The 553,166-nt window shown below is 35.4% G+C and overlaps 2 protein-coding genes, 1 long non-coding RNA gene and 1 pseudogene across 6 annotated transcripts; 1 reads left to right on the top strand and 3 right to left on the bottom strand.

Moving 5' to 3' along the window:
- Positions 1-98,745: 98,745 nt before the first annotated feature.
- LOC113181619 (uncharacterized) lies at positions 98,746-100,626 on the bottom strand. Its single transcript, XR_003300610.2, has 2 exons — positions 100,476-100,626; positions 98,746-99,252 (listed from the first exon to the last, which is right to left on the bottom strand). It is a non-coding gene; the product is annotated as an uncharacterized LOC113181619 (long non-coding RNA).
- Positions 100,627-155,552: 54,926 nt separating this feature from the next.
- Mdh1 (malate dehydrogenase 1) lies at positions 155,553-171,618 on the bottom strand. The gene is made up of 9 exons (XM_026387166.2): positions 171,509-171,618; positions 166,159-166,257; positions 165,259-165,355; positions 163,112-163,287; positions 160,994-161,116; positions 157,730-157,906; positions 157,137-157,250; positions 156,475-156,564; positions 155,553-155,854 (listed from the first exon to the last, which is right to left on the bottom strand). The coding sequence occupies exons 1-9, from the start codon at positions 171,509-171,511 to the stop codon at positions 155,729-155,731; spliced, it is 1,005 nt and encodes a 334-aa protein (XP_026242951.2). The 5' UTR covers positions 171,512-171,618; the 3' UTR covers positions 155,553-155,728.
- A 241-nt stretch (positions 171,619-171,859) lies between these two features.
- On the top strand, positions 171,860-518,253 carry Wdpcp (WD repeat containing planar cell polarity effector). 4 transcript variants are annotated; one of them, XM_026387163.2, is made up of 19 exons: positions 171,860-172,321; positions 266,555-266,621; positions 269,150-269,234; positions 274,397-274,444; positions 275,303-275,347; positions 276,965-277,035; positions 277,297-277,356; positions 299,628-299,742; positions 302,271-302,404; positions 305,742-305,933; positions 323,294-323,903; positions 333,824-334,012; positions 337,355-337,478; positions 363,713-363,776; positions 428,971-429,073; positions 471,726-471,888; positions 489,850-489,929; positions 508,496-508,524; positions 517,223-518,253. In XM_026387163.2, the coding sequence occupies exons 3-19, from the start codon at positions 269,174-269,176 to the stop codon at positions 517,271-517,273; spliced, it is 2,139 nt and encodes a 712-aa protein (XP_026242948.1). In that variant the 5' UTR covers positions 171,860-172,321; positions 266,555-266,621; positions 269,150-269,173; the 3' UTR covers positions 517,274-518,253. The 4 variants fall into 4 exon arrangements, with proteins under 4 accessions (XP_026242948.1, XP_077647967.1, XP_026242949.1 ...); XM_077791841.1 differs by lacking the exon at positions 266,555-266,621 and adding an exon at positions 173,946-174,014; XM_026387162.2 differs by lacking the exon at positions 171,860-172,321 and adding an exon at positions 173,946-174,014.
- On the bottom strand, positions 181,338-181,438 carry LOC113181657 (U6 spliceosomal RNA; annotated as a pseudogene).
- Positions 518,254-553,166: the final 34,913 nt, after the last annotated feature.

The following is a 553,166-nucleotide window of genomic DNA, read 5'->3' as shown; positions in this document are numbered from 1 at the left end:
GGCCCCATGAGGGCTGGAGATGTGGCTCAGTGGTAGCGCGATCGCCTGGCATGCGTGCGGCCCGGGTTCGATCCTCAGCACCACATACCAACAAAGATGTTGTGTCCGCCGAGAACTAAAAAAAATAAATATTAAAAATTCTCTCTCTCCCCCCTCTCTCACTCTCTCTTTAAAAAAAAAAAAAAAAAAAAAACAGGCCCCATGAGAGATAGGTTAATGATAATCAGAAGCAGATCTGATTTAATAATTTCCCTTATCACTCATTTTTGGGGACCTTTGTAAGATAAGAACTATTTAAAACTAATATTTGATTTCTCAATTCTAAAAGTTATACGTTGTTATAGTAAAGTGAAGTCCAGATTTAGTGTGTACATAGTAATACTTTGAAACCTTTAAAATAAATTTATGCTGAATTTTAATATAAAAATAATACAAACTCAATTATTTTTGAATTATGTAACAATAAATAAGTAGCATGTTGCCCAGTGCTTTGTTAGCATTTCCTATGACTCCTTAAAGTATAAAATTATTATCCTAACCACTTTTGTGTGGTATGGCAATTGACACCTTTCACACATGACTATTAATATTATTCCCCTTTGAAATTCAGATTCATTGATCCACAAACTCCAATCTTTTTTCAACCTTCTTTAATAAAATATTTGTTTTTATAGTATATCCCAGCAACCACAATTCCTCTGTCCTCACACAAAAGTGATTTGGATTTTTTGTCCTATATTAATAATTGAGGTGCTGAAAAGTTCTGGAACCCTAACATTACTACTTAACTTCACACCTCGTGAGAATTGGCGTGTGTTTCTGAAATCCTTTAATATTCTCAATTTTGAACTTTTGTTTTGAACTTTGAGCCTTTGGGTAGAGCCTTTAGTTTTAGTTCATTTTCAGTAAGTCTTCCATTTTTATATAACAATTTAAAAACAGAATTTATGACTAATGTTGAATCTAACATTTAGAAATAGCAACAGACAGCATCTGGCTTCTGAGGGTTGTCATACCACAACCTAACTTGACTTTTTATTCACAATAGTTCACTATGGTCCACCCTCTGTACTGTTGACCCTGACATTGTTGCCAACACACAAATTTGATTTGTAATTCTTCGATGCCTCCCAACCACCACCTAAAGGTAAAATCAAAATTCCTTAGAGGCAAAAAAAAAAAAAAAAAAAGAACCTTCTATCATACTGGCCTCATCATTCTCATTTACACCCCTCTCAAAATGAACACAGACACTGGAACCACACAGAGGTATCTGCCAATCTCAACAACTATTTTCCCTGCCAATGCTTTTGCACTGGCCTGTCATCTCCATTTAGAATGTCCTGTCCTCTCCCCACCTCCACACTCCAATTCCTTGTATCCTTCAAGAACTAACTCAAAGTTCACCTCCTTAATGACACCTCCTCTTTCAGAGTTCCTGGCAAAGGGACTAGATAATCATAATATAGTGGGACAGAGAGACAAGGAAACAAATTGTCAAGCCTAAGGTCAAAAACACTAAGAACTCAAGGACAATGACATTGTTGTTTATTCACTTCTGGGTTCCCCACAGAACCTACCAAATCACACAATAAACAAATGTTGAATTTAACTGGATCATAGGAAAAAAGTTTAAAAATTGCATTTTCACATCTAAAATAGTAATTGTGTTTCTTTGTAAAGCTATCAGTTTATAATTTGATCTTTTAGAAACCCACAAGCTGGACATACTAGCCTACACCCGTCGTCCTAGCCACTCGGAAGCCGGAGGTAGGAGCATTGCAAATTCAAGGCCAGTCTGGGCAACATAGCAAGACCCTGTCTTCCCACTCCCCACCCCCCCCACCCCACAAAAAAAGAAAAGAAATAAAAACCCTCACAAAGTGGTTACTAAACTTTTACAAATAAGTAATATCCCATAATTTTTAATACATTTCAGTTAAATTTATATAGGTTTTTCTGTCTCTTTTTTATTCAAGATGAGTTCTGTGCAGCTCATGGAACCTATGTAAACATATTTGGGTAATATGAAAGTATATAAATCACAGTCAAGCAGGCTCACACCTGTAACCCCAGCAATTGGGGAAGCTGAGGCAGGAGGATCACAAGTTCAAAATCAGCCTGGGCAAAAATTAGGGAGACCCTATTAAAAAAAGTGTGGGAATATGGAGTTGGGGGTGTAGCTCATTGGTAGAGTGTCCCAGGTTTCAATCCCAAGTACCCTCCCACCCCCTCCCACCCAGAAAAAGAAAGTATATAAATTATAGAAATAATTTGAATGGCTAGCTGAGATACAAACATTAAAGAATAAGATGGTGCTTAAAAGAAAAAAAAAACTTGCCTGAAAGAAACATGATTTTGTGTGTGTGTGTGGAAGCAAAACCATGAAATATTTAATGAGGCATTGCAAAATAAACCTCTCCACCCCATCCCCAGGGAGGCAGAGTCAAGGTTCAGACTGAACTTTGTTTAGCAACGCTGGAACCATGTGTTTAAAGAATGAGAGAGGTTTGTCAAGACTTGCTGCCAAGGCACATCGTACAAGCTCAACATGTGCTTACTGCCTGCTCTCAAAAACTAGTGTCCATGAGCTGGCCAGCTGCTAGAAGAAGCTCCAGAAACTTTCTCCTGTTTTCTCTGTCTCTTGGATTATTTGTCAGTTCTGTTTTATAAAATACCTCAGTTTTTTTTTTTTTAAGAGAGAGAGAGAGAGAGAGAGAGAGAGAGAAGTTTTTTTTTAATATTTATTTTTTAGTTTTCGGCGGACACAACATCTTTGTTTGTATGTGGTGCTGAGGATCGAACTTGGGCTGCACGCATGCCAGGGGAGCGCGCTACCCCTTGAGCCACATCTCCAGCCCCAATACCTCAGTTTTAACAGTAGAGTCATGACTAAAATTTATAAATATGAAAATAAATATAATATTTGTAAACATTAAATGTTCCTAGCTAAGCTATTCATTTTCCAGAAAAACTTCTCATCTCGTGTGCTCTGTTTCTGTTTTAATAACCATCTTTGCAAACATCCACCTCAAAAAAGTTGAAGTCTTAGCAGTCATAGCTAACATGTATTATGTGCTCCAATATGCCAGGCGCTATGCTTTCTTTCTTTTTTCTTTTTTTTTTTTTTTAATCTCCTTTAATCTCACAGGAGTTTCTGGGGGAAAAAAAAATGACTTGAACACATTTTCCTGACCTCTCCCTTCCCCCACTCCAATTCCTTATTGGAGCAAAATTCAAGGACAAAAAGCAACTACCAAAAACCTTTGGAGGTAATCTGTTCTTCTGAGGACAACTGTGAGTTTTCCAGAGGAGAAAATGGTGTGCAATATGTGAAGTCTGTGGGCTGGGAAAGCTGACTCCTGTCTCAGAAGAAAAGGGATCTACACAGGTAAATGCAGTCATTCTCTTTCCAGGTATCTTGGGGGGGGGGGGAAGTGTTTCTCTCATACTTGGACAGTCTGAGAACAAAGAAGTTCCTTCTTCCCTCCTTTCAGTGAAGGGGTCTCAATTTGTCAGCTTCTCTGGCTTTGGGCTAGAATATAGTTCTTGAAATATCCTAGGACCAGAAGCAATGACACCAACTGGGAACTCAGAACTTGTTAGAAATGCAATTCTCAAGCCTTTCTACAGGCCCTTAAATCAGAAACTGGAAGTGTATCTTAATAATATTTAATAAGATTGTGGTAAACACTCAAGTTTGAAAACCACTAGGTTATCAGAGGGGAGATCTGTGTGTGTGTGTGTGTGTGTGGGTGTGTGCGCACGCACGCACACCCACACCCACACCCACACACTAATAGGGATTGAACCCAGTAGTGCTTTACCTCTGAGTTATATCTCCAACCTCCACCCCCTTTTTTAAAAATATTTATATTTTTTAAAAATATTTTATATTTTTTTAAAATATTTATTTATTTTAGTTTTAGGTGGACACAATATCTTTATTTTATTTTTATGTGGTGCTGAGGATCAAACCAAGTGCCTCATGCATGCTAGATGAGTGCTCTACCTCTGAGCCCCAGCCCCAGCCCCAGTCCCATCTCCAACCCCTTTTTATTTTGTATTTTGAGACAGGGTCTCCCTAAGTTCCCCAGGCTGTCCTTCTGCCTCAGCCCTCAGCCACTCATTCCTAGTCATTGCGATTACAAGTTGTGCTACCACACCCAGCTTGAGTAGACAGTTTAATTTCTTCCATTTGTCTGATTTATCAGTGTTAGAGAAACCAGACCTCCTAGCCTCTAAAAATGTTGATGAACTCATAACATTAGTAAAGCACATGAAATTATAATACATATGAGTTTATTAATTTGATGGAGATTCGCCAACTGATCAATTGGAAAGGAGCAGAAAAATAGTCAAAGATTATAACTTCAATAACTTCAATCATAATAACAACTTCCTTAGTGCTCCTGGTAAAAATTGAGGCTTATAAAGGTTAAATAATTTGTTCAACATCACACCACCCAATAAGTAACAGAATCAAAATTTGAATCCAGGGCTGTCTGATTTGATTCTAAGTCCTCTCTCTCTCCCTTACCCTTCATTTCCTAATTGAGTATACTTCAACTGTTTCTATAGAATCTTTTTTCTTTAAACTTTGTTTTAAATTGTGATAAAGCATTGCAGAGGATACATAAGAAAAATTAATGTGTGTATTTATTTGTATATTTTATACATATACATATACATATATATACATTTACATATACCTATCAAGAGAGATAAAAATTTATGTTTATATGTATTTTATTACGTCACCAACACCCATATAATCATCATCACCCAGAACAAAAATAGAACATTGTAGCAAGCCACTAAATGCCTCTTTCTTCCTCCTGAAGGTCACCATAATCTTGACTCTTTTATAATTGTTTCCTGCTTTTCCTTATTAAATCACCTCTATAATTATTTTCAAAATAACATAATTAGTTGTTCTGTTTCCCTCTTTTAAACTTTATGTGAAAGAAATAATACTGTGTATATTTTCTTTGGCCCTACTTCTCTTGCATCACTTTGTGTTTGTGACATTCATCCATGTTAAAGGTAGCCATGGTTAGTTTTCATTGGTATATAGTGTTTTATTGAGTGAATAGTAAACATTTTATTTACCCTGGAATTCTTTTTTTTAATTTGTGCTATCACTCTCATAATTCAGACATTCATTAAATGGTTTCTTAGCACTTTAATTATCTCTGGGGCCCCTAACTATTCTGATCTCTAGGCTCTCCCCTGCTGCTGCCAGAGGAAACTTTCTGAAGGTCAACACTGATCATGTCGATCCTGTTAAAAGGAATTATAGAAGAAGAAGAAAAAAGGCTGAGAGGTAGGCCGTGACCACATTATTCAGGTTATTGAGAACTATTGTAATGATTGCAGTTTTTATTCTAAGGGCTCTTGTTGTGAGCAAGCTATGTATGCTGTTAACATAGACTTGACATGTATGTTCTCTCCACAATATCAGAATTTATTGAATAACAATCAATTCACAAGCTACATCACTTTTGTTGGCTTTAATTCACCAAGTACTCATGGTTCACTTGGTAGCCATGAGCAGGGTAATCATAGGTTCTTTTATTGCATTCCAATCTTAATGACTAAGGTCTATAACACTCAAATCACACATCACACCTTACCCAATGATATATGGTTACAGAACAGTGAAGAAAGGGTCAAGGTGGCCACAGTGTTTCAAGTGCACTGAGAGCTAAGGCAGACAGCAAGTGTAAATGCAAGAGTCACTGCAGGTAGTCAGAAAAGATTTTGAACTAGCTAAGAACTTGTTCACGGTGTGGAGTGTTCAGGGCATAGAACTTGTTCCAAGTGAGGGTCCAGATGACAGGCAGTTTCAAAGTGGACTGCATCAAGCGAGGAGATTGAGCTAAGCCAAAGCCCCAGGGATGAAGTTGGGAATTTGTGGTCTGTTGCTCATGTGAGGAGTTTACTGGATGGTCTAAGATGACAGGTTGGTGTGTGCTGATGTGCCACCATCTTTGGTGCCTCTCCCTTTATGTATCTCAGGTGGAGGGTGTGCATGATTCAGTGGGTCTGGTACATTTTAGAAGCTCACAGGCCTGGTTTCACTAATATGGGTTTGATATCCTTATACATCCATGTGCTTCTAATTTAATTTGTTAAATTCACAGGTGGTCTTTTTTTTATTAGCATGATTAATTTATCAGTTTGTGCCTTGATAATTGTGCTGTGCACCTGGGGTAGTTGTTATTAATTATTATTATTTTGATAAATTCTGTATGTCTAATTTATGGTGGTTATCTATTTGTTCAGACAAGTCCCCAAATTATTCTGCCTTTGCATTTGGTTTCAAAATAGAGTAACTCAGGACTAGGCACTGCTGTTCTATATAATGTGGAGTAACTCAGAGCTGGGCACAGCTAGTTCTCCACAAAATAATGAAAAGCTCTTTCTGGCTGATAGCTTTGGCTTTTTTCTAAGTTTGGAGGACTCCTGCTTTAGAGTCCCCAAACCATCCAATCAGACTCTTTTGATAATTATGCCTATAAGAATCCAACCAAGTTTTCTAGGCCCTTGTTATGCTCTGGCCCACAGTCCCTTGGGATTATAACTGAACACAACGGGTTCACCCCCGGATGAGTACAAAGCCAATAAGCACAACCAAGAGATAAAAGAATGAAAAGAAGTTTATCACTTGCACCAGTAAAGGAGAGCATTGAAGATAATTTCCAAAGCAGTGTCTCTCCCAGAACAACAACAACAACAACAAAGCAAGAGGCTTTTTGGGGGAAAATGCATGTATATTGATTTTTCAAAGTCTTATCATCATGTGTGGAGATGGACACATTCCTGAGCACGTTGAATTCAAGGTCATACTTCTTCATACGACACATGTTGAAAATGGTGGGCAGGAACAGACCCTGGGTAGGCAATTTAGCATTGTAATGAGACTATAGTGAGCAAAGTTTAGGTCATGGAGAAGAGTGTGGGTCAGAGTAAATGTGGCTTGTTCCTTGTGGTTTTCTCTGGAGGGCCTTACCAGAAACAACATGAAGAAATGTTAACAGTCACTTAAAATGGCAGCAGTTTTCTCTTCACCTTCCACCCCACAAGTGTAGGAATTTGCCCCTAAAAGGTCCTGCTCAGCAGCTAACAGAATCCTGTCAGCTGCTGGTTAAGTTCTCTCAGGCCTGGCCCCACTTTTTGCCAATTCTCTTTCATTTCTTTGTAATCAACTGTTAAGTGATGAGCATATCTCATAGGAGGGGCTTATAAGCTAGTGCCCTTATGGATGAAATGCCAAGACTATTGATAGTATAACAATCAATTATACTAAAAATGGCAAGTGAAACAAAAATGAACTAATGAACAGAGAATCCTAAGATTTAGTTCAAAATATCACCTGAGTGCTTAGGATTCAGGACTTTCAAGTGTCTTGACAAACACCTCTGATTCATACCACCATTAAGAGTAACGAGAATCACATGATGTGAAAACGAGAGCTATAGACATAAAACAGAGACTATCATTTTAATATAGGGGTTGCTGAAATTTTTCTGTAATAGGCCGGAAAGTGAATCTTTTCACCTTTGCAAGGCATAGCATCTCTTCCAACTTCTCTTGCTTTGCAAGGTGAAAAAAGTCATAATTGGGCTTGGCAGTGGTTACATAAAATTGTATTGGTGGCCAAGATTTGGGCAGAGCCTGTAGTTTCTCAACCTCTGCCTTCATATCCAGTTTCACTTCTCACTACTATTAGTTGTTTGGGTTTTTTCATCCATATTTTTTATTAATATCTAATTTACATTCAATAAATGCAGCAGCTCTTAAATGCAATATTTGATGAGTTTTTGACAAGCCATTAACCTGTGTGATCAGCATCCTGGTCAAGATTTAGAACATTCCCACTGCCCCAGGAAGTGTCTTCTAGTCCATCACTTCTCTGCCCCCAGAGCTTAACCACTGCTCTGATGTCTATGCCCACAGATTTCAATATGCCTATTCTTAAGCTTCATTTAAATAAAATTACACACTGTCTACATCTCTAAACATGTCTTTCATTTTTTGTAGATATGTTTCATCCTCAGTTTTTGAATGCCTGTTCAATGTCCACTCATTTGTGAGAGTCACCCATGTTATTGAGGATACCAGTATTTGTGACAAGTTTATTCTTTATTGCTGGGCAGTATTTCATCGTATGAATGTGCCACTGTTTTATGAATACACCTATATAAGTTTCCTAGGGCTACCTTAACAGATTACCACAAGTCTGGTGACTTAAAATGACATCTCACATTTCTAGAAGTCAGAAGCCTAAAATCAAGGTGTTGGCCAGGCTGTGCTCCCTCTGAAGAGCCTGGGGGAGAATCTTTCCTGAGTTCTTCCAGCTTTGAGTGGTTTCAGATGTTCCTCAGCGGTGGTAGAATAACTCCTTTCATTCTCTGTCTTCTCACAGCTTGCCTCTCCCGTGTCTCTGTCCATCCTCTCCTCTTTTACAGACAGTGTCAGGGGACTTAGCACCCATCCTATTCAAGAATGATCCCATCTCAAGATTCTTAATTGTATCTACAAAGATCCTTTCCCCAAATAAGGTCACATTCACAGGTTCCAGATGGACACGTCTTTAGCGAGCCACCATTCAACCCACTGTAGAATCACAGTTTATCAAGTCACCTAATGATATCATCTAAACTATGTCTTTTTTTCCTTTTCTTTTTCTATTTTTATTTATTTATTTATTTATTTTTAGAGAGGAGAGAGGGAGAGAGAGAGAGAGAGAGAGAGAGAGAGAGAGAGAGAGAGAGAGAATTTTTAATATTTATTTTTTAGTTCTCGGCGGACACAACATCTTTGTTGGTATGTGGTGCTGAGGATCGAACCCGGGCCGCACACATGCCAGGCGAGCACGCTACCGCTTGAGCCACATCCCCAGCCCTCTTTTTTCTATTTTTAATAAAGCTGCTCTGAATATTCTTATACAAGGCTTTTTGTAGATACATTTTCAGTCTTACAGTCTTTGATTGCCAGTTCTAATTATTTTTTATGTAAAATGTGATTTTCTTTTTAGTAATAATTACTCATAATAATGTTTTTCATTTTGGCAGGAATTTCTGTAAGAATTGATCAATCTGCATACATCTGTCTTCAATATTTTGTATAAGTTGAAAACACAATAATGTCAAGAGATAGGATATGGAATTATACTAAGTTTCTTCATTTTTGTTTCTTAAGATACTATTAAGAAACAAACAAGTTTCAGCTTTGCTTTTATTTAACTTCTTAATGTAACATTGCCTGATTAAAGTGAAAACAAAACCAAAAACAAAACAAAGCTTGTTCTCATACTGTCATTCCTTTCATTTTGTTATGTTACTTGATGAGCGTTTGCATTCGTTACCTCTAATAAATTTGATATATTTATCTTAGTTGAGAATGACTGACACTGACCATTCCACTGGCATGAAGTTAAATGCAGCTCTTTAATTAAAAAAAAAAAAAAGCCATCCATCTGGATTATACTTCCACCCTTCTATTCTGATAGACCCAGCTTTAACAGAACTGCTGGGATTTGGTTGGAGGCTTTCTGCCTATCAGGCTGTCCCTCTACATTGAAAGCTTCATAGAGGGCAGGGCCTCCCTCATGCCTCTGTGTATCTTCTATCTCCAGTCGCAGCCCTGTGTTTTCTTAACCTTCCAAGAGTTTCCTGAAAAATTAGTGCCTGTGGGAAATAAAGAAGTAAGGGAGTACCTTCTTTGTAGTAGAGCAATTCTACTAAAGCAGAACAGTTCCAGCTAATAATAAATGGTTCCTTTTTAAATATGTTGGACAGTCTCCAGGACAATTATTTATTACACAGGTGGTTTCTTATTGAATTTGCTTCCTTTATTCAAAAATTCTAGGAACTGATGATTGGGTACACTACTCACTTACGAAAGCAATTTAAAATACTACCCATGTCCTGTTGGCACTTGACAAGTAAAACAGAGAAAATCAGAGAGTTCTCATTATACTTTTTGATAGCTGCAAGAAACAGTCCTATGAGTGGTTTGGAGGTTTTTTTAAACAGGTACAGAATAATATAATAGGCTTTATCATACTACCCTAGTCTTTTGCAATGTTTGTAAATCAAAAATCTTACTTTATCTTTTTGAAAAGTGTAACTCTGGGGTTGTGGCTCAGTGGGTACAGCGCTTGCCTAGCATGTGTGAGGCTCTGGGTTCAATTCTCAGCACAACATATAAATAAATAATATAAAGGTCTAACGACAACTAAAAAAATTATTAAAAGAAAAAAATTTTAAAAAGAAGTGTAGCTCCAGCTTTACTATTGGAATAGAATTACTTTGAAACATTTGGGCTAATGACTGGAATTTTACAAATCCTAATTTCCATTTTAACTTTATTCTGTTCCTTTGATTTTCATTTTAATTTTAGTAGTCCTATCTCTGAAATTAGAGTTGACAAACATGCTCTTTTGAAACCCTAATTTCTTCATTTTTGACACAATTATCTATAGGTTGAGGTTTAACAGAAGAGACAGTGAAGATATGCTAGGTAGTGTAACTCACATGTTTTTAAAGACATATAAATGATATTTTTAAAAAACATAATTTAAAATCAATGAGCATTTTAAAATCATTTTATAAGTAGCATTATTTACCAGATTTCTTGTATTGTTGGCCAGATTTTTTTAACCTCTTCTAGTTTGGAGATATTTTCAGCTATAATAACAAAATAACAGACTAATAAATCTGAACCAAGAGGGGTCTATTTGTCTAACAGAAGAATTAGGCACTTGCTGGCATTGATTTAGGAGTTTAATGCCAGGGCTCTAGATTGCTATCCCTGTGATTCCCTTTACCCTCTCTTTATGGTCACAAGATGGATGAAAAATCTCCAAGCATCACAGCTGTTTTCAAAGACAGGAAACTGGAAGCACTACTAGACAGAGCTTTCTACTTGGCTCTTTTTTTCTCCTCCTTCCTTCCTTCCTTCCTTCTTCCCTCCCTCCCCCCTCTCTTTCTTTCTTTCTTTCTAAACCAGGAAAGACATCTTTCTCAAATTATCCATTTAGTAGATTTTCCATTACAGAAATGTGTCACCTGAGTATCCCTAGATATAAAGGAGGATGAGGAAATGAGTATCTACTTTCAGTTATGTAACTGAAGGCAAGGAAAAAAAGGTTGGAATGGCTTTTGGGGAAACACATATTGCATATACTAGGTGCTTGGTAAGTACATGTCAAATGACCTATAGTTTTAAACAAAGCTAAAGTTTAGGTATACACCCGCTCTTTTATTATCTGTCCTACTAAATTTACCTTTTCTTTTCCTCATTTTCATAGCTGTGCTGATTATCAGCAAGCAATTTGTTGAGTGTCTATGATATGAAATACATTAGTATTTACTCTGTGACTGGAAAGAGAATGAGGACTGACTTTATAGACATTTATCCATTCACTCAAGAAAATATTTATTGCATGACTACTATGTGCCAGATACTATTCTAGGTTTTTGAGATATATCTGTAAGCAAGACAAAGAACCTGCCCCGAGGGTGACTATATTCTAATAGAGCATATTTATATATTAAAACTTAAGTTGTATTTTCATTAATATGAAAGGGAAGTGCATTTCATTCAAAGGTAACAGCAAGAGCACAGACAGGGAAGTGGGAGTATACAAGTCATGTTTGGAGAGCATCAAGTAGTTCCGGAAAGTATAGAATACATGAAGAGGAATCAAAAGATAGATTGGTGTCAGGTTGTGAAGGGTTATGATGGGGCAAGTGAAAGTTTTGCCAAATGCACTTATATCTTGCAAAGTTCGTACCAAAGCTACCTGACGGCTTCACCTGGAGAATCCACAGACACTTTGAAATTGCCATGTTTCAAGTGGACTCATTCTATTTCTTCCAGTTCCCTTTCTTCTTCTGTATTTCCCAACTAATTTGGTAAATGGCACTGCTACTTCTTTAGCTTAGGCCCTCATTGTTTCATACCTGGGCTGTTGCTATTCTCTTCCCCCTGTAATCTCACATTCCTTTAATTCATTCCTCTCAAACTGCTTTGAGAAAAAGTTATTTTCCCTCCTAAAATTTAAGTAATCCAGAAGTCAGATGAGGGGAGGAGGTACGGATTACATAATATACAGATTATGAACTATAAACTTGGGGAGTAGGGGAATATGGATTTATATTTGAATTAGTTTTGTATTACCGTGTAACAAATTTAGAGGCTTAAAACAATATGCACTTGTTATTTCTGCTTAGGATCTCACAAAGCCAAATCAAAGTGGGGATAGGGCTGTGTCCTCATCTGTAGGCTTGACTGGGAAAGTCTCTACTCCCAAATTCATTCAGTTTGTTAGAAAAATGCATTGCCTGTGTTTGTGGGGGTGAGGGTCCTGGTTTCCTTCTGGTCATGGCTGGGGGCTGCCCTTAGCACCCAGGGGCCATCTGTAATTCTAGAGGTCACCTACAATCTATTGCCACATGTGCTTTTCTAACTTGGCTGCTTACTTGATCAGAATAACAAGGAGAGTCTCTAGAGTGAGTCTTCTAGTGAAACAGAGCAATGTAATCATGGGAGGGACACTCATCACCTTTGCAACACTTTATTACTTATAAGCAAGTTACAGGTCCTGCCTACACACAAAGAGACACGGAGATCCAAGTTGTGAACACCAGAAGGCAAAGAGCATGGGGGACCACCTTAGAGTCTTGTTTGTCACAATATCTTCACAGTCTTTTCTGTCCTTGGGATCTGCTCCATGAGTGCAGTCTCAGGCCTGATCTTGAAGTGAAACTGAGTTTCACAAACAAACAAACAAAATCCAACCAAAGTGTTTGTGAGATAGTACTTTATAGAAGAAGTGGGGAAACTACCTTTTTCCTTGCTTTTCTCACCTCTACCACATTTCCCTATGGTTGTCTAGGAAATCCCTTCTCCCCTCCGAAAAGCACAACAGTTTAACTTTTCCAGCTTTCTACTCACAAACATGTATGACTAAATCTCTTCAGGGGCTAAAAAGAACAAATTTAGTTCATTCACTTAGAAAGCAGTTGGGATTAAAATAGTAAAGCTTCTCCTCCCCCGCACCCCCCCCCCCCTTACATCCAAATCTGATCCTGTTTCTCCTCTGGTAAAAAAAAAAAAAACACCACCATCAACAATAACAACCTGTAATGTTTTCCTATTGCTCCATAATAGGTAGAAGAAATATGGAATAAATTCAAACTGTGAAATACAACATGTCAGAATCCCTGTCCCCCTGAATTTGACTCTTACCTGATTTCTGGCCATTTCTTTCTTTGTACTCTAGAACCGAAGTTTTAGGAAATTGTTGAAGAAGCTGTTTTATGATTCGGAAATTGGATTCCTACTCTTCTTTCTCCCAACAGTCTTCTTTTATCTTTCTGTCACTCCCCTCCTTAGATATATATTACAATGCTGTTTCCCCTGTGAAGGTTTCTTGTCTCTTTTGTAGCCTCACCGTACCTGTATGGACTGACATTAATATTTGTAACACTTATATACATTTGTTTCAGGCTTGTATCTTTTTTTAATTTGTTCTAATTAGTCATACATGACAATAGAATGCATTTTGACCTATCATATATAAATGGAGTATAACTTCTTATTCTTCTGGTTGTACCTGATGTACACCAGTTATGTAATCATATATACACATAGGGTAATAATGTCTGATTCATTCCATTGCCCTTCCCACTTCCATACCCACCTCCCTTCACTCCCCTCTGTCTAATCCAAAGTCTATTCTTCCCTAAGCCCTCCCTTATTATGAATTAGCATCCACATATCAGAGAAAACATTTGGCTTTTAGTTCTTTAGGACTGGCTTATTTCACTTAGCATAATATTCTCCATCTCCATCCATTTACTGGCAAATGCTATAATTCCATTCTTTTTTTAAGGATGAGTAATATCCCATTGTGTATATATTACATTTTCTTTACCCATTCTTTGCCCGTTGAAGGGCACCTAGGTTGGTTCCATAGTTTAGCTATTGTGAATTGAGCTGCTATAAACATGGATGTGGCCATGTCACTGTAGTATGCTGATTTTAAGACCTTTGTATATAGGCCGAGGAGTAGGATAAGTGGGTCAAATGGTGGATCCATTCCAAGTTTTCTGAGGAATCTCCATACTGCTTTCCAGATTAGTTGCACCAATTTACAGCCCCACCAGCAATGTATGAGTGTACCTTTCCCCCTACATCCTTGCCAACATTTATTGTTGCTTGTATTCTTGATAATTGTCATTGCCACTGGAGTGAGATGGAATCTCAGTGTAGTTTTGATTTGCATTTCTCTAATTGCTACAAATGTTAAACATTTTTCCGTATATTTGTTGATCAACTGTATTTCTTCTTCTGTGAAGTATCTGTTCAGTTTTTTAGCCCATTTGTTAATTGGGCTATTTATTTATTTATTTATTTGGTGTTAAGTGTTTTGAGTTCTTATATATATCCTGAAGATTAATGGTCTCCCTGAGGTGCATGTGGTAAAGATTTTCTCCCATTCTGTAGGCTTTTTCTTCACGTTGTTGATTGTTTCCTTTGCTGTGAAGAAACTTTTTAGTTTTATTCCATCCCATTTATTCTTCTTGATTTTACTTCTTCTGCTTTTTGGGTCTGATTAAAGAAGTCATTTCCTAAGCTGGCATGGTGGAGATTTGGGCCTACTTTTTCTTCTATTAAGCACAGGGTCTCTATTCTAGTGCCTAAGTCCTAGATCCACTCTGAGTTGAGTTTCATGCAGGATGAGAAAGAGGGGTTTAATTTTATTTTGCTACATATGAATTTCCAGTTTTCTCAGCACGATTTGTTGAAGAGGCTATCTTTTCTATAATGTATGTTTTTGACTACAGGCCTGTATCTTTTTATGAAACTGAAAACCTCTTGAAGAGGTTATCCTATCTTAGTGAGACATATGGGTCAACAAAGAAGGACAGAGGTGATGGCCAAAGCACATAGATTAATTAACATTAATCTTATCTATCTTATTAGTGTTTGAGGTTAAGGGAGCGGAGAGATCATCCAGAATAGAAGAGAGAGAACAAAGCTGCATAGAAACCTAATTAGGATGCTCAGTGAAGTACAATACTAACTTTGTATTTGCAGTTTCTCAGGTCTTTAGGTGTTTATATATGGCTTATTTTTTTAAATTACCTTTTGTCTTGACAAAATAGATTAGTGAAATGTTGCAGAGTAGTTTGGATTCTCACTACAGTGTAAATAGGAAATACTGTGGATGAAAAATTTCATTTAAGAAAAAATATTTCTCATGAAGAAATTAAAGGAAACAGATTAAATACTCTATATTTTGCCATGTGAGCAACTGGAAAATTTTTTTAGTATGATGTTAGTGTAATTTTAGTAAACTCCTGTCTAAAATAACACTTCTAATACAGATCATAACACATAGCTCAGAGCCTCATAACCACAGGTATTTTATTGACATGATGAGCTTTGAGTGAATTAAAAGTCTTAATGTTCCAAAATGAAAGTTCAGTTTTCTTGGATTTTATACAGTCACTGCTTGTAATAATTCAACAAGAACACTGAGTACCTATCATATGGATCTGTTATTTCCTTTGTTGGTTTGATTATTTTCTGACAGATGGCTTCCATAAGATATTTGTGAACTTCATTAATTTAGTATAATGTTGTTTCCTGAGATTTAATTTTTGGCTTTAAAAGTACTATAATTTAGAACTGAATTACAAGAAAACTCATCTTCTTTGTTTTAATCCTGAATTTCTTTCCAATAAAGCAATTCTGTTTCCAATATTCCTTCTTGCAGAACTTTTGTTGTTAAAACTATTCACAATTTGAGATGAGACAAATTATTGTGATAAGACTTGGAGAAAGAAAACCATTCTTACAGTGGTTTTAAACTTATTTATTTTTTTTTTACTGATATGTTTGTAAGAGATTAGAAGTCTTTTATATATTATTGAGAATAGGGTTCTGTATTAGTAATTTATGGTACATTTCTGTTAAACTGCTTTCAAATTATTTTGAAATGAAATGAAGGATTTTATTCACTAGAATAGCTATGGCATTGCCTCATCTAAATGCTGGGAGGTAGTGTGCTTCTTCCTACTCTTTGTGTTTCCATGTGGAGGGACTTTCCCAGAAAAGGAGTCCTCTGGTCTCTTACCCACTCTGGTTGGTGACTGTCAGCCATTAATACACAGATCATAGTTAGGTAGAACTAGTCTGTTAACATGTACGTATGATATATGATATATATATATATATATATATATATATATATATATATATATTATACCTATATAAGCCAAGCTGAGTCCATTTCAAGTTCTCTTCTAGAATCTAGTTTAAGGGCAGGGATAGGTGTGAGGAAGGGCAGAGAATGTCAGGAAATATTGACAAGTGTGTTTGGCCCTCAGCCCTAACCCTCATTCCACAAATAGCTTTATCAATAATAAAAGTGATATTTTGACCTCTAAGTGTCTGACTGCAATTGGGGTCACTGAGATCCCTTCTAGTTCTGAAATGTAGTGGACTTAAATGGGATTAGATGGATGAACTCACTGAAGACTGATGTCCCCAACAGAAGGTAATATGCTTGTCAAAATTCCTCTAGGGCTGGGCTATAGCTCAGGGGCAGAGCACTTGCCTAGCATGCTGAAGACTGGGTTCGCTCCTGAGCACCACATAAAGATAAACAAATATAATAAAGGAATTCTGTCTGTCTACAACTACAAACAATATATAAATAAATAAAAGTACCTTTACTTCTTGATTTAAATTATGGCCCCTGACACTTTTCTTTCTATAAGGGAGAATAAAACTGAATAAACTTGGCATTACTTGTGTAGATAAAAGCAAAATCTTTTATCTCCAGCCAAACACATCATGGCATAGACACTGTAAATGGCAAGGCTGGACCATCAGGAGACAGGCCTGAGGAAGAGAGGCTTGAAGAAGAGAGCTATACTGCCATGAGTTTCAAGAATTCTCCTAGGTTATTCTCCAGATGCTCACCAATGTTATTTTGCAAAGGTGGAATCTAGCCACATTGCAACTTGAAGGAAAAGTGCACCTTCTTGGAGTTAGGATATGAGCAACTAGCTTGTTCTGCAGGACATTTCTATGCTCCAAAAGCCTGGAATAGGAACTAAGAAAACTACTTCTCTTTAATTTGCTTGGAAAAGTATGCTACCAGTCCTTCTCTGGGTATGAAGATGAGAATTAACAGATAAAACTTCATAGTTGGTCACAATTGCATTACCAAGTCAAATATCACCTAGGAGAAACCTGTTCTGAAGGAAAACTCAAAGGAAGCTAGTTCAACTCAATGTCAGTTTTTCTTGCTCTGTTAACTTGTAATTTTCTGGTGATAGAAGAGATTTGGTAATAGAAAATTGAAAGAACTACATGAAATTAAATATAAAAGCATGGTGTGTGATTGTCATTAATGTCAAGTACATATCTGAAATTAAACACTGAAACCATGTGTACTTGTGTTCATTTCTTTTTTCTTTTTCTTTTCTTTTTTTCTTTCTTTTTTTTGTTACCAGTGATTGAACTCGACCACTGAGTCACATCCCTAGCCCTATTTTGTATTTTATTAGAGTCACGTTCTCACTGAGTTGCTTACCACCTTGGTAAATTGCTGAGGCTGGCTTTGAACTTTCGATCCTCCTGCCTCTGCCTCTGGAGCCACTGGGATTACAGGCGTGTGCCACCGTGCCCGGCCTGTACTTGTGTTCAATAATTTAAATTCCCAAAGTATGTCTGAAAATGCCTTGATGTAATTGAATATTGAGTTTCATATAGAGTGAGTGAAATTAAGCAGAGCTCAGGCCCAAGCTCAACCTCCTCAGTGGGCAAGTTACTAGGAAATAATCTTTTTTCTCTTTTCATGTTGGTTTTGTACAAATAATGAAACATAGTAAATAATCTTAATATCTTAATAACAATTTCTATAGTATGAGCTTTAAGAATTACAAAAGAAAAAAAATTTTTTAAATAAAGAGGTAGGGGGTTCCAGCAGATGGCAAGTGCTGATTAATTATGTAACTCAGTACTTAAAGTTACTTAGGCAGAAAGCCAAATTTTTCAACATTTTTATGTGCTAGTTCTATATTATTCAATAATATAAAAAATAATGCTTTTCTGGTTTACATGGTACAAATTCTGTGAAAATAAACCATACAATTTTTAGCATGTATTCCATATATTTATTGATTGAAAATAAAATAATACTTTCAAAACTTATTCACTGTACCTAGACCAGAAAATATATACAAAAAATTTTCCTATATTGTCGTTAGCCTATACAGGTTTTAAAAAAAATTTTTTAAAATGTATGTAGAGCCAGGTATGGTGGCACATGCTTGTAATCCCAGTGACTGTGGCTGAGGCAGGAGGATTGCAAATTTGAAGCCAGCCTTAGCAACTTAAGGAGGCCCACAACTACTTAGCAAAACCCTGTCTCAAAAAAGAAAAAAAAAAAAAAAAAAGAGGGGCTGGGGATGTGGCTCAAGCGGTAACGCGCTCGCCTGGCATGAACAGGGTGCTGGGTTCCATCCTCAGCACCACATAAAAATAAAATAAAGATGTTGTGTCCACCAAAAACTAAAAAATAAATATTAAAAAATTCTCTCTCTCTCTCCCCCCCCCCCCTTAAAAAAAAAGAGGGGCAGGGCTGGGGATGTGGCTTAGTTGTTAAGAGATAAAGCACCCTTGGTACCAGGATAAAAAAATAAAAAATTTATGTGGAGAGGAGACACATTGCTTCAATCTAAAAGTGATCAGCAAGAGTTCTGCAAAATTATAATTCTTCTATTGTTTTTAGCACAATCTTAAGAAATTATTGGAAGTGACTTGGGGCATTGCTTTGAGCATGGAACATTCTACCTAAACTCTACTTACCTGAAGCACTAGATTTTACACCTGTACCTGTTCAAGAAATACACCCTTTTCAAATGGTAATAAGAAAAATCTAGGGATTTTCACTTGAGTTAACCTCCCAGTTTCTCCAGATTTATATCTGCAATGGGCAGTAATCTTTCCAACCTACTTCTGAACTTCTGATTGTCTTGTTTGCTTGATTATTTACTTATATACAGGAAAATATACATGGTTTTCATTACCATGTTTGATGCTGTAGAAAGATAAATATAATGAACAAAATATGGTCTCTGCCTTTAAAGAATTTATGATCTTTTTTTCTTGCATGATACCATACCAGGAGAGAGAGGTCTCAAGAAAGGCTATTTCCATAAGTCAAGATCCAGAAATGCAGCTGCTTTGAGCTTTGTAACCGCTATACAAAGTAACATTCTGTCATCCAAATAAAGGGAACCCAAGAGTTTGTCAAATGGCTCTGAAATATTTACCAGACCTCAATTAGAGTTTTCTTAGGAGGAAGTTATATATTCCATTCTGTTGTGAATACCATTTGGATACCTTCTAAAAGCCTAAAATGCCTTCTTTGGGAGCACTGATCCCATAAAGAGTCATTAGACTTTGAGATATCAAGGACTAATAAAATACATGTAATTTTTTTTATTAAGAGCTAATATTTTTCTTTTCTTTTATTCCTCTTTTTAAGTCAAGGAAGAACATCAAAAAACAAACAAACAAACAAACAAACAAAACAAAAAACAAACAAAAAAAACCCCAAACTAGAACAATTTTTGTCCTCATTATTCCATAAAAAGAAGAAAATTTTAATGAATTTATCTCTTCCAAAATGAAGGAAAGATATGTCAGAGCCGAGGGCAGTCCTTTAAACTGAATGAAGTTAGCTCACCACATTGCCTTATTTTTTTCATTTTTCCCAAGCCAATGAAACTGCTATAATTTGCATCTGGAATGACCCCCAAAGGCCCATGTGTTAAAGGGTTTGTTCCCCAAGCTTGGCTCTATTAAGAGAGGAGAAACTTTAAGAAGTGGAGCCTACTGGAGATCTTTCAGTCCTTGGGGTTATACCCTTAAAGGGGATTATGGCACCCCATCCATTCTCTCTCTTTTTCACTTCCTGCCGTGAGATGAGCCGTTTTGCTCTGCCATACTCTCCTACCATGTAATGCTGCCTTGGACTTAAAAGCAGCAATACCAACTGAGGATCATGAACGGGAACTTCTAAAACTCAAAGTAAACATTATCCTTTTTACAAGTGATTACCTCAGGTATTTGTTATAGTAACAGAAAGCAGGCTAACACAGAGACCTTATTTACCAACACTCTTGGACCCATGAGAGTGCAAGCTTGGGATCAGCAAGCTTCTGGCCCAGTGGCCAAATTTGGACTTTAGCCTGTACTTTAACTGAAGTTCAATCTAATAATTAAAAAAATATATATTTGTAAAGGGTTACAAATAAAAAAGAAATAGAAAAAGAATATGAGACAAAGGCTCATATTGTGAGTGGCCCATGAGCTCTGAAATATGTACTATAGAGCCTTTTACAGAAAAATGTGCCTCTTGCTAAGCCTCTTGCCTAATCAGGGACTCTGATGCAAATGATTGAGGTTAGTATTGAATCACTGTCATCCCTAAGGGTAACATTCAGGAAAGACTGGAGTCAAAGATACTTTGGTACATTTCCTTAAATTTCCACTGACTGAGACCTTGGGCAACTACTGAATCCCAGTTCTCTCATTGGTAACTTGATAATTGTTGAGGTCATTTCCAAACCTAAAACTCTGTTTCTAAGATACAACTAATCTTCTGTGGTTTAGCCTCCTTGATATTCAGTTGTTCCTCTCGAATTCAATAACTAGCAAGATACTTGTGAGCCTTCTTACTTATTCCTCATAGGCTACATTTCTTGGACATCTGTGTTCACTTTGACTAAAATGAATTTTTTTCTTGATTAATTTTCCTGACTAAAGATCTCTTTTGGAATGCAAGAGACAAATGGTGTTTTCAAATATTTATCTTTTTACAAAGAAGCTCAATTTTTATTATAATTATTAATGTATATTAATTGTACAAATTATGGGTTTTACTGTGACATTTCCATATATGCACATACCGTGATTTGCTCATGTTCCCCCCACTTTTGCCCCCTTACTCTGCCTCTCTTCCTCCTTCCCACTCCCCTTTCCCTTTCCTAATAGTACCAAAAAAGCTTAATTTTAATTTTCAACATGAAAGGATCAAAAATGTCATATTCATCCAAGGTTAGACATGTTATTTACCATGAATTCAGTTTCTAAAAAACCTCATATATTAAAGAATCATCCTAAGGCTTCCTATAAGTAGGTAAATTATCAAGGAAAACTGAGAAGAATTCAGGATAGACTTTACATTAAACTTAAACAGTTTTAATATGTATGACCACTTATTAGTTTGAGAACAGTTGCACTGTTTTTTGAAAAAGCAGCTGAAGTCAACTGGACTGCAAGAATTTTAGAGCTCTCCATAATTTGCATCAAGGAAGTTGGTAGAAAGAGGAGCCTAGCGGTGAAGTCACCATGGTAAAGGTGCATGCTAGGCGAGTGCTCTACCACTGAACCACAACCCCAGCCCCCATGAAAGATTTTTGAGGAGATGAGGAGGGGTGGAATCTTTCAGAGTGCAAAGTGATTTTAGAATATAAAAAATTTCTTTGGATTGAGGTCCTTAGAAGTTTGTACTGACTTGTACTCCTGAACTATAAAACATGAATGTATGAGCTAAGGAATAGTTTTTCTTGGTAAATAAGCAATTAACAAATACTGTAAAACAAACAAAGAAACAAAAGACCTTATAACCAAATAAGGCCACATTCTGAGATATTGGGATTTTAGGATTTCACCATATGAATTTTGTTGACAAGAAAGGATACAACTGAACCTATAACAGATACTAAAAAACTAGAGTCCGAATTACTATTCTTGTGGTATAACTGAATAAATGCATTCATGCTCTAAAAAATTACACTTGAATCCAGCATCCAAGTTAGTGTCCAGGCTTCAGCTTCAATGAGCTGCCTCTAGGGAATTTTATATTGAAAAAATTAATCAGGTTAAAACAGCACTCAAAGGGTGAGACAGATAGATCCATGAGAATGCTTTGAACTGCAAAAAAAGATACCCTCAATTTAGATAGAGTTAAGTAATAGGATATTTATGATTTCACCTGACCAGAAACCCTGAGGTAGAGAAGCTTTAAGACTATTTAATTCAACATATAAAGGACCCTTTTTTCCCCATTGTTTCCCTCTCCTTAATAAAAACTCTCCTTATGATCATGTAATAGCTGTAGCAAATGCATGCTTTATAACTCGACAGGATAAATTTCAGCATACAGCAAGAAGCTGTGGCTTTCTTCTATTTTTTTTAAGTAGGGAAACATTTATCAGAAGGCTTTCAACAGGCTTTTCCTCCTGACTCAATGCTGAGCAGACCCATGTCTACAACAGCTACCAGCAAAGGCAATGGGAGAAACTTGTTGGGTTAGATGAATCAAGATTTACTTTTTGGAAGCAATCAGTGCCTTCTGATGCACATGGACACAAAGAGAGAGGTGAGTATCTGAACAAAAGTAGGGTTCTTTCAACAATAAAGATGAAGAGGAAATGGAAGCGGAGTAGACAGCCAATAGTATCATATATGGTTAGTCTAGCTTCATACCTCCCACACATAGAATCTAAAAAATGTCTACATGAGAACATGAGACACATTCAATTCTTCCCCACAGGGAAGTAATCCAAAGTCTCAGCCAGCAACTACATCCAGCTCTAAGATCTCTCTGCCAGGTTTGGCCTTGGCTTCTTGTGAACTAGGGTCCCATGACTTAACAACAAGTTTTTCATATAAAACACATTTAAAATACGATAGCTGGAAAAGATAACAACAATTAAAACTACATTTGAGAAGGTGAAAATGGAAAGTGACACTGGATGGACATTGATCTGTATGTATCTCATATCATGCCCTATTAGAAAGAAGAGAGATTTGGTCACCTCTGATTCTGTTTTCTAGAATCTATTGCTCTCTGAAACCCTTAGTTCAGTCCTCTGGGAACACCTTCCTTGTTCATTGCCTTCTTTGGCCACATTTGAGACAGTGGTGGAAATTTTAACCCTTCCTGTTAGTATGAGTTTGGGGACCTATAAGAGTCCCTTAGAGACTGAATTGTCACAGGGTGGGTCATTGTTGTGGCTTGTTCAACAGGCTTAGAATGTATTTGTTAGACAATTCTCTTTAAAACTTAGTGAATTCCAATTTCTTTTCTTTTAGGCAATTCCATAAACCAGGAAGTACTGCTAGGGAACCAGTCTTCAGGTCTGGCAACCCCAGTGTTCTAGCCACAGACACCTCTCTGAGATTTATCTATTTCCCCTGGTCCACATTTTAATGACCTCTGCCTCAGTACATTGAAAACAATGGATTCAAGTGGAGATTTGTAATCCTATCTTGGACAAAAACAAAACAAAACTAGTTACCTTTGTCCAGTGTAGATTTTTTAAAGCAGATATTTAGGATTAATTTTGGCAAGTAAGTTTATCTTCTACAACTGGCACCCATGTCCTTCTCCGTTTTTAGCTTAAGCTTTTCTATTTTTGGTTTTTAGTGAAAGAGGCAATCCCCACACACCAACATTCTTGTTCTAACTACCATTTTCCCTAACACCCAAATCTCAGAAGGTTTTGTCTCAGGTACTAAGTGATAGTTCAGTGAAATATTTTCCAACCACTATTTCTTCAGCCTGAAAGAATGGCACCCTCCTCACTGTCCTCTCTGATCTACCACTAACATTCATCCAATTCCACAATTTGTTATTTGCAGCATTTCACATTCTGGTAGTAAATTCTCTAACAGGTTGTTTTCAAAAACAATAGCAGAATGCCCCAACTCAAATTTCAAACAATGAGAATATTTGCTAGTCAGATGATAAGAAGGCTGAAAGTAGAGTACTCCATCAATTCAATGACATTATGGAGCAATAACTAACATCTCTGACTTAATATTTCATCTGTATGACTGATACAACAGTCTCCTTTAATTATAATTCAGTTCCCTTAAATTATTTTACAACCACTGCTCAAAAATTAAATATCCTGCCAACATCCAAAAAATGGTAGTGTGATATTCCTATTATATACTATGTGAATGGTAGTTTATAAAATTGAGAATTTTAAGAATTTCTTAAATTGTCAATATTTATAGAGTTCAATGTACACATGAATTTACACTAAACATTTCACATTAAATGACTTTTATTTATAAAGTAATTTTCAGCCAGCCTGTGACTACCTGGGTTCCATGCTTAGGTGTTAAGATCATAGGTGTGGGAATACATGTGGGGATCCTGGACTTTGATTTTACTCATGTTTAAAGATGTTAAGTGATGTCTTTTAATAAATCAGAAGCCCAAACTAAAATACATTTTATTTCAAAGCTATTTTATTTTCATTACCTTAATGCTTTTAAGTCATTTTAGCATAATATTTTCACTACAGGATTAAAATAAAAGAATATGCTTCTAGAGTAGCACAAGGGCCTCTATCATGGTGATTCTGCCTTTGTTTTCAGTGTTATTTTAATTCCTGATGTCATTCATGGAAGCTCTGGAATCTTTTTCTAAAATACAAATCTGATCATGTTGTACCTCTGCTTAAATCTATCATCACCCATTCAGAGTTGTTAGGTTTAATCCCAAACTCCTTAGCCCAGCCACAAGAGTCATCATGAAAGACACCTGTTTTCTTTCCATTTCCTTTGGTGACTCACCTCTCTGCTCCCAGTCCATATTCCAGCCACTACTTGCAATTTCCCAATGCGCCAAGCTCTTTCACACTCTTCCAGGAGCACATTTCACAGAACCCACTTCCAGCTCTCTCTCTCTCTCTTTTTTTTTTTTTTTTTTTTTTAGGATGTTCTTCTAGAATCATCACCAGTTTAGATGCCCACTATTTTCCAACCACTATTTCTTCAGCCTGAAAGAATGGCACCCTCCTCACTGTCCTCTGATCTACCACTAACATTCATCTAATGTAGATCTGTATCACCCAGGTTAAAAAGTGTCATTGCATTATCCATAGCATATTATGTTGAAGATATCTATTTATTGATTAGAAGACCATGTCTTTATCGCCTTTTACTTCCAGAGCTCAATATAATACTTGGCAGCAAATAGGCACTAAATATTTGTTAGATGAATTAAGTTAGTTTTTTCCTTACTTTTGCTAGTAATTATGATAGCAGTCATTTGTTAAGTAACTTTTACATGCAGACACTATAAGAGATGCTTTATATTTATCTCATGTAATTTTAACAGTTGGTCATAGGAGTAGGAATCATTCTCATTTTTATACATGAGGAACAAGCTTACAATATTATCTAAAATTAAGTGGCATAACTAGGTCATCTCTAAGTCTGTCAGGTTCCAACTCCTTGCCTTTCTTTTTGTTTGTTTGTTTGTTTGTTTGTTTGTTTATTGTCTCACCATACAACACATTATGGAGATCCTTTCTAATACTCTAGGTGAAAAAAAATGGACAAGGGGGTTCAGGCATTATCAGGGCACAGCCTTCATGATCATGATTTTTTTAAGTGTCTAAGTGTGAGAGTTGCCAATCTCAATGTTGTTGCAGGCAGATATTCAGGCACCAAGTAATGCTCCAAAATAAACAGACACCATTTCCATGGCTTAGGGTTATCATTCATCTTCAAAACAGAGCCCTAGGCAGAAGCTGGAGGCATAAGAAATAGGATTGTCTTTTAGAGGCTAAAATCCAGAGATAGCCACGTATTAACTGCTCAGCCAACTAGACTGGGTCTCCATATAAGTCTCCATCCCACAAGGAATTATAATACTAATGAGGAACTGAGGTTAATACCCAGTAATAGAAAGACTTAGCTTACATGCAGGGTTAAGGGTTAACTATGATCAACCAGAGCTCATCACATACCAGGTCTATGGCTACAAGCCTAATTCTAAATTCCATTTATGATATTTTGAATCTTCTGGTGTCTTCCCTCCTTGAGCCCTAGGAACTGAAAATGGTATGAAGGGGTAAATGAGGATCCCAGTGACATCCAGAATTGGTATAGCCTATCTCCCTGATAAATCAGGCAGTGAGTCAAGAGAAAAAAAAATGTGCTGAGTAGCTTCCTAAGTGATGAATTTGTGTCAAACAATTGCTAAATCCATGTCTTGGAAGAGAGAGTAGCTTTCTCTATCCTAACTTAATCCATTCTGAATTTGAAAAAGAGACAGAGAGAGAGAGAGAGAGAGAGAGAGAGAGAGAGAGAGAGAATTCTTAGCTATAGTTTGTTTTAACATTATTATTATTATTATCATTATTATTATTAAAGAAAAGCTGAAAGAATGTTTTAAAAATATGAATATTTCTACCTGGCAGAGAAGAGGACCAGGACCCTCCTTCCTTCCCTGGCCCTTGAACCTGACACAGAATCCTGGGCTTGGAGTAGGGCTACGCTGATCATTTTGGAGTTTCTTTATCTTCTTTTCTGGGTTGCCACCTTCTTCCTCCCTGATGCTCATAGGAATCAGAGTAGAATCTGGGGAAGGGTCCCCCACTTCTAACACCCCGCTGCCCCCAGCTTGCTTTTGTGTTTATGGTCTTTCAATAAAAAGAAGACGTTTGGTCAGAAAAAAAAATATGAATATTTCTCCCACCAAAAATATTTCTCCATATTAAAAGGCCTTCTTTTTCATAGACGTAGCACAAAAGATTCACAAATAATCTTCCTTTTGTTTCTAAATTTCAATGAATTATTCCAAAAGCCCTGTATATGTGTAGGACCTTCCTTTACTTCATCATCTGTCATCCATCAGGCACTACCTGTTTCCAAGTCTCTGCAGCCCTCTACTTCCCTCAGCAAAGTCCCCTTGGTCCTAACCATGAGGTCAGCTCATCCTGCTATTCAGACCTCCATCAGAAGAGATACAAGGGACTGTAGCCAATACTGTAAGATTCAGCATCAAGTTACCTTTGTTGCTGGTCCAGCTCTTAAGCTCTGATAAGTTTCTGTCATAGTCTCTAAGATCTACTTGTCTACCTTCTTATGCTTTAGGTTAGTTAACAGAGGTTCTGCCTTGCTCTCCTGTGGCTGGTACCTGATTTCATATCCTCAACAGAAACTTGGTTTGTTAGTATCATTCTTTACAATCACCCCTTCCCAGGGACTGGAGCTTGTCTCTGAATACCAGCCAGGTAGCTATTATTTCCTTACCTACTAATAGGCATCCCTGATACTGAGTCTCTGCCCATTTGAACTTCTAAACTGCTTTCCTCTGGGTTCCACATTTTCTCCTTTTGGGGATACCGTACTCTGAGTATCAAACCCATGACATCAGCTGTTTGATTCATCTATTGTCATTTCCTTTAGATATTGTGTAGCTCTATGCTTTCCCCCAACACCCTGAGCAAGGACTGTCTATTCCCATCTCTCCCATGGAGATCTCCTGGGCTGAGAGATGGATCTAGTTCTAGTTGCTGGTGCCTTAGACTACATCAGGAAGCAGTTCACCCAACCATGTATCTAGACTTTGTCTTCAGTTAAGAGAATTTGGCTAGGCAAGGTGGCACATGCCTGTAATCCCAGTGGCTGGGGAGGCTGAGGCAGGAGGATTGGGAGTTCAAAGCCAGCCTCAGCAAAAGTGAGGCACTAAGCAACTCAGTGAGATCCTGTCTCTAAATAAGATAGAAAATAGGGCTGGGGATGTGGCTCAGTGGTCAAGTGCCCCTAAGTTCAACCCCCAGTTATACCCTCACACACACACATACAAAAAAAAAAAATAGAGTTTCCTAGACTTCTGGCCTTGGAGCAAGTGAAGCAATCTAGAAATTTTGAGGTTAAATATTCCTTCGGGCTGGAAATAATTGTCAAGTGGGAACATGAGTAGAATAACAATATCAGGTCACAATGTGCATGTTAATTCAAGTTAAAGTATTTTAACTTGGAACTCTATATGGAACACATCAGTCACTTCCAAACATTGATATCTTGGGACTTGATGTAATCCTACTCACATATGTTTCACATTATACAGTTTAAAGGGTAGGAAGAGTAACTATTTTCTTCAAATGAGAAACATAACGCAGAGGAGTACATTTCCAAACATATGAAAATTAATTTGCATACTCTTTGGAGACGGGAAGAATTTCTTTTTATTAACTTCAGTACACATCCAGAGTGAAAACACAACTATATTTCTTGACTGTAAAACCATATATTAGTCTGTAGCCTCAATTTCTCTGTCTCTGCCATCTTAGCTTCCCACAGGATAGATTCAGAATCTCTGTGGCAGGTTGGTACCACCAGGATTCCCAAACTGATCAAGGATAGAGGCTGGATGCACTAAAAACCCTCAGCACAGGCTGACCTGAATCATTAACCTTGAGTCCACAGGAAGAGTGATTCTGCCAACAAACACCTAATTTACTAGGTTCTGAACTGAGCACAGGACAAAGGCAACTCTAGGCTTTGTATGACCTGAAGCTTGTGTAATCTGGGAGCCCTTGTTGAAAAAATTAATTACAGACCCAAACTGTGTATAATAGCGAGTAGAGAAAAGAAATTGTAACAAATTAAAGCTTCTAAAAGCTACAAATATCTCTAAATTTATAAAACCCAGAAAAATGACAGAATATTCTTATTAACTTTTCTGACATATCTCGAAAATATTTCCCTATATTTTCATCTACTTATTTCTGGATCATCTTTCCATGTAACAATAATATAAATATTTTCTATAGGGATTGGGCTTGTGACTCAGTGGCAGAGCACTTGCCTTGCATTTGTGAGGCACTGGGTTTGATCCAGAGAACCACATTAAATTTTTTTTTTCTATACAAATAAAATAGAGGAGAGTCTCTAGCATGGCTAGAAAAGGTATACTCATACATTGCTGGTGGGACTGCAAATTGGTGTAACCACTATGGAAAGCAGTATGGTTGGAGTTGGAGAATATCATGCTAAGCAAAATAAGCCAATCCCACAAAACCAAAGGCTGATGCTAATTCACAATAAGGTACGGGTTGTGGGGAGCACTAGGGAAGAATAGCGTTACCTTAGATTAGGTAGAGGGGAGTGATGGGAGGGGAAGGAAGGGGATATGGGGATAGGAAAGATAGTAGAATGAAACAGACATTATTACTGTATGTATATATGTGATATGACCAATATGATTCTGCAACATGTACACTCAGGAAAATGAGAAATTATATCCCATTTATATATGATATATCAAAGTACCTAAATACATTCTACTGTCAGTCATGTATTAGTTAAAACAAATAAAAAATTTCAAAAAAAAAAGAACACTTAAAGAAGGAAATATTTATTTGGTGCTCATGGTTTCTGAGGTCTCACGCCATGGTTGGCCAATTCCATTGCTCTGAGCTTGAGATGAGGCAAAACATCATGGCAGAAGGGTATGGCAGAGGAAATTTGCTCAATTCATGGCAGCCTGTAAGCACAAAGAGAAAGAAAGAAGAGAAGGGTCCAGGGACTAGATAAACCCTTCTAGGGTGTGCTCCTAGAGGCTTACTTCCTCCAACTAGTTTTTACCTCCCAGTAGTCCATTCAACTATCAATGGTTTAATCCCACGAATGAATTAATCCATTGATGAGGTCAATGCTCTAATCATTGGCTATAGGACCCACTTCTGAACCTTGCTGTATTGAGGACCAAGTTTCCAAAACATGAGCTTTTGGGGATATTCCAGATCCCAACATAAGAATAATGCATTTATCATTATAAAAGATATGTAAGTCAAGTTCATTCCATGCAGAAGAGAATTTTTATTTTGTATACCATTGAAAAGAAATTAATTCTACACTTGTCATTCTAGTATATACATATAAAATTACCAGCTGAGCTTCTGGTTCTATACATTTCAAACTTAGACTCTATTCCACTTCTTATGTAATTTTATGCTATCTTTTACAGGACATGTTCATATCATAATACAACCTCTGCCCACTTTGTCTTTGGGCCATAACACATCCTATGTCATGGATGAGTTTAATCAGAGGAAACTACAAATCCATGAACATTCCCAATAAACCCAAACTAGATGTATTTCCAACTCAATCGTCCCTGAGCTGAATATACTTGCAGTGACTCCCACCCTGTGCCATGTGGAGAAGTATTAGCAGCTCAGTGTGGGGCGGGGACATTACATGGGTTATGACTGCACTTAAAATATCTTACTTTTGCAAATTTTACAAATGTATTCAACCATGCGAACACAGTGCTAGGGCTTTCCTAGGTCCATATGAGTAAAGGACACCAAAGCTTAAACTTCATTAGCTTCACAAGAAAATTATTTTCATCACCAGATATAAAACTGCAAAAACAGACACAGCCTTTGCCCCATGCCTGCCCCACCTTTTCTCTGGGGCTTGGGGATACATGAGGTAATATTTTAAAGGAATTAGGCTTTCATATTTGTGATTCATCTTTGCATCCACTGTAATATGAGAGAGTGTCCCAGTGCCAACAACTGGACTCCTGTATTGGGCTCCAGAATCACAATTCCTTTGCTTCCTACCCTGTACTCTCCCACCTTGCTCTTTTTGTTTTGTTGTTGATTTTTTTTTTCTTTTGTGGGGCAGGGAGTCTTTGTCTTTGTTTGATTTTTGTTGTATGAGGATCTGTGTTTAGGGTCTGAATGGTCAGGATTATAAACATGCTATATAGACAGATGTATATTCAAGTCTGGTGATGCCAGAAGCAGAAAGCAATATGATTGTAGAGTAAAATAAAGAAATAGGATTTGAATATGTGAAAATAGCAAAGGAAGATAGAACTTGTGCACAACTAAACCTGATTTTTTGAAAACCATTTGCCTAATTGGTGCAATAAAAAGTAGGAGGACCAGATTTTTTTTCTTTCTTCTTTTATCAGTTGTACAAACGGTCTGTGGCAGTTTGTTTTTCTTGGTGGAAATAAAAATATCCTTTAATATTCACATTGATTATAATGAAAAATGATGCAAGTGAATAAAATAGAACCCCATCTGTATTTAGCATTAGAAAGAGAGGAAGTTCTCAAGTAAGTTCTGAAAGAAGCCCTAAAAATGTGCTCTAGGTTGTGGCTGCGAGCAGTTTTCACAGGCCTCCCACTACTGCTAAGTCTGTAAGGACTGAACCATATGTTTCTCTCAAGTGTAAAGATATGAAGTTGAAGATTTTAGTAAGGAAAATTCTGTTTACCACTATGTCTGTTGATTAGATTCCTTACTGGAAAAGTGCATTGGCTAATGCCCTGCTAGTCATACCATCAGTGAAACAGCCCTCATTTTTTTTTTTTTTTTTTTGAGAGAGAGAGAGAGAGAGAGAGAGAGAGAGAGAGAGAATTCTTGAGCCACATCCCCAGCCCTCATTTTTTATTTATTTATTTTTATAGTACTTTGACTATGCTGGAACATCATGGGGTATGGAAAATTACATGACTCGTTTGTTCCTGTGTCTTCAAGAGCTGTGTAATTATTCTAGCTACAAAATGTTGTGATATACAACTGCAGATGTGCTACATACTATGAGTTTCCTTTTTTTTTTAACCCCTCTTGGTACTGGGAATTGAACCTAGGGGTGCTTTACCACTGAGATACATCCCCAGCCATATCTACCTACCTATTTATCATCTATCTATCTATCTATCTATCTTAAAGACAGGGTCTTGTTAAGTTCCTTAGGGTCTTGCTAAATTGCTGAGGCTAGCCTTGAATTTAGGATACTTCAGCTACAGCCTCTGGAGTCACTGGGATTAAGGCATGCAACACCATGTCTGGCAATGAGTTCATTTTTAAGGTTAAAAGAAAAAGAAAAGAATGATATTGCCTTCAATTTTACTAATTACATTGACAGTATTTTGGTTCCATAGTTTAATGTTTACTTATACTTGTTATTCTTTTAATTAACAGAAGTTGGATTATAGTCCTCAAATTCATCTTGAATTGATGTTAGCTTGTTATATCTTTTAAAGTAGTCTGTTCTGAAACAGTCAATGGAAATAAATCACTTTTTTTTGGTAATTTCAGTGCCTTTAATTAATACATTTAAATCTTTTAAGTAAAAAAAGTCACTTTGGCATAAGATAAAATCCTCCCAATAAATGAGTATTTCATCTTTTTGTCCAATAGTTTTCAATAAGAGTTAAAGGTAGAGAAACTTCTCAGTCTCTTTTTCCACTCAACTTGCTTAAACACACTTGCTTTGACCCTGTGCAAGATTACAAAAAAGGTAACATTTGTCTTGGATGCCTGTCTCTTCTCTCCTGAAGGCACTCTTGTCCATGGGGGCCCGTCTCAGGTATTCTATTCTAGATTTTTCTATCAGATCCTAGTACCTCATTCTAAAAGGTCATGGGTATAATAATGTCTTTTCCAGCTTAACTTTACCTGTTTGGTGTTTATTTTCCTTAAAAGCATAGAATATGCTAGTTCATTTCCTGTGCTTGTGGTACTCACATTTGTACAAATTTTATATCTCTTAAGAGTATGAATCATCTTTTTCATTTTTTAAGTTATAATATTGTTGCAAAAAATTTGGATTTCTTTTCAGTCTGTTTCCACTGATCATACTTTACGTCATGTCTGCACTACTTGATGAAACATATGTTAGTGTCTTCCATGTCACATTTAAGCATTTAAGTGACCAGTCAGTGACTCGCTTCCCCATATTGAAAATGAAGTGAGAGGCTGACACTTAAAGGTCACTTTTTTCATGGAGGTAAGGAGGTAGATCAGAATTTAATGAGGCTGTGTTTAACATTCATATGGCACTGGCTGCATCATGAACACATCCTAGGCATCAAAATTTCTCCAAGACTCCTGTAGCCTTGGGTTAAAATATTTGCTTAGTTGCCCTCTTCAAAACTGCATGGGAGGGCTGGGGATGTAGCTCAGTGGTTGAGTGCTTGTCTAGCAAGTGTGAGACACTGGGTTTGATCCTCAGCATCACATAAATATAAATAAATAAAACAAAGCTATTTTGCCCATCTACAAAAAAAAAAAATTCTTTTTTTTTTTTTGAGCTGCATGGGACTGAAGGGAAGGAAAAAGGGGAGGATCATGATCTGAAATCAAATTCCATGTATGGATGAGTTTGTTGGGATGAACTCAATTACTATGTAAAACTAGAAAGCTCTAGTGAAAAAAAGGAGGAGGGGGGGGGGAAGAAGAAGAGGAAATAGACTGAGGCCATTCTCCTGAAGACATTCCATAATGGGAATTTGTTTTTAAAATCCAAACATTCACTTTTTCTTCCTTCCTTCCTTCCTTCCTTCCTTCCTTCCTTCCTTCCTTCCTTCCTTCCTTCCTTCTGCTGTGCTGAGGATTGAACCCAGGGCCTTATGCAGGCAAGACTTCTTTCTACCACAGAGTCCCAGCCCTTCACTTTCTTAATTGAATATTACATAGAGAAAGAAAATGAAATGGGAGCACATATACTTTGAATAAGGAGTTTATCTGCAAGAAGTTGGTGTGTGGGGGGGTAGACTCTAAAAATGTTAGTAAAGTCAGTATGGTTAATCTAGTTCTCAAAATAGAAAGCTGTGCTACCAAATGTGTAAAGACTGTTTTGCCTAATAAAAAAATGTCTACATTGTTATCATGATCATTCTGTCTTAAGATGTTCTCTTTAAAATGTTCTTTTTTTCTGCAACACAGTCATATAAAAGCCTGGTGTTAAGCAAACCAACTTTCTCTAGATGATGTAATTTAAAACTTGTAAGGCTCAGGTTAAGGGACAGAAAATGAATTTAAAGGCATTCTAGTGGTTCTTTTGCTTCAATTAAGTTGATAGTGCATGCATCTGGAGGATGCCTAATTTTCTAAGCAACAACACAATATAGAATAAGATAAGGAGAACAGAGAAATACAATAAACATTTCCTGAAATTTAGCACTTTAGGAATAAAATTATGTGTAGGAGTATCATATTAAGAACGTTATTAAATTAGAAAAGTGGATGTATATAATACTATGGATTCTTAATTTATAAATACCAATCTAATGTCCTTTCGAAATACTGACAAAAAATCAAAAACAAAGGCCATCGCCTATAATACCAGCAGCTTGGGAAGCTGAGACAGGAGGATGGTGAGTTCAAAGCCAGCCTCAGAAACAGTGAGGCGCTAAGTATCTCAGTGAGACCCTGTCTCTAAATAAAATACAAAATAGGGCTGGGGATGTGACTCAGTGGCCAAGTACCCCTGAGTTTAATCTCCGGTACCCCTCTCCTCCACCCGCCCCCCAAAAAAGACACTCTACCCTTCTTTAATAATGAATAAGCACAGCTCTCCATACCAGAGATAGGAGAAAACATGAGTGTGAAATCAAGCTAAGTAGCCATTCTTGTGTACACAAGAATGAGAGGGGTTGTAGGGAGGAAGAAAGAAATAATTCATCTGGTGTAAAAAGAACCTAGAGATATTTTCTCTCTGTTGTGACTACAGAACACACTTTCACTAGTTTTGACCATGAAAAACACAATGTATTTGAGTATTTTTCTGTGGAGGAGAAAGGAACAACTCAATAAAATTGGAGACCAAATCTGATGGAGAGGGCTGGGGTTGTGGTTCAGTGGTAGAACACTTGCCTAGCATGTGTGAGTCCCTGGGTTTGATCCTCAGCACCACATAAATAAATAAATAAATAAATAAATAAATAAATAAATAAATAAAATAAAGTTATAAAAAAATCTGATGGGGAGTTAGATTTTTAAGAAATATTTTTAAATGTAAAGGAGATAGTTTTATTTAACAATAAATTATCACTTACTGAACCCTCATATGGTTAAGTTCAGCCAAACATCTTGTGCATCATTTCATTTAATCTTTACAATTTTGAGAGAAGGTATAATTATTTTTTTTGTGGTCTGTATTAAGAAATTGAGGTATTTAGAGGTTAAGAAACTCACCAACACATCAAGTTTCATCACACACAGGTTTGCCAATTTTAAAGCCTGTGTCCAAAACATAATATGGTTCCTTGTATAGTTTCAATGCTATGATTTGAATTTTCAATTTATGAGAATATAATCATCTTGAAACATCTCTGATTGCTAAAATTTGTGTTGGGTAATTAGGCCTGAATTTTGAGTCGTTTCTTCACCATTTTTCCTTATTGCAGCAAGATTTGTAAGGGTTCCCGTTAGAAGCTGCTCATTTTTTTAAAAAAAGAGATTATTTTTAGTAGTCTAGAATTTAAAAAAAAAATCATCTTGAACAGTTGTCTTTCACATGAGGGTTACTTGTATTTTCAATATTCACTGTTAGTACTAGTGGAAGAATGAGAAATTTTTGAACTTATATTTGCTTATATCCAAATTCAGGTGAATATGAAGCATTCAATGCAGGTACATTTCATGATTTTCAAAAGGAATTCCCTGTGTCAGCTAACCTAAGACAGTTATTTAGTCCTGGGCCTACGGTCATCTTTGGGACCCCTCTAGGAGTTTTTCTTGAGTGCCCTTCTAACTGCATCAGAGACCCTTGCCTGGGACCTTCTTGCTGATCCACAGCTTCTCAGCGCAGTTTGAATTATGTATGGACCACACTGCCTTGGCTTTTCCTGCTTCACTTCACTAAAAATTCCTTTGTTCATTCATTCAACAATTATTGAGCACAAACTATGCCTCAAGCACTGTGGTTGATAGTGGATATATAATGACCAGGAAAAAGACATGGTCACTGACCTTCCAGAAGTACAGAGGAGAATAAGTACTGATCCAAACAAACAAAAGCTACACAAACAAACAAAAAGCAACACTGCAAATGTGATAGGGTGCTGGGAATTTGGTACTGGTCAGGGAAGTAAGGCTGGAAAAAAAATTTCTAAGCTTTTTTTTTTTTTTCCTGACTTTATGATGGTATTGTACCAAAGAAGTTCCCAAAGGAAGGCAGACCTGAAATCAGGCAGAGACAAGGAATTTAAGTGAAACAGGTTGATTTTATTAAGACAAAGTAAGGAGTACTCTAAGTGACGAACTAGAATGTAGGTATCAGAGAGCGTTCAGGCTTCCTCTTAGCATGGCATCTTCATATGTATGAAATCTACAGTATGTGATCTAAGAGGGTATTTTTAGTTCTCTTTTGTGTAAGTGACTTGACATGTTAGTTGTTACCTATTAAAGGTTGTTTTCTTTTCTTCTTTTTGATGGGAAACCTCTATTAACTTCCAAACATCTGGAAGGCTTCATCCTTCTGCCTTGTGAATTTAAACAATTTTATATTTGTGCAAGGTTGAGGGTTTTATCAGGAGTGTGACACATGGATGAAATAATCAGATCCTAAAAATATAAAATCCTAAAAAATCTATTTGTTGAATAAAAGCATTATTGGTCCTATTTTTTCTTTAAGTCCAGGACAGAAAAGAGGTTATTTATGGGCTTGCAGATAAGGTCTGATACTTTATTTAATATGCTATTTGTGATCAAAGTATGTGGAAGTAGAATTTAAAAATTAAATCATGGCCACTTTTTTTTTGTACTATATGTTTCCTTTCTACCTGTCCTTCTGTCTTCTATCTTACCTCATTAAGATTGACAAAAATATATATATTTAAGGTATATATCATGATGTTTTGATATACTTACATATTGTGAAATAAATACCATAATCAAATCAATATAACAAACATATTCATCACCTCACCTAGGTACATACTTATTTTTGGTGTGTATGGTGATCACTTCTCTCTTAACAAATTGCACATACAATACATTATTATTGACTTTAGTTACCACACTGTAAATTAGATCTCAAGAACTTACTCATAACTGAAAGTTTATACTTTGAAGAAGAGCTCTCCTTTCTCTCCAGTCCCCTGCCTCTGGTAAACTCTATTCATTTTATAGAATTATATTTCTTTTTTTTTTCAGATACCACATATAAATGAGATCATGCAGTATTTTTGGTTGTTCTGTGTCTGGCTTATTTCTCTTAGTATAATGCCCTCCAGGTTCAACTATGTTATCTCAAATGAAAAGGTTTTCTTCTTTTTTTAAGAATAAATAATATTCCATTATTATTTTTCTTTTTTATTACTATAATTAACACATTAACTATACAAATGGATTTTACATACATGCAAATATTATACTTTGCTCTTGTCCACCTTCTGCCCCCTTTTGCTCCTCCCTCTTCCCTGATAATCTCTGACCTTCCTTGATAACTCCTCTTCTAATTTCACATCTTCATTGTTGTTTACACATGTTAGAAAAAACAAGCAAAACTTTTCTATGTCTGGCTTATTTTACCTAACAAAATGTCCTCCAGTTCTATCCATTTTCTTGCATTCTTTATGACAGAATAATACTCCATTGTACACCATATTTTCTTTAACCATTTATCTGTTCATGGGCAACTAGACTGATTTCGTATCTTAGCTATTGTGAATAATTCCACAATACACATGGGCATGCAGGTTTCTCTTTGTATGCTGATTTCATTTTCTTTGGATATACAGACAGAAATAGCTAGATCATATGGTAATTCTATTTTTAGTTTTTTGAGGAACCTATGTACTGTCCTCCATAGTAACTGTACTAATTCACATTTCCACCAACAGTATATAAGAGTTCTTCTTATCCTTTCCAGCATTTATTATTTTTGGATTTTTTTTGTAATAGCCATCTGACTGGGGTGAGATGGAATCTCAGTGTACTTTTAATTTATATTTGCCTGATGGCTAAAACATGTTGAACATTTTTTCATATAATTATTGGCCATTTTCACTTCTTTTGAGAAGTGTCTATTTAGTTCTTTACTCATTTTTTGATTGGGTGACTCATTCTTTTGTTGAGTTTTGTGAGTTCATCATATATTCTGGACATTAACCCTCTGTCAGCTGAATAACTGGCAGAGATTTTCTCCCATATTGTAGGTTTTCTCTTCATTTTGTTGATTATTTCTTTTGCTGCTCAGAAGCTTTTTAATTTGATGTAATTCCATTTGTCAATTCTTACTGACTTCTTCATAAGGAAGTAACACTTAGCTGTAGTTTGAAGCATGAATCAACAGGAAACAGAAGAAGGAAGAACTTTCTAAACTAACTATCTAATTCTCTCTACATTTCCAGTTTAAATCCTGAGGGAATATGATTTGTCCCAGGTTACCTTTACATACACACACACACACACACACACACACACATAGAGTCCATGTCATGTCTTAGGTAACCTGTGGACTGACTGACTGGTTGCCTTGGTGTAGGTGCCCACCTTTGATCCATGGAGGGCAGGATCCTGGGGTCCACATGGATTATCACCTCAGCAGTATCTAGCTAAGTAGCAATTTCATTTACTGGAGTCACAGCTCTAATAATGCCTCCAAGAAGTTTCCCTAGTCCCTCTGGTAAAAATGATTATGTCCTGCTCTATTCTCTTCTCATGTCTTATACCTGCTTCTACTGTTGCACTTATTCCACAGATTGTTTTGTTCTTATTGTTTACAAGTCTGTCTGCACCTCAAGTAGGCTTTATTTCTTTATGACAGAGAATATGTCTTATTTACCTGTATTTTCCTAGCATGGTGACTGCAGAGTTTAGAGTGGGCACTCAATAATGGCGCCAAATGAATGAATAGAAGGACAAACTATCACCACTGTCCTTCTCAAGAATGTATGAAGTAAAGAACAGGAGAGTTCTTATTACCACTGGGAAAAGTTAAATGTATTATTCCTTGGACATTGTGCTTATCTTGTCTCCACCATTTACTCTGTGGACATGGGTGATGCCTGGGGCATGATTCTCAATAGTAACATGATCATCATTCAGCAAAAAATCCCAGGTGGGAAAGAAGAGGAGACAGCCAAGTTTTTGATTAATGTATATAAAGAGAGAGAGAGCCTGGCATATGTAAGCATTTAAACATAATAATGTCCTATCTCTTCCTAAATTACCCCACATCTGTCCCATTCAACATTTTTGGGTACACACATTTGGCACATGCAACATATGCTACAAGGACAGCCGTGCATGAGGGAAAATATTTGCCACTCATTGAATGCCCAGGCTCAATAAATATCTACACAATGTCTTAGGGCCAGCCCAAGTTCTAGCATTTGGACTGGAATTGAGTATGGAAATACTCTAGGAAACAAACAGTGGGATCTTATGGCCCCTTTCAAGGGTACAGCTTTGAAATAATAATACTGGAGGGAAATAGCACTAATTAAGCTAAAGGGCTCAAAAGCAATACCCTGCTCTCAAATCAAATCTGTTTCAGACTTGGTTTGTCAATTTTCTGATGTTGGCTTGATTCTAACTGTGGATGAAGATCCCATCCATTTCTGTAGTGGTTTTCTTTGTGGAAGGAGGACTACAAAGTGTCTACTTGGCCTGGTTTTCACATCTCACATGTTGTTCTGTTTTATTTTGTTCTTTTTTCAAGTCTAAAGGGCTCCATTACCCTTGAGTATAAGTACCTATTTATTTTCTTTATTGCTCCCATTCTGCCTGAAGTTAGTTACCATAATAAATGTTTTCCAAGCTGTGCGTATATTATCCATCAGTGTTAGGGAACAAAAAAAGATGCCTTGTCCTGAGAAGACCGCTGTTGTTAAACAAACCAGCAGGTGTCTTGAATCAGAACTCCTAGGCTGATTAAAACACTGTGATTCTTCTCCTGAGATTGCCGTCTGTTTATTATGCTTCAGCTTTTCTTTCTGATTAGACCAAGTATATCCTTGGGAGTTCTGTACTTAGAAGGAAAAACATGTAAGAGGAAAAATATCTATTTTGTATTTGAGGATAATGATGTTCAACCTGATTCTCCAACAGAGTAAACTTCTAGTGAAAAGCAGAATAATCCTTTTATTTCTTCCAGATTATATTCTGGCCACAGTCCTCCATGACCCACTAGAAAACCCTTTCCACTGGCTTCTTTCAGTGATTGGAAGTTTGTCTCAAGGTAGAGGAATGCACACAATGTTATTCAACAAAAATGTATTGAGCCAGGCCTCCTCTGAGCTGGGCACTGGACACGGGACTGGAAAGATCACTGGCTGCCAGTTACTTTTTGGCATCACACATTTGGAACTTATGCAGGACAGAAACAAACAGCTGTGCATAGCTGAGACCATGATTGCAGGTCACAGAGCTGGAAATAAGAATAAAAGACAGTTACCTAGGTTGTATGGAGCCTACAAAACAGCTGTGGGAATGTTGTAGATAGGTGAAGGGAAATTGTAAGCAAAAGGAAAGAGAGACACAATATCTTGAAAAGAGCAATTTTTTTTTATAATGAAGGAAGAGAGAGAGAGAGAATTTTTTTTAATATTTATTTTTTAGTTTTTGGAGAACACAACATCTTTGTTTGTATGTGGTGCTGAGGATCTAACCTGGGCCGCACGCATGCCAGGCGAGCGCTCTACTGCTTGAGCCACATTCCCAGCCCCCTTGAAAACAGCAATTTAATACTATATTTTATTTGAAAAATGAAAATATAGCTTCCTAACATAAGCCACAGAAAGGAAATATTGAACAAAAATGTGAGACTGGAAGTAATATGCAGAAGATGCAGGGATTCTCAGAATCAAGGGTGGAGTTGAGTGTTGCAACACTTAATGTCTATTTAAAAGAGCACATGGATTTTTAAAAGGTTGAGCAATGCTTCTCAGACTATTGCTAGAGCCTAATCAGTGAAGAGAATGTAGGACAGCTGTACTGTATTTTCAAAAGCAGTGTTTGTACAAAGCATAACACAAACACCCAGGCACACAGGGACGACGACTTGAGAAGTGAGAAGGCCATCCCAGAGGGAGGAACAGTGTATCTGGCTCTTGAAAGATGGGCAGAAATACAAGTAGAGAAGGAAGAGAGGACTTCAAAGCTGAGGAAAAAACATGTCCAAGTTGATTCTTAATGAAGACTAATGCAGTGGTTCTCCAAGTATGGTCTGAGGATCCTTGGATTTCCCTGAATTCCTTCCAGGATCAACATTATTTTCATAACAATATTACATTATTTTCCTTTTTCATTCTTATTGTCTCACAAGTATACAGTATAGCAATATTTTAACAGATTAAAAACAAAAATGAATCAGTCATGGTGGTGTACGCCTGTAATCCCAGGGCCATGGGAGGCTAAGGCAGGAGGATCTCGAGTTCATAGTCAGCCTCAGCAAAAGCAAGGTGCTAAGCAACTCAGTGGGACCCTATTTCTAAATGAAATACAAAAAAGAGTTGGGGATGTGGCTCAGTGGTTGAGTGCCCCTGGCTTCAATCCTAGTACCCCAAACAAAAACAAAAACAACAAAAATGAATAAGAAATTCTTTGTTCCATTAAACCTTACATGAAAATAAATTTTAAGTGTAAAACAATGTTACTTTTCTCAGTGTTTTATTTTGAAAAATACTGCTCATTTCATTGAGATAACAATTTACATGTCTCTGTATGTTAGAAATAACATAAGTGTGTTATTTATTCTAAAGAATAATAGATTTTACATGAATTAATACATATTTTTAAATTATTACAATTTTAACTTCTAACACTATAAATATTGATACACATAACCAAAAACAAAAGCTCATTAGTGTCCTCAATAATTTTAAAAGTGTAAGAGATCTTGAGTCTCACTGGACTAATAATATTGATTGATCAGTGATGCAATTGATCAAAGAAAAGATTAAAAAGAAAGCCTGAGGGCTGGGGTTTGTCTCAGAGGTAGAGCGCTCGCCTAGCATGTATGAGGCACTGTTTTCAATCCTCAGCATCACGTTAAAAATAAAATAAAGGGATTGTGTCCACCTATAACTAAAAAATAAATATTTGAAAAAAAGCATGACTCTCTAATGTCAGGAATAAAAAGGAAATATCACTATCTACTCTATGAGCTTTAAAAGGATAAAATAATATGAGCACCTTTATATTAATTTATTTGAAATTTTAATAATTGACAAACTCCCAGAAATATAGCACTTACTAAAACAATATAAAAAGAAATAAAAATATGAATAGTTCTATAAGCTATGTAAACATTTACTCTATAATTTAAAACCTTCTCTGGCATACATAAAACCTCCAGGCTTGAGGTCAAAGAAGAAATAACATCTAACTTACTATTTAAAGAACAGGCTGAGAAGGGAAGCTTGCCAACTTATTTAGTGAACCACATAACCTGGTACCAAAGCTCACAAGTACAATATAAGAAAGGAACACAGGCCAATCTCTTCCATGACAGATGCAAAAATCTTAGAAAAACTGTTAGCAAACTTAATTCAGTCATGCATAATAGGAGAATACACCAGGAATGTAATGTTGGTATAATACTTGAAAATCAATCAATAAAATTCATGATATTAATAGGTATTAATTATATGCTCAATTCATGAATGAAGGGCCAAGATGAGAATCAGTGACTTAACTGCTGTGTTAGCAAACTCTGCAAGAGAATGCTCACCTTTTGGGAGCTAGGAACTGCTTTGACAGGAGTAGTGCCTGCTCCATTCTCCTCCCAGGCCCCCAAATCATAACGATAATAATTCTTGATTCCCTGCCATACTATGCATTGTGCCAGGTGCTAGGATGCTGCTTTAGACAAGACTAACAATTTTTGAGCCCTTCTGGAGCTAAGGATGGCTAGATGTACTGTGCTCACCCACAGAGGTTCTGCCTAAATATCTAATAGGAAACCAGGTCCTGGTGTAGCTGACAGATTTATGATTGTTCACACTGCTCCTTCCTGGTGAGTTTTCTGCTAGGGAAAGCACAGACTTGGTGGCAACTTTCCTACAACAGAAGACTTAATGTTGTGAGGGGTTTCCTGTGCAGATATATAAAACACATGCAGCCCGGAATTGAGGCAAAAGTGTTAACCAGACAGTTTGCCAGCCCTGCTGGCACCAAAATCTTAGCTTTGGTTTCTGATAACTTCAGAATTATTCTAGAATAATTCTAGAGTTTTGGGAAGGGATTAAATCCACATCTTTGGGACAACATTGCATGGATGCCCTAGACAAGTGGTCTGGCTATATTAATGGCCCAATGCTTTTAGCTAGAAGGAAAACCAGACATCTGCCTAATCCATTTACCAAACCCCTCAAGGCCCCATTTCTTTTTAAATTCCCCGGCCTTCCAACTAGAAGGGACTCTGCTTTGCCAGTGGCTAGAGGTGGTGTCTGGTAGGGTGCTGAGCCCGGCACCTAGGGGAAGAAGCCATACATTTTCGCCAAGCCCTTTTACTTGAGCCCACTCATCTCAAGTTCAAGCTCCTCCAACTTCAAAATATTTGCACAAACTGTGCCTATTGTCCCTGCCCACTTGCCTTCCCAACACCTCATCCCACAGTTTTCAGCTGAAATGTCATCTCCTCAGGAAAGTCTTCCCTTGTCCTTCCAGGCAGGCTGGATTTCCCCATTAAACACTGCCATTGCCTACTGAACTAATCCTTATAGCTTTATTATAATTATTTTTTATGGGGCTGGGGTTGTGTCTTGGTGCTAGAGCACTTGCCTAGTACACATGAGGCACGGATTTGATCCTCAGCACCACATAAAAATAAATAAAATAAAGGTATTGTATTCATCTATAACTATTAAAAATTTATATATATATATATATATAAAAATTATTATTTAGGTAGTCCTTTTATTTTATTATTTTTTAAAATTTTTATTATTGGTATTGGGGTTTGAATCCAGAGACCCTTTACTGCTGAGCCACATCCCCAGTCCTTTTTATTTTTTAATTTTCTAAAATTTTGAGACAGGATCTCACTAATTTGCATAGGGTTTCATTAAGTTGCTGAGGCTGGCATTGAACTTGTGATCCTCCTGCCTCAGTCACCTGAGTTGATGAGATTATAGACATGGGCCACCCTGGCTATCTTTAGTCCTGTTATAAATGTCTACCTTTAGACTGTAAAATTTGGGGGAGAAGGGGCGAGGACTATATCTGTCTTGGTGACCATTATATTCTCTGTGTGTAAGAAAAGCCTGGCACTTGGCACTTTCCATAATATTTGTTGAATGGCCTCCTCCTTAACTCAGTAGTTTTCCAAATTTCAAATTTTACTCACCCCACCCATTTTAGACATGAGCCCCAAAAGAATATAGTCAGAAGTAGAATCTGAATGGCAAATAGAACACTGATCCCAGGAGCCAGTCTATGATCCCCTCTGGGGATTCCTCAGCTTTTGTTTCTGGCCAAAATGTTTCTCCATGCTCTTACCTACTGAAGATGGATTTTCACCTTAGAGGCATTTGAGCCCATTCCCTCAGCACACACACTGAAGGAATGGGCTCTCATCAAGAGAGTCAAAATTGTAAAGAGGTAATTCCTGAAGACTGCTGCTGTGTAGTGTTTGTGTTTGTGAGTTTTTTTTTTCTTTCACTTTCTAATACATTTATATATTTGTGTTTTTCATTTTGATCACTTACTACATCTCATGATGGCCTGTTTTTGGTAACTCAAAATCACGTAAGTCTGAAAACCTTAAATATGCTTCAAAACTCAGTTGATATTTTGATCTTCTAGGGTCAGCCCAGACAGCTTTCTTAGAGGCATAGAGTTATAACTGTTGCCCTTCTAGAGGGTAGATCCTGCCCGTGTGCTCAGAATCAGAGGTCAGGAGGGAGTCACTCTCAGGTTTGTAGACTGGCTCCTGGCTGGTCCTACAAATCCTATTGTTAAAGCCACTATTTCATATTTTGTAGTGAAAAATTCTTTTTTATGTTATTTCTCTATTACAGAGGTGATAAAATAGGTACTTAGAATCAAAGATTAAATAATTCTCAGGATGAATGCTTAATGGTCTGAAGTTTCCTTTTGGTGTAATGAAGACATTTTGAAACTAGATAAAGAAGATGATTATGGGCTGGGGTTGTGGCTCAGCGGTAGATCCTTGCCTAGCACTTACGAGGCCCTGGGTTCGATCCTTAGTACCACATAAAAAATAAACAAACAAATAAAATAAAGACATTTAAAATTTTTTTTAAAAAAGAAGATGATTGTACAACATTGTGAATGCACTCAATGCCACTGAATTGTGGGATTTAAATGGTTAATTTTATGTAATGTGAATTTTATCTTAATAAAAAGTAATAATTTGGGGCTGGGGTTGTGGCTCAGTGAAAGAGCACGCGCCTTGCACGTGTGAGGCAGTGAGTTCTATCCTCAGCACCTCATAAAAATAAATAAAGGTATTGTGTCCATCTACAACTAAAAAATATATTTTAAAAAGTAACAATTCTCAGGCAATACAGAATTTCTCTCACAAGAAAAGTCCAGGAATTTTAGTGGGTTATCACGGAGGTCACAGAATTCCCTAGATAGCGGGCCATCTGTGACTCATCCTCCCAGCTACCATTTGAAGCCAGCTGGATTTAATCTATTACCTAAAGATTCTATTTTAAAGAACAACTTCTAGCAGCAAATTATTGGCACAGAAAAATAGCCATGAAGGAAGAAAAAGAAAAAAACTCCTGACTAATCTCTGAATATATCCCTTTTAGAGATATTTTTCTACATAATTTCATTAATCATAATACTTCTTTGGTATTGCATTTCAGAATTATGAGATAAGTCTTCATTTCATGAAGTTTTAATCATTCTAAATTAACATGTACATTTTGGATGAATTTCATGAGCTATATTATTCTCACTGCAAATGAATTCATTTATTCAGTCAACAAATGTTTCTTGAGTATCTTCCATAAATACAAGGATGAATAGGACATAACCTCACTCAAATATTTATACTCTAATAATCACATTAAATATGTAAATGATCATATTTCAAATATAGAAGGAGCTGTGTTAGAAGATGAAAGTGATCTTTAAGATATAAAGACCTTGTTTGTCATGGTTATTCCTGTAGCCCAGCATATACCACAGGTTGGGCACACTGGAGAAACTAATCAAATATTTTTTTGATAAGGGATAAAACTTGCTACACTTATTTCCTGACTTTGTTGTTTTATCTGTTTTTTATATGGTCCTGCATTGACTCAAACCAGAAATGTGTAATTTAATGATTGTGATATTTCTTACCTTCCTCTGCATGCAATTTTCATGTCATATCTTCATATTGTCTGATTTTTAATTTAGCCTGCTCACACAAGTGGGCAGGGGGTCCCAGGGGGGGGAAAAATATGGAAAAAGGCATTTACCATCCTTGGCATGCTCTTTGCTCCCTTCTGTCACCCTCCTTTCTGTCCTCCATTGATTCAGACTCCCACATCTGCCTCTATGCTCTACCTGGGCATTTGGATTTAGTAGTCTGGTTTGGGCTGTTTGTCCTAGTTTGGTTCGTGATACCCTTCACTCAAGGCAATCTCCAGCATCTCAGTCCTGCCCTGAATGAACCTTGACTAGAAAAAGATGGCAATCTTACAGTGGTCCTCAAGAGCCAGGCTGTTTTACGAATATCCCTATTTGTTTGATGCGTGTATTTTAAAAGAAATATTGGTATCATTACCCAGAGTTTAGCAATAGGCCCCAGCCCAAACCAAGATATATTAGTACTACATGCTATAAGATAGCCACTGATTAAGGAGACAATGTACCTTTTTCAAATTTTTCCTAAAACAAGCTAAACCAACTGATTTTTCCCCAGTTATTACTTTGTCCACCCAATCCCTCCCTTGGGCTGCTTAGGAAGTTCATAGCAGGAAGAATATCAGGATTACAGTTCCAATTTGCTATGCCAAACAGAGGCAGATACAGGTTGCATGGGCCTGAAGCTCCTAGGATTAAAGTGGTACTACTCTGAAAAAAATTACAGATGCAAGTGAGGGGTCCTGAAGCTTATTTCTTATTAGTTTTATGGCAACTCTACCTCTGCCCTCATAGCATGCCTTCCACCCATTCCTGGGTCCACCCTTAGAATCTGGAAGCTTCTTAAAAATTACAGACTCTCTCTTACCACAAAATCTGCAAATCATAAGCTAAGCAATCATATGTTTTTTGACATTGGAAAGGATGAACTTGTGCTGCATCCCTCAAAATTTTAGTGTTTTTCTCTCTCCTTTGTCTTCTACTGTTTTTCTGCCACCGACGAGTCACTTATGGCCTCCCTGGGAAGCCTCTTTTCTGATTCAACCCTAGACTTTTTTCTTCTTGAAAACTCTTGCCAGTTAAATGATGCTGGATTGCCAAGTTCTGCTTTAAGTCACGTTCTACATGGAAAAAATGCTTCCTCTTCCTTTGACTATCGAAGTCTCTCCTTTATTGATTTTATCCCTACTTGAGAAGCAATGCAACAACTCTATACAAATTGAAAACATAAATAAATGTAATAATGCGTTAAGAAAAAGATGGGTATTTTAAAAAATAAACAAAAGCATAATACAATGAAATATTTTATGTGCATACACAGTCCTCTACTTTGACAGATCTCACTTTTCATTCAATGCTGTATTCTATAATGAAATGACCAAGTACACATAATTGGAGATTAGATTGTTGATCTAATCAATTTATCAATCTTATCTCAGGTTGGTTGATCTTAATTGTAAGGCTTCTTTAAGAAAGAAGTGATCTCAGCCACCAGGGTTGCACACAATTGTAATCCCACTGAGTTGGAGGCTGAGGCAGGAGGATGGCAAGCTTGAGGTTAGCCTGGGGAACTTAGTGTGACCTTGCTTCAAAATAAAAAAAGAATACAAAAAAAAGGCTGTGAAAGTAGCCCCTGATAGAGTACCCCCCAGGTGCGTGCACCCACACACACAAGGAAATGGTTTCAATTAATTAATTAGATTTGGGCTTGTATAAATAAGGACAGGTTGCCTTTTACCCCTACTAAGAAACAACTCCCTGTCTCAGAGGCTTAATTACAGCAAATGTTTATTTCTTGCTCATTCTGCATGCAGAACCCAGGTCAGCAAGAGAGTCTGTTCATTTGAGCAACTCAAGGACCCAGGATCAAAGCGCTCTATCATGTATTTCTGTGATCACTACCGCAGGAAAGAATAGAAATATTTGAATAATGTATTGGCTCTTTTTTTAAAAAATTATTTTTTAGTTGTAGTTGGACACAATACCTTATTTTTATGTGGTGCTGAGGATGGAACCCAGGGCTTCATACACGCTAGGCGAATGCTGTATCACTGAGCCATAACCCCAGTCCTGTATTGGCTGTTAAAGAATTTTTTCTAGAAGAGACATCTATCATTTATACTCACATGTCATTGGCTAAAGCAAGTTACTTGTTGATGTCTAACTTCAAGGCAGGGAAATGAAATCCTATCAGATCCCTGGAAGAAGAACTGGGGAATTTAGAACACCCTTAATGGGTACTCCCTTTTTGATCCACATGTATTTAGTTTACTCTATTTCAGAGATGTGAAACACAAGCAAGAAAGCCCCAAAATCCTGTGCAAGATGGCATCAAGTTCAAAATCTGTGACCTCTGGGTAAGTATGGTAGTTTCCAATCATGCTGCCACTTTTCTTTTCTTTTTTTTTTTTAATATTTATGTTTTAGTTGTAGTTAGACACAATATCTTTGTTTTATTTATTTATTTTTATGTGATGCTGAGGATGGAACCCAGGGCCTCGCGCATGCGCTAGGCAAGTGCTCTACCGCTGAGCCACAACCCTAGCTCCTCATGCTGCCACTTTTCTAGATACTACCTGCACCTGTGAAATTAAAAAAATAAGTAAATATAAATTACCTGCCTCGTCTCACCCAGAGGTACAGACACAGGACAATTGTAATAAATGCTTTTCTTGGGGGAAATGGGAAATTCACAGCAAATTTGGGTTTGTAGGAATTCTGAAATCCTGATGCAGAGAACTTTTGGGGTTCCTCTACCTGTAGTTGAGGATTGTTACCTGATTAAACTCTTGTCTCTGAAAAGCTCTTTTTGCTCACTGTTCTCTGTGGCCCCTGGGTCTACCTTCTGAAAGATTCTTTTTCATTTTTTTCTTTGGCCAAATTAAATATATGCCACCTTTCAGAACTGAGCAGTTTTCATGTATGTATACATATCCACAGATATAGATAACCAGTTTGGACTAACCTTTTTCTCTGTGTGCCAAACAAAGTACAAAATAGTCCACATTGTACTACCCCCAACTCCCAGGGCACAAGTATAACCAATAATGTCACATGCGCATCCTGTTGCAAATAATTGCATATGCCCCCTGCAAGAAAGAGCCTTTGGGGGACAGCATAGGGTAGTGTTAAGTGCACTAGAGAATATTTTTGGATATATTATCTTAGGCAAGTTACCTAATGTCTCTGAGTTTTTCCATCTGTGAAATTCTATTGTTAAACTAAGAGGATTAAGCCACAAACAAATGAAACCTTTATGTAGTATATAAATGTTTGCTAAGTGCATTCACATTTTTATCCCTTCTTAAGCCCACACAAAAATTTAAAGAGGAGGTTATTAGAATTCCTGTTTTATATGAAGAAACTAGAACTTAAAGAGACTAAATGCCTTGCCCAAGATTTCCCAACTAATACACTACAGAATCAAAAGTGTATGTCCTGTGTACTTTCTACTTCCACTACAGCTGCTTCTTGTTTAGGGGTCAAAATTATTAAATTTTATAGATTTATCTTTTTTTCATAAACCAAGATGTGACAGGAATTTTGCTGTCTGCTTTACACTTTTCTATGTTATAAAGTACTGATAGACCGTGAAAGAGGGATATACTCTCCTTAAATTGTTATTGTAGCAAGACAGCATGCAATAATTCAGAGAACACACAAATTTTACACAGTCCCACTTCTGTTATTTCAACCAAGCATAATCCAAGTAAACAAACTTACTATAAAAATGGTAGATATATGCTATCCTCAGTGGAAATTTGGGCAAAATGAGTTCTGAGTTGTCACATGTTTAGGACAAAACAATATATTGAATTTCAGCCCACTGCTGCAGAATATAATTCAAAGCTAAAACAGAACAACGTTTGGGACAAATTAGGAAGAAAAATATCCTCCACTTGAGGTTCATGTTACAACTAATAAATGGTCGCTTCCTCATTAAGCAGAACTAATTGAAAACACCTTTTAATTGAATATTTTATCTTCTATCTGAGGTTTTGCTGTTTTTATAGGAAATGCAAAAAGAATTATCTGGTCTCTGACTTAATCATGTGTAGGAAGCATTTCCCTGATGGAGATTCTTTGAGAAGGGATAGGATAGTTTGTTCCTTAATTTCTAGTTTGCTAGGTAGTAAATGTGCAAATTATATTTTCCCTCTTGTGTGTGTTTTGAATTTAAATAACAGACATTAGTATTTTTTTAATCAATTAACTACTTGAAATGTTAGAAATCTTTGTTGAATCCACAACTAGGATTCTAGGTTTCTTTTTCAACAACTATTAGAATTTCTGAGTTTTTGCCTGTGAGATATTATAGGCAAGAACAATTTCATGAAATCAGAAAAAAAATTAAACATTATGAAGGCTTGCCAGCCACAGAGGCACATGGCTATCATCCCAACTATGCAGGAGGCTGAAGCAGGAAGATTACAAGTTAGAGGTCAAACTGAGCAATTTAGTGAGACTCTGTCTCAAAACAAAGAATAAAAAGAGGAGCTGAGGATTTACCTCTACCAACTGAGGTATATCTGCAGGGCCTTGCATGCATAAGGCCCTGGGTTCAATCCCCAGTGCCCCCACACACCCACAAATAAATAAATAAAAGGAGGGTCTAGAGTGTAGCTCAGTGGTAGAGCACTCACCTAGCATATGTGTCCATCTACAAAAAAAAATTAAGTTTACATTTAAAATTTTAAAAAATCAATGAAAAGAACTGGGGATTAGCTCAGTGGTAGAGTACCCTTGCATTCAATTCCTAGTATAATAAAAAAATAGATTTGAATACACATAACTGTAAATGTGCTAAGATCAACTTTTATTTATCAAATACTTATTTATCAGAATATATTTATTCCCACCTCAAAAACACCTGAAACATCAAAGTTCTAAACATTCAGTGTAAGAATGACTTGGAAATAAATCTACCTTTTTCCATCCCTGAGGTCTAAAAAGACAATAGATAGCCTTGACTCTTAGCATAGAATAGAAGAGGTTAAAAAAATTGCTCAGAATTTGGACAGTCCAGGTATGATGACTCTCACCTGGAATCCCAGCAACTGAGGAGGCTGAGGCAGGAGGATGGCAAGTTCAAGGCCAACCTGGGCAACATAGTGAGGGCTTGGGATATAGTTCAGTGGTAGAGGGCCTTTGGATTTAATCCCCAGTACCAAAACAAACAAAAAAGATAGATAAATGTGGAATTACAAGATGAGCCTCACACAGGTTCAAAACAAATTCTCAGAAACTATTATTACCAAAAACTTTAAAAATCTAGAGTATTCCTTACTTATAGCACCCACATATGGCCACTCTAAAACAAATATACATTTAATCTAGAGCATCCCACTGTCATCTCAGACTTTACAGAGTTCCAAGAAATGAATTGCTCACAAGAAAAAAGAATAACAAGACACACAAGTAAAAAAAGGCACCATGTGTGATAAATAGCAGAAGCCAGAGTTACCAGGAATAGGTCTACACATATTTCAAACACAACCATAAAATTTAAATGTTTACTATTTTAAAAAATAAAGGATAAGATTCAAAGTGTTTGCCAGACATAAAATATCACCAAAACATATCTAGCAATGGGTAGAAAGCATAACATATTATGACCAAATGAAGTTTATCCTACTCATTCGACATTGACTTCACACTAGATTAGTTAATTCAATTTGCCACATTACAAGACTAAAGGAGAAAAATATATATGATAATCTCAGATGCAGAAAAAGCGTTTGATGGAATTTAACATCCATTCAGAATAAAAACTTATAGCTAACTAGGAATGAGAAGAATGTCCTTTGTCTAATTTAAAAATAAAAAATTCTTCCCTGTGCATTGGCACATGCTTGTAATTCCAGCTACTTATGAGAATTAAGCAGGAGTTCAAGGCCAGTCTGAAGAACACAGTGAGACCCCATCTCCAACAAATGGCACAACTGAGCAAATGAAAAAACAACATTATGAAATATGATTGAAATTTAAATGGATGTACAAAGAACTAAAAATATTCAAGACACTCTGTGAAGGACTAGAAAGCATGGGGGACTTGCCCAATAAGGTTTTTGAATTTGTTCTAATTAGTTGTACGTGACAGCAGAATACATTTCATTTCATTGTACACAAATGTAACATAACTTTTCATTTATCTGGTGTACATGATGTGGAGTCTTACCATTTGTGCAATCATACAGGTACCTAGGGTTGCCCTATAAGATACTAAGACATTAAAAAGCTGTGCCATTTAGGATGTATAGTATTGATACTTGATAGACAAAAAGATCAATAGAACAGAAAAAAATCCCCCAACATAATATAAATAATACTAACATAATATAAATGTGACAGGACTGTTTTTCGATTGATGGATTTTTCAAAAAGTGGGGCTGAATAAAGATTTCCATATGGGAAAAAAGTACATTGGATGTCTATCCTGACACTACATACAAAATAAAATTTTGGGAGAATTCAAGATAAAAGTCAGTGGGGTAGAGATGTAGCTCAGTGGTAGAGTGCTTGCCTAGCACGTGTGAGTCACTGGGTTCAATCCTGAGCACCATATAAAAATAAATTAAAGGCATATTTTTTAGTTTCATTGGGTAGATATACAATTAAAAATAATTTATTTAAAAAGAGATAAAAGTCAGAGGCAAAGCTAAAGCCTTAAAAGATAATATAGACCTTCAACAGATGAAAGGATAAATAAAATGTGGTATGTGTACACAATGGACTATTACTTAGCCATAAAGAAGAATGAAATTATGGCATTTTCTAGTAAATGGATGGAACTGGAGACTCTCATGCTAAGTAAAATAAGCCAATCCCAAAAAATCAAAGGCCAAATGTTTTCTCTGATATGTAGATGCTAACTCACAATAAAGTGAGAGGAGGCCAGGAAGGAGAGAAAGAAGTTCATTGGATTAGAGAAAGGGGAATAAATGGAAGTGGGGGATATGAATGAGAAAGACAGCAGAATGAATGAGACATAACTTTCCTATGTTCATATATGATTACAAGGCCAGTGTAACTCCACACCATGTATAAACACAAGAATGGGAAGTTATACTCCATGTACGTATAATATGTCAAAATACATTCTACTGTAGTATAAAACTTAAAAGAATAAATAAAAAAAATTTAAAGATAATATAGAAAAATATTTTCATGGCAATAAAATACTGAAAGACTTCTTAAAACACAAAAAGACAAACAGAAGAAAACATTAAAAATTTAAGATGCATTAAAATTATGATTTTCTAATCATCAAAATTACCATAAAAAAGTGTAAAAAAAAGTAAAAAAGTGTCTATCAAGTAAAGAAGATATTTGTAGCACATGTTAGGAAGGTCTAATATATAGAATACGTAAGAACTGCCACAGATCAGTGAAAAATGACAAAATGCTCAGTAGATAAATGGACAAGAGACTTCACAAAAGAAGGAACTTGCTGGGCAACAGGGTGCAGTACACCTGTCATCTCAGGGGCTCGGGAGGCTGAGACAGAAGGATGGCAAGTTCAAAGCCAATCTCAGCAACATTGAGACATTAAGCAACTAGGTAAGACCCTGTCTCTAAATAAAATACCAAATAGAGCTGGGGATGTGGCTCAGTGGTTGAGTACCCCTGAGCTCAATCCCTGGTAATCCACTTACCCACCCACCCAAAAAAGAAGAAACTCAAATAGCTCATAAATATATGAAAATATGCTCAACCTCATTTGTTATCAAGGGAATACCAGTATAATGAGATACCATTTCATACCCAGCAGATTGACAAAAATTTTAAAGTAGAGAATACCATGTGTTTATGAGCAAACCATTTGTATTGATGGGAACTCAGCTGTGCTGGTGGGAGTATAAACAGGCACAAAAACTTTGAAAACTACTCTGGCACTAACTCATAAAGATGAATAGAGGCATACTTTACAACCCACGCATTCCACTCCTGAACATATTCCCCAGTTATCTTCTCATATTCATCAGGAGGCATACAAGAGAACATCCATAGGAGCAACATTATTAATTGCCCCTGTATTGGTCAAGATTCTCCAGAGAAACAGAACAAATTGTGTGTGTGTGTGTGTGTGTGTGTGTGTGTGTGTGTGTGTGTGTGTTTTGAAAGGGATAAGGGATATATTTTAAGGAATTGGCTCTGGTAACTGTGAAGCCTTGGTGAGTCCTATATTGAATGGGCGAGATCAGAAGACTGGAGACTGAAAAAACGTGTTGCAGTTCAAGTCTAAAGGCAGTCTCCTTGTGAACCAGGAAGAACTAATATTGCAGATGAAGTCTGAAGGCATTCTGTTGGCAGAATTAGTATTCTGTCTTGCTCAGGGGAAGTCAGCTTTTTGTTTTATTAGGCTTTCAACTTGTTTGGATGAGGCTCTCATATACTATGGAGGGCAATCTGCTTTACTCAAAGTTCACCAATTTAAATGCAAATCTCAAACAACAACAACCTCATAGAAGCATTCAGAATAATGTTTGCCCAATTATCTGAGCACCATGGTCCAGCCAAATTGACACCTAAAATTAAATATCACAGCCTCCAACTAGAAACAAATTGGATGGCTCTAAATGTCCATCTGTGTTAGACTGGATGAATAAATTGTGGCTTACACACAGAATGGAAATACTAAATTATTATTGTGATAAGCAGAATTCCAAGTTGGCCACCATGATCTCCGCCCTCATTGTTACACTGTATAATCCCTTCTCCTTGATGCAGGCAGAATCTGTAACTTCTTTCTCACTGGTGGAATATGGCTAAAATAATGGGATGTTATTCTTTTGATTAGGTTATATTATATGGCAAAGGTAATGGGATATCACTCCCACAGTTATGCTTCTGTCTATATATATGGGTAGGTATCTACATATATACACACCTATGTTTATGTACATAAATTTAAGCAGACTCCTTTCCTGCTGAACTTGAAGAGCAAGTTGCCATGAATTCTAAAGCTCTGAGAAAATGAATTCTGCCAATAACCTGAATGAGCTTGGAAGCAGATCCTTTCCCAGTTTTGCTTTGGCTGATATCTTCATTAAAGACTGATACCCTAAGCAGAGGACCCAGTTAAGTTATAAACTCTTGATCCATAAAAACTATGAGATAATAAATGTGGGACATTTTAAGTCATTACATTTGTTATTTTCTTTCTTTCTTTTTTTTTTTTTTACAAAGCATAGAAAACAAATACAACTGTACAGAAATAAAAATCAACAAACTAGAGTTATATGTATCTGATTCCACTTTCTTAATGTTGGAAAACAGGTAAAACCCAAGCAACATGTAATTTAGGAAAGCATGCATAAATGGTAAAATTATAAAGAAAAGCAACGGAAAACATATCACAAAAGATAGGAGTATGGGTTACTTTTAAAAGAGAGTACAGAACCCACACAGAAATTCTAAGATATTAACAATTTTCTATTTCAGAACTAAAGTTTACTTTATAATTGTTATTTAAATGCACTCTTAAATATATATTTCTGAATGTATATTACATGTTTACATAAATTGTTATTTAAATGCACTCTTAAATATATTTCTGAATATATATTACATATTTCACAATGAAGATAACATAATATTAAAATCAACTTAACTTATAAAATATACAAAGAGCAATCCTATATCATTACCAACTTCCTCTCCGATCCAGTGTTGTCCTTGTTCATATAGTGGAGTGACTTAAAATCAGACTGACCTAATTAAAATCTTTTTTTTCCTCCAGTATTGTGGATTGAACTTACAGCCTCCCCCATGCTAGGAAAGCACTCTACCATTGAGCTACATCCTCAAGCTTTAAATTCAAATCTTAATGCGGTCACTTCCTCATTGTATGATCTTAGTCCTAATGCAGAGCTAACAGACCAATATGGAGGATTTTATACTTTACAAATGAAAGGGGGTACAGTAAAACAGCAGTTGAAAAATATTGCCTTGTCTAATAAAAAATATAAAGCCAAAAATTATGAGTTCTAACTATACACATAAGTATTATGCATATTTTTTTAATATTTAAATATGATAGTAATTATCAGTGTAGAGAAACTGATATGCATATGTCGTTGGTACATTTCAAACAAATCGATAACAATCTTTCTTTCTTTCTTTTTTTTTCTTTTGGTTGCAGAGATTGAACCCAGGGGTGCTTAGACACTGAACCATATTGCCAGCCCTTTTTATATTTTTTAAATTTTGAGATAGTGTCTCACTAAGTTGTGTAGGGCCTTGCTAAGGCTGGTTTTGAACTTGTGAACCTCCTGCCTTAGCCTCCCAATCCATTAGATTTACAGACCTGTGCTACCATGCCTGGTGATACACTCTTTCAGTGGTATAGTTTTAACTATATTGAAAATATGAAATGAGATATCAACACATTGTTCTTTTTTGACTCAGGATTCTACTTTGGGGAATTTAAGGATATTTAAGAAAATAATTTGGAAAAGCCAGAATCGGGCATTTGTGTAAAACAATGTTTAAGCAGAAATCTTTTTTAAGACAATAATTCAAAATCCTTTTTCTTCTCAAATTACCAAATTAGAGCAAATTAATAATGAAAATAGCATGATGTATATATACCTTGTGTTGACATAGGGATGTATTAACAGCATAACGAACAGCAACAACAAGAAATAAACATAAATTCACATGGTATTTGTGTTATTAAAAATATCTGTAGTAGCATTGAAAATATCAGAGAAAGTTAATAAAAATAGTTATGTTAGGATAATGTTCAATGAAGTGATGATATTTTAAATAAGTAAGTGCATATTTAATCTGCAGGAATATATTAAATGATAGAATTTCAGGCAGTGTTACAGACAGATGGTGGAACTACTTGCACATGGGGTGGGGTGGGGTGAGCAGGGAAAAAGGGGGAGTTAGAATCTCACCACATGGAAAGTTTCTCTAATCAGAGAGTTTACTCTGGGTTGTAGAGGCTGTGGAGCCGAAAGAGAATCAACCAGAAGATTTCTCAAAGGGGGGAAATACAGAAAACACTATAATTAGAAAAATGTGATTATAAATTAATTTCCCTCTAGAATACAAGCTGCTTTCTTTTTATTCTTTGTTTCTTTTATTTTTTTTCAACAGCAATTGCAATCCAATGATTTAATTCAATATATGAGAGAGGATAACAGTTTTCTAGGGTGAGTCTGAGTCTTGAATGTCTTAGGCCAACAAATTTGTTTGATTTCAGCATTGAGAGATGAATGAAAAGCCTAAAAACCAAAGAACATTATCTTTCCTAGAATAATGTCCAGTTGTTTTGATGGCAGCAACATTAAGGTGATTCTACTCTGAGAGTCTTTGTTCTGTCCTAAGAGTTTTGTAGTACTACTGAAGCCAAACAAGGAATGATCTATCATTTCAAACCAGGTCAGTATAAAAGAAAGCCATAGATGGGACTGGGCCCGGGTGGCACATGTCTGTAATCCCAGCAGCACAGAAGACTGAGGCAGGAGGATCACAGGTTCAAAGCCAGCCTCAACAATTTAGCAAGGCTCTCAGGAATACAGTGAGACCCTGTCTCTAAATAAAATACATAAAAAGGATGTGGCTCAATCCAAATAAATAAATAAATAAATAAATAAATAAATAAATAAATAAATAAATAAATGCAAGCTAGAGAGAAAGAGGAGAGGGCTGCAGAGCTATTGAAGCTTTCAGATTAGGCATATTTGAAATAAGAAAGAAGGGGACACCTCCCTGAAGGAACCATAAAGTACCAGAGCTCTGCTTTAAGAAAAACTGCCACACAGCTGAAAGAGTGCAAATCAATTCTGTATTCCAGTTTCACCAGTTATAAAATAAAATGAGAAATAACCCCTTCTCTTTCCTATCTCTCTACACCACCACCATTCACACAGCTGGGATATAGTGAGATCCTGACCAATAATTTTTTTCCCCAAAACATGATGTATAAAAAGTTGTCCCTGCCAACAAATGGCTTAATACCATGTAATAAGGACTACTCTCTGCTTCTTATATTATGTGGTCTACCCACTTTTTTTTTTTTTTTAAGAGAGAGTGAGAGAGTGAGAGAGGAGAGAGAGAGAGAATTTTTAATATTTATTCTTTAGTTCTCGGCGGACACAACATCTTTGTTGGTATGTGGTGCTGAGGATCGAACCCGGGCCGCAGGCATGCCAGGCGAGCGCGCTACCGCTTGAGCCACATCCCCAGCCCCGGTCTACCCACTTTTTAAAAGAGATTTTGAAATCAGAAAGAATAATAAGCAGTGAATAAAACTTTTTACTTAATTTTCCATGTTATTAAATTGTAAGAAATTTTAAAATAATCAGTCTTTATCTTTAAACAGCTCATGGCACTTAAAAAAAGAAGAAGAGAAGCCTATATCACGAGTTCTACAGTGTAATCTCCCTAATAAGATCACTTGATATGAAGTTGCTCAACTGTGCACATGACCTTTCAAATAGAATTTCATTTCTTAATGCCAGAACTGTCATTCAATATTCATTACTGTGGATCATGTTTCATATACATTAATTGAGAAGTCTACGTAATACCAATAAAATAGTTTTCTAAAAATCTATCTTATTTCCAGATCTATTTCTTGAAACTACAGTGTCAACAGAGCCCTTTAGTATTTAAAATTTAGATAATGTCACAAACTATTCAAAGGAACCAGCAAGACTTTCCAGCAGCTGTTCTTCCATTTTCCCTGGCAGCATCAGGTGGCAAGGACAGGCAGTAACCAAATCCGTTAAGTGTTAGGTGTGACTCGGAGACAGCATTATGACTGAAATAGTTGGGTCTGATGCTCTGAGGAATGACTAAAGAGGGGAGCCACATATCACGCTATGCATAGTACCCTACGACAAAGCTTCATTTCGTGTAGTTTCAAATTTTGTTGGAAGGGAGGTAGAACCACTCAGGAAAAACAGCACAGGACTTTGGACAGATCCGGATTCAATTTCCAGCTCATCATTCAGCATCAACCCCTTCAAGCTTTGCTTACTCCTCTGTAACACAAAAAGACAAATGTCATCAACTCCACAGGGTGGTATGAAGATTAAAAAAGAGGTAAACACATTAACATAAGAATAGAGGCTCCGAATACAAAGGACTCAAAAAACCCAAAAAAACAAATAACCCAATTAATAAATGGGCAAAAGAACTAAACAAAAAGCACTTCACAGAAGAAAAAATATGAATGGTCAAACAATATATGAAAAAAATGGAGATTAATGTTTTATCTGAAGTGCAGGAGAATATCATGCTAAGTAAAATAAACCAATCCCAAAAAAACCAAAGGCTAACTGTTCTCCCTGATGTGTGAATGTAATCCACAAAAAGGGAGGGTTAGAGAGGGGCAGAGTAGAAGTCCATTAGATTAGATAAAGGGAAGGGAGGGGGAGGGGAAGGGGAATAGAAAACACAGTAGAATTAATTGGACATAACTTTCCTACCCTTGTATATGAATAAACAACCAGGGTAGCTCCACATCATGTACAACCACAAGAATAGGATCCTAATTAGAATAGGTTATATTCCATGTATGTACAATATGTCAAAATATGCTCTAACATCATGTGTATCTAAAAAGAATAAATTTAAAAAAAAAGAAAGAACAAAAAAAATAGAGAGAGAGGCTAGAGAAATGTCAGTTTCCTTCCTTCCATGTGCCTGGGTCATGTTGACCTTTCTTATTAAATTTTCAGCTGGCTTTCAGTCATACAGTTTCCTTTAATTCTTTGCTACATAGTTAACTAGATACAGTTGATAACATTGAGTTTTGTATTGTTGATGGGAGGACTGGGTAGAGTTTACCAGATGCTACATGATACATTATCCAGGCATTCTGCAAGATCATGGCCTGTGGCATTGTGCAGAGCCTATGATAAATAATCCAAATATATATATATTAATATATACGTATATATATATATATATATATGATAAATAATCCAAATATATATATATATTGTGTATGTGTGCTTGGTATTGAACCCAGGGGCCTTTAACCACTAAGCCACATTCCTAGCCCTTTCTTATATTTTATTTAGAGACCGGGTTTCGTTGAGTTGCTTAGGGCCTGGCTAATTTGCTGAGGCTGGCTTTGAACTTGTGATCCTCTTGCCTCAGCCACTTGAGCTGCTGAGATTACAGGCATGTGCTATCATATCCAACTCCACCAACATTTTTATGTCATCTTATATAAGTCTTTTTGTTTGTTATCCCTGCTCTGGCATTTGAGTTTAATAAACTGAAGATAATGTCATCTGAATTTTGTAGACAAAACAACAACAATAACAATAACAACAACAACAACAAAAAAAAAACCTTAGCAATTGCAAGCTGCATTAAATAGATTGTGTAAGACTAGGCTTTTAATGTAACCTACTTTATAAGTGAGATGCTATGGATCAAGCAGGACACATAAACTCTGATATGACCATCCCATAATGGCTCTTTGGACCTATTCCATAATGAAGCAGGAAGGCCAGACCTATTTATGAAAAACACTGTCTCCCTAGAATTCTCAGTGAGTACCATCTATAAGTTCCAGGGCACTTTGATTATGAGGATCTCTAAAGTGACAGACTGGAATATAAACACTGAGCTTGAAACTTTTCTTTCTAGTCTTTCTACAGAAAGAATAATAGGCTTCTACAAAAATACACATACTGCAATCAGATAAACTATTAGGGATTGAGGAGTCTAATGTTGTTGCCCAAGCAACCAAGAAATTCCGTGAGGTTTAGGCAAAGAGCTAAAGATCAGATCTGAGTCCAGTGCAAGTGAACATGATCAAAATCTCTGAAATATGTCCAAAATGTGCTGAAAATTCTGTCCAAAATTCAGCTATTCTGTATCATTTAATTTGTTTTTCTTTTGTTAAATTAATTTATTATTTTTTATTAGCTATCAGCTATTTTATGATCCAATTCTAATAACATCTATTTATCTACCTTTCTTTCTGTTTGCCTAGCCTTGTATACAGGCCTAGAGATATCTGGAATAATATTCACCTAGGGTTAGCAATAGCTATTTTCTTAGTGATAAGAGGGGGTAATGTTTTGCTTTTATTTTTGAAAATTGCTTGAATTTTTAAACTATATATATATTTTTAAAAATCAGAGTTTTTTTTAAATAAAATAATTCAAAATAATTATTTTTTTCACTTAGTCTCTGATGAAAAGTGACAAATATGGAATGAAAAGATACATTGTTTAGCCATTAAGTCTTATGAAAAAAAGATATAAATAGTGTAATTATTCAAGTGAACCAACAAAATTTATGATGAAATTTATCAAAGCCAGAAATATTCAAAGTAGGCAAGCAAAGAAAATAAACATTAGACAGAGTAAAATATAAAAGATTTCCATTGTGTTAAGGCCATTGCCTGCTCAATTAAATAATTAAATAAAATATTTGTTTATAGCACCTGGTACCAGATATGCCAAAGATAAAATCAACTTCATGGCTGGGGATGTGGCTCAAGCGGTAGTGTGCTCACCTGGCATACGTGCGGCCCTGGTTCGATCCTCAGCACCACATGCAAACAAAGATGTTGTGTCAGCCAAATACTAAAAAATAAATATTAAAAAAATTCTCTCTCTCCCTCTCTAAAAAAAAAAAAAAAAATCAACTTCATGAAGGTATAAACTAGATAAATGAGTCTGTTAAAAGACGCTCTCACCTGGGGTTAGTGGTGCATGTCTGGTATCCCAGCTACTCAGAAGGCCGAGACAGGAGGATCCAGGCTCAAGGCCAGCCTGGGCAACTTACTGAGACACTGTCTCCATAAATAGATAGATAGGTAGATAGATAGATAGATAGATAGATAGATAGATAGATAGATAGATAGGTAGATAGATAGATAGGTAGATAGATAGATATAGATAGATAGATAGATAGATAGATAGATAGATAGATAGATAGATAGATAGAGGTGGTAGGGTGTCAGGGGTGTAACTCAAAGGTAAAGTGTTTGCCTAGCATGTATGAGGGCTTCTGTTTAATCCTGAATACTGGTAAAATAAATAAATAAATAAATAAAAGTTCTCAGGAATCTGAGACTGGCTCGATAGCTAGTCTTGATGGCATCCCCAAAGGGGTCACTAGTAAGTATTTTTGAAGGATCATTTTAAAACCAAAGTAAGAAAGGTAACATTATATAAAACACTTGTCACTGATCATTAGAGTCAACCTTCAGTCAGGAAATGCAAATTTCTTCTCTGTGAATAGACATTATTCTGAAATCTTTGACTGCCTAGACTTCCTGTTAATAACATAAAATTTCTCAGTAATAGCATTCCAAATACTACAATTTTAGCTGCTAACACTCACCAAGACAGAATTTTACAAAATAGATATGCCAGGAATGCTTGGACAAAGTTAATTAGAGTAAAATAATTATATATCCCTCATGGATGGAGGAAAGAAGTATTCCTTAAATCAAAAGTCAAATAGCTTTCTATGTTCTGGCATGGCTCCGGGCTATAGGAATTAGAAGCAACAGCAGACAAATTACCTTGTTGTCCAGTAAGACCAGAGTGAGGTCTTGAGCTTCTTATTACATTAGGGAAATTGTGATTCAAAAAAGAGTGTCACCTGCTGGGAGAGTTACTATAAACAATAGCCTCCAGTCACCAAATGCAAAGTATACTTAGTTTCATGTTAAGGTTACAAACTGCCACACAGAGAATACTCCTATCTTCCAGTGCAGAATAGAATTTGTGGCTTAAAATGAGATAATAGATAATAAATGACAGGAGGGATATTCACTTAGCAAGTTCACTGAGGTATCTATTTACAAATTGGCGGTAAGCTCAATTATTTATTTAAGACATACCTTGATTGCTTGAAATTGATAGAAGCACAGTGAACTCAGAAGGCATATCAGATGGAGACACTGATGACTTAGATCCACCAGGTCTGTATTTCTTCAAAGCGAGAAGGGAAATCTGAAGTGTTGGTGACAAGGTGGAGAAACTAGAACTTTGGTACACTTCTAGGAGGAGTGTAAATTGGTACAACTACTTAGGAAAACATATTGGCAGTATCTCCTAAAACTGAACATACCCACACCCTATGGCCCAGAAATTCTACTTTTACTAGGTATGCAATAGAAATACACAATATATATAGCAAAAGACATATCTGAGAATTTTCATGACATTACTTTTTGTAACAGTCCCCAAATATAAACAATCCAAATGCCTACCAGCTGTAGAATGGAAAAATTTGTAGTATAATCCCACAAGGAAACATTATACAGCAATACGTCTGAACAACTACAACTCTATACAACAATGTGAATAAATTTCATAGTATTGATCAAAAGAGGCCAGACACAATGTATGAACCCATTCATATAAATGACAAAAAGAGGCAAAATTATTCTATGATCTTAGAAGCAACAGTGGGTTCTCTGGGAGTTAATATTTAAAAGGGATAGAAGGGAGATTTCTAGGGGCTGTGGATATTCTGTTTCCTCCTCTGGGTGCAGGTTACATGTGTGTTCAGTTTGTGAAAATTCAATGAGCCGTACATTTATAATGTGTGTGTTATTCTGCTACATTTCAATAAAAAGTCAAGATAAAAATGTAATAAATATTTATTCTCCGTGACAAGTTTAAATTATCCTTACTTAATACTATGCCTATAGCTATGAATATAATCAGTATTTGATATTCAGGCAATCTTTGGTCTTTGTCAAAAGTATAGATTAAAAATCCAAATACATATATACATGAAAAATTGGCATTTATTTCTAAAAGTGATGTGATCACAATGAAATGAAATTGCTTTTCTCCTTTGTCATAAGCATTCTGGTCTTTTCCATTTTCCACTTCTGGACTGAGCTGATAATCTCAAGAACAACCAATTGTCAACAGTAGCCATCATAAAAAATAAGAACCTGAGTGATGGAAACTGCATTTACTGAACATTTTGTTGTGAGATCAGAGATAAACCAAGAATTACAAGTGGATAATACAACCATACCCAGGAAGCACATTGTAAAAGAGTTTTTACCTGAAACACTGAGACTCACAGAGATTTGTCTTTAATGCAAATAATTTATTAAATAATGTAGATAATGCATTAAATAATGCAGATCATGTAAATTTATAAAGCAGTTCAGATGAAACACAATGGGGATTGGTAATGGACCATGGTAAACTAGCGAGCACCTAAGCTGTGGTTTTGAGTTTGAGTCCAGACTAGCTGTATCTGTAACTGTTATCCCAGCTACTCAGAAGAAATTCAAATTATCTGGCTCCCAACCCAGATCTACATAAAATCAGAAATTCTGGGGTTGCGCCCAGCAATCTGAATTTTAACAAGTCTTCTAGTTCTGACAAGCTTAATTCTGATGCACACTGAAGTATGGGATCACTGATCTAGATGTCTACTAATTAAATTTTTTTTTTAATCATACAGGTTTTAAAAAATATCATCTGGCCAAATTTGACCTATTGGTTGCCAGGTTGTCACTCTTAATGAAATACAAATGAAAAAAACAAAACCTTTAATTTTTGCATAATTATAGCAACTCTATATTTCCCTTTGCTAAGATGAAGATATTTTGTGGTGAAGTTGAGACTAAGTTTTATCCTCCCCAGGATTCAAACATATCTGGACATACCTGGTATCTTGTGAGATGATCCTTCTAGAATTCTAAGACAACTCATGTAGCTTCCAGGAAAGAACTAATCCCAGCAGAAGAAAAGACCAAGAACAGAGTTTGCCTGAAGGTCTGCAGATGGGGCTGATCATGTCTGAGACCTCATGATATCTGCTACTAGGTTTGTTTCCAGCCCAACCTAGAAGAATAATTCATTCTTTCAACAGATAGCTTTTGAACACCCAACCTGGTCTGTCCCTGAGTTTTGCAATCCCAGTATGGTTGTACTATAAGACCTAGTAGAAGCTAAAGGAGATTCCCCCACCCGCCGCCAGTCTTCAAATATTGGTGCAAAGGGAGCAGCCTTGGCTCCGAGACCATCAACACTTCTGATGTACTCTGAGCCTTGGAGACCTTGCACATATCATCTGCAACAATGGTGGCAATGCCTTTTAAGCATGATGACATGGCCTGAAGGATTGGCAGCAGCTGCTTATATCAGAGAAGAAGACAGCATAGCCATCAAGAGACATATTCTTAGGGTGCATGTGAGATGCCCCTGGTACTCGTGGGCTGTGGTGCAGAGAATGAGAGCCCTCAGGACAGAGAGAGAAATACTATTTTAGAGCTGAGGTGACTTAGTGTAACATGAGTTCCCATAGAAGAATGTTTAAAAAAAAAAAAAAGAAGAAGAAGAAGAAAAACAAAGAGTACTTAAAATTGAGTTCTTAAAATCTTTGGCTATAGCTTCCCCCCACCCTCTTTTTCTCTTGGCAACATGTGAAGAAACTACATGTTGCTTCTTGTGATAAAGTTAACATAATATGCCTGCAGTCAACATGGTAGACTTAAAGATTAAATCGCAAACATTTGGTTTCATTTTTTTTTTAATAAGAAGTAGTAAGATTATTATTGGCTTTGGGACATGAAGTTTAAAAAAAAATCACATTGCACATTCCTGAGTTTTTTTTCCCTCTCCCAAAACATCACTATAAAATGAAACAACACTGCTGATGAGCTGTTCTTTGGCACCAGTAAGCAGCTTATTGCAAAGGAAAAAAAAAAAAAAAAAAACTTTGGAAACAGCCACTCCTTTCCTGCCAGCATTTTGAGAGATTGATGCCCTTTTCCTTCGGTTCTACAGTGCCTATAAGCTGTAGATTTTGTTATTTCCTGAAATCTTAAATTGAATTCTATTAAAAACATATTTGTTGTTCTAGATTTAAAAAACTGGGATTTTGAAGACCACAAATTTCTGTAAGACCTAAGGAATTCCCCTAAGTAACCAGAATTTTCCAGTCAAGAGGTTGCTACACTACATTTAACTCAGCATTTTATGATACCTGATAAGCAAGGGGTGTGGTATGTCACTATTTCATCCAAACAGTAATGCCTTGCAGATTTCTGATTTGCTGGTGGAGCCAAAATTTTTTCCTTGATGATTATTTATTTGAAACCAACTTTTTAAGCCCAAGCAAACAGGAAGTCAATTTATTTCGATACCTAACGTCTAGCCAACCCACAATATCCACAGTGGAATGTGAGTTTGGGAATGACAGTGATATCAAGATGTTGAGTATCACCCAGCCCTATTTCCCTAGCCATGTCAGTTCTGCATGGGGCTGAGTTTCATTATTGGTAAAATGGCCCAGAGTTCTGCATTTCTTAATCCCTGGATTGTGAAGACTCTCTAGAAATTCTAATGATAGATTAAATATTCGAAAGAGAAAAATTCATTTAAAAATGTATACTATTTTTTCTTTTCTATTTTTGTGGTGCTGGGGATTGAGGCAAGCATTCTACCAACTGAGCTATATCCCCAGCCCAAAAAAATTAGTACTGTAAAGTTCGTTTTTTTTTTTTTTTTTTTTTTTATAAAGAGCTGGTGTAATTTTCTGTGTAACTTTGAGTACCAGTGACCGCTGTTTTTACCAATCAAGAGATTGTTTCTGTATTAGTTGAGTAGAATTTTGCTTCCTGAAATACAAATTAATAACAGGACCATGAAACATATATTCAGTTCTGTTTTCAGAATATTTCTTTCAGACATTCCCCTTTTTCTGGCCCTTTCTCTCTCCTGGGCACTGTAATAGACTCCTAACTATTTTTCATACCTCTGGTCTCTTCCTTCAACTCCTTTTACACATGATTTTATGCTTGGACTTATCATTTTACTCTTCTTCAGCTATAGCTCTTTCACATTTCTTTCCTTCTAAAAAACTTTGATAGCTCTCTGTTGGTAATATGACCTATAAATTCTTATTCATGGCATGCAAGGCCCTGTTACTGTCCACCCCAACATAGCTTCTCATCTTTGTGGCCCATTACTCCTTTTAAACTTCCTGTTCTTCCTTCACATGCCCAGAAATATTCTCTATGCCTTTATCCCACTGGATCTTGCTCCCCGTTTCTGCCTGTTCAGATTCTACCTCTCCTTAAAGTCTATGTCAGGATTCTGGGATCACCCATCCCTTCCCCCAGCTTTTCTTGGTTTCTCAACCATAGACAACTTATCTTTTCCCTGAATTCCTGTGGCAACTTGTCCACATCTCTCTCATGGCAGTTACCACTTTCTACTCTATATTTTAGATATTTATGTTCATGTCTTATCTTACTAGATAATTAGAAGCAATATCATTGCAGATATGTATATCCCTCAAGGTACTGGCACAGAGTAGTTTCTCCACAAATATTTGTTCAACGAATAAATGATATTATAATTATCATGGGAATTTGAACTTATCCAAATTCCTTCAACCAAATTAAAATAGTTCACAGGGCACATTTTTTAAAAATCTTTATTTAATTTATTTACACTTAGTGCTGAGAATCCAACCCAGTTCATCACACATGCTAGGTAAGCGCTCTACTGAGCTACACCCCCAGTACTCACAGGGCACTTTTTTAAAATCAGAAATTTCTCTATCATCTGCCTATCATCTATCTATCTATCTAGCTATCTAGCTATCATTTATCTCTCTGCCTATGTTTGAGTTTATTGAAGAAAACTAGGAAAGAAAACTATGATAGATCAATAACTTAAACTGCAAGTTTAGCATGTCATTGATACAGTTTCAAACATTGTATGGTAGTCAGGTTTCAACTGTGGTTTGGGTTCATGGGTTTGTGTGCTATCATGTTCAAATGTTTGTGAAATCTGATGCAATCCTGTGAGAAAGATCAACACCAGCTCTGTAAACGGAGCATACACGTTTTATCCAGAAAAGTGAAAAATGCACTTGAGACATTGCCTCTCATGGAGCATTGAGAAAAATCATAACTGTTTTTATTCATTTTTTGGCAAAAAATAGACATTCTATGAAATATGCACAGTTTGAATGGTAATGGCTGGTTTAAGATAGGGTTTATTTTTTTATATACATGTATATATACACATATATATAATATACATATGAATTTAGACATATATCAATAATTACATAAGTAAAACAAAGTGTTTATATCTATATCTAAAACTATTTTATTCATTCCTATACCTTTTGCGATGTTTGACCAGCTTCTGCCCTTTGTGCTGTGTATGAAAGCCCATAGCTGCTATGCTCCAGTGAAATAATGTCTTTCATTTCTATCTTGGCTTATAGTTTTGAATTAATTTCACCTCCATCAACTCATTTGATTCTTATGTTTTATTTATAAACAAACATACTTTTATTTTATACCTATTTATAATTGTTTATCCACCATGAAAACAAACCCCCAACAATTCCACTTATAACTGTGCTGGATTTCTCTAGGATGCCTTGATGACCCTTTATTTTTTTCACTTGCTTCCTTATTCTAATGTATTTCACTCGCATTCCCAGTTCTCATGACTTCTTACATGTCTGTAAGTTTCTGCTTTCTGAATCTTTATTTTCAGGATGATGTTTTACTACTCATCTTTCTCCCTTCCTATGAATAAGACTCATAAGCTTTTTCTTTGACACTATAATTCTTTTGCTCTTTCTCCTAAGCTTGGCTAAGTGGTTCCAAAAACATTTAGTCATAGTCCATGCAATGGTTGCTGCCCATATCCTGAATAATTTTATTGTGTAACCATCATTTGTTAAGTAAAACATTTTATAAAATACTTCTGTTTTGGCCAGGCACAGTGGCACATACCTATAATCCTAGCTGCTTGGGAGGCTGAGGCAGGAGGATTGCAAGTTCAAAGTCAGCTATAGCAATTTAGCAAGTCCCTAAGCAACTTAGCAAGACTCTGTCTGTAAATAAAATATAAAAAATGGTTGGGGATGTGGCACCTTGGTTAAGTGCCCCTGGGTTCAATCCCTAGTATAACACACGCACACACACACACACACACAAACACTTCTGTTTTATATTTTCCTTCATATTAATTAGTTACATTTATTATTTTATTTCCTAAAGCCTTTTAAAGATTATTTTAATGCTCAGGTTTATTATTAATTCCTTTATACCTATGCATTTCCTCTAAGAGTTCTTTGATAATTACCTATATTAATCATTAGGTTCTCGGGGCTGGGGATGTGGCTCAAGTGGTAGCATGCTCGCCTGGCATGTGTGTGGCCCAGGTTCAATCCTCAGCACCACATACAAACAAAGATGTTGTGTCCACCAATAACTAAAAAATAAATATCAAAATTCCCCCAAAAAAATCATTAGGTTCTCAAACCTCACATTTCATTGATAACCTTCTTTATTTTACCTTCTAGAAATGTATCTCTCTTCTACAAATCACCTTTTTGGGGCATGAATTAGCTATATCATGTTGGACAATGGAATTGAAGGTTGGTCTCTAATTTTTGCATTTTCTTCCTTTTCTGAGTGTATCATTATTATATACTTTATATCTTCAATTCTGTCATAGTCCTTTTTATGTCCCATTTTTTTACTTTGTTGATATCCAGCTCATTTTACTCATTCACTAGATGGGTTTTGTTTTGTTTTAGTACTGAACCCAGAGGTGCTTAACCAGCGAATCATATTCCCATCCCTTTTTAAATTTTTTTAAATTGAGACCGGGTCTTGCTAATTTGATTAGGGCCTCACTTAGTTGTTGGGGCTGGCCTAAAACTTGAAATCCTCCTTCCTCAGCCTCCAGAGCCGCTTGTGCCACCAAGTTGGGCTCTCTTGATGTTTTAAATGCTCACATTCCTGCTATGAAATGATGTCATTAAACTTATCCTCCCATTATCCCTCTTTTCAAATGTTCCCCCTGATTCTTGGACATGGCCTATACTTTCTTGTGAAAGGGTCTACATACCTCACACCATAAAGACCCACAGTCACACGAGGCCTTAACTGTCTCCTCAATTTCCTCATTCCCTCCGGAAAGAAAGGACTCACTTCTTGTTTCAGCAGCTTATCTGGCACTTCTCTGCTCTTTAGTCTTGAAGTCATCATGGTCCAATCACAAGACTTTTTTTTTTTTTTATCTAAAGAGAGAAAATGCATTTCCTGTCCTATTCTTTTGGTATTTTATGCCTTCTCTCTCTAGACCCACTTTTCTTTTCCTTTCCTTGTACATTGTATGACACAACTAAATTCATTAAATTACAAGCCCTTGTGAAGACCAAAAGCAGATGGAATTCATTAAACCTACTTTTACATCCCCCCACAGTATTCAACATTCCAGCACAAGTACATTATATGCATTATAATCTTTCAACAAGGTATTTGTTAAATAAGACTTAAGAACTATTTGGTTTCTCTTATGTTCAGTTTGCTTTTTCTCACTTCTTGTCATTCCACTGGAATTTTTTGTGTCATTTTTTTCTACTTTGACAGACTTCCTAATAGCATTTCTACAAAACTGCATTACTGTGGTTGCCTTCATAAGCTGCCTTTGGGGTGGTTACAACTAGTCTTGGGACTAGAGGTAATGATTGCACAACATAGTCAACATCCTAAATGCTGCTGAACTGTACTATTTTAAATGGTTAATTTATGTTGTATGAAAAGTCTCTTGGCAACTTTATTGGGAAACATACTTCTAGGGTTCTTCTGTCATTAGGGGCTTACTTGTCCCTGAAACAGCCCTGGCCATTCATTCATATCCCTTTCTATTTTAATGGGCAGGAATAGTAAACCAACCTCTGGAAATAGAAGGGAGAAAATTTTCTTCCCTGTGGGTTTTTGGAGTCAGACAGCCTCAGTTCAGATCCTGGTTCTGTTATGTCCTAGCAGCGTGATCTGAATCAGTCACTTAGCAAATGAGTTTCCTCATGTTAGAAAATAGGAATAATAATTTTTTCCCACCTCCTAAGGGCCTTGCGAAGATTGAATGAGGTAGTTTACAATGTTCCTTGGGGACATTCATGTGTATGAGTGTCTGTGGGCACAGTTGCTTTTTTTTTTCCACTTTCCCTCAGCCTCTGAAACTGCTCCACCTTATTTACCACAGACACAGAGCTACTTGTGTCCTCTGCCTGGGAGAAGAGCTCTTTCTTTCTCCCAATCCCACTTATGCACAAATAAAGTCAAGGAAAGACCGGGTGGAAAAATAAGCCTGGATGGTGTTTGATGAGTTTTAGTATTATAAGAAAACAACATAAGATTAGGTATCAGACATAGGAAGAAAAAGCAACCTTAATATGACACAAACTTATAATTCCTGTTTGTGATCTTTATTTTTCCACAGAAAACTTTTTGTTGTTGTTGTTGTTTTTTCCATTGCACAAAGTAACATAGGAAACTTAACTATTGTGTAAATATTTGGTTAAAATTTCTGCATGCCTTTAATCTGGTGGGAAAGGAAGGTTTGAACTTTAATGATTTGAACTGTAATGAAAGTTATTTTGTGTGTTAGTAAGAAAATAGAAAATTGAGTTGTGCAATATTTCTGGTTTGCTTTTATCATGAAGGCAAAATCACCTGATATGTTATCAGGAGGAAGCAGAGTTCAGGGAAAGAGCTCTGAATTGGGGATCAGGAGATGTAGTCCGCCCTGCCACTGAGTGACCTTTGACAGGCCACTTTTCCTGGCTGGGTCTATTTATTCACCCTCCCCCACAACACAACCTTTTAAAATCAAAGAACTTTTCATAGAACTACTCCACTCCCCAAGAACTTAAAAAATGTTTGAATATTTTGTCTGACATATTATAAATGGTGTTAGGTACATTTTAATATATTTCATACAGATTTTAATGAAAAATATGGTGTAATGAAAATATAATATAATAAAATCATTTTTATATAACCAGAATTCTATGTAGATATTGCCTTTTGTGATAACACTGGGTTAAACAACATTGAATCATATTATCTCCAAGTCAATGTTTTATTTAGGTCATATTTTTTCAAAGAGAAATATCATTTTGTCAAATATGGTTGATTTTTACTTAGACCTTGTACTGAAGAGAATATCATGAATTTGGATAACATGGGTGGATTCTTAGAAAGATATAATTAAGTCTTGCTCAAAAGTTATATCAAGTATGTTAGCATATGTTCTTACAATGCATGGATTAAAGATTTGGGGGCAGAGAGGGAAGAAATATATAAATCTTGGTGCTGGTTCTAAGTAGAGATTGGATGAATCGTTATATGGAAAATAAGCTTACTGTAACTTCCAAAGTGCTTTCAGTTTGTTTTCTTTTTCTTTTTTTTTTTAATATTTATTTTTTAGTTCTTGGAGGACACAATATCTTTGTTGGTATGTGGTGCTGAGGATCGAACCCGGGCCGCACTCATGCCAGGCGAGCGCGCTACCGCTGAGCCACATCGCCAGGCCCTCAGTTTGTTTTCAAGAGACTGCATTTTGAAAATTTCTTTAACATCTGCTAACAGGCATCTCCTTGAAATTCAGACAGAATTCTGTCTATGAGTGGCATATAAGCAGAGGGCCGTGTAGAGAACAGCAGCATGCAAGTCAGAAGGCTCACATTCCAGTATTGGTACCCTCCTTGCTCGTGGAATAACTGAGCAAATCACTTACCCTTCAGTCTCCATTTCCTCATCTGTAAAATGAAGGTAATTATATTTATGTCTATCTCCTTCCTATGGTTGTTGTAAGACTTACATAAAATTAAGAATATGGCATTACTTTGAGTAATTATCACATGGATGATTATTGTTATTTCATAGCATTTGACAGAGTCCCAGACCAGGGCCAGGGGAGTGAGCAGAAGCTGGGGCTCAAGATTTAAAGAGGCACTCATTCTCAGAAAGATGCAAGAGCAGGGTGAGCCCTGAGAGTGAATACCTCCTTAAATATGAGCCTCAGCTCCTCACTTTCTCCCCAAAATCCAGGCCCTAGTGTCTGCTATGCCAGTTCTTGTGACTAGGAGTCACACAAGACTTCTCTTTGTTCATATTCACTCAGGGTAAGTCAGGAGCAATTTTCCTACTAGGCTCCAAATGCTATAAAGTTGCTGGAAGAATGCAACAGCCTCTGACTTTTTTTTCTTCTTCCCTATTTTGTTATTATGCTGCTTATATCTCTGTGCATAGTTAGATGTTATAAGGTACATTCATTTTATCTGCAGATGCTCTTCTGGAGCTCCTGTTTCTTTAGGATGCATTTTTTTTTAATAGTACATGTCTGTATTATTATTTTCTGTAATTTGCAGTACTGCGGAGGAGGGTCTTTTAACTTCAGCTTCTTTAAATTGCTTGCTTTTATTTGAAAGCAAGTGATTTTCTTGCCGAGTAAAAAGATGTCACAAAGGCTGGGGCTGTGGCTCAGTGGCAGAGCACTTGCCTAGCACTTGCCTAGCACTGGGTTCAATTCTCAGCACCACATATAAATAAATGAATAAAATAAAGGTCATCAACATCTATATATATAAAAAAAGATGTTACAAGGTTATTTTAAAAATTCTAGAGGATGACCTGGGGTTGTACTCAGTGGTACAGTTCTTGCCTAGCATGTGTAAGGCACTGGGTTCGATTCTCAGCACCACATATAAATAAATAAATAAATGTCCATCAATAACTAATAAAATTAAAAAAAAAATCTAGAGGAGAATGGGTATAAAAGCTGTTCTTCCAGGCTGACAGCCCAAGTCCTAGAAATAAAAACAAGCTGCCCTATTTTCAAACCAGACCCATGGCACAGTATGCCAATCACTGAAATAAGTTTTGCCAAAAAGAGTTTCTTTACTAGGTGGCCAAGCATGGAGCCAGGAGAGCAAGACTCAAGTCTGCCTCCCCAGACAGAGTTTAAGGATGCTTATGGGATAAAGAAGCAGGGTGGTCTAAGGTGTGGGTAAAGGCGAGTGGTGGTAAGGAAAAGTGAAGTAATCTTTATCCCATAAAAACAAGCTGCTCTGTGTATGCATAATAAATCTTCATAGCTCTTCATATGTTGTGTGTTCAGAAAATGGTGGCTTTAACATGATTTGAGGGTGGAGTTCTTTGGTCTCTTGACATCAGTGAAATTACCCATCAGACACCTGTACAGTCACAAATAGTCAAAATTGGCTTTAGTCCCTGAAAAGTAACCTAGGCAACTGTTATTATCATGACCTCAGGCTACAGTGGGAGACTAATAATATATTGCTCAGCTGCATGACCTATAAAATTAGTGGTTTTTAAAGTCAAATGAGAGCAAATAACTAAAAGCAAAGGAAGCTAGAGGGTTTATTCAGGTCTTCCCTTGGTTTTAGCCACTCTGCACAGATTTTTTAAGAGTTGTTTCTATGCTCACTGTGTTTGGCTGAGGTGAGCTCTTCATTGCAGTGACAAACTTCTCATTGAGTTCCTTAAACAAGAAAGGCTAGTGTTACTAGCTACAGTTTTCTAAAATTGCTTGCTGGTTGACTTTTAAAATTTGTTGCCTTCCTTTGCAATAGGATTTCCTTATGCTACTATCAAAAGGCTTGACTCTTAAACGTGGCCCCATAATTGTCTAGTCTTCTACATCTTTGCAGATACACAGATTTCACATCCTAAGTTTTAATTGTTATCTCTCATGCTCCTCTAAGCATCGGCATTATTTTATTTCATTTATTATTTTGAAGCTAAATTTGTCATAGAGAAATTATGATTTTTTTTTAAGGATGAAAACAAGGCTGGGGATGTGGCTTAAGCGGTAACATGCTTGCCTGACATGTGTGGGGCGCTGGGTTTGATCCTCAGCACCACATACAAATAAAAAATAAAGATGTTGTGTCCACCGAAAACTGAAAACTAAATATTAGAAAATTCTCTCTCTCTCTTTAAAAATAAATAAACAAATAAATAAATTTTAAAAAAGGATAAAAACAGTCTGGTTAAATGACAATAAAATCTGAAGAGCCAGGAGAACTGGCAAGTAGAGATATTCCTTAGGAAATGTGACCTACAGTGGAATCTATTGATGAGATTCTTTCAAAGAGTGCATATTTTTACCTTTTAAAAGTTAGAGAAGAGAGGGTCTGGCGATATAACTCAGTTGGTAGAGTGCCCTCGAATGCACAAGGCCCTGAGTTCAATCCCAGCACCACCAAACAAACAAACAAACAAACAAAAGGTTAGAGAAGAGAAAGGAGAAAAAGGACTTATTGCCATTTTCTTAAGTCTGTTAATTTAATGGAAAGACCATAGATGAAATGAGGCATATTTAGTCTCCCCACCTCCATCATGACAGGTAGATTAATTTATGGCAAGAATTGCAGTATAACAATGAACAACTATAACAGACTAACAAATAATTTTTCCTCTGTTAGTCAGCATCCTGTATTTTGGGTTTTATAACTTATCTCCCATAGAATTTTTCAAGTTGGGCAGGACAAAACAAGCTATGGTTGTTAGTTAAAGATGAAAGAATTTCAAATTGAAACACAGGTAACAAGTCAGTTGAAATGACGCAGATTTGCCAGAGGTTTAAAATGTACACTTTTCTGAATGTTGAGATGATGAGGGGATTTCCCCTTCTTCTTCTTCTTCTTCTTCTTCTTCTTCTTCTTCTTCTTCTTCTTCTTCTTCTTCTTCTTCTTCTTTAATATTTTGAAACTTGTTTTCCTTGTGAGCATATTTATTTTTGTAATCAAATAAGAATGCTTTCATAAAAGGATTTATAATCCATGCTGCTTCAGCTTTGCTGGAAGCTTGCTGAGATCTCCAGGTGAGTAAAACTGCAATGGGTGGGGCCAGAGGTGGGGCTCACTAATGGTTCCAGATGAAGCTGGTGGGTATGGCAAACTTGGGTTCAGTCCAAATTGGCTTTAATATGCATTCATTCAGCCATAATTCAACAACCATTTACAGGATGCCAGCTATGTGCAAAGCATCATGTGAGCAGCTACAAACCAATGATGAACTCCAACATGGAACTTCTTTTCTAGAATCCCCTAATTAACATCATGATGAGGGTTATAAAGAAATTATAAGATTCTTAGATGGTTTATAATGGCAGAACTGACCACATCAAGGAAGTGGAGAGATCATGGAAAGCAACTGTGACAAAATGACATATAGTCTGAAATGTGAAGGGTGAGAAGGAATTAGCTCAACATGAAAGGTAGAGGAAAGAAGAATGTTATGAACAGAGGAAATGGTGGTGGGAAGTCCCAGAAGTAGGAAAAAGCCAGAGCCAGGAGTAACTTGTTATGGGATGTTTTGTTTTGTTTTGCTAAGATTTACATTTTTAAAAAAGGTTACTTCAACTGATCTATGATATATCAGCTAGAAGCAGCAAGAGGGGACACAAGGAGTCAGGAAGGAGGCTGTTGCTGTGGTCCAGTTGGGAGAGAATGGAGTCCAGATCGTCTGTGTGATAGTTGTGGTGAAACCAGAGTTTAATATGAAACTCAATTCTCTGCTTCTGTTGGTGGGTGGGGGCCTATGCAAGCTGCAGGCCTCTGCAGCTGAGAAAAAGTCTCTTTTAGTGTTAGCAGCTAAACACAGCAGGGGATGCCTGCTAGAGTCAGCTCTGAAGGTCAAAGCCAGCAAAGCTGGATTCTTCTCCACAACTATCAAATGGCCTGTTACTGCCCTCGGTATTGCAGGCTTAAATGGAGGCTATTTGCAGTGTTGCAACAGACTCCAGCAGCTCCTCACCAACTTCTTTCCAGGTTATTGTCTTGCAAATCTGAGGAATGAAATTCACAGGACCATGGAAGGCAAGAGTGAAAGGAGTAGTGAAGAACAGAAAGTGTGCCAGTCTAGGGGTTAATATAGCACTCAGGTCAACACTATTGGTCCAAATTTGCGATTATCAGGGTTTGAAAAAGTACTATCGCTATTGGCTAATCCTTGTATCTTAACTTCCTTTCAGGTGTGCCTTACTTTCATTTCCTCCTTTGTGAGGAAGCAGGAAGTTGAGGTCCTTGGATTGTGGATGCTTGGGGGTTCAGAGCTGCACTATGTCTACCATGGGGTGACAGGTGGGCATGCCCTGGCTTGCCTCTTCCCTGGTTCACTTTACCATAGACCCACACTGGCATGGTGGGTTCTGCCAGCTGCCCATACTCCAACCAGCCCAAGCCAGCACTTTGCAGCTCCTGGACAAGTACTTGCCTTCAGTGACATCAGGCTTGGAGCATAAAAGACAAGTTCCGGAGACAACTTAGTAGATAGAATTGACAAGAATTGCTGCCTAGTTTGTTGTAGAAAATAAGAAGTTATCAAGAATGACTTTTAAGGGCTGGGGTTGTAGCTCAGTGGTAGAGTGCTTGCCTAGCAAGTGTGAGGCTCTGGGTTTGATCCTAAGCACCACATAAAAATAAATAAATGAAAGGTATTATACCATCTACAACTAAAATAAAAATATTTTTAAAAATTTAAAAAGAGAATGACTTCTAAGACTGGAGATGTGACTCAGTGGTGAAGAATGCTTAAGGCCCTGGATTTGATCTCTAGCACAAGAAAGAGGAAGGAAGGAAGGAAGGGAGGGAGGGTAGGAGGAAGGAAGGAAAAGAGGAAGGAGAGGGATTCCCTTTATCTGACTTATATAAACCACTAGAATAGCTCCCTTCAATATAGCCTTCTGAAATGGACAGATCAGGAACACTAATTGTCATTTCATAGATTTGTAATTGAATATATCAAGGAATTGAGTGGCAGCTTCATTTAGGTAGTCAGGCCAATTCTCCTTGACGTCTGTATCTGAATCAGTGTTTGAATTGTAAAAACAGTGATCTTCAAAGTAAATTCTGCCATGTATAGGGAAGCCTGTTAAAGAACTGTTGTGTGCCTCAGGATTTTTTGTTCAAATGTTCCTATTAGCACTTGAAATGTCAGATGAGATATTATTTTGCTATTGACATTTCAGACTCCAAGTTAATGACAGGTATGGCAGTGTATTCAGATAACTGTTAACTGTTTCTGACTAGGGAATATTCACCCTAAAAATGTACAAAGTAATTTAGCTGGGCACAGTGGTCCACGCCTAAATTCCTAGCTACCGGGGAAGTTGAGTGAGGAGGATTATGAGTTTGAGGCCAGCCTGAGCAACAGAGCCAGACTCCCACCCCTTATCTCAGAAAAAGGAGGAAAAAAAATTAGATGCTGTATTCTTGACATCCATTTCAATGGGTTGTGTTAATGTTTAGTTTCTTGTTCTGAAGATTTTATTTGCCCTCTGTATTGATTCTGTTTAACCACTCTATAAATGACTGTCATCCCTAGCATGAATTCTCAAAGAACAGTACAGCATTTATATTCAGAGGTTTCAGGAATGTTATTTATGTCTGAGAGCTCAACTTTTATTTTTTCAGAATTCACCTCAGTGGAGGGGTCATTGGGAAGAGAAACAGTGGACTCAGTAATGTTTTCTATGTAGGAAAAAAAATCAATGAAGTAGGTAAGTGGAAATTTGGCACAGCACCAGGTGAGCAATGTCAGCTATTTCATCTTGATTAAAATCCTACATGCTACCAAATAGCTAGGGAATCTGTAAAAAAAAAAAAAAAAAAAAATGGAGGATAGCTTATCTCAATTCTATTAAGCATTTTTAAGTTCAGAGTTTTGTGTTTGTTGTTTTTCTGTTTCTTAGTAATAGTATAAATGATTCAGAATACAGGAAGGAAAAAAAAAGGTAAATTATCCTTCCACCCCAGAGGCAACCACTATTAATGGTTTCCTGGGTATCCAGATATTTTCCATGCATATATAACTAAAAATAAATGATTTTTATGCAAATATTAGTACAATATAGATAAAATTCCACCATATGTTATTATTTTCACTTCAAAAACATATCTTGGAGATTAGTTTGTATTAGTACAGATAAAAATCTATCTTTTAAGGCTGATTTCTAATTAAATTACATTGTGTTTTATGTAAATCAGTTCTTCACCATTTGATCCTCTTGTGACTTAGTTCATGACAGACTTTTAAAAATATTCCATTGCAAATATGCTCAGAAAAAATGTATACACTTAATCTGTTGGGGGCAGTTTCTCTGTCTCTCTGTGTGTCCCCCTACTTTCTCCACATATTTATCTCATGTCTCTTATATCAAGTTCGTTAGTTATACAGAGCAAATATTCTGTATTGGACTAATGTTTGGTCACTTAATCATCAGTTTCTAATAATATTATATTAACTTTACTTTCTATAATTTTTGTGCTTATTATTCTCCATTATCCTTACTATATCCTCACTTGGTCCTTCTCTGCCTTACTTTCTTGCCTTCTGGTTTTCAGTTACGTTTTCTTGATGAGTCTGGTGCCAGCAGACCAGAGCACATGCAGGAAAAGAGGCCAGAGAATTTCCTCTCTCCCTTCTATCCACCTTCCCCTTCCCCAGGGTTCTGCCTGCCATCTTGTATGGCTATAACTCATTCTGAACGGCCTCTCCTTCATAGCTGCAGTATTTATCCAATATTGTTCCCTCCCTTGTTCTGTCATGCCTGGGAAGTAATGGCTTGTCATTTTTGCTAGTTCTTTGGTGTCTTACCAGCTCTTCTTGTTACATCAATCCTGTACACACCTCTGTACATAGCCCATTCATTAACTTCTCCTCAGCCACCCACCTCCAGCATGACATATGTTTCCTGAATGAATTTTTCATTGATTTTTATAATTCAGTTTTTATTTTATAAATTTCAAGGCTATAGTGTCAAGTACACCGTAAGCTTATGATTGACGCATTCCCTACATTAATTATTCCTTTTGTATATTACTGATCTTTAAGAAAATATCATTTTGTTTAATAGTACCTGAAAAATCTGTCTTCTTTTTGTTTGTATTCACTTTGCACTGTTTTTTCCTTCCATCTCTTGTTTTTCAACCTTTCTGTGTTCTTTTGTTTTGAAGTGTGTATCTTTAGAAGTTTATAATTTGATTTTTAAATCCAATCTGATAAAACATCAGGTGAATTTAATTTATAGAGATTAATGGTATCTTTGAATGTGTTTCTGCTGTCTTATTTTGAGTTCCATTTACCCACTCTTCTAGTTTGGACACAGATTATATTTCTATTCTTCAATTTATAATGTGCTCAACTATGATTTTCCCTAAAAGATGAAGTTGATTAATACCTCTGTATTCCTCCCTAACAAGAATTGAATTGTAGCACATCTTAACTCCCTATTGAACATCTATCCCTATCTTCCTTATCATCATAGAAAATTTAAATTCACTTTTTTTGGGGAGCACATACTCTATTACTTTACATGCTCACACAGAAGACTTAACATCAGATTGTGGGGTTTTCACACATGGAGAAATTCTCCAATTCTCTAGATACTAGTTGGATGTCCTATAAATTAATTCAAATCTGAGACCATTCACCTTGTGTCAGATCCTACAAGCTGATTTTACAACAATACTCCTACTTCAGATGCCAATCACAAGTCTGGGCTTTCAGTACTTCTGACCAACCAACTATAAATCTACACTCCCATACCCCTCTCTTTGGGCTCAATAATTGTCTAAAATGGCTCACAGAACTTGGAGAAATGCTTCACTTTTACTTATTGGTTTATTATAAAGGATATTATAAAAGATAACAAACAACCAAATGAAGAGAGCCAATTGAAGAGCAAGACACTAGGGAAGGCAGCTCAGGAATTCCAGCTGTCTTGAGGCCCTCCAGTCTCCTGATACATCCACATATCCAGGAGCTTGTCAAATCTCATTGTTCAAGAGTTTTTATAGAGCTTAATCTGCAGGCCACCCATCTCCCTCACCTCAGTTCCTAGAGGTCAGCTGGCATGCACTGAAAGTTCCAACTTTCTAATCCTCTAATTTTTCTAGTGACTGGTCCCATCCTAAGGCTGTCTAGGGATCCTAAATCTCCTGGTTAGCATCAACTCAGATGTTATTGAAAGGGGGTTTTTATGAATAACAAAAGACACTTTTATCATTCAGTTAAGAGTTTTAGGAGCTCTGTAACAGAGTTTTAGGAGCTGTGACAGGAATCTGGCATGGAACAAAGATTGTATAAATTTCTTATGTGCCAGCATAAAAATAGATTTCTTCTTTATTGTCAGTAGTTAAAATGTGTTCACCAACAAGTTTTATCAGTTCTGTGATGGCAGCTCAGTATCCTGGTCCTGCAGGATGTAAGGTTATCTAATCTGGTCCCTGAACAAGCTGGTGATTGGTCAAGTCCTTGCTGCAAGGCCTTATCTGTTTCCTATTGCCTTTTTTGGTAGGCAGCTTCATACAAACTGACTGTACACAGCAACCGGTAAGTCAATTTCATGAGTGATGAGACTTATTGCCGCCATGATCTCCTTTTCTGGCCGCTGCCCTGAATACTAAACAACTCTGTCCACTCTGTCCCATTTTGTCTCTGGAACGTTAAAGTGTTTACCATATTCTGAAGCATATAGAAAGTAATCTCTTTTTACATGTTATTTGATATTTCCATGAGTTATTGAAGAGTGACTTAAAGTATAAATTCAAACTATAAGACAGAATAATATTCAAGTATCAAAATAAAATTTCCAATGTTAAAAAAGAAAGGTGGGGGGTGGGAAGGAAAGCTCCACAAGAGCTGGAATGACTGGGATAATTGTTGTGTTGCTCTCTATTTGGGGAAAAGAAAGCAGGAAAATAATCATGTATGTGTTTTATTTTTTGTGGTGCTGGGGCTTGAACCCAGAGCCTTGTGCATGCAAGGCAAGCACTCTACCAACTGAACTATATCCCCAGCCCCAATCATATATGCGTTAATGCCTATGCTGGTACACACACTTCATCTACAAAAGAATATTTTTAAGGGTTATGTTTTTTTTTTAAAGAGAGAGTGAGAGAGAATTTTAATATTTATTTTTCTTTAGTTTTTGGCGGACACAACATCTTTTGTTTGTATGTGGTGCTGAGGATTCAACCTGGACCGCACGTATGCCAGGCGATCGTGCTACAGCTTGAGCCACATCCCCAGCCCCAAGGGTTATGTTTTATAACTGGTCTTCTTTGGGGAGTTCAAGAGAATACTTAAATATATACCTTTAAAAAACATGATTCACTTACTTTTAACTTTCTCTAATATATTTGTTCAATTAATTGCTAGATTCTTCTTGTCTGCTGGGAATGTCACAGGTAGGAGCTGCCCCTACAATTATTTAATTGTTTAAAGAACCAAGGAACCAGATGATTATTTGGGCTACGACCAGTTGATTCAGACTGATAATTTTCTCTTCTCATCCCAAGTATTTAGCATGCTGTCCTAATGAGATTTGAGCCCAATGAATCATGTTTGGGTCAAATTATATAAAAAGCTTTTGGGAAAAGTTTTTAGATCTTTCTAATTATTGGGGTGGTGGTAATATCCCCACCCCAGGCCCCCTCCCTGTATCTCCATTTCTTCCCTAATCTGTATCTTCCCAATTAGTGGCTCTGGTAGTGAGTTTTTCTACATTTTGAGTGCAGTGGACAGAGATCTGAGTGAATTGGTCTGATATGAGAGGATGCAGTTCACCTATGGGGATGGATGTGATAATTGTTCATGTTGAATCTGGATCTTAACCAGTTGGATGTTATCACACTTTTCTCTGAATTCATAATTTAATCTCTGTCCTCTAGTGATACTTTTTAAAAAAACTTTTTTAATCAAATCATTTATGAAGGAGCAATCCATAGACTGTGAGAAAGCAATTCCAATACACACACATACTTGTTTACAAAATATACAAAGACTGGAAAACTCAACAATCAGAAATAATGCAATTAGAAATTAACAAAACATACAAACAGGTATTTCATTGAAAAGGATAATCAAATAGCAAATAAGCATATGAAAAAAGCATTATTTGTTGTTAGAGAATTTCACATTAAAAGCATAATGGGATACCTAACAGATTGCCTATGGGATGTGTGTGTGTGTGTGTGTGTGTGTGTGTGTATGTGTATGTGTGTGTTTATATTTATATATATGCAAAAAAAGTGTTAACAAACAATAAAATAAATCCGGTGCTGTGTACCATATGATGAGTGAGAGAATGAACAATTGTAACAAAACCATTCCAACAATCTTCTCTCTGAGCCTGACAGCAGGACAATTCAAACCATTTTCCAAAATATTACGTTATAAAATCTATCATTTACCAAATTTTCCACTGACCTTCATGTCAGATGTTCTTTTTTTTCCCAAGAATATCAATAATTAATTTAAATATAAATGAACTAGATATTGTAATTAAAAGGTATAGATGTTAAACATATGTAAAAAATCAAAAAAATATGTTCTATACATATGTCACACACATTAAATATCAATACATCAATAAGCAAAAAGCAAAAGAAGGAGAAAATAATCATGAGAAATCTGAATTAGAGTTATTAATATAAAATAAATTTCAAGAAAAAGTATTTTCAGAGATAAAGGAAAACATTTCTTAACTATAATAGGGTAACTTCTTCAAGAAAGTATAACAATCTTAAATGTGAATGTACCTAATAACAAAATTTCAAAATACATGAAGTAAAAATTAGTAAAATTAGAAAGACAAAGCTACAATCATATTTGGAGACTTTAAGCCCCCTCATTTTGCTGTAATGAGTAATATTATAGAAGGCTTAACTGTCACCTTGACCTACTTATTATTTATAGAAAACTATACACAAAAATGACAAGTAAAAAATTAATAAAGATAGACTATATTCTGTCATAAAATAAGCTTTGATAAATTTAAAAAATGTGAAATCGTACATACTGTGTTTCCTGCATGGTTTATTACATTAAAAATAAATCACCTTAAGAGATATTGAACCCCACCCTCATGTCTCAACTACTTCAAAATTAAACAGCACACTTTTTTTTTTTTTTGCTCTTAAAATTTTTTATTTTTAATGTTTTTATTAGTGCTTTATAGTTATTTATAATAGTAGGGTTCATTTTGACATGATCATACATGCATGGAATACAATTTCTTCCATTTTGGTCCCCAGTTCTTCCTCTTTCCCTCCCGTCCTACCTTCCCTTTTTCCCCTTTCTCTACTCTACTGGTCTTCCTTCTATTTATTGGTTTTAATTGTGTGTGTGTGTGTGTGTGTGTGTGTGTGTATGTGTTACTGGAGATTTTACCCAGGAGCACTTTACCACCAAACTACATCCCCAGCCCTTTTTATTTTTTTGGGACAGGATCTTGCTATGTTGCCCAGGATGGTCTTGAACTTGTAATCTTCCTGCCTCAGGCTCTCAAGGTACTGGAATTACAGGCATGCACTATACTGCATTCTAGTTAATTGGTGATACATACACACACACACACACACACACACACACACACACACACAGAGAGAGAGAGAGAGAGAGAGAGAGAGAGAGAGAGAGAGAATAGCCACTGTACATAGCATTATTTGGTAAATTTCTTTCTGCCCTTTCTGTCTCTCCTTCCTCCCAATCTATCCCCTTCCTCCCAATCTATCCCCTTCCTCTACTCCACTGATCTCTAAACAGCACACTTATAAATATCTCCCAGATCAAAGAAGAAAGCACAGGAAAAGTAAATAAAAAGTGCTTTGAACTAAGTGATAATAAAAGCTTAAAATATCAGAATCTCTGAGACAAAATGGTACTCAGATGAACACTTATAACTAAAGTATTTGTATAAGAAATAAGCTACATTAACAATCAAATTATTTTCAAATTAGGTAGTAGGAAGGAAAAATAAGAGTAGGAGCAGAAATATGTGAAATTTAAAAAATAATACAGCTAAAAGTTGATAAAAATCTAACAAGTCTATTTAAGAAAAAAGCAAATAACAATAATAATAATAATATCAGTGGAAAGGAAGCTATCAAGGGAAGGAAGCTATGCAGGGCTGGGGTTGTAGCTCAGTAGTAGAGTGCTTGCCTAGCATATATGAGGCACTGGGCTCAATCCTCAGCACCACATGTTAACAAAGTAAAGATCCATTGACAACTAAACAAACAAACAAACAAACACACACACACACACACACAAAAAAACCCAACTCTACAGATGCTAAAAATGTACTAAGGTAATATTACAATTGTATAATTACAATTATATACCTTACATAACTTAGTCTATTTTAGAGGATAGAAACCCCTATTTGTTTATGTGATCCATATTAGTGATATGTTTTTTTCCCATCCTTTCACATTCAGTCTGTGGATGTCTTTGCCTATGAAGTGAGTCTCTTGGAGACAGCATATTGTTGGGTCTGCCAGTCTGTGTCTTTTGACTGGTGAGTTTAGGCCATAATGTTCAATGTTAATTATTGAGATATGATTTGTGTTCCTGGTCATTTTGGTTGATTTCTAGTTTTTAATTTGAATTAGTTTTTCCTTTAATTGACTATTCCTTTAGTGTAGTTTCTCCTTTAACTGGTTTTCACTGTTTAATTTTTTTTAATTTCATCTTCATGAAATATTTTGTTGAGAATATTCTGAAGTGCAGGCTTTCTGATTGTGAATTCTTTTAATTTTTGTTTCTTATAGAAGCTTTTTATATCATCTTCAAATCTTAAGCTTATTTTTGCTGGATATAAGATTGTTGGTTGGCATCCAATGTCTTTCACAGCTTGGTATATGTTATTCCAGGACTTCCTAGCTTTGAGGGTCTGGGTTGAGAAATCAGCTGAGATCTGAATTGGTTTCTCCCTATAAGTAATCAGATATTTTTTTCAAAGCCTTTAAAATTTTATCCTTATTTTGTATGCTAGGCATTTTCATTATAATGTGCCCTGAATGTGGGTCATTTGTAATTTTGCACATTTGGGGTCCTGTAAGCCTCTTGGATTTGATTTTCCATTTCATTTTTTAGATTTGGGAAGTTTTCTGATATTATTTCATTGAAAAGGTTGTGCATTCCTTTGGTTTGTATCTCCGTGCCTTCATCTATCCTGATAAATCTTAAATTTGGTCTTTTCTTATTATCCCATAATTCTTGGAATTTCTGTGTATGGTTTCTTAACATCTTCTATCCATGGTCAACTCTGTTTTCAAGATTATATATTTTGTCTTCAATGCCTGAAGTTCTGTCTTCCAAGTGGTCTAATTGTTAGTGATGCTTTCTATTGAGTTTTTAATTTGATTTATTGTTTCCTTCATTTCAAGTATTTCTGTTTTTTTTTTCAAAATCTCTCTCTTTATTGAAGTGATCTACATGTATTTGCTCTATTACATCATCCTTTTCTTCACAGCTCATTTTAACTATGTACATTCTAAACTCCTCTGAAATTTTTTCTACTGTGGTATCCATGGATTCTGTTATTGGAGTATCTTGATTTGTTCCCTTATTTTTTCATGTTGTTTGTGTGTCTACCTGTCTACAGTATGGATTTGAGGCAGTAGTATTTCTAGCCCATGGACTTATATTGTCTCTGAAGGTTTCTAGTACCTCACTGTTTAAGGGGAGACAAATAATAACAACAACCATGCAAACGATTTACAGCATTAAATGAAATAGTTCCTACTATGATGTCTACAATGTCAATTATCACAATAAACAGTTATGCCTATAATAAAAACAGCAAGTTTGCAAAAGGGTTTACATTTTCAAATGGTGGACAGGGATAGAACAGAAGAGATATAGGGTGTGATGATTATGAGGGAGGAAGAGAGAAGACAGAAGTAAAAAATTAAAGGAAGAGTGAGAGAACAATGAGATTGGCTGTTAGAAGAAAAGAGAGAATCAAGGGAAATAGGTTGGAGAAAAATACATATAAAGCAAAAATTTAAATAAAAAATTAAAAGTAAAGGAATATAAACAAAACTAAAATATACTAATCAAACATCCTAGTTTATAAAAAACTAATCCATGTAAAATAACTGACTTCAAAAATGCTAGAGATCAACGGAAACTCCACCAAGGAAACCAGCGGCCACCATCTTGGAGAGCTGACGTAACCACCGCCAGTCTCCGACAGATTGCAACAATAAAACAGGTGTATGTTACTCAGCTCATCTCCCATACAGCGGGGAATTCACATAAAATCTCTCCTAGGCTTTCCGGGGGAGGGATTATCAGAGCGAGCCTGCATAAAGACTCTGGGAAAGCTAGAGACACCTGACCTTCAACTCCCCCTCCCATCAGCGGCGAAAAAGAAACCTGTCTTGCCAGCGCTGGGGGAGGGGCAAACGGAAAAAATCAAAACAAAAGAGTGCCGGGGTTCTCAATAGCCACCCTCCACACCCAGCAAACGGCAGGCCCAGAGTACAGCTTGAACTGCCGAGAGGCATCACTCAGGGGAAATCTGGTCTAGCAGGAGAAACCAGGACTAGCAGGAGAAAACAGGGGACTAGAGGCCAAGCCCTTGCGACTGGGCGGCTGGAGACCGCTGCCCGCGATACCAGACTTCAAACTATACTACAGAGCAATAGTAACAAAAACAGCATGGTACTGGTACCAAAACAGGCGGGTGGACCAATGGTACAGAATAGAGGACATAGAGACCAATCCACAAAATTACAACTTTCTTATATTTGATAAAGGGGCTAAAAGCATGCAATGGAGGAAGGATAGCATCTTCAACAAATGGTGCTAGGAAAATTGGAAATCTATGTGCAACAAAATGAAACTGAATTCCTTTCTCTCGCCATGCACAAAAGTTAACTCAAAATGGATCAAGGAGCTAGATATCAAATCAGAGACACTGCGTCTGATAGAAGAAAAAGTTGGCTACGATCTACATACTGTGGGGTCGGGCTCCAAATTCCTTAATAGGACGCCCATAGCCCAAGAGTTAATAACAAGAATAAACAAATGGGACTTACTTAAACTAAAAAGTTTTTTCTCAGCAAGAGAAACAATAAGAGAGGTAAATAGAGGGCCTACATCCTGGGAACAAATTTTTACCTCTCACACTTCAGATAGAGCCCTAATATCCAGAATATACAAAGAACTCAAAAACTTAAACAATAAGATAACAAATAACCCAATCAACAAATGGGCCAAGGACCTGAACAGACACTTCTCAGAGGAGGACATACAATCAATCAACAAGTACATGAAAAAATGCTCACCATCTCTAGCAGTCAGAGAAATGCAAATCAAAACCACCCTAAGATTCCATCTCACTCCAGTAAGATTGGCAGCCATTATGAAGTTAAACAACAATAAGTGCTGGCGAGGATGTGGGGAAAAGGGTACACTTGTACACTGCTGGTGGGACTGCAAATTGGTGATGCCAATTTGGAAAGCAGTATGGAGATTCCTGGGAAAGCTGGGAATGGATCCACCATTTGACCCAGCTATCGCCCTTCTTGGACTATTCCCTGAGGATCTTAAAAGAGCGTACTATAGGGATACTGCCACATCAATGATCATAGCGGCACAATTCACAATAGCTAGACTGTGGAACCAACCTAGATGCCCTTCAATAGATGAATGGATAAAAATAATGTGGCATCTATACACAATGGAGTATTACACAGCACTAAAAAAATGACAAAAATCATAGAATTTGCAGGGAAATGGATGGCATTAGAGCAGATTTTGCTAAGTGAAGCTATCCAATCCTTAAAAAACAAATGCCAAATGTCTTCTTTGATATAAAGAGAGCAACTAGGAACAGAACAGGGAGGAAGAGCATGAGGAAAAGATTAACATTAAACAGAGACGAGTGGGGGGAGAGAAAGGGAGAGAGAAGGGAAAGCATATGGAAATGGTAGGAGACCCTCAATGTTACACAAAATTACATATAAGAGGTTGTGAGGGGAAAGGGGGGGAAACAAGGGAGAGAATTGAACAACAGCAGATGAGGTAGAGAGGGAAGATGGGAGGGGAGGGGAGGGGGGATAGTAGGGGATAGGAAAGGTAGCAGATTATAACAGTCACTAATATGCCATTATGTAAAAATGTGAGTGTGTAACCGATGTGATTCTGTAATTTGTATTTGGGGTAAAAATGGGAGTTTGTAACCCACTTGAGTCAAATGTATGAAAGATGATATATCATGAGCTTTGTAATGTTTTGAACAACCAATAAAAAAATGCTAGAGATGAGAAGAAAAAAAAGGAAATTGTATAAATATCCATGTACCACTAAAGTCACAATTAAACAGTGAAAAATAATATTAAAAAAAATCTTGATGAAAAGCTAAAGAATTCTTCCTATTGGAGTTCAAAATATTCTCAGCTTCTCTTATCAGTTTTAGGTGGGGTCTTCTGGAGGTTGATGCTCCATCCTCTGGGTTGCTGGACTGAGAGACATAATCCCATAGACAGAGTTCCTGGAGGCAGGATTTAGGCTTAGGTGGGTTCCAGGCTCTTCACTGAATACTTATTGGTCTGGAGATTTTAAATCAGCACAACTTCAGGGTACAGTACTCGCTGGTCCATGCTGGAGGACTTTACTCCAGGGCTTCCCTGGGTTTCAGTCATGTGGAGCCAATTCTTAGTCCCCTATGTCACCTGCAGACCCCATGTTTCCAGGTCTTGGGTCCAGTCTCCAAACCATTTCTCCTGCCCAGTCACTTCTGAGTTCTAGGCCATATGTGTCTCTCCCAGTTGGTCCTGAAAACAGTCGAATTGGACTGGGATGGGGAGAGCCGGGTAGGTTTCCATGACCAATTGTCCCCTGTGTCAACCTCTCTCCACATTTGATTTTCTTCTGGTTACTTAAGCACACTCTATGTCATGTAGCATGTGTTTACTGGGCCTGTATTTCAGGCCAAACTCGGGTTTGCCAGGATCAGCTTCCTCCGTTGCCAGTCCCCATGCTGCACTGACAAAATGGTTCCTTTTTTTGTCCTCCAGATGCCACCTGGAGAGACAGGGGCTTCTTTTCCCCCACATAGATATCCTGCAGCATGTCCTTCAGGTTCACAGGGCAATGTCCTTGATATCTAAATGCTCTGTACCCAGAGGCCTGAGGCCTCCCCAAAATGTGGGTTCCTTTAAGTCCCTTATCCCTCTACTGTGCTCACGGAGGGACCTCTCTGGCTGGAGCTTCCAGCCAGACTGTGGCAGCAGCTGTGCTACTGGGGATTTTTTCCTTATTTTATTATATCCAACCTCCTGTGTCCCTGATCTGCTTTGAATGTTCAGTTTTAGGTTCCAGTGAAGCACACCCCCCCACCTCACCCCCACTTTTTGTTCACCCATCCTGTGGAGAGACTGCCTGTCTACTTTCTTGGTTTCATGCCGCAGAGCAGCCAGGATTGTGATCTCCTCTATTCTGCTATCTTGGATTCTTTCCTCTAGTGATACTTTTAAAGTGAGTACTCTGAATTATAATTTATGGCTCCTCTTGTCTATAAATTCCTTGAGGCAATCAAGGAATCATGCCAGATAGATTTTTGTATCCCTCCTTTCTCTTAATCCTGTTATTTTTCTATTCGTGTCACGATTTGTTTTCCCTCATTGTTATAATGATATTATTATGCATAGCACAGAGAGAGTAACTAACTAACTTATCTAGGGACACTAGTAAGGAACAGAGCCATGGTTTGAACCTAGGCAGTTTGATCCTAAATTTTAGCATCACTAGAGACTATTCTTGGTATGGTATCAGACACACAGGCAGCTCAATTAACACTTATCTTCTTGCTGTTAGTTTCCCGCTCCTTTTTTTTTTTTTTTTTTTGGTAAGGTGAACTCCAATACCAGAACAACTGTTAAATTAAAATAAACTTTGTTCCTGTTCTGCTTTCTGGTAGTCAATCTGGATGTCTTTTAGTAAATGTGGGCAAGCCCAATCTCCTATATAAAAACAATCATAAGTACAGTTTAAAAAGCCAATGAGCTAAAATTAGAATGACCATATAAAGGAATCCCTATCAGAAAGCAAGAAGAATCACTGTTTTAATTCTGTTATTGTCAGTTGGTTATGAGAAAAAGGGGAGGTGACATTATTTTCCTGGGAAAACCTTTATTGGTTATTTTTAATCATGTGAAAATAACCAACCATTCCTGATTCCACCTCTAACATCATTTCTTTCAACAGAAAGAGCTATCAGTACTGATGAAAACAAGAAAGATATCAATAGTCTAAAATGATAGCTTGGCATGGTAGCACACACCTGTAATCCCAGTGACCAGGAGGCTGAGGCAGGAGGATGGCAACTTTGAGGCCAATCTTGGCAATTTAGCGATGCCATAAGTGACTTGTGGAGACCCTAACCTCAAAATAAAAAATAAAAAGGTCTGGGAATGCATTATAATGGTATAGATCCCTTGAATTCAATCTTCAGTACCAATAAAGTAAAATAAAATAATTTGAAATGATAAAATAAGTTACCCAGATACAGCATCTTTTGACTTTGAAATGCAATCAAAGACTCTGCCTATTTGTTGCCAGCAGTCTTGGCCTGCATGATGATAGTTTAGGGCTTCATTAGGTTACAGAAAAGGCCATAGATATCCATTCAATAACTGATGATTTCAAATGTGTTCATGACATAGAAACAAATATGAGTAATTCTAATAACATGAATACTTTCAAAGCATGGTTCTTAAGTAAAGCATTTTGGTTATATATGCTGAGGGCCATTGCCAAGTAGGAATGACGCATCGAAATTTCCTTGCCAGCATACCCCATGTTGCTTAGAGGAAGGACTCATGGAAATGGACTTGCCTTGGACATTCGCTGTGACATTGCATGTATGTTTGAGAAAGGTGATCCTGCTCAAGGACCAGGGCAGATCCGGGTTTAGGGAGGACCCTACTGGATTAGGGTGGATCCAGGTTTAGGGTGTATCCTGCAGGTTTTAGGGAGTATCCCCCTCCTTGGGTTTAGGGCGTTCCCGGTTTAGGACAATCTGGGTTTGGGGCAGTTCCAGGTTTAAGGTTATTCCTGCTGGGAATACGGCGCATCCTGCTGCCTGAGTTCCCGTTGAGTTCTCGTGGGATTCAGAAAGTATTTGGGATTAAAAGCCTGGTGGAGTAGGTGAATTTGGCGCGCAGAACTTGGATTTCCCCAGAACCTGTTTGTAGAGGGCTGGTGTGAGTTCGGGAATAAAGAATTGCTGTTTGAATCTACAAAGCTGTGAGTGGCTTGTGATTCTGTGCCCAGCCAGACTGCAGCATATATACTGGGTATTTTAATTTTCTTTAAATGAGGTTTGAATGAGTTTGAAATCATTCAACAAATATTGAGTACTTAATGTGACAGGCATTGTTCATATATCAGTGAACCAGACAAAGATCCCAACTTGTGGAGAACTTTTATTCTAAATTTAACTATGAATTGGTGTTAGTGTTGATAAATTTATCTATTGAAGACTGGGAGCTTGATATATAGGAGTAACTTGTAAATCTTTATCACTGTTCCAAATTACCAGACACTTTCGGTTTTCAAGTTCAATCAAGTTTTATGTGCAACTGTAAAAAAAAATCCATGCGATAGCCCCAGTGTATAGAATAGTCCTTCTTGAGACAATTTGGACTTAGTCTTAAGAGAGCTTGTCATCCCCGCAGGATCTTCAAGAAGGCAAGTTAATCAGATCCCTGGCTTTACATCTTCTTATTACCAAATTATGACATAATTTTATATGTCACATTTTAGGGAAAAAATACTTAAAATAAATCTCTCTTATTAAGTAATAATGGATTTTTCTTGTAGCTGCTATTTTTGCTACTCCTATAAGTATCAGAAATAGTTCTGCAACTTGGTATCCAGAAGGGATATTGACCCAAAGAGCAGATATGAGCACAGACGTATCCCTGGTTAGAACCCTGATTCTTACACCAAACTGTCACCCCATGGGCCTTTCTTTTAAGCTAATAAGGTAAAGTGTGTGTGTGTGTGTGTGTGTGTGTGTGTGTGTGTGTGTGTGTGAGAGAGTGTGTGGTGTGTCAGGAAGGAGGCTGCAGAGATAAATTGTCAAGTGGGGCTCTTAAAAATCATATGTGGTTCTGGATTGAGAACCACAGTGTTATTGGTTTATTCATCTTTTAGCACTGCAGTAACAAATGGCGACTAATTTGGAGGATTAAAACAACACAGATTTATTCTCTCCTAGTTCTAGAAGTCAGATATTTGAATTCAAGAGATAGACAGTAGCCCACTCTCCAAAGGCTGTGAGGAAGAACCTTGTCTCACCTCTCCTGTCTTCTGGTAGCTCCAGGTGTTCCTCGGTTTGTGACTATACTACAGAAGACTCTGCCTCTCTGTCTATATCTTCTTCTCTTTCTTACAAGGATATCTGTCACTGGATTCAGGTTTTACCCAGATAATCCAGATTGATCCTATCTCAATACCCTTAACCCAATTACAACTGCGGAGATTCTTTTCCCATACAAAAAGTCACATTCGCATGCGTTACATATCTGTTAGGGGACTACCATCAAACCCTTACCATTGGGTAGGTGAAAACAAAACAAAACAAACAAAAACCCAAGTCTTCAAAGCTAAAAATCAAAGCATTAGGTGAGATTTTCATAATGCCCACTCTTTCTCCAACATTGTCCTTTGCCTGAGATATCTGGCTACAGCCTCAGCTCCCAACTGAATGTTGTCCTGGACTGAAGCTCTGCTCTTGGCTCTGTGATCAGGTTCCCCATGTCAGTTCTCATCTTGGTTTAACCTCTGGAATAGCTCTTGGCTTATCCTGAGAAACTAATGTGACTCCATTTAAAAAAATAAATAAATAACAGCAGCTTTTACCTCAAGGCCTGTCCTAAGTAAGGGGGCGTGACCCTTGTCCTTGGAAAAACCCACAGAGCACTCCTAAGTACATACCCACCCTGCTGAGTTGTTTGTCTGTAAATAACAGAAGAGGTCTGCAGCGCCAGGTGTCCCTGACTCAGTTAGGCTAGGTGAGGACCTATGGCAACCCCCCTAGCAACCTCCAATCAGCATAAGACTGGGAAAGTACCTGGAATGCCAGATGACCTCCAAGTAGTTTATGATGTTGATAACATGTTGGGAAACCATGTAGTTTAGCATGTACACCCCTCATGGCCTAAACCAATCAGTTCAAATGAACCCCCTTCTTGTACTAGCCAATCACCCCTACCCAACTTGTTCCCGCCTTGAATGTGCTAATCAATGTTAAGAGTTGTTGTTTGATTCTCCTGAGGTATGGAATGATTTGCTGTGTGATGTTGTGATGCATAGAGTATCCCCCCAAAACCTATAAAATCTCACTGAACAAAGGACTGGGACTCACTCCCTGAGACCCCTGCGTCGGGAATGGTCGTGAGTCCAGGCTCGAGCTTGCAATAGAGACTCTTGTGTGATTGTATCGGATTTGGCTCCTGAAGGTCTATTGGGGTCCCATGAATCTGGCATAACAATCCTTGCACAAATGACACTAATTCATTGAGTCCTCAGACTCATATATAAAAAAAATCAGATTTCCAATATGGTTTGAGCTAGACCCATCTTGTGTCTTATGTCTAAATTCTACATTGCATTTTTCTTGTCAATCTCTTGCTCTATAGATGACAATATTCTTTTTTTGAGAGAGAGAGAGAGAGAATTTTTTTAATATTTATTTATTTATTTATTTATTTATTTTTAGTTTTCAGTAGACACAACATCTTTATTTTATTTTTATGTGGTGCTGAGGATCAAACCCAGCGCCCCGCGCATGTCAGGCGAGCGTGCTACCACTTGAGCCTCATCCTCAGCCCCAACAACATTCTTTTTTCTCCCTTCAGAATGAACCAATTTCAGTTTTGCATTTATTATTTGAAAATAAATTTAATTATACATTCTTCCCTGTTTTTTTCAAAAGGTCATTTGGTTTTCTAAATTACTCAAAATCTAGCTGAAATTTTTGTTAGAAACTCCAAAGAAAGATACACTGTAATTTTCCTTGAAGGTAAAAATTTAAGTGTTGGAGGAACAAATCTAGCCTATGGCATGAGGCTTTTACACTAGAATTCTAAAAACTGAATGTGTCTTATGATGTTGATTAATATACATGCTGACCTTTTCCCCCACCAAAAGGTGTCCAGAGACTTTGCATGTCAATCACTGCGACCTTTGAGTCTTAAAGACACAGAAAAGCAATAAAGGCAAGTGTTACTATTACTTGTTGTTCAAATATTTAAGTTTGCAATCTTACTTTGATACTATTGCTTTATTTTTAAAAGACAGTTATCTAAGGAAGTGTGAAGATGCTGATTTGATGAAAACATCTAATTACTACTAGAATGATACAACATATTTTTTGCAGACTGCACACAACCCAACCTTTCCCAAACAAGGGTTCATCTATGGCCCACTGAGCAATAGTGACTATCCTTAAGCCAAATGGATAGACAACTCAAATGTTCTGTTATTTTTAGTGTATTTATTCAGAAAGCAATGTTGTTTATTTCCAAAAAATTGGCTGCCCAATTATATAGATGATTTCAAAGGACAATAAAAAGCTTTAAAACAGTGATAAGAATGCCACAAAGATGATCAAATGGATTTATAAGAAACAAAGTTAAGGATTAAGGTGTTTTTTTTTTTAACCCAGAAAATTGAAAATTTATCTGGGTGGAGATGAGTTTATTGCAATCAGCTTCTACTGTTTGAAAGATTACTTTATAAAAAAATCATAACTCTGATCTTTATTCCTACTAAAGATAGGTCAGCAAGAAGTTAATCATGAAGGAATTACATCAGGTCCAGGCAGAAAGGTCAATGGAGATACTTGAAAGGAGTTATCTTATCCTGCTCTCTCCTGATCTGTTATGGCTATCCTAGGGTCAGAGGAATGGACTGTTACCTCAGAGCCCAGATCCATCTGCTTCCCAGAGAAAAGTGTATTCACCTGAGTCTTAAATATCTCCCAAGGAAAAACTGTGGCCTCTCTCAGTGTCTTATTTCAGCCTTTTAAATTCTTAAAGCAAGAACATGTTAATGCCAAATCAAAAGCCCCCCTGGGTAGTTAGACTCATTTTCCTCCTTCCTTGGGCAGGGAGGATAAGGGTCACCAACACATGTGACATCCTCAAGTTACAGGTACCAAATTCTCACACCATTGTCTTTCTTTTCTTTTGTTTTTTTCCTCTAACCCTCACTGGATCTATTTCCCAAAGTTGTAATTATTTTTTTTGCCCTTCTGGTTTTGTGATGAATGGCAATCCTGACATCCCCTGACACTGAGAATTCTTACCTTTATCTTTGCATTAAGATTTTTTTTTTAATTTTTTTTTTTTAAAAGAGAGAGTGAGAGAGGAGAGAGAGAGAGAGAGAATTTTTAACATTTATTTTTTAGTTCTCGGCGGACACAACATCTTTGTTGGTATGTGGTGCTGAGGATCGAACCCGGGTCGCACGCATGCCAGGCGAGCGCGCTACCGCTGAGCCACATCTCCAGCCCTGAGCCACATCTCCAGCCCTGAGCCACATCTCCAGCCCAAGATTTTAATGCAAAGGAATGTACAACAGAAATAGGTCATTTTTCTTCTGCAGATCACCAATTGCAAGATTTCTTTCATAAAAACCGGTATATCAATTTTCTATTGAAAGTACATTTTTGTGAAGCATAAAAAAATTTAATCCTGAGCTCTGTAGCTGTCAGAAAAATGAATGGTTCTTCTATTTTGAAATGGCTGCCAACAAATATGAGGACTGGATATCATTTCTCTCTTGTCAGGCTTCTCTTTATGAATCTGGCGTTACAGGTGGCTGAAATAGCGTCTCATTATCAAAGGCTGGTATGTTTTTTCTTTATAGGGCTTATAGTCCTACTGCCTAGGACTGAAGGATAATCTGAGTGGAATAGTGCTTAACATAGACAATTGAAGAAAGTGCTGGTTTGGCATTTATTTTCTTTCTTTTTTTTTTTTTTTTAAAAAAGAGAGTGAGAGGAGAGAGAGAGAGAGAGAATTTTTTAATATTTATTTTCTAGTTCTCGGCGGACACAACATCTTTGTTGGTATGTGGTGCTGAGGATCGAACCCGAGCCGCACGCATGCCAGGCGAGCTCGCTACCGCTTGAGCCACATCCCCAACCCATTTATTTTCAATTTATATTTGCTGAGTTGAAATTCATCTAACATAAAATTCACCACTTCAAAGTGAATAATCAGTGACATTTAGAACATTCATAATGTTGTATAAGCAACAACTACATCAAATTCCAAAAGAATTTTTTATCACCCTATAAAGAAACTCCATTGCAACCACAGGGCCCTTGATATTGTTGATCTGCTTCCTGTTCTGATGTGTTTATCTTTATGTATGCAAATGGAATTATACAATGTGTGACCTTTGGCTTTCACTTAGCATAGTATTTTCAATGTTTATCCACACTGTAGCATGTATCAATACTTTATTAGTTTTTTTTAATAATATCTTTATTTTGTTTATTTATTTTTATGTGGTGCTGAGAATCGAACCCAGGGTCTCACACGTGCGAGGCGAGTGCTCTACCACAATCCCAGCCCTCATTAGTTTTTTTAATGACTGAAAAATATTCTATTGTATATATCAACCACAATCTGTTTAGCCATTCAATCTTCGATGGATATCTGGGTTGTTTCTATCTGTTGGCTATTGCAAATAGTGCTTCTATGAACATTTGTGTAGTAGTGTTATTTGTTTCAATTTTTTAGATACATAGAGAAGAATTACTAGGTCATATAAGAATTTTATGTTAAACTTTAGAGGAACTACGAAACTATTCCCCTACATTTATTTTTTAAAAGGAAAACCACTGTACTGTGCTGCAGTCTGGTGGGCACAAATCACGAGCCACTCAAGCAGGAACAAACTTTATTTCTGAACTCACGGGAACGCCACCCACGAGGCCCTTCCAGGCACACCACACACCAACCGGAACTCCCTCCACTGGAACTCCACCCACCAACGCGAACTCCCCAGGAATCCCACGAGAACTCCAAAGTAGCGGGTGCCCCAGGCGGACAGCAGGGGTCTATATACAATTGAATACACAGCCTGTTTCAATCCAGCATCATCTAGTCACAGCAATTATAGACAGCTTAACTTAATATCATCATCTTAATAGCTCACCTCTCAACCATTACTTCCGGCAAAATGCCAAGGGCCATTCCGACTAGGCTGTGGCTCTCAGCAGTACTGGGCTAGGGATGTTGTGCTTGTCTAGCACACGTGAGGCACTGGATTCTATCCTCAGCCCCACAAACAAATAAATAAAATAAAGCAATCATGTCCATCTACAACTAAAAGGAAGGAAGGAAGGAAGGAAGGAAACCAACCACAGTACTCATGAACTTGTCTTAGCAAGGGGAGAACAACTCTCTGAACCTAAGGGAAATTTTCTGAAGAATTATTGGCAATGATAGTGTTTTATCCAACTGACTCCTATTCCGGGACTGTCAGAACCAAATACAACAGCAACAATAACCACAAGCTCCATAAAATACCAGGAGGGGAAATCTTAAATCAGCTCCAAGTCCAGTCAAGTTTTTGCCATATTGTTTCTTTAAGATGATGCACTCAGCACAGGTCTAATGCCCCTTTGGCCATGTTGCTACCTCTGATAACCTCAAAGTCAATTAAGAAAACTGCTTTAAATGAGAAAGCCAATTCTGATGAGGTTTATTCTGGGGAAGTTTCAGAACTCATGTTTATGTCCCTCTCTTCCTGTGAGCCTAAGGATCTATGCTTTGAATATTTGACCAATTTTAGCAAATTAAATTTCATTTGATTATCATATAGGAAGACATCTCCTTGTTTTCCTAGAAACTGCTAGTCTGTTATGGGCAAATTGATGTAAAGACTTATTTGCCTATTGGAGAAACAGACTGGTTCTTTAATAATTCATGCCTTATGTCCAGTTTTCTGACTGTCTTCATAGACCTTCCTTTTATGACATTATTACTGTAGGTGTAGCAGGGTCCTGAATAATATGTAACTCACATCCATCCTCTAGTGCCAATAAAAGGCTTAGGAGAACTTTTCACCAACCCTATAATTTTCTATGCTCGACCAAGTTGTGCTGGCCATTGTGTACCATGTAATCGCAACCATAACAGAGTTAAGATAGAATGAATAAGAAACAAAAATGCTTCCCTTTATTGGAGATTGATAATATTTGAGATAACATGCCCAAATAGTGCACCCAGAAAAATGAGCTCATCCATCATGAATCTTGCCATGTTGTAATTCAGGATTACTCCTCAGAATTATAAGGTTATTATAGTCCAAGAGGTCTGGTTGCCAGAGAATGAATCCTCAGAGAACCCTAGATAGCCCGAGTCAGAGGAATCATTCCTTGGCTGCTAATCCACTGTGTCTATAATAGTTCAGTCCTGATCCCTGACATTATGCTGCCTGAGTCACATGCTCTCAGAGAAAATGACTTCAGGTTTAAGTAGAAAGGTCAAAAGAGGACAGGGAGGCAGGGAAACTTGGGGTTAGGCAGATGCACTGTTTGGTCAGAAGTTATAGGGACAGATTAGGGAGAATTGACTCTGGTGAGGGTCTCACTCTCTTCCCATTGAAAAAGACTTCTCCTTGAGGCAGCTCAGAAATTCCTGAGAATAATGATTATACCTGTGGAGAAACCCAGTTGTACATAATTGGTTATAGCAGACAGGAGACAGTCCGGCACTTCAGGCTTCAAACTTATTCAGGAGATTTGGTTCATAGAAGAATTTATATTAAAACCTTAAGTCTCAATCTTTCCATATCCCAGGGTTATCACCTTAAGGATACTATGCTCATCAGAGCCCTCAAGTTTAATTAACATTTTCCAAGGACAGGAAAAATTATTCCTCATATGAAAATCATCTCTTAGTGATTTATCTTCTTCAGCTGTTACAAAACAGTATGTTACTTTGATATTTTTTTAAAAATCTTGGAGAATGCATCTGATCCAAATTAATAATGCATAGCAATATTTTTGGATGATGCTTGGATTTGCTGCTCATGTAAACTGAGCCCAGTCTCCACATTACATTAGGGTTTGTCAGGTGATGTCCTTTCAGAGGGCACACAGCGCTCTTCCTCCTCTTTCCAGAGCAGAGGACAAGATCTTGGTAAAAGCACAAGGCTCATACAACTAAGGAGAATTCTTTTGGCCCTTATAAAATTCTAAGCCTATTAAACCAAAATAGGGCATCACATCAACTTTCTGAAAGCCCCAAGAATGATTCCTCTATCTAATACAGGGAAAATGAATTGCAGAACCTCAATAAAAACAAACATCCGTCAATGTTGCCATTCCCATCTGATCCCTCTTTCTGACCCAGCAGCAATACCAAAGGAGTTTTGTGGAAGGGAAGCCTGGTTTCTCTAGTATAAATCTCAAAAGGTCAGGAATGTGTTTCAGCTTCCATCAGTAAACTCCTATTAATTCACCAGACATAGGATTTACCTAACCCTTTAGAAACTATTTCTGTTACCCAGTCTATGGCAATGGAAAGCATCCTGCCAGTTTATACCAAAAATAGAGCAGCACTCTCTCCTACCAGCCCATTTGCTGGAGATTTAACTCTTTCAAAGTGTTCCCCACCCTATCTGAAACTTACTTCACTGATGCTACCTTGTTAGGCCCTATAAGAGAGCTCTCTCCTACTTCTCAGCCTTTGATCTTCAGGAAAGCTCTATTATCATAGGCCCAGTTTTCTCCACTGATGTCTACTATTACTCCCACTTCAGTCTCAGGAAAGAGAAATATTTTCCTGTGGTCCAAAGGGGACATTTTGATAATGTTCCCTAGTTTTTGGTGGGGTACAATGTGGAGGCAATACCTTTGGGGCCTACAGTTTGCTTACCTGAAGTCTCTCACAGAATATGCTGTTGGTTTCCTCTGAACTGCTGTTGTTCCTGCTGCGGTTCCTGAGGAAAACAGAAGCTCAGTGTTGCTGCTGCCTGGGGACAGTTCAGCACCAGCACTGATTGGCTTCAGGCCTCTCAATACTTCAAAGTCCAGGACCAAATTGGCCTCTAACACAGAGAAAGGCCAAAATCCCTCCTACAGTCTGTAATTTCAATCCATGTCCCACATGGGGATGATCTGCTTCCCAGGATGACTGATAGTGGAAACATTCATTCTCTAAAAAGAAAAAGTCTACTTCCACACAACCATCCAGCCCAATAGGTACCCCTTGACCTCAAACATACAATCTCAAAATGGCCTAATATTGGCCTACTTCCCCAAATTAGGTTAGTCTTTTTTTTTTTTAATATTTCTTTTAGTTGTAGATGGACACAATACCTTTATTTTATTTTTATGTGGTGCTGAGGATCGAACCCAGTGCCTCACAGGTGCTGGCAAGTGCTCTACCACGGAGCCACAACTCCAACCCTGGGTTAGTCTCTTTTATCCATGGTCATTTTGACATTTGTATTTTCTACCCTTACCATTTCTTAGTTACAAGGATCTCTAGGTCTGCTAGAGTGTCTGTCAGGATTCAGTATGGGTCTGCAAAGACATGACATACTGCCTATAGGTAATTGAGAGAAGTTAGTAGGCACTATGTATAAGGCATGCGCAGAGTAGTATATGGGTTTAGCAACAGTGAGGTGCTGTTGTTGCCCATAAATCTGGAATGAGAAAGCAAAGATGCTTTTCCTCAGAAAGATTATGAAGAGAGCTGTTTGATAAGATGGCTGACATTCGGTAGATAGACTCAGCCAATTTTGGGTGCTATGGGAGGGAAAGAGCTGAGGAGTAAATACCCCAATTCCCTCTCCTCCACCTTCCAGTCTCCTGCCACAGTGCCTTTCGTCCCCATCCCACTCACTAAATCCAATCATAAAGTAGAAGCCAGGGGGATTTGTTGATGCTGTCCATATAAGGTCAGTCTCCCAGGATTAGAGCAGGGCAGGAAAGGGTAACAAGTCCATTTGGAGGAAAAAACAAGCTAACAAAACTACCTATGGTGAAACTATAGTTTTAATTGTTCTCTAAATTTATTTCTTAAAAGTTGCAAGAACTGTTCTAAAGTTACTGTAGGGATTCTACCAGTTGATGTATCTCATTTTTGCCTCCTGATTTTCAAAGCTTTAACCATAGACCCTCTTAAGTCATTGCTTTCTAGAACTCAAGAGCCCTCATCATTTCTGTTGGTCCCTACTCAGCAGCAGCCTTTTCTTTTCAAAAACTTTACTGTACCTCTCTACACCTTCTGAATATCTTTTGTGGTTTCCTTAAGGGGCAGCCATGAGAACTGCATACTTGATTCTAGAAGTATTTGTCCTAAGGTAAAAATTATGCTAATTCAACCATGAGAACTCTAAGATCAGTAGAGTTAAAATAACCTTTAGGGAAACTGAAATCATGGTGGTGTTGCAAATTGAACATTTCAATTTAGGTAGTTAGGAACCATAAACTGAAGGTCAAAGCAGGGCTTGGGATGGAAGTTTCCATAAGTTTTAATATATGTTTGGTGGTTTGAAACAATTCTTTTTATAGGGGGTGTTTTTTTTTTTTTTTTTTTGCACAGCACAATCAAATAGGAGCCATGACTAGATAGGAAATGTGTATGAATCCATTCCAAATGTGAAATTATTACCAAAGCCTTAAGTGGGGGGAATAAGGGTGAGACGAGGGGAAAGGCAGCTAAATTTTTCATTCTGTTGGAGAATGGATGACTTAATTTTTGATATTGATGTAAAAGCATGGGTTTAAATTTTTAAGGGCCACCATTAGCACTATAAAGATGGGAATAAAAAGTTTGTTTGTTTTTTCTCAGTGTTGGGGATTGAATGCAGGGCCTTGCACATGCTAGGCAAGCACTGTACCATTGAGATATACCCCCATCCCTTTTCTTTGTGTTTGTTTTTTTTTTTTTTTTATTTGGGAGGTTTTTGTTTGTTTGCTTTTAGAAATCAAAATTTTATAAATAGGGGAAGACAGGGATAACAAAACCTCTACCATCTTGCACAAATCAGGAAAGGAAAAAAATGTAACTAGGAAGTATAAATAAGTAACAAACATAAATTAAAATGACAGACTTACCAGATTCTTCTTCATTATCCATCTGGAATTCACTTTTGTCTCCTCTTTCAGTCACCATGTCTGGGAAGTTGACTCACTTGATTTTTTCCTTGGAAAAGACTCTCATGTCTGACCCTTCCCATTCCCACCACTCCCCCTTTAATTCCCTTGAGCCTGTTCTAACACAGTAATTCTCGCACAGCACGTCCTACCCCAGTGTTATCCACAGCAACTACAGCATCATCATAAAGCACAACATTACAGCCCTGCTCAAAAGCTTTCTTTGTTCTTTTTTTTTAAATTTTTTGTAGTTGTGGATGGACAGCTTGCCTTTATTTGTTTCATTTTCATGTGGTGCTAAAGATGGAACCCAGTGCTTCTTCACACATGCTAGGCAAGTGCTCTGCCACTGAGCTACAGCCCCAGCCCCAAGCTTTCTTATCCCCATTTCTTACCTGGTTTTTGAGACCTTCTACAATAAGACCCCAGCTAAGTGTCTCTAAGAAACATTTTTTTTTAAAAGAGGCATTGAAATGTCTCTAAAATTAGATTGCATCTTACAATTGACGGAAATCATAGTTTCTTAGATTCAGTGGTCTTTTCCTAGTTTACCTTGGCTATAGGATACCTCTATTCTAGACAGCAGAACTTCTCACTTTGCTATGCTATGGTAACTCATTCTTTCTCAACTAAAACTTTTGTTTAGACATTTTCCTGTCCATATATCCTTTCCCCTGAAACTCCTGTCTTAAGTCAGTCTGTAAAAATCCAGGTGACCTTTAAGGCCCAGCTCAAAAGCCATTGCCTCAAAGAACTTTGTTCACCACCTCAGCTGAACCTCAGCCTTCTGAGTCCTCTTTCTTTGTCTTTGTCTTTCTTTGCCACTCTAGTAGCTGTCATCATATTCTTCCTTGTAAATACTTGTGTACGTATTTGGTCTGCCTCCTGGAGTTCTGAAAATTGCTCAAGAGTGCAGCTAAAATTGTGACATTCTGTGAGGAAACATAGGTTTGTCTTACTAAAGCAAACTAAGACATTTTGAACAGTTTAAAAAAAAAAAATCTGCAAAGTGCAGCCATTTCAGAACTCAGTAAAAGCTCTGCTTTGAACTGCCCTCTAGAGGTAGTACCTCATCAGTGAGCCAGAGAGAGCAGTAAGACCATGGGATCAGAGAAATACTGAATGATGCCCAGCTAGGGTGGAGAGCTAAGGGCAGTGGCTGCTCTATGGGCAGAACTTGCTGATTGGCCCTGTTCATGGGAGTAACCGCTGGAAAGGTCAAGCTTTGGGAAACCATGTTGCTTAGACTGCCAGCCTTCTCCACTATCCTCACATGAGTCACTGTGATGTTCTGGGAGGGTGGTGCCTGAATAAGTTAATAGCTTCCCTCAGGAAATTCAGACTGGGCTGGAAGTCCAAGAACTCTGGGTCACCTACACAGGCTCTGAATTGTAACCCAGCCCTGTTGGAGAGCACAGCCTCAGAAGGGAGGGCTACGAGTCCGCGTCATTGACTGTGACAGATTCTTTTCCATCACAGCTTATTTTGAACTGCCCAAAGTCATATGGGTAAATCTTTACTGGGATACATCCATGAGCTTTCTCCATCCTCTCTCCCCTCATTTTTTTCTCAGTGAACTTCGGTGAAAAAATAAAAATCGATTCAATGCCCTCTTGCTATTGCCATGCTGTTCTGTGATTAAATTTAAAAGGATGTGTAAAATTTCCTGCTGAGTTCTGTTTCATAGGGCTAATGTCCTTTTCTATAAGGGAACCCAGAAGTTACCTGACCTGACCATGGATAACCTCTCCAGCCTCAGTGCCTACCAGCTGAGAGGGGTTAGACTTAAGAAACTGGAGGTCTCCACCAGATTCAGCATTCTAACATCTGCTTTTTGCTCCACAGAGCTCACCTCCTAAGCACTGGTTTTATGCACTAATGAGTCTGAAGCCCACTTTGCTCTGAAGCAAAAGGTTTGGCATGATGTGATCTAGGCATATCCCTTGACAGCTTTTTCCAGAAGGTGACATTCTCTCCACAGCTTCGCACCAGAAGGTGCATAAAAGTCACATTTGTTGACCTGATTTTACCAAAAGAATCCATTTTGTCTTGGGAATATTTTCCTCATTAAAAAATTATAGTTTTTATTAAGGAAAAGATAGGCAATATAGAAAATTATAAAGAAGGGAATAAGAAAACCTCTCAAAGATAGTATTGTTAACATTATAACATGTGTATGTATGTACCCTTGTGATAATTTTTCTTTGTGTGTATAGTCATTTGATTTTTTAAAAAATAATTGATACAGATTTGGAGTTAGGTCTCCCAAACTGTTTTTTTCAGCCTGCTTTTCTTTCCTAATGATAAATAATTAGCATTTTTCTTTGTTAGTATCTAACAATTCACAGAGGACTCTGGAGTTACCCCATCTGAATTTCAATCCTGGCTGTCACTTACTGTGACCCTTGGATATGTCCTTTAACTGAAATAATTACTTTAGATTCCTTATCTGTAATGTGGGGATAAATAATGGTTCCTATCTTACAGAGCTGTCATGAATATTTAAATGAGTCAACATTTGCCAAGCACTTAGGACAATACCAGGCAGGTAATGAGGACTTTAGAGGGCTAGCTCCAGTGACTATGACTACTACTACATTTTTTTCTACAAAAAAAAAAAAAAAAATTTTTTTTTTTTTTCAGTACTGGGGATTGAACTCAGGGCCTTGCACAGGCTAGGGCAGCATGCTGCTACTGAGCTGTATATCTGCAGTGCCTACACTGCTATTTTGAAGACTGGATATGGTTAGAGTGTTTGGCTGTGGCATAATGCATTTAGTCAAGATCCCATTGTTGAACAGAATGTTCTTTTCTGGTATTATGAACAATATTGAAACAAACATCCTTCTCCCATTCCATTTGTCTTTTTTTTTTCCAAGATAAATTCTATTGTGTAGATTTAAGGTATACTAGATGTTATAATAAGATGGTTATTATAATGAAACAAATTTAACATATTCATCATCTGGTATATTCACTCTCCTCCCTGTGGCAAGAGCCACTATAATCTATTCATTTAGTAAAAGCTCTGAATACAATATACTATCATTAATTATATTCCTCAGGTTGTACATGTTTTCACTCATTCATCCTACATATTTGCTATTTTGTATCTTGTGGACTACATCTCTCCATTTCCCTTTTCCAGCCTGGAAATAGATAGATAGATCGATGGATATATCTCCTTTTTAAATATTTCACATGTGAGATTTTACTGTATTTTTCTTTCTGTGTATGGCCTATTTCATTTAGCAAAATAGTCCTCCAGGTCCATCTATGTTGTAGCAAATGGCAGGATCTCCTCCCTTTTTAGGACTGAATAATATTTTACTATGTATACAGAACACAATTTCTTTATCCACTTGTCTACTGATGGATACATAAATTGTTTCCATATCTTGGGGATGGTGAATAGCTATAATCTTAAATTTTCTAAATTGCCTCATCTTCAAGATAGCAAGGTAAAAGTAGAATATATTGAATGAAATTTATTAAAAATATATGCCTTGGAAAGAAATACCAAAATGTGTAATTAAATATAGAAGACAAAGAAATGAGAAACCATTTTCTCCATTTCTCATTCATTGCCTATCTCCTGTCATTTCTTGGATTCTCATTCCCACCTTCATAACAATAAAAAAAGGAGGAAATAAGTATAAGAAAAAAGGCAAAACCAAAATACTTTACACTTTCATTTAAAAGTTTGAATCTGTAATTATATTAGTTGGTGTTTCTAAAAATGTTGCTACTGCATTTACCTGTTTTTGTTTCTTATTTTCCACTGAACTATTTTTTTTTTTCTTTCAGAACTTGGCCTATAACCTTTGACCAGATAGAATTTGAACCCTTCTCACTATGATCAGTATTTTTTTTTGTCTTACCTTTAGCTTTCATAGGTTAAACTTGGAAAATCTATTTGTTATGATCTCAGAAATGTCACTGTCCCCCTCTTCTCTCTCACTGATGTTAACTGATATGCACCTAGTATAATTCACCTGTATTTCTCACACAAGTGGTAGATTTGAACCAAAGCCTCAGAATTCTATCTTACTTCCTTCCCGATGCTTCCCACTCTTAAAAGTAAAGAAATTTCAGTACAGATTATTTAGTAGAGCTAGGCTTTGTCAGTACACAGGATCAAATCCCCAAGGTTTTGTCCTTGGTCACATTTTCAATATGTAGATGGGTGGTAATAAAATGAAATTATTTCCTGCTTTCCTAAAGGCTTTCCAGTCATAGTTTAATAACAGGGACTCAGGCTGATTTTGCAAGAGCACTGACTTCACTTGGGTCTGCAGATGTCTAGACCACTGAGTAGCATCAAAAGTCACTGCCCTAAACCTGAAAGAATTAGCATTATCTTGCTTTTCTGACCTGTTCTTTCCTGTAGTCATTTTGGATTCCAGGAACAACAGATCTGATTGATAAACATCTTGTGTTGAGTTGAAACAGCAACTTTCTTACTGCTGCTGATAAGGACCTCCTTGGCCAATCCTGACCTAATGATCAACCAGACCACGATGCTGGTGGATAATGCCCTCTGGACTATATAGGATAGGCCCTCTGGCCTATATAATCTGGGAGCTCATGTCAGTTCTCCCAGAGACAGGGCTGAGGATGCTGGATCCCCCTTGTATTCTCGATACAGCTCTATGGAATAAATTCCTTTTGTGCATTTCATCATTCTATTTGGTTTCTGGGGTGAATGGCTAGACCAAATTCACTGGGACCCCCAGAGTTGGGCATCCGGCTTAGAACTCCCGTTACAGCTTTGTAACCCAAGAGTGTCACTCTATTTTGAGTAAATTCTCAAGTTAAGAGTGATTTTTAAAATGTCCTTTCATTTAAACAGTAAGTACTGTCCTACAATACTTGAGAGAAGGAAAGAGAAAAGAAGTGGTTTCCACATCAAAGAAAGATTATGAGGTGTCTTAACAACTTGCATTTGGAATCTCTACTTTATAGGCTGACCACCCTACTCTTTTCAAAATTTAGTGAGTTTTCTGCAATGTATATTTCAGATTGGGGCACTTCATCAATCATTGATCTACTCTAAACAATGTTAGACAATACCTTCACTATCCTTCACACAATTGAACTCCTGGTTCTCTTGTCATGAAGACAACTCATTTTCTAAATCATAAAAGAGACATACATTTTCATGTATAACCTTAACCCCTGTGTTAATAAATGTTTCTGCTAAAGTACCTTTGCTGGAAGACAGAGTGAATGGAATGATAAAGGCCTAGTATATGCAGGAAAGAATTTTAAAATACACAAAGACAAATTAGTATAAAGGCATCATAAATGAAGCAGAAAAACAGCATTAATTTTTATGAAATAGTACTAGCATAGATGCATAAATCAAGTGGCTCTGGATTTTTTTTTTCAGAACAGTTCATAAGCCTTAGTGAAAGGTTCATCAATCCATAAATGACTTATACAATTGCAAAATCCTTAACTCTAATAGCATTTTCAACTCTAAGGTTCCCTTGCAAATGTAATAGTGACCTTGAGCAGCTAAATAAGCTCCCAGGAATGTGCTGTGTTGTTAGCTATTACTTATCAATTACTTGCCCTTTTAGTTTCTAACATTCCTAACACTCAAAAGACTCCAAAGAATGTTCCTACCCTACCTTATTTCTTACAACCTACCTTGCACTCTATTCTGATCAGGTCTTTGAATTGGTTCCTTGATAGTCTCTGTGGAGGGGGGGTGCTGCCAAAATGACCACCTTTCCTACTTCCCCCTGCCTACCCAAGTCTTCTACCACTGTCTAGGCCTACCTCAACTCAACTCTCAACACCTCCATTAAAATGATATTGGCCTACTCTAGTCTATAGGCATCATTTCTTTTGCCTATCTTTATTGTTAAAATTACTGTCTGTGCCACTAGTTTGTACCATCTTCTACACTGTTTTCTTAAAGAGTTCTTTAATATTTATGGGCATTTGAATATTGCAATAAACTATAAAGCATACTGCAATGTAAATCCAGTCGATCCTCCATGTCCATGGGTTTTATATCCACAGTTCAACTGACTGCTCATGGAAAACTATTCAAAAATTAATGTCTGTACTGAACGTGTACAAACTTTTTTCTTATCATTATTCCCTTAATACTACAGCATAATGACTATAATATAGCATTTTCACTGTATTTAGTATTATATGTAATTTAGAAATGATTTAAAGTATACAGGGAGGATGGGTGTAGGTTATTTGTAAATAATAGTCTTTTTGTATAAGGGGCTTGCTTGCATATCTTCAGATTTTGGTATCCTTGAGGGTCCTAAATCTAATCCTCCACAATAGCAAAGGAGAGGTCTATATTACTATCCTCGATAATTTGATGATAGCACTGAAGATGGAGATTGTGTATGTATTTTTGTATGACATTTAGGAGAGCAATGTGTACCCCATAATCCGTCAATAAATATTTTCTGATGAATAAACACATAGGACACCATCAGAATTAGATCCAAACCACCAGAGTTTGCATTTTCCCCTTATCATATGTCTGATTTTAGACTGTTTAATCTCTGTGCCTCAGCTTCCTTATCTAAATAATGGGGATAATAATGATATCTATTTCATAGGGTAGCTTTGAGAATTAAATGAATCCATATACATAAAGTGCCTAAAAAAAACTTGTGTAGCACAGAGCAAGTATTCAATAAAGTTAGCTGTTTGAATGAACAAGAAAGAATGTATAAGTAAAATCTAGAAAAAAAAATAGTTTTTGTTCTCCCCAGAACTGTGATTATAAAGTAAATTGTAGTACATAAGAACTTTAAGGGAAATTGATATTGTATGTATAATTACTGTTAGATTTATTTTGAAGAATGAATCTTTACTCTGAATTGCTTAATTTGTCTTTTAAATTAAAACTCATTGAAAGCCTATCTAGAAGATATTTTAGTACATTTGTTATTCTAGGCATCACATTACTTTTAGATCAGAATAAATAACAATGGCTGAGTATTCCTGATCTTGTTTACATTGTTTAGAAGATGATACTTAAAAATGGCAATTAATTCCAGAGGATTTGCTCTTGTTATGTGTATCAAGCTAGTTTTCTATAAATATGGGTAAATTTTGAGGCAGAAGTTAACAATGGCAACTTCATGACGAAATCTTGAAAAGTATTTGCTTCTAAAATTTCAACAAAGCATTTAGCCTACCTAATTTAATAAGTCAAATGTTTGCTTTTAAATTATTTAAATTTATTATGATTATGAAAAACAATTCATACAGAGATTTTCGGCACTAATGATTTACATACATATCAGACTTAAATCATTTCAAATGATTTTTATTGCTCTGTGGAGCCATCTTCTGGTCAATAATGTGTTTTATAGATATGAAAGATTTTCTTGGATGTGTCAAGCCCTAAGAAGATCAGGTAATAGGTAAGAGTATAGCTAGGAAATTGAGGTCCAAACAATACCAGCAGAAAATGTCTTTCCAGGAACAAATAATCAAAGTAGTTTGGTAACAATACAATGGAGAAAATAATCCTGTCTGGAAAATAAGTAAGTCCCAACGTTTGGCGAATTGTTTCATTTATTTGACAAATTTTTGCATACTTCTCCCTGCTAATAGGATAGAAAAGTATACAAGCACACAAAATACTTTGTAGTATACAAATTTAAAAAAAAATCTATACAGATCAGTACCTTTTTACTTATTAAAAGTAATAACAGGGACTGGGGTTGTGGCTCAATGGTAGAGTGCTCACCTAGCATGCAGGAGGCACTGGGTTCGATCCTCAGCACCACATAAATGTAAAATAAAGATATTGTATCCACCTAAAACTAAAAAATAAATATTAAAAAAAGTAATAACAGAGTAAGCCAAAACATCGTATTTTTGTAGGGCAACAACATTTGTATGCACTTTTAGTTAGCATTCCTCCTTCTGCATCAAAATGATGCTTTACAGTCTAGACTTGTTCCAATTATTCAATTATTATTGTTATTGCCACTTCTGTTTTTTTTTTTTTTTTTAATATTTATTTTTTAGTTCTCGGCAGACACAACATCTTTGTTGGTATGTGGTGCTGAGGATCGAACCCGGGCCGCACGCATGCCAGGCGAGCGCGCTACCGCTGAGCCACATCTCCAGCCCCTGCCACTTCTGTTTTGATGTTCAAATGTTGCAACCTGTTCAGGGGAAGCTCCCTTACATGGATGGTGTCTTTTGGCTTCTATGTAGTTCTATGCTTGCATCCTTCTTTCTAGCAACAACCTAATATTTCAGATCCAACCAAATTTTCTTCCTGACCTGAAACACCAATCATCCAAGTATCTTGGTTCATTTTAATGCCTAAAAATATTACAGACTCTAAAATCTGAGTACTAAAGGTGTCTTCATGAGATTTAGTTGTGGACAAAAATGCTATTTCATATTACTGTTGCTAGAGAAATATGGTTTTTTTTCCCTAAATTTTTTGTGGTCGTAGATGGATAACATGCTTTTTTTTGTTTATTTTATTTTATTTAAGAATTTAACCTTTTTTTAAAATTTGTTTGTTGTGTGTTTGTATGTGGTGCTGAGGATTGAACCCAGGGCCTCACCTGTCCTAGGCAAGTTCTCTACCACTGAGCCATAACCCCAGCCCCATGCCTTTATTTGTTTATTTTTATGTGCTGCTGAGGATAGAACTCAGTACCTCACATGTTCTAGGCAAGTGCAAAATAAAATGTTTCTTTGTAACATTTTCATATATGCATACAAAGTACTTTGATCATATCCACTCTGTTGCCCTTTTCCTGGCCCTTCCTCTTCTCTAATAGTCCCCTTCTACATGATACTTGTCTTTCTGGGTCTGGTTTTTTTTTTTTTTTTCCCACTTAACATGATGATCTCCAGTTCCATCCATGTTCCTGTGAGTGACATTCCTGTGAGTGACCCAAAGCTCGGTCCCAGTCCCTAATGCCAATGAATGCCAACTTAAAAACAAGGACACGATTTTGAGAAAAAGGAAAGTTTATTGCTTTGCTGGCAAAGGAGAAACATAGGGGACTCCTGTCACAAAGGCTGTGACTCTTCCCATCTGGAAGGACTGGGGAGTTTCAAAGGAACTCTTCAAGGGTCACATTCTAGATGTGCTCTGGTGCCCAGGGCACTTGCTAATTTGGGAGATACTCATTTCCCAGGTCCTCAGCAGGCTTCTCCTTCCTGTAGTGAGTGTGTTCAAGGGCAATTAACTAGGGGAAGAAAGATAACACTGTCTCCCTAATCCTGTTAGGGAGGGGGAGAGGGAAAAAGAGAGAAACAAACATGTTCTTTTAAAAAAATAGGCCTTAGAGGGCTATATTCAGAAGGTGAAGGGACCACTGTTACAACATGATTTCTTTATCTTATTTTGACTGTATAATATTCCATTGTGTGTATATGTATGCATATATATGTGTTCGTGTGTATATATATCTCTAAGAATATTTTCCTTCTGCTGGAGAACACTCTTTTATCTTTTCCTTAGTGAGGATTCTCTCAATTTCTAATAGTCTGAAAGTACCCTTATTTCATTTCATTTTTTAAAGACTTTCTTTCCCAGGTATAGAAGTTAGGTTGGTAGTAATTTCTTATGGCATTTTAAAGACATCACTGCATTTATTTTGACTTTCATTTTGCTGATGAGAATTTAGCTGCCAGTTTAATCTTATTGCTACCCCATTATGTCTTTTATTATCTGACTGTTTTTTAAGATTTTTTTCTTAGAAGTAGGGTGTTGCCTTGTATAGTATAGTATAATTCACTAGTCTAGTATAATTAGTATAGTCTAGTATAATTCACTGGTCTAGTTTTTGCCTAGTATAAGAAAGACCCTGGGTTTGATCCCCAGCACAAAAAAACTTGTTTTGATTTTTAGTACTTTTGCTCTGGTGTGCACAGGTGTAGTTTTCTTTGCATTTTCTTCTTCTTTTTACTTTTTTGCTTTGAACTCTTTCTTTTTTGTTTTCTGTTTATGGAGCTATTGTTTAAAAATTCTTTGATAACTTCAATATCTGGATCTTCTGTGGATCTGTTTCTATTATCTGTTATTATTCTTAGTTTTGTATTCTCTTATCTTTTTGATGGACACTGATTATGAAAAACTATACGATAGTGACCCTGAATTATGTTATTTTTTTCCATAAAGGATTCACTTTTGCTCAATAGGAAAAAAAGCTAGTGCTAAATAATCTTAATCCATCCAGATATTGAAGTTATTCAAAGCAGCTTCAGTTCTTGTAAGGCAGTGATTCTCAACCCTGGTTGCACATTAGCATCACATGGGAAATTTAAAAATAGTCAGGTACCTGGAGTCCACACCAGAGATCTAATTCAATTGGTCTGGGGTGAGGCAATAATTTTTGAAGGGGTAGTTTTAAAAAACTGTTAAAAAAATTATATATATATGTGTATATATATATATATATATATATATAATTTGCATATTAGAAAGTATGTGTATGTTTGAAATATAGGTTGCAAAGAAATGTACTGGAAAATTCTGTGTGCCCTTCCCAAAAGCTTCCCCACCAAATGCCAGCGTTCCACACACCTACAGTATAGTATCAAAGCCAAGAAATTGACATTGGCGTGATTCATAGAGCTCATTCAGATTTCATCAGTTACACTGGGCTCATTGTATATGTGTGCATGTTTATGTAGCTCTATGCAGTTTTGTCACATCTGTACATTTCTATAATAATCACTAAAATCAAGTTACACAACTGTAACATCAGTCCTTGTGTGATGTTACAGTTTTTTATAGCCATGTCCACACCCTTCATCTCCTGGCCCCTAGCAACAGGTAATCTCCATCCTTATCATTGTTGTTCCTTGACTGTTATATAAATGGTATACGTGTTCTTTCAGAGGGGCTCTTTTCACCAGCACAATTTTTTAGTTTTTTTTTTTTTAAGTAGGGGAGACTGTTGGCTTGTTTGCTATTCCCAGGTAATTCTAATGTACATCCATGATTGAGAACCACTGTGCAAGTCATAGTTTTCGCTTTCTAACCCAGCAACTGCCTTGAGGGAAAAGGGACCAAATGCCAGTGCACTTTCTTCTTTGGATTCTTGGTCCTGTAAATTCTGTCTCAGTGGCTTTTTGATGCCTTTGAACAGATGCTTATTTTATATTTTGTCCATCTTCTGTACTTCTTATTAATGCTAGGATAAGTACAAAATAACTTAGGTAGCTATTGTTGCAGGTAGAACTCTACTTATAGTGATGTTTAAATAAAAACAAAACATCGACTCCCCCAAAATATATAGACCAAAGGGAAGGCAATTATAAACTATAAGAAAAAATTGATTGCAAGATATGTGCTTATAAGATTTAACATTCACTATAACTGAATCGTAAATTTGTCTGTATTGTATCTGATATTAAATTATAGTTCCATTTGTTATATCATTATGCTAAAACAGTTGATATCACTCTATATGTCTCACCTTCAAGGACAAGCTGGCTATCTCTTGAGATAAAAAATGGCAATTGAATTTCTACATGAATTCTTAAACAGTAGAAATAATAGACTGAAAATCTTTTGATTTGCAAGACTCTGGCTTTTTTGAAAGAGTAAAAGGTTTTCTTATAATTCCACACTATATTTAAATAGAAAATGACAACTGAGGTAGCTAAGCATAGTTTATACTAAAACCAGAGTAAAAAAGAGTGCATGACCATATGTAATGTTGCCCTTCTTGTCTTCCAAATAAAGGAAAGGAGAGTTTGAACAGCAGTTCAAGAAGGATATTTTAGAGGGGACCGAATAAAGCTTTGGAATCATCTCCCAACCTACACCACTATATACATGCCACCCACCTGGAGTTAAATAAGGCCCAGATGGAAAGGGTGTGATAAGACCCAGAAAGCTTTGGAAGAATCCCAGCCAAGGAGACTGCAGAACTCATAGAAAAACCCCGAGTTTAGCAAGTTCAGCCAGGATCTGAGAAACTCTCTGCCTGGGTGGCAGAAGAGCCCTATGAGGGAGGTATGTAGGCAGATGGGCCCAGGAGGCACTTGGCAGTGTCTCACAATCCAGGGTAGTTCTAGAAGGCACTGAAAGTTCCTCTGCTCCCAACAGAGGTGGGAAATTGATTAGAGAACCAGAGGACAAAAGGAAGTTTGAGGTGAGATTCAGAAAGACCCCTAAACCAGGGCTAGTGAGAACCAGCTTTATGCCCATATAAACAGCCTGGCACAAAAACCAAATGTCTGACTAAAGCCAGGACATCTGATATGTCCCTGGTGTAATATAGATCACACATATACCTGTTGAGAAGATGGGGAACCGCCGGGCAGGATGGTGCCCACCTGAAATCCCAAAGATTTAGGAGGCTGAAGCAGGAGGATCACAAGTTCAAGTTGCTAACCTCAGCAACTTAGTGAGACCCTGTCTCAAAAATGAAAAATAAAAAAGGGCTGGAGATGTAGCTCAGTGGTAAAACATCCCTGGATTCAATACCCAGTACAAAGGAGAAGGAGAAGGAAGAGAAGGAGGAGAATGAGGAGGAGGAAGAAGAGGAGGAAGAGGAAGAGGAGAGGGAGAAAGGAGAGGAAGAACCTCAGATCTTAGAGTTGATCAGATTTAGTCCAAAGTAACCTAGCCAGTGATGGTTTGAAGTAGAACTCTAAGTAAAACATCATGTCTAGATAAAATGTATAAACCTTGGTCATAGGGTATCTGACTATAAACTTGATATTTGCTGAAACTGGATCATAAATTTGTGTTGTATTGGACAGTATTTTCTTATTAAATTATAGTTTCAGTCATTCTATCCCTATGCTACACAAGGAACTACATTTCTTTAAACCAAATGACTGGGCTAAAATAAAGAGGCAAGATTAAGCATTTTCCACTATTAAGGAAAATTAGAGCCTCAGAGTTAAGCCAAACTGAGTTATAACCCACCTGTTCTGTACATTTTAAACCAGCTCCCTGCTCTACCTACTCCTATCCCTGAAACCATCATTCTGCTCTCTGCTGCTTGTGAGTTTGACTATTTTAGATGCCTCATATAAGTGGAATCATGCAGTGCTTGTCCCTGTATGACTGGCTTACTTAGCATAATGTCCTCAAGGTTCATCTATGTTGTCACAAATGGCAAGATCTCCTTCATTTTTAAGATTGCATAATATTCCATTTGTGTGTGTGTGTGTGTGTGTGTGTGTGTGTGTGTGTGTGACATTTTTTAAATCCACACTGGAACACTCCTTACAATATGTTTATATATAATTTAGGGAAGTGACTCTTTGTATTTTTTTATTTTTTCAGAAATGTTTTGATTCTCCTGTTTTTCATTCCACCTCGTAAACTTTGAACCCCTTCATCAAATTCTTCCCCCACCAAAAAAAAAAAAAAAAAAAAACCCTGGGAAGTTTTGATTATTATATACTGTATAAGTCTAGATAGCAATTTGGGAACTTTTTTTTTAAACCTGAACTGGGGATTGAACCCAGCTGCCACAGTCTGGCTGCAGCAAAATAACCGGGGGCTGATGACCAACTTGTGTACATTACTACAGCAGGAGTGGGAGCGGTTTATTGTAGGACCGGAGGGGTATTTATACATTCCACACAGCTTATCTTAATTAACGTAAACTAGATACAGCGTCAACCAATAAGAAATCTCCACACTGAATGGCTCGCTGGCGCCACCTCACAAACCACTCCCCCTGGCAAAAATGCCAGGCGCCATCCTGACTTGTTTACAGACTCTAACACCCAGGAGTGCTCTACCACTCAGCCATATCCCAAACCCTTTTTATTTTTGAGTCAGGATCTTGCTAAGTTCATTAAGTTGCCCAGTTTGACCTGGAACTTGGAATCCTCCTGTCTCAGTCTCCCAAATCCCTGTGATTGCAGGCATGTGCCACTGCACCAAGCAGGGAACAAGGAGGTTTTTTTTTTTTTATTAAAAATAAATAAATAAAAGTTTATTCTGGTAGAGTTGCAGTCAAAGAGAAAAGATAATATATAAAGTCAACTACATTGTTCTTTTTATCCATGAAGATAAGACATTAGTTTCTCAGTAACTAGATTTAGGTCAATGGGAGGCTAGGATTCTGATGTGGGTTTGGTTTCTGGAAACCAAAGCTGGGATCAGGAATAGGGCAGGGCTGGCCTGAGGCTTTGAGGACATAAAATAAACACAGAAGCAAAGGCAGTATTCTAAGGAAAACTCAACCCAGGGAACTAATAAGGCAGACCCAGCCCTATATCCAACAGGAACTAGTGTAGAAAGGAGATCCCATTGCAAGTGGAATGGGAAAGATGAAATAGGTTCAGGAGAGCAATCAAAAAGCTGGGTGGCTGGGGTTGTGGCTCAGCAGTAGATCACTCACTTAGTGTGTGTGAGGCCCTGGGTTTGATCCTCAGTACCACAGAAAATAAATAAAATAAAGGCATTGTGTTCATCTACAACTTAAAAAGATTTTTTTAATAAAGAAAAAAAATGAAGAGGGAGCAGGATGGGGATGGGAGGTTGTCAGTTCTTGAAGCAAGTCGGACACTCTGAAGAGAGGGCAGAGTCTGCCTCAGTGTCTGTGCTGCACTCTGTCATTGGTGAGGAACAGTCTGTGGGAACTTAGGCCTGAGAAGAAATTTGATAATGGATTTTGGAACACAGGAAATGGACCCTTGATCAATATGCTCCCTGCAACTGGAGGTCTGGTGAAACATTCCCAAGGCAGCTACCATGATGGTAGAGAATGTACCAGTTCAAGGAAGAGAATCCTATATATATATCATTACTTTCCCCTATATACTCTCACTCTTGAGCACTCACATTTTTGTGGGTGGGGAGGTCCCGGAGATTAAACTAAACCACTGAGCCACAGCCCCAGCCCTATTTGTATTTTATTTAGAGACAGGGTCTCACTGAGTTGCTTAGCACCTTGCTTTTGCTGAGGTTAGCTTTGAACTTGCAATCCTCATGCCTCAGCCTTCTGAGCTGCTGGGATTATAGGTGTGTGCCACAGTATCCAGCCGGAACACTCACATTTTTATAGTCTTCCTGCTGCTTTGCTATTTTGCTGCCTCTGTAGCTTCTCCCCATGGAATCTGGCATTCAAGGGCAAGGGGAAAAGACATCCAGAAGCCACCTTTCTGGGTACACTCACTTCTGATGTTTGCAGCTTCCCACACGGGATCCCAGTATCCCACCCTCAGTGTCACTGGGATGGGAGGGTGAAAGGATCTGGGTGGCCAGAGCCAAGACAGATCAGACAGCATTGGGTATACAGTGACAATGGCAGGCCGCAACAGAACCAGGAGGAAAGATCTGGAAACACAAAAGCCTGTCACTCTGAAGAAGCTTTCTGGGAGTTCAGATTCATAAAATTACATCATGTTAGAGGCTTTGAAAAACTATGTGTCTATAGATGATAGCAATGTGTTCCTTCCCTGTGCAAATGCTTGTTTTACTATGATGATAGATTGTGTTCTGTGTGGACAAGATAACAGAGAAACAGAAAATTAAGGGTATTAGAAATTTAGTAGCCTCATTATTTTTTATCAAGATTCCTAATAATCATTACCATGTTTTTAATTACTTCATTCCACTTAATTCTTGCAACAACATTAAGGGATAGGTGCCATTGTCATTCTCTTTTTAAAGTTCAGGAATATGACCGTTAGAGAAGAAAATAGTTTCCCTGAGTTCACACAGCTAGTGAAGAGCAGGCCAGGATTGAAACCAGGGCTCCAAGCACTATTGTGCAGTCTGTGCACTGAACAACTCCTGGGATAACTATTCACAGACTAGATGTAAATAGTATTCCCTGGAGTTGTATAGAGCAGCATCCCAAACACAGTGCTTATGCCCACCCCTGAGCTTTTGAGTAAATATCTGTAACAAGAGAATAACTTTTTAAATGTATTCTTTAAATTAAAAAGCACACATTGTAGAAGAATCTGATTGCTTGGATTGCGTTTGATTTTATTGCCTTGCACTGTTCAGGCTTTAACTCCTATTTATAACCTGGCAGATTTCTTAGTTTTATCTTCCAAAGGAAACAGGTAGAATTCACATAAGCTAATGTTGACTCTCTCTCCCTAGAGTTTTGCGTAAGTGCAGAGTTTAGGACATCACCATCTAATCCATACAAGAAAAGAACAAACATGTCACTGACCTGTGTATCCCAGAGAAGTTTACCTAACAAATGCCATATTTGGAGCTTCTCAGATCACTGGGTGCTTATTGACCAGGGAGTAGCCAAAAGGAGGCTGCAGCCATTCTGAAAGCTTGTGCCTTCCCTGGGGAAGGAAGGTGATTCTAAAAAGCAATTAGTGTCTGTAAAATTACACTGAGCTCTAATTTATGGGTGATATGCCGCAATCAGATTTAGATCCAATTCTTACCTATTAGAATCCCCCACAAAATAAGTAAAAAAAAAAATATAAATCTGAGAAAGAGACAGTAACTAGTGGAAATTTAGAGAAAAGGGAAGGAGGAGAGGTAGAGACCAACGATCAAAGAAGAAGCCCAACTCTTCAGTCTGCACTGGAAGGCGGGGCTGAGGTAGGCAGGAGGTGGGAGGCAGTGTGTGATAAATAAATCATCTGCACCCCACCCTCACCAGGTGTGTGGGATTGCCTCAGGAAAGGGTGTTTGTCTTGAGTCCTACCCATGAATATATATTTACATTATAAACAAAAAATGTTGCTTCACAGTCTCTATCAGAACACTGTTTTTCTAAAAGTGTAGATTTGGATTTTCATTTCATTTTCACCCAGAAGTTACTGAACTATTTGTTCAGGTTGTTCCAATGACTGCATGCCTATCCAGAGCACTTCTGCCAGCCATGGTCCTGCCCAGGAGGGCAAGTCCACGCCAGCCTTACCCCCCCCCATCCCATGAATAAATGGGTGTGTGAACAACACAAGCCAAATTCCAAGATAGTACAGAGTCATGGAGAGAACACACACACACACACACACACACACACACACACACATCAAATAGAAAACGTTGCTTTGCTTAGGGCCCCAATAGTTCCTTACCTATGGTATTGATGTTTACTTGAGAGAAGTCTCACTTATTTACAGTGTACAATTTGTTACTTTTTAACATGTGTGCACCTCCAAAATCGTCACAACAATCCAAAGAGGAATGCACCATTTTAATAAACATTGATGACTGTTTCCAGGGGATGGTTTCTTTTAGTCAAGAATGTCTTCAAATGAAACAAACTTCCTGAAATTTTTTGACAAGGAGAGTCTGCACTGTGGCTATCTAAATCCCTTTGTGTTGACCTTTATCAGTAGGAAATTTGACAAGATTCTGATGTTGATTTCCTTGATTCTCCATCAGAGTCTGTCTGGAATGGAGAATGTGGACATATTCATGCGGGGTAGGATTCCTGGTAAGGTTCCAACATGCTCAGTGTGGGCTCTCACAAAGTTAAGCAGATGAAAGAAGGAAGAGAAAATGCCCAGCACTGAGCAAACTTGGCTGTAACAGGAAGCTCAAAAGCCCCTGGCAGCCAGGTGGTCACACTGTGGGGGAATCAGTCATTAGCACACAGGACTAAACTGTTTCCAGGCGGAAGGTGGGAACATAAAATTCAGTCCTGTGAGAAATGAATTCACCAAAACAGTAGGGAAGTTTCAAAAGGAATAAAGCACTTCTTTCAAACTGGAGTTTCAAACATACATAGGAAACCAATTCCATGTTCTCAGTCAAGCAACTCTGCTTTCAGAGCTTCTCTGTTTCAGAAATACAGCAACTGGCCCCAGCAAAGAGAAATGAAAACACACAGCAGGCACTGGAATCAGCCCTCTAAATCCTAACTCTTTCCTGCTGTACAGCTCAAAAATTCTATTTGAATTTGCAGTTATATGAACTCTTGCGTTTTAGAAGAGTACCTCTGGACAGGAGATATTTCATTTCCAGGAAATGAAAGGCATTTTATTTTCAAGGAATGAAGTATTCTATTACTCATTTGAATAACATTAACATTCAGGAGGGATATATGGAAAGTATCTAAAATTTTTAGTATCTAAAATTATGTCTGCACTTGGGAACACAGAAGCTTCAGCGTAAATATCCTACCCTGAGCTTCTTAAGAGTAACAATCACTATGGCAACATCACCACATGTAGGGCAGATGTCTGCCCAAAACCAGTTGTTGACTTTAAATCATGATTTCTAAAGCTTTGGCTTCACACATAGGAACTAACACCACCACACCATAAAATTTCTGTTAAACCTTCAGGTACCTTAGTAAAGGATACATAGGTTACATGTATGTAGGGAGAACGCTACATTTCCTATCACTCCAAATGTATATAAAGGTTTGTCTTTATTGCTTTCATGTCCTCCTCAAACCTCTCCCCCCCATGTCAATTTCCACAATCGATGTCTACCAGCACCATGCTATTGAAATTTTTCTTGTCAAATTTCTGGGAATCCCTAGTTTCCAAGTCTAGTAGTTTATTTACCTGAATCCTTCTTGACTTGTGGCACATTTATGTAGTTGACCACTGTTATTGAATTGTATCCCCCCAAATTCATCTATTGACATCCTAATGCCCGGTTTCTCACCAAGTGATCTTATATGAAAGTATGGTCAGGGGCTGGGGTTGTGGCTCAGCGGTAGAGCACTCGCCTAGTGAAAGAATTCCCCACGCAAAGACACTTCGCCGGGAGAATTCCAATTTTATTGCAAAAAGCTGTGTGCTTATATAGAACTAAAGGGGAGATGGTAGGGCTTAGATAAATGGCAGGCCACCCGTTTATTGGGTTCTTCCAGATATCAGCTCCAGAGCCCAGGAATTAGTTCTCATTGGAGCTAAGATTCCCCGCCAGCGAGATTTGAAATTGGCGCCGGCAGGAGAGTTCACACGGGCGGGAACTTTTCGGGCCACTGCAGAAAAGAAGAAGGTAGGAAGAAGAAGTCCTTAGGCGCCATGTTGGGTTTTTTTCTCTGGGGTACGGCTGCCATTTACTTTTCCCAACACCTAGCATGTGCAAGGCCCTGGGTTCAATCCTCAGCACCACATTAAAAATAAAATAAAGATATTACAACTAAAAATATATATTAAAAAAAAGAAAGTATGGTCACTGCACATGTAATTAGTTAAGATGTGGTCATACCAGAGCAAGCCCCTCATTCAGTATGACTGGTGTCCTTGTAAAAAGGGGGAATCTGAAGACAGACACAGTGCAAAGATTATATTGAAAGGGTAAAGTTTCTAAGCTGGAAAGCTTGAATGTAAAAGATTAGGTATTATTGAGTTCCTCTGTTACACCCAGATTCCTGAGATAGTTAAGACAACACCCTACTGGCCATTTAGCCTAGGGCCCTGTGCAGTTCGTCACAGGGCCCGGACCAATCAGTTTGAATGTGTAACCCGCTTACGAATGACCAATCACCCCCGCCCGATCTGTTCCCACCAATGAATGTGCCAATCACGTCTCAGAGTTGTTGTTCAATTTCCCCGTGCCTCATGATGATTTGTTCTGATGTATGCAAAGCCTCCCGCCCTCCCCAAAAAGTGTACTTAAGCTCTGTTTGAACCTCTGCTCGGGGCTCTGGGCTGCTCTCCCTTCTTGAGTAAGCACGGAGCCCCAGCGCGCTGGAATGGATCCCCAATAAATCCCCTTTTGCCAATTGCATGGAGTAAGTCTTTTGTGTGGTCTCTCCCTCCGACGCTCCGCCGGACCTCCCTTACATTATGAAGAGACACAGGGGAAAACCATGTGAAGGCAAAGATTGGGCTGCTCCCTCTACAAACCAGGGAACACTAAATTGTGACCAAACTACCAAAAGCTAGGAAGAAGCATAGCACAGATCCTTCGGTCACAGCTCTCAGAGAAAATTAGCCCTGCCAACATCTTAATCTTGGACTTATAACCTCCTGAATGGTGAGAAAATAAACCATTGTTTAAGCTGCTCAGTTTGTGATCCTTTATTATGATAGCTCTAGTGGACTAATACAACTATTATTCCTTGAAACTCTTGTCCCAGGGCCTCTGGTTTACAGAGAGCACTCTTTGAGGTTCTGCCAACTCTCCGATCCTCTCAGCCGTGCCCCTTCTTTATGTCTACTCCCTAAATGTCTGCCTTTTCTGTAATTCCATCTTCATCCTCTCCATGCAAAGGCAATATCATTTGGTAGTAAGAGCACAAGTTCTGGAATCATACCTCCTTTCAGGGTGACTTTGGTCAATATATTGGATCACTGTTTGATTGTCCCACTAGCAAACCAATAGTTCTTGAGAATGTTGTTCTAAGAAGTAAATCATTTCATACATATAAAGTGCTAAATATATAAGTGCTCAACAATCAATATAATTATGAACTTCTCTTGTTACTTCCACATTTTCCCTCTTGTAAATCTCAGCTTCTTTTCTTGTGATGGATATTAGTTATACTCTTTAGCCATACTGTACTTTGAACTCTCTTCTCCCACCTAAAGAGCCATTACTGCCAAGGGTGGTGGCACACACCTGAAATCCCAGAGACTGGGGAGGCTGAGGCAGGAGGATCTCAAGTTCAAAGCCAGGCCTCAGCAGATTAACGAAGTCCTAAGCTACTCAGTGAGACCCTGCCTCTAAATAAAATACCAAAAAAAGGCTGGGAATCTGGCCTAGTGGTAAAGTACCCCTGGGTTCAATTCCCAGTACCAAAAAGAAAAAAAGAAAAGCCCTTACCTTCTCTGGTAGAGGTCAGCTTGCTAGTCCTATTTCCAGCCTCAGTTGTGGTAGAACAGACATGTCAGTGGTACCTGCCAGAGCTGGGAGCCAGGGAAGAAAGGAACCTCTAATGGAGAGCTTCCAGTATCCAGAGGCAGCTATGGCAGAGGCTAATGGCAGCATCTGTGTGCTGGCTGTGTTGGTGGGACCAGTAGCAAAAGCAGGGCCCAGTTTTGCATTGTGATTGGGAATTGTTCATTGTCAAATAATCTTTAATCTTGGTTCTTTTGTCTTTCTGGAAATTCTATGAGCTACCCATTATCACTAATAAATTACTTTCCTGTTAAACAAATCAGGGTTGCTTTCTGTTGTTTGGAAACAAGGTACACACAATTTTGTCTTCAATGACCACTTATATACTGATGATTCTTGAACCTATATCTCAGTTTCTGCTTCCCACTTGAAATTCTATCTGGAATAATTCTATTTTGGAATTCTGTTCCTCACTGCCTACATGTTTTTAAAATGAGAGCAACCTGTGTATACTGAAAGTATGATTTCATTACCTCAAGCTTCCTTAAAATGTATTTATTAGAATTCTCAGATGTTCAAAATGCCCCTCAGTACAGCTTGAGTTAAGAGTGGGGTGGGTAAGGGAGAGAGAAGGAAAATTGCATGGTAAAGGAAGGAGACCCTCATTGTTATACAAAATTACGTATAAGAGGAAGTGAGGGGAAAGGGGAAAAATAAAATAAGAGAGAGAAATGAATTACAGTAGATGGGGTAGAGAAGATGGGAGGGGAGGGGAGAGGAGGGGAGGGGGGATAGTAGAGGATAGGAAGGGCAGCAGAATACAACAAACACTCGTATGGCAGTATGTAAAAAAGTGGATGTGTAACCGATGTGAATCTGCAATCTGTATACGGGGTAAAAATGGGAGTTCATAATCTGCTTGAATCAAATGTAGGAAATATGATATGTCAAGAGCTTTGTAATGTTTTGAACAACTAATAATTTTTAAAAAAGGGTGGGGTGGGTGTAGATATGCGGGAAGCAATGCTCAACTTTTCAAACTAGAGGAAAATTCATTTCTATTAAAAACATAAAACAATGCATAAGATCCACATCAATTATCGAATTTTAAAATTCCAGTTTTAGTTGTTCCATAATGGCATGAGTCACCAATAGTCTGATCAAAATATAAAATGAAAGCCCATCATTACAACCTCCATTTCATCTGTAATCTCCCAACAGAGTTTTAGTCACACAACACCCAGCTTAGAAGCCTATATCACCCTAATTCCATCCCCTTTCTCAAGCTATATTCAGGCACTGAATTGCCTAAATCCCACCTATAAAATCTTGAAGACTCCCAAGTTCACACAGAGACCTTTCTCCATTTCTATTGTCACGGTTCATCTCTCATCTACAATCTACTTCATGAGGGATTCCATATTTCCTTCCTCCTGATCCTCGAAGTCTGAGCCCAGCTGGGAGCTCATCCCCACCAGCAGTCTCCAAAGTTCTCCTCTCTTATCTCCCCATCTTCTTATCTATATCCAGTCCTAAGTTTCCAGAGGAGGACATTATAAAATTGGCTTTATAAAATTATATAGTTTCCAAAAACATGTTTCAAGTATAAACCACAGCTCTTGAAGCTCTTGGCAGCTTTGTTCTCAGGTTACCTGATAATTTCCCAAAATAACAGTGATCCTGTATGTGGCACTGCCCAGTTTAGGGAAGGGAAAACCATCAGTTAATAGTTAAAAATTTTATCCTGCTACTCAAAAAGACACTCTCCAGAATCCCTCAACTGCACAAAATCACAAGTGTCAAGGAGGCCCAAGAAAGCAGTTGAGTTTTCTTGATTGCTGAGCTGAGCTGTAAGCCAGGAAATAAGCAAAGGGAGGCAAACATAGGGCTGATCACCTTAGGAAATCTATAGCCAGTGAGCTTTTGTCTCTCAACAATAGTGGTATCTGTGGGGAAACTTTTGCAAATAGGGAATGTCATTTTGGATTCATGAGAGGAGATAACATTTATTTGCACATACTATTGGGATGAAATTCTCCATGAAATTTTTCACATTTCTGCACTATCTGGACTTTCTGAACAAAGAGCTTTGCAAGCTGAGTTAAAGAAAGATTGAGCCGGGTGCAGTGGCACTCACCTGTAATCCCAGCAGCTCGTGAGGCTGAGACAGGAGGATCACAAGTTCAAAGCCAGCCTCAGCAATGGCGAGGCCCTAAGCAATTCAGTGAGATCCAGTCTCTAAATACAAAATAGGGCTGGGGGATGTGGCTCAGTGGGTTCAATACCTTGTACCAAAAAAAAAAAAAAAAAAGAAAAAGAAAAGAAATAAAGATTGAATGGCAAACATGCCTAGGAAGTTAGAACATTTCTTGGAGAGATTAAGAGGCTTATCTTTCCTGGTGCTATTTGTCCCTCTCTTTTGGAGACTTTTGCTGACATTCCAAAGTAAAGGTAAGGTCAAAGTCTCTGTTCTCTCCCCTTCCCTCATGTGTGTTTGTGTGTCTGTATGTTTCTGTGTAGGTTTGTGTCTGAAAAGGAGGATGAAAAAAATGTGTCAACATTCCGAATATATACTCTAAATCTCATAATTTTGGTGTTTCTCGGGAGGGAAAACCCTGATGCATGTACAATGTAGCATCAGCCTCTCACCTAAACTTGGGGCTCAAGGAACTAGCACTTAGATACTATATGAGACAGGTACGGTGGTGTGTGCCTGTAATCCCAGTGACTCGGGAGGCTGAGGCAGGAGGATTGTATTTAGTGAGGCCCTAAGCAACTCAGACCCGCTTTCTAATAAAATATTAAAAAGGCTGGAGATGTAGATTGGTGGTTCAATCCCTGGTACCAAAAAAAAAAAAGAAAGAAAGATGCTATGTGAATAATAAATAAGTGGTCTGTATTTTGGTCCAAACATCTTTTATTTCCTGTCAGAATATGAATATATATTTATATTTACACATATACATATATAATATACACAGGCATGTAGCACATCTAGCATTATTTTGTTTAATCCTGAAAAAAGCCCCAAGTCAGATAAAGTATTATTACCATTTTATAGCTGAGCAAACTAAAGTTCAGAGAGGTAGTTGTTTGCCTAAGGTCGATGTGATCGATGGCAGAGGTGGGTTTCAAATTCAGCTATTTAACACTAAAGTTTGTGCTCTTTCTACTTTAATAGTTACCACTGGGCAATAGACTTGTGGTATGAATTGACCTCTTTCTATCTCAGTTTCCCTATATTTAACAAAATTAGATTATATGGCCACTAAGATCACATCTATCATTTTAAGATTCTGTGCTTCCCCTTCTATCTTGTCTCCAAGTTCTATCCAGAGACACCCTTTTGTTTTGCCAAGTGACTATGGATGGCTTTCCTTTGAGTCTTTGTTCAACTCATATTTTTCACCTGGAAGCACTCCACTCTTTGAGGTCCTGTTCTTATACCAAAGCACTGGGATTATTAAAAAAGCCTTGGTGATGGCTGTCCCCCAAAGCACCAACTGTCTACAACATTCATTTGTCCCATATTGATTTTGGCATCAATTACTTCACCTACTATTTTGTTTCATAGATAAGCTTCAAAATTCATCACCAGCGTGTAAATGTTTATCTCCACGGCATCTTGAATTTGAATAGCTACTTAGGTTGACAACAGAAAATTGTAACAGAAAGAAATTTGTGTTTATTTGTATTAAAGGTGAATCAAAAATCACATCATAAATGATAGCAAAAATATCCTTTTGTCTTGTTTCAGGTTCCATATTTAGCTTGAAATGTGTTCATTCTGTCATTATTTTGACAAGCATGTTTAATACATGATTTTCCATCATGTATTGATTGTCCTAGGAGTTTAGGAAAACAATCTTGAACAAATAAATGTGGTCCTAGCCTTCTAAATGCTTACAGTTAATGAAGTGATCAGGAGGACACGCATTAACTGAACACTCACTGCCATAGATGGGCTTCTAAGACAGCTCCCAGCAATCTCTGCTACCTGGTACTCAGGCCTGTGTGGGGGCTGAACTTACTGTCTCACTTTTAATGAACACAATACAGGAAAAGTGATGATTAGGCACAGAAAACTGAGAGCTATCTTGCTACCACTCTCCCTGCTGGCTCTTTTATGCCTTTGCTTGCTTGCCTCATTTTCAGATTCCATGCTTCCCCTAATTTAAACCTCATGTTGAAAGATTCTCTCTGGAAAGGCCCATGTGGCAAGAAGTCAGGAGTACATAAGGAATTGAAACTTCAGATCAGTGGTCTGCAGAGAAGTGGGTCCTGCCAGCACCATTTGAATGAACTTGGAAGTAAATTTTCTCTAGTTGAAGTCTTCCAGTGAGAACTCACCAGATGACACTTTGATTGCAACTTTGGGAGGGATCCTGAAGCAGAAGTCCCAGCTAATTTTTCCTATAGAATTCATAGAAACTTACCCACAAAAACCATGAAATATAAATATGAATTGGTTATTTTAAATATAATTGTTTAACTTCTGGGGATTGAACCCAGGGCCTTGCACAGTAAATACATGTTGTTTTAAAGCCACTAAGTTCTGGGGAGATTTGTTATACAGGAACAGATAATTCACACACTCACACAAATGTACACATATTTACAGATGGTGCTAGGTGCTAGGAAAAAACAGTAAAGAATGGAATTAAGAGATTATAACAAGATTCCCTCATTTAAATTTACTTTTCTATTTCCTTCACTTGGGTATTGAATTTTATTTAATATGTGTAATTAGTTGGTCCTTTGTAGTGATACTGAAGAAAACATTTTTAACAATAATTTATATTCTTTTTTTTTTTTTTTGTCTTTTTTGGAACTGGGGGTCGAACCCAGGGCTTTGCGAATGCAAGGCAGACGCTTTGCCACTGAGCTACATCCCAGCCCAATAATTTATATTCGAATACATTCTTATGTGTGGTGTTCTCTCTAAACTCAACTGCTAAGCCCTTTAAAAAATAATACTATAACTCGGCAGACGGTGGTGCATACCTGTAGCAATTTGGGAAACCAAGGCATGAAGATCACAAGTACTGGGCCAGCATCAACAATTGAGCGAGACCCTCAGCAACTTTGCTAGACCTTGTCTTAAAAATAAAAAATAAGGGGCTGGGGTTGTGGCTCAGTGGTAGTACGCTTTCCTAGCATGTGTGACGTACTGGGTTCCATTCTCAGCACCACATACAAATAAATAAGATAAAGGTCCATCAACAACTAAAAAATATTTTTAAAAACAAACAAAAAAATAAAAAGGGCTGGGGATGAAGCTCAGTGGTAAAGCATCCTGGGTTCAATCCCCAGTCCTCCTCTCCTCTTCCTCCTTCTTTTCCTCCTACCAAATGTTATTAAAAATCAAACATACTTTTGTATTTTGAAATTTTCATTAGGTTCATAACACACTGAAACACAGAAGCTGAGAATAGTTCAGAACTTGATGTTTTGTTTGTAACCAGAATAACAATATAGGAAAGAGGAGAGAATCAAAACTCAGTGACAGGAAGCCTGATGGAATGGACATTGCTTTCCTTTGTCTATATTCTTTCCCTTTTCCTAGAATAGTTTCACATCCATGTTCTTTGTTGAATTATTCTTACCTGACTTCCTGCAGTTTTCTTGTGGCTGCCAATCACAAGACCTATTTCCTTACCCTCAGGGCACAGTTCAAACTAAGCTTCTCTGAGTCCTTCCCCAGAATTTCTCATCCTGAAGCTGGGAAAAGGTTTTCTCCCATTTTCTCTTTGGAGTGTGAATAGTAGGAATGCAACCCAGATTTACCAGTGGAGGGAGGGGCCTTCCGGGACTTTGGACCCTGATTTAGAAACTGATCTAAGACTTTAGAGGTTTTTGTTTTGAAAGGGTAAAGTTTCTAAGCTGGAAAGCTTGAATGTAAAAGATCAGGTATTATTAAGTTCCTCTGTTACACCCAGATTCCTGAGATAGTTAAAACAACGCCCTACTGGCCATTTAGCCTAGGGCCCTTTGCAGTTCGTCACAGGGCCCGGACCAATCAGTTTGAATGTGTAGCCCGCTTAGGAATGACCAATCACCCCCGCCCGACCTGTTCCCGCCAATGAATGTGCCAATCACGTCTCAGAGTTGTTGTTCAATTTCCCCGCGCCTCATGATGATTTGTTCTGATGTATGCAAAGCCCACCGCCCTCTCCAAAAAGTGTACTTAAGCTCTGCTTGACCTTGGCTCTAGGCTCTGGGCTGCTCTCCCTTCTTGAGTGAGCACAGAGTCCCAGCTCGCTGGAATGGATCCCTTTTGCCAATTGCATGGAGTCAGTCTCTTGGGTGGTCTCTCCCTCCCACGTTTCGCCGTACCCTTACAGTTTTATATTAGGGATTGAACCCAGAGGTGCTTATCCACTGAGCCACATCCCTGGCCCTTTTAAAAGATTTTTTTTTCTTTTTTAAGTTTTCAGACAGGGTCTTGCTAAGTTGTTTAGGGCTTCACTAAATTGCTGCAGTTGTCCTTGAACTTGCCATCCTCCTGCCTCAGCCTCCCAGGATGCTGGGATTATAGGCAAGCACCATTATGCCCAACTGGTTGTCTTGATTTTACAAACAAATCAATTCCAAAGTATCTTAGTTGCAGCCTATCATCGTATTGTTGGAGACAAACGTTATAGTCACCTTCCGAAAACAAGTCTGTTTTGTGAAAAAATACTTTAGTGGATCTTTGGTCATGAAAAAGTAAATCTAGAAGGAGTTAGGGATGAATATAGTGTTCTCCACAATCCTTTAAAAGGTAGTTTCATTGTGACCAAGTTTCATCTTTGCAGAGATTATTAAATGGAGGATTTTCTTGATCTTGAGTATAAAAGAGAAGTTGGGATCCTGGACTGCAATTAGACCATGCAGCTGGACTGTAACTAGCTGATCCTACAACCTGGCGCCGCAGAACAGGGACTGAAAGTAGAAGTGGCCATTAGAGACCCTCACTCCATAGAAATCCATGGTTCCATATTCAATATTTTCTACGCTATCAGTTTCATGGGGCTGCTGTAACAAATTACCACAAAGTAGGTGATTTAAAACAATAGAAATAAATTTCTTCACCATTCTGGAGACCAAAAGTCTAAAATCAGGGTGTCCTCCCTCCCCAGGCTCTAGAGGAAAATCTCTAGCCTCTCCTATCTTCTACTGGCTGCAGATTTTCCTTGGTTTGTGACTGCACCACACTAACCTCTGCCTCCATGGTCACATTGCTTCCTCCTCTTCTTTGTGTGTCTATGTCTCTCTACATTTCTTGGTCTAATCTTCCTTTTATTCATAAGGATATATATGATTGTGGTTAGAGCCCACCTGATTATGCAGAATAAGTACCACCTCTGAAGATCCCTAATGCAGGCTAGGAATGTAGCTCAGTGGTATGGGGCTTGCCTACCATGTGTGTAGGCCCTGGGTTCAATCCCCAGTACTACCAAAAAAAAAATTTTTTTTTTAACTTAAAAACTTATTAAGATCCTTTTTACAAATATGATAACGTTCACAGGTTCTGGGGATTAGGAAATGTTTTGGGGTGGGTCATCATGCAACCTACTAAATCTACTTTTAATTTTTTTTTTCTTTCTATTGAGCATTGTAATTCTTTCTGGTGTCCTGAAATTTTCAGTCAAGTGTGATTAGACCTCATCTGGTTTTGGTGCAGAGACTCATCCACTTGAGATGAAGTTGTCAGCAGGAGACCAGCTGAATGTTGAGATTAGTGAGAAGAAGCCTGAGGAGATAGAACAGTGGGGCAGAGCAGCTGGCCAGCTGAGATGATGAAGAAAAGGTGGTTCTGACTTATGGAACAGGACAGTATTTCCCAGGGATTTCCAGGAAGGCTCAGATCCTGAAACCCAATAAATCAATAGGCTTTGTCCCATTACACAGGGTGGGGTGGGTGCAAATTATTGTTATTTGAGCATTAAGAATCAGCATAACCCACAACTTGGGAACTACTAAGTTACATGTATTTTTTTTAAATATGCTGTATTGTTTTGATTTCATAATAAATAAGGATAAGCATTATTTTCAATGGCCTTACTTGATTACAATTCTTTACTCCACACTGTTTTGAATGGTTTCCTCTTCTGTATTCTCTGATGTCCTCCACAGTTATTTTCACTCACAGCAGGTTCCAAGTGACCTTTCTCCAGAGTCAGTACATAGGGCTGATTACCCCATAGCAAAAATGCCACATAAATGTATCTGGCTGCAAAACAGCTGGCATATCCTGAGAAGTACTTTCTTAAATCATCCACTCAGTCTTTTTCCAGGAATGCATTTGGACATTTAATACAGATTATCCAGAGAAAAGTTGACCTGGACCTTATGTTCTCTGCTTATAATTATAAGGGAGATATAAAGCAACTCTCTTCAAACTGCTTAAAACTCAAACTGAGGCCTTGTTTTTTTTTTTTTTTTTTTTTTTGAGGCCTTGTTTTTGTTTTGTGTTTTTAAACCAGAAATAGAATCAGAGCTATTATGTGAAGCAAGATTAGGGCAATGGAGATATAGAACATACTCAGACCCATAGTGGACAACAGGATGCCCAGAGAGGCTGAGATTTTTTTTTCTTTTCTTTCTTTCTTTTTTTATATCTTTATTTCACTTATTTATTTTTATGTGGTGCTGAGGATCGAACCCAGGGTCTCATGTGCGAGGCGAGCGCTCTACCGCTGAGCCACAACCCCAGCCCAGGGTCATACTTTTTTCTAAAGTTGAAGAAATTGCCAACTAAAAAGTTGTAAGTTGTCCTTTATCTGTGAGAATGGAAACTTTGGGGGTAGACCATTTTAGATTGCAACTTTGATGGCCACTTTTAATGAATCAGATATAAAACAAGGTTTGTATTTCACAGACTTAAGAGTTGTCTGGGTGTTGAAGGTGGTAGGGGTGAGCCGGTCCCTGCCTAGCAGAGCCAGCTGCACCAGCCTGTGAGTCAGACTGAAGGGGTCTGCTCCAAGGATGGGCCTGTGGGCTCTGAAAGTCCCAATTTTTAGAACATTTTTATAATTTTTTTTCTGTTTACTAATAATAGAAAATAGAGTTAATGTTTTTCATGGAATGTTTTCAGAAACAAATTAATGGCCCCAAATGGGCAATACTAGTATATATTGAGTCTGCCCCCTCATCTCCACCTGCTCCACCACATTATTGTTTAAGCCCCCGTTTCTTTCCTTGGTTATTGCAGTTGCCTTCAAATGAGTAAATTTGCTTCTATGCCTGCCTTCACCTACCTCCAGAATCTTCTCCATAGAACACTTTAGAGTGAATTAAAAATAATAATAATAATAACTCAGAATCTCTCATCCCCACTCAAAACCTTCTCCAATAATTCCCAGCTGCTATAGTTTGGAAGTTGAATGTCTCCCCAAGGTCCATGTGTTAAAGGTTAGGTCCCCAGGATGGTGTTATTTGGAGGTGCTGTGAACCTATAGAAGATTGGGCTCTATGGGAAGTCCTTAAGCCATTGTGAACCTCAAATGAATTGTGGGATCCTGGCCTGTCCTCTTCATTTCCTGGCTCATGAAGTGAGTAGTTTGCTTCACCATGAGTTTGCTAGAAGCCATAGCAATGGAGTTACCAGATCATGGACTGAAATCTCCAAAACCATGAGCCAAAATAAAAATTTTCCCTTTATAAGTTAATTACCTCAGGCATTTTGTTACAGTGATGGAAAGTTAACTAATATATTAACCATGCTTAAAATAAGATAGCCCTTCCCATGGTGTGAATGTCCTCACAAAATCTCGCCCCTTCTGACTCCCTCAGATTCAACTCTTGGCATTCTGCTACTAATTTCATTCCAGCCACTCTGGCCTCCCAGCTTTTACTTTACTTTGTAAAACATGCTGCAACCTCAGGTCTTTGATGCTTACTTGGAATTCCCTTCCCAGAAAATGTCATGGTTGTTTCTCTCATTTCATTCGCTTCACCAAAAATGCCTCAGAGAAACCTTTCCTGACCACTCTATCTTAAATAGGAGACATCTTTCATCACTGCCTGCTTTCTCTGCTTTCCTTTCCTTTATTGAACTTATACTCCCTCACAGTCTTTGCTTAGTATTTTATTGTCTGCCCCCACCTTGAATATATATCTATGGGGGAAGTAACGTATTATTATTGCCCTATCTTGTATAGTACTTGCAGATATACAGTAGGTATTGAGGAAATTATCTTTGATGTTGTTGTTGTTGCTCAAGTCAGCTTTGGTTCTTTGCCCTCTCAGTCTTTATTCTAGGTTTAGTCATTGGCTCCTGAATAATTTCTGACTAGTTGTTCTTGGCTCTTAAAATACGTCTCAGTGTATGTATGTCTCCTTTGCTTTGTCCCATTCTGGCTTCCAGTCAGGTCCCATGGATCTCTCAATTCTCTAGTATCCCAGGTATTTAGTTTTAGGGTTTTGTGTTGTTTTTGTTTTTTGGTGCTAGTGCCATCTGTTCTCCATGAAAATCAAATATTTTGCATTTCCATGACTTCCACGCTTCCATCTCAGTTTGCATCTGGGGCTAACCAAGCCTGGTCCTTTGTAGAGTTCCAGATCCTGGGAAGGGAGGCAAATAAGGTCTCCCTTAGAACAGCATGTGTAGCATGATACTTTTTTTGTAAAAAGGTTGAAAACAAGGAAACATAGATTTTGCTTCTGTATACATCAAGTTCAAGGTCAGCCTCAGCAACTTACTGAGCCTCTAAGCAACTTAGTGAGACCCTGTTTCAAAATAAGAAATAAATAAAAAGAGCTGGGGCTGGGGGCTGGGGTTGTAGCTCAGTACACACCTCACATGTGTGAGGCACTGGGTTTGATCCTTAGCACCACATAAATATAGATATTATGTCCATCTACAACTAAAAAGAAAAAAAAAAGAAAAAGAAAAGAGCTGGGGATGTAGTTTAGTGGTAAGTTGTCCCTGGGATAAATTCCCAGTACTCCCCTCCGCCTCTGCCAAAAAAAAAAAAAAATCTCTGAAAGGATGCACAAAAATTGGTAACAGTGATTACCTGAGAGCAAGGATGTGTGAACAGATAGAGGATGGGGTAGTGGAGACCTCTCACTGCATGCTTTTCAATTCTTTTTTGAACCATGTGAATATATTTTACATTTTAAAAATTAACCCACATTAAAAATGGGAAATAAGAAACTTATCATGTACTACTACTAAAAGATCTCTAAGACATACTATTAAGTTTTTAAAAAGTATGGAAGAATGTATAGCAGCTGATATCATTTACGTCTATATGCATATACATGTTTGTAATAGACACACACATGTAGCATGAATATGCATGTATGTGTATGCTTGTAATAATAGAATTTCTGTGACAGAAGATATTATTTAATCAGTGACAAATGCCTCTAATAGCAACTTCCTGCCCATCTAGACCCCTGGTCATTTTTCAAGTGATGAGAAAAAATTGCAACTATTCTATCCCCAAAAACCTCTATTCTGCCATTGATACTTTTACAAATTTTTTTTCTTTTTTAAAGAGAGAGTGAGAGAGAGAGAGAGAGAGAGAGAGAGAGAGAGAGAGAGAGAGAGAGAGAGAGAGAGAGAGGATTTTTAATATTTATTTTTTAGTTCTCAGCGGACACAACATCTTTGTTGGTATGTGGTGCTGAGGATGGAACCTGGGCCGCACGCATGCCAGGTGAGCATGCTACCGCTTGAGCCACATCCCCAGCCCAACTTTTACAAATTTTATTCTTTCTCTGCTTCATTTGAAATAGCTTCTATTGTCTCCTCATCAGGCTCACTGATCTTTTCCTTTGCAATGTCCAACCTGCTATTTATTTTGTGTAGTAAATTATCACTTCAGGTATTGTATTTTTCTTTTTTTTTTTTTTAAGATTTTTTTTAATATTTATTTATTTTTTGGCAGACACAACATCTTTGTATGTGGTGCTGAGGATCGAACCCGGGCCGCATGCATGCCAGGCGAGCGCGCTACCGCTTGAGCCATATCCCCAGCCCAGGTATTGTATTTTTCACTTCCAGAAATTTCTTTTGCTTTTTTCCTGAGGTTTTTATGTTTTCCATTTATTTCTTCATTATGTTCTTGAATCCTTTTATGTCCTTGAGCATATTTATATTATTTATGATAATACTTTTATATTTTCCTAATCCTATCACTTGTCATTTCTGGGTCTGCTCCTATCAAATTATTTTTCTCTGCATTATGGGGTACACTTTCTTGTGTTTTCACATGTCTGGTAATTTTTATGTGTCTGGGTGGTCTTGGCCAAAGGAAATGTCTTGGCCAGATGTTGCCTTCAATTTTACATTACTGAGTACTGGATATTATTGTTTTCCTTTAAAATTATTTGACTTTGTTCTGGTAAGAAGTTATTTGCAGATTAAGCTCATCTTTTCCAGGCTTGCTTTTAAGTTTTTTAGGGTATGTCTGGCATAGATCTAGGTCTCATTTAGCTCTACTATTAAGATTTAACCTATCTGAGGTCTCTACTGAACTTCCTGTTTCTCCACTCCAGCTGGTGGGAATCTGATGTGAGCTCTGGGTAGTATTTGGCTTAAACTGCCCCAGTAATTCTTCTTCCTCAGTCCTTTGTCCAACCTCATGGAGTTTCACCCTTTCTTTGTATGCACAAGTGTTGAGAGTCATCCATGTATGGACTACATAGGCATCACAGTCAGTGATAGGAGAATTTGGTATCTGGAAACTTCCAGTGGAAATTTCCTCTGGCCAAGACCGCCCAGACACATTGTGAGCCTTATTCAGCTCTGCCCCAGGTCCCACACAGCACTGGAGATGGAGTGACCTGCTGTAGACACACAGCCTCTCATGAATGGGTGTGACCTGCCAAGATGCCAATCAACCTGCTGACTGCAAGACATCATGAAGTAAGACTCCATCCCTGAAGTCTTATCTCTGCCTTTGATGTACCTCCTTAAATAAACCACTGGAGCTATTTTCTAATTGTTCAGCATCAGCTCCTGTGTGGACTGGATCTATCAGGCACTCTGCTTCAAAACTATGATTCTGACTCTGCTTCTATTTCTTCACTAATTATTTCTAACTTATCTTCTCTGGTGGCTTACACCCTCCTGGGCAGGAAGAAGGACCCCCTAGCAAGGCACTGGCTGCCTCCTCATACACAAGGTGATAGTCAAAGTCTCAAAAGAACCTCTGCAGATTTCTAGATCTCTTTCTCTGTAAAGTTTCCTCCTACCCATTATTTATGATCTCTTTCTCCAAGCAGCAAGACCAGCAGGCTCTATTTGATTTCCCTCTTCCTCAACCATTTCCGGAAAATTGCTTCTAGGAAGAAATTAAACAGTTGTAAAATCCATCTTTTTAATCCCCTTCTCTTGAACATTCTAGGGCTGCATTATCTATTCTTCAATATCTGAAAAAATATCGTCTCTTTTTTTGTCTAGTTAGTCAGGTTTCCTTTATGGGGATGGGAGAAAGTACAGACCTGTAGTGACTCTTTTAAGGGCCACAATCTTACATTCAAACTCTCAGGGATTATATCCACCTGTATTCTTTACTTATTGATTGAGTACAAATGGAACCAAGATACCCCACACTGAATTGGACTTAAGTTTTTCAACCAGATACCACAAGCAGTTTAGTTTGTAGTAAAATTAGGCCAGGCTTACCTTCAGAGCCATGTGCATTCCATTTCCAAATCCTTTCCTCAGGTTTCTGTCATTTCTATTCTATCAGAACCATTTCCTCCCAAACCTATAAAACATTTAAAAAGTGATCAAGACTTAATATAAGGAAATGACGCTCCAGTGCTGATAAATTCAAGCAGATGGTGGAGACTTTGAGGCATGCAGGGGAGCCATCTGGTGGGATCCTTTCACATAGTAGCCTACTTGGAGACCCAGAGAGTACTGATTTCAAGCAAATATATCTCTTCCTTCTCCTATTAAATAAAAACTGCACCTTTGCTTGAATTGAGATCTGCTTCACTTGAGGGTTTTATGGTTTCTCAGTGAAAGTTCAAGGATATGAATTTCAAAAGAATCTATGAATTGCTCAAGTCTTATGACCCAACTTCACCCAGAGATTGTGCCATCCAAGTTCCTGGATGCCATGTAAAAAGCTCCAAAGTTAATTGGAATAGTGGTGTGTGTGTGTGTGTGTAACTTCTATCAGGTTAATGTTCTGTCCTTCCCAGGACTTCACAGAAGCAACTCTGCAAATGTCACAGGAGGGTCCATGTGGACTACTTATGCTAGTCAATATTGCATTATCTGAAGAAATATCCCCCCTCAGAACTGCAGCATTTAGCTTACTGACTGAACCAGACTGTGGGTTTAAATTATCTCTTTCTCCATATGGAGCCAAGGCTTAAATTAGGCAGCTTATATCCATGAGGAAAGTTATAGCTTCAGGAACACATGGCCAGATAATAAGAGTGTGAAAATCATCCTGATATAAGCCATGTGCTTGTTGAAATCTTATCCATTCTTCAAGGCAAAGCTTAAATAACCACTTCCTCTGGGAAGTGGTGATGGCTGGTGTTATGTGTCAATGTCAACTGAGCTAGGCCGTGGTACTGAGTAATTTAAACAAGCACTAATCCAGATGTTGCTCTGAGGGTATTTTGTAGATGTGGTTACCATCTATGATCAGTTGACTTTCAATAACGTTTACCCTAAATAATAAAACTCCTAAATAAGACCTCCTCAAATCATTTGAAGGCTTAAGATCAAAAAATGAGGTTTACTGAAAAAGAAAGTCTCTCTCTCTCAAGGCTACGACATTAACAACTGCCTGAGTTACTAGCCTGCCTGCCCGCCCGCCGGATAGATTTCAGACTTGCCAGCCTTCACATTTCATGAGCCAATCTCCTAAAATAAGTCTCTGTATGTGTACACACACACACACACACACACTCTCACACACTCACATGCATGCACACAATTCAGTGCGGTTTCTCTGGCAAATGCTGACGGAAACAGAAGCCTTTTCTGACATCTCTAGCCCAGAGTGATTTTCCCCTTCCTCTCCCTTAGCACTTACCATGCATTACCTTTATTTTTATGATTTAATGTCTTCTATCCACAAATATTTATGGTCTATATTTTTAACATACCCATACTTGTTAAAGGACAAAGTTGATATAATTAAGAGACTCAAAAGTACAGTGGCTTAAAAAAAATGAATTTGTCTCTGTCAACATTCAGGAGAGTGAGACATGCAGGCTGACAGAGTGAATTTGCTGTAGAGGGTCAGAAAGCAAGCCAGGACATTATTTTTGTTTGTTCTTGCACCTCCACAAGTATAGTCTTTATCTGATGATAATGAGTTTGTTTCTAGGTATTTGAGAGAGGTAAATTTCTAAAGACCTATAAATCTATGTCCACTGGGCTACCGCCAGCTCCCCATGCTCTAGCTTTCAGCCATGTGGCAAGACACCTGGCAAGGTATTTGAAAAGGACTTAGGTTGCTTCACCTCCTACCAACAATTCTGCCATTGTAATCATTTATCTCTCCACCATAGAATCTGCCAATCCTGAGGCACTGCAACACTCATTGCATGTAACTATGGTTCCTGTTCTTTCTTCTCACCCTCCAACACTATGGGGACCAAGGCAGTTGGTCAGTTCCTAAGAAAATTGACTGATGCTTACTGACAAAGACCTCCAGGAAACCCTCAGACTGACCAAGGATTTGCACAAGAAGTAAAAGCCTCAGTTCAGAATTCTTCTCACTTTGTTTGCCTTCCTTTTATTTTTATTCACAGTAACATCAGTCACATGGACCTTACCTTTTCCCAGTACTTGGACTTCCTCCAGAGAAGCCAAGTAAGATAACATGCAGATCATTTAAGATAAGAATACAAGCCCAGGCAAACTGCAGTATCAAAATCACTAAGAAGGGTATGTCCTGGAGGGGAGATAGGAACTGCCTTCCTTATTGAAAATGCTTTTCAATGGGATAAAGCCACTCCCTAAGCAGAGGTGTTCAAAGTGTGTGGAGCCAATGGGCCGACAGCTTAAGTATCACTGAGGAGCATAGAATTGCACATTTTTTTAAAAATTAAAACAGTTATTTTACTTGTTGTTTTTAGATATACATGACAGTAGATTTATCATTTATTTTGACATATTATGCATAAATGGAGTTAACTTCCCATTCTTGTGGTTGTACATGGTATGAAGTTACACTAATCATTCATTCATATATGAACATAGGAAAGTTATGTCCCATTCATTCTACTGTCTTATTCTCATCCTGCCTCACATCCCTTCATTTCCCTTTGTCTAATCCAAGGAACTTCTGTTGCCCCGCCCATTGTGTGTTAACATCCGCATTTCAGAGACAAAATTTGGCCTTCGGTCTTTGGGGTTTGGCCTATTTCACTTAGCATGATAGTTTTCAGTTCCATCCATTCACAATGTTCCATTGTGTATATATCCACATTTTCTTTATCCGTTCATCTGTTGAAGGGCACCTAGGTTAACTATTATAAATTAAGCTGCTATAAACATTGATATGGCCGCATCACTGTAGTATGCTGATTTTTAAGTCCTTTGGGTATATACCCAGGAGTGGTATACCTGGGTCAAATGGTGGTTTCATTTTAAGTTTTCTGAGGAATCTACATAATGCTTTCCAGAGTGGTCGCACCAATTTGAGAATTGCAAATTTTCAGGCCCAGCACAGACTTACTCAATCATAAACTCAGGAAGCAGGGACCAGCAATTTGTGTTTTAGCAAACCCTGCAGGGGCTTGACTCAAGCTAAGTTTAAGAACTACTGCCCTGAATAAATCTGTGGAAACTGCATCCCCATACCACCTGAGCAAAGGTCTTGGAGATAACTTCCAAATTTACTAATCCCAATCAATACCTCATTCCAAACCTGTAAAAGAAGCCATAGCCTCTGCTGAAGTCTTGGGTGTACATATCAGTGTTTCGGGATATCTCTCTGGATCACGGCTCTTGGTTTCCTTCACTTATTTCCCTTGGTTCTCATTCTGGATCCCAGTCAGAGCCCCTCTGTCTCAGACTTGGGTTTGGTTTGGGCCTCTCTGACTCAGCCCTCTATGTTTATTGCTTTGTGTAGTCTGTCTCTTTGGTTTGTGGACCAACCTTTCCTCTGGATTCTATCTCTGTTTCCTTTTTGCTCTAATCCCTGAAGCTATTGATTATCTTAGCTGCATTCCAGGCCTCAAACTTTCTGGGAAGGGTTGATAGAATGCCAGATAAACCCTCCTTACCTTTTTAAAAAAATCACCAGGCTGGCTGATTAGAGAACTGATAATGGATGAATGATGAAATTGAAGAAGGACAAATGTTAAAGTTCTCCTGCGGAAAAGAGTTTGGCATTTCCTCAGAAAGTTAAACAGAGTTGTCATATGATCTAGCAACTCTACTACTCCAAGATGTATAAACATATTATTATGGTTTGGACATGAAGTGTCCCTAAAAAATCTCATCTGTTAGATAATGCAAGAATGTTCAGAGGCAAAATGATTACATTATGAGAGCTGTAATCTCTATATGATGGATTAATGATTTGAATGGACTACTAGGTGGTAACTATAGGCAAGTGGAGCATGGCTGAAGGAAATGGGTCATTGGGGCATGCCCTTGGAGTTTATGCCCTGTCCCTGGCTTCTTGCTTTCTCCCTCTCTGCTTCCCAGCTGCTGTGAGTTGAGCAGTTTTACTCCACCACACCCTTCTTCCATAATGTTCTGCCTCATCTCGGGCTCAGAGCAACAGAGTCGGCTGACCATGTACAGAATTTCTGAATCTGTGAGCCCCAAATAAATATTTCCTCCTCCAAGTTGTTTTTGCCAGGCACTTGGGGTCACAATGATGAAAAGCTGACTATATTTTTCAAAATATATATTTTTCAAACATATATTTTCAAAAAAATGTTGTATATAGATATTCACAGCAGCAATGTTCACAACCTATAAAAGGTAGAAAAGACCAGCAACTGAGGAATGAATTAACAAAATGAGACATCTGTGCATAATGAAATATTGTTCAGCCATAAAAAGAAACAAAGTGTTGTTTAATGTTACAACATGGACAAACCTTTAAAACACATGCTAAATGAAAGAAATGATTGCAAAAGACCACGTCATATGATTCTATTTAAATGAAATGTTCAGAATAGATATGTTCATAAATAAATAAGTGGGTTGATTAGGGAAATGATGTTTAATAACTAACACAAATTAGTAATTGTCAAAGGATGAGGGAGGAGATAATAGGGACTAATGAGTAATAGGTAAAGGAGTTTCTTTTGGGGTGATGAATAATGCTCCAGAATTAGATTATGGTGATAGTTGTACAACATAGTAAATATACTGAAATGTATACTGTAAAATGGTGATTTTTATGTTCTATGAAATATTTCTCAATTTTTAAAATGCTGTAAAGGAAATAAAGTTAAGTGATAAGTGTTATACTTGTATCCCAAATATCAATTTTGGGTTCTATCAATTGCCAAACAGCCATCTATGTGAAAATGACTTGGGATTTTTAGATGATTGTAGCTTAAAAGAGACAACTTTGCAATCTATCTGCAGGGAAAGCTAATGTAATCTTTGATTATAATCAACTATATTCTAGTTAAGGGAGAGAATAGTCATGTTTTCTTCTATATTCACTAGAGTGAGCCATATCTAGGGTCTTGAGTTTAATTCTGAGCATTTAAGACAAAATTTAGTCATAAAAGGAAGTTAGTTATTTATGATGTAATGCAATAGATGAATCTCAAAAGCGTTATGCTGATAAAAGAAGCCAGATACAAAAGGCTAATATTTTTATTACTCTATTTATACAAAATTCTGGAAAAGACCAGACTAACTACATGAACAAAATTGAATTGGTGGTTGCAGGTTATCAGAAGACGGGAGTAACTGAAAAGGGGTACAATATGGTAGGGTGATGTAAAATGCTTTGATTGTGGTGGTAACTGTACAACGACACATTTGTCAACTCATGAAACTATATACTCCAAAGGGTACTTTTACTTACTTATTTTCTTACTTAAATAAGAAAGGAATACTGACAAGTTGAATTTTAGAATACTAACAAGTTGAATTTTCCCTAGATCAGAAACAAAGGTTGTTTCTGATTCTGGGCCATTCTGAATAAAAGCTGTTGTCCACACTCATGTACAGATTTCTACATGAACATTAAATCTTGATTTCTTTAGTGCCTGGGAGTTTAACTGTGGATTTATATGGTGGTTGAATGTTTAGTTTTTCAAGAAACTGCAGAATTGTTTTCCATCATAGTTGTGCTATTTTTATGTTCCCACTAGAAATATGTGAGTGATCTAGTTTCTCCAAATTGCCAGCATTTGATCCCTCTATTTTCTATTTGAGTCAGATTTGGTCAGTGCTTTCTCAGTTTTAGCAAAAAGTCCAACATCTCTGGAAAATACCTCTCAGCCCTAGGGAAATTGGGGTTAGAGTAGTTACGATAGTAAAGAAGCTTGGAACAATGTATACTGAGAAAAACATAAAGGAAGAAGACTAAAGGATTGTTATGTGTCTGATGAGTTGACCACTAATACAGGAAAGTATTAGTTCTAGAACAAAGCAGATTTTGCCTTAAAAAGCAAAAAACAAGTCCCACCGTCATACTCTCTTGTAGGGGATGGCTGCCTTAAGCAGCAGCAGATCCAGTTCTCCCCAAATATTCAGATGACTATCCAGGGGTCAGCTGTTGGGGAAGCTTATGCATCAGTAAAGATCAGTTACATCTTTGGTTTTAAAATGCTAGTCTGAAGACTGCCAGTAATCTGATGGCTCCCAAAGGCCAAGGAAGTTGTTAGAAATTTATATTACTGAGCCTTTCTCCTGGAGGTCTGATTGTCCAGAGTTCAGATTAGGATCAAGAACGAAGACTTCTATTTCTTTTTAAATTAAGTTTTAAATTTTGAGGTAAATAGGACTTCATATATAGTTGCCTCCACCCCGCCCCCCCACCAAAAAAAAAAAATAGAGAGAAAACTTTGTACTTTTTTTTTTTTTTTTTGGTACCAGGCATTGAACTCAGGGGCACTCGGTCTCTGAGCCACATCTGCAGTCCTATTTTGTATTTTAGAGACTCACTGAGTTGCTTAACCCCTTACTTTTGTGAACTCGTGATCCTCCTGTCTCAGCCTCCTAAGCTTCTGGGATTATAGATGTGCACCCCCATGCCTAAAAATAATCTTTGACTCATTAATTTTATTTATTCATGTTTGGGTTTGGGGACTCAACCCAGGGCCTCATGCAGCCAGGCAAGGGCTCTACCATGGTGCTACATCACCAGCTTAGCTTTGTATCCTTTATCTGGCTTTTGCATGATATCATAACCAAGATATTGATATTGATACAGTCAAGAAACAAAAATGTTTCCATACAAGTTACCTGGAGTTGCCCTTGAATAGCCAGGCACATTTCCCTCTTGCTCTGACCCACTCCTTAACCTCTAGAAACCACTGGTCTACACTCCATGCCTTGAACTTTATCATTTGATGAATGGTAAGTGAAATCACATAGTATGTAACCTTTTGAGATTGGCCTTTTTCTCTCAGCACAATTCTCTAGAGATTCATCCAGGTTGCTGTGTGTATCAATAGTTCATTCCTTCATATTGCCAAATAGTATTCCATGGCAGGGATATGCCCACAATGTATTTAACTGTAAAATATCCAGGTTGTTTCTGGTTCTGGACCATTCTGAATAAAAGCTGTTGTCAGCACTTATGTACAAATTTCTACATGAACATTAAGTCTTGATTTCTTTGGTGCCTGGGAATTTAATTGTGGAGTTATATGGTAGTTGAATGTTTAGTTTTTCTTGAAACTGTAGAATTGTTTTCCATCATAGTTGTTCTATTTTATGTTCCCACTAGAAATATGTGAGTGATCTAGTTTCTCCAAATTGCCAGCATTTGATCTCACTATTTTCTATTTGAGTCATTTTTAAGGTATATAATAATAACTCATCTTGGCTTTAATTTTTATTTCTCTAATTTTAGGATAATAATATGGAAATTTTATTTTGTATTTTTACTTGACATCCGTGTATCATCTTTGGTTAAATAATGTCTGTTATGTCTTTTTGCTTGTTTTCTAACTGGATAGCTTTTTTTCCACCTGTTGTACTTTTAGAATTCCTTACAAATTCTAGATATGTCTTTTGTTAGGTATTTTATTTGAAAATATTTTTGCTTTGTCCATGGCTTAACTTTTCATCACCCTAACAAGTCTTTTTATAGAGAATATTTTTTTTCCATTTTGATGAAGTCCAATTTATCAGTTTTCCTTTATGGATCATGCTTTTGATGTCAAGTCTAAGAATTCTCTGCCTAACTGTAAATCCTGAAGACTTTCTCTTATTTTTTTTTTTTGTCTCAAGATTGTGCTATGCTTCATATTTAATTCTGTGATCCAGTATGAGTTAATTTTTGTATAAAGTATGAGTTTTAAGCTGATTCATTTCATTGCCTCTGGATGTCTGTTTTAGCATCATCTGTTAAAGGGGTTATCTTTCCTCCATTGATTTGCTTTTGAACTCTTGTCAAAAATCAGTTTGGCATATTTGCATGAGTCTCTTTGTAGGTTTCTATTATGTTCCATTTATATGTCTTTAGTCTCTGCCAGCACGACTCAGTCTTGGTTACTGTAGCTACAATAAATGTTGAAATCATGTAGAGGGATTCCTCCTACTTTATTCTTGTCAATTATTCTAGCTATTTTGTCTCTCTTTATACATTTTAGAATGATCTTCTTATATATACAAAAACCAGGATAAGATTTTGATAGGAATTGTGTTAAACTTATTTACCAGTTTGGGGAAAATTGACATCTTTATTATTTCATATCTTCCAATCCATTACACGGTGTATCTCCCCATTTATTTATATATTTGATCTTTTAATCAGCCTTGGTATTTTTTGGCATAGTACCATACATGTTTTGTTAAATTTATATATTAAATTACATGTACCCTTAAGTATCTTTATCTCCTTTTTTTAAAAAAATAAATAGTAAACCTGGCACAGAGCGGCACAGCTATAATCCCAAAGACTTTGGAGATTGAGATAGTGTTCCTAGGTTCAATCCTCAGTACTGCAAACAAGAAAAAGAAAAAAAAATTAAAAAGTAAATGGCATTGCATTTAAAATTTTGGTGTCTATTTATTCATTGCTTGTATATATAAATAAAACTAATTTTTGTATGTTGACTTTTGTATTTTTGTATGTTGACCTGGTTGACTGCAACTTTATTGAAAGCACTCATTAATTCTAGAATTTTTTTAAAAGATTCTTTGGGTTTTTCTATATAGATAAGCCTGTCATCTGCAAATAGGGAGGTTTGAGGTTTTCTTTCCAGTTTGTATGCATTTTGTTTTTCTTTTCTTGCCTTATTGCACTGACTAGAACTTCCAGCACTATCTTGAATAAGAATGGAGACAATAGAAATATTTCCTTTGTTCCAGATCTCAAAGGTAAAGTGTACAATATTAGTTTGCTAGAACTATGCTATAGTTTGGATAAAGCCCTCAAAGTTCCCTCTAAAGTCCACGGTTTGGTCTCCAGGGTGGCACTATTGGGAAATGATGGAGACTATAGGAGGTAGGACCTAGTGAGAAGTGTTCAGATCATTGGGAGCATGCCCTTGAGGGGGATTGTAGGATCCTAGTCTCTTCCCAGTCATGAGGTGAGTGAGTGCCACTTGCTTCTGCCATGATGTGCCAGCAAAGCCGTAATGCACCAATCATGGACTAAAAGTCCCAAAACTATGAGTCAAATAAACCTTTTCTCTTTATAAATTGATTATCTCAGATATTTATTATAGTAATAGAAAGCTAGCACATCATATGAAAAATATGAATATTTTAAACATCTTCTACTGAGCAAATATAATTTTCTTTTGAAAGTTAAAAGGTTAAAAAATAGCATTTCCCCCTACTGTTTAGGAAATAGTACCTTTTCTTGTCATAACATAGAAAAGAGGCAGGTGTCATAATTCTATTTTATAGAGCAAGAAGCTGATATGATTGACTATTTGATAACATCACAATTATGATCTTCAAAAACATTTTAAAAGTACAAAAAAGCTTCTCTATGTTATTTTAACCTAGTTGGCTAGAATGCAAAAGTTGTTGGTTAAATCTCCTTGGATGCCATAATTCCAGATTATAACAATCTTGAGGAAAGATAACAATGAATGAGCTTTGTGTTTTGAACTAAAGGTTGTCTGCCTATATAGAAACAGAGAAAAATAATTCAATGTTTGAGGTCAAAATTTTAGGAAACAAAATTAAATAATCAAGATCAAAGCAAAAAAAATCATCCTTTTGATAACATTTTAAAAAGTACTCTTTAATCCTATTTCATATTAACTAATCACGGTGCTTTTAGAATAAAATCAATAATAATTGTTGAAAGTTCACCAGGTACAGAGTATGATGCCGTATACAGAGTATAAAGTTTACCAGATACAGAGTATAATACAGGTACATAATATAGGACATAGGTCTTGCTCTTGAGGTGGTTACAGTCTAGTGAAATATGGAAAAGTAAAAAGTACTAGCAGTTCAGGTTTAAAGGAAGGCGCTACTGTAAGGTAATATGACTAGTGGTCAATGAGTTAGATGTACCAAAATTTTCTATGGGAGTTTCGAGGAGGAAGGATCATTTCAGATGAGCGTTATGGAGATGGTAACAATTGAATCAAGTCATGAAGTGTAGGAAGTATGTGGATAGATGGAGGTGAAGGAGGATGGATATTTCAGTCTTTGAAATTCCCTCTGTTGGAGTCTTTTTGGAGGAAGCTATTTGGGTAATTTTCTTGTATTATCTGAGTTACCCATGACCCAGCATACTGATACAAGCTTAAAATTCTTCTCTACCCTTCATGTTTTTTTTTTTTTTTTCTTGTTCCCCAAATGGCCCCCTGACTGACATGGGTTGGGGGAAGCCAGTGGCAGTCAAGAAATGAAAGAGGTTCAGAGAATAAAGAAAATTGTTCTGGGATAACTAATGGTTCTTGTGTTTAATTTCACATCCTTACATGGATCAGGATGAAACAGACCCTTCTCACCACCATACAGTTTACAACCAATTTAAAACAAAATGATTATCTCTTTTCTGTCAAGAGTAACACATTCTAAAAAGGCTGCAGTACCCATGTTTCAAAAAGTGAACCAAGGGCACGCGGGATTGTGTCCATTAGAGCTCAAAGGTATTGAATGAGAAAATGTTCCAGTATGGGAGTGATCAGCATCTGAGGGATGAAGATAGAAGATAATCACTAACCATTTGACAATTGCAGTAAATAAATTCAGAACGGGGAAAACAAAAGACCCAACACCTGGGCAGTTAAATTCTTAATAATAAATTGTGATTACACTCTACTGTCTGTGTGAAGGAACACAATGAAGTTCATTTACCTCGGTTGCAGATTGTGCCACCCTTCCCCCTTTAAGCTATTAAGTTCAAAGATGCAGTTTACCCCCAGGAAATAAAGCCTTCCAGATAAAGCCTTCCTAGTTCTCTACTCTACTCCATGCTGGCTGAGTTTTCATTCTAAGCACTTGCTTCAGCATTTGGGAGAATCTTCTTCTCAACAGGACATTGGTATCTGAGCAGAATAGAAAATTGTTTCCATTTCCAGCTCAAAAGTGCCATATTTACATAAGCTTCTCTTTCATTTAAATCTGTCTTAATCCTCAAAGATTTAGTAGTTGAAATGCAAAATGCATTTTTTAATAAATAAAAAAATAAGGGAAAGCAAACTGTACAGATGAAGAATTTTAACAAATCACTTTTTTAAAAATGTTATCTTGCCCGAAAGCAGGTGGTTTCAAGATACTGTCTTGTATCTTCCCTGATAGACAATAAAATAGAAATAAAAAGTTATATGTATATATGTATGAAGGTGTTCAGAACAAGCCACCTCAACTACCAAAAAGTATACAACCCCACTTTGGTAAAGGAAATTTCCAGTAATCAGTGTGCCAGGATGAAAACTCCTCCCAGAGATAATTTTATCACCTGACTCTTACCTACATGACCAATATTTGTTCATTATACACTGCCTCCCCATCCCTTCCCATAATTTGCCTCCACCGCCCCCCAAAAGCCCCAAACCCTCTTACTTTTTGTTACTCATGATGATCATAAGTGTTAATCACCTGGCCACTTCCTTTTGATAACAGTAAAAAAAAAAAAGTACTCTTTAATCTCTGGATTTTTATATTAACTAATCATGGTGCTTTTAGAATAAAATCAATAATAATTGTTGAAAGTTCACCAGATACAGAGTATAATGCCTTATACAGAGTATAAATTTCACCAGATACAGAGTATAATACAGGTACATAATATAGGACATAGGTCTTGCTCTTGAGGTGGTTACAGTCTAGTGAAATATGGAAAAGTAAAAAGTACTAGCAGTTCAGGTTTAAAGGGAGGCACTACTGTGAGGTAGTAGATGACTAGTGATCAATGAGTTAGTTGTATTAAAATTTTCTATGGGAGTTTTGTATTTTGTTGGAACTCCAAGTAATGTTAAGTAGATTTTGTTTGATTGTCAGAATGTCTACCTTCAACATACCCAGAAGCAAAAACAGGGCTGGAGAAAGTAGAAAAACAGTTAAGTTTAAAAATGGATGTAAGCCAGAAGCTCTTGCTGCATTTCTGCTCTGGCCACAGATCCTCTGAGGCAGAACAGAGCTTCAGCAATTTGTACCTCATCAGGGGAGAAATTTATAATAACTCTCGACTACATTGTTCAAAACACAGAATAAATTCTTGCACATTTGTTGGGGGGCAATTCTATATTGAACATGATCTCTGTTTCCTCTCTACATATATGAAATAAAGTAGCAATTGTAACCCTGTAAGTTTTAGTTGGCTGCTGCCTGATAGAGTCAATGAATCAAGTGGCAGAGTGATAAAGGAGGAAAGAGCTTTGTTAGCAATACGCTGGTGTTGGCTGGTGTTGTCAGAAGGTGGTTAGCTGTCGTGGCCTTCTTATCTCTTGCCCTACGGGAGAATTTTTTATATGATTTTTCAAGTGGATGTACGTGGATCCCAGACAAGTAGGTGTCCCAGTTGTCCATTGTTTTGAAAAGTAGCCTCTTTTGGACTATGCATATCTTATTTTGTTCACTCAGGCCAGCAAGAGTCGCAGTTCCATGGATCTAAGACATAAATGTCAAGGTTTCTGTATTGATTACAGTGGCTTTTGTGGTTTTTGTTGTGGTCACTGTTTCTGGAAAGCACCCTTCCAGGTGTGACCTTCTCCTGTAACTTGGAACTAGAGTTTTATGCATTCTTTTAGCTAACTTTACTAAGTAGTTAATCTATAAAAGAGCAGATAGGTGCAAAGAGAAACTTCCGAGAATTGGGTTTTGATGGGAAGGGGAGTTTATGTGTACTTTCAGAATCAAATCATAATTTCATCTGAAAGTACTATGTAATCATTTTAATCTTACTTTCAACCCCTTTCTAAATTCAAGATAATTCTGAAATTTTTTATATTGATTGTTGAGTTTAAAGGCAGTGGTCTATATTCTCACTTCAATGAATACATTAAAACAGAGTTAATCACTAGCTCTTGGGGGTTCAAGATCATGTTCAACATAGAATCGCCCCCCCCCCACTGCAAATGTGCAAGAATTTATTCTGTGTTTTGAACAATGTAGTCGAGAGTTATTATAAATTTCTCCCCTGATGAGGTACAAATTGCTGAAGCTCTGTTCTGCCTCAGAGGATCTGTGGCCAGAGCAGAGATGCAGCAAGAGCTCCTGGTTTACACCCATTTTTAAACTTAAGTTTTTCTACTTACCCCAGCCCTGTTTTTACTTCCGGATATGTTGAAGGTAGGCATTTTGTTCTTACAATCAAACAAAAACTACTTAGCTAATGTTCCTTGTCATTAGGTACATTATTTACCGTGAAAAAAAAAAGCAGAAGTATTTTTCTAAGATAATCTCAAAGTTTTCTTTCAGCTTTAAAAATCTTTCTTATGAATTGTAATTTTATTTAGTTTTACTCATTATCACTCGTATCTTTACTTACTTGTACTTTTCTTCAACATCTTTTTTTTTTTTTTTAATCTACTTAGGGGTACTGTGTGTGAGTTACTCTACCAATATTTGCATTCGAAGGTATTTAAGAAGCAAATTATCCACTAATCAACATTACTGGCAATATCAAAGACCCCTAGAGTTTTAAAATAATCTCTTATTTTTATTAGATATTTATTATTATAGGGATATATAAAGGACTCCAATGTGAATGTTAGACTTACTTTTTTATGTTTAAATGAAACCTAGCCTGTATCAGGCTGAGGGGTCCAGCATACCTTTTATCCCATTTGCTCCAGGCCTGTTGGCCTTTTCTTTCATGGAACAGGAGAAGCTTTTTCCAGGTTCAAGGATTTTCCCTTTATTATTCCCTTTGGGAGGTGAGGAAGGAAATCCTCCTTACTTCTCTCCCTTTGTATCCTTCATATCTTTGCCTTAAATATTAACTTTTTGGACATACTCAGAGAACCATCCCTCTTTAAATTGTTTCTTGCCTGTTATTTTCTTAACATTATACTTTTTCTTCCAAAAATTTTATTGTAATTTGCTGGGCATGGTGGTGACATCTGTAACTCCAGCAATTCAGGAGGCTGAGGCAGGAGGCTCCCAAGTTTGAGGCCAGCCTCAGCAATTTAGCAAGGTCCTAAGTAACTTAGACCCTGTCTCAAAAAAAAAAAAAAAAAAAAAAAGAAAAGAAAAGAAATTAAGAGACTGGGGATGTTGCTCAGTGGTAAAGCATCCCCGGGCTCAATCCCCTGTACCATGAGTGCACGCGCGCGCACACACACACACACACACACACACATACACACAGATTTATTGTAATTTATGTATGTTCAATACATTTAGATTTCACCAGTGTCCATGGGACGACTAGCACAATGCCTTACACAGGCAAGTCTGTTGAATAAACAAATAATGTTGGGGGGAGCAACAGAACTTTATTCTGGAAACGTCCCAGATCAAGTCAGACAATATTATTACTAAGGCAGTTTCTAGCCTTAATAAGAAGGTAGTGCCATGAACCTAGCACTATAGTGAAATAAGGAAGCTAATTCTTAAGAGAACAAAGTAAGAGAGAAAACATGAGTAGAAAATCTTGCATACACATATCATGGGCAAAACCTAGGTTCAATGCTAGCTGATAGAAAGCCATAGTACTTTTCCTTACCCATTTCAAGGGCCATACCCAATACTCCTGTAACAAAAGACAGGTTAACAAGATAAAAATGTCACATTTAATTAAAGTTTCAAGTGACATGGAAGCCTTCAGATTGAAGACCCTCAAACACCAAGAAGTCTCCCTATTTTTATGTTTAATTTTGTTGAGGAATGGACAGCCATGTAGAAATGTAATTGGACAAAACAGTATGGTCCAATGGTAAAGAATGAGGGAACCAGGCAGGGCTGGTCTGTTCAGATATTTCTTGTCCTATGTAGCACTCTTTTTACCTTTGTCTCCTCACACAACCCTTTGGAATGAAGATCTTCAAGGGAAAGGAGAAGGGAGAGAGTGACCTTCCTAGGTTTTATGACTTGCTTTGGGGGAGAGGCATTCTAGTAGCTATTATACCCCAGGGAAGAGGAATTCTGAGTTCTATGACTTGTTTTCAGGGAAAAAAAGGAGTGGAAGACTGGAAGACAGGAGAGCAGAGAGACCTTGCTTCTGAGGTTCTTTCAATCTCCTTTAATCCAAATCACTCAGCAAGCCAAAGCACCATACTTTGGGGTATCATATTCTGAGCCTCAACAATGCTATCTCCCTTTTATAGTTCATCCAGGCCTCGGTAGGGGTCAATAAAACCAGGTGGGTGGTATGATGAATAATGGTAGTGCCTGCCCAGATCCCTTTTAGCACCCATGCTTCCCCTACTTGTGTTGCAGCAGAGAGCAGGAAGTGACTGAGAATTAAATTCTTGACCCCTATTCAATAACCAAGGGGTTGGGAGTATGAAAGCTCCAGACTCCTTGCATCAGAATTCCCTAACTTATTCAAGATGGAGCCATCCTTGGCTAGCTGTAATTGTAATTGGACAAAACAGTATAGTCTAATGGTAAAGACTGAGGAGGGAAACTTGGCTTCCTCCTCTTGCCTGCCCCTGCTCTCCCTCTTCCTGGGAAACTGCCTTAATAAATCATAAGCATTCGAATCCTCAAAAACATCTTAGTGTCTATTTCTTTTATTTTCTATTTTTGTAGTGCTGGGGATTGAACCTAAGGCATCACATATTAAGACTGCTCAATCAAGGACTTAATTTACTTTGGGAGGAAATGGACATATTGATAGACTCCTCCAATTTGAACTGCTCAATCAAGGACTTAATTTACCTTGGGAGGAAATGGACATATTGATAGACTCCTCCACTTTGAACTGCTTACACAACTTGCCTGGACTATGTATCACCTGTATGCATTGTGTTCTATTTGTTGATACAGCGAACTGGTAGTGCTATATCTTAGCCGATGTGTCACCAGTGTTTCCAAAGGAGCCGTCAATTGGCTTGGTGTCGTGGCAATTCTGCGTCTTTCTCCCTTCTGCTAGTGATGGTCTGATTTTGGGGGCCAACAGAGGTGAGGCAAGAACCTCACCCCCCCACTGGCACCAAGGTTAAATTTGGGGGCCAACAGAGGTGAGGCAAGAACCTCACCCCCCCACTGGTGCATAGGCCTATTACACAGGTATGGCTATATACTGGACCGGTAGTCAGTGACGGGTATGATTCGGTTACAGTGGTATCAACCTAAGCCAGGAGACTGACGCAATAAGGTCAGTTTTCCCATGACGGGTAAGAACCATATGTGAATTGGACATACCTAACAGGCACGGTCCCTAGCCACATTTGCCTGTTGTTTATTTAAACAGAAGGGGGCAGATGTTAGGAGCCACAGCAAAAATATTGATACAGGCTTTTATGACTGCCAGCCAGCAATTCACATTCATATGGTAATTGGACTCATGCTGTCTAGCTGGGCCCATTTTCAGGACTCAGGTTACTCATGTCACTCTTGTAATGGGAGAGTTCCCATTGGTTGGGAAAGGATGGTAGGAGGGTGTTCCGGGGGAAGGGGAAACCCCCCGGCTCAGGTAGAACACACACGTGGCGGACCCACCTGTTAGGGGACACACACGGCCTCTCTCTAAATAAAACTTTGTCTCAGTTTGACTGGCTTGTGTTTTTGTGCCCAACCGGGTTGCAAGATTGCAAGCCCGCGTGCACTGACAGCTCAGCAGGGGATCGCTCAGCAGGGGTGCCGCAGGCAGTGCTCGGCAGCAGGAGCGGGACTCAGCCGACCCGGGGCCGGGCAGTTTGCGGCATTTATAACTTAGGGTCTATTTTCTAGACAGCTAGTCTTAGACCATAGGGCAGAAGTTCTTGAGGGGTTTTTCTCCTTGATTATAAACACATATCGACTACCTTCATGTTAGATAATCTAGAGCAGCAGTTTTTTTTTTTTTTTTGAGAATTTTTTAATATTTTTTTTTAGTTTTCGGTGGATACACGTCTTTATTTTTTTGTGGTGCTGAGGATTGAACCCAGCACCCCTGCGCATGCCAGGCGAGTGTGCTACTGCTTGAGCCACATCCCCAGCCGCAACAGTTTTAAGCACAAGCAAAACAGGCATGAAACTGTACAAGAGAATGTCTGAAAATCTAGATCTCTGCTAGCTTTCATACACACAATTCTTTAGTTGTAGATGGACATGATACCTTTTTTTTTCATGTGGTGCTGGGGATTGAACCCAGTGCCTCACGCGTGCTAGGCAAGCACTCTACCATTGAGCCACAACCCCAGCTTCCATACACACACTCTTTATAAAATATTTGCTTTCTATTTCTATGTGAAATCAGTTTCCAATTAAATTTTCTTCTAAAGGTATGTCTGGTTCATTTTTTTTTTCTTCTTTCCTGGCTAATATAAGGAGAGAAGGTAATGAAAGAGGAAGCCAATACAAGGAGCAAGAGCATTTTTTCTTCCTCTCTCTGCCTTCTAGTATCTTTTTTTGGCTGATTTTTAACAAGGAGCAGTAGAAAAGAAATGTCGTTTGTAAAGTCCCAGCGTCACGTGAATATTGAAGGATATGTTTGGAACTGACAGAGAATAACTGAATATCTGGTACATATTTATTTATTTTTTTTAAGAGAGAATTTTAACATTTATTTTTCAGTTTTTGGCGGACACAACATCTTTGTTGGTATGTGGTGCTGAGGATCGAACCAGGGCCGCACACATGCCAGACGGGCGCGCTACCGCTCGAGCCACATCCCCAGCCCTCTGGTACATATTTATAACAAAATTTTATTCATTCTATGTGAAATTTTGTTTTTATACTTCTAGTTAATAGTAGTTCTGAAGGCACTTTTATACAATTGTTTTTCTAGATCATATGAGAAAATGATAAAAGTAATTTAAAATATCAAATCTAACCAACATCCATGAAGGATTATCACATCAGGCTGAGAGATTTATGATATATTGAGTGTCTCTTAAGTGTAGGAAATGGATTAAGTACAAGGATGAAATGAGATACTGCCTTCTGTTCTCAATGGAAAACAAATGACTATTTGCATGACTTTCTAGTAATAAGCTTAAACTGTGGACATTATCACACATTTCTGTGGCACTTACTAGTTATTAAATATAAGTCAATTCCTTATTCTGTTAAAGAGAAATACCTCAGGGAAGATTTATTACTGTCACTTTCTTCTATCATGAAAATGACTGTTCGAATTTCATCCAATGGCATAAACTGTTAACAGAATATTTTATCAACAACCTATTTATCAGCTAATTTTAAAATCAAATTATCCACAACACATGAACTAACTTTTAAAGTTTTAAAACCATAAGTATTTGATGAAAGTCAGTAACCACGTTTAAAAATATATTCTGAAACAGATTGATTCATTATCACAAGGTGAGTTGTCCTTTCTATTTAAAACTAAGAGATTTGTGCTTTAGTTTGTATTATTTCCCATCTTTATTATCTTTTCCTGGTTTAAAAAAAAAAAAAAATCACAACCCCTTAAGGAAGCTGAGAAATATACAAGCTTGGGTTTTCTGAATATTAAAATTAGCTAGAAAGTAGAATCTCAAGTCACTTTCACTTGCATATATATTTTTATTTAGAATGCAGCATTAATAGCATGATGAGACCTTCACAAATCTGTACCAAGAAGCACATAATGTTTACAATGTGGTGTTTTTCACAAGTAATTTAAGTATAACATCATTATTATTTGGTACTAAAGTCAAAGACGACATTTAGATTCCTCAGTTTTGGGGCATTTAATGAAATCAAAATGATTGTCTAGTCATGCGGAGGAAAGAAATTCAAAAGCAGCTTCCTTTTCTTCCATCAGTTCCTTTGCAGTAAGATCCATCTTCTCACGTGAGAAATCATTAATAGGGAGACCTTCAACAAATTTCCAGGTCTTATTCTGTTTGAAAATAATTTTAAATAAGAGATTAACAATCTAGAATTGATCTTCCAGCAAGCAAAAACCTAGTCTGAATTTATATCTGGAGGTGTACTTGTTTTAAAATCTGATTCCAAAGAAATAAAACAGAATCCAAACTTTTTTTTCTTTTTGTAGTGCTGTGATCAAATCCAAGCTAAGTGCTCTATCTCTGAGCTAAACCCCCAGCCCAGAATCCAAATCTTAAAATTAGCAGATCATTTTGATAAAAAGTTAACACTTGAATTTAAAACCATTTAATCTCAAAAAATTATAAAATTAACTATTGACTTTACCATGGTTATAATAAAGAGCAACAATACTGAAAACCATTGCTTCATTTAGAAATAACATAAGATTTGTAGGTAGCTGATATTAGAGGTGTGATAATATAATTCACTTGGTGGTAAAAGTTGACTCTTGCTGTTCAAATTAATTTCAATCTTTTAATGCCCTGAAGTTGTCATATATATAATACTCAAGTTGAGGAGAAAAAAATCTTGGTTATTAAAGGAATAACTTTCTAGGCCAAATTATACCTATTTTGAGAAAAACATATAACTACTTTCCCATAGAAGGGAAATAACTCCCAAAGACCCTACCTTGATTACAACAGGGAATGAGTAGAGCAGATCATCAGGAATACCATAGGAGTTGCCATCCGAGATAACACCCATGGACACAAATTCTCCCTAAAAAAAAAAAACCCCACAAAAAACAATGTTTTCTATTTTCATGGCACACTAGGATTGGTCTACACAAACAACATGTGAACTAACAAAATTAAACCAGGTGACTTTCTTACTATGTTCCTGACTTCATTACTATATAAGGAATCAGCACCAGGTTCTTCCACAACGAGAACTTTCATGGATATTATCTCATTCTACTCTTCCAAATTATGTCAAGTAGGTCAGAAAAACATATCCTTATTTTATAGATGAGGGAGCTATTGTTCAATATTGAAGAAAAATGTTTTTCTATATATTATCATGTTTAAGCCTTATAATTCTGTGAGGAAATGTCATGTAACAGATGATAAAACAGCTCAGAAAGGTTAAATTATTTTCCCAAGGTTACTCTGTTAGAAGGCAGCTGAGTTGGGAAATGAACCTAACCAGCTTGACCACTAAGGCTCTGTTCCTTTCATATTACAATATCAGGGATTAAAAAAAAAAAATAAAAAAAAAAAATATATATATATATATGAAAAACACATGTATTTTTCATACACACACACACAACAGTATTACTGAGTCTTCACCTCTGGGGTTCCAAACCAGATGTCTCTGATGTGGTCAGAGATGGCTTTTGCAGCAGACATTGCACTGGACAGTTTCCGAGCCTTGATGACAGCAGCACCACGCTGTTGCACAGTCTGTGCAGGGGCAGGCAGATGTGACAGTGTTACTTGATCATAATAGCAAAATATTCATCAGTTTCAAGTTAATCTAAGGCTGCAACCATTGCATAATGTGTTCTCTCCAACATCATGCAACTGCCTAATGTTGACCTTATAAACCTAATTTGGTATAAACACCAATATTTCTGAAAAAAGGAAAGTACAAATTCCCCTAGAATGTTTACCACATTTTATACACACATGACTAGAGAGTACTCTAGTTTTTCCCATTTTAACAATCAATCTCAACTGCTGTATAACATATCAAATCAGACTGGATCATGGCTTTGTAGGATCCCAGAAGAAAGTATGCAGTCCTAAGAACAACTGTGAAAGACCTGCTCTCCTTAGGGATTCCCTTTCCTTTTCTTGGAGACACAAAGGATGACAATGTGGTGTGTTTCTCAAGAGTTCTTTATGCTTGGCTGTTAAGAGGACTCTCAGGTTTTTCTTACCGTAATAAATTCTCCCTTGAGCCAACTGTCATTTTTCAGAGCTTCATAAACACCAACTTCCTTTCCTTGCAATTTCACCTTAGCATGATTGACATCTGGATACTGAGTTGAGGAATGGTTTCCCCAGATAATGACATTCTTTACATCATCAGCAGTTACGCCAAGTTTAAGAGCAATCTAGTTGAATTAAAAAAAAAAAAACAAAAAACAAAAAACAACACACCATTTAACAGCTCAGAAAGGTTAGACAAATTATTTTTAGTTAAAATTGTGGCCTGTTTGACAAAGGTCTTTAAGATTAAAAGTTTCTGAAACTTCAGGAGAGCACAAGAATTATATTGATTTGTAAAAAAAAAAAATGTAACTTGAGATACATTTTACCAAATCCCCTTAAATGGCAGCTTCAACTCTTCAATGTCAGCTTCAACAGCCCCTAAGCTTCTCCTCCCTATAGGCCTCCTTGGCTCCCTTTAACTTAAAGCTAACCAGCAAAGGTCAGGTACTATGCACCCAGTGGGTGTTGTTTCTGAATGTCATTCATACCAGAGTTAGTCTAAATTAACATCTCCCCCAGGACAATAGCTCCTGGCTTCCTTAGACACTTGCGTTTGTCATATAGGTCTGTTATCTCCAGACCTAGTAATTTCCTTCCCCCTAATCCCAGCCAACTGGCATCACTGTCAAATTACCTTGTCAGCAGACACATACAGCTCTAGTTTGCAAGTATACAGGGGAGTCCTGCAGGTGAGAAATAGTCACCAGATAGCAAAGCCTTCTGAGTTTCAAAACAAATTATGTAAGACTAGTAACCATTTGTGTTAGAAAAAAATAATCTTTGGGTTTGCTGTTTGCTCATTGGGTATAACTTCTATAAGAGGAAGAAACTGCTTCTTTAAAAACTTCTTAAGAGCTCCCTCCCCCGTGCCAGACTGACGTGCTAACCAAGAGCCTGTGGATAACAATCAATGTGTGCCAAAAGTGATGGTTAAAGTTTGATGAGACAGCTTCTTCCCTCTTGGCTTATTCATGACTTTTGCCCTCACAAGTAAAACTGTTCAGCAGCTGGGACAAAGTCTCACTCAGTAATATCCCTGGAAGCAGAATTTTCCAGTATCTGTTCCTACTGAGGCCTCAGATGAAACAGCAAAGAAGGGGATTACCAGTGTCATTATTTTACCTCTTTCCTTTCTGTAGAAACTATGTAACCACCTGGCAATCTGGAGTGTACAACTACAATACATCCTTTCCTTTATTACTTCATAGTACTTAAGACTCCTACAACTAGTCATTCACACAAATTACCATTTCTTTTCAGCCACCAGACCCTGCTAACAGCTTAAGGCTGTTATTTGTATTTCGAGTTTGCTATCCAATGACCTCCTTAATTAACTAGAATGTTGAGGGAGCTATTTCCAAGATGAGGCTCTTTTCAACTTTAGGCTGTAACCCTTTTAATAATAAAACCAAAATAAATAATAATAGCAATCAACCTTTACTACATTTGACTCTGTGACATGTACCATGTTAAAGGCTTAAAATGGATCTTTTCTCATCCAATCCTCATAACAATTCTCTGAGGTAGATATAATTATTATTTTATAGCTTAAATATTCATTCTCAAGGTCACAGAGCTAGTAAGTCATGTGATATCATTATGTAATAACATACAAGGGTTTGGTTTAGAGTCAGGCAAATCTAGGATACTCTATCATTTACTAGCTGTATGACTTTGAGTAGGTTCTCTGATCTCTCTGGGCCTCCAATCTTTTACCTGTAAAATAAGGATAATAATAGATAGTTCTGTGGTACTATAAGAAACAATGAAAAATTACATGCAGAGCATTCAGCTTATAATAGAAACTTTACGAATGTAAATTCTTTTCTTTTCCACTGAGCATTCCAGAGCTGGAAGATAACTCTCAGTTTAAGACAGTGGTTTTTCAACTCTGATCTCACATCATTTTCTGGTTAATAAATACAGTTTGCTTAAAACAAAATAAAGTTTTCATCTATAAAGAAAAAGCACTACATTCATAGATCTAACTAGCAATGATGGATGAAGAAGGATGGCCAGAAAAGTGATAAGAAAAAGGACAGAGGCTATATCTGAGAACTAAAACTTTTATCATGACTTCCAAGGGCACCAGGACCAGTTAGATCTGAGGAAGCTGAGAAAACTAGCTTGGATGAGTGGCCTAGCTCTGAATTTTTTGAAGCTTTGTTAATCTCCTGGTCACTCACTCCTTGGCAAATTTATTTAAGGTGCTAATGAGTAAGGAAAATTAATAATAATTAAAATCTAGCTCCTATGTAGTAAAAGCAGGAAATTTTATGGAAACACACAGACACACAATATTTAAAAGATATAAAACCGAAAACTAAATTAAATATAAAATTAAAATCAAAATTTGGCTGGGTGTGGTAGCCTATGTCTGTAACTTGGGAGGTGGAGGCAGGAGGATCACAAGTTCAAGACCAGGCTCTGAAAATTGGTGAGACCCTGTCTCATAATAAAAATGAAAGAAAAAACGGCTGGGGATGTTGCTCAGTGGTAGAGCGCCCCTGGGTTCAATTCCCAGTACCTAAAACAAAAAACCCCCAAAACAAGCAAAAAAGTGAATGTGATTGCTTAGCTCCAAGAAAGGAGAATCACACAACTACATAAAACTTGAGGGGCTGGGATTGGGGCTCAGTGGTAGAGCGCTCGCCTAGCGGGCTCAATCCTCATCACCACATAAAAATAAAGGTATTGTGTTGTGTCCATCTACACCTAAAAAATAAATTAAAAAAAAAGAAAAACCTTGAGTTTTTAAAATGATCTCTTATGTATCTGACAAAATTAAACTAAATTATATATCATCATGGGGTAATTATTTATACTAGTAATTAATTTTTTAAAAAATATTTTTTTTTTAGTTGTCAATAGACCTTTATTTTATTTATTTATATGCAGTGCTGAGAATCGAACCCAAGGTCACACATGTGCTAGGCAAGCACTCTACCACTGAGCCACAACCCTAGCCCTAGTAACTAATTTTTAACTACTACTTGAAATTTTTACTATTTAAATGTAGTTAGCAACTGAAATAGTTTTTAAGAGAACAGGCTTCCTAACAAATTTAATAATAATTTAACTTTAATAACTTCTAAACAACAACAACAACAAAAAACAACAAAAGTACAAACTAAGATTCAGTTATTTTAAAAATGAAAGAAAATGGTTTTAAATCTAAAATTCATAAATTTAAAAGACATTTTTCTCACTTGAGATTTAGCTCGATTGTGATCCAAACGAGTTAAGCAACTGAAGTTCTCCTTGGGGATGGATGGAGCTGACTTAGCGGCAGTCAGGCAATTGGTATTTGCTGGGTTTCCCACAACGATGACCTAGGATGACAGAGAAGAGTTATGGAATGTATACTTATTTAACTATCTTAGAATTCCACTGAAATGTGTTAACTGGTAGTTTGTATATCAAGCCCAAATGAACTAAATATACATAGTTATCATTGTAGTTTGTATCATCCTTTTGAAAGCATTTTGACTTGTTAGTGTTTGGTGTGACTACTGAAAACATTTTTTTTTTTTTTTTGATAGAGCCACTGTTATGTATATAAGTCACTTTCTATTTGGCAATGTCCAAGACTTAAGGTGCATTTCTTTCTATTTTGTTTTTGTGTGAAAACAGACACAGAATTTATTTAACTTACTGTAAAAACTATGTAAAGTAAGACCCCATTTCAGAGTTTGATTCATTCATAACATTTTCCTTCTTTTTGAGTTTATTTTTAGAAAACAATTTGTCTCCATGAACTGAAAGTAATTATTCCCTAAATTTGCCCAATTCTAAGAATTGTTTGGGCTATTTGCTAAAATACAGATTATCACCCTTTTCCCCCTCCTAGAGCTACTGAATCAGTCTTCAGGAGAAAATGCTTCAGGCTATTTTTTTTTTATATTGGGGAGGTTTAGTCAACACTGAATTACAGCTCAGGAAAATGTATATATGGATTTTTAGTGATAAGAATCTTACGCATAAGGCCCTGGGTTCAGTCTTCGACACTACATAAAAATAAAGGAATAAAGATATTGTGTCCATCTACAACTAAAAAAAAGAAAAAAGAAAAGAAACTTTATTTTGAATTACAGAAAAGCTGCAAGCCTATTACAAGGATAGACTCCCATAACCCCTTTATTCAGATTATCCAATTTGCTCCATCTTTAAGACTCTCTTTCCACACATAAACTGTAATCTTTTTTTGGTCCTTTTGAGAACAAGGTTCAGCTAAGATGCTCCATGGTCCCTAAGTACTCCAGTGCCAGTGAATATCTTCCCCAAACAAGGACACTTTGCAGAGATGGAATTGCCATGCAAATACCACAAATCCAAAGCAGCCTGGATTTTAGCAGCCTGAACAATCTTAATCTTTTACTAAGAGTACTAAGGATTTCTATCCAATTCATTTCTATTATTTTCTGTTAACTATTTAAAATAAAAATCTCTATCAAACAAAAATGCAGACGTCTATGAAGTGTCACAGATAGGACATTTTATTTGCCATCTTGAAAATTTTTTTTCTTTTTTGATATTAGGGATTGAACCCAGGAGTGCTTTACCACTGTGTGCTTATATCCTCAGACCATTTTATTAAAAATTAATTTATTAAAATTTTTTTTTTTTTTTTTTAGATATTGGTGGACCTTTATTTTATTTATTTATATGTGGTGCTGAAAATTGAACCCAGTTCCTCACACATGCTAGGCAAGTGCTCTACCATTAAGCCACAACTTCAGCCAAGACCTTTTTGTTAGGTCGGTAGCATCAATTTAGTGGCAACTTAGAACAAAGTAGCCCGCGCTGCTTTGAACATCAATCAGATGTGCCTGTCAATCAGCCAGATCTCCTGACTACCGCCTGTCAATCAGCAGGACCCCCTGGCCAATCCTGGAGTTCAGCCAACTCCCCTGACCAACTCCAAGGGGGCAAGGGACCCTAGAGACACCTTTTCCTGTCCCAAGCCCTTCCCTTCCTGCTGTAAGCCCCGTAAAAGTCCAGTCCGGTCGAGCTTCCACTCGGTTTCTCCTCAGACCCTTCTCCTGTCCTCTCTGTGGGTCTGATCAAGTTCCGCCCGGGAGTGATATCTCAATAAAGCCTGTTCAGCGGCCCTTTTAAATCTGCCAACTTTGGTTGCAGCCTGCCCAGCCTGATCTGACACTTTTTATTTTTTTAGTTTGAGATAGGGTCTTGCTAAGCTGCTGAGGCTGGCTTGGAACTTACACTCCTCTTGCCTCAAAATTTTTCTTTTTTCTTTTTGTTTAAATAAATTTTCTTATACCTTTTTGAAAAACCCAATGAAATACATGTTGGTTACTTTAACTCACCTTAACTGACTTCTTAGCATATTTCTCCAAGGCTGCACCCTGGCTTTTGAAGATTTTCACATTTGCTCTCAGTAAATCTTTCCTCTCCATGCCTTCCCTTCTTGGCATGGAGCCCACAAGAACAGCAACATCCAGGTCTTTGAAGGCAACCTCTTCTTCATCAGTTGCAATGACATCTGTGCACACGGCAAACAATAGGCTAAGCTACTTAAATACTCAAATCTGAAATTTTCTTTTTCATACTAAATCTATTTATTCTGTCACCAAAGTGAAAACAAATAGAAATGTTTATTTATTCATATCACATTGATACAACTTGTAGGGGTCAATAAAGACAACATATTAATATAATCACCTTAACATGGCAAAAATGTTAATAAATTTACTTTGCTTTTCCTATTTCCAATAATTAATTCAACTTTAAATCTTCTATACCTATTTTTTTTAGTCACATATAAGGTATAACATAACTTCTAAGCAACATTATTTGCAATTAACAGAGATAACAAAAGAGCAACTAATGCACTAACCTTTAAGTTATAATTACCTCAAGATCTAGGATACGAATTACAAATTAAAAAAAGTTAATGTTAATCAAGGTGTATTGTGCTAGGAATAATGCTAGGAAATTTATATTATCAAAATTTAGTCTTCTCATTTTAGAGATGAAAACACTGAGCTTTAAAGAGACTAGTTAGCCACCATGATAAGATAGTGAGGAAGGCTATAATTCCCACCTATGTCAGTCTAGACAATGCTACAGTGTCAGTTCAATAAACATACACAATTTGCTTTTTGATCGAAGAACATGTATCTTTCCTTTCCTTTGTTGATTGTATTAGAAAGGTCATGACTGAGATTTGGCATTTCCTTTGGTAAATTTTTAGGCCAGTGGACTGGTGTCAGTTGGACTGTAAGTCCCCGAATGGGCACACGCAGGAAGACAAGTTAGAAAAAATACCCAGCTTCCCCTTCCCAGCCACACATTCTCATTTGCAGAATGTTCCCTGTCATATTTATACCTTTCAGAGAACAAAATGGACCCATTTCAGAGTAGAGGGAACTCAGCAGAGAAGGGAATGCAAATGGGAAACAGCAAAAGAAGCTGATTTGAAAAAAATTGTAGGTAAGGAAAGGGAACCAGCAGAAAAGCCCAATCATGTATTCTTTTACAGAACCATGCAACCAAACAATTTTGATGGTAGAGTATCTATTTTAGTATATGTCTACTGAAGAGACACATGAATATTAAGAAGTCTTCTTTTTAGGGATGTGTATATATTTTGTTTTGTGAAAACTTCTAGCTGAGTATCACTAATCTTTTTAAAAAAATTTTTTTAGTTATACAATGTTTGTTTATTTTTATGTGGATTGAACCCAATGCCTCACATGTGCGAGGCAAGCGCTCTGCCACTGAGCCACAACCGCAGCTCCAGTATCATTAATCTTTATGAAAAGAAAAAGACTATAATGGAGATATGGCTCTGGAGGATATGCTTCAGAATTAGTTTTCCATTAAGGAGGTGAGACTATTAGCATTTAAATAGACACTATATCACAACACAATGTAGATAATCTCAGGTATATGTAATTCTTGTGTGATATTATGCCCAATTAGTATAATAATAATAAATTATATACAGACATGTTGAAGAAAAAGTAGCTTTTTACTTGACAAATTGTTTCTCACTTTTACCCTTATGTACTATTGTGTACATGTTAAAAAGTAGTTATAGCATAGCTCATGGTGAGTTTCTGCCCATCATGCATGAGGCCCTGGCTTTGATCCCTAGTATCCTCCCCCTCCAAATCTATAGTTCAGAAAACAAAATGAAATACTTTCATGAAATAATTTCTAATTAAGTCTCTTCAGCAAAAATATAAAATCTATTTTTGTTAAGACATATAATACCCTTTTTCATTTCCTTTTGTGGAACTGGGGATTGAACACAGGGGCTCTACCACTGAGCTATAGCTCCAGTCCTTTAAAAATATTTTTCTTTTTTAAAAATTTGAGGGTCTTGCTAAATTGCCTAGACTGGCCCTGAACCTGTGGTTCTCCTGCCTCAGTCTTCTAAGTCTACTCAGTCTATTCAGTCTTCTGAGTAGCTGGGATTATGCAGGTTAAAGCTGAATTTCTAACTCACCTTTCAGGAGGGGAAGGGCACAGTCTTGCAGTTCCATTAGGACACCATTGAGAACACTCATCATGGGAGTGATATCCAGCAGCACAAGAATGATAGGCTGCCAAACAGCAAGGACAGCATTCGTCAGTGTAGGTTTTTATCATTTAGTCACAAAAAGCCCTTTCAAAGTTTTTGTTTGTGTGTGTATGTATAAAAGTTTTATTCATTAGCCATAGTAATTACATTAGGAGCTCAGGTTTCTAACATTGCCACTTTGAGAATAAGAAAGGCCATAAAACCAGCAATTATTTTGTAACAGAAACAGCAAAAAGTAATCATCTATAATGAATTTTTTAAAAGTACATAAAAGGAGTCTCACAGCTTGCTCCTATTGTTAATAGTTGTATATTTGATTTCATGGTTACTAAGTACAATATCTGACATGAGGGAAGAGCTCAGTATCTGTGGGTGAGAAAAAATATTTTAGTGTATTAATCAGATTTGCTAGAATTAGGGTGTCTGCTTCCAATTTAGAAGCAGATTTTCTGTCTATTTTGGTTCAAAAGAAGACCATTTATGAACAAGGAAGTGCTGATTCAGCAACTTTCTCACAGAGCTCCAACTAAGCAGTTACTATCCTTAGTGATATCCTATATTGACTAGCACCTGCTGGTTGCACCAGGTTAACTAAATACAGTACAAAGGAAACTATTTTGCAAAGGAAACTGATTTGCAAACTATTTTCACTGTCTGCAGGGATGCCTATAAATACTTTACCAGCTTCAGTTTATAGCAATGCACCTTTTACATTTATTGGGACTATTCATTTCTTTACCATTTTATAATTTGTTTGCAACTAAATACAGGATTTTATTAACAACAGTCTTACTCTAATGCCAAGATTTATAGACATGCCCCTACCTGGTCTTTACCAAAGACAGATCCATTTCCAATACTGTACAACAGTGAATAAGCAATTTGACCAGCTGCTCCAGTCACAAGGACTCTAATTGGTTCGGACTGCAATGAAAAAGACCCATATAAGTTATAAGTCTCTTCACACAGGTTTAGTAGAAAATTAGCTTATTGGCTTGTTTCAGTAAATACAACACACACAAATCAACTGAGAAATTTCCAGAACATGTGTCTTTGGCTGGGTTGATGTAGTGTTACTTAACTCTCTCTGTATAGGGAACACAAAGTGTTAGCCTGTATTTACTTACATAATCCTATCCATTTTTTTTGATATGTTACCACTAAAATAGGCCTAACAACGTCAGTGTGTGCAGTATGTATGTGGTGATACAAACCCTGGCTGGCAAGAGCCTTTCAAAACCTTATTATGCAAATCTCCCACTCCCATCTGCTTAGTAGAATTCTTCACACAAGGAAGAACAGAAACAGTGGTCAAAACTTTCCATTTACATTGAGTCAAAATATTTTAATAAGACATTTATGTTTCAACTTAATTAGATGTAGGAGGAAAAATAAGACTTTTTTTATTTAAGGAGAAAAAAAGAATATGATAGTATCTGGACTATAATAAATTTTAATACTAAACAGGAATAAAAGACAATGGCAACATGTGCTGATTGTTGATAACCTGATTCTAAAGGAAAAATTATATTTAAAAGGAAGGAGAGAGTAGGTATACAAAGAGTACAACAGTTATAATAGAGACAAGTAGCCTTATAGGTTTCAATAAAACCTGAATATAATAAGACACATGGACAAAAATAACTGATATTCATAAACCCAAAGTCATTACAAAATAAAGGTAAATTATGTCCAGAGAATTAAAGAAGTAGTAGAACCAAGGTGATTATTTTTTTTTCCTGACAATGCTGGGTAAATCCACTTCTACTCCTTGTTACCCTAACGGTACCTGCATGGAGAAGTGGCTTATGGAATTGATTTAGGGCAGAAGAAGCATTTGATTTCTTTTTATTTAAAATTCCAGATTAGTCACATGTTTGAGATGGAAAGAGGATGGATGATCTTGAAGGATCCTTAACCTTACTTAACTGTGAGATCTGAAGGTCAGCAGTGCTCAGTCACATGGTACCCACAGAAGCCAAAGAAAAAGTTCAGGAAAGTGTATACTCTTGAAGAGAAATGAAACTGATCATAGTAGACAATACAGAGAAATAACCAGACACAAGTAGGAAAAAAAGAGGAAGAGAGGAAGGCAGAAAGGGAGAGAGAGAGAGAAGGAAAACACACTAAGGGTAAAGTAGAAAGATTTTTCCCTGTTTATCTGGGTCTTTTCCCTGCCTTTTTTTACTAACTTTCCCCCTTTTATATCTCTAAATATACAAATAAAATAATCTCTTAAATAAATCATTTTGATACATATTTATATTCCAAAATAGATTTAATTTATAAAGGGCACTAAATATGATCATATATGGTTATTTTCTATTATATAACACAAATATGACACAAAATTTTTTTTGCTGATCTGTCATTACTAGGATAATAGTAATGACATTACTAGGATAAACAGTAAAGACTATTGCTATTTGCAGAAAAATTATTAAAAGCTTATATATATATTTTTTTCATTTTATCATTTTCCCCCTCTTCCTTCAAGTCAAGTAAAGTAGATGAAAAAAACGAAAGAGGAAGAAATAATTCCCTCCTTCCCCTTTATAATGCAAGTTTCTTAAAGCTGGGGGTTTGTCTATTTCATTTACATTGTCATTTTTTTTTTTGTCTACTATATTTACTGTTATATCCTAACTAACTAGAATATCTGGCATGTAGTTGGAGCTCAAATATTTGTAAAAGAACTACCAAAATGATGGAAATCTTGTAAACTACCAAAATGATGGAAATCTATAAGAATTATTTGGAAGCATATTGAACATGTTTTAAAAACATATTAAAAGATATTTTATTCTCACATACTTGCTTTGAGAAGGCTAGAAACTTAAGGACCATAAGCTTCAGATATAGTGAGTGAAACTACTTAAGCCACTTGTTCTAATGTGTCTTATCAATCAAGTGAAAAACTTATTTAATTAATTCACTAAACAATACCATTGAATCCCTATCATGTACTTGCTACTATTGTAGGCAAGGGATCTATTAATAACCATCTGAATTTAGAAAGGGGATAAGCCAATTCTCTAAAACAGAAAGCTAGAAGCAGTAAAGAGTAGTAATTAAGAGATGGCCTCTGGAGCCAAACTTTCTGGGCTCAAGTCCTGGCTCCACAACTCATTAGCTGTATGCTCTTGTGCAAGTTACTTAACCTCTTTGGGCTTATAGGGCTCTGTCACCACAAAATTTTCCTCTAAGGATTCTTATAGTCTGTGGTCTTCTATTTACATATCTGCTACACTCTACTAGACCTTGAAGCCCCCTTAAGAGCAGTATGTGTTTGACTCAAATTTGCACTCTATCAAATATTTGTTGAAAGAATGAAAGTAAGGGTAAAGAAAAATATAAATATATGCTACTTCAATGGAAAGCAAGTTGGGATAATAAAATGTTCATCCTCCTAGAAGGTCAGGCAGATGGCAAAACAGAATAATGCAGCCAATTTTAGGAATTAATCACAGTCCTTACTAAAAGGGTTGTAGCCAACTAATGAACAGCTCATTTCAGCGCAGGAGTTTCCTTCTCTTTGGGCAAATTATTTTCACAGGTAGGCAACTTCACCTTGTTAACAGTAGTATGAAACCTATGTAGTCTGGATGTTTGATGATAACTGGGTAAAGAAAGCACATATTTGGTTCTTACTCTTCTTCTGCAACATTACAATTGACAAGTGGGAAGTTAGGAGAACCCACTGACTTCTCACACTGTTACAGAATGAACATAGGTGGCTATTCTTTGCTCAGTTATCTGGGCAGTCTGCCAAGATCCATGAAGGAATGTCTTTGCTCTTGGCAGGGCACTAATAACCTTCTTGCAAACCAGGTTCTCTCTTGAGAATGTGCTAAAATCTCAGTTATGAAACTTGAATTTAAGTGTTTTTTTCTGTTATTTCATGGAAAAACCATGTATTCTTTTCTTTACTTCCTAGTATGCATGTATTTCTAATTTACATAGATTCTGTAATGTGAAAGAGAAGCAGTCCCATTCAGATTCCTTCAGTTATTCTTGCTATTACTCCCTATTGACACAAGCAAAGAATTTCCTCCTTTAAAATTTGCTTTGATGGGCTGGGGCTGTAGCTCAGTGACAGAGCACTTGCCTAGCATATGTAAGGCACTGGCTTAGATCCTTGGTACCATATAAAAATAAACAAACAAAATAAAGGCATTCTGTCCATCTACAACTACAAAAAAAAATTTTGCTTTGAATTGGATTACAAAATATGGCTCTTGGGCTGGGGATGTGGCTCAAGCGGTAGCGCGCTCGCCTGGCATGCGTGCGGCCCGGGTTCGATCCTCAGCACCACATACCAACAAAGATGTTGTGTCCGCTGAGAACTAAAAAATAAATATTAAAAAAATTCTCTCTCTCTCTCTCTCCCTCTCTCTTTAAAAAAAAAAAAAATATGGCTCTTTTCTAAATCAGTGATTGTTCACATGCTTTCTGAGTTGGGAAGATCCTAAGTCATGTGAGACAACAAACTGACAGAATTCTTCCTCATGAACTATCTCTGGCACCCCAGTGACCTTCCAAGGGTGAGGCCTGGCTCAGTCTACTGTGCAACAAGAACAAAACAAGAATAGGGGCCTTGGATTTCTCTGTGACCTTGCAAAAGTCATTTGACCTCACCAGGCTACATTTTAAGATTAAATGAAAATAATCTTCAATTCCTTTCCAATTTTTGAATTCTAAGGAATAAAGCTATTAGGTCATCCACATGTTGGTAATACACTTGTGTTTATATTCACAATATGATTGTATCTTCATCTAGAATCTCAGTACTAAAAGTAAATTTTTAGAATGACTTGGTAAGTATATGACACAATAATGGTAAAAAGGAGAGACCCTTAATGCAAATTGTTGTGTGACCTTGACAAGTCATGTTCTTTCTGGGTCTCAATAAACTCAATTTAAATATATTAAGCGGGGATGTTTGTCAAGATGACCTTTAAAAGGCTTCATCCAGTTCTAAAGTGACAAAGTCCGGAAGTACTCTGATAATAAGTATCTCTGCTTCCTTGCTAAAATAATTAATATAGAAACTACTGAAATCATAACTTAAATGAGTAATAATGTCATATGACAAAATAATAAGGAAATACTTATTTGGAATTAGTACTGGTCCCCAATCACCTTAAAGAGATGGAAGGACTAATGTGCCCTTGCCTGAAAACATGTATTTTCAGGTTCTGGGAAATTTCCAATTCACGCAAACATTTCCTCACACTCTCCACTCATTTTCATATTTTGAGATAAATGGGAAAAATATTTCCAAATATAAATACAAACACTGAAGCAACTTCCCTCCATCTGATGGCAAATGTCACCTTCAAACAGTGCGCAGATTATTCCTACGTCAGTTTCCTCGCCCCGCCTCCCCCTTCAGCAAAGATATGGAGACCTAGGGTGCACGTTTTCAATGACATTTACATTTACAATGACAATTACATTTATATGCAGTGCTTCTGGAATCCATAACAGAACAGTAAAGAATATTTGCACTAGTTATTTGGCTAGTGATGCAAACGAGCTCTGGCATTATAACGGCATCAATAACAGGTTTTAACATTTTGAGAAATTAGATATGGCGGCAACACGTCTCCTGAAAACGTAGATCGTAATCTGGAGCACCTGGTGAAATCCTGCCTTAACAGTCGAAGGCCTTTTGCTTTCAAGGGCTTTGTGATTGAAGCTCTTAAATACTTTGGGACGAGGGGGGGGGGAATGAGAATGAGAGAGGTGGGGGGAGGGAGAGAGAGAATGAGAGGGGGGAGGAGAGAGAGAGAGAAGAGAGGGAGGGAGAAAAAGAGGTTAGGATTCAACTAACTCCTCCTTTCCATGAAACCCCATCGTCCTTATCAAGCTTTACATAATTCTTCAGAGAAAATCAGAACTTGAATTCCATCCCCTCGGCACGCAGCAGGATCGAGATTGCGCCTCTCCAAGGACAGTGATATCTCCAGAGCCTTTTGAAGAGGCCCCCAAGTGCATATCAACCCCTTCCCAACTACTGGAATACTGCGTCAATCCCCAGAATAAAAGTCAGGGCGTTACAAACGGCGCTAAAGACCGCGACTTGCATGGCTGCAAAAGTCCGTCAAGCGCAAGAAACCCCACACAAGGGTGCAAAGGCTGGACACCGGCAGGAACCCGGGCCCACACTCACCATGACTGAAAACTGCGCGGACAATTCCTGCACCAGCAAAACGAGCTGCAAAGAGTCAGGTCACCTCCACCGCGGGATCCACACAAGGAGGGCGTGCGGTGGCCTCCAGAAAAAGCTCGGCTGCGGCCGCGGCGTCTTCTGGGAAACGTAGTTCACGCTAACCCTGCTCTGGCCCAACCTCCGAAGCATTTCCTTAGTGTTGAACTACACTTCCCGGAAACAGAGTGTCTCTTCACGTCCTTCTCCTTGCGCTCGTAGCCGGTTGTAAAGTAGTCCCTGACGGGGAGCTTCTGATTGGAGGATGACTATGAGCGGAGGGTTTGAGCTCCGGGGGGAAAAGACGGCCTGTGGCACTCTACAATTGGCGGGAGGGAAGGCGTGTGTGACTGGAGGGAGGAGAGACAGACCCTTAGCGACAACACCCACACGCGCACTACTGAGACCTTAGCCCCTGCTGAGGCTAAACGTGGGCGGTACACAGACCTTCCGCTGCGTAAAGCCGGCTCGACCCGGAAACAAAACCTTTTAAAAACATTGTACCCGCTCCCGAGGGGCGGGGGCGTTGGAAATGTCGGGAAGACCACATAGCTTCTCAGGTTGCTAGGCGACGAAGCGGGAGTACCTGAGCGAACTGTGGAAGCTACGGCTCCCAGACCCCCGAGATCTAGAGCGAACACCGCGCCCTCCCCGGTCCTCCCTCACTTTGCTGGGAGTCCTCTACCTTGGGTGGCGTCCGGTGAGGAGGAGAGAGTTTGTGGGGACGCCCCCTCCCAGGCGACTTGGGACTGCACGTTTTCAGCACTCCGGAGTCAGGTGAGCCCTGGCCTCAAAGTGAGAAATTTTCTTTTTACTTTAGCGCCCAGAATGCTGCTGTGCGCCATCCAGCATTGCTTTCTCTAGGGTGCAGCTACATCCAGAGGGTGCCCTGAAGCTCGCGCGTGGAAATGCTACCGTATTCTGGAGTAAATAGAGTCTTAGAGTTTGCGCCCTATCTCCGGTATAAAACGTAGCTCTTCCAAAGTTAAATCAAAAATATTTATTGAGTCTCTGTAGAAGGTGAGCCCCTCTTCCCAGCAACTTGCATTCCACGGATCTTTCTTTGCCCTCCTTGAACGTTGACACTTTCACCCATTCTCTCTTTAGCAACGAGATGCACTTTACATCACTTTATCCCTTAAAATTATGCCAAATCTGCATATCTGAGGAAAGAGTGGCAGCTGAATGGGAGACACTAGTTGTCTCAGGCAGAATATCAGCTGTTAGAAAATTTAAGAGGTAGATTTTTATTTAAAAGTAAAGCTGCCCATAAGACATTCAGGGCTGTCTGAAAGCTGTTTCATGTGGATATTGAAAGGAAGGTGTGCTGCTCTGCCATAGTATTCCCAACAAAATGAATAAAATATCTTTATTGGATAACATTGGTATAACTTCTGAGTTTTATCCCTGGTAAATGAGTGCCAAGTGATATCTTTCTATTTTTCTCCATTTCATTTTTGAAAGATTTACTATTCGGGGGAAAGAAATATAAAGCCGTGCTTTCCTAGGTGATCCTTCAATAGCATTTATCATATTTACATGTCTCCTCTTTGAATCACTTTATTCATTCAGTTTTCAGATAACATACTTTTCTGATTTTCCTCTTTTGTTACTGATTGCCCTTTCTCAGTCCTTCCAAGGTTTTTTTTTTTTTTTTAAAAGCTCTGATCTCTTAACTTTGGAGTGCCTGTTTTCTTCTCTGTCTACACACTTAATCCTTAAGTGAACTCATTCTTGAGTTGTATCACTTCAAATGCTACCTCTGTTTTAAAAATTCCCAAATTTGTTTCTAGTCTGGTATTTCAGGAGTATTTCTTAATTACTTATTATGACCACTTGATTTTTCTAATAAGCATTATTTCCATTGTTTTACAGTATTTCCTACTGTGTACGGAAGTATAACCCTCTTTGAAAGAAATAACATGACTTGCCCCAGTTCTATGATGTTGGTTGTGGATGAAATTACCAGATTTCAAACTGTAGGGTAGAAATGACTGGTTAGATGAAGAACTTACTTTTTGGAAGGGTTATTAGTCTGATTCAGTAGACTGAAATCTCCTGTTTTCAGGAAAAACTCGTCTGTTTTGGAATCTGTCTGCTTCCTTAAAGTTTCAGTTTGATTGTGTGTTTAGAATAAGTGGGTTTGATCAGTTAGGGTCTAGTGAAGGAGCTCAGTCCAAAACATCATTATCCTCCCCCCTCCCCATAATTTTTGTTTAAAAAGGAGTGGAGAAAAATTCTCTAAACATATTCATTGCCATTACACACATTGAACTTTAGTCAAACTACCTGCTATTGCCTGAAAATATACTCTACTTTTCTGCCTCCATATTTTATGTGTGCTTTTTCCTCAACTGCAATCTTATCCTACATTTCTGCCTATTAAAATTCATTCCACCAGGAGCTTTTCAAATACTTTGACCTTTGTGAAGCCTTCATGGAAAAAAATTCAAGCATACACAAAATAAAGGTAATATAATTTTCTGAATCCACTGTACTGCTTCATTAATTATTACCATTTTGCCTTCCTTTCTTCCTTTTCTCTCTCTCTCTCTCTCTCTCTCTCTCTCTCTCTCTCTCTCTCTCTCGCTGGGAGTTGAATGCAGGACCAATCCTTGGGTGCATGCTAAGCATGAGCTTTACCACTGAGCTGCAACCTCCACCCTACGTTTTTTTTGACAATCTTCCTTTTTCTTCCTCTTTCCCAACATTTTCAAGCATTCAGAAAAGCTATACAGTGAATACTCTTTATAGTAGTTTGAGTTATTGGAAAGTCATGATAAATTTTAAACTAGAATAGGTGGGATGGCCAACTACAGAAGAGAATAAAAAGGAAGTATGAATAAAAGAGGTGATAAAGAGCAGCTGTGACTTCTAGGATGAGGAAGAAAGACTAGGATAGGGCCCCTCTTCAAAAAGGTCATGTCCATGTTTACATGATGTATAGAAGTGCCCTCTGTCTTTGAGGAGACTGGGGCCTGAGGCTACTGCTGGAGCTTGTCTTCTCAGCATGGCTTTGGGATTCCTGTGCTGAATAATAATAATAATGGAGTTATAATGGAGTTCCAGAATTTGGAAGGAAAGTATCTCCCTGCTTCTTTTACCTGGCAGCATCATTCCATTGCCCTGGAGCTGGCCAAGGAGAAATGTTTGTAGGATGGCACAAAGCAGGGCAAAGAAAGGTAGATTTAGAACTAAGAGATAAATTGATAACCATATGCTCACCACCTATTCTATAGTTGTTAAGCATTTTGCTATATTTACTTCATTTGTCCATCTACATGAAGTCTTGTGGTTCCTTAGCCTGATTATCACTGTTTTAAATTTAAAAATGATTATTTGCAAAATTAATCTATGGTAGGAAAAAGTACTATCTGTAGTTCCCTCTGGGTGTGAGTTGCTTGGGGATTGACTGGATAGGGGTTTCATTTTCAGAGGTGATTGTGTTTGTCAAAATCTGCAAATGGTGCACTTAAGATTCATGCATTTCATGTTATATAAATTTTATCTAACACCATAAAATGATTAAACCCTAGTTATATATATATTAAAGAGTTTAGGCGGTGAAGTATATGTAAGTCTACAGCTTTCTTTGAAATGCATTAAACATATGATAGATTAATGGATGTACACTAATAGTTATGTCCAAAAATGAAATATACATAAAGCAAATATAGTAAAATGGTGAAATACTAGATAATTATAAATTTTATAGAATCTAGTGGTTATTTACTTCACAATATTTTTAACTTTTCTGTATTATGTATTAAACTAATAATTTCCTTGTGTAAATGAATTATGTCTTGTACATCTATGTGCCTCATAGAACAAAATATGCTATCTCTCTGACAATAGGTACAAGCAAAAATGTCTTTAAAATTGTCATTGTGGAAGCTGGGAGACTAATCTTGCTTAATGAACCTAACCAGTTTCAAAATTATCTAGCTAAGCAGAATTTTTGTAAATGCAAATTGTATTGGGGAAATTGGTGAAATACTGAGAATACCAGAAATTTCTCAGTTTGATATTAGAATAAAACATTATTCAGCCCTCTGTACCTGAGGGTTCTATTTCTGTGGATTCACTCAATCATGGATCTTAAGTATTTGGAAAAAGAATTGAGTCTATAGTGAACATGTACAGGCATTTTTTCCTTGTCATGATTCCTTTAACAAAACGGTGTAACAACTGTTTACATAGCATTTACATTGTGTTAGGTATTATAAGTAATCTAGAGATGATTAAGGTATAGAGGAGGATGAATGTATGTTATGTACAAGTACATTCCATTTTGTATAAGGGATATGAGCATCCTAGGATTTTGGCACTGTGTGTGTATGTGTGTGTATGTGTTTGTGTGTGTGTATGTCTGTGTCTGTCTCCTGAAACTAATTCCATTCAGTCACTAAGAGACAGCTATATTTTCAGTTTTGCTGTAAATAGCTTATTGTTAGCTTGTTTACCAAATTATTTAGCTAAGTGATCAAGCTTAAATTTTAGGTAGAATTATGAGATATATATTTACTGATTATTAGATTATATATACTTACTGAAATTATCTTTTTGTTCTAAGATGACAGGTTTATTGTATGCTTTTTTTTTTGCCTGGGGAATATATTTGGTTCCATCTAAATGGAACTGTTGGTAATTGTAGATGGGGTATATAATAGGCACAGAAAATGGGTGTGTTTCTCTTCCTACTTTCATGACTTTGCTGCTGGATTTAACATTTATGTTACAAAATACTTATTATGAAGGTAACAATTTGCAAATCAACTATCCTCTAAAGGTAAGAGTGTGTAAAGAATGATTCTCCATAGAATTCCTTATATTCCCCTGTTACTTTTTTAATTGAACATTTTAATATCTTTGCTCCCAAATTGAATTCTATAATACCCTCCCATATTTGGCTAAGTTTAATCTTAACTGTGGCACATGAAGAATTTCATTATTTATATGTTCAAGTTAATTTATAGTTTCTGGAAGTAAATCAGAATCAGATTTTCATGTCTTAGTAGCTTTGATCTGTCATATGATATCTTTGTTGGTCTGTTAATTTTATGTAAAAATGACTCAAAATTGGGAGGTGTTAAATTTCCAGACCCTCATAAATTTAATATTTCCTTGATATAGGTTGTCATGTAATTTACAATTGTATTGTTTTATAGTTTGTATGTAATTATATGTAACAATCTATTCTATTCTATATGTATTTCATATATATATAAAATTCTGAAGTAGAATGAATAGCCTCCAAGATACATTTTATATATTATATATAATATATTCTACATTTGATATATATAATTTTAACATTTTAATCTTGAAGTAAAATGAATAATATCCTCATTTTATAGTTTAGGAAACTCAGTTTCAAAGGTTGTGACTTGTCCAAGTCTTTAGCCATGTTTACAAAACTATGATCTTACACATAATTTTTTTGTTGTAAAACTCATACTGTCTCACACATTTTAACATCTAAAATGTGTCATGTTTATCTAGTAATAAAGGTAATTAACAATGTATAATAAATACTGACTTACAACAAAACTCTTGTATCTCTCTTCAAAATGCATCTGATGGAATGTAAATGTCCTAGCAATTTGATATTTACCATCATCCATTCAAAAAATAGGTAAATAACTTTTTTTTGACAGTCAAAAGTTGAGGTTTATATATGTATGTATGCACATTAAACACAATATATGTATATATAGCATATACATATATATTTTTAGGTTATTTTAATGCTTAAAGGTTTTTAATGATCACAGTATATTTTTTACAGAAATATGAATATAGATAGAACTGTTATATTTTTCATTTGTCACTTATAACTAAGTGTATTAAAACTTTCTGTCATTATAATTATTAGTAACATTATACTTAGGTAAATGATTGTTAAAAATTAAAATTTTAATGGAAACATATCCCTTAAAAGATGGGGCCCTCTCCTTTGCTCCCATTTAGTTTGTATTTCTGGATGAATATTATGTTTTTTTAAATTTTTTATTATTTTTTTTAAGAGAGAGAGAGAGAGAGAGAGAGAGAGAGAGAGAAAATTTTTTAATATTTATTTTTTAGTTTTCGGTGGACACAACATCTTTGTTTGTATGTGGTGCTGAGGATCGAACCTGGGCCGCACACATGCCAGGCGATCGTACTACCGCTTGAGCCACATCCCCAGCTCCTGTGGATGAATATTATGAATGGTTAGAATGAGTCTGAATTCAGCCTCAGACTTACTTGTGGTAATCAGAGTTATTATTAATAAGTGTTTGGAAACCTTATTCACCCTGAAAGAAGGTTCAAGGCTCGTCGTCAGAGAAAATGCCCGTTTATTGAGGAACAGCTCTGCATATTTATAGAGCTGGGGGTGGTTTGACAGTTATGACAGTTTAATGGTTGAACAGTTTGACAGTTGGCATGAGGTGTTTTCTGATCCTTACCCAGAATCATGTGAGCCAGCAGGGCTAGTCTGATTGATGGGTAAGGATCATGTGAGCCAGCAGGGCTAGTCTGGTTGGTGGGTAAGGAACATGTGAGCCAGAAGGGCTCACCATTGGACGGCTCTTCTCAGGGGATGGGGAAGTTAGTCTTTGGAGCCAGGCTGACTCCCAACACATCCAAATGAGAAGATGGAGTTTTTTGTTGTTGTTTTTTTTTTTTTTTTTTTACTGCCTTCCATGTCATTTGTAACAAACACAAGGTGAACTATCATCAAAAATTGTTTTCAGTTATCTATCAATTGGTAACTTGTTTCAAGATTTCCTCAATTTGGTTGAAAACAAATAACTGAAAACCACCTAACTTGCAAAAGGATTTACTGTTCAATAGTCATTTAAAGCTTTACCATAATTTTTCTTCAGTTGTATAGTTCCTCTTTCATTTAGTTTCCTTAATTAATATCCTCTGAAAATGTTAGAAAAAAACTGAAATGTTATTTCAGTACCTTATTTCTAAACAATTTGTGATGAAAAATGCTTTTATTTTATCATTTGCATTAAGTATGTTTGTGTCAAAACTTTTAGGTGGCTCATTTGCTCATTGAATTTTCAGTTTAGGTCAAACCATTGCCATATAACCGAATTGGTAAAATCAGCCAATCAAATAAGCTCAATTTATTTTTTGATTTTGGTTTGTTTGTTTTTGCAGTGTTGGGGATCGAACCCAGGACCTCATGCATGCTAGGCAAGCACTCTAATGCTGAGCTACATACTCAGCCCAAGATCAGTTTATTTTCTATCAGAAATAAAAAGACTTTATTTTTAAAATTTAGTCAATACCTTATTACTCATTTAAAAGAATCTTTTAAAACTGCTGGAAAAATGAAAAATTCATTTGTAAGAGAGATTATTAAAACATTAAGATTAAAATGAGTGTATTAAAACTTTTAATACATTTAAATATTATTTAAAAATATTAAAATTATGATAATGTTATTTCCATTGCTTTATTTGTAATAAAGTGGAAGAAAGTGGACCAAAAATGATAAATGACTTACAAAGTAAGGAATATGATAAAAGATATGGTATTCCATTAGTAAATCGATATCAAACTTAAAGATACTGAGTTTCTGAGAATTTTAAAATCAGATATTCAAAGTAGAAATGATATATTAATTTCATTAGACTTCTTGTACCTCACAATCATACTTTTCTCTGTGTATTTAGCAAAGGAAAAAAGTATGATTGCTAAAAATGAGTTGGTTTGTCATTTAACATGTAATTTTATTTTTTGTTAATAAGGAGTAAGAAATTTTTAAATTCCTAAGCTCAAGATTGACCATAATTGAAATAAATATTTCATTATGCAATTTGCATTGAAAAATATGTGACTTGCTTTTAATTCCTTATTAAATGTTGTTCATGGAGTGCCTGCATGTCTATAATGATATAGCATATAGCATGTTCCCTCTAGCTACCCCTTTCCTGACTGTCTCTGAGGAGCAAAACAGATTGCTATCCTTTGGTTGTATAAAGCAGGTGTGCATTATTCTTGAAGCCCACTCTGAGCATGTACCAAAAATTTCTCTCATTATTCTCTTAAAATGAATTCTTCTGGGCTGGGGATGTGGCTCAAGCGGTGCTCGCCTAGCGTGCGTGCGGCCCGGGTTCGATCCTCAGTACCACATACAAACGAAGATGTTGTGTCCGCCGAGAACTAAGAAAAAATAAATAAATATTAAAATTCTCTCTCTCTCTCTGTCCCCCCCCCCTCACTCTCTCTTAAAAAAAAAAAAAAGAATTCTTCTGCCACCTGCTAAGAGAAAGAGGTTTTCCATGTTGTTGTTGTGCCTAAAATCTCATGATTTTTGTCCTTGATTTACAGTGAATTTTAAAAGGGAGAGTTTTCATACCAAATTCTCACTGCCATCCTTACAGCAGGACATTCCCATACTACAAGAAAGCCACAAATATGTAAGCCCCTATAACTTCACTCAATCTAAATACAGAATCAGAGTCACTTTGTCTAGTAGCTCCTGGCCTTGTTTTCTTTCCAGTTAGTTGGCCTTGTAAATCAGATTAAGGAACACGTTAGCACTGATTTTAAGTTACCCTTCACAGGCAATATAATACAATGCAAGAGAGGATTTTTGGTCAGGTAGGTGTATCAGAATATTTCCAATTACAATAATTATAAAGCTGTGTACTCGGAGAAGTAATAACTAATGTCAAGTAGCACAAGATGTCCTCTAATTTTTTTTTTTGAGTTTGAATATCGAGGTGTATTTCTCAATTTGGAGTACAGTTTTTTGTTGTTGTCAAGGTGGCAAATAGTAGAGCATTAAATCATTATGCTAGATTTGGAGCTATTAAAATTTTTTTCTCAGTTCAGCATTATTAAGGTAATACTTAATTTAAGTTGCAGAAAATATTTGAAATAATTTTAACAACATTCAGCAGAAATACTAAGGGAGCTTTAAATTTTAAATTCCTGAAATAGAATGTTGGCTTTTGATATCCTAGGCATTTTGAAACTCATAAGATCATATGCTCTTATAGTATAAAATTATTTAACCTCATGTTAATTTTATCTTTAGAATGTGTACAGTTGTTATGTGTCTAATTAAAAATCACTTATTTTAATGTTTTCTTTAATGAAGTACAATTAAACACTTAATTGTATTTTGTTTGTTATAATCTGATTTTCATTCATTGAAAGTAGCCAAATAATACTTAGAAAGTGATGTAAAGATGCCTCTGCTATTGGTCTGAGTAACTACATTTTTAGAAGTATGCTGGCTTCATCATAGCATCCATGTAATTATAATCAGTCATATTAGATAATAGAACATTATTAAAAATAGGATCATTTAAAAAGCAAGATTAAGATTTATGAAATAAAGGAGAGCCAAAATTATTATACATATTTTTTAAATGACAGACTGTAGGATTAAATAATTAAATTATTTAAAAGAAAGTTTGGCTTTGTACTCTTTTTTAAACTTAAGAATAATGTTATCTTGGAAATTATTTGATTGGTTTTGATGAGATGCAGAATATTTTTGAAAGTATTCTCAAGTAATTTCTAAATGTAAATTTCAAAATATGTAGTATTTTAAAAATGATTATCACATTCACTTCAGTGAGTCTTAAACATAGTAATTCCAAAATCATATTTAGCCATGGCAAAAATAAAAGTGCTTCTAATTTAATTTAAAATTGTAACCAAATTGAGAACTACTTTATTACTATTTTTTATTATTTTATAGTGTCACAATTTATACATAGCCCAGTATATTTAGCTTATACACACACACACACACACACACACACACACACACACACATGTACGTATGGAACACTTCACAAATTTGCATGTCATCCTTGTACAAGGCCTATGCTAATCTCTGTATCATCCCAACTTTAGTATATGTAATACTGCAAATACAATTACAAAATATTTGACTAGAATTTTCAGGAATGGTGATGTATGAGATATTTTATGTTATAACCAGAGTAGTGATGTCTGCCTAAATTCCCAGCTGAGGCAGGAGGTCATAAGTTGGAGACCAGCCTGGACAACTTGATGAGAACCTGTCTCAAAATAAAAAGGATGAATATATAACCCAGTGGTAGAACACTTGTATAGCATGTGTGAGGCCTTGGGTTCAATATCCGATACCCTTACCCACAAAAGTCATGTGATTATGTAATCAAGTTGCTTTGAGTATACAAAAGGTAGAATTGAGTATAGTTAGTTGCTAGATTCTTTTTTTAAACTTTGAATAAAGGAAGAGAGAGCTTCATCCATCAGGGTTTTTTGTTTTTTTGTGGTACTGGGGATTGAACCCAGGGCCTCACTCATGCTAAGTAAATGCTCTACCACTGAACTACACCCTCAGCCTCAGGATTTTCTTCTCTTTTTTTTGTACTGGGGATTGTACCCAGGGACACTCAAACCACTGAGCCACATCCCTAGCCCTTTTTAATATTTTACTTAGAGACAAGGTCTCACTAAGTTGCTGAGGCTGGCTTTGAACTTGTGATCCTGAGCCATTGGGATTACAGGAGTGCCCCACTGTACCTGACCCCAGAATTGTTTTTGATAATTACATGTTTCTAGGTGTATGAGCTACCGAACACTTGGGTTTTTTTTCTTTTAAGTGGAAGGAGTAAGATTTGTTGATCTTAACTCTACTATGTCACTTTGTGACCTTGAATACTTTTCTTGGTCTCCAAAAGCCTAGTTTACCCTGGAAATAATATCATGGAGTAACCAAAAAGTCTGGAAACATAATGTGGCAATTATACTCCTATAGCTATCCATTTAAATGAAGAAATGTACAAAACATTCATACATACTGTTTCTAAGAGCAAAACTCTGGAAATAACCCAGGTGTCCAGGATGAATAAATATATGAAAATGAATGGACCAACCATAGCAATATATACTCATATGGATGAATATAAAAAGTTTGCAACGTTTAGTGAAAAAAGCAAATCACATAAGAATATATACAATGTAATTCAATTTTTATAAAAAAATTGTGTAAATGCTGTGATTTGTATGTGATTTGAAAGTTTGTTTCTCAGTATAACAGTATTAAAAACTGATAGGACTTTTAAGAGGTTGGACCTAGTGGCAGATAATTAGGTCATGGGGGGCACTACCTTCAGAAGGAATTAATGTCCATCTCTTGGGAGTGTTTTAGGTTCGAGTGGGCTGGATTAGTTACTTTGAGAATGAACTGTTATACAGTGAGACTGTCACATGTATTTGTTCTCTTTTCTTTCAGCCATAATCCCGAAAGACACAATACTAAAAGTCATAGTCTTGAATGTTGAAGTCCTGAAAGATCGAAGTCCCTAAAGTCTAAAATCCCAAAAGATCAAAATCTTGAAAATATAATCTGGAAAAATAAGTAAAATTTTACATGAGATGTTTATTTACATTTTAAGAAGAGAAATTATTCAAGAAACAACACAATAGAACATCCTATAGGCCACTTTACACAATATAATAGGCTACATAGCAAAAATACCCAGGAATAACTAATGAAAGTTCTGATACAGTGAAGAGCAGGCAAGCTGTATTCATAAATAGGTCAAGAAGTGAAATGTATAAACATATATCACTATGGTTGGTAATTATGCACACATAATTTTATAACTACAGTCACATGAACTATTGTGATGGATAACCTAAGTCTTATGAGAAAGTAAAAAAATCCCAGTGGGTCATATAATGTCCATGAAGAACAGACAGATCATCTCTGTCCTTTTCTTTATTTTATTCTTAATAACCATGATTGACCCCTGAGTAAACTGTCTAATAAATTCATTTTATAAATGAATTTGAATCATTTTTTAAAATATACAATTACCACACTAATAATAAGCATTGTTTTTCTAAAATTTGCTGTGCTATGTAATTCATCTTTTTATCATTTCCAATACTGAAAATGTAAATTATGTAGAGAATTCTATTTTATTTTATGCATTTTTTTTTTGCAAATTTGACTCTATGAAAGTGCATTATCACATTGGCTTTGTGTGTAAGCATTATGTGTGTGTAGAAAATGTTGAAATTTCCTTAATAAATGAAGAGATGTCCTTTTAGTACATCTGCATTTATGAAAGAAAATTTGTAGAGATCTCAGTTCAAAGGGACTGCATGTGCAATGGTGACCCAGAGGAAGGAGAATCCAGTTAGACTCTTGACAGTCATAAAAATAAATATATTGTTACAACCTGTGATGAACCACATAAAGAAAAATTTCAGGTTGTAGAAGGATTGTAAGACAAAAGAACTGACCTGTTCATTAAATGTTGGTAAAATGTTTCCATAGATTGTTATCTCTTTTTCTTCAGATTTTTGTTCTATTAAATTGACATCAGTGTACATTAGTACAAAAATAGCTGATCTTAAATGTCATTTGGAGAATATTGTTTGAATTGACTTATTTTGCTATGGTTTTACCTTTGTGATAGCATACAAAATAAAAATTTGCTCAGCTAGTTATTGTGGTGCAAATCTTAATACCAAAAGACACAACCCCAAATATAGCCTTTTCCCCCTCGCCAGTGGGAATTGCAGTTTTCAGGATTTTGGCTTTCAGGATTTCAACATTTAGGGTTTTAATCTTTTGAGATTGTGATTTTTTACTTTAAGGATTTTGATCTTAAGAGGTTTCAACATTTGAGTTTAAGATATTGGAACTGTGCCTTTTGACATTATGATTAATACTGCATCCATTTTTGCTGCACAGCTCTTGCTTGCACTCCTGCCATGTGATGCCATTGTTATGACACAGCATGAAGCCCTCACCAGATGGGGACCACCCAATCTTGGACTTTCAAACTCCAAAACTATTAGCTAAATAAAGCTTTCCACTTTATAATGTACCCAGTCTCAGGTATTCTGTTATAGCAGTACAAATAGGCTAAGACTGTAGCAAATACTATTGTTATGGACTTCATATTTAAAACTATAAATAAGATCATGAGAATGATTAATTCAAAATTCAGGATGGTGGTTGTTGGTGTGGCAAGTGCACTGGGGTATCTGGAGTATTGGTAATCTGCTTCTAAACTGTGTATGTTTGTGGGTATTTAAAAATATTTTAAAATGTATGTTTGACATTTACAACATACATATGACTATTCTTTTATGTATATTTTGTTGAAAATAAAATAGAAAAGCCATAGATCTTTATCTTTTATGATTGAACTGAGCAAATTTGAGAAAAAAATAAAGTCACTCATGAATCATCTGCCTTAAAAGAAAAATTACCATGTTTGCAGATACCATTCAAATTTTCAATGTTAGATTTAAATCTGTCATATTGATATTTAAAAAAAATTTTTTTTGGACATATTTACATGGAGTATAACTTATTCTTGTGGTTGTACATGATGTGTAGTTTCAGTGGTGGTGTATTCCTAGATGAACATAGGAAAATTATATTTGTACTATTTTTTATCCCTTTCTTCCTTTTTGATTATATGAATTTTTTTACAATTACATTTTATCACCTTTATTGGCTTCTTAGTAATAATTATTTACTTATTTTTATGATTGCTTTAGGGTTCATAGCATACACCAAAATTCTACTTTGAAGTGGTATCATGTTTAGTATAAGAGCCTACCAATAATTTGTTTTCATTTTCCCTTTCCAACCATTGTTCTGTGGTTGTGGTACATTTACTTGGGTTTAAAGTATAAGTTCCATAATACATTGTTATTCTTTTCATTTAAACAAATTAAAGGGCTTTAAGTAATTAGGAAATTATCTTAATATTTATGTAGTTAACATTTTAATAATTTAACTTTATTTCTATAGATTCATATTTCAATATGGAATGATTTTTTTTCTGCTTAAAATACTTACTTTTTAAAAATATTTCTTGTATGTAGTGTGAACTGGATGGTAAAAAAAATCAGCTTTTGTGTATCTGAAAAGTCTTTTTTTTTTGTTTTGTTTTTTCAAAGATATTTTCATCACAGGGTACACAGAATTATAGGTTCATAATTTTTTTCCCCCCTCTACATTGAAGACTTTTATTTTTATTTTTTTTAAGAGAGAGAGGGAGACAGAGAGAGAGAGAGAGAGAGAGAGAGAGAGAGAGAGAGAGAGAGAGAATTTTTATTTATTTTTTTAAGCTTTCTGCGGACACAACATCTTTCTTTGTATGTGGTGCTGAGGATTGAACCCGGACCTCACTCATTCGAGGCGATCGCGCTACCGCTTGAGCCACATCCCCAGCCCCTGAAGATTTTTAAATTTGCCTTATTTCTGATGAGAAATCTGCTATAATCCCTGTCTTTCTTCTTTTGTACTCAAGTGTCTATTTCTCTTTGGATATTTTTATTAACATTTTCACTTTATCACTGGTTTGAGTAATTTGATGATGATTTGCTATCAGTTTGTGTTATTGAGTAATAATGGATATACTCTTTTTCATGTTTCTTGTGCTTGGGATTCATTGAGCTTCTTGGACCTGTGGGTCCATGTAAGTATGTCCAAAAAAAAATGTCCAATTTTGGACATAATTTCTTCAAATATTTTTTTTCTGTCTGCCTCCTATCCTGCCATTTTTTGGGGGATTCAAGTATATTTGTAGTAGGCCAACTGAAGTTAGCTCACTGATGCTCTGTTTGAGTTCTGTTTTTTATTTCTAGGTTTCTTTTGTAAAGTTTCTATTTCTCTATCTTCAAGGCTATTAATCTTTTCTTTTGCAATATCAAATACACTGTTAATTCTATTCAATGTGTTTTTCATGTCACATTTTGTAGTTTTTATCTGCAGAAGTTTGACTTGTGTCTTTTTTTTTTCTTGTCTTTCATGTCTACTACAGTTTTTAAACATACTGAGTACAGTTATATATAGTTGCTTTTAAGATTTATTAGGCAGGATCTGAGTAGTTCTTAGTATAGGACTAGTAATTCTCCATGCCTAAGCCAGGCCTTTTTTGTATATTCTACCCAGTGACTGAATCAAGAAGTTTGTCTGTGGAGCTGTTGGGAATAGGTATCATTCTTAGCCCCTTTTGTGTGCCAAGCATTATTATCTATAATCATTGGTATCTGTAATTTTTTCTTATTGTTCTTTTCTGGGCCTCATGGTTTTCTTTTCTGTGCTGTCACTACCTAACTGAATTCTCAAGGGGAACCATCTGAAGTTTTCTGGTTTTCTTTCTCTGAAGCTCTCTCCTCTCCACAGAATTCTAAAGACCTTGTCCTCCTCAGTCTTCTAGTTGTTTCCCTAATTTAACAGATTGTTTGCTGGGCTCCTCCTGGTTTATCCTTCCCTGAACAGGACCTTTCCTCTTCTAACATAGCTTCATATGCCTTCCATTTTGGTTTTACTTCTCTCTTTTTTGGTAAATAGGAGTGCTTTCTTTCTTGAATGCTCAGCTTTTATTTTTATTTTTTTTCCTTCCAATTTTTTTATCCTGAAATAGTTTCAGATTTACTGAAGCATTTTGTAAGAATTATAAAAAAAGCTTTTAAGACTCCTTCAACTAGATATATTAATTGTTAACATCCTGTCACAATTGGTTTACCACACCTTTCTCATCATCTCACTTTTCCCAAGTTATTTTTTTTTTCTGAAATACTTGAGAGTAAGTGGCAGACATCATGCCCTACAACCCTTTTTTTTATCTTCAATGCTATTTCTTAAGAACAAAGGCATTCTTTTATATAACCACCAGTTGTAAAATTCAGAAAATTTGACATTGATGTGCATACACTATTGTCTCATATATTCTCGTGTTCACATTCTGCCAGTTTTTTCAATAATGTTCCATGACATTTTTTTCTCCAGTAGAGGATCAAACACTGAATTTAGATGTCATTTCTATTTAATCTTATATAATTTGGAGCAGCTCCTCTTTGTCTTTCATGACATTGTCTTGATTTTTAGGCTAGTTGTATGGAATGCCCTTCAATTTGGGTTTATGTGATATTTCTCATGATTAAATTCAGGTTATACATTTTTGGCAAGAAGACTACTTAAGGGATTCTGTGGCCTTATCAGAATATTGTATGTTTGTCTTACTATTTGTGATAATAATTTTAATTGGTTAAGATATCATTGATATCATTCCCCGAACTTCTTTTCTTTTTTTTGTACTGGAGTTTGAACTAAGGGATGTTTTATTACTAAGCTACATCCCTAGTACTTTTTTTTTTTTTTTAATATTCTTAGTTGTAGATGGACACAGTACCTTTATTTTTATTTATTTATTTATTTTATGTGTTGCTAGGTATTGAATCCTGTGCCTCATGCATGCTAGGCGAGTACTCTACCACTGAGCTATACCTCAGCCTCCCACTCTTCTTTTATTTTTTATTCCGAGACAGAGTGTTACTAAGATGCTGAGGGCCTTGATAAATTGCTGAGGCTGACTTTGAATTTGCAATCCTCCTGCCTCAGCTCCCCATGTTGCTGGGATTATATGCATGCGCCACTACACCCAGCTCATACACTAAATTTCTTTCCTATAAAATTGTTATCTTTTTCCCCTTGAAAATAAGTAGCAGTCAATGGGAACATACTTTGAAGCTCATTAATATTCTTATCAAACTTTTATGCATAGTTTTAGTCCTTATTGATTTTTTTCCTTAATCAGTTATTTCTGTGGTTGTAAAATGATTTTCAAAGTCTGTCATTTCTCATTTATTTAGAATTATATTGTATATATTGTCTTTATTCCTTCCTTCCTTCCTTCCTGATCCTTCTATTTACCTATCTACCTACCTACCTACTATCATCTGTCTACTCTCTCCTATTATTAGTATGTACCGTATTTTATGTATGTACGTTCCTACTTTATGCAGTGGATTAATAGTGCATTAAGGATTTGTTTTTCTTTAAGTTTGGCATGACTTAAGAGCAAATGAATTAAAAAATTACAACAGAACAGAGAACAGAGACCACCTCAGATGCTTTGTAGTAGGAAGCTATATTAGTGTACGCACACATGTGATAATGAGAAAAGACTAATCTGTCACCTGGTAAGATTGCAGGAGAACCCAGGAAAAGTCAAACTGGAATTCTAATCTGATGTTCCCTTCTTCTGAACAGGAACAAATAGAACAATTATGTGGGCCTCTCGAAGGGTAGAACTGATAGGCCATTCTTGAATCTCAAGAAGTCATGGGTTCTGGGTTATCTTATTCTCCCAGTTTCAGGAGTTCACAGATCTTATTTTATTGACTTTTAAAAACTATCAGTGACTTCTTTTTTAAATAGTTCTGTTTTTTCTTATTATTAAGAATGTACCCATAGTTTCTTAGGCAGAGTTAACTGGGTCTGGGAGATGACCTCTGCCATCTTTTCCTATCTGATTTCTCATATTTTGCTTACCAACCTCTAGTCTATGTCAGGTGTCCATTCCCAGCCTACTCAGATGTATGTGTAGGGCACAATGGGAAAGAATTATCATGTTTAGAACACATATATTTTTGTCTGGAATATCCTGTGGGTCCCTTTGTTGTAGAACTAGTAAAAAGGGCAGTTTTCTCAAGTGGTTACTGTGGCTATAGTTGGCAATTTGTATCTGCATCCTGTTCTTCATCCTACCAGAACAGTGCCCTGCTATATCTAGGGATTATGAGCTAAGTGATTTGCTTTCTGCATTATTTGCAGAACACCAATATGGTGATATTTATTTAAATTTATTTTAAGTAATGATAATGTTGAAAATTATTATAAAACAAGATTTTTCAGTGATTTAATACATTATTCACTAAAATTATTTAGTGAATGACTATTAAATAAGTCCACTTTATTAATTTGGCTTGATTAAGAAGTATAAATATAACTCATTTTCTTTTTGTATTTCTGTTCTTACAGCATTATTATTTAATATTTTCCTTAAAAGAGCTATTCAGCACTTCTGTGAATATAGTGTAGACTTTTTGTAGTTATCACTTTCAAAAGCTTAAACTAGATTTCCTAGTTTGCCTTTGAAAATTTCCTTTATTGGTTATCACTTGTTTATATGTTCTTTCTATTTAATATGAATGAAATATTAATATCTAATTGTTTAAAGTACAGTACTTAAGTTAATTCCATGTATAATTAAAAAATTTAAATACATTAACATTTCACAACATAGTCTATGATTGGGATTAGGACTGTTTGTATTTGCTGTTCAAATACTCAGTATAATATTTGGTATTTGGATAAAATGCTATTATTCATATCAAGTATGTTTGTTTAAAATTTTAGAGGAGATAGACTGGGGAGCTTGGAAAACTTGTATTTAACATAAAATTATTTGATTGTTTTCAGATATTAAATATACAAAATAGTTTTTGGGAATCTCCCAGTTTTATATGACTATTAGATTTTGTAGGTTTGCATCCTTTAATAATATGTTACTTTTAAATGTCATACATAAAACATTTAATCTTTGGGTTATGTTTGAAATGGGATAAAGGAAGGGAAAAGTGAAATGAGATACCTTCTCAATTATTTTCTAGAGAACGTGAAACTCTCCTATTTCCTTAAGCAGACTTTCCTATACGATAAATTTTATTTCACTAGAGAAAACACATCTTTATTTTAAAGCACAATACTTTCCTTGTACATTGTGTAAATTGTTAAGGGTGTTGACATTTAAAAAGCTGTCTGACAGAACCAACTATTTACAACAAGCCCAGGCCAGCCAGAACTACTCTGGGAAAATGATATAGACTCGCTGAAGCTAAAACTACCATAAGGCAAGATTACTCCAGAGACATAAAGTCTGGGTTTTGACTGCAGGAAACATCACTTTGGAAATTATTCTGTAGGTAGGATTAAATATAAAAACTTGAAATATGCATCTAAAATGAATTAAGTTACCATGCTGACTAGAACTCATTGTGAAATGATTTTTTAAAAAAGCATTTTGGCTACTATTATTTAAATTACTTTAAGAAAGTTTGAAACTGAATTGTGGAACTTATAGTGAATATTAAAAGAACATCATCTTTTCTGGCTATGAAAGTATGTTTTTATTATTATAAGTTGACTCTTAGAAAGCTATTAACTAATAGTTATTTAATCTATATGTGATATTGTAGTATAATACAAAATATAAAATTGATCTCAGCCCCTGGTGCCTGGCATACAGCCCCCAAAACCCTTGGAATCTTCAGTGTGATGTTTCTTTTTATGTACTAATGAGATGACTGGAGTCTCCTGGATTTTCTCAGAATGCAGTGGGTGAGGGGTAGGTGATTGCCAGAGGAACCAGCCATATTATTAGAGGGTTGGAACTTTCAACTGTGTCTCCCAACCTCCAGGGAAGGGAGATGGGCTAAAGGTTGAGTTGATCACCCATAGCCAGTGATGTAATCAATCATGTCCTCATAACGAAGTTTCAAAAAAAATCAAGAGCTTCTGGATAGCTGAACACATAGAGGTTCCTGGAGAGTGGAGCATTTGGAGAAAGCATGGAAGTTCTGTGCCCCTTCCCATATGCCTTGCCCTGTACATCTCTCTCATCTGTATTCTCTATAATATTATTTACAATAAACTAATAAAAAAGTAAATTGATGGAACCCAAGGAGAGAGTTATCTCAACCTCGATTTATAGTTATTTAGTTAGAAGCATAGGCCACAATCTGGGGCTTGTAATTAGCAGTAGAAGTGGAATGGTGTAGACCTGTAGAACTGAGCCCTTAACCTGTGGGGATCTGATGGTATCTGTAGGTAGATAGGGTCAGTACTGAGTTAAATTACATGATACCCAGTTGGTATCTGCTATCGAATTGCTTAGTGTCTATCTGTGGAGAATCCCCACACATCTGTTATCGGAATTGCTTTTTGTGTGTGTATAAATATATATATATATATTTATACACACACATATGCATACAGAGAGACTATAATAGAGAACAATAAATTTCTAATAATAATAATAATTTTGGGAAATAATTATTGGATCAATGATCCTAAGTTCGTTTAGTTACAGTGGGTAGCTAGGCTGCCTACTTTTGCAATGATTTTTAAGATTGTGTTATAGAACTACTGGTGGCATCTATGTAACTGTATCTTTTTGTTTTAGCCCTTTACTATGCAGAATATTGTTAAATGATAAATTTAAGAAGTTAATATGATATTGATTCTCACACAAATTTAAAATGAACATGTCAAATTTTTTTTAAGAGAGGGGGAGAGAGAGAGAGAGAGAGAGAGAGAGAGAGAGAGAGAGAGAGAGAGAGAGAGAGAGAATTTTAATATTTATTTTTTAGTTTTTGGCGGACACAACATCTTTGTTTTGTACGTGATGCTGAGGATCGAACCCGGGCCGTATGCATGCCAGGCGAGCGCGATACCGCTTGAGCCACATCCCCAGCCCTGTCAAATTTTTTACTTAGTTTATTAATTAGTAATATTATTGCCAGTTGAAGTACCACACATTTATAGTTAAGGAATATTGAATACAAAACTGGCATAACTGATCCACTGAACAATAATCACTACTTTCTATAGTTCACAATTTGCATTTCCAGGGGTAGGAATCATTTGTATTACCATCAATTTCCTGGAAGTTAACTAGTCTCTCTACAGAGTTGTAAAATAGTCAAGTCAATGACAGACAGATTGGACAAGCTAGCCAAAACACTTTGTTAAATTTCAGTCTTTTCACAGTTTTTCCTGAGGTAGGCTCAGTGGTTCACACCTATAATCCCAGTAGTTAGGAAGACTGAGAAAGAAGAATTGCAAGCTCAAGACCAGCCTTAGCAACTTAGTGAGGCCCTAAGTAACTTAGTAAGACCTGTTTCAAAATAATAAATAAATAAATAAATAAATAAATAAATAAATAAATAAATAAATAAATAAATAAATAAAAAGGGCTAGGGATGTGGCTCAGTGGTAAAGTTCTTCTGGGTGTAATCCCTAGTACCAAACATTTTTTTCCTTCTTGTTTATTATTGGTACCTCTGGTAATTTCTATAAGCTTGATTTTAGTAGTTGTAAGAGAGAGAAATTATTTCATGTCTATTCAAATATTGTGTAATTTAGTGATGTTAATTCTGTGAGGGCAAGCATCTTAAAATGCAGGAATTATAGTATAATGATGTTCTGGTGTAAGTGTAATAGGTCAGTTAAAACCTGTGTTCTGATTCAGAAAGTAGAAGAAAACAGTTTTTTAAAAATAAATCTAATCTTATTTTAATTGTAATGAGGGAGCTACTTATTTGAAGGAATCTAGTAATGAATATTTATAAAAAGTAAAAATCCTTTTCTAACTGAAGTGGTTCTTCCCTGCTTTTAACTATTTTGGAGTTAAAAGTTATACCCAACTCAAAATCTGATGTACAAAGCATCTCTGAGATGTACATCAGATTTTGAGTTGGGTATAACTTTTAACTCCAAAATAACTAGAATATTGATGTTATTTTTATGAAATGTTCATATTGTATGATTTCTGCCCTGATGTTTGCTCTCTTGCCAGTAACTCATACTTTCCATTTTGTAATTAATAATAACATATTAAAGATAGTTTATAGTTGCATGTCCTTGTATGAAGGAGGTGAAATATCATGTCTGATGAAATAGGCTCTGTCTGCCCTTCTTAGACTTTGAGCCAATCAGATAGTCCTGCCCAGGACACTGACTCTTAAGGAAATGATATATGTTATAGATTAGTTAGATTGGCTGAAGCAGCTCTGGAGTAGCTGAGAACCCAGCAGTAGTCGGGTAGGAAGTGAGCATGAATTTTCAGGGTTCTAAGGAATATGGACTTGAGTTTATGGTTTATGGTTTTTTATTTTAAAATTTATCACTAGAATTGTGTTTTTTTAAAATTTTTACTTTATTTATTGTATTTATTTTTTTGTGGTGCTGAGGATTGAACCAGTGCCTCACATGTGTAGGCAAGAATTCTACCGCTGAGCAATAACCACAGCCCCTGGTTTAGGATTTTTACCATGCTTTGACTCCTTTGGTTTCTTCTGGAGCCTGATTATCTAGGATTCCATTGAATCTGTGACTTACCTGATTTTCTTTCAATAAATAGCTTTTCTACTAAAGTTAACTGGAGTTGGTTCCCTTTGTTTATTTAACAAATAAGCAAACAAAGAAAAAATGAAGCAAAACTCTAGTAAAAGAAACAACCAAGTACATGGTTATGTTTCTAGGTAGATGATCCTTGTTAAGTCAATGTAGGAGGAAATAAAGTGAACTTACTTTATGTGGGAAAGAGAAACAATGCTGAAATAATTTAGGTTGCTGAATTATAACCCAATATCATTTGAATTAGCTAATGGAATAATATGGGTAACAACTCTAAGTTTGAATATATCATTTTAAAGTATTTCTAATCCATATGTCATCTTCTGGCCATATGTCTAAGAATAATATTTGGATATTTGAAACTAAGGTACCTTAAAGTGAGCCACTTCTAGTAATGGTGGAATAGCTTGGATCAAACTAATCCTGTAAAAAAACAAACAAACTATAAATTCTGGACAAAATAAAAAAACCCACAACTCTTAAGATATTGGAGAGTGACCATAAAAGGCAGAAATTAAAGTGCCGTCAATACTTGGAAAGAGTGAATAACAATGAATAAAGAAAATGAGATTTTGTTGCCAGTAGACCTAAACTACAAGAAATGTAGTTTCTAGGCTGGGGATGTGGTTCAAGCGGTAACGCCCTCACCTGGCATGCGCGGGTCGCTGGGTTCCATCCTCAGCACCATATAAAAAAATAAAATAAAAATGTTGTGTCCACCAAAACCTGAAAAATAAATATTAAAAAATTCTCTCTCTTTCTCTCTTAAAAAAAAAAAAAAAGAAATGGTAGTTTCTTCAGGCTGAAATAAAATGATACCAGATGGAAACTTGGATCTTCTGGAGGAATAAAGAGTGCCAGAAATTGTAAACAATGTAAACAATTGTAAAGAATCCTAAAGTATATATGGGTAAATATATTTAATTCTCCATATTTCTTTAAAAAATGACTATTTAAGGTACAAATGATCATATTGTATTTTCTAAAAATTTTTAATTTGTTCTTTTTAGCTATACATGACAGTAAAATGTATTTTGACATATCCTACATAAATGGAGTGTAACTTCCCATTTTTGTGTTTATACATGATGTGGAGTTACACTGATCATGTTTTATATAAGAACATAGGAAAGTTATGTCTGATTCATTCTACTGCCTTTCCTCTTTCCATTCCCCCCCTTCCTTCCTTTCATACCCCTTTGTCTAATTCAGTGAATATTACTCAGCCATAAAGAAAAATTAAATTACAACATTTGCCAGTAACTGGATGGAATTGAAGACTATTATGCTAAGTGAAATAAGTCAATCCCCAAAAAACCAAAGGCGGAATGTTCTTCTGTTAGTGGATGCTAACAATAAGTGGTGGGATGGGGTTGAGGGGGAAGAATAGAAGTTCACTGGATCATATTATATTTTAAGGTTTGTAGTATGTGCAGATACACTCCAAGTTATAGCATAAAGTTCAGGAAAGTAGATTGACAGTTCTCTACATTTTATTTGAAGTAGGATAATATTAACCCTCAGTAGATTGTGAAAAAAAAAGGATGTATTGTTATCCCTGTAGCAACCATTAAAAAATAATGCAAAGAGTTATTGCTAAAATGTGAAGTCATTAGTTTCAATATGCTGCCATGCAGCAAAGTTCAAATTTCCAAGAAGAGTTACACATTTATGGCAGATACTTGAGCACGAGATGCAGCTTGTGCTCACATATCTGCCATAAATGTGTAACTACTAGCATCCCATAAAAGTACTGAAATAATGCAGAAAATCTGAGGTAAATAATAATTGTAACAGCTAACACTGATGAGTATTAACATATTCAAACTCTTTACATGCATTAACACATTCATTAAAACAACCTTATAAGGTGGTTGCTCTTTTTTTTTTTTTTTTTAAAGAGAGAGTGAGAGAGGGGAGAGAGAGAGAGAGAGAATTTTTAATATTTATTTTTTAGTTCTCGGCGGACACAACATCTTTGTTGGTATGTGGTGCTGAGGATCGAACCCGGGCCGCACGCATGCCAGGTGAGCGAGCTACCGCTTGAGCCACATCCCCAGCCCCAAGGTGGTTGCTTTTAATATTTCCATTTTATACATGAAGAAAGTGAGGCATGGTGATGCTAAGTAATTTACCCAAGGTTTAAGATTAGTGGCAGAGTTAGGATTTGAACCCAGGATGACAGACTTCAGAGTTTGTGTTCCTTCTACCTACTATATTATGCCACCTCAGAATATGAAATCTGAATTAAATTTAGTCCTTCCTTTGCTTCCATAGACCCTCTTTCATTATATTAAATTGAAAAACAAGAGTTTACTTTTTAGACTAGGAAAGTCAAGGGAAAAGTTGGTAAGATGAAGGCTAAGGAGAGAAAAATCAGGCCACTGTTTGGTGGGGAAGGACAAGTATTTATCAGGTTCATAAAAATTTTCCACATTTTTGCCTTCTGCCATTTCTGTTTGAGGATACATGATATAGTTATGTTTAAGACTTTTTTTTAAATAGCAAAATACTTTTTTTCTAAAGGTTAAAAATTTCATATTATTGCAACATATAAATCAGATAAAATTGACATTTTACTTACCTGGATGCTTTTATATTTTCTCATTTGTGATGTTTGAATCACATCAGTAAGATCAATCATATTTGATAAAAACAATTTGCAAATGAGTATTACAGATAACAATTGTGATCTTAGTCTCAACACTCACTTATTTCTGTAGTTTATTTTAGTTATTCAGTATTGGGATAAATAATGAGAATGGCCCTACAAACAGAGTGGTTGGGTGCCGCAGTCCAGCTGGGCAAAATAACCGGGAGGTGACAAGCAACTTGAAGGTTGAAGCAGGAACTGCTTTATTACGAAGGAACTCAGCGGGAACTGAGCAAGAACTCAAGGTAGTGGGAGCCTCTTTATTGCGGAACAGCAGAGGTATATATACCTAACTGATTATACACAGCTTGACTCAATTAGCATCATACAGATACAGCAATCAGACAATAAGGAATCTCCATTATCTTAATGGCTTGGTGGCGATGCCTCACAAACCACTCCTCCTGGCAAACTGCCAGGCGTCATCTTGACTTGATTTTCGGCCCCCAACAGTTGGGAGTCAGTTATTGCACCACATCCCCAACCCTTTTCTTGGGATATCTTTTATGGTTATAAGATTCTTGTGATTTAAGGCACATGAGTGAGTCTGAGAGGTTTTTTTGTTTTTGTGCTGGGTGTTAAACCCAGGGCCTCTTGCATGCTAAGCAGGTACTTTGTCACTGAGCTATACCTAGACCCTGGGAAGTCTCTTTAAACTGCCAATTAGGTATACCTACTTTTCTGTAGTCAGGTAATCTTCTGTGAAGAACTTATAATAAAATGAAATATGCTTGCTATCCCAATCTACAGGGTACAGTACATAACATGGAAGTGGGGAGTTTGGGAGGCAGTAGTCATCTATATACTGTTAGTATTTTTAAAAAACTGGCCTTTTGCTTCTGCATGTCAGTGATAGCTCTAGCCCACTTATTTCTTGCCCATGTGAGTTAGCAAATGTTTATAATCAGGAAATTGGGTCCAGACTCCCCGAACCAAAGTCATAGCAAGTAGAAAGCTAGATGTTCAGTAACTTCTCTTGCCTCACATCTTTACTTGCTAATTACCTCCTGGTAGCATCACCTGCAGATTACCTCATGTGGTAGAATCAATGAGATAATACATGTAAAACGAAACATGGAAAGTATTCAGTAAATTTTAGTTATCGTTCTTTTTTCTTTCCCCCCAAAAGGGGATTAAACCCAGAGTCTTGTGTGTACTTGGCAAGCACTACAGGTGAGCTATATCCCCATTCCCAGCTATCATTATTCTTGTTTCTACCCTTAATGAAAATGGAAAAAAACTGTCATTATCTTTTATAGTAGACTCATATATATTTATATATTTATACATTATAAGTTCAGTACTCCTCAACCCTATGCTTTTTAAGCTTTTCTTTTTTTTTTTTTTATTGGTCGTTCATAACATTACATAGTTCTTAATACATCATATTACACGGTTTGATTCAAGTGGATTATGAACTCCCGCTTTTACCCCGTATACAAATTGCTGTATCACATCAGTTACCCTTCCATTGATTGACATAATGCCTTTCTAGTGTCTGATGTATTCTGCTGTCTGTCCTATTCTCTACTATCCCCCCTCCCCTCCCCTCCCCTCCCCTCCCCTTTTCTCTCTCTACTCCTTCTACTGTAAATCATTTCTTCCATTTGTATTATCTTGTCTTACCCCTCCTTTCCTCTTATATGGCATTTTGTATAACCCTGAGGATCGCCTTCCATTTCCATGCAATTTCCCTTCTCACTCCCTTTCCCTCCCACCTCTCATCCCTGTTTAATGTAAATATTCTTCTCAAGCTCTTCGTCCCTACCCTGTCCTTGTTTACTCCCCTTATATCAAAGGAGTCATTTGGTATTTGTTTTTTAAAGATTGACTAGCTTCACTTAGCATAATCTGCTCTAATGCCATCCATTTCCCTCCAAATTCTATGATTTTGTCATTTTTTAATGCAGAGTAATACTCCATAGTGTATAAATGCCACATTTTTTTTATCCATTCATCTATTGAAGGGCACCTAGGCTGGTTCCACAGTCTTGCTATCGTGAATTGAGCTGCTATGAACATCGATGTAGCAGTGTCCCTGTAGCATGCTCTTGTTAGGGCTTTAGGGAATAGACCGAGAAGGGGAATAGCTGGGTCAAATGGTGGTTCCATTCCCAGCTTTCCGAGAAATCTCCATACTGCTTTCCAAATTGGCTGCACCAATTTGCAGTCCCACCAGCAATGAACAAGAGTGCCCTTTTCCCCGCATCCTCTCCAGCACTTATTGTTGTTTGACTTCCTAATGGCTGCCAGTCTTACTGGAGTGAGATGGTATCTTAGGGTAGTTTTGATTTGCATTTCTCTGACTGCTAGCGATGGTGAGCATTTTTTCATGTACTTGTTGATTGATTGTATGTCCTCCTCTGAGAAGTGTCTGTTCAGGTCCTTGGCCCATTTATTGATTGGGTTATTTGTTATCTTATTGTCTAATTTTTTGAGTTCTTTGTATATTCTGGTTATTAGGGCTCTATCTGAAGTGTGTGGAGTAAAGATTTGTTCCCAGGATGTAGGCTCCCTGTTTATCTCTCTCATTGTTTCTTTTGCTGAGAAAAAACTTTTTAGTTTGAGTAAGTCCCATTAGTTGATTCTATTTGTTAACTCTAGCGCTATGGGTGTCCTATTGAGGAATTTGGAGCCGGATCCCACAGCGTGTAGATCATAACCAACTTTTTCTTCTATCAGATGCCGTGTCTCTGATTTAATATCAAGCTCCTTGATCCATTTTGAGTTAACTTTTGTGCACGGCGAGAGATAGGGATTCAGATTCATTTTGGTGCAAATGGATTTCCAGTTTTCCCAGCACCATTTGTTGAAGATGCTATCTTTCCTCCATTGCATGCTTTTAGCCCCTTTATCAAATATAACATAGTTGTAGTTTTGTGGATTGGTTACTGTGTCCTCTATTCTGTACCATTGGTCCACCCGCCTGTTTTGATACCAGTACCATGCTGTTTTTGTTACTATTGCTCTGTAGTATAGTTTGAAGTCTGGTATCGCTATACCGCCTGATTCACACTTCCTGCTTAGTATTGTTTTTGCTATTCTGGGTCTTTTATTATTCCATATGAATTTCATGATTCTTTTATCTATTTCTACAAGATATGCTGTTGGGATTTTGATTGGCATTGCATTGAACTTATAGAGAACTTTTGGTAATATCGCCATTTTGATGATGTTAGTTCTGCCTATCCATGAGCAGGGTATATTTTTCCATCTTCTAAGGTCTTCTTCTATGTCTTTCTTTAGGGTTCTGTAATTTTCATTGTATAAATCTTTCACCTCTTTTGTTAGGTTGATTCCCAAGTATTTTATTTTTTGGGGTGATATTGTGAATGGAGTAGTTGTCCTCATTTCCGTTTCAGAGGATTTGTCGCTGATATACAGGAATGCCTTTGATTTATGCGTGTTGATCTTATATCCTGCCACTTTGCTGAATTCATTTATTAGCTCTAATAGCTTCTTTGTAGACCCTTTTGGGTCTGCTAGGTATAGAATCATATCATCTGCAAATAGTGATAATTTAAGTTCTTCTTTTCCTATTTTTATGCCTTTAATTTCTTTTGTCTGTCTAATTGCTCTGGCCAGTGTTTCGAGGACTATGTTGAACAGAAGTGGTGAGAGAGGGCATCCCTGTCTTGTACCAGATCTTAGAGGGAATGCCTTCAATTTTTCTCCATTCAGAATGATGCTGGCCTGTGGCTTATCATAGATTGCTTTTACAATGTTGAGGTATGATCCTGTTATCCCTAATTTTTCAAGAGTTTTGAACATAAAGGGATGCTGTACTTTGTCGAATGCTTTTTCTGCATCTATTGAGATGATCATATGGTTCTTATTTTTAAGTCTATTGATGTGGTGAATAACATTTATTGATTTCCGTATATTAAACCAGCCTTGCATCCAGGGATGAATCCTACTTGATCATGATGTATAATTTTTTTGATATGTATTTGAATCCGATTCGCCAGAATTTTATTGAGGATTTTTGCGTCAAGGTTCATTAGAGATATTGGTCTGTAGTTTTCCTTCTTTGAAGTGTCTTTGTCTGGTTTCGGAATCAGGGTGATGTTGGCCTCGTAGAATGAATTTGGAAGTTCTCCCTCTTTTTCTATTTCCTGAAATAGCTTGAAAAGTATTGGTGTTAGTTCCTCTTTAAAGGTTTTGTAAAACTCTGCTCTATACCCATCCGGTCCTGGGCTTTTCTTAGTTGGTAGTCTTTTGATGGTTTCTTCTATTTCCTCTATTGTTATTGGTCTGTTTAGGTTGTCTATATCCTCCTGGCTCAATCTGGACAGATCATAGGACTCAAGGAATTTATCTATGCCTTCACTATCTTCTATTTTATTGGAGTATAAAGATTCAAAGTAATTTCTGATTATCTTCTGTATTTCTGAAGTGTCTGTTGTGATATTGCCTTTTTCATCCCGTATGTTAGTAATTTGGGTTCTCTCTCTTCTTCTCTTCGTTAGCATGGCTAAGGGTCTGTCAATTTTATTTATTTTTTCAATGAACCAGCTTTTAGTTTTGTCAATTTTTTCAATTGTTTCTTTTGTTTCAATTTCATTAATTTCAGCTCTGATTTTAATTATTTCTTGCCTTCTACTTCTTTTGCTGTTGTTTTGCTCTTCTTTTTCTAGGATTTTGAGATGAAGTATGAGATCATTTATTTGTTGGTTTTTTCTTTTTTTGAGGAATGAACTCCAAACAATGAATTTTCCTCTTAGAACTGCTTTCAATGTGTCCCAAAGATTCCGATATGTTGTGTCTGTGTTTTCATTTAACTCTAGGAATTTTTTAATTTCCTCCTTGATGTCTTCTAATACCCATTGATCACTCAGCAACCTATTGTTCATTCTCCAGGTGATGCTTGATTTTTCCTTTCTTCTTTTATCATTGATTTTCAGTTTCATTCCATTATGATCAGATAAGATGCATGGTATTATCTCTACCCCTTTGTATTGTCTAAGAGTTGCCCTGTGACATAGTATATGGTCTATTTTTGAGAAGGTTCCATGTGCTGCTGAGAAAAAAGTGTAGCAACTTGATGTTGGGTGGTATAGTCTATATATGTCAATTAAGTCTAGGTTGTTAATTGTGTTATTGAGTTCTATAGTTTCCTTATTTAACTTTTGTTTGGAAGATCTGTCCAGTGGTGAGAGAGGTGTGTTGAAGTCTCCCATGATTATTGTATGGTGGTCTATTAGACTCTTGAACTTGAGAAGAGTTTGCTTGATGAACACAGCTGCACCATTATTTGGGGCATATATATTTATGATTGTTATGTCTTGTTGGTGTATGGTTCCCTTGAGCAGTATGAAGTGTCCTTCTATATCCCTTTTGATTAGCTTTGGCTTGAAATCTATTTTATTAGATATGAGTATGGACACTCCTGCTTGTTTCCGCGGTCCATATGAGTGATATGATTTTTCCCAACCTTTCACCTTCAGTCTATGTATATCTTTTCCTATCAAATGCGTCTCCTGTAGACAGCATATTGTTGGGTCTTGTTTTTTGATCCATTCTACTAGCCTGTGTCTCTTAATTGGTGAGTTTAAGCCATTAACATTTAGGGTTATTATTGAGATATGGTTTGTTCTTCTATCCATATTTGTTTATTGATGTTACTAAACCTGATTTGTTATCCTCTTTGACTACTTTCCCCCCTTTACTGTCCTACCTCCCATTGTTGGTTTTCAATGTTATTTTCCATTTCCTCTTCCTGTAATGTTTTGCCAAGGATTTTTTGAAGAGATGGTTTTCTAGCTGCGAATTCTTTTAACTTTTGTTTATTGTGGAAGGTTTTAATTTCATCTTCTAACCTGAAGCTTAATTTCGCCGGATACACGATTCTTGGTTGGAGCCCATTGTCTTTCAGTGTTTGAAATATGTTATTCCAGGATCTTCTAGCTTTCAGAGTCTGTGTTGTGAGATCAGCTGTTATCCTGATTGGTTTACCCCTGAATGTAATCTGCTTTCTTTCTCTTGCAGCTTTTAAAATTCTCTCCTTATTCTGTATGTTGGACATCTTCATTATAATGTGTCTAGGTGTGGATCTCTTATGATTTTGCACATTCGGAGTCCTGTAGGCTTCTAGGATTTGGGATTCTGTCTCATTCTTCAATTCTGGGAAGTTTTCTCGTATTATTTCACTGAATAGATAGTTTATTCCTTTGGAATGGAGCTCTGTGCCTTCCTGTATCCCAATGACTCTTAAATTTGGTCTTTTGATATTGTCCCATAATTCTTGGATGTTCTGCTCATGGTTTCTTAGCAGACTTGCTGAGTTGTCTATGTTCTTTTCCAGTTGAAATACTTTGTCTTCATTGTCTGATGTTCTCTCTTCTAAGTGATCTACTCTGCTGGTAGTATTCTCAATTGAGTTTTTAAGTTGGTTTATTGTTTCCTGCATTTCTAGAATTTCTAATTGTTTGTTTTTTATTACCTCTATCTCCCTGTGAAATTGATCTTTTACTTCCTGGATTTGTTTGTCAATGTGATCTTTCCTTGTCTGATTTTGCTGTCTCATGTGTTCCTTGAGACTTCAGATCATCTGAAGCATATATATCCTGAACTCTTTATCTGATATTCCATCTGTTGCAGCTATTACCTCTTCTAAAGTTGAGTTGACCTGCATTGCTTGTGGTCCTTTCTTTCCTTGTCTTTGCATACTGCTCGCGTTTCTTTCTGCTTGGTGCAACTGTTGTGTTTTTGAAATTTACCCCCTATTTATTTATGTTGCTCTTGTATACTTGAAAAGTCTCCCTTGCAGGTGCGGGCGGCGGCTGTGCCCCTACTCCAATTGGGATGACGTGTCTACCACGCTGGCGGCTCTCTGGGCCTGTTCAGGGAGTGGAAGGCGGCTCTGCTCTGTCCCTATTCCAATTGGGGTGTCGTGACTACCGTGCTGGCAGGTCCCTGGGCCTGTTCCGGGCGTGGGTGGTGGGCTTGGCTGGCGGGATTCCACCTAATGGCAGTCCCTAACCTCCCTGCTTGCTAATTAATGGCTTCTCTGAGGCGCCACGCCTTCTGTAGCTGCGGGGCAGGCCGCGCGAATCAGTTGGCCTGGATCTCCGGGGTCCTGCTGCTGGCTGTTTTGATGTTGCAAGCTGTTGGAGAGTGGTGGTGTATCCTTCAGTTTTCCCGGATGGTGGCCGCTGACTGCCTGGATGGAGTGTCCGCTGTTTTGATGTTGCACTCTGAAGGAGAGTGGCGGTGTATCCTTCAGCTTTCCCGGATGGTGGCCGCTGACTGCCTCGGTGGAGTGTCCGCCGTGGGGGATGGGACTGTACCGCTTCCTTCCCCTTCTGAGATCCCGTGCTCGACCCAAGGGTCCGTGTGGGCTTGGCTGGCGGAATTCCACCTAATGGCAGTCCCTAACCTCCCTGCTTGCTAATTAATGGCTTCACTGAGGCGCCACGCCTTCTGTAGCCGCAGCCAGGCCGCGCAAATCAGTTGGCCTGGATCTCCCGGGCCCTGCTGCAGGCTGTTGGGATCCCTGGCACTCTATCACTTTGATTTTTCCTGCTTGCCCCTCCCCCAGCGCTGGCTAGCCAGGTTTCGTTTTGGCTGCTACTGGGAGGAGGGGTTGGAGGTCAGGTGTCTCTAGTTTCCCCCTAGTCTTTATGGAGGCTCAGCTTGATACTCCCTCTCCCGGCAAGCCTAGGAGAGATTTTATGCGAATTCCCGCTGTCTGGGGGGTGAGCTGAATGACACCGACCTGTTTTGATGTTGCACTCTGAAGGAGAGTGGCGGTGTATCCTTCAGCTTTCCCGGATGGTGGCCGCTGACTGCCTCGGTGGAGTGTCTGCTGTGGGGGATGGGACTGTACCGCTTCCTTCCCCTTCTGAGATCCCGTGCTCGACCCAAGGGTCCGTGTGGGCTTGGCTGGCGGAATTCCACCTAATGGCTTAAGCTTTTCTTAACAGAACTTTCATTCAAATTATGTCGAAATGAATTACATATAAATTTACTTACCTATTCATTTATTTTGAACATCTGTTAGTTGAGTGGCAAGAAATTGTGCAAGGAATTGGATAAATGATGGTCCCATGAACTGACATGGTCTCTGTTAAAAAATGTAAGTCTAAGAGCTGGGCGTGATGGTGTATGCTTGTAATCTCAGCTGCTTGGGAGTCTGAGGCAGGAGGATCAGGAGTTCAAAGCCAGCCTCAGGTCCTAAGCAATTTAGTGAGACTCTGTCTCTGAATTAAAATATAAAAAAGGGCTGGGGGATGTTGCTCAGTGGTTAATCACTGCTGGGTTCAATCCTCAGTACCCCCCCCCAAAATAAATAAATAAATAAATAAATAAAAGTCTAGAAGAGTCTTGTATCTCGGTGGTAGAGCACTTGCCTGGCATGTGTTGAGGCACAGGCTTCGATCCTCAGCACCACATAAAAATAAATAAATAAAATAAAGGTATTGTGTCTATCTACAATTAAAAAATATATATTTTTTAAAAAGAGTCTAGTAGGGGATAAAGACATAAACAAATACAGATATATAAAATTTACAACTGTTATTAGTTCTGTGAAAAGAAAGAATATGTGCTAAGAATGGGGAAAACAATCAAGAGATATCTACTTTAGGTGGAAGGATTGGGGTAGAACCTCTTTTAGCAACTGATATTTAAGATGCAACAAAAGCAAAGTGGGAGGAAAGCACTTCTTACCAAGGGGACATCACGTGCCCAGCTCCTTAGGTAAAAAAGATTTTGGGGTCCTAGGAGTGGAGTATAAGAAGAAGCCAAAGAAGCTGGAGCTTAGGGAATAGAGCAGGAGCTGCATGAAGTGAAATTGTTCCTGGTTTCTGGTACACAGCTCCTAAAATCCTGGGAATCTCCAGAGTGATAAGAATGTGTTTTGAATGATAATGAGATGACTGGTGGCTGAAGCATTCCTAGATAATTTCAGAGGGTTCTTGCCAGAAGGACTTAGAGAGTTTTAGAGGGTTAGAACTTTCAGACCCACTCTCTAAGGTTCAGAGAAGCCTGGAGAGGTGCTAGAGGTTTAAATGAGCAAAGTTAATCAATCATGCCTACTAACAGAACCTTCGTAGAACCCTCTAAACAACAGCATTCAGAGAACTGGGGGGTTGGTGAACACACTGAAATTCTGTGAGGATGGAATGCCAGTAGAAGGCAATGCAGCTGTTTCTCACCACCCCTACCCATTCATCTCTTGGCATTCCTTGTATTTGACTGTTCCTGAGGTATATCCCTTATGATAAAACAGTAGTAATAAGAAAATACCTTTTTGAGTTCTGTGAGCCATTCAGGTAATTTATTAAACCTGAGGTTGTGGGAATCCCTGAATTTACATCTGGGTAATGAGAAGTATCAATGACAACCTAGGAATGTTGACCAGCATCTGGGAATTGACCCTTAGTTCTATATTCTGATGCTAACTCTTGGCAATGTCAGGATTGAATAGAATTTTAGCATACCCAGTTGGTGTCCAGAGAATTAGAGAATTGCTTGATGTTGGTAAACCTTCATACCTTCAGTGTCAAAAGCATGAGTTAAAAACAGTCCAGAATAGTACAGGCAAGGTCTTGCAAGCCAAACAGTTTTAACCTTAAAACTTCACATGAAAAGGACAAAGAATGTGACTTTTCAGGGGATTTGAGGTTGGAGAGAGGAAGGACCCATTTTACATTTTAAAGGATCTGGCTGAGGAGCAGAGAAGGTACAAAGAAATGTAGTTAAGAGTATTAGGTTGTTGAAGGAGCAGTGGAAATGGAAAGAACTAGACATCCATAATCTTTAGGATATAGGATTATTTTTGTATATATATCTGCAAGTGGTGAAAGGGAGATGTCAAGGATAACTTAGATTTTTGGTAACTTTTAAACTGTTTTTTTTTTTTTTACTGAACATGTCGAGGTTTACAAATTTTCTCTTTAATTGTATAACCTGTAATGGAAATTGGTACTTTAAAAAAAAAGAGATGTAGTTTAATTTTGGGGTTCAAAGTTATATACATTGATTTCTGCTGGCTATTTGGATTGCTTAGCAATATAGTAGTTAATTTATTTAATTTTTAGGAATTTACAAATAGCAAGAAATTGGTTAGACACAGTGAGTGATTCAGAAATGAATTGAATATAGATGAAATGCTAAACAACCGACACCTTATTTTTCTTGGTGGCTCCTTGATGTTTTCCTATAATTCATATCCTGTAGATTTTAAATATTGCTTAAATGTACTAAAGTTACTTAAAATACTTACTATATATTTTCAAATTTTATATCTTTAGCCTGTTCTTTATTGTTTTGGACCAATGGCAATTTAAACATTTTCTCTAAGTCCTTGTTGAACCTAATTATATTTTCAATCATGTATTCATGACATATTCATAGATTTCTAACAATTGTAAAAAAATACCACAGAACCAATTTATTTATATATTTATGTCTTAATATAGTTTCCTGAAAGTTTTTGCAGGTTGCAGTTTTAATTCTATTCTGGGATCTGATTATCATTCCATATTTAGCCTGGGCTTCATGTTTTAGTATTAATATTGTTTTGCTTTTGCCATTCTAGACACAGAGTAGTCTTTTTATTTTATATTTATAAATACACTATGCTCTTGATTGTTTAGCTGTTCTTAAAGATATCTTGATCAAATCTATTTCTTTTTTGTTTAATTAGATACTTGATGGTCACTTCAGGTAATCATGTCATGGCAGAAAATATTTAACTTACACTAGGCCTAGAACTAGTTTTACAAAGAACATTTATTATTTCTACTTGGATTGTTTTTATCTATTGATAACTTTATAAATGAAAGTAGAGCCAGTTTAGATTCATCTAGGAGGTGTGTGCTATAGGAAACCTTAAGACTTTCTAAACTTTATCTTTCCTTGATCAGGTTGTTAAAAAAAATGTTGCCTGTTGTTTTTAACATTTTTTTTTTCCTTTCAGTTTCCTAGAGGTAGAAGTTAGGTTTGTGGGTTTATAATTTTCAGAATCATCAAATCTAAAGTCTGTGGCAGCTTCAACCTTTTATATACCACTGGAAAACTTCCAAGCTTTAGACACATCTCCAATTTTTTTTCTTAATGAATTCTGCAGAATGATGACTATTAATTCTGTTCTTTTAGCATCATAGGATGCCACTCATTGAACTTGTAAATCTAGAAATGATCAGTTATCTTTAATGAGGCCTCTGCACATTTGTACTTGATTTTTTTTAACCCCAACAGTTATTTTGCTTATTGTTTTCTTTTTGCCATCTCTTTGAGAAGAAATAATCTGTATCATTAGGGGGTGAAAGTTGTGTAGATTCTGGTCTTCTGAATTTCCCAGTTACTATTTCTTTGTAAATAAGTATGATTAAACCTGTGATTTTATGTAAGTTAAAAGTATAGTGTCTCAGCCAGGCATGGTGTCGCACACCTATATTCCCAGTGGCTCCACAGGCTGAAGCAGGAGGATTGTGAGTTCAAAGCCAGCCTCAGCAAAAGCAAGGCACTAAGCAACTCAGTGAGTCCCTACCTTGCTCTAAATAAAATAAAAAAAATTGGGCTGGGGATATAGCTCAGTGGTTGAGTGCCCCTGAGTTAAATCCTGAGTTAACCCCCACTACTCCCCCACCCCCAAAAAAGTATAATGTCACAAAAGTCTTAGTGCAGTTTTAAACTTTAATAACTTTACAAGTGTAAGTGCTACAGACTTAGGGGAAAAAAACTCATTTGAAAGTTTAATTTATTTTATACTCATTTTTTGAATTATGAATAGCAGAATTTTTGCTTTAATCTTTTAGTTTCAGACCTTTTGATTGAAGATGGCATGCATTGAAGAAAAAGTTAACTGTGTGCTTCGATCAGTTGAATTCAAGTTATGATCATAGTAAGAAGAAAATTCCTTTCCTATTATAAAGAGGAGTCTTCACAGAAATTTAAGTAACAAATGGATGAAAAATTAAAGGACACTGGGCTTAGTTCATTACAAGTCAACATTTGGGAGATGCTAGCAAGCTGAGAAAATGGCGAAATTGAGACATGGTTAGTACAAAGTCCCCAAAACATGCACTGCACGTTTGCAATCAAATATTCCAGAACTACAGGTTACAGAATTCTAATAGTGGAACTCCAAAGCTTACCTGTATGTTTATAAGCTGCATGAAGCTTGTCATGGTAAGTTAGGCTCCTGTCAACTAATGAAGTGAAAAATTGAAAACTCCAATGATATTCTTGACAAGTTGACCTTTTCTAATGAACCACCTTTCCACCTAAGTGGCAATGTTGTCTGTCAAAATTGCTGTGTTTGGTGTATAGAAAAGCCACAGAAGTTTGGCAACATAAGAATCCCTAAAAATTGATGTCTGCTGTACAATTTGGAAGTCTCCCCTTTTTTGTTAATATATAATTCATATACCATAAAATTCACCCTTTTAAAGTACGCATTTTAGTGATTTTTTTTTTTAGTATATTTAAAAGTCTGCCACTATCACCACTGATTCAGAACATTTTTATTACCCTCAAATATAATCCTAAATGCATTGGCAATGACTCCCCATATACTCTTCCCTCTAGCCTGGCAACTAATCTATTTTTTGTTTCTACAGACTTGTTCCATCTGTATTTTATATATGGGATTAAATATTATGTGGCCTTTTGTTCCTTTCTTAGCATGCTTCAGGATTTTTTTTTTCATTTCCACTAAACAGTGGTTACTCTATTAAATGATACACTTTTCCACAAGACAGAATACTTATTAGTATGCATTGTGTGTGTGTGTGTGACAGTCCCTGGATGACACTTTATCTTAGACTGGTGGATCAGTAGAAGAGGTCTTCTTTCTTTCCCTTCTTTGTCACCGGTTCAGTTTCCATTAGACTCTTGGGTTAGGTTAGAACTTTTGTATATACATCAAATCTTTGTTTGAGTGATCTTAAGACTAGAATTAGAACTGTAATCCTTTCAGTCACTGAATCAGCAGTGGGCTATGAGTATGTATTTATGTATGTATGTGTCTATGCCTATATATATATTCCTAGCTCTGATCCCTGGGAAGGCCTAGAATCAATGGCAATCGAGTAATAATGAGCACACTAGACCCAGATCCCTGTTTCTAAATATCACTTTCCACTAAAAGGAATAAGGGCTTTGTTTTATTAAGCCTTTTCACGGCTGTGATCAAAAGAACTGACAAGAATTATTACAGAGTGTTATGCTCGAATTCGGGACCCCCCCCAAAACCACCAGAGACCCAAGATCAATGTAAGCAGCAAAGAGGTGTTTATTGCGAGCTAGCTGGGTCCTCCGCGTGCACACAGCAACTGGTGACGCTTAGAGGCCTGAACCCAGGGTTTGCAACAGTTTTATACATTCTTTGGAGAAGGCAGGGACCCCCACATACATCATAGCATTTCTTAGCAAATCATCACACACCGCGGGAAAATCAAATAACAACTCTAAAACATGATTAGCACATTCACTGGCGGGAACAAGTTGGGTAGGGGTGATTGGTTACTACAAGAGGGGGATTCATTTGAACTGATTGGTTTAAGCCAAGAGGGGTGTTCGTGCTGAACTACATGGTTTCCCAACAGGTTATCCACCACTATAAACTACTGGGAGGGTCCTCTGGCATCCCAGGTATTTCCCTGTCTCATGCTGATTGGTGGCTGCTAGGGGGTTGCTATGGATCCCCACCTAGCCTGAGTCAGGGACACCTGGCGCAGCAGATCTCTCCTGTTATTTGTAGATAAACAACTTAGCAGGGTGGGAATGTGCCTAGGAGTGCTCTGTGGGTCTTTCCCAGGACAAAGGTCTTGTCCCTTCCTTTGACAGGCTTTGCTCTGAGAGGTAGAGGCTGGTTTTTCAAGAGGAGGAAAAGTTTATCTGGGCCTCATGATTTCAAAGTCTCTGTCTATAGACAGCTGTCTCCATTGCTCTGGGCCCAAGTGAGGCAGAACATCATGGTGGGAGGGGTGTGGCAGAGGAAAGGAGTTTAGGACATCACACCACAAGCAGATATAGACTTCTTATCTCACCAAGGACAAATTTATATCCCAAAGTCAAGCCCCAGTGACCCACCTCCTTTAGCTACACCCTACCTGCCTACAGTTACCACCCAGTTAATCCCTAGCAGGGGAATTAGCACACAGATTAGGTTGATTCACATAATCCAATCATTTCACCCACAAGAAGTTTTTGGGGACACTTCATGTCTAAACCATAACAGGCTACTCAGAGACATAGTCTGCTGTGCTAAAAGCAATGGAATGTTTGAAAGAATGATAAAAACTATATCAAAAGCATGCTTTAAGGAATTGCAATGGCCAAATCTTGGATATTTTGAATGTCAATATATAAATAATGGTAAATATTTAATTCATTGAATAAATTGAAATCCAAGAGTACTGTTACCACTGTTGACTGGTGATGAGTCTTTGCTTCCCCAGTGTTGAAGTATAACACCAGAGAAGCACGCCGAGGCAAGTTTAGAGTGGAAAATAGAAGTTTATTAAAGGACAGCAGAAAAGAGGAAGAAGGGGACCCAAGAGATGGAATCTGTGGAAGTGCGGTTGTTTCCCATTTTTATAGTTCTTTCAGTGATGGGATGTAGGTGGGAAGGCTGGAGGGGTGGGACACAGGTGGGACAAAGAAGTAATCTGGGCAGGAAGGACTTCTGAGTCAGCATCTTCAAGTTTGCTGGGGCTGTTCATTAACACTTCTTTGGGATGGGCTTTGGCCTTGGGCTTTTCTCAGACTTCATTAACATTCCAAGAGTTGTTCAACTTTTCCGGAATTCATTCTAAACATGGCCTCCATTTTGGATCTTACTCGATATTAGACCCTATTTACCTAACTACACTGACTATCTAACTTTAAATCTGGCTTCAGTACTTACTGATATAAAGATAAATTAAGGGGCTGGGGATGTGGCTCAAGCGGTAGCACGCTCGCCTGGCATGTGTGCGGCCAGGGTTCGATCCTCAGCACCACATACCAGCAAAGATGTTGTGTCCACCGAGAACTAAAAAAATAAATAAATATTTAAAAAAAAAAAAGATAAATTAAGGGGCCTGAAAAGAAAGCTATACCTTATTCCAGTAGAATACCAACTAATAAATGTAGAAAATCACCTTTGGAAACGCTCATAAATATTTAATTTGAGCACAATCATCAGTAGAGTCTATAGTGGGGGAGATTTTTTTTTTTTTTTTTGGCACTGGTGATGGAACCCAGAGGTGTTTACCACTGAATTACATCCCCACCCCTTTTTATTTTAAGACAGGGTCTCTGTAAGTTGCTTCCCTAAGCAACTAAGTTACTGAGGCTAGCCTTGAAGTTGCTATCTTCCTGCCTCTGCATCCAGAGCTACTAGGATTACAGGTATGCACTGTAAGGGTCCCGTGAAGCGTCGGAGGAAGAGACCACAAGAGACTGGCTTCATGCAATAAGCAGGAGGGAGTTTATTGAGGATCCAATTCAGCGCGCTGAGGCCCCAGGCAGGCTTGCTCAAAAAGTGAGAGCAGCCCAGAGCCCAGAGCAGAGGCTAAGCAGTGCTTAAGTACACTTTTTGGGGAGGGCGGGGGCTTTGAATACATCAGAACAAATCAGCATGAGGCGCGGGAAAATTGAACAACAACTCTCATACAAGATTAGCACATTCATTGGCGGGAACAGGTCGGCGAGGGGGGGGTGATTGGTCACTCTTAGGGGGGGTGGGGGTGATTGGTCACTCCTAAGCAGGGGGGGGTTATTGGTCACTCCCTGGGGGGGGTACACATTCAAACTGATTGGTTCGGGCCCTGTGACAAACTGCACAGGGCCCTAGACTAAATGGCCTGTAGGGCCAGTTGTCTTAACTATCTCAGTGATTTCAGGTTCTGGGTGTAGCAGATGCCCGGTCTTTTAATTCAGGCTTTGCAGCTTAGAAACTTTACCCTTTCAGCACCACTGTGCCTGGCTACAGTGGGTGAGACTTTGATGAGAAGCAGAGTACTTAATAGTTTCAAGTTATCTGCATATATAACATATATTATTTGCTTTATAGTGAGTAAAAAAATACTCAGGAAAAACCATGGCAGGTAGTTTTTTGGTTTGTTTGTTTGTTTGTTTATTTTTGAAATGGGGTCTCACTGTGTTGTTCAGGCTGGTCTCAAACTCATGGACTCAAGTGATCTTCCTGCCTTAGCCTCCTGAATAGCTGGGACTACAGGTGTGTGATACTAAACTGGCAGATACTATTTTAATCAAGTGTTAGAAATTACCAGCCCCAGTAATGGGACAAATTGGCATTGTATGTCTCCTGATAAAATGAACCAGTGTAGCATCAGTTCTGTGGTGTTATTGCCAAAAATAAGTACGCCATATCTAATTCCAAGGAAACAACAGAAAAAAAATCCAAATTAAAGTTACTACTTCAGAAATGCTTCAGAAATGGCAAGGTCAGGAAAAACAAAAGTTCCAGTTTGAAGGGGATCCAGAGACATGACAATGCAATACAAAGCATTTCAAATGGTTTGGAAAAAAATTGTATGTATTTATATGATGAGAGAATGTTAAATAAAGTAAAATGTTAAGGGAAAATAGATCAAAGGTATAATAAGCAATCCTTATCTACCCCTATTCTTACCCTATTTTTCTTGCAACTTTTCCATTAGCTTCAAATTATTTCTTAATAAAGTTAGAAAAAAAAAGCTGTCTTTTCCACAGGTGATCAGTATCCCTATGACACAATTCACACTGATGGCTCTACTTATAAAGAAAAAAATTGTCTTTTTTAAAGACTCAGAACAATGTAAAGTTGAGTTTAAAAATTTAATCAAAATATCTGATTAAAAATCAAATAAAAAAATTTTTTTACACAAAAATTTGCACAAAATCCCCAGAATAGAGTGGCATTTATGCTTTGAATATAGAAATGTCAACATGGGACTTGTTGATATTTTTAATCTCTTAAAAAAATATCCTAGTGGGCTGGGGTTGTGGCTCAGTGGTAGAGCACTCGTCTAGCATATGCGAAGCCCTGGGTTCGATCCTCAGCACTACATAAAAAATAAATAAAATAAAGGTATTGTGTCCAACTACTTCTAAAAATAAGTATTTAAAAAAAATACCCAATGTGATTCTGCAATCTGTACACTCAGAAAAATGAGAAATTATACCCCATCTGATTCAAATGTATGATATGTCAAGATCATTGTACTGTCATGTGTAACTAATTAAAACAAATTAAAAAAATACCCTAGTGCCCCAAAATGCATTTTTAAACAGAGATGAACTAGGAAAAATAGTATCCTGGGGGACAAAACACTCTGGATATTAATGCCCTAACCTAGCTGAATGACTGACCTTGAAGCAACTTCAAAGCTGCAAAAATAACTGACTCTGACACGTACCTAGATGGGGAAAATACATCCCACATCCTTTGAATATATGCTTAGTCTTTAAAGAAAACAAAAAGTAGCATCATATTTCATAAATGAAATTTTAACAGTTGAGTTCTCATTATTTATTTGTGTTTTTATTACCTGGGAAAATAAAATCATACTTAAGTTTATATCCATTCTTTGCTTTCCTCACCCCTTGCAGTAGTGTGGGTAAAATCAAATGCTTTTAAAATATTATGGCTTTCCCCAGGTGTCAGTGAAAGTCTGTTAGATACTTTCTTTTAGGATGTTTCATTTGACCTGAACAAGTTAAATTGCATTTCATATTCCTTAGTTTGGCATTCAAGGCCTTCTTTAGTTAATGGTAACTTTTCTTTACTGCTTTGTAGAAATCATCTTTAGACACACTCATAATTTTAGGCTAAAAAAATCTTTGATTTCTATTATATGCAATTACTCTGTTTCTGAATGTTTGCTACTTATCTGAAAAAACATAATGCGGGTTCTGTTTCTTCCAGGAAGCTATTTCTAATCACTTTTGGTTCATATTGATTACTATGTATTAAGAAATCTTATAGCTTCTTTGTGCCTTTTATTTGACGTTTAATCAGATATTTCCTGTTAAATATTTTGCATTTTCATCTGTTTATATTTTTTGTCTTTTTAACTAATTTGTAAACACCAGAAGTTGCTATTTTTATACCTTATAATCTTCCAGTCAGTCAGTGTGTAGTCCCCACCACCCTTTGGTAACAGTGAATCCAGGAGGACTTAACCACTGCCTAGGGTCTCACTAAGTTGCTTAGGACCTCACTAAGTTGCTATGGCTGGTCTCGAGCTTGCAATGCAGATTTCAGGCATGCGCCACTGCACCCGGCAAATATCTAGCTTTTTAAATGTAATTTTTATGTAATTATCCTTTTATTTTAAAGAATAACTTGTTTTTAAAGAATTTTTTTTAGTTGTTGGTAGACCTTTATTTTATTTATATGCGGTGTTGAGAATTGAACCCAGCGCCTAACACATGCCAGGCAAGCAGTACCAGCCCTTGTAATTATCCTTTGACACTTGTTACTTAATATAGGTATAAGTTTTTTAAAACTTACATTTTTATTATTTTGGGAATATATTGAAAATTAATTTTTAATGTTTTACAATAGGAATATATCTTTCTTGGAGAAATTTGGAAAAATATAAAAGAAAATGAATAGAAAAATATCTTTATAAAGAAAATTATCAACTCAACATTTTGCTCAATTTAAGGATGTCTGATTAAATATTGATACTAATGGAAGAACTTTTCACAACTTTCTTTGGGTACTATAATAGAGCACTTGCCTTTTAAAGAGAATATTGAATATAACTATTATTTCTAAAGGAAACACAAAAGAGTACTGATGCTTAACTGTAAACTAGAATAGAAGATTGAAGAGAGAAATCTAGAGATAATAAAAAAAATACTGCCATTTGAAAGAGGCAGTATTTTTTGAAAGAGGCAGTATTTTTTTATTTGAACAAATAATATGTGCTGTTGGTTTTAGGAAACATAAGCATGCCAGCGTTATGCTTTTTATATACATTGGACCTTAACTGCTTTCATGTTTTCTTAGATCAGCATTGCCAACATGTCCTGGGAAGGGATGTTTAGGAAAGAATGGGGATTCCGAGGGTATGCAGAAAGCTTTAGCATGGAGGGAAAGAGTGAGGGTTGGCACAGGAGAGAGAGAGAGAGAGAGAGAGAGAGAGAGAGAGAGAGAGAGAGAGTGTGAGTGAGCGAGCAAGCACATTTTTACTGCATAATTAACAACCTTATTTTAGGTCTGCTCTCCTTACTATTTGGAACTATAAGATTTGGAACCTTTCGTGGAAGTAGCCTTGTGGATAATGTATTCTTATGTCTGTCCTCCAAATTTCTATTTCTGAGAATAGTTCTAAAATAACTGTTATACTAATGAACTAATATTTTTCTAGTTTCCATTAAAGTATAAAACATTTTCTTGAATCTTTGTCATGTTTTTTTCTGATTTCATTAATTTCTACTAATTTGTTATTTCCTTCTAATTAGTTTGATTTTTACAACTCCTTTAAAATTATTTAGGTAGATGCCTAGCACAACTGATATTATTATTTAATTCAAAAATTTTAATATTTTTCTATTGATGTTTTTGTTTTACCAATCATTATTTAGAAGTGTATTTGTTGGGCAGGGGCTCTAGCTCAGTGGCAGACTGCCTGCCTAGAATGTGTAAGGCACTAGGTTCGATCCTTAGCACCACATAAAAATAAACAAATAAAATAAATGCATTCTGTCCCTCTACAACTACAAAAAAGAAGAAGTGCTAAGTTAGGTGTGGTATGCACCTATTGCACCAACTACTTAGGGGGCTAAGGCAGGAGGATCTGACGCCAGTCTGGGCAACATTATCAGGGCTCTGTTTCTAAATAAATAAAATTTAAAAGTTTTTTTTTGATTTTTAACATTTCTAACATTTGATTTCTAAAATGAGATTTACTTTTTTTGTTGTAGATTTTTAGCTTAATTGGTCAGAGACTGTGTTCTGTATGATCTATATACTTTAATATTTGTTGAGACTTTTAATATTTTATGGCCTCTTTGATTTTCTGATTTATAAATTAAGTTTTAAAAGAGTACATATTTGTGGGGCATGGTGGTGTATGCCTGTAATCCCAGAGGCTCAGGAGGCTGAGGTAGGAGGATTGTGAGTTCAAAGCTAGTCTCAGCAATTTAGCAAGGCCCTAAGCAACTTAGCATGACCCTGTCTCTAAATAAAATATAAAAAGGGCTGATAAAATGTGACCCAGTAGTTAAGCACCCCTGGGTTCAACCCCTAGTTCCAAAAAAAAAAAAGTGTACATATTTTACAGAGTCTAGTTTTCTCTGTATGTCCACTGGGACAAGTTTGTTAATATGTTTGTAATCTTTTGTATTCTGATTTATTTTTCTGATTGCTAATCAGGAAAATAAGCATGGATTTATCCTTTTGTCCTTTTAGTTCTGTTAATTTTTGTGGTTGGAGGCTGTATTATTGGGTGCATACTTATTATAAATCTTTTTTTCATGGTAAATTGAATCTCCATCATTCTAAACTGATCTTTAGAAATGCTTCTTAGTCTATTTATATTTGTGTAATACAATGGTATTAGGCATATTTTCATTAGTATTTTTGTGATAAATAGTTTTTACTTCTTAATTTTCAAACTCTGTGTATATATACATTTTAGAAGTGTGTCTTTTACCAATGGAACAGAATAGAAGACACAGCCAAACCTACATAAATGCAGTTCTCTCATACTAGACAAAGGTGGCATAAACATATACTGGAGAAAAGATAAGCTGGGAAAAGAATGGTGCTGGGAAAATTGGAAACCCATATGTAGCAAAATCAACTTAAACCCTTATCTCTCACCTTGCACAAAACTCAAAGTGGATCAGGGACCTAGGCATTAGACTAGAGACCCTGTGCCTATTAGAAGAAAAAGTAGGCCCAACCTTTCATCGTGTTGGTTTAGAAACCAAATTGGTCAACATGACTCCTGAGGCACATTAAGTAAAATCAAGAATCAAAAAATGGGATGGTATAAAACTAGAAACTACTTCACAAAAAAGGAAACAATCAAGAACATGAAGAGAGCGCCTACAGAATGGAAGAAAATCTTTGCCACCTGTACCTCAGATGGATCATTAATCTCCAGGATATATAAAAAACAACTCAAAAATCTTAACACCAAAAACACAAACAACTCAATAAATGGGCAAAAGAACTGAACAGCCACTTCACAGAAAAAGAAATACATGAAAAAATGTTCAATATCTTTAGCAATTAGAGAAAGGAATTCAGGCAACAATAAATATTGGCGAGGATGTGGTAAAAAAGGTACACTCACACATTATTGGTGGGATTGCAAATTGGTGCAACCACTATGGAAAGCAGTATGGAAATTCCTCAGAAAACTTGGAATGGAACCACCATTTACCCAGCTATCCCACTCCTTGGTTTATACCCAAATGACTTAAAATCACTATACTACAGTAATGCAGCCATGTCAATGTTTATAGCAGCACAATTCATAATAGCTAAACTATGGAATCAACCTAGGTGTCCTTCAATAGATGCATGGATAAAGAAAATGTGGTATATATATATTCAATGGAATATTACTCAGATTTAAAGAAGAATGAAATTATGGCATTTGCCAGTAAATGGAAGGAGTTGGAGAATATCATGCTAAGCGAAATAAGCCAATCCCCAAAAAACAAATGCCGAATGTTTTCTCTAATATGTGGATGCCAATTCACAATAAAGCGAAGGGCACTAGGGAAGAATAGTGTTACCTTAGATTAGGTAGAGGGAAGTGAAAGGAGGGGAGGGGAGGGATGGGAAAGAGAGTAGAACAAAACAGACATTATTACTTTGTGTATATATTTGACTGCATGACCAATGTGATTCTACAACATGTACACTCAGAAAAATGAGAAATTATATTGTATCTATGTATGATACATCAAAGCTTATAAATGCATTCTATTTTGATATATAACTAATTAAAACAAATTAAAAAAAACTACAATGAGATTTCATCTCACTGGAGTCAGAATAGCAACAATCAAGAATACAAGTAAAGGGCTGGGGATGTGGCTCAAGTGGTAGTGCACTCGCCTGGCATGCGTGTGGCCCGGGTTCGATCCTCAGCACCACATACATAGATGTTGTGTCTGCCGAAAACTAAAAAATAAATATTAAAAAATTCTCTCTCTCACACACACATTCTCTCTTTAAAAAAAAAGAATACAAGTAAAAATAAATGTTGCTGGGGATGTGGGGAAAAAGTACACTCATAGATTGCTGGTGGGACTGCAAATTGGTACAAGTACTCTGGAAAGCAGTATGGAGATTGCTCAGAAAACTTGGAATGGAACCACCATTTGACCCAGTTATCCCACTCTCTAGCATATGCCCAAAGGACTTAAAATCAGCATAAAATCAGTGATATGTCCACATCAATATTTGTAGCAGATCAATTCACAATAGCTAAGCTATAGAACTAACCGAGGTGCCCTTCAACAGATGAATGGATAAAGAAAAAATATGTATACACAATGGAATATTACTCAGCCATAAAGAATAATGAAATTATGGCATTGACAGTAAAATGGATAGTATTGGAGACTATCATGCTAAGTGAAATAAGCCAATCCAAAAAACCAAAGGCCAAATATTCTCTCTGATATTCAGATGCTAATGCCCAATGTGGGAGGTGGGAGATAGAAGTTCATTGGATTAGACAAAGGGGAATGAAGGGAAGTGGGGCGGAATGGGAATAAGAAAGACAATAGAATGAATGGGACATTACTTTCCTATGTTCATATATGAATGCATGATCAGTGTAACTCCACATGTAAAACCACAAGAATTGGAAGTTATATTGTATGCATGTATGCATAATATGTCAAATACTGTCATGTATATCTAAAAACAACAAATAAAAAACTTTTTTAATTAAAAAAATAAATGTGCAATTCTAAAAACAACAAATAAAAAAACTTTTTAATTAAAAAATGTGCAATTTTATGCTCTCCAGTGATGCTTACGCTGCCTGCCCGTTGGCTACACACACTTGAACACCTCTGCTTAGGGGTAGCTTTATCTCATTGAAAAGCATTTTCAATAAGGAAGGCAGTTCCTATCTCCCCTCCAGGACATACCTTTCCTAGTAATTTTGGTACTGCAGTTTGCCTGGTCTTGTATCCTTGTCTTATATGACCTGCATGTTATCTTACTTGGCTTGTCTGGAGGAAGTCCAAGTACTGGGAAAAGGTAAGGTCCATGTGACTGATGTTTCTGTGAATAAAAATAAAAGGAAGGTAAACAAAGTGAGAAGAATTCTGAATTGAGGCTTTTACTTCTTGTGCAAATTCTTGGTCAGTCTGAGGGTTTCCTGGAGGTCTTTGTCAGTAAGCATCAGTCAGTTTTCTTAGGAACTGACCAACTGCCTTGGTCCCCATAGTGTTGGAGGGTGAGAAGAAAGAACAGGAACCATAGTTACATGCAATGAGTGTTGCAGTGCCTCAGGATTGGCAGATTCTATGGTGGAGAGATAAATGATTACAATGGCAGAATTGTTGGTAGGAGGTGAAGCAACCTAAGTCCTTTTCAAATACCTTGCCAGGTGTCTTGCCACATGGCTGAAAGCTAGAGCATGGGGAGCTGGCGGTAGCCCAGTGGACATAGATTTACAGGTCTTTAGAAATTTACCTCTCTCAAATACCTAGAAACAAACTCATTATCATCAGATAAAGACTATACTTGTGGAGGTGCAAGAATAAACAAAAATAATGTCCTGGCTTGCTTTCTGACCCTCTACAGCAAATCCACTCTGTCAGCCTGTATATCTTACTCTCCTGAATGCTGACAGAGATAAATTCATTTTTTAAGCCTCTGTACTTTTTTTTTCTTCAAAATTTTTAGTTGTAGATGGACACAATACTTTTATTTTATTTATTTTTATGTGGTGCTGAGAATTGAACCCAGTGCCTCACTGTGCTAGGCAAGTGCTCTACTACTGAGCCATAACCCCAGTTGGCCACTGTATTTTTGAGTCTCTTAATTATACCAACTTTGTCTTTCTGTTTCTCCTAATTCTTGAATGTGTTAGCATTCTATTATTTTTTTTAATTTTTTTTATTATTAGTTGTTCAAAACATTACAAAGCTCTTGACATATCATATTTCATACATTTGATTCAAGTGGAAACATTCTATTATTATAACAGACGTTTGAGATAATCAAACTATAAGGGGAATAGTTTTGCTTTGGCTCACCAATTTGGAGGTTTCAGTCCATGATTTATTGGTCCTATTGCTTTGGGCCTGTGGTAAGGCAGCTGTCATGACAGGTGCGTGAAGCAGAGAAAACTGCTCCCCTCATCATTGGAAAAGGAAAGAGGAAGGGGTTGGGATCCTATAATTTCGTTCAGGAGTATATCCTAATGATTTCAAGATCTACTAGGTCTTACTTCTTTAAGCTTTTACTACCTCCTAATAGTGCCAGTGCTCGGAACATGCTTTCAACACTTGGGCCTATAAGAGAGACATTTAAGACCCAAACTATTGTGCTGGGTATATAAACTTCATGGATCATAGTTATTTCTCTGAGTATATGGTTTTGAAGCAGACCAGAGACTCTCACCCAGAAGACCCTTACCATAATTAAGCAAAACCCCCCATCATATTGGTGACATATGAGTTCCTCTTCTTGTTAGAAAGCTAATTACATAAGGATATCAGCTATCAGCAAAATCTTCTGCAGAGGGTATTGCAATATATTTATAGCTTCCTCTTTGTTTGTAAATGCTAAGTTTGCAGAAAAATAATTACTTTTATGTAGACTTCTGTAAAAATGTAAAACACCAATATCACCCCCTGCCCCCAGGTATGGTATAAAGTTCAAAGAGTTTCTAGACTCAAGGTCCAGAGAATATTTCATGTAGAAGCCACACTCTAGACTGCCTGGCTGCAGCCAGTAAACCTGCTTCCTGAAAATTCCTCAGGTATCCAGCCTCATCTATCCTACTTTAGTTTCTTTTGTGAAAATTGAAGTCAGCTGTCCATCTGACTGTTCCATCTTTGAAGCTATTCTGACTGGTTACTTTTAAGATCTTGGCTTTTTTCCTTGGCCTTATGCAGTTTCATTGTGATGTGTCTAGACATAAATTATTTACTCTTTTTAAATTCTGCTTTGGATTTTTGAGCTTGAGTTTATAGATTATTTTTCATCAATGTGGGAAATGTTTATCTCTTCAAATTTTACCTGTGCCCAACCTCTCTCTTTTTTCCTTAGCAACAGATGTTATAGAATTTCTCATTCTGAATATCTCAAGTTACTGTATTTTAAATTGTCTTTTAAATTAATTTATTGCTTGAGGTTTTCCAGCTCATTAACCTGCTAATAATTCTTTCCATTGAGTTTTTTAAAATTTTTATTTATTATTATTATTTTTTATTTATATATGATAGCAGAATGCATTACAATTCCCATTACGCATATAGATCACAATTTTTCATATCTCTGGTTGTATGCAAAGTATACTCACACCAATTCGTGTCTTCATACATGTATTTTGGATAGTAATGATCATCACATTCCACCATCATTTATAACCCCATACCCCTCCCTTCCCCTCCAACCCCTCTGCTCTATCTAGAATTCATCTATTCCTCCCATGCTCCCCCTCCCTATTCCACTGTGAATCAGCTGCCTTATATCAAAGAAAACATTCAACATTTTGTTTTTTAGGATTCACTAACTTCACCTAGCATTATCTTCTCTAACTCTATCCATTTACCTGCAAATGCCATGATTTTATTCTCTTTTATTGCTGAGTAATATTTCATTGTGTCACATTTAAAAAAAAAAAAACCATTTATCTATTGAAGGGGATCTAGGTTGGTTCCACAGTTTAGCTATTGTGAATTGTGCTGCTATAAACATTGATGTGGCTGTGTCCCTGTAGTATTTTTAAGTACTTTGGGTATAGGCTGAGAAGAGGGATAGCTAAGTCAAATGGTGGTTCCATTCCCAATTTTCCAAGAAATCTCCATACTGCTTTCCATATTGGCTGTACCAATTTGCAGTCCCACCAGCAGTATATGAGTGTGCCTTTTCTCCCACATCCTCACCAACACTTATTGTTGTTTGTATGCATAATAGCTGTCATTCTGACTGGAGTGAGATGAAATCTTAGAGTGGTTTTGATTTGCTAGTGATGATGAACATTTTTTCATATTATTGATTGATTGTATATCATCTTCTGAGAAGTGTCTCTTCAGGTTCTTGGCCCATTTATTGATTGGATTTTTCAGTTTTTTGGTGCTTAGCTTTTTGAGTACTTTATATACCGTAGAGATTAGTGCTCTATATGATGTGTGAGGGGGTAAAGATTTGCTCCTAGGATGTAGGCTCTCTGTTCATCTCAGATTGTTTTTTTGCTGAGAAGAAACTTTTTAGTTTGAGTCCATCCCATTTATTGATTCTTTATTTTAATTCTTGTGCTGTAGGAGTCTTATTAAGGAAGTTGGGGCCTAATCCCACATGATGAAGATTAGGGCCTACTTTTTCTTCTATTAGATTCAGGGTCTCTGGTTTTATTAAGTCCTTGATCCATTTTGAGTTGAGTTTTGTGCATGGTGAGAGAGAGGGATTTAATCTCATTTTGTTGCATATGTTTTTAATCTCATTTTGTTGCATTTGTTGCATATCTCATTTTGTTTCCAGTTTTCCCTGCACCATTTGTTGATGAGGCTATCTTTTCTCCAATGCATGGTTTTGGCACCTTTGTCTAATATAAGATAATTGTAATTTCTTGGGTTAGTCTCTGTGTCCTCTTCTGTACCATTGGTCTAGCAGTCTGTTTTGGTGCAAATACCATGCTGTTTTTGTTTCCATTGCTCTGTAGTATAGTTTAAGTTTTGGTATAGTGATGCCACCTGCTTCACTCTTCCAGCTAAGGATTGCTTTAGCAATCCTTATTTTTCCAGATGAATTTCATGATTGCTTTTTCTATTTCTATGAGGAATGTCATTGGGATTTTGATCAGAATTGCATTAAATCTGTATAGTGCTTTTGATAATATTAATTCTGCCTATCCAAGAGCAAGGTAGATCTTTCCATCTTCTAAGGTCTTCTTTGGCTTCTTTTGATAATGTTAATTCTGCCTATCTAAGAGCAAGGTAGATCTTCTAAGGTCTTCTTTGGCTTCTTTCTTTAGGGTTCTGTAATTTTCATTATGTAGATCTTTCACCTCTTTCATTAAGTTGATTCCCAAGTATTTTATTTTATTTTTTGAGGCTATTGTAAATGGGGGAGTTTTCCTTTCTGAGGATTTGTCACTGATATACAGAAATGCCTTTGATTTATGGTTTGATTTTATATCCTGCTACTTTGCTAAATTCATTTACTAGTTTTAGAAGTTTTCTGGTGGAATTTTTAGGGTCTTCTAGGTATAGAATCATAGTATCAGCAAAAAGTGCCAATTTAAGTTCTTGTTTTCCTATGTGTATCCCTTTAATTTCTTTCGTATGTCTAATTGCTCTGGCCAGTGTTTTAAGAACTATGTTAAATAGAAGTGGGGAAAGAGGGCTTTCTTGTCTTGTTCCAGTTTTTAGAGGGAATGCCTTGAATTTTTCTCCATTTAGAATTATGTTTGCCTGATGTTAGCATAGATAGCCTTTATGATATTGAGATATGTTCCTGTTATCCTTAGTTTTTCTAGTGCTTTGAACATAAAGGGTGCTATATTTTGTCAAATGCTTTTTCTGTGTCTATTGAGATAATCATATGGTTCTTATCTTTACGTCTGTTGATGTGATGAATTACATTTATTGATTTCCGTATGTTGAACCAACCTCGCATCCCTGAGATGAATCCCACTTGATTGTGGTGCACGATCTTTTTGATGTTTTTGTATTCAATTTGCCAGAATTTTATTGAGAATTTTTGCATCTATGTTCATTAGAGATATTGGTCTGAAGTTTTCTTTTTTTTGATGTGTCTTTGCCTGGTTTTGGAATCAGAGTAATATTGGCCTCATAGAATGAGTTTGGAAGTGCTGCCTCTTTTTCTGTTTCCTGAAATAAATTGTAGAGTATTGCTATTAGTTGTTCTTTAAAGGTCTTGTAGAACTCTGCTGTGTATCTGTCTGGTCCTGGGGTTTTTTTGGTTGGTAGACTTTTGATGGCATCTGCTATTTTGTCACTTGAAATTGATCTGTTTAAATTGTGTATATCATCCTGATTCAATTTGCTCAAATTATATGACTCTAGGAATGCCTTCAATATTTTCCATTTTATTGGAGTACAAGTTTTCAAAATAATTTCTAATTATCTTCTGTATTTCTGTAGTGTCTGTTGTGATATTTCCTTTTTCATCACATATGTTAGTGATATGAGTTTTCTGTCTCCTCTTCATTAGCATTCCTAAGGGTCTGTCAATTTTATTATTATTTCAAAGAACCAACTTTTTGTTCTGTCAATTTTTTCAATTGTTTCTTTTGTTTTAATTTCATTGAATTCAGCTCTGATTTTAATTATTTTCTGTCTTCTGCTGCTTTTGGTGTTGATTTGTTCTTCTTTTTGCAGGGCTTTGAGATGTAATGCTAAGTCATTTATTTGTTGACTTTTTCTTCTTTTAAGGAATGAACTCCATGCAATGAACTTTCCTCTTAGAACTGCTTTTATAGTGACCCAGAGATTTTGGTATGTTTTATCTGTGTTCTCATTCACCTGTAAAAATGTTTTAATCTGCTCCATGATGTCTTCTGCAACCCTTTGTTTATTCAGTAGCATGTTATTTAGTCTCCAGATGTTGGAGTGGATTTTATTTCTTATTTTATCATTGATTTCTAATTTCATTCCATTATGATCTGAGAGAATGCAGGGTAGTATCTCTACTTTTTTATATTTGCTAAGAGTTGCTTTGTGGGGCTGGGGATGTGGCTCAAGCGGTATTGCGCTTGCCTGGCATGCGTGCGGCCTGGGTTCGATCCTCAGCACCACATACAAACACAAAGATGTTGTGTCCACCAAAAACTAAAAAAAAAAAAAAAAGAGTTGGTTTGTGACATAGTATGTAGTCGGTTTTAGAGAAGGATCCATGTGCTGCTGAGAAGAAAGTGTATTTTCTTGTTGAAGGATGAAATATTCTATATATGTCAGTTAAGTCTAAGTTATTGATTGTATTATTGAGTTCTATAGTTTCTTTGTTCAGCTTTTGTTTGAAAGATCTATCTAGTGATGAAATAGGTGTGTTAAAGTCACCCAAAATTATTGTATTGTGGTCTATTTGACTCTTGAACTTGAGAAGAGTTTGTTTGATGAACATAGATGCTCCATTGTTTGGGACATATATATTTATAATTGTTAAGTCTTTTTGGTGTATGGTTCCCTTGAGCAATATGTAGTGTCCTTCTGCTGCAGTCTGGCTGGGCACAAAATCACGAGCCACTCACAGCTTTGTAGATTCAAACAGCAATTCTTTATACCCGAACTCACACTGGCCTCTACACACGTTCTGGGGAAATCCAAGTTCTGCTGCAAAATTCACGTACTCCACCAGGCTTAGAATCCCAAAATACTTTCTCAGTCCCACGAGAACTCAACGGGAACTCAACATCGGGCGTGCCTGAGGCAGCAGGATACACCCTATTCCTGGCAGGGTACACCTTAAACCTGGAACTGCCCTAAACCCAAGGACGGGATACTCCCTAAAACCTGATCAGCTCTAAACCCGGATCCGCCCTGGTCCTTGAGCAAGGTCACCTTACTAAAGCATACATGCAATGTCACAGCAAATGTCCAAGGCAAGTCCATTTCCACGAGTCCTTCCTCTAAGCAACATGGGGTACGCTGGCAAGGAAATTTCAATGCGTCATTCCTACTTGGCAATGGCCCTCAGCATCCTTCTTTATCCTTTTTGATTGACTTTAGTTTGAAGTCTACTTTATTTGACATGAGGATGGAAACCCCTACTTGCTTCTGCAGTTCATGTGAGTGGTATGATTCTTCTCAACCCTTCACCTTCAGTCTGTGGATGTCTTTTCCTATGAGATGAGTCTCTTGGAGGCAGCATATTGTTGAGTCTTTTTTCTTTTTTCTTTTCTTTTTTTTTTATCCAATCTGCTAGTCTATGTCTTTTGATTGGTGAGTTTAGGCTGTTAACATTCAGGGTTATTATTTAACATGATTTGTATTGCCAGACATTTTTGTTTATTTTTGGTATTTAATGTAACTTGGTTTCTCCTCTGATTAGATTTTCCTTTAGTGCAATCCCTCCCTCTGCTGATTTTTATTATGGTTTTTCATTTCCTGTTCTTGGAATATTTTGCTTAGGATGTTCTGTAGTACAGGCTTTCTAGTTGTAAATTCTTTTAACTTTTGTTTATCATGGAAAGTTTTTATTTCATCATCAAATCTAAAACTTAGTTTTGCTGGATATAAGTTTCTTGGTTGGCATCCATTTTCTTTCAGAACTTTGTATAAATTGTTCCACAATCTCCTGGCTTTGAGGGTCTGGGTTGAAAACTTTGCTGATATATGAATTGGTCTCCTCCTATATGTGATCTGATTTCTCTCTTGTGGTTTTTAAGATTCTATCCTTATTCTGTATGCTAGGCATTTTCATTATAATGTGCCTTGGTGTAGATCTGTTGTAATTTTCAACATTTAGTATCCTGTAAGCCTCTTGTATTTGGTTTTCCAATTTGTTCTTTCATGCTTGGAAATTTTCTGATATTACCTCATAGAATAGATTGTGCATTTGGTTTGAAACTCTATGCCTTCCTCTATCCCAATAACTCTCATATTTGGTCTTTTGATGTGTCCCATAATTCTTGGATGTTCTGTTCATGGTTTCTTACTATCTTCACTATGTGATCAACTTTATTTTCCAGATTGAATATTTTGTCTTCATTATCTGACATTCTTTCTTCCAAGTGATCTAGTCTGTTGGTTATGCTTTCTACTGAACTTTTTATTGTACCCTTGATTTATTGTACCCTTAATTTCAAGGATTTCTGACGGGTTTTTGTTCAGAGTCAGTCTGACACACACACACACACACTCTCTCTCTCAAGAACTTTATTTTATATTTTTGGTATTGGGGATTGAACTCAGAGCATTGCCCTTGCCAGGCAAATGCCCTATCCCCTGAGCTAAATCTCCCTCTATCTCTTGAAGTAATCTTTTGCTACCTGTATTTGCTTTCTTATCTTATTATTGGAGTGATCAATTTTTGCCTATATTTGATCAATGATCTTTAATTCATAGATCATTTTAATTATGAACCTTCTGAATTCATTCTCTGACATTTCATCAACTTTGCTGTCTTTGGGTTCTGTTATTATAGTGTCCAGGTTTGTTTGGGGGCACTTTCCTCTCTTGGTTTTTCATGTTGTCTATGTATCTTCCTTTCTTGCAGTGTGGATCTGAGATATTACAGTTTTTCCCTATATTCTTGTAGTACCCATGCAGATTGTCTGTACCTCACCTTGATGTTGGGCTTCCAGACCCTGCTGGTGTCCCTCAATGAATGCTAATGCATCCTGGACCTAGGTCCTACGCAAGTCAGTGTGGGTGGATCTGGGCTGCCAGGCTTGACCTCCTGTGGTAGTTTCTCCATTGAGTTTTAATTTCAGTTGTTATAGTTTTTCATTTCTAAGAGTTTTATTTTATCTAAAATCTGTTCTTTTTTAAAAAAAAAGTCATATATCACTTAACGATGGTGATGTATTCTGAGAAATGTGTTAAGTGATTTCATCATGGTGTGAACATCATAGAGTATACTCACATAAATAAGGTAGCTATTATGTCACTAGATGATGATCTTATGGAACTGCCAATATATATGTGGCCCATTATTGATCAGTGCATTGTTGTATAGTGTATGACTATGGTTTCCTCATTTGTACAGTAATTTCAAGTTTGTTTTTTTAATGTTTTTAAATATAAGTATAGTTATTTTATAATTTGTATATGATGATTATAATATATTAAGTCTGAGTTTGTTTTTACATTCTATTGTGCTTCTGGTTCTTATGATAACTTGTTTTGTTAAATCATTTTTTATTTGAACAATTATAAAGGGAAGTCTGGTTCTAGAATGAAAATGTAGTCATTCTTCCAAGAAGTTTGTTAGCTTCTTTCTGTTATGCATTTGAGATCATTTAACCAGTGTGAGATCTCTCTGAGCTAAATCTGAGGCTTAAAATATTTTTTGATACATTGGTCAAGAGAATTTGGACTGCAGCTTTATGTGGTGGCTAGCTTCAACTACAGTTTCTCAGAAACAGGTCCTCTGGCTCTATTTCAGTGCCACAGCAGCCTTTGTTAGAGTCCTCTAGTTGGGTAGGAGAGATTGGGTGGATTTACTCCTGTTTATGTTGAGACTTTAAGCTTCATAGTAAAGATTGTTTTTTCAATATCCTATCTTGGGCAGGCCTAGACTTTGTCTTCTTTCTTCTTGAATTTAAAAGCAGCCTTGCTGTTTTGTTCTGAGTTTATGTTTAAGGTTCTGCATTCTCTGTTACCATGTAGTTTATGTGTAAAAGAAGCTCCTTCTAGCATTTTCCACTTTCAGTTTATTCTTTAGGAGAAACGGGCATGAATGTCACCTTCATCTCTTGGTTTTGCTGACTAGAGAACTATTTATAGGCTATGACTGTGACAGGTATCACTCTCTCCTATCTTCCTCAGTGAAAATAGTATCCCACAGTAGTTGAGTAGTCATGGTTGCTCCTTTGGAGTACTCTTGAGAGGCATGGCTCACAAATCTTAGGAGATTTTATTGTTATAGTAGGCCTCTAAGATCATAGAAACAAGACCCTGGATCAGTTTAATATTAGGAAGAGTTTTCAAACATAGGTACATTTCATAATACTTTTACTTCTGAGCTCCTCATATCACTATAAAGCCCAGCTCTCATGATGACTGGTAGGAATTTGTCAGAAGAGAGTAGAGGGACTAGAAGATCAAGCCTTTGTAGACCATTGCCCTTTTTTTTTTTTTTGAAGTCATAAGAACATGTTTAATGAAATGAATAGTTGTGCTCCATTTGTGTACAATGAATTGAAATGCATTCTGCTGTCATGTATAACTAATTAGAACAAATAAAAAATATTTTCTTTTTTTTATTTTGACATACCATTACTTTCTCCTTTTTCCCATCATTTTTATTTTTATTTTTTTATTGGTTGTTCAAAACATTACAAAGCTCTTGACATATCATATTTCATACATTAGATTCAAGTGGGTTATGAACTCCCATTTTTACCTCAAATACAGATTGCAGAATCACATCAGTTACACATCCACATTTTTACATAATGCCCTATTAGTAACTGTTGTATTCTGCTACCTTTCCTATCCTCTACTGTCCTCCTTCCCCTCCCCTCCCATCTTCTCTCTCTACCCCATCTACTGTTAATTCATTTCTCTCCTTGTTTATTTTCCCATTCCCCTCACAACCTCTTATATGTAATGTTGTATAACAATGAGGGTCTCCCTCCATTTCCATTGTTAACCTTATTGGTTTACCCCTGAATGTAATCTGCCTCCTTTCTCTTGTAGCTTTTAATATTTTCTCTTTGTTCTGTATATTGGCTATCTTCATAACAATGTGTCTTGGCGTTGGTCTGCTGTGATTTTGTGTGCTCGGTGTCCTATATGCATCTACAATTTGTATATCCATTTCCTTTTTTATTTCTGGAAAGTTTTCTGTAATTATTTCATTCAGCAGGTTACTCATTCCCTTTGTTTGAATCTCTGTACCTTCCTGTATCCCGATGACTTGTAAGTTTGTTTTTTTATGTTATCCCATATCTCTTGGATGTTTTTCTCGTGATTTTTTACCAGCCTTTCTGAGTTGGCTAGCCTCTTTTCAAGATGATATATTTTGTCTTCATTATCTGACGTTCTGGCTTCTACTTGCTCCACTCTGTTAGTGATACTCTCAATTGAGTTTTTAATTTGGTTTATCGTTTCCTTCATTTCTAGAATTATTGTTTGATTTTTTTAATAATCTCTATCTCCTGATAAAGATGCTTAACTTCTTCTTTTATCTGTTTATGTAATTCATTTTCAATGTGTTCTTTCACTGTTTGGATTTGCTGTCTCTTTAAGGTTCCATTCCATCTGTCTAAGGTATTCCTTGAGTTCTTTATATGACCATTTTTCTGATGACTCTAGGTCCTCCTGAATATTTAGGCTGTCCTTCATTGTTTGTACTCCTTTTCTTCCTTGCTTTTTTATGCTGCTCATGTTACTTCTTGTTCTGTTTGACTGCTGAGTTACTGTTTACTCTTATAAATTTATTTGATGCTTGGGAGGAAAGATATTAGAAGGGAAGGGAAGAAGTCACTAAAGAGAATGAGAGTAGGCAGGTAGAATTCAAGGAAGGGGGAATAAGAAAATTGAAACGAAATGAAAAGACAAAAGAGAAAAAAAATAGAAAATAAGGAAAGAAAGAAATTTTTTTTAAAAAAATAATGATAATAAAAAAGTGAAAATTAAAATTTAAAAACAAATAATAATAATAAAATAAAAAAATTAAAAACATTAAAAAAGTTAAAGAACAACAACAACAACAAAAATGAAAATGAAAGAAAAAAACCCAAATTTAAAAAAAATAATAATAATAAATGCAGTCACAGAGTTCGGTTAACTTCTCTTCCAGTAGGTGGAGCTGTGCCCACTGGGCCAAGCTTCTCCACTCAATAGGTGGGAACCAATCACTGTGCAGCAGCTCTTCCTCCCAGACTGGGCGGGTCTCCAATCCTGAGTGTCTAGGGCCTTCTCTTGTGGTTTTTCAAGCCAGACCCCGTTCACCTGTGACGCTCACCACAATTCTGGCTACACGCCAGGTCTGCTGCTCCTGGGAGCCCTGTTTTCATGAACGCCTGGGCACACTCTCCCTGTTTGCCTCCCTCAGACTCTAAGTTTGTAGAGCTTGGGGCTGAGAACCCCCAGCAAATTTGCTTGCCCTCCGGTAGCCACCCCCCCCCCCCCCCCCCGTAGCTGGTGCAAGAGACCTCTCAGTTGTCAGCACTGGTGGGAGTGGTAGCCGGGAGTTCCGCACTGCGAGTTCCGAACCACTCCTGATTCCCTCGGTCTGGCTATGGCACTCACGGGAGAGCTGGGAGGGGCCCTTAAGGTTTCCCCGCTGTGTGGAGAGGGATGGCTAGGGGATTACACCCCTGTCACCGCTGGTTTCAATGAAGTTATCTCCTCCGCCCGTGAGGTCAGTTCTCTGCCATGGTGGTATCCCATGCAAATGGTGACCGTTCGTTCCCTTTGCCGGGTGACCAATGCAACGGGTGGGTCCTGACTGTCTCTCCCAAGCCCCGTTTCAATCCTGTGGCCACTGCCTATGAAGGCTCGGTTGGCTTTTACCTCTGTAAGTTCAGAAGGGCCGACCAGTTATTTCAGCGGGATCGTTAGTGCTGAGTCACAAGAAGCAGGCGAACTGGAGCTTGAATGCAGTTGATCCGGGCTCGGTGTGTGTTCTGAGAGGACCAAACTGTTCGACCCAGATCCACATCAGCTCAGCATTGCCTAGTGATCCTGAGCAAACAGCATTTAGACAGTTTACGACTCCCTATGCCCAAGTAGCTGAAGAGGTCAGAGACTTGATCTCTCCGCGCCCGCCGCCATGTTGGATCTCCGGGAATACTTCTTAACTCATTTTATAAGGCCAGGATTATCCTGAAAACAAAGTCATCAAGTGTGGGAGCGCATCCCGGGGTGAGGCGCAAAGGGAAAGTGGCTCCGCCGTAGCCCGCGGCGACTGGATGCAGGTCCGGGTCCCAGCGGTCGGCAGCCCCGAGGCGCCTCCACGACGCAGGCCTCCGCCGCCGCCGCCTTCCCCATTGTTCTGTTTTTTGCCAAGGAGGTATCATATTCTTGTGTACCTTCAGACTCTAGGGAAGGTACAGTGAGTGGTCCAAGAATACTTGAATATATCTAAGTGAATCTAAGCTCTACTTGACATCATGGCACTAAGGATATTACCTGGATTGCTCCTTATGTCTAAATTTTGACAAATCAACAAATCACATAAATCATATATCAACTAAAGGGAATGTGAAAAGAAAATGTTCAAAGACAAAAGGAAGGGTAGATTATCATAGGATAGATTTAAGAGATAAGAAAATGCCTGGTGATAAAGGCCCAATATTAGAGAATAAAAGGGGATAGACACTATCCAAAGATTTGATTGCATACCTCATACTCCTGCTGTTTTAGTGGGGAGCCTGAATTAGTTTTCAATCTGGATTGAAGCTCTCCATTTTCATTTCTGTCTTTGTCTCTGTCTGTCTGTCTCTTTCTCTCTCTCACACACATACACACAAACACACACACACACTCAAATTCACACACTTCAACACTTAGGACTACTATTCTAAGCCAAATCATATTTGGCTCTCTCTTGATTTTCAACACTGGAGGCTGGCAAGTTGGGGAACTGGTATACTTACCAGCCAGGAAATTCTGTAATCTACGACCATGGCGCCCTGCTGCTCGAAAAGGAATGAGATTGGCTCTCCCAAGTATAGATAATGGATCATAAAGTCTTTGGAAGGGCCTTAGAGTACCTTTTTGTTCCACCCGGGTTTCCCTTTTTCTCCAGCTTACTTTATAAATGCTGTTTTACCAATATAATGGCAAAGTTGATTATAGTAAATTATATGAACAGTTCATCTCTTATGCCTGATTACCATGGAGAACAGCAATAATGACTTACAATCATTGTGTACCTTATTAAATAAGGGTTAAGTTAATGTTGTAAATTTAACAATTAATTAGTTTATCACTCATGGATATACAGTTTAAAAAGTTTGCTCAATACTGTAACAGTAACATTAATTAAACAATTGAACAATATCTAGTAATTACTGAGGAAACTATAGTAGTGTATCTTTCCTTATACATAGACAAATAATGTGATTCTGGGTGGAAAACAGGAACAATAACCTATTTTGTTGCCCTCAGGAAGGCATTTGAGAGAAGTATGCTATTACTTTTGCCCTTGAAAAGGCCACTCACCATTCTCATTTTTTGGTTAATTTTTACACTGAAGCTTCCTGTATTTAAAAATGTGATTCTTTCTGAAATAATAGCTAATCAGCTTGAACACATTTGAAATATGTATTTTGTCATACATTTAGAATAATTTTAAAGAGGATACAATTAAAGTCTAAAATTTATTACATGTCAAACTATTAAACTTTTATAAGTCAAACAACTAGCAAGTTAAAGTTTAATGTTCATCTTATGTGGTAGTGTGGTGGTGTCATGGGGGTAAAGGTATTTTTTTTTTTTAATACTGAGAAAACTTTATTACATTTGTAGAATTATTGCATAGTAAACACTAGGTGGTGCAATTGTGCAAGGACTGTAGAATTAAATGTGCATTTTAAAAAAGGTATCAGGGTGAAATTAAAATGATGGTTTGAGGTAACTATTTGGAAATATAATTCTAAAAATATTAATATAGAATGGAAGAATCTTGCCCTTTTATGATCAGCCTGGGATTCAAATGGGGTTCTTGTGATTTAGACTACAAAGTTCTTAAGGTATTTGTATATTGTTTATATCATATTTTAAGATTAGCTAACTACCTCCCTGCAACAAAAAACTAGCCCAGTTTTATTTTTCTATATTTAAGTATTGAATTGCTCTCTAACTGCAGTCAAACAGGCTTATTCTTTACTATTTCTAGTCATTCTAAAATGCCTTAGAATTTGAGCAATTATCTCTAATATTATATATCACCTTTTTGAGTAACTGTTGATAGTTAAAACTTGAAAAGTAGCTTTCCTCTTGGTGTGTCTTCTTATCTCCATTTAAAAAAATGACTCTTGTATTCCTTTTTATGTTCAGGTCATTAAAATTATTAAGCTTCTTAAATAACTACAGTTGATTTACTTGTATGTTAAAGAAGAGAAAATATATTTATACAGATATTTTAAAATGGTTTACAGCCATGATCTTAATACTGAGAGCTTTTGTTTTGTTTTGCTTTTAAGTTCTTTTCTAATTTGACAACAGTTCTCTTTGCAAATTAAAAAGAAAAATCATTATGTCTTTCATTGATTTCATGAATAATGTTTTGTCTGTTACATTAATATTTAAATGTTTTAAAATACTTTGGAAGCACAAAAATGAGGCAAGCATTCACTGGTAATCACAAAAGTTAAAATCAATATAAATACTTTAGAAGGCTATTATAACTGATAGAATTACACAAATGATGTGTGTATGTTCATGTTATTTTTCTGTGAATCGGATATTTTCTATCAATCATACAAAACTGACTTTATATTTTACTGGTTTAGTGAAACAACCTGGCACTCTAAGTTATTTTTCTCAAAATAACTCTTCTGTGTACAACTATACAAAAATTATAGCCTTTTTATAAGTAAAACTTATGTTTTATTACTTTTCCTCTAATGTTACAGTACTTCTCTTTAAGATTATCACCTTTAATATTTTTCTTTTGAATCTTTGAAATTTTTATTTTGAGGTAATATTTCATTATATACAATACATTATATATTATAACATTTATTTCAGAATATATTCTAGCTTCTTTATAATGTATAATACTAATTAGACTAGTTCCAGTAATTAGCAGAGGAGGTTTGAAGGAAAGAGTTCTTCCTTCTGTTTGTGAAATTGATATGTGTGTGCACAAACTCAGACACATACACATCAGAGACTATTTGGAAATCTATAGGTTCAAGCAGTTGGACCATTGCTTATGGCTTATTTGATAATACATATTTTAATTTTAAATTTATTTTCAGTCTCCTTTGAAACTTTTGGACTATAACATGTAATTAATATTTTATTTTTAAAATATAGATTTAGTATTTGAGTCATGCAGGCAAGTTTTAGATAAAATGTTATAGAAACAATTTGTGGAATTGAAAAATCACTATTTTCATAGTGGTTGACAGCCTTTACAAAATGACTTGCCACTCTTGCAGATATATCCATTATCGCAACTTGCCACTATTTAAGGCACCCATGTTAGCTACATTAGCCAGGGGGCTGAGTAGCCGTGAAAATGGGAGTAACCTCTGACCCCAGAAATCATTCTTTTAAAAGAAGATTGAAACATCGGTGATAGGAAATTTGAATTGCTCTTGAGCTGCAGTGTTTGTTCTGTGAATCTTTAATTTAGTTTAGAGCTATACTTTTTCCTCCAAATCTGTCAGTCTTTTCAGAAGCATCAAATTCACTTTAGGAAGGAAAAAAATGCTTCCTTCCCAGGCTTGTATTATTGGATGCAGTATTCAGGCTTCAAATGGTTTCATTTAGGTAATACATATAGTCTCAAGAATGGGAATCCTCACATTTGACACGCTCTGTTAAATATATAGCTCATTCAAACCTCGTCCAAGATATTGCTATGCAGGCACTTATTTTGGATAATCCTTTTAATGACTATAGCTCAACTTCTTAGCTACATAGAGGACTGGTAGAAGGTAAAGATATGTATGTGTGTGTGTGTGTGTGTGTGTGTGTGTGTGTATACATATATATAATTGATGTAGCAATATGTTTCTGTATATATACATTAAGTTTGTTTATACCTTATAAGTAATTTGGATTTGTATTATATTTGTATATGCTTATTTAGATATTTGAAAGATAATCTATGCAAGCCTTATGTATAAACTGCGCAAGCCTTATGTTTGGTGTGTTGAGAGTTATACATAGAATACTCATTAAGGTAATGGGATTGCTATGGTTGATTTTTTTATGCTGACTGAAAATTTAGCCCAAAGAGAATTGAAAATGATGTCAAAACAGCAAGTTGGTTCAGTCTCATTAGTTTGAAATTATTAATTAATCTATGTCTCTGGCTTTTACATGAATCTTATACCCTTACCTTTAACATTTTATAATGCCTTGGTTGATCAGAGAAAGAGGAAAAAAAAACTCCTGCATTTATTGCTGTAATATCAACTGAAGCAAAAAATCTAAACATTTGCTCTGTTTTAATATTTGCTATTCTATTTTTAATAATGATATATGGTTTGTAAGAAGACAAAAAAGGATATTATGGTGGAAAAATGTATTTCTTTTTCAATATTACAGTTTTTAAGACTACTGTAGAATGAAAAACCATGTATGATTATAGCTTACTTTATTCTATGCTGTATTGCATCTTAAATGTTGGTAGTAAGAACCGAATGCAGTTTTGAAAAAGCACAAAATGTTACTTAAACCCCTTTGGATTAAAATGCTTATTAAGTCAAAATGGAGCCAATTAAAAACTGAAAATTTAATCACATTTTAGTTAGTAAAATATATAATAGATGCAGTTCTGGCTTGCTGCTTTTCTCCATTTTATGTAAGTGTGTAAGCAGTAACATTCAGAGACATGATTATAAGCACCTGTAACACAAAACACCCTCTCGTGCTTTTTCTGGCCTTCCATGGCATTTCTTTGTTGGAAGGGTTAGAGGTGCTTTTTGCCAGCACTGAGTCTATTCCTTAGCCAACCATAAGAGGGGGCTTCTATACCAACAAGCTGCTCTATTTGAACAGTACACATAATTATTTGCTCTAAAGGTGAATATTTTGTGTAATGACTTTCTAAATTTCATACCTTTTAAAATTCATTCAATTAGCTTTATTTGCACTTTTTGTTAAATACTCTGACTTTACAGGAGTTTAAATACCCTGGCTATAAAAGAAAAATAAAAATAGTTTGATGTTTTAGAAAATATTAACAGAAGTCAAATATTTATGTCTATTGATTATTTATAAAAATAATTAGTAAATTATCATTTCTTAATATATAAAACCTGTTTTTGTACTTATACAGACCATCTTTAAGCCACCTTTAAATACTGCTATAAAAATAGTTTCTTTGACATTATAATAAAATCTAATTGTTTTTAAGTTTTAATTCTCAAAATCATTTCATAGCTCTTTTTTAAATTTTTTTTAAGAGAGAGAAAGAGAGAGAGAGAGAATTTTTTTTTTAATATTTATTTTTTAGTTCTCGGCTGACACAACATCTTTGTTTGTATGTGGTGCTGAGGATCAAACCCTGGCCGCATGCATGCCAGGCGAGCGTGCTACCACTTGAGCCACATCCCCAGCCCATTTCATAGCTCTTGAAACATAACCTTTTAATAAAATATCCTGCTTTTACTTAGAATACCAATAATATGATTAAATTATTTAACTAAATACAAGAGTCCAAAACATGTCTGAATAACTAAAAAAATGACTATTATCTATTTATCCATTCACTTATATATAAATAAATGGCAGTACTTACTAGACTTATTAGTTCATATCCTCTGATTGCCTATAGATGATAGAATAGTTTACTAGGAAGAGTTATACTACTGAAAAATTATTTGATAGTTATCCAACATTGGAGTAATCAAAATCTTACTAGATTTTTTTTCTTAGCCTTCATTTGTGAAATGAACCTATTTTATAATACTCAATTTACTCTTCACCACAAAAGCATTGTCAATGCAAAATAATTCTCTCTGCTTGTACCTGGTAATATTCATACATCTTGCTAATTAAAATGAAAAAGGAAGCTTTAGATATCAGAAAGTTATCCAGATTGCAATGAAATATTATACAGTTTTCCACATAAGTGAAAGTTGTATGTTAATTGTCTTAGCAGAAAATGCAAATTAATTATTAAAAACTATTTAATTGCACATTTAGGGTTAAGTATCACTTTTCATCAGATATTAAGTTTGCTAAAATGTTTTCTTTTTTATTTTTTTTTATTTTTTTTTTTTTTTTTTTTTTTTTTTTTTACTTTTTTTTTTTCTTTTTTTTTTTTTTATTGGTCGTTCATAACATTACATAGTTCTTAATACATCATATTACACGGTTTGATTCACGTGGATTATGAACTCCCCCTTTTACCCCGTATACAAATTGCTGTATCACTTCAGTTTCCCTTCCATTGATTGACATATTGCCTTTCTAGTGTCTGATGTATTCTGATGTCTGTCCTATTCTCTACTATCCCCCCTCCCCTCCCCTCCCCTCCCCTCCCCTCCCCTTTTCTCTCTCTACCCCTTCTACTGTAAATCATTTCTTCCATGTGTATTATCTTGTCTTACCCCTCCTTTCCTCTTGTATGACATTTTGTATATCCCTGAGGATCGCCTTCCATTTCCATGCAATTTCCCTTCTCACTCCCTTTCCCTCCCACCTCTCATCCCTGTTTAATGTAAATCTTCTTCTCAAGCTCTTCGTCCCTACCCTGTCCTTGTTTACTCCCCTTATATCAAAGGAGTCATTTGGTATTTGTTTTTTAAAGATTGACTAGCTTCACTTAGCATAATCTGCTCTAATGCCATCCATTTCCCTCCAAATTCTATGATTTTGTCATTTTTTAATGCAGAATAATACTCCATAGTATATAAATGCCACATTTTTTTTATCCATTCATCTATTGAAGGGCATCTAGGCTGGTTCCACAGTCTTGCTATCGTGAATTGAGCTGCTATGAACATCGATGTAGCAGTGTCCCTGTAGCATGCTCTTGTTAGGGCTTTAGGGAATAGACCGAGAAGGGGAATAGCTGGGTCGAATGGTGGTTCCATTCCCAGCTTTCCGAGAAATCTCCATACTGCTTTCCAAATTGGCTGCACCAATTTGCAGTCCCACCAGCAATGAACAAGAGTGCCCTTTTCCCCACATCCTCTCCAGCACTTATTGTTGTTTGACTTCCTAATGGCTGCCAGTCTTGCTGGAGTGAGATGGTATCTTAGGGTAGTTTTGATTTGCATTTCTCTGACTGCTAGCGATGGTGAGCATTTTTTCATGTACGTGTTGATTGATTGTATGTCCTCCTCTGAGAAGTGTCTGTTCAGGTCCTTGGCCCATTTATTGATTGGGTTATTTGTTATCTTAATGTCTAATTTTTTGAGTTCTTTGTATATTCTGGTTATTAGGGCTCTATCTGAAGTGTGTGGAGTAAAGATTTGTTCCCAGGATGTAGGCTCCCTGTTTATCTCTCTTATTGTTTCTTTTGCTGAGAAAAAACTTTTTAGTTTGAGTAAATCCCATTTGTTGATTCTATTTGTTAACTCTAGTGCTATGGGTGTCCTATTGAGGAATTTGGAGCCCGATCCCACAGCGTGTAGATCATAACCAACTTTTTCTTCTATCAGATGCCATGTCTCTGATTTAATATCAAGCTCCTTGATCCATTTTGAGTTAACTTTTGTGCACGGCGAGAGATAGGGATTCAGATTCATTTTGGTGCAAATGGATTTCCAGTTTTCCCAGCACCATTTGTTGAAGATGCTATCCTTCCTCCATTGCATGCTTTTAGCCCCTTTATCAAAAATAAGATAGTTGTAGTTTTGTGGATTGGTTACTGTGTCCTCTATTCTGTACCATTGGTCCACCCGCCTGTTTTGGTACCAGTACCATGCTGTTTTTGTTACTATTGCTCTGTAGTATAGTTTGAAGTCTGGTATCGCTATACCACCTGATTCACACTTCCTGCTTAGTATTGTTTTTGCTATTCTGGGTCTTTTATTATTCCATATGAATTTCATGATTCTTTTATCGATTTCTATAAGATATGCTGTTGGGATTTTGATTGGCATTGCATTGAACTTATATAGGACTTTTGGTAATATCGCCATTTTGATGATGTTAGTTCTGCCTATCCATGAGCAGGGTATATTTTTCCATCTTCTAAGGTCTTCTTCTATGTCTTTCTTTAGGGTTCTGTAATTTTCATTGTATAAATCTTTCACCTCTTTTGTTAGGTTGATTCCCAAGTATTTTATTTTTTTGGGGGATATTGTGAATGGAGTAGTTGTCCTCATTTCCGTTTCAGAGGATTTGTCGCTCATATACAGGAATGCCTTTGATTTATGCGTGTTGATCTTATATCCTGCCACTTTGCTGAATTCATTTATTAGCTCTAATAGCTTCTTTGTGGACCCTTTTGGGTCTGCTAGGTATAGAATCATATCATCTGCAAATAGTGATAATTTAAGTTCTTCTTTTCCTATTTTTATGCCTTTAATTTCTTTCGTCTGCCTAATTGCTCTGGCCAGTGTTTCCAGGACTATGTTGAACAGAAGTGGTGAGAGAGGGCATCCCTGTCTTGTACCAGATCTTAGAGGGAATGCCTTCAATTTTTCTCCATTCAGAATGATGCTGGCTTGTGGCTTATCATAGATTGCTTTTACAATGTTGAGGTATGATCCAGTTATCCCTAATTTTTCTAGAGTTTTGAACATAAAGGGATGCTGTACTTTGTCGAAAGCTTTTTCTGCATCTATCGAGATGATCATATGGTTCTTGTTTTTAAGTCTATTGATGTGGTGGATAACATTTATTGATTTCCGTATATTGAACCAACCTTGCATACCAGGGATGAATCCTACTTGATCATGGTGTATAATTTTTTTGATATGTATTTGAATCCGATTCGCCAGAATTTTATTGAGGATTTTTGCATCAAGGTTCATTAGAGATATTGGTCTGTAGTTTTCTTTCTTTGAAGTGTCTTTGTCTGGTTTCGGAATCAGGGTGATGTTGGCCTCGTAGAATGAATTTGGAAGTTCTCCCTCTTTTTCTATTTCCTGAAATAGCTTGAAAAGTATTGGTGTTAGTTCCTCTTTAAAGGTTTTGTAAAACTCTGCTGTATACCCATCCGGTCCTGGGCTTTTCTTAGTTGGTAGTCTTTTGATGGTTTCTTCTATTTCCTCTATTGTTATTGGTCTGTTTAGGTTGTCTATATCCTCCTGGCTCAATCTGGGCAGATCATAAGACTCAAGGAATTTATCTATGCCTTCACTATCTTCTATTTTATTGGAATATAAGGATTCAAAGTACTTTCTTATTATCTTCTGTATTTCTGAAGTGTCTGTTGTGATATTGCCTTTTTCATCCCGTATGCTAGTAATTTGGGTTCTCTCTCTTCTTCTCTTCGTTAGCATGGCTAAGGGTCTGTCAATTTTATTTATTTTTTCAAAGAACCAGCTTTTAGTTTTGTCAATTTTTTCAATTGTTTCTTTTGTTTCAATTTCATTAATTTCAGCTCTGATTTTAATTATTTCTTGCCTTCTACTTCTTTTGCTGTTGTTTTGCTCTTCTTTTTCTAGGATTTTGAGATGAAGTATGAGATCATTTATTTGTTGGTTTTTTCTTTTTTTGAGGAATGAACTCCAAGCAATGAATTTTCCTCTTAGAACTGCTTTCAATGTGTCCCATAGATTCCGATATGTTGTGTCTGTGTTTTCATTTAACTCTAGGAATTTTTTAATTTCCTCCTTGATGTCTTCTAAAACCCATTGATCACTCAGCAACCTATTGTTCATTCTCCAGGTGATGCTTGATTTTTCCTTTCTTCTTTTATCATTGATTTTCAGTTTCATTCCATTATGATCAGACAAGATGCATGGTATTATCTCTACCTCTTTGTATTGTCTAAGAGTTGCCCTGTGACATAGTATATGGTCTATTTTTGAGAAGGTTCCATGTGCTGCTGAGAAAAAAGTGTAGCAACTTGATGTTGGGTGGTATAGTCTATATATGTCAATTAAGTCTAGGTTGTTAATTGTGTTATTGAGTTCTATTGTTTCCTTATTTAACTTTTGTTTGGAAGATCTGTCCAGTGGTGAGAGAGGTGTGTTGAAGTCTCCCATGATTATTGTATGGTGGTCTATTAGACTCTTGAACTTGAGAAGAGTTTGCTTGATAAACACGGCTGCACCATTATTTGGGGCATATATATTTATGATTGTTATGTCTTGTTGGTATATGGTTCCCTTGAGCAGTATGAAGTGTCCTTCTTTATCCCTTTTGATTAGCTTTGGCTTGAAATCTATTTTATTAGATATGAGTATGGACACTCCTGCTTGTTTCCGTGGTCCATATGAGTGATATGATTTTTCCCAACCTTTCACCTTCAGTCTATGTACATCTTTTCCTATCAAATGCGTCTCCTGTAGACAGCATATTGTTGGGTCTTGTTTTGTGATCCATTCTACTAGCCTGTGTCTCTTAATTGGTGAGTTTAAGCCATTAACATTTAGGGTTATTATTGAGATATGGTTTGTTCTTCTATCCATATTTGTTTATTGATGTTACTATACCTGATTTGTTATCCTCTTTGACTACTTTCCCCCCTTTACTGTCCTACCTCCCATTGTTGGTTATCAATGTTATTTTCCATTTCCTCTTCCTGTAATGTTTTGCCAAGGATTTTTTGCAGAGATGGTTTTCTAGCTGCGAATTCTTTTAACTTTTGTTTATTGTGGAAGGTTTTCATTTCATCTTCTAATCTGAAGCTTAATTTCGCCGGATACACGATTCTTGGTTGGAATCCATTTTCTTTAAGCGTTTGAAATATGTTATTCCAGGATCTTCTAGCTTTTAGAGTCTGTGTTGAGAGATCAGCTGTTATCCTGATTGGTTTACCCCTAAATGTAATCTGCTTCCTTTCCCTTGTAGCTTTTAAAATTCTCTCCTTATTCTGTATGTTGGACATCTTCATTATAATGTGTCTAGGTGTGGATCTCTTATGATTTTGCACATTCGGCGTCCTGTAGGCTTCTAGGATTTGGGATTCTGTCTCATTCTTCAAGTCTGGGAAGTTTTCTTGTATTATTTCACTGAAAAGATTGCTTAATCCTTTGGTTTGGAGCTCTGTGCCTTCCTGTATCCCAATGACTCTTAAGTTTGGTCTTTTGATATTATCCCATAGTTCTTGAATGTTCTGCTCATGGTTTCTTAGTAGACTTGCTGAGCTATCTATGTTCTTTTCAAGTTGAAATATTCTGTCTTCATTGTCTGATGTTCTATCTTCTAAGTGATCAACTCTGCTGGTAGTATTCTCAATTGAGTTTTTAAGTTGGTTTATTGATTCCTGCATCTCTAGTATTTCTATTTGTTTGTTTTTTATTACCTCTATCTCCCTGTGAAATTGATCTTTTATTTCCTGGATTTGTTTGTCAATATGATCTTTCATTGTCTGATTTTGCTGTCTCATGTCTTCCTTGAGACTCCAGATCATCTGAAGCATGTATGTCCTGAGCTCTCTATCTGACATTCCATCTGTTGCAGCTATTACCTCTTCTAAAGTTGAGTTGACCTGCATTGCCTGTGGTCCTTTCTTTCCTTGTCGTTTCATACTTCTGGCGTTTCTTTCTGCTTGGTGAAATTGTTGTGTCTTTGATATTTTCCCCCTCTATTTAATTATATTGCTCTTGTATAGTTGAAAAGTCACCCTTTCAGGGCAGGTAGTGGCTGTGATCCTCCTCCAATTAGTGTGATTCTGGGGAGGAGAGATATTAGAAGGGGAGGGAAGAAGTCACTAAAGAGAATGAGTGTAGGCAGGTAGAATTCAAGGAAGGTGGAATAGGAAAATTGAAAGAAGTGAGAAGACAAAAGAAAAAAAAAGTGAAAAGAAAGAAGAAACGAAAAAAAAAAATAAAAAAAAAATAAAAAAAAATAAAAATTTAAAACCAACAACAAAAAAAAAAAGAAAAAAAGAAAAAATTTTATAATGATAGTAAAAAAATGGAAATTAAAGTTTAAAAAATAATAGTAATACTAATAAAATAAAAAGAATTTAAAAAAATGAAACCATTAATAGGAGCGTTAAAGAACAACAACTACATCAACAACAAAAAGTGAAAATAAAATTAAAAAAAATACTAATAATAATCATTAAAAAAAATAATAATATTAATAAATGCAGTCATATAGCTCGATTAACTTCTCATCCAGTTGGTGGAGCTATGCCCACTGGGCCAGGCTTTTCTTCTTGATAGGTGGGAACCAATCACTGTGCCTCAGCTCTTCTTCCCAGACTGTGTGGGTCTCTAATCCTGAGTGCCTAGGGCCTTCTCTTGTGGTTCCTCAAGCCAGGCCCCGCTCACCTGTGACACTCACCACAATACTGACTACACGCCAGGTCTGCTGCTCCTGGGAGCCCTGTTTTCATGGGTGCCTGGGCACACCCTTTCTGTTTGCCTCCCTCAGACCCTAAGTTTGTAGGGCTTGGGGCTGAGGGCCCCCAGCGAATTTATTTGCCCTCAGGTAGCAGCAACTCCCCTGATAGCTGGTGCAAGGGACCTGCTGTCAGCACTGGTGATAGCAATAGCTGGGAGTCCTGCACCGCTAGTCCTGCGTCACTCCTGATTCCCTGGGTCTGGCTGTGGTGCTCAGTTGGCTTTTACCTCTTTGAGTTCAGGCGGGCCGACTAGTTATTTCAGCGGGATCATTAGTGTTGAGTCCATGAAGCAGGCGAACCTGAGCTAGAATGCAGCCAATTCGGGCTCGGTGTGTTCTGAGAAGGCTAGACCGTTCGCCCGGGGTCCACTTCAGCTCAACCGTGCCTAGTGGTCCTGAGCGAACAGTATTTTGACAGTTTCCTTCTCCCTATGCCCGTGCAGCTGAAGGGGTTAGAGACTTGATCTCTCCGCGTCCTGAAGGGGTTAGAGACTTGATCTCTCCGCGTCCGCCGCCATGTTGGATCATTTAGATTTTAAATTGTCACTCATCTCATCAGCTGTTCCATTTTACTCGGTTAAGAGTCTGTTCTAAGGTGCTCCGTGGAAAGCGGTGGCGGCAGCGGCGGTGGCTGCAGCGGCGGCAGCGGCGGTGGCGGCAAAGCTGTGGCCTTCGGGACCCCCGTGGAGGGGGTGCGGGCTGGGGGAGGGGAGGCAGCGCCTCGGGGCCCCGCGCGGGCTGGGTACTGGGCACGCGAGAGAGCGGGTGGGGTGGGGGAAAGAGATTGAGATCTAGATTTAGGGAGTGAGCGTGGGAGGAGAGATGGCGGGGGAGAAGCGAAGCGGAGAGGCGGAGAGGGGAGTGAGAAGGGGCCCAGGGAGCCCGGCAGCTCGGGGGCTGCAGCCTTACTCTGTTTTCTTTTTTAATATTTATTTTTTTGTTGGACACAATACCTTTACTTTATTTATTTATTTTTATGGGGTGCTGAGGATTGAACCCAGCACCTCACACATGCTAGGTGAGTGCTCTACCACTGAGCCACAACTCCAGCCCCTGCTAAAATGTTTTGTACAAATGTATTTTATGAATATTTAACAAATATTTTTAACAGTATGTTAAAGTTCTCAGAAATTTGAGATTAAGAATTTCAGGAGGGGCCAAATGCAGTGGCACATGCCTGAAATCCCAGCAGCTTCGGAGGCTGAGACAGGAGGATCGTGAGTTCAAAGCCAGCCTCAGCAAAAAGCAAGGTGCTATACAACTCAGTGAGACCCTGTCTCTAAATAAAATGCAAAATGGGGCTGGGATGTGGCTCAAGTGGGAAGAGCACTGGCCTGGCATGCGCAGGGCGCTGGGTTCGATCCTTAGCAATACATAAAAATAAAACATGTTGTGTCCACCGAAAACTAAAAAAAAAAATGCAAAAAATAGGCCTGGGGATCTGGCTCAGTGGTCGAGTGCCCCTAAGTTCAATCCTCTGTATCACTGCCCCTTGCCCCCCAAAAAAGAATTGCAAGAGGAAGAATTGAGAAAAGTCTGAGAAATAGATACCACAATAAATTCTAATGACTGGCACCATATTGCTGTGAAAAATATCTTCATTAAGTATAAAGCTATTTTTCAACTCATGAAATTTTTTTTGAATAAAATAAATGCAACTGATTTCTATGAATAACTACTTAACTTTTCTTAAATGTTACCTCATTAGAAGTATTAGAATTCTGACTATCAAAATTATTAGACAGTGATATTGTATCGGACTAGTTTCATCTTTCTGGCTACTTTATTATTTTAAAAAATATAAGACTTTATAATCACTGAGTTCTTGTCAGTTTTAAAATATGTGTCAAAATGATACATTCTTTAAAAATATTTTCCTTGAATGATACCTGAATGAATGTTCTTAAAGGAGGTGTTTACACTAGTGATTTTGATGGTTGATATTAAGCTATAAAGAAAATATACAGAATGATATATTTGAAGCAGACTTATATTAGTTATGTATGCTATTGGGGTATAGAAATCATCTTCACAGCCGAGTAAACTTACTTGTAAGAATTTTCCTCGCTTAGAATCCCCAAAGCACTTTGTAAAAGGAAAAATTTTAAATTCTTTCATAGTTTAAAATATTTAAAAAATTTAAAATCTCTTAGCTTAAGGAGATTATAGCATTCTATTTCTATAGGATATTCCCATTTCTTAATGTTTTTTCTTCACTAGTACATTAATGAATCAATTCATATGTAGTGAAACAATTTTTTAATATTTATTTTTTATTATAGGTGGACACAATATCTATTTTTTACATTTTTTATTTAATTTAAAAATATATATTTTAGTTGTAGATGAACACAATATCTTTATTTATTTGTGCCTCATGCTTGCGGGGCAAGCGCTCTCCCTCTGAGCCACAATCCCAGCCCCAGTTTTTATTTTAATAGTTCTTATTTTGGACTCTGTAAATCTAACTTTATAATCATGTTATTTTTAATAATACTAATTATAGTAATTTTTATTTGGTTATATATTTTTATTTGATTATATTTTACTTGTTTAAAGGGAGGAGCCCTGGAATAAGTGATTCTTAGTTTTCTTTGTCAGTTTATAAACTATACTTTTATGTTGCAGATATGTTCTTTGAAAATTAAGCCTTTTTTTAATGTATGTGAAATTAAAAACAAAACACCTTTTTTCCCCCCTAAACATAGTATAAAGGTTACACATTTATCAGATTCATATTCTGCCGTTGAAAATTTTGTTTTGTTGACGGAGGTAAAATGTTCATTCATTCATCTGACAATAAATATTTATGGAACATCTACCATGTTGAAGTACCTGGGTGTGAAATAGTGAAGGAGACAAATAAATAGGTCATTAAAATCAAAATAGGTCAATAAAAAGTATGTAAGATGAAGAGTGCTATGATTGAGAAAAACATAGAGTACTCTGGAAGGTACCTACAGTGAAATTAGGTTTGATCATGTAAATTAGGTTTGATCAGATTTGTCTGAGTAGGGTCTGGTGTTGGGGAAAGCTCCCTGAGGATAGTTTGTCTATCCTGAGATCCAGGGTTAGCCAGATGAAGGTTGGAGGGGAGAGGAAAGTGGGGATAGGTAAGTGCATTTCAGATAAAATAATATATAAAATGGCAGAGAGCCTAGAGACCATGGTCTGACTCTGGGACTTGAAGATTTCAGCATCAGAGATAAGCTGAAACTGTGTTTAAGAACCCATTTCATGTATAATCATTGGGATTTCAGCTGTGGTGCAATGGGGAATCATTAAGGCTTTTCAGAGAAACAAGATAATTATCTGGAAATTATTTGAAAAAATTGCCCAGCAGAAGTGTAGAAAATAGATTGGAAGGAGTTAGATTAGAGGCAGGGATACCAAGTGAGGACTTTGTGAATAACTGATTAAGAGGTGTTGGGGGCATAAATTGTGATGGTAGCAATAACATGGAGAGAGCTAGATGAGTTTGTGAAATATTTAACTTGTAACAGCAATAGAGTTGGACTACACGTGATGGTTTGTAGAAAAAATTGAGAAGGTGTGACACTCAAGTTTTTATCTTAGATAACTAAATGGATGATGCTTCCATTCAGTGTGATTAGAACCATGGAAAAATCTGAAAGTGAAAAATGTGAATTCAGTTTTGTATAGGGTGAGCTTGAAATTCATGTGGAATATTGTAGGGGAGAGAACCTGTAGGCAGTTAGATATGTAAACCAGATCCTCAGGAGAAAGTTGGAGACTGAGGAGGGGGCATCGCTATGTAGGTAGTAATTACAGTGAATCAGATGTTTTGGAGAGAGGGAATAAAGAGAAACAATGTGTGAGGTGAATGGAGAGCCTATATCTTGGGAGCAAATCTTTACCCCTCACACATCATATAGAGCACTAATCTCTAGGGTATATAAATAACTCAAAAAGCTAAACACCAAAAAATAAATAACCCAATTAATAAATGGGCCAAGGACCTGAAGAGACACTTCTCAGAAGATGATGTACAATCAGTCAACAAATACATGAAAAAATGTTCATCATCACTAGCAATTAGAGAAATGCAAATCAAAACCACTCTAACTAAGATTTCACCTCACTCCAGTCAGAATGACAGCGATTATGCATACAAACAACAATAAGTGTTGGTGAGGATGTGGGGGAAAAGGCACACTCATATACTGCTGGTGGGACTGCAAATTGGTGCAGCCAATATGGAAAGCAGTATGGAGATTTCTTGGAAAATTGCGAATGGAACTACCATTTGACCCAGCTATCCCTCTCCTCAGCCTATACCCAAAGTACTTAAAAACAGCATACTACAGGGACACAGCCACATCAATGTTTATAGCAGCACAATTCACAATAGCTAAACTGTGGAACCAACCTAAATGCCCTTCAGTGGATGAATGGATAAAAAAATGTGGCATATATACACAAGGGAATATTACTCAGCAATAAAAGAGAAGAAAATCATGGCATTTGCAGGTAAATAGGTGGAGTTAGAGAAGATAATGCTAAGTGAAGTTAGCCAATCCCAAAAAACCAAATGCTGAATGTTGTCTTTGATATAAGGAGGCTGATTCATGGTGGGATAGGGAGAAGAGAGCATGGAAGGAATAGATGAAGTCTAGACAGGGTAGAGGGGTTGGGGAGGGGAAAGGAGGGGGCATGGTTATAAATGATGGTGGAATGTGATGATCGTTATTATCCAAAGTACATGTATGAAGACACAAATTGGTGTGAGTATACTTTGCATACAACCAGAGATATGAAAAATTGTGCTCTATATGTGTAATAAGAATTGTAATGCATTCTGCTGTCATATATAAATAAAAAAATAAAGAGAAGATGAGAGGATTCCAGATAGGACCCAGAGGAACTCAGCATTTAAAGGATGGAAGGGTAAGAAGAACCAGTGAAAAACGGTAAGAAGTAGCAGCTGAGGAGAGTTAGAAAGAAAACGAGGAAAGCATAGTATCACTGAAACCAAAGGATGAGGATAATTCAAAATGTACCAGTCAGAGGAGAAACATACCTAGAGTAGGAAATGCACACTATACAGGAAATTCAAATTAAGTGCTATTCAATTTCAGATGAAAAATGATCTGACTAAGGAACAAGAAACCTTTGTAAAGGACGTAGCACCAGACAACCCATGAAAGAGGCTACTGAATGGCAGAAAATATATTCCAGGTGGAGGGAACATTATAGTCAAAGGAAGTAATTATAAGGCATAAAGGTAGCAAGTTGTTACCTAGTGACACATAGAGTTTATGTTGGAGGAAAGACTAGAAAGGTACTAGAAGGAAATTATTATGAAGGCCTTGATTGCATGCTACAGCTCTAGTCTCTTGGCAATCAGAAGCCCTAGCAGAATTTTAAGTAAAGAAATTTTATGATAAGATTTTTTTTTCTTTGATAAAATTAAACTGTCAGTGGGTTGGATTGAGGCAAAGAGAGATTTCTTTGGAGAGATTACTGAAATAACCCAGGGATGTTACGGAGAATCCTAACCAACTTAAACTATGGAGTTAGAGGAGGACAGAAAATTATCGTCAATCAGACAGAAATCAACAGTATTTGTCAGTGGGCAGAAGTGACAGGGTGAAGAGAAGTTATTTATTTGTAGTTTTTCTTACAGTGATTGTTCTTAAATCACTGTTAAGCTTCCCATTGTTCTCTCTGCCTCATCCATTAGAAAAAAGAAGTTGCAAGCTTTCTCTCCTTTTTTCCCTGTCTCAGAGCAAGAAGCATGAAGTCTGAGATTTTACTCTGCTTTCAAACTAACAAGTTAGCTAGCCACAGTTTCATGGATGCTGGTAGGAAACATGAGCCTCCTAGGTCAGAAAAAGAACAGGTCATGCTAGTCCAGGTATTTAGACAAGTAAGCAAAGAAATAAGATGATAATATTTACTGAACAGAGTAACTGAATTATCAGCATTTTGCACTGGTTCCTTGAACCTCAGTTCCCCTCGGTAACATGAAGAGGGCTAGACTACATGTGCATATGGAGGGGGTTATATTACAGGAGAGAAAGCCCCAACTTAAGGAACTCAAATCTTCTATAATGGATATTAAGCATGCCTGCCATTTGCTCTGGAGAAACAAATGGTAATGGACAGTAAACACTTTGTTCTGTAAGAGACATGATATTTATTTTCCAAGATTGATTGCTGTCCTTGAAAAGATAGTCTAGAATAAAGTAGTTCCCTGCTTGCAGAAGTGTGAGAGAATTGTCCCCCAATACCTTAAAACATAATTGTTCTTCCTTTTCCTTTTCCTCAATCTTTGTTAAAAATGAAGGTGTTTTTTTTTTCATGGGTGATTCTCCAACTTTGATACTTTTCTTTCTAGCTCTTAGAGATCTTGATGGCTACATCATCTTTCCCAAAACTTTCAGTCAGCAAATATTTATTGAATACTTGGGATACATTGAGAAATATTACTAAGCAGGTTCATGTTGCATTCACGCTAGTCCAGGTACTCAGACAAGTAAGCAAAGAAATAAGATAATATTAGAACCAAAACTTTATTAGAAATGTTTAAAGACTTGGAAAATGTTAAGTATCCTGATTTGATCCTTGTTCAGTATATAAATATAGCAAATTATCACACAGCTCCCAATCAATTTTACAATTAAACTAATAATTAAAAAGATAACATTAGCATAGGATAAGCTCAGTAATGGTAAAACAAAACCAGAATGATGTGACAAATACTAGAATGGAACCATTTTTTATCGGTCACTAGAGAAGATTTTTAGGAAGAAATGACATTTGTGCAGAGATCTGAGCCATGCAAAGCAGCCAGGCATATACAAAGACTGACCACAGTTTTGACCATAGTTTTCCATGTAAAAGTAGCAGTTACAAAGGCTCTAAAGTAGGAATGAGCTTGATATTTGGGGGGACTAGAAAGAAAGCACATGTATCTGGAGGGTAGTGAACTAAGGAGGAAAATGGTAAAAAATCAATTCAAAGAGGTAGATTTGGAAAAGGGGTGTGAGTTTTATTTTTGCATCTTTAAATTTTATTGCCAGACTGTATATTTCCTCTTAATTTTCAATTATCGTAGGACGTTTAGTATGTCTAAATTACTTTTCAAACAGATGCCTATTTCCCTGTCTTTTCCAAATGCTTCAAAATGGAGAATGAGAAGATTAATTTTCAACACTATTGGATAACAAGAAATGGTGCCATTAGAAATTGTGAGGAATTCCTGAGATACTGAAGCAAAAGACTAGGAAACAACAACCCAAATGGCACATAGAGAAAACAAATGTGCATGAATACAGAACCTCAGAAGTGTCAAGTTCTTAGTTGTAGGGGTAATTATGTAAAATTCTATGCCTTAAATAGATAAATTGGTATGTCTTCTTTCTCAGTTCTTCTCTTAAAACATGTACCCCCTTCCCCACACAATGTAGCAATTGCAGGCTACATGGCCCTTTTCTGAAATCCCCCCCCCCTTCAGTTTTTTGAAATTCAAAAGCCATACATACATAAGGTAAGGCATTGTGGCTGTTTGGGGCATGAGGAAAGATCAGAACTTGAAGCAACTTGGGACTTACTTATGTTACAAATGTGGACAGGAGATGGAATGAAAAGGAAAGGCAGGCCTGCCCAAGGGGAAAATGCATGAAAGTACTGTACCACCAGAGTGAAGCTTAACTTTTTCTGCCAGCTGGATTTCCCACTTCCAGCCCCACCCAGGACTTGCCTTCCAGGGTTAGCCCATACTTTGTGATGTGGCCATGGCCACATACATACCAGCAGTCAGTCCTTCTGTACAGGAAAGAGACCAGATGGGGGAACCAGAGCTCTTCGCCTGTAGAGAAAATCTGGGCCAGCTATATGTAATCATCAACTTAGATCTTCATTTTTAAATACAAATAGATAGCCCAGGATCATCAGACACTTAAAATCAATTGGAAAAAGAAGAGCCAAGATGAACAGACAACTGATTTGGATGAAACATTTAATTCAAAGAGAAAAACACATAAAATACATTCTAAATAATAACATTTGAGAGGTTCTAGAAGAGAATGAAATAAGAATAGATCACTATCCAAATGAAACAATGAGAGAAAGAGATCTTTGGACTAACAATGTGATTTTAAAAAATAAGATTTAGAAAATTCTCCCCTCCCTCTCTTTCTCTCTCTCCCTCTCTTAGATAAATAAAACTGCCTAACTGATATATTGAAAGTACATTTTACATTAAATATTGTATATAATATATTGTTTTATATTTTTGTGGGAAGCCAGTCGAAGCTATTGAAGTACTCTAGGCAAGATAAGATGGTGGCCTCAACTACAGTGGTATTAGGAGGTGTAGAGGTAGATCAGGACATATCTTAGAAGATGCAGAGTCAGGAAGGGAAAGGAGGATGTAAGTGGTGACTTCTAGAAAGACAAGAAGGCTTGGGCTTTTTGTTTTCTTTCTTGCCTTTCCCTTCCCTTTCTTTCCCTTGAAACTGAGCTTTTCTGTGTAGCCATAGTATACTCCATATTGTTGGGAAAGGGAAAAAAGTTGATGATAAGACTGGAAAGGTTGCTCATGTTCAAATGCATTACATATTTATTTAATAAAAGAATATCAGACTTTTTTAAAGTAAACATTTATAATCCCTAGTTTCTGTGCATCAGATATGTGAGAGTGACTTATTTGGGTTGTTGAGCCTTAGGTTCTCTCAGGAGATTGCCTGAAGCTGGCTGATTTTGGTTCAAGGCAACTAACTGGCATGGCTGGTAAGGGTATGCTAGTTGCTAGCAAGTGGCCAGCATCCCCTCCTCTTCACAGGGGCTTCCCCACAGACAGTTTGAGTGTCTTTACAGCACAGTGACTGGCCATTCCCTCTCTGGTCTGGAGTGACAAGCATCTGCAAATGAAGACTCCAAATTTCATAAAGTGCTGTAGCAGCCCATCCTGGCATGGAGCTGCCAGAAAATTTTCAAAAATTGTCTTAAATACTCTACAATGAAAGAAGCATGTAGAAACAAAATGATGAGCTTTAGATTTGTGTTAAAAGTATAACCCCATCAATTTTCTACTTTATGAAATAGGGAATTACCACCTCATTATGGTGATTATAAAATCTGAATGAGAAAATGCATATAAAGCACTCAGCACATAGTAGGTACTCTATAATTATCTGAGAACTTTTTTCTTCATCAATCATATAAGGAGTTTTGAGATGATCTAGATTTAATGAACTTAGAAATAAAGAAATGCAATTTCTAAAGGCAAATTGTACATTTTCCCTTAATCAGTGATTTAGATTCTAAAAAGGAGGTTAAGGACATACAAGCTAAATGTAGCTTTCAGAATTTAACTATTTCTCTGTAATAGTATTAAACTTGGGTATCTTTACTGGAAGGGACTTTTGACTGTGACACTATCAAACAATTGTCAATGAAGTCACATCACAAAATTTATACTTGAAATAACTAAATCCTGTACAACATCAATTTTTTAAATTAGATACTTAGGTGTAAATTAGAGTGTTCTTCAAAAGAGGATGTAATTACTAGTGCTTGTGCCAAATCCATTACGTACTCGTATTATATGTATTAAGCTATAAAATTTAAAATTGCAGTTAAATATAATCTAATTTTTGTTCACTAGAAAATAACTGACATATTATATTTATTACCTACTGGAAAAATAGCAAACTCTGCTTTGAAATCTAGGCACCTTCTCATTGGCTGGTTCTATCTTTGACAAATCCTGAAATGTACTGTTTACAGGCACACAGCTTAGCCTGAGTTGGCACCAAAATCAGTTTCTGATGCTGTGCTCTTTCCAGCCCTGGCCCTGGCTAATTCCTCTTGAAAGAAAATGGGAAGAGAGGTTGCAATAGGAGTGATAAGAATAATTGATCATGTCTCTTCCATCTTAAAAATAAACCTTCTCTGTCTTGAGACTCCTCTTGCTACCACTCTCTCTCTTCATCCCCATCTATGGCTTCAACCACAGGCATGGTTCCATATCTTCATTTTAGATCTCACTCCTGAGCTCCATATCTGTATTTGTGAATTTAATATCTACCTAGATAGAGCTACACTATCCTGACACTCCACAGAGTATACATGCTCCTAAATGAAAGTGCTAACTCTGGTCAGCTGAGCATTTTGCAGCTATTTTTAAATGCCAGGTGACTTCATGAAATGATGTAATATCTAAGTAGTGAATTATCCCAGAAAAATCCTGGTTGTACTTTTTGTAGAAAATATCGTTTCATGGAAAGTACCTGTCAAGGTAATATGATTAGCTTTGTCATGGTGCAACCTGTGAGGTTAAATCCACCATCAATTTGAAGAATAAAGCATGCTCACCAAGACATTAAAGGCACAGAGAGGGCAAAGCTCCTGGGATGAGACATTTACTCAGTTTTCACTGCTGTTTCCATCTGCAAGCGTGTTCTTAATAAATTTGGTAGGAGGTGGGCAACTTTTTCTTTAAATCCAAATAAGACATATACATAGTATAAAAAGTCAAAGAGTTTTACAAGGCCCATAACTAAGCAGAGCATTCCTCTATCCTAGCATTTTCCAGAGGCAACTATTTTCAATTTTTTAGCGATTTCTTCTGGCATTTACCTCTATATTTTTAAACAACATATACGTGGTTTGTAAGAGAAAAGCATAACAAATTTATTTAATCAAGGTTTTATGTGACGTAGGAGCTTTCAGAAATGAAGACCTTGGGGAAACCATTTTATGCTTAGGTCAGATGAAGCTTTCAGAAATGAAGACCTTGGGGAAATCATTTTATGCTTAGGTCAGATGAAGAATTGTAGCCATGCAGAAATGTGATCAGATAAAGGACTATGATCTAATGGTAATAGGCTGAGGTGGGAACTAGGAAGGCCTATGTGTTCATATTTTTCTTAGCCTTACTGCGTAGCATTCATTCTTCCAGAATACTTCCGGAATGAAGTTCTTCAAGGGAGAAGGGAGAAAATGACCTATGTTTTAAGGCTGGTGTTGGGGGAGAGGAGTTCTAAAGTCTATTTCTTGTTTTGGGGAAGAGAAATTCTGATTCTGTGACTTGCTTCAGGGGAGTAAGAAGGGTAAGAGACAGGAAGGCAGGAGAAAGTCAGAGAGGCTTTTGTTCTGTGGTTCTTCCGATCTTCTGTAGTTCACAGTACTCAACCTGCCAAAGCCTCATTCTTTAGGGTTCCATGATCTGGGACCTGACATCCCCCTACCTCAGCAACTATTCTCTCCCCTATATACTTCCCTTTCCCCCTCCAACATAGTTACATCACAATTTTGGTAAATTGATATTGGATGTTTACATTTTTCTAATTATGTAAATATTTAAAGGAAAGCTATTATTACCAAGTAGCATACTATTATTACATTTTTCTTCCTTTACAACTTTTTGTTTTCTCTGCAGTTAATGACTTCTTATTTTTTTTATTTGCTTAATTTTATAGGTCTATATTCTTCAATTTCACTTCCCCAGCAGAAGTGTAAATCTTCTTTAAGTTCAAATGCATCACATAATCTATTATTATCTGTCTATTTTATTTTTTCTTGGAAATAATATTCTTGGGGTTCTCTGATCTTCTGCTTAAATCTAGATGTACTGTCATCTACATGAGATACAGATATCTGTATGAGATTTCCTTCTATCATTATTCTGGAAAATAAAAAATACATTTAATAGTTAAAATATCAGACTTTGCTTCTTTTAATGTCTGTTTTTACCTCTCACTCAAATGACAGTTTGGCTAGATACAGAATTATAAATAGGAAATTGTTTTCTTTCAGAACCTTGAAGTATAATTTCTTGTGATCTAACTTCCAGGGTTGCTATTGAGAAGTCTTGATACCCTAATACTTTTTATGCAATCTGGGTTTTTTTTTCTTCCTTCTCTGGAAACTTAGGATATTTTGTTTATCTCCAGTATTTTGAGATTTCATAATGATATGTCTAGGGATTGAGGCTTTTATAGTTCATTTTATTGAGTACTTAGTGATTTCTTTCAACCTGGAAGGTCATATATTTTCATTCTGGCAAGTTTTCTTACATGTTTTTTTTTTTTTTTTGATAATTTCTTTCCTTCCATTGTCTCCATTTTCTTCCTCATCAGATATCTGACTAAGGATCAGTCTGATAGGTTCTCCAAATCCTCCCCCTACTCCCCTGTGTGCACATGTGGTCACATGCATGTTTTTCCTTTTCTTTCTTTTGGGAACCTTCCTCAGTAGTATCTTCTTTTGAATTTTTTGTTTTGGCTCTGATATTTTTATTTTCAAGAATTCTTTTTTTCCCTCTTTTCAGTATAGCTCCCCCACTCTTGATATATATAGATAGATATTTTTTTGTTGTTGTTTCTTAATAAGTTACTTCAGTATAACCTCTCACGAGAGGTCATTTTTACTTTTCTTCTATTTTGGGAGAAATACTTGCCCAGCAGTGCTGCAGGGAAGTGCATCTAGAAGTCTGTGTGTTATTATATAGGCTCTAGAACAGTTCATAGTACAGCCATTCCTTCAGATGGACTTGGTGCTTCCAGTTTCTGAACCTTTCTAAGGTTCAAGTGCATGTTCTTTTTGATTCTCAGTTATCAATTCCACTATAGATAACTTGGCTTTCTGCTTCTCAAATCAGTTGTCAGTTACCTCATACCCATCTGTGTTTTACCCTCCAAAATTTTGAAGACATGAATTTTGTTGTTATCTTGTCTCTAACTGCTGTGCCTTATGAGCCCCCCCTCTAGTTTATTGCATTATTGTTATTTCAGTGTGATTTTGTAAGGAAGTGCAAGTAAGTACATGTGCACAATCCCCATCTTTATTAGGAAGTACTCTATGCAGGGCTTTGTATGTGTTGCCAAATCACTTGGAGCTGGTCTTTCTATCAAAGGAAATCAAGCATTGACATAACCATGTTTCCTTTATTATAATTTACCATTGATTATAAGGTACTGTTGATTTAGTAGCAAGTCCTGATTTTAAAAAAACTATATTAAATTAACACATTGATTATAAGATACATAAAATTTTAGATGTCTATTAGTATGAATAACAGTGACTAGAACTAGGGAACTGCAGTAGATTCATATGGGTCAGATGGTTCATTTTCTTTGAAGAATTTCAGGGTCTGAAAAGGCATATATGATTTTTATTTTTATTGTGATTGAGATTGTTAAATACTAGAATTATCTCTCTTTCTTTGTGCTTTCCTCCTAGATACGGTTCTATAATATTTTCCTTACTCTGATATAATTATATTCATTGATATTTCTCCTTTCACCCTTCCCCACCTAAGATATGACTTCCTCAAGGACAAGTTCTTGATTTATTTGTTTGTTCTTTATATATTGAATGCCTAGCATGGTGCCTGGTTTGGTGTTGGTGCTTACTAAGTGCTCTGTGAATGTAGGTTGAACCAAACTAAAAATAATTAGATGAACTGATGTCCACGAAACTCTAAAATAATTAGACTTTTTTCCTTAGGTACTATTGAAATCAGACTCATTATTTTATGGATATTGAATATTCAAGAAAGGGAAACTGACATTTGTTGTATAGTTATTATTTGCCATAGATTTTCAAATGTTTTCCTGTTTATTCTTCAGTGACAATATAGAGTACAATTTTAAAAGCATATAATACATTTTATTAATCTTTGATTTGTTTGGGCTGTAGGGCAAAACATGATCATAATCTAGAATCTTCCTGGTTTTATTACACATTATTGGGTAATAATTTCTTATTGCATTAGGGAATTATTAGCATTTTAAGCCATGATGATGTATGTCTGTGTTAAATATATTAAGGTGAAATCAATACCTTCTCAGGGAACATTGGAGGTTATTCAAAGGCCTTCATTTCAATAAGAAAAGATTGTTCTTTCCTAAATTATCTATTTTGGTTTTCCAATATGAAAGAAAGTATGAAAACTTTTATTCAAGTAAAAATGCTGTGACAAATCATTAGTAAAAGTAAAAACAACCAATCAAGGAAGAAAGGGTATAAAGGAATATCAAATCATGATATTAGATTCAGTGCAGAATTCTTGTAAACCCAGCATTCAGAGCTCATTTACATTTCATTAAAAACTTGTCATAGAGACTGAGGAGCTGAGAACTCAGTGGGAGTCATAACCAAATATGAGTAGTCAAAATTGAAAAGCTTCTCTCATATAATAATTTAAATAGGAAGCATTAATATATTTACCAATCAGCCACAAATGTTAATAATTCATATTAGAACTCATTTTTATATCATCTATGAAGTTTGCTAAGCAAGTATTGGGAAGATTCTTTAGTGCCTAAGAAACACCAATTTTAATCAGATTTTTTAGGTATATCAGTTTACTTACAAACTCGATGTATTAAATAAAAATAGTCATTCAAGTAACTTTCCTCAACATTCTTTAAGCAAAATAAAGTAAAAGTTGACCAGAATAAATATCTTTTGCCATGAGTTAATTATGTAAGTCAAAAAAAGCTCTATTTAGCACCTTGTTTAGGTAGAGAGAAGTACAGTAAAAAGAGCACCACAAAGATAATCTGTGAACAGGAATTGCAATCCTAATTGTTCCCCTTCACAAGCAATTTGAACTTGTGCAAATTACTTTACCTCCTGGCACCCCTGTTTCCATATTTGTAAATTAAAGGGCTTAGGGTCTAACCTTTGATTTGAAGGGGGAGAAGGCACATGGACTCCATTCCTTGCCTAGAAAGATGCGTTTATGCATACACACAAAATTTAGAACATAATTTGAGAGAGCTCCTGTGAGAATTCAAGAAATAATGAGCACAAAGTGCATTTAGGAGGGATTTAAAAATGTTATCTACCCTTCACTTCCCTATGTTAGGAAGCTTCTTTGAGCTTTTAAGTTTTTTTAAAAAAATATCTTTATTTGTTTATTTATTTTTATTTGGCACTGAGGATCGAACCCAGAGTCTTACGCCTTCAAGGCAAGTGCTCTACCTGAGCTACAGCCCCATCCCAGCTTTTAAGTTTTGCTAGAAGCTATAGAAAAGTTTTTTGAGTCTTTTTTTCTTTTTTGGGCAAAGAAAGATTTCAAAGTGTACAACTATCAAGTTGCATGAGATACTCCACTTTTTATAAGAAGCTGTATCTTTCAACAGTTAACTAGGGTTTGTTTTTTAGAGGAGGGGGTGGTAATCTGTCATCAAAGTGTTGACAAGTGAAATCTGACAAGGTTGAGGTGGTATAGCTGCAGGGCACTTCACTATTTTTCACTGTCTGTCCTACATGTAGAAAAAGGATTTCTATCTTTTTTTCATTATCACTCACTCCACAACAGTCTTTGATTTATATACTTTTTAAAATAGTAACTCTAAATTGACAAATTATTTCAATATTTAAGCATTGGTTTAGATAAGAGCATTTCAGTGTTCTCTTGTCTTTAACTGAGCTATTTAGGAATTACTATTGAAATTCAATTTACTTTCTTTTCAAAGTCACTTTTTTTTCTATCCAAATGTAGCATAAAATTACATTTATAGAGTTATAATCTAGAATTAATTATCATTATCATATTGCCAACATTTGTATTTTCCTTGTGTTTTTATTGTTGTGATTGAGGTATTTCCTTAATGGAAGAATTTGGTCCATATTTTTGAAGTTCAGAAAGGTGGATACCTGTAGGGATGTGGGGGGTGGTGAGAGAAGATCATTGTTATTACTGTTATTATTCACTTATTCAGACATACATTTTTTCCCTTAAAATTCCTAACATAAACTTTAGTAATAATTTTGCAAGGTCATGGAAAAAATTCACTTCAGCTAGATATAAGTCTCTTTGGAATAATGGAACACTGTGTGTAGCAAAATATTTAAAATGAGCATCAGCAAACAAGATGTTTGTATTATCAGGAACCTAGAAAATGGTTATGCAAAGGTCAGCACTGATCTTTAAATATTAGTGAAATTTAATTTGTCCCATGTAATGAGTAGGAAGGAGAGGAAGAAGCAGCTACAATGAAGAAGCCATTGATAAATTGTCTAAATGTCAAAACTGCTTACAATACGGAAAATGTTAAATTGGCAATATCTATTTAACTAAGTGAATTAAACAGTTTAAACAATGCCCTAGAGAAATATTTTCCAAATTTAAGAATAACAAAAGATTTATAAAGATTTTTTTTTGCCACAATTTATTTCACAGAAGTGAAGAGATTTTTTTTCTAGGCATAGAATTTCTTCTAACCTCTTTTAGTAAGAATGATGCACAGGTTTTCTCGGTACACAGAAATCTGTCATCTTTTGCTTTATCTAGAAATAGCTGCTGACCATTGTTAGCAGCTATGAAGAGTCACCCTCTGGGCCTGGATCTCTTTGGCACTTTGCACAGCACTAGTTGAATTGAATTCAGAGTTTTCTGCTGTTTTTTTTTTTTTTTTCTGTGCCCATTTTTTTCTCCTCCCCATATCCATTCTACATTCTCTTACTTTCTTCATATATGAGGTTGATGTCCAGTGGGTATAATGAAGGATTTGTGTCATTAATAAACAAAAGAATGAAGAACTTAATAAAAAGATAGGTACAAGATAGGAATTAGTAATTTAGACAGGAAACAAAATTATTTAAAAATACATGAAAAGAGTTTTATCTCATTAATGAATGTAAAAATAAAATTATAAGAATCCATTTTCATTTACCAGATCAGCAACAACTTTATGGCAGGGTGGGGTGGGGGGTGCGCCTGTTGAGGATAAAGGGGAAAAGGGCAGTCCATTATGGACTGGCAGTGTAGATTGGCACAGCCATTTCAGAGGCCATCAAAACATAAAGTGTGTGTATGTATATTTTTGTGGTAATTTTATTTATAAGACAAAAATTAGAAAGGTTGTTTATTGAAAATGGTTAAATCAATTATGATCATTATTTAATGGACTATCTTGTGGCTCTTAAACTCTTATGTAGATTTGTATATGCTGACAGTATCCATATTGTGTTGTTCAGTGAAAAAAGTCAAAGTATATGAAATCCCATCTTTTCAAAGATACAAACAAATCAGCATGAGTATGGACATATTATATCATATTGAGGAAGTCTGAAAGGCCATAGGGCACAATGTATAGTGGCTCCCAGCAGAGTGGGGAGGGCCAGTGGAAGTGAGCTTTTCATTTCTACACCAAATACTCCCATATTGTTTGCATTTGAAAAGATAATAAGAAGGTATTACTGTTATAACTTTTAAATCCAAGAAGAAACAAAGACCAGATAAATAGAGGATCTAATGGATTTAAACATTTCTCTTCATTTTTTGTCATCCTTTAGGTTCTAAAGCTTGTTTAAAAATAAGGGCATGCTAGTATTTTTAAGACAGTATTTGTGTTTTTGCGTTTATACTTAGTGTTATGTGTCAAATATAAAATTTATTTTAAAGTTTTACCTTTTGTCATTTATTAATACTTACAATGGATATTCATTATCAAATAAATATGTACTGAATATTTACACTTAACATGTAGGTTGAAAAGGTGTTCTGGACTTCCCAATCAATCTAGAATTTTATATGCTGTGAAATAACACTTGTAAAATAGAAAAGATCTAGATATATTTTAAATGATAATTTGATAGATATATTTTAAATAATAATTTGATAACATTAGAAAGTAAAGGTCACTTAGGGAATTAGACCATTATTTTACAACTGCTGTTGGGATAAAATTCAAGGATAAAATTTTTATAGTATAGGCAGTTAGTTTTGTAATATACGCTAATAATACCCAGCCCTTTTCATCTTCAAAGCATTATACAACATTAATTAATCCTTACAACACCCTTACAAATGTAGGTCAAATATCATTATCGCTGTTTTTGCAGGTGGGGAAGTTGAGGCAGAGAGGTTAAATGATTTGGGGTAAATTTGTCACAGCAGGATTAGAAGGAAGGCTTTTTTTTTTTTTTTTGGCTCAGAGCCAAAACAGTAGAATCACAGTCAGAACAGTAGAATCACATTTCTTAAGTAGATTTAATTTCTATGTCCTTGATAAAACATATGTTAAAATTCAAAACCAACAAGTTTGATCACTATATAATCACTAAACACTCTCTCTCTCTCTCTCTCTCTCTCTCTCTCTCTCTCTCACACACACACACACACACACACACACACACACTATTTTATCTTCGGTGGATTTCCTGGCACTATTAACTTTGTCTTTCCCAATATCTCTTTGTTGGAGAATTACCACAATATCTATTCTTGAATTTTTTTTTCTGGCATCCCATTTAGTGGCTTTAACTTTCCTTTCCACTTAGAAAATTTCAAAATAGTTTTTATATTGTCCCGGCCTTTGTTCAACATTTCTAGCTAGCTGCCAACCATTGATGCTCACATGATTCCCTTTCACCTTAGATTCCCGCTCTTCCTAACATTCCACTTACTACCATGAATAAAACCCACTCCTTTTCTTGACTGACCTGTTTATTTGTATGTTTTAAATCCTGCCTTTGAAATTAGGGTAAACCTGGTGGGAACAAGTCTGGATAAGGGGTTCAAGAACAGTTGGTATTTGTGGTTGTTTGCCAGATCGAAGAAGCTGAAATACAGTTTAAAAAGTGGAAGAGCCAGAATTAAAAACCAAGGGACAAGGCAAAAGGGTAATAGGAGACCAGCTAGGATGTTCAGAGAATTGAGGTGCACGGGTTGAGTTGTTGAGCCAGTCATTGTGAACAAATGGGGTGCACTGGTACCCTTTTGGCTAACACAGGATGATGGAGACAGGCCTGGTCACTAGAGACATGTTCAAGGCAAGTGCTATGATCTAACCATATACCCTCCCTTGATGGTCACTCCAGATTTTTCCTTTTCCCTCATTTCCACAATTCAGCAGTGCACATATACTGTTGGATTTTTTTCTTTAAAAGATCAGTTGAGACAAGGTGCAGTGGCACATGCCTGTAATCCCAGTGACTTAGGAGGCTGAGGCAAGAGGATCACAAGTTCCAGGCCAGCCTCAAGTAAATTAGCAAGCCCCTAAGCAACTAAGTGAGACCCCGTCTCAAAATAAAAATAAAAAATAAAAAGGGCTGGGGATGTGGCTCAGTGCTAAAGCGCGCATGGGTTCAATCCCCAGTACAAAAAACAAAAATCCCAACAAAACCCACTTGAATCTCTTTCTTTACATTCCAACTGCCTCCATCCCAGTCAAAGTCCTTGTTACAGAATATTAGTGTTGACTGTTACTTTAATTGCCTAACAGGTCACTTGTATGAAATCTTTCTCCACTCCTTCAATATGCAATTCTGATCTGTTGATTAGTCTTCCTAAAAAATCTTTCCTGATTAGAACCTTTTCATTATTCCTCATTAGCTACCCAATAAAGGCCTAATTCCTAAATTTGGCATTAAAGACATCCTTGGTATGACCCTGGTTTCTCTCTTCTACCTCTGCACTAAACCAGATTGCTTATTATTCTTCAAATAAGCCTTGCATATTTCTGTCTAATTTATGCTTTGTGTATTGTTTTATCCTTTTTATTTGCCTCACAAAAATCTAACAATCCTCAAATGATTCTACTTTATGAAACTAAAACATCTACTTAAAACTTATAACCCTTTGTTAAATTAGCACTTCTCACAGATTTCATATTGTTATTTTTATGGTTTTTTTTATGTGCTGTGCTGGACTATAAACTATTTGATAGTAGAGACCTTGTTTTATAAATCTTTGTATCTTAGACTCATAGTTAAATATTATACATATAAGATGTTTGTGATATTTAATTAAATTTAGATATAAGGCTCTGTTATCATAAATGAGCAAGTGTTCTTAGTATTCCAGTCTTTTGATAAAATAGATGCTATCCAAGATTGAAGTTTATTTATTTATTTATTTATTGATTGATTGATTAATTGATGTGCTTGGGATTGAACCAAGTACTTTTTATACTTAGGCAAGTACTTTACCACTAAGCCACAGCCCCAGCCTCCTGGTGTTGGATATTTTTAAAAAATAAACAAAACATTGTTTCTGCAAACTTGGCTTTGATTAAATATGTTAATGAATATTCTTAACATTATTCTTTGGAATAATGGAAAACTGTGTGTAGCAAAATATAATACTGTGTTGGACTGGGGATATAACTAAGTTGGTAGGGTGCTTGCCTCACATGCACAAGGCCCTGGGTTCAATTCCCAGCAACACACACACACACACACACACACACACAATGTTGATGACACTGGAGAAGTGATTTTGAGAAGTGATGCTGAATTTTATGTAATTTGAAAATTATCTAATGATGACTATACAACCTAATATAACTAATCAGTGGTTTATATAAATTCATGCTGTTTGGTTGTCATTATTTTTGCACATTTTCAATTAGTGAATAGATATTACTCAGAAAAGTTTATTGATAATAAATTGTAATATATGTACTAAACTTATGCCCAAGAAAGGTTCCCTTAGGCTCTTTGCAGTATTTTGCTAATACACATCCATTTTAAATGTTTTGTTGGTGCCATGGTATCATTTATCCTTGTTATAACTACAGCAGTGTCTTCTCTTGCATAATTCTCCTTTTGCTATCATGTTTTACATTAGGGTTTTATTTGCCCTCAAGCTTCCTGTCCTCCCTATAGCAGTCAGAAAAGCTGGCTTCAGAAACCAGCATACCTAACTACCCTAGCAGAAGACAAGTATTTTGCAATGTATTAAAAGCCAAGTAATCTCTATTTCTAAAACTTAGTTTTTATTTTTCAAAAGAAGATTATCAGCAGTATATTAGTAAAACTGTTTCTATTCTGCATGTTACTTTATCAAAGTCTATGTGATGACTATTATTCTTAAGGAAAATAAATATTCCTTAAATTCTAATGTAACCCAAATTGAAGGGTAGTTTTTAAATGTTGAAACTTTTTTTTTTAAATATATATTTTTTGTTGTCAATGAACCTTTATTTTATGTGTGGTACTGCGAATTGAACCCAGTGCCTCACACATGTAGTCAAGTGCTCTACCACTGAGCCACAACCCTAGCCCATAAATGTTGAAATTTTTTGAGGATGAAAGTAGAAAGTAAATGAGGGCTTTCTAGGATCCTCTCATCTTCTTTGTCCTCAAACTTTGAGCTATCATAGGTTCTCCTCCATACAGGAGAATGATCATCCTAAATTTAGGTCAAGTTCAATGATGCTATTTGTTCTGTCATGGAGACTAGAAATTTGGATTCAGAATTGCCTCTGAGATATCTGAAACTGACATCAACTACCTTATATATATATAAATGGAAAATTGTAAAAGTTAAAAATATTTTTAAAAAATGAAAAATTAAATTATGGTGAATTTTTTTCAGGATTTTTCATTCTGCTATTCTTTTCATTTGGATAATTCTTTTCTTGTTCAATAGTGAGATAATTTGCTATATTTTAAAATTAATACATGGTTGCATTCCTTTTCCCTCTGCACAAGGAGGGTTGTTCTAGTTCTGTCACATGCATTGGTTTTACCCCCCCCAGAAAAATGCACAAGGGCACTGAGTGGGGCAACACTTCTCATCTTCCTTTGATAGCTACCTGCTGTTTCATTATTTTTTCAATCCTTGCCTACACCTCCTTCCCCAAATTCAGAATCCAGCATTCTTCTGAAATTCTTTTCTTCCCTACTTCAAAACAGCTATTTATGTACTAATACAATATTTGAATAATACAAGCTCAGTCTTGACTACTTCCTCCAGGCAGATTTTTCAAACCAGGAAATTATCAACATTCTTTTTAACTAGTAGCATTCTTGAGTAAGATACAAGATGTTTAAAGGTGTTTTTAAAGGCTGCTCAGTGTATGAAGATAGCAAGACATTTTAAAGACTAAAATGGGTATTGACTTGGTCCTCTCCTATCCTGTTCATCTAGTTATTATTGTAGATTTTCACAAATTTGTTTTATTTACTCCATTAACTGGCCTTAATTTTATGAGGTCTTCCTGGCAGATATTTGAAGTTCAGGAAAAAAGAAGGATAAGTAACCCACGTTTGGCTATCTTTTGCCCCCTGTTAATACTGAACTCCCTTGCAAAGCCCTCTTTCAATCACACTTACTTTGGGGAGCCTACAAGGGTTGTGACGTGTTTATAACCAAATCCAGTCGTTTACTAGTGGACATAGATCATTTTCTTCTTACCTGCCTCACCCACTCTGTGCTAGATCTGTTCCTTCAACTGATTATTACTGCAGTTTCTCCAGGTGGCATGGATCATTCCTTGGCTTCATATCTACTTTTCCTGGGCACAAATTCGGTTTTGTCTGGATACCACCACTCTCAATGAGGACACAAATACAACAGGCTACTGTCCCGCTTCCTTTCTGCTAGGCACCAACTCCTACTACCACTTCTGTACCCTTATATCATGTTTTTGTGGAGTCACAAAGAGGTCCTTTATAAAATACAAGGAGGGTGTCTCTCCCCTCCTTTTGGGAAACTATAGCAATATTGTTTGTATACTAGAGCATTTGGAGAAATAGCTTACGCATTTTTTTTTTTTAGTTCTCCTACTCCTGTTAGAAATGGATGTGAATGAATCCTTGGGTGCTAAGCTGGAAGACAAGTCCAGGTACTGGACTCTACATTGTACATTTTCAGAATTTTCTTGTACAGTGGAAAGGATGAATGGTGTTGCTCTTGGCATTTGATGCTCTCCCTAGAGCTCATTTTTCCTGTTGTCCCCCAAAACATCATAATTTCTGAGTAGTTCAGGGCTTTCAACCTTACTAAAGATATGGGCAATAGATGTATTATTTTTTCAAACTAAAGGCATTTCTACCTCTTAGAAATAGCCAGTATAGATAATAAAGAAATGGATTTCAGTCTCCGTTTCTGTTATCAGGATAAAGTTTTAACGAATTTTTTATTATTGAATTGACTTATACTTAAAAATAGAATGTCAAGTTGTCCTTTTTTAATGTGTAACTAAAGGTACAGCCCTTGTGTATTTTGTTTACCTAATAAAAATCTTTTTATGTAACAACAGCTGAACTTTAACCTTGTCTTTGCCCAAATTGCCACAAATTGTAATTATTTGTATCTGAATAAATTATAAATTGAGGAATGTGACTTATTTTCTAGTAAAATCTGAGAATTGGTGATATTTGGTGCTCAATATCAGAGGAAATATGTACCAGTTTCACCATATCCTTTCTTCTTTATTCACAATGACGTGCTAATTCATTTGCATGATTTAATTCAAATATCTTCTCTTGTATAGAAACATCTCCACATATGGATGTTTTCCCTTCATTAACCACCTGTTGTACTTAGTACTTATTCATTCAACTATATATTGTGACAGCTAGCATTTTGTTACAGCAGAGTAAGAGATTGGGGGTCCTTTGTTTGATCTGTTATTTTTAAAGGCATTTTAATGTAGGAGAGTGGATTTAGATCCACCTCAAATTTACTATTATTAGGATAATCTGTTTTCTTCTTACCCTTTCCAACTTCATATTTTGTTCACTTTTCACCCTGCACCTAGATCTACCATCATCTGTGGTACATGCCATCCTTTCACTCACACTGTCATCTGTGCTCCCTCCCACTCCTCTGTACGCCAGTACAGCAGAGCACTGGAGTTGCCACACAGCCTCATACAGGGTGCTAGTTGCATAGATTCAAAACCTGCCTCCACCTCCTGCTGGCTATATGATCTTTCTGTGCTTCAATTTCCACATTATAGAAGTAATGATGGTACTACCTCAAAGAGTAGCTATGAGGGTTAAATGAGTTAATACATATAAAATGTTTAGAACAAATTTTTAGTATTATCTGTTTTTGTTAACCTCATTGTTGTCATCATTAACTGATAAATTCCTTCTTTAAGGACCACTAACATTTTAAAACTTCTCTGTAGCTTTCTTACAATCCTGCTGTTTAGCCTTGATTGGGCCCTTCTTTTATGCTGCTACATTTTTCATTTTGCCTTTTCAGTTCTTAGCATGCTGTGTCTTCTTAGTTGAATACATCTGTTTCTTGATGATTTTAAGTGCAGTGAGGTTCTGTAAAGGTGAAGGAAGTCCAAGGAAGTTTGTACTATGTCTAAAATTGTTTTAGATTAGCATCTATATGAATAGTATGGGAAATATTTTTAGTTACTCCTAATGTTAAAGAAGCTGAGGTGTTTTCTTCCATTAAAAGATATGTTAAAATATTTTTCAAATGTCTTTTGTTATTCGGAAATTTGCTGGAAGAACATTTATTTTATGATTTCTGTACAGAATGTTCATAGTTTAAATACTGTCTATAGTTTAATATATAGCATAGGATGCATATAGTACCATATGAATTTCCAAGCAAACATTTGAAACTTTTTAAAAAAAATTGTAAAATGTTGACTCTCCCCACCCTGCATTTAGACTGACCTTCTCCCAGTCAGTCCAAATTGATATGGTTCTACTTGATTAAAAAACAAAAAAAAGTATTCATAGTGTCTATCACTAGCTCCTGCTATTAAAAGGTATGAAATATAGGATGTCCATTTTCATGATCTGGTTTTTGTTTTACATGTAGTTAGAATAGACTGGATCCATCATGCCATGGAGATTAACAAACTAATCCAAATGCTAATGTGGTTTCACACAGTTTACTTTTAAGTAATTGTGTTTCATATAATGGTAACTATATACCATTTACCTTGTAAATTCCACTTTAATTAGCCTGTTTGTGTGTGGTAAATCTTAAATATTTGCTTTGCATATTAAAAATGTAGCACAAAATGTGCTTGTACTTAATAACTACCTAACAGATTTTTCTTTTCCTTAAAATTGTAACTTAAAAATGTCCAAATATTAAATAATTCCAAGTATACTCAGTCTTAACCAAACATATGCTATTGAAAACCTAAATACATATATATTTTTCTTATCACATTTCTCAATGTGATGACTTATCCAGGGGAAAAAAAGTATATTTTTCCTTTGTCTACAGTTTATTTCTGAATGGTTAACCAAATATATTTATTCTAATGTACCATATCTCAAATATCACTACTTGCAGTTGATTTTTTTTTTACTATTTCTCAGGGATTTTGGTTTTATTGGCAAGAAAAGATAATTAATTGGCATCTCTTTTTAATTATTTTTAAAACAGGACAAAGATTCCTTCTGCCATCAGATGTCTTTCTGCTTGACTGAACTGCACCTGTGGTCTTTGAAGAATACCTTACACATTGGGGGTAAATGATCTCTGAATCAATTTCAGTATTTTTTAAGTGTGTTGCACCATTATAAATAAGCATAGTAAGGGTTAAAGCCTGGATTCTCCAGCTGGAGTTGCATTCTTTCCTTTATCCTTAATGAAAAATTGGGTAATAAAAATTAATTCCTTTTAATTGCTTTTATTAACTTATTTTTTCAGTTGAATTCATTTTTCAGTTTTGAAAATAAATTTTATTGTCTTAGTATTTGTTTCCTCTTAAGACAAGCTCACTTTTCCGCCTGTGTTTCTTCCTAATAACTGCTTTATTTATTTATTTTTATCTTTATTTATTTTTATGTGGTGCTGAGGATTGAACCCAGGGCCTTGCACATGCTGGGCAAGTGCTCTACCGCTGAGCCACATACAACCCCAATCCATAATAACTGATTTATAATCATAAATATTTGCAGGCTAGCTAATGGTAAAGATATTTCTATTTGATATTAAAGTGACATTTAAAATATCTAGATGTGCAATTATTTTTATATTCTTTGCATTTCAGATTTCTTGAGAGGAAGTAATATAATTGTTTTAATAATGCTTAGTATTATAGGATATATTTCTATGAAATATATTTCTATAAAACATCTTTTTTCAAAATTTAAGTTTAATTTTTTTAGATGTTGATGGTCCTTCCTTCCTTCCTTCCTTCCTTCCTTCCTTCCTTCCTTCCTTCCTTCCTTCCTTCCTTTTTTTCTTTCTTTCCAGTGCTGAGAATTGAGCCCAGTGCCTCACTAGGCAAGCACTCTACCACTGAGCCATACTCTACCCCCTAGAAAATATCTTTTTAAAAATCCTTTCTTAATTTATTAATCCAACACAACTTTTGTAATAGGACATTTTTACTTATACACCTTTTATATCATTACTAAGAAAATGGTTTACCTTGCAAAGTATTTTTTGTTAATATTTTCAGTATGTTTATCCTCCTTAAAATGTGTGAGGTTAGAACTTCCAGGTAAACAAAAATTTAACAAACATTTTCTTTCTTCTAATATAAGAGTAAATGAATTAAAATAAAGGAGATATAAAACCATTAGGATTAAGAGAATAAGAAAGGGGCCAACTGCATTTGGACAATTTTTGAAAGATGGATGGAATGGGAGTTAGCAGAGTTGAAAAATCTGAATATCAATTGCCTACTGAGGAAAATTCCACTGACAATTTATTTGTGTCTCAGAACTCTTGAAAGTACAGAAATTTGAGTAGCCAGGTGCAGATGATGGTGATGTGTTATGAGGGTGACAACAAAGCGACATGAGCTTCAGTGTAAGAAGCAGGTAGACATCTCTCATACTGTGGAAGTATTTAATTGAGGAGGCTATAAAGTTGGGGACATCAGAGTCAGTGGAAGCAGAACTATTAAACTAAAAACAGGGATAAAATGGAAACCTACATGCTGATGGGTGAGGTCGTCCTCTTAATCCCCCTTGGTTTTTAGAATGTCACTCAGTTATACATTTTGCAAGAAAGAAGGAGCTTGAGAAATTTCTCTTCAGCTTGATTGCATCACCCTGGAGAGAAAAATATATCTACTCTGATATTTGAGGGGGTCTTCCATTGAAATACCCTGGTCCCTGGCTAATCAGTGAAGCTCCCACCATACCCCTTTGGCAAGCTCTGCTTATGTCTAGTTAGTTTTCTAGTGCCTCAATTGGAAATATTAACAGAGAGCTAAGAATCATCCAGATATTTGAGGAATGATTTAACAGGAAACAAAAGAAAACACAAAGATGAAAGGATGTTTTAAGAAACAAAGATAATGTAGGAAGAGAAAAGAAAGTACAACAAAGACCTAAGGAAAGATTGAATCCATGAAGCAAGAAACAAATATAGAAGCTTCAGAAAACATTGAAAGTTATACTAATTTCTTAGAGATTAAAAATGAACATCAGAATGTAATCAACCAAGCTGTTATGTGCATGTATGAACATATCACAGTGAATTCCATTTTTATATATAACTATAATGAACCAATTAAATTTTTTTAAAAATGAAAAGATGTATATAACAACAACAACAAAAACAACAACAACAAATAAATAAAGCATAGCAGGAAAAAATTTAAAGCTCAAAAACATAATAGAGGCTGGGCATGGTGGTACATGCCTGTAATCTCAGTGGCTCCAGAGGCTAAGACAGGAGGATTGTGAGTTGAAAGTCAGCCTCAGCAACAGTGAGGCTCTAAGCAACTCAGCGAGACCCTATCTCTAAATAAAATACAAAATAGGCAGGGATGTGGCTCAGTGGCCAATTTCTCCTGAGTTCCTGACACCCCTCACCCCCCCCCAAAAAAAAAAATTAAAGAAGTTATATCAAAAAATAAAACACATACACATTCAAACGACAACAACAACAACAAAAACCACAAAGAGAGCTTACTTCAATGCTGGTCAGAATCTTTAATTAAAGAATTTTCTTCTCTGATCATAATTGCTTTATTTTTTTGATCTTTCTTATTTCCTTACCCTTATATATCTAGATTTTATGCTTCTTTGAGACTATTTATCTTTTAATCTCTTGAGTTCTCCTAGTCCAACAGGCCTTCCTTTACTTATCCTACCCAGCTTGGACCCCATATTTGGAAATCTGATCTATTCTATCTTGATTCCTTCAGGTCTTCTCTTTCTTGTCCCACAGACTTCTTCCCTGCCATTTCTACTCCGAGGCAGTGAGTAGTGATGTGTAGTGGCCTTATGGGGGAAATAGTGGTCTTCAGCCCCACCTGGATCTTTGTTTGAAGGGGTGCTTTACCACTGAGCTATGTCTCCAGCCTTTTTTATTTTTATGTTAAGACAAAGGTCTTGCCAAGTTGTTGAGGCTGGCCTTGAATCTGCCTTAGACTCCTGAGTCACTGGGGTTACAGGCATGAACCACTATGCCCAGCTCCACCTGGCTCCTTAGCAGGGCCTATCCATTCTTTCTGTAAGAACATTCTTTTCTTTGAACCCATGAAAAATCCTACTGCTTCTTTAGGGTTCAGCTTTCATATGTTACTTAGAAGCATTTTCTGCCTTCTAAACTAAGAAGCCCTGTTAACATGCTCTCATTAGGCTAGACATTTGAAGAATTTAAAATTGTTTTTGAGCTGAGCATGGTGGTGCATGCCTGTAATCCCAATGATTTGGTAGGCTAAGGCAGGGAGATTGGATGTTCAAGCCCAGTTCAGCAACTTATTGAGATCTTGTCTTAAAAGTAAAATAAAAAGGACTGGGGATGTGGTTTAGAGGTAGAGCACCCTTGGGTTCAATCTCTAATATTACCAAAAAAAGAAAAAGAAATAATCACAAATTATCTATCTCAATATATTGAAAGCCATGAGTTTGCATTGGTATCTCAAATTATTACTAAAAATTTCATTTTAATTTTTTAAGTTTTCATATCATATTTATTTTTTTCAGACAGAAACCTGGAGCTCCCATTTCTTTGCTTTATTTACTTAATCAATCACCCTATATGCAGTCAATCTCCTATTTCTGTGGCCACTTCCTCCCCTGCAGTTATCCTTTGATCCCATGTGGGTTTTGACCCACCATACTGGGCTGCCCATATATTAATGTCGTATTTAACTTCTTCAGCTTCTGATACACCACCCAACATCATTGCCCCATGTAAATGTCCTTCATACTCTACAAGGGTTCTGATACACTATGTTAGGCTGACTATTGCATGGACACCTTCTTCATTCCACCAGGGGTGTTCTAGCACCTCTGGTGGTAAAGTTCTCATTATGAGGATGTCTCCTTGTCTTGCTTACCCTTTGACAATCCCACTCTGGCCAGATGTGGTAGATCAGACTTACGCACTGAATTCAGGTTTCCTTATTTTAGTTATAGCTCTAGTGTAGAGGTGTAGTAAATATTTAAATGTATAGAATGATGGAATGATTGGTTATAAGTTGGTATATTTTAATAGAGGATATTGGCTACATATATAGTATCCATGGTTCTTACCTTTAAGCAACAACAACAGACTTTCATTGAAGTATAGCATCTGTACTGAAAAGTGTATATATCATAAGCATATGTTGTGAACTGTCAAAAAGCAAGTGCACTGATAAAATCACCACTGTCAGGTGAAAGTATAAAAATTTTATCAGTATTCAAAAAGCCCAGTTTATGACTTCTCCCAATCAATCCTCAGCACATATTTCCAATATAACTATATTCTTTAAAATTGTATTCTTAAATAATGGCATGAGTAAAATAGAGCTTCAATAAATATACATGATTGACTCTTTTGAAAAACTGTATTTGAAGAGTTAATTATAGCAGTAATACTTTTATCATTCAGTTCCGGAAAGTTGGGAGCAGTCAGTCACTAGGGGGCAGCCTGTACTGCTTCCACTTCTTCAGAGACAGTTGTATCCTCCTTATGGTAGTAACTGAGAATTATTTCACATGGAAGAAAACAAATGTTACTTCAATGAAAGAAATATTTCATTATTCATAGATATGGTGAAAATGGACAAAATTATTCTGTTCTCCTGTATTTAAATTGCAAGAACAGATTACTTGGTTAAATCAATGTCAACATCTGGGAAGCCTAGCTTTGCTTCTTACCTAACCACAGCAGAGTATCTGAATTTGAATGAGTTTGGAAGCTTTCTGAATCTAAACAAGTTTCAGATAATAATTTATCCATACCTCCCTGTAATCCTCCCTTTCTTTCCTGCAGATTTCTTCCCAAATGCTGTAGATGGAAACTAGACTCTTGAGCTAAATTGGAGAAAAGCAAGCCACAGCTCGGAATCCAACAGCTAGGGCATTTTCTTCCATCCACTGATTTCATTTGGCATTGCTTAGTGGCAGTTCCTTTTGGTAGCGCCCTGTGAAAAATATCAGAGGAAGTGTGAAAGAGAAAACTTGGTCTTCCTTGATTTCACTTCTTTACTAATCTTTTCCTCATGCCATTCTAGTTTTGTGTAAATTTTTTCTTATTAGATTGATAAACTTTCCAGTTTCTGCATATCCCTAGAATAGATGAACCCATGTCCAGATGCTTTTGAGCTATTTTATTTCTAGTAACATAAGGAGACTGTTTCTGCTTCCCCACCCTTCCCTCCAGCATAGTATGGTTTGGCTTCTTATTCTCCAGAACTTTTTACCATAATTTAGTGTTACTTCTTCCTTTCTATAGATAGAGATATTGGAGTCTACCAGTATTATGACAAGAAAGATCTGCCAGGTAAAGTACCTATTCTACTCAGCTAATTTTTATAAACTAAAAATTCAAAGCAATGAAATACTGACCATTAAAAACTGTTTTTGTGAGCTTTAGATAAATTCTAGAATTTTAAGAAAAGTCACTTCAGTTCTTTGGGAAAATGCTGTGGTTGATATCTCTCTGGTCTATATACTATAAAGCTATATTGAGAAAATGTTATAGAAGAACCTGAAAATTTTCATTTTACTGCTGATCAGGCTGATAATAGGACAGTCTATTCACATTTAGTTATTGGTGTCCCAGGAGAGGGCATTGTTAAAGCATGGGTCCCACTGATGCTGGCCTCCCGGATCCTCACCTGATATCTGAAATAGGCATTTCTGAGTGAATGATCAATTTTCTTTATCTGATTAATCCTGTTAATCCCAGAAGTTTTATGTTGAGCCAAAAGGTCTCCCTGCTAGAGTTATTTCCTGTTCTGGTCTCTGTTGAAGTAGGGCTTGTGTGAGCATCCTGTGTGCTTACCATGGTGGTTAATAGGCTGACTTCATGGTTCTGATGACAGACTGTTGCAGCTTCTCTTCTGGGCTCTGTTGCAGTTCCTTTCCCTATCTGATGAGATTGGAAACTCAGGATATTGGCCCACCTGTTGTGCTACGTAAGCCTTTTCACTGCAAATTTAGGAAGTATCACTATGAATGAAAACATTCAAATTGTGGCATTTTCCTCAACTATCTTTTTTTTTAAAGTTTAGCACAATTTATTAATCTTATAATACATGTAATAATCCATTGTATATGTACATATTAAAATACAATATAATAAAAATAAATTCCATGTCTTTTCTTCTTTTTATCTCTTCTCTGCCTTGAATATCAGCGACAGAGCATGGTAACTTAGAAGAAAAGCAGAAATTGGCAGAGTGTAAGCTTACTTTATATATTTTTGGAATTATAAAACTGGATAATTCAGTATTACAAAGTATTCTGCTTTCTGCACAAATCGGAAATGTTATTCTGTCCAAATTTCTTATAAGTTTTCATTGCTTAGATACATAAAATTATGAGTAAGAATTATATTTGTTAGGCTTTTCTAATTTAGATCATTGAAATCCAATTTTATAAACATAAATTTTCTTAATGAATTATATTTAAATTAATATATTTAAAATATGTGTACCATACTTAAATTCTGATAACATTTAATTATTCATAGTTTGCATAAATTGTTAACATTCTTTAGCCATTTTAAGAATGTAAGATTTATAACATCAGTATTAACATTTCATTTAGTCTTTGCTGGTTTAATATGTAAATATGTTGTGTATATATATGTATATATATACATGAATAAATATATATACACATACATAATATAACTACAGTATGATATGGTTTTTATAAGTTAAATTAAAATATAATTTAAGATCTTATTTGGAATATAGTTAGAACTAAAAAATTTCACTTATTCTTTTGTTTTAAATGATTGAACTGACATTCAGTTTTAAAATACTGTATTAGTACCTGAAACACAGATTTAAAAATTTGAACATATGCTTTACACATCAAAATTGTGTTTATAGAGCCAAATTAATTTGCTGAAATAAAATACATAGCAATTCTACTCTCTGCTTTCAATATCTATGTACTCTACGTGTTGAGAAAATGTTATAGAAGAACCTGAAAAATGTATACGCAATACAATATACACATATGTACACTCATGTATACAATTCTTAGAATTATTAATTAGGAGAATCCAAAACTGAATTCATTTTTTAATAAAATATATATAATTAGTTTAACATTTTATTTTATTATGGTACTGGGGATTGAACCCAGGGCCTGGCACATGCTAGGCAAGCACTTTAGCACTGAGCTACACCCACATTCCAATTTTATATTTTTAAACAGAACTAGTTTTAATTTGTCTTAGGTTAATATTGTGACTCTACAAATAATCTAATCTTTCAGTTACATTTATTTGAAACAGAGGCATATCATTATTGAATTGCTGTGTAGATTTTCAAAAAGATTATTTTAAAAAGTATTATTTAGTGTCAAATTTGTTTAAATTTGAATTCCTCTCATTTAAATTCATTCATCTGTCATTTTGAAATTTTATTTATTTTCTTCCTGCATTTCTTTACTCATAATAGTTTTCAGATCTGAGTAGGCCACCTGAACGATTTGGAATTTCTTTCAGATATTTACTTATTTACATGAAAAGGTTACTTCAGTGGTAAATAGTGGGTCATTTACTATTAAATACTACTAGATTCAGACCTAGCAACTTTCCCAGGGATTCTCTTAAGTCTTGTTGGTTGTCATCATAAAATTATCATCAGGGAGATTGCTTTGTGGTAAAAATCCTGTTCCTATGACAAAGCCCTTTAAAAGGCTGTCATTTGATGATAGAAATGAAGGCCACTTCCTCTCAATTATGGAGGTGTTTTATTTTAATCTTCCTAAAGCACACTGCTAAGCAGAGTTTTCTTTTTAAAATCATGTTTAACTAACTGTAGTATGTTTTATTTGCCAGCACGAGATTATCCTTGGACGCTCAAAAATAGACGCCCAGAAAAACTTCGAGATTCGCTCAAAGAGTTAGAGGTATCTTTCACAAAGTTTCAAAAATGGCAGTAAACAAATCTGTTTTAAAACATCTTTCAACAGCTTTAATTTTCATAAAGGATCAACTCTCATGGTGATGATAGCTTTGCTTTTGTCCGGTGAGAAGTTCCAAAACAGTTGCATCTTTGTGTGGCATGTTGACTTTTTTTTGGGTGGGGGGGCTGAAAATCAGAAGCACTTTAACTGATAATGACAATGTGTATGGCCAACTGCACTCTCTCTTTTTCTGTTGTTCTTCAGGAACTGATGCAAAACAGTCAGTGTGTGCTGAGCAAATGGAAGAATAAATCTGTCTGTCAGGTAAGATAGTTTGACAAGTTTTTGCAATGTGTCACCAGTGAAGCTGAAAACTATGTAGTAATTGGTATTCTTGTGTTATGATAGGTATTGGACAAAAACTTTTTTAGGAGTTAATATTTCACTGTTTGAATTCTAGTTAGACAGATTGACTCAGGTCACTAGCTACTTCATTAATCAGTGTAGTTTCACTGACATACTATTACACACTAATAAAAATTTTTTCAGATAGTATTTTTAAGTTTGTCTGAATACTGTATTAGATATTTACTAGCATTTAATTATATATATACACACATATATATACATATATGTGTATATATATATATATATATATATATATATATTTTTTAGTTGTAGTTGGACACAATACCTCTATTTGTTTGTATGTGGTGCTGAGGATTGAACCCAATGCTTTGCGCTTGCTGGGCGAGCGCACTATCACTGAGCCACAACGCCAGCCCTAATTATATTTTTTAATGAAGAAGAGACCATAGGATAAAAGTTTTTTTTTCAGTATTACACTCTAAGCATTTGTGAATATTATGCTTATGGAAATCAGTAAGCAAACTAGAGCGAGTCATAATATAACAACATATTCAGTCTTAGTTTTTGAATCCTCTAACTTGCACTGTTTAATATGGTAAGCCATATTCTACTTATTATTACTTATCTACTTATGTTACTCTACCCTTATTCTACTATTTGAATAATTAAGAAAAATTTAAATTTAGTTCCTCAGTTGTACAACCAACATTTTAAGTGCTCAGTAGCCACATGTTATCATATTAGACAATGCAGATATATAGAACATTTCACCACAGAAAGTTCTATTGCACAACCCTTTTAGGTCCTATTGAAGATGTGTCAGTGGGTTTAGATTTAGAGCATAATCAGAACATATTAGTGTACATTGATCCCAAAATAATGAACAGATACCTTAGCTGTGCTGAAAGGCTTAAAAAATACTATTTGGATAAAAAATTTTACTTGCTTGTGATTAAAAAAAATAATCATCAATCATCCATAAATTGAAGTTGCATCATTACTACTAATACTTTTAATTTATTTATGGGATCAAACATCCTGTGTTAATTTAAATTTTTATCTACAGTGTAATTTATTTCATGTGTAAACATTCTTGTTTGCAGTTTAGGTCCATGTTGTTTTTATCCATAAATCTACAAAACATCAAATTTATAGTAATTATAAAACATATCTTAATCTGCCTTTAAAGAGACCATTGTTTTACTGGATTTTATTTTTTTAGACACTTTTTTGTCTAAATCAGTCTACCTTTCGTCATGGAGGTATATAACTATTTGTTATCTCCTCAACTGACATATATTTCCAGAAAATATTTACAAGGCTGAATTAATATTTTTAGAAACATAATACTTCTTAAATTCTTTTCAGAATACTATTCAAAAGGATGGGATTGTCTTAAAATCACAAGTTTTGCATAAAAATGTTTTAATCAGACTTTAGATCTTGAATACAAAATGTACTCCAGAAAGTTTCAGACTTAGTACAATTCAAAAATACAGTTCTTTATGCCATTACTCACTTTAAAAACAGGCTCAGAATTATTTGACTGGAGGGCAAGCCTGCCACCTATAGTAAGGGGTGTGTCTCATGGTCTCCACCCTTACCACTACACAGGTAAGTTGGAACATGTCAGGCATCTTAAAATATGCAGTGGAATATCCCAATAGACAATCCTTTTAAACAGACATCATTGCCTTTCAATTTAATAGCAAGTTTATGTGTGGGTGGTATGTTAGAGAAGGATATACCTCAATATTGAATTAATTCAACTCAAGAATCCTCATGATAGAGTATATAGCACAATTATTTGTTTCATTTAAAGCAATTTGAAATACTGGTTATGCTTTTAACATTTCCAATAGGATTTATTTTATGTTCTGTCTTATTTTGTGCTTTATTTTTATGAAGTAAAAGATATTCCTAAAATAGACCTTTTATTCCCAGCACATTGTTGGTGTCATATATTTTAACAAGGTACCTTCATCTCTGCCCACAGGCCAGGTCAGTTTTACATTTTTGGGACTTTTGAGAGACTTCCTAACATTATCCTTCTACCTCTTCAGTGTCTAGAAAGGATCTTACTTAGGCCTTCTAAAAATGTGTACGAGTTTTATTCCTAAGGATCTCTAGTATCACAGAAAGGTAATATTCTGATCGTCAAACTAGATTTTTTTTAGCTTAAGGAAAAAATTTCTTAGCTCTTTTTGTTTTTGGTAAATTTAAAAAAATTTTACTTTGTGGTTAAAAAAAATCTCATCAGATTCCCTGAAGGTCTTCCTTTTATGTGCCCATTCGTTGTGTGGTTTCAAAAAAAAAAAAAAAAGTGCATCAAATTCTCTTTATTTTCCCCCCATTTATTTAGCCCTAACCTGGCAGCAGTTGACCAGATAAATATGACTCTTATAAAAGAAGTGAAATAAAGCTCCTGGGCATCTTGGTACTAACACACTTGGACTGTCAATCTTTGAATGAGGCTACTCTTCTTACGAATATAAATGTTTTACCCCAAAGAAATGATAAATTTAAGATTTAGGGTATTTATCTCAGTTGTCATCTCTTAAGGGATTTTTAAATAGTCCAATTGTTTACACATCAGTGAGGCAACTACAGCAATAGAAAGGATTTTAGAGGAAGCAATCTGGGTTGGATCTTTTCCTGAGTCAAATAATGAGGATTTATAGGTTGTCATCATTACTAGAGCTTAATATTGCTGATCTAATGACCTATAAATTATATCATTTAAAAAATACTTCCCTCCACTTGTAAATTCAGAACAATTTACAAAGAAGATTTACCTGTGCATAAGTTTGGGATAAAAATTGTCTTTTTGAGGTTGGTTTTTCAGACTACGCCTATTCTTAGTTTGAGATGCATTAAAAAATGTGACACATAATTTAGAGTTTTTATGTATTAATCAAATTTCTCACTTTTTTGGTATCCTATATTTAATTCATAGAAAGTATTTAATAATTTCCTGTTTTGAATGTATTAAGTCATTTTACAAACTTTTCTTAGGGAAAAGTAGTTCCAGCATTAAAATACTTAAATTGTTCATCATTCTGGTGGAAGTTTTTAATTCCAGAAAGAATTATGCTTTAAGTCACATTCATATTTGCAGATTATTGTATAATTAAAGGAACATTTTCAATAAGCAGAGATCTAACTTCACATAAATTGATTTTTAGATTAAATTAATTGACTCCTGTGTATACATTTAGCCATAAGTATTTATAATATATTCAACACTACTCAGTTTGTGTCCATAACAATTTTAAATTTTCAGGTGTAATATTAAAATGATAAATTTTTAAAAATAGTTTCTATTTTAACTTCTGTAATAAGTTATTTGAAAGGCTATATAAAAACACAGATTGTTTTCCACTTGTATCACAGATTGTGACCTTATGGAATTCATTTGATCACAACTTATTTAATTGTAGAACCTGATCATTTTTTAATCAAATTGTATGGAAATCTATTTAATTTCCTCATTAAATAATAATGGACAAACCATAGTATTAAGTTATAACTACTTTATATAGCATATTACTTATACAAAATCCATCATATAGTATTTACTCCCTTGGTGGAGGCCTTGTGGGAATGAATCACTGAGGAAATGCAAGGTGTGGCTGAGTTCCAACATAGTCAAGGAAAATAGACATGGAAATACCAAGAAACTAATGACTATTGAGTTGTAAGATACCAAATAAAAAGACAGTAGAAGGTAGAGAAAACATAGGCATTAGTGTGATATGAGATAGTTAAGAAAAATTTTGCAGAGAAGTTATAATTTTACTCAGGCCTAAAAGGATGTGTAAATTTGGTTAAGCTGAAGAGAAAGGCTTTGCACAAGGGGATTAGATGAACTGAGAATTTAGTGGGATGACTACATGGTAATGAGGAGGTGGGTCTATTTGGCAATAAATGGTTCATATTGAAGAATAAAATTATATTTTTGAAAGCCAACTTGGAGCTTTTAAAAGAGACACTTTAATATTTACATTAAGATATTCATACATTGTCTTATATAACACTATAATACTTTTATATCAGGGAAATACTGTATTAAAATTAGACTTATGGAAGAATTAGTCTTGCAGTGGAATGTAAGGTAAAACATGAAAACCCAAGGAACGCTATTGGGATTTTGATTGGAATTGCATTAAATCTGTATAGTGCTTTTGGTAGTATGGCAATTCTAATAAAAATCCTAATGACATTCCTCATAGGATTAGAAAAAGAAGTCATGAAATTCATCTGGAAAAATAAGAGACCCAGAATAGCTAAAGCAATCCTTAGCAAGAAGAGTGAAGTAGATGGCATACCAGACCTTAAACTATGCTACAGAACAATAGTAACAAAACAGTATGGTATTGGCACCAAAATAGACTGGTAGACCAATGGTACAGGATAGAGGACACAGAGACAAACCCACATAACTACAGTTATTTATATTAGACAAAGGTGCCATAAACATACATTGGAGAAAAAATAGCCTCTTCAACAAATGGTGCTGGGAAAACTGGAAATTCATATGCAACAAAATGAAATTAAAACCGTATCTTTCTACCATGCACAAAACTCAACTCAAAGTGGATCAAGGACCTAGGAATTAAACCAGAGACACTGTACCTAAGAGAAGAAAAAATAGGTAGGCCCACATCTCCATCATGTCGGATTAGGCCCCAACTTTCTTAATAAGACTCCTGTAGCACAAAAATTAAAATTAATAATCAATAAATGGGATGGATTCAAACCAAAAAGTTTCTTCTCAGGAAAAGAAGCCATCAGTGGGCTGGGGACGTGGCTCAAGCGGTAGCGTGCTTGCCTGGCATGCGTGGGGCCCGGGTTCGATCCTCAGCACCACATACAAACAAAGATGTTGTGTCCGCCAAATACTAAAAAATAAATATTAAAAATTCTCTCTCTCTCCCTCTCTCTCACTGTCTCTCACTCTCTCTTTAAAAAAAAAAAAAGAAACAATCAGTGAGGTGAATAGAGAGCCTACATTTTGGGAGTAAATTTTTACCACTTGCACATCAGATAGAGCACTCATCTCTAGGATATTTAAAGAACTCAAAAATCTTAACAGCAAAACACACACACACACACACACACACACACACACACACACATAACCCATTCAATAAATGGGTCAAGGACCTGAAGAGACACTTCTCAGAAGATGATATACAATTAATCAACAAAATATGAAAAAATGTTCAACATCTCTAGCAATTAGAGAAATTCAAATCAAAACTACTCTTGAGATTTCATCCCATCAGTCAGAATGGCAGCTATTAAGAATACAAACAACAACAATTGTTGTCGAGGATGCGGGGGTGGGGAAAAGGCACGCTCATACATTGCTGGTGGGACTGCAAATTAGTGCAGCCAATATGGAAAGTAGTATGGAGATTTCTTGGAAAATTGGGAATGGAACCATCATTTGACCCAGCTAACCCACTCCTCGGTCTATACCTAAAGGACTTAAAAACAGCATACTACAGGGACACAGCCACATCAACATTTATAGAAACACAATTCACAAGGGCTAAATTGTGAAACCAACCTAGATGCCATTCAGTAGATGAATGGATAACAAAAATGTGGTATATATACACAATGGAATACTATTCAGCATTAAAAGAGAATAAAATCATGGCATTTGCAGAAAAATGGATGGAGTTGGAGAATATAATGCTAAGTGAAGAAAGCAATCCCAAAAAACCAAATGCTGAAAGTTTTCTCTGATATAAGAATGCTGATTTATAATGTGGTTGCAGGGGGAGCATGGTAGGATTGGATGAACTCTCCATAGAGCAAAGGGAGGGGCATGGGGTAGGAAAGACGGTGGAATGAGATGGACATCATTACCCTAAGTACATGTATGAAGACATGAATGGTGTGACTCTACAATAGACAACCAGAGAGATGAAAAATTGTGCTCTACATGTGTAATATGAATTGCAATGCAGTCTGTGGTCAAAAATAACAAATTAGAATTTAAAAAAAGAAGAAAGCCCAAGGGAATAAAATCATTTCAAAGGATAAGTACAAGGAGACGAAGGTGCGGAAAGTTTTGAAAGATAAGAAATAAATTTAGAATGATTTAAAAAATTGGCTTTCCCCTGTTATATGTGAAGTTAATCAAATGATGATATTATTGGAAATATGGAACTAAAGTGAAGGGTTGGAGTTGAAAATGTGGTAAGGGATAGCTAAAGAGATAATATTAAAATCATCCAATTGGGTACCCTTATGGGGGGAGGTGATTATCTTGGGAGTAGAACTAAGAGCCAGAGACCCTGTATTCAGGGAAAATTGAGTCAGCAAAGGAAGCAGAAAGAACAATCAGAGCAATGAGGAACTGTGAGGTTTTTTTTCTGTAAAAATCAGAGGGTTTAATAGTCAGAGGACCTGAAAAAAAATCAGATTGTTTTTTGTTTAATATAAATATTAAACAAGTCTCTTCTAAGTCTCAATATTGTCATTATTAAGTTGTCAATAGGATTTATTGAAGTTCAGCAATAAACCTATCTTTATATTAGGTACTATTGAAAATATTGGGTGGAATTCTTACCTTTGAAGAATTTCATATTTGGAAAATAAAACTAATATACAAAGTGAAGGTAATTTAAGATTAAATTATATTTCTCAATACAGTATTTAAACACATCTAAAGTTCAGGATTGTTGCTGATTGTTACTGATTAAAGATTTTATAGAGGAGTATGGGCTTAAACTGAGCTTTGAAGGGAGGATATAATTTAGGCAAGTAAAAAAGAAAAGGAGGGCATTCGTGGTCGTGGGAGAAAGTCTAACCAAAGATAAATTGTCTTCAGATAATTAAAAAGCAAGGCCTAGAAAGGTAGCCTAACAAGATTTCTCCATAGATATTTGATGACCTCTTTTAACCTATACTTAGACTATTGTTTGCTCTGGGGTTGACCTGGTTTCACTGTTTATGATAAACAGATGAGTAAAGGAAGCCTTTGGGGCCAGTGAAACTTAGCCAGTAGCTGCTTAGTACTGTAAATTTTCTCACTTTACAGTGAAGCCTGAGTTAATAAGTCTGCCCATGCAAACCAGTTTTCTAATTACTTTTAAATATAACCAAAGAGCCAGAGATCACCATACTTTGACATAAATTCTCCATCTGTAAATCCAAAAAATTTAAGTGTGAGGTTAAAACAGACAATAGAATGAATCAGGGACAATGTAGTAAATACAACTAAATTAAGAGAATTAAAATTAATACCACAGAAATTAGAGAAGCTGTTGCATCCTGTTTTTGTTTTTAGTTGTAGATGGATACAATACCTTCATTTTATTTATTTATTTTTATGTGGTGCTGAGGATTGAACCCAGTACCTTATTCATGCTAGGTAAGTGCTCTACCACAGAACCACACCCTAGCCCCCAATTGTTGCATCCTTGGAAGAAGATTAACATGCTGATTCAAAAAAGGAATAACCAAGAAAAAATAAACGGAATTATTGTAAATTAAAAATATGACAGCACAAAAATAAAAATTAGCAGAAACACTGAAAGATAGTTGAAATATCCCTTAATGGGGAGCCACATGACAAAAGAACCTAGTAATGAACCCATCAGTGACAGAAGATAAGAAAATTAGAGCACCAGGCCATAAGGTCCAATGACTAATAATAGAAAACAGAACAAAAGGAGCTTAGAAATAATAGAAGAAAAATTCCTAGAACTGAAAGATGTACATTTCCAGTTTGAAAGGACCAAATGATTGAAAAGAAACCAATAGGCATTAGAAAAAGGTATATCTTATAAATTTTTAGAAAACCTAAGAGAAGATCCATAAAATTTTTATAGCTAAAAAATATTTTAAAATGCATACAAAGGACTGAGATTAAGAATTACATCATAGTTCTCAATAGCAACACAGAGTTTGAAGATAAAGAGGTCTTCAAACTCTGAAACAAAGTGATTTTTACACTTTTAAAAACTGTCCTTACTTAAATGATAGTTTAGAAATCTATTTTCAGTCTAGTCGCTTTACTCCTATTCTTTACTATGCTTAGTGTCTTCAAATTCAGAAACCTTATTCCAGTTCACATTAGAATTTGGAATTCTAAATTTTCATAAAGGACATTTCAGGTTTATTAAGTCTTTACTTATTGGAAGATGGGCTGTCATAAAGAAAGCAGTAATATAAATAAGATTATTGGAGTTCAAGAAATAGGGAGTCTCACATAGGAAAGAGGTAAAGCAAAATCTTAGAATGAGGACTATGCCTTAAGCCTAGAGAACAACTAGTTCAAATTGATGAAAGGGATCTAAAATTTCAGGAAGGATACTGAGGAGAAGGAAAGGAAATCATAGATCATCTGAAAAGAGAATTAATAAAAGGGATGTAAGTGATAATAATGAGATGCAAAAGAGTTTAAAAGTTACCAGTATCCCTGTTCTTGTGTAGTTTCTGTTGGGGGAGAAAGGCAAGAAAAGATGAAGAAGTAAAATATACAATTAAATAAGATAGCAAAAGCACTGGAGAAAAATAAAGCAAGAAAGATAGGAAGTATAGTTTACCAACTATGGTCAGGCAGGATGTGCCTGATATTTTGTGGTCAAGAAAGGATTTAAGATATCCTGAGATATAAATGTAAAGGAAGTGAAGAAGTAAGCCATGGAAGATGAAGAGGGTTCTAGGTAAAGGGAACAGCAGGTGCAAAGACTCTGAGATAGGAATATACTTGATATATTGAAAAACAGCAAGGAGTCTATAGGACTTGGGTGGACTGAGCAACTAGAAGAGTAATGGGAATTGAGGTCAGAGAGGAAACAAGAAACCAATTTATATTGGGCCTTCTGGCACATTGAAAGGTCTTGGCTTCTACTCTAAATGAGAAAGGAAGCTCTTGACAAAAGAGGGACATGTTTTAATTTGGGTCACTCCAGCTATTGTGGTGGAAATAGAAAAAAGGGAGTGAGAATAAAAGAAGGAAGATCAGTTTCTAACTTCTAAGTTCTTATATTAGTCCATGGTAAGGTATAATGGTGGTTTTGGCTGATTAGTAGTGGTAGAATGGTAAGAAATGGCCATGTTCTGGGGTACATTTTGAGTGTTAGGGTATCAGAATTTGCTAATAGGGTCAAATGTGGGGCACAGAAAAAACTTCCAAGCAGTTGAGTGAGTGAAGTTGCCATCCACTGAGATGGGAGAGATTTGGAAGAGACATTTATTTTAATTTTTTTAGTTATAGATGGATAGAATGCCCTTATTTAATTTATTTTTATGTGGTGCTAAAGATTGAACCCGGTGCCTCACAGATGCTAGGCAAGCACTCTGCCACTGAGCTACAGCCCCAGCCCAGGAAGAGACATTTTTGAGGGAAATATCAGGAGTCCAGTTTTAGAAATGTTGTGTTTGAACTGTCCATTAATAACCAAGTGAGAATGTAAAACAGACAAGTTGTAAGAGTTTGCTGTTGAGGGAAGGTTTTGAGCTGCAGCTGTAAAACTGAGAGACAGCCATGCAGATGGTGTCAGTGCCAAGATATTGATTAAGATCACCAAGGCAGGGTCTGGGGTAAGTGGCTCAGTGGTAGAGCACTTGCCTGGCATTTGTGAGGCACTGGGTTCGATTCTCAGTACCACATATAAATAAATAAAATAAATGTCCACTGACAACTAACAAATATTTTTTAAAAAGATCACCATGGCAGTGAATGTAGACAGAAATAGAGGAGGCCAAAGGGCTGATATCTTGGGTCCCCTAACATTTGGAGACTGGGGACGTGGAAAAAGAAGGTGGATGATAACAAAGGGAATATGGTTCCCTGAAAAACAGGTTTCAAGAATAAAGTCAAGTGGTACTAGAATGCAAGATAGCAGTAACCAGATGCCTGAGATTGTCCATGGGGTGGGTAGCATGCGCGTCACTAGTGACCTAGATAAAAACAATTTCAGGGGATGGTGAAGGTAGAAGCCTGATTCAAAAGTATTTAAGAGAAAATGGAAAGAGAGAAATTAGGGGTTTACAATATACAATGGGTTTAAGGTTATAAAGGAAAATGGAGAAATAGGAAGAAGTGAAATTAAAAAAGATTTGAAGTTTTCTTTTTTACATGGGAGAAATTATAGATGCTGGTAGGCTAATGAGTGTGGTTCTATAGAAAGGAGGGAAATCAGTGCAAGGAAAGGGAGAAATTAATTGCTGGAGCCAATGGCAAGAAAAAAAAGAAAAAAAATACACCTACAAAGGAGATAGGGACAGAAAGTAGATACCTTATGCGATGATATCATGAAGCTGTCCATCAGTGGGGACTGCTTAACTTTACACTTATTGTTACGTGAGAAAACCAAGCTCATGTTATGTAATGTTTTTTGAAGTTTTGGGATACACAAGATAACATATGAAAACATTTCTGATTAACACAACATATTATTTAGAAATGTTGGGATGAAATAGAAGAACCTGTTAATATTTGAAAGTAGTTATCTTTGATGAGAAACTAGGGAGATAAGGCAGTAAATAGCTGTTTTGAATCTAAGTATTCTTTGACGGTTTAACAATTTATACATTCATTTCTTTATATCCTTTTAAAATGTACTCAGAGTATCAGTTTGGGTCTTGTAAAAAGCACATACCAAAATGGTACTGGTGGTGCAAAAGATTTATAGAGGAGATGAGAAAGATAATGGGGAAGGAAGCAGAAGTAGGTCGGGAGAGCTGTTCAACATTGGGGCTGATCTGAAACTCTTGAAAGGAGAGGGAAGGAAGAAGGATTGTGTAGAAAGAGCCATAGGCTGAAGCATGGTGCTGAAAAAATTTCAGCTGAGCCAAATGTTGCTCCTTACAGGAGTTTTCTATTGAACAAAATTGGGCTGGTCCCATACCCCACTATCCTCAGTTATTGGCTGATATCCAACAGGGAAAGTGTAGAGTCCCATCAGTCAGCTATTCTCCTAGCCTTAGTTTTTCTTGAAGAATCTCTGATTGGTTCATATTAAAGCCATCACACTCACAGAAGTTTACATTAAACATTTTATAAAGAATGTATGTGTGTGCCCCTGGTGGCTTGGGAGGCTAAGACAGGAGGATCTCGAGTTCAAAGCCAGCCTCAGTAAGGCGAGGCACTAAGCAACTCAGTGAGACCCTGTCTTTAAATAGAATACAAAATAGGGCTGGGGATGTGTCTCAGTGGTTGAGTGCCCCTGAGTTCAATCCCTGGCAAACCCCCCCCCCCCACGAAAAAAAAATGTGTGTGCTTTTGCACTACATACAACACTGTAGGAATTTTAATGTTCAACTAGTGAGCTTAATATCTTGTCCTAATAATTACTCTTGTTTAGTCAAAAAAATTCACTCCTTTCTCGGAAAGATAGAAAAAAATAATTTGTTTTAACTTGACAACTTGAATCCAAAGTTTGATGACCTGTGATAATCTACTGATGCATCAGTTGTTTACATTTTAGAACCCAGTTTTGAAACATGCTTATGACAGAAAATTTTCATTCTTTATAATAATGTGTCTTTGTATCATCAATGAACATTTCCTTTCTATTCTCTTCATAAATGGTTCTTTCTTCTCTTTTATTTACTGTTTTCAGTTTAAAACATTTCTCTAAAGAAACTCCTAACTTCTTGGCTCTACCTTTGGCATTCATATTTAACAATGCTCTGGAAGCTTCAAGGTATTTTGCCTCAAAGGAAGTCAGTTGAAGACTTTAGGCTTTAGCTGGGGTTGTGGCTCAGTGGTAGAGCACTTGCCTAGCATGTGTGAGACACTGGACTCAATTCTCAGCACCACATATAAATGAATAAAATAAAAGTCTACCAACAGCTCAAAAAATATTAAAAAAACACTACAGGTTTCCCTTACATATTCTATTTAATTGTAAATACATGTGAAGCTAAATGAGTTCAAAATGTGAATAATTTTCCCCTGTTGATATCCATATGTGTTTTACAAAGTAGAAATAAATATGAGAAATTTATCTAAGTTTTAAATAGAAAGCTAATTGAGAGTAAAGTAATGGGAAGACTTCATTCATTATACTTGAATATTTGTACTTATTTTTTATATAAAAACCTAAGTGACTTATTTTAAATGTAGAACATTGTATTAGATACACAGGTTGAAGTGTGCCAGATAGAAATGTGTGTACAAACTAAGTATTTAAAGTTGAGCATGATATTTGAGAATACTGTGTTATAAATGTGCCAGTGCTAACTGATAGAAAGCTTCAAGCCTTTTTGCCAAATAATAATTTATGCCTCTTAGTTTTAAAAAAATTTTTTTTAGTTGTAGGTGGACACAATCCCTAAATTTATTTTTATGTGATGCTGACGTTACTTCAGTTATCTGTGCCAGTGTTTATTTAGCTATGAAATGATGGTAAAAATATCCAACTCATAGGTTTATTATACGAATTAATTTTATACATGTAAAATATTTAGAACGATGTCTGGCACAGATACCTGCATTCTGAAGAAATAAATTTAATCTGTATGTCAACTCAAACTCTCCAATCAACTCTGACAGTTTTTTAATTAAAAAAATTATTATAAAAACACATAATGTAAAATTTATCATCTTAACCATTTTTAAGTGTCCGATTCAATTAAGTATGTTCACATTTTTGTAAAACAGATGTTCAGAACTTTTTTATCTTGTAAAACTCAAACTGTACCCATTAAACAACAGCTCCCTGAGCATCATTATATTTTCTGTTTTCCAATTCCACCAACAGTACAAAATGATTCCAATTTCTCTATATCCTCAACAACATTGATTTAGTTATTTTATCACTCTAAATCACTACCATCCTGATGGGTGTAAAGTATTATCTTCTAATTTTGATTTGTCTTTCTATAATGGTTAGTAATATTTTTGCATGTACTTATTAGGAGTTTGTATGTAATTTTTTCGGAACTGTCTCTGCAAGTCTTTTGCCAATTTCTTTTTTTTTCCCCCTCATCCATTCTACTCCTCCTTTCTTTTTTCTTCAGTACTGAGGATTGAACCCAAGGCCTCTTGCATGATAGGCAAGTACTCTGCCCTGAGCTATATTCCCAGCCCTTCCATTTATCCATTGGGTTATTTGATTTTTTGTTGTGGTGGTGGTGATGGTTGCAGTGGTTGTTGAATTATAGACATTCTTTATATATTTTGAAGATTAGCCCCTTTTCAGCAATATGATATGCAAAATTTTCCCCATTGTATAGTTTACCTTTTCATTCAGTTGAGTGTGCCTTTTGATACACAGAAGTTTTTATGTTTGATATAGCCTCATTTGTCCATTTTTGATGTTGTTGCCTGTGCTTTTGGTGTCCTATCCCAGAAATCATTGCCAATTCTGATATCATGAAGCTTTTACTCTACATTTTCTTTTGGAAGTTTTATAGTTTTGGGTTTTAACATTTTATATTTTTACTCCATTTTGAGTTAATGTTTGTATATTGTGTGAGGTTCAGCTTTGTTCTTTCATATATGGGTATTCAGTTTTCTAGTACCATATATACCATTTGTCTTTCCCCTTTGAATGGTCTTGGTACCTTTGTTGAAAATCATTTGACCATGTATTTGAAGGTTTATCTCTGGAACAGAATATATTCCATTGATTTATGGGTTTTTCTTAGCCAGTACCACACCATTTTTGATTACTATAGCTTTGTAATATGTTTTGAAATCAGGAAATGTTAAGTCCCTCAGTTTTGTTCTTTTTCAGTCATTTTTGTTATTCAGGGTTGCTTGACATTCCTAGTCAGCTTTTGAATAGGCTCCACTCTTTTCCATTTAAATAAATAAGCACAGTTCTTATTCAATCACATATCCCCTCCCCTCCAGGTACTACCTTTTCCTTCTGAATCATATTTCTCAAAAAATTGTCTGTATTTGGAGTCCATTTCTTATTGTTTACTCAGCATTCAATCAACTTTCTTCTTCTGTATTCGACACATATTCTATCAATTTGTTTCTGCGTTGTTCACCATCAGATTTCCATCTCCCAAGAGAGCATTTATCAAATATTTGAGAGGAGACATTGTAAAACTCAAAGCAGATATTTTGTGAAATTTTTCACTTTAATCAACATTTAAAAAAATTTTTAATTGAAAAAATAACTGTTAATCTTTATGGTAATAGTGTTATATTTTGATGTATTTATACATTGGAGAGTGATTAAACAAATCAAACTAGCAAATCTGTTACCTCATATTTATCATTTTTTGTGGTGAAAACATTTAAAAACTACTTGGAGCAATTTTGGGAATTGTAGCATTTGTCTGTGTCTGACTAAATGTTCTCCAAGTCCATTCGTGTTGTCCCAAATGACAGGATTTCTTTCCCTTTTAAGTCTGAATAATATTTTATCATGTATATATACCACATTTTCTTTATGTGATCATTTTTAGTTTTGGATATTTTTTGTTTTGGTTTCTAGTTTAACAAAAAGCAATAGTAACAGTTTAACAATATTCAACTCTTAAGAAGTTTCTGTTGTGCTTAAACCTACCATAATCCTCTATGGGATAAATTAGGAAGATTAAGGGTGAGTGTGTGTATACGTGTGTGTGTGTGTGTGTGTGTGTGTGTGTGTGTATGTAAGTAAGTAAACTCAGGAAGTGCTATTGTCAGTCTTGAAGATGGACCAATTATGTGAAAAGTTTCTAAGGTTTCTGGAGGGTTGTAAAAGATTATTATTTCATGCTTTAGGAAACACTCTTATGCTTATGCTACTTTAATATGGATTATAGAGAAGGAGACTTGCAAGGTATAAAGGTCAGTTGTTGAGTATGTTCCAATAAAAGAGACTAGACAAGGAAGTATATTTAAAATGGTAGACCTGAGGTAAATGGAAGAGACCCAGTATAATTTACTGGTGAATTTGGATCTTTGTAGGTAAAGGTGAGCAATTAAAAATGGAAATCTCAAAACAAACACCTTTAATGTGTTAAAATTTAAAATAATAGATAATTCCCTGTAATTGTAACATGGAACACAGCACAAACATATATAGTAAAAAGCAAATGTCCCCCCCACCCCAAACTCATTTCCCTCTCCAGTGGTAATTTTGGTTAGTAGCTTGACATACATATATATCCTTCTTCAAACATTCATCTATGTATGTGTGCATATAAATGTATATTTTAAAAATAAATTGAATCATACATATTATTCTATAACTAGCTTCATACAATAATAATAGTACATCTGCCAGTTATCTACAGATAATTCCTTTTCCCCCCCCAGTACTGGAGAATAGACTCAGGATCTCATGCATGCTAAACAGGTGCTCTACCATTGAGTTGCTGCTACAGCCCCTACCTCCATATTTTTAATAAGTGCACACTAATCCATAGTTTAGATGTAGCATACTTTACAATTGTTGTCGATATCATTAGTAAATAAGAAAATTGGACATGGATGAATAATCAAGGCAATACTATCTGACTCTTCAGAAACACATTTGTACCCTCTTTTTAAAGCCATAAAATAAGAAATATATTTGTGACCAGATATTTAAAGAGCTTATTTTAAAAGTTTTATAGAAAATTACCAAGTAACACCCAAACATTAAAAAGAAATCCCTAATATCAACTTTTTAAAAAATCTATAAACCAAGAAGTTAAATTTCATGCCTTCTAGCTCCCGATCTTGTGATGTGCCTAATACCAGCAGTTTTGAACTTATTCTTTCTGACATTTTTTGTGTTTATACAATCTCATTATGCATATGTGAACACATACCACACTTGTTTTTTTCTAGTAAAATGAGATTATGCTGCTTGTGTAGATCTATAACTTAAAAATTGTGTAGATCTATAACTTAAAAATTAGTTGCTTTACAATGTATCTTGGATTTGAGCAGAAAATTTCTGATTAATTAAACTTATCTATCTCTTATGTTATCTCTATTTATTTTCTTGTACTAACAACATTCACAATAGCCAAACTCAGAAGCAACTGATTTATTAACTGGAATGGTAATTTATCAATTTACAATGTGAGATATTTATCTGATATCATAGACATTGCTCATTTGCTTGGGGCATTCCCACCTGATGGATGAATTACTCAAGAGTCTAAATTATAGATAAGAAAGCTGATTGGTGAGCAGAGAATTAGAACAAAAGCAAGGAGATGTTCTAACAGGATATTTCTAGCATGCTCAGGTAGCTCTATGTCTTACCCTGGAGCTCTTTCTATTTTGACAACTGGCATTAGTCATCAGAGTCATAGCCCTGAACATGGCTAGAGACACAAAGGAGGTTTGCTTCAGGATCCTTATCTGGGTTGTGCACTGCCCACCTCTCCATTTGACACATCTGGCCAGGTCTTCATTTATGACAGAAGGCAGCTTAATAACATTACCTTTTCTTTTTTTTTTTTAATATTTATTTTTAGTTCTCGGCGGACACAACATCTTTGTTGGTATGTGGTGCTGAGGATCGAACCCGGGCAGCACGCATGCCAGGCAAGCGCGCTACCGCTTGAGCCACATCCCCAGCCCCACATTACCTTTTCTTTATGTGAGAAAAGTATGATTAGAATTTGAGGAGCTCTCAAATCTGCTTAATGGAAACATGGAAAACATGTTGGCCTCCACAGTAACGCATTTACAAGCACTCTTCAGATGAGGTTCTGAAGAGGTGGCTAACATGGAGAGCTGTGATTATCATAACATCCCAAACATTGACAACTGTCCCTGGTGACCAAAATCATTTCTTGTTGAGAACCATTGGCTTAGAGTGAAGAAAAGATCCAGAGAAAGGGAAACCAGATGGCATGTTGCATGGAAGTCAACATAGTTAAGGATGTCAGTTCCTCACTGACAGGGAGAGTATAGAAATGGTATTAGCAGACCTAGTCTTTGCTTTCCTACTAATTATGCGACCTTTGATTAGTTGCTTTACTCTTCTGATTGGGAATTAATATAAGAATCAATCTTACTTTTTTAGCTTTTATATTTATTGTATACTAAATTTATACTGGCATTTTTACATTCATTATAGTGTAAGTCTTTTGTAAATTATGTTATGAAATGTAATGTTTTATATCATCTGGTATGTCTTCCTGTTCATTTCTTGCCACTTATTTTACCCTTTTAGATATAAAAACTACTAATAGATGTAAAGCTTACCTTTTGATCTTTTTGTGATTTTTGACCATGATTACAAATATTTTTCTTGGAATGATCGCTTTTCCTTATGTAAACACACAGAATTAAAATGTAGCATTATTTGTTTTATGATGAGAATAATTAATAAAATGAAATTTGTTAAATTGAAATAAACTTATCAGGCAGCTACATTTCTAGATATGAATGTGTTCCATATATTGAATAACGTTACACAGCTCTTTGAGAAACTATACAACTAACACTTCTCTTTCCAGAAAAATACCTATTTATTTCTTAAAGTCAGTTCTGAATAGTGAGTCCATTTGATTTTTTTCATCCTTGTCTTAGCTACATTTACTTTCGTCTCACTACTTTAATGGATTAGTCAGGCATGGTTTTCCTCTATACTCAATAAATGTTTGCTGAATGAAGGAATAAATTACAGAGAACATATTCTCTCTTTTCTAGCAAGTTATCTGCTAAAATAATCAGTGACCCTAGTCTTCATTATAGATTTTCCTGTGTAAAATTGTTAATATCTGTGGTTTTCTGAGTTTCTCTGGAATTCATCCAATGGATTGGATTTTAAGGGAGTATGAGGTACCATTATCATGCAAATTCCCTGGGCCTCTAGGAAAGTGGCTCTATCATACTTTATTTTTTCAAGCCCTAGAATTTACTCGGAGCATCTTGATTACTTGTTGACTCTCTAGATTGTAATGTTTAGTACTGCTATCTCCCACATGGATCTTAATGATCTCATGGGATCAGTCTTGGCTGTCCACCCATTGTGGATTGAGCATATCACCCATTGTTGATTTTTAGTACTGACCATGAATGCCTTTCCTTATCATTTCTACCCATGTGTGATAATAATCACATGAATTGTGGGGCAGGGGGGGGGACTTTCTTAAATAGTGAAAATATTGATTCAATGTTCACTGTTGATCACTATTGTAAAAGAGCTTATTCACAATTACTTGTACCAGTTCGTCAATACTTGATACCAGGTGTGGTGTATTTCTTTTCTTTGTGGGTTCTAAGCTACCTCTTCTAAGAAGCAGTCCTTTATCCTAACTAAAGCTATGTCTCTAAAATGAGATCTTCTGTATTCTACATATCTTCTACCAATTTGTTTCTGCCTTGTGTACCATCAGTTTTCCATCTGTATATTTGGTACACAGAAGGTACTCACATAGTTTTTGAACTATTGAGTGGATGAAATAGAGATTTTTATTTATATTTTGATTTGATTAATGATGTAATCTTAATTTTCTGTTTCTTCTCAAAGTACCAGTTTATTTCCAATTAAGTACTGGCTCTAAGCACTGTAGACTCTAACTTCAGCAAGAGAAACCAATTTGAAGAGCCATCCAAAGAACCTTAGAATCATTTCCGAGTTTCTTAAAGAGAAAACACACCTCTCTGGTTTAAGTTCATTGAAGAAAATGAGAAGGAGGAAATGATGCAGTCATTTCCTGGAAGGATGTCAGAGAAAACAAGTCTCTGTTCCTAATTTGCCTTAGTTGTCTCCTGCATAACAAACATTATTCAAATTGAGACAATGTTGGGAAATCCCACTGGCCTTTTCATCCTTTCATCCTCAGGGCTCTTCACAAGTTCATATCTGCTTTAGAGGTGCCTCCCTTTCCACTTAGCCTGCTCTTTTTCATTTTTCTGAGCTTCCAGAATCCTAAAACCCCTTGCCATTGGAATAGGACACTATCTTGGTGCCCTTTATCCTTCTTGCCCTAACAAATCTCACACAGGCCTTTTCCTTTTTGGAGGCTTTAAAGACTAACCACTTTGGGAAAACAGGCAGAGGTGAGACTAGCACCTTCCTGTCTGGGCTGGAATATTCTTTTCGAGTTTCAGACTATTTTTTTCCTATCTCTACTTATCTCCTTTACTACCTCCAGGAGTGTCTTTGGCACCAGAATTTGGAAATCTCATGCTTCCCCACAGGGTGTTTTATAAAATGCATTAATTGGCTTATTAATTTATATATTTCTTCATATTCCAAAATCTGGTATCAGGGATGCCTTTAGCCACAGAACATTTTGAGAGATCTGAAATGGTGGACATACCTTTATCATAACAGGTGCCCAAATTCAGTTTCAGTAAGAAGAATAACCTGATCTTTTAAAATGTCTAAAGTTGGGATACCCCAGAGTTCATATGTTAGACCCCGCCCCACATTTCCTAAGAGCTTGCCCATTTTCATGACTTTAAATACTACCTTTCTATTGTTAATAACTCCCAAATATACATATCTAGTCCCCACTCACAATAATTTCTGATTTTCTATTGGATATGTCCAGTAATTTCCATAGACACTTTAAATTTATGTCCAAATACAAACTCTTGATTTCCCATAATCTGAATTTTTTTTTTCTCCTCTAACGTTCCTTATCTCACTAACCTGGTTGCAGAGACCAAAAACTTTGAGTCTTTCTCTTACAGGCCTCATCCAACCCTTCAGCAAGTTCTAGTGGATACTCTTTAAAATATCTCTCAAATATGTCCACATATCATTTCTCCCAGCATTACTGTTCTGGTTCAAGTCATTGTCGTCTTCTACTGCAGTAGCCTTTTAATGGTCTTTTTTCTTCCACTCTTGCCCTGCCCCTCTTTAAAACATAAATTAGTTTGTAATTCTCTGCTGTATATACCCCACTAGCTTCTCATCAACAAGGTCCAATCTGTGACTCTTGACTATGTCTCTACCTTTTTCCTCTGTGAATATTCCTCTCCCTCATTTCCCTCCAGGGGTACTGGCCTAGTTTTCTTCAGTCACTCAGATACATTCAAACCTGAGTTTTTGCATTTGATGTTTGCCTTGAACTCCCTTTCTGCAATCATTTGTATGGTTTGTTCCTTCTCTTATTTGGATCTGTACTCAAATGTCATTTCCTCATGGAGGCTGTTATTTCTTTAATTAATCATCCTGTTTAAAATAGTATCCTCCTAAAAATTCTGAACTTGCTGTGTTTTTCCTCCATGGTTCTTATCACTATCTAATACTATATTATCTATGTCCACACTCAAATGAGGACAGAGAATGTAAGGGCATTGTCAGTTTTGTTCATTACTCTATCCTTAGCACTCAGAACAGTGCCTGGCTCATAACAGTGTGCTAAATTTATATATATATATATATATATATAAATTTTTATATATATATATATATAATATGTAATCTGTATATGAATGAATGAATATATGGATAAGTGACTGAACTTAGACTTTGAGAAAGATTCTGAAGGAATGTTCAAGACCCACAGTGCCCAAGTAGCGCCCAAGTGCTCTTATCTCCATGTGCAGATGGATTATCTAATGAAGAGTTAGTTATGATTCTTTCTCCAAATATATATTGAGCACCTACTGTATGCCTGGCATTATACTAGGCATTAATGATACAAAGATAAACATAGCCTAACCAATGTGCATAAGGAAGTAGGAGTCAATGAATAATTAGGAAAAGAAGTGCTTAGGAGTATAAGATATAAATTTTTAGTAGATAAAAATTAACAGAAAAGGACAGGTGTAGCTCAGTCATGGAGCAGTTGTCTAGCGTGCATGAGGCCCTGGATTCAATTCCCAGCACTGAAAAAAAAAGAAGGGGAGAAGAATCTGATGAGAGAGGAAGCTAGATATGAAAGATGATCCTAAAATTGCCTGAGAAGAGAAAATTTGGGAAGTGAAGACCACATGCTGTTTTGCTGTGAGGAATTCCCATAGGGATTCTGTCAGCATTTGCCATCAAGACATCATGCAGGGATGCATGTAATTCAGTGGAGATTAATTAATTTGTGAAGTATTTTGAAACTCCTGGAACAAATGTGCCTTCTCTTACTAGTCTCTGAAACTCATAACAATGATTAAGTCTTCTTACCCTGCCTGCCTTAGCTCTTATAGAAGCATTAACATGAAATGAGATAGTGCATCTGTTGATAAGGACAAGGATTCTAACACTGTATATAAAGGGACCCCCTTCAGTTTCTTTTCTGATTCAGACACTTGAAATCTGTTGGGCAGTGGTAGAATAGTAGGCTTTCTTTCTAGGACCCTGGTCCCTGGTGCTGCTTGTCTTTCACAGGGGTCTAAATATGTCTTAACATGGAATCATCCTCTCTAGCTAGGACACGAAGCCTAGGTGGGTGGGGAATTCCCCTGTTTTATTTAAATCATAGTTTTCTTTTCATTTGGCTAGCATATTCATGATTAGTTTACTGACAATTGGGTTTTTTTTTCTTCTTATACCATATGCTATTCCATGATTCATCAGCTTTGAGTCTGTTGCCTTGAAGGTGAAACAATTTCTTCCAATGTTGATATTTCAAAATCTCATGGATAACAAGCAGACGCATATGCATAGTCCTTTCAGAAGTTTTAAACATTTGGAGATGAATGAATTATGCTGCCACAAATGGAAAGAAGCAGTATAAACTTATAATTTTGATATCCAGTCATCTTTTGTTGGGTGATTGCTTGAACACTGATTTTGATAAAATCTGGAAGCTTTATTATATTATTCTGTCCTTGTGAAATTGTTTATGGTAGGTGTTATTATTTTTAAAATTTAGAATTTTATTTAATTGCCTTGATTTACATGTATTATGTTAGACTGACAAGATTTTTATTTTTGGAAATAAATAGGATTTAAATTCCAAATAAATCAATATTAGCTGTTTATATTGTAATGGTGGCTTCTTTTATATATGTAATGTATAACAATGACTGTTTAAACCTCAAGAAATATTCTTTTGGTATCTGATACAGAAAACCTTTCAAATATTTTAGTAGAATATACTATGTTTTATGAAAGCAAAACAAAGCAGTTATTTCTGCCTGAACATTACATATTTAGAAGATTAAGCTTCTAATAAACATACACTAACTTAGATTTCTGCATATAGCTTTAATCAATGTACTTAGTGTTTTGCATCATTTAGCCACCTGCCTCTTTTTTACTAAGAATGTCTGTGATTATTTTTCAGTGAACAAAACTTCATGATTTCATGGTGTAAATAACTGTATAAGTTTTACATTTGGAGAAAGATTTTTAAGATTCTAATTCTCAGCATGTCTTCCTTCCTCTCTCCCCCTTACCTGATTTTAGCTCCTCTTTGGTTCAGGTGTGCTGGTGTCCCTAAGTCTTTCTGGGCCGCAGCTGGAGAAAGTGGTGATTGACAGAAGCCTGGTGGGGAAGCTCATCTCAGACACCATCAGTGATGGTAATTACCCCCATGTGCAAATCAATTGCCTACATTAACAGTGGGGCAGGAGAAATAGTGTGTCAACAGGTAGACTAATTATTACCACTGGGGACTTGCAAACACAACAAGTAATTGCTTGTAATAGCATACTTACAACCCCTGGGACCAATACAAGTTTGAACTAATATTAAATATCAATTTTTTTTTTCTTGTCAAGTGTTAGACTCATATTCTGAGCATTTTTCAGTCTTCCTTTAAAAAAAAACAACCTTATTTTTAAAATAGGTTTTTTTCTATTCTTTCAAAATTATTCCTCTGTTACTGACATTTCAAATATTTTCATATCAAAATTAATTTTGAATAAATAACACAAATATGTCTACACAGCCACCAGTTGAAAAAAGATCATAAGTGCTTTGGCTCTTACAGAAAGATTCTTTGTTATTAAAACCCATGAATACTATATTTTGGGAGATGTGAGGCTATATTTTCTAAGTATTAAAAATCAGTGCTATTCTGGGAGTGTAGCTCAGTGATCAAGTATTTGTCTAGCATGCATGAGGCCTTGGCTTTAATCCCCAGCACCACAAATAAAAAAGAAAGAAAAATCAGTACCAAAAATACTGGATAAATCTGGTTCTATTAAATGGCACCACAAGTGTATGTATCATTGGTACAAAGCACAAAAATATTTTAAGCTACTTATTGAATAGGAAGGTTAACTGACATTTATTAAGTCATAAAAGCTCAGTGATAGGGTGCCAACCCACCTATATCATTTAATCCAAGAAAATAACCATATAAGATATAGTTATTTCCATTTTTATTAGATGAGGACCCTGAAGTTGAGCTACTCAGGAATATGCCCAGACTTATAGAGCTAGAGAATAACTGAGCTAAGATTTGAACACAAGTTCTGACTACAGTGCTCATTTTTTTTCCCATAGCAATAGCACTATGCTAACTCCTGAATTTTTTATGATGATATTCTTTCATTCAAAGTAAATGGTCTAAAAACAGTTTGTATCATCATGAAAGGTTAAAATGGTTAGTATCTTAAATTGAATAATCAAAGGAAAATGTAGTCTAGAGGAGGAGAGGGCAGAGGTGAGAATAAAAAAACCTTCTGTCCACTGTGTGCTCTCTGAACAAATCAGACACAATCGTGTCACCTTAAAAAATAAATACCCTGGCCAGCACGGTGGCACATTCCCGTAATCCAGGCAGCTCCAGAGGCCAAGGCAGGAGGATTTTGAGTTCAAAGCCAGCTTCAGCAAAAGCAAGGCGCTAAGCAACTCAATGAGACCCTGTGTCTAAATAAAATACAAAATAGGACTGGGGATGTGGCTCAGTAGTGCCCCTGAGTTCAAGCCCCAGTACCAGGAAAAAAAAAAAAAAGCACTCTGCAGGATTGCTGTAATTAGCAACATTACTGATAACAAGCTGAGGTAGGATTGTAAGCATGCCATTTCCTCTTCCTTGTAGGAATATGGTGCTGAGGAAGCTTCCCTGTGGAAGAGATTCCATTTTCATATTCTACTAAAAGAACATTGCAAATGAAATTGTAGCTGTGATGATTTTGTCATATTGATGCTCCTCTGTAAGAATTAAAAGGAGACTTCCAATACTATTCATGTCTCTGAGTTATCTTTTTTCACTTGTTTCTTTTATTTGTACCCAAAATAATACACTCTCATGGGACCATGATAACAATGTGATTTCTTGGCAGTTCTCCAGATTCTCCTGTAATTGTGTAGATACACTGTTGGTCACTGCTTGAATGGCCAGGGGTGTAAAAATACAAAAAAAAAAAATTATAAAACATTCAATAATTTTTTATGCTAGGAATAACACGAAACATTCCTCAGGTTCCTATTATATATTTTAATCATAATTTCATATACCATTAGTGGTTGTTTATATAACCCTGCTATTAATTATCTGTCTACTTGTATGCTTTAGAAATGAAGCTGTAGATGTGTTTTTGCTAATCTTCATTATTAAATACTAACTTATGTAATGTTCATGCTGGATATTTTCATGCAAGCTGTTAACCCTCAAAAGAAGTATCACTAATGAAAATTTTAAAAAGAGATTGGTAGAGAACACTGATTGATAGTATCCCCTAATCAGTCCACCTATTTTTAGATGGTTTGTGGTATATGAACATAGAGTCTAAGCACAAATGAAAATAAATGTTGTTTTTCCATCATCACATTCAGGTGTGAAATAGTCTTTCTTTTATGCTTTTCTAGTCTTGGTTCCACATATGTGTCATTTAGAGTGATCTCCAAACATCAGTGTATATTGAAATAGTCATAAGAAAAAGGGGAAGACACCAAATCCATATGAATAGATTGACAGTTATCATTCATTTTTAATATGTTCAATATCCTTGTAAAACATCATGCTATTTAGGAGACATTAGTGATTTCAATTATATTTATCTTCTGAAAATAGATTTTGTTATAGTATTTCAGTGAAAAACATCTGTTATATTCATTATAATTTTATTCTAACTGGTATTATCAAACCTTTTTTTTAAGCTCTTCTCACAGACAGCTTCATCATCTTATCATTTTTGGTGCAGAACAAACTATGTTTTATTCAGTTTTCCAAGAAGATGGATTCTCCTGATATAAACAAAAGATTGGAAAAACTCTCAGCCTTAGATTACAAGGTAGAGATTTCAATGTGTATAGTCATATTATTAGTTCTTAAGGCATACTAGAGTATTACATGAATTGATGTTATGTTTATTTTCCTTGAACCTTTCAAGATTTCAGAAAAACCAGAATTATTGTGGGATTAAGCTTTATTCATATAAACAGTGGACATCCTAACTTTTCTTTTTCACTCTATGAAGAGAAGAGGTCTAACACTGGCATATTTGGAGCAGTTTTTATAGTACTTATGGAAGTCAAAGGCAAGTTACACTTTTGAAAATGGTTTTCTTGCCAGCAGCAATATACACACCAATCTCATTTTCCCCTAAGAACTCATATAGCTGCTGTGGTTTCCACTTCACAAGAAACAAAACATAAAACCACAATACCAGCCTCACCAACAACAAAACACATTAAAAAAAAGACTTATCAAGGACTTTGTATTTATTAAGGCAAGATTTTTATTTTAAGTGATATGTTTAAATTTTTCATATTACATTTTAACCGCTGGGAAGACATACTCTCTGCTAGGATGGGTATCTAATACATTTTCCAGGCTGTTTCAGTTCAAGGCCTCTTTTCAGCAATGACTTGTGTTTGCAAGATTGATCCAGCCTCTGTGTCATGGATTTGAGACAGTTCACTGTTCATTGGGAACACAACTGATATACAGCTTCCTTAAGAAAGATGCACACTTATGTCATACCTAGAGTATTTATAGCAAAGACAAAGATTTTTAGAAGCTAGCTCTGTGTCTGAAATTTGTGTATTTTTAGAAAAGTTGTATTTTACTGAGCTTTTTGCCATTTGAGATTATTATTTATTATGATTGACTTGGTAGTACTATGGGGATTGTTTAGTAAAAGCATCTATTATTTAATAAAATATTGGGGCATGGACTAAAGTACATGAAGCAAGGTTTTCATTATGGTTTAACTACAGTCTGGTTTTGTTTGTCAGCTTTGTGGTGCTTCTATAAAACTTTATGTAATATTGATTTTCTTTAATTGAAAATCAGTGATACATATTAGATTTGGTTAGTCAAAAATATAATTTCCTTTAGCATTCTTAAAATGATGTCATTTTCTAAACAGCTACCTGTAGATTTATTTGAAATATTTTTTACTTACTGATATTGGCCTTTAAAATATGCCAGTATGCATTAACTGAAAACATTTAAAGTAAGTGTTGTTAATGATGTTATACAAAATTTTGTATGATTGTTTCTTCATCTTAAGTTTGATGAGTAGCTTGGTTATGTCTTCTCAACTGATAGATAAATAGTTCCCTGATAATGAGAACAGAGAAAAACTATTAGGTTATCAGTTTTCCTTATGAAAAGATGTGGAAAATAGACCTAGTCTTTGGGTTATTATACCTTAAACAGGCAATTAATTTTTTTTTACTCTTTATGCCTTTGGATTTGGAAAATTAGGAACATGGACTTTCCACATTATTTCTATACATTAGAGAAGTAATCTCTTTCCCTTTGGAAAACCCATGAATTTCACTTCATATTTTAATATTTAAAATATAAATATATGAATAATTATATCCATTCAAAGGATATTTTAAGAAATTTGTTTATTATGACAGGATGCTAATAACTCCTGATCATGACAGAATATTAATACCATTAATATTCATAGGAAATGTGAAATTTCAGATAATTGATTTGCTTATGTAAGAACTGAAAATGTCAGTCACTCATTTTAACTCTATTCTCTTGTCTAGAAATTTTTAAATAACATGCTTACATGGCAAGTTGGACATCAAAATAGAATATGTGTGTATTTGTAAGTACTTAGCAATTCCAAAGTGGTATTTCTCTTAAGTATGAAGTTAAAATAATATACTGAGAACTTAAATATAGAAATTTGCACTTAAAAGCACAAGGTACATCTGTGTTTTGTCCTTGCCCAGTTGGATTTTAAAACAAGGAAGTGATAATAGAGAGTATTATAATTCTGCTTTTCTTTACAACTGTGCCATAATTTAATTATTTCAGATTGAAATAATTTTGGCAAAGGAAATTTCAGGGTAAATATTCCTGAAACTGTTGACCTTTAACAAGTTTTCCTGTCTATATTTTAAAAATCCAATTCAATTTAACAGTGAAGGGACAGTGTAGGGAGTTAAATGTTTACCATGAGAGAACAACACTGGTAATTACTTTGATTTCAGTTCCTTTTGATGTGCATTCAGAGGATGAAGAGGTCAATAATATTATGGCCATGCAAATAGAAAAGGGTTCCTTTTGACCATATTGAAAAAAAATAGCAGAGGATTATTAAAGCATTAACCTTGATTTTAATGGCCTTGGTTGAGTGGTGAGATCACAATTTGGATGAGCCTGATTATTTACTAAATACAATACATAAATGCAACGGGTTCTTAACACCCATTGCACTCTGGCATTATCGCATTACTGCCATCCTTTGTTGCCTTGCAGACAGGAATATGAAAGCAATCTGTCATGTAGTGAGACTGGCTCCAGAAGCATTTCTCTGATAAGAAGACCCCCTGCCCTTTGCTAGTGTCTGGTCCAGTAGGCTTAGCCATGCGCTTAATCCCCAGAAAGTGGTTCGATTATTGCTGACCAGCAATGGCAAGATAGTTTTTTTTTCTTCCAAGCTATCAACCTTCCATTAATTCCTTAAGCAGAAATACGGTGCAATCTATATTTCCTTGGCATGTGTCACCCAGATGGTGCCGTGCTTATGTTTTCAAATAACCATGTTCCAAAATAACATAGTTTGAATAATAAATTCTACAAATCCTTCCTAAGAAAGAGGAGCATAATTCTCAGAAGCTGCATAAACTTTTACGCATGATGCTGTGGCTTATCCCTTTTATGCAGAATATATGTGTATATGTCTCGTATATTCTTTAAAGAGATATTTGCCTCAAGTTGTTTTTCCTTTTATTGTTGTCAGTCATTGTTAACATGTTATGTCTTAAACAGTAGTTCGACACTCTTGGTCAGCAGTACTGAACTTGTCATTTAATACAGCTGGTCTTAAATCCTATGTGTAGGTCGATGCTGTCAAGCAACCATGACTGTACATTTTGGTATTGATTGGAATTGCTACATTCAATTCCTCCCTAACTCACATTTCTTCTTTTCCTTTCCTCTGCTAAAAATGGGGAGAATTTGAACATATGTCTTTTTTATATATGTGTCAAAAGAATTTGGTAAATTCTGACACTTTCTTAAGCACATGTTTAACATGCATATTTACTTGCATGTATTTACATTTACAGATGCTTTAATTTTAGTAATACTTCAAGGATTTTGCATCTTTTAAAAAGAAATGTTTCTTGTATTCTTTTTTTTTTTTTAACCATTAGATTTCCTATTATGAATTACCTGGTCCAGTAAACAGGACAGCAGAGCGTCGTCTAGCTATCAATTGTATTCAGGATATGGTTGTTTGCTGGTGGCCACTGGTCAGTGATGATGCTTGGCCTTGGGCCCCAATTTCTTCAGAGAAGGACAGAGCCAATCTTCTGCTCCTGGGTTATACTCAAGGAAAACTGGAGGTAAATTTAAAATAAATATATATCTCTTAATGAAGTGCAAGTAAAATAGTGTTATTAGTTTTGCTGTTCTGAGAAAAATATGAATATTGCCTTAAACCTATTGTTTATTTTCAAATACTCAAAAAAGGAAATTATATATGAAATGAAATCTTAAAAAAGTATGAGAGCTAGAGGATAAATAGACAATTCCAAGGCTGACTGGAATACTGTAATGATTAAAAACACAGGCTTCTAGGTTCAAATCCTAGCTCTTCTACTACTTAGCTGTATGTGCTTGAGCAAGTTACTAACCTCTATGTGCTATAGTTTCATTATTTGAAAAATAAGTAAATATAGATGAATAAGTTAATACATGCATTTAGAGTAGTACTTATATACAGTAAATTCTGAATCACTATTCACTATTGTCATTATCATTAGTACTATCCTACAATTTGTTCATTATTTCATAACTATGAAAGTTATGTTACCAGTTACTCTCTTCAGACTTCAATCAGTCAATTAACAAACATTAGTCAAATGCCTATTTTGTATAAGGCCCTGTGATGCCAAATGACCAGTGGGATGAGAAGATGTAAGAAAAGCTATAAAGCAGCAGCCTTCTCATTGCAGTATCCTGTCTCTAACAGGAGCACCAAAAATGTTAATCTACCAGGAGAGGACAAAATCCCCACTCTATTCCTGACAATGGTTTATTCATTCACTCTTGTAAGCAAACCTGTGTGTATTTTCAGTTTGTACCTATACTTTGAATACAGAGTTCTCTGTGTATCTTTTTTTATAACTTGTAAAAAAGAGCTTTCCCTCCTTTTTTGTTCAAGTTTTATCTGGTGAAATGGTGTGTTCTTTTATTTTCCTCTAAATCTGTTATCTTTTAGACTTCTGAAGAGTATTTCTCAGAATTAGTATTCTGAGATAAAATGAACAAGTCTATTTTCTCTATCTACCTCTCTGATTTTATAAACTGGGAGACTGGCTTTTAAGACCAAAGAGTCCTAATATTTTATGCACAGTATTTATGCATATCTTCCTTTGGAATCTTCTCAATCTGCTATAGAGAATTTGATTACTTTTTCTAGAATTTTTCCAATTCGGTTGTAATGACTAAAATCACTGAGAGTGCTTCAGGTGTGGATTTTATGGGACAGAGCAAGTGCTGGTTCCCTGCACATCCTGTCTGTGTCCACCATTTTATTGATTTGGGTTCAGAAGCTCCTTGAGTAAAAGTCTTCATATACATGATTTGAAGTAATTAAGCTAATTATAATTCCATTAAATGTTCTGTATATAATAAAAGTGAAAACAATTAAATCAGCCTTTAGTTATACACTTTACAAATTACCTTCATTTGAAATGAGTGCACAGAATGAAATTAGGGTTGTCTAAAAGCATGTTCATATGGCCTGTGTCCCTCATTACTTGATGTCATCTACATCATAGACATCAGAGTTGAACAGATCTGGGTTTGTCTGTTGATTACACCATTCGCTAACTATAACCTTAATCAAGTTTATGCCTCTAAACTTCTTCCTGCCTTTTGCTAATTCTGTGTTCTGTGGCTTTAGGTAGATCACCTACCCTGGCTGACTCTAGTTTTCTTATTTTTAAAGTGATAGATTTAAACCAGATAGGTCACCTTCAGGTCCCTGACAGTTCAAAAATGTGCTTATCTGGATTCTGAAGCACAGATCTTGTTTAGCCATTGCCTGTTCAAATGACTTCAGTAGATGCTGAAACTAAATTCAGCCTCAACACTGAAAAGCCTGTGATGATGATTGGCCTTGACCTACTTTCCCAGTGTTCTTTTCTTATATAAATGTATGCTCTAGCCAGATGAATTACTTACTGCTTCATTATTTCCCATTACCTGCATGCGCACATTAATGGTTTTTCCTACCTGAAAAAGTATGTCATTCAGCAACTATTGAGTATGACCGTAAGTAGATACTGTATTTCATACCAGGAGATATGATTAAGAAACTATCCTGCCTGCAGTGATCTTAGTGTCCACTAGTGAGAGAAAAAGTGTGAATGTGCTGTGGATAGAGTATGTGTAAACTGAAATTCGAACCATAAGGAGTTATTTATTCTGTTCAGATGATAGGGAGGGGGAGTTAAAAAGACTTGAGTACCAAAAAGAATTATCTCATACTGAGTTTTCAGTAAAACTTACCTGTTAAATTACCTGGGTATGATGTCTTTTAAGGAGGATACAGTTTTTCATTACTGATCCATATTTAGAGTTGTTTGTTTCTATTTTTTCCTGAGTTGTTTTCCATAATTTATATTTCTATAAAATTAAACTTTTTATATAAGTGTTCAGATATATTTGCGTAAGGTTGTATATGATATTTTTGCATGATTTTTTTTAACTGCTAGGGATTAAACCCAGGGACTCACACATGCTAGGCAAATGCTTTACCACTAAGCTACATCCCAGCCCACACATGATTTTTTTTATTCACAATCATTGTATAATGTCCCCTTTTGACTCCAAATCTATTAAGTATATAATTCTTTTCTTTCTGTAGCAAGGACATTTATTTTAGAATATGACCCTTTCAGCTATTCTATCAAAATTAGCCTGCTAGGAAAATTTGTAAAGATATCTTTTTCAAAAATGTATTTGAACTTCAGTATGCCAAAAATGAATATTTTTTGGAAAAAAATATTTTCTGGGAAAATAATTGTTTTACTGTGTGTGTATGAAGATATAATCTTTAACTATGAAGTAGAGCATTTTTTTTCCTTGAAACTATCATGAATTAAAACCACCAGTCTATTATAGTAGTTTTCACTAGTAGTAGGGGACTTCTTGAACTAATCACCAGAATAAAGATACAGTGTGCTTTTATACCCTAAAATTCAAACTTTTTTTTTTTTTTTTTAAAGAGCAGTGTAGAGAAGAAATTTAATTTTTGGATCTGTTAAAGTATGAGTTTTTAAAAAAGCATTTCCCTGGATGGCATTAGAGCAGATTATGCTAAGTGAAGCTAGTCAATCTTTAAAAAACAAATACCAAATGACTCCTCTGATATAAGGGGAGGAAACAAGGACAGGGTAGGGACGAAGAGCTTGAGACGAAGATTTTCATTAACAGGGTTGAGAGGTGGGAGGGAAAGGAAACGAGAAGGGGAATCGCATGGAAATGGAAGGCGATCCTCAGGGTTATACAAAATGACATATAAGAGGAAAGGAGGGGTAAGACAAGATAATTCAAATGGAAGAAGTGATTTACAGTAGAAGGGGTAGAGAGAGAAAAGGGGAGGGGAGGGAGGGGAGGGGAGGGGGGATAGTAGAGAATAGGACAGACAGCAGAATACATCAGACACTAGAAAGGCAATATGTCAATCAATGGAAGGGTAACTGATGTGATACAGCAATCTGTATACGGGATAAAATTGGGAGTTCATAACTCATTTGAATCAAACTGTGAAATATGATGTATGAGGAACTATGTAATGTTTTGAACGACCAACAATAAAAAAAAAATAAAATAAAATAAAAAAGCATTTCCCATGTGGTTTTAATCAGTAAAGATAATAAGTTTTTATTTGGCAGGTTCCTAGAATAGTAGTTCCTAGCCTTGACAATATATTACAATCACCTCAGAGAGGATCCACCCAGACTAGTTCCCTCAGGATCTCTGGATAGGAGGGGCCTTCATAATCTTTTCCGGGTTTCCTTGGTGATTCTCCTGGGTATTCAAGTTGAGGCCCACTGCTTTATAGCAAACTTAAAAAAAAAATTAGAGTTATCTTTTTTGCATAACATACCATGGAAAGGATAAAGCCCACATACTGAACCAAATAAGAGTTTTAACAGTAGATTCTAAGTAGAAAATTGGCTTACCAAGCAGCTAAAAAAAGAAAAAGAAAACAAAGGAGACAGAAATAAGCTTTCTGTGACTGAATTATCTTTCAGAAGAGAAACAGTTTTTAATTTATTTTATGGATATTAAAAAACTGCTGGTCTAATTTCACACCACAGAGCTCTAAATAACAGCCCATATCTTAATTAAAAGCATAGAACAGAGGTAGTTATTTAGTCTAAGAAAAAAAATTCTTTTGAAAAATATACAGTATATAGTGTGGAAAAAAATTGTTTTTTGAATTGAATCCAAGAGTGCTCTACCACTCAGCTCTTTTTTAAAATTTTATTTTGAAATAGAGTCTCACTAAGTTGCCCAGGCTGGTCTTGAACTGTGATCCTCCTGCCTCTGCCTCCCAAGCTGGAATTACAGGCATTCACCACCAATTCTGGCTAGAAAAAGAAATTTTTATCAGCAAATTCATTTAAAATATATTTTAATGGAGTATATGTACTGTTGAGAGCCACAGCCAAAGGGGCCCCAGAAAACTTCCAGCTGCCAGCAAACTCCCAGCTGCCGGCTGATGATTGGCTCACAGTGGCCCCAGCAACATCTAGCTGATTGGCTCCTCTGTGGTGATGTTCATTGGGCTGTTTCCCTGCCCTTCAGACTGCCAGCTGATGATTGGCTCACAGCGGCCCCAGCAACATCTAGCTGATTGGCTCCTCTGCGGTGATATTCATTGGGCTGTTTCCCTGCCCTTCAGACTACGGAACTGCTCATTGGGGGACTTCTTTGGCTCCGCCCACGCGACCCAGCCAATCGGCCTCAAGAGCAGGAGGATTGTGGGAGGTGGTGTGGTTTGTGTAGAGAGAGGCTTCTGGAAGCCAGTGGTGGCAGTTGGGGTCTGAGGGTTTTTCCTGAGGAGCTGTTTTGTTTGGCGTTTGTAGTTTTAAAAATAAAGTTTGTTTCTTTTGACAAGTGGCTCCTGAATTGTGCCCAGTCAGACTGCGGCAATGTACATTATTATATATAATATGATGGTCATTTTCCCATACGCTTTTTTTTTAAGGTACTGGGGATTGAACCCAGGGGCACTGTATCACTGTGTGACATCCCCAGGCTTTTTTTTTTTTTACTTTATTTTGAGATAAGGTCTCTGTAGTTTGTCTGGGCTGGCCTTGAATTTGTGATCCTCCTTCCTCAGCCTCTTGAGTAACTGGGATTACAGGCAAATACTACTGCGCCCTGTTCCATATACTCTTTATACTTCTTTTTAAAAAGTTATCACCATTTTCCTAGAACTATCTTTTTCATTCACTTTGACAATAATGTGATGACAACTTATTCTGCCCTTTTATATTTGAGCAGGTATTTTAACTTTTTAGATGTGTGGATGATAATACTTTTTGAGTATGGTGTAATTTCATAATATCTTACTCAGAAAAGATAAACTGTATTTGTTGACCAAATTAATCCAAAACACATCAGCAGACCTTTTAAACTTTAAAACTGTTGTCAGGATTATGGAAATATAACCTCACAAAAGTACTTTTTCCGGGCTGGGGATGTGGCTCAAGCGGTAGCGCCTCGCCTGTCTTGCGTGCGGCCTGGGTTCGATCCTCAGCACCACATACAAACGAAGATGCTGTGTCCGCCGAACAAAACTAAAAAATAAATATTAAAACACTCTCTCTCTCTCAAAAAAATATTTAAAAAAATACTTTTCCACATAAAAATTAAACACTGTTATTTCTGTGATTTTTAGAAACAATGACAAATGGAAAAGTAATAATGTGACCAACTGTTAAGATAATAAAATTAGACAAAGGAGGCATTTAAAAACCATTACAGATGTGTTCAAATGAAAAGCCAAAATATTTAGGAAACATCTCTTCCAAAGAAATGTCATGTACTGTGTCAGCTTTTAGCCAAATGACAAAGGTATTCTGTTTTACGATTTTTTTTCTAAAAGCTGTTTATTGTAAAATAAAACACACATAAAGAAAAACACAAAATAAGTTTATAGCTTAACAAAATATTATTAGGGGAACCTTTGAGTTGAGAAATAGAATTGTGTAGTACTCTGATGTAATTCCATGTGTCACAATCTTGACACCTTCTCCTTCCCTAGAAGTCACTACCATCATGGTTATTAATCATTTCCTTGTAAACCCATATAGTTTTTAGTTTTATCACCCAAGTGAATCCCCAGAAACTAAGTATAATATTATCCACTTAAAACATTTCAGTGTATATCTTAAGTTTCTCTTAATTTACAAATTCCCATCCATTTCTTTTTCTTAAAATCTGTTGATGCACAATATATTCACGTATGGAAATGTCACAGTGAGACCCATTAATTTGTACAATTAATATGCATTAATGAGTGTAATAAAAATGATCTGTTGACAAAAACTACAGTGTTCCACAGCCTGGGTATTGTTCATTGTATATGTATGGCATGCAATGAACATGTTTCTCAGTCCTTTGAAAATTCTTCGAGGTAGTAGTCAGTTTAGGCAAAACTAAATGTGATGGTGTATTCTTTCATCACAGTCATGTAATTTCAGGTTCTTTCTCTCTTAGTTATTTCACTTTTCTGATATTAGCAACTGCTGATGTTCAGTGCCTAAAATCCATTAATTTATTAATGTTGCAAACGGTAATAATTCTAATTATTTCTTTCCTTCCTTCCTTCCTTCCTTCCTTCCTTCCTTCCTTCCTTCCTTCCTTCCTTCCTTCCTTCTGATTGAACCCAAGGACACGCTTAACTGAGCTTCACCTGCATCCCTTTTTATTTTTTATTTTGAGATAGTATCTTGCTAAGTTGCCAACATAGGCATTGAACTTGCAATCCCTGAACTGGGATTACAGGTGTGTGTGTTCTCATAGCCAGCTAATTTATTATTTATTTTCATTTATTACTTGTGAAACTTTTATGAAAAGACACTTCCATTCAACTCCTATTTGTTATCCCAGTTGTTGTATTCATGCATGATAAGCAGAATAAATGTTGGATTCTTTTACCAGTTGTCAAAATAACAAGTTGATTCCCCGATTAAGGTTTTAATTTTTAAATATCACTATTCGTTCACATATTTAAGCATAATTTGATTTGATATATTTCATATTGGTATCCTCTGGAAGCTCATATTGCCCCATGTTTGTCCAGTAGGCTTCTCTTTTTCTCATGACCTCACAATCTTAGCTTCCCAGCTACCTGGTATTTCAGTATGTTTCCTGCTCATTTTTACATTTCCTATTTCAGATTTGGAATCAGTCATTTGTCTAAGATCCTCTGGTTTCTTTGGAAAATGGTATTTAAGTCCACATCAGGATATATGCATATTGATTTGTTTTTGGTTTGGTCATTGTTTCTGTGTTTCTTCATAGATAAAGTTAAGAGATTTTATACCTTTATACATTCCTAATGATTGCATATTGATACTTCTAACTCAAGTTCAGCGCTACATGTTTTCTAGTTTAACTTCTTCTGTATTACATCTGTATCTCCTCTTTTCCATAACAAAAGTATTAGTTTATATGACAAAGCAAATTAGAGTATACCATAATTACTTATTCAATTTGCCCACATACACAGTACCCAGTCTCAGAATAATCATACTAACGCTAACACTACTACTATAAATTGAGAGAGTTTAAAAAGTTTTTGTCTATATTTTGCTCATTTCTCCACTCCCATTTTATTTATTTTTTAATTAGAGCTTTATGGTTTTACATAGTAATTAGGTCATATCATACATGCATAGAAATTGATTTCAGTTTATGATCCCCCCACTTTTTCCTGCCATTCTCCCCACTACTTCTTCTACTACTCTACTAGACTTCCTTTTGCTTGTCTCTTAATTTGTGTTTGATTAGTTCCTTATGCAATCTTATTCTTCCCTCAAGAGGAATATATATAATATATAATATATAATATATAATATATAATATATAATATATAATATATAATATATAATATATAATATATAATATATAATATATATATAAATATAAATAAAATCACAGGCATCTGGGTTACTTCCATAATTTAGCTATTGTGAACTGTGGTGCTGTAAACACTGATGTGGTTGTGTCACTGTAGTGTGCTGATTTTAGTTCTTTGGGGGAAATACCCAGAAATAGAATAGCTGGATGATATGGTGGTTCCATTTCTAGCTTTTTGAGGGATCTCCAAGCTTCTTTCTAGAGTGATTGTAGTAGTCTGAAGTCCCACCAACAATATACAAGTGTTTTTTTTTTTTTTTTTTAAGAGATTACTCTTAAACTAACTGCAATTTGTAATCATGGACTGTCTTCTTAGAGAACAATTGTTCTACCATTATTAATAGGAGAATGGGAAAATGTGATAGCAGCCTGTAGATTTCATAATAATAATAATATTAATTTTATTATTTTGATTATCATAACATGACTGGAAAATAATTACTCATTTTTAAGAAATATACATGAAGGTTTTTAGAGGTAAGGAAGTATCAAGTTTACAATTTACTCTCAAACAGTTCCATGGGAAATGTGTGAAAGGGATAAGGGAAAAGGGAAAGGGAAAGAAGGAAGGGAAGAGAGGGAGGGAGAGAAGGAAGGAGGGATGGAGGGAGAGAGGAGGGAGGGAGGAACAGAAGAAAAGAATGGTAACCAGTGCAATAAAATAGTAACAGAAAACTAAGGTGAAGGATATGTGGAATGTCTTTGTTTTTGAAACTTTCCTATAAATCTAAAATAATTTCAAAATAAAATCCTAAAAAAAGAAAGTTAGCTTATTTGCAACTTGGGGAGTGATTTAAAGGAATCATAGAAATTGAGCAAAGCATGTCTATAATTAATACATTTATCTAATTTATATATACAAATCAAGTTCATAATCATCTGATCTACTGCTACCTTACTGCCATAAGATGTGAGATAGTTATTTTTTTATTTATTTATTCATTTATTTATTTATTTAGTTTTGTTCCTTTCTCCCCACAACCTCACCGGCATTTATTGTTTCTCTACTGAATTGCATTTGCTTCTTTGTTAACTATCAGTTGATATTTAACAAATTTGTATGAGTTTCTGTTTTTCCTGAAGTAATTTTTGATATATTTTATTGATTTCATAACAAGAAATAGTGTTGTGTACTGGAGGATTTTATTAATACACACAATATAAGTTTATAACTTTCACACATCAAAAAGTATAAATTAGAGAATATTTATACTTCCTAGTAGATAATTTCATCTTTCTAAACTTGTTTTTTTGCTTGTAAGACATTTATATATTTATCCTATATATAAATGTCAAAAATAATTGAAAGCTATTAAAATAGCTGTATCAATTTGAAAAGATAAGTTACTATTTTGTTTTTAGTGCATATATTTGAATAAATGAAGATATGGAATAATAGGGAACTCTCATGATTGCTTATTGGACAGAAAATTAGTAAATTGTGATAATAGAGCAACTTAGCAGAAGCTACTATGATTGAAGGTGAGTTTTCTACAATAGGGAAAAATGATCCATATACAGAAGGAGGCATATATAATAGTATTCATAGAAGCATTGTTTCTAATAATAAAAAAATAGAAACAATTTGAATTTCTACAAATAAAAACATTTGTGTCATTCAGAGAATGGAATGTTATATAGAACTTTAAATGACTGATCTACAAAGCTATGTGATTATGTGAAATCTCAAAAGAATCAGTTGAGCAAAAAGAAATTACAGTATGATACAGTATAGTAACATTTATATAAAATTTTTAAAAGTTCAAAATTTTGTGTGTTCTGAAGTGTTGTTTTGGGTTCATGAATAATAATATGCATAGAGATAAATACCAAATTCATAATAGTGGTGCCTCTGGGAAGGGAGAAAAGGGAATAGGATCTGGCAGGTTTCATCTGCATATATGATATTTTATTATAAAAATTAAAGCAAAAGGATAGTATTTTCCCCAAGTTGTTTTTCACAGATTTTTCTCTTTACATTTATGTGATTGGAATGTTTCATAAAAAGAAGTAAAACTAAAGTGCACGTTTTAATCTTCTGTTTGTAAAAATTTCTAAATGGAAGGGGGCAAATATAGATTTCAGAATAAATTCTAATGATAAGCTGAAAACTTGTTTGGTGCATAATCTTTCAAATAACTGGATACCCACTTGTGAAAGTTTCAGTGCTAGAAAAGGCTGCACTTTAAATAAATGTTTTTGCTGATTTACATATTGGTGACTTTAGAGTCATAATAGAAGCCTTCTCTAGCTGAAACATGAAGTTCAACAGTCTTGAGCCAATCTAACTCCATGTGATTGCTTTTCTGCTTTTTGTTCTTTCTGAATTTAAAAATATCTTTCAGAAATGGAATCTATCACACTGATATGCTTTTCCTTCTCTATATTGTTCTTCTTTGATGACCTTTGGGTTTATTCTATGTACTTCTTTCAAATTTAGCTTTTTTTAGAAATAAAAATGAGTCATCTTCATGATGCATTTTTCAACTGTTTTAATCTAAAAGCTGACTGATTTAAACTTGGCTAAAACAATTCACTTTAGGATCAATACTACCAATTTGCCCTTGAATCTGGGAAATTTCAAGACCTTTTATAAATTGTCTATCTTTTCTGCAGTTTATCAACTCAATTTTTTTGATTTTTAAATTCTTTTTTCTTCAGTTTTATTAAAAAAGAAAGAAGAGAAAGATAAGAAAAAAGAAGAGAAAAAACACTGGGCCATGAATGTTATTCCATCTATTTCTGGAATAGCAAACTTGCCTTATTGGCCACTTCTTACATTGTGTAGCCTGTGGTTTAGCTAACATAGTGCTTGTGTTTTTCTTCTTTGTATTTGTTGCCTTTGAGTTAAAGCGGAGCTCATTTTCTTCATATTTTAGATTTTTAACAGACTTTTCACATTGTAAGGTTTTTTTCATCCCTCAATTATCTATACAGTTCTCCCCTTCTTATCGTTTGCCTACTCACTATGCCTTTACCAGAACTCTTACTCTGCTAATTATCCCAGGTAATTCCCACTTCAGTTTTGTCACACACACACACACCCCACCCTACTACTGGGGATTGAACCCAGTAGTAGGTTCACCCTTGCATGTGCTAAGCAAGTACTCTATCATTGAGTTATATCCCCAACTGAGACAGGGTCTCACTAAATTGCCCAGGCTAACCTCAAATTTGGAATCCTCCTGCCTTATACTACTGCATAGCTAGCGTGTGCCACCATGCCCAGCAAGATAAGGGAATTCTTAATCATGAAGTTTGCATAGGATAACAGTGAGCATGCCTCTTAGAAGATTTGGGTAGAGTGTCACGAAATTCAGTTATCTCTTTTTAGATTCTTCTTTCTTCTTTGTTCTTTTCTTCAGGGCATTGTCACTTAGCATTTCTCTCTTCACTACACACCATATTTTTTTTTTCACTTCTTTATCTTACCATTGTATCTTGGCATTGATCATCTCCTAACTAGTTCTTTTTTTTTAATATTTATTTTTTAGTTGGACACAATATCTTTATTTATTTATTTTTATGTGGTGCTGAGGATTGAACCCAGGGCCTCGCATGTGCTAGGTAATGCTCTACCACTGAGCCACAACCCTAGCCCCCTCCTCACTAGTTCTTAAATATGAGTTCACTTTGTGAGAAAAACTAGCTTCATCAATATAAAACGAGGGATGTCTTAGTACATTCAATTCTTGATATTTTGCAATAGTTACAAAATTATAGTTGTTTTTCCCCCACTTTTTATTTGCTAGGCTCTGCTAACATAATGTCTTATAGCTAGAAAATGTATTAACATTTTTATTTCATCTGGTTCTTCAATCAATAGGACATACTTTAATAGCTTTAAATGGCTGTTGAGAATGTAGATGTTTACACTTTATTCTCATTATCTTGGTCTATCACATTAGCATGTTCCTAGAACTGATTGGCCAAATTTTCTTTTACATTGTATTGCCATATTTTATCTGAGGTTATTTTTATTGCTCATTATCCATTATTCTTTACTTTTAAAGTAAAAATGTATTACTTCAGAATTCTAATTAAGATACCAGTCCACTTTTCCTTTCAATTAAAAATATTAATGTTACATTTAAGTAACATTTAGGTATAATTTTGCTGTTCTTGATTGACTTAAACTTTTGCATTCAGGTTCTCTACCATGTAAATTAAATTAATTATAAACATTTTCTTATACAGCTTATTGTCATATGTATTTATTTTTTCTCCTTGTTTATTTTATTATGGTACATGACACATTTATCATGGTGGTATGCAAATTTATTATTTTTATAGACTGAAGTGTTTCTTTCATTCTAATAATATCATGTCTTTAAAAAAATCACATAATTAAGTACAAATTTAAATGAATTTAAAATCATGAAATTAAATATGAAATGTGTATGAAATGTGTCTTATTTAAAATATATTCAGTAAATAGTGCTTATTGAGCCATTACCACATGCCAAGCATAGTGTTAAATATCATAAATAAGTGAAATCCTTTTAATATTAACTTCCAAGCCACATCTTTTCTATATTTAAAATTATCTCCCACATTTTTAGTTGGCGCTTATGAAAGTATCATCCATAAATTCTCAGTAACCAAATATGGATTTTATTTAGTATCAGTGTCCTTCATTCTTCCTGTTATCTGCTATCCTTGCCAAAGAATTCAGTGTTTTCTCTTTAGGAGCAACAATAATGTTTAGTAATTATTGAGGGTACTCTGTTTCCAGACCTGCATATTAGTTATAACTCAAAAAGCTCAGAGGTCTTTATTGTCAAGACAACATTCAGGCCCTGTTAATGTGCTTCTACTGTGCAGTGTTGTTTGTGGCAGTTACAAGAGTCAGGTCCAATTTAGAATTAAATTCTGAACCCAGGTATACAAAATACTTTAAACATACAGGTATTTTGGATATCGGTGCTAATATCATATCATTATAATAACAGCCATATAAACTTGACCTTGTTCATTCCAGGCACAATACAACCTTCAAAACATTACATGCAAAATCATAGCAGAAACTGATATCAAATTAGCAATATTTTTTATATTTGTAAAATTTTTGTTTTGAGGAGATAATTTAGTTTTATCTGGTCCATTTTAGGGACAGTTTTACATTTACATTTGTGGAGCACACCCTTTATTTTCAGTATAACGCAATAAATCCAAGAATGAAGGATCTCTAAAAGAAGTTAGCTTATTAAGACCCTTTTTCCAAACTTCCTCGGTTATACAAAGCATAGTTGTCTTTTAGTGTTCACTATCCAGGCAAAAATAGTTCAGCACAAGCTTCTTTACTGCCCCCAAATTAATAGGCTCCATTGTCATTTGCATCATCTGCCTCTTGGGTCCCTTCCCCTTTTTCTCATTCTTCTTTCCTATGTGGAGATCCCTCCACCACTTTTAGATTTCTGAATGCCCTGAAAGTCTCATTCTTTCTCTCTGATCATATGGAAGAAAAGCTGATTCAGTCATGTAAACCTATAAATTACCTGTACTTGCTAGCCTGAAAAACCTGCAGAGACCTGGGTGTTTTAGAATCAGATTTAAACTGTAAGTATATCATTTATTAACTTTGAGACCAAGAACAACTTATAGTTATCTCTCTAACCCTTATTATCTCTAGAATATAGATTATAATACCTAATTTTGAGGTATTGAAAAGATTAAATAAGTACAGCACCTTCTTTTCTTATTATTATAGGTGGGGCTACTGAGTTACTCTTTTCTGAAACTTGTGTTTCAAGTACTTTTTAATCTTTAAACTTTTATGGTATCTTTTTTTTTTCTATGCTAGAATGGAACCCATGATTTTGATATGCTAGTCAAATGCCCTACTATAACCCCAACCCCTGATATATTTTTTAATTATACCATGCAAGACATTTTCCTCCCTTAAATGAATATCATCTAATCAAAGTCATACAGACATTTAGGAAGACATCAAACCATCCTCTGACCTTGGTTACCTTTTTAGAGTAATCTGGGATTGATAGTATCGGAAAGAGGGGTATATGTAACAGCCCATGGTCTGTCTCCCCTTTTCCCTTTTTCCTTGTGAAACTACTGAAGCATTAGAGAGGATCTCACAAACATTTGGAAACAAGGAAGCCTAGGAACCTTCTCCCTGAACCTTGAGCCTAACTTGTTCTTGGCTAAGATGCCAACTAGCTGGGCCTCTCCATTTAGATTGTCCCTTTGTGAGAACAGACTCTACTCAATATTCTCTGGCTTCTCGATTTTCTTGATTTCCTTCAGTTTAAATACTCAATATACCCTGAGGGTTCTTTTATAAAACTTAAAGCTTTTGGAAGTATATTTCAACCACCATTACAGAATTTTACTTAAGTTCATAGTTTTTAAAAGCTTATTATATTCTACCAACAGTTTTTGACTTGCTGCTACACAATACAGAAAAGTATAAAATACACAAGATAGTTTATTCTTTTAAGCTGACACTGAAAAATGATGATGTATGACTAAACATCAGAAGCAAATAGAGGGCCAGGGCTGGGGCTCAGCAGCAGTATACTTGTCTGGCATGTGTGAGGCACTGGGTTTGATTCTCAGCACCACATATAAATAAATAAAATAAAGGTCTATCAACAACTAAAAAAATATTTTAAAAAAAGAAGAAGCAAATAGAAGGCTAAATGTCACAAGAAAGGCATTGGTTAAGTTGGGGCTGGGCAAGGGATTTGAAGGGGGATTAAAGGAAGGAGAGATGCCACAAATCTGTGAGGAATCCAGAAAACTGGTATACTTTTATGTCTTTAAGGGTAAGTATGCTTGGTAGGAATAATAAGTGAGTTGGTAGGAAAAAGTGAGTTGGAAGGGAACCTTGAATGCCCTGCTGGTCTACAAGCTACTACACCATGTTTTCCCCACCCCTCAAATTCCATTTCCACTATTCTCTTCCTTTCTTCCCATTCTCTAGCCATATTGGGTAAGGGTTTTAGAGCTTCTACTTAGAATCTGTTTCCTCTGCCTGGAGCTCTCTTCTCTTAGAGAAATGGTTCACCCCTTTGAGGTCATATTTATTGGGAAGACCTACACTGACTTCTCTGTATCATGCCCCCTTTCCCTACTTCTGCTGCCCCCCACACCTTTTTGCTGTATTTAACTTCATAATACTTAGGAAGTACATATACAAGGTATTGAAATGTGCTTACTTGTTAATTATTGCCTTCTCTCTCACTATTATAGTGTGAATGGGAAACAGAAATGCTATCCCCAAATATGGCACTTTAGCCCCCTGACTATTTTAAGCTGAAGGAAATTGAAAAAAAAAAAAACAGTAGAAAGCAGCAAAGATTTTTGTGGCCTTTTCTTTCTTTGACCTTCTCCTATCTTTCTTCCCCAGTCATAAAAAGAATTCTTTGATCTACCTCCCTTGAAACTAGGGTACAAGACCCTCCTGTGACATTTGTCCTACCCTCTTAAAGGAATGAAGACCTAGAGACACAAAGAAAAATCAGAACAAATGGTCCTTGCAAAGTTCCCTTCAGTATATTACCATAGGCCATATCTGCTTTTTATCCAATCATTTTTCTATACCACTGTTCATTTTCATCAACTGTAAGCATAAAATTTAGTTTTTCCTGGGTCATCATATGTGAAGTTTCCTGTGTCACCTAAAACTGGTTAAATAATTTAGTTTTGCCCCCTCTTGATAATTTGTCTTGTATTATAGAGATATCAGTAATGAACCTCCCAAAGGTTAGGAAGAGATACTACTTTTTCTCCCATTTAAGTGTGTGTGCTCGCTGAGGGAAACACTTACTCACTGCTATATCCCTAGGACCAGTCCCTGGTACAAATATTTATTTGAACAAATATTTATCGGACAAAAGAGAAAATGAGTGCAGGAAATGGATATGGATATGGATATGGAGCCCACAGGAGTTGCATTCTAGGCAAGGGAATACACATTTAATTTATTAGGGGGTTTTCATTGAAAGGTAGGACAGGGGAGTGAAAACAAAAGCATTTATTTTAAGAATATTAAGTTGCTGGGCTTGGGGTTGTGGTTCAGTGGTAGAGTGCTTGCCTCACATGTATGTGCAAGATCCTGGGTTTGATCCTCAGCACCATATAAAAATAAATAAAGTGAAGGTATTGTGTCTAACTACAACTAAAAAATAAATATTAAAAAAATTAAGTTGCTGATGATGTGCAAAATAGATTTTTTAAAAAGTCATTTCAGCTCCCATTCCCCTCCCCAATTCAACACTCTGTAAGATAGTTAACTTTCCATTTTTAATTTTTTTGACTCATAATAAATTACTATAATTGTACAATGAATTCTCTTTGTCTGCTTTCCCCCCCAAATGATTGTATCCTGCAATATACATTGTGACATATAGGCAAATGACATTCATGCATTACTATTAACTGAGGGACAGACCTCAGCCAAATTTAATCATATTTTAAATGTACTTTTTTGATGGTGAGCAGTTCTATAATATTTTATCCCACATGTTATTTAATTTTCTATATCTGATTTTGAATTTTTTAACAAAGTATTAAAAATATCCTCTTTAATACTATTCTCCTGGCTCTTGACCACCTGTCATTTATATATTAATAAAATAAATGACCGATTTTTTTATTTGTTTGTTTTACATTGATGTTTCTTATAGGCAGGTAACCTTTCCTTTCTGTACTAAAGATGACTTTAAAATTTTACTTCACCAGTATTATTTACTATTTATTGATCGTTTTTCTACTGGACCTTTATTTTATTCATTTATTTATATGGGGTGCAGAAAACTGAACCCAGTGCCTCATTCTTGCTAGGCAAGCGCTCTACCACTGAGCCACAACCCCAGACCCAGCAATAGTTTTTGGGGTAGCAAAATAATTCTATGAGACTGTTAATAGAATTCTAAATTTTTCCCCTTTGCCTACCCAGCCCTACTAATTAGAAATATATTTCTGGTAAATAACTTATTGATCATTCCAGATATAGGAAGGATGGAGGTGGAACATAACTAATTCTTTAAAGTCCTTTATTTATTCTTTTCCTCTTCGTTCTCCCCCTCCTTCTTCTTTCTTCAATACTGGGTATTGAATTCCCGGGTAGTGTACTACTGAGCTACACCACCAGCTCTTTTTATTTTTTAATTGAGACAGCATCTTGCTAAACTGCCCAGCTGGCCTTGATCTTCCTGTCTCCCTTTCCCAAGTAGCTGGGATTGTAGGTGTGCATCACCATACCTGACTTAACTTCTAACTTTTAAAGATATTCTGCAAGCCATATTATTTTTCTAATAGCCTAATTTGTTTGTTTTTATATGTTGTGGGACATTTTTAACTTTAAGTACTTATAGATTTCCCAAAATTAAAGTTAAAATCTTAATAGCTTAATTCTTATTCGTGTACTCTATTTTGGGTGTATATGTGTTGCATATGTCAAGCTGATGGTTACAGTGGAAATTGATGGTCTTTATTGGGTTTCTGGGTTAATATTGGTGGCCTTTAAGTGACATCAACTGACCGTCTGATGTTCTTGCTGCATTTCTTACAGGTTCTGAGTTCTGTTCGTACAGAATGGGATCCACTGGATGTTCGCTTTGGCACCAAACAGCCTTATCAGGTGTTTACAGTGGAGCAATCCGTCAGTGTAGACAAAGAGCCCATGGCTGACAGCTGCATCTATGAATGTGTTCGGAACAAAATCCATTGTATGTCAGTCACCAGAATACCATTAAGATCGAAGGCCATCAGCTGCTGCAGGAGTGTTACTGAAGACAAATTGATTCTGGGCTGTGAAGATTCTTCAGTAGTTCTTTATGAAACTCACCGTAGAGTGACTCTCTTGGCCCAGGCTGAACTTTTGCCTTCATTAATAAGCTGCCACCCAAGTGGTGCCATTCTGCTAGTTGGCAGCAACCAAGGGGAGCTGCAAATTTTTGATATGGCTCTATCCCCTATTAACATCCAGCTCTTGGCTGAAGACTGCTTACCAAGGGAGACTCTGCAATTCAATAAGTTCTTTGATGTTTCCAGCAGTCTTGTTCAAATGCAGTGGATAGCTCCTCTGGTTGTTTCTCAGAAGCCTGAAAATAGACACATCTATGATCTTCTCTTCCTCAGGTTTGACAGAGGACCTTTGGGTGTGCTTTTGTTTAAACTTGGTAAGTCAAGGAAGTTGGTAAGTACAGTGTTATGATAGTGATATTACTAAGGCAACTAAAACTACTTTTGGAATGTAGATTTTTGTTATTTGTAATCCCATAAATATGTTTGCCTTTCAAACAGTTTCTTAAAAAGGCTTTGTGGATCATTTTCTAAATGTCAAATGAATATTAGATATTGAATTTGGAAATTTTATTAATTATCCTTTAGGATGATTAAAAAGCCTGAACTTTCACATCTGATACTCTCTGAAATGTCCTATTAAAACACTCCTTAAGAAATAAATATGTGAATATTTTAAAAGTACTTTCTATATTCATTGAAAAATTCTGTGTTGTAGGAATGTAAAACTTTTTCTGTAAATGTTATTTTAGGTTATCCATAACTTTTGCTTCCCAGCCTGAAATTTTGTGAAACAAATAAAGAAGGCAGATATGTAGTTAGAATTTGCTAAAAATATTTGTGTAACTTTTTGTTTCCCTTTTGGATTAAAAACATTCAAAAGGGTTTATTATTTATAAAACTATATATTAATATAGCATATTTGACCAGGAAACTTTAAAATGAATTCCTCTCATGATGATTCATTTGCTTGTTACAGTTTCATATTACTTTTATGTCCTAGAATAGCAAAACAACTTTAGGTAGTTTTGTATAATTTAATGTTCTTGAGAGAAACTCACATAGGTTTAAAAAATTTTTCTTTCATATACATTATAGCTACTTAAAAAGTTAGAAAAGTAAATACATTTTTTAAACTTCTTATAAGACTTGACTTCATGATAAAAACTTGCGATTTACTTTTTTTATAGGTGTACTTGTCGCTGAAATTGAACACATGAAATTGATCTAATGAAAATATCTTGATTAATAGGAAAGATATGATGCATAAATGTGAGGACTATTATTTTCCTTCTACAAACTAAAAATGCAAATAAATGAATTCACAATGTTAATATTGTCTAAAAGAAAAAAAATGTTTGGAATCTCATTTGTTATGAGATAATCCAGTTATACTTTGCCTGACTTCATGTTTAACAGTTGTATGTCTCCATACACAACACTAATTAAAGTGGATGTTTGATGTTTGCACGTCTTGTTAAAACACACACTCTCTTTCTCTTTGTCTCTTCCTCCTTCTCTCTGTCTTTTGCCTGCTTTTTCTCTCCTCTCTCTTTCTCTCATTCCCTCTCACCCTTTAAATTACTCAGTTACCTGTCAAACATAAGGCTGTCTGCCCACATCTACCTGGCTTTTCTTCAGCCCTCCCTTGTGGGCCTACTCACAACAGCTTTGCAAAAAGCACAGCTTTCTCTTCCTATCTCTAGCACATTTGCCTTCTTACTAAAGTAAACAGGCTCTCAGTGTAGGGATTTAGAGGGCTTCCTGCTAATTGCCAGCTTGTAAACTTAATTGGACTGTCTCCCTGGGCACTGTTCCTAAATCAATTAGGCAATGAGTTGGCTGTCACCTCTTTTTCCCCCAAGAAGGTCTCTTGGAAGAGAATTATCCAATAGAAGTCAAACATTCAAATAAAAAGGTGATAACTTCTGCAACTGACATTTATCATTTAAATTTTATTTTCAATATGACTCTTAAGTTTGTAGGATAGGGACAGTGTACAGGATCATTAAGAGAGCTAAATATGGAATTTCTAAGGATTTTTTAAAACTTTATTTCTTATTTTTAATGTATTATAAGATTAATGTTTCTATCAAATTATTTTTCCTGGGAAGAGTAGATTCCTTGAAATAGTCAATTTCAACTAACAATTTTTTTAAAAGAAAACCCAGTTTAAAGAACAGATTTTTCTCATGATCTGCTACTAAATACATCCAAAAAATTAATATACTTCTTGAATTAACACAGTGCTGATTCTGGGCATCCATGTGGAATTTTCATGTATAATTCAAGTTACTGCATATGTAAACAGGTAGTTGCATGTGCAGTTCCCCACTAGGGAGCATTTATGAGATTTATCTCAGATGCTTGTTATGCAAGTCTTTGGAAAATTTGACATGAAAGGTGTAGCTTACAATTTAAAATTGTAAAGATAGATCATAGATCATAGTTTAAAATAGAGTGCTGTCATATGTAAACGTGGCAGTCACTGATGCCAATATGCTAAGATTTTTGGAGTTTGACTCTTAGATTAGGTCAGTTAGAGTAATATTGAAGGGAAACTCTGTTCCAAGGGTAGAGTTTCCATTCTTAATTCTTACAGTGATTGTACAAAAAATTGGGGGTATTAAAAGGCCATCCCCACTGATATTAGAAGAATTCCAAATACATGTCTTCCTCAGGAAGCAGCTGGAAGTGTCATGCTCCTACCGGGAAGCCAAGAAATATTTCTTTATATAAAGCAATAAGTACAGTATTCAGAATTTTTTTATGTGACAGTCAATATCTCATATTTCCACATACATAAACTAAGATTAATTTTAAAAGGAGGAGGACCCAATTATACTACCAGGTTCTTAAAGCTTTTCGTTTCGATTAGAACCTTTTCTGACATTCATTGCTCTCTTTAAACCCACAAGATCAGCTCTGTCTCCCCTCAGCAGAGAATCTCACCTTTTAATTGGCACTTCATTAAGTTTATCTGTTCCTCACCACCCGCCCAACACTTAACTACAGGCACCTGAATCTTTCCCTGGAGATCCAAAGAAAAAGGAGCCCTTCCTCTACTCCATGACCAGTTCCACCACTACTTCTGCTATGGATTCCACAACATTACCTTTGACACCTTTACCTTGTCACCCTTCCCACCCCCCATGAATTGTGTTTCATTAGCAGATAAACAGGCCCAAACCACATCATGAAAACAAGTTCTTCCTTCCTTTCCCATTATTGATCAAATGTTCACTTTCCTTTCATAGCCAGAGTCATTGAAACACTGACTTTCCGGGGGTGGGGGTGGTGGTGGTGGTGGCTGGGGTTTTGACTCAGCAATAGAGCGCTCACTCGCACGGGCGACACCCAAGGTTCCATCCTCAGCTCCATAAATGAATGAATGAATGAATGGTGTGTCAACTACAACTAAAAAATATTTTAAAAAGAAAGAAACACTGACTTTCTCAGCTTCCTTTCTTCTCATTCTCTTGTCAGAGCACTGCATCGCGGTTTGTGTCTGTAGTGTTCTCTTGGAACCACTTTTGGAAAGGTCGGCTGTGGCTTCCTCCAGGATACATTTCTCATGTTACTTGATGGCTTTTCAGTGTTTGATGGTAGCTGACCATTCCCATTGTCATAGAACTCTTATCATATTTGCCTTTTATGACCCTGAATGCAACTTTTCATCACTTTTACACTCTTCTTCTGCCTACTCATGACAATTTTGGGGCTCTCCAGGGTTCCATTTATAGTTCTTGTCTCATTTTATACAGATTGAGAGTTTATTTTTAAATTAGCTATGTGTTATGGTTTGATTTCCTCTCCAAACTCATAGTGAGATTTAATTGCCATTGCAACTGTATAAAGATGTGAGATCTTTAAGAGGTGATTAGGTCAGGAAGGTTCTGCCCTTGTGAATGGATTAATGCCATTATTGAGGGAGTAGGCTCATTTATTTCAGAGTGTATTTGTTATCAGTTCAATTCCCACCCTTTCTCTCTGTCTTGTGCATGCTCAGTTGTCCTTCCACAATGTTATAACACATCAAGAAAGCCTTATCATATGCAGCCCTTTGATCTTGATCTTGAACTTCCCAGCCTTAAGTACTGTGAGCTAAATAAACTTCTTTTGTTTATAATTTATCTAGTCAATAATATTCAATTATAGTAGCAGAAATGGTCCAAGATGCTTCTAATTCTCTAACTCCAGCCCAGATGACTACTGACTCCATATCCGTACATTTACCTATTTAATAGATACTATTTCAACCTCATTGTGTGCAGATGTGAAGTTATCATCTTTCTCCCCAAACCTGCTTATCTTCTTGTATTTTGGAAGTTAGAATGATTCAGATGGAACCTCCAAGTCAGAAATCATCATAAAATCTTCCCTCACCCCTAATGTAATGGACCTCCCTCAATGTTAATGTTAGTAACAAAATCCTATCAATTCTGCCTTCTAAATACTGTCAAAGGCATCTCATTCTGTTCAGCCTCACTGTCATTACCTTAATCTAGACCTCCCTTGTATAATTGTGATCAAGTAGAGGCCCTCTGTCTGCATCTTTTGCCTACCCTTCCTACTTTCCAGTTAATTCCCTGAACTGCACTGAAATTATTATTCTAACAGTGCAACTTTTGACATGGCTGATCCAGCCGAAATACTCCAGTGATGGATCAACCCTCATCTGCCTCTTGGGTTTCATCCCCCGAGCTCTGCTGCACTATAGCTTCCCAGCCAAGCCTACTCACCCCTTCCATTGTGGTGGCAATAGTATTCCATCTGTGTGGAGTGACCCTACAGTGTCCTCATGCAGCCTGCAAAGTTGAGAAAAGGTTACTTGTTCAAGTGATAATATTCAATGAAGTATAATTGAAGTTAACATCTTTCTTTTTATACAATTTTGAAAATCACAGGTAGTATGTGAGTATATGTGTGTTTATGTCTGTCATACTCCCTAAATGGAAAGGAGTATGATTTTTCTCTTAGAAACTTTATAAGTGTATTTTCTTCAAAAGTTATTTTTAATTAGATATTTCAAAGTTATACTTTACCCAAGAGACAATTGACATTAGTTTATTGCTAGAAAGAAATGTTGGGTACTTTATTAAATACCAGTCTTAAAATTGAATCTTATATTTTTTGAAATAAACTTTTATTACCAATAGAATTCTACTTTGATGATGAATGTTTAAAAATCAAGTTTATTGAGGTATAATCTAATAAATAAAAACTTATTTGTATAGTTTAATAAGTTTAAATGTATGCAATGCCATGATTACCACCATAATCAAGGTACTGAACATTTCCGTCATCCCAAAAAATTCTCCGAAGGCCCTTTGTCATTAATCTCCATCTCTCTCAAATCTGACAAACAGTACTTTTTGTCAATATGAACTAGATTTTTTTTATAGAATTTCATAGAAATAGGATCATACAGTAGATCTTACTTTGCATTTTTTATATTATCACTCAGCATTAATCTGTGAGAGTCTTCCATATTATTATGTGTATCTTATAAGTTTTTCTTATCTTACTGAGTAGTCTTCCATGATGCAGATATACCATAACTTTTCTATCCTGTCAAATACTGATTGACACAGGTGTAATCTTAAAGGACTAAAAATTATATGTACTTTCATGTACAAATATTTGTATGGACACATTTCCATTTTTCTTGGGGAAAACCTAGAAGTATACAATATTTAGGTCATATGCTACTTTAAAAGAAATGACCTTTTTATAAAGTGATTATACCATTAATATGTTGTTATGGTTTGCATATGAGCTGTCCCCCCAAAGCTCATGTGTGATTCAATGCAAGAAGGTTTAGAGGAGAAATAATCATTTGGGTTTATAGCCTTAACCTAATCAGTGAATTAATCCCCTGGTAGGGATTAACTGAGTGGTAATTGAAGTGTAAGGTGTGGCTAGAGGAGGTGGGAATTGGGGTGTGGCTGTGGGGTATATATTTGTATTTGGCCAGTGGAGTCTCTGCTGTCTGATCATTATGTGGCCTCTTGCCTCTGCCACATTCTTCTGCCATGATGTTGCACCTCACCTGAAGCCTTGAGGAATGGAGTTGGCCTTCTATGCACTAAGACCTCTGAAACCATGAGCCCTCAAATAAACATTTCCTCCTCTACAATTGTTCTGGGCAGATCTTTTATAACAGGGGCGAAAAAGCTTACTAAAACATGTCCATCAGCAATTTATGGACACGCTGGTTGCTCCACATAGTCACTAACACTTGACATTAATGGCCTTTTAAATTTTCGTCACTCTAGTGAGTGTGAGGTAGTTGATGACTATTGGAGTTGAACATCTTTTCATATATTTATTGCTGTATATTTTCTCTGATGGAAGTATAACCTCAAATCTTTTGCCCAAATTTAATTAGATGTTTACTTAATGATTTATTAGAGTTCTAATACATATTCTGAATAAAAGGCTTTTGTAAGACACTTATGAATATTTTCTTCTAGTTTATAGTTTACTTTTCATTTTCTTAACAGTATGGTTTGAGTTGTAGAAGTTTTTAACTTTAATGAAGTTCAATTTGTAAACTTCCTTATTTTATGGCTTCTGCTCTTCATGTCCTATCTAAGAATACTATCCCAAGTTCACAAAGATTTTGTTTTGTTTTGTTTTAGAAGTGTTATGGTTTTAGCTCTTAGATTTAGGTTTCTGGTCTATATCAAGTAAATATTTTGCATATGATAAAGTTATGGGTTGAGGTTAATTCTTTATTATGAATACTCAGCTGTTCCAGCGCCGTTTGCTGGAAAGAGTATTTTTTTTCTCACGTTGAATTACCTTGACCATATGCGTGTGTATGTTTATGATGAGTCTGTTCTCTTCCTCTGAGCTGCGTATCTATACTTAAGCGTAGTGTCTTACTTACTGTGATTTTACAGGAAATCTTGAAATCAGGTACTGTTAGTTCTCTCATTTTGTTGTTCTTTTTCATATTGTTTTAGCTACTCTAGATCCTTTGCATCTCTATATAAATTTTAAAACTGGCTTAGCAGTTTCTACAAGAAGACCTACTAGGATGTTGATTTACTTTGTGTTGAATCTATATATCAATTTGAGTAGGAATACAAATTAATAATATTTAGTTTCTTTCCATTTATTTAGGTATTCATTAATTTTTTCTGCAATGTTTTATAGTTTTAAACATAAAGATCTTGTACATACTATGTTAAATTTATCTTTAAGTATTTCATGTTTTTGAAAGATGTTGTAATAGTATTTTTAATTGCAGTTTTTAATCATTTTGCTGGGATTATGTAGAAATCAATTTTTAAAATATTGACCATGTGTTCTGGAACCCAGTTAAACTCATTCTTAGTTGCTATAACTTTTGTGTAGATTCCTTAGGATTTTCTTCATAAATGATCATGACAACTGGATTAAAAATCTATTTACATTTTATCTAATCTGTATGCTTTTATTTCATTTTACTCACTTTTTACACTAGCTATGACATCAAGTACAGTATTAAATAGAAGTACTAAGAGATGACATCCTTGCTTTGTTTCCTGTCTTAGATGGAAAACATTCAGTCTTTCATTCTACCTATGATATTACTTGGTTGAGGAATTCCTCTTCCATTTATAGGCTTCTATGATGTATTATCTTCAGTGAATTTTGAAACTTTTTCAAGTGCTTTTTCTGTATTAAAATAAGTATGTTTTTTTCTTTTTAATATGGTCATGTGGTGAATATATTGATTGGTTTTAAGATGCTTAAGTGATCTTACATTTGTGGAATAAATGTTTATGACATATTTTTAATATATTTTTGGATTTGCTAATATTTTGCTAAGGAATCTTACGCTTATTTGTGAGGATATTGAAGTATTATTTTCTTTTCTTTTAATGTCTGTTGTTTTTAGAGCTGGTATAGTGATAATCTCATAAATTGAAGAGTATTTGTTTCTTTTGTATTTTGGATTATGCAGAGTACATATTTTCTTTTAATGTTTGATAGAATTCATCAATAAAGGCATCTGGACATATGCAGAGTTAAAGGTGTGTGTGTGTGTGAGGGGGTGGGTGGGTAAAGTTTTTTTTAAAAAAAAAAAAAACAATGAATTGAAATTTAAATAATATAAAACCATTCAAGTCATCTATTCTTTCTTTTTGGAAGAAAAGGTGCTAGAGATCAAACACCAAGGTCTCTGAGCTACAATCCTAGCCCCTGTTTGTTCTTGAGTGAAGTTTGACATTTTGGGTCTTTCAAGGAATCCATTTAATTTAAGCTATATTTACATAAATTTACTCATACTCTTTATCTATTTTTAAATGCCTGTAGTTATAGCTCTTATTTTTGTTATTGATAATTGTATCATCTCTTTTTCTCAGTTTACTGATTTTTTTCAAAGAGAAAGCTTTCAAGTTTATTTGATTTTTACTGTTCTTCATTATTTTCTATGTATTAGCTTTATTATTTTCTTCTTTCTATTTACATTGGATTTAATTTGTTCTTTTTTCCCTAGGTTCTTAATGTGGACACTTGGATTATTGAGCTTAGATCTTTCTTCTTTTCTAACTGAAACACTTAGAAATTTTCCTTTAAAAACCATAGCTATATTTCACAAAGTTTTTTATGTTATATTTCTATTTAATTCAATTCAACATAATGTCTAATATAATTTGTGATTTTTTGACCCATAGGTTATTCAAATATTTGGGAATTTTCCAGATAGCTTTCTGTTATAGATATCTAATTTATTTCTCTTATGGTTAGAGAACATAACCTGTTCATGATTTCAAAACTTTGAAATGTGTTAAAGTTTCTTTTATTATTTAGAATATGCTCAGCTTGGTTAATATTCAGTGGGCCCTCAAAAAGAATGTGTATTTCATTGTTGGGTAAAGTGTTTTTTATGAATGTCAGATGAAATTCATTGATAGTGTTTTTCAAGTATTTTTTATTTTTCTTGAATTTCTGTTTACATGATCTCTTGATTTATAAAAGCAGTACTGAAATATCTAATCATAATTACATATTTTAATTTTTTCTTTTTAGTTCTGTCATGTTTTACTTTATTATTTCAGAGCTCAGTTATTAGGTGTACTTAAGAATTGTTATGTTTCTTCATAATTTTGAGCCCTTTATTATAAGGATAAGAATTCTAGGTTAATTTATTTTTTAATTCTCAGTACTTTAAAAATGTCTTCCTGTTATTTTCTAGCTTGCATAATTTTACATGCAAAGTCTGGAATCATTTTTTGTTTCTCTGTACATCCTATGCATCTTTTTCCCTCATTTTAAAAAAAAAATTTGTTGTCTTTGAACTATTTGATCACAATTATGTTAGCTCTCCCCACCCCCAACAGATCAGTTCTTTCTCTTGCTACTCATAGAAGTGTTGCTTAGGGATAGAATCAACAAATCTCAGGTATTTTCAGCTTCCTGCAAAAGTTCTCTGCATTAATATCTACTGCCAAGTAGCCACCTTGATTTATGAGGACTTCCAGTGCTTGACTTCAGGCTCATGGAGACTTTAGGATAGTTATATTGTTGATTGTACCAACACAAAAGGAATAGTAAAGTTTTACTGCTTAGTATAGTTAGGGCAATTCCCCAGATTCCCTATCAAGTTGAGTCCTGTTAGATATAGCACAAATTTTTATTTTGATGGGACTTGAAGTTAGTGTGAAGAATTTCAGCATCTTTCTCATTAACTAATTTTTAAAAAATCCTACAACCTATAAATAGCCCAGTTAAGTGATGATGATAGTAATAAAAAGAATTGCAATAATATTTTATAATACTTTATAGCTTACAAAGTAATTTCACGCACATTTTCTCATTTAGCTTTATGATTATTTGTACTAAGAAGCTATTGTAGAATTGCTAAAGTCAGTAAACATCGGCTAAAGAAAAAAAAGAGTTTATAGCTAGCCATTTTCAAAAGATGGAAAACAAAACAGAAACATGCTTTAAAGCCCTAGTATTTATTGTCATTTGTTAGTTTCAAATGAGATCAGTCTTTTAAAAGACAATTAAAAAAGACCAGAACAGACAGCTTCCCCTGAACTTTTCTTTTTATGTTCTTGGTCCTCTAGAATTAAAAGTAAATTTTCTTTCATTTTAAAAGGATAAATGAGTTCCTGTTGTACCAAGATGTTTTATAGAAAATATTGGTTGAGAAGGGGATTAGTCCCATATACTAGCACTTAATGCAAGAAATATTTAATGTTTTTTAAAATTTTTTCCTTTATAGGAAAGTTAAGTCTGTTTTTGTTATTCTGTATTTTAAAAGATTTACCTAGTTTTATATATTTTGTGGCAGGCATCCTCACTCAGGGACAACTGGGCCTAGTAGATATTGTCTTCCAGTACATTCATTGTGATGAGATCTATGAAGCAATAAACATCCTGAGCAGTATGAACTGGGACACCCTGGGCCAGCAGTGCTTTATCAGCATGAGTGCCATCGTGAACCATCTCCTTAGACAAAGACTTACTCCAGAGAGAGAAGGTCAGACCTGAATATATTTCACAAATTGGTTTTGTATATACATGAAGTACTTTTTTTGAGTTAGATGTTTTAAGACATTTTTGAGTGATGTTATTGGAGATTGAAAGACAAAAATGTTAATTCTCTATTAAAACTGAAAGGATTAGATAGCAGATAATTGCTCCCATGTAGTACTTACTATGTGGTATTTGTCAACATAAAGAACAACTTTTCTGTATAGCTTGTGTTGGAACTCACAATGCAGTCATTGTACAATTCAGTCTAAGTGTGAAATATGCTCAGATTTCAAACTTTGATCAGCAATTTCATGTACTCTCTTGGTCTGTAGACAAAGGGCCTCAAACAAAGGCCTTTATTACTCCTTCATATTAGACATCAATATTATTTTCCTCACATCCAAGTCCTCTGTCCAGACAATAGTCGTTAACACTCACTTTTTGTGTGTGTCAGAATTGTATTGCAGAATTGCTCCTTCTTGTTTTCAATCTTCAAACTTGTGCTTTTGACACCTCTGTCCTTTCTGTCTGCTGGATTTTTCCTACCTTTACTCAATAAGTAACTTTGCCCATAGGGATACTAGATGTTTATTGTTAAAAAGAAAAAAAAAAAAACAAACAAGATATGTCACCTACAATAATGATAATAAATCTTTTATGAGATATTCATTTATGTAATATAAATTGCATCAAAAATTTGCAACTTCATTTACATCTTTGTGATAAGCATTGATATTAATGGTGGGAAATCATGGCCAACAAGAAATTGACCATAAGTAATAAGACAGGAAATTAGGAAAAACAAGATATGTCAAAAGGTCCTTTACATTTTCTTTCTTACTATTTTCTGTGCATTTTTATAGATTTTCTTACTACATTGTTATTACATTTCCAAAGTAAGCAAGTTTTATTTTGATAGTGTTCTGTGGTTAATTTTCATCTTAGGAGTTTTAGAGAAGAATAATCAGTAATAACATACTGCTTCAGGAAGTCTGTATCAGGGTCTTGGGCAAACTCACAGAAATCCCATAATAATGACTTATTTAATAAAAATTGAATGGACTTTTTGGAGGTAGTGCAAACCCATACATGAAGATTTCAGTGTTTCCACACTAAGAAAATTCCTTCCACAAGCCAAGTGAGATTGTACACACGTGTACTCTCAGCTACTGGGGATACCGAAGTAGGAGGATTGTAAGTTTGAGGCCCTCCTAGGCAATTTAGCCAGATCATGCCTCAAAACAAAATTTGAAAAAAAAAAAAAAGGCTGGGGATGTAGCTCAGTGGTAGAGTGCTTGCTTGTGTGGCATGTACGAGGCCCTGGATGCAATCCCTGCATCGCTCCCCCACAACAGATACACTTTCACTGTCTTCTACAATGCTTGGCCCACAGAAGGTACTCAATGAGTATTAGTTAACAATAAAAAAAGAAAGTTTAACTCCAAGTTTATTAGAGTATAATATATTGCTGTAATATTTCTGCCTGCAGAACTATCTCAAGTAATTATTAGTATTGATATACTCTCAAGACCTCAAAATTGGGTACATAACAAGAAATAACAAAAACAGGTTCCCTAAAGGAAGCCTATGATGATACATAAAATCTATATGAGAGACCCTAAATTTATACTTAAAGAAGAAAAGTATAAAAGTAGAAAAAGTAGAAAAGATAAAATATTGACTGTCAGGACACTGAGAAATTGCTGCACCTAGTGAATTTATGTTGTAAGATTACTATGTCATAAGAAATATTGTTAAGGAATACACAAATTGGCATTATCAGATTCTTGCTCTAATAAAGGATATTTTCAAGGAACCATATTGGGGAGAGAGGGAAATAAAAAGCTTTTATGATAGTAGCCTATTAAAATAAAATGCTTGCATGATGCTGGGTTATCAGAATATGTACATTTTAAGTAGATATGTGCATTTCCCCCCAAGTAACTGCAAAACACATTTCTAAAACATTCAGAGTTCTTCTCTGTTGAGATTTATTCTATCTGAAGCTAACAAATTTGACATGGTAATTTGTTTTCCTTTTATTAGTGGAACCCAGTGAGCTCTTTTATTTGTAGCCGTGTTGTGGTTATCTTTGAGATCTTCATTTCTGCCTTAAACATCAAGCTGGGATATCTAATGAATCTATAACTGTGCTGGGAGTTACGAGTATTCCATGTAGGTTCGAACATTTCAGATGTACGAAACATGCTGTCAAGAAAACAAGCAATGGCAAGAGAATCTGGCTTGTTTTCACAATAGCATTGCTATATTCAATTTTAATCTAAATTGACTGCTGCTTTGAAAGAAAATACCTCTAAAGTTATCTTACTTTACTGTCTAGATTTATGATTAAAAAAAGAAATTACTAACAGCTTAGCCAAGTCCATAGCAATTACTCTTATGAGGAATTTAATACTTTCAAACACAAATGTGCCTACAACTAAAGAGTTTTGCTAAATAATGAATTGTTTATTCAACCCAGTACTGGCAGCATAAAAAAATCAGAGGAGTCTAACTGTGAACTGTAGTGTTCTCATACATACACATACTCTCACCATTATGGTAATTACTTAACTTTCAGGTATTTCTGGGCTGAAGCATGTCTTGATAGAAGACCATAGGCATGTCTTGATAGAAGACCAGACATTTTTTGCATTTTTCCCCTATTTTCTATCCCCCTTGTTTATCAAAATGTGTATTTTCCCCCTAATCTCTAGTCCTCCTTGTTTATCAAAACTTGCTTTTTCAGTCCTCCTTTCTCCTCCCAGGGTGTTAGCTTTCATATGTGAACAAAACCAAGAATCTTGTTGCTTAGGGCAGGATTTAGGAAAATATAGGGACTTTCACAGCCCTGTTAAAATTGCTGTAGAGAGGTGGTCTCACTGTTTTTATTTGTATTGTTGTTTTTATTTGTATTGTTTTAGAAACCATTTCTACTATGCTGACTTCAATTTCCCATGTGAAAGGTTATTTTTCTCTTTTCAGCTAAAAAGAGTAAATGTTGAGCACACTGCAAGTTGATTTTACAGGAAATACTAGTTCAAACTGTGTAACTTTGATGAGTCACTGTTTTAATTACCCATTTGTGGTGAGAGGTTGGTTCATTATGGATTTCTTCAGTTTTGACAGCTTTTTGTTGCTCAGAGTCATTGTCAGCTTTGCCTCAAGTGAAAGTTTATACACAGGTTTGTTTTTGTACCAGCTGTCATATTTTAATTTCATCTTTCCTGCAACAAGCTCACATTTCATCCAAGTTTGCAAAACCTGACTGACTGCAAACACGAGTATTCTGTTGTAATTGAAGGAGTTTCACTTGTTTTAGTGCTGCTATGTTTGAATTCCACAGCACAGCTTGAGGCAAGCCTTGGAACCTTCTATGCTCCAACACGACCACTTCTGGATACAACTATTTTGGAATATAGAGACCAGATCAGCAGATATGCAAGGAGATTCTTCCACCACTTGCTAAGGTGAATGCTATATTTGGATTGATTTGTATCAGACTAACTACCAATTTCAGGAGCTGCCATCTTTAATGAGAACATTCCATAATCTGGCTATTTTCTGACAGTCCATCCCTTCAAAGAAAAACATTACTTCTCTTGATATTTTTTATTTAATGTGTTCTTATTTTCCTTTAAGAAATATTTGAATATTGTTTGGGACTTTTACATCACCGGTATTCTATTTTTTTTTTTAGCTTTACTATATTTTCTAAGTGTGACCTGTATTCTTTAATATTCTTTCCCCTTTGATATTAAAGCAAAAAATACCAGCTATGTAAAATCAATATAAAAATATTAACTCATTTTGTTCCTAGCACTAGAGAAATGTTTTCATTTAAGTTAAAACTAAATATAAGAATATGATATAAAGTTCTGAGACAGTAATTGGTTTGCTTTACTTTCAGAATGACTATAGAAAGATTCATTCATTATCAAATAATGGGGCAGATTAATAATTTTACTGTACCTCATTTTCTCTGCTTTCCCTGGGTATAATATGTTCTTTTAACCTTGAGATATGTTACAAATTAGATAATAATGTCAAAAATTGCTCTGAGAACAATACTATAGAAATTGAAGGACAAGTATTTTAGCATATATATATATATATATATATATAAATATAGATATAATTCAGAAAACAGAACGGATGGATGGAAGGAAGATAAAAGGATGGACAGATAAAAAGAGATTAGAGCACATATAAATGTGATACCATATAAAAGAAAGGAAGTGATTGGCACAAAATTTAGAATCACGTAAAGTAAGTGAAAACAAGTATGACAGAACAGGCAGGCACATGGAATAGGAATCCTCTAGGTATTAGTACTATGTTCCATTTCTTAAGATGAGTGGTACATATCAGGGTCTGTTAAAAATGATTACTGCTTTTGTGTGTGTGTGTGTGTGTGTGTGTGTGTGTGTGTATGTATGTATGGTATACTTTTGTATACAACATGTTTTAAAATAGAACATAATAGAATTTTCAATTGTGTGTACCAAAAGGAAGTTGGGTTGATTTTTTGAATTTTTAAATTTTACTAATAATGTAATCTGTTATAATGCCTTTAACTCTTTCAAAGACTTAAATATATATTCTCTAATTTTTTCACTCAGAACAACCCTGTAAAGGGGGTATTATCATTTGACAAATGAGTAAACTGAGGCCAATATGGTAAGTGGTTGGATTAGATGAAATAACAGATTACTGATGGTGCTTGAACTGTTTTTTTTTTTTTTGATCCTCTGCTCCTTACTCTTAAGACCATTTATCTATCGTTTGTTGTGTATATTTTAGATGCTACTTTGTAAAATAACTGAAAATGGTCATCCACTCAAGAGTAGGCTGATTGATAAATGTGCTTGACTGCCCAAAAAAGGGAGAAACTTCAGATCGGTCAGGGCTTGAGGAGATATTTTTTGTTGTGTAGATATTCATACTCTATACATAATTTTCTATATATAAAGTGACACTTTGAACTCTACAAAGCAGTTAAGCCTTTGGAAAACAGTATTTTTAGAAGCTGAAGTGTAAATATATTGCAAGAGTTATTATCTGTAATTGAATCTTGCCTTTTTATCTGAATAACTTTAGCATATTCAAGAGATTCTTTACCCTGAATGAGGCTGGCTTCCATGAATATGTCAAAAATGCTGGGGCTGATGTCACATTTATTTGGACCTAGGACTTTGCTCTCATTGCTATTTAGTTTTTCCTATTTCTGGGTAATTTTAATTAATTAAGCTGCTGCCTGAAGAGTTTAAAAACATGAACATGAATAAAATAGAAGTTTTGGGAGCATATTCTTGATGGCTTTACTGTGTCTTTGGTCTTTCTGACTTTATGTAGTTGTTTGGTTTTTGCCTAAACATCCTATTATGCAACCATCTTGCTGATCCTAGAATGCACATATTCTACAAATGTGCAAATTTTTTGTTCATTGGTTTTATTCAAATATAGTTTCCTAACTCTTTTGGAGCTACTTTTGATAAAGTGACTATTTTAAAAATATTTTTTAGTTGTAGTTGGACACAATACCTTTATTTTTATGTGGTGCTGAGGACTGAACCCAGCGCCTCACATGTGCTAGTTGAGCACTCTACCACTGAGCCACAACCCCAGACCCCTAATTATTATTAATGCTATCATTATTATTAGACTTTAGCTTGCTTTGTGGTTACATCTGAAAGTGGATGTTTTCCCTTGTGGTATACTAGCTTTTTAGTTTTTTTTTTTTTTTTTAGTGCTTTCCTACTATTTCATTTATAATGAATGTTTATCAGTTATGCTTTTGATAGTAAGCTATCCATAGCATTATGAAAAAAGAAAAGTAAGTTTAGAAAAAAATTAAATGAGATAGCTTAAGTTGCACCCATTCTTTTGTTTCATCTACTGCCAAGAAGTTCTCCTGCTTAAGGGTAGAGAAACAGACCAAAGGCCTTTTGGTATTTGTGAAGGGCTACAATTGTATTACTCCCTGTGCTTTGATTAGTCATTTTAATACCCCTTTAAAAAGGTTATTAAATGATGAAACAAGTCCTAAACAATAAAGACCATCATAGAGATTATTAAACTAAAGATGAAGAAAAGGAGCCTCATGGAGATTAGGGAAGTACCTAGGATCACTCACAAGGGACTCAGATTGCCTGAATCCAGACTGAACTCTTCCGAGAAGTAAGAATTAAATATTAGATTGATTTTAATTTCATCCAGCATGGAAAGGGTAGGGCCGTAGTATGAATTTGGGATAATGGACAAGTATATTATGTAGATTATTAAAGTAAATGTTCTGAAGACAATAGAGGAATTCCACAAGCATGTTTTTGTTTTTTTTGGCCTCTTTTGTCTTTAGCAAATATTAACGTTTACCTGAAAGCTTTCCTCCAAATTCAAACAAATCTGAACTTTAAAACTTATTTTTTCATGTTTTCTTCCTGGAATCTTTTTGTATGTATTTAAAGTGATTGATTTTCATAAAGAAATGTTCCCTGGACATATAAATTTTTGCTTCTAAAATTAAAGACAGAAAGTAGTAGAAACACAGCCTTGATATGGTAAAGTGTTTATTATAATAAAATGTAAAGAGATGATTTTGAGAAATCATGAAGCTGGAAAACATTTACCTACAGAAGGCCTTCTTTGCTTAAAATAAGTTTAGAAGGTAATTATTCACCTTTCTTCCTCAATTAAATTGCATAGTATCCTGGAAGTACTGAATAGAAAAGTATTAGCTAGAGTTTTTAATCATAAACAAATAGGAACTATAATAATAATGTGTAAATTTTGATGACAAAGATTTCAAATGAATGTGCTACATGTGAAACTTATATTATTCATATGAAAATAAAATATTTTCCCTTCCTTACTATATAAGATTATAGTTTTCTGACATCATAGTGTTATGCAATTGTGACACAGAGAATCATGCTTTTAAAATGCTTAGAAAATAGTAAGCAAAATTTGGGAAAGGAAGCTTTATTTTAAGCAATATTATGTTTATGAAATCTTTATGGGAAAGTATACTAATATTTACATTTTCCTTTGCAATGCAAAAATAATAAAAATGAATTGATGGATGTATAGAAGAATAGATAGAGGTGGACAGATATGTGATGAAACAGTATTATAAAATATAATGATAAAATCTAGAAGTACTTATCTATTTTGTTAGGGCTGGTTGGGAGGATTACCTTTCGTAAGGGAGCTTTTTCCATTCCTGCCAAGGGTGGAGAATAAGATGGGGGGAGTCCTCAGCCATAAAGGCAATTTTTAAAAAGTTGTGATGCTAACCAATAAATTAGGAAACCAAGCAAAACTGACAGAACATAGACACAAGTCACATAAAGGCCATGCCATGAAAAAATTTTGTATACCTGGCCCTTCTTCCTCAAGGCTTCCCTTTCACAGCTAATCAGGTTGTGAGCCCCCTGGTGGGGGCGGGGGAGCAAAGAATCCAAATGCTGTGCATCTATTAGTCTAGTTTTCCTGCAGAGAAAAACCATAAAGAATTTATTAGGCAAATTTATTACATCTGGGGCTAGGGATGTGGCTCAAACAGTAGCGCACTCGCCTGGCATGTGCGGGGGTGCTGGGTTCAATCCTCAGCACCACATAAAAATAAAATAAAGATGTTGTGTCCACCGAAAACTAAAAAATAAATATTAAAAAAAATTCATTCTCTCTCAAAAAAAATTTATTACATCTGCAGATATCACAGCTCAAAGAACAATAATATATAAAACATGAGCGTCAATAACAAAGTAGACTGTGTCTAGCTCTATGAGATACATTTGTTTCCATTGTGTTTTTACAGTGTAGAAATAATAATCCTTTGTTTTATTATGTATTTAAACTTAACAGAACTGTGTTATATTCAAAAAACTATGAATTAGTGATGTAATCTTATTTCTAGTTATAGATAGCCCTCAAGCATCTGCTTCCTAGAGAAGGATAAGTATCATTTGATATTTTTTTAATTACCCCCAATGTCTTTTCTTTCCCCACACATAAGCATGTTCACATAATAAAGGATTCAGTTTGCTGTAGATTATGATTCTTATTTATATTTATCTCATTACATTTTATAGAAAAAGATACTTCAGTTTGGTCAGTACCTGGGAAATTGAGGATCATCTCTATCTAAATTATAGACAGATGGAGGAACAAATACTAGATTTTCTCAGACTTCCTAGTTTATGGACCTCAGAGTATTGAAGTGGTTGAAAAAAAGAAGATTACTTTGGTAAAATCTTTAATGAGCACTCTGATTACATGTGGTTATTGCTATGCAAGGGCACATGTGTGTCTTTTGGTTATTGATTTTATAAATAAAAGTTGTTTAAACCCAAAGCCTTCCCATTAATTTAAGTTTTCCTGATCCTCACACTATACAAGGCCATTGCCATTTTTTGAAACATAAAGCTGCAGTTTTTTTCAAAACAAAAATAGCTTCTGATTGTAGACATAACATACGATTTTTTTCCCTATAATTTAAATATCATGACCCTCTTGTCACATTAATAAACATAGATCTACATCCTCCTGTAAACAGATGTGAACTATTTCCATTTTTTTGCTATTATAAACATTGCTTCAAGAAACATTTCATGTACATAGTTGATATACTTATACCATGCACGCCCATGTAAATATATATATACACACACATATGCACATATACTCTATATATTTCACAAACTTGTTGCATTTTGAAGATTCTTGATACTTATTGTAAAATTTTCCTGTTATCATTCTGTGAAATCACTCATCTCATCCTACCAATCCTGGAAATAATTAGTATCTTAAAACATTAACAATTGAAAGAAAATTGGCACCTCATGGCTTTAATTTTTTTAATGTATGATTTTTTCCCTCATTTTTTCTGGCTATTTGTTTTATAATTAATAAACTTTATTTTTAGAACAGTATTAGGCTCACAACAAAGGTGAATGGAAGGTACTGAGTTCCTATATACTCCCTGTCCCCAGTAATTTTAGTTCCTTTTTTAAAAATAATGATTATTATGTACATTTGTAGAGAGACGCTATATGTACCATTATGTGAATAGCTACTATTTAATATGTACCACTATTTAAAGCTAAAGACTTTTTAAAACATGATTACATTTAAAAAAAATTTGTTTTAGTTGAAGATGGACACAATACCTTTATTTATTTATTTTTATGTGGTGCTATGGATCAAACCCAGTGTTTCACACGTGCTAGGCAAGTGCTTTACCACTGAGCCACAACCCCAACCCCAGAAGCATGATCACATTTAATCCCCACATCCCAGTATGAAGACATGAAGACATTTTTATTCCTGTTTTCTAGATGAGGACACTTAGATTAATTAACTTGCTCATAAACAATAGGTAGAACCGAATTCTTGTGTGGGTCCAGTTGACCTCAAACTCCTTTCTCTTTACCACCACACTATGAAGTAAACCTCCTCAGGAAATAAGGAGTTCTTTCTCCAGAGGTACTTTGTAAAAGGAGGGCTACATACTGCAGTCTAATATAGTGAATAACAAGAAAGTTTGAACATGGGCACATTCTTAGTATCCTTTAGCTTCCATTTCTTAATTTATAAATAAGGATAATCATGATACTTACCACCGTAGCATATTGTGAGAATTAACGTACTAATGCATGTAACTAGAACTTAAGATATAGGTTGGCACATTATTAGTAAGGGCACAATGAATGCTTAATATTGATTATGGTGTTCTAGAGAGTAAAAAAAAATTAGATAAATGTGGACCAAATGATCTTTAGAACTTTACTTCTTGACTTTTTTTTTCAAAAATTAAAAAGAATTTTTTTATTCTTATAGTACATTAGGACCAGGACCTAAAACTAGTCTTTTTTTAAAATATATATTTTTTAGTTATACATGGACACAATATCTTTATTTTGTTTATTTATTTTCATGTGGTGCTGAGGCTCAAACCCAGTACCTCACATGTGAGGGGCAAGCACTCTGCCACTGAGCCACACTTCAGCCCCAAACTACAGTCTTTTGATCTCTTAGGATTGGCTTTCTTTGGGTAGCCCTTCTTTTTACCTAATGGAAGGACTAATTGAGAGTTCCTGGGTATCAGCTCACTCAGTCTAAAGTAAGAGAAAATGGCCTGGGGCAGATATTGGGCAACTTTGGCAACGGCTTAATGCAGAGCAGCACCTTCAATTGATGTAAGATCCTGAATTCATCTAGTACTCCCAGAATCAAATTTCACAGTAAAAAATGTAATATTATTTATACCTTGTATGTTATCAGACAGTGGTTGTGAATATTATTAACTGAGTCAGGTAAACATTGTGGCAAATGTTATTTGAACCTACACTGAACTGTTTTGTGTGCCATTCTTTATAATTTACTATTGATATTTCATAATTGTTCCCTTAGACTTGGAAAATGTAGAACCCAGTAAGTAGAAAAAAATGAGCTTAGAGAACAGAGATTTGAATCTTCTATTTAAAGGATCCTGAGTAACAATATTATGAAAATTCAGGGTTGAAAAGAGCCTAAAAATATAGGGAAATCTTACATGTCTGCCCTCAGTTCCCTAAACCAGAAGATTATCCTCCTGGTTTGATGGTCAGGTTTTCATTTAATTTTTAAAGAAAGCATCTCCTTCTAAAAATGCATTTTCAGTGGGGCAATATTGCCTTCAAAGGGGCAAAAGTTGTTCTTAGGGATTGAAAAAAATATTAGATATTATAATGATTTATGGCCTTCCAAATTTTATAACTTAGTATTTGATTTATCTTAAGAAATTTAATTAATTTAACCTGAATTTAAATATAATACTTAACAATAATATTGTATTAATTACTTCAGAAATGAGAGTTTGTTGAGTAAATGTACTTCATGGATCCTAGCAATAAGAAGTTGGGAGTGGGCTGGGGATGTGGCTCAAGCGGTAGCACGCTCGCCTGGCATGCGTGCTGCCCGGGTTCGATTCTCAGCACCACATACAAACAAAGATGTTGTGTCCACCGAAAACTAAAAAAATAAATATTAAAAAAAATTCTCTCTCTCTCTCTCTCTCTCTCTCTCTCTCTCTCTCTCTCTCTTCTCTTTAAAAAAAAAAAGAAGTTGGGAGTTAGGAGTTCCTATTATATAGGAATGGGGGAGGCAATTTTTGACATACCAAACACAATAGAGATGGAACCAACCTAGGTGTGCCAACACAGCAGTGGATTTGGGTCCACATATGATAATACTGAGATTCTGTGACAGTGGGGGAAGTGGTAGGGAAAGATAACAGGGAATAAACAATTCCAGCAGTGGCAAGAGATGCAAAAAGGCAACTTTGTCTCTTAGGCTCTAGGTTACTTTTCGAACAGAAGCAATCCTCAAGCACACAACACAGTTATCATTTTTAAAAATTAAACTTAATTTTGAGAAAATTATAGACGCATGCAAATGTGAAAAATAATAGAGAGATTCTAGTACCCTGACCCAGTTCCCTCAATGGTAAGATCTTACAAAATGACAGTAATATATCATACACAGCTGATCGACATTAATGTAGTCAAGATACAGAGCATTTTTATCACCATAGGATTTCTCATTTGCCCTTTTATAATTACCCACTTTCCTCCCACTCCATCCCCTTCCAAGTCCTTGGCACCCACCAATTTGTTCATTTTTATAAATTTGTCATTTTAAGAATGTTGTATAAATGGAATTAAATATTATGTAACCTTTTAGAGGATTGGGATTTTTTCACTCGGCACTAATATTGTAGAAATTGATCCAAATTGTTACGTACATCAGTAGTTCATTCCTATTACTGAGTAGTACTCCATGATATGAATGTACCACTCTTAGTTTAACCAGTCACTCACTGAAGGATATCTGGGTTGTTTTCAGCTTTTGCCTATTATAACTAACACTGCTATAAACATTTATATACTGGTTTTTATGTGAACATAAATTTTAATTTCTCTGGGATAAATGCCCAGGAGTACAGTTGCTGGGTTATAGGATAATTGCATGTTTAGTTGTTTGTTTTATTTTGTTTTTAAGAAAATGCCAAACTTATCCAAATGATTGTATTTGATGGTTCCACCAGTAATATGTGAACAATTCTGTTTCTCTACGTTTGGTGCCAGTATTTAGTGCTATCATTTTTTTAAATTATTTTAGCCATTCTCAGAGATATGTAATGATATTACATTGTGGCTTTTAATGTCCACAATATAATGGATAATAATGTTAAACATCTTTTCATACTATTATTTGCCATTAATGTCCTTTGGTGAAATATTTTAATAACTTTTGACCATTTTCTAATTTGTATTTTTTAACTGTTAAGTTTATAGTTTCCCTTATAAATACATATAAATACTCATCCTTTGTCAGATATCTGGTTTGCAGTATTTTCTTCTAATCTATAACTTATATTTGGAGCTACACATATTATTATCTTTTCATATATTATTACTATCATTGTGATTATCATACTTAATACTACTAAGGGACCTATCTTCAGAGAATGGCTAAAATACTTTCAACATTTACACCAACCACTACCATAACTTGTTTCTCCCTTGCATTGTTGTGTGTGAAACTCTATGGTAAAGTTCATAGATTTTTTAGATGATGTGGCTTGATGGAAACAGCAAAGTATAGGTTTATTATTCTTTCTTATATTTTAAGCTTTAAAAAAAAAAAATATTTTAAGCTTTACTATTTTAGTTTTATAAAAATTCTTTTTTACACACAGATATATACACACATAGTTATGCTTATTTTTAATACAGCTAGCAACAGGTAATATTTCTTTTTTAATATTTTTTGTTGTATATGGACACAAAACCTTTATTTATTTTTTTTAATGTGCTGAGGATCAAACCCAGTGCCTCACATGTGCTAGCAAGCACTCCACCACTGAGCTACAACCCCATCCCAAGATAATATTTATGTACTGCTTTTTCCCCAATATTTTTTTATTTGTTCTTTTTAGATATACATTGACAGTAGAATATGTTTTGACATACATACATGGAGTATAACTTATTCTAATTGGGATTTCATTCTTGTGGTTGTTCGTGGTGGGGAGATTTACGGGTCGTGTAATCATATATGAACATAGGAAAGTTGCATCTGATTTATTCTACTGTCTTTCCTATTCCTAACCTGCTTCACTTTTCTTCATTCCCCCTTTTCTAATCTAATCTTAACTGGCACAGTGGCCCTGTTACAAGTGTTTTACCAAACTTTGACCAACATGTAAAATTTATTTTGCTAAACTGTATAGACATGCTCTTACCATGTTATTTATTAACTGGAGCATTGAGAAGAATGAGTGATGTAATGTTATATAGGTGGGGTATTTGTTTTTTGCAAACAAGATTAGGCTGTTAGAGAAAAAGTAAATGTTTTTATATTATTTTGAGAATCTGACCTTAGAGCATGGGAGGCAGCACAGTCAGTTTAGTAAATAGTTCTGGAGAGAAAGATGTAGTGCTGAAAGGTGATTGCTGAGAATGCTTTTATATACACTGTCAGACATAGATTTAGTAGAGTAGTAAAATTGCATGTAGTATTGGTTTGTTTTCTATTTTTGGTTTTACTCATTGTTTTTCTTTTCCCCAAATGGCTTTTTAAAAAACTTTTATTGCCTTAACATAGTGAGAAAAATCATAAGTGTCTAACTCAGTAAATTATATTCATCACAAAGTAAACACAACCTTTGAACCAGTGCCTCAGTAAAGAAATGGAACATTACCAGCACTTCAGGGAACCCCCTTCTCCCTTTGTGACCTCCCAATTATCCTCTTTCCTTTTTTGGGTGTAACCACTGCCCTGCATTCTAATACCGTAGAATGTTTTACCCATGTTTGAACATTTTTTTTCTTAAGTATCAGGGATTGAACATACAGGTACTTAACCACTGAGCCACATCCCTAGCCCTTTTTATTTTTTATTTTGAGGGTCTTGCTAAGTTGCTTTTTTTTGGTCTTTGCTAAATTGCTGAAGCTGGCTTTGAACTTGGGACTCTCCAACCTCAAAACATCAGCCTCCTGAGCCACTGATGTTTTTGAACTTTTATGAATGTTTTCTTTTGTATGTTTTCTCTTGTGTTTGCCCTTTTTTTCAACATTATATTTGTGAAAATAGTATGTGTTGTTGCATATGGCAGAAGTATGCGTATATTTATTACTGAATTTATATTTTCATGATAAATGCTGTAGGTATATACTATAATTTATATATCTATTTAACTGTTGTGTGACATTTCTTTTGCAGTTTTGAGCTATTTGCAAATAACATTGCTATGAGCATTCTTGTACATGTTGTTAGTGCATATGTGTAGATATTTTCTAAATTTAAAGATGATTAAATTTATTAATCATCTTTATTCTTTTTGAATTGTCTGTTCATTCCATTAGAATATTTATCTTTTTCTTATTGCTTTCTAAGCAGTTTTAATAGTATCAATATTTTTAATGTGTTGCAACCTTTTTTCCCAGTTTTCTATTTGTTTTTCAATCTAGTATTATAGATTTGTCATTGTTGTTGTTCCAAGAGAACTTTTTATAAGGGTAATTAATATATTAGTGGTCTCCATTATGGTTTTTTTGTTTGTCATAGATCTTATCTTCCCAGAATTATAAAAATTATTTGCCCTTATTTATTTCAGTTATATTTATGACTTGTTGTTGTACATTTAAATTTTTTTCTCTAAAAATAATTTTAGTATACGAAATATTTTCAGCTTCAGATTTATTTTCTCCCAATTATCTGACCCATTGTCCTAACATCATTTTCACAATTTTCTCTTGATAAGTTAGCCTACTTTTTCCACATTCATAATTTTAGAACAAATTTTGGCAGCAGTCAGAAAGTCAAGCTCATCCATTAGATTCTATATGCATACATTCACATAGACACATGTGTGTGCATTTTATGAATTTGAGTCAATATTTAAAGATTGAGATATCAGAGAAAAGCATAATTTCTGATTTTTCTTAAACACAGATCATTCATTAATCCTGTGCCTGGTTTTTTGAGAGTGATCATCTAGGGTTTCATTGGATATGTGCTCTCTTATAACAAGCTTATGTTCTCCAGTTTGCCACAACCCCCACCAGTTCTTGTTGCTTTTTACCACCTGGCTCATTACATATATTTCTGTTGGCTTCTTGGTCCTGTAGACATTTAAGTTATGAGCGGTATTTATTTCTAATAATTATTCCTGCTGCATACTGCTTCATTTATTATATAACTTTGTATATGATACAAAGAACTCTTGAAGATGTTTTTACTTTGTAATAAGTTTTAATTTTTCATAAGAATTCTAGGACCTAAACAAACAAAAGAGGTTTCCTAAGGATTTTTATTATAATTTTAGGAAGAATCAACATTTTTATAATATTGCTTTCTTCTGAAAAATGAGTTCTTTCCATTTTATTCAAATTTTCCTTTATATTACTAATTTTTACATATATTTTTTGTTGTTGTAGGTGGACATAATACCTTTTAAAATTTTTTTTATTTTTATGTGGGGCTGAGGATTGAACCCAGTGCTAGACAAGTGCCCATCACAGCCCCAGCCCATCACTAAATATTTTTTTGTGCATGTTTCTTGTTTAGTTTTTCCTGAATATTTTTTTAATTTTTTTTTATTATTTCTTTTTAGTTGTAGATGGACACAATACCTTTATTTTGCTTGTTTATTTTCATGTGGTGCTGGGGATTGAATCCCAGTACCTCACTTGTGCTAGGCATGCACTCTATCAGTGAACCACAACCCAGGCCCCGATTTTTTTTTTTTAATATATATATTTTGGCTGGGACTTCTTTTCAATGTCATAAGTGTTAGTTCCTGGTATATAAGAAACTACTTATGTTTGTATATTAACTTTGTACTGTATTACTTTTTTGAAAATTTAAAAATTATTTCTAACAGTTTTGCAGGTCATAATTTTAGCCTTTCAAGGTGAATATTATATTGTCTACAAATAGTCATCATTTCCCCCCTTACTTCCACATGGCATAATTTTTGTCTAGTAAAGAATAATGGTGGGCTGGGGATGTGGCTCAAGCGGTAGTGCGCTTGCCTGGACAAAGATGTTGTGTCCGCCAAAAACAAACTAAAATAAATAAATAAATAAATATATTTTTTTTAAAAAAAAGAATAATGGTGGGCTGGGGATGTGGCTCAAGAGGTAGTGCGCTCGCCTGGACAAAGATGTTGTGTCCACCAAAAACAAACTAAAATAAATAAATAAATAAATATTTTTTTTTTTTAAAAAAAGAATAATGGTGGGCTGGGGATGTGGCTCAAGAGGTAGTGCGCTCACCTGGCATGCGTGCGTCCAGGGTTCAATCCTCAGCACCACATACAAAAAACAAAGATGTTGTGTCTGCCGAAAACTAAAAAATAAATATTAAAAAAATTTTCTCTCTCTCTCTCTCTCTCTCTCTCTCTCTCTTAAAAAAAAAGAATAATGGTAAGATAACTTTGTCTTATTTGAGACATCAGTGAAAATGCCACTACTCTTTCCCAATTTAGCACAATACTGTTTTGAAATATATATTTGTGTCTTCCTAATTACTAAGTATTTGAAACATATTTTGAATCTTTTAGAGTGCTTTTTGAGGATCTTTAAGTATGATTATATATAGTTCTTTTTCCTTTTCTATAAGGATAGCCCACTTTATTAATAGATCTTCTAATAAGAAATCATTACATTGTTAGAAGGTAATACTATAACCACAACTACGGAAGTAGTTGTAAAAAGTAACATGATGCAAAATTGCATGCTATGTCAAGATGCTTACTTTAAAATAAGGACATTACTGTTTTGTAGGTGTAAATGAGTCTCAACTTTGATGTTTCTTATGTCTTGAGCAGTAATTTTTTGAAACCATTATTCTTGCATTTAAAACCTTAGGCTTGAGCTGGGGATATATTCAGTTGGTAGAGTGCTTGCCTCAAATGCATAAGGCCCTAGATTCAATCCCCAGCACCACCACCACCACAACTACAAAAAATCCTTTAGGTTCATTCTTGAAATATAAGAGGAAAAAACATCTTGATAATGATCAAGGAGATAGAATGAAATCATTAAAAATACTTGATCCAAAGTTCAGACAAATGGAGAATAAATGAAGAATAAATGGAATAATAGAAAACAGTAAGTTTGGGGCTGGGGATGTGGCTCAAGCGGTAGCGCGCTCGCCTGGCATGCGTGCGGCCCGGGTTCGATCCTCAGCACCACATACCAACAAAGATGTTGTGTCCGCCAAGAACTAAAAAAAAATAAATATTAAAAATTCTCTCTCTCTCTCCTCTCTCACTCTTTCTTTATTAAAAAAAAAAGAAAACAGTAAGTTTGGGCTGGGGTTGTGGCTCAGAGGTAGAGTGCTCACCTTGCATGTGTGAGACCCTGGATTTTATCCTCAGCACGACATAAAAATAAATAAACAAAGATATTGTGTCCATGTATAACTAAAAAGAAAAAAAGAAAACAGTAAGGTTGTAAATTTAAACCCAAACTTAATAATCATGTTATATAAAGTGGTCTAAACACTCCAATTCAATACAATAGAAACAGCATAAAACAGAGTAGACAGACATCCCTGAAAATCAGGACAGATTTGAGTTAATTTGCAAGTAGGCAAGTAGAAATATGTGTTAGTTATAAAAGACTGATGATTCAACATTGGATAAAGGAAATAGAAGATATATTCAAATACATAATGCCAAAAAAGGTCCCTGAAATATAGAAAAAGAAAAGAATTTTGCATTGTGGCTCAAAAATATTATACTTAGTGAAGATTTTTGTCAAGGTGAGAGTCAACAAGCAAATATTCCCAAATATCAAAGTCTTCAGTGAAGCATCTGTGAGCCTTCAGGAAAAGATTGCTCAACAATGAATTTAAACCAAATACTTCTCAGAAATGGAGACTGAATTATAAAAAACATAGGCATCGCAGTAACTAGTGCTAAACAGCTATAGAAATTATCATTCACTTTAAAAACAGGAAGTCAGAGAATACTATTTGAGAGTGATGTAAGTAGTTAAAAAACTGAATATTTTTTATAGTCCCTAGAAAATAATATGTGGTAAAAAAATCAAGTATTTGCTGGGTGCAGGATTGCATTCTGTCATCCCAGCAACTTTGGAGGCTGAGGCAGGAGGATTGCAAATTTGAGGCCATTCTCAGCATCTTGGACCCTATCTCAGAATAAAAAAATAAAAAGGATTGGGAATGTAGCTCAGTGGCAGAGAGCCCCGAATTCAATTCCCCAGAAATGGGGGGGGGGGTGGAGGGGAGAAAAAGTAGTTCATTCTTAATCAGAACAGTGACTTTGGGCTGCCTGAGCTGACTGTGTGTGTAATCAACCTGATAGTTTTGCTCAATAAAACATGGCTTTCCTGTTAAGTTTAAATGATCACCACAGTGAAAGACCTACAGCCGGAATGGAAGAAAAGCTGCAGAGAATTATTGAAATAAAGAATAGAATTTAGCATACTGGAGCTTGAGCAAAAGAAGAGAAACAACAGGTGCCATGGGCTGTTATCAGCATTTTTTAATTAACATCTGCTTTTAGCCGGAAGCACTTTGCTGGAACGAGCCACGTGCCTGTATTCAGAGATAAACACAGGCTATTGAGAAGCAGCTAAGTAGTGAGAGGTTAGTATAACGGGAAGGTTTTCCTTGGGAGGAGATAATACTGGAGGTTACTCACTGGATATAGACATCGAAGGGAAACCTCTGCTAAAACTAAATATTTAGAATAAGGTATGGTGGCAATTTAAGACTTTTTCATGTTGGAAAAAATGGAAAGAATTTAGACAATTTTAAAAAATGAAAGTCAACAGAGGTTTGTGGGAGTAAAGTATTTTTCTTGATTAGCTTTTGTTTGATAGAAAAACACTCTCTAGTGTCATCTGCAATGAAGACTTTCAATGAAATTTCTCTGAAAAGCAAGTGCATCACTAAAGTTATATCAAAACATAGATTCCATTATTTGACCTATCAACTTATTCAAAGCTGAGATTTGTTTTATTTTGCATTGTTTGGGGGAAGGATTTTTTAGAAATGTTTTAATGAATGTTGCTTTTTGACATAAAAGCTGCCAATCTGACTCTCCCGAGAAATGTTATTTTATAAAGTGAACTTTTTAAAAAACCATGGAATTCTCTTATCAAGGGATGTTTTGAGCGTTTCAAGTTTGGGGCTGTTACAGCAAAGTTTCCTCGAACATTTGTGTTTAGGTTTTTGTATGGATGTGAATTTTCATTTCTCTAGGGTAAATCCCAGGAGTGTGATTCCTAAGTTGTGTGGTAGGTCATATGTGCTTAGTTGTATAAGAAAACTGCCAATGGGTGTGGTGACACACTCTTCTGATCTCAGCAACTTGGGAGCCTGAGGCAGGAGGATTGCAAATTTGAGGCCAGCCTGAGTAATTTAGTGTGACCCTGTCTCAAAAAATAAAAAGGGCTGAAAATGTAGCTCAGTGGTAGAGTGCCCATGGGTTCATTCCCAGTACTGGGTTGGTGGGGCCGGGGGAACTGTTATACTGTTTTCCAAAATGACACTAACTTCATTCCCACAGTGTATGAAAGATCTGGTTTCTTCTTGCCAACAGTGTCATCATTTTTTAGTTTAATTGTTATAATCCATGTTGGTTATAACTCATTGGAGTTTTAATTTACATTTTCATGATGGCTAATGATATTGAGCATCCTTTCATGTTTTTATTTTCCATCCATATACTTTCTGGTGTAAATATCTTTTCATTGTTCTTTGCCGGTCAGGGTTCTGACCATGGGACTGTACGGACAGTGTTTCTCTGGTGAGCAAACTCCCAGGGAATAACAGGGGCCCTGTTTCCCATGGCTGGAATATTCTGCTTCCCAGGCATTCTTAAGATAACCAGTGAATGCTTGGCTGGAGCACATATCTAACCATAAACAAAAACATCTTACATTGTAACCTGCTGTAACCTACTAAGTGATATAATAAATAGTAATGTACTACTAAGGCCAGTGACCAAATGTAACCTATTGGTATAAATAAAATGGCTGGTCTGCCGAGCTACTGGCTTTGCCATTTGGCTATTCTGCCTTTGCACTTGCTTCTGTCTCCTTTTGATTTCTTTACATTTGCCTACTTTCTGATTGGATTGCTAGAACATTACATTTTAAAAGTTAATGTATTTGCTTTGGAAATGCAAGTTTTTATTTCATTAGCAAGAGGAATTTTGCAAGACTATTTGTTACTATTGTGGCTGTTATTGTAGGAACCAGAATGATTGCCAAGACTCAAACACCGGGTAAATACTAGAGGGAGGGAAAGGTAGTATAGAGAGATGAACATAAGAGGGAAGGGGAAAGAGAAGGAAGAAAAAGAGAGAAGGGAGAGAGGAAGTGGAAAAGGGAAGAGAGGGAAAGGAAAGATGTTAGAACAGGGGAAAGATATAGGCATAGAAAAAAAAAAAAGGAAGAACGGAGAACGGGGATAAGTTAGAGTGCCTTCAGGAAAAGAAAAGAAATATGTCAAGGCTGAGTACAACCTTAGGAATAAGGGCTTTGCCAGGGACTAGAAAGTGTCTGTCTCCAGGACTGATGATCAGTGGAGATTGGGTTGTCTACGTAGAAGTTCCTGGAATTTAAAAATGAGTTGTATTTGAGCTGGGGATTGTGGCTCAGCAGTGAAGCACTTGCCTAGCGCTGGGTTCGATCCTCAGCACCACATAAAACTAAATAAATAAAATAAAGGTATAAAAAATGAGTTATTTTATTGTGAAGTAAAGAATTTGACTTCTTTTAAATTGCACCTAAACTATTAATGGTGGAGCTGAAAGAGCACTGGAGTCAAGGGATATTGTTTTCAATCTCAGTTCTACCAAAAACAAGAGTTTTTAACAAACTCTTTGACTATATATTGGGAAATCAAATCACCTGCCCTCCTATCTCTCCAGAGTGTTGTATCTAATAAGACAATTACTAGAAAGTATTTTGTATTAAGATGTTCTACAAATAAAAGCTGTGATTGATAAATAAAAAAAACTATGGAATTTAGGAATAGGACTGAAATAATACATAAATGGAAATACAATTATTATAAAAATATTTTAGTAGTTTTCATTAAAAAGGGCTAGAAGATTACAAGTTTCTCATTAGTATAATCATTACTTCATGCCAATTAGGACATAGCAGGAGTCACCAAATTCATGTCAGATTTATCTTATTTGTGGAGAATGAATATCAGCTTTCAAGACACAGCTTGCACCCTGAAGCTACAGAATGTGTCATCCCTTTATGTGTCTCCCTAGACTTGTGGGAGGCTAAAGAAGGAGTCTGGCACACAGAGGTCATGTGCTCAACACCTTCTTTTCACCATAGGAGACCCTGGCTCCAGGCTCCTCTTCTCTTAGCTTTTGAACCCAGATTAAATCAAAAACATTGAACTGTGTTCAGACTTCCAGCTGCTGTCTTTTCAAGTACAACTTTCTATGATTCTCTGAATTTATTTATCAGATGATATAATTAAACATCTGTTCAGTTTATCTTTAGTCATACTATCAACTTGTAATATTAAAAGATATCAGCACTGAACATAGAAAATAGTTTCACATTGATTTTTGAAGCATGTTTATTGTGATATATTAACCTAATTATCATGGTACTCCATAAAGTTGGTTGGGAGAAGAAATTGTATTTTCTCATCCTTTACATAAAAAATAGGAAACACTGAAAGTGTTAAATACCTAATACTGTTTTAAGATCTTTTTAAATGATACAGACACAGATACTTAGGAATTGCTATTGTTTCAAAACAATATTTTATTATTTAAACAGATTTCAGGCTGGAGAGCAGAGGAGGGAGACAGGTCTAAAAACATATAAATTCATCCTTTGTATTTATGCAGGTATCATGGAAGCTTGTAACTTGTGTGTGACATTAAAATGCCTGCAAATTGCTAGAAGATCTCCAAAGTCTTATATAAGTGCTTGCACACAGCAGGGAGCTAATTTAGGGTCAAAATGGAGCAGGCAGGCAGAGTTATACCCTTTGCACCACAATCCCTTCTCTTTAACGTACCCTGTACTGTGCTCTACAGAGATGGGGCTAAAACTTCAAAGCAGATGCACAGTAACCTCTCAGCTGCTCATGGTAAAAGCCTTAAACCCACATCTATCAGGGACCAAGGACTGGGGGCTCAGATACAGCTGTTAAGAGACCAGAGGTGCAGAAGAGAAACACAGTGTAAGGGGAGAAGATACTCTACTTGTAACTTTCTCCATTTTAGACATTTGGAAAAGAAGGCTTGAATGTGGCCTATGCCCTGAAAGTGATCCAGGAGAGCCTACTAAACTGGAATGATCTTGTTATTTTCTTGTTAAGCAGAAATGAGCACTGCTGTGAAGTGAGAAGCTAGGGGTTCACAAGTGTTCTTGTCAGCCATAGTTTTTATTAGCCTTCTCTTTCTAAGTGCATTTTTCTCCTCAGAGAATGACAATAAGACATTTTATTCCTAAATCAAATGACTTCAAACTTCAAATGTGTTCTTTTACTAAAAGGTATGTAAACCTACATAAGGGAGATAAGAAAGAAAAGAAACCAATTTAGGGTTTTCTTTCTTGTGGATTATAACTACCACTTAGTATTCATTAATGAAAAATGATAATAAAAATAATAAAAATTTCATTTTTTGCATAATGTTTTAATTTTGTGCTGTAATAATTAATCAGAAATAGTTTCTCTTTGGAAATAATTCAAATAGAAAGAGATTGTCTGGGACAGAAAACAGTTCTATCCAAGGGTTAAACTGAAACAATACAAGTTAGAGGGAAATTTTAGTTGGTTTTCACATTAACTAAAATAATAAAATTATAGGAAAATAAATTTTTAGTATTTTGTGATAGAATAAAATTGCATTTGTATACATTTAAATCAGTTATCAACAGTAATTATCGTGCATAATCCCTCTATTAAGTATTACTAGTTCTGAATATTTCCCTAACTCGGTTAATAGCTTTGCTACAGCAGTTATCTTTTGAGGCTTAGTCTAGTTTTCTGTAGGTAACATGCAATTGTTTTCGAAAAGCCCATACTCTGGAATCAAGCAGAACTGAGTTTGAGTTATTTAAGCCTCTAATATTATTTCTATTTTACATATGGAATATTCACCAACCTTAAATTATAGTATTATAACTGTCTCTTCTATAGATTATGAGTTGCTTATGGTCAAAGACTCATGTCATTGGTTTTTCCTCCGGTTTAGTCCCAACACAGGATCTCAAGTAGAGGTATTCTGAAAGTACCCTATGAAAGTAAGTATAGTTACAGCCAACAGTCTGGCTGATGGTAACTTTTGATATTAATTTTAAAACAGGAAGGGTCCAAAATAATATTGCTAATATTACTGTGGGTAATCTTGCTCACTCCCCTCCTCTCTGGTATAACAGCCACACATGGGAGTCACCTGATCATTCCTTTTTAATCACTGCAGCATGGCATTTCTAATCCTGAATTTAGAAAACCCAAAAAACAGGCACCTGATTTGAAGAAAGATCTGTAAGCCTACAGCAAGTAGTTAATCTTTTCTAATGATAGAGCACCAGTATGGTAAAGGGTTGAGTTTGGGGTCAGACTGCTAGTTTCCAAGTCCTTTTATAGAAGTGGGTAGCTATAGGACCTTGGGCAAGTTTAAGGTTGCCAGAATTAGCAAAAATATGAGATAATGAGCTGGTGATATAGCTCAGTTGGTAGAGTGCTTGCCTCTCGAGCACAAAGCCCTGGGTTCAATCCCCCCACCACCACCACCAAAAAAAAAAAAAAATTATATATATATATATATATATATATACACACACACACACACACATACACACACACACATACATATACACACACATATACATACACACAAATTTGAATTTCAGATGACAATTATTTAGTGTAAATATGTCACAAATATTGCATATGATATGCTTATACTAAAAATAATTACTTATTTGAAACACAAATTTAATTGGATATTCTGTATTTCATCTGGCAGCCATTACTCTAAATTTGAGTTTTCTCATCAGTTGAATAGGGTATTAGGTTGTTGTGAAGATAATATATGTTGTGACTTAATATATGTAAAGTACTCTGATTAGTATACAATATAGAGAAAATCTCAATAAATGTTAACTACTCTATTGATACTCCCAAGTATTTTCAATAGGGTTATAAATATTTGTTGAATATATTATTTCTGGAACTTCCTGCTATCAGCTAGGTTGATTAGCTTGTAACAGATTGAACATACTGTCATAGACAACTATTGAACTGGGAAAAATGCATTTGTAATTTATTTTTAGATACTAAATGATTGGCAGTACAGGATTTGTTTTTAGCAGTACAGGATTTGTTACTGTTACCAAAAGACCTGATAAGACAACCTACAGGAGAAAAAGGTTATTTTGGCTCATGGTTTCAGAGGTTGGCTGACTTATTTATGATTGGCTGACTTATTTAGCTTGACTCACCATGGACAAAGTATAAACCCCAAAAGCAAACCCCCAGTGATATACTTCCTCCAACCACACCCTTATTGTTTACTTACATTTATTGCCTAATTAGCATATATCAGTAGATTAGTCCACTAATTAGGTTAGGCTTCTCATAATCTAATCATTTCATCTCAGAAAACTTTGAGTTGTCTTACACATGATGTTTTGGGGGATACCAAATATCTAATCCTTAATAGGATTCTGATACCTGAGAGTGAAAAACAAAAGAACTCAACCTTTAATGTTCCAGTTTTCTGATGGAAGGTACTTTTTAGACTAGACAACAAGGAAAGGGAACTCACAGAGAGATCAATTTGTTAAGTTAGTCAGAGTTCGGGGAAGCTGTGGCAGCTGAAATTTGTGGGTTTGTGTACTGGAGGTACTATGCAGAGAAACAACTCCAGAAATCTATATGTATCACCTTAAATCTTTAGGTGAATAATAAACTATCCACTAGGCTGGACTGAGAACAATGATGAGACAGTTCTGTGTTTTACAGGAATGGAACTGCCTTAGAATTTTTACTCCTCCATTCACTGGCTGGAAGCAGCCTATGTGGGAAATATATCCTCAATGCAGATGTAGAAGTGAATTTCAGATCACAAAAGTGAGGGCCATTGGACTGCTTTGTTCCCTGAAGTCAGTAATCTGAGAAATGCATTCTTATGATCACCATTGTCCAGCTGTCAGCTGCATATAAAAGGCACATAGAAGCTTTGGGAGGTGATGGAAAATACTTAGGTATCTTGATTATGGTTAGGGTAATGTTCCAATAAACATTTGTTTAAACTCCTTGGACTAGTTACTTAAAATGAGTGAATCTTATTGTAAATAAATTGTACCTCTATAGGTGGTAAAAACATTCAATATATCTTTCCTGGAATAAATGACTTAAATTTACATATTCAAAGAGCCCACAGTTCCAGAAAATATCCTAGTAAAATAGACTTTCAAGATAAAGTATCCTCTAAGCTTCAAGGCAAAAACATTTCATCATTTTGAAAGAGCCTGGGGGTATAGTTCAGAGGTAAAGTACTTGTCTAGCTATGTGCAAGGTTAGGTTAACAACAGATATAGACATTCAATGTAATCCCTATTAAAATCCTAAAAGCATTTTTCACAGCAACAACAACAAAAAATAATCCTAAAATTTCTTGTGAAACCAGAAAGATTCCAAATGGCTAAAGCCACCTTGAAAAAGAAAACAAGCTAGAGGCATCTTACTTGTTGGTTTCAAATTATATTACAAAGGCAAAACAATAAAAATAGAATGATACTGGTATAAAAACAGACACATGAACCTATAGGTCAGAATTGAAAGCCCAGAACTAAATCCACACATACATACACAATCAACTAATTTTCAAAAAAGATGCCCAGAATACATAATTGGAAAAGGATAGTCTCTATAGTAAATATTGGGGAAACTGGATGTCCCCATGCAAGAGAATGAAGTTATATTCTTATACTGTACAAAAAAGTCAACTCAAACTGGGTTAAAGACTTAGATATAAAACCTGATACTGTCAAACTCTAGAATACAGCCAATAGGTAAATCTCCTTGACATTGGTTTTGGCAATAGATTTGACATCGAAGAACAGGAAACAAAAGTAAAAAAAATTAAATGGGACTACATCAAACCAAAAAGTTTTTGTACTGCAATGTAAATAGCCAACAAAATGATAAGGCAGCTTATTAAATGGAGAAAATATTTGCAAACCATTATATTTTATAAGGGGTTAATATCGAAAATATAAATAGAACTCATTATAACCCAGTAGCCCCACCAAGAAAAAAATAATGGACAAATGACTTGAATAGACATTCTTCCAAAGAAGATATACAAATAGCCAACAGGTATTTGAAAGGGTGCTTAATATCACTAATCATTAGGGAAAGGCAAATTAAAACCACAGTGAGATATCGCCTCAAGCCTATTAGGAGGTCTCTTATCAAAAACTCAAACAATAACAGGAGTTGGCAAGAATTTAGGTAAAAGTACATTTCAGGTGGGAATGTAAATTGTTATAGCCACTGTAGAAAAATATATGATAGTTCTTTGAAAAATTAGAAATAAAACTACCTTATATTCCAGTATTGTACTTCTGGATATAAGTCCAAAGGAAATCACTATCTTGAAAAGACATTATTACAGCCAGAATGGGAAAACAATCTAATTGATAATGAATGAATAAGGAGAATTTTAAAAATATGTATATGTATATATATATATATATATGGAATGTAGTATCATTCAGCCTTTAATAAGAAAGCAAGCTTGCCATTTGCAACATGGATGAATTTGTAGAGCATTATGCTAAGTGAAATAAGTGAGACACAGAAAGAGTATGATCTCACCTACCTGTGAAACCAAAAATCAATAAAGAGTAGAATGATTGTCACCAGGGGCCGAAAAGTAGGGGAAAAAGATGTTGGTCAAAGGGTACCAAAACTGTTTTATTAGCCAACATTTTGAAAAGTTGGAGAGTTCATATTTTTAAAAAATTATTTTTTAAAGAGAAAGGTCCTTGGGGAAAGAAGGAAACAATGACACAAAAATTTTGAGAAACACTGCAACAGAAACAACATATGAATATCTCTAAAATTCACAGTACCAGGCTCATTTACAAAGCGAATTAGGAAGTTCCATGAAGATTAGTCAATTTCTATTTCTTAAGAGAATTAAATAAGATAAAAATCAAATACTTCTGAAGTTCTAATGTGATTTTCATCATTCATTACACTGCAGTATAATCAATAAAACTGATTTACTTGCCAAAGAAAGTGTGGTATTTACTGACAATGGAATGTCATTTATCTTTAGCGGGGGTGAGGTTTGGGGGAGAGAAAGGGAAAGATATATAGAGATCCTTCTTTTGACAACATGGATGAACAACATGGGTGTTATGCTAAGTAAAGTAAGCCATACAATAGGACTAATACTACATATCATTCTACTTACATAAGAAATCTATAGTCAAACTCATAGAAGCATGGAGTAGAATGATTGCTGCTGGGCCTAGGGGTGAAGAGCAGGGAATGCATCAAAAAGTATAAAATTTGCTATGTGCAGGATGAATAAGTCCTGGAGACCTGATATACAGCATTGTTTCTATTGTTTAAAATACTGTATTATATATAAAGATTTGCTAAGAGCATAAATTTTATATAAATGTTATATCACAAAAATAAAGAGGGTGCATGAAAACAAAGGGTGTGGAGCTCAAGAAAGAGATGGATCCTAGAGATAAGAGTTCTGAGTCATTGATATAATTGATTTTCATAGTCATGGTAGTAATAATAAGGCTATTGGGGTTGGAGTGTGTAGAAATACAGACGACTGTAGAACACCAATTTCAATGGGAGGTATAGAAATGTGAACTAGAAAAGAAGACTAAGAAATTTCCATCCAAGAAATGAAAAAGCCAAGGAAGTAGAGGGGCAGTTTATAGGATTAGATATGGCCAAAGGGCACATAAGATCAGAACTTATGTTTAGGTTTGATCATTTGAAGATGGATGATTACTGTTGCCAGAATAGTTACAGTAGAGGTCAATGCAAAATGGCAGCGAAGGCATGAACAAGTAGCACAGCTGGCTAATTCTTTGACCTCTTCTTGCTAAATTTTACCTCCTCTGAGTACATAATAAATCAGTAAGCTTCCTGGTGTAAAACACTATTCATCCACAAAAATAAAAGTAATTTCCTCATTATCTTGAACAGTTGAGAAGCATTCAAGCAAATACTGGAGGTATTCGGAAGAATGAGCAAGGAGGAGATGGGGCAAGAGTCATCAAATATAACTTGGAAAACTCTTGTTTCAGGTTTTGGACTTAATGGCTCATATATAATATTAATAAGTATTGAATTTTATTCAACAAATATGTTTAATAATAACAATGAATACTCAACACTTCTTATTTTTATTTGAAATCTCATTATCTTTCCTAATACTGTATTTTACAATATATAATAGAGAACAGAGAATAACTTATGTATCTTCTGTTCCTATAGTCAAAGAAACTGACAGTTACATATATATAAATCTTAGGACTTGGACAAAATAGAGACCACCTTTCATTCCGAAAACCTATGCAATATATGCATTTATGAGATAATTTTTGTTATAGATCTTAAACTTTCTGTGGAGATAATTAAACTGTGAGTTGTTCTCATGTTTATCTGCCTAGAATTAGACTTTCACAAAGAAAATTATCAAAATTTTACTTCAGGGAAGGTATGATTATGGAAAAGTATAGAAAAGTAATATATGTTTTAAAAGTTCAGAAGACATTTATGTTGTTCTATTTTATAACAGCCTAGAATTTCTTTTCAAGTATAAAGCTTTTGACTAAAACAACATTTAATATCCCAACTTTTACCTAAAAAACACAAAAATATGATATGACTAATTGCTCTTATCTTTCTTTGTTCTCTATGTCCTCATAATTTTCTCTTATAAAGCACAGTGAAGTAAGCCAGGTGTAGTGGTGCATGCATGCCTATAATCCCCATAGTTTGAGAGGCTGAGGCAGGAGGATCACTAGTTCAAAGCGAGCCTCAACAACTTAGTGAGGTCCTAAGCAACTCAGTGGGACCCTGTCTCTAAATAAAATATAAAAAAAAGGGCTGAGAGATGTGGCTAAGTGGTAAAGTACCCTGAGTTCAATCCCTGGTGACAAAACACACACCCACATGCCCACATACACTGAAGTAAAAATTATGAAAATGGATCTGGGGTTGTGGCTTAGCAGTAGAGCGCTCCTCTAGCATGTGCAAGACCCTGGGTTCGATCCTCAGCACCACATAAAAATAAATAAAATAAAGGTATTGTGTCCAACTACAACTAAAAAAATATTTTTTAAAAATTATGAAAATGTATTTTCCAAGCTGTCATTTCCCATATTTAGCAATGTGTCCTTGAATTTGTGTTTCTTGGAAATTACATCTATGGCCTCCACAGATTCTGTGTCTCAGCTCCTCCTAAGTACAATAACATTTCATAAATGGAAGATCCTAGCAGGCCAAATCCCTTCTCTTTGAAAATATTTTTTCCACCAGAAAGAATCAAAACAATACTGAATAAATACATTAAACAAACAGTTCTCTCATTTTATATGTTTTTTTCACAACTAAGATACCTTTCTTTTCTTCCTCATAGGTACCAGAGATTTGAAAAGGCATTTCTCCTAGCTGTTGACATTGGTGCTCGCGACCTGTTTATGGTGAGTCATTCCCTGAGATGATTTTGTGCCTTCAGTTCTAAGGCTGAGTAAGTTGTCAGCTTTTATGACCATTAAAAAGGATTAGTGTCATTTGCAGCCTTAGACACATGGTGGGAAAGCATTATTCCATCTTGGCTTGCAGCTTTGCCTTCGTGAAACTGGTCAATAGCTATCTAGTATCTTTTGACTTGTTGACATTTTCCTTGCCAGTGCCCAAAGGATCTTTTATGTTTTCTAAGAATTTATAATTCTTGAATTTTTCTCCTTATGTACCTCGATGTGAGGGTATGACACCTTTCTATATAATAAGCTTAAATGTCTTTCTAATCCATTCTCTGAAGAAGTGGTATACTGCTACAGAAGATAGGACACAGGGCAAAAAAGTGTCCCATAGATCTTGAAGGTGCACAGTATGTCCCTTAGATTTTAGCGAAAAGTAACAAATTATAAATGTTCTCACCGGTATTTTTAAAGTAACCATAGTACAAAGTGAATTTAAGAAGTTATAAATTCATATATACTCTAGTTCTTTCATTTATTAGTACAGAACCATAAAATTGACCAGGATTTCTTACAGATCCTTGTGCTTTGTAACAGATTCTTGTTTTGTAAGATCTTATGCCACAGTTAGGTCAGGTGAACAAATCCTTCCCTGATTTCCCAGCATATTCTATTGTTATCAAAGAAACAATAGAGCAAAAGCTTCTTGAAAACAAGAAAAAATTCTGGAATGCTCTTTTACCAGAATCTTTTATACTATGAAGACATTTTGTAGTTTATTAAGCTTTTTTATGCTCTTTTTGTTTTCTTTGTATATTAGTTTTGGTACTGGAGATTTAACCCAGGAGCACTTTACCACTGAGCTACATCCTCACTCATTTTTTAAAGTTTTTTTTATTTTGAGGCAGGTTCTCATTGCTTAGGGCCTTGTTAAACTGCTAAGGCTGGTCTTGAGCCTCTGGGATTACAGGTGTGAGTGCACTGCCATGCCTGGCTCGCTTTTGTTTTTTATATTTCTTTTTTTTTTATTGTTGGTTGTTCAAAACATTACATAGTTCTTGATATATCATATTTCACACTTTGATTCAAGTGGGTTATGAACTCCCATTTTTACCCCGTATACAGATTGCTGTATCACATCAGTTACCCTTCCATTGATTTATATATTGCCATACTAGTGTCTGTTGTATTCTGCTGCCTTTCCTATCCTCTACTATCCCTCCTCCCGTCCCCTCCACTCTTCTCTCTCTACCCCCTCTACTGTAATTCATTTCTCCCCCTTGTATTTTTTCCCTTTCCCCTCACTTCCTCTTGTATGTAATTTTGTATACCCCTGAGGGTCTCCTTCCATTTCCATGCAATTTCCCTTCTCTCTCCCTTTCCCTCCCACCTCTCATCCCTGTTTAATGTTAATCTTCTTCTCATGCTCTTCATCCCTACTCTGTTCTTAGTTGCTCTCCTTATATCAAAGAAGACATTTGGCATTTGTTTTTTAGGGATTGGCTACCTTCACTTAGCATAATCTGCTCTAATGCCATCCATTTCCCTGCAAATTCTATGATTTTGTCATTTTTTAATGCAGAGTAATACTCCATTGTGTATAAATGCCACATTTTTTTATCCATTCCTCTATTGAAGGGGATCTAGATTGGTTCCACAGTCTAGCTATTGTGAATTATGCTGCTATGAACATCGATGTAGCAGTGTCCCTGTAGTATGCTCTTTTTAGGTCTTTAGGGAATAGACTGAGAAGGGGAATAGCTGGGTCAAATGGTGGTTCCATTCCCAGCTTTCCAAGAAATCTCCATACTGCTTTCCAAATTGGCCGCACCAATTTGGAGTCCCACCAGCAATGTACAAGTGTACCCTTTTCCCCACATCCTCACCAGCACTTGTTGTTGTTTGACTTCATAATGACTGCCAATCTTACTGGAGTGAGATGGTATCTTAGGGTGGTTTTGATTTGCATTTCTCTGACTGCTAGAGATGGTGAGCATTTTTTCATGTACTTGTTGATGGATTGTATGTCCTCCTCTGAGAAGTGTCTGTTCAGGTCCTTGGCCCATTTGTTGATTGGGTTATTTGTTATCTTATTGTCAAATTTTTTGAGTTCTTTGTATACTCTGGATATTAGGGCTCTATATGAAGTGTGAGGAGTAAAAATTTGTTCCCAGGATGTAGGCTCCCTATTTACCTCTCTTATTGTTTCTCTTGCTGAGAAAAAACTTTTCAGTTTGAGCAAGTCCCATTTGTTGATTCTAGTTATTAACTTTTGTGCTATGGGTGTCCTATTGAGGAATTTGGAGCCCGACCCCACAATATGTAGATCGAAGCCAACTTTTTCTTCTATCAGATGCCGTGTCTCTGATTTGATATCAAGCTCCTTGATCCATTTTGAGTTAACTTTTGTGCATGGCGAGAGAAAGGGATTCAGTTTCATTTTGTTGCATATGGATTTCCAGTTTTCCCAGCACCATTTGTTGAAGATGCTATCCTTCCTCCATTGCATGTTTTTAGCCCCTTTATCAAATATAACATAGTTGTAGTTTTGTGGATTGGTTTCTGTGTCCTCTATTCTATACCATGGGTCCACCCGCCTGTTTTGGTACCAGTACCATGCTGTTTTTGTTACTATTGCTCTGTAGTATAGTTTGAAGTCTGGTATCGCTATACCGCCTGATTCACACTTCCTGCTTAGCATTGTTTTTGCTATTCTGGGTCTTTTATTTTTTCCATATGAATTTCATGATTGCTTTCTCTATTTCTACAAGAAATGCTGTTGGGATTTTGATTGGCATCATATTAAACCTATAGAGAACTTTTGGTAATATCGCGATTTTGATGATGTTAGTTCTGCCTATCCATGAACAGGGTACATTTTTCCATATTCTAAGATCTTCTTCTCTCTCTCTCTATTTAGGGTTCTGTAGTTTTCATTGTATAAGTCTTTCACCTCTTTTGTTAGGTTGATTCCCAAGTATTTTATTTTTTTTGAGGATATTGTGAATGGAGTGGTTGTCCTCATTTCCATTTCAGAGGATTTGTCGCTGATATACAGGAATGCCTTTGATTTATGCCTGTTGATTTTATATCCTGACACTTTGCTGAATTCATTTATTAGCTCTAATAGTTTCTTTGTAGACCCTTTTGGGTCTGGTAGGTATAGAATCATGTCATCTGCAAATAGTGATAATTTGAGTTCTTCTTTTCCTACTTTTATGCCTTTAATTTCTTTTGTCTAATTGCTCTGGCCAGTGTTTTGAGAACTATGTTGAACAGAAGTGGTGAGAGAGGGCATCCCTGTCTTGTTCCAGATTTTAGAGGGAATGCCTTCAATTTTTCTCCATTCAGAATGATGCTAGCCTGAGGCTTAGCATAGATTGCTTTTACAATATTGAGGTATGTTCCTGTTATCCCTAATTTTTCTAGAGTTTTGAACATAAAGGGATGTTGTACTTTGTCGAATGCTTTTTCTGCATCTATCGAGATGATCATATGGTTCTTATCTTTAAGTCTATTGATATGGTGAATAACATTTATTGATTTCCGTATATTGAACCAGCCTTGCATCTCAGGGATGAATCCTGCTTGATCATGGTGCACAATTTTTTTGATATGTTTTTGTATCCAATTCGCCAGAATCTTAATGAGGATTTTTGCATCTAGGTTCATTAGAGATATTGGTCTGTAGTTTTCTTTCTTTGAAGTGTCTTTGTCTGGTTTCGGGATCAGGGTGATGTTGGCCTTGTAGAATCAATTTGGAAGTTCTCCCTCTTTTTCTATTTCCTGAAATAACTTGAAAAGTATTGGTATTAGTTCCTCTTTAAAGGTTTTGTAAAACTGTGCTGTATACCCATCCAGTCCTGGGCTTTTCTTAGTTGATAGTCTTTTGATGGTTTCTTCTATTTCCTCAATTGATATTGGTCTGTTTAGGTTGTCTATATCCTCCTGACTCAATCTGGGCAGTTCATATGACTTAAGAAATTTATTGATGCCTTCACTATCTTCTATTTTATTGGAGTATAAGGATTCAAAATAATTTCTGATTATCTTCTGTGTTTCTGAAGTGTCTGTTGTGATGTTGCCTTTTTCATCCCATATGCTAGTAATTTGAGTTCTCTCTCTTCTTCTCTTCGTTAGCATGGCTAAGGGTCTGTCAATTTTATTTATTTTTTCAAAGAACCAACTTTTAGTTTTGTCAGTTTTTTCAATGGTTTCTTTTGTTTCGATTTCATTAATTTCAGCTCTGATTTTAATTATTTCTTGCCTTCTTCTTTTGCTGTTGTTTTGCTGTTCTTTTTCTAGGATTTTGAGATGAAGTATGAGATCATTTATTTGTTGGTTTTTTCTTTTTTTAAGGAATGAACTCCAAGAAATGAATTTTCCTCTTAGAACTGTTTTCAATGTGTCCCATAGATTCCGATATGTTGTGTCTGTGTTTTCATTTATCTCTAAGAATTTTTTAATTTCCTCCTTGATGTCTTCTATAACCCATTGATCATTCAGTAACCTATTATTCATTCTCCAAGTGATGCATGATTTTTCTTTACTTCTTTTATCGTTGATTTTCAGTTTCATTCCATTGTGATCAGATAAGATGCATGGATTATCTCTACTCCTTTATATTGTCTAAGAGTTGCCCTGTGACATAATATATGATCTATTTTTGAGAAGGATCCATGTGCTGCTGAGAAAAAAGTGTAACTGCTTGATGTTGGGTGGTATATTCTATATATGTCAATTAAGTCTAGGTTATTAATTGTATTATTGAGTTCTATAGTTTCCTTTTTCAACTTTTGTTTGGAAGATCTGTTCAGTGGTGAGAGAGGTGTGTTGAAGTCTCCCATGATTATTGTATGGTGGTCTATTAGACTCTTGAACTTGAGAAGAGTTTGTTTGATGAACATAGCTGCACCATTGTTTGGGGCATATATATTTATGATTGTTATGTCTTGTTGGTGTATGGTTCCCTTGAGAAGTATGTAGTGTCCCTCTTTATCCCTTTTGATTAACTTTGGCTTGAAATCTATTTTATTTGATATGAGTATGGACACTCCTGCTTGTTTCCGAAGTCCATATGAGTGATATGATTTTTTCCCAACCTTTCACCTTCAGTCTATGTATGTCTTTTCCTATCAAATGCGACTCCTGTAGGCAGCATATTGTTGGGTCTTGTTTTGTGATCCATTCTACTAACCTGTGTCTCTTAATTGGTGAGCTTAAACCATTAACATTTAGGGTTATTATTGAGATATGGGTTGTTCTTCCAGCCATATTTGTTTATTTATGTTACTAAACATGGTTTGTTTTCCTCTTTGATTATTTTTCCCCCCTTTACTTTACTACCTCCCGCTGCTGGTTTTCATTGTTATTTTCCATTTCCTCTTCCTATAATATTTTGCTAAGGATGTTTTGAAGAGATGGTTTTCTAGCTGCCAGTTCTTTTGTTTATCGTGGAAGGTTTTAATTTCATCTTCCATCCTGAAGCTTAATTTCGCTGGATACACAATTCTTGGTTGGAACCCATTTTCTTTCAGTGTTTGAAATATGTTATTCCAGGATCTTCTAGCTTTCAGAGTCTGTGTTGAAAGATCAGCTGTTATCCTGATTGGTTTACCCCTAAATGTAATCTGCTTCCTTTCTCTTGTAGCTTTTAAAATTCTCTCCTTATTCTGTATATTGGGCATCTTCATTATAATGAGTCTAGTTGTGGATCTCTTATGATTTTGCACATTCGGCGTCCTGTAGGCTTCTAGGATTTGGGATTCTGATTCTTCAAGTCTGGGAAGTTTTCTCGTATTATTTCATTGAATAGATTGCTCATTCCTTTGGTTTGGACCTTTATACCTTCCTGTATCCCAATGACTCCTAAGGTTGGTCTCTTTATGTTATCCCATATTTCTTGGTGTTTTTTATATTTCTATGGGTTCATCATATTAGCTCACTTGTCTTGTATTGAGTTTGATAATTAAATTCTAAATTCATATCATTAAGTTATGCTGTATTTTCACTGCTTATGAAAAGAATTTTTCCAATTTCAAAAGTATGGACATTCTGATATTTGTCATCTGTATTTTGTTAGGTCTAATGTGCAGGCATATTAGTATATTGAGGGAAGATTTATTATTTTTATTAAAATCTATATAGGTTGGGGCTGGGGATGTGGCTCAAGCTGTAGCACACTCGCCTGGCATGCGTGCGGCCCAGATTCGACCCTCAGCACCACATACAAATAATGATGTTGGTCCGCCAAAAACTAAAAAATAAATATTACTCTCTTTAAAATAAATCTATATAGGTAGATATCACAATATTAGAAATTTACTTATAACACTTTTTATTGTTTCTGACTTCATTTATTTTCCCTCCTTGTTTATGCCTTCTCACCTCTGCTTATTACTCATCCCAATAAAGGTAAATTTTATATATATATATATATAAATATATAATTTTTATGTCACAGTCCCAGTTTTTTTTCCTAAGATAAAAACTAAAACATATTTAAATGTTTGGTGCCTCGCATAATTTCTCTGTGAAGGTACTATACTGTTCTGTAATTCTGATTTTATTATTAGTTAATAAACATAACCATCAAAGTCACCAAACTTTTTTTTTAAGTCCTACCTCTTTTAGCATTTAGTTTGTTTAGTTCCTCAGTATCAATATAAAGTCTCCATGTTAGTTCGTATCTTCTTAATCCAAATAAACTCTGCTGATAGGCTAACCTAACTCTAACCCATAAGGATTTTTACATGTAAAAAGATAAAATATTAAAATAAGGAAAGAATGGTTTTACTTTCCTTTTGATTTGCAGAAATGAATAGTTATTATTCAGAGTACTACATCCTTATTCTCCATATAAAACTTTGTTCATTGTCCAAGGTCTTCTCTTAGGATGCTAAAAATATAGAGCATTGAGGCTTCAGAGTTCTAGGTTTATGTACTTATTGTATACATTTGGGGCTTCAGGTTCACAATGTCTAAAAGCATTTATTATGTTTTTTATAGATTGAGTCTCACTATTTAAATTTCATGGGTGTGGAAATAATCGAAATATGTTTTGTGCATGTATGAATGTGTCACAATAAAACCCATTATTCTGTATAATTAATATGTACTAAAAATAAAAATAGACACAAGTGAAAAAACAAATGTCATTTATCCAGAGGCCTGTAGCTTACATTGTAGGAATTCTTTTATTATTATTTTTTAGTTATAGATGGACACAATATATTTATTTTATTTTTATGTGGTGCTGAGGATCAAACCCAGTGCCTCATGCATGCTAGGTAAGTGCTCTACATATCTGAGCCACAACCCCAGCCCTAATCTAGGAATTCTTATCTCTTTTGAAATTAATATGTTTGTAACATAAACAGGAATATCTCTACTTGAAAATAATTTTCTACACTTGTTTTTTTATGTACCAAAATATTGTACCACTTATAATAGTACCTCAAAACCTAATATATTTGTAAATTCATATTTTTTATCAAATTTAGGAATTTTAAACCTATGTCTGACTGCACCTGTATTTATTTATTTATTTTTTTATTGGTTGTTCAAAACATTACAAAGCTCTTGACATATCATATTTCATACATTACATTCAAGTGGGTTATGAACTCCCATTTTTACCCAATTACAGATTGCATAATCACATCGGTTACACATCCACATTTTTACATGATGCCATATTAGTGATTGCTGTATTCTGCTACCTTTCCTATCCTCTATTATCCCCCATCCCCCCCTCCCATCTTCTCTCTCTACCCCATCTACTACAATTCATTTCTCTCCTTGTTTTTTTCCCCATTCCCCTCACAACCTCTTATATGTAATTTTGTGTAACAGTGAGGGTCTCCTTCCATTTCCATGCAATTTCCCTTCTCTCTCCCTTTCCCTGCCACCTCATGTCTCTGTTTATGTTAGTCTTTTCCTCCTGCTCTTCCTCCCTGCTCTGTTCTTAGTTGCTCTCTTTATATCAAAGAAGACATTTGGCATTTGTTTTTTAGGGATTGGCTACCTTCACTTAGCATAATCTGCTCTAATGCCATCCATTTCCCTGCAAATTCTATGATTTTGTCATTTTTTAATGCAGAGTAATACTCCATTGTGTATAAATGCCACATTTTTTTTATCCATTCCTCTATTGAAGGGGATCTAGATTGGTTCCACAGTCTAGCTATTGTGAATTATGCTGCTATGAACATCGATGTAGCAGTGTCCCTGTAGTATGCTCTTTTTAGGTCTTTAGGGAATAGACTGAGAAGGGGAATAGCTGGGTCAAATGGTGGTTCCATTCCCAGCTTTCCAAGAAATCTCCATACTGCTTTCCAAATTGGCCGCACCAATTTGGAGTCCCACCAGCAATGTACAAGTGTACCCTTTTCCCCACATCCTCACCAGCACTTGTTGTTGTTTGACTTCATAATGACTGCCAATCTTACTGGAGTGAGATGGTATCTTAGGGTGGTTTTGATTTGCATTTCTCTGACTGCTAGAGATGGTGAGCATTTTTTCACGTACTTGTTGATGGATTGTATGTCCTCCTCTGAGAAGTGTCTGTTCAGGTCCTTGGCCCATTTGTTGATTGGGTTATTTGTTATCTTATTGTCAAATTTTTTGAGTTCTTTGTATACTCTGGATATTAGGGCTCTATATGAAGTATGAGGAGTAAAAATTTGTTCCCAGGATGTAGGCTCCCTATTTACCTCTCTTATTGTTTCTCTTGCTGAGAAAAAACTTTTCAGTTTGAGCAAGTCCCATTTGTTGATTCTAGTTATTAACTTTTGTGCTATGGGTGTCCTATTGAGGAATTTGGAGCCCGACCCCACAATATGTAGATCGAAGCCAACTTTTTCTTCTATCAGATGCCGTGTCTCTGATTTGATATCAAGCTCCTTGATCCATTTTGAGTTAACTTTTGTGCATGGCGAGAGAAAGGGATTCAGTTTCATTTTGTTGCATATGGATTTCCAGTTTTCCCAGCACCATTTGTTGAAGATACTATCCTTCCTCCATTGCATGCTTTTAGCCCCTTTATCAAATATAAGAAAGTTGTAATTTTGTGGATTGGTCTCTGTGTCCTCTATTCTGTACCATTGGTCCACCCGCCTGTTTTGGTACCAGTACCATGCTGTTTTTGTTACTATTGCTCTGTAGTATAGTTTGAAGTCTGGTATCGCTATACCGCCTGACTCACACTTCCTGCTTAGAATTGCTTTTGCTATTCTGGGTCTTTTGTTTTTCCATATGAATTTCATGATTGCTTTCTCTATTTCTACAAGAAATGCTGTTGGGATTTTGATTGGCATCATATTAAACCTATAGAGAACTTTGGGTAATATTGCCATTTTGATGATGTTAGTTCTTCCTATCCATGAACAGGGTATATTTTTCCATCTTCTATGGTCTTTTTCTTTTTCTCTCTTTAGGGTTCTGTAGTTTTCATTGTATAAATCTTTCACCTCTTTTGTTAGGTTGATTCCCAAGTATTTTATTTTATTTTTTTTGAGGATATTGTGAATGGGGTGGTTGTCCTCATTTCCATTTCAGAAGATTTGTTGCTGATATACAGGAATGCCTTTGATTTATGTGTGTTGATTTTATATCCTGCCACTTTGCTGAATTCATTTATTAACTGTAGTAGTTTCTTTGTGGACCCTTTTGGGTCTGTTAGATATAGTATCATATCATCCCCAAATAGTGATAACATAAGTTCTTCTTTTCCTATTTTTATGCCTTTAATTTCTTTCATCTGTCTAATTGCTCTGGCCAGTGTTTTGAGAACTATATTGAATAGAAGTGGTGATCGAGGGCATCCCTGTCTTGTTCCAGATTTTAGAGGGAATGCCTTCAGTTTTTCTCCATTCAGAATGATGCTAGCCTGAGGCTTAGCATATATAGCTTTTACGATGTTGAGGTAAGATCCTGTTATCCCTAGTTTTTCTAGTGTTTTGAACATAAAGGGATGTTGTACTTTGTCGAATGCTTTTTCTGCATCTATGGAGATGATCATATGGTTCTTATCTTTAAGTCTATTGATATGGTGAATAACATTTATTGATTTCCGTATATTGAACCAGCCTTGCATCTCAGGGATGAATCCTGCTTGATCATGGTGCACAATTTTTTTTAAATGTTTTTGTATCCGATTCGCCAGAATTTTAATGAGGATTTTTGCATCTAGGTTCATTAGAGATATTGGTCTGTAGTTTTCTTTCTTTGAAGTGTCTTTGTCTGGTTTCGGGATCAGGGTGATGTTGGCCTCATAGAATGAATTTGGAAGATCTCCTTCTTTTTCTATTTCTTGAAATAACTTGAAAAGTATTGGTATTAATTCTTCTTTGAAGGTTTTGTAAAACTGTGCTGTATATCCATCCGTTCCAGGGCTTTTCTTGGTTGGTAGTCTTTTGATGGCTTCTTCTATTTCCTCCTTTGTTATTGGTCCAAGATGGTGGCCGCTGGCTTCCTCGGTGGTCTGACCTGTGTGGAGGATAGAACTGGACCACTTCCTTCCCCCGTCTCAAACCCAGAATTCAGCACTGAGCACAGTGAGGGCACAGCCGGCAGGAGCCCGCAGAATCTGTGTTGCTAGCTCGCCGTTTCCGGGTGCACGCTGCAGTCTCTAGCAGCGGGGCGAGCCGCTGAATAAGCAGCTTGAATCCCCGGGCGGACAAATCGCTCGTGGTTGAGCCCCAGTAACCTATCTTCGGGTGGTGGAAATCCTTCCTCTAGGTTTTGGTGCACCCCAATTTTGCTGGGAATTCCTAACAAGATAGTTTTTGACCGTTCTAACTCGTCATTCACCCGTGCAGTGACGCGGTACACGGGGGTGATGCACTCCATTCGCCGCCATCTTCTGAGTCCAATTTTGTACACTTATGATATCTCTTTATTGAGGATTAAAAGTAATATCAAAGAGGTCACAAAAAAGAAATATCAGTTAACCTGAAAATAGTGCTTTTTGCATTAATGTCTATCAGTTACAAAGAGGTTCAAGACATATGACCTGACAAAGCTGACGTAGAATTGTGTTTTTACGTATGAGATTATATCTGCAAATAGAGTTTTAGTTTTTCCTTTACAACTTGGATATCTTTTATTTTTCTAGCCCAATTTTTCTGACTAGAACTTTTCAGTATTATGTTGAATAAAAGTGTCAAAAGTGTGCATGCTTGCCTTGTCTCTGATCTTAGGGGAAAAGCTTTTAAGTTTTTCACCATTAAATATGATACTGTGGGATTTTCATGTACAGCTTTTCACATTATGTGGAAGTAGTTTCTTTCAATCCTAATTTGTTAATAGATTTTGTGATGAAAAAGTGTTAAATTTTGTCTAATATTTCTTCTACGTTGATTGAGACAATTATGTAGTTTTCTACCCTTCCTTCTGTTTATGTGGTATATTATACTGATCAATTGTGATCAACTATTTTTGCATTCCACGAATAAATCCCACTTGGACATGGTGCATACTCCTTTTACTGTGCTGCAGAATTCATTTTACTATTATTTTATTGAACATTTTTGTATAGATGTTGATAAGAAATATTGGTCTGTAGTTTTGTTTTTGTCTAGCTTTGGTATTAGGATAATGTTGGCTTTAGAGAATGAGTTAGGAAGTTCTCCTCTTCAATTTGGGGGTATGGTTTGAGGAGGATTGCATTATTTTTTCTTCAAATGTTTGGTTTAATTCACCAGCAGAGCCATTAGTTGCAGGCCTTTTCTTTGTCAGATTTTTTATTTATGCTTCAATCTCTTTATCACTCCCAGGTATGTCCATATTTTCTGTTTTTTGGTTTAGTTTTGATTTGGCTTTGTTTCTAGCAATTTGTCCTTTTCATGTAAGTTAACCAATCTGTTAGCATTCAGTTGTTTGTAGTACTCCAATAATCCTTTCATTTCTGTAGGATTAATAGCAATAATGTCCCCATTTTCATGATTTTATCTTCTCCTTTTTATTCTTAGCTAATGTTTTGTTGATCTTACTGATTTTTTAAAATAACCAACATTTGGTATAATTGGTCTCTATTTTGATTATCTCTGCTGTAATCCTTATTAATTTCTTCCTTTTGCAGGCTTTGGGTTTAGATTATTGTTCCTTTTTCTATGTTAAGTTAGGCTATTGATTTGAGATCTTTCTTTTTAGTGTACATATTTATAACTTTCACTCATAGTACTCCTTTCACTATATTCTGTATATTGGTATTGTACAGTTTTCATTTCCATATTTCTCCAGTGTTTGCTAATTTCTCTTCTGCTGTCTTCCAATGGTGGTTTGAATTTTTAATTTCCACAAATTTATGAATTTTCAGTTTTACTTTTACTACTTTTATTATAGCTTTATCCTATTTTGTAGGACATGAAGCTTAGAATTATTACTGTCTTTCTAAACCTATCCAGACTTAGTGAAAGATGTCTCATGCGCCTAAAAAGAATAAGATGTTTTGTTGTTTTTGGACAGAATAACTGTATATGTCTGTTAGATCTAATTGGTTTAAAGTGTTGAGTGTTCTGCATCTTCCTTATTTTTTATCTGGTTATTCTAGAAATAATTCAGAGCAGGATATTGACATATCCAACTAGTATTGCAGAACTATTTGTTCTTGAATTCTGTGAGTTTCTGATTGATATATTTTGATAGGTAAATAAATGTTATTTTATCTTTTCCTGCATTGAATTTTTTATTAACATAAAATCCTTTTTTATCCTTTATAGCCTTTTAAAATATACTCTGTTTTGTCTGGTATGCGAATAACCATACCTGCTTTCTTTGGGTTACTATTTTTTATTTGTAATAATTTTCAGCCTATTTGTGTCTTTGGATCTATAGCGAGTGAGTCTCTTAGAGACAGCATTTGGTTGCGTGATGTGTTTTTAACTGTATCATTTGATTGGAAGATTGGAAGTTTAATCCATTTACATTTAAAGTAATTTCTGATAAGAAGGATCATATGTTATTTTGATTTGTTTTCTATATGCCTTACAGCTGCCTTTTTTTGAAGTCCAGAGAATGAGTCTGTCTTGTATATGCTAAGCAGATGCTCTATTACAGAGCTATAGCTACAGCTTGCCTTATAGCTTTTATCTCTTTGATTTCCTGCATTATTGTCTTATGTGTTTAGATGGTTTTGTTGTTGTTGTTGAAAACAGGACATTTGAATCTAATAATGTGATAACTTTGGTAATCAGATTTTCTCTTTACCCCAGGATTTGCTATTTTGTTATTTAGATTTCATATAAAAAATGATTTTATGCCTTATTATGTCAAGGATCATAATAAGGTATAAAATTAAGGTCTTCTCCAAATCTTTGCCTTGTATTCACTTGGTGGTACATGACCATTTTCTAATATTCTCTTTATTCACAGTTGCTTTTCAGTGTCCTAGTTTTTCAATGTTTGATTTCCAAAAGAGAAAAATGAAGGGAAGAAAAGAGGGTACCAGCCCTTTAAATCATCTGTCTCTTCAGTCAAGAGAGAAGCTGTCCACAATAAGATGGTACACCAATGGTCCCCCTGCCTGTTTGCACCTCTGTAGTCAGAAGCATCAATTCATAATAAGAGCATAGATTCCTATACTTGGAGGCCAGGGTACTTTTAGTCCATCCTAGTCCCAGTCAGTTGACAGTGAACTGCTCTAGGTAGCTGGTAGTGTGCAATAGCTGAAATTCACCAAAATTAACAGTACTTTATTTTGTTAAACATTTACCTGGAAAACTTTCAAGTCTTCAATGGACTCCAGAATTCTGAAATATTTTAGCAGACACATTCTGCAGTTGTTGCCTAGATTGAGAGACACATTCTTGGTGCTTCCTACTCTTCCTCCTTCTCACAATCCTTCTGTGCCTTGCCTTGTTTTGTAACTTTATATTATTTCATTTACCCTTTTGATTCTTTGTTATTTTTTTCTTTAATATTTTTGTATATATCTCTATCTTTCTAGTGGGTATTTTGCAAATGTCATTGTTGGTTTTGGTTTTTTGGTCTTATTTCTTGTCAATAATTGGATCATGTACAAAACTGAAATAGATTTGCCTCTAAAAATCATAAAATAAAGCAGACTTAAAAGGATTCACCACTAATTTAATGTTCTGATAGAACAAAATTCAATACCCTTTAAAGAAAGATATAATCCAGACTCCTTTTAATGTTACACTCAAAATGTCTTATTAGGCATGTGAAGTAGAAAATTATGATCACTAATAAATATAAAAGGTGATAACAGTAATGGACCCTTATGTGACACAGATGTTGAAATGATCAAATAAGAACTTTGGAGCAAGCTGGGTGCAGAGGCACACACCTGTAATCCCAGTGGCTCAGGAAGCTGAGGCCGGAGGATCAAAGCCAGCCTCAGCAACTTAGCAAGGCCCTAAGCAACTCAGCGAGACGCTGTCTATAATAAAATACTAATAAGCGTTGGGAGTGTGGTTTAGTGGTCGAGTGCCCCTGAGAAAGAAAGGAGGGAGGAAGGGAGGGTGGGAAGACGGGAGGAATGGAGGAAGGTGGGGAGGGAGGATGGAAGGAAGGAAGGCAGGCCTTTGAATTTTAAGAAAAAAGATGAACATAATGACTGAATACATAGGGATTCTCAGAAGAAACATAGAAGCTATATATAAAGAAAACCAAGTATAATTCTATAATTTTATTTCATATTTGGTAGAGAAATACAAAATTTGAAATGGAAAATGTACTAGATGGGCTTATGGACACTGTAATAAAAGTGCCAGTGAGTTTGAAGAGAGATCAATAGAAATCATCCAATCTGAAGAAGAGAAAGGGAAGATTGTGCAAGAAATGATCAGCCTCAGTGTCTTGTGGAATCAAGCCAAAGAGTCTAAAATATATGTAATTGAAGCTTAGTGAAAAATATTGGTTGACATTGGAGAATCTCAGTGGACTCCAAATATAAGAAAGCAGCACATCACATCATAGTACCAAATAGTCAGATTACGGAAAACTGATGACAAAGAAAATATTAATAATACCTAGAAAAGAAGAAAAAATAAGACAAAATGATCATCAATTAATATGAATTATGTCTTATTTTAAATCAGAAAATATACCAAAAGGACTGGGCACATGAGCACATGCCTATAATCCCAGCAGTTTAGGAGGCTGAGGCAGGAGGATCATGTGTTCAAAGCCAGCCTCAGAAACAGCAAGACGCTAAGCATCTCGGTGAGACCCTATCTCTAAATAAAATACACAATAGGACTGTGTATGTGGCTCAGTGGTCAAGTGCCCCTGAGTTCAGTCCCTAGTACCACCTCACACAAAAAAGGAAAGAAATTATACCAAAAGATAATGGAACATTTCTATCTTGCCGAAAAGATTAAGTTCGTAATGCAAAATAGTATATCCAGTGAAAATAATTCTTAAATGGAAATAGGATAAAAACACTTGTAAATAAATGAAAGGTGACAGAACTCAGCAGTAGTAGATGTGTACTACAAGAAAAGTTAAAGTTTTTTTCTGGTATGACAAAAAAATGAAACCAAATGAAAACTTAGATCTAGAGAGAAAAATGAAGAATCCTGAAAATGGCAAACTTAGAGATTTTCCCTCACCTTAAAAATTTCTTTAAATGATAATTATCACAAGGAAATTATAAATGTTTGAGACAAGTATTTTATCCTGATTTGAACATTACATAATATATGCATGTATTGAAACATCACATGATATGTCATAAATGTGTATAGTTTGTATCAATTTTAAAAAGGATTTGTTTAGAGATACACATTTTTAAAGATAATTATTTAAAACAAAAATAATAACAATAACATTGTGGTATTAATAACAGTTATAGACATGAAATGAAAGAGAGTAATACCTCAGGAGGGAACAAATGGAATTATATTGTTGTCAGATTCGAGCCTTTTACCTGAAGTGGTAGCATTACTAATTCCAAATAGACTGTGATATGTTAAGATTACATATTATACTGTCCATAGGATTTTCTAAAAAAAAAAAATTTAAATAGACATGTATTCAAAAAGTTAATAGTGGAAAGTTAGAGTTTTAAAATGTTTAAGCCAAAGGAAGGCAGGAAAAGAAAACAAATCGAAAGATAGTACTCTTAAGCTTAAACATACAAATAATCACATTAAATTCAAATTGAGTAGATACTCCAATTAAAAGTAGACATTAAATTTTTTAAGTCAGAATTTCAGAGTGGATAAAAATAAAGATATATAGTGTTTCCCTTATACACTAAATATAATTATAATTGTTATAAAACAAATAAATTGAAAGTAAAAATGTGTTAAAAAGATACTATCATGCAAAGACTAAGACAAAATAAACTTCAAAACAACGGAAGTATTAGAGATAGACTTTCATCATGATAAAAATTCAACAAGAAGACATAACAATACTAAATGTTTACATATAAGTCAACTGAGTTTCAAATACATGAAGCAAAAGCTGACAAACCAAAAATAAGTAAAGGAACATAATAATTCAGAGAAATAGTGAATATATACAATATGTGAACCAACTGGACCTAAGTGACATTGTTTAAAGCTATGTCCAACAATTGCAGAATACATATTCTTTTCAAATGTACATGGTTTACTCAACCAAACACAAACTCCATTTTGGTTCATAATATAAGACTCAATACATTCTAACACTTTAAAATATGACACTGAAGGAATTATAAGTTAGTTACATTCCAAGACCTATAAAGTTTACATGTATTTATATATTCTCTAAATTCTTTAAATATTCTTTTTTTAATATTTATTTTTTAGTTGTAGTTGGACACAATACCTTTATTTGATTGTATATGGTGCTGAGGATCAAACCCAGGGCCTCACACTTCCTAAGCGAGCACGCTACCACTGAACCACAATGCCAGCCCCTCTAAATATTCTTTAAAAAATCTCATGGGTTAAAAGAGAAATCACAAAGGAAATTAGGAAATATTTTCAATGAATTTTAGAACACAGTATGTCAAAGTGCATGGGATAATTATATCACACATTGTATGGACACTATGTGTCCATACTGATACAAGTAAATAAATAAAACCAACTAATAAATGTAGAAATAATGATAGGATTGGAAGATCACAGTCTGGCAAAAATCATAGTCATAATTGAATAAGCAAGAATCATTAATGGATGCAATGACCAATGAGAAAAAGTTTCACAAGAAACGAGGTCTTTACAAAAATAATAACAATAACATTGTGGTATTAATAAAGGAGGTCTTTACATAGTCTCGAAGTATTTCCTCACAAGATGGATATTACTTTCAAACAGAAAAAGAGGGGAGAAGGCTGGCAGATACTGTTTTAATCAGGTAATCACAAGACTATCATCGATAGTAGAACAAATTAAAATAATTTGCCACCTTACATGTTGCAATAAGAATACTGTACAATAAGATCATTCCTTCTGTGACATTCCTGCAAAAAAAAAAAAAAAGTATAGCCTGAATCTAACCATAAGGAACATCAATTGAACCCAAATGGAGGAACATTTGAATAACTAGTCTATATTCTTAAGGTAGGGAAAGGGAAGGGGAAGGGGAAGGAGAGGTACTGAAGTCGGAATTAAAATAAGCTATATTCCATGCTTGTATAATTATATCAAAATGGATTCTACTATCATGCATAACTAAGAAGAACTAATAACATTTTTTTTAAATGTCAAGTTCATGTAAGAGAAAAGAAGTATAGAGTAAAAGAGACTAAAGAGATATAACAACTAAATGTATCAAGAAATGCATCTTTGTGATAATGAAGAACAGTTATTAGGACAATTGAAACTTTAGTGTTTTACAAATACTGTAGTGGTGTTATAAGTGTTTTCGATTGCAGTTTTGTAGGTGATAAACACTGAACTCGTCAAAGATAGGTTGGCATTTACTCTCAAGTGATACAGAAAAATAAGACCTTTGTACTCTGCTTGAAACTTTTTTGTAACTTTAAAATTATTTTAAAAATATAAATTTATCCATATTATCACAGTTCTAGACTCTTTACTCTCTATGCTTTCTCTATGTAGAAGCAGTGTGGTTTGGAAGTCTATTGCTTTGGTCACAACAATTTTGCTTTTAATTGTTTAGATATTATTCTGGTTTTGAAAATTCAGGTAAAACTCTCCAAGCTAATTATTATTGTGGCATAAAAACTACTTATGTTGCTTTACCCATTGTGACATAAGAGCTACCCAAGATTGCTTCCCCGGCCCCATGTTGGATGGCATGAGGATGAGTATGCTTTTGAATGTTCTCATGCTGGCATCCTTTACTACCTTGGCCATTGGCACAGGGCCAGTTGGAATGTCAACCATGCCATCTGATAATGCTATAAAAAGACCTATAGCTGCTGCTCTCCAGCCATCTGTGCCTTCCCTTGGCATGATACTGTTGGGTAGTTTGTCTTTAATTGGCATGGTTTTTGTAGGGTGGCTTACATCTGCTACTCCTAGGCACTTGTTTGGTGATCAAGTTGACATAGAACTGCTTCCTTGGCAATGTTTTTATATAAAGGAGTTTTATACCTGCTAACTTCTAAAATAATTATTACATATATTATGATTACAATTTAAAATATAATGAACATACATGTCCTTTTGGACTCTGTGGACTCAAATCTAGCTTGGACTTTCAAGTTTTAACTTCCTCCAATTAGAAGTCTCCACTTAATAAGAATTAACTAATAAATGAGATGTATCTCTTTTGATTTAGTGAAATGAGCATACATATAAATCTTTCCCACCTGCATCAAATCTCTAGAAATGATGGAAGATGCATAGGTATATTTGTGTTTTTTAAAAAGTTAGTAACTGGAATTGAAAATAAGAATGCCTGATAGATCAGGGTTTGCAAGAATCCACTGAAAACTGTAAAATAGAGATTGAAGAAAGAAGGCAGATTCCAAAATGTCAAGAGGAGAAGACTGTTACCAAAGTTGGTTGAACATCAAAAGTTCTCCATCCCCTGAAGGGGATGCTAGGAAAAGGGAAAGTGTACCTGGGCAAGCAGGGATGAGTACTCAGGTACTGCAATAGGGTGAATGAGTGGTGAAAAGTCAGAAAAAAACGTACTGATTAAACCATAGGTGTTTTTAGAAAAAAGTTGATTATATGAGTATGTTAAGATTTAAGCAGAATAAAAGTGGATGGTGTTATGGACTTAATTGTGTCCTTATTTCCTATCAAATTCACATCCCAAACTTCTAATCCCCATGTGACCATATATTGTTACAGAACATTTGAAGAAGTAAATGAGTCCATTAGAGTGAGATTTTCATCCAACATGCTTGATTGTCTTTACAAGCAGAAGCGATACCAAGGATATATGTGCACAGAAGAAGGGCCATTTGAGGATGTAGCAAGAAGGTAGCCATATGCAAGCCAAGGAAAGGCCTCAGGAGAACCATATCTGCTGATAGCTCGAAGTTGGACTTCTAACTGCCAGAGCTGTAAGAAAGTAATTTTCTGTTAAGCTACTCATTCTTGGTATTTTGTTATGGCAATCTTAGCAGACTAATACAAAAGTTATAACTTTAGAAATAGTAAATAAGAAAAATACAGCAAAGCAGAGTTGATAAATTATTACAAAGCAAGTGGAAAATAATCAAAGAAGATAATTGTGGTAAATAGAAAACACAAAAAGAGCTGGCAGGAATGTTTAGACATCAGTAGTTACAATGACAGGACCAGCAGAAGGAGCGGCAGAAGAGCATAAAGGATACCAGGACATTCCCTTCAGCCTCTTATAGGAGAGCACCAGTCCATTTGTGAGGACAAGAGTCTTCATGCCATAAATCATTTCTCTAAAGATAACAACTAATAATGTGATCACCTTGAGGGCGTAAGTTCCAACCTATCAATTTTGAAGGGACACACACATTCAAACCATAGCATATAGACAAATCTTGCCAAGTATCAGATAAAATATTTAAAAACAAAAAGATTAAAAGGAAAAAAAATGAGGTGCTTTAAAAATGTTTCCACAGATACTTTGATGCTTCTCTTTTTAAAAGGTGATGACTCTTCCTCATCCTCTTGAGTATAAACTGGCTTTTAATAACTTCTTTCTAATTAATAGAATATGGTAGACATTCTGTTGTGTGATGTCTGAAAACAGGTACTGAAAGGCAGGGATAACTGCTGATTTGCCCCCTTTTGTCTTGAATCACTTGCGCTGGGGGAGGTTAGCTGCCACACAAAACAGTGTGATGCATCCTGTGAACCACCAGGAAGGAACTAGGGGTCCAGCCAAAAGCCATGTGGATGAGCCACCTACAAGCAGATTGTTCACACCCAAACTTTCATGACTGCAGCTCTGGCAAAGGTTTTGACTATAACTTCTTGAGATCCTGGGTCACATTCACCTAGTTAAAACTTCCTGTATTCCTAACCTTCAGAAATTGAGGAAATAAATGTTCATTGCTTTTAGCTGCTAAATTTGGGTTTGTTATGAAGCAATAGATAACTAAAATTGAGAGATACTTCATGTTAATACAGTTGATAATAGAAGTGATCCATCAGGAGGACCACGAGTTCAGAGCCAGCCTTGGCAGCTTATCAAGGTCAAAAGAGGATGTGGCTCAGTGGTTAACACCCCCCCCCAGGTTCAATCCCTGATACAAAACAACAACAAACTCAGAAATGATCCATCAAATAGACATAGTACTATTTATTTAACCACATAGCACCAAAGTATATTTTGTAAAAAGAAAAGCTTTCAAGGGAAAAGTAGAAAAAAATTCCATAGTCATAGTGTAGTATTTAACATAGTCCTCAGAAAACCATAGACAAAGCAGGAAAAAACTTTAAAATGTTGAGGATTTGAAGAACATAATTACAAAACTTGAGTTAATTGAGATGGTCTTTAATAAAGAATTAATATAATTAATAAAATCACAAAATCAAACTTAAATAATGATCATATCTAAACCATCAAGAAATCTGTGCAAATTCAAAAAGGTTGCTATTATGGAGACTACATAAATTGACTTTTGTATGATAAAAGTGAAAACAGGGCCGAGGTTGTGGCTCAGTGCTAGAGTGCTTGCCTAGCATGTGTGAGGCACTGAGTTCGATCCCAGGAACCACATAAAAATTGAAAATAAATAAATAAAATAAAGGTATTGTGTCCATCTACAATTAAAATTTTTTTTAATTAAAAACAAACTGCAAAAATATTGCCATTTTTAAAGATAACATGTACCTTAAAATTTAAAAGCCTATTTCTTACTAGCTCTTGAGCTAAATGTGATATCAAAGAGGAAATTATTAACTATTTAGGATTAATGACTATGAAAATAGTACACATCAAGAAATTTGGCTTGTTGCCAAAGAAGTAGTACCAGAAGAAATTTCATAACTTTAAGTCTTAAAAAAATTGAAAATAAGTGGCCTACACATTTATCTCAAGAGGGAAAAGAAAGACATAAGTTCAAGGAATATGTAGAAAAAATGGAATTAGGAAAGATTAAAAAAAAGAGAAATTTAAGTGCCAGGCTCTACTGGCACATACTTAAGAGTTCTAGCTGCCTGGAAGATAGAAACAGCAGGATCATTTTAGCCCATAAGTTTGAGATCAGCCTCATAAGTATAGTAAGACCCTGTCTCCAAAATAAATAAATGAAAGAATTTCAATAAAATTCCTAGAAAAGACCTGTTGGTGTTTAGAGAAATAGGATCTATATATACAGAAAAAGACACAACTAAGATGAAGATAAATGACATAATTTACAGACACAGGAAATTATTTTTAAAATAACATGCTATTAATTTTATTTTGGATTTATTTTTAAAGTATGATCAATCACTATATACCAATTACAAAACTTGAGTTAATTGAGATGGTCTTTAATAAAGAATTAATATAATAAAATCACAAAATCAAACTTAAATAATGATCCATATCTAAACCATCAAGAAATATATATACCAATCACCTACTTTTGTCAATTACTTATACATGAACTAAATACATTTCATTTTTTACTTCCCACCACCTTATATCGTGTGCCGCAGTCTGGCTGGGCACAATTCAGGAGCCACTTGTCAAAAGAAACTAACTTTATTTTTAGAACCACAGGTGCCAAACAAAACAGCTCCTCAGAAAAAACCCTCAGAGCCCAACTGCCACCACCGGCTTCCCACAAGCCTCTCACAAAAAACACAAGCCTCTCCCACTCCCACAATCCTCCTGCTCTTGAGGCCGATTGGCTGGGTTGCGTGGGAGGAGCCAAAGAAGTCCCCCAATGAGCAGCTCCGTGGTCTGAAAGGGCAGGGAAACAGCCCAATGAGCATCACCACAGAGGAGCCAATCAGCTAGATGTTGCTGGGGCCGCTGTGAGCCAATCATCAGCTGGCAGTCTGAAAGGGTGGGGAAACAGCTCAATGAGCATCTCCAATGAGCATCACCACAGAGGAGCCAATCAGCTAGATATTGCTGGGACCGATCATCAGCTGGCAGCTGGAAGTTTGCTGGGGCCCCTTCGGCTGTGGCTCTCAACAATCGTGTTTTTATTTATTTATTATTGCTTTCTTTTTTCCTTTGCTTTTTTTTTTTTAAGTACTGTATTCTTTTTTCTTCTAAATCCTTCAGTATTTGTCTCTAAAAGGCCTCATTTATTTGGTTTTGCTGTTTATGGTGCTGGGGATTAAACCCAGGGCCTCAAGTATGCTAGGCAAGTACTCTACCACTGAGCTACATCCTCTGCAAGTTATAAAATGTTTTTATTTTGAGAAAGGCTCTTGCTGAATTTCCAAGGCTGCCTTAAAACTTGTGATCCTCTTACCTCAGCTTCCCTTGAGCTGGCATGTGCCATCATGCCTAGCTCAAAAATTCATTTTTTTAAAGAACATAATTGTTACCTAAGTACATATATGAAGACACAAATTGGTATGAGTATACAATGTATACAATCAGAGATATGAAAAATTGAGCTCTATATATGTAATAAGAATTGCAATGCATTTTGCTGTTATATATAAATAAAAATAAATTTTTTAAAATTATTTTTTTTTTAAAAAGGAGTAAACAAAGAAGGTAGGTCAATAATGCCCAACCACTCTCTCCTCTCTCCTGCCATAATCAATTTCTCAGGGGAGGTAGAAATTAAATAAATCATCAGAAATATTTTTACATTATTTGGGTCCAGCCACAATTTTAAAATTTAATAACAAAGGTCACAGTATTGTCATGAAATTTTTTCCCAACAATAAATCTATCATGACTTGGGAAAAAAAGAACATAATTATATAATATCATCACATCCAGAGAAATTCACCATAGTTGATGTTCAGTTTCCTACATTATCTCCTGAAATATTTATTAAAACTTTAAATAACTAGGTTCTCTCTCAGAATGCAAACAAGGTCCACTATTACATTTGGTTCAGGTTTCTCATATATGTTTTTTAATCAGTTTCAGCTCTCTCTCTTGTCCTCACTTGTTCTGCAGTTTTTCTGTTGAAGAAACTGAATACTTTGTTCTTGAAGAGTATCACATGTTCTGAATTGTGCTAACTGCATATTTTTAGAGTTTTTAACATGTTTCTCAGTCTTTTGTGTATCCTGTAAATCAATAGTTTGTGTATCTGTGTGTGCCTACATCCATGTATGTGTACAACAAAAACATTGCTTCTTTTTGGCAAAGATGTTTCATAAGTATTGTTATATGCCTCTATCAATAGATAAATAGGGGTTGGACGCAGTAGCACATGCCTATAATCCCCTCCTGAGTTGGATTCTGAGGGAAGAGGATCACAAGTTCAAAGCCAGCCTCAGCAACTTAGTGAGACCCTGTATCAAAATAAAAAATGAAAATGGCTGGGCATGTGGCTCAGTGCTTAACACCCCTGGGTTCAATCCCCATAACAACAACAACAACAAAAAAATGAAAACATTGTTTTGTTTTGTTTTGTTTTTGACATTAAGGTTAATCAATGAGTTCAGGACTTAGCAGCTTAATGTAGTCATAATAAACTTCTCCTAAGCTTTCCACATGATTGTTTTAATAGAAATTTAGGATTATTGCCTATGTTCATTATTTTATTAAGGCTAAACAGTATTCTATCATTTCATTTTCATTCATTACTATCATTTATAATTTTCTACTCATCTTTGGATTACTCAGATATAATTCATGTAGAAAATAAGGATAAATGTTTTATTCTTTATCTATATTTACTAGATAACAATAGATTGTCTTCCTAGCATTCTCCAAGAGTTATCAATTAGATTTTTTAATGTTATTGTTAATTAATTAATTTAAAATAATTAACATGTTTAAATCTATTTAATATATTTTTATTAGTTCTTTTTAGTTATATGTGACAGTAGAATATATTTTGGCATATTATATAGATATAGAGTATAACTTACTCAAATTAGGATCCCATTTTTGTGGTTGAATATAATGTGCACTGGTTATATATTCATTTATGAATAATATGTTATTTTAAAATCTATAATATTGAATGATAATTTAAATTTACCAATTTTTTTGTTTTTAAATTTTTTTATTCATGACAGTAGAAGGTATTTTGACATATATATGTGAAATATAACTTACCATTCTTGTGGTCGTAAATGATATGGAGTTACACTGGTCATATATTCATATGTGAACATAGGAAAGTTGTGTCAGATTCATTATACTGTCTTTCTTTTTCCCATCTCCCCTATCTTGCCTTCATTCCCCATTGTCTAATCCAATGAACTTCTATTCTCCCTACCCCTTATTGTATGTTAGCATCGGAATATCAGAGAGGACATTCAGACTTTGGTTTGGGGGAATTGGCTTATTTCACGTAGCATGACAGTCTCTAGTTTCATCCATTTACCGGCAAATGCCAAAATTTCATTCCTCTTTATGGCTGAGTAATATTCCATTGTGTGTGTGTGTGTGTGTGTGTGTGTGTATATGTGTGTGACACACATATATACACACACACACACATACACATGCACACACACACACACACATATTTTCTTGATCCACTTATCTCTTTTTTTTATTGGTTGTTCAAAACAGGGTACATTTTTCCATCTTCTAAGATCTTCTTCAATCTCTCTCTTTAGGGTTCTGTAGTTTTCATTGTATAAATCTTTCACCTCTTTTGTTAGGTTGATTCCCAAGTATCTTATTTTCTTTGAGGATATTGTGAATGGAGTGATTTTCCTCATTTCCATTTCAGAAGTTTTGTCGCTGATATACAGGAATGCCTTTGATTTATGCGTGTTGATTTTATATCCTGCCACTTTGCTGAATTCATTTATTAACTCTAGTAGTTTCTTTGTAGACCTTTTTGGGTCTGTTAAATATATTATGTCATCCGCAAATAGCGATAATTTAAGTTCTTCTTTTCCTATTTTTATGCCTTTAATTTCTTTCATCTGTCTAATTGCTCTGGCTAGTATTTCAAGAACTAAATTGAATAGAAGTGGTGATAGAGGGCATCCCTGTCTTGTTCCAGATTTTAGAGGGAATGCCTTCAGTTTTTCTCCATTTAGGATGATGCTAGCCTGAGGTTTAGCATATATAGCTTTTACAATGTTGAGGTAAGTTCCTGTTATCCCTAGTTTTTCTAGTGTTTGAACATAAAGGGATGCTGTACTTTGTCGAATGCTTTTTCAGCATCTATCGAGATGATCATATGGTAATTATCTTTAAGTCTATTGATGTGGTGAGTAGCATTTATTGATTTCCCTATATTGAACCAGCCTTGCATCCCAGGGATGAATCCTACTTCATCATGGTGCACAATTTTTTTGATATGCTTTTGTATCTGATTCACCAGGATTTTATTGAGAATTTTTGCATCTAGGTTCATTAGAGATATTGGTCTGTAGTTTTCTTTCTTTGATATGAGTATGGCCACTCCTGCTTGCTTCTGAGGGCCATGTGAGTGGTATGATTTTTCCCAACCTTTTACCTTCAGCCTGTGTATGTCTTTTCCTATCATATGAGTCTCCTGAAGGCAGCATATTGTTGGATTTATTTTTTTGATCCAGTTTACTAGCCTATGTCTCTTGATTGGTGAATTTAGGCCATTAACATTTAAGGTTACAATTGAAATATGGTTTGTACTTCCAGTCATGTTTATTTATTTATTTATTTTAGTTTGGCTAGTTTTTACCTTTGGTTATTTTCCTCCCCTTTTACTGAGATACCTCCCGCTGTTAGTTTTGGGCACTATTTTTCAATTCCTCTTCTTGTAGTATTTTGCTCAAAATGCTTTGCAGTGCTGGTTTTCTGGCTGCAAATTCTTTTAGCTTTTGTTTATCGTGAAAGATTTTAATTTCATTGTCAAATCTGAAGCTTAATTTTGCTGGATACAGTATTCTTGGTTGGAATCCATTATTTTTCAGCGTTTGAAATACATTGTTCCAGGATCTTCTTGCTTTCAAAGTCTGTGATGAAAAATCAGTCGTTAACCTAATTGGTTTACCCCTGAATGTAATCTGCCTCCTTTCTCTCATAGCTTTTAATATTCTCTCCTTGTTCTGTATGTTGGCTATCTTCATAATTATATGTCTTGGAGTTGGTCTATTACAGTTTTGAATGTTTGGGGTCCTGTAGGCTTCCAGTATTTGGCAATCCATTCCATCTTTCATCTCTGGGAAGTTTTCTAGAATTATTTCATTTAATAGGTTGTCCATCCTCTTGTTTGAATCTGTATGCCTTCTTCTATCCCAATGACTCTCAAATTTGGTTTTTTTATGACATCCCATATCTCTTGTATAGATTGCTCGTGAGATTTAGGCATCTTTTCTGTGTTGGCTATACTCTTTTCAAGTTGATAAACTTTGTCTTCATTGTATGATGTTCTGACTTCTACTTGATTTAGTCTATTTGTAATATTCTCGTTTGAGTTTTTAATTTGGTTTATAGTTTTCTGCATTTCTAGGATTACTGTTTGATTTTTTTAAGATCTCTATCTCCTGGTAAAGCTCGTTCTTTGCCATTTGAATTTATTTGTTTAATTTGTTTTCAAAATATACTTTCATTGCTTGGACTTACTGTCTCATGTCTTCTCTAATATTCCTTTCCATCTGAGTTAGGTATGCCTTGAGTTCTTTCCCTATCCATGTTTCTGATGCTTCTAGGTCCTTCTATAGATTTAAGTTGTCCTGCATTGTTTGTACTCCTTTTTCCCTTGTTTTTTTCATGATGTTCACGTTACTTTTCAGCTCTATTTGATTGTTGTGTTTCTGCTCTCTCCTATAGATTTGTTTTGGTTTTGTATATCTCTGTTGTCTCTCCTTTGTGTTGGTAGACTATGCCTGCTAAAGTGGATTCCGCTGGGAAGGAATTCCGATGGTGGAGCTCCAGTGACGTCACCTCTCTGCTATGGCGGGCCCCAGGCTCCTTGCCGGGGTGTCCGAATCGGGGGGTAGGACTGGACTGTCTCTGGTTGGTTTCAGCTCCAGGTCGCCAGCAGGCGTGCGGTCTCCAGCCGCCCAGTTGCACGGGCAGCAGGCCAGCTGTCACCGGCGGCGGGCGATCTCTAGCCACCCAGTCACGCGGTCAGTTGCCGGTGGGCGTGCGGTCTCCAGCCGCCCATTCGAGAGGGCCTGGCCTCTCGTCCCCTGGTTTCTCCTACTAGTCCTGGCTTCTCCTGCTAGACCAGTCTTCCCCTGAGTGATGCCTCTCGGCAGTTCAAACTGTACTCTGGGCCTGCCGTTTGCTGGGTGTGGAGGGTGGCTAGTGGGAACCCTGGCACTCTGTTGTTTTGATTTTTTCCGCTTGCCCCTCCCCCAGCGCTGGCAAGACAGGTTTCGTTTTCGCCGCTGATGGGAGGGGGAGTTGGAGGTCAGGTGTCTCTAGTTTTCCCCGTGTCTTTATGCAGGCTCATTCTGATAATCCCTCCCCCAGAATGCCTAGGAGAGATTTTATGCGAATTCCTCGCTGTATGGGAGATGGGCTGAGTAACACACACCTGTTTTATTGTTGCAATCTGTCGGAGACTGGCGGTGGTTACATCAGCTCTCCAAGATGGTGGCCGCTGGCTTCCTTGGTGGAGTTTCCGTTGTGGGGAATAGAACTGGACCACTTCCTTCCCCATCTGAAATCCGAACTCAGCCCAGGGCTCTGTGAGGGCCCAGCCGGCAGGATTCCACAGAATCCGTAGCAACGTTTCTCTCTGCTTGCTGGTCACTTCTGGGAGTCACCCCGCTGTCTGTAGTGGGGCGGGCTGCGCGGATCAGTCAGGCTAGATCTCCGGTCGCACGGTTGGCTTGTGTTTGAGACTCAATTACCGGACCTCGGTGCTGGAAATCCTTCCTCCAGGTTTCGGTGCACCCCAATTTTGCTGTAAATTCCTAACAAGATAGTTTTTTGTCATTCTAACTCGTTATTCACCTGCGCAGTGACTGGGTACACGGGGTGTGATGCACTCTATTTTTGGCCATCTTTCAGGCTTCCCCTGATCCATTTATCTCTTGAAGGGCATGTAGGTTGGGTCCATAGCTTAGCTGTTATGAATTGAGCTGCTATAAACATTGATGTGGCTGCTAAAGTATGCTGATTTCGAGTCCTTTGAGTATATGCCAAGGAGTGGGATAGCTAGGTCAACTGGTGGTTCCAGTCCAAGCTTTATGAGGAATCTGCATACTGCTTTCCAGAGTGGTTGCACCAAATTGCAATCCCTTCAGGAATGTATGAGTGAACCTTTTCCCCCCAAATCCTCTTTGACATTTATTGTTACTTGTATTTTTAATAATTGCCATTCTGTCTCCAGTGAGATGAAATCTTAGTGTACTTTTAATTTTTGCATTTCTCTAATTGTTAGGGGTGTTGAATATTTTTTTCATATATTCCTGACTGATCATATTTTTTTTTCTGTGAAGTGACTGTTCAGTTTCTGTGCCACTTATTGTTATTTGTTTTTCTGGTGTTAAATTTTTGGAGTTCTTTATATATCCTGGAGATTAATACTGTATCTGAGGTGTAGGTGGCAAAGATTTTCTCCTATTCTGTAGCCTCTTTCTTTACATTCTTGATTGTGTCCTTTGCTGTGAAGCAGCTTTTCAGTTTGATACCATTCTATTTAGTCTTTATTTTACTTCTTGCACTTTAGGAGTCTTGTTGAGGAACTCATTTCCTAAGCTGGTATGGTGGAAGGTTGGGCCTACTGTTTCTTCCATTAGGCACAGACTCTCTGGTCTAATGCCTAGGTCCTTGGTCTACTTTGAGTTTTAAGCGGGGTTAGAAATAGAGGTTTAATTTCATTTTGCTACATATGGATTTCCAATTTTCCCATCACTATTTGTTGAAGAGGCTATCTTTTCTCCAATGTATGTATTTGGCACTTTTGTCTAGTATAGCTGTATTTATGTGAGTTTGTCTGTGTCTTCTATTCTGTATGATTGGTCTTCATGTCTGTTCTGGTGCCAATATCATGCTGTTTTTGTTACTGTAGCTCTGTAGTATAATTTAAGGTCTGATATTGTGATGCCTCTTGAATCACTTTTCTCACTAAGGATTGCTTTGGCTATTCTGGGCCTCTTAGTTTTCCAAATGTATTTTATGACTGCTTTATCTATTTCTATGAAGTATGTTATTGGAATTTTAATAGGAATTGCATTAAATCTCTATATTGCTTTTGGCAGTGTGGCCATTTTGACAATATTAATTCTGCCTATCCAAGAACATTGGCAATCTTTTTATCTTCTAAGGTCTTCAATTTCTTTCTTTAGTATTCTGTAGTTTTCATTGTAGAGGTCTTTCACCTCTTTTCTTGGATTGATTCCCAATTATTTCAGTTTTTTTTTTATCCCATTGTGAATGGATAGTTTTCCTAATTTCTCTTTCAGTTGGTACATCACTAATGTATAGGAACACAACTGATTTATGAGTTTGCTGAATTCACTTATGAGTTCTAGAAGCTTTCTGGTGAAGTTGTTTTGGGTCTTCTAAATATAGAATCATGTCGTTGGCAAATAGGGATAGTTTGAGTTCTTCTTTTCCAATTAATATCCCTTTAATTTCTCTCTCCTGGATAAGAGCTCTGGCTAGAGTTTAAAGGACTATGTTATATAGAAGTAGTGAAAAGGGCATCCCTGTCTTGTTCCACTTTTTAGAGGAAGTGCTTTCAATTTTTTTCTCGATTTAGAATGATATTGGCCTTGGGTTTAGCATAATGTTGAGGTATGTTTTTCTAGCGTTTTGAAGATGAATGGATGCTGTATTTTATCAAATAGTTTTTCTGTATCTATTGAGATAATCATCTTATTCTTTAATTCTGTTGATGTGATAGATTTTGTTTACTGATTTCTATATGTTGAAACAACCTTGCATCCCTGGGGTAAACCCCACTTGATCAAGGTGAATTATCTTTTTAATATTTTTTGTATGCAATTTGCCAGTATTTTATCTAGCCTCATAGAATGAGTTTGGAAGGGTTCTCTTCTTTTCTGTTTCTTAGAATGATTTCAGGAGGATTGGTGTTAGTTCTTCTTTGACTGTCTAGTAGAACTCAGCTGAGAATCTGTCTGGTCCTGGGCTTTTCTTTCTTGGTGGTCTTTTGATGGTATCTTCAGTTTTACTACTTGAAACTGCACGTTAAAATCACTCGGTATTATGTTGTGGTCAAATTCATTCTTGAAAATTGAGACTGGTTTGGTTGATTGTAGATGCCCCATTGTTTGGGGCATATATAGTTACAATTGTTACTTCTTGTTGATGTATCATTCTGCCACAGTCTTGGCTAGGCACAGAATCATGAGCCACTCACAGCTTTGTAGATTCAAACAGCAATTCTTTATTCCCGAACTCACACCGGCCTCTACACACGTTCAGGGGAAATCTAAAATCTGCCCACACAATTCACGTCCCAAATACTTTCTCTATTCCACGAGAACTCAACGGGAACTCAGGCCACAGGCACGCCCTATTCCCAGCAGCAATAACCTTAAACCTGGAACTTCCTTAAACCCAGATTATCTTAAACCGGGAACGCCTTAAACTTGTCTTAAACCGGGAACGCCCTAAACCCAAGGAGCGGGATACTTCCTCAAACCTGCAGGATACACCTTAAACCTGGATCCACCGTCATCCTTGAGCAGGGTAACCTTTCTCAAACACACATGCAAGGTCACAGCGGATTTCCAAGACAAGTCCATTTAACATGGGGTACGCTGGCAAGGAAATTTCGATGTGTCATTCCTACTTGGCAATGGCCCTTTAGCAGTATGAAATATCCTTGTTTGTCCCTTCTGATCAATTTTGGCTTGAAGTTCACTTTATCTGATATGAGGTTAGAAACCCCTGCTTGTTTATGAGATCCATGTGAATGATATGTACTTTCACATTCTTTTACCTTCAGTCTGTGGGTATCTTTGCCTTTGAGGTGAGTCTCTTGGAGACAGCATATTGTTAGGTTTTGTTTTTTAATCCAATCTGCCAATCTTATATGTTTTGATTGGTGAGTTTAGGCCATTTACATTGAAGAAATGATTTTTATTCCCTGTCATTTTGATTTATTTCTGGTTTTTAATTTAAATTCATTTATCTTTTGGCTATTCTTCTAGTTGGTTCCTCTATTTGCTAGTTTTCACTTTTATTTTTATTTCTTCTTTAATAAATATTTTATTGAATATTTTGTAGTGCAGGCTTTCTAGTTGTGAATTCTTTTAACTTTTGTTTATTATGCGAAGGTTTTTATTTCATTTTCAATTCTGAAGCTCAGTTTTGCTTGGTATAGTATTCTTGGCTGGCATCCTTTTTTTTTTTTTTTTTTTTTTTTTTTTTGAGAGCTTGGTATATATTATTCCATCACTTCCTAACTTTGAAGATCTGGGTTGAGAAATCTGCTGAGATCCAGACTGGTTTCCCTATAAATGTGACCCTCATTTTTCTCTGGCAGCCTTTAGGCTTATATCCCTGTTCTGTATGTTAGGCATTCATTTTCATAATGTGCCTTGATATGGATGTATTGTAATTTTATATAAGTGGAGTCATGTAAGCCTCCTGTATTGGACTTTTCATTTCCTTTTTTAGGTTTGGTAAATTTTCTGATATTATTTCATTGAAATGATTGTGCATTCCTTTGGTTTATATCACCAAGCCTTTATCTATCCTGGTAAATCTTAAATTTGGTCTTTTCAGATTATCTCATGTTTCTTGGAAGTTCTGTTCGTCTCTTAATATCTTTTCTCCATGGTCAACTATGTTGTCTTCACTGCCTGAAACACTGTCTTCCAAGTGGTCTAGTCTGTTGGTGATGTTTTCCATTGAATCTTGAGTTTTGTTTATTGATTCTTTCATTTCTAGTATTTCTGCTTGACTTTTTTTCAGAATCTCTCTTTATGGAAGTGGTCTTTCACTTCCTGTATTTTCTTTGTTGTCAATCCTTACATTGTTCTTTACCTCACAGATCAATTGAACTGTGTGCATTCTAAACTTTTTCTCTGACACTTTTTTTCCACTGTAGTGGTTTATTTGGGGTGAATTTTTCTCCAGCTCTTTCAAGTTGTTTGTGTGTCTACCCATTTAACACTATGGATCTGAGGCAGTAGAGATTCTACCCTGTAGACTTGCAGTGTCCCTGAAAGTTTCCACTACCTCACTGTTCAGTGGGAGACAAATAATACCAACAACCTGTGCAAACAATATACAACATTCACCAAACAGTTCCTGGTATGATGTCTAAAGTGTTCATTGTTACTCTAAACAGAAATGATATGGTCAGTTATTGTCTAAGTTTGCAAAAAGGTTTGCAATTTGAAATAGTGGAGATGGAGAGAACAGAAGTGATGTAGGATGTGATAATTATGAGGGAGGAGGAGCGAAGATAGAAGTAAAAAATTAAAGGAAGAGTGAAAGAGAATAATAGAGATTGGCTATTAGAATAAAAGAGAGAAAGACAACCAAGGGAAACAGATAAGTGAGAGAAAAAGTATAAAGTAAATATTTTAAAAAATAAAATACAAAACAAATGTGAAATGTACTCATCAGACATCCTAGTCCTCAAAAAATTGATCCATGAAAAATAATTTGCTTCAGTTTTAGAATGTGAAAAAAACACATAAATGTCCATGAACCATGAAAAGTTAAACAGTGTTTTCATTGGAGTTCAAAAATTGTTTTCCTTCTCAGCAGTGTTAGGTGGGGACATCTGGAGAGTGATGCTTGCTTCCGCACTCAGGGTGGGTTGCTAGAGTGAGAGAGGTAATTCCATAGGCAGAACTCCTGGAGGTGGGGTTTAAACTTATGTAGGCTCCAGGCTGTTGGATTAATGCCAGTTGGTCTGGAGGTTTTAAATTAGCATACCTCCAGGCTCTAGCAATTGATGGTCCACAGTGGAAGACTGCACCCCAGAATCTCCCCTGGGTGTGTTGGATGAGCCAGTTTTTAGTCTACTCCATCACTTGTGGACTCCACATTTTCTGATGTCAGGCTCAGTCTCCAAACTCAATCTCTCCTTTCCCCAGCCCTTTCAAATTCCTTGACAGGTGTGTCTGTCCCAGCCAGTCCTGTAAGCAGCCAGATTGGTGGAGGAGTGGGAGAGCCAGGTGTGTTTCCACTATTGTCCCCTTTGTAAATCTCTCTCCATGTTTATTTTTTTCCTGGTCACTGAGGCACATTCTATGTTATGCAGTGTGGGTTTGCCGGTATTTCCAGCCAAACTCTGTTTTGCCAAGAATCAGCTCCGTCAGATGCTGGCTCCTGCACTGCAGCTGCAGAATGGTTCCTTCCTCTGTCCTGCACATGCAGCCAGGGGAGAGTGGAGCTTCTTTTCTGTGCAAGGATATTTTGCAGTAACTTTCAGTTTACTTGGGCAGTGTCTTTGATCTCTAACTCTCTGTTCCCAGACACACCTCAGTCCTCCTAAAAATGTGGGTTCCTTTAATTCTCTTATCCCTCCACTTTGCTCACAGAGGACTGCTCTGTCTGGTACCTCCGGCTGTGAAATCAGATGTTGCACTTGGGATTTCTTCCTTATTTCATTATATCCAGCCTCCTGAGTCCCCTGATCTGCTTTGAATATATTAAGTTCCAGTAAAGTTCCCCCCTCCACCTTTTCTTTCTTTGTTTTTTTTTTTTTTTTTGAGCACCCACCTTGCTGAGAAGCTACCTATCTGCTTTCTTGGTTTCATTTCACAGAGCACCAGAGAAGCAACATTCTCTATTCTACCATCTTAAAAACCCTCCCCCGCTAAATTCACCAATTTTAAATGTGCAATTCAATGAGTTTTGACGCAGGCATATCATTATATGATCACCATCACAATGAAGTTATAGACCATTTCCATTACCCCAAAGTGTTCCTTGAAGTCACTCAGCTCCCAGAATTCAGATGTTCTTTTTGCCATTATGGATTAAAATTTTGTAGAATTCAATTTAAATGAAATACATCATATTTTTTTGAACTTTTGCATATGGTTTTCCAGTTATTTCAAAACCGTCCTTTCTCCACAGATTGCTCTTGTATTTCTTTGAAGATCAGTTTGGCATTCATGGGGTGCTATTTCTAAACTCTCTATTTCATTGATTTATATGTTTATGCTAGTAGTCTTCAACCAAGGTGATTTTATACTCTCCCCATCCCTGGGGGATACCATTTGGCAATGTCTGGAGACAGTGTTAGTTGTCATAGCTTTAGTTCTATTGGTATGTAATGGGTATAAGCCAAGGATGTTGCTAATCATTCTATGATGCAGCTTTCCAGAATGAAAAATTATCTGGCCCAAAATATTAGAGCTGAGGTTTTGAAATGCTGGTCAGTACATTTGCCAGTATCACATTATCTTGATTAGTGTGTATTTCAACTTTGAAATCAGGCTGTATAATTCCCCAACTTTTGTATTTGTTTATTATGTTAGTACATTATGGTTATATATAATAGTGGGATTTATTTTGAGATGTTCATAAGTATATATGACATAATTGTTCCATTTCATTCCCCAGTACTCCCTTCCCTCTCCTCTCCCTGACCCCCTTCCCCTATTTCACTGATCTTCCTCCTATTTATTTATTTTAATTAGTACATTATAATTATATATAATAGTGGGATTAATTGTGATATATTCATACACACATAATTTGGTAGATTGATTTGCAGTTCCTCCTTTTCTCACCTCTCCTCTCTCCCCTTTGAACCTCTTCATCTATTCCCTTGTTCTCCCTTCTATTTTATGAGATCCCTGTTTTTTCTTCATTTCTCTCTAGTCTCTGCATATGAGAGAAAATATTTGTTTGTTGACTTTCTGCATCTGGTTTATTTTACTTAGCACGATGTTCTCCAGTTTACCCACAAATGTCATATCATTTTCCTTTATGGCTGATTAGAACTCCATGGTGTGGTGTGTGTGTGTGTGTGTGTGTGTGTGTGTGTGTATGTGTGTGTACACATACACACAGGCTGGTTCTGTACCTTGTTTATTGTGAACTGTACTGCTTTAAATATAGGAATACAGGTATCACTGTAATATGTTCATTTCAGCCATTTTGGATACATACCAAAGAGTGGAATAGCTAGGTCATGTGGTAATTGCATTTCTGATCTTGTGATTCATTCCTGATCTTTTGCGGGGTCTCCATAATGATTTCCATGTTGATTATATTAATCTTCATTCCTACCAACAATGGGTAAGTGTTCTTTTCTTCCCATATCCTTGCCAGCATTTATTATTATTATTTATATCTTTGATGCTTGTCATTCTAACCAGGGTCAAATGAAGTCTCAGTATAATTTTGATTTGTATATCCCTGTTTGCTAAGGATGTTGAACATATTTTCATATATTTGTTAGCCATTTGCACCAATGAACTAAATTCATTAGTTCATTCCCCATTTATTGATTTGATTATTTGGGGTTTTTGGTGTTTCTTTAGTTTTTTAAAATGTATTCTGGATATTAATCCTCTATTTTAAGACTAACTAGCTGGAAAAGATTTTCTCACATTCTGTAGGCTCACTTTCATGCTCTTGTTTCCTTTGTTGTGCAGAAGCTTTTAAGTTTAATGCCATTCTATTTACTGGTTCTTGGTTTTATTTCTTGAGGTTTAGGAGTTTTAATTAAGGAAGTCACTACATGTGTCTATTCAGTGGTATACTGACAATATGTCTTCTTCTAACATTTACAAAATTTCTGGTCTAATTCTGAGGTTCCAGTTGGAGTTTGTTCAAGAAGATAGGTAGGGATCTAGTTCCATTCTTCTGCATATAGATTTTTAGTTTTATCTTAAAAAACTTTTTTCCTCCAATATACATTTTTGGCACTTTTGTCAAGGATGAGATGACTTTATCTTTGTGGGTTTTTCTCTGTGACTTCTGTTCCACTGGTCTTCATGTCCATTCTTATGTCAATACTATGGTATTTTTTGGTTACTAAAATCCTGTAGCATAATTTGAAGTTGGATTAGTGATACCTCCAGCCATATTTTGTTTCTCAGAATTGCTTTGACTGTTTGGGTCTTTTATTCTTTCATATGAATTTTAGAACTGTTTTTTTGTAGTTCTGAAAAGACTATAGGTTGGGGATTACATTGAATCTATAAATCACTTTTGGTAGAATGGCCATTTTAAGAATATTAATCTGCCATCTAAGAACACGGGAATTCTTTCCATCTTCTAATGTCTTCTTCACTTTCTTTATAGATCTATAGTTTTCATTGTAGAGGACTTTTCACCTCATTGGTTTTCCCAGGTGTTTTTTGGTTTTGAGGCTCTTGTGAATGGAATTGTTTTATTGATTTTCATTGGGTTTATTATTGGTATGTAGAAAACTATTGATTTTTCTATGTTGATCGCGTCTTGCTACTTTGCTGAATTTTTTTCAGCGCTAAAAGTCTTCTGGAGAAGTTTTCTTTGGGGGGGGTGTGGTGTCAGGGTCTTTTAAGTGTAGGATCATATCATCTACAAATAGAAAGCATTTGACTACTTTTCCTGTTTGTCTCCCTTTAATTTGCTTCTTTGCCTAATTGCTCTGGCTAAAATATCAAGAACTCTATTGAACAGGAATGGTTAAAATGGGCATCCTTGTCTCATTACAGATTTTAGAGATAATACTTTCAGTGTTTTCCTATTCAGTATGATGTTGGCTTTGAGTTTGACATGAGCCTTTATGATGTTGAGATAACAATAAAATTTCTTCAATGTGTTTAACATGAATGTGTGCTGGTTTTGTCAAAGGATGTATCTGCATCTGTTAATATGGTCATGTGATTTTTATCTTTGCAGAAGTAAGAATTGGGGGCTGGGCGTATGGCTCAGTGGTACAGTACTTGCCTAGCATGTTTGAGGCACTGGGTTCAATTCTCAGCACTGCATATACATAAATGAATAAAATAAAGATCCATCAATATCTAAAAAAATATTTTTTTTAAAAAAGAAGTAAGAACTGTCTTCTACTGGGAAAGGATCCTATCTGACAAGAAGACATGATGATTATAAATAATTTGTACACCAAACATCTGGACATCTACTTACATAAAAAAAAAAAAGTTTACTTGACATAAATATCCCAAAGTCAGTAGATCCTAAAATCTTCTACTGACTTTGAAATTAGTTTGTCTTGCTTTTCTAAGGCTTTGAGATGTAACATTAGATTATTTGGGATCTTTACAGAAGTAAAAGTAAAGACTATGTGATGAATTAAATATTTAGTGAAACCAACTTGATCATGTTGCACAATATTCTTTGTGGTTTTTAATGCAGATTGCTAATATTTTATTAAGAATTTTTGCATCTATTTTCATCAGGGATATAGATCTATAGTTTTCTTTCCTTGGTATGTTCTTATCTGGTTTTGACATCAGGGTAATATTGGCTTCTTAATATGAATTTGGAAGATTCCCCCCTTTCTATTTTGTGGAATAATTTGAGGAGGTGTAATTCTTCTTTAAAGATCTGGTGGAATTCAGCTGAGACTTAATCTGGTCCTGGGCTTTTCTTTGTTGGAAAGCTTTTTCTTACTGTCCCAATCTCATTGCTTGCTGTTGATCAACTTAGGTCCTTTATATCCTCTTGTTTCAATTTGGGCAGGTCATATGAATCTAGAAGTTTGTTAGTATCATCTAGATTTTCTGATTTGTTGGAGTATAAATGTTCAAAATAGGTCCTAATAATCCTTTAGTTTTCAGAAATATCTTTAGTGATATTTTTCATATCTAATTGTATTGATTTGTGTCTTCTCTTTCTTTTAATTAGTTTGGCTAAGGGTTTATTAATCTTAGTTATATTTTCAAAGTAACAATTCTTTCTTGCATTAATCATTCAAATTTTTATTATGTATTTTATTAACATTGACTCTGAACTTAATTTTTTTCTATCTTCTATTGACTTTAGAATTAGTTTGTTCTTGCTTTTCTAAGGCCTTGAGAGGTAACATTAAATTATTTGAAATCTGTTGTTGTTTAATGCAGGAACTCAATGCTATGACCTCTCCTTTTAGAACTGCCTTTATAGTGTTCCAGCAATTCTGATATATTGTATCTCTGTTCTTGTTTAAGAATTTTTTTATTTCTTCTATTTTCTTCTATGATTCATTCCTCATTCAAAAGCATATTATTCAATCTTCATATGTGCTATTGATTGCTAATTTTATTCCATTATGATTTATGATAAGATGCATGGAATTATCTCAATGTTTTTTTCTTTTTGTATTTGCTAAGACTTGCTTTGTCTCCTAGACTAAGTTCTACTTTGGAGAATGTTCCATGTACAGCTGAGAGGAAATGAGTTCAGTTGTTGATGAACGAAATAATCTGTGGATGTCTGTTGAGTTTGATTACTTTTTAGGTCTGAAATGTCTTAGTTTATGTCTGCAGATGTATATATATTGGTGAGTGAGGTATGTTGACATTACCCAGTATTATTTTATTGGAATCTATATAGATTTTTATGACAAGTAGAGTTTATTTTATGTAAGTAGATGCCCAGATATTTGGGGCACAGATATTTATATTCATTATGTCTTCATGTTAGACAGTTTCCTTTACCAGTATGAAGGAATCCACTGTCTCTTCTGATTAATTTTGACTTGATGTCTGCTTTTTTGGATAAGTGAGTAGCTACTCTTACTTGCTTTCAGTCCATTTGCAATGGGATATCTTTCCATCTTTTAACTTTTAGCCTCTGAATATCTTTGTCTATTAAGTGAATCTCTTGTAAATAACATATTTTTATCTTGTTTTTTTCTTAACTATTTTTTATTTGTTTTAATTAGTTATACATGATAGTAGAGTGCATTTCTCCTCACCTCCCCTCCCTTCACTTCCCACTACCTAATCTAAGGTAATGCTATTCTTCTGTAGTGTCCCCACCTTATTGTGAATTAGCATTCACATATTAGAGAAAACATTTGGCTTTTGTTTTTTGGGATTGGCTTATTTCACTTTTTAATCCACTTTGCCAATCTCTGTCTTTTAATTGGAGAGTTAAGACCATTTACATTCAGTGTAATTATAAAAAGATGATTATTATTTCTTGCTATTTTCATTTCTTTCTAATGTTTAATTTATATTTGATTCTTCTTTACTTGACCACTCTTCTAGTAACATTCTTCCATTTTCTGGCTCTAAAATTTGTTTTTCATTTCTTTGTGTAATATTTTTTTATATTATTATACTGTTTTTGCTATTTTCATTACAGCGTTTTATGTAGTTCTGCCTTAGTAGTTGTTAATTCTTTTAGTTTATGCTGATCTTAAAATTTTTAAATTTCTTAAATTCTGAAGGACAACTTTGCTGAGTATAAAAATCAAGGCTGGCAGTTTTTTCTTTCAGGGCTCTGTAAATATTGTTTGAAAACCTCCTGGATTTTAGAGTCAGTACTGAGAAATTGGGAGTAATTCAGATTGGCTTACCTGTAAAAATGACCTGCTGTTTTTCTTGTGAAGCTTTTAAAATTCTTTATTCTGTTTAGACATTTTAGTTATAATGTCTTAGAGCTTATCTTTTTTCTTGTCTATGTGAGATTCTGAATGCCTCCTGCATTTGGATTTCTATCTCATTTTCTGATATTAGTTTACTGAAAAGGTAATGGATGCTCTTAAAACTATCTTGGTACCTTCTTCAATGCCAATGGTCATCAGATTTGGTCTCTTAATGTTGTCAATATTCTGGTAATGGTCACTTATTATCTTAGCTAAATATTTAGCTGTTCCAATTTTAGGGGGAAATGTTTGCAGTATTTTCAAGGTTATATGCCTTTTCTTCAGAGCCTGAAGATCTGTCTTCTATATGATCTAATCTGTTATTCATGCTTTCAACTGAATTTTAAATTTGTTTTATTATGTCTTTCATTTCCAGTATTTTTTTCATAATCTCTTTATTGAAGTTTTGTTTTATCCCCTGTGTTTTCTCTTAATCCATTCTTCAAATCTTCTTTAAGTTCATTTATCTATTGCTTTTCTAAATTTATTTAGTGAGTTAGTTTGGTATCAAGGATTGGACCCAGGGATGCTTAACCACTAAGCCACATCCACAGCCCTTTTTATTTTTTATTTAGAGACATGGTCTCCCTGAGTTGCTTAGGGCCTCACTGAGTTGCTGAAGCTGGGGTATTGAACTTACAATCCTCCAAACTCAGCTTCCTGAATTGCTGAGATTATAGGCATGCAACACCACAGCCATCTAGGGATGCAGTCTTAAATGTAGACTCTACAATACGGCTGCCTGGCATAGTTTTCCTGTAGCAATTTGAGATAAATTGTGAGTTTCACCTTCACCAAGTGTCTTTTATACTCCTGTCCCAGTTGAAATTAGACTGGGTTTCTATTCTACTGATATTAAGAAATTAAGCTTGGGGGCTTTTCCTCTCCATCTTTCTCCTTTTTACCCCCCTCTCTCCTGATCTGCCCTGGTCAGAGTTCAGGAAATAATGAATTCTTTCCTGTTTTCTGGCCCTGTAACTATTTCCTAACCGGTTTCTGAGTCCCTCAAGTCTCTGACTAACTATTATTGTATTTTAGAGTATTCATTCTGACCCCCACCACTCTGGTCAACTCTGGTTCTTTCATTGGTTCAATTCTGGACTGCAGAGCAATGGAGACTTGCTTCCTAGATCCTCTGCTCCATTTTTCCTCTCTCTAAATATGTAGTTTTTGAACAGAGAATAACTTTCTGCTTGCCAATCTATATGCTTTTTGGTTTTCTTTCTGTTGCAATGGCTTGTACCTCTGACACAATGTTAAATAAAAGTAGTGAGAGTGACTATCCTTGACTTATTTCTGATCTTTAGAAGAAAACCATTCATTTTTTCACCATTAAGTTTGCTGTCAGCTCTAGTTTTTTTCTCCCCTTATTTCTTCCACAGACCTTCTTATCATTTTGAAGAAGGATCTTTCTATTTCTAGTGTGTTGAAAACTTAATCAGTAGGTGCTGAATTATGTAAAATGTTTTCTGCATCTATTGAAATGACCATTTTCTTTTCTCTTTATTCTGTTGATATGACCACTTGCATTGATTTTTTTTTTCAACAGGTAAACTTTGCATTCTTGGGATAAAGCCCAACTGGTTGTGATATATTTTCCTGCATTGTTTATGTTCATGAGTGACATCAATATTTTTGTCTTTTTCTAGTCTGGGTATCATTTTATACTAGAATTATAAATTGCATCACAAGGTGTCCCCCCTTCTTATTTTTCTATTCATGCTCTTCCTCTTGTCTACCTAAGCAACTGATCAACTTTCCTTTTTTTCCCCTTTCAGGAAAGAATATGTATAAATTATGGTAGTAATTCTTCCATAAATGTTTGAGAGAATTCATTAGAGAATCCATCTAGCCTGAAACTTTTTTTGTGGGAAGTTTTCTTTTTTGAATTTAATTTTATGCATTGATATATGGCCATTAAAGTTTTCTATTTCTTAAATTAATCTTGGGAGAAATCTGTGTCTTTTGAGCTAGGGATGTAGTTTAGTGGTCAAGCACTTGACTAGCATGAGGCCCTGGCAATTAAAAAGGAAAAAAAAAAGCTAGAGTAAATATTTTAAACTTTTCAGGCCATATGGTCTGTGTTACTGTTACTCATCTTTGCTATTGTAACATGAGGTAATGACAAAATGATATGTGAATGAATGAACATGACCATGTTCCAGTACATATTTTATTTTTTCAACCTAGAAGTTGAATTTAATACAGTTTTCTTTTACATTCTTATTTGGAATTTCCCCCCACCATTTAAAAGTGTAAAAACTTTTCTAAGCTCATAGGCCACACAAAGACAGACAATGGGTCAGAACTGGTACTGTAGCCTGTTTAGATTTCATAAAATCTACTTTATTTCCTTGATTTCCATGTTAATCTTATTTCTTCTACTTATCTTTAATATGCTCTTTAAGTTCATAAAGTGAAAGCTTATATTGTCGATTTAATCTTCATTTTTAGTGTAATCATATAAAGCTAGAAGTTTCTCTATAAACTGCTGTAGCTTAATTTCACTGATGTTGTGTTTTCATTTTCATTCAGTTCATAATATTTTCTAATTTCCCTTATGATTTCTCTTTGACTCACAGGCTATTTAAAACTGTGTTAATATCAAATATCTGTGGATTTTTCAGATACCTTTTTAAATACCTTTAGAAACTGATTTCTAACTAGATTCATTTGTGCACAAAATGTGCTCTGTATGGTTTGTCTTTTAAATTTATTGAGAACTATTTTTATGGCCAACATATAGTTTGTCTTGCTGAATGTCCATATGTATTTGAAAAAATATATATTTTACTCTTGCTAGATGGTGTTCTACAAAGGATAATTAGGCCCAATGGGTTGATAGTGTTAAGTTTTTTTATATACCTCTGACTTTGTTCTGTGAATTACTTAGAGTGTTTAAATCCATCAGCTTTAATGATGAATTTTATTACTTTCAGATCTCGGCTTCAAATATTTGAAGCCATTGACCCTCTTTGTCATGAAATAGCTTTCTTTCCCTAATATTATTATTCTATTTTTTGTCTTTCATTAATGTAGTCAGTTCAACTTTCTGATGTTTTGTATTTACATTGTATATTTTTTCTATCCTTTTATTTCTAACCTATCTGTATCTTTAAGGTGGTTCTCCCATATTCAAAATGTAATTGATTTTTGCTTTTTCAGCCAGTTTAACAGCCTCAGTTCATTGTGTTTTTTTTTTAGATTGAACTCAGACCATCTTTTATTTAATGTAATTAGATTTAAATTTGTTATTTTTTTAAATTTATTTTTTTAATGTTGGTTGTTCAAAACATTACATAGTTCTTGATATATCATATTTCACATTTTGATTCAAGCGGGTTATGAACTCCCATTTTACCCCGTATACAGCTTGCAGAATCACATCAGTTACACTTCATTGCTTTACATATTGATAAACTCATGTCTGTTGTATTCTGCTGCCTTTCCTATCCTCTACTATCCCCCCTCCCCTCCCCTCCCCTCCCCTCTTCTCTCTCTACCCCCACTACTGTAATTCATTCCTCCCCCTTGTACTGTTTTTCCCTTTCCCCTCACTTCCTCTTGTATGTAATTTTGTATAACCCTGACGGTCTCCTTCCATTTCCATGCAATTTCCCTTCTCTCTCCCTTTCCCTCCCACCTCTCATCCTTGTTTAATGTTGGTCTTCTTCTCGTGCTCTTCTTCCCTAGTCTGTTCTTAGTTACTCTCCTTATATCAAAGGAGACATTTGGCATTTGTTTTTTAGGGCTTGGCTAGCTTCGCTTAGCATAATCTGCTCTAATGCCATCCATTTCCCACCAAATTCTATGATTTTGTCATTTTTTAATGCAGAGTAATACTCCATTGTGTATAAATGCCACATTTTTTTTTTATCCATTCGTCTATTGAAGGGCATCTAGGTTGATTCCACAGTCTTGCTATTGTGAATTGTGCTGCTATGAACATCGATGTAGCAGTGTCCCTGTAGCATGCTCTTTTTAGGTCTTTAGGGAATAGACCGAGAAGGGGAATGGCTGGGTCAAATGGTGGTTCCATTCCCAGCTTTCCAAGAAATCTCCATACCGCTTTCCAAATTGGTTTCACCAATTTGCAGTCCCACCAACAATGTACAAGTGTACCCTTTTCCCCACAACCTCGCCAGCACTTATTGTTGTTCGACTTCATAATGGCTGCCAATCTTACTGGAGTGAGATGGTATCTTAGGGTGGTTTTGATTTGCATTTCTCTGACTGCTAGAGATGGTGAGCATTTTTTAATGTACTTATTGATTGATTATATGTCCTCCTCTGAGAAGTGTCTATTCAAGTCCTTGGCCCATTTGTTGATTGGGTTATTTGTTATCTTATTGTCTAATTTTCTGAGTTCTTTATATATTCTGGATATTAGGGCTCTATCTGAAGTGTGAGGAGTAAAGATTTGTTCCCATGATGTAGGCTCCCTATTTACCTCTCTTATTGTTTCTTTTACTGAGAAAAAACTTTTTAGTTTAAGTAAGTCCCATTTGTTGATTCTAGATGTTAACTCTAGTGCTATGGGTGTCCTATTGAGGAATTTGGAGCCCGACCCCACAGCATGTAGGTCGTAGCCAACTTTTTCTTCTATCAGATGCCGTGTCTCTGATTTGATATCAAGCTCCTTGATCCATTTTGAGTTAACTTTTGTGCTTGGCGAGAGAAAGGGATTCAGTTTCATTTTGTTGCATATGGATTTCCAGTTTTCCCAGCACCATTTGTTGAAGATACTATCCTTCCTCCATTGCATGCTTTTAGCCCCTTTATCAAATATAAGAAAGTTGTAGTTTTGTGGATTGGTTTCTGTGTCCTCTATTCTGTACCATTGGTCCACTCGCCTGTTTTGGTACCAGTACCATGCTGTTTTTGTTACTATTGCTCTGTAGTATACTTTGAGATCTGGAATCGCTATACCACCTGATTCACACTTCCTGCTTAGTATTGTTTTTGCTATTCTGGGTCTTTTATTCTTCCATATGAATTTCATGATTGCTTTCTTGATTTCTACAAGAAATGCCATTGGGATTTTGATTGGCATTGCATTAAACCTATAGAGAACGTTTGGTAATATCGCCATTTTGATGATGTTAGTTCTGCCTATCCATGAACAGGGTATGTTTTTCCATATTCTAAGGTCTTCTTCAATTTCTCTTTTTAGGGTTCTGTAGTTTTCATTGTATAAGTCTTTCACCTCTTTTGTTAGGTTGATTCCCAAGTATTTTATTCTTTTTGAGGATATTGTGAACGGTGTGGTTGTCCTCGTTTCCATTTCAGAGGATTTGTCGCTGATATACAGGAATGCCTTTGATTTATGCGTGTTGATTTTATATCCTGCCACTTTGCTGAATTCATTTATTATCTCTAATAGTTTCTTTGTAGACCCTTTTGGGTCTGCTAGGTATAGAATCATGTCATCTGCAAATAGTGATAATTTAAGTTCTTCTTTTCCTATTTTTATGCCTTTAATTTCTTTCGTCTGTCTAATTGCTCTGGCCAGTGTTTCGAGAACTATGTTGAACAGAAGTGGTGAAAGAGGGCATCCCTGTCTTGTTCCAGATCTTAGAGGGAATGCCTTCAATTTTTCTCCATTCAGAATGATGCTAGCCTGTGGCTTAGCATAAATTGCTTTTACAATGTTGAGGTATGTTCCTGTTATCCCTAGTTTTTCAAGAGTTTTGAACATAAAGGGATGCTGTACTTTGTCGAATGCTTTTTCCACATCTATCGAGATGATCATATGGTTCTTATTTTTAAGTCTATTGATGTGGTGAATAACATTTATTGATTTCCGTATATTGAACCAACCTTGCATACCAGGGATGAATCCTACTTGATCATGGTGCACAATTTTTTTGATATGTTTTTGTATCCGATTCGCCAGAATTTTATTGAGGATTTTTGCATCTAGGTTCATTAGAGATATTGGTCTGTAGTTTTCTTTCTTTGAAGTGTCTTTGTCTGGTTTCGGAATCAGGGTGATGTTAGCCTCGTAGAATGAATTTGGTAGTTCTCCCTCTTTTTCTATTTCCTGAAATAGCTTGAAAAGTATTGGTATTAGTTCCTCTTTAAAGGTTTTGTAAAACTCTGCTGTATACCCGTCCGGTCCTGGGCTTTTCTTAGATGGTAATCTTTTGATGGTTTCTTCTATTTCCTCAATTGATATTGGTCTGTTTAGGTTGTCTATATCCTCCTGACTCAATCTGGGCAGATTATATGACTTAAGAAATTTATTGATGCCTTCACTATCTTCTATTTTATTGGAGTATAAGGATTCAAAATAATTTCTGATTATCTTCTGTATTTCTGAAGTGTCTGTTGTGATATTGCCTCTTTCATCCCATATGCTGGTAATTTGAGTTCTCTCTCTTCTTCTCTTTGTTAGCATGGCTAAGAGTCTGTCAATTTTATTTATTTTTTCAAAGAACCAACTTTTAGTTTTGTCAATTTTTTCAATTGTTTCTTTTGTTTCGATTTCATTAATTTCAGCTCTGATTTTAATTATTTCTTGCCTTCTACTTCTTTTGCTGTTGTTTTGCTCTTCTTTTTCTAGGATTTTGAGATGAAGTATGAGATCATTTATTTGTTGGTTTTTCCTTTTTTTAAGGAATGCACTCCAAGCAATGAATTTTCCTTTTAGAACTGCTTTCAATGTGTCCCATAGATTCCGATATGTTGTGTCTGTGTTTTCATTTAACTCTAAGAATTTTTTAATTTCCTCCTTGATGTCTTCTAAAACCCATTGATCATTCAGTAACCTATTGTTCATTCTCCAAGTGATGCATGATTTTTCCTTCCTTCTTTTATCGTTGATTTTCAGTTTCATTCCATTGTGATCAGATAAGATGCATGGTATTATCTCTACTCCTTTATATTGACTAAGAGTTTCCCTGTGACATAATATATGATCTATTTTTGAGAAGGATCCATGTGCTGCTGAGAAAAAAGTGTAGCTGCTTGATTTTGGGTGGTATATTCTATATGTGTCAATTAAGTCTAGGTTGTTAATTGTATTATTGAGTTCTATAGTTTCCTTATTCAGCTTTTGTTTGGAAGATCTGTCCAGTGGTGAGAGAGGTGTGTTAAAGTCTCCCATGATTATTGTATGGTGGTCTATTAGATTCTTGAACTTGAGAAGAGTTTGCTTGATGAACATAGCAGCCCCGTTGTTTGGGACATATATATTTATGATTGTTATGTCTTTTTGGTGTATGGTTCCCTTGAGCAGTATGTAGTGTCCCTCTTTATCCCTTTTGATTAACGTTGGCTTGAAATCTATTTTATTTGATATGAGTATGGACACTCCTGCTTGTTTCTGCAGTCCATATGAGTGATATGATTTTTCCCAACCTTTCACCTTCAGTCTATGTATATCTTTTCCTATCAAATGCGTCTCCTGCAGGCAGCATATTGTTGGGTCTTGTTTTGTGATCCATTCAACTAGCCTGTGTCTCTTAATTGGTGAGTTTAAGCCATTAACATTTAGGGTTATTATTGAGATATGGTTTGTTCTTCCAGCCATAGTTTGTTTATTAATGCTATTAAACCTGATTTGTTTTCCTCTTTGATTATTTTCCCCCCTTTACTGTCCTACCTCCCACTGTTGGTTTTCATAGTTGTTTTCCATTTCCTCTTCCTGTAGTGTTTTGCCAAGGATTTTTTGAAGAGATGGTTTTCTAGCTGCAAATTCTTTTAACTTTTGTTTATCGTGGAATGTTTTAATTTCATCTTCCATCCTGAAGCTTAATTTCGCGGGATACCCGATTCTTGGTTGGAACCCATTTTCTTTTAGCGTTTGAAATATGTTATTCCAGGATCTTCTAGCTTTTAGAGTCTGTGTTGAGAGATCAGCTGTTATCCTGATTGGTTTACCCCTAAATGTAATCTGCTTCCGTTCCCTTGTAGCTTTTAAAATTCTCTCCTTATTCTGTATGTTGGACATCTTCATTATAATGTGTCTAGGTGTGGATCTCTTATGATTTTGCACATTCGGCGTCCTGTAGGCTTCTAGGATTTGGGATTCTGTCTCATTCTTCAAGTCTGGGAAGTTTTCTTGTATTATTTCACTGAATAGATTGCTTAATCCTTTGGTTTGGAGTTCTGTGCCTTCCTGTATCCCAATGACTCTTAAGTTTGGTCTTTTGATATTATCCCATAGTTCTTGAATGTTCTGCTCATGGTTTCTTAGTAGACTTGCTGAGCTATCTATGTTCTTTTCAAGTTGAAATACTCTGTCTTCATTGTCTGATGTTCTATCTTCTAAGTGATCCACTCTGCTGGTAGTATTCTCAATTGAGTTTTTAAGTTGGTTTATTGTTTCCTGCATTTCTAGGATTTCTATTTGTTTGTTTTTTATTACCTCTATCTCCCTGTGAAATTGATCTTTTACTTCCTGGATTTGTTTGTCGATGTGATCTTTCATTGTCTGATTTTGCTGTCTCATGTCTTCCTTGAGACTCCAGATCATCTGAAGCATGTATGTCCTGAGCTCTCTATCTGACATTCCATCTGTTGCAGCTATTACCTCTTCTAAAGTTGAGTTGACCTGCATTGCCTGTGGTCCTTTCTTTCCTTGTCTTTTCATACTGCTGGCATTTCTTTCTGCTTGGTGAAATTGTTGTGTCTTTGAAATTTTCCCTCTATTTATTTATATTGCTCTTGTATAGTTGAAAAATCACCCTTGCAGGGCAGGTAGTGGCTGTGATCCTCCTCCAATTAGTGTGATCCGTCTACCATGCTGGCAGGCCCTAGGTCTGCTCTGCTGGTCGGTCAAAGGTCCGCCTACCCAGCAGGCGCCAGGGGCACCTGTGTCACTCCATAGGTTGCTGGGCCTAACCTCCCTATGGGTTGCAGGTTCGCCTAGCTTGCAGGCACTGGGGGAGGGGCCGGTTCCACCCCTCATTAGGCTTTGGACCCGCTCTGCTGGTGTTCACAGTCCCGCCTACCTTGCCGACACTGGGGGAGGGGACGGGCCTGGCCCTCAGCCGGCTGCCGGACCTGTCCTAGTGGGTCCGGTCCGCGTTCCCCGCAGGCGCGTGTAGCTGCTCTGTCACTTGGCTGGTTGCTGGGCCTGACCCGCCCGCCCGAGGGTTGCAGGTTCGCCTAGCTTGCAGGCACTAAATTTGTTATTTTTTATTATATTTGTTCTTTTGTCTTTTTTCCCCCTATTTTCATGCCTTTTTTGAATTAAGGATTTCTTGTGGTATTATAAAATTATAATATCACCTGTCTTATTAGCTATGCCTCATTTGTTTATATGGTGTGTCCATGTGCAGACATTTGTTCTGAGGTTTGCAATATGCATTTCAAAGACCATCAGTTTTCAAATAATGTTACCTCTTACATAGTATGACAATAGTATATTTTCATTCCTTCTATCTTCTGTTACTGTTATTCATTTTACTTCTCTAGGTAATACATGCCATAATATGTCATTGTTTGGCAGCATTGTAAAAAATAAAACAATCAAACCAGGGCCTTATGCATGGTAGACAAGAGCACTGCCACTGAGCTATAGCATGAACTCAAAAGTTTAATGTCTGGAGTCTCATATTAATCATATATAGTTGGAACTGAAGGCACATTCATTCTGAAGCAAATTTCCTCTAGATGTGAGCCTGTGAAATTAAAGAACTTATCTACTGCTGAGTAGATAAGTAGATGCTGCTGATGCTTGTATGTTGATTTTGTAAAATACAATGGTCAGACATAGGAAAGACATTCCCATTCCAAAAAGGGAAAAAAATGGACAAGAAGAAAGGAGTAACTGGTTTCCAGTAAGTCTTAAATCCCAAGAGGGAAAACAATATTAAATCTTAACATGCCAGCATAATCTCCTTTGACTCTGTCCTGTATTCTGGGCATACTGAAGTGGGGGTTGGGCTTCCAAGGCCTCAGTCAGCCCCACCCCCATGGCTTTACTGGGCTCAGTCCATCTGGAAGTTCTCACTAGTTGGAGTCTCTTACTTCCAGCCTCTAAAAGTGAAGATGCATATTGGTGGCCTCCATGCAAATCAATAAACACAATATACCACATTAACCAAATGAGGAACAAAACTTGAATGCTCACATTAATAGGGGCCTAAATATTGGGGGTTTCAGAGGTCCCTTTCCTCCATGGTTCTGCTAGGTGTTACCCTAATAGGGAAATTCTGTCATGACTTCTCCCTCACAAGTTTCTGTTAGTCTGGCCCTAACAGATAGTCTGGCCCTATCTCTGACATCTTTTGAAATTTAGGTAGCCATGGCCACATGGCTTATGTACTATGCACATCTGCAGAGTTGGCAACACACAGATACCAAGTTTTGTGGCTTGTATCCTCCAGAGCAGTGGCACAAGCCACATCTGGGCCTGTTTGAATCACAGCTGGGACAGCTGAGTGCTACACCACAGGGCAGGGAGCAGAGAATTGAGGCAGTGCAAAGCAGTGAATGCTTATATCCTTTTGATGCCTTTCTTTTAATAGTTTTTGTATATTTTTCACTTATTTTATTTTTATAAGCTATTGATGATATTACAAAGATCTTGGCAATTCATGCATTTGAATCATTGAGGTATAATTGCTCATTTTTCTAATTGTATAGATTGCAGAATCACACTGGTCATAGAGTCACCTGTATACATACAGCAACCATAATGTCTATTCTATTCTGCTGCCCTTCCTATCCCCTCCTACTACTCCCCACCCCCTCCCATCATTTCTCTCTCTTTGATGCCTTTCATATCAATTTCTTTCAACAGTGTTTTATATCACAGATTTTTTGCCTCTTTTAATTTCTAAGTATTTAATTTTATTTTTTAGTATTATTAGAAGTGGGGTTGTTTTCTTAATTTTTCTTTTGGATAGTTCATTGTGAGTATATACAAATGCTATTGATACTTGTATGTTGATTTTTGTACTAAAACTTAGCTGAATTTGTTTATTAGTTCTAATAGTTTTTTGGTAGAGTGTTTAAGGTTTTTTAAATATAAAATCATTCCATTAACCAAGAGAGAAATTTTCACTTATTCCTTTTCTGTATGAGTGTGTTATATTTCTTTTTGTTGCCTAATTGTCTGGATGGTACTTTTAGTACTATGTTGAATAAACAATGTGAGAGTGAGTATCCTTGTATTATTACTACCTAAACTTTTCACTTATGAGTATGCTAATTGCAGTCAGTTTGTTATCTATGGCCTTTATTGTGTCGAGTTATATTCATCCTATACCTACCTTTGAGAGTTTTTATCATGAAGAGATGTTTTGTCAAGTGCTTTTTCTGCATCTGTTAATGTGATCATTCAGGTTTTGTTCCTCATTTAGTTAATGTGGTATATCATGTTTATTGATTTGCATATGTTGAGCCATCCTTACATTCCTGGGATAAATTCCACTTGATCATGGTGTTAATGTGCTATTAAATTAAGTTTGCTAGTATTTTGTTGAGGATTTTTACATCTGTGTTCATCTAGGATATTGGCTTGTAATTTTTTTCTCTTGTAATGTTGTCTGGCTTTAGTATCTGGGTAATGTTTGCCTCATTAAAACAAAGAGAGTTTAGAAGTTTCCCTTCTTTTCAATTTTTTTTGAAGAGTTTGAGAAGGATTGATAGTAGTTCTTCAAATGTGTGGTAGATTTCAGCAGGGAAGCCATTAGGTCCTAGAGTTTTCTTTGATGGAATACTTTGTGGCCATTTGCTGGGGATCAAACTTGGGGCCTCATGAATATCAGGAAAGTGCTCTAACACTGAGCCACATCCCCACCCTTATGGGATAATTTTTATTACTGACCTAGTTTCATTACTTTCTGTGGTCTGTTCAGATTTTCTGTTTCTTCCAGATTCAGTCTTGGTAGGATGCACGTTTCTAAGAATTCATCTCTTTCTTCTAGATTATCCAATTTGTTGATGTGTAGTTTTTCACAGTGGTATTTCATCATCCTATGCATTTCTGAAGTATCCATTGTAATGTCTCCTTTTTCTTTTCTCATTTTATTTGAATCTTCTCTTTTTTTTAGTCTAGCTAAAGTTTGTCAATTTTGTTTATCATTTCAAAATAATCATCTTTTAGTTTCATGGGTCTTTTCTATTGTTTTTCTAGTCTCTAATTCATTTATTTCTGCAATGTTACTTCTGCTAAATTTGGACTTACTTTGTCCTAGTTCCTTGAGACGTGATGATGTTAAGATTGGGGATGGGGGGTGTTTATTGCTATAAACTTATCTCTCTCAACTACTTTTACGGCATCCTGTAAGTTTTAGTATTTATGTTTACATTTTCATTTATGTCAAGATATTTTAAAGTTTCCTCTTAATTTCTTTTTTGACCCCTTGGTTGTAAAAGGAGCATGTTGATTAATTTCCATATATTTGTTAGTTTTACAAAATTTTTCTTGTGATTCCTGGTTTTATGTCATTGTGGTCAGAAAATATTCTTTTCGGTAATTTTCAGGCTTCTTAAACTTATTAAGGTTTGTTTTGTGGTCTTACATGATCTATCCTGGAGAATGTTCCATGTGTACTTGAAAAGAATGTATATTCTGTTGCTGTTGTGAAATGTTTTGTAAATATTCGTTAGTTTCATTTAGTCTAAACTGTAGTTCAAGTCTGATGTTTTCTTACTTTTTGTACTAGTTGATCTGTACAATGTTAAGTTGTATGGTAGCCTATTTCTTACTTCAGCTCTATTAATATTTTCTTTATATATTTAAACACTGCAGTGTCGTGTGCACTGGTAGAACTTCTTGATGAACTGACCCTTTTAACTTATATAAGGACCTTCTTTGTTTCTTTTTACAGTTTTTTAATTAAAGTCTACTTTTGTCTGATACAAATATTCCTATCTTCTCTCTCTTTTGATTTCCATTTGCCATCTGTATTTTCCCATTTCACTTTTGGTCTATTTGTGTCCTTAGAGGTGAAGTGAGTCTCTCATAGGCAGCACATAGTTGGGTCTTCCAGACCCAATTCTAAATAACTAAGAACGTGGTAAAGGTCCACTATGCCTTAAGGGTCAGGCATCTGGCTAGGAATAGATACATGTTTTATAGAGTCTGAAGCTTATATAATTTGAGGAATTAAAAAATAAACTAAAAATTTCAAACAAAATTAGGTACTAGAGAGGACCTACACAAGTAAGAAGCTTAAGCTTCATTAATTTCATGGTAGACAGCGGACACTCCACCGAGGCAGTCAGCGGCCACCATCCGGGAAAGCTGAAGGATACACCGCCACTCTCCTTCAGAGTGCAACATCAAAACAGGTCGGTGTCATTCAGCTCACCCCCCAGACAGCGGGAATTCGCATAAAATCTCTCCTAGGCTTGCCGGGAGAGGGAGTATCAAGCTGAGCCTCCATAAAGACTAGGGGGAAACTAGAGACACCTGACCTCCAACCCCTCCTCCCAGTAGCAGCCAAAACAAAACCTGGCTAGCCAGCGCTGGGGGAGGGGCAAGCAGAAAAAATCAAAGTGATAGAGTGCCAGGGATCCCAACAGCCTGCAGCAGGGCCCCGGAGATCCAGGCCAACTGATTCGCGCGGCCTGTCCTGCGGCTACAGAAGGCGTGGCGCCTCAGTGAAGCCATTAATTAGCAAGCAGGGAGGTTAGGGACTGCCATTAGGTGGAATCCCGCCAGCCAAGCCCACACGGACCCTTGGGCCGAGTACGGGATTTCAGAAGGGGAAGGAAGCATTACAGTCCCGTCCCATCCCCCACAGCGGACACTCCATCCAGGCAGTCAGCGGCCACCATCCGGGAAAGCTAAAGGATACACCACCACTCTCCAACAGCTTGCAACATCAAAACAGCTAGCAGCAGGACCCCGGAGATCCAGGCCAACTGATTCGCGTGGCCTGCCCCGCAGCTACAGAAGGCGTGGCGCCTCAGAGAAGCCATTAATTAGCAAGCAGGGAGGTTAGGGACTGCCATAGGTGGAATCCCGCCAGCCAAGCCCACCGCCCACGCCCGGAACAGGCCCAGCGACCTGCCAGCATGGTAGTCACGACACCCCAATTGGAATAGGGGCAGAGCAGAGCCGCCTTCCACTCCCGGAACAGGCCCAGAGAGACGTCAGCGTGGTAGACACGTCACCCCAATTGGAGTAGGGGCATAGCCGCCGCCCGCACCTGCAAGGGAGACTTTTCAAGTATACAAGAGCAACATAAATAAATAGGGGGTAAATTTCAAAACACAACAGTTGCACCAAGCAGAACGAAACGCGAGCAGTATGAAAAGACAAGGAAAGAAAGGACCACAAGCAATGCAGGTCAACTCAACTTTAGAAGAGGTAATAGCTGCAACAGATGGAATATCAGATAAAGAGTTCAGGATATATATGCTTCAGATGATCTGGAGTCTCAAGGAAGGCATGAAACAGCAAAATCAGACAATGAAAGATCACATTGACAAACAAATCCAGGAAGTAAAAGATCAATTTCACAGGGAGATAGAGGTAATAAAAAACAAACAAATAGAAATTCTAGAAATGCAGGAAACAATAAACCAACTTAAAAACTCAATTGAGAATACTACCAGCAGAGTAGATCACTTAGAAGAGAGAACATCAGACAATGAAGACAAAGTATTTCAACTGGAAAAGAACATAGACAGCTCAGCAAGTCTGCTAAGAAACCATGAGCAGAACATCCAAGAATTATGGGACAATATCAAAAGACCAAATTTAAGAGTCATTGGGATACAGGAAGGCACAGAGCTCCATTCCAAAGGAATAAACAGTCTATTCAGTGAAATAATACGAGAAAACTTCCCAGAATTGAAGACTGAGACAGAATCCCAAATCCTAGAAGCCTACAGGACGCCGAATGTGCAAAATCATAAGAGATCCACACCTAGACACATTATAATGAAGATGTCCAACATACAGAATAAGGAGAGAATTTTAAAAGCTGCAAGAGAAAGAAAGCAGATTACATTTAGGGGTAAACCAATCAGGATAACAGCTGATCTCTCAACACAGACTCTGAAAGCTAGAAGATCCTGGAATAACATATTTCAAACACTGAAAGACAATGGGCTCCAACCAAGAATCGTGTATCCGGCGAAATTAAGCTTCAGGTTAGAAGATGAAATTAAAACCTTCCACGATAAACAAAAGTTAAAAGAATTCGCAGCTAGAAAACCATCTCTTCAAAAAATCCTTGGCAAAACATTACAGGAAGAGGAAATGGAAAATAACATTGAAAACCAACAATGGGAGGTAGGACAGTAAAGGGGGAAAAATAATCAAAGAGGAAAACAAACCATGTTTAGTAACATCAATAAACAAATATGGATAGAAGAACAAACCATATCTCAATAATAACCCTAAATGTTAATGGCTTAAACTCACCAATTAAGAGACACAGGCTAGTAGAATGGATCAAAAAACAAGACCCAACAATATGCTGTCTACAGGAGACACATTTGATAGGAAAAGATATACATAGACTGAAGGTGAAAGGTTGGGAAAAATCATATCACTCATATGGACCGCGGAAACAAGCAGGAGTGTCCATACTCATATCTAATAAAATAGATTTCAAGCCAAAGCTAATCAAAAGGGTTATAGAAGGACACTTCATACTGCTCAAGGGAACCATACACCAACAAGACATAACAATCATAAATATATATGCCCCAAATAATGGTGCAGCTGTGTTCATCAAGCAAACTCTTCTCAAGTTCAAGAGTCTAATAGACCACCATACAATAATCATGGGAGACTTCAACACACCTCTCTCACCACTGGACAGATCTTCCAAACAAAAGTTAAATAAGGAAACTATAGAACTCAATAAAACAATTAACAACCTAGACTTAATTGACATATATAGACTATACCACCCAACATCAAGTAGCTACACTTTTTTCTCAGCAGCACATGGAACCTTCTCAAAAATAGACCATATACTATGTCACAGGGCAACTCTTAGACAATACAAAGGGGTAGAGATAATACCATGCATCTTATGTGACCATAATGGAATGAAACTGAAAATCAATGATAAAAGAAGAAAGGAAAAATCAAGCATCACCTGGAGAATGAACAATAGGTTGCTGAGTGATCAATGGGTTTTAGAAGACATCAAGGAGGAAATTAAAAAATTCCTAGAGTTAAATGAAAACACAGACACAACATATCGGAATCTATGTGACACATTGAAAACAGTTCTAAGAGGAAAATTCATTGCTTGGAGTTCATTCCTCAAAAAAAGAAAAAACCAACAAATAAATGATCTCATACTTCATCTCAAAATCCTAGAAAAAGAAGAGCAAAACAACAGCAAAAGAAGTAGAAGGCAAGAAATAATTAAAATCAGAGCTGAAATTAATGAAATTGAAACAAAAGAAACAATTGAAAAAATTGACAAAACTAAAAGCTGGTTCATTGAAAAAATAAATAAAATTGACAGACCCTTAGCCATGCTAACGAAGAGAAGAAGAGAGAGAACCCAAATTACTAGCATACCGGATGAAAAAGGCAATATCACAACAGACACTTCAGAAATACAGAAGATAATCAGAAATTACTTTGAATCCTTATACTCCAATAAAATAGAAGATAGTGAAGGCATAGATAAATTCCTTGAGTCCTATGATCTGCCCAGATTGAGCCAGGAGGATATAGACAACCTAAACAGACCAATAACAATAGAGGAAATAGAAGAAACCATCAAAAGACTACCAACTAAGAAAAGCCCAGGACCGGATGGGTATAGAGCAGAGTTTTACAAAACCTTTAAAGAGGAACTAACACCAATACTTTTCAAGCTATTTCAGGAAATAGAAAAAGAGGGAGAACTTCCAAATTCATTCTACGAGGCCAACATCACCCTGATTCCGAAACCAGACAAAGACACTTCAAAGAAGGAAAACTACAGACCAATATCTCTAATGAACCTTGACGCAAAAATCCTCAATAAAATTCTGGCGAATCGGATTCAAATACATATCAAAAAAATTATACATCATGATCAAGTAGGATTCATCCCTGGATGCAAGGCTGGTTTAATATACGGAAATCAATAAATGTTATTCACCACATCAATAGACTTAAAAATAAGAACCATATGATCATCTCAATAGATGCAGAAAAAGCATTCGACAAAGTACAGCATCCCTTTATGTTCAAAACTCTTGAAAAATTAGGGATAACAGGATCATACCTCAACATTGTAAAAGCAATCTATGATAAGCCACAGGCCAGCATCATTCTGAATGGAGAAAAATTGAAGGCATTCCCTCTAAGATCTGGTACAAGACAGGGATGCCCTCTCTCACCACTTCTGTTCAACATAGTCCTCGAAACACTGGCCAGAGCAATTAGACAGACAAAAGAAATTAAAGGCATAAAAATAGGAAAAGAAGAACTTAAATTATCACTATTTGCAGATGATATGATTCTATACCTAGCAGACCCAAAAGGGTCTACAAAGAAGCTATTGGAGCTAATAAATGAATTCAGCAAAGTGGCAGGATATAAGATCAACACGCATAAATCAAAGGCATTCCTGTATATCAGCAACAAATCCTCTGAAATGGAAATGAGGACAACTACTCCATTCACAATATCCCCCCAAAAAATAAAATACTTGGGAATCAACCTAACAAAAGAGGTGAAAGATTTATACAATGAAAATTACAGAACCCTAAAGAAAGACATAGAAGAAGACCTTAGAAGATGGAAAAATATACCCTGCTCATGGATAGGCAGAACTAACATCATCAAAATGGCGATATTACCAAAAGTTCTCTATAAGTTCAATGCAATGCCAATCAAAATCCCAACAGCATATCTTGTAGAAATAGATAAAAGAATCATGAAATTCATATGGAATAATAAAAGACCCAGAATAGCAAAAACAATACTAAGCAGGAAGTGTGAATCAGGCGGTATAGCGATACCAGACTTCAAACTATACTACAGAGCAATAGTAACAAAAACAGCATGGTACTGGTACCAAAATAGGCGGGTGGACCAATGGTACAGAATAGAGGACACAGTAACCAATCCACAAAACTACAACTATGTTATATTTGATAAAGGGGCTAAAAGCATGCAATGGAGGAAGGATAGCATCTTCAACAAATGGTGCTGGGAAAACTGGAAATCCATTTGCACCAAAATGAATCTGAATCCCTATCTCTCGCCGTGCACAAAAGTTAACTCAAAATGGATCAAGGAGCTTGATATTAAATCAGAGACACGGCATCTGATAGAAGAAAAAGTTGGTTATGATCTACACGCTGTGGGATCCGGCTCCAAATTCCTCAATAGGACACCCATAGCGCTAGAGTTAACAAATAGAATCAACAAATGGGACTTACTCAAACTAAAAAGTTTTTTCTCAGCAAAAGAAACAATGAGAGAGATAAACAGGGAGCCTACATCCTGGGAACAAATCTTTACTCCACACACTTCAGATAGAGCCCTAATAACCAGAATATACAAAGAACTCAAAAAATTAGACAATAAGATAACAAATAACCCAATCAATAAATGGGCCAAGGACCTGAACAGACACTTCTCAGAGGAGGACATACAATCAATCAACAAGTACATGAAAAAATGCTCACCATCGCTAGCAGTCAGAGAAATGCAAATCAAAACTACCCTAAGATACCATCTCACTCCAGTAAGATTGGCAGCCATTAGGAAGTCAAACAACAATAAGTGCTGGAGAGGATGCTGGGAAAAGGGCACTCTTGTTCATTGCTGGTGGGACTGCAAATTGGTGCAGCCAATTTGGAAAGCAGTATGGAGATTTCTTGGAAAGCTGGGAATGGAACCACCATTTGACCCAGCTATTCCCCTTCTCGGTCTATTCCCTAAAGCCCTAACAAGAGCATGCTACAGGGACACTGCTACATCGATGTTCATAGCAGCTCAATTCACGATAGCAAGACTGTGGAACCAGCCTAGATGCCCTTCAATAGATGAATGGATAAAAAAAATGTGGCATTTATACACAATGGAGTATTACTCTGCATTAAAAAATGACAAAATCATAGAATTTGGAGGGAAATGGATGGCATTAGAGCAGATTATGCTAAGTGAAGCTAGTCAATCTTTAAAAAACAAATACCAAATGACTCCTTTGATATAAGGGGTGTAAACAAGGACAGGGTAGGGACGAAGAGCTTGAGAAGAATATTTACATTAAACAGGGATGAGAGGTGGGAGGGAAAGGGAGTGAGAAGGGAAATTGCATGGAAATGGAAGGCGATCCTCAGGGTTATACAAAATGTCATATAAGAGGAAAGGAGGGGTAAGACAAGAGAATACAAATGGAAGAAATGATTTACAGTAGAAGGGGTAGAGAGAGAAAAGGGGAGGGGAGGGGAGGGGAGGGGAGGGGAGGGGGGATAGTAGACAATAGGACAGACAGCAGAATACATCAGACACTAGAAAAGCAATATGTCAATCAATGGAAGGGTAACTGATGTGATACAGCAATTTGTATACGGGGTAAAAGCGGGAGTTCATAATCCACTTGAATCAAACCGTGTAATATGATGTATTAAGAACTATGTAATATTATGAACGACCAATAAAAAAAAAACAAACAAACAAAAAAAAAATTTCATGGTAATAAATATTACATAATAAAATCTATTATGTAATAATATATTCTATGATTATTTATTGAATATTTTATTAATAGTCTCTTTTAATCTCTTCAATGCTAGCCTGCTCAGGTAAAAGAACTATATACAGCCATAATATATTTGTGGTTTTATTTTCTTGATTCATTTAGAATATAACCATTTCCCACAGGTTTATGAATACAATGTAATTGTACAAATCCAACATTTAAGCTAGTTTCCAAAGCTAAAGCCATCTGAAAATTTTTTTTTAAATGAAGCTAAAAGATAGCCAACTGGGAGATGATGTAGATAACTGCAAATATCTTGCTCCAGACCCTAAAAGATTCCTGGACTCTATCAGCCTCAGGAACATGGAATTATAGAGAGATACTGTATACTGCATTTTGTTGAAGGCCACATTCAGATATGTGAGTGGTGAGGAGGTTAACAAGTAGATTAGCAAGTAAATAGGCTAGTGTTTCCAAACAGAGTAAGAAATAAGACATTTGTGGTAGAGTCATAATATTGATCTAAGAACTGTTAAGGTTTTCCCTTTTCAAATTAATGACCCCCAGTTCCCTGTAACAATTTATAAAAGAGGGGAAATCACGTAAGTAATATAGAGTGAAAAAGTCAGAGAGACAGAAAATGTTCTGAAATAATTTGTGAAGGACATACCTTATATCCAACATTTACAAGACTACTGAACACAAAGTACTTACACTAATAGCCCACAAATAAAACCATATGTGTATGGGTATGTTTCTTTTTCTCTGATTTATATCCCTGTATATCAGCCTTTATTAAGAGTAAGTTTTGGATATACTGCATTATTTGTTTTGACATAAATTTTAAGATCAACTTGTTAAGGTCCATGAGAAACCTTGAAGGGGTTTTATTAGAATTCCATTGAATTTTACAGATTATCTGGGGGCCACAATTGATGTCTTTATGATTCATAGTCTTCCCAATTGAAAGCAGGTCTGTTTGTATTTCTTAATTTGTTCTAATTACTTATACATGACAGCAGAATGCATTTTGATTCATTGTACACAAATGAAGCACAACTTTTCATTTCTCTGGTTGTACACAATGTGGAGTAGCACCATATGTGTAGTCATACATATACCTAGGGTAATGATGTCCATCTCATTTCACCATCTTGGTCTGTCTATATTTTAATCAGTGTTAATTTTTGTCCTTCAATAGTGGTTGGTAATTTTTTTCTCAAATGTATCATATGTGTGTTGCTTATTTTCAGTGAAGAATCAAAGACATGTTTCACTAGTGAACCAAAAACAGAAAATAACCCAACTTATTTTACAAGGCTAGTATAACCCTGATTCCAGTTGAAATATGGGTTCTTTCTGTAAAGGGCTAGAGAGCAGTCTAACTCTAAGTCATAGAATATTCTTAAGAATGTAAATGTGTTAAGAATGTAGATGTAGCAGTCTTAAAACTTTAGCTAGCTGAATACAATAATGTATATTTTTAGATTATTCCTAGTTTGTCCAATGAATATAAAGGTCTGTGTTGAAAGTATCATGCCACTCTTGAATTAAAAAAAGAAAGCCCACATGATTATTTCAGTTAACATATGTTTAAATTATGGCATAAGGACTGCAAATTTGAGATCAGCCTCGGCAACTTAGCAAGGCCCTTAGTAACTTGATAAGACCCTGTCTCAAAATGAAAAATAAAAAGGGCTGGGGGGCTGGGGTTGTGGCTCACCTAGCGCTCGCCTAGCATGCATGAGGCCCTGGGTTCGATCCTCAGCACCACATTAAAAATAAAATAAATATATGGTTATCCACCTAAAAACTAAAAAATAAATATTTAAAAAAAAAAGAGCTGGCGAAGTGGCTTGGTGGTTAAGTGTCCCACCCCCTGTTCAATCCCCAGTAACCTCCCCCAAAAGATTTCCTACGAGCATTTGTGAATTTCAGAGTCTAATATGTTGTTGAAATACGGATTCTTTCTGTAAAGGGCTAGAGAGCAAATATTATAAACTGTGGGTCAAGAGGCAAAACTAAGATTATTGTGTAGGTACTTATAAAATAAGAAAGCAAATTTCCATAAATCTTTATTAATATGATTTAAAATATAAAAATTGAGTATACTGAGTATAGTTTTTTCTAAGTAAGGTCTGTGACTATGAAGAACAGAATTAAGAGGAATAACATTGTTTCCTATCATCCAAATCAATTGAAATGTTCATTTGTTAATGCTGATCTACAATGAGATTTTCCATATTTCACCTTTACAAATGTCTTTCCTTGTGCATAGTTTCTGCAAAATACTGATAATCAATCTATGAGCATATGGTTTTAATTGAACATAGTCACAGATTGGAAGGCATTTTTAGAATTATATTAGCTAAAAGGCTAGAATGCCTTTTAGCATGTCATTACATTGCAAATCACTTCCAATTAAAGTTCCTCAATTGCACAGTTAAATGGATTTTGGAATATGGAAATTTACTTTGCACATGCATAGAGGTCTGAAAAACACTGCTGTAGTTCAAAATTAGAAAATATATTGCTGGGAATGGAGACATCATTTTTTTCTTTTTAAACTTTTGACAGTGAAGGCCTGACATTATTTGCAGTTCAAACATTAGTTGTCATTGAAATGACTTTATCACAGTATGTTTTACATGTAAGACTCACATATAAGCACTGTTTTGCCTTGTAACTTTTGCTTGAAACATTTTCAAGTCTGTAGCAAAAGCTGAATTCTAAGGCCATTCAAAGTTCAATACCAGTGGGTAATGTAGTTCTTCAAATATTTTCAAAATGTAAAAATCATTCTTGAGGGCTCTACATACACAAGGTAGATTTTTAGTCCATTGGTCATAGTTGCCTCCCTCTGCTCTATAAAATCTTGACCACTTATATTACCAGTAAATGAGTCTGTTTTCCCAAAATTGTGTAATCAATGAGTATTTAAAAATTTATCTAACTTTAATATTAACTACTCTGATGATATGATCATTCTATACTTGTATATATGTACTGTATTATGATATAGTACATAATAAATCTTTAAAACTAAAAACCCCAAAATTATTTTTTAATTTATATATATTTGAAAAATAAGGTAATGTATCTTTTTAAAAGAGCTTTGTGATTATACATAGTAGTTGGTTTCATCCTGACAAACTTGTACATGCATGGTCATCTATTTGGGTTCATGATTCCCCCTTTTCCCTTTTGTCCTTCCTCCCCTCTCCCCTCTCCCCTCTCCTACCTCTGCACTATTAGGTATTCTTTCACTCCTTCATTAGTATGTATTTGATTGACTATGTAATCTTATCTTCCCCTTCCCCTTTTTACTCTAGCTTCCACATATGAGAGAAAACATTCAACCTTTGAGTTTGAGTTTGGTTAATTTCACTTAGCATAGATATTCTTCAATTCAATTCATTTACTGGCAAATGCCATAATTTCATTCTTTTTAATGTTAAATAGAACACTATTGACTGGCATCTGGGTTGTTTCCATAATTTAGCTATTGTGAATTGTGCTGTTATAAACATTGATGTGGCTATATTGCTGTAGTAAGCCAAATGCAGATCTTTGGGGAAAATACCCAGGAGTAGGATAGTTAGGTCATGTGGTTCCATCTCTAGTTTTTTGGAAATCATCATACTACTTTCCAGAATGGTTTTACTAATCTGCAGTCCCACCAACAATATACAAATGTTTCTTTTCCCCTGCAACTCTGCACAAAAATCAAATCAAAATGGATCAAAGACTTAACAATTAGACCAGAAACTTTACAACTGCTATAAGAAAACTTGGTAAAAACTCCATCATACAGGTACTGGAACCAACTTTCTTAACAAGACCCCTAAAGCTCAAGAAATAAAACCAAGAATCAATAAGTGGGATGTCATTAAACTAAAAAGCTTCTGAACAGCAAAGGACATGATTAAGAACATGAAGAGAGAGCTTACAGAATGGGAGACAATCTTGGACAGCTACCTTTCTGATAGATAGGATTAATATCCACAATGGGCAAAGAACTCAAAAAAACTTTAAGCCAAAAAAACCAAAAGAACAAACACAAAAGGCCAATGAATATATGAAAAAAATATTCAACATCTCTAGCAAATCAAAACTACACTAAAATTTCATCTCCAATCAGAATGGCAATGATCAAGAATACGAACAACAATAAATGCTGGTGAGGTTGTGGGGACAAAGGAACACTTTTATATTGTTGGTAGGACTGTGGACTAGAACAACCATTCTGAAAAGCAGTATGGAGATTCCTTTAAAAAATAGGGATGGAACCACCATATGATCTACTATCCCACTCCTGGGATCTAAATGGGCACAGCCATGTCAATGATTATAGCAGTACAATTCACAGTAGATAAATTATAAAATTAACACAGATGCCAATCAGTAGATGAATGGATTAAGAAATTGTTGCACACACATAATTTGACTTCTACTCAGCCATTAAAAAGAATACAACAGACACTAGTATGGCAGTATGTATAAACGTGGCTATATAACCAATGTGATCCTGCAATCTGTACACGTGGGAAAAATAAGAATTCATACCCCATTTGAATCAAATGTATGATATATGTCAAGATCATTGTAATGTTTTGAGCAACCAATAAAAAAAATGAAATTATAGGACTAAGAGCTGGGGTTGTGGTTCAGTGGTGGAACACTTGTCTAGCATGTGTGAGGCTCTGAATCTTGTAAAGTTGCACCTCAATAAATTGCTAAGGCTCACATTGAACTTGGGATCTACCTCCTCAGTCGTCTTAGTTGCTGGGATTATAGGTGTGTGCCATAGGATCTGGCTTCTCCTAATATAGTTCTTATTTATCCTTCAAGACTTAGATCAAGGACCAGTTCCTCCTCTGGCTACAATCTGTGCATATATGTGCTTTAACATCAATTTCACTTTTATGTAATTAACTTTTTATTTATAGCAATCTGTGTGTCCACTGGACTGGTAAATGATGTGTATATTTCCAAACAGTGCCCAGCACTTAGTAGGTACTAATAATTTGTTGACTGGTGAGTTAAAAATAATAGTAGTAGTATTAATAATAATAACAAATATGTGCCAGATATATTAAAAAATGTGTATAATATTCCTAATGTAGTTGTTGCCATAATATAATATAATATACAATTAAATTGTGAAGAAGCACCCTCAGAACTGGGCATGGTAGAGCACGCCTGTAGTCCTAGCTACTCAGGAGGCTGAGGCAGGAGAATTACTTAGCCTAAGATTTTATCAGCCTGGGCAACATAGCAAGACCCTGTCTCTTTTTTTAATATTTGTTTTAGTTAGAGGTGGACACAATATCTTTATTTTGCTTTATGTGATGCTGAGGATCGAACCCAGTGCCCCACACATTGCTAGGCAAGCACTCTTACCTCCGAGCCACAACCCCAGCCCAAGATCCTGTCTTAAAAAAGAAAAAATAGCATGGTGTAAAAGATCTCCCTCATATAGTAAATCCTAACCAAATATTTGTGTTTTTATTCCCTAATAAAACTGAGTGTCACTTTATTAAAACATGTATTTTCCCCTTAAATGATGAAATGATTAAATAATAGCCTTTAGTTGTGACTTTGATCTCTAAGAAAAATTTGTTTGCCCTGGAATATTCATTGGTCATATGTATTTTATAATTTGAACAGGACGCTTCCTCTTTTCAAAATCTCCTTTGTAACTTAACCAAGATTAATCTTTTATTTCACTTTATTTCCAAAGGATATCCATTACCTTGCCCTAGATAAGGGTGAATTGGCACTAGCTGAAGTGGCAAGAAAAAAAGCTAATGATATTGATGCAGAATCAATAACCTCTGGAGTTGGTAAGAATTAATACTTTTTTTTTAAAAAGTTCCTTTTGTTTTAATTCTTACTCAGAATCATTTCTAGTTGTAAGGCATAGTTGGTTAATTTGAATTGCTTCCTTTGTAAAGACAGTTAACTTTTTAAAGTTAAAATTTTAAAAAAAGTTAAAATTTTTAAGCCTTGACAAATGGTATAATATCAATAAGTTGGAATTATACATGAAAATTGATAATTTGTGATTATATAATCACTATTTAGCAAAAAGTAAAAAGGCATTGTTCTTTGCACAAGATTTTGGGGTGAGTTTATTATTATCATCAGTGCCATTATGGACCAACACAGAAACTTAACCATTTATACATAGGTAATATGTTCAAAGATTTCTCTCCTATGTAAGACAAAGCATTTCACATAGGATCAGGTTTGACAGGTGATTTGTTTTCTGTTCAGAAGCTGCTAGTGTCATTTTGCAGTGTAGTTTTCTAAGACAGATCAGAAGCCCAGATTGAATCTAAAGGCCTACTTAAACTTTACAATATACAAAAATAAAAGATTTAAAAATATATCAGCATGAATTTCCTTTTTCTAAATTTAGTTTATCTAATGTCACTAAATCTGGCAGTAGTAATACTTGGACATCACAATGTCCTGTTCTTCCTAGTATTTCTTATTCCTAAATTACACAAAGGACCCTCAGGATTATAAGTAAAATTGCTTCATTTCTCTATGTAAGTCCTATGAAACAAATATTTTAATAAGATTCCCACTTTGTAAGTGCTTGAAAATATAATGAGTCACTACCCTGAGCAGTCTTCTTATACTTTGGGTGATGTTTGCTGCCAAATGGGCCAACTCTTAGCTTCTCTCCAATGTGACCACTGATTCCACTGTTCAACATGGTAGTGGAGGGAACTCAAAGCCATACCACTAGCATAGCTGCAGACCTGAACACTAGGACTGGTAATTACTTACCAGTAAGAGAATCATATTCTCCTTCCACACCTAAGAGTGTTGGAGATTGAGCGCAAAAGATGCCAAGTCCACTTTCAGAGCTCCATTTCTATGGAGCTAATATTCTTAATTGTATTCAGCGTGAGTATTCCTTATAATACTAAAAAGTTATTCTTACCTAATAGTAACTCTAGTTGGTCTATTGCTATATCTTCTTACTTACAAAGTCTGTGATGTGCCTCCTACTAATAATATTAATATACTGGAGGTGGTGGCACATGCCTATAATCCCAGTGGCTCAGGGAGCTGAGGAGGAGGATCACAAGTTCAAAGTCAGCATCAGCATCTTAGCAAGATCCTAAGCAACTTAATGAGACCCTGTCTCAAAATAGCATCTCAGTGGTTAGGTGCCCCTGTGTTCAATCCCCCAGTACCAAAATAATAATAATAAAATATTGATAATAAGCTAATATTTATTGAATGCTCCCTAAGGACAGATACTATTTTCAGTTACAGATAGAAGCACATCCTCACCACAATTCTGTGAGGTACATACAATTTATTTTTTTTATGAGAAGTCACTTGCAACTAAATGCTGAAACCACACCATAGTAATAGGGATTGTGATGTTATGGGGATACAAATATCCTCCATCCCCTTTCTTAGCCATTTAGGAAGACACAGCAAGATGTTAATTCATAATCATTCCTGTCAATTTTCCTTAATTTTCCTGTGTCCTGAATTTTCCACTAAGGGATTAGATATAATTAATCTTTCAAAGCTATTTACAGGGTAAAAGGGAAGGGGAGAAATTACCATGAAATTTCAGTAAACTGAAGAAATGCTTCTATTCTTCAGAATGCATCTTGTGCCCCTATTCTTTAATCAAGTTACTGTAGCCGCTGATAATTCCTAACCAGAAGGCTTGGTGTTCCTCCTTTGAGTCCTGTGTCATTTCTACCAAATATCTTTTTTCACTAAAGCCTTATGACCCAGATTATTAACAAAGGTACTATTTAGGTAACATCAGTAACTAGCAAGAGGTTAACTTCTTAGATAAATGTTCTATTAGGTAACATCAGTAACTAGCAAGAGGTTAACTTCTTAGATAAATGTTCTGTCCCACTTTCATTCCAGAAAACTGGGTGACTCCCAGTCATACCAAACAGTATTTAGGAAAGAATCTCTAGTTTTCTCATCATGGTCTAGTCCCAGCTTTTCATTTCAGCCTATATCATTCTGAGAAAAGCTAACTTCTCTCAAATTCCCTCAGTTTAACTCACTATTCTCTCAAACTTTTCCCAAAGCAGAGAGAGATTAAATTTTTGGCTTTCAAAAGTGTTCTCTGATGTGAGGAAGAGACCAAATTGTAACATATCAAGAGTACTTAAGTAGTTCAATCTAGACATAGGAGAATCTAAAAAAGTATCACATAGACTTGTTAACACAATTCAAAGCAAGAGTTGCTAAAGGAAAAGCTCAATGATGACTATCAATGAATAATATGTTAATATTTTTATTTGAAGCATAACTAACATTCATACAGAAAGTACACAAATCATAAGTATATGACTCCATGAATTTTGACAAAAAGAACACATTTTTATAACCAATTTTCAGGCTAAGTACATTACCAGGACCCCAGAGGTCCTCCTGCAACACCTTTAAATCCTATACCCTTAGCCCAACTATCTAGACTTTTTAAAAATTATTTATTCTAATTTGTTATACATGATGGCAGAATGCATTTCATTTCCTATTGCATATATAAAGCACAATTTTTCAAGTCACTGATTGTATGCAAATATTTTCACACCATTCATGTCTTCATACATGTACTTAATGATGTCTAACTCATTCCACTGTCATTCCTTTACCCTTGTTCCCTCCTTTGCCCTCCTTTCCCTTTGCCCTATCTAAAGTTCCTCCATTTCTCCCTTGCTCCACGCCCCCATTGCCATTATGATTCAGCATCCTCATATCAAAGAAAACATTTGGCCTTTGGTTTTTTGAGATTGGCTTACTTCACTTAGCATTATATTCTCTAACTCCATCCATTTACCTGCAAATGCCATGATTTTATTTCCTTTTATTGCTGAGTAACATTCCATTGTGTATATACGGCACATTTTTAATCCATTCATCTACTGAAGGGCATCTAGGTTGGCTCCACAGTTTAGCTATTGGTGCTGCTGTAAACATTGATGTGGCTGTGTCCCTGTAGAATACTGTTTTCAAGTCCTTTGGGTATAGATTGAGGAGAGGGATAGCTGGGTCAAATGGTGGTTCCATTCCCAGTTTTCCAAGGAATCTCCATATTGCTTTCCAGATTGGCTCCACCAATTTGCAGTCCCACCAGCAATGTATAAGTGTGCCTTTTTCCCCACATCCTCGCCAACACTGATTGTTGTTTATATTCTTAATAGCTGCCATTCTGACTGGTGAGATGAAATCTTAGAGTAGTTTTGATTTCCATTTCTCTAATTGCTAGAGATGTTGAACATTTTTTCATATATTTGTTGATTGATTGTATATCATCTTCTGAGAAGCCTGTTCAGTTCCTCGGCCCATTTATTGATTGAGTTATTTGTTGGGTTTTTTTTTTTTTTTTTGGTGGTAAGGTTTTTGATGCTCTATATATCCTAGAGATTAGTGCTCTATCTGATGTGCTTTTAGTAAAGATTTTCTCCCACTGTAGGCTCTCTGTTCACTTCATTGATGTTTCTTTTGCTGAGAAGAAGCTTTTTAGTTTGAATCTATTCCATTTATTGATTCTTGGTTTTAATTCTTGTGCTATAGGAGTCTTATTAAGAAAACTAGGACCTAATCCAACATGATGGAGATTTGGGCCTACTTTTTCTTTCATTAGGCACAAAATCTCTGGTTTAATAGGTCCTTGATCCACTTTGAGTTGAGTTTTGTGCATGGTGAAAGAGAGAGTTTTAATTTCATTTTGTTACGTGTGGATTTCCAGTTTTCCTAGCACCATTTCCAACTATCCAGACTTTTGTAACACAAAATAAAGTTTTTATAATAGTTTTATAGTAGTTTCTAACAGTTGTAATTCTTTCAGTCTTATTGGTGTGTAACAATATTCCAACATATAAATATGACAATTTTATTTATTCTACTTTTGATGGATATTTTGGGGATTTCTGACTTTAAATGCAATATATGAAATAAACTACATATATTATTATGTACATAAAATATCAAGTTATAATATTTGATTGTCTACCTTTTATTATTTTGTTTCCTCTTCTAGAAGTCTTGTTTTATTCCTGGTATTCTGGTCATTTACACAGGATAAATTATATAAAACTCACACCAGTCAACCATGCTTTTATATGGCCTGGTAAGGCAAAAAAGATATTCAACTTTGACATAAACGTTTTAGTGTTTTATGATTTTAAGCAATGATGATTTCAGGTAGAAATATCTAGAGTATTGTTAGTCTTCAATTTCATATTCTCTAATATATTATGTGTTATATTATGTTAAATATAAGAGATAAATGTTTAAAGTTTATAAAAATGTCTTGTTTCTGAGTGTTCACTTTGGTACTAAATGTATTACTTCCCCTTGAGAGACCAATAGCTTGTGCCTCAGTTTTCTCATTTTAAAAGAGATGAAAATATTAGTACCTATGATATGGATTATTGTGGGGTTACATTAGTTAATTCATGCTTCAAACAGTGTCTGGCAAAGATTAAAGCACAGTAATGGTTAGTGCCTTTAAAAATAAAAATGCGTATTTGTAGTAATAAACATTCTTGAATGGTGAGATATCACACCTATTAAAATACAGGTTTTATTGGTTCTTCTTGATTAGTCCTTAATTTAATTCCTATATGTTTTAAGTTTTAACATTATGTATTAAATATGGGATATAATAAATCATTTGTGTCAGAAAAGTATTATGGATGGACATCCAGTAAGATTTTCCCTTAAAGATTATAAATTTATAATTGTGTCCTTTCCAGTTAGTTATAACTGAGAATTCAGTCTGTAGTACAATACAAACTATAAAGTCAAATCTGTCCTCTTCCACTTCCATCTTTGGCCAAGGCTTAATGAGCTTCATTGATGATGGTGCTGTAAGGCCAATGATAATATTAGGTATGGAATATTCTAGGCTACCATAAAACAAGAGAGAGACCACAAAACACAATCACTTGACAAAGAAATAATTTTATTTCATTGTTATTACATAACAATCTTGGTATGTTTCAGAACTGGTAAAGCATGCTAGCTATTAGATTACTAAGATTCTTCTACCATGTTGCTTCTCATTATTAGGATATAGCCTTCATCTACATCACTGAGGAAGTGCATCCTAGTCTACAGAAAGGGGTAAAAAGGAGGAAGGTAAACTTTTCTTGCCCAGAGTACAACCCAGGGGTTGTTACACATCACTTCTGCTCATATCCCATGAGGCAGAACCAGGTCATAAGGCTACACTAACTGTAAGAAAGTGTAATAATATCTTTAGTGGAGTGATCATGTACCCGGGAAAACACTTATTACTGTAAAATCAAAAGCCATGTTGAGGGACAGCTAGCAGTTTATCTGTGAGAGTTATTTGAAGACTAATATTTAGGAAAAAACAGGGAAACAATTTCTTTCATATAATCCTTATATGCAGAGAAATGAAAATGTAAAAGATATCCCAGCTGTACTTAATGTGGCTGTCTACACATTTATATATTATGAAATTCTTCCAAATGTATTATATTGCCAAATACATTTATTAAATATGATCTTTCAGAAAGAAACAATGTTATAAAAATCTGTAGCTTTATAAGTTGCCATCTCCTTTTAAAATATATTTGTGGCTGGACATAGTGGGACATGCCTGTCATCCCAATGGTTTGGGAAACTGAGGCAGGAGGATTGTGGGTTCAAAGCCAGCTTCAGCAACTTAGCAAGGCCCTAAGCAACTCTGTGAGACCCTGTCTCTAAATAAAATATTTTTAAAAAGGTTTGGAGATGTGACTCGGTGGTTAAGCATCCTTGGGTTCAGTCCCCAGTACCTAAATAAATATGTTATTTAAAAATAAAAAACAAATATATATTTGAAATTTCTGTTATAAAAGCTTCTTCATGCTTAATGGAAAGCTTTAGACAATACACTATAAAGGCTACAGTATAAAGATTAACCAGTGATAACTGAAAAAAATTGTTGTTTACTTCTTATTTCTATGCATAATTTAATAAAATTGGAATCCTTATTTTCTTTTTTGTTAACCAAGGGCATATCATCAACATAGTCCCATGTTTTTTAGAAATCATTCAAACATTTGATTTTGAATTAAGTTTTCTTCCTCAAATGCCTTTTTGGTTTTACTATAAAATCGTGGTGTGATTGTAAAAATGTATAGAAATTATATCCAATAGATGATACATGGCTGAAGGAAAAATATTTGCTATCTTACATTTAAATTATAATATTCTTTCAAGATTAAGCTTCAAAAGAACTTTTAGCTCTCCAAACAATTTAAACTGTGGCTAACTACCTCCTATACTGTGTTTGAGAGGGGCATTATGCTACCTGTTTGACTTAGCAGGTAGATTCATGCCAGCCTACTTTTGGCTTCACTTCACCTATCTTCCTTTATTATGACATGGTGTCAGTTTTGATCTGTACCTTCCTACCTCTAGGCATCTTTGCCTAAAGACATAATTTGAAACCTTTTATAATTATAAGCACATCAAAGACTAACTGGTTTGTTTGGCTGCAGAGATCTACACAAGACTGACTTGTATAACTTAAGAGGTGTACAGTTTTCAGTGACATTCCTAAGAATGCCATGATTATTAAATCTTTTGTTCTGTTCTTTGTGGTGATATAATGTTGTCCATCACTGAATGTGACATATATTACCAATTCTTATTTATCATAAGTATTGATTTTCTCTAAACTAGGTATTTCTTTTCTTGGGAAACTTTTCAACCATTTAAGTATTATTCACACATTTTTGAATTCTGAAATACTAGATAACTATCTTCTAAAACAAGGTGTCAGTTTTTCAGAATTCACCCAATCATAAGTTGACAGTTACTCAGCAAAAGATAATAGTGTTTTTCTGTGGAGAAAAGTATAAATGTTAAACATTTAGGCTGTCATTAACTCTACTTTTTCTCCTTTTGAGAAAGAAATCAAATGTCTAAAATCTTCTCTGCTTTACATATTAGTTAGACTAATAAAGTATTGTGATTTAGGACAGAAAAAGCAACACTTAAATTTTTACAAGTAAATAATGAATTTTGCTTTAGGATTGGTTTATAATAATAATACTAACTAATGAAAGTATGTAGTTAAAGAATAAATTGAATATATATTAATATGGGTAGCCTGAATTATAATAAACATCTTCTATTAATAATTTCAAAATGTCTGGCTAGGGATGTGGCTCAAGCGGTAGCGCGCTCACCTGGCATGCGTGCGGCCTGTGTTCGATCCTCAGCACCACATACAAAGATGTTGTGTCCGCCGAAAACTAAAAAAAAATAAAATAAATATTTTAAAAAATTCTCTCTTAAAAAAAATTCCAAAATGTAAATTGACAGAGTCACACAGTAATATGGTACAAACTTTAAGAATACTGAGATGGTAGTCAGGAATGCTAAGTTCTAGTTTTGGTTAACATACTCAAGACAAGTCATGATACTTAAAAGTCACTTTTGGGGCAGGGGGCGGTCTCAGTTTGCTCATTTATATTAGAAGAGTCTTAGTTTTTTTCCAGCACTAAAATTGTATTCATATGATTAGCTATGACAGGACAGAATTCAAACTAAGACACTATAAAATTCTAGCCAATGTATAACTGCTAAAAATTTATTTATTCATATCTAATAAAATAGTATAGACCTATGTGGACAAAAAATAAACTTGAATATTTTCCTAGAGAACTTCTTTAGAGTGCCTTATTCAAGATATTTTTTAATTAAATCCTCTCAAAAAGTGTAACACTAAGGAATCCAAGGAGAAGAGCTGATAATAGAAATAAGACTTTGTAAATAAACTGAATGGTTTCACATTATTACTTAACAAAAATAATAAGTTATTAAATTTTAGAGCTGAATTCGGACTTCTTACAGCTGTTTTACCTATATATAATTCTCTGTTAGAATTTGTATCAATTCTGAAGATAATCTTATGCCCCTACCATGTCCCCAGGAAATTTCAGTTCACAAATTTTTCTTATATAGTTGGTATATAAAATTTTTAAAACCATAAACTTGCTTTAGCAAAATTATTATCTTTACCTTTTTCTTTACTATTTTACTATTGTAAAATGACTTTATATAACCATAAATCTGTATTCTCAAGGGGTATTGGGGAAGAATCAGTTTTAATTGTCACTAGATTCTGAAGGGCTTAAAGAAAATAAAATGTCTTACCTTCCCAGATCTAATCATACTGAAATACTTTGTGCTATGCAGAATTATTTTAAAGCTGATTTATTTCAGCACTTACTGCATCCATCCATACATACCTTTCAAGAAATACAGATGTCAGGAAGTATTCCAGTGGTACTTTGAGGCTGACTTTTATGCCCTTGCAAAGCCCAATTTTGTGTAACTCTTCCCAGCTTCAAGTTCAATGACATCATACTGATAGCTTGCAATAAATCATGGCAAGAATGTTTGTGGTGGGGAACAAATTGTTAATCACCTAAGTGCACATCACTTGAGGTAATCCCAGGCCATGGTTCCAGAAGGCCAAGTGTTCTCATATCAGAGAAAAGATCTATAAGTCTTACTGATTCTGCAACAACCAGAACTGCAATTGTGAATATTCACATATCCTTCAAATTCCTAAGGTATAATCAGAAGAATAAAAGAGGGAATAGGGTCCATATCATATATAATTTATTGTGCCTTTAAACCAAGATAGCAGTATTGCCTAAAAGAAATTAATGCAAGCCACATACAGAACTTTAATACATCTAAGAATACATCTCATATTAGATGTTAAATTTTCATTACAAGTACTTTATATTTGGATATCACAAAATTTACAGTTAAAGAAGTCATTTCAGATACACCAGTTGTTTCACACATTCTTAAAATTAACTGAATATCAGTTTTGATTCTAAAATATAAAAATAAAATTTAAAAGTCCAATTCCCCAGTCACATCTGCCATGTTTCAAGACTCAGTGGCCACATGTAATAGTAGGTTACATGTGGGCAATGCAGTTCTATATCAGTAATTAGGAGTTTCCCAGAAGCTTGGGCCTTAACTGTATACCAGCTTGAAATGTGGAATCACATGAATTATTTCATTTTTCATGCCTTAATTTTCTGAGACAATAACAACCTTCAAAGAATGATGTACTAATAGTTAATTCTAATTATTACTATAATCACAAAATGATTCACATGATATTATAGCATCTCCCATTTTTGGCATGTCCTGTTATTTAACAACTAATTAGTTGTCAAGCAGTAGCTGAATTCTGAAAGAGTTTAACCATATAAGGTGTTAGTAGTAATAAACGTTAAATGTTTACAGAGTGCTTTTCATCCTTAAAAGGCTTTACAAATAGTCATTAATCTGGTCACATATGTCATTCCTGTTAGAAGTTAATTCTGAGGCCAAAGAGACCCTTTCTGCTATTAAAAAGAAAAAAAAAGAAAAACCACCATTACGTACATTCTGTGCTATAATGAACATAAATTCTAGTGCTAATACCCTATTCCTGAGTGATAAACAAGATAAAATATTCATTTAATTGCTTTTCTGATTCTTTGTACCATAATATATGCTAATCTCAATGGAGAAAAGTGGTGTTTCTTTACCATTTGTGAGTTGTCTATTAAACTAAAACATCAAATTTAGCTTTCTTGATTATAATACATTTTTTCCCAGTACTTGGGAGTGGACTTAGGGCTGTGTATATGCTAGGTGAGCACTTTACTTACCACTGCTCTCCATCTCCAGCCCTTTTATATTTTGATATAACAACCTAAAATTGCTCAGGCTGGCCTTGAATTTGTGATCCTCCTGTCTCTGCCTCCTGAGTAGCTGGCATTTCATGTGTGTGCCATCACACCATGCTTAAAATAGATTTTTAAATGCCTCTTTATAGTGTTTAATCTCTAAACTTCCATCAGAATAATAATGCCTTCCAATTTTCAAAGTGCTTATCTGTATCATCTTATTATCTCAACTATATAAAAGATAAAAAAAAAAAGGTGTTTTAAAGCCGACTTTTGGTGTTTAGTTTTTTGAGTTCTTTATATACCCTAGAGATTAGTGTCAAAAAAAACAAATAACCTGATCAATAAATGGGCCAAGGACCTGAAGAGACACTTCTCAGAAGATGATATACAATCAATCAACAAATACATGAAAAAATGTTCATCACTAGCAATTTAAGAAATGCAAATCAAAACCACTCTAGTCAGAATGGCAACTGTTTTGCATACAAACAACAATAAGTGTTGGTGAGGATGTGGGGAAAAGTGCGCACACATACATTGCTGGTGGGACTGCAAATTGGTGGAGCCAATCTGGAAAGCAGTATAGAAATTCCTTGGAAAACTGGGAATGGAACCATCATTTGACCCAGCTATCCCTCTCCTCAGTCTATACCCAAAGGACTTAGAAACTGCATACTACAGGGACACAGCCACATCAATGTTTATAGCAGCACAATTCACAATAGCTAAACTGGAACCAACCTAGATGCCCTTCAAGAGATGAATGGATTTTTTAAATGTGGCATACATACACAATGGAATATTACTCGGCAATAAAAGAGAATAAAATTATGGCATTTGCAGGTAAATGGATGGAGTTAGAGAAGATAATGCTAAGTGAAGTAAGCCAATCCCAAAAAACCACATGCCAAATGTTTTCTTTGATGTAAGAAGGCTGATTCATAGTGGGATAGGGAGGGAGAGCATGGGAGGAATAGACAAACTCTAGATAAGGCAGAGGGGTTGGAGGGGAAGGGAGGAGGCATGGGGTTATTAATTATGGTGGAATGTGATGATCATTAGTATTCAAAGTACATGTATGAAGACATGAATTGGTGTGAATATACTATGTATATAACCAGAGAGATGAAAATTGTGCTCTATATAGTATAATAAGAATTATAATGCATTCCGCTGTCATATATATATGTGACTTTTTGGATGAAGTGCTCCTCAGTAAAGATGAGTGAATTCATTCACTTAATTCCATGTAAGAATTAGAGCCATATTCCAGGTCTTGTGATTTTAGTCATTTATCAAGTGCTCACTATATGTTGGAGAATATATAGAACATATTTATGTATTATATCACTTGATGATCTCAACTTCACAACATATCTTTTTGAAATGAAGAGACAATATAATGCAGAAAGACTGTTACACTGTAGGTCCTTTTTACCACACTTTTCTACTATGCTGAATCTAAAAATGGGATATTATCAGGGTAAGAAAATAAAGGAATAAGTCTTCATTAGAGTTTGATTTAAAACAATTTTTGGCATTAAAAAAAAGGTAGCAAGAAAGGGTTTTTTTGTTCTCTTTGTTTACCATATTATACAGGGCCAAAAGTAAGTGCTTACACCCTATGGATGTCACAGTGCAAGAAAGTCGCTTTGAATACTCATAGTCTCTACAGTACCTTGGTGTGGTAAGATGACAGGTTATAATACTAACATGGAACTGGACATTATTACTATAGATCTTTTTATTGATTTTTTAAAATAAATGACAACAGAGTGGTTGTATATAAAGTATGTTGACACCAATTCGTGTCTTCATACATGTACTTTGGATAATGATGTCATCACATTCCACCATCCTTGCTAACCCCCTGCCTACTCCCTTCCCCTCCCACTCTTCTGTCCTATCTAGAATTCATCTGTTCCTCCCATGCTGTCCCTCCTTACCCCACTATGAATCAGTCACATTATATCAGAGAAAACATTCAGCATTTGTTATTTTGGGATTGGCTAACTTCACTTGGCATTATCTTCTCCAGTGCCATCCATTTACCTGCAAATGCCATGATTTTATGCTTTTTTATTGCTGAGTAATATTCCATTGTGTATATATGCCACTTTTTTTTATCCATTCATCCTCTGAAGGGCATCTTAAGCAGTTTTTGTTTTTGTTTTTGTTTTGTTTTGTTTTTTTACTTCTGAAATAGGAAACTTAAGCAATTCTTCTAGAACTAAAGGATGTTTTTTATTCAGTGGATATTTTGATTTAAAGCTATAATAGAGGATCATGCTTTTATTTACTAAATTTGCTTACTATAGCTAAACAACTTACATCAAGGCAATGATTGAGTTTGTGTGATTATTTTTTCTCAGTCAGAAAAATTCTTTTTTTGCCTTTACCTGAATAGCTTTCTGAACTTTTCACTTCATGTTGCCTCAGTAACCACAAATAAGTTTTTTGGAGCTATTCTCAGTCATTCAGATCTTCATAATTTTCATAACAAATGATATGTCAACTTACATTTCACAAATAGTTCTAGGGTAGATTTTCTGTAAATTTTCACTCATTAGTTTTTATTTTCTGGCTAAATTCTATTGTACTAGATATTTACCATGCTCTATGTAAGACTGTTTCAAAAAAGGAAGTAAAATAAGTTTGTGTTATACATTCATATTTAAATACAAGTGAGAACAAAATGTGAAAGTGAAACATTCTATTTCTAGGCAAACTTTTTCCTTATCCAAAATTAGGTGTACTCAATAATTTATATACTATAGTAATATGTAGAGATGATTATTTTGTTATTTTATGAAACTTGTAGTTTTTCCAGGCTAATAATTTAGGCATTTGAAATGCATTTATTCAAGCAAAAGAAACAGCTAGCAAATATTTTCATGTCAGGTGGTATGCATGCTAAGTTTTTATAACCTTCTGTTTATTCAACATAAGGTAACTTGATGTGACAGGGTATGACATATCACAAAGATGACTCAGGTCAGGAATGTCAAGAAATTCCTGAAATCTTCTTAAAAACAATACCTTTAAAAAGGACTTAAATAAGTAGTATTTTAAAGATTTATAGTCTTTTTTTTCCCTGTTACTTATCAAAGAATTGAGTTCAAATGTTAGGAAAGTCTTTTACTCAGGGGGAAAAAAAAAGAAATATCTTGCAATTAGCATGAGGTGGAAGAAATTGCTAGGTTTCTCTGGGTTGAAGTGTCTTCCACCAGATGTAGCTATTTAGTGTTTATATTATCTCTTTGTTGATCAAACAATTCAAGTGATAATTCTTTACATTCCAAATTTTCTGTGGTGTACTTAGCTGTCCTCACAAACTGCATCCCAAAGTATGATTTTCAACAAAAGGTGTGGGTAAATGTGTTAACAAAATTTGCTTCTGAAGAGCCAAATTTTGTTTGTATCATAGGAAAATAAGCATTTAATACTAAAGAAAAGCATATATTTGGAGGAATATTGTTAAGTATTCAACACAAAGAATTTTGACTAAGTGAACACACCAGCATAGCTGGCATCCAGACCATGAAACTAAATTTACCAACATCCCCAAAAGCTCCTTTGTCCTATCTTCTCACTCCAAAGGATAATCACTCCTGTCTTTTAAGACTATGAATCAGATTTTCGTGGTTTTGGAAGATAATCACACATCCTTATCTAGAAATATCTCATAAGTGTATGTACTGTAAGATGTACAAAGACGACTATTTAGGTCTTTTTTTTTAACCTTCATTTTATTTATTTATTTTTATGTGGTGCTGAGGATCGAACCCAGGGCCTCACACGTGCTAAGCAAGTGCTCTACTGCTGAGCCACAACTCGAGCCCCTGTTTAGATCTTTTTATGGGGTGGAGGGGCCTGATATTTCACTTAATATTATGTTTTGAAGTGCATTTATACTGTTAGGTATATTATTCCATTATATTCCAGTTTTGATTATTCTTTTTGTCATTGATAGACATGTGGGTTGTTTCCTGTTTGGGGCTATTGTAAATGTTCTTCTAAATATGCCCTTTGTGAATTTATGTACCTATTTCTTTTGAGTATAGTATCTAGGACTTGAATTTTTGGATCTTAAGGCATTTATTCATTCAACTTTACTGGAAATTTCTGAAGATTGTTTTAGAGTAAGTGTAGCAATATATTCTCACTATCAGGACACAAGAATTCCATTTCATTTTCATCCTTGCCAACACTTGATGATCTCCTGCCAACCATCATTGCCATTTTTTTTTCATTATGGAGAGTATATAGTGATATTACACTGCTGATTTAATTTATATTTCCCCAATAACTCATGACTCATGAAGTTGACTCTCTTTTTGCATGTTTATTGGAAATTTGGATTTATCTTTTGTGAAGTTCCCTTTCAAGACTTTTGCTCATTGTTCTATTGAGTTACCATTTTTTACCTTATGTTTTCCATTTATTTCTTCCACATCTTTTGTTGGATATATGCACTGCAAATATTTTCTCCACTCTTGAGTTATTTATTTATTTATTTTCTTTTTAATGTTATCGCTTACTGAACAGAATTTTTACTATTAATGTATTCCAGTGTACCCATTTTTGATTGTTACTATTTTGAACTATTTTTTAAAAGCTTACTGTATTCCAAGGTCATGAAGAGATTTCTTTGTGGGGTTTTTTTTTTTAAAGATATTTTCTCTCTCAAATTCAGATCTTTAATCACTGTGAAACTGACTTTTGTACATTCTGTGAGTCAGGGTTTTAAAAATTTATGTTTTTACCACATGGATAGCCAAATGACCTTAAACTATTTATTTTAAAAGATTATCCTTCCCATTATTCACTATAGGATCATCTTTGTCATTAATCAGGTAACCACAGTATATGTGATATTTCTGACTTCCTTGGTTTCATCGCTTTATTCTTTGATCAATATCAATTTCTGTAGATTTGTAGTACATTAAGTCTTCAAATTTTGTTCTTCAGAATTGCTTGGTCCTTTGCATTTCCATTTCTATTTTGAAAGCAATTATCAATTTACACAAAAACACTAGTATAGTCCCAAACGGACACCTTACAAAAGAGGTCATACCGACAAGAATATGAAAAAATGTTCTGTATCATATGTCATCAGGGAAATGCAAATTTAAACAACGAAAAGTTAACCACACGCCTATAATAATAGTCAAAATCTAGAACACTGACCACCAAATAGTAGTGAGGATATGGAATAACAGGAACTTTTGTTCATTGCTGGTGGGAATGCAATATGCAAAATTTAGCAGTTTCTTACAAACTAAGTATGCTTTAACCATTTAGCCCAGCAGTTGTACTCTTTGATATTTATTCAAAGGGATTGAAAACTTACATGCACATAAAATCCTGTACACTCTTTTTCACAGCCTTGTTCACAAATGACAAAACTTGGGAGCAACGAAGTTGTCCTTTAGTAGATGAATGGACAAATTAACTGTGGCACATCCAGTGAAATATTATTCAGCACTACAAATAAATGAGCTATCAAGCCATTAAAAGACATGAAGAAACCTTAGATGCATATTACTAAGTCAAAGAAGCCAATCTGAAAAACTACATGCTGAATGACATACTGGAAAAAGCAACACTATATAGAGACAAAATATAAATGAGTGTCAGAGATTAGGGGGGAAAGAGGAACAAATGGATAGAGCACAGAGGATTCTTAGGGAAAATATCTATAGAATATTAATACATTTCATTGCATATTTGTCAAAACCCATAGAATGTACAATGCCAAGAGTAAATCCTAATGTAAACTATGATTCTGGGTGACACAGATGTATAAATATAGGTTCATCAATTTAACAAATGACATGCTAGTGGGGATACTGGTAAGGGATGAGGCTATACTTGTGTGGGAGCAGGGAAGATATGAGAAACCTCTAATTTTGCTGTGAACTTTAAACAATTCTTTTAAAAGACTTGAAAATGAGAGGTCTTTCCATCTTTAAGATCTTCTTTAATTTCTTTAGTGTTCTGTAGTTTCATTGTACAGGTCTTTTCACCTCTTTTTAGATTGATTCCCAAGTATTATTTTTTTGAGGTTATTGTGAATGGGGAGTCTTTAGAAGATGGAAAGATCTTCTATGCTCCTGGATAGGCAGAACTAATATTGTCAATATAGTCATACAGATTATACAGATTTAATGTTATTACAGATTTAATGCAATTCCTATTAAAATTCAAATGACATTCTGTATAGAAATATATAAATGAATCATGAAATTCATTTGGAAAAATAAGAGGCCCAGAATAGCCAATACCATCCTTAACAAGAAGAATAAAGCAGGAGGCATCATAGTACATGTCAGACATTACACTATACTACAGAGCCATGGTAACAAAAACAGTGAGGGATCGGCACCAAAACAGACATGTACACCAATGGTACAGAATGGAAGACAGAGACAACCCACATAAGTACAGTTATCTCAGAGGTGCCCAAAACATACATTGGAAAAAAAATAGCCTCTTCACCAAATGGTCCTGGGAAAACTGGAAATCCATATGTAGCAAAATGAAATTAAGCCCCTATTTCTGACCCTGCATAAAACTCAACTGAAAGTGAATAAAAAGACTTAGGTACTAGAACAAAAGACTCTCCTGCTACTAGAAGAAAAGGCAGGCCCAAATCTTCACCACATCAGCTTAGGAACTGACTTTCTTAACAAGACTCCTAAAACTCAAGAAGTAAAATAAAGAATCAATAAATGGGATGAATCCAAACTAAAAAACTTCTTCTCAGCAAAGGAAACAATAACGTGAAGGCAGACCCTACAGAGCGGAGTAAAATCTTTACCACGTGCCTGTCAGGGCATTAATCTCCAGGATATGTAAAGAACTGAAAAAATTTAACACCAAAGAAACAAATAACACAATCAAAAATGGGCCACGGAACTTAATGGACACTTCACAGAAGGAGAAATACAATTGACCAACAAATATATGAAAAAAATATCAACATCTCTAGCAATTAGAGAAATACAAATCAAAAGTACACTGAGATTTCATCTCCCTGAAGTCGGAATGGCAACAATCAAGAACACAAGTAACAATAACTGTTGGGGAGGATGTGGGGAAAAGGTACACTCATACTTGCTGGTAGGACTGCATATTGGTACAACCACTCTGGAAAGCAGTATGGAGATTCCTCAGAAAACTTGGAATGGAACCATCATTTAACTCAACTATCCCACTCCTCAGTTTATATTCAGAGGACTTAAAAATCAGCATACGTTAGCAGCCACATCAATGTTTATAGCAGCTCAACTCACAATAGCTAAACTATGGAATAAATGTAGGTGCCCTTCAACAGATGACTGGATAAAGAAAATGTGGTATATATACACAACAGAATATTACTTAGCCTTGAAGAATGAAATCATGGCATTTGCCAGTAAATGGATAGAACTGGAGGATATCATCCTTAATGAAATAAGCCAAACCCAAAAAAACAAAAGGCCGAATGTCTTCTCTGATGTGTGGATGCTAATTCACATAAGGGAGGGAGGCTAGGGAAAAGTAGAGGTACTTTGGATTAGGTCGGGAGGGGAGAAGGTATGGGGGTAGGATGGATAGGAGAATGAATTGGACTTTATTACACTATGTGCGTATGTGACTACACTACCAGTGTGATTCTATGTCATGTAAAACCAGAAGAGTGAGAAGTAATATCCCACATATGTATGATGAATCAAAATGCATTCTACATACATAACTATTTAGAACAAATAAAAAGATTTGGAAATGAAAAAAATATTATTAGGACTTTAGGTTTGCAATGAATTCATAAATCAATTTATGGAGATTGTCATCTTTACAACATTGAATCTTTCATGTGTTATATATACTTGCATTTATTTAGGTCGTCTTTCATTTTTCTTAATATTTTATAATTATCCACATCTTAAATATATTTCCTTAAATTTGTTTATAGGTATTTAAGATAGCTATCTATTCTAAATGGTATATTTTGTGGTTTGTTTTCTATATATTTGCTTTCTATATTTATAAATAGATTTTTTGCATATTGGATTTGTATGCAGTGACAAACTGAAACAAATACATAAAGTGTACTCCTTAGGAGAGAAATATGGGATGGCTCATGAGAAAGAGGCTGAATGAGTCAGATTCTGTCTCAGTTCCAGAGGTTCTCATGGTAACCCCATTATTCTGAGTTGCTTGAGAATCTATTCTCCTTGAAACAAAAACATTAACCAAAGCCACAGTCATCTTTGACTATCAATGTCCCATACATGGACCACTTGTGAATTTATTGTATTAGATGGGGCATACTAGGGATTGAACTCGTGGGCACTCGGCCACTGAGTCACATCCCTAGCCCTATTTTGCATTTTATTTTAGAGACAGGGTCTCACTGAGTTGCTTAGTGTCTCGGTTTTACTGAGGTTGTCTTTAAATTTACAATCCTCCTGCCTCAGCCTCCCAAGTCATTGGGATTATAGGCATGCACCACTGTGCCCAGTTGTATTTATTTCTATTATCTGTTGATTCTCTTGTTTCTCAGTGGTATAATGCCATCTCTTGGCTTTCCTTGTGATTTCTGATTAAATTCTATACCTTGAATCCAAAATATTTTAGAAGCCCCAATGGTGTCATTCCTTCATAGAAGATTTATTTTTACTCTGTTAAGCAGAAAGAATTCAAGAGACTAAGCTAAATGGAGACTAGGTTTTAGTACTGCTACAATTCAGTCTACCTCTGGTCTTCCTCTAGTTCTAAGATATATATTATATATACGTAGGCATATGTATTATATATAATCCATATTTAATTTAAAATTGGATAATTTTTAAAATTTTAATTCATATTTCTGTTTATAATCAAAGGAAGCACTGATGTACTAAAAATTCCTCTATCCTACCTGAAAGAATTATTTAAGATATTATCATTTATAGTTATTTCTCTTTTTTCCTTAGAATTTTTATTGAGAAATAATACTTTTACATTTTTATGGGATATATTATAATTCAACTAATGTATACATTGTATAATGATAAAATCAGGAAAATAAGCACTTTATTTCTTCAGTATGAATCTTTTAATATATATTTTTAGTTTTCAATGGATCTTTTTATTTTATTTATTTATATGCAGTGCTGAGAATCAAACCCAATGCCTTACACATGCTAGGCAAGTGCTCTACCATTGAGCCACCACCCAAGCCCCAATGTAAATCATTTTTATGTGTTGGGAATTTTGTATTCCTCTGGTCATTTTGAAATATAGATTACTTTAAACCTACTGTGTCACAAAAAAATGGAACTAATTCCTCCACTTTGTTCTTCTATGAGTTTCCAGAAATGAGAATATGTGGTGTTTGTCTCTGTGTCTGGTTTATTTCACTTAACATATGATCTCAGTTCCATCCATGTAACTGCAATTTCATTATTTTTATGGCTGAATAATATTCCATTGTGTAATGCATCCATATTTATACATTCATCCACTGATAGGTACCTAGCTTAATTCCATATCTTAGTTCTTATGAATAGTGTTGCAATAAACATGGGAGTGCAAGTCTATCTTTGTTATAATGACTTCAGCTTCTTTGGATGTCTACTGAGTAGTAGAATTGCTAGATTATATAACAGTTCTCCTTCTAGTTTTTAAAGAAATGTCCATACTGTTTTCTGTAAAATGGCTGCATAATTTATATTCCCACCAAGAATGTATTAGAGTTCTTCTTTCTCTGCATCCTCTCCAACATTTGTTATTTTTTTCTTTTTAATGACAGCCATTCTAACTGGGGTGAGTTGATCATCTCATTGTCATTTTGATTTACATTTGCCTGATTAGTAAGATAGAGTATTATTTCATATACTAGTTGACAATTTATTTGTATTTCTTCTACTGAAAAGTGTCGGTTCAGATATTTAGCCCATTTTCAAAATTAAATTTTTTGGGTTTTGGTGTTCAGTTCTTTGAGTTATTTATGTATTTTGGATATTAATGTCATTAGACAAGTAGTTGGAAAATAATTCCTCCCATCTGTAGGTAATCCTCTTGATTATTTTTCTTAGCTATGTAGAAACTTCTTAATTTGTTACAATCCCATTATTTTTTACCTTCATTGCCTATGCCTTTGGAATCCTATCTAAAAATAACAGTGTTTTGTCAACAATGTTTTAAAGCCTTTCGCCTATGTTTTCTTGTAATAATTTCATAGTTTCAGGTTTTACATTTAGGTTTTGTTCCATATTGATGTGAGTAAGAGATCTAGTTTCATTCTTCTGCATGTGTACATCCAAATTTGCCAACACAATTTATTAGAGCAGTTAAACTTGGTGCCTTTGTTAAAAACAGTTGGCCAGGACTGGGAGCATGATAGTAGAGTTCTTGTCTAGCCTGCACAAGATCCTTGGTTCAATCTCTAGCAGTGCCAAAAACAAGTATGTGTATGTATTTTTTGAGAGATATAGCCTATAAATATATATAATAAAAATTATGTAAGTATGTAGATTAATTCCTATGTTCTATGTTCCGTTCCATTTGTATGTATTGGTTTTAAAGCCAGTAACATGCTGCTTTTTAGAATGTTTTGAAGTCAGGTATGTAAAAGCTCCAGTTTTTTTGTTGTTGTTTTTCCTCAGGATTGCTTTAGTTATTCTGGGTCTTTTATAATTTGATATGTATTTTTTAAGTTTTCTATTTCTGTGAAGAAAGTCATTGGTATTTAGGAATTACTTTGAATCTATAGATCACTTTGGGTAGTATGATCATTTTAACATTCTTTCAACTCATGAACACAGGTGTATCTTTCCTTTTGTGTATTTTATTTCTATTTCAGCAAGTTCAGGTTCTGTTAATTTCTTCCACTCCAATTTGAATGCCCCTTTATTTTTCTTTCCCTTGCCTAATTGCTCTTGCTACAACTTCCAAAACTTTATTAAATACAGAAGTGAAAGTAGATATCTTTATTCCATATCATAGAGGAAAATACTTTCAGCTTTTCCCCCTTCAGTATGATATTGGTTGTGGTTTGTCATTTATAACCGTTGGTATTTTGAGTTATAGTCCTTGTATAATTTGTTAAATGCTTTTATCATGAAGGGATGTTGAATCCTATCACATATTTTTTTCTGCTTTTATTGAGATAATCATTGATTTTTGTCCTTCATTCTGTTGGTTTGTTGTATCATATTTGCATATTTGAACTGTTCTTGCATCCTTGGAATGAATCCCACTTGCTCATTGTGTATGATGTTTTTTAAAATTTTTTTAATATTTATTTTTTAGTTTTTTCAGCGGACAAAACATTTTTGTTTGTATGTGGTGCTGAGGATCGAACCCGGGCCACACGCATGCCAGGTGAGCGCGCTACCACCTGAGCCACATCCCCAGCCCCAGTGTATGATGTTTTTGATGTGCTGTTGAATTCAGTTTTCTAGCATTTTATTGAGAATTTTTGCATCTCTATGTCCATGGATTTAGTTTTCTTTTTTGTACTTTTGTCCAGTTCTGGATCAGGGTAATGATAATCTTATGGAAAGAGCTTGACAGATTTCCTTCCATTTCAGTTTTTTGGAATAGTTTAAGAAGAATCTGATTAGTTCTTCTTTTAAATATTTTGTTAGCATTCAGCAATAAAGCCATTAGGTCCTACACTTTTTTTAAAATAAGAGACTTTTAATTATTACTTCAGTGTCATTACTCATTATTGGTCTGTTTAGATTTTCTATCTTCTTGATTCAGTTTCGGTAGATTTCATATATTCATGAATTTATCCATTTCCTCTAGGGTTTTTTTCACATATAATTGTTCATAGTAGTTTCTTTAAATCCTTTGTAGTTCTGTCATATTGGTTATAATGTTTCCCTTTTCATTTCTGATTATATTTATCTGGGTCTCCTATGATTTAGTCCAGAAAAGGTTTGTCAGTTTTGTTTATCTTTTTGAAAAAAATCAACTATGTAATCTTTTGATTACTTAATTTTGATTTTATTTTTGCTCTGATATTGATTTTTTTCTTCTACTAATTGTGGGTTTATTTTGTTCTTACTTTTCTGAGTCTTTTAGATGTATTTCTAGGTTTATTTGAGATGCTTCTGCTGTTTTGATGTACACCTCCATTGCTATAAATGTCCCTCTCTATCACTTTTGCTGTATACCACAGATTTTGATATATTAGGCTATCATTTTCATTTTGTTTCAAAAAATTCTTTCGTTTCCTTTTTAATTTTATTAATTACCCACTGGTCATTTAGGAGCATGTTGGTCAATCTCTATATATTTGTATATTTTTCCATTCTCTATTGATTTGTACTTTTATTCAGTTGTGGCCTAAGATAAATGATGTGATTTCAGGTTTTGACTGAAATTTATTGAGACTTATTTTGTGGCTAACGTGATCTATCCTGGAGAATGTTCAATGTGCTAATGAGAATGTGTGTTTTGCTGCTGCTGGATGAAATGTTGTGTAAATGACTGTTAGGGTCATTTATTCTGTAGCATAGTTCAACTCAGCTGTTTCAGCACTGATTTTCTGTCCATTAAGGAAAGTGGAGTGTTGAAGTCCCCAACCATTGCTATATTGGAGTCCATTTTTCCCTTTATATCTAATATTTGGTTTATATATTTGGGTTTATATATTAGGTTTATACCATGTTGAGTGCATGTAGTTTTTGATTTAAAGTCTGCTTTATCTGATATGAGAATAGGTATTTCTACTTATATTTGGCTTCCATTTGTGTTATATCTTTTTCCAACCCTTCACTTTTAGCCTGTATGTGTCTTTAAGAGTGAAGTGAGTTTCTCATAAGCAGTATGTAGTTGGGTCTTGTTTATTTTAATCCATTCCATTAGTCTGAATCTTTGAATTTAATCAATGTATATAAAAAGTTATTATTAATATGTGTGTACTTTGTCATTTTGCTAGTTATTTTCTGCTTTATATGTACATATTCTTTGTCCTTTCTACCTTTCTTATTTATATTTGTGAGTTGGTAATTTTCTGTTATGCTAAGGATTGATTATTTTTCTCTTCCATCTATCTGTTCTTCCAGTGAGTTATGTACATTTGTGTGATTTCATGATGGTGGTTATTATCTTTTTGTTTTCTAGTATAGGACTCCCCTTAAGAATTTCTTTTAGTGCTGAAATGGTAGTGATGATTCTCTTAATTTCTGTTCCTCTGGGAAAGACTATTTCTCTTTAATTTCTGAGAGGATAGTTTTGCTGTGTATTATATTCTTCTATTCCACTGTAAGTCTAAAAGGCATTCCTTTTTATGTGAATTGATGTTTTTTTCTTTCTGCTTTTAGAATTCTCTTTGGGTCAAAGTGGGTATGGTGATGTATGCCTGTAATCCCAGTGACTCAGGAGATTGAGACAGGAGGAGTTCAAGTTGGAAGCCACCCTCAACAACTTAATAAGATCCTGTCTCAAATTTAAAAAAAAAAAAAATTTAAAAGAGGTGATGGGGGATATAGCTCAGTGGTATAATGCCCCGGGATTCAACCCCTAGTGCCAAAAAGGAATTCTCATTTATTCTTATACTTTTGACCTTTTGACTACAATATGTCTTGATGAAGGTTATTTTTAGTGGACTCTTCTTGGACCCTGACCTTCTTTTTTATTTTAAATCTATTTTTGAAATACTACAAATACATAATTAGTTTCAAAACAGCAAAATATGAATCCTCATAATAAAGAATGACAGAATGTTTTTAAAAATATATTTGTAAGTTTCAATTTGTCACTTGGAGAATTTCTTTTTTAATTTGTCATTCATTGATCTTAGTTTAGAGTGCAATTGGGGTTTTTTACTTATTAATTTATTTTTGTTTATATATGACAGGAATGCATTACAATTCCTACTACACATATAGAGCACAATTTTTCATATCTCTGATTGTATACATAGTATATTCACACCAATTTGTGTCTTCATACATGTTTTCTGGATAATAATGATCATCACATTCCACCATTATTAATAACTCCATGCCCCCTCCCTTCCCCTCCAACACCTCTTCCCTATCTAGAGTTCGTCTATTCCTCCCATGCTCCTGCTCCCTATCCCACTATGAATCAGCCTCCTTATATCAAAGACAACATTGGGCATTTGTTTTTTGGGGATTGGCTAACTTCACTTAGCATTATCTTCTGCAATGCCATCCATTTACCTGCAAATGCCATGATTTTATTCTCTCTTTATTGCTGAGTAACATTCCATTGTGTATATATGCCACATTTTTTAATCCATTTGGTTGGTTCCACAGTTTAGCTATTGTGAATTGTGCTTCTATAAACATTGATGTGGCTGTGTCCCTGTAGTATGCTGTTTTTAAGTCCTTTAGGTATTGACCGAGGAGAGGGATAGCTGAGTCAAATGGTGGTTCCATTCCCAGTTTTCCAAGGAATCTCCATACTGCTTTCTATATTGACTGCACCAGTTTGCAGTCCCACCAGCAATGTACGAATGTGCCTTTTTCCCCACATCCATGCCAACACTTATTGTTGTTTATATGCATAACAGCTGCCATTCTGACTGGAGTGAGATGAAATCTTAGAGTGTTTTTTTTTTCTTCAAATTGCTCGTGGTGATGAACATTTTTTCATGTATTTGTTGATTGATTGTACATCATCTTCTGAGAAGTGTCTCTTCAGGTCCTTGGCCCATTTATTGATTGGGTTTTTTTTTTTTTTGGTGTTTAGCTTTTTGAGTTATTTATATACCCTAAAGATTAGTGCTCTGTCTGTGTGAGGGGTAAAGGTTTGCTCCCAAGATGTAGGCTGTCTGTTCACCTCACAAATTGCTTCTTTTGCTGAGAAGAAACTTTTTAGTTTGAGTCCATCCCATTTATTGATTATTGATTTTAATTCTTGCACCACAGGAGTCTTATTAAGCAAGTTGCAGCCTAATCCCTCATGATGGAGATTAAGACCTATTTTTTCTTCTATTAGACACAGGGTCTCTGGTAGTATTCCTAAGTCCTTGATCCATTTTGAGTTGATTTTGTGCATGGTGAGACATAGGTGCATAAGGATTTCTAGTTTTCCCAGCACCATTTGTTGAAGAAGCTATCTTTTCACCAATGCATGTTCTTGGCACCTTTGTCTAATATAAGATAATTGTAGTTTTATGGGTTAGTCTCTGTGTTGTACCCTGAACTTCTTGTATCTAGATGTTCTTATATCCCTTTGAAGATTTGGGAAATTTTCAGGTATTATTTTATGAAATGTTTTAATCCCCTTTGCCTTTATTTCTCTTCTGGGATTTTCATAATGCAAATATTTGTTCAATTAATGATATCCCAGAGGTCTCATAGGCTTTTTCATTCTTTTGAAATAATTTTTCTTTCCTTTGCTTGTCTGACTGGATTAATTAAAAAAAACCTGTGTCCTCACATTCAGAAATTCTTCTGCTTTTAGTGTGTTGTAGAAGCTTCCATGTTTTTTTTTTAATTGACCTGATGGAAGGCTTTATCTCCAAGATTTCTGATTGGTTCTTTATTATTTCGACCTCTTTTGTGAACTTTTAATTCATAATATGGATTTTTTCTTATTTTTGTATTGGTTTTCTTGCATCTGAGTTGTTGGGGTCATTATTTTGAATTTTGTTTACAGATATTTCATAGATTTCCTTCAAGTTGGGATCTATTTCTGGAGAATTATTGAGTTCCTTTGGCTGTGTTATGTTTCCTTTTATGTTTTTTTGCCCACGTGTTGATGTCTACACATCTGATGTAATACCTTCTCCAATTTTATGGAGTACTTTTGTAGGAAAATGTTTTTTCATTCAACAGGCTGGTGGGTATTAATTAGGTAAGGTGCTATGCCTTAGAGGTAATCTCAAAAGTACAGTCTCTGTGTGACTTCAGCTGTGATTGACATTAACAATGTCTCTGAGTGCCTCAATAGTTTAGACTACAGTGGTTCATGAAAGTAGCTGTATGACATTGCAGCAGATATAGGCTACATGTGATATATATACCTCCAGCAAATACCCAGAAGGTTGGAGGGGTTGTTACATCTGAACTGCCTCCTAAGTACTTTGGGAAACCATTGCTAAGAATTTTATAACATACCTATTTCCCTCCAGGATGACATTTAAACCTGACAGTAGTAGATGTGCTTAGTAAAATGGCTGTATTAACTTCATTGGGTCTACTGCCCCTTAGATACTATTAGTGTAGTCATCAGAGTTTTCTGCCACCATTTACTTGCATGCAACCTATCCTTTACCACACTGTTTATAATTGTGAAAAGCACTGCTAAAAGATGTCTTTTAGCTTAAAAGAATTTTTATTCATTTTTTCACCATTCAAATGAAGGGAAGAGAAACCGAGTTTTACCTAAATGCTGGAAAAATATCCTACAACTGTATGTGATATAATAACACTCCTGGTTCCTTTATATAATCATTGAAAATATGCATATAATTACTGCATTCATCTACATGGTAATTTCAGAAAGCACAATCAATAGCCGAAACAGACTATAGACAAAGAAACCTAAAAAGACTTCGACTAAATACACCTTTTAGTGTTCCAAGCAGTAGACAACAGTCATGGGAATTACATGCATGTCCAAGCTGGAGATACCATTTCCCTCTAAGACATATGCATATTATCCATTTTGGCTAAAAATTTCATACAGCTGTTCAGGGTCATAGATGTAATCAGCCACCTCATATTCACCATTCAGTTGTATGTTCAGATTCACCCCTCTGCTGCTGCTCCCTGATCTCCCACTTTCTTACTGGCTATTCCCTAAACCAGAAGCTATGCAAAAAGTTAACTCCCCAAAACCACCTGTCCAGCTTTGAAATCTGCTATAATGGGAACCTTTTTTTTAAACTTCAAAGTATTAAAACACATATTGGCTTCAACCCTACTTGTATCACTAAAATCGATGCCTTTAATTTAAAACTAAAATAAGTTAAATTACTACATGTATGTTTGAAAATACACAGATAAAACATAGTTAAACAAGAAAAATTACTAAGGATACCGTATTTGGGAAAGCAGAGAGAAGGTGTGCAGCCAGCATAGCCATAAGTTTTTTTGTTGTTTGTTTTGCTTTTACTACATATTAGTGTGCATAAATATGCCTTAAACCACTGATTATTTTGTATACTTTTAAAGCATTCATAGTAACATTTTCTATATTTGTAAAAGTTATTATATAGTATATTGGAAATAAGGCAAAACAAGAACAATAAAACTGGGGATGTGGCTCAAGCGGTAGCACGCTCGCCTACCATGATTGCAGCCCGGGTTCAATCCTCAGCACCACATACAAAGATGTTGTGTCTGCCGAAAACTAAAAAATAAATATTAAAATTCTCTCTCCCTCCCTCTCTTTCAAAAAAAAAGAACTGAAAAACTGAAGTTTTAATAATTTTGTTAAATTATTCAAATTATAATTGTTATCCTATAATACATTATATCAATTACTTTAAGCAAATACATGGATGTTTTACTCTCTTAGATGAAATAAGTCTCAAGAACTTCAACTTTAATCTGGAGTTTTCAAACATCGATATGGTTGCGTAGCCTTTTAAAAGCCTTTGGGCACAAAACTGGTAAAATGTGGTTTGAGTTATTGGCATGCCTGTGCAACAAAGCATTTGGGAGGCATGATTGACAGGCCAGGAGTGTGTAGAAGGTGGAACCTATGCTTATGTCTGCTTCAGTGACTTTATTAGACACACCCTAGTTGTAAATTGTAAACTGTCATTCAAAGTAGCATAGTGATGTTTTAAACAAGTCAGGTTATAATACTCCTACTTCTTTTGCCTTAATGCCTAGGGGTAAATTCAGAAAATGCTCCTATGTTTTGGCTCATAAAAGCATCCATCTGGAAAAAAACTGAAATAACAAACCCTAATACTAAAGAGCAATGCAGAGAAGATTTATGATTCTCTGCATACATATAAATTGTGTATTTAAGCACCACAATTAGCTAATTCAGTCTTCTTTATAGTTCTGCAGCTATTTCAGATTGAGGACATAGAAAATCATTTTTATTAATTTTTGTAGCAGATTTTAAAGCAGTATTTTAAAATATACTATTAACACCATACATCGAATTTAAATGGATACTAATAAAAACTTCACTAGAGACCTTTCCTATCTTTATAAAGAGTTATTGAACAATCTGTTTTAAAGCATGCTGTATTTTATGAGAAATGCCTAATTTTACTTTAAAGCAGTAAGTGCAGAAACATTCACATATTTTTCTATAAACCATATGATTTTGAACTGAAATAAGGAATGAAAACAAATATTAGTTAACTGACTTCTTAGTAGTTTAAATATTCCTTCTTGAATATAAGACGATTTGATCCTAATCATTCTTATTAAAACTAAGAACTCATCAAAAAACCTCAGAAGTCTACAGAGAGGGATAATGTAGTCAATGAAAATCCCCCATAAACACCTTCTTCCTTGATAAAAAGCAATTCTTGGAAGAAACTATTTTTATTGTCTAAATTTCAATAAGATAATAATTCACCACTCTAGATGAGTATTAAAGATTTTAATCCTTTTACTATGAATACCAAACTGAATTCTGGTCAATGCTCAGACTTTCAAGTAAAGATTATTCTGTGGCAGCTGCTCAATATCTTAGTGTTTAATAGTGACACTTATAATTTTTCATTTCTGAAGGACATGCACATTGAGGCAACCTTAAAGGATATTAGGTAGTCTAGTTTTCTTTCTTTCGGTTTGACTGTGAGATTCTTGAGTTTTTCTTTTTGAGGTAGACCAAACCACAAAATTATGTCTCAGGAAGCCTATTTATCTGACAAGTAAGAAAAGATAAACACCTGTGAGTTGATGTTTAAAGCCCAAACTAGTTTTGAAGAAACAAGAAAGGGAAAGCTAATAGTTCAAATTTCAGTCACTTTTCATCTATGTGTGCATCAATGTGTGCACTGGTCCATTAATTATGTGGCCCAGCACAAAATGATATGTTAGTCTTCCTTTTTACCCTAAGATGACAGCTGTTAAGATTTCAGTTAAAGAGAAAGAAAGCTATTTCAAATACTTTGTTGATCTCAAGAATGTACCTAAGTCATAAATGAAAATGAAAAAGTTAATTAAGGATCAAGCTAATTGTTTCTTTCATCATTCTATTACAACCGAGATAAAATTGGGGGAGAAGATGTAAAACTAAGAATCCTAATGGACCAAGATTTTCTAAGTTCATGAAATATTTTCAAGCACAAATAAGCATTTTTTGTATAGGGATTGACATTAAATATTTCAGGATTTATGAGACAGATAATTTGTCACAACTATTCCAATCTGCCCTTTTAGTGCAAAAGCAGTTATAGACATTATATATATATATATATATATATATATATATATATATATATATAAATAATCAAGATTGAGTTCCAAGAAAACTTTATTTATGGACACAAATAGACATTTCATGCAATGTTGACATGTAACAAAATATTCTTCTTTTGACCTTTTTCCAGTCATTAAAAATATATAATTCATTTTCAGCTCATAGATTACAGAACAAAAAGGCAGCAGGCTACATTTGGCCTGACCATAGTTTGACCACTCCTAACACATTATTTTGTTTTTTTTTTACTATACCTATGCTCTTAAAGGAAAAGTATATCACCAAGCAACTGATCTTTTGTTTTCTTTTAAATTACTTGATAGGTCAAAAAAACCCTACTAATTGCCAGAGTAAATAATTAAAAGCAAGAAATATGTTTGGGTTGAGGGAATGGCATCAGGAAGCGGAGAGCTCCATTCACCTGGGACAAAATATACACCCCAAAAGCAACCCTAAGTGACCCACCTCCTGAAGCCATATCCTACCTGTATATCATTACTCTTTAGTTAATCCATTCAAGTGTTTCAATACACTGATTAGGTTAGGCTCTCATAACCAGATCATTTCACCTCTAAATGTACTTGTATTGTCTCACACATGAGCTTTTGGGATATACCACCTGACTAAACCATAACAGAATGCCATTTAAAATATTTCTCCTAGGTGAATTTGATTCAATATCCTTCTAGTACATTTTTATTATAGTAGTTTTAAGGAGAAAACATCTGTTTTTAGTATAAAATATGTAGTTACATCTATTCCATTAAAAATTTTCCCATGCTTATATATTTTTAGGGGAAAAAAGCAATTAAATTTGGCTATTTTCTAAATAATTTATTGTAGATAAGTTTTAAACTTGTATAAAATAAATGTTTTTATTTTATTTTAAATTTTAATAAATTAGTTTTACACAAAGGAATTTTGTGTAAATTTTGTGTTGTAGTTCAGTGGTAGAGCACTTGCCCAGCATGTGTGAGGCACTTTGCTTCAATTCTTAGACTTTTATTTATTTATGGTGCTATCAACAACTAAAGAAATAAATTTTAAAAAAAGAATACAAGTAATAATAAATGTTGGTAAGGATGTAGGGGAAAAGGTTCACTCATTCATTGCTGATGGGACTGCAAATTGGTGCAACCACTCTAGAAAGCAGTAGGGAGATTCCTTAGGAAACTTGGAACAGAACCACCATTTGACCCAGTTATCCCACTCCTCAAGCTTATACACAAAAGCCTTAAAATCAGCATACTGCAGTGATGCAGCCACATAGCAGCTCAAGTCACAATAACTAAGCTAACCTCCAAACTCATCAGTAGATAAATGGATAAAGAAAATGTGGTACATACACACAGTGGAATATTACTCACCATAAAGAATGAAAGTATGGCATTTGCTAGTAAATAGTTGGAACTGGAGACTGTCATGCTAAATGAAATAAGCCAATCCCAGAAAACCAAAGGCCAAATATTCTCCGATATGTGGATGCTAACCCACAACAAGGAAGGGTAGAGAGGAGAATAGACGTTCATCAGATTAGACAAAGGGGAAGGGAGGGGAGATGGGAATAGAAAAGACAGTAGAATTCATCAGACATACATTTCTATCCTTTTTTAAAAGTTTACCTTTTAGTTTTTAGTTTTTTTTAATATTTATTCTTAAGTTTTAGATGGACACAACATCTTTATTTTACATTTATGTGGTGCTGAGGATAGAACCCAGTGCCTCATGTATGGTAGGTGAGCACTCTACCACTGAGCCACAACCCCAGCCCCTTTAGTCATTTTTTTAACCTTTATTTATTTTTATGTGGTGCTGAAGATTGAACACAGTGCCTCATACATAGTAGACAAGCTCTCTACCACTGAACTATACCCCAGCCCCAACTTTCCTAACCCTTATATATGAAAACATGACCAGAGTAACTCCACAAGAATAAGATCCTCATTAGAATAAGTTATGCTTCATGTATAATATCTGAAAATACATTGTACTATAATGTATATCTAAAAAGAACAAATTAAAAAATGTTCTTTATTTCTTAGAAACTACCTTTTAAAAATTTTTAACAAATTTTTTTTAAAGCTATATATCAGTATATATAGACTGACCTCTTCTCTTTTTAGAGCTATATATTGTTCAGTTTCATATATGTGTATGTATATATATACATACATATATAATTTGTTTAACCAATATCCTATTGGCAGGTACTTAGGCTATTACATTTTTGAGAAGATGACATCATTGTATTTGAATCTCCCTGAAATCCCTCATAATGAAAAGAGCAACTAGAATAGTGAACCCCAAAATTTGTGGACAGAATCTATAACCAAACTTAGTAGCAACATATTTTTCATAAGCCCCCAAATATAAGTGGATGGCATGAATCACCAACAGCTACAAGGTCCACTGAAACTTGATTGAGAAGACCCAACGTATGTGTTGATGTAATGTGATTTCTGTGCAGTGTCTTAAATATCAACATGAAGAAATTTAATGAAGCACAAGTTAAATGGCAGGAATAACTAACTCTTTTTACACAATCAAATATTTGGCAAACTAATTAGTGATATACATGAAAGGGTGACCACTATTCCCAGTGTCCTTACCTACTTATTCAGTTAAATCACAGCCAAGGAAACAGGCATGGCATGGACAGCTGGCAAAGAAGACCCTGTTGAGCCCCACTCTAGTCTGGCAGAGTAAACAGACATAAAAGATAGTATTAAGTGGGAGGCACACCTTGAGGGCATAGGGCAGGAATAGCCTTCTGGGCCACCTGTGAAATACAGAACTCTCTTTTTTCACTGAAACAGAAAGGGGAGAGTAGGAAGTAACCCCCAGTGGGCTCTTACTTCAAGCACCCAGTCACACTCTCCAAAGACAGTGGCAGATAGGGAGTTAGGCTGGAGTAGGATACTCGTGAAACAATAATGCAAGTATCCTTAGGGAGGGCCAAAACCTCCTATGAAAAATTCACTTGATATTAATTTTCAGTATGAATACAGAGCATGAAAGCAGGGACACACAAATTTTATGGGAGAAGTAGGGAGGTAAGGGAACTTTTTTGGTTTTGAGTGATGGAGAATTAAAGTACCAACTGGAAAGTTATTCTCAGAAGCTGGAAGGGACTTTGTAGATTCTAAATATATAGATTAAAAGGAACTGAGGAGAGGTAGAGAGCTAGTGGAATGTTTGAGATTCTGTCCCCTATGGATGTTTAAAACTAACAAACCAAAATATTCTTTCTAGGTAAATTTCAAACTGTGGAGAAGTAGTTGGGAGTAGAGCCCAAATTGACCATAAGAGGAATGACAGGGAAAGGAAAAAAAAAAACACAGAAATTAAAGGGAGTAAAATAGAAGACTATATTTATGACTACTTGGTGAACATTATATACTCAGGAGTTCTGGGCCTATAAAGTTTTTTAGGCTCTCTTGGTCTACCCTTCCCTCTTCTAAGTATAGAAAAACTAGTTTACCATAAAATGAACAAAAGTAAAGGATTACAATAAAGATCAGTGAAAGGATTCCGAGAGTCATGCCCACAAATAGATGACAATTGACCCTAATACTTTAAAACAACCTTAAATCATACATAACAATCACATAATGATAGATAGAAGTTATGAAAGAGTAACATAAATCAGGATTATAGAAACTCAGGAATGAGGTAACTTAGAGGAGGAAACACTTAAAAATCATAACTGGGGAAAAAAAACATTGAAAAAATCTTGAAGATAATAGGCAAAGAAGACCCAACATACATATATAATAAGAATTCCTAAAGAAGAAAAACCAAAACAGTATAATGGAAAAAGTACTTAAAAATAAAAAATAAACTTTTAAAATAAAAATTTCCTAAAATTGAAAAAAAGCTTTATAATACTAATGAAAAGATGTATCACATTTCTGGAAGCATCAGCCCAAGATGGCCAACATCAAGATATATTCAAGTAAAATCCATTTGAATATTCATACAAAAAGTCCAAGTCCTTATAAAAGAAAAAATATTAGATCATGATCACTTTTTGACAGCAACACTTTATGATAGAACATAACATAGCAATATATATTTAAGATATTCAAAGGAAAACATAAGTTGTTCTTGGGAAATCTAGAAAATGAGATTCAAACAACCAAAATGACTACAGACGTTTACATAAGGAATAGTGGTGAACATATAAAACTATATGATGGGGCTGGGGTTGTGGCTCAGTGGTGGAGTACTGGCCTAGTACGTGCGCACTGGGTTTGATCCTCAGCACCACATAAAAATTAATAAATAAAGGTATTGTGTCCAACTACAACTTAAGAATATTTTTAAAAACTATATGATGATGCTAGCCATAAAAGCACAAACTGATTTCACTCATATAAAGTAGTCAAAATCATAGAAACAAAATAGAAAGGTAGTTGTCAAGGACTTAGGGGGAGTACAGAAGAAGAATTCATATTTCATGGAGAGAGTTTCAGTTTTGCAAGATGTAAATGTTCTATAGATCTGTTTCACAACAATGTGAATATACTTTAATGAACACTTAAAAGGGGACAGCGATGCAACACTGTCAAAAAAGTGGGGAGAATAAGAAGAGGTTGAAATAAAAGTGGAGAAAGTACAATAATTGCCCTGCAGGTGCTGGCTGGAAGTAAAAAAATACTGAAACAGCCAGTTTCAGTATTGTTCACAGTAGGGAACCAACAGGCATTGCTTTCCTAGAAATGATAGGTGCATAGGGATTATTTAAAAGTATAGACACAAATGTAACTATTGGAATAAATATAAACCTTAAGTATTAAAAAATTATATGTGAACATAAAATAAGGCAAACAACATAAACAGACTGTATGTATACAGTCAGCCTTCCATACACACAGGTTCCACATCCATGGATTCAACCAACAGTGGATTTAAAATATTTAGGGAAAAAAATTGTACTTAACATGTACAGACTTTTTTCCCCTTGTCATTACTTGCTAAACATTTAAGTATTAAAAACTATTTATACTGAATTTACATTGTATTATAATTTAGAAATGATTTAAAGGATATGATAAGATGTGCATAGGTTATATGCAAATACTAGACCATTTTATGTAAGGAACTTGAGCATTCACAGATTTTGGATGCATGGGAGCTCCAGAACCAACCAAAGGAAGACTGTACAATTATGAAACGATATGGCAAGTCTGAGGCCAGTTATAAAGATCATATCAACAAATGTAAATGAGCTTAACTCATTTATTAAAAAGTGTCCAGGCAAGATAACAAAAAACTTCACTATACTGCATATAAGATATATTATGGGCGGTGGGGAGGAAAGGAAAAAGGAGAGATTGATTCAGAAAGGTTAAAAATAAAAAGTATAAAGATGCAGACAAATGAGGGGTCACAGTCTTGGTATCTGAGTAAGGCAGAATTCAGATACTTAATGCTAAAAGCTATAATTTACAATGATGATGTAACATTTTTGAAAACTTCAACAGTAGCAACAGCTTTGAAGAACTTAGAAGATACCCAAGGAGAAATAGAACTAAAAGGAGACTTTAATATACCTGTCTCAATTATAAAAAGATCAAGCAAACAAAGTAGGGTGGATACAGAACACTTAATCAGTGAGATCTTTTAGATCTCTAATAAACTCTGAAAAGGGAGGTTATGCCTTATTCTAAGTGCTCATGGAAACATTCAGGAAAAATTGGCCATATCCTAAGCTATAATGAAAATTCAGCAAACATCAATAAACTTCAAAGAATAGAAATAATGCAAAAAAATGTACTCTGACTTGAAAGCAATAAAATGAAAATAACAATGGAATTTAAAAGCTTGTTACTCAGAAACTTTCAAACATGCTACTGATTAATTCTTAAGTTAAACTGCAGAATTTCTTGAAAATAAGAATGGAAATTATGTCCAAAGCTTTTGGTCATAAGAGGAAAATGTATAACATTTAATGCTTTAAAACAATTTAAACAAAAATGAAATTCAAGAGTCATATTTTAAAGGCTGTGAAATAACATCAAAGAAGCCACCCAACAAAAAAAGAAGATTGAATTTTTAAAAAGCAGAATTAATGCCATAATTTCTATTGAATTTCTAAACATTAGGGAAGAAACAAATTTGGTTATATGGGGGGAAATCATCAAAATAAATCACACCAACAGGGAGAAGAGTGAGGAGGTACAAATATACAAAATTATTAACAAAAGAAAGGAAAGAAAGTATCATAAGAAACCATACAACTCAATGCAAGTAAATTTGAAGATTTAGATGGAATGGATATTTCTAAGAAAAATACAATTTAAGTGACAGATTATCTTAGAAGAAACCAGAAAAATTAAAGTGCTTCCCTCACAATAAAACTCCTGGCATAGGTAGTCTGACAGGGAAATTCTACCAAACCTATAAAAATCAAATTGCTCAATGGTTCTTAAACTTTTCCTGGGTATTAAAATTTGAGGAAAATTTCAAAATTCACCTATGAAATATTGTGCTGTAGACCATTCTCAGTTATGAATATCATTATAAAAGCTCTTCAGTATTAGCAAGTAAAATCCTATAGCACATTTTAAAATCCTTTAAATTGAAATACTAGGTCACTTAATCAAGTCTTCAGTTTTACAGTCCTATCTCTGTCATATTTAACTATAAAATTGCCATATATTTTTGAAGGAATACACAGAAACAAAATAATGAGAACTAGTATTTTACCACTATATTTGCACTATAGAAAATCAACTGATTATCATTGAAATACAGCATTCTTGATATCTACTTTGTTTTCAGACCTAAAATAAGCAATGAGAAATGAAATATGATCTTGTTTAAGAAGATTTATTTCCCTATTAGGTTGCTTTGGAATAGACTAGTTCAAATATCTTTTTCCTACAATGTACTTTGATAACTAAACTCTAAACACTAAAACTCCACCTAATCAATACATGGTAACAATAATGAAATTCCTATAAAATACTTAAATCTCAATACATTCACATTTCCCCCAAAGAAATAGCAATTATTTCCATTTAAGTACATCACTGATCTCATTTTAGATAATAAAAATCTCCATTATTGGGTAACTTTTTTTTTTTTTGGTACTGGGGATTGAACTCAGGGTTACTTGACCACTGAGCCACATCTCCAATCCTATTTTGTATTTTATTTAGATACAGGGTCTCATTGAGTTGCTTAGGGCCTCACAGCTGCTGAGGCTGGCTGTGAACTCATGATTCTCTTATCTCAGCCTCCCTAGTCACTGGAATTACAGGTTTGTGCCACCACACCCAGTGAGTAACTTTTAGTAACTAATATTTTGAAATAAAGACAAAATCAGGCCAGCATAGTGGCTTGTGCCTATAATGTTAGCTAGTTGCAAGTCTGAGACAGGAAGGTCTTTAGTTAGAGTCTTGCTGTGTTACCCTGGCTGGCCTCAATCTTTGGGGCAAAAAAGAAAGAAAGGAAAGAGAAACTAAGTTTATATATAAAATGTCAAATTTGAAGATTAAGGCATGAAATACAAATGTTCAGTTACTTTTAAGCATTTTTGTTTACATATATTGGTTTTCTCTCTTGGTCTATTTTTCACAACTTGTAATTATTTTCATAAGTACCTTGGCTGAAATCCTAGGACTATATAGAACTCAACCCAGCTCAATAGAGATTCATTCATGTATAACTATCTTCTAGGAGCAAAGCGTATTTTAAAAACAAAACAACACACACCAAAAGCCTAACACTTCTTAAAAGATTATGTTTAGGGCTTCCTAAACTGTTTAACAGATCAGAATGAAAAATTCTTGTAAACAGTTCTTTCTTAGACTTGTGTCCTTTTAACTTAAAAGGCTGTATAGTATAATTGCTCTGCAAATATCAGAATTTTCTATATATTGTGTAGAGTACACAAAGAAACCATGAAATGGCTTATCTTGTACTTATCAACTTGTTTATTTTTGTGCTTCCAAAAAAAGCTATATTTTTTAACACAAGCAGCTGCTACTTTGTAAATATTTTAATGGCTTCTGTTAAGTAGAGCTGTCAGTTTAACAAACAATGTTGTAAAAGATTTTCATTCTTCCATGTGATTGCACATCTTGAAATGTGTTTTACCCTGAAAATCCTTTGGAGATTTTAGACTGGAAAAGATATCTCCTTTGAAGGCACAAAGCCAACAAAAGAATAGATTAGATTTAAAGAATAATATATAAGATCACCAGAGAAATAGTGCCATTTGTTTCAGAAGACAAATGTATAAGAGCAATAAGTTCTCTTAGCTCACTTCTTGTGACTCAGGCAGTTTGTTGAAATGAAACAGCACTGGCATTATACGAGACATTTCAGGTATGACCTTGATTCTTTTGCCATTTAATAGATATTGGTTTAGAGCAAGCCAATTAACCTCTTTGACCCTCAGTTTCTGTATCTGCAAATGGGGTAATGATACCTACCTTACAGGGTCATTATGAGAATTAGAGATAATATATGTAAATGGCCTAACTCAATAGAGGTGACAATTATTCTATTTTACCTACCTAGCAACTAGGAGTCCCCCAATCATTTTTTAGCCTTTCTCTTTTATATTTTTATTCATCCAGCTTATCTCTTCTTTCTTTTCTGTCTACTTCAAAGAGAATTCAAAGTGAGAATTATTTTAGAGATAATCTAACTTACCACTTTTGTTGAACAAATAAGGAAATAGAAGCTCAGAGAGATAAAATGACTTGTCCAAGATCACAGTTAAAAACAGAGATCATACCCTGTCGCCTTGAATTTGTCACTGTTTTTCTTCTTGCTGTGAAATGAAATTTGATAAGGAGTTCTATCCTGGGTCTGAAGAAGCATGTATAGAAAAAAAAGAAAATTTAGTGCAAGAGACAAGAAAAGGAAAAAAGATTAAAGAAAAAGGAGCAGGAAGAGCTTTCCAATTTTTTTTATAACTTTGTTTTTTAATGTGGTGCTGAGGATCGAACCCACGCCTCACACATGCAAGACAAGTGCTCTACCACTGAGCCACAACCCCAGCCCTACAATTTGTTGTAAAGCAGGGTGCAGCAATCTTTATGAAGGGCCAGGCAGTGAGTATTTTAAGTTTTGCAAGTCATTCTTAATTCTGACATTGTTTACATATTGTCTAAGGCTGATTTTGTACTATAAACTGGTGTGGCTATGACCTAGAAAGCTTTTTTGGACAATGAAATTTTGACTTAATGTATCTTTTTTCTAACTATTTGAAAATGTTAAAACTACTCTTAGGTCATGAGCCATACAAAACAAGATGGAGGGCTGTATTTGGCTTATGAGCTTTAGTTTGGTGACCCTATTCTGTAAATAGGGTAATGATACCTACCTTACAGGGTCATTATGAGAATTAGAGATACTATATGCAAATTCAAATGCATTGGGAGTATAAGCCTGATGATAAATCGAACAGATACTTATCCTTGGTGTCATGGAAATAATAGGATTTGATTTGAATTTTGATTAAGTGGGACACACCTAACCCACTAAAGTGGGTGGCATCCATTCTAGTTCAGCAGATTGCTATTCCTAAGAAATTGAGGCCAAATGCTGCCAAGCCTTCTGATTTTTCAAAAAGAAGTCAAAACTCTGATGTTTTATGTGAAATATACCAATTTTAAGTGTTGGCAAATAATTTGAAATGATTTTTAGATACTATCAACTATTTTAGATACTGTCAACTATTTGCAAACTGAATTTGATACATGGACTACCAGCCTAAAATATTTTTTTTCACAATAGGAAAATTTATTTCTAGATATTTCTAAGTGCATCCCAATGTTTTTTTTTAATTTTTATTGTTGGTTGTCCAAAACATTACATAGTTCTTGACATATCATATTTCACACTTTGATTCAAGTGGGTTATGAACTCCCATTTTTACCCCGTATACAGATTGCAGAATCTCATCGGTTACACATCCACTGATTTCAAAGTAAAATTCTAGGTAGTTCATTACTTCTGTCAAACTTTCAATAATGGGTGGAACTACACACAGAAGAGCAATGTGGGAATAGAGGACTTCAGCACCACCATAGACTTATTAGGCATGGCAGACATATACAGAATGCTCACCCCAAAACTGCAGAATATGGATTCTTATCAAGTGCACATGAAACATTCTCCTGGACTTCAGGATACAATAAGAACATTTTTTTTTCCCTCTTAGTACTAGGAATTAAACCCAGAGCCTAGTGCATGGTAGCCAGATGCTATACCACTGAATTACATCCCCAACCCTAAAATCAGTCTTTTTAGTTTTTGGTGGACACAACATCATTATTTTTATTTTTATGTGGTGCTGAGGATCGAACCCAGTGCCCCGCGCATGCCAGGCAAGCGCGTAACCACTTGAGCCACATCCGGGCAAGCGAGTAACCACTTGAGCCACATCCCCAATCAGTCTTTTAACAAATGTTAAAAGATTCAAATCAGGGCTGGTGTTGTGGCTCAGTGGTAGATCACTCTCATAGCATGTTCGAGGCCCTGGTTCGATCTTCAGCACCACATAAAAAATAAAAACTAAGCAAAATAAAGGTATTGTGTCCAACTACAACTAAAAAAATAAATATTTAAAAAAATTCAAATCAGAAGTTTTCTGATCACAGTGGGATAAAACCAGAAGTCAATATTGGAAAACTGGAGATTCTACAAATATCTGAAAATTAAACAACCAGCCAACCAATGGGTCAAAGAAGAAATCACAAAGAAAATTAGAAAATATCTTGATATAAATGAAAGTGAAAACAAACATATCTGAATGTATGGGTTGTAGTAAAAGTAGTGATAAGAGAGAATTTAAGAATGTAAGTGTTTACATTAAAAAGAAAAATCTCAAGAACCCAACTTTATACAATAGGAAACTGGAAAACAACAACGAAATTAAACTCAAAGCTAACAGAAAGAAAGAATAAAGATCAAAAAAGAGGTATATTTTATAGAAAAAATATCAGTGAAACTTGAGGTGGTTTTTCAAAAATATCAGCAATAATGACAAACAAGTAGATTAAGAAAAAAACAGCAGACACCAACTGAAATCAGAAATGAAAATGCATATCTTATAACCAATACTAAATACATAAAAAGGATTATAAGATTGTATCAAACAACTGCATGCCAAAAACAATTTTAAACTTAGATAAATGTACTAAGTTCTATAAATATACAACCCACCAAGACTGGATCTTGAAGACATAGATACGAGCAGACCTATAACCAGTAAGGGGATTCAATCAGCAACCAAAACTTTCCAAAAACAACAAAGCCCTGGACCCAGATGGCTTCATGGAAAACTGTACCAAAAATTTACAGAAATAAAACCAGTCCTCAAACGTTTCTAAAAACTTGAGGCAAGAATTTCCTGAACTCCTCATATAAGGCAAGCATTAACCTAACACCAACATCAGACAAATCTACAGACCAATACCTCTGATGAATATTGATGCAAAAAGCCTTAATGAAATACTGCCAAACCCAATTCAGCAATACAGTAAAAATATTATATACTATGATCACATAGGATTTATTCCTATAAATCAAGGGCAGCTTAACATATGAAAATCATTTAGTATAATATACCAAATTAACAGAAAGGAGGACAAAAACTGCACCATCATCTCAATTCATACACACAAAGGCATTTGACAAAATGAACAATATTATTGGCATTTTGAAGGGGACTGCCACCAAAATGGTAATATTGCCACTTTAACAATATTAATTCTGCTGATTCATGAATATTGAAGGTTTTTCTGTCCTCTTCAATTACCATCTTCCATGTTTTATAATTTTCATTGTAGAGGTCTTTAACATCCTTGGTTAAGTTTATTCCTAGTTATTTTATTTTTTCTGAAGGTGTTGTGAATGGAATTTTCCTAATTTCTTCCTCAGTTCATTATTGGTGTTTGGAAAAGTTATTGATTTTGTGTATTAATTGTGTATCTTGCTACATTGCTGACTTTGTTTATCAGATCTAAAAGTCTTCTAGTAGAGTCTTGAGAGTCTTAAGTACAGGATCATGTCATCTGCAACTTCTTCCTTTGTTATTTGTATCCCTTTTATTTCTCTTATCTAATTGTTATGGCTAAAATTGAATCAGAGTGGTATGAGTGAACATCCTTTTATCATTCCTGATCTTAGAGGAAACAATTTCAGTTTTTCCTCATTCAGCATAATGTTGGCTATGTTCTTTTGTATACAGCCTTTATTATGTTGAGTAAAATCCTCCCATAAAAACCCTCCCATACCTAGTTTCTTCAGGGCTTTTATCATGGAGGTATGTTGAGTTTTGTCAGAGGTTTTTTTTCTGTATATATTGAAATGATCATATAATTTTTATCCTTGATTCTACTTCTGGGTGTATTATGTTTATTTATTTCCTTATGTTGAGCCATTCTTGCATCTGTGGAATGAAACCAATTTGATCATGGTGTATAATCTTTTTAATATGTTGTTGAATTTGGTTTAATAAGTATTTTATTGAAGACTTTTGTATCAGTGTTCATCAAGGATATTAGTCTATAACTTTCTTTTTTTATTGTGCCCTTGTCTGGTATTGATATCAGTGTGATACTGGTTTTGTAGAATGCATTTGGAAGCATTCTTTTTTGCTTCATGGAATAGTTTGAGAAGCATGACTGATAGTTATTAAGGTCTGGTAAAATTCAGCAGTGAATCCTTCCAGTCTTTGGCTTTTCTTTTTTGAGAGACTTTTCATTACTGCTTCAATCTCATGCATGTCAAACAATTTTTTTAAATATCCCCCCCTCAAAATTGGAAAATTTTCTCTATACATTTTTATACATCTTTATGATGTTGGAATATACATCTCCTTATGTACTTTAAAATGCTAATTAAGGGGTAGATGTAAGTATAACTCAGTGGTAGAGTGCTTGCCTAACATGTGTAAGGCCTTGTGTTCCATCCCCAGTACTGCAAAAGATAAATAATGCTAACTGGAAGTAAATATTGGAAAAGATATTTTCCTTTCCTTTTCAAATTGTATGCTCTGTAAAAGAGTACAATAATTCATTTGTTATAATATTTCAAGAAAGTAAAATAGTTAGCAATTGGCTAATAAAACAAAAAACAATATTTGATTAATAAAGTTCATGCAAAAACACTATGAAATAAGCGGTACAAATCAATTTTTAAAAATCTGAACTTGAAAGCATACATCATTCTGTTATCAAACTCTTCTGGCTAAAGACAATGTAAAAATAACAGAAGTCACAAAGGGACTTGGACTACAAGATTTTCATTGTGTGCCATATAGTAAAAAAAACTAAAGAAAAAAGTTTCAGCGGGATATGTTAAAGTTTTTCTGTAATCTTACTTATGATGGTATTAAGCAGAAATTATATTGTATTTTACTTATACATTAATTATTTTTTAACAGAACTCCTGGGGCCCTTGGACAGAGGGGATATGCTAAATGAAGCTTTTGTTGGCCTATCTTTAGCATCTCAAGGGGAAGACTCATTTCAAGATAATCTTCCTTCCTTTGGTTCAATCCACAGGCATAGTATTCAACAAAAAATACTGAAAGGCTCTTCTAACAGGTAAGATATGTTAAGCTGAAAAGTTACTCCTTAAAGGGAAGTATTTAGTGTTCAGTACTTTGACTATTTCCTGCTTAGTGCAAACTAAGAGTTAAGCAAGAATATTTCAAAATGTCAAGGAAAAATATACATTTTTCTCATAGCTAATATTTCACGTTAATTCATGCAAGAGCAGGTATAATGAAGGCAGAAGTGAATGTAAAAAAATATAATATTATTGTAAGCCAGAATGAATTTATTATAATATCATATTTTATTTGTATTCTGTTGGTAAATTATGGGATTAAATTACCTTAAATGAATATTAACTTTAGAATATATATTTGAAGTATAATTTATATCACCTATAATTATCTATAATGTATTATCTATGGGGCTGGGATTACAATTCAGCGGTAAAGTGCTTGCCTCACACATGCGAGGCACTGGGTTTGATCCTCAGCACCACATTAAAATAAATAAAGATATTGTGTTCATCTACAACTAAAAAATAAATTAAAAAAAATATGATCTATAATTATGATCTAATTTACACTTCTTTAATACAATCTATTTTCTGAAATCTAATAGATGAAAATTTAAATATCTAGCTTGTCACAAGGGTTACTGAGAAGAAATAAACATGAGATTAAAAACACTTGTTATTTACAGTAATATCTTAAGTGTTATTTATGGTAATAGTAGTGGTATTATTTACAATGATAATAAGAACTTCAAGCAAAGGTAGGCAATTTTTTTTGTGTGAAATGGCAAATAGTAAATGCTTTAGGCTCTTCAGGCATGTAGATTTTTTAGAAACTACTCAACCCTGCTATTGTAGTATAAAAGCAGCCATAGACAACATATAAATGAATGAAAATTATTGGGTTACAATAAAACTTAATTTACAAAAAACAGGCAGCAGGCCAGATTTATATTGATATGTAATAATTGTAAAAAGGCAATATTTTAAATTCATGTATATTGATTATATACACACATTTACAATACCCTTGAAAAATGTCCCAAACTACATATATTAACAGTAAATAAAAAGGGGCAGAATTTCCAAGTATGACAGATTTTATTTAGATGATAGTATTTTATTTAGGTGATTTTATTAGATGATAGTAAATCCTTTCCTAACAAACAATTATAAAACTGATCAAAACCCCAATTTCAGGGCTCTGGAAATCACATGAAAACGAACAATAAATTAACTATCATTTTTTTCATAAACAAATTGCTGAACTTCTGATAATGAAGTAGGAGTTTGTGATGTTCTTGCTAGAGACTACTCCCATCCTCCTCCCTATGCTTAAACTAGTTCTACCTAGGTAGGACTGCCTATGAAAACCAACAGTTTAACTTGCTTTAGAGCTCAGTGTGGAAAAACCTTTGCCCAGCAGCACTATTAATAAAAATAACAAACTCATTGTCAGTAAAAGTGACAGACTTGAAAGAAATGAACAAGGGAAAGCCACTGTTCTGCTCTCCTAGTTAGATCAAGTGACCAAATGACAAACTAGCCAAAAATTTAATCAGGTTGATCCTGAAAATAATAGAACCAAAGAGAGACTAATTAAATTCTCCACAAATTCCTGATGAGGTTGTATTACCTATCATTTTGGTCTTATTCCTAACAGAACTCAAGAAGAGTTTTTTCCTTTATGCTTCTTTCCCCCTTCAAACCCAATTTCCAAAAGATGCCCCTCCTCTTTTGCCTTATATTATCCATCCCCCACACCCAGAATAAATCAATAAGAACTTGATTACAGATAAAATAGGATTCAAGTCCCAAAACATAAAAAGAAGCAAAGAAAAACCTTCTTTAAATACAGATTTTACAATGCAGATTTGGTGGATATTTATGCACCAAATATCATAGAAACCATCTCTGTGAAGGAAAATCTACAAAAGATGAAAGGATTTATAGATAGACATTAGTAACAGAAGACTCTAATTTCAAAATAGATCAAGTAGGCAGAAAATAAGGAGAAAATTTAGTTGAACAATCGATAATGTAGGTATTATGTATTTTATCAAATTCTATACCCAGAATACAATGTCTTCCTAAATGGAAAATGACAAAATATATCTTAGTTTCATTAAGTGTGATCAATGGGCCAGGCACAGTAACACATATCTGTAAACTCAGTAATTTAGGAAACTGAGGCAGAGGATTGCAAGTTTGAGGTCAGCCTCAGCCACTTAGCAAGACCCTGAATGAAGTCCTGTCTCAAAATTAAAATGAAAAGAATGGGATGTAGCTCAGTGTCAGAGCGCCCCTGGGTTCAATATCCAGTACCACCCCCACCCCCCCAAAAAAAGATTGATGGTTTCTAACCACAGTGTACTTTCAGTATTTTGGGGGATAAGGGGGCACTTGGGATGGAACCCTGGGGTGCTTTATCACTGAGCTACATTTCTAGCACTTTTTATTTCTTATTTTGAGACAAGATCTTGCTGAAATTCTTCTGTCTTAGCCTCCTGAATCACTGGGATTATAGGTGTGCAACACTGTGCCTGGCTGACACTAGAAATTTTAAATAAGAATCAAAACGCCGGGCTGGGGATGTGGCTCAAGCGGTAGCGCGCTCGCCTGGCATGCGTGCGGCCCGGGTTCGATCCTCAGCACCACATACAAACAAAGATGTTGTGTCCACCGAGAACTAAATAAATAAATAAATATTAAAAATTCTCTTTTTTTTAAAAAAAAAGAATCAAAATGCCCTTTCTTCTAGAATTTTTAAAAATTTCTATGAAACAACTCAGATAAAAAAGAAAACAACATGAAATTTCTAAAAGTAATATTTAAAATAATGATTGATCAGAGGAAAACTGACAGTGCTTAACATTTTTTAAGAAGCCAATTGGAATTTTATTTTTTTAAATTAGAGCTTTATAGTTATACATAGTAGTTGGGTTCATCTATACAAACTCATATATACATAAAATATTTAGCACTATTGATTTCTATCAGAAAATAAATGAAATAATAAATGAACTACAACTCAAAACCAACCTCTTAAAAATCATGAAACCAGGGGCTAGGGTTCAGTGGTAGAGTATTCACCTAGCATGTGGGAGGCCCTGGGTTTGATCCTCAGTACCACACAAAAATAAATTTATTTAAAAAATAGATGAAAGAAATTAAAGGCATAAATATAGGGTTTTTTTAATACCTGTCTAATTGCTCTGGTTAGTGTTTCAAGAACTATGTTGATAAAAGTGGTGAGAGAAGGCATCCCTGTCTTGTTCCAGATTTTAGAGGGAATGCCTTCAGTTTTTCTCCGTTTAGAATGATGCTGGCCTGAGGCTTAGTGTAGATAGCTTTTAAAATCATGTTATCCCTAGTTTTTCTAGTGTTTTAAACATAAAGGGATGCTGAATTTTGCTGAATGCTTTTTCTGCATCTTTCGAGACCATCATCATGGTTCTTATCTTAAGTCTATTGATGTGGTGAATTACATTTATTGATTTCCATATGTTGAACCAGCCTTGCATCCCAGGGATGAAACCCACTTGATCATGGTGTATGATCTTTTTGATGTGTTTTTGTATCCAATTTGCCAGAATTTTATTAAGGATTTTTGCATCTATATTCATTAGAGATATTGGTCTGAAATTTTCTTTCTTTGAAGTGTCTTTGTCTGGTTTTGGAATCAGGGTGACATTGGCCTCGTAGAATGAATTTGGAAGTACTCCCTCTTTTTCTATTTCCTGAAATAGTTTGAAGAGTATTGGAGAGAACTTAAACTACCACTATTTGCTAATGATATGATCCTATACCTAGCAGATCCCAAAAGTTCTACCAAGAAACTTCTAGAACTAGTAAATGAATTCAGCAAAGTGGAAGGATATAAAATCAACACCCATAAATCAAAGGCATTCCTGTATATCAGTGACAAATCCTCTGAAATGGAAATGAGGAAAACTACCCCATTCACAATATCCTCAAAAAAATAAAATAAAATACTTTGGAATCAACAAAAAAGGTGAAAGATCTATACAATGAAAATTATAAAATCCTAAAGACAGAAATAGAAGAAGACCTTAGAAGATGGAAAGATATACCTTGCTCATAGATAGGCAGAATTATTATTATTAAAATGGCCATATTACCTAAAGCACTTTATAGAATCAACGCAATTCCAATCAAAATCCCAACGGCATTCCTCACAGAAACAGAAAAAGCAATTATGAAATATAGCTGGAAAAATAAGAGACGCAGAATAGCTAGAGCAATTCTAAGCAGGAAGAGTGAAACAGGTGGTATAGCTATATCAGATCTTAAACTATACTACAGAGCAATAGTAACAAAAACAGCATGGTACTGGCACCAAAACAGGCTGGTAGACCAATAATACAGAATAGAGGACACAGAGACCAACCCACAAAATTACAACTACCTTATATTAGACAAAGGTGCTAAATGTATGCAGTGGAGAAAGATAGCATCTTCAACAAATGGTGCTGGGAGAACTGGAAATCTATATGCAACAAAATGAAACTGAATCCCTCTCTCTCACCATACACAAAAGTTAACTCAAAATGGATCAAGGATCTAGGAATCAAACCAGAGACTCTGCATCTAATAGAAGGAAAAGTAGGCCCTAATCTCCATCACATGGGGTTAAGCCCCAAGTTCCTTAATAAGACACCTATAGCACAAGAATTAAAACCAAGAATCAACAAATGGGATGAATTCAAACTAAAAAAGTTTTTTCTCAGTAAGAGAAATAATATGAGAAGTGAATAGGAAGCCTACAACCTGGGAACAAATTTTTACTCCTCACACATCAGATAGAGCTCTAATCTCTAGGATATACAAAGAACTCAAAAAGTTAAACAAACAAAAATAATAATCCAATCAACAAATGGGCCAAGGACCTAATCAGACAGTTCTCAGAAGAGGATATACAATTAATCAACAAATACACAAAAAAATGCTCACCATCGCTAGCAATCAGAGAAATGCAAATTAAAACTACTCTAAGATACCATCTCACTCCAGTAAGAATGGCAGCCATTATGAAGTCAAACAACAACAAGTGCTGGCGAGGATGCAGGGAAAAAGGTACACTCATATATTGCTCTTGGGACTGCAAATTGGTGCAGCCAATTTGGAAAGCAGTGTGGAGATTCCTTGGAAAACTGGGAATGGAACCACCATTTGACCCAGCTATATCTCTTCTTGGACTATATTCAAAAGACCTAAAAACAACATACTACAGGGACACAGTCACATCAATGTTTATAGCAGCACAATTCACAATAGCTAGACTGTGGAGCCAACCTAGATGCCCTTCAGTGGATGAATGGATAAAAAAAATGTGGCATTTATTCACAATAGAATATTACTCAGGACTAAAAATAACAAGATCATGGCATTTGCAGGGAAATGGATGGCATTAGAGCAGATTATTCTAAGTGAAGTTAGCCAATCCCAAAAATACAAATGCCGAATGTCTTCTCTGATATAAGGGAGGTGACTCAAAATGGAATAGGGAGGAACAGAACAGAAAAGAGAAGAAAATTACCACTAGATAGGGAAGAGAGGTGGGAGGGAAAGGGAAGGAGAATGGGAATTGCATGGAAGAGGGAAGGAGACCCCCTTCGTTATACAGAATATAGGTATGACGATGTGAGGGGGACAAAAAGTGAGTCACATTAGATTGGGTAGAGAGAAGTGATGGGAAGGAGGGAATGGAAGGACAGCAGAATAAAATAAACATTATTATTGTTATGGGTATACACGTGACTGCATGACCAATGTAATTCTGCAACCTGTACACTCAGAAAAATGAGAAGTTATATCCCATCTGATTCAATTGTATGATATGTCAAGATCACTGTTATGTGTAACTAATTAAAACATAAAAAAACTGCCTACACAGCATCTAATTTAGATTAAACTAACAAATTCTCAACAACAAAAAAACCCACAAATAAAAAAAAATCATGAAACCAAACCAAAATAAATCGTAAGGAAAGAATTAATAAGATAAAGGCAGAATGAATGAAACAGAGCGGGGACTGGCAAACTTTTCCTACATGGCTAGTGTAAGTATTTTAAGCTTGTGGACCATATGTTCTATGCAGCAACCACTTAACTCTTCTGTATCACCAAGGCAGCCAAGTACAATACATAAATGAACAGATGTGGCTGTGGTCCAATAAAACTTTATTTCCAAAAACAAACAAGCAGCCTGCTGGCCAGAGTTTACTAACACTTTAGGTGGAAGACAAAAACAAGCAAACAAAAAAGCTATAGATCTAATTATCAAATTATCAACAGATGTTTTTGAAACAAATTAATAGACCACCTAGATAGAAAATACAGATTAAGAAGCTACAGAGAGAGAAATTCAACATTTAAACCACAGATTTTTTTAAAAATCATGAGACTACTTTTAAGATTTCTTTGCAAATAAAAAATGTCCTAGGTAAATACATAATTCCCAAAATGGCTACTATTCAATTTAGAACTCTGAATTATAAAAGAAATAAACAAAGTTATTTAGGAATTACCCTGTGATAAAGCAGCTGGCCCAACTGGTTTGATAGGAGAATTCTACCAAACCTTCGAAGATAAGATGTTCCCAATATTCCACAAATTATTCCAAAGGATTGAAAATAAAGAACTTTCTATAGTACATAAAAACTGAAAAACAATATCATTCATGAATACCAGTATTAATAGCAATATTAACAAACAAAATCTAATACCTGAATCTATCCTGGGAATACAAAGTTCATTTTATCAAGTCCATTAATGTCATACATCCTACTAATAGATCTAAAATGAATAAAATCCATGATTATAGATGTTTAAAACATTTCTAACAGAATTTAACACCTATTCCTGATGAAAACACTCAAGAAAATGGAATTGGAGGATTGTATCTTTCTTTTTTTCCTTGTGGTGCTGAGGATTGAACCCAGGGCCTTCTGCATATGAAGCATGCACTCTACCAACTGAGCTATATCCTGAGCCAGAGGATACTTTCTTAATGTAAGAAAAAATATATAACTTAGTCTTAATACCAGTATTTCCCTTAAAGGGGCATCAATGAGAGCATTTCCACTAAGATCAGAAAGAAGGCATGGATACTCATCGTTTCGGCTACTTTTCAATGCTATACTAGAGGTATTAGCCAAAACAACTTGATACATCAACAAAGCAAGGGTTGGTAAATATGCCTTGTGGGCCAAATTAAACCTGTTGCCTGTTTCTGTAAATAAAGTTTACTGAAACATAGCCATGTCCATTTTATTATTTTTTGTAGTTTAATATAGTCAGATCATGTGGCCTGCAAAATCTAAAATATTTCTTATCTAGCTCTTTGCAGTAGAAATTTCCTACTGGGGCTAGGGTTGTAGCTCAGTGGTAGAGTGCCTAAAATGCGTGAGGCACTAGGTTTGATCCCTGGCACCACATAAAAATAAAAACAAAGGTATTTAAAAAAAAAAAGAAATTTGTTACTTTCTGAACTAGAAGCATAAGAGATAATAAGGAATTAAAACTATCTCTAAGTCAGGCATGGTGGCACAACACACCTGTAATCTCAGCAACTCAGGAAGCTGAGGCAGGAGGATTGCAAGTTTGAGGCCCTAGCAACTTAGTAATATCCTGCCTCGAGAATAAATAAATAGAAGGACTTGAGGTGTAACTCAGAGGTAAAATACCTCTGGGTTCAAAAAAGTACTTAGGGTTATTTTTTGTTGTTTGTTTGGTACTATCTCCATTTTGCAATAAGATAGTGATAAAATCAATGACAATAACAATCAATGATAAAATGAAATCAAATATTTGGAAAGTTTAATAAGGTGGATAATATAAAATTGACATACAGAAATCAACCTCCACATACACAAGCAATAACCAGTTAGTGTTAGTGAAAAACTAAATCCCCAGTTACAATCTTTTTTTTGTGTGTGGGGGGGTGGTACTAGGGATTGAACTCGGGGACACTCAACCACTGAGCCACATCCCCAGCATTATTTTGTATTTTATTTAGAGACAAGGTCTCACTGAGTTGCTTAGCACCTCGCTTTTTTCCTGAGGCTGGCTTTGAACGTGAGGACCTCCTGCCTCAGCCTCTGGAGCCACTGGGATTATATGCCCAGCCCCATTTATAATCTTAATGAAGGAAATCAAATACTTAGGATTAAATATAACAAATTTGCAAAATTCATATGCAGGAAACTTTTTAAAAATCTGAAAGATATAAAAATAGCCTCAAAAAAAGTGGAATTCTTGAATAGAATCAGTGTTATTCAGATGTCATTTCTCCCCATATTAATTTGCAAGTTTATTGTAATCCCTATATAAATACACACTTTTATGGAGTTAGACAAGTTGATATTAAAGTTCTCATAGAAAAACAAGCATATAAAAATACCCAAACACTAAAAAATAAAAACCATAGGGAGGGACTAGTCCCAACAGATGTTAAAACACACTATAAGCCTTTAAAACTGTCACATTTGTAATTTTATTATATGATTATTAGATTAATATCTGCTATCTCATTAATCTGTAAACTCCATGAAGGTAAGAACACCATGACTGTCTTAGACATTATAATTTCTCCAAGCCACATCATGATGTCTGTGACAGTTGACATAGTTAACGCATAATAGGTAGGCAGTATATTGGGGTACCAGGCCCACTGTTCTCTTGGAGTTCTCAGTTTTGTTAGGAACAGAAATGATATAGATAAAAAAGTAAGCAAAATGATTGAATAAGTCTTTTGATTAAAGGTAAATATTAGGAAAAATATAAAGAATTGGTGATAATGGAAATCTGTACTGGAAGGTAATATTTGAGAACAGGACAAGGAGTCATCTATGTGAATAAGTGGTAAAGTGACAGAGTAATTCATGGGAAATAAACTGTACATATAAAGGTGTAAGGGTGGAAACAAGTTTGAGAGGTTCAAGTAACAGAGAGCCAATACAGTTATACTGTAAAGAGGGGAGTGGAGAAGGTTTGTAGAACTTTAGTTGGCCATGCAATTAGGTCTTCATTCTAATTGTAGAGGAAGCCATTATAGGAATTAGAGTATATGGTAAGCAGAAGGGCCTTCCAAAGATGTCCATGTCCTGATCACTGGAATTTGTGAATATGTTAAATAACATGGTGAAGGGGAATTAAAATAGCAGATAGAATTTAGACTGCTGGTCATATCACTTCGAAATAGGGAATATTAACCTAGATTATCAGATATGCTTAATATAATCCTGAAATACAGATAAGAGAGAAGAATCAGGATCAGAGTGATTCAGTGTGAAAAGGGCTTAGCTCAGCACTGCTGGCTTTGAAAATGGAAGAAGCAGACCATGAGCCAAAGAATGCAGATGATCTCTAGAAGTCTGAAAAGTGTATAAAGTAGGCCATGGATACACAAAAGAATTACCAGTTTCGAAACTGAAACAGTTACAACAACTAAGGGTTTAAATGAGTTTTTTTAAAAATACCATTATGTAGTAGTAAATATTATTAATGTCATTAATAATATTATTTACATGGTGGTTTTCACCTTTTTAGACCTTGCTGACTAAGACTTTATTCTTTATATGTCATTAATATCATTATTCAAATGGCTGGTTTGTTACATTTTTGACTGGGCAACCAAAAAAAAAAGTCATACCACTCAAAGCACAGTTTAGAAAGACAAAAATAATACAGGATGAGAAGGGCGGTGTGTAAATAAAATAAATGATCTTAGGACTAAACTAATTACCTTTGGACTTGGTACTACCCTAAACTAGTTGTTACATTGCAAATAAGTCATCCTCTCTAGTTGCCTCAGTTTTCTCATTTGCATTAGATTCTATTTGTTCAAGGTCTAAAATTCCTTATTGTAGAGCAAATAAAGATTGTATTTGCAGCAAATTTATCTAGTTTGATATTTACTGTCATAAATTCATTACAGTACTGATTAGTTTACTGTTTATTATATCTGAGTTCATACCTAAGAAACTCCAAATGAAATAATAGTATCCTGTTAAAAGTTGTTAAATTTTGGCTTGATTTTATTGATTCACATCTAGGCAGTTTTCCTTTAAGTTGAAATAAAACCAAAAAAAAATCCATGTATTCAGAATCTGATGTGTGCCTAAAAACAATATAACTCATGAAAATTTTCAATGTTTATAAAACAAAGAAATTGTCAACAGAATGCCTGGCAATAGAGCTACCAGAAAAAAAAGTACAGCCTATAATTCATGAAGATTGGCTCAAAACAAACTGTCCCTGCCAACAGAAAATCTGACAATTATTCTGTTGTCTAATTTGGCTCAGCCTAAGTTGACCTTGTTTATTCATCTCAGTCTTTTAATTCTTGTTAACTTGGCATGAGAGGAGAACATATGGCATATGTCTAGGAAGTCCATTTCTGCATCTTAAACTGAAATAAATGTAGAATATACTGAGTATTTCCCATGTGTTGAGCTCTTAAGGTAGCTTTAATGTGTATTATGTAGAACTGGTTAAGTTTAGATTAGGCCCACCAGGTGTTTTATACTTCCTTCCTGCCTATATACTAGAAATTCCCTAGAGACACATTTTTCTAACTCTTGGTATATAACTAAAACCCACCAATTTTAAACATATTTCCAAAGAAGATAGTTTTAAGCTCTTTTAGAACATGAAAATGAAAATGTTATCAGCAATTTGGCAACCTAAAGATATTTACAGGTTTTCACTGAATCTAAGGCTATGTTTGAGAAAGCTAATGGAGATAATATAAGATAGATAATACAAGTTGAAGAACAAAAAGACTATTTCCATTTTCTCCATCCTAATCTAGTCTACTTTTTAAAATTTCTTTTTCTGACCTACTGAGGCAATTGTGAAAGAAAAATTACATTTTATTGTAGCTTTATGTCTCAAGAAACACTGTGTGGAAGCAAGCTTCTTTATAGATTCATAGCTCTTTTATGGAATCATAGGTCTCTAATACCAGAACTAGAAAAACATAAACCTTACAAAATTCAAAGTCCCAAAGTGTGTGTATTTTAAGGAATAGTCTTTGGGCATGGAATGTATGATTCTGTTAACTAAGTCAAATGAAAAACATGAAAGTATAATTTCATATATGAAGCTTTATTCACATTATATCTTTTGAAACCCTTAAACCTATTAGTGGACTTCATATGGCATTACTGTTTGTATAGTATTTGTCTTCTTCAAAGCTCAGATCTTTCACACTTCATAAACTGTGATCAAAGATAAAATTTCAGCTATAGGAAGTTTTTACTAACCAAATACTCATGAGACCCTGAAGTTATAAGTTTACATAGAGCAACAAAAGTCTCTGTAATGTGAAATATTAAAGAATGAGTTAACTATTGTAAACTCTGTCCCCATTTAAATACCCCTCCCCAGAAAATAACTACCATTTATTTCCATCTATGAAGTTCATCAGTATTTCCACTGATTATCAGCTAGCTATATATCCAACATATTAATACAAACATTTCAAAACAACTGAAAATCATGCCTGTCCAGCATTCAAAATTACCCTTTGGCAAACTTACTGTTTTTATTGTAAGCAATAACTGATCATATCATTTCTGTTTATTATGACAATTAGTATTGTAGATGTCATAATAGAAACTATTTGTTTTAATGTTAAAAAAAGATGTTATTAATGTGCAATTTCAAAATCAGGAAATCTATTCCTTTGTGAACAGGCAGAAATATCTATGTACGTTTACTATTCTTCACCATTTCCTTAGCCTGATTTTAATTTTTCTGACATTCTTTTTTAATATTTATTATTTTTTAGTTGTAGTTGGACACAATACCTTTATTCTATCCATTTATTTTTCTGTGGTGCTAAGGATCGAACCTAGGGCCCCGCACGTGCTAGGCGAGGACTCTACCACTGAGCCACAACCCTAGCTCCTCTCTGACATATTCTTTGAAACCAAGTTTGTATACTTTTCTGTTTTAAGAGAGTAAAAATAAAAAGTTAGGAAGTTAAGACTTTCAGGGGCTTGGAATATAGTTCAGTGGTAGAGCCTAACATGCATGAGGGCCTGGGTTTGGTCCCCAGCACTGCAAAAAGAAAAACTGAACAACTATGCTAATTTCAAAGTAGATTTCAAAGCAAAGGAAAATAACAGAGATAATAAAGGACAATGCAAAATGATAAAAGAGATAATTTTACTGAGTAGGCACAGCAATCCTAAACATGGATGTATCTAAAAACACAGCGCATAATTCTTAAATTTTAAAAAAAAATGATGGAAGACACAGTAGGAATATACAAATCCACAGTTTGAAACTGTATCACACACTTCTAAGAATTGCTAGGACCATTGTGTATGCTAGCGCACTCTCTTTCTGTAACTTCTGGGTGATCTAATCCACTTCTAAGGCATTCTTAATTGTATCTACCTCGGATTTTATCTCTACCCAGAATCATATTTTCTGACTTGCATGCTATGACAGATGAAAAATGACCCAAAAATCTTGGTTTTCTCCCTTGACTTGGAACCTCTTTTTGGCTCTCCTTCCCTTTTTAAACAACAGCAGTACAACACAATCTGATCCTCATATACTTATGCAATTGGAGAATTTTTAGTGTTCTTTGTAGACACCTCCAAAACCTAGGGTAAGGGACATTCCTTCTGGTATAAGCTAAATATCTCTTCAAGGAAGAGAAAATAGAGTGAATCATTGATGCTTTCCATTGTTCCACCAAACAATGAAAAAAAATATATATATATATCCTTTGGAAATTTACATGAACATTCACCATGAGAAAACATATCCTAGGTCACAAATAAATTTAACATCTTTAACTATAATGAAATTAAACTAAGAATAAACAACAAAGGCTGGGGATATAGCTCAGTTGTTAGAGTACTTGTCTTGCATGCACACACACAAAAAGAATAAATAATAGGAAGAAATACAGAAAAATCTCTGAAAACTTATAAATTTAAAAACATACTTCTTAATAACCCATAGGTCAAAGAGAGAGTCTTAAGGAAATCAGAAAATATTATAAACAACAACAACAAAAATCATAACATCAAAATTTGTGGGATGCACCTTAAATAATGTTTAATGGAAATTTTTATTAAATGCAAATGTTAGAAAAAGAGCTGTGTCTCAATCAATGCTTCTACCATGAGAAACTAGAAAAAGAAATGGAAAATAAACTTAAAGTAAACAAAATGAAATGATAAGAACATACATAATTGAATTTGAAAATAGAAAAAAATCATTGAAAGCAAAAGTTTACTTGAAAAGATCAGTGAAAGTAATAAAACTAGTCAGACTGACAGGAAGAAAGAGAAAGAAGACAGATTATCAATATCAACAAAAGGAGATGTCATAATAGACCTCATAAATGTTAAATAGATGAATAATGTCATGAAGTACTCTGTGTATAAATTTGATGAAGTTAGGATGAAGTGATTCCTTGAAAACCACAAACTATCAAACTTGCAAAAAATTAAATAGATAATCTAAATACTTCTATGTCCGTTAAAGGAATTTATGGGGCTGGGGATGTAGCTCAGTGGTAGAGCACTTGTCTAGCATGGAAGAGGACTAGATTCAATCCCCAGCACCACAAAAATAAAACAAAACAAAAAACACTTCAGAAAAAGATATTTTCAAGTCCAGATGATTTCACTGGTTAATTCTTCCCAATAGTTAGAGAAAACAATACCATCCATTTCTTTCAAGAAATATAAGGCAAGGCCATATAATCTGCCCTGTTTTGACATTACCATCACCCAAACAATAGAATACAAAAATAGAAAACTAGACTGCTATCTCTCAAAAATACAGGAGCAAGAATATTCCCAGAAGATTAAGAAATTTAACTCAGTAATAAAGGTTGAACATTCCTAATCCAAAAATCTGAAATCCATACACTCCAAAACACAAAACATTTTTGAGTGTCAACATGATGCCACAAGTGTAAGATTCCATGCCTGACCTCATGTTGGCAAGTCATGGTAAAAATGCAGGAACACTCAAAATATTGTATAAAATTACCTTTGTTCTAGATGTATGAGGTGTATATGAACCATAAATGAATTCTGTGTTTAGCCTTGGGTCCAGTCCCCAAGATATCTCTTTTTTTTAAAAATCCAAAAACTTCAATTCCTGAGTCTTTACATGTTTATTTATTGTTTGTATTATGTTTAGTTGCCCATGGACCTTTATTTTATTTATTTATATACAGTGCTGCGAATTGAACCCAGTGCCTCACACATGCTAGGCAATCACTCTACTACTGAGTTACAGCCCCAGCCCCAAGTCTTTTAGATAAGGAATATTCAATTAGTATATAAAAACAATAATATACCACAATCAATTGGTGTTTATCTTAGGAATACAAGGCCCATTAAATATTCAAAAATACAAATAATCCACTGTATTCATAATTTAAAAAAGAAAAATCAACTGATGCATAAGTAACATGACAAAATGTAATACCCAGACATGGTTTTAAAAATAAACTCAGGAAACTTGGAATAGAAGGGAAATTTTTCAACCTTTTTATGGAGGATCTACAAAAAAGAAAAAACTTACAGCTAAAATCATTCTTGATTACTTTATAGGAGGAAAGCCTTCAGTTTTTCTCTAATATTGGAAACTTGTAAAGATGCCCATTTTCACCATAAGACCAAGTCTAAGTCTTAGCCAATGCAGTAAGGCAAGAAAAAGAGATGAAAAACACATATCAAAAAAGAAGTGAAATGATACCAATTTGCAGACAAAATGCTTTTCTCATAGAATATCCCAAGGAATCTACAAAAAACTACAGTCAGTGAATTTGGCAAAGTCATAAGACATAAGTTTGATGCAGAATAATGTATCTATATATATATCAATAATATACAATTGAAAACTAAAAATTTCTTTTAATTACACTAGTTCTAAAATAAACTAAATACTAAAGTATAACTCTAACCAAACATGTATGAAACTATGCTGAAAACTATATATCATGTTTAGAGATTGAAAAACTCAACATAGTAAAGATGTCAACTGTCTTATGATTGATCAATGCACATATATACAATGGGGTTTTACTCAGCCATTAAAAAGAATGAAATTATGACATTTTCCAGTAAATGGATGGAAATGGAGAATATCATTCTAAGTGAAATTGGCCAAAGTCAAAAACTCAAAAGTTGAATTTTCTCTCTCATATGGAAGCTGGAGTAAAATAAAGGAAACAGGAGGGAAGGATAAGATTACATAAGGAACCAATCAAATACAAATTAATAGATGAGTGAAAGGAAGTCTAGTAGAGGAAGGAAGGGGAGAGGGAAGGAAAACTAGGGGAACATCAACTGAAATCGATTTCCATGTGTATATTAATTTGTCAGGATGAACACAATATATACAATCCATAAAGCTCTAATAAAAAATGATATTTAATTAAAACTAATAAGGTAAAAATAAAAATTCTATGCAATCTTAACTGAAATTCCAGAAGGATTTTTTTGTTTTATTTTTTTATATGCAGGTGAGCTGATTTTAAAATTTATTTGGAAAGGCAATGGAACTATAATAAGTAAAAATTATTGAAAAAAGGAAATGATGTTGGAAGAATCACACACGATCTTAGGACTTTTTCTAAAATAGGTTTTGGAAGACATTTGCTGTAAAGAACCATATAGGTTTTGTAGGCCATAGGATCTCTGTTACAACTACTTAACTGACATTACAGTGAGAAAGAAGCCAGAGATAATACATAAATGAATGGTGGGGCTGGGGCTGGGGCTCAGCTGTAGAGTGATCACCTAGCATATGCACGGCCCTGGGTTCAATCCTCAGCACCACATAAAAATAAATAAATCAAAAAATATGAATGGGTATTCATGGGTTCTGATAAAACTTTATTTACAAAATAAGTATGAACTGGATTTGGACTGTCTACTATGGTTTGCCTCTCCCATCTAAAGCTACACTGGTCAAGAAATTGTGGTATTAGCAGAAGACAGATACATATATTAATGAAAAAGAACACAGAATTCAGAAATAGACTCACATAATATCTCCAACAGATTTTTTTAAAAATATTTATTTATGTATGTATCTTTAGTTTAGGTGGATACATTAGTTTGTTTTTATGTGGTGCTGAGGATTGAACCTAGTGCCTTATGCATGCTGGACGAGCACTCTACCACTAAGCCACCACCCCAGCCCCTCCAACTGATTTTTGACAAATGTAAAAACACAATTTTTTAAAAAACTATTTTTTCAACAAATGGTATTGGAACAGGTGGACATCTTTGTGCAAAAAAGAAAGAATTGCAACCTAAACCTCATAACATACTCTCAAAAAATAAAAAGATAATTGGTCTAAATGTAAAATTGAAACTATCAACTTTTTAAAAAAAAAATAGAAAGAAATATTTGTAATCCAGGATTCAGCAAAACATTCTCAGACCAGCTGCTAAAAGTACTACCCATTTTTTTTAATTGATAAACTGTACTTTAACACCTTTTATTCTTCAAAAGCCACTGTTAGAAAAATGACAAGCTGCATGCTGGGAGAAAATATGTACAAATCACATATCCAATGAAGGATGTGTATCCAGAACATATAAAGAACTTTCAAAGCTCAACAGTAAGAAAAATATCCCAATTAAAATGGGCAAAAGTCCTGAACAGACACTTCAGTTGGATATATGCAAAATTAAAACCATTAGGAGATACTCCTGCATACCTATTAGAATATCTGCAGTATGTGTGTGTGAAAATAATTATATATTTATCAGTATATATACATACGAACAAATACTGACAATTTCAAACACTGGGAAGGAAGCAAAGTAACATGAACTTTCATACACATTGCTGGTGAGAATACAAAATGATACAGCTATTCTAGGAAACAGTTTAGCATATATTTGCCATATGATCTAGCAGCCTTGAGTATTCAGACTTGAGAAATTAATACTTACATTCACACAAGAACCTGTATGTGAATGTTTATAGTAGTTTTATTTATAATTTTCATAACCTGAGAAAATAAATATCCTTCAACAGATGAATAACTAAACTGGTATATAGCTATATAATGGAATACTCCTTAGCAATAAAAAGAAATGAATTGTTGATTTATACAACTTGGATGATATCAAGGGCCTTAAGAGAGAAAATGAAAATGCTCACATTTTGTATGATTCAAATCATATGACATTCTTGAACTCAAAACTAATAGAGAAAAGGTAAGTAGTTGTCGGGGTTATGGATAGGGAAAATGTGACTACAAAGTATGAGGGAGGTTTTTTGACATATCGAAACTGTTTCCTGTTTTGATTGTTCTGTTGTTAATAGTATGAATCCCAAGCATCTATTAAAATTCAAAGAATTATACACCTTTAAAGTGAATTTTAATGTATTATAATTTTATACATTTAAAAATTATATGATTATATAAGTGAAAGTTGATGAGAAAATTTTATAAGGCAGAATTATCTATGGATTTTTTAAATCCATAGCAATTAGGAGAGAACTCCGGTTAATTAGATTGTTGTTATTATGTTAATTTTGGGTTTTCTACACTAATAATGGATTATTTTTGAAATCAGGAAAGTATGAAACTTTTACCACTCTCTTTAATTTCATAATACCCAGGAGTTCAGAGCATCACATTTTGTTTCCATGATTATTTCTCTTAAAAAACTATATATATGTAATATATTTATCTGTACATTAAAATTTAATTTCAGCACTCTTCAAAATGTTTTATAAAATATTTAATGGTGGAATACTTGAAAGTGACTTTCCATGTTTTTAAAATAATTATTTTAAAATTATTATGTTGTTGAAAGGTTCCAGAGATATTTTTAATTACACTTTAAAACATGTAGAAATTTGAAATGTTTAATACCTTACTTATATTAAATTTTATAGTATTATATCCACAACTTGCATCTAACCTTAAATTTTTCTTTCTTAATTACTTGACTCATGTACTACAGACAAGTAATTGACAGAAGGAATGGACCTGAAAAAGACATCTGTGCTGGATCTTTGATGACTTATACCTGTAATGCAGAAGGTAATATTATTCAAAATATAATGCCTCAAAAAGTTATAAATTATAAGAGCATTCTATAAATGAATTAGAATATGAAAATCCAAAGCATTTCAAAACTCAGTATTAAGACTGCTTTTGGTTAATTTAATATAAAATGCCGGGCTGGAGATGTGGCTCAGCGGTAGGGCGCTCGCCTGGCATGCTTGCGGCCCGGGTTCGATCCTCAGCACCACATACCAACAAAGATGTTGTGTCCGCCGAGAACTAAAAAATAAATATTAAAAATTCTCTCTCTCTCCTCTCTCACTCTCTCTTAAAAAAAAATATATAAAATGCCAAGTCACTTGATTATAAATAAGGCTAAATTTTAATAAGCATACAAATTAATACAGATGCCTTTGGGAATCTTGTTAAAACATTGATTCTTATTCAGTAGATCTGGAGTGGGACCCATGACTCTGAATTTCTAAAAAGCTCTCAAAGTGATACATACTCAGCTAGTCTGGAGACTACAGTTTGAGTAGGCAAGCTCTGGAGATAACAAATAAAAATGGCATGATTCTTGCCCTGTTTAGTAGAAAATAAAGAAATATATATATACTATAATTCAAGACAGCTGTACTCCCTAACAGTGGTACCCTTCATACTCTCCCCTAAAGATAAATATAGCATGGCCCACTGTTTCTTTTACTTTCCCTTTAAGAAGAGGTTACTCTGCTGAACTATTATCTTAGTCCATGTTCTGTTGCTATAAACAGAATTCCTGAGACTAGGTAACAAGCAGAGGAAAGAAGTTTATTTAGTGCCCGGTTCTGGAGGACAGAGGTCAAGATCCAGCAGCTACATCTGAGGAGGGCCTCATGCTCAAGGGGCAGCCTTACTTGATAAAATCTGCTCTCATGGTAACTAATCCAGTCCCAAGAAAAAACTGCATGAATCCATCTTAACCTTTTAAAGACCCCACCACTGGGCTGGGATGTAGCTCAGTGGCAAAGTGTCTGCCTTGCATTCGCAAAGCCCTGGGTTCGACCCCCAGTTCCAAAAAAGACAAAAAAAAGAACCCCACCAAAAAAAATAAGATTAAAGACCCCACCACCTCTCAACACTATTATACTGGGCACCAAATTTCATTATGAGTTTCAGAAAAGATAAACCATATTCATTTTGAAATGCAAAATGTGGAAGAGAGAGATGATGAGGATAAGAGAAGCAAGTGGAATTAAGATGCTTGTATGGACTTCCTTCTGGAGAGTTTAGGAGGGAAATATATGAAAGCAACTTCAGCCTCTGTGAGAAGTAGATAGCAGAGAAAATGAATTTTAAGAAGTATCATATAGTGCCAGGCATAAAATGGCTACTCATATTTTTTTCCTTAAGTTGAGGTTTACCAACTGTATGTCAGAAAGCCTATATAACGTAGTCCTAACTATGACCTAAAATATTGTCACTTCAGCTTCTCAGAAGCTAATCCTCACCTATGAAATCAAATTTCAGTAGAATGATTCTCATATAGGGTAGGCAGGTAAATGAACATTTAAAACAATTCATTTCACATTGATGATTTTAAAACATGATATTTAGTAGGAATAATGGTATTTTCCCCCTTTTTGAGTTTCTATTTTTCCTTGAATTTTGAGGAAAAGATGGAGTTAATAGGCCAAGAGGTGACTACAATATAAACAGAATGTTTACTTCAAAAAGAAAAAAAATGAAGATGAAAAAGTATCAGGGAGGTCAATATAATTTCCTTCATGGTGTTTAAGACATGTAATTAAAAACCTCTGTTATTTCAAAACTAATTTTAGTTACTGAATTTTGTCTTTTTTCACAGAGATAATCATTGCATTAGACTAGGAGATCACAGGTTTAAATGCTGTATGAAGCTAATGATGCTAAGTTATAAAGAAGGTGATAGAAGATAAGGATTAAAATATGGGTCGTGGGCCAGAGTGTGAACAGGCTTTGGAGTAAGGCTGAAGAGTTTCTATTTATTTCAGTTGGTAGTGGTGTGGATTTGAATGTTAGGAAGCAGGTAAGTGAAATGATCAAAAGCATAAGAATATTAATCTGGTAGCCTTTCCCAAGTTGATTGAAATGAGAAAAATTAGATAGCAAGTTTATTATAATAAACTAGTAAAAGCCTTGAGTGAAAATGATAGTGGGAATAGGAAAGGATAAATTTGAGAGATATCATGATTAAAAAAAAAAATATGACTTGTTGAATTCCTTTATCCAACACACTTCAACAAATATTTATTGAACTCCTATTATATGCCAGAAACTATGTTGTGCAGTAGAAATAGAAAACATAAAGTTTCCTACAAGGTATTCATGGTAAAGAGCTGCTAGAAATGTAGTAAAATTCTTTGATGCATTCTCCACGCTGCCCATAAAGTGACCTTAACCTGTTTAGACCATTATAATCTGTCCATATCATCTCCATCCAGCCTTCTTTGGCACTACTCCACAATTCTTAACTGTTTCTACTTCCTCATCACCCAAAACATGTTAATATCAATATGATTAGATTTCCTCCATATCACCTCTAATAGCATTTGACATTGTTGATTATTTCTTTCTATAATATTCTCTTTGCCTTCTTTGTACTCTAACCCACTGAATCTTCTTGCCCTCTTTAGATCTTGATAGCCTTAATAATAACCATTTTGGAAATAGTAGACAGATAAAAGGAATTCTTTTAAGCCATCTAATATAGGTGAATAGATATCAAATCTTATCCTCTCTTTCTGCCCTATTATATGTGAGCTGCAACTCTTTTTTTTTATTTTTTAGTATTTATTTTTAGTTTTCAGCGGACACAACATCTTTGTTTGTATGTGGTGCTGAGGATCGAACCCGGGCCGCATGCATGCCAGGCGAGCGCGCTACCACTTAGAGCTACAACTCTTAAGCACCAAAGTGCAGTTTAAAAAAATGATGAATATGGATGGTATTAGTCAGGTATCTTCAAAGAAGGAGAACCAACAGGAAGGGAGTGTGTGTGTGTGTGTACAGAGACAGAGATACTGATCGATTATAAGAAATTGGCTCACACAATTAGGACTTGATAGCCTTCCTAAGATCTGCAGTTGGCAAACTGGAAACCTAGGAGAGCCAACAGTGTGGTCAGTTAGCCAATAGTGCAATGAAGGCCAGCAGGCTTGAGCCCCAGGAAGAGTAAAAAGAGAAAACTCATGTCCCAGCTCAAAGGTAGTCAGGCAGGAGTTCTCTCTCATCAGGGGTAATATTAGCTGGACATGAAAATGTACAGAGGAAAGACAAGTTGGAATCTGTTGGCACCATAAAAATATTCAAAGGGTTATGGCTGATATTTCACTTCCTCCTTCCAAATCTTGCACACATTTTTCTTTGTCCATTTCTAACATGGAAATACACGGGGAAGAATGTTCTGGGAAATATGGTTCTAGCTTAGCCAAATTTATGTACACAGTATAAAACCATCTTGAAGGTGATATATTTTAACAAAATAAATAGGCAAGAATTCTATAGAGGTAAGGTTTGATGAGGAAGCTATGCAAACTAATTTAATACTGTACACAGAAAAGCAAAAATAAAAACCCTAATATTGTTGACCAAGTTTTCAAAGCTGAAAATTATATTGAAGATTGAAGTTTGAAAGAGTAAGTGGAAATTTGCCGCAGTCTGTCTGGGCACAATTCAGGAGCCACTTGTCAAAAGAAACTAACTTTATTTTTAGAACTACAAACGCCAAACAAAACAGCTCCTCAGGAAAAAACCCTCAGAGCCCAACTGCCACCACCGGCTTCCACAAGCCTCTCACCCACACAAAACCTCACCACCTCCCACAATCCTCCTGCTCTTGAGGCCAATTGGCTGGGTCGCGTGGGTGGAGCCAAAGAAGTCCCCCAATGAGCAGCTCCGTGGTCTGAAAGGGCAGGGAAACAGCCCAATGAGCAGCTCCATGGAGGAGCCAATCAGCTAGATGTTGCTGGGGCCGCTGTGAGCCAATCATCAGCTGGCAGTCTGAAGGACAGGGAAACAGCCCAATGAACATCACCGCAGAGGAGCCAATCAGCTAGATGTTGCTGGGGCCGCTGTGAGCCAATCATCAGCTGGCAGCTGGAAGTTTGCTGGGGCCCCTTTGGCTGTGGCTCTCAACATCTCCCCCTCTCTGTTTAAACAACAAGCATGTGGCTTGGGGACCGTGCCTGCCTTAGGTTGTCCAATACTACATATGGTCCTTACCCGTCTTTGGATGAGCTGACCTCAGGGCGTCAGCCTCCTGTCTTAGGTTGGTACCATTGTAATTGGATCTTACCCGTCATTGACTACCGGTCCAGTATACAGCCACACCTATGGAGAGGTACCAGCGGGGGGGGGGGGGGGTGAGGTTCTTTGCCTCACCTCTGTTGGCCCCCAAATTTTAGCTGAACGATCATGACAAGCAGATGGGAGGAAGATATACCAAGTCAATTGACGGCTCCTTTTGGGAAAGTTGTACCACTGATGTCATTAGCAAAAATACCCCAACATTACCACAAGTCGATGCACCAACAGATAGTTCACAATGCATACAAGTGACACAGTCTAGGCAAGTTCTGCAAGCAGTTCAGTGATGGCTATTGCAGAAGCTGTAGATTAGTTTTATCTTTGTCTTCACTGGCACTAGGATGAAGATAGGAATTCTGGCAATAATGGCTAAAGAAAAAATTGTGTAACATTCCAGAAGACACTAAAAGAAAACAATTTTCTTAACAATTTACATTGTCTTCACCGGCACTGGGATGAAGATAGGAATTCTGGCAATAATGGCTAAAGAAAAAATTATGTAACATTCCAGAAGGCACTAAAACAATTTTCTTAACAATTTACATTATCTTAAAGAGAATTATTAAATATAATGAAAAGGAAAGGTGAAAGTAAACAAACAGGTCTGTTAACCTCCTTTTTTGTTTACATATTAAAACAATTCTTAACAGTTATTTACCCAATTTAAATTAAACCATTTAAATCACGTGAATAAAAAAAATTTGGATCCATTTTTTCATGAGCGCTCATCATATGATATATGTACATACGTACATTCAAACATATAACACAAAACACAAGTGTGCACACATAATATAATACATACAACACATAACATAATAGTAAAGGCCTTATAACTTTTTACACGTGAAATCTCCATTGCAATGTTTAAAAACTGTATAGTCAAAAAATAGAACTGATCAGCAAAATATTAACCTAGGTCTGTATGAGCTCAAAAAACAAAATAGAACTTTATGATATGGGAAAGGGCAATAATAAAATAGATATTGAAAAAAGCATCCTGGTTCTGTCGCAGATGTAAGGATAGCTAAATTGGAGTTTTGGATATCAGCTGTTATGGATTTGAGCCAAATCATCTTCTTTTTGGTCTGTAGAAATCGCTTTAGTTAATCTTTCTGGAATCCAAATTGGCTGCTGTTCTCCCTGTGGAAACACACAAACAGGCCCACGACTCCAGATAATCACTGGGTCAGGACTTTCCATTGTCCTGTTAGAATATCTTTCCAAAGTACCTTGGGCTTATGTACATTTTTTGGACACATATGCCTTTCTGCAGCACTAAGTCCTGATGAATCCAAATTTTAAAAGTTTAGAGTAAAAAGGGTTATTTTAAGTTTATTTTTGGGGAATATATACCCCTTCCCAATTCCGTCTTTTTGCTTTAATAAGTACATTTTAATAGTTTGATGAGCTCTTTCAACTATGCCTTGTCCCTGTGGATTGTATGGGATTCCTGTTATATGAGTAATGCCAAATGATGAGCAAAATTGTTTAAAAGAGGTAGAAGTATAACCAGGGACATTATCTGTTTTTAACTGTTTTGGAATGCCCACAGTGGCAAAATTTTGTAAGCAATGAGCTATAACATCTTTAGTTTTTTCTCCGGCATGAAGGGAGCCCATCAAAAATCCAGAAGAAGTATCAACTGTAACATGCAAATATTTTAATTTTCCAAATTCTGGCAAGTGTGTGACGTCCATCTGCCAAATATGGTTAGGTATCAGTCCTCTAGGATTGACTCCAAGATTAACTTGTGGTAAAAAGGTCACACAATTTTGACATTGTTTTATTATTTGTCTAGCTTGTTCCTTAGTTATTTTAAAACGCTTTTGTAAAGTATTAGCATTGACATGGAACCTTTTATGAAAATTTATAGCTTCTTCTAGTGTAGAGAAAATATGTATGACATGTGTAGTTTTATCTGCTAAATCATTGCCCAAACTAAGGGCTCCAGGCAATCCTATATGTGCCCTGATATGTCCTATAACAGAAACTGTTAATAATTCTTTCCTTGTATCTTTACAGAAATTGTACATGAAACAAAATCTGTGGAGGAGAACCAGTCTTGTTTCATTTTTTATTTGTTTTAATTAGTTATACATGACAGTAGAATGCATTTATGGACTTTGATATATCATACATAATGGGATATAATTCCTCATTTTTCTGAGTGGACATGTTGCAGAATCATATTGGTCATGCAGTCACATATATACATACAGTAATAATATCTGTTTCATTCTACTATCTTTCTTATCCCCACATCCTCTCCCTCTACCTAATCTAAGGTAACGCTATTCTTCCCTAGTTCCCCCTGCCTCATTGTGAATTAGCATCCACATATTAAACATTCAGCCTTTGGTTTTGTGGGATTGGCTTGTTTTGCTTAGCATGATATTCTCCAACTCCAACCATTTACTGGCAAATTCCATAATTTTATTCTTCTTTAAAGTAATATTACATTGAGTATATATACCACATTTTCTTTATCCATTCATCTATTGAGGGACACCTAGGTTGGTTTCATAGTCTAGCTGTTATGAATTGAGCTGCTACAAACATTGATGTGGCTGTGTCACTGTAGTATGATTTTAAGTCCTTTGGGTATAAACCAAGGAGTGGGATAGCTGGGTCAAATGGTGGTTCCATTCCCATTTTTCTGAGTTTCCAAAATGGATCAATACTTTGTAAAGTATATGAAAAACAAAATAAATGCAAAGTAATATCCAAAAATTTTATTAGATTAAACATATATAAAATTATCCTATGGAACAGCAGTAAAAAAATTCTTGTTTTTTCTCAATGCATTACTTCTTTTTAACCACCTATAATAAGTAGTTCACAGACCAGCAATAATGATTTTCAGATGAGTTTTTGGTCCTTATCCCACAAATTGAGTAACACTGAACTAAGACTAACTTCTTACCTAATTTAGGCAGAAAGCTCAAAGTAATACTTTTGAGAATAATAGAAACTGGGTGTGTTTAAACCAGACACCTAATGAGTATGAATTGTAAGGAACTTCAGAGACTAGTGATCATAGTTATTACTCTTTAAAACTTCATAAGCTAGACACAGTGGCATAGAACTAAACTCCCAAAGGATTCAGGAGGCTGGAGGATCACAAATGTGAGGCTAGCCTCAGCAACACAGCAATATCCTCAGCAACTCAGTGAGATCCTTTCTCAATTTTTTAAGAAACTTTTTTAAAAAGAGGATAGATTGATTTCCAAGATTTTTGTTTGTTTGTTTTTGAGGATATTTTGAGTGGGAAAGTTTCCTAATTTCTCTTTTCAGTTGATTCATCATTGATGTATAGAAACATAGTTGATTTATAGGTGTTAATTTTGTATCCTGCTACTTTGCTGAATTCATTTATAGTTCTAGAAGTATTATGGTGAAAGTTTTTTGGGTCTTCTAAATATAGAATCATGTCACCAGCAAATTGAGTTCTTCTTTTCCTATTCTATCCCTTTAATTTCTTTCTTTGCCTAATTGCTGTGGCTAGAATTTCAAGGACTGTGTTGAATAGAAGTGGTGAAAGGGCATCCTTGCCTTGTTCCAGTTTTCAGAGGGAGTGCTTTCAATTTTTCTCCATTTAGAATGAGGTTGGTCTTGGGTTTAACATGTGTGCACAAGTGCACGCACGCAAACGTGGGGGTGTGTGTATGTATTATTGATTTCCATATGTTGAACCAATCTTGATCCCTGGGATTAACTCCACTTGATTGTGGTGCACTGTCTTTTAGTATGTTTTATATGCGATTTGCCAGTAGTATTTTATTAAGAATTTTGAATGTGATTTGGCAGTATTTTATTAAGAATTTTTGTATCACTGTTCATCAAGGATATTGTTCTGAAGTTTTCTTTCCTTGATGTGTCTTTTTCTGGTTTTGGTATCAGCGTAATACTAGCTTCATAGAATGAGTGTGTAAGGGTTCTTCCTTTTCTATTTCATAGAATAATTTGAGGAGTATTGGTATTAGTTCTTCACTGAAAGTCTGGTAGAACTCAGCTGAGAATCCAATGGTCCTGGGCTTTTCTTTGTTGGTAGGATTTTAATGGCATCTTTAATGTCATTGTTTGAAATTGATTTGTTTAAATTATCTATGTCCTCTGGATTCAGTTTGGGTAGGTCAATCATCTCTAGAAATCAGTCAGTGTCTTTAAAATGGGGGCTGGGTTTGTAACTTAGAGCGCCTGCCTTGCACATATGAGGCACTGGATTCAATCCTCAACATCACATAAAAATGAATAAACAAAATAAAGGTATTCTGTCCATCTATAACTAAAAAAAATTTAAATATTGTCAAAATAAAAATATTGTCAAAAGCAATGTACAGATTTAATGCAATTCCTATTAAAATTCCAATGACATTCTTCATAAAAATAGAAAAAGCAATCATGAAATTGATTTGAAAAAATAAAAGACCCAGAATAGCCAAAGCAATCCTCAGCAAGAAAAGTAAAGCAGGAGACATCACAATACCAGACCTTGAATTATACTACAGAGCCACAAAAAAATTACATGATATTGACACCAAAACATACATGAAGACCCATGGTACAAAATAGAAAACACAAAGAAACCCACATAAATATAGTTATCTCATACTGGACAAAGGTGTCATAAACATATATTGGGGAAAAAAAGATAGCCTTTTCAACAAATGGTTCTAGGAAAACTGGAAATCCATATGTAGCAAAATGAAATTAAACCCCTATATCTCACCCTGTACAAAACTCAATTCAAAGTGGATCAAGGACCTAGACATTAGATCAGAGACCCTGGGCCTATCAGAAGAAAAAGTAGGCCCAACTTTCCATCATATTGGCTTAGGAACTGACTTCTGAAAGACAAGAAATAAAATCAAGATTCAATAAAAGGGTAGTATCAAACTAAAAAGCTTCTTCACAGCAAGGGAAACAAGAACATGAACAGGGAGCCTACAGAATGGGAGAAAATCTTTGCCACCTGTATCTCAGGGCACTGATTTCTGGGATATACAAAGAATTCAAACTTATCAAAAACAAACCCAAATAACCCAATCAATAAATGGGCAAAGGAACTAAACAGGCACTTTACAGAAAAAGAAATACAAATGGTCAAAAAGTGTATGAAAAGTATATGAAAAAATGTTCAATATCTCCAAGCAATTAAAGAAATGTAAATTAAAACTACACTGAGGTTCATCTCACTCCAGTCAGAATAGCAATTATCAAGAATACAAGTAATTATCAAGAATACAAGAATAGGGCTGTGGCTCAGTGGTAGAGCACCTGCCTCACACAGATGGGGCACTAAGTTTGACCCTCAGCACCACATAAAAATAATAAGATATTGTGCCCATCTATAACTAAAAAAAATTTTTAAAGAATACAAGTAACAATAAATGTTGGTGAGGATGTGGGGGAAAATGTCCACTTATACATTGCTATTGGGACTGCAAATTGGTGCAACCACTCTGGAAAGCAGTATGCAGATTTGTAATAGAATCACCATTTGACCCAGTTATCCCACTCCTCTGTATATACCCAAAAGACTTAAAATCAGCATACCACAATGACAAAGCCACATCAATGTTTATAGCAGTTCAATTCAGAAAAGCTAAGCTATGGAACCAGCCTAGGTACCTTCAACAGATGAATGGATTTTAAAAATGTGGTATATACATAAAGGAATATTACTCAGCCTTAAGGAAGAATGAAATTTTGGCATTTGATGGCAATCCCAAAAACCTTAAAGCCAGATGTTCTAATATGTGAATGCTAACACATAATAAGGCAGGTGGAGAGGGAAAAATAGAAGTTCATTGGATTAGATAAAGGGGAATAAAGGGAATAGAGGGGAGATAGAATAGGAAAGACACTAGAATGAATCAGACATAACTTTCCTATGTTTATATATGAATACATAACCAGTATAATTCCACATCATGTACAACCTCAAGAATGGGAAGTTATGCTCCATATATGTATAATATTCAAAATATACTGTTGTGTATATCTAAAAAGAACAAATTTTTTTTAACACTGAAAATAACAAAGTGGGGAGCTAGAGACATAGCTCAGTGGTAAAGTGCCCCTGGGTTCAATTCCTAGCATGTGCTTAATATGTACATACATACATACATTAATAAAACATCATAGTGGGTCAACTTAGTACTGAACACTTGCTTGTTCAGGCACTAAAAAGAGCTTATTCAATAACTTATCAGTCATCCTATAAAATTAATGAGAACAGTATACAATAAGCAAGTCTTTTTTGGAAAGCAAGTCTCATCATGATATCAATTTAATTTGATGTCACAGTCTACATAATAAGTTACAATCTACATTGCCCCGATTTCAAAAAGAATTTTGATTGTGTCTTGCACTCTAAAACAAGATAGAAAACTGTTTGGTTTGGTTTTGTTTTAGGTCTCAAGACCTCATTAAAATAACTTTTTTCTCCATATTTTTATTATTACATTATGATTATACATAATGGTGAGATTCACTGTTAAATATCCATACATGTACATGCTGTGATAATATAATTTGACCAATATCATTCCCTAGTATGTTCCCTTTCCCTTCCTCCTTACTTTCCTTAGTCCCCTTCCTCTCCTTTCCTATTTTTTTTCCTATCTCTTGCCTAATTGCTGTGGTTAAAACTTCTGGCACTATATTGAATTCAAGAGTGGCGAAAGTATACATTCTTGTCTTGTTCCATATTTCAAAGGAAGTGTTTTGTTTTTCCCTATTCACTATGAGGTTGACTTTATCTCCTATACCCTTTCTGATGTTGATAAATTCCTTCTATCCCTAGTTTCTGCAGTGTTTTTATCATAAATGGGTAATGAATTTTGTCAAAGACTTTCTCTGAATCTATTGAGACTTTGATTTTTGTCCTTAATTCTATTTATGTGGTACATTATAGTTATTGATTTACACATGCTAAATCTTCCTGGTAACCTTGGAATAAAACCAACTTGGTCATGATGTAAAATCTTCTTAATATGTTATTGTTATGACTTGCTAAAATTTTATTAAAGATTTTTTGCATCTAAGTTTATCAGGGATATCGATCTGTAGTTTTCTTTCCTCAATGTGAGCTTATCTGATTTTGGTATGAGGGTGATACTGGCTTCACAGAATGAATTTGGAAGGGTTCCATCCCCTTCTATTTCACGGAATAAAAATAGGAGTATTGGCATTAGTTATCTTTTAAAGGTCTGGTAAAATTCAGCTGAGAATCCAACTGATTCTAGGCTTTTCTTTGTTGAAAGACTTTTTATTACTGTTTCTATCTCATTGCTAATTATTGGCCTGTAGCTTTTCTATGTCCTCTTGATTCTATTTTGACATGTCATGCATGTATCAAAATGTATCCATTTCTTCCTGTTTTTCCAATTTATTGGAGTATAAATTTTCAAATTACTCCCTAATTATCCTCTGGATTTCCGTGATGTCTGAGGTGATTTCTCCTTTTTAATCTCTTATTTTATTAATTTGGGTCTTTTCTCTTTTTCTTTCAGTAGTTTACCTAAGAGTTTGTTGATCTTTGTTCATTTTTTCAAAGAACTCTTTCATTGATCCTTTGTGTTTTATAAACCTCTATTTCATTGATTTCAGCTCTGATCTTAATTATTTTGTTCCTTCTACTGTTTATCGAATTGGTTTATTTTTCGAGGGCCTTCAGATTCATAATTAGAATGCTTATTTGAAATCTTCCTGATTTTCTAATGTAGGCACTGATAGCTATAAACTTCTTTGAACTACCTTCATACTGTCCCAGAGCATCTGGCACGTTGTTTTTGGTTTTTGTATGTGTGTGTCAGGGATTGAACTCAGGGGCACTTGATGACTGAGCCATATCCCCAGCCCTATTTTGTATTTTATTTAGAGACAAGGTCTCACTGAGTTGCTTAGTACCTTACTGTTGCTGAGGCTAGCTTTGAACTCTCGATCCTCCTATCTCAGCCTGCATCTGGTATGTGGTATCACTAATCTCATTTGAATCTAAGAATTTTTTTTTTTTTAAAGAGAGAGTGAGAGAGGAGAGAGAGAGAGAATTTTTTTTTTAATATTTATTTTTTAGTTCTCGGCGGACACAACATCTTTGTTGGTATGTGGTGCTGAGGATCGAACCCGGGCCGCACGCATGCCAGGCGAGCGCGCTACCGCTGAGCCACATCTCCAGCCCCGAATCTAAGAATTTTTAAATTTCTCTCCTGATTTCTTCTGTCACCCATTCATCATTCAGAAACATATTGTTTAATTTCCATGTGTTTATGTAGTTTCTGTGGGTTTTTTTGGGGGGTGTTGATTTCTAATTACCTTCCATTATGATAAATATGATAAGATGCAAGAAATTATATCAATTTTTTTTATATTTGTTTGGGGGCCGAACATATGGTATGTTTTGGAGAAAGTTCCATGAGCAGCTAAATAGAAAGTGAATTTGGCTCTTGTTAGGTAAATATTCTACAAGTGTCATTAAGTCCATTTGATTTTATAATATTTTTAGGTATCAAAAGTTCTTACTGGCTGGGCATGATGGCACTTGCCTGTAATCCCAGTGGCTTAAGAGGCTGAAGCATTGCAATTTCAAAACCAGCCTTGGCAACTTAGCGAGGCCCTAAGAAACTCAATGAGATCTGGTCTCTAAAGAAAATATAAAAAGGGCTAGGGATGTACCTCAGTGGTTAAGTGGCCCCGAGTTAAATCCTTGGTACCAACCCCCCGAAAAAAAAAAAAAAGTTTCTACTGAGTTCATGTGTGGATGACCCATCAATTGATGAGAGAGGTATTTTGAAATCACCCAGTATTCCAGTGTTTATTGTACTGGAGTCTGTGTCTTTAATTCAAGTAGTAAATTTTATCTAATTAGGTGCACCAATGATTAGGGCATAAATATTTACTATCATTACATTCTTGTTGAATTTTTCCCTTTACCAGAATGAAGTTACCTTATTTGTCTTTTCTGATTAATTTTGGTTTGAAGTCTGCTTTGTCAGATATAAGAGTATCCTGCTTGTCTTCAGGTTCTATTTACTGGATATATTAATTTTCATCCTTTTCACTTTCACTTTGGAGGTTTTTATTTCTTTTTGTGTATTTAGTGGTTTAGGGGTTTTTTGTTGTTGTTGTTGTTTTAGTATTTAAGTGTTTTCTGTAGTGATGGCTTAGTTATGAATTCTTTTAGTTTCCCTTTATCTTAGCTTTTATTTTTTCTTGAATTCTGAACAATATCTTTGCTGGATATAGCAATCTTGGTTGACAGTTATTTTTTTTTCAGGGCTTGAAATACATCATTCCAAGTCTGTCTAGATTTTAGAGTTTGTGCTGAGAAATGAGATGTAATGCTGTTCAGCTTGCTTCTGTGACTTGACATTTTTCTCTTGAGGCTTTTAATTCTATCCTTGGGCTGGGGTTGTAGCTCAGCTGTAGTAGAGCTCTCACCTAGCAAGTGCAGGGCCCCGAGTTTGATCCTCAGCACCACATAAAAATAAGTAAGTGAAATAAAGGTATTGTATCCAATTGCAACTAAAAAATAAATATTTAAGAAGAAATTCTATACTTATTGTAATTAAAATGCCTAACATACAAAATGTGACATGGAGAGCTTCTTTTTTAATCTTGTCTATTTGGGGTTGTGAATGCCTTCTGAATCTGGATGTCTATCTTATTCTGAAGGTTTAGAAAAATTTCTGTTACTATTTACCTAAAGAGGCTTATCCATGCTGTTAGCTTGCATCCAACAATCCAATGATTCTTAAATTTGGTCTTTTAATATTCTACCAGAGTTCTTGTATATTCTGGTCATGGTTACTTATTTTCTTTTCATTAATATAATCTTGATGTTCAAGGCCAGCAACTATCTTCTATTTCTGAGATAAGATTCTGTCTTTAGCATGGTGTATTCTTAGACTTAAAACTGAACATTTTATTTTATTGTGACTTTAATAGCCAAGATTTTTGACTTGTTTTTCTCTCTCTCTCTCCCTCCCCCCTCTCTCGGAATTGAACCCAGAGATGCTTTACCACTGAGCTATATGCTCAGCCCTTTTTATTTTTTATTTTGAGAAAGGGTCTCCATAAATTGCATAGGGCCTTGCTAAATTGCTGAGGCTGGCTTTGAACTTTTGATCCTCCTGTCTCAGCCTCCCAACTCACTGGGGTTATTGACATACACCACTACACCTGGCTATTTGTTTTTTTTGTTTTTCCAGTTGTAGATAAATAAAATTAAGGTATTTTGTCCATTTTTATGTGATGATGAGGAATGAACCCAGTGCCTCACACATGTGAGGCAAGTGCAAATTTGAAGTAATTAAAGACTCAGCCTCATTAAATAGTCTGTGTGAAAAAAACATTTTAAAAGAATATTAAAATAGAAAAAAGACTGGGCTGGGGTTCAGTGGTATAACACTTGCTTAGCATGTATGAAGCACTGGGTTCGATTCTTAGCACCACATAAGTAAATTAAAGGTCCATCAACAATTAAAAAGTTTTTTAATTAAAAAAAAGGCAAGAATATTTTTAAAAAGAAACTCTAATTAGCCTAAAACATAATCTGATAAGATTTTTCACAACTGATGATGAAACATATGCACAGGAAGAAGACTTTGTTGTTCAAATTTACTATGGTTCTTCACTGTATTTGTTCCTCATCATTATGTGCTTTGCAGAAAATATTTTACCCTCTTATATGTTACTAAACCAGCAATGTCAGTAGTGAACTTCATTCACTTTGGGTTTAACTTTTATCAGTTTTGAGAATTTTTGTCAAAAATAGAGGTTGAATATCTGGACTTTCTATCACACAGAAGTTCAAAAACCTGGCAAAATTTGTGATTTTTTTAAGTTCAATACTAAGACTGAAATTTTTCTGAATGAAAAGAGCTACCATTAACCACTTATCAGACTAAATGGCTTTGGAAATCAGTTTTTGCTGCAAACTTGATAACACTGAAATGGATTAAGAAGCATTAATTGAGATTGTCTAAATAATGTTAGGTTGTACTTACTGTCAAGAGTTAAAACAAAGGCTGGGGTTGTGGCTCAGCAGTGGAGCACTTGCCTAGCACATTCAAGGCACTGGGTTCAATCCTCAGCACCACATTAAAAAATAAATAAATAAAAAGGTATTTTAAAAAGTTAAAACAACAAATGAAATCTATGTCCCTACAAATTTCAAGTAGATATATTTACTGGGTATGATGGCACAAGGTGGGATGATCATTAGAGCCCAACTTGAGCAATACCTTGAGACCCAGTCTCAAAAACAAACAACAAGAACTATCCCAGTTTTAGCACTTACAGTCTCAAATCCTGGTGATCCTGCTTAATCCTAGAAAACTGGAACTACCAGTTTCCTTAATCCTGGTGGTGTTTTTTGGAGCTGGCTACAAAAGCAGAAGAACATTTTATATTTCAAAATCCATCAACAGTACAATTGAGAAGCTCCCACCTAACCTTTCATTGGAAGTGAATAACCTACAACATAGTCACATGATTCTGCTTTGTGTGTAGGGAATAAATATGGGAGCATTCCACCACTCAGCTACATTTCCAGACCTTTTTATTTTTTTGAGCCAGGATCTTGCTAAGTTGCTGAGGCTAGCCTTGAACTTGATATCCTCCTGCCTCAACTTCCCAAGTCACTGGAATTACAGGCATGCACCACTCTGCCTGGCTTGTAATGACATGCTAAAAGGTAAATATTAAGAGAAGAACCTAATAGAATTCTATAAAATAGATGCTGTTGATGGATTGTTATCAATAATAACTGGTAATACTTATTTTTTTGAAAAGGCATTTTCAAAAATAAAATACCAGAGGTCAACATTAACATGAACTTTTGCAGTTGAGTTTGTTGAGAAAAACCATTAACTCTGAATCCCCATTAAATGCAATGATATACCCCCTATTCTCATTAGATATATTTCTAAAAATTTAATTATTACTACTATAGTTTAAAGTATTTACACAGTGTCTTCAATTTTGTTTTTTAGCTCACAAAGCCTAAATATTTACTCCCTGGTTCTTCATATAATGTGAATCCCCTCATCTAGACTAAGACAATATAGTTCAGAGATAGAAACTGTCATAGTTGACAAGAAACTAAATAAAGCATTAATACTGGCTTTTGTTAGAAAAGTAAACAATTGGTATATTTTTAAAAGTCTGAAGTAAGCACTTCATTACACCAATCTCTTTAGATGTCCATCGAGAAACTACATTATGAATCTTAAGACTCCTGCTATATAAGTTTTTTTTCCTTTCTATGAAAACTTTGTCATGGATTCAGGAAAGCGTGACGATGTCTAACATAGTGAAACATAGTGTCTTTTTTTTTAAGTTTTTAAAAATTAAGTTGTTTAGCTCAAAAATGTCAAGTTTATGGGGTAATGATTATTATTTTAAAAAAACACACCAAATACTGAGTTCTTTTTATGGTCTATGGAAAACTTTTTAAAAACATGCTTAACTGTTGTGAACTGAGCTGCTAAACATTGGTGGAAGCTAACACAACAGGGAGACAGAAGAATAAAAGTTCAGTGGATTAGACAAAGGGGAATGGAGGGAAGGGAGTAGAGATAGGAATAAGACAATAGAATTAATCTGACACAACGTTCCTATGTACACGCATGAATATACCACAATGAATCTTCACATCTCATACAACCACAAGTCTGGGATCCTAATTAGAATAAAATATACTTATAAACATGGAGTATATCAAAATATACTATACTGTCATGTATATCTAAAAATAACAAATTTTTAAAAATACATGTTTAAATTAAAGCTGGGTAGTTTTGTGTAGCCATTAAAAGAATTCATTGACCACTGAGAGACAAATGTTGAACCAGTTTCTGAAAGAGTTCGCTAATTTTATACTCGTAGAGATCATCAACAAGAGAATAACCATCTTATTGCAGGATTTAAATGTTTGTCTAAAATCAAGAGCCAACCTATTTTTTTAAAAATCGCCTGTCCTATGAAAATATTACAATACAGATCTTTGAACTATATAAACAAAACATCCCAAACTACACAAAAATACCCCCATGAACAAGTAAGAGGGTTAATGACAGACAAGTAAGAAGTGTTTTGAGAGAAATGCAGTCATCATCAGGGCATTACTTGGTGCTGGCTCTATGAGGAGGAATAAGATGCTATCGATACATTTTAGTAAATGTCTAATCTATCTAGGAAGGTAAACTAAATGAATAAAGAGAATAATATAAGTTAGTACCAGGCACAATCGCACATACCTGTAATCCCAGCAAACCGTGAGGCTAAAGCAAGAGGATAACAAGTTTGAGGCCAGCTGGGCTACTTAAGGAGACCCTGTTTCAAAATAAAGCTGGAGTTGTGGCTCAGTGGTAGAGCACTCACCTAGCATGTGTGAAGCCCTGGGTTCAATCCTCAGCATCACATAGATAAGTAAATAAATGTATTATGTCCATCTACAACTAAAAAATATTTTTTAAAAATGATAAGGACTGGGGAAGTAACTCAGTGGTAAAGCACATCTGGATCAATCCCTAGTACCAAAAAAAAAAAAAAAAGATTGTGTATCTTTGTGTGTGTAGAGAGGAAGAGATAAACAAAGGTATGTTATCACCTAGTGCCCAATGAATGGCATCTGTATACACCAAGTGCTTTAAGAGAAACATAACAGATTTATAAATACCATCAATTATACCCAGTTCGTTGTTTCAAGGATGAGAATATGTAATATAATTCCTACCTAATATCTATCAATAATGAGAAATTACATTGTGGCAATAATGATAGTACTTTTCTCTCTGCATGTAAATGTAAGCGATAAACTAAGTTAGCAGGTATAGTGCTGGTATTAGAACAGATACCTCAGTAATCAATTATGGCTTCCTTTCCCATTGAGTTCAATATATAAAATAAAATAGGAGGGAGTGCCTTCTCAACACAGTTCCCTACTGTGTCCCCAGGTAACCACCACTACTCAACTAGAACTGACAGATTAAACTCCTGGTCATGCTAGTAAGACATCATTTTAACAACAGAAAGGACAAGATATAGTCTCCTTATTTTACTTCAGTGCATATTATCCATAACTTATATAGAAGAATAATTTAGCACTTTCATACTATTTTAAGGTTTAGTTTTCAGCATTTTAATTTATTTAAGTTGTATTTTCAGTGTTTTTCTTTTCATGAAGAAATTGAAAAGTTTTGTTAATTTTTAGAAAGTCCTTTATTTGATTTTAAGGTCATTACTATTGTGATCTTTTATTTTAGGAGAACTGAAAGAAGATTACAGAGGACAGGTAATTTCTCTTACTATTTATAATCAGACATTTAAATTCGAAGAGAAAAACATGATATGATTATTTTAAACTTAGGATATGCTGCCTTTGTCTACATTAACTGGATTACATTTCTGTACTGTTTCTTAAGAGTTAGCTTTGCATTATTTCAAAATTACAATTATTAAAATTGTTATTTTTAAGTAAAATTATGCATAATGAAATATATATAAATGAAGCTTGAATTTGACTCAAATAATTCAGTAGCAAGAAATTAGGAAGGATATAGAAGAAGAGTCACCAGAGGCTGAAAAATGATGAAGCTGGATGGTAATAGAGCAGTTCATGTATATCATTCTCTTATTGGTATATGACTGAAATTATTCAAAGTACAAAATTTTTAAAACCCTTATAAAAATTATCTGATTCATTTTATTACATATATAATTTTTATCAGTAACATGTAGAAATACCGACTCTAACAACTGGTCCTGAACCCATTTCCACATTCTGTTTTTGTTAATTCTGAAAAGAGGTATCAAAGTCCTGTTTTATACCATTTTCAAAAAAGGCTTGGTATGAGAAATCCTTATAATTTTATAAGTACCCCAAAATGGATTATTATAGTATCTGATTCATTCTGAGACTTAGATTTGAATGATTATTCCACAATTATTAACATTATAACTTTGGACTATTCATTCCATCACTCTAAGCCTCAACTTCTTTATCTGTAAAATAGAAATAATTCCATATACCCCAAAGGATTTGTGTGAAGCTCTATTATGAACATGAACGTGGTAGGATTTTATTAATTATATGTAACTATACTAATGATAGTAATTATCAACAACATCATTACTTCAGTCTACCCTATGGACATACCTATATTGAAAAAACGTAAATCTTGATTTATTTAGAAGAAAATACCCCATATTATAGTTAAATACACATATATAACAATTTGCATTTAACTTATTAAAGCTTAAAGATACTTTACTATAAATTTCATGCATTTTAAATCATTCACTTTTTTAGAACAATTGTTAAAGGAAAAACAGTATTCTATCAAAATTTTATAGTCACATCCACTTGGATACACAAATGTGCATGAGATACAAGAAAGAAAACTAACTTCAAGAATTTTTCTAGAAGGGCTGATATACAGAACAAGAGAAACATCCGTTTATGTATTACTGTACAGAATGGTTGTTGTAACCTAACTGGTCACAGGACTGAATTCAGAGGGGAATATAGCTTAAACATGTTACTGCTAATTTACACACACTTTATGTTCATCCTCTGGTTTCTTGTGTAGAAATTGTTATCAAGTACAAATAAGATACAGATTATAACAACCTATCATTATCATTTGTAAAGGTCTTATTCAAAATTTTCATACAGTATATTTCAGGGATTGTCCTTATGTATTTTTGCAAAATTTTCTTTTCATATTATAAGTGTATTAGTCCATTTTCTGTTGCTGTAATAAAATGTGTGAGTATGTATTTTATGAAGAAAAGAGGTTTATTTAGGCTTCAGTTTGGGATGCTGAAAGTCCAAGATCTGGTTGTCCCATCAGTTCAACCTCTGCAAGGACCTCATAGCAGATGGCATTAGAATGGAAGGAGTATGCATACATAAGAGATTACATGGCAAGACTAGAAGCCACAAAGAGATTCAGGGACCAAGTTTGCCCTTTTATAACTTACTCTGGCAAGAATTCATTCCATAATATCAGAATTAATTCCTTCTGGCAGTACCCCCAGGAACCCAGTCATCATACATTAAGCCCTTACCTCCTTTTTTATTTTTTTTAATTTTGGGGTACTGGTGATTGAATCCAGAGGTGCTCAAGCCACATCCCTAGTTCTTTTTATTTTTTGAGACAAGGTTTTGCCAAGTTGCTGAGGCTGTCCTCAAAGTTGTGATCCTTCTGCCTGAGCCTCCCAAAATGTTGGGATTACAGGCACGACCCACTGCATCTGACCTAATAAATTCCGTCTCTTGAAAGTCCTGCCACCTCTTAAGGCTGCCATATTGGAATTAAGCCTCCAACAAGTGAGCCTTTGGGGGCAAACCACATACAAACTATGGTAATAACTATTTTTCAACCTATTTATCACCTCTTTGTCAACTTGAACTAATTGGATATATTTGATAGCAACAACAAAAAGCAACAGTTTATTATTTGACATAAAGGTATGTATTATGTACTTATTAAATAACTGGTACTTGTCTCAATATCTTAAATGTTTTAATTCAGCAAATCCCTAGAAGGATACTGCTATTAGCCCCATACAAACAATGAAATTTAGACATGAAAATTAAATAATTTAACCATAGTCACACAGCTTGAAAGGAAGAAGCTGGAATTCAGATTTAAATAATCTGGCTCTAGACCAAGGCTTCTCATCCTTAGCACTTGTGACATTTGGGGCCAAATAATCCTTTTGTTGTTGGGGTCATCCTCTGTATTGTAGAATATTTAGCAGCAATCCCTACTGGATGCTAGGAGTTTTCCCAACCAAATTATGATGACCAAATAACTCTAGCCATTGCCAAATGTTTCCTTGGGCACGGGATGGCACAATCACCCTGGTTAAGTCTTGTCTAGAACAACCCCTACTCATGTTATGTAGAAACCCCTTATATAAATTACCTCTTGAAGTCACACAATGGAAATATTGAAAGCTAGACTATAACATAAAACTCACCTATAGCCTTCCCCTTTATTTTGCTTGTACTACTCATTTTCATACTGTTTAAAAGGAACCTTAGACTTGGAAATGGCAGAAACTCATTCTTTTAATGGGAAATTATGGCAGACATAGCAATCTACTATTTCTATTGCTCTTGATATTCTTACTCTTAGCAGGAGAGTTAGGCCCAGCCCAAGGGGAATGGTGCAGATAAGATAGGAGGTATGTGAACGCACATACACCCAACCCCCAATATTTACATACTGACAACTATATTAATAAAGATCTCCTGAAGCTGAAGTGTGTAACTTCTAAAGTGATTGACAAAGTAGTGATTTTTCACTAACATTCTTCTATCATAAATTAATTAAATTACTTATAGGACAGTAGCTTCAAGCATTGGTTGAAAAATAGTAAAATGATACATTATTTTTATGCTTATTCTTTGCTCCAAAGGATTATTTTTTAATATGTTAAAATATGTCTACCAAACAAGCTATATCCCCCAGTGTATGTTGAGTGCTTGCCTTGCATGCACAAGGCCCTAGGTTCTAATCCCTAGCACCACAAAAAAAAATAATAATAATAATAATAATCAACATACTCCCTTAAATGGGTGACTTGGATGAACCGCTAGGTAAAAAAAATTTTAACACAGCCATAATATAATGATCATTCTTCATAAATACTGAATTTATCCTAGTATTTATGTCCTATCTCCTCCCCAACAATGTTGGGGCAATTCATAATTGTGTTATATATAATATCAAAAATAAATTACAAGATGCAGAATAAGAGATAGCTCTAGTAAGATATTAGATACAAATTAAAACTGAGTTTAGGGGCTGGGGTTGTGGCTCAGCGGTAGAGCGCTCACCTAGCATGTGCGGGGCCCTGGGTTCAATTCTCAGCACCACATAATAAAGGTGTTGGGTCCAACTACAAATAAAAAATAAATTCAAAAAACTGAATTTAACTCTGAATTTGAGGAGGGAAAGCAAAAAAGGGAAATAGGTTTACTTTGGAAGGCATCATGATATAACAGAATGGAGGATTTATATGCAAACTCTCTCAGTTTCAGTTTTGTTTGCTATTTCCTCACTGCCATGCACCTCCATGCCTGTTTGTAATCTGAGTATAATTTTTAAAAATAATACTACATGCTTGTTATGTCAAATTAGGTAATGGCAAAGCATTTTATAAACTCCAAAACATGATTTGCTATAATTGTTCTTTTTGACTTAATTTTTTAAAGTTATTCAAATAATAAATTTGAGGAAATGTTTTTCTAGGACACTCATACTCAAGACTGCTTACATCAGAAAACTGAAAAACTAAACAGGTTTTTGTATAGCTTCCAAAAAGACAATTCCTATTCACAAAGATGTTTCTTATGATACCTCATCTACATAAGCTTAAGGTATTATATTAAATCATAATCCACTGAAGGTATTTCTGTGGAAAGATGAAATGACATGTTCTAAATACATTTTTGATAGTTTACTTACCACAAAAGGAGTTAGGAAGTTAGTTAGCTTATCTGTTAACCTGTCTCTTGTAAGTACCTGAAATCTCAAACCAACCTAGCAAATGCTAGACAGTAGTCAGTGTGAGACTGCATTTCCTAGAAACAACATTAAGTACCAAAACTCTACGATGTTAACTAAAAAGAAATATCATTATAATATCAAATATGCATGATGCAGAGTTAATGTTTAATAGTGAAACTTGAATTCCTGGTCAATTTACTCAGGAAAGCATCTATTGTCATATGATGGGCTACTGGCAGGAATATAAGCCAGAGCCTTAAATGACAAAACCAGGGAATGAGAGGACCTAATTGTAAGGTCAGGCAGCAGTGACCAAAAGGAGGCAGATTAAAAAGGCTGCTGAACAAGGCTTGTTGAGATTTCACTCCCAGGCCAGACCCTCCAGACCAACAGGGCGGATCTGGGAGAAGAGCAGTGGCTCCACCAGACTGGAATTTTTATTGGGCTTAGGACAGGAATGGAGGGCTTGGGGCAGGAAAAAGGGGTTTTCAGAGTCCCTTGTCCTACTGGGGTTAGTTGGCTAAGATCCAGGATTGTCCAGAAGACCCCACTGATTGACAGGCGGTTCCGTTGGCGCCTGATTGGTGGTTCTTTCCTGCTCCGGTTGCTTAGTGCTTTGTTCCTCAGCCACCTCCACCGACCTAACACTAATCATAAAGCAGCCTACAAAACCATGTTATTTGTTAGTATGCTGAAAAGAAAAAAACTGCAGTGGAAAAAGCATTCCAGAGAAATAAGAAATAAATTCTAATTCCAGCTTTGTCACTAAATAAGTGAATTGACAAAGCACTTCACCTACGTGAGCATCCGTTTGCTCATCTATAAGATGAAAGGATTTCAGATTAGGAGTTTTCAAGTTTCTTCTATCTCTAAAATTCACCGTCTGGAATTTAATTATTGTTATATCAGAAACTTTAGGAGAAGCCATTAGTAGGAAACCTAATACAAAACAAAGGCATGATCACTTATATCAAAGAAGAAAAATCTGTATTAAGTGAGCAACAGGTCAAAATCCAGTTTTTAGCAAAGCAAACCTTAACATGTCTTAAGTTTGCTTATGAAAGTCTATATACGTTTAAAAGAAAGTGACCTGGTATCACCCAACATTAGGTAACAGCAGTAAGGTGTGGCTCAGAAAATGCACTTAACTATATGTAGAAGTCAAATGAGGAACTGGGGAAAACCCTTTTGTTGTGTAAATTACTACAGGAATTAACATGTACCTTCCTTCAGTCAAGGGTGAGCATAATTTCAACACATAATAAAATGAAGATCAACCTCGTTTGGAACTACAACTTCCTGTTACCAAATAAAATCATCTTTTCCCAAACAATGAAAGAAAGAAAGTGAAACTACCAATTCTACACTGTTTTTCAAGGGATAAAATTTCATAATTGTATTTCTATAGTTCTGTAAGAAGGAAATAATCCTAAATCCAGAAAATAACTAATGTCTAAGAATATCCATCATAAGGTTTTTTATTTAAAAAAGCAATTGCACATTAATAATTTCATTTTTGGTGGAATTTATGTAAGTTGAAATATTTGATGGAATAAAATTAGAAACAAAGACTGTGGGAGCACTGAAAAGTGTTCAAAGAGAAGCCAAAAGTAAGAAAATAAAAAATGTGGAATTATATATATAAAATTTTACCTGGGCTTAAAATAAGTAAATAAATTATGGAAAAAAGATAACTGGAAGGAAATAAATGTTCACCATATTTTATGTGCTTGGTGAGACTGGGTAAATTTTTGTACTTTTCTGTTTTACAAATTTTATTTAAATGAGTATGCTTTAATGATTATGAAACAACTGAATGTAAAACTTTATTTCATTAATCTTCAAAATATCCCTCTAAGGTAAATAGAGTACAAGTCAAGGTTATTTAGCATTGTGTAACTTATCATGGAAACCTTAGAAATGCCGAGTCTTTGCAATGGATTTTAAAGGAAATTCTTCAAAGGAAACCTTTATGGCTTTTTAAAAAAAAATTCCTGAGATCACTAGGAAGAAAGAAGGGAAGAAAGGAGGAAAAAATAGCTAAACCACATGACACTTCATGTGAAACCTGGCCTTTCAGCTGCAAGTATTTATTTCCTATACTTGCAGTATAGGAAAATAAAATAATTTACCTAGAATCTCCGCCAGTTGATAAAAAAGACCAACTACAGGCTCCTCAATGACCATTCTAATGGTGTAGAAATTAGACTTTGGTAGGGCGGTTTGTAGGCCAGAGTTGGAGCTTGTCTTTAAAATGACAGTGCTTTTAATGTTTTGTTTTGTTTTTAAATTGAAAGCTACCTAAAACCGCTGAACTTGCCAGCACACACACACAAGCCTGGGGCAGTATTAAATTACTCATTCTTCTTGTTACCTGTTTTTCCAGGTTTTTTTTTTTTTTTTTTTTTTTTTTGGTGTGTGTGTACCTTAGCAGCTAGAGAGCTGGCACATGCACCCTCCACACACACACACACCCCTCCCTTACCTTCCACTCCATACCCATTTTCCTTGAGCTGTGACTATGTAAAACAGTATGAATGCATACTTTATGAAAGGCTTCTTAGTAAAAAGAACTTTAATACTTAAGGGATTTTTTTTTTTTAACGGTGCTTGGGATGTAACCTATGTATGTTAGGCATGCACTCTAATACTGGGCTACACCCAAGCCTTATATTATTTTAAATATCCCAACACAATAACAAAAAAAATATTTTTAGATAAGTTATTTTCACTGATAACTTTTGGGAAAAAATCTCATATTAGCACATGGTAATAAATTAGACAAGCAGTCAGTATAGGTAGGAAAATTGAGTCAGGTCAAATCAAGGAGGCCAATTTGAGTGAGTCTGGGAAGTTGGAGAGGGGTTGAAATGCTAATACCTTCAGAGCCCTTCCTTCACCCTTATCAAGATAACCTGCCCCAGCTCCAACCTATTGCTAAGGCAACTGTCCCAGGATTGTCCCTCCCTATAGGAGTTATTAATTATGCCCCTTTCCTGCCCAGATCACGCCACCTTGGCCCCTCCAGGAAGCCCCTCCACCCATCTGCTTCACACCTTTTAGCCCTCCAACCAAGCATCTTCTGGGCCTAGTCACCTATGCAGGAAGGAGAGAGATAAAGGAGGAGAAGAACAAAGGAAATCTATGACACATAGAAAAGAAAGAACAACCTCACTTCTTGGGATACCAAAATACCAGTTATAACCCCCTTCTCCCTCACAGGAGAAATCTGTGTTATCCTTTTTTAAATAAACCCTGATTTATATGCTTGTGTGTTCAATATGTGAAGAAGCAGAAGTCATCACTGGTAACCGGCTGTATCATTAGTATGAGTGCCAGCTGTTATCCCTACTCTCTTCACCTTTCACCTTATCATTTCAACTGCAAGTAGGCTACCTTCAAATTTTCAAAAACTGCTCCTAATGTGTGATTTTTCAAATGGAATCACTCTGGTTTATTTATTTATTGGTAGCTATAGATGGACAGAATGCCTTTATTTTGTTTATTTTTATGTGGTGCTGAGGATCTAACCCAGAGCCCCACACATGGTAGGCAAGCGCTCTTCCACTGAGCTACAGCCCCAGTGCCTGGAATTACTCTTCTTTAGTCTTGCCTTCAAACATACTCTAGTTTCAGAATCCCATCATAATGGGGCTGGGGATGTGGCTCAAGCGGTAGCGCGCTCGCCTGGCATGCGTGCGGCCCGGGTTCGATCCTCAGCACCACATACCAACAAAGATGTTGTGTCCGCCGAACACTAAGAAATAAAATGTTAAAAATTCTCTCTCTCTCTTTCTCTCTCTCTCTCTCTCTCTCTCTCTAAAAAAAAAAAAAAAAAAAAAAAAGAATCCCATCATAAAATCTTGCTTTTCTGTACCCAATGTTGTTGATATCGATATAGGAGAGGTATGAATCATGGAAAGAATAACAAATGGGAAATGAATGAAGTTCTTGTTAATATTTCTTTTTACTTTTATAACATGTTGTAAAAAGCTTATGAAATTATATAATCTTTTCTATTTGATTCCTTACATCAGGAGTCACTGGTCAAATATTCAGTTAAAAAAAATCAGATTTAAGAAATGCATTGTATTGTATTTAGAACTTTTAGAACACACAGTATTTTAAAATCAAATAGGCAGAATCACAATAAACTGCAGTTTACAATTTTTTGTTGTAGGAGTCTTCAAATGCTTCCAAATTTCAATTATCATCTTGACCTTCCTTCTTTGCCTTTTTATACTTCATATATTTCTTGATTAATTTCATGAAAACTATAATGAGTTTTAATAATTGAGTAAGATGAATATAAAGATCTTGTGTCTACATATGTAAAATACATTTTAAAGAATTTTATTTCACTGTTTTTAAATACTTAAAAATAGTAAAGATTTAAATGTTAAGTCAACATTTTTGCTCTGCTTAAACATGATTTTATTTTAATTATGTTTATCTATTTATTTGCAGGACATTGGAGATGGTGGTTCTCTCAGAATGGTTCACTTTGGTTTGGTGTAAAAAATGAACTTTTTTTTTTTAACTTCAAAAAGAAATCAGCCTTTTTCATGACCTGATTCAACTTTTAAAAAGGAAAGATGGTATATGTAACATAGCGTAATAGTAGCAAAGTGATCCTAAATAAAAGTCCTTAACATACTTTTTAGTAATATACAAATTTTGAAAATGTTTTAAGCTGTACATTATTAGGTACTTCAAAAACAATATTTAAACCTTGTTCTCTAGTATTTTAAAAATTTTGTCAGCTGGTCTTACTTATATCACTAATTTACATTATATGTAAAATATTTATTAAGCAAAAATGTTAGCTCAAACCCATTAGTAGTAGACATTTCCCCTGTATCTTTTGAATCTTACTGCTATGAGGCACTGACTGCCCCATGAAACTCAGAGAGATTATATTTCTCTGGAGCAAAGAGTAGGCATGTTTACTATCTATTATAAAAGATTTGAGCTCCTTAAGTTCTGAGTTCTTTCTTTTTAAATAGCCCAGAGTGTGCTGGTGGCATCTGGCCCTTTTCACATTGCTGTATGGTAATAGAACTCAGGAAATCAATGCAAAAATAAATACATTTAAAATGCTGGGCTGGGGCTGTAGCTCAGTGATAGAGCCTGGGTTTGATCCTTAGCACCACATATAAAATTAAGGTATCGTGTCCAACTACAACTAAAAAATAAGCACTAAAAAAAATATTGATACTCTGGGTACTATTGTTATGATTAATAAACTGTCCTTTGTTTCTAATGCCAGGAGTCTTATGTCTTTTACCAGCAGACATGAAACAGTTCCCTAATTTATTAACTTGTAAGTAGGGTAAAATTTTGGACCCTTCACAGTTCTTGATACCTGTTCATTAGCATATAAGTTTTCAAATTGTAGATATCTGTAATAATCAACATCTTGAAATATTGTGCATGAATTATAAAATTAAATCTTCTTAAAAGCTACACTGAGTTTTTTATACTTCCAATTTTTCTTCCTACTTTCTATGCATCTATACCTTACTGGGGAATATGACAAAGGGAGTAAAAGATTTTTCAATTCACAACTCTCCTTAAAAAATTTTAGGTAATTTTTTGGTTTTGTCTGGGTTTTTCTTTGTTTTGTTTTGGGGTTTTTTGTTTTGTTTTGTTGGTAATTTGTAATGTGTGTGCCACATTTTAAATAGAGATAAAATGTCCAGGAATGGTGATATGCACCATGCTGTTGGGGAGGCTGAGGAAGCACATTCACTTGAGCCCAGGAGTTCATGACCAGCCTAGTCAACTTAGTGAGATCCCATATCAAAACAACATAAACAAAAAAGATTCAATTATCAGCAAATTTTAATTTTCCACCCTCCTTTATCACACAGATAAATAAAAGTCAATTTTTAAAGAATATATTATATTGAAAAAAATATAATTTTGCCAAAGAATACATTTTCTCCAGACTTTCTACTAAAATCATTAACCTAAAACAAACTGCATTTCCTGATCTACATATCCTTTTGCTCATTTGACCACTGTCTTTTACAACTATATGGGAATTGTGGTAGAAAAGTTCAGTACCATTTCTAGGTTCTATGCGAGGAGGCCATAGCCTGTGCTAATCATATAGATGTATTCATAACTATATTTTCTTTAATATATTGTTCTATGATAGTATGAAGTAACCATGTTTGCCAGTTATTAAGTGAAAACTAAAAAAAACTTTTCCTTAAATTCTCCATTTTTCCACCTTCACATGAAACTAGAAAAATGGACTCAAGTTATTAAAAAAAAAAAAACAAGTTTAGATAGTTAACAAGAATATATTATGAATGAGATCTTTCATAATGTCTCTTATGAATAATAAATAAATATATGATTTTTCAACAAAAGTACCAAGACCATTGAGTGGGGAAAGGATAGTCTTTTCAATGAACAGGGGGGAAAAAATGAACATGCAAAAGAATGAACCTGGACCCTTCATAGTGTCATATACAAAAACTAACTCAAAATGGATCCAAGACCCAAACATAAGATACAAAACTGTAAAGCTTTAGAAGAAAACACAACTTCATTACATTGCACTTAAAAATTATTTCTTGGGTATGACATAAAGCATTCAACAAAGTAAAAAAAGGTGAATTGGATTCACTGAAATTAGTAATATCTGTGCATTACAGGACACCAACAGAGTAAAAAGGAAGAAAATATGTTTAAATCATACCTGATAAGGACTTACATCTAGAAAATATAAAGAATTCCTACGGCTCCACTTAGGTTGAAAAATACTTACAAACGAAAAAACAAGTAACCAACTTGAGCAAAGACTCTGAATAAACATTTCTCCAAAGAAGATATACAAATGGCCAAGAAGACAGGAAATGATGCTCAACATCACTAATCTTTAGGAAAAGGAAAACCAAAACTACAACATACCACTTCATACACATTGGGATGACTATTACATTAAAAAAAAAAAAAAAAAAAAAGACCTAGCATATATGAGGCCCTGGGTTCACAAATAAAAAAAAAAAAAAAAAAAGAAACAAGAGAATATAGCAAGTATTAGCAAGATAAATTGAAAAACTTGTACATTGGTGTTGGGAATATAAAATGGTATAGCCACTATGGAAAATAGTACAGTGATTCCTAAAAAAAATATTAAAAATAGAACCAGGGACAGTGGTGCATACCTGTAACCACAGTGATTCAGGAGGCTGAGGTAGGAGGATTGCAAGTTTGAAGCCAGTCTTGCCAACTGTCTCAAAATAAAAAAGGGCTAGGGATGAAGCTCAGTGGTATAGTGTTCCTTTGTTCAATTCCCATTACCCCTCCCCCCAAAAAAAATTCAAAACAGAATTACCATGTGATCTCGAAACTCAAGCAGGTATCTATGTACCCATGTTAATAGCAGTACTGTTATTCACAATAGCAAAACACAGAAACAACCTAAACATCAATCAACAGATAAATGGATAAACAAAATATAGTGTATATATCCACACAAATTACAATACTCAGCCTTAAGATAATATCTGACACATGCTACATCACCAATATACTTTGAATACATTGTGCTAAGTGAAATAAGCCAGTTGTGAGAAGACAAACATTGTATAATTCCACTAATATGAGGTATCTATAAAGTAGTCAAATTCACAGAAACAGGAAGTAGAACTGTGATTGCCAGGGGCTGAGGAGAGAAAGAAACCAGGAGTTGTTTAATGGGTATACTGTTTTGGTTTTGCAAGATAAAAGTTCTAGAGATTGTTTTCACAACAATGTGACTGCATTTAACCTACTTTAAAAATGGTTTAAGTTGGTGAGTTTTTGTTATGTGCATTTACCATGATTTTTTAAAAGATGTAATATATATTTTTAAATTATTATGCGAAATTGAAGGTCTTAAAGAAATCTTCATGCTATCTTCCTAAAATGACTCCAAGAGAAAAGAGCTTTCAGATTAGCAAGGTTTTGCTAAGACTATGACTATATTTTAATAATCTAGAACCATACCCTCGTTAAATAAATATCAGTTGGTATTTTTAAAAAGTCGTGGCAGAAAACCCAAAAGAATTGACAAGAAAACTCCTGGAACCCGGGCTGGGGTTGTGGCTCAGCGGCAAAGCACTCGCCCAGCATGTGTGCGGTGCTGGGTTCAATCCTCAGCATCACATAAAAATAAATAAAATAAAGGTATTGTGTCCATCTTCAAATAAAAATATTTTTTAAAAACCCCACTATCGGGCTGGATTTGTAGCTCAGTGGTAGAACTCTTGCCTAGCACATATGAGGCACTAGGTTCAATCCTCAGCACCACATTAAAAATAAACAAAATAAAGGTATTGTGTTCATACACTGCCGCAGTCTGGCTGGGCACAATTCAGGAGCCACTTGTCAAAAGAAACTAACTTTATTTTTAGAACTACAAACGCCAAACAAAACAGCTCCTCAGGAAAAACCCTCAGAACCCAACTGCCACCACCGGCTTCCACAAGCCTCTCACCCCCACACCAACAACCACCTCCCACAATCCTCCTGCTCTTGAGGCCGATTGGCTAGGTCGCGTGGGCGGAGCCAAAGAAGTCCCCCAATGAGCAGTTCCATAGTCTGAAAGGCAGGGAAACAGCCCAATGAACATGACCGCAGAGGAGCCAATCAGCTAGATGTTGCTGGGGCCGCTGTGAGCCAATCATCAGCTGGCAGTCTGAAGGGCAGGGAAACAGCCCAATGAACATCACCGCAGAGGAGCCAATCAGCTAGATGTTGCTGGGGCCACTGTGAGCCAATCATCAGCTGGCAGTCTGAAGGGCAGGGAAACAGCCCAATGAACATCACCGCAGAGGAGCCAATCAGCTAGATGTTGCTGGGGCCACTGTGAGCCAATCATCAGCCGGCAGCTGGAAGTTTGCTGGCAGCTGGAAGTTTGTTGGGGCCCCTTTGGCTGTGGCTCTCAACAATACACAACTAAAAAAAATATTTTTTAAAACCGCTATTGACATTAGCACTCTCAAAATTAAGTACTTGGGTATAAATCTAATAAAATGTGCAGAAGAGCTATATGAAGAAAACTATAAAACCCTGTTCAAAAAGTCAAATGAATCTAAAGATATTGCATGTTTCTGTGCAGGAACACTATTGTCAAGATATCACCTCTTCCCAACTTGATGTAGAGAGTCACTGCAATCTCAGTCAAAATCTCAGCAAGTAATTTTGTAGATATCAACAAACTAATTCTAATATATGGAGAGATAAGACCCAGAATTGGCAACACAATACTGAAGGAGATAAAGTTGCAGAACTAAGTACCCAACATCAAGAGTTACTATAAAGCTACAATAGTCTAAACAGAGAACAGACATATAAATTAATAGAACAGAATATACAGCCCAGAAATAGACCCACTGTATATAATTAGTATATAATATATATGACTATATATGTATAACTATATGTAATTATAAATAATTATATACAACTATACATAGTTACATATATAATTATATATATAGTTATATATAATTAATACATATTACAACTGTGAGAAATAAAAAGTTCAATCGTCCATATTTAGAATATAGTAGTTAGCCTGAATTGGGATGTAAGATCCAATTGTAGTCATTTTGAGATCCAATTGTTACAATTTTAACTATAGCCCTTCCCTTGGCCTGCCCCAATTTTAAAACTGACCAAAAGTATAGATTGTAACCCTGAGCTCCTCCTATCAGACCAAGGGGCAGTGCTATGTTAGGAATTAAAACAGGTAGACTTCCTGCCCAAGTGTGCTTGCTTGCCAGACTTTTGTAGCACCCCCTTCTGCATATGTAAAATTTTCCTTGTCAAGATACTTCCAAGCATGTTTGATTCCTTGTGGCAACCCAGTATTTCTTTTTTTCAAATAGTTTATGAGTTATTGATGGATCTTTATTTATTTGCTTATATGTGGTGCTGAAACTCGAACCCAGTGCCTCACACATGCTAGGCAAGTGTTCTACCACTGAGCCACAACCCAAACCCAGTATTTCTAACAATTTTGGCAACAAATGTGGGGGCTCCATATGTCACCTAGGAGGTTATGGGGACTCCCTGCTTAGAGGAGACACGTCCTGCTGCCTTGTGACAGCTTCAGAGCAGGTAAGGAAATCTCAGATCCCTGAGGCCAACAACAGACCCAAAATTGAAAAGTGGATCTGCAGTGCAGGAAAAGGGCCCTAATAACCACCACAGCAACCAGGTAACTTCATGCTTAGACCAAGGTAGGAAAATTTATTCTTAAGAAAGTAATTCCTTGGTGGTCAAGACATCCCAGAAGTTGTGTGTGACTGAGAACCTCTATTCAGAAATAGGAAATCATACCCAGGAAAGCAGGATAAGGTGGGGGCAGGTGCAAGAAATCCCCAGTGAGGAGAACTGAACATGGGCTATAAAGAAACCTCCAATAGGGGGGTTGAGTACATAGTGGGAAACTCAATTACAGGAACCTACAAAAAAATGGGGAATAAAAATTTGAGACCTAGAGACTGGGAGGGACAATGGAAAGATCTTATATGTACAAGTCTTCTTTTCCTTTGAAGATTTCTAAGCAGGGAAAATAAACAGTGATAATGCTGAGAGTAAATCTGCCCCATGGAGGATGAGCAACCACCTGAATCTTTGATTTCAGTGTCCTCCACTGCTGACAGACTCTTCCTAATGTTCCCAACTGCACAGGCCCTTTTCCTGTCTGGTCTATATTGTAAAATGTATGACAAGCTCTATTTTAATTTCTAAAGTGTTAAATCTGATAGTTCTTTTGCCTCATACCTGTAGGGATTTAACAGCTACCAAATCTTTGTTTCCTGTTTGTTTCATGTGTACTTTGCATATTTGTATCATGTCTATGTATGTGCTTATGTCTATAATCATGTACATGGTCTCAGAATTGGCTTATAAATAAATGAGTACTCATAAATTTAAGAATGGATTCAAATGCCTTTCAGTTCATATGACTTAAACAAAACTAACAAAAATGGTCCATCTAAATTGGTAAGAGAAAAGATGCCTTTGAAATTACTAACCCATACATTTTTCTAAGTGGCCAGCCAATCAGTGTTGGTTTCTATAAAATGTTTAAAGTGCTACATCCTGCTCTGCTGGATGTCTACTAAAAGTAATTAAAGCCATTTGGGTCAAAGGGATCCTGAAAAAGTAATCTATATTAACCAAACTTTTGTTTAAGGAGGAAATAACATGCCCCAGGAGAAAAATAAATAAATAAAATTACTCCCTTAAGAAAGAGGCATTATAATGGTGTATTAAGAATTGTAGGGCTGGGGATGTGGCTCAGGTGATAGTGTGCTTGCCTAGCATGCCTCAGTGAGGCACTGGGTTTGATTCTCAGCACCACATAAAAATGAAATAAAGATATTGTGTCCACTTAAATAAATAAAATCTTAAAAAAAAAGAATTGTACAAAGGAGGCCCAATTTTGAGAACTGTGTTAAATAAATGCAAATGAAGAGACAAAAAAGAAAAAAGAAAGAATTGTAATGTAAAAATAAATAAATAAATAAAAAGAAAGAAAGAGGCATTAATGGGGATCCATTCTCTTCTGGACAAATTTTTAAAACATAAATTGATTCAACTTTGCCAGATAACCTAAATGTGTATAACTAGATATATGTATATATTTCTGAAAGCTTACGAGAATACTTTACCAAGCTGGTTTCTCCAACACAAAATTTAATTGGGGATGAATTTATGTCATTTAATGTTCTGTAATTGGATAAAGGGAACCTTTTATCAATAAGATATATATAAAATTTTGTGTTACTCTTTTCATGGAGATGAGAATTTAAATGTATTTTTGGAAAGTAATAAAGAGAATCCAGTTTGTTTAAGTTAAGAGCCCTCATAGCCTCTGTTTGACTCATGTTGCTGTAATGTTGTATTATGTTAACTGATATTCAGATAGATTCAGGAAATAATATATGAGAACTTTATAAAATGATATTTAAGAGGACCCTAAAAAATCAGTTTCAGAAATAAAGCACATTACCTAAGATTTGTCAAAAACCCCATCTCACCTGAGATAAGGCTTTACCTACTCCATGTTAGAATGGTTCCAAAGTAAGCCAGAATTAAGCACATTTGAAGTTATGTTCACAAGATAAATTTTTTGTTGTAAGGATTACTATGATCTCAGAATAAACAAGGGATATAATTAAAGGTTTGGGATTATAAAATAAATAAATGATTCATATTTCTTGGTTTATAGCTATTATACAAACTGAATATGTTTCTACTCTTGATAGTGTTTTTCCCAAAGCACTCCTTGTAATAGAACAACCTGTATTAATTTGAGACAATAAGCCCATCACCTATAGGACAAATAAAATATAAAGCCGACTTCCAGTACCAATACTGAAAGGATAACAATAAAATTATAGACATTTAAGTTAAAACATAGTACTCCTACTTCAAGACTGGTGAAACTGACCTGATAGATGTTTAAAATAAAAACTTGGAGACCAAAGTTAAGGAAGTAAAGGGGCCAAGGAAAAAGCAGCCAATATTTTGGCCCTTGCCCTCTAATGTTATCCAGGATTCAGGTAATGACAGGACCACTCTAAGGGGCCTGCAACTCTGGTAAGGCACCTGACCTCCCAGTCAGGGGATTGAGAGGACCCTAAAAAATAGAAACCAACCAGTGCACATTCTGCAAAGAGGAGGGTGGCAATGGAAATGTCCATAATGTTTTCCAGGGCAGCCACATATGGTCAGCAAGACTCTGACCCATCCTAGCAGATAGCACAACTGGTAGAGGAAAAGCTAAAAGAGCCAAAGGCTTCTGACATGTTCCCAAGAATGATCCCTGACAAATCTCAGCTGATCCCAACAGTAGATAGGAAAAAGGTCAATTTTGACTAACTTGGTCTTTAAACTGCTAGCAGGAGAGTATAACCAAAACACAGGCATACATGGACATTTAAAACGTTAAGACAATGGTTCTTTTACTTAAGATGTACATTTGTGTCAGTCCTCCCAAAAGTAAGTAAAACTGGGAGGTTATAAAGGAAGAGTTTTTAATAAAGGAGTGCCTGATAAATATCACAAACATCTTTGTCAGAGTCACAAGTTTGTTGATTGAAAGTTCCAGGCCAGCCTAGGCAACTTAGCAAGACTCTGTCTCAAAACAAAAAATGAAAGGAGCTGGGCACCACCCCTGGGCTAAATCTGCAAAAAAGAGAGGAAGCAAAGACTCTAACAAACTCCTTAGCAACCAGGGTGTGTGTGTGTGTGTGTGTGTGTGTGTGTGTGTGTATGGCAAATAAGTGTACAAAAAGATGCTCTACTTCATGTGTCATCAGGGAAATGCAAATTGAAATAAGAAAGTGCCACTACACACCTGTTGAGTGAATGGTCAAAATTCAGAATAGTAGCAATACAAAAAGATGGCAAGGATGTAGAACAAGAAAATCACTTACTACATGTGGGGATACAAAATAGTACAGACACTTTGGAAGACAATTCTTACAAAACTAAATATACTCTTACAAGATGGTCCAGCAGTTAAAAACATGTCAAATCTACATAAATACTTGTCATCAGATGTTTATCACAACTTTATTCATAATTGTCAAAACTTGGATGTAATCAAGATGCCCTTCAGTAGGTGAATGGATGAGTAAAATTGTGTTACAAGTAATGGAATATTACTCAGTGCTAAATGAACTATCGAGTCATGAAGAATGTGAAGAAACCTTAAATGCATATTATTAGTGAAAATAGCCAATCTGAAGAGACTACATATTTGGGTCTGGGGTTGTGGCTCAGTGGTAGAGTGCTTGCTTAGAAAGTGTGAGTCCCTGGGTTTGATTCTCAGCACCACATAAAAAGAAATACATATAATAAAGGTATTTTGTCCATCTACAACTGAAAAAAAGAAAAAAAGAAACTATATTCTACATGAGTCCATCCATATAACATTTTGAAAAAGATGAAACTATGGAGAAGTTAAAAGATTGGTGGGTGCCAGGAATTACTGGGGTAGGAGAAATGAATAGGTAGAACACAGAGGATTCTTAGAGCAGCGAAATTATTCTGTATTATCACCAGAATAGATACAAAACCCATAAAATGAATAACAGAGTGAATCCTCATATAAACTGTGAACTTTATGTAGTAATACATCAGTGTAGCATCATCAAATGTAAGAAGCGCACCACTCTGGTGGTTGATGTTGATATAGCAGGATTCTATTGCATAAGTAAGGGACAGGCAGTATATGGGAAATCTCTGTACCTCCTCCTCAGTTTTGCTGTGAATCTAAAACTGCTCTAAGAAAAATAAGGTAAAACAAAGTATTAATTTTTAAAAAAGTTATGGAGCTTAAAATATAATTAATAAGAAACACAGATTATAATTTTTCACTGCTAACAATTGACTTCTATATTCTACTTTTATTCTAAACTTCAAAGAAGTATTCCTTTATTCTCTCACAATTATTCTAACATAAATTCCATATAGATATTTTTCATGTGTCATATAAAGGATTATTAAAATTTCCATTAACTTCTTCCTGAAATAGTTTTATCTAAAGTTAGTACTTAGAGCTGGGGATATAGCTCAGTTGGTAGAGTGCTTGCCTCACATGCACAAAGCCCTGGGTTCAATCCCCAGCACCACCAAAAAAATAAAAATTAAAATTAAAAATAAAATCACTGAACTAGCTACCTAAAATGATACCTTTAAATTCTTTCATACAGCCTCCTGTTAAGAAAAACAAAATTATGCTTTATATAAATTTTGTTTGATTATTTCTTAAACATAAATCCTCATGCTATTATAGCTATCTTCATTTTCATGCTCCATTTTAATAATCATCTATATGTTTCATTCAAAAAATAATAATCAGGATTATTTTGATAAACCAAGTTTATCTGTACCTGTGTGATGGAAAACTAAAGTTTAAAATAATGTAAAAACTTTTATATTAAAAAATCTATACTGAACTACTCCAATAAAATGGGAAGAATCAACACAAAATATTTAATTGTACTATTTCCCTATATGAACTATCAGAGCTGATCCCCATGAATTGAAAAAATCCCCATGAATTGTTTATGAGGTTTATTTAAATTCAGTTTGGAGAATTATACAACAACCACTCCAAAGGCCTAATACTCATTCTACATAAAATAATAAATGTGTTACTTAGCCATTAGGCTTTTTTGCTGAATTGCAGCCATGTTTCTGTCAGGTCAAGTGTTGATCTATACATGAAGGATTAATATGACACAAAACAATAAAGCATAATCCTCCAGTATATTATAATCTATTTACTCAGCATGCTAAGAGGATTTCAGATTTTAAAATTATACAGAAAGTAATGCTAGAAATGTACATAAAACAGTAATTTTCTTAAAATACTAGGTTGGGGGTTTTTGTTTTGGTTTGGTTTAATTTGGTTTGGTTTTGGAATTTTGGGAATCAGATTCAGGGCCTCATGCATGGTACACAAATGTGTGACCAATATTCTACATCCTCAGCCCCTAAAATATTAGGTATTAATGATATGTCGAATGAATGGACGTATTTTAAAAGGTGAAATGAAATACTTAATTTTTAAGAAGTAGGCTTAAAGTACAGTAATTGGTAAGATTTTATATGAAATAAAAAATGAAATCTCAAATATGGAGATTCATTTAAGGGAGGGGGTCTATGTGGAAGACAGCATTCCAATTTTATGATCACTATGTAAAGTTACCACTACTAAAAGAAGAGAGATGGGCTGGAGATGTAGCTCAGTGGTAGAACACTTGCCTAGTGTGCTCAAGGCCCTGGTTCAACCCCTAGCACCACCAAAAACAAAAAAAAGCAGCGATAATGCTTACATAATTTACAAAATAGAGTGTAAAAACATTGTCAGACAAAAAAAAATTCTTGTTTTACTCTGAACTTATTCAGATTATACATAAAATATAAAATTATTCATGATGTGTGCCAGAGATACCAAACTTTTTTTTTCAAGAAACTGCCTTGCTCATAACCCTGGAAATGACAGGTCCTTGGTGCTGATGACCCTATTCCTTCACTCCCAACCTTATTCCTAGAACACAACTAATTGAAGCAATCAGATACTCTCTCCTGCAGATTTGGAATTAGAATGTGGACATTTAATTGTGGGTAGGAGAGCCAGAGTCATGTAGACTCCGTCTGAGGCTATTGCTTCTAGATTGTCATGATGAAGCCATGTGCAAGTGCATGTGTGAACAGGAAAGTCAGCTTACAATGAATGCAGAAGAGAGAAGCAAACAGGAAGAGAAATGTCATCAAACCATCTGGTTCCAGAAAGCTGTTTCTATGAGGCCACAGCAATTGAGTGAGATGAAACATCCTTTTAAGATATCGACTCTCATACAACCAGAGAAATGAAAAACAGTACTCCATTTGTGTACAATGAATCGAAGAGCATTCTGCTGTCATGTATAACTGATTAGAACAAATATTTTTTTAAAAAAGATAACTCTCTCATCTTTTTTCCTTCAGCCTTTTTGAATGGTTTTCTACTTTTACAACCAAACGTTTCATACACAGAGTTTTACAAAATGGGGACTTCCAGAAAACTGAAAATTCTGAAGAAAGAACAACAAGAAGAAAAAAAAAACCCTTTTAAATTTTCTTTAAAATATCTAAAACTGGCTTCTTCAAATGTGAGAAGAGGGGGCTGTGGTTGTGGCTCAGGGGTTGGTAGTGCTTACCTAGCAGCTATGAGGCACTGGGTCCAACCCTCAGCACCACATAATAACAAATAAATAAAATGAAGGTATTGTGTCCATCTACAACTAAAAAATAATAATTTAAAAAAAATTGAGAAGAAAAATGACACCCATTAAGTATATATGGTCCTTTATCCCTCAGTAATCTGCAGTACTTAAACTGTGACACTTTCTCAATCCAGAAAACCATTTTGTTCTTATTCTTACAGGATGTCATTGTCAAAACTTAATTTAGGCATCTAATTTACCTACTTTCACTTAGTGTAATTTTATTTTTAAAATTTATTAATCTTAGATTGATGTTTTCTCAAATGATACAAATACTTTATTTTTTATCTTTACCCTCTGGTTTTAATTAGTTTATACTGACTATTCTTAACTTACCTTATTATATTACTATTTTTATAATATTAGCACTTTAAACTTATTTTTACCATCTGATTTAATATTTCATTAATTTTCATTCACATAGGTTATTTCTCAGAAATACATGTCTCAAATTTATTTATTTTAATCTTCCCCTAACTTTGTTTGTATTCATTATAGAATATTTGAAAAGTAGAATTTATAAAGAATACAATTTTAATTTTACTTATTTTTTTCAAAGAACCAACTTTGTGTTCTGTCAATTTTTTCAATTGTTTCAATTACATTGATTTCAACTCTGATTTTAATTATTTCCTGTCTTCTACTGCTTTTGGTGTTGACTTATTCCTCTTTTTCTAGGGTTTTGAGATGTAATGTTAAGTCATTTATTTGTTGACTTTTTCTTCTTTTAAGGAATGAACTCCATGCAATGAACTTTCCTCTTAGAACTGCTTTCATAGTGTCCCAGAGATTTCAGTTTGTTGTATCTGTGTTCTCATTCACCTCCAAAAATTTTTAGTCTCCTCCTTGATGTCTTCTGCAACCCATTGTTCATTCAGTAGCTTATTATTTGTCTCCAAGAGTTGGAGTAGCTTTTATTTCTTATTTTATCATTGATTTCTAATTTCATTCCATTATGATCTGATAGAATACAGGGTAGTATCTCTACTTTTGGGTACACTCATACACTGCTGGTGGGGCTACAAATTGGTACAGACAATACGGAAAGCAGTATGGAGATCCCTTGGAAAATTGGGAATGGAACCACCATTTGACCCAGCTATCCCTCTTCCTCAGTCTATACCCAAAGGACTTAAAAACAGCATACCACAGGGACACAGCCACATCAATGTTTATAGCAGCACAATTCACAATAGCTAAACTGTGTAACCAAACTAGATGCCCTTCAACAGATGAATGTATAAAAAAAATGTGGCATTTATACACAATGGAATATTACTCAGCAATAAAAGAGAATAAAATTTTGAGCATTTTCAGGTAAATGGATGGAGTTAGAGAAGATAAGGCTAAGAAAAGTTAGCCAATCCCAAAATAACAAATGCCGAATGTTTTCTCTGATACAAGGAGGCTGATTCAGAGTGAGGTAGGGAGAGGAAGCATGGGAGAAATAGACGAACTCTAGATAGGGCAAAGGGTTGGAAGAGGAAGGGAGGGGGCATAGGGTTAGAAATGATGGTGAAATGTGATGGACATTATTATCCAAAGTACATGAATAAAGACACGGATTGGTGTGAATATACTTTGTATACAACCAGAGATATGAAAAACTGTGCTCTATATATGTAATAAGAATTGTAATGCATTCTGCTGTCATAAATAAATAAAAATCAATTAAAAAATAACTTTTACATGACAAATTTATTAAAAATTACTTTTTGATATCAAAAAAAGAATAAAAATTTAAACATTTCTTTTATTCTCCTTTTCTATGAATACATTTTTCTTATAAGACTGGGATCACATAATATAGAAGTTTAATTACCATTTTTAGCTGGGCATGGTGGCACATGCCTGTAATCCCTGTGATGCAGGAGGCTAAGGCAGGAGGATTGCAAGTTTGAGGTCAGCGTCAGCAACTTAGTGAGGCTCTAAGTACTTTACCTCAAAATAAAAAAGGGCTGGGGATATAGATCAGTAATAAAACACCCTGGGTTCAATCTCCAGTACAAAAATAATTTTTAATGACTATTTTCTAATTACACTTAAAGGTTTAACATTTAGATGAGTTTCCCGTTTAGAATTTACATCAACACTAATGTGTTTACACTATTTTTACATATACATATTTCCAGTTATTTCCTTAGGTAAACTGGAATGTTATAAGAAAGAAAACAAATGCTTTTAAGAATTATGAAATATATCACAAAACTTAACATGAACTCTCAGGTAATCATATTGGAAAATGGTATATTTATATTATATCTTCAAAAAACTGGCTTTGGTTTTGAGAATTTAACATGTTGTTTTCTTTTATTCTGGACAATTTTTCAAACATGTCTGACCACTTAATTTCTTTTTTGTTAACTGCTTCTTGCACCTCTAAAATTGAATTATCCTTATTAATCTTGCTGATTACAAAAATTACATGTCTTTTGAGGATTTGAGGGGAAGGTGGAGTAAAAATATCCCATCCCAGATTCTTTGTCACAACCTAACAAAAGAATTAAAAATACTTTTTAAAGAGCAAAGAAACCAAACTAATAAAGAAGGAACAACCATTTTCACAAATCTTAAAAAGATAATAACCAAGGAAATGTGTGGGATAATTATGATCTCCCCTGCATCCCAAAGTAGGTTTTGAGGGGTTTGTTTTTGGTGAGGGATGGGGAAGGTAAAGAAATTGAACCCAGGGGTGCTTTTCCACTAAGCTACATCCCCAGTTCTTTTTGCTTTTCATTTTGAGACAGAGTCTATCCAAATTGCTAAGGCTGGCTTGAACTTACAATCCTCCTGTCTCAGCCTCCCAAGTTGCTGGGATTATAGGCATGTGCTACCACACCTAAGTCTAAAGAAATTGTTCTCAAGTGGCATCAGAAAAATCATAAAGTTTCTTACAGGTAGGTGCCTCCGTTTGAAAAAAGATAGAAAAAGTAAGTAGATGGCTCAGGGAAAAGAGACTGAGAAGGTCGTCAGAATAGAAACTCCAAGTAACTAGATGCCAGTAAGGAAATGAGGAACTCTGCCCCCATCATTTTTGAAAAGGCAGAGTTCACCATCCACAACAATAATGGAAATTTAGCAAAACTAAAGAATGTTAACTATTACAAACTAAATGTTGAAGTAAAAACAGATAAGCAAAATGGATAGGATGTTTTTATATAGTGAAGAAAAGGCACTAGGGTTACACATAAACTTAGGGCATCCCACACAGGAAAAGGATATCCTCTTGTTAAGCGGAATGAACCCTGGTCCAGAATAGGCAATAAAATATCAGAAAAGAAAACCTAATCCTTTAAAAAAGGCTGCACAAACACAACTGAATTACCCTCTCTATTCCCCTAAACCCCAATTGTATGAGTGCAGAAAGCAGATGCACAGCATTACCCAAGAGCCCAAGCTCAAAGAGGACAAACTGGTCACACAGAAGTCTAGAAGAATTCACCCATATTAGAGCAAACAGAAAATCAGAGTAGGAAGAGCAAATCAATTAGAAAATCAAACAGCAGCATAATGAAGATAATAAACTGGCATATAAAAACTCAAAAATGGAAGCTAAGATTATTGAGTTAAGTTCTTTCTTCTTTTCTAATTTAAGCATTCAGCACTATAAAGTTTGAGGCCAGCTGCAGCAATTTAGTGAGGCCCTAAGCAACTCAGCAAGACCTTGACTCAAAATAAATGATGATGATGATGATGGTGATGATAAAAAGCAATGGGGATGGGGATGGGGTTATGGCTCAGTGGCAGAGCGCTTGCCTAGCATGTGTGAGGTGCTAGGTTTGATCCTGTGCACCACATAAAAATAAATAAAGAGATTGTGTTCAACTACAAGCAAAAAAAAAAAAAAGAAGTACTGGGGATATAGCTCAGCAGTAAAGTGGCCTTAAAAAGACATTCTGTTTTTTTCAATTTTTTTTAATTTTTAATTTTAATTTGTTATATGTGATAACAGGATGCATTATAATTCATATTACACATATAGAGCATAATTTTTCATATCTCTGGTTGTACACAAAGTAGAGTCACACCATTTGTGTCTTCATACATGTACTTAGGGTAATGATGACCATCGAATTCGATTGTCTTTCCTACCCCATGCCCCCTCCCTTCCCTTTTCCCCTTTGCCTTATCTAGAGTTCATTTAATCTTCCCATCACCCCCGCTCCCAGCAGCATATTATGGATCAGCATCCTTAAATGAGAGAAATCATTCAGCATTTGGTTTTTGGGGATTGACTAATTTCACTTAGCATTATGTTCTCCAGCTCCATCCATTTACCTGCAAATGTCATGATTTTATTCTCTTTTATTGCTGAATAATATTCCATTGTGTATATGTACCACAGTTTCTTTATCCATTCATCTACTGAAGGGCATGTAGGTTGGCTCCGAAGTTTAGCTATTGTGAACTGTGCTGCTATTAAGTGTTGATGTGGCTGTGTCCCTGTAGTATGATGTTTTTAAGTCCTTTGGGTATAGACTGAGGAGTGGGATAGCTGAGTGAAATGGTGGTTTCATTCCCAATTTTCCGAGGAATCTCCATACTGCTTTCCATATTAGCTGTACCAATTTGCAGTCCCGCCAGCAATGTATGAGTGTGCCCTTTTCCCCACATCCTCGCCAACACTTAATGTTGTTTGTATTCTTTAAAAAATTTTTTTAATTTATATAAGAAGACAGCAGAATGCATTACAATTCTTATTATACATATAGAGCACAGTTTCATATCTCTGGTTGTATACAATGTATATTCACACCAATTTGTATCTTCATACATGTACTTTGGATAATAATGTCCATCACGTTTCACCATCATTTCTAACCCCATGCCCCTCCCTTCCCCTCGTACCCCTTTGCCCTATCTAGAGTTCATCCATTTCTCCCACGCTTCCTCTCCCTACCTCACTATGAACCAGCCTCTTCATAGCAGAGAAAACATTCTGCATTTGATTTTTTGGGATTGGCTAACTTCACTTAGCATTATCTTCTCTAACTCCATCCATTTACCTCAAAATGCCATGATTTTATTCTCTTTTATTGCTGAGTAGTATTCCATTATGTATATAAACCATATTTTTTTATCCATTCATCTATTAAAGGGCATCTAGTTGGGTTCCACAGTTTAGCTATTGTGAATTGTATTGCTATAAACATTGATGTGGCTGTGTCTCTGTGGTATGCTGTTTTTATGTCCTTTGGGTAAGACCCAGGAGAGGGATAGCTGAGTCAAATGGTGGTTCCATTCCCAGTTTCCCAAGGAATCTCCATATTGCTTTCCATATTGGCTGCACCAATTTGTAGCCCCACCAGCAATGTATGAGTGTGCCTTTTTCCTCACATCCTCACCAACATTTATTGGTTTATATTCTTAACAGCTGCCATTCTGACTGGTAGTTTTTGTTTGCATTTCTCTAATTGCTAGAGATGATGAATATTTTTTCATATATTTGATTGATTGATTGATTGTATATTATCTTCTGAGAAGTGCCTGTTCAATTCCTTGGCCCATTTGTTGATTGGGTTATTTGGGGGGGTTTTTTTGGTATTAAGATTTTAGTGCTCTATCTGATGTGCCTGTGGTAAAAATTTGCTCCCAAAATGTAAGCGCTCTATTCACCTCATTGATTGTTTCTTTTGCTTAGAAGAAGCTTTTTAATTTGAATCTATCCCATTTATTGATTCTTGATTTTCATTCTTGTGCTATAGGAGTCTTATTAAGGAAGTTGGAGCCTAATCCAACTGATTAACATTCTTAAATTATGCACAAATTCTCCAATTCTCCATATAAGAACCCCTTTGATATTGTTTTCTAGTTTAATTAACATTCTTTTTTCTTAATATTTATTTTTTAGTTGTAGTTGGACATAATACCTTTATTTCACTTATTTATTTTTATGTGGTGCTGAGGCTCAAACTCAGGGTCTTGAACATGTGAGGCGAGCACTCTACCACTGAGCCACAACCCCACCCATAATTAACATTCTTAATCATGCAAAAATTCTCCAATTCTTCATCTAGGCACCTTTTTGATATTGTTTTCTAGTTTAATTTCATATTGTCAGAAAACAGACTGATTTCAATTTTTGAAAATATGTTAAGGTTTTTTGACCCAGGATATGGTTTACCTTGGTCAGTGGAGAGCCAACTATGGCCTTTGCATCAAATCCATCCCCTGCTGATTTTTGTGTGAACTACAAATAAGGAAATTATTTTCACATTTTAGATGACTGAAAATGTCAAAAGAAGAATATTTCCTAATGTGAAAATTACATGAAATTCTAATGTCAGTGTCCATAAATAAACTTCTGTTGGAACATAAGTACTCATTTATTTATAAGTTGTCTAAGGCTGCTTTTGTACTGTAATGGCAGAGTTGAATATTGTGACAATGACCATATGCCTCACTATACGTAAAATATTACTCTTTGGCCCTTTACACAAAATATTTGCTGATCCCTGATCTTTTACTTCCCATAAGCACTCGAAAAGAATATGTATTTTGCTCTGCTGGGTGGTACATTCTCTAAATTTGACTAGATTCAGCTAGTTGATAGCATTACTCAGATATTGATTTTTCTCTGCTACTTTTAGCACTTTTTGAGGAGTACTGAAGTCTCTATAAGTGAATTTTACCATTTCTCCTTTCAGTTCCACCATTTTTGCTCATGTATTTTGAATCTCTGTTTGGTGCATAGATATTTGAAATCTTCACAAATAGTACCCTTTGTCATTATGTAAGGTCCCTGGTAATTTTCCTTGCCCTAAAATCTATTTTTTTCTGATACTATTAGCTACCTCCAAACATCTTTTTCTTAGTATTTCCATGATATGTCTTTCTCATGCTTTTAATCTTATTTCATTATATTTAAAGTAATTTTCTTGTGGACAGATGTAGTAGGGTCTTTTTATTATTAAATCTGACAATTGCCATCTTTTAATGATTATTTCTTTTACCATTTACATTTAATATAAATAGGGTTTAAATTTAAAACTACCATTTTATTGTTGTTTGTCCTCTTGGTTTTTATTCTTGCTTCCCATTTCCTCCCTTTTGAATTATTTGACTATCTTTGAATATTCTATTTTATCTATTCCATGAATACTGTACATCTTATTTTTTTTAGTGGTTGCTCTAGGACATTACAATAAACACAACTTTTCAGTCTTCTTAGAGTCACTATTTTAACAATTCAAGTGGAATACGAAATATTACCATAATAAAGATCCTTTTAATTCTTCTTTTAATTCTTCTGATATTATCTCATATATGAAATCTACATACATTGAAACCCCTGTTAGAAGGTGTTATTTTTTATTTCAACTGTCAAATATTCACTAGAGAACTCAAAAGAGAAATTGTCTCTTCAACTTACCTATTTACCTTTGCAGTTGTTCACACAAATGACAGATGGTACCAGACTGTTCACATAGCTCAGTTTGATTCCCAGTCCCCCCAATAATCCTTCATTTCCTATCTAGTTCCCTAACATTCTTCATTACCTTCCTCAAATCTCACTTCCTACTATTTCTCTCCTTAGTCTCAGGAAATGACCTTGCATCCTAATTCACTGATTTAAAAAAAATAAAAGTCATCAGCCAAGAATTCCTCAAATTCTTGCTATCACACTTAAACTGATCTGTACCTATCCATTTCCCAGGACAGGATTAAGGGGTTAACTGACCAAATAGCTGCCTAAGTGCTAGCCTACAAGAGGCATTATAACATCACTGGAATTCATTAAGGGACACTTTAATGCAACTACTTCACCAGCAGACATATATGCACTGATCCTTAAAACCCTAAAGTTGATAGCATTTGAGAAAAAAAATTAAAATACTTCTTACCGGTACCAACCTATCTCTATCAAATATTTTTGCAAACAGTATCTACTTATTAGATTATGCAGTGCTACTGAAGGTTACACCATCAATCCTGATCCAGATGGTTAACAGGCACTTCAAATCAACAGTCACAATATGAAGAAAATTTGAAATTAAACCATGCATTGCATGGTGCTATTTACCAGGAACAAGTAATTTATTTTTTTAAACCTAAATTTGAAATCATTAATATGCTTCACAGGAACCTATCTGGTTCAGAAAACAGCACAAGAAAACTGATTAAAGAACAAAATACAGAAAAGTGAAAAGCATGCTGCCAACATAAAAATCAGAAAAATAACTTTAAAACATATTTTCAACAAGACTTGCTGACTTTAATAATTTATTCAACAATATTATATAGCACCAATTATGTGCCAGGTACTCTTCTGTGAAACCAAGCATACGATAATAAACAAAGACAGACAAGGTTACTCTCTTATGGAATTTACATTCCATGAGGAGCTGACACTAAACCTATAAGTGAAGATGACATGTAGTAATAAACACTATTTTTTAAAAAAAATAATAAGGTGAGGCCAGGCATGGTGATGCATACCTGTGATCCCAACTACTCAGGAGGATCACAAGTTCAAGGCCAACCTGAGCAACTTAGGGTGAGTTTTTTTTTTTTTTTTTTCCCTCAGAAAAAAAGGCTGGGGATGTAGCTCAGTGGTAGAGTGTTTGCCTAGCAAAGGCAAAGTTCTGGGTTTCATCCCCAGTACTTCAAACAAACAAGCAAGAACAAAAAACCCATGGTGATATGATAGAGAAGACTGGGGCCTGAGAGGATGCTAGTATAGCTGGAAAGTAGTCAAGGAAAGCCCACTGAGATACAAAAGATCTCATAAATAAAAAGGAACCAACCTTGGAAAAATAAGGTAGAGAAGGAAGAGACCATTCTAAAGAGAGGGAAAAGCAAAGTCCCAAAACAGAAACAAGCTTGGTCTTTGAAGAATAGGAAAAAAAAAAAGTAAATAAATAACCTCTCTGTGGCTACAACACAATAAACAAAAGAAATAAACTGTAAAAGATAACTTTGGAAATGTTGAGAGTTGTAAAGATCAATATAGGCCGCTATTTCTATCCTTCATGAGTGTGAACAAATAATGCTACCTTATTTTTTTTTTGAGAGAGAGAGAGAATTTTTTTAATATTTATTTTTTAGTTTTCGGCAGACACAGCATCTTTATTTTATGTGGTACTGAGGATCAAACCCAGCACCGCGTGCATGCCAGGCGAGCGTGTTACCGCTTGAGCCACATCCCCAGCCCAATGCTACCTTATTTTTAAGTACCAGGAAAATGATAAATTTTATCAAAAGTGATAAATTGAATATATATGCTATATATATGTTATATACAATATATGCTGTATATATTATATATTATATATGCTATATATATTTATGTTATATATATGTCATATATATGATATATATGTAAGTTAAGATGTTAAGCTATGTTCTGTGCATGAAGTTAAATCTTTTATTACAAACAAGAATGCAACTTTTTTTAAAAAACTGGAAAGTCAATATCTTCCTACCCTGAATAAAATATTGAACAAATACTTGAAGGAGTCACCGTTAAGATTTTCCTTTCTACTTTGGTACTCAGCGTTTGGAATAGGAATCACTTCTGGCCTCTGGAACTCATCTCTGCCCACTGGTCTGATAGCTCATGCTGCTCCACTGTATAAGAGAAAGGTGTCCCATCTAGGTATGCAATCTCCACACCAGGACATAAGCTTAGCAGACAAAGCACACAATTTCAGTGCTCCCTTGCCCACTTTGCCCAGCATCCTTATGCACTGCTATACAAGATGGCCTTAACAACCACCTCCTCGGAAGTTTTATCAATTACTCTTTCTCCTACATCTTCCACTACTCTTCATGAGTAAAAAACATGTGTTCAGAAACTGTCCAAGGGTATGTTTTTCCCCTGAGAAATGCATTATTATAAATCTATCGTTACAGTATTGCCAAAAGCTTGACTGAATGCTGAGGCTTTGAATGTTTTATTAACCAGAAATAATCAGTTATGACAGTTCAAAAACTCTCATCTCTTTATTAAAACCACTGTATCTGTGTGGGTAGTTTTAAAACCATGTATACACCTAGGTATTTGTGTCCACACCCTAATTCCTATGGGTATGTGAGATATCACAGTTTGAGAATGAATTTTTGGATCATCTAAAACTCCACTACCATATATCTGAATCTTGGCATTACAGCTAATTATCCTGCCAAAAATAATGATGCAAAAACTGGCAGAGATGCTGATTTGTCTGTCAAGAAAATCTTTTAAAGATAATATTTTAAAATTTCCTAGTCAGCACTTAAAATTTTTGAATGTCTCTAAGCAGAATAGGTACCTTAAGCAAGGCTTGGTGGTAGGCAACGATAGCCCCAGCTATTCAGGAGGCTGAGGCAGGAGAATCCTCTGAACCCAGGAAATTGAGGCCAGCCTTGACGACATAGTGAGACTTTGTCTCTTAAAAACAAAGAAAAAACAATATAGGTACCTAATATAGTCTATAATTTTAACAATAAATGGCCAATTTGTATTACCTGGATGGTAAGATAGGAAAATTATTAAGACTAAATTTGATAGTCTAATGAGATTAAAATTTACACATAAGGTATATTTAGGAAATTTTAATTTTAAAATAATTTATAATATTGATGTTCATTTGTGATAATGACACAAATGAATTGTTCCCCCTCTTCAGTCTAACAAAAAAATATTCACAGATTTGACAAATTTCAGGAAATTGAACACTCTGACCTTGGTCATGCTTTCAGACTACCTGAAGTAACCCTGGAGTACAGAGAGAATTTAGGTTTCAAAAATAAGTCATGGCCTTTCAAACAAAAATCAGAGCTCATTTGCTTTGAACAAAGTGTTTTATCCAGTTCTTCTTCAGTCACTAGAAGTCATTATGAAATATTTTTTGTAACAATAACAGTAAAATAGTCCAAATTTAGAAAAATCAAATATTACCCATAATCCCACACTCCTAAAAAATTTTTTCCTCTTTTTAAGTATCTAATCACTTTATATAAACAGCCTTAATATGAAAAGCAGATATATTCAGGGGAAGGTTTTTAAATATATTGAGCTATGTATCCAAAGGGAAGAAGTCAATTTCAAATTAAATGTAAATCAAAAATTTGATTCAGATCTTAAGATGGAAATAAAAATATACTAAAATTCTAGAATTAGTGACTTGCTTTAGCAGGGATTCAATCAGATTTTGAAACAAATCATGAGCTGTAATATTAAGAGTTAACAATATTTAACTATCAAAAACTTTCAGATAATTTACAAATTAAATGATCTGTTGTCTTCCTATTATAACATTTTGCTTCAAAATAACTTTGAGGAGGGGGCTATGAGCAAGAAAGAATAAGGCGAGCTATGGGCTTATAATCGTTAAAGCTTTGTGATGGGTAAATGTAGATTAATATATTTGTCTATTTTATATCTTAAAATTTCCAAAATGAAAAGAAAACATTTCAAGAAAATTTAAAAATATACAAACTAATCATGCCTTTTCTTTAAAATCTGTTAGTTCAAGAACTGCCATAAAGAAGTTACTCTATTCAAAATGTAGTGACTGTATTGTCTCTCCAATAAACTAGGGTCTATCTACTATTTACCAGGAACATCATCCAAAGGTAATACGCTGAGGGATTCTTCTATCCACTTTCTATAGGTATCAGAAAACTTCTGAAAGGAACAGGAAGAGCTCCTTCATTCATTCGACAGATAATATTTTAATAAACAAATTGTGCAGTATGTGGAAAGGTGATAAGTGCTGTGGTGAAAAATACAGCAAGGTAAGAGAGCATTGAGATAGGGATACCGTGTTTTTTAAGCTGGGTTGTCAGGGTGGCCTCACTGATAAGAAGACTTTACAACAAAGACTTGAAGGGGAAAAGAAAGTGAAGCCCTTGGCTATCTGGAGGAGGATCATTCCAGACAGAGGGGATAGCTAATGCAGTGGTCCTGAGGCGAAGCACAGCTGGCAGCTTCAAGAACTATCAAGAATGCCAGAATGGTTAGAGCAAGTGATGAGGATAAAACAAAACAAACAAAAAACTATAGATGGAGAGGTCAGAAGGATAACAGGGGAGAGGGGTAAGTAAGGGATTAAGGAGGGTTTTGTAGGCCACCATAAAACTTTCACTTTACGGGAATGGAACCACCATTTGACGCAGCTGACCCTCTCCTCGGTCTAAACTCAAAGAACTTAAAAACAGCATACTACAGGACACAGCCACATCAATATTTATAGCAGCACAATTCACAATAGCTACACTGTGGAGCCAACCTAGATGCCCTTCAGTAGATAAATGGATAAAAAAATGTGGTCTATATACACAATGGAATATTATTCAGCATTAAAAGAGAATAAAATCATGGCATTTGCTGGTAAATAGATGGACCTGGAGAATATAATGCTAAGTGAATTTAGCCAATCCCCAAAAAACCAAGTGCCAAATGATTTCTCTGATTTAAAGATGCTGATTCATAATGTGGTTTGTGCAGGGGGAAACATGGGAGGATTAGATGAACTCTAGATAGGGCAAAGGGGAGGGAGGGAAGGGAGAGGGTATGGGGGTAGGAAAGATGGTGGAATGAGATGGACATCATTACCCTAAGTACATGTATGAAGACACAAATGGTGTGTGTACAACCAGAGATACGAAAAACTGTGCTCTATATGTATAATATGAATTGCAATGCATTCTGCTGTCATATGTAACAAATTAAAAATTTAAAAAATAAATTAATTTTTAAACAAACTGGGACTTTACAATGAATGAAACAGAATGCTGGAACATAGGGCTTTGAGCCAAGAAGTTACATGATTAACCCCTTTATTTTGAAATAGGAATACCAGCCCAATAGTGATACAAACAGTTGCTTTCTCACCATCATCTGTGGTGTAATAGTTACTTCCCTGTCAAATGGTCAGTGACAGGCTGTAGAGAGTCTCCAACCCACATTTATTATTCCAAGAAAAACTCTTTATTCCTTGGTCATTGATAATTTCCTACTTAGGAATAGGATATATATAGTCACCTTCAAAAATGACCATCCCAATTATAAAACATTGTTTCTTTCTTTGACTAGTAAAATAATTTGCATTAACACTGCTTTTCAGATTATATAAAATGGCAAAACAACTGATTTCGTATCAGATTAACTGATTAAAATCTAAGCGCAACTACTTGTTTAATGATCTTGAACAAATTAGCTTCTCTTGACTTCAATTTTTGTAATTTGTGAAAGAATAAAAATATACATGGGCTGGGGTTGTAGCTCAGTGGCAGAGCGCTTGCCTAGCATGAGTGAAGCTCTGGGCTCAATCCTCAGCACCACATAAGTAAATAAAATAAAGGTCCATCTGCAAGTAAAATATATATATTCCACAATGGAATAGTTGGAGGAAATACTGCATCTTTTCCTTAGTAGGTTGTCAATACCCACTGACACATTAAAAGGCTGTAAAAACGCATGCAGTTCAGAGGAGTTTTGTTTTTTTTTTTTTACTTTGACTTCAGAATACCCCCCTATCCATACTCTGTTAACATGTCAAAAGTTGGTAAATGACAATATATATATATATATATATTTAAAAAATCTAAATTCATACCATTAAGTAAATTAAAAGTAAAGAATCTATCTCAGGGTACATATGGACATTTAATAAATATCAGCTCCATTACATGGCAGCCTCAGAGTACATCCCATGTGGTCCTTGAAAATTCAATCCTAGTAGCTCAAAGGGATACCAAGAGGAAAAAGAAAGGTGTCACACTAATTCAAGTAAGAATGATTTAGAATTTAATAGTTAAGGTACTTGAGTTCAGATGTCTATATTAGCATTGTACTAAAGGATATATATGTTTCTACACATGTACACATACACACACAGATACACATACATGTCCATACTTTTAATTTGATGGTTTTATTTTAAAGGGCTTTGAAAACAATTTTCCCAAGATACGGGGCTTTCTCTACATAATATGACCATGGCTAATATAAACATTCACTAATACTCTCAAAAAATATACAAATAAAAAAAACCAAACAAGATCCCAAACCTCAAAGTTATCACTTTATTGGAATTTCCATATGGAAGAGGGAGGAAAATATAAAACTAGTCTTTTTACTTGGAAGTAAATACTTCTTTATCAATATTGAAAGAAATACTCTAAAATCATTGACTGTATTTTAATGGTAAGCCTTTGAGTTTTATAAAGATGCAGAAATTTCTGTGGTAACTAGCATTTACTTCTTTCTGCTCCTCCTCATTCTTATCCACTAGCTAATTAACCTGGGACAGACTACATGATAATTGAATGTTTGGATACTTGCCTTTATAGGTGATAAATTATACCATTCAAGTAATTTATCTTCTTCCTCTCTTTTTCTTGGAAATTTTGTCTTCCAATTTTACAGGTAGCAACTAAATATCAGTAATTTGCCACTTCCTTCCTCTGCTGACAAACACAGTCAAACAATTCTCCTTAAGTGGCAGATTTCTGTTGCTGAGGGAGGGGCAAAGAGTGCTTTGTCAGGGAATGTTTCAAATAAATTGCCAGGAGCCATGTGTAATCATAAACTGTCCACTCTGACTGACCACTTCCCCCATGTATCCAAGGGTACATAGGAAATTAGTGCCTTGGTGTAGGAGGGAGGGATCTGGGTCATCCAGCTTGGTGGGGCATCTTGCCAGTTCTTCATCTCCAGTACTGGCCCTAACCAGTCAGAATCCCGAAGATTCCTTTAACACACTGGGCCTTTTCCTAATACCATGTTCTTTCCCATTGGGCTTCTCTACTGTTTTGCCTTAAGAAAACAAAGTGCCCCAATTCTTTTTTGTTTTTTGTTTTTGTGGTGCTGGTGATTGAACCTTGGCCCTCACACGTGCCAGGCACTCTATGGCTGGGCCCCATCCTGAGCCCCCAAACTCTTTTAAACAGTGAAAGAAGCAATGGATCTTTTAAATAAACACATCTGTGTTTTCTTTCCTGCTAGAAGCATCTTACCTCAATACGAGTGGTGACAATTACATTTAGGATAACTCAAACCTCAGGCTACTCTTTGTGGATCCTGAAGTAGCAAGAAGTAAGGGTTTCCATATAATTTGTGCTCTTTTGTGAATTTCATTCTCTTTGACTTTTCCATCTGATCTTCAATTTTGCTTGAGATTTCTCCAAAGAATATAACTTATTTCTATGTTTAATTTGGTATCCTTTCAAGAGAAGCAGAATACATTGAATGCTGTCTTCTCCAATCTACATGTAATCCTTTTTATGAAATTTTAAACAATATTAACAAAAGGGAATGTTTAACCTCCACACCAGGTTTAAGATCATAGGACATCCAGTGCTGACCTGTTTCACAAATTTTGGCCACTCCACCATCCTGCCACTTCTAGGTTGATGCACTAACAATTGCGGTCATGCACTAACACTCTTTCTTAATTTTTTAAAATATTTTTTCCTAGGTTCACTAAATTTCAAATTTTGGGATTCAATTATTCTTGTGGAATGGAAGGACTTTGTAAGTAGGAAGACATACACAACTTGAAAAGTTCTCCAAGCGACCATGGGCTGCCAAGATCCTGCTATCAAAGGGGTGCATTATAGATATTGTCTTTATCTTCAAAGTGCAACCCATAGAGTCTAATATGTACAGAGGGGCTATTATTTTTAAACAACTGAATTCTACAATCTCCAAAGGACTCCACAATGGAAGAGTTGGAGGAAATACTGCATCTTTTCCTTAGTAGGTTGTCAATACCCACTGACACATTAAAAGGCTGTAAAAACTCATGCAGTTCAGAGGAATTTTGTTTTTTTTTTTTACTTTGACTTCAGAATACCCCCCCATCCATACTCTGTTAACATGTCAAAAGCTGGTAAATGACAATTTGAAAATCAAAATCATTTTTTAACATTATTCTCCATGGAATAGCATCTCCTAAGACAAATTTTTTTAATTTACGTAAATTTAAAAATGTTTTGTTTTGGAAATTTGGTGGAGAAATTTATAATTATTATAATTATTGGGATGCTACTGATATTAAGTAGGCAGAGAGCAAGTGTATAGAAAGTAGGACAGTTACATAGAACAAAGACTTGTCTCAGTCACTTTCAATTTCTAATGTGTAATCATGTAAGGGAAAAACTTATTTATAATTGTGTGAGTCTGCACTCTAACACTGTATTACATATAAACACAATTAGTGTTGCATAGTAGTAATATGTAAATTTTTCCAGGAATGCAAAGTTTTGAATTTTGTCAAGAGTTGAGAAAATCACACTACCCCAAAACACCACTTAAGATACTTTTCAGAGGGCTGGGGTTGTAGCTCAGTGGTAGAGCACTCGCCTTGCATGTGTGAGGCTCTGGGTTCGATCCTCAGCACCACATAAAAATAAATAAAATAAAGGTATGTTTCCAACTACAAATAAAAAAATATTTTTTAAAAATGGCATGGCTTGGGGCTGGAGATGTGGCTCAGCGGTGGCGCGCTCGCCTGGCATGCGTGCGGCCCGGGTTCGATCCTCAGCACCACATACCAACAAGGATGTTGTGTCCGCCGAGAACTAAAAAATGAATATTAGAAATTCTCTCTCTCTCTCTCTCTCTCTCTCTCTCTCTCCTCTCTCACTCTCTCTTTAAAAAAAAAAATAAATAAACTTAAAAAAAAAATGGCATGGCTAAGGTCCAGATTGTAAAATACAGTATATTTAGGATAAAATAATTTATCAACACACCTCACTATGTGTCTAGTATTTGATTACACTGGACAACAAAAAGGTATAATATATATTTGTCTGCCTTCACAAAACTTATAGGGTAGTTAAGAAAACAAGGCAAAAAAACAAAGAACTGAATGCCATACAGTTACTATCTAAGCATTTGTGAAAAAAAAGTCATCTTAGGCAATGGTCTTAGGATCCTGGGGTGGTCAGAAAAGCCTCAGGAAAAGGTAGACTTTCCATTGTGCATTTGGATTTAACAGGATAGCGTCAGCAAGGACACAGAAGGAACTGGTCTAACTGCCAAGTGTAAGGAAGAAAGGATAAGGTTAGATAACTGTAGGGATGAGAGAGAGAGAGAGAGAGAGAGAGAGAGAGAGAGAGAGAGAGAGAGAGAGAGAGAGAGAGAGAGATGGTGAAACTAAACAATGAAAAGCCATAAAAGGCACCCGAACCCGAATTTAAAGCAATGAACAAAATGAAACCCCTGAGACTCCTAGGGAAAGAAGTGAAGATGAGAAGATTGATGGCAACATATAGGATGGACATTAAGTATGGGGAGTGGGAACACAATTATGAATGACTTCAGGTAGTTGGGAAGAGGAGTTTGACTTATGAAAATTGGTTAAGTTTTAGACTTGATGAAATTGAGATGATCAGTTGGAAAAGATAACTTAAAAATCCCAGCTGAGGGGCTGGGGTACTTGTAGCTCAGTGGTAGAGCGCTTGCCTAGCACATGTGAGGCACTGGATTTGATCCTCAGCACCACATACAAATAAATAAATAAAATAAAGGCATTCTGTCCATCTACAACTAAACAAAATATTTTTTTAAAAAATATATAACAGCTGAATCTCTCACCAGGATGAATGAGCTCATGGAGAGAATGAACAGAGAGAAGGTAAGAAGTGGAAGACAAAGCCTTGGGCAACACCCACAGGTCAGAAGACCAAAAGAGCCAGCAAGGCAGCCAAAGAAAATGAATGTTAATTTAAAACCAAGTGATAAAATTATGGAAAGCTTTTCTTCTTGCCAGGTGGGAGGAAGAAGATAAAAATAATAACTGATTATTTACTAAAATTTAAGAAAGATATGGATCACGGAGTCATGACAGTTTACTGATGTGACAATCTTATGAACTTTTAGGTTGATATCAAATATCATAGCACTATGTGTAAGTAACATATATATCCTTCCATGAAGGACACTATTCAACAGAAAGACGTACTAGTCAGAGAAAACGGATCCTATCATATATAAGTGAGTCAACTGACTCATGGATGCTATTATAAACTTTCAGAAAATAACAGTAAGCACAAATGAGCTATAAACCCACCATCAATCATCACAGAAAGTTGCATCACCATAAGAATTACTCTGACTCAATCTAATAAAGAAATTGCCTAAAGAGCAGTCCAGCGTAGAGCAGATTGAGTTGTACGCAATAACAGAGGTAATAGCTGCAGAGATCTCAACATTCTTCAAAAACTCTCCTTCATTATATATGGTCATGTACACTTAAGCTATTTACATTAAGTCTCTCCATCTTATGAACTCGCTCTAGATTTTAATTCTGCAGAACTTAATCAATACACCATCCCATTTTAATTGCTAACTGCAGTTGCCATTTATAAACATGAAGAACTCTGTGTGAATGGGATAACCCATGTCCCAGTTTTTCTCAGTTGGTTTACACTTGCTCTTCAGGGAGGATCATTAATAGCATTCTCTTCCATGTGCCTCAAATCAATGACACCAAGCACACAGGACACTTTTGTAAACTACACTTTTTACTTCATGTTGATTCCTAAATAACAACAACAACAAAAAAATACCTTCCATATTCAATGCACAACCATTACAGTTGCTAATAACTTGTGGAATCCTGCTCACACTTTCAGGTCAAGCCCTGAGACAGCTAGGGACTGCCTCCTAGTGGTGGGGTGATTCTAGGCTGTCCCTGACCCTACTATTTCAATAGCTCGCCAAACCTGGTGATGTTCTCCATACCTACCCATCAACTTTGTTCCCCTTTTCAACCCATACTTTTCCTTCTTGTGCTTAATACGCTATTGTTTTTCCATATTCAAACCAAGTTAATGAGAAATGAATCCCAAATACGAAAATGAAAACCATGTATAGAAGATTTCATTTTAAAAAATAGCCTTGATTTTCCCAGAATTCAAGAATGTACACTTTTGCCACATCTGTTCAATATCATACTAGAAGTTCTAACCAGAGCAATTAGGAAAGAAAAATAAAACGAATTCAAATGGGAAAGAAAGAAATATCACCACTCTGTTCACAAATGACTGTGACTCTTTTTGGTAGAAAACCCTAAAATGTCCACATAACATCTGTTAAAATGAATAAACAAACTCAGCAAAATTGTAGGATACAATATCAATATACAAAAAAATCAGTTGTATTTTTATAAGTTAGCAATGAGTAACCTGCAAATGAAATTAAGAAAACAATTTCATTTACAATGGTATCAACAAAGAACATACATCTATTAGAATAGCTATAATTAAAAAAAAACAAGAAATAAATTTTGGAGAAGATGTAGAAACATTGGAACTCTTGCACACTGTTGATGGGAATATACAATGAATGATACAATGTTTAGTGTAAACTGTATAGTGTGGATCCTCAAAAAAACACAACTAAATTATCATATGATTCAGCAATTCCATTTCTGGGTTTATACACAAAATAATTAAAATCAGGGTCTCAAATAGATATTTGTTGCTATAGGCTGAATTGCACAACCCTCCTCACCAATTCCAAATGTGCAAGTCCCAACCTGCAGTATACCTCAGAGTATAACTATTTTGGGAGACAGTGCATTTCAAAAGGTAATTAAGATTAAATGAGGTAATATGGGTGGAACCTAAAGCAATATGATTGGTGTCCTTACAAGAGGAGGAAAATATACCAGAGATGTGCACATACATAGAAAAGATCACAAAGTGAGAAAATATCCATCGGTAAGCCAAGGAGAAAGGTGTCAGTAGAAAGTACTCCTGCTGACCCTCTAGAACAGTGAGAAAATAAATCACTGTTTAAGCCACCCAGTCAAATGGTAATTTTGTTATGGGAGTCCTAGCAGCATACTCCACTCATGTTCAGGGCAGAGTTACTCACAACAGATACAAGGAGAAAGGAGGGTTGAGCATATAGCTCAGTTGGTACTTAGAAAGTAGAAAGGTGGCTGCCATGGCTGGAGGAAGGAAAGTACAGAGAGTTGTGCTTTAAGACTATGGAGCTTCAGTTTTACCAGAAGGAAAGAGTACAAGTTGTACATTACTATGAATCTCTACACAACACTATACTATATACATTTTAAGATGGTAAATACCATTTGTGTTTTATCATAATTTTATTTTTCCTGTAAATGGGGATTGAATCCAAAGATACTCCACCAATGAGCCACATCCTCAACCCTATTTATCTTTCTTAAAATTTCAAGCAGTTTCCCAGGCTGCTCTTGAACTTATGATCCACCTGCCTCTGACTACTAAGTCGTAACATAATTACCTATTGGGGTGGAGGTGACAGTTAACTAGGAATTGAACCCAGGGGCACTTTACCACCACAATCCCAGTCTTTTTGCATTTTTATTTTGAGGCAGGGTCTAAGTTGCTGTTAAAGTTAGCCTCAAATTTGAAATTCTCCTGCCTCAGCCTCTAAAAAATCACTGAAATTGCAGGTATGTAGCATAATTGCTTTTTTCAAGAATAAATGGGTCAGAGGGCAGGGAAGGGAAGGTACTAAGAAATGACATTAATTAAATTCTGTTATGTGCATGTACAAACATGGCATAATAAGGGCTGTGGTTGTGGCTCAGTGGTAGAGCACTTGCCTAGCATGTGTGAGGCACTGGGTTCAATTCTCAGCACCACATATAAATAAGTGAACAAATAAAAAGTCTATCAACAACTAAAACCAATATTTTTAAAAAACATGGCATAATTAATCCCACATTATAATATGTGAATAAAAAATAAAAATTTTAAATAAATACTTAGGAGTAAATATTACTAAGCATAAGACTTATACACTAAAATTATAAAAGATTCCCAAAAGAAAATTAGAGATAAATAAATGGAATGATAATCTATGTTCATGGATTACAAAACTTAATATTGTTAAGATGACATGCCACCCAAAGCTAGATACAGGGTCAATGCAAAATTTCAATAGCATGTGTTGTTTAAGAAATAGAAAAAACTACATCCTAAAATTCATATAAAACTAAATGACCTAGAAAGCAAAACCAATCTTGAAAAAGAACAAAAAATGTTGGAGAATTCACACATTCCAATTTCAAAACTTACTACAAAGCCACAAGAATACCTTAGACACAATAAAAGTTATTTTAAAAGCTCCAAGAACTAAAGAGAGTAGTCTGAAGACTCCCAACACAAAGAAATACACTAACTACTTTCATTCGATAATTACACATTGTATATATGTAGCAAATTATCACACTGTACCCCATAAACATGTAGAATTATGTGTCAATTAAAATTTTTTAAATTTTTAGCTGGGCATAGTGGTGCACGCTAGTAATCCCAGCCATTTCGGAGTCAGACAGGAGTATCACAAGTACGAGGCCAAACTCAGCAATTTAGCAAGACCCTGTCTCAAAATAAAAAATATAAAGGTCTGGGGATGTAGCTCAGGGGTAAAGCACCCCTAAATTAGACCCTCAATATAAAAGAAAAATGTGCTGCTTGAAAAACTAGTGAAAGAATCCCAGAAATGCTAATATCAACACAATAGAAAATACACTTCCAGGGCTGGGTTTGTAGCCCAATGATAAGAACACTTGCCTAGCATGTATGAGACACTGGGTTCCATCCTCCCACCACATTAAAATAGATAGATAAAGGTATTGTGTTCATCTATAAATATATATATTAGAAAATGTACTTCCAAAGCACTCAAAAGAAACTAGTATACAAAATATAAGTTGATACATCACTCCACAATGCATATAAATTCAAAACATCATGTTGTATGTACACTATAAATATATATAAATATTCATTTGTCAGTTACAAATATCTGTTAAAATTTTTAAAAAAGAAAAGCTACAAGTAGTTAGAATAGTGTGGTGGTACTAGCATAAAGATAAATATATGGACAAAGGCAATAGATAGTGAGCCCAGAAATAAACACTCAAGTATTGGTCAAATGATTTTTAACAAAATAACTTAATAGGAAAGGACAATCTTTTTCACAAATAGTAGTGGAAAAGCTTGATATCAGCATGCTAAATAAGGAAGTTGGACCCTTACCTTATATGCAAAAATTATCACAAAATGGAACAAAGACCTAAACATACTGAAACCATGAAATTTTTATAGAAAAAGAGAGAAATCCTCATGATATTGAATTTGATAATGATTTCTTGAATGACACCAAAAGCATAGGCAATGAAAGAAAAAATATTTAAAATGGACTCCAACAAGGGGCTAGGGTTGTGGCTCAGTGTGTGCAAGGTGCTGAGTTCGATCCTCAGCACCACATTGTAAGGGGGGTCCGGGGAGCGTCGGAGGGAGAGACCACACAAGAGACTTACTCCATGCAATTGGCAAAAGGGGATTTATTGGGGATCCATTCCAGCACGCTGGGGCTCCGTGCTTACTCAAGAAGGGAGAGCAGCCCAGAGCCCAGAGCAAAGGTCAAGCAGAGCTTAAGTACACTTTTTGGGGAGGGCGGGAGGCTTTGCATTCATCAGAACAAATCATCATGAGGCGCGGGGAAATTGAACAACAACTCTGAGACGCGATTGGCACATTCATTGGTGGGAACAGATCGGGCGGGGGTGATTGGTCATTCGTAAGCGGGTTACACATTCAAACTGATTGGTTCGGGCCCTGTGAGGAACTGCACAGGGCCCTAGGCTAAATGGCCAGTAGGGTGTTGTCTTAACTATCTCAGGAATCTGGGTGTAACAGAGGAACTTAATAATACCTAATCTTTTACATTCAAGCTTTCCAGCTTAGAAACTTTACCCTTTCAACATAAAAACTAGTAAATAAAGATATTGTGTCCAACTAAAAAAAAAATTTTTTTCATTGGACTCCATCAAAAATGAAAAATGTTTGTACATCAGAGGACACTATCAGCAGAATGAAAAGGCAATCCCTAGAATTAACAAATCATATGTCTGATCAGGACTTAATATCCAAAATACCAAAAAAAAAAAATCATGTAATTCAACAACAACAAATAACCTGATTTAAAAATGGGCACAAGGGCATGCACAGCGTGCTTGCTCACTCTCTTTCTCTCTCTCTCTCTCTCTCCCCCCTCCAGCCCTCCCTCCCCCTCCCTCTCCGGAGATAGCCCACATTCTCCCTTGAAAGAGTATCCCTGTTTTACCTTAAGGGCATCTCTCTCTCTTGAGGTTGTTCCCATTCTCCCTCTACCCTCCCAAAGAGATCTATGTCTTTGAAGAATGAAAAAAAAAAATCGGTGAAAGACTTACATAGACATTTCTCCAAGATGCTCAACATCACTAATCAGTAGAGAGGTCCAAATCAGAATCTCAATGAGATACCACTTTGTATCCATTAAGACGACTATTATAGCTGGGCACAGTGGCACACGCCTGTAATCCCAGTAGCTCAGGAGGCTGAGATAGGAGAATTTCGAGTTCAAAGCCAGCCTCTGCAAAAACAAGGTGCTAAGCAACTCGGTGAGACCCTTTCTCTATAAAATATAAAATAGGGCTGGGGATGTGGCTCAGTGGTTGAATGCCCCCGAGTTCAATCCCCAGTACCCCCAAAAAATATTTTTTAAAACATGGCTATTATATATAAAATAAAAAGATAAAATTGTTGTCAACAAGGATGTGGAGAAGTTGCAACACTTGTGCACTGCTAACAGGAATATAAAACTGTACCTCTGCCTTGGAAAATAATATGGTGGT

The sequence above is a fragment of the Urocitellus parryii genome, chromosome 12 (genome assembly GCF_045843805.1).
Source record: "Urocitellus parryii isolate mUroPar1 chromosome 12, mUroPar1.hap1, whole genome shotgun sequence".
NCBI lineage: Eukaryota > Metazoa > Chordata > Mammalia > Rodentia > Sciuridae > Urocitellus > Urocitellus parryii.
The sequence above is the reverse complement of the archived record's forward strand: the minus strand, read 5'-3'. Positions and strand labels throughout refer to the sequence as shown.

What these genes read in the sequence shown, in the direction of transcription:
- Mdh1 (XM_026387166.2), bottom strand. An exon ending in CTGTCTTTGGTAAAGACCAG is followed by an intron (nt 165,356 to 166,158) that starts GTAGGGGCATGT and finishes GCTGTTTGGCAG; the next exon opens with CCTATCATTCTTGTGCTGCT. An exon ending in ATGCTAAGAAGTCAGTTAAG is followed by an intron (nt 161,117 to 163,111) that starts GTGAGTTAAAGT and finishes CTGTCATCCTAG; the next exon opens with GTCATCGTTGTGGGAAACCC.
- Wdpcp (XM_077791841.1), top strand. Translation starts at nt 173,982, where the DNA reads ATGGAAAAAAATTCAAGCATACACAAAATAAAG. An exon ending in CTCAGACACCATCAGTGATG is followed by an intron (nt 299,743 to 302,270) that starts GTAATTACCCCC and finishes CTTTTTTTTAAG; the next exon opens with CTCTTCTCACAGACAGCTTC. An exon ending in TGTGCTTTTGTTTAAACTTG is followed by an intron (nt 323,904 to 333,823) that starts GTAAGTCAAGGA and finishes ATTTTGTGGCAG; the next exon opens with GCATCCTCACTCAGGGACAA.